Source organism: Gopherus evgoodei, chromosome 3 (genome assembly GCF_007399415.2).
Source record: "Gopherus evgoodei ecotype Sinaloan lineage chromosome 3, rGopEvg1_v1.p, whole genome shotgun sequence".
In the NCBI taxonomy this organism is placed as follows: domain Eukaryota; kingdom Metazoa; phylum Chordata; order Testudines; family Testudinidae; genus Gopherus; species Gopherus evgoodei.
The window spans coordinates 97,750,925-98,327,640 of record NC_044324.1 but is presented as its reverse complement, the minus strand read 5'-3'; the positions used below and the strand labels follow the sequence as shown (position 1 = coordinate 98,327,640).

General features: G+C 41.5%; 1 protein-coding gene across 4 annotated transcripts; it reads left to right on the top strand.

Moving 5' to 3' along the window:
* The first annotated feature begins 246,275 nt into the window (after window positions 1-246,275).
* HS3ST5 (heparan sulfate-glucosamine 3-sulfotransferase 5) lies at window positions 246,276-519,353 on the top strand. 4 transcript variants are annotated; one of them, XM_030556156.1, is made up of 5 exons: window positions 459,389-459,503; window positions 469,949-470,031; window positions 470,540-470,612; window positions 513,094-513,232; window positions 517,630-519,353. In XM_030556156.1, exons 4-5 carry the CDS (start codon window positions 513,126-513,128, stop codon window positions 518,558-518,560), a joined length of 1,038 nt encoding a protein of 345 aa, XP_030412016.1. In that variant the 5' UTR covers window positions 459,389-459,503; window positions 469,949-470,031; window positions 470,540-470,612; window positions 513,094-513,125; the 3' UTR covers window positions 518,561-519,353. The 4 variants fall into 4 exon arrangements, with proteins under 4 accessions (XP_030412015.1, XP_030412016.1, XP_030412018.1 ...); XM_030556155.1 differs by lacking the exons at window positions 459,389-459,503; window positions 469,949-470,031; window positions 470,540-470,612 and adding exons at window positions 246,276-246,584; window positions 363,148-363,349; XM_030556158.1 differs by lacking the exons at window positions 469,949-470,031; window positions 470,540-470,612 and having other exon boundaries at window positions 459,439-459,503.
* The last annotated feature ends 57,363 nt before the right edge of the window (window positions 519,354-576,716 follow it).

Below are 576,716 nucleotides of genomic sequence, written 5' to 3'. Positions count from 1 at the left end.
ACCATGTGCATATGGATGTTAATGAACTATAATTACATAATTATTAGTATTATAAAAAACAGAAGGCAGATGTCTCCATCCCTCCTCTGCCCCTCCCATAAGCAAGTGGTTGGAAAGGCAATGTAATCTAATCTGATATGACACACAGCCCAACAGATTTCACACAGCTGAAAACAAGCCACAGCAACAGTTGCAGTATTTTTCCTCTTAAGGTAATGAAAAAAGATGTGGATGGTTAAAGGAGATTCGTCTAAACTTTTACCTCCAGAGGGCCAGACTCCAGAGGACAAAATGATTGGAAGACCATGATTCAGGCAGTACATTTGTCACAGACATAATTTTCATGATAAAAGAATATGATGTTTAAGGGACATTCATAAAATCCAGGGGAGCATTTTTACCAATATGATGCAGGTATTCCGCCACTAACCAGAAGCCAATGAAACATGGCTTTTCATTCCTGGAGCAGCCATGGTGAAGGGAGAATCTGGCTCACTGTCATCTGTTCACGACTGAGCAAAATTAATCCATAATTTAGAATAGGTTTGGCTCAGCGTGTGTCCAATCTATGCATTTTTATTTCATATTTTTAACTTCTAGGACCACATTCACTGGGACTACTTGAGGGGTAAGATACTATTCAATTGAAGTAAGCATGGCAGAATCTGGCTCTAAATATTATTAAATATTTTTAAACAATTTATTGTAAAAAAAAAAGATATTTGAATTTGCTCAAAAGCTCCCCATGATAAACTTATTTAATATTGTGTATCACTTCTTTTCCTTTTTCAAACATCTGCAATGAATAATACAAGTTTTTGCATTGATATAATCATGATTTTCCCTGTTTTGCTATAACAGTCTGCTTTATCTGTGGGTATGTCTACACTGCAGGATTATTCTGATTTTATATAAACCAGTTTTGTAAAACAGATTGTATAAAGTCAAGTGCACATGGCCACACTAAGCACATTAATTCGGTGGTGTGCGTCCATGTGCTGAGGCTAGCGTCAATTTCCAGAGCGTTGCACTGTGGATAGCTATCCTGTAGCTATCCCATAGTTCCCGCAGTCTCCCCTGCCCCTTGGAATTCTGGGTTGAGATCTCAGTGCCTGATGGGGCAAAAAACATTGTCTGCATACAGCCTCATCCCTCCCTTCGTGAAAGCAGCAGACAACCGTTTTGCGCCTTTTTTTCTGGGTGAACTGTGCAAACGCCATAGCACAGCAAGCATGGATCCTGCTCAGATCAAGACCGCAATCGTGGACATTGTAAACTCCTCGCGCATTCTCGTGCAGTCTATGCTGAACCAGGACCTGCAAAGCCAGGCGAGGAGGAGGCAGCTACGGCAGAGCGGCGACAAGAGTGATGAGGACATGGACACAGAATTCTCTCAAACAGCGGGCCCCTGCACTTTGGAGATCCTGCTGGTAATGGGGCAGGTTCTAGCCATTGAACGCCGATTTTGGGCCCAGGAAACAAGCACAGACTGGTGGGACCGCATAGTTTTGCAGGTTTGGGATGATTCGCAGTGGCTGCGAAACTTTCGCATGAGTTATCATAACCTTAGTCCCAGATTTGGACCTTAGCGTCCAAAATATGGGGGTTAGCATGAAAACCTCCAAGCTTAGTCACCAGCTTGGACCTGGTACCTGCTGCCACCACCCAAAAAATTAGAGTGTTTTGGGGCACTCTGGTCCCACTGAAAAACCTTCCCTGGGGACCCCAAGACCCAAATCCCTTGAGTCTCACAACAGAGGGAAATAATCCTTTTTCCCTCTCCCCCCCCCAGGTGCTCCTGGAGAGATACACAGACACAAGCTCTGTGAATCCAAACAGAGTGACTCCCCCTCTCCGTTCCCGGTCCTGGAACAAAAAGGACTTTCCTATTCCCCCAGAGGGAATGCAAAATCAGGCTAGCCAATTCAACACACACCGATCTCCCCTGATTTCTTCCTCCCACCAATTCCCTGGTGAGTACAGACTCAATTTCCCTGAAGTAAAGAAAAACTCCAACAGGTCTTAAAAGAAAGCTTTATATAAAAAAGAAAGAAAAAATACAAATGGTCTCTCCGTATTAAGATGATACAATACAGGGTCGATTGCTTAAAAGAAATATGAATAAATAGCGTTATTCAAAAAGAATACAAATCAAAGCACTCCAGCACTTATATTCATGCAAATACCAAAGAAAAGAAACCATATAACTTACTATCTGATCTCTTGGTCCTTACACTTAGAAACAGAAGATTAGAAAACAGAACTACTTCTCCAAAGCTCAGAGAAAGCAGGCAGCCAGAAAAACAAAGACCTCAGACACACAATTCCCTCCACCCAAAGTTGAAAAAATCCGGTTTCCTGATTGGTCCTCTGGTCAGGTGCTCCAGGTGAAAGAGACATTAACCCTTAGCTATCTGTTTATGACATGAGTAAGGGCACTTTCATGGAACTTTGTGACTTGCTTTCCCCGCCCTGAAATGCCATAATACCAAGATGAGAGCAGCCCTCACAGTTGAGAAGAGAGTGGCAATAGCCCTCTGGAAGCTTGCAACGCCTGACAGCTACCGGTCAGTCGGGAATCAATTTGGAGTGGGAAAATCTACTGTAAGGGCTGCTGTGATGCAAGTAGCCAAAGCAATCATTAAGCTGCTGCTACGAAAGGCTGTGACTCTGGGAAACGTGCAGGTCAAAGTGGATGGCTTTGCTACAATGGGATTCCCTAACTGTGGGGGGGTGATAGATGGAACCCGTATCCCTATCTTGGCACCGGAGCACCAGGGCACCCAGTACGTAAACCGCAAAGGGTACTTTTCCATGGTGCTGCAAGCAATGGTGGATCACAAGGGATGTTTCACCAACATCTACGTGGGATGACCAGGAAGGGTTCATGACGCTCGCATCTTCAGGAACACTACTCTGTTTAAATGGCTGCAGCAAGGGAATTACTTCCCAGACCAGAAAATAAGAGTTGAGGATGTTGAAATGCCTGTAGTTATCCTGGGTGACCCAGCCTACCCCTTGATGCTATGGCTCATGAAGCCATACACAGGCAGCCTGGACAGTAGTCAGGAGCTGTTCAACTACAAGCTGAGCAAGTGCAGAATGGTGGTAGAATGTGCATTTGGCCATTTAAAGGCAAGCTGGCGCACATTACTGACTTGCTCAGACCTCAGCCAAACCAATGTTTACGCACAGCCAGACACCAGGGCTATTAGAAGAGCACACCACGAAGCGGTGCGCATCAGAGAAACTTTGAAAACGAGTTTCATCACAGGCCAGGGTAAGGTGTGACTGTTGTGTTTGTTTCCCCTTGATGAACCCTCCCCCTTGATTGACTCATTCCCTGTAAACAACCCACCCTCCCCCTTCGATTACAGCTTGCTTAAGGAAATAAAGTCACTATTGTTTAAAAATCATGTATTCTTTATTAAAAAGTCATTATAAAAAGAGGGAGAGAACTGACAAGCTATCCCGGGTGTGGTTTGGGAGGAGGATAGGAGGGAAGGAAAAGGCCATTAAAAATATTTCAAAGTAATGACAGCCTTTTGGTTGGGCTGTCCATGGGGGTGGAGTGGGCGGGTGCACAAAGCCTTCCCCCACGCTTTCTTACACGTCTGGGTGAGGAAGATATGGAACATGGTGAGTGGTGCGGGTGGTTACACAGGGGCTGCAGCAGCACTCTGTGGCCCTGCTGCTGTTCCTGAAGCTCCACCAAACGTCGGAGGATATCAGTTTGATCACGCAGCAGCCCCAGTGTTGCATCCCGCCACCGCTGATCTTCCTGCCTACACCTCTGATCTTCCTGGTGCCACCTCTCATCTCGAGCGTACCTCCTGTCCTCACGTTCATTGGCATTTTCCTGTAATTTGATACCACGTCCTTCCACTCATTCAGATGAGCTCTTTCATTGCAGGTTGCTTCCATGATTTCCGAGAACATTTTATCTCGCGTCTTTTTTTTCCTCCGCCTTATCTGAGATAGCCTTCTAGATGGAGTAGGGAGGCTTGAAAAATTTGCAGCTGCATGAGGGAGGTAAGAAAGGGAGAGAAGTATTTAAAAAGATACATTTTACAGAACAATGGTTATACTCTTTCACAGTGAACAACACTATTCACCTTACATAGCACATGTGATTTCACTACAAGGTCGCATTTTGCATCTTAATATTGAGTGCCTGCGGCTCTGGTGTTAGAGATCTCACAGACGCAGGTCCGGGCAGCAGAATTCAGCTTGCATGAGGCCACGGTAAGCCATTGTCTTTCGGCTTCTGCAGCCTTCATATACACAGTGCCCTCCTTTCCCAAATACCATGCAAATCCCATTCAATACTACTTCTTTCCTGTTAACATCCAGCAGCAGAAACCACTCCCCCATCCAATTCTCTGGGATGATCGCTTTACCCCTCCCCCCACCGCGTGGCTGGTATCATGGAAGATCACTGCTACTCAGCCCCCTTCCCCTCCCACTGCATGGCTGGTAGCAGGGAAGATCCCTGCTAGCCAAACACAAAAAAGCTCAGTGCCATTCCCCCCCTTCCTCTCCCTCCGCTTGGCTACCTGCAAGGAAGGATTTCTTTTAAGCAACAGGCAAACAGGCCAGTAGGAATGGCCATCTCTGTCCCCTTAATTAAATTCCTGAATTTCAACCAGGTTATCATGAACAATAGCACTCTCCTGAGAATAACGCAGCGAGATAAAGAACGGATGTTGCTTGAATGCCAGCAATCACTGGGACCATACGCAGCTAGGCTTTGTCATGCAATGATACCTGATTACTTGCTACATGCATGGCGTGGTCAAGTGTCCAACCATGGTGGACGGAATAAGGCTGCCTTGCCCAGAAACCTTCTGCAAAGGCTTTTGGAGTACCTCCAGGAGAGCTTCCTGGAGATGTCCCTGGAGGATTTCCACTCCATCCCCAGACATGTTAACAAACTTTTCCAATAACTGTACTGGCCGCGAATGCATCCCAAGTCTTCAGGGCAAATCAATAATTAAAAAACGCTTGCTTTTAAACCATGTTTTATATTTACAAAGGTACACTCACCAGAGGTTGCTTCCATGGCTTCATTGTCTGGGCTACTGACTTGGAAGGGCTGGGAGGGTAATTTCTTCTGGGTGAGAAAAAGCTCCTGGCTGTTGGGGAGAATGGAGTGCTGTGTGCTCTCTGCAACCTCTTCTTCCTCTTCCTCCTCCTCATCTTCCCTGTCCGCAGAATCCTCAGCCATGGCTGAGATTACCACCCCCATCTTGGAATCCACGGACAGGGGTGGGGTAGTGATGGTGGACCCCCCTAGAACTGCATGCAGCTCAGCGTAGAAGCGGCATGTTTTTGGCCCTGCCCCAGACCTTCCATTTGCTTCTTTCATTTTCTGGTAGGCTTGTCTGAGCTCCTTAACTTTCACTCTGCACTGCACTAAGTCCCTGCTGTGGCCTTTCTCCATCATAGCCTTAGAAATTTTTTCAAATGTTTTTCATTTCGTCTTTTCGAATGGAGTTCTGTTAGCATGGAATCCTCTCCCCATATAGCGATCAGATCCAGTACCTCCCGTGCGGTCCACGCTGGAATTCTTTTTCGATTCTCAGGAGACTGCATTGTTACCTGTGCTGATGAGCTCTGCGTGGTCACCTGTGCTGGTGAGCTCTCCACACTGGCCAAACAGGAAATGAAATTCAAAAGTTCGCGGGGCTTTTCCTGTCTACCTGGCCAGTGCATCCGAGTTCAGATTGCGGTCCAGAGCAGTCACAGTGGTGCCCTGTGGGATACCGCCCGGAGGCCAATACCATTGATTTGCAGCCACACTAACCCTAATCCGATATGGTAATACCAATTTCAGCGCTACTCCTCTCGTCGGGGAGGAGTACAGAAACCAGTTTAAAGAGCCCTTTATATCGATATAAAGGTCCTCATTGTGTGGACGGTTGCAGCGTTAAATCGGTTTAACTCTGCTAAAATTGGTATAAACACGTAGCGTAGACCAGGCCTGTAATTTCCTAATTTAATTTATATTCTGACAAAAAGGTATACAATAACTCCATGCTCCCCTACCAAGAAGTTGAAAATGTACACACAACACTTAAGCAATTTGAAAGTCCCCCTGACCCACCAGTGGGAGTGGAAGTTAGGTTGGGGAAGCCTAGGACTGGCAGGACAAGGAGACTGGGACTGAAAAACAGTACAGAGTAAAGGGAGAGAAGACAGATCTGATGAGGAGCCTTAATGCAAGGAAGAACTGGACCTAGCTGGCCAAAAAGACTGTGACAAGGAATGGGGGGTAGGGGACACTGAGATTGGATGCAGATCCCTGTGAGGGAAATTAGGACTGGAAACCAGTGAGGAGGGGGAACTTGGGTGGGGGAAGCAACTGGAGGCCAGAAAGAGGGGGTGGGGAAGAGAGAGAGATCACTTGAGTAGCGGACAGGGGATTGGGATTGGCTGGGGAAGGGGACTGAATGTGGGTGGGAGACTGTGATAGGGAGTCTGGAGGATCATCACTAGGAATTCTTGGTAAGGAGACTGAGACTGGTGTAAGAAGCCTGAGGAGTGGAGTCTGGGACTGGCTAGATGAAGAGAATAAGACTGAGGCAAGGAACCAAGTGCAAGGAAGAGACAGGATGGTGACAATGGCATATTGGAGGGGATGAAACAGGAGGCATCACACTGAGAGGGAATGGACAGAAGAATCTGTGCCCACTGAAGCACACTCCCCTCCTGATTCCAAAATGGAAACCCAAGATCCCTGAGTCTCACCATTCCTCTGCTGTCAGCAAATCTCTGTGAAAACCCACTGACAAACTATGTTGAATCCTCTTACATTGCTAATCCACATGAAGGATGACAACCTACTACTGCTATCAATTATTTTGTTAGCTCAAGCAGCAGAGATCTGTGCAGTGGATCTAAAGGTTTGATGCTAATGAACCATATGGGTGACAATGTGATGCTGCATGATGGATTTTTTTTTTCAGATTGCTATTTAAAAAAAAACAGGAACATTACACAGACACACACAGAGAGCTATGTTAAAAAAAATTCACAGTGCAAAGTCAAGCAGGCAAAAGCTAGAAAGAGATAGTATGAAGGCTGCCTTTGACTATATGAGTTGAGGATTATGCTTCTAATTTCCTAAGTGTTCTATAGACCTACGCACTTAAATCTTAAACCTATACATTCTTAAACTGCTATTTCAGAACTCTATTCACTTCTGACACTGAAATTTCCTAGTGGGTTTATTTGCAGAGTATTTTAACTGTAAATAAGTAGAGGCTTCCCAGAGGGTTTACTTCCACAGTATTTCAAATGTGAAATGTGTTAATTGACCTATCAGTAATGTATTCTCACTCATCTAATGAAGAAGAAATCCCAGCGTTAAACAATTGGCTCCTTTTGTAATAACTCAGTCCCTTTAAAATGCTTAACAGATTATTCTTATTCATTTTGCTTAAAAACTGCATTTTCAATGTAATTGAGAGACCAACATATCTTTTATACATCTTTTCACAAAAGGCAGAGGAAATACCGGCAAAAGGAGGAATCTCTCTAAACTGAAATAATTCTGCTAAATATTACCAAAATACAAATTTCAAATATTTCAAATATTTAATAAATGTTCTATTTAAATCCAGCTCATCTTTTTAGAAGATAAACATCAAGGGCAGGTTCATTGATTTCAACTGGAGTTTTGTCATTGACTTCAGTGAGTTCAGGATTTCACCCCAAATAGATAATGATCTAAAAGCATTTGCCCAGTAGCAAAATTGCAGATTAGGACAAAAAAGGCTACTTTTTGCTTTTGGATTTGAAACAGTAAACCTGGGGTTCTCTTTCCCTGCCAGATAAAATCTTTGGCCATTTCACTGATTTTATTTTTTAAAAAGATTATGAGTTCAAATCATTCAGAGCAGTGAAAAAGTAACAGCACACTCAGGGGACTACTGTCATATTTCACATTTATTCTCCCTAATCAATTTATTAAAAGGTGCTTCCAATTAAGGCCATCTGAGAGTCGATTCAGTAACACCATCTAATTAGCTTCATATAAAAATTCAACAGTGGGAATCAATGTGATCCCTAAATACTTTATTCTGTTATTTGAAACTAGAAAAAGACATTCTTTAATCAAGCATTCCTTCATTACATTATATTTTGTCACTATGGTGCAGAGGATTATTTCCATTAATCTTAAACTAGAGATCAGTCCATACTCTTCAAGAACACTTAAAATTAGAGGGATTGGATTTATTTAAACCAGAAAAAAAAAGGAACATCCTCTTTCATCTAGTGATAAAGAGTGATCGTTCTTTTCAGTTCTAATCAGTTACATTTTTGCAGTTATTGCTAATATTTATGTGTATGGCTCAAGTGAGAAGTCAAATAGAAATGGAGAATGTGGGCAATCCTGCTTTGTTTCTAGAGTGAAAAAGAAAGTCTTAGACTTCTCTCTATTCATAAGCATAATATTTTAATGTACATTTACCAGTTGGGAAAGTTGAGATCTTAATTTATTTCTATGACTGTGATATGAAGCTTAGACTAGATTAACATAATGGCCTATTCTGGCTTTAAAATATAAACATATTTTTTCCCCTTCAAAGAGGAAGATGGATTTGTTTCTTATTAATACTTTAGATGGATTTCAAAGATGAAATAGATCAGTTGGTAAATCATTTGTTGCTAAGAAAAAAAATCAGGAGAAACTCCTAATTTATATATTATTACAACCTGTTTATTTCAACATAGTAATTTGTTGGCTTTTCTTTTAAATTGCTTCTTACAAATGAGGCCCAGCTTTATTTTCAACTTGGAGCATGATCTGACAATTTGAACTGTTCCATATTGCAGTTTGAGATTTGTTCTGCATCCCTTCAATTTAATATATATATACACTCTTAGAATGCATTATGAGGCATAGAGAAAAATGCATAAATACCTTGGATGAGAATTTTTATGCTCCCAGGAATCTATTAATCTCAAATCCTGAAAGTGTTTCAATAATGCCCTTGAACTCAGGAGTAAATATGCTAGAGGCCCAGATTTGCCTTCTGAACACAGCAACTGTTTGCTTTCTGAACACAACACACACAGTTTTCATACTATTTGAATAGGAAGGTAATTCCAAGAAAGTATTTCTGAAAAAAAGGGAGGGACGGAAGGTGTGTGTGTATGTGTGGGTGTGAGAGAGCCCCCCCCCCCGCCCCACCTCCATTCACCCATCAGGAGAGAGATGGTTATCAGGGATCAATCACTGTCTCACATTATTTAAAAATATTTTGCTTAAATATGATATAACATGCAATGACTCCATATAACTTTAACAGATACAAAAGCAAATATATTGAGATGTTATGTTTAGGGGAAAATGAGGAATTTCATTTCTATTTCTGCTTCCTGGTTATTTAGTAATATTGTATGTTATGAAGTTGATTTTTCTTTTGGATTTACTGTATTTTTAAAGTATTTGTTAGAGGCACTTCAAGTGTTCGGACTGAAAAAAAATAAATATATGGTGGGTTTGAGTTGTAAGAATATTTGTGCCCAATATTCTTACAAATAAAAACCCACCATATGTTTAATTTTGCTGCCTTTCAATTTCATTGACTGTCTCCTTGTTCTTGTATTATGGCAAAGGCTGTATAGACATTCCTTCTCTATTTTGTACACCTCCAACATGTTGCCTTTCATTCATCCCTCTTTAAGGGTACATCTACACTACAGCTATATCTCTGTAGAGTAGATGCTTCCCACATTGAGGAAAGGTTTTTTTTCCGTCACTGTCAATCCAACTTTCCAGAAGTGGTAAGGTCGATGGAAGAATTTTTCTGTCAAGCTAACTGCATCTTCAGTGAGGCTAGGTTGACCTAACTACATTGCACAGGGCACAATTTTTTTCACAGCCCCAGCTATATAATTTAGTTCATCTAATTTTAAAGGTGTAGACCAGCCCTAAGCTGAACAAGCTAAGTCCTTTCAGTCTGTCTTCATATAGAAATCTTTCCATATCTCTAAATCCTTTTTTTCTCTGAACACCTATTTCTGCAACCTTTTTTGTTTTTCATTTTGAGACATGCAGACCAAAACGTAACACATTATTCCAGAGGAGAGGCATACTATTGATTTTTACAACATACAATTTCCATATTTTATTTAAAAGCACATTTTCTTTGCTTCTTTTTTAACTACTGCTGCACAATGAGAAGTTTTTACTTGGCTGTCTGCAGTGAAACCCAGGTTTTCCTGGTTGATTAGTTAGTTTAGAGCATTGTAAGGTTCAAAGTGATTTCTTCCAATGCCCCCTGCAGCCTCAGAGGCAAGTGGGCTTTCGACTGGACTGGCAGGGGGGAAAAGAGTGGTGGCTCCTTTAAGGGATGTCTTCCCTCATCCCCCAATGACCATTTCTTCCTGTTCTCTGTTTTCTATTTTAGCCAGTTACTCTGCATCTCACTCCATAAATAGCTTCTTTAGTAACTTCTGTAATGGCAAAATTCTGATCTCCTTATTCAGCTGAATAGTATCTTAGTCCCACTGGTTTAAATGGGATTAGTTGCAGAAGAAAATATTACAAAGAATGAGTAAGGATAGCAGAATCAGGCTTTAAACATTCACCAGTTTTCACATGAGAATTGCTCTAATGTATTTTAATATTGGCACAACAGATTAATTGAACAATTGTCAATTTGTGGCTCCACTTTCTCTTTCCCCTCTCTGCCCTCTTGTACATGAGGAGGCAAGGGTTTTATTGGGCATCCATCCTCTGCTCCCCTGTGTTATGACAGTGCTCTAGAAAACAGATGTCTGTATATATGCAAATAGTTACTAGAAAGAATGCCATCTGCTGGCATAAATTAGAAGGCTGAATAAAGTAATTGTTGTTGAACACTTTAAATGGCTTCCTATGTGCAGCTTTTAACAGTCAGCTAACAAAGCTAAAATGGCTGCAGAGTAACAAAGGAGGGGACTTATTTCCGCACGTGACCATGTAGCTGGAATACACAACTGAGCCTAGAATTCTTTCCTTCATGAATTTGGTAAGTGAAGAAATTGCCTTCCAAACAAAGTGCCACAGCAATCTCTGACCACTGCTAACATTCAAATACTTGATTAGAACAAAGCAGCCTAAGCTTAGTTCAAAACTCTTTTATTTCCTGCAGCTCGCATATCTTCCAAATACTGATAAGAGGTGACTTTTTTTTTTTTTTTTGGCCTGGCATGCAGAAATTTGAAAGGGAAAGTAGATAGAAGTGCAAAGTCTGATCTCTATGCCAGTGCTAGAAATCAAACACAAAACCATGCCCAGAGCTAAGCCACCATGCTGGCAGCTAATTGAAGAGGTGGGTAGCTGCTATAACACACAGAGTACATGAACAAAGTTGACTAAATGCTACACATTTTAAATGTCATCTTATTGATAATATTAATGTAATTCCTCTCGTCTTTCCTCTGATATGGGACACATTTTCATGTGGCTTAAGCAACGTGAGGATTTCACAAATAATACGCTGCTAACTGATTTTTTGTGATTTTTTTTCTACAATTACTACAGCAATTGTGATTTCCTTCTATCTTCAGTGTAAGTGGCCTGTGAATAAAAGTGAGCAATTCTGGCTGTATGCTACTTTAAACAAATGCTGCTTTATATCTGACTGCAAAGAGTTAACTGACTGAAGACATTAAGTCATTACATAAACAGATCTCTGCTTATGGTACCATGGTAAAGGTGCATGCAAGATATATAATGTGACGTAGACACAAAAGTGACTGTATAGTGATCCCTCTTGCAACTTCCCTATGATGAAATAGCAAAAACTGTAAATTTAATGGTAACAAAATATGATTAGCCATTTCATTGTGTGTGGGGGCCCCCAGACACAACTTCCCCTCCCTTACAGCAAACTGCTTTGTGATTCAGTGACTCACTGGTACCGACTGGCAAATGACACGGGGGCTGCATATAGTTTTTGCAGGATCCCAAGGTTAGATCTATGCATAATAGTTCACCAAGGGGTGGCATATTGAGAGCCAGTAGCTCACTGGTTGTCATAATCATTGTGAAAGATATGTATGGATATTATTTGAGGAATTTGATACTGTTACCGAAATGTCAGGTCCACCTAGCTGAGAGCCAATGACAGCCAGACAGGGATAAGGAAAGGTTGCTTTATTCTGCAGAAGAAAGGAGAGTTCTGTACCTCGGTACAAAAAACTTTATTTTATACAAATATGTGAAAATGCACTGCACTCTTCAATCCTTAACCTCACCTTCCAAGCTTGCTCACTTACCTTTCTCCTTTGCTTGGGTGTTAGACCATTAGGTGTGTCCTACCTAAATACTGCTGCCTGAAAATATAATTAAATGTATAATGGCTATCTGTCAGCACAATTATCCATCTTACATGAACAACTACCTAGTAGGCTCATTGTGTTGCAAAGTATGAACTTAATAGAAAAACCACAAAGACTTAAACTAGTCAATTGCCATACTGCTAGGTAAGGAATAAAATTGTGGCATTTTTAATGAATATCTGTCTAGAAATTCAGCAGTTGGCATATAAATAACAAAGAACGTGAATCTTTGATTTACCTTAGGGTAGTATGTGATTTTATACAGCAGTAAGGGTATTCAATACAGATTCACAGGTTTTAAGGCCAGAAGGAATCATCTAAGCTGGCCTCCAACATAACAAGAGACCAAAAAACCTCATCCAGTCATATCTGAATTAAGTCTGTAACGTTTGTTTGAGCTATTCAAGTATTGATTCAAATACATTAAGTGATGCAGAAACTACCACAATCCACCACATCCCTAGGTAACATAATGGAGCATAGCCCTGCAATGAACAACAAAACAAAACAAAAACATGCATTCCAGTTTTTGTTTTTTATAGGCTTCCCTCCTGTTTGCTCCTGGTCTGATTTTCCCTGACACAAACAAATCAAAGTGCTTAATTCTGCCACTATAAATCATGTATGTAGCTTTCTACTCTTCAAATAGTGCCACTGAAATTAATGGAATTGCTCATATAATAAGTGGCATAACTGGTCCGTTAATGTATAGCTAAACCCAGGGCAGTAAATCTGAAAGATACCAGTCTGCATCTAGGAGAAATCACTGCCCTTTTATTGATTTATCTTTAACAAAAACTCATATGTGACCTTAAGTTTTTTCTAACATGGTCCCTCCAAGAAGACTATTCATGCTTCCTCATACATGCAGTAGAGGAGCTCACGTGAAAGCACTATCTTGATTTGTCGGAGTAGGAGTTTAACACTAGAAAAGTGAAAGGATCACTCTTCTGCCTCTTGCCTTTAGCCTTCAAAGTTGAAAGCATTTCCTCTGCGACATTCCCAGGCTTTGTCAGATCACACAGGAAGAGAATTTTCAGGTATCACTGTAGACTGTTAAACCGATGCATGTTCTTCTTCCTTTTGAAGAAGTGTTGTATTGCAATGACTGCAGTACTTTTCCTTGTCAACTACCACAATGATATTCCATGACTCTAGGTTTATTGAGGTCTGTGCCAGACAGCATATTTTGATACTACAATACAACTAGTCATTATGCAAAAAGTCTTGATTTTGTCATTGTGGCGGGGAGGGGGAGGTCATATTTTTAGTTTTCAGTCATGGTACAACACTGTATTTAAATAAGTTGTTTGTAATGAAAATTATAAGAGAGTGAAATAGCTTTCTTTTTTCAATTAAATTGTTCTAAACCATTTGAGTTTATTTACCTAATAATTTAAAACCACCAAAACCCTCATACATCACTACATTAAATGTATATATAGAGACAAATTGTGGGAATTCTTGGAGGCTATTTGCTCAGGAGAAAGTGGCTATTTTTACAGAGTTATGAAAAATAATAAACCATGAATATCACTGGTTTGATGGTGGAAGTCAGATATAGGACAAACTTATGGTCTTATTGATAAAGCAACCTTCTATAAAGCTAAAAGGGGACCTGTGATATACTGCTTATACAGATATTCTCAAAAATAAATAAATAAATAAAAATTACAGATGGTTCCTTTTCCACTAGGATACTTCAAAAGTTGAAGAGATCAAATTACTTACTCAATATTTCTGTGTCAACATCCTGCATCCCAAGGAATCATTGCAAGGATTTTACTGACACATTTGACATTTTCAGGTCTTCTGCATGAAAACGTTTGAGAAATTGCACCAAGTTTCAAGTTTGATTCAAGAATATGACAGGTTTTGACAAATTCTTATCTAATCTGTTGGTTCATCATTTTTTGGTGAAATGGAAAACATTTTTAAAGATAGTTGTACAAGGCAGTTCTTCCTATAGGTAGAGAAGAAAATGGCTTTGCCTATAAAAATTAGCCACTATTGAATCTCACACTATTTCTTGTTTATTTTTATAAATAAAAAAATATATTTCAAGTAACTAATACACAGTAGCTATTTTTATCCATCATTACATCTGCTTCACTTAACTGATCAGTAAACAGACTGTATATACTGGGCTTTTCATTTTAATTTCAATATTATGTAATAATTTCTTAAAAGAACTTTGTTCCATTTTTAACTTGGCATCAGGACAGATTAATATTCGCATGGCTGAATTTGATTGACAAGTTTGATTAGATTTAGGGTTTTGTTTTTATTAATTTTATTAATTCAGAGCTATGCTAACTGTTAAATACTGAATCCAGAATTAATGACAACATTAAATGCATCTGGCTGTATTTTCACATCTAACATCTTTGTAATAAAACTGCTCTTTCAATAAATAAAAATGGGGAGATTCATTGCTGTGTTGTGTTTTCAGAACTGCAGCCTCTCCCTGAATTCTGAAGCACAAACCCTCTACAGGGGGAGGAATGCTGTCATTTTAGCTATAGCATTATTTTCATATTGTACCTCCAAAATGTGTAAAAATAAAATTGACTGTCACTCTCATTTATATTTAACATCTTTTTTTAAACTTGTCACAATATGTCCTTATCCTCTGGCTGGTACATTATGCTCTAATTAAAATGAATATATCATCCTGAAATACAAGCGATTCTATACCTCACAAGAATAAAACTTGAATTTTAAATATAGTTACTATGAAAGTCAATGTAATATGGCAAAAACTGGGATCAACTGCAGTACTTTAATTTGGTGTGTTTGGTAGCAAGGGGTGAACCTGAGCAGTAAATTTGCCTGTGATAGAAAATGAGGGATAAAAATTTCCTAAAAAGGATGCATGGGGAAACAATGAAATCTCACCACTGAATCAGAATGCCCTTAACAGGGAAATCCGTTTAAGTGAAATTGGTTCCCTGGGACACATCTAAGCCTAATGGTACATCATGGCCATACTGCTGTTTAATGGGGATGATAATTCTGTTTAATAGGGATACCATCAAGTGATTAAGTGGTGCTTAAGTCTTTCTGTGTATCTCATTTTCATCCCGGTACTATCTGTTTCCTCCTCTCCCAACACATTACACTACCTCCCTTAGCTGGATACACACAGTAAGTGTGCAAAGTTGGTATGAGATCAACCAACAAAGTTTAGATCCAGACCCAAAGTATTCCAAAATCTGAGGGCATACAAATATAGTGTTCCAATTTAGGGCCAATTTGTAATATGAAGTGATTTATTTAGACTCCAGTTTGCTTGCTCAGTCTGTGTGTATATATACATACTGGGGTGCTAAACCAGTTGTGGACAACCTGTGGCCCACATGCAGCCCGTCAGAGTACTCTGCTGGTGAGCTGCCAGGCAGTTTGTTTACATTTGCATGGACGCTTGCAGCTCCCAGTGTCCACGGTTCATTGGTCCTGACCAATAGAAGCTGTGGGAAGCAGTGCAGGCCACAGAGACATGCTGGCCGCCACTTCCTGAAGCTCCCATTGGCTCGGAATGGCAAACCACAGCCACTAGAAGCTGTGGGCAGCTGTGCAAATGTAAATAAACTGTCTGGCAGCCTGCCAGTGGATTACCCTGACGGGCTGCATGCGGCCCACGGGCTGCAGGTTACTTGCTACTGCTGAAGATCATCTGAAACTCCTGGAGATATTTCTCATAACTACAATATCCACAGCAATGGGCATAATCTATGTCTGCGAGGGAGAGAAAAAGTGAAAGGTGCAACTCTGAGTCCAAAGGAATTTAGAATGTCCATAAGCTATAATTCTGCAGGGAAGAGTGTGATGACATAATTCATTGATTCAGGCTACAAGAAATTATAAGAAACAAAGGGGATCTGCTACACAACATGCAACTTAAGAAGATCACGAATGAAACATTTCTAGGCTATCTTTTATAGCAGTCAGCACAGAAAATAAATTCACAAATATTTTAAAACACTCAGATATCTATTGAGTAACCAATACAGCCAAACACAAAAACAAGAAGGCTTCTAAATAGAGCTAGGTAAACAATTAAATGAAAACAATTTATTCAACAAATTTAACTCTTTTTTTTTTAAACGCATGAGCTATCCACAAAGAGACTTTCTTATTTATGCAAGTCATTTCAGGAACAGTTCCGAGGAACATATTCTATGCTATGGAATGCTTGCAAACTGTTCGTTGCAAATATTTCACCTCTGATATTGGTCACCTCAGTTATATCGTACAGTATTGTATCTGGTCCTTGACTGAATGATTCCCAGTAATTTGGGTCTCCTTCAGCAGGGCTTAAATATGAGCTCTGCTGGGCTACTTGGGCTTGTTTTCTTCCTGACTGGTGGGGAGAAAAAAGTGGCAGTATCTCTCAAATACCATCTACTTGTTTCACCAAAAATAGAAGTTACTCACGGTAAATTGGTAGATCTGTGACCATCCCTCTCCTTCCTTACGTCAGGAATGACAGATAATAATGCTAACATTGACATTATAATCATTGGGCATCTGAGCTAACACAACATAGTGATGAATGGGAGAGTTCACACCCCTCAGAGCTATTGTTGCTAAGTTTTTTGCAGACTCACATAGGTATTTTTACATCAGTTACACTCGGTTCCCACTGTATAGGTTTTCTTTGCACCATAACAGTTGGAAACTTACTTTTATAATGAAAACTGGGATTCTGGAGATTAAGATGGCAGCTTGAGATAGGCACAAGTATGGCATACCACTGCATAGTGGCTGTGATGTGCCATCACAGTACATTTATTGCTTTCCTCAGAGGAGGGAGAACATAATCCCTGTGGAAGCTGTTCTCCCTCCTGTGCCCCAAATACTGGGATCTGCAAGATGCATAACCCCCTCCCTCCTGCCTCCTGGTACCATCAGTGGACTTTATGCCCCCTTATCCTTCTGAATGGGGTAAAAGGGCAAGGGAAAATCCTGTTCTAGGTTATGACTAGCAAGAGAAATAAGCAGTTTTCAGAAGTATCAGGGTAAACAAGAAATTAGGTTCAATGATAAATGATGAAGCGGATGTAATGTGACAATACATCAAATAGAGAATAATCAGAGGAAGGAAACAAAAATGAACAGTAGGCTGGAAGACGTGCTATACATATTTAGCTCTTTTAATCTTTATTTATAAGAGACAACTAAGAACAGGGCTACAGGTAGCTTAGCAAATAGGAGGCTTTGGTGAACTATGGAAAGGCAACAGAAAAAGTTAAGTGAAGGGATTCAGAAATGTTATCCCTAAAAGTCTGAATATCCATATGCAACTTTTTAATATATTTTTGTTTTGATATGTCTTAAAATGCAGCATGTACAAGTAGCAATTCTACCAAGTATTTATCTAGATAAATGTGTAAGAATAGTTTGCCAACAGCAATTTATGTTTTGTTAAATACTGGCAAATGCTTCATCCCAAAACCAAACAGCCCCAAGTACTCTTGTGTATTTCCCAACAGATGTACAGATTACCAGATATAAGCATATTTCAAAAATATAAGCAGAGAATCATAGAAATGTAGGGCTGGAAGGCACCACAAGAGGTCATCAAGTCCAGCCCCCTTCGCTCAGGGTGAACCAAGTAAACCTAGATCATCCCTGACTGGTGTTTGTCCAACCTGTTTTTAAAAACCTCCAATGTTGGGGATTCCACAGCCTCCCATGGAAACCTATTCCAGAGCTTAACTGCCCTTTTAGTTAGAAAGTTTTTCCCAATATCTAACCTAAGTCCATTACTGGTTGTTCTACCTTCAGTGGACATGGAGAACAATTGATCACCATCCTCTTTATAACAGCCCTTAACGTGTTTGTGAACTGATACAAGGTCCCTCCTCAGTCTTCATTTCTCAAGAATAAGCATGTCCAGTTTTGGTGGGTTTTTTTTTTTTAACTTTTCCTTATAGGTCAGGTTTTCTAAATGTTATTTTATTGCTCTCCTCTGAAATTTCTTCAATTTGTCCATATCTTTCCTAACTGTGTCACCCAGAATTGAAGATAGTATTCCTGGTGATGCCTCACCAGTGCCAAGCAGAGGGACAGGGTTACCTCCCGTGTCTTATGTACAACACATCTGTTAACATATCCCAGAATAATATTAGCCTTTTTTTAACAACTGTATCACTCGGTTGACTCACATTCAATTTGTGATTCACTATAACTCCTAGACCCCTTCAGCAGTACTACCACCTAGCCACTTATTCCCTATTTTGTAGTTCTGCATTTGATTTTTCCTTTCTAAGTGAAGTACTTCGCACGTGTCTTTATTGAATTTCATCTTGCTGAATACAGACCAGTTCTCCAGTTTGTCGAGACTGTGTTGAATTTTAACCTTGTCCTGTTTGGTGTCATCTGCAAATTTTATAATAATAATCTCCATTCCATTCTTAAATCACTAGTGAAAATATAGAATAGTAGTGAACCCAGAACTGACTTCTGTGGGAACCCCCTATACTCTTCCTCCCACTTTGATAGCAAATTATTGATAACTATTCTGAGTATGGTCTTTCAACGGGTTATAAGCCTACCTTATAGCAATTTCATCTAGGCTGCATTTGCTTATGAGAATGTCATGGGGGACTGTGTCAAAAGCTTTACTAAAAATCAGGATATATCCTATCTACTCCTTCTCTCCTATACATTAGGCAAGTAACCCTGTTAAAGGAGCAAATTAGGTTGGCTTGCAATGGTTTCTTCTTGACAAATCCATCATGGATATTCATTATAATCCTGTTATCCTCCAGGTACTTATAAATGAATTGTTAAATGATTTGTTCCAGTATCTTTTCAGGTATCCAAGTTAGGCTGACTGGTCTATCATTTTCCGGGTCTTTTCTGTTCTCCTTTATAAATATAGGTACAATGTTGCCCTTCTCCAGTGCTCTGGAACCTCACCTGTTCTCCAGGAACTTTCAAAGATTGCTTCTGCTAGTTCCGTAAGTACTCAAGGGTGAATTTTGTCAGAACCTAATTACTTGAATACATCTAACTTACTTCATATTTTTAAACCATTTCTTTCTCTATTTCAGCTTACATGTCTTCCACCTCCTTATTAATATTAATGGTGTTGAGTATCTGGTCACCATTAACTTTTTAGTGAAGACTGAAGCAAAATAGGCATGAACACCTCAGCCCTCTTGATGTCATCCATTATTAACTCTACTTCCCTGCTAAGTAGAGGGCCTACACTTTCCTTTGTCTTTCTCTTGCTCCTAATGTATATAAAGAATATCAGGTCTTGTATACCTTGCATTATGTAACTCATTTTGTGCCTTAATATTTCTGATTTTGTGCCTACACGCTTGTGCTATATTTTTGTACTCCTCCTTAGAAGTTTGTCCATGTTTCCAGTTTTTGTAGGATTCCTTTTTGATTTTCAGGTCATTAAAGAGCTGATGGAGCCATATTGACCTTTTCCTATATTTCCTTCACATCAGGATAGTTAGCAGTTGTGCTTTTAATATTGCCTCTTTGAGAAACTGCCAGCTCTCCTGAGCTCCCATGTCCCTTAGATTTTCTTCCCATGGAACCTTAGCTACTTTTCCTCTGAGTCTGTTAAAGTCTGTTTTCTTTTAGTATCTGTTTTTAAACAGGTCTTTTGTCCTTATTCTGCTGTTCTCACACCTTCCTTTCCTTAGAATCAGGAAAGTGAACATGAAAGGATCACTTTCACCCACATTGCCTTGTACCTGACCTTCCGTTTTACAACCAAGTCCTCCCTGTTGATCATTATCAAGTCTAAAATGGCTGCCCCCCTGGTTACTTCCTCTAGTTTCTGGAACAAAACACTGTCCCCAATACATTCCAAGAACTTATTGGAAATTTTCTGGTTTTGCTGTATTACTTTTTCAAAATATGTCTGGTTAGTTAATTGCTAATTCTTATATTGAACGTATTACATTTCTAAGGGCCTCATTGGCCATATAAGTACAGTTAATGGTAACAAAAGTAACCATATCCTGCCCCAGCCTACCCTACAGTGAAGGATCACTGCATGAAATTTTGCCTCAGGAAGATAGAATGCTTCTTGTCTTTCTCAGTGTGCATGTGCAATGTGCACACTGCGGCAACTCATATTTAGCTGCAGCTTAGTCTCCCATCACATGGCGGACAAATTCTGGTGGATGTACAGGGAGGCAGAGCCAGGATCTGCCTCCTTCCTGTCCCTTTAGGATATTATACACCTCAAGGAGAGTAATCATGTCAGAATTTGTGCATTCTCCTGAGCTTAGAGCAGTGTTGGGCAACCTGCGGCCCATCAGGATAATCCGCTGGCGGGTCACCGGACAGTCTGTTTACATTTGCATGGATGCCCACAGCTCCCAGTGGCTGTGGTTTGCCATTCCCAGCCAATGGAAGCTGTGGGCCCACGCACAAATGAAAACAAACTCTCTGGCAGTCAGCCAGGTTGCCCATCACTGACTTAGTGATTGCAGTTCTGCCTGACCCTTATGTGGGCCATACAAGTGAATTGGGGAAAGGGTCCTTCCTCCATCTCCCTCTCACTGTATAGCCAAAGAAGGGCCAAGCAGAATGCTGAACATGAAAGGACTTGAAGTAGAAATGTGATAGATATACTCCCAAATACAGTAATTCACTGACCCTCATAGAACTAATAAACTAATAAAAAGCTTTTGTGGCAATGAACAGAATTTAAATGCTTGGATAGTTAGAAAGAAGCTAAGGAAGTGAGAGAGATAACAGGAAGCAAGTGAATGTGGGACATGAAGGAATAGGGAGGCTGGGGTGTCATTGGGTGAACAGGTATAAGGGTTCTGGGAACCAATGACTAGGAGAAAAGGGAAAAGAGCAGCAGTAGGTGAAGGGCTGTGGAGAAATACTTCTGTTCCCTTTCCTAGCCTGTGGAGGAACAAAAGAATCAGTAGGTATGGCCAAGGGAAGCTGTGGAGAGAAAAATTGCTCTGGTATGCAGAAGAGGAAGATCTAGGGTAGTTGTGGGGAGTGACCAGTAACAGGGAAGAGCAGAGGGGTATATTTTACACTGATTTGAGAGGAACTGTTGCTCACAAACAGGGAAGAATTGGTAGGGGAAGTAGAAGCGGGTGGCAACCTGGGCAGCAGTGACCATGAGATGATCGAGTTCAGGATCCTGACAAAAGGAAGAAAGGAGAGCAGCAGAATATGGACCCTGTACTTCACAAAGGCAGACTTTGATTCCCTCAGGGAACTGATGGGCAGGATCCCCTCGGAGGCTAATATGAGGGGAAAAGGATTCCAGGAGAGCTGGCTGTATTTCAAAGAAGCGTTATTGAGGGTGCAGAAAGAATAGCAAATATGGCAAGGCAACCACCTTGGCTTAACAGAGAAATCTTCGGTGAGCTTAAACACAAAAAGGAAGCTTACAAGAAGTGAAAACTTAGATGACTAGGGAGGAGTATTAAAATGTTGCTTGAGCATGCAGGTGTAAAATCAGGAAGGCCAAAGCACAACTGGAGTTGCAGCTAGCAAGGGATGTGAAGGGTAACAAGAAGGGTTTCTGCAGGTATGTTAGCAACAAGAAGAAAGTCAGGAAAAGTGTGGGATCCTTACTAAATGGGGGAGGCAATCTAGTGACAGATTGTGTGAAAAAAGCTGAAGTATTCAATGCATTTTTTTGCCTCGGTCTTCACAGACAAGGTCAGCTTCCAGATTGCTGCACTGGGCAGCACATTATAGGGAGGAGGTGAGCAGCTCTCAGTGGTGAAAGAACAGGTTAATGACTATTTAGAAAAACTGGACGTTCACAAGTCCATGGGGCCAGATCTAATCATCTGAGAGTGCTGAGAGAGTTGGCTAATGTGATTTGAGAGCCACTGGCCATTATCTTTGAAAACACGTGCAATCAAGGAAGCTCCCAGATGACTGGAAAAAAGGCTAATGTAGTGCCCATCTTTAAAAAAGGGAAGAAGGAGAATCCAGAGAACTAAAGACCGATCAGCCTCACCTGAGTCTCTGGAAAAATCATGGCGCAGGTCCTCAAGGAATCCATTTTGAAGCACTTGAGGAGAGGAAGGTGATCAGGAACAGTCAACATGAATTCACCAAAGGCAAGTCATGCCTGACCAACCTGATTGCCTTCTATGATGAGATAACTGGTTCTGTGAATATGGGGAAAGTGCTGGACATAAAAATCTTGACTTTAGCAAAAAATTTTTGATATGGTCTCCCACAGTATTCTTGCCAGCAAGCTAAAAAAGTATGTATTGGATGAATGGACTATAAGGTGGATAGAAAGCTGGATAGATCGTCAAGCTCAATGGGTAATGATCAGCAGCTGGATGTGTAATTGGCAGCCGGTATCAAGCAGAGTGCCCAGGGGTCAGTCCTGGGGCCGGTTTTGTTCAACATCTTCATTAATGAAATGGATGATGGGATGGATCGTACCCTCAGCAAGTTCGTGAATGACACTAAACTTGGGGGGAGGTAGATAAGCTGAAGGGTAGGAATAGGGTCCAGAGTGACCTAGACAAATTGGAGGATTGGGCCAAAAAGAAATCTGATGAGGTTCAACAAGGACAAGTGCAGAGTCCTGCATTTAGGACAAAAGAATTCCATGCACTACTACAGGCTGGGAACCGACTGGCTAAGCAGCAGTTCTTAAGAAAAGGACCTGGGGATTACAGTGAATGAGAAGCTGGATATGAGTCAACAGTGTGCCCTTGTTGCCAAGAAGGCTAACGGCATATTGGGCTGCATTAGTAGGAGCATTGCCAGCAGATTGAAGGAAGTGATTATTACCCTCTATTCAGTACTGGTGAGGCCGCATCTGGAGTCCTGTGTCCCGTTATGAGCCCCCCACTACAGAAAGGATGTGGTCACATTGGAGACAGTCCAGCGGAGGGCAATGAAAATGATTGATTAGGGGGCTGGGGCACATGACTTATAAAGCGAGGCTGAGGGAACTAGTCTTTTTTAGTCTGTAGAAGAGACGAGTGAGGGGAGATTTGATAGCAGCCTTCAACTACCTGAAGGGTGGTTCCAAAGAGGATGGAGCTAGGCTTTTCTCAGTGGTGGCAGACGACAGAACAAGAAGCAATGGTCTCAAGTTGCAGTGCAGGAGGTCTAGGTTGGATATTAGGAAAAAAACTATTTCACTAGAAAGGTGGTGAAGCACTCAAATGGGTTACCTAGGGATGTAGTGGAATCTCCATCCTTAATGGTTTTTAAGGTCCAGCTTGACAAAGCCCTGGCTAACATGATTAAATTGGTGTTGGTCCTGCTTTGAGCAGGGGGTTGGACTAGATGACCTTCTGAGGTCTCTTCCAACCCTAATCTTCTTTGATTCTGTGAAGGTACCTGGAAGCTCGGGCAGGCAATTGCAGAGGGAGGGCTTTCTGAGTGTGAGAAAAGCACTTCAGCAAATCACACAGTAGCTTTAGTGCTCAGTAGGCATTGGCATTGACTCAAGCAACTGACTGAAGGGACATGGAGCCAGTCTCTCCCATCTTCTCCTTGTGCTGATGAACCTGACTAACAGAGCCATAACAACAGTCTAAAAATACTTGAGACATGTAAACAACAAGGAGGGAGAGGTTTTTTAGCCTGATACAAGGAGCTAGAACCTGGAGTAATGAAACAAAATTAAGAAAGGCAAAATATAGGATGGATACGAGAAAGTTTTGACTTCCTGAGAGTGTGGGTGATTAAGCTGTTGAATAGCCTCCAAGGGGAAGTGGTGGAAACATGTTTAGTCCAGGTGTTTAAAATTACATTGGACAAAACACTATTGGTCAGATTCTGTCGTAGTGGGAAAGTGGACTTAATACAGAGACATAGCCAATGGTAAATTCCCCGTACACAGGGAAACTGTTGGTGGAGACAGCTCTGCCACCTCTTGCACCAACCAGCCCACTCACACTCAGCATGTGGGATTGGGTGGGCATTCCACCAATGAGGTGGAGTGGGACAAAGCAGAACTTTGCTACACCTGATCCTTCCACTGATGTAAAAAGTCACTGATAGACCTTACATCTGTAATATAAATTAGAGCTGCTCCTTGCAGCTCTAACTTGTATGGGAGCCAGACAGCTTGGGAAGAGAGAGGCATAAGGGACTTCTTGATGGCTGTCCCTATAAAGTATAATAAAATGTGTATTCCTACTTTGGAAAAGGTTGGATTGGATGAACTCAGATGTCTTTTCCATCTCTCAGGGATCTCTGTAATTGAATCTGAGACATTGCAAACCAATCAGACTATCTTGTACCTACAAAACTAGCAGAACTCTAAAACTGTCATTACATTATTTGCCCTAACTTTAAATTGCAACACACATCTATGATGCTGACAAATTATTCCGATATAATTTAAGAATAAAAAAAACTGGTGTGACACTTGACATGGTTTTTAAATCCAGGAAAACGGAATAAAAGATTCTTAACTATTTTATAGTAGTGGATTTAGCAACTGAACCATCAAAAAAGAAAATGATTCCTTGGACACTAAAAAGAACCAATCAACATAAGTTTGTCTTATCAGAATTAAGTTTCAGAAAATCTAAGGACAGGACTTTATACATCATATCACTTACAGGAAGATTACAGCAGTAGGTATAATGTTGCTTCAGTGCATACCAATATATTATTAAATGTAATTTGCAAAATGCAGAAAATCCCAGCAGTCATCAATTCTCATCTGTGTGTAATTACCTGTAAAAGATCCGGATAAGTTTGAATCATTCAAGCCACTGGTGTTCTCCATGACCAGCTGCTTCTAATAAACATACATGTTCAGTATGAGTTCAGTTTTAAGAAAGCAGAGCTTTTAGAAATATCTGCAGAGACAAAAGCTGTAACAGAGAGAAATTAAAGTATACCCTGTAGAGTATTACAAGGCAGTACATTCATTAAGCTGTTCTTATGACACCATAAAGGCTTTAGTCATAAGAACTCAACATACAATTACAGCCTAAGACTACAATAGGGACTACTTTGCTTTTTATAATATATGGACTTTCCTCGCACAAAAAAATAAAAAGTACCAGTAGTTTATTTCTTTACAATTTGAGAGTGACTTCCCCTTTTGAAAGCTACTCAATGTTTTGAAGTGGGACTATGTAATATTTAAAGTGTCTTTCATCACTGATGTCCTATTTAAAGATCTATTCTATGAGGACATTAGTGAATGATATATAGAAACACTTATATGATGTTTGTATGAAAACACAGTGTAGCAACAGTCTGCAGTTAGCAATGGTGCAGTTTGACAGGAACACCCAGCTGGTTAGCAAGTGTTGGTGCTAGCATGAAAGTGTTATGTGGGTTCTGAGGCAGGTGACTCGTTACTCCAGCTTGAGATGGTGAATGGTTCCGGAGATAGTGGCTATAAAGTGTGAGCTCAGTAATATGTAAGGAGGATCCAAACCTGGAAAGAAGGGTTGAGCTGATATTTTGTTTTGTTTTCTTTGTTAATTAAGCTGTACCACAGGAAAGAGAATGCATTTGGACTTTACCTAGTGGGTATACGTGCACTAGACTTTTACATATCTAATTAATTCATTTTCAGTTAACTCAGGGTACGTAATGCTTTTATAGAGACCAATGTGGACACTCACCACTTTGTTCTGGGGGGGGAGTAGGGGTCAGTAACTACTGCCAAGGAAAGTTCCTACACTCAGGATCCACTTACTGCTGTGTGTCCCGGGAGGCTCTGGCTGAGCTCTGTGCTTTCAAAGTGGTAGGATTTGGGCCACTGATTTCACTGACCATTTTGCCTCAGTAAGGTCTGAGGAATCAGACCCAAAAGTTATTTCTTTACCTGCATTCAAACTTCTGTGTTGCAGCTGTGGACATGTATGTCTTCTGTTCAGGTACAGTTTGGGAGAGATGAATGTTTGTTGTTGTGATTTATATTGTAAATACTTGGGAGGTGCTCAGTTCCTACAGATGAAAGCCCTATAAATATCTGGATAGATTAAACAGAAAAGCTTCTGGACCTAGTAACTGTCTACCAAAATGCGGGAAGACTATAATGCCTTCGTTTAACCTTGATGTTTAATCCAATCAGGAATCCAAACTCAGATTGAAGTCAGAGAATAGCTAATTCTATGAGAATGCTTTGGGGTATTTTGTGAAGGGTATTCAAACAAAAAAATACCTCAGCAATGTGAGAAAGTGGAGATGCTGCTAGAAAACAGAGCAAGTATTTGTTTTGTGCTTGATTATACCAGAATATGAAATAAGCAGCAAGATAGGAGTAAATAAACACAGAGGCAATATGTTAGTGAAGCTTAAATAGCCAGTCAAGACTATTAAAAAGTTGTCAGTCCACAGATTTGGACTTTTTTTTTTTAAAAAAAGTGACTGTGGTGATGGATTTTGTTGTAGCACTTGGCAATTCACAAGTGCACCTAAATGGCTCAGCATGAAGCAAGACTGACTGAGGAAACACTATAGCAGTCACAGTAGATTGCTGGTTTTTTGATGGATAAGACACTGCAAGGACAAGATGATAGTGCTGAATGAATTAAATTGATCATTAACAAGGACATGGGAAGGAATGAAAGAATTTACCATCCTATCAGGAAAATAATCATAAAGAAAAAAAATGCAGAGGTGACAAGATCAAAATAAACAAACAACTTAGAATGAAAGCAGAACACCAAGGAAAAGGGGGGGGAAGTAACATTTCCTGAGTTTGGTTAAGATTTGGGAAGGCATTTGTCCAACACTAACAGATGAGAAAAGTGAGATGAAAGAAAACTAAAAACACAGTGTTATCCTCAATGCAAAATCAAACAATGGAGTTTATTATGGGCAGAGCCATATATACTTAAAGTTGCCTGATACATTCCATTGTAAGACCCTGTTTTCAGTGCTTTTAACTTTTCTAAATGTTAACTGCTCAGGCTGAAATTTCCTATGTCAGCTGTCTGTGTTAGGTTGAATTTTTTTAGAAAGTTTCAGGGGGGGAAATGGTTAGATGTTTGAGGTTTAACAAAACAGTTTTCTGTATGTTAAAAATCTCTTGCAACCATTTCACTAAGAACCTCTAATCCATCTCTGCTATGGACAGGGCTGCCTGGGGGGGGGGGGCAAGTGGCCCCGGACTCCACAGGGGCCCCACGAGCATGGCTGAGGCTCCCCACTCAGCCCCGTCTCCTCCCCTCCCCTCTCCCGAAGCCTCAGCCCATCCAGCAGCATCCCGGACAGCTGCGGCGTGGCTCCGGCGGGGTCCTTGAGCCCCGCCCTGCTCAGAGCTGCACAGTGAGGGGGCAAGGCTGCGAGCTCCAGGCTGAGCGGAGGGAGCTGAGCTAAGCGTGGAGCTCCCAGCCCCGCTCCCTGACCACGTGGCTCTGAGCAGGGCGGGGAGCCACACTGCCTCTGTCGAGCGAAGCTCCTGGATGCGCTGAGGCTCCAGGTGAGAGGGGAGTCAGGGGTAAGGGGCCACTGGGGGAAGTTGGCTAAAGGGCAGGGAGTCCCGGGGGCAGAGGTTGGGGGGGCGGTCAGGGGACAGGGAACGAGAGGGTTGGATTGTGGGCATTCCAGGGGTCTGTCAGGACTCAGTGAGGGAGTGATAGGGGTTGGGGCAGTCAGGGGACAGGGAGCAGGGGTGGGGTCCTGGGGTGGTAGTGGTGGGTCTCTGGAGGATGGTGAAGAGGCAAGGAGCAGGATGGGTTGGGGATTCTGAGGGGGGTGGGCAGTTGGGGGACAGGAAGTGCATAGTGGTCGGGTAGGGGGAAAGGCTAGGCTGTTTGGGAGGCACACCCTTCCCTACCCTAAAGCTCATTCAGCAGTTTGAGGCTTGCAGAAGAGCCAAGGTGTTAGCTTTTCCATTAGGGCTACCATCCCTTTTACAAATGCCAAATTATAGTCTATATTTAATTTCAGTGCCATAGGGAGATTCATGTCAGGGGAGGGTAGCTTCATTTAAAATTAGCCACTGGGGGAGGGATCACATGAGAAGAGCAATAGCCTACATTACCTACCTCCTTCCCAACCCTACCAAGGGAGACCTCACCTTCCCCTACATTTCCTGAGGCTCCAGAGGGGTTAATTCAGTGGTTCTCAAACTTTTGTACTGGTGACCTCTTTCACATAGCAAACCTGTGAGTGTGACCCCACCCCTTATAAACTAAAAACACTTTTTTATATATTTAACACTATTATAAATGCTGGAGGCAAAGCAAGGTTTGAGGTGGAGGGTGACAGCTCACGACCCCCAGTAATAACCTCGTGACCCCCTGAGGGGTCCCGATCCCCAGTTTGAGAACCCCTTGGGTAATTTAATTTTAACACTCTATGTCCATTCACATGCATGTGCTATTTTGAGCATTTCAGTTTTCACAACATAGGCTCATCCCAGATTTGGAACAAGCTCAAATGCTCAGTTCGTGGAGTATGTACATAAGATATACTAAAGACAAACCCGTAGTAACCGTCTCCAGTTTGTGAGGGACCCCATGGAGCCAGTCTCTAGGATACAGATAATGGCTATTAGCCAGGATGGGTAAGGAATGGTGTCCCTAGTCTCTGTTTGTCAGAGGGTGGAGATGGATGGCAGGAGAGAGATCATCTGAGCATTACCTGTTAGATTTACTCCCTCTGGGGCACTTGGCATTGGCTGGCATTGGCCATTGTCGGTAGACAGGATACTGGGCTGGGTGGACCTTTAGTTTGATCCAGTATGGCTGTTCTTATATTCTAACCTAAATGAACCCAAAGTTATGGAGACAGATATGAGTCAAGGAAGCCAGTAGCATATCAAAAACCTGGAAAAATCTCTGACTGGATGGGCTCAGGTGTTTGGTCACAAGCTGAGGCGGTTCAAAAAGTTTTGGATATTTTTTTAAGCAAAATTTTTTTTATTGTTTCTTTAAACAATCAAACACAGCAAGCAGCAGATATTTGGCCACACACTTCTGAATCCCCAAACCATATTCAGGTTATGGCAGACTAATTTCACCTTTTCAATTAAAAAAACCACAACAAATTTTGAAGGAAAGCAGACGTCCGTGATTTTTTTCTGCTTTTTAAAAACGCCTAGTTTTCAATCCAGAAACAGGTTTGACTGCACATATTTGTCCAACCCTTTTAATGACCTTTAGTGCCTTTTAGCACTAGCTGATGCTGAGAACCAGTGATACCTTGTAAAGAAGTTTTCTCAAAACTGGATTTGTGCTGAGATGCAGAAGGTTTATTTTTCCCAGGGCCACCCATGGGGGGGGAAGAAGTGGGGGAATTTTCGCCGGGTTCTGCAAGGGCCTCCACGAGAATATAGTATTGTAATTTTTTTTATGGAACGGGCCCCTGAAATTGCTTTGCCCCAGGCCCCCGAATCCTCTGGGCGGCCCTGGCTTTGGGACAGGAACTTGAAATTTGATATAGGAAATTTTGCCTTTGTGTTAGGGATATGCCTTTTGCTATTCTCATGAAAAAATGCCTAAATTTGGCCAAATTATAGAAAAATTTCAGTTTTCATGTGCCAAATAGAGATTTCTCAGTTTGTCAGCCAACTACACATATGTAATTATGGGTTCTCAATTAAATGTTAGCACCCAAGAAAGAAATCTTGACATCATTGTGGCTAGTTCTCTGAAAACTTCATCTCAATGCACAGCAGTGATTTTTTTTTTTTAAAGGCTAAGAGAATGTTAGGAATTATTAAAAAAGGGCTAATAATGCCAGTATATAAACCTAGTCACTGTGGCAGGATGCTGCTAGAGAGGCCTCCACTTGCGCCTGTAGCCAGACAGAGCACTGGCTGGATGCTTCTACCCAGATCCTGGTGTGGTTTTGCAGAGACTGTGACTTGCAGTTCCCACTTACTGATATCCAGGCTGGGGGCACCATCCAATCTGAAAGGTGCCTGCTGGTAGAATCCCTCAGGCAGCAGGTGGGAGAGCTACAGGAGGAGGTGGCTAGGTTGAGGAGCATCCGAATCCACAAGGAATTCCTGGACAGTGTCCATGTGGAGACAGCCAAGGTAGCTGTCCCAGTACACAGGACTGCTGACACAGCACTGGTGGAGGAGGAGATGGCTCAGGATGGACACTGGTAGCTGGTTACTTCTGGCAGCAGGCAGTGCTCCACCCCTGCTCCAAACCCTTCTGCCATGGTAATAGGAAACCATTACGCTCCTCTTGATACAGGAGAGAAGGTATCACCCCCTACAGCAGAGGAGGAGAAGCGTCATATCCCTAAGGCTGGGAGGTCTGCTACCACCACTATGAATAGGAAACGTAGGATAGTGGTGGTCGAGGACTCTCTTCTGAGGGAGACGGAGGCGCCCATCTGTCTCCCTGACATTTCATTGAGGGAGTTATGCTGTCTGCTGGGGACTGTATCCGAGACGTCATGGAGGCATTGTCGAGGATTATCCAGCCCTCTGACTACTATCCCATGCCACTCATCCATGTGCACACAAATAATACTGTGAGGTGTGACACTGAGTGGATCAAGAGTGACTACAGTGCTCTGGGAGTACAGGTGAAGGAGTTTGGAGCACAGGTGGTATTCTCTTCTATCCTTCCTGTCAAAGGTAGGGGCCCATTGTGCATTGTGAAGGTGAATGTCTGGCTCCGAAGATGGTGTTGCCAGGAGGGCTTTGACTTCCTTGACCATGGGATGCTATTCCAGGAAGGACTGCTAGGCACAGATGGCTTTCACCTTTCGAGGATGGGAAAGACCTTATTTGGACACAAAGTGGCTAACCTAGTGAGGAGGGCTTTAAACTAGGTTCAACAGGGACAGGTGAGCAAAGCCCACAGGTAAGTGGAGAATACGGGGACCTGGGATATATGTTGGGAAAATAACGCAGTGGGATAGACTATCCAATAAGTTTTTGGACTGCATTGCGGACAACTTTTTATTTCAGAAAGTTGAAAAAGCTACTGGGGGAAAGCTGTTCAGATTTGATTTTAACAAATAAGGAGGAACTCATTGAGAATTTGAAAGTAGAAGGCAGCTTGGGTGAAAGTGATCATGAAATCATAGGGTTTGCAATTCTAAAGAAGGGTAGAAGGGATGCAGGGGCAAGTTTAGAAAGGCAAAGGCACAAAATGAGCTCCAACTAGCTACAGGAATAAAGGGAAACAAGAAGACTTCTTATCAATACATTAGAAGCGAGAGGAAGACTAAGGACAGGGTATGCCCACTACTCAGTGAGGAGGGAGAAACAGTAACAGGAAACTTGGAAACGGCAGAGATGCTTAATGACTTCTTTGTTTCTGTCTTCATCGAGAAGTCTGAAGAATGCCTAATATAGTGAATGCTACTGGGAAGGGGGTAGGTTTAGATTAGAATAAAAAAAGAACAAGTTAAAAATCACTTAGAAAAGTTAGATGCCTGCAAGTCACCAGGGTCTGATGAAATGCATCCTAGAATACTCAAGGAGCTAATAGAGAAGGTATCTGAGCCTCTAGCTATTATCTTTGGAAAATTATGGGATGCAGGAGAGATTCCAGAAGACTGGAAAAGGGCAAATATAGTGCCCATCTATAAAAAGGGAAATAAAAACAACCCAGGAAACTACAGACCAGTTAGTTTAACTTCTGTGCCAGGAAAGATAATGGAGCAAGTAATTAAGGACATCATCTGCAAACACGTGGAAGGTGGTAAGGTGATAAGGAATAGCCAGCATCGATTTGTAAAGAACAAATCATGTCAAACCAGTCTGATAGCTTTCTTTGATAGGATAGTGAGTCTTGTGGTTAATGGAGAAGCAGTGGATGTGCTATACCGAAACTTTACTAAGGCATTTGATATGGTCACGCGTGATATTCTTATGAATAAACTAGGCAAATACAACTTAGATGTGGCTACTATAAGGTGGGTGCATAACTGGCTGGATAACCATACTCAGAGAAAAGCAATGAGTCCTGACGAAGTAGGTATTCACCCATGAAAGCTTGTGCTCCTATATGTCTGTTAGTCCTTAAGGTGCCACAGGACTCATTGTTGCTTTTTACAGATTGAGACTAACACAGCTATCCCTCTGATACATACTCTGAGAGTAGTTATTCATGGTTCCCAATCCTGTTAGAAAGGTATAACAAGTGGGGTTCCGCAGGGGTCTGTTTTGGGACCGGTTCTGTTCAATATTTTCATCAATGATTTAGATATTGGCATAGAAAGTACGTTTATTAAGTTTGCAGACGATACCAAACTGAGAGGGATTGCAACTGCTTTGAAGGATAGGTCATAAATCAAAATGATCTGGACAAATTGGAGAAATGGTCTGAGGTAAACAGGATGAAGTTTAATAAAGACAAATGCAAAGTGCTCCACTTAGGAAGGAACAATCAGTTTCACACATACAGAAGGAGTACGGTGGAAAGGAATCTAGGGGTTATAAGGACCACAAGCCAAATATGAGTCAACAGTGTGATGCAGTTGCAAAAAAAGCAAACATGATTCTGGGATGCATTAACAGGTGTGTTGTGACCAAGATATGAGAAGTCATTCTTCTGCTCTACTCTGCATTGGTTAGGCCTCAGCTGGAATATTGAGTCCAGTTCTGGGCATTTCAAGAAAGATGTGGAGAAATTGGAAAGGGTCTGGAGAAGAGCAACAAGAATGTAGATTTTTTTTTATGTTACATAACAGCACTCAAAAACAAAACAATGTAAAACTTGAGAAACTACAAGTCTACTCAGTTTAACTTCTTGTTCAGCCAGTCACTAAGACAAACAAGTTTGTTTACATTTAGGGGAGATAATGCTTCCTGCTTCCTATTTACAATGTCACCAGAAAGTGAGAACAGGTGTTTGCATGGCACTTTTATAGCCAGCGTTGCAAGGTATGATAATGCCAAATATGCTAAACATTTATATGTCCTTTCATGTTTCGGCCACCATTCCATAGGACATGCTTCCATGCTGATGACACTTGTTCAAAAAAAAAAGTGTTAATTAAATTTGTGACTGATCTCCTAGGGGGGGAATTTTTTGTTTCCTGCTATATCAGTCTTTGATGATGACCTAGTATATGTTCATTTTAAGAACACTTTTGCTGCAGATTTGACAAAATGCAAAGAAAGTACCTATGTGAGATTTCTAAAGATAGCCACAGCACTCAGCCCAAGGTTTAAGAATCTGAAGTGCCTTCCAAAATCTGAGAGGGACAAGGTATGGAGCATGGTTTTGAGTCTTAGAAGAGCAACACTTTGATGCAGAAAGTACAGATCTCAGTCTACCAAAAAAGGAAATCAACCTTCTGCTGGTGGCGTCTGTCTCAGATGAAGAAAATGAACATACATCAGTTTGTGCTGCTTTAGATCGTTATCGAGCAGAACCCATCTTCTTGTTTGTCTGAGCGATTGGTTGAACAAGAAGTTGAACTGATTGGACTTGTAGGCTGTAAAGTTTTACATTGTTTTGTTTTGTAATGCGGTTTAAATGTTTGTAATAAAAATAAATATAAAGTGAGCACTGTGTACATCATATTCTGTGTTGTAATTTAAATCAGTTTGAAAATGTAGAAAACATCAAAAAATATTTAAATGAATGGTATTCTATTGTTTAACAGTGCAATTATTTGCCATACACTTTTTAATCACACCATTAATCAAGATTGTTTTCATCTCTTGACAGCCTTAATTTTTTTCTTTTCCACAATACAAAAACCAGGAGTCACACAATGAAATTAATAGGCAGCAGGTTTAATACAAACAAGATGAAGTCTTTTTTTCCCACACAACACACAATGAGCCTATGGAACTCATTGCCATAGGATGTTGTGATGGCTAAAAAAGAATTAGATAAGTTCATGGAGAATAGGTCTATCAATGGCTATTAGTCAAGATGGTCAGGGATGTAACACACATACACACAGAGCTCTGGTACTGGTCACTGTTGAAGATGGACCCTGGGTTAGATGGACCACTGGTCTGACCCAGTATAGAAGTTCTTATGTTCTTAACTCTCTGAAGAGTCCATTTGCCCTTACTATGTTCCATGCCAGAGCTACAGTAGCCAAGCAGGAGTTTTCTTTTAATTGCCGCTTCCAGCTGATGCAGGTCACTGTACAGACAAGCACAGAAAGAGAGCAGGGAGTCTGTCTGTCCTGAGACCTTAAGGCTTGCTCTGCTGGTGGTCAGGTGGCAGGGAGAAGGAACAGGCTGATTTGAATGCGGAGGGGACAAAACACAAACAGGGGGCGGCATATCTAACAGAGTATATTTGGATCAGGAGTTGAGACTGGGACTGAGACTCAGAGCTGATGGGTGTTGGGCAAAGAAATTGAGAGCCAAGAGAAGAATTGAGAGGAGAGAGAAAATGAGAGTCGATGGATGGATGGGAAAGACTAAAAGAGGATAAAGGGGCAGGGAGATTGGCAGTGAATGGCTGGGCAGAGAGACTGAAAATGGGAGTCAGTGAGTGGGAGGAAGAAAACGGGGGAGGGAGGGAGAGAAATGAGTGCAGAGACCTGGGACTGGATGGGCAGGCAGGTGGAACAAGGAGCTAAATGAGGAGAGACTAAGAGGACTTGGACAGGGATAGACTGAAGGTAATGGGACAGAAAGGGTCAGAGTGGAAGGGAAGGGCAGAAAGGACTATAACCACTGAATTATACTCCTCACCAGAGCCTGGAATGCAAACCAAGATTCCTGTGTCTTACCATTCCTCCGCTGTCAGCAAATATCTGTGAAATCCACTGGCAAAAAGTCTCATCCCTCTTTAGTGTCAGTCCACATAGAGCAGTGGTGGGCGGGGCCAGCTCCAGGCACCAGCTTATCAAGCAGGTGCTTGGGGTGGCGATTCAGGAGTGGGGCAGCACTTTCAGGGATTCGGCGGCAATTCGGCAGAGGGTCCCTCATTCCCGCTCGGAGTGAAAGACCTTCCGCTGAATTGCCACAGATCGCAATCGCAGCTTTTTTTTTTTTGTTGCTGCTTGGGGTGGCAAAACCCTGTGGCTGCTTGGGGCGGCAAAACCCCTGGAGCTGGCCCCGGTGGTGGGCAACCTGCAGGCCTCATGCGGCCTGTCAGAGTAATCCATTGGCAGACACTAGATAGTTTGTTTACATTTCCACTGCCACTCGCAGTTCTCAATGGCCATAGTTCACCGTTCCTGGCCAATGGGAGCTTCGGGAAGTGGCACAGGCCACAGGTTGTCCACAACTGTCATAGAGGGTGACAACCTACTACTGCTATAAGTTACTCCATTAACTCAAGTTGTAGAAGTCTGTGTGGTTAATCTAAATGTTCCTGCTGATGACCCATGTGGGTGTCAATATGATTCTACACAATGGAATTTCTGGGGTTTCTTGCTTTTTAAAAAAATAGGAAGTTACATTAACAAAAAACATAAAAGAATGCTAAGGTTGCAAAGTGAAGTAGACAAAAGTAAGGAAATGATGGAATTAAGGATTGTCTGTGTATTTAGTGTACTGTCTGAAACATGCTATGGGGAGGAATCAGGGTGATTAGTGAAAGAATCTGCTATCTCTAGGATGCCTGTATCATTTGTTGCAGAAGTTGAAAGGTGTATAGGGAATGAGGCAAGAGGCTGCAGAAAGAAAAAGGATGGTCTCTGTGCTTCAATTCACCATCTGTAAAATAGGAATAAAAATACCACCTATTCTCACAGGAGTGTTGGGAAAATTAATTAATGTTTGTGAAGCACTCAGATACTATACTGATGAGCATCACAGAAAAATCCCATGATGAGGAAATTAGTAATTCTGTCTTAATAGCAGGGTTTGAAAAGTGTGCAGTAAATAAAGCCTGGGGCCACATGCTGAACAACATGGAGAAAACGAAGTATGGAACAGCTGCTCATTAAGTGAGCACTGTTCATTCTGTGCACTGAATGAGGCATGGGTCCTGGAAAAAATATTATGTGATCATGTAATTAAAGAATGTATCATAACACATATGCACAATGGGAGCAAATTAAAATTGCATGGGCATATTAAGTCTGACATTTCCTAACTTTTAAGTGCTTGACTTTGCCAACAATGTTCTTTTAATGTAGCTTTTATGCAGTTATTTACATATTATACTTAAGGTTATGCTTTTGTCACAGTTATGTTTAGACCATTAATGTAAACAGTGATTCACAGAAGTCAATGAAACCAACCCAAAAATCAAGTCAGATAGATCATGGCCCCAGAAAAAATAATTTCTAAATTCCAGTCCTGCTGCCAGCATCCTTATTAATACTTCAGTCATCTCTCACCTCCAGTATAGCAGCCTCTGGTCTCTTTGCTGCCAACCTTTTGACAGAGTCTGCGTTAATTCCACACATTTATTATGGGGATGATATGACAACTAGTAGTTCTGTCTCAGACATGCCTCCACCCATCCCAGACCACCATTCTCCAGCTCACAACCTCTGGAACCTTGGCTGGTGCTGTGATTGGCACCAGGCACAAGCAATTCCAAGCAGAAGTGAGAATGTAGTGCCTAAAACTTTAGGGGGGCGGTGAGTTTGGCATCTTCAGTTTCACTTTCTGTAGTGAATACACTGTGTTAGTACCGGCTAGTGATAATTTGTGATTAAATAATTCCAACTGAGATTGTTACTCAACTATCTTGAGTCATCCTTAACTCAGACATGGAACAAGTGACAATAGACCTCTGTGTGTTTTAATCTTCAGCTGCTGGCATTGCAGCGTTCAGGGTCTTTCCCTCCACAATCATGAAACACCTGAACCAGATAGGGAGGAGAAAAAAGAGGACTCAGGATGACATAGAATCATAGAATATCAGGGTTGGAAGAGACCTCAAGAGGTCATCTAGTCCAACCCCCTGCTCAAAGCAGGACCAATACCAACTAAATCATCCCAGCCAGGGCTTTCTCAAGCAGGGCCTTAAATACCTCTAAGAATGCAGATTCCACCACATCCCTAGGTAACCCATTCCAGTGCTTCACCACCCTCCAAGTGAAATAGTTTTTCCTAATATCCAACCTAGACCTCCCACACTGCAACTTGAGACCATTGCTCCTTATTCTGTCATCTGTCACCACTGAGAATAGCTGAACTCTGTCCTTTTTGGAATCCCCTTTCAGGTAGTTGAAGGCTGCTATCAAATCCCCCCTCACTCTTCTCTTCTGCAGACTAAATAAGTCAGGTTCCCTCAGCCTCTCCTCATAAGTCATGTGCCCCAGCCCCCTAATCATTTTTGTTGCCCTCCCTGCTGGACTCTCTCCAATATGTTCACATCCTTTCTGTAGGGGTGGCCCAAACCTGATGCAGTACTCCAGAGGTGGCCTCACCAGTGCCGAATAGAGTGGAATAATCACTTCCCTTGATCTGCTGGCAATGCTTCTACTAATACAGCCCAATATGCTGTTAGTCTTCTTGGTAACTAGGGCACACTGTTGGCTTAAATCCAGCTTCTTGTTCACCGTAATCCCCAGGTCCTTTTCTTCACATTGTTTTTACTGTGTAAATATTTGTAATAAAAAATAAAGTGAGCACTGTGTACATCATATTCTGCTTAGCCAGTTGGTCCCCCGCCTGTAGCAGTGCATGCAGGGGCGGCTCTATGTTTTCGGCAGCCCCAAGCACAGCAGTCAGGCGCCTTTCGGCAGCACACCTGCGGACAGTCTGTTGGTCATGTGGATTCTGCGGCATTTCTGCGGGTGATCTGCTGGTCCCGTGCCTTCAGCACCCACTGCCAAATTGCTGCTGAAACCGCGAGACTGGTGGACCTCCCGCAGGCATGCCGCTGAAGGTTGCCTGACTGCCGCCCTCACAGCAACCGGCATGCTGCCCCCACGGCTTGCTGCCCCAGGCATGCATTTGCTGCGCTGGTTCCTGGAGCTGCCCATGCATGCATGGGATTCTTCCGTCCAAAGTTCAGGACTCTGCACTTGTCCTTGTTAAATCTCATCAGATTTCTTTTGGCCCAATCCTCCAATTTGTGTAGGTCACTCTGGACCCTATCCCTACCCTCTAGTGTATCTACCTCTCCCCCCAGTTTAGTGTCATCTGCAAACTTGCTGAGGGTGCAATCCTGCAAACCAGTGCTGCATTGGACTGTGAGCACAGGGCCTGGAGGATGAACACTGCCAATAGCTAGGAGAAGGAAAGAGTGGCGAGGAGAAAGGCCAGGAGACCCAGAAGGAAAAGGAGAGGGAGATGCACCAGGACATAATGGGGCTTCTCAAATTGCAAGCAGATGCTTCAGACTTTGGTGGTCCGCAGGTTCAACAATTTCAGGATTGCCTACCTCTGCAGACCATTGAGAACTCAGTATCAGGACCTCTCTATACCCGCCTCAATTACCCTCATGGCATTAGGGGTTGCTGCCCTACTCCTACCACTCCACCAAAGGGGACATGAAAAACCACCAAAGCTTCACAGGCACTTACCAGCGAAAATCACTATTGGTGTATGTGTAGCTAGAATGGACGTGAATGGTCTTTCCCCTCCATAAATTCTATTTGATTTATTAATTTTTTCACATATTTGTTTTAAAATTGCCTCCTTTTTTGCACTGTTTTGTTACAGAACAAAATTCTATTATAAATTCATCTTTATTAGTTCAGAACATATGGTGCTGAGTGCTCAGCAGTTCTGAAAACAACCAATTACCTGTTACTGCACAATGTCACAGATATCATAGGATCATTCACAAACAAAATAAATAGGTCCATTGACAATGTTGTATTCCTACACGTACAGCAATCACCACACTTTTCCTACCTGGCCACAAAAGAGTGAGGCCAGGAAGAGCACACCATACCACCACACACTAGGGTGACCAGACAGCAAGTGTGAAAAATCGGGATGGGGGTGGGGGTAATAGGAGCCTATATAAGAAAAAGACCCAAAAATCGGGACTGTACCTATAAAATCGGGACATCTGGTCACCCTACCACACACATGTCTGGCTCACTGTTAAAATGAGCCAGGGGTAGACTGAGTCACCCAGGATCACTTTTGGCATTTCAACATTCACAATGGTAATCCACCAGTCGGAAAACAAAGTCCCTGCTTGGACAGTCCTGTTGTCATAAACAGATAGCTAAGGGTTAATGTTTCTTTCACCTGGAAAGGAGTAACCTGAAACACCTGACCAGAGGACCAATCAGGAAACAAGACTTTTTCAAATCTGAGTGGAGGGAAGTTTTGGGGTGTGAGTTCTTTGTCCTTTGTCTTGTGTCTGTGCCCTCTCGGCTATGAGAGTGATCTCTCTCTATCTCCAAGCTTTCTAATCTTCTGTTTCCAAGTTGTAAGTACAAAGATAGTAAGACCATAGGTTTATATTGTTTTCTTTTGTATTTACATGTGTGTAGTTGCTGGAATGTGTTAAATTGTATTTTTTTGGATAAGGCTGTTTATTCATTTTTTTCTTTTAAGCAAATGATCCTGTATTTGTCACCTTAATACAGAGACCATTTTTATGTATTTTTTCTTTCTTTTTATATAAAGCTTTCTTTTTAAGACCTGTTGGAGTTTTTCTTTAGTGGGGACTCCAGGGAATTGAGTCTGCAGCTCACCAGGGAATTGGTGGGAGGAAGAAGTCAGGGGGAAAATCTCTTTGTGTTAGATTTACTAGCCTGACTTTGCATACCCTCTGGGTGAGGGGGGAAGAGAGATTAGCCCTCTCGGTACTTGTGTCTTCCAGGACTGGAAACAGGGAGGTTGGAGTCCTTCTGTTTAGATTCATGGAGCTTGCTTCTGTATATCTCTCCAGGAACCCAGGGAGGGAACACCTGGAGGGAAGGAGGGGGAAGGGAAATGGTTTATTCCCCTTTGTTGTGAGACTCAAGGAATCTGAGTCTTGGGGTCCCCCAGGGAAGGTTTTGAGGAGACCACAGTGAGCTAGGCACTGTATAAATCCCTGGCTGGTGGCAGCGTTATCAGGTCCAAGCTGGTAACTAAGCTTGGAGGTTTTCATGCTAACACCCATATTTTGAATGCTAAGGTCCAGATCTGGGAAAAAATGTTATGACACCTGTGTTCTTAAAGATGTGAGTATCATGCACCTTCCCTGACCAGCTCACATGGATGTCAGTGAAGAACCCCCATTGATCCACCAAAACTTGCATAACCATAGATAAGTAGCCCTTTCAGCTGATGTACTCTGTGACAAGGTGGTCTGGTGCCAAAATAGAGAGATGCATGCTGTCTGTCACTCCACCATAGTTCAGGAACCCCTTAGGTGCTCTGCACATTGCTGAGAGTCACAGTCCTGCTTAGCACTTGCGTGGCAATGGCTCCCATGGTCAGTTTCCTGACTCCAAATTGATTCCTGACTGACTGGTAGCAATCTAGCATGTCAAGGTTCAACAGTGTGAACGCCACTCACTTCTCCACTGTCAGTGCAGCTCTCATTCTGGTGTTCCTGCACTGGAGGCCTGGGGTGAGCTCAGCACACAGATTCAAGAATGTGGCTTTGTGCATCTGAAAGTTCTGCAGCCACTGCTCTTCATCTCAAACCTGCATTTTGATGTGATCCCACCAGTCAGTGCTTGTTTATTGGGCCCAGAAGCAGCATTTCACCTTCTGCAGCTGCTCTGTGAATGCCACCAACAACCTTGAATTGGTTCTTGCTATGTCCCACAGCAATCTGCTCCTCCAAGGAATCACCTGTTCCAATTCATTCCATTCTTTTTGCAGCTCTGCAAAAACTGCAGGATTATGAGCCCTGTACTTGTAATTCCCATAACAAAAGTGCAGAGCTATGCGGGCTCCATGCTTCTCAGTGATGGTGGACAGAAAGGACAGCCATGTGTGTTTGTGGGATTTTGAACAAAGGCACAAAAATTATTTGATATAGATACCATTATGGGATGGAGACTGTTACAAACTGGGAAGCTGATCCCATGCTGCCAGTCACTCCTGCACAAATTGTTTCTGCCCATCATGCTTTACCAAAACTTCCTAAAAGTGCACTGGACCATTGGCAAGTTGCACGTTGGAAAGTCTACACATGGTGCATCGCATTTTGCAACAGCATAAGCACTCCTGGTAAATATGCACACCACCATCACAAGGAGCCAAGTATGCATGCACACAAGTGATGTACTAACTGCAGTGGCTAAATGTCGACATAAATTGAGTTGACATAAGGCCAAGTCTACACTACAAACTTCAGTGAAAAACTTAGATGCTGTCTGTGCCCCTCTCTGGTCCCCTCCCCCCCAAGCTAGTCCTTTGGGGCATATTGCCCTATGGGAATGCAAGACTCACTCTGTGGTCCCAGCTGCATGTAATTGCTACTCAGACAGAGGCAGAGTAATCAGATAGAAAGTGTGAAAATTTGGGAGGTTGGGGGCTAATAGGGGCCTATATAAGAAAAAGCCCTGAATATCAGGACTGTTCATATAAAATCAGGACATCTGGTCACCCTAGACAGAGGCAAAGGCAGTGATTAAATGAAAAAAAAGAAGCATCTGCACTCTGAAGGCAACTCCTTTCCACATGTCTTGTGTCTAACTGATGTCCAGGACACTGGGAAGGAGTGTGGGCCTGGCAGCAGAAGAGATTAATAAAAGTGGGTGGGAAGAGAAGTGAGATAGAAATTGCCATGTTCCCAACCTACTGCCAAAGTGCTACCTACGTAGGGTTGAAGCAAGAGAGCAGAAAGAGATCGGGGGCTTCTTCGAAGCAGCCTTCCCATTTTCTCTGTATATTGTATTTACAGATATGTGTACAAACAGAATCCATTTTCTCTACTGCCACAGGGACATAAAGTTGTACTACGGAAGCACTAGGAGATTCTTCCCTACCCACATAGAACAGATCCTATCATAGGTGCTGGAACTAGGGGTGCTGCCTCACCTCCTGACTTAAAGTGGTTTCCATCATATGCAGCTTTTACATTTTGGTTCAATGTACAGTTTGTTCCAGCACCCTGGATCCTATAGGTAAATGGGACAAGGGAAAAAGAAAGGAAGTTAACATATGAGAAAATGAAGAAGAAAAGAGAGAGAATACTAGGGAGAGAGAGAATGAAGAAAACAGTGGGAGTATGGAACTGAAAGAGCAAGGAGTGAGAGAAAGGAAGAGAACAGTGAAAGAAGAAATGGAAGAGAGAGAATGAGGCAGGTATGTGAGAAATACACCTCATGGGAAGAGATAAATGTTTATTCATAATTGACTTTTTTAGCATTATTTTCATATTAACGTGTCAGGGAAAAGAAACAATATGAGAGCAACACCTCATCAAGAATAGCAAATAGTAAAACTGAAGAGTTTGCCAACAACTCAGAGGCTGAAAATTTGCCCCAACTTCAGCAAATATGAATAACAGCTACATCCACAGAAATCAAGAAATGTCTGTGAATGATTGCTAAGACAAACAGAAGACTCAGGCTTAAGTTCACCTAATTTTTTTGTTTGATGAATCCTATTTAACCGGCTCTAAGGAGGAAAGAACCCAATTTGACTTTTTGAGTTCAGTCTGTTTGGAGAGTACAGGATTGGCAAATACTGGAGGGAATTTTTTTTATTACTACTTGCAGAGTGAGCAAATTTGAACTGGAAATCACTGAGACAAATAAATGTGAAACCCCACAATGCCATTTCTTATAAAATCACTTTTAAGATTAGAACCACACTTCAAGGAAGCCTGCAATCCTCTCTGAAAGCTCACGGTAATCATTTTTCAATAGTAACATAAAAACAAATGGTGTTATAATGAAAGTTCACATGTACAGCATAGTGTCAGAAGGAGGAGACAAGAAGGACATTTAGGTATGTCTGCTCAAAGGTAATAAGCAACCACAAATGTAGAGCAACCACTTTTTTTTTTTAAACCACACACAAAAAGAAGGCCTGGATTTCCCAGAAGGGAAACATGATTCACCTACTGTGGCTAGCTTCTCCAATTTATGTTGCAATAGGCCAGATGCACTCTGACATTTTTTCCCCCATACTCCTCTGTTGTTTATTGACAGTGATGCTCATGTTGAAAGGGCCCAATTTCCATTCATAGACAAGGCCATGCAAAATTAAATAGCTCACCACTGGCCAAGACCTGCCATTAGAGTTTTGATTTCCAAAGTGCACACCCCAATACACCTGACTTATTTATTTATTTTAATATTATTAGAAGCTAATATTTCTTGAGGGACAAGTGACAGCAGGCACTGAAGCTGAAAGTAATGTGACAAACATTGCAGCACACAATGGTGAAAACAATTCAACCTTGTAATTAATTTCTATCTTTAAATTCCCATCAATAAAGTTTAGCTGGATGAATCTAGCAGGGTAAGCCTTTCTAGCAGAACATTTCCTGTTGTAAAGGTTACAATACTGTTTGCATATTTACTGTGGCGGACATGAGAAAATGATGCAGAACAATGAGCAAGGAAAACTTTAATAGATCCGAGTTTTAAAGAATCTTGACAACATTAGTATGCATTATCAAAGCTATAGTATATTACTAAGGTAGACATAACCTTTGCATTTCAGTTCAAAGGAAAGCAGAAATTTCATCCTGTAGTAGCCTATTCATGGGAATAGCCAGAATCCATTAACAGGGAGGCATTAAAGTCCTTTTGGTGACTTCTGTTGAGATTCTTGTTTGTGAATAAATTAGATTAATGAAGTCTAACAGTGCCCAACCTTCATGTAATTCATTAAGAATGTTCTTTTGGATAACATTTCTCACCTGTTTTAAATCAGTAAAAGATACCAAACTGATGTTAGTTTTGGCTCCATGCAATTCCTCCTTTCTCAAAAAAAGTATTAGGTTATTTCCAAGTATCTAGTCACCTCTTGTTTTAAGAGACATTTAATTTGGCTGACCCATTGTAGTTCTTTCACAGGTGAACTGCATGTCAACTAATGGTGTTTCTAATTAGAGCTGGACAAATGTGTCTATTTAAATATCTATTTAAAAAAATGGAGGGTCAATCCTCAGCTATGGCTGAGGAGTTCTTGGCAGAAATGGGAAAGAGGGATAGAAAGGCAATACTAAACAATCTTTGAGCTTCTGTGGTCCTGGAACCACTCTGCTCGGTCTGGTTTCCCCAAAACAAATTAGAGAACTCCCTGGTCTACACTGGGATGGAGGGAGGGAAATCAATCTAAGTTACACAACTTCAGCTATGTGAATAATGTGAATAACATAGCTGAAGTTGACGTACTTAGATCAACTTACTGTGGTGTCTTCACCGTGGTGAGTTGACTGCTGCTGCTCCCCCGTTGACTCTGCCTGCGCCTCTCCTGGCGCTGGAGTACAGGAGTTGACGGGAGAGGGCTCGGGGGGTCGATTTATCGCGTCTAGACTAGACGCGATAAATCGATCCCCGCTGGATTGATCGCTGCCTGCTGATCCGGCGGGTAGTATAGACATACTCCAAGATGGTTGCTCTAAATAGCACTTCCTGTCTATGGACCAAAAGAGCTGTTACAGAAGCCAGAAATTGGCAAGGTGCAGGGATGGCACAGCCAAACCCCTGTGCTGGTCACAAGGAGGAGGACTGCCTTGGATGCTCTGTACTGAGGGCTTCCTAGTAAGAACTGATGAAAACAGTGGCACAAAGAAAGCCACCTGTAGTGCACAACAAATTTTATTGATCCAAAAAAACTCAGAAGTTATACTTCATATTCCTGAGCACCATCTATTGGCATCATATTTGTAAAATGAGGATAATGGTACTGACCACCTCTGAGATCTACTGATGGAAAGAACTAAATAATATAGCAGTACCTATCTCTTTACATATACACAGCTGTAAAACATCTTTGTGACCTCTCAGACTGTGTCTGAGTAATCTGACTCTAGGGTACCTTTATGCTAAGGGACTAGTGGAAAGCTGTTCTAATAAGGTTGAGAATCTGGCCCAAAATATTAAGGGAATGGCTATGCTAGCAAGGATGTGTACCATCATCTTTAATCAATAACTATAAAGAGAGAAGCAGAAAATTAGTTTCTCTATATCCTGTTCTGCTAGCATGTAGTAGAATTAATCATTTATTTTATACTACCTGTGAAGCTGGCAGTGTAATCAAGTAGTTAATTTTATCATTTAATTGTGTTCTCCATTGTTGTGGCTAACTCATATGTAATTTCATATGTAATCAATGTCTGATGAATAGACTTAAGTTGGAAGTATAGATATAAGTAGCATAGGATTACAGGAGTATAAGATTGACAAGCATTTATGAATGATGAGTGTAGTAAAGTAAAGCTTTAATGCAAGGCCTACAGGTTAAGCGCTGCACGATTTCAGCTTAGCCACAGCAGGCCTCAGGCTTAAGAAGGATTGACATAAGCAGGTGACCTAGGAATAACCCTGCACCAGTAAAGCTGGGTTAATGTAAAGAATGTGCATGTAGGTGATGTTCAGTAAAATATGCTACAAGGTACCCATCTAGACTACAAGACCCCTAATTGTAACGTGGAAAGTTTCGCTCTCACTACAGGTTACCGTGGGAACATGTTTACATAGATGTTAACAAGATGCTAATGAGAATAAGTGGAACTAAGGGCTTGTCTCCACTTCTGGGGGATCAATGCATGGCAATCGATCCACAGGGGGTCAATTTAGCGGGTCTAGTGAAGACACCGTAAGTTGACCTAAGATACATTGACTCCAGCTGCTTTATTCATGGAACTGGAGCACCGTAACTTAGGTCAATTTAGCCCCATAGTGTAGACTTGCCCTAAGAGAACAACCTATGAGAAGTGTTGCACCCCCAAGTCTATGGGGTGTGGAAGTACAGATAAGAAAAAGGGGGTTAGAACCATATGCATAAGATGGTAGACATGGTCATAATAGGAAAAGAAGTATTCCTGATATGGATAGGGAGAGAAGACCCCGCCAGGGATGACTCCTAGGGAAGACCCATCAGAAAAGACCCATTAGGGGAGGAACCAAGTCAGGAAGACCCCATGGGAAGAACCCCTCTATTGGTGACAATTGTTGAGAGATCCACCTAACTCTGTGATATATGGGTATGTGATATGAATATATCTCAGGTTGCATATACCTGTTTGTGATTGTAACCTTAATTATCTGCTTACTTCAACTTATAATATAAACAAGATTCTTTATTTGTAACAGGGTTTGTGGGCACTGTATTTGTTCTTTGTATACTCCTAGAGTCTCCCAACCAAAGAGAATCACTGTGGGTGACCTTCACTCTGTTAATCTTAAAACTGTAGCAACAGGAGCCAGACTCATTCACTAGGGACACTGTGGTTTAACATAGAACTATCAATTCAATTTTAGACAAGGCTATAGCAGCTTCAATTTAAAGGGTACATTAGTAAGAACATCTTGCCCCTTTGAAAAGGTTTCTGTTCAAAGAGGTATAGTTTATTTCAGAGAAACGAATATTAAACACTTTACCAACTGTGAATGAAATTATTATTCCAGCTTTATAGCAAGAAGAGCTACATGCATGCCAAAATTGCTAATCTCAAAGTGTTGACAAGGCTATTTAAAACTTAATCTTAAATAGCACCGTAATAATAATAATAGTTGGCACTGCCCTAAAAGAACAGACAAGAATCCTATATTTTTAAAAATTCCTAACACCACCTTGATTTATTAAAATTGAAGTAAACATAAGTACTTAATTTGCTCCTCATTATTTTTTGCTGTTTCTTTCTTTCATTTCACGCTGCTGTGACAATGAATCTAGACTAGCCAATTTTTAGTCAATTTTACATCTCGGTTCTTATGCACTAGACCATGAAACTGCACAGTGTGAGCTGCAAAACCATTTTGATGATTTTTTTAACATAATCATTACCTCTCTGTTAATATTTGGTTTTGTAAAACCATTTCATTATTAGAGAGAGGCTCACAGTAAGCCTTCAGGGTAGGGATTGTCTCTTTTCTGTGTTTGTGTAGCACTCAGCACAATGGGGCCCCAATTCTGACTGGAAACTGAATGTTATCATAGTATATCTATGCACTCCTACTACGTATGTCAAATCCAGGACACTTCCTGCAGCTCAGATATATATGCTTGGGGCTTTGTATCCGAGTTCCAAGGGTGAAGAAATATTTGTTCATCATTGATCCATTTTTGTTCACCCACATTCACCATGAACTTTTATCTGTATTTTAGCTACACTGGAACTGATTTCCTGTGAACTCCTGTCTGTATTTTAGCAATGTTGTCATCTTCCTATGGGTATTTATCTGAGTAATACTGCAAATAGGGGTGTAGATACATACATTTTTATTTCTCTCAGAGTTCTATTATATATAGCTATTATTTTCGCTCTTGTCTCTCAAATGAAAGTAAAGAAAACTAGAACTGTGTATTCTATTCTTTCTTTCCATAGGGTGCAAATCCAAAGCCAAAAAATCAAGCTTAGTTTTGATTTGACATTTGTTTGTTAATTTGAGGTTGCAGAAATTGAGTTACAGCTGAGGATGAATTCGACCCAAGACTTTGCCTTTATGTAAGTTAACTTAAAACACGTAGGTCAGAGGAATGAACTCAGTTATACATAGGAAAACTGTTTTAAATTGAGAAATCAAGATGTATATGTCCCTTCTTCGCTCCCTTCACTTCAAGTAATGCATTCTATAAATGTACACATAGCTACTCAGTAGTCCCAGCCATTGATTGCCACTTGATTTAAGACTAATTTATCCTTAAGCAGGCATCTTGCTGCTTCTGAGGCCATTGATGACTGTGAGTCACACATAGCACAGAGAGATCTGTAGATGGTTTGATTAATTTAGTGCTGCTGAGTACTTTTTTGAACTTGTAATTGTATTTTTTGTATGTTTATCTAATTTGTAATTCTGATTTATAGCCATGCTGGCAGGATCACCTAAACATGAAATGATGTATCGTAGTGGAATTTTAACCTATACATAAAACCAAAGGCAATTAATGAACTAGATTTGTGTTCTGTCCTGAGAGAATGACTAAGGTATATTACATTCCATGCAAATACCCTATTTGAATGCAAATGCAGCATAGATTAATTTATTTAACCCCAACATGATTTCTTTTTGTCTATATTTTATTAATTTTTGAATAGACATCATAAATAAAAAGGGAAGAGAAGAGGTAAAAAGATGTACAATGGCTTAAGTGCACTGTTGTAGGATTTGTCTGTCCTGTAGCATCTCCTGCTGTGTTAGCCCGGTGCTGCATGTACTCCCTGCCTCAGTTTCCCTTCTTAGGAAGCCAACAATTCCACTCTGGCACACTTGACTCAATAATACCCTCCTGGGAGCTTGTTTATTACAAAATGTCATACAAAAGGGTCCATAACAAAAAACCCCAAACAAACAAAAGATGCTTCTGAATTTCAGGGCTCCTCTACCCTCTAGGTTCTTTTCCCGCTACCCTCGGGGTTACGTCTCAGTCTGTTGTCTCCTTGTGATAGGAGTCCCTCCTCCAGCTCTCGTCCTGGAGCTGAGTAATTCAAGCAGTGATTACCCCTCTCCTTAACAGGAGTCTCCAGCTCTCCTCTTAAAGCAGGGTTACTGTTCAGCTCTCTTAACTGGTCTCACTTAGTCATCATTTGTTGGACTCAGAAAATTTGGTAGCCTTCTCCTCCTGATATCTGCTCCCTACTAACTCAGGACCCTGAGGGAATCTTCTTACTGCCTTCACTGTCTGCAGGCATCTGCCTTCCTATGAGGGAGGAGACAGCATTAATGCTGGTCCCTTTCCCTCATCTCATTCCCAATTGGTTGGGAGAGAGCAGAGACTTGCCCTGTCCTCTCTGCAAGGCTCTTGGCCCCAGACCCTTCAAGAAACATGACTGAGTTTTCTCTTCCAATCTCTGCCAGGTTCTTGTTTCTGTAATCGGACCTTACAACCATTAAAGAGCCATGCCAGATGGCAGAGTGGACTGAGCAGTAGGCAGACCACCCTATCACATGCATCTATAAAAGATCTATCAATTACAGCCGTGTAGAATATTTGTTGCAAATAGTTTTTCCTATGGTTTTCCAAGATTTGTGTTTTCAAACCTTTCCTAGAATTATAGAAATATTACAAAATGTCTCCAAAAGAAGACACGTAAGAAATGTCAAATAGAAGGATTAAGTGTGGATTTTTGTCTTTGTTATAACAAGTCCCTCAATGTCACAGAGCTAGAGAAATTAACCCCACACTTTGTTTCCACCTCTGCCACTAAGTGTTCTCATACTACCTTCCAGATGTGTACCCTTTGCAAACATCAATTTGATAAGCCTCACAAGGTCCTTATGAAACTGACAGGTATAATTACTCTTGTTTTACAGATGGTGTAGAGAGGTTAAGAAACTTGTCCAGAAACTCAGATAGAGCCTATCAGAATGAAGTTCAGAATGTAAGTCTGATTCCCAGCCTGTGTCTCATCCATTATTCTACAGTGACTCCCGGGAAGTCACGTAACCTCTATGAGTGTGTCCATGCTGCATTTTAACACCCAGCGCAACGAGTCCTAGAGATGAGCTATACAGAGTCAGGCTCATGGAGCTTGCACTAGGATGCTAAAAACAGCTGTGTAGATGTTTAAAATAATCATTACCTCTCTTTTAATATTTGGCTTTGTAAAACCATCTCATTACTAGAGAGAGGCTCACAGTAAGCCTTCAGGGCAAGGACTGTCTCTTTTCTGTGTTTGTATAGTACCCAGGACAACGAGGCCCAATCCTGATTGGAAACTGAGTGTGATAGTATACATATTTACTACTACTCTGCATGTCAAATCCAGGACACTTCCTGCAGCTCAGATGTAGATGTTTGGGTTCAGGCTGGAGCTTGGGATCTGAAGCTCGTCTGCCTACCAAGGCTTTAGGGCCCGAGCTTCAGCTTGCATTGCCATGTCTGCATTGTCCTTTTAAGTGTCGTAACAGAAGCTGGTGTCTAGAGACCACAAGTTTTAAAATGCGGTGTAGATATACTTAAGTTTCTCCATTTCCCTACTGGTAATATGTAGAAAAATTACCGACCTACATTCAACTGAGGGCACCTTAAATCCTGTGTATGTTTTTTTTATTTCATTTAAGGTAAATTTTACACAATGCAAGATTATTCAAGCAGTAATATACTGCTATACTTTTAACAAGAGGTTGCCTCAGAATGTTCAGCTGTTGATATATATAACTGTTCTTAGATAAAATTCTTCTTTCATCTTTTTCTTCCCCCCACATCCCAAAGAATCCATCCATTCTGAATGGTCTATAGCAAAATAAATACATAAATGAATGAATGTCTCATCCCCAAACTCTACCAAAGGGGTTGGCAACCTTTCAGAAGTGGTGTGCCAAGTCTTCATTTATTCACTCTAATTTAAGTTTCACATGCCAGTAATACATTTTAAAATCTTTCCATAAGTCTATAGTCTATAACTAAACTATTGTTGTATGTAAAGTTGTCATAAACAGATAGCTAAGGGTTAATGTCTCTTTCACCTGAAGCACCTGACCAGAGGACCAATCAGGAAACCGGATTTTTTCAACTTTGGGTGGAGGGAATTTTGTGTCTGAGGTCTTTGTTTTCTGTCTGCCTGCTTTCTCTGAGCTTTGGAGAAGTAGTTTCTGCTTTCTAATCTTCTGTTTCTAAGTGTAAGGACAAAGAGATCAGATAGTAAGTTATATGGTTTCTTTTCTTTGGTATTTGCATGAATATAAGTGCTGGAGTGCTTCGATTTGTATTCTTTTTGAATAAGGCTGTTTATTCATATTTCTTTTAAGCAATTAACCCTGTATTTTGTCACCTTAATACAGAGAGACCATTTGTATGTATTTTTCTTTCTTTTTTATATAAAGCTTTCTTTTAAGACCTGGTGGAGTTTTTCTTTACTTCAGGGAAATTGAGTCTGCACTCACCAGGGAATTGGTGGGAGGAAGAAATCAGGGGGAGATCTGTGTGTCTTGGATTTGCTAGCCTGATTTTACATTCCCTCTGGGTGAAGAGGAAAGTGCTTTTGTTTCCAGGACTGGGAACGGAGAGGGGGAGTCATTCTGTTTGGATTCCCAGAGCTTGTATCTGTGTATCTCTCCAGGAGCACCTGGAGAGGGGAAGGGAAAAAGGATTATTTCCCTTTGTTGTGAGACTCAAGGGATTTAGGTCTTGGGGTCCCCAGGGAAGGTTTTCCAGGGGGACCAGAGTGCCCCAAAACACTCTAATTTTTTGGGTGGTGGCAGCAAGTACCAGGTCCAAGCTGGTAGCTAAGCTTGGAGGTTTTCATGCTAACCCCCATATTTTGGACGCTAAGGTCCAAATCTGGGACTAAAGGTATGATAAAAGTAAATAAGGTTTTTTAAATGTTTAAGAAGCTTAATTTAAAATTAAATTAAAATGCAAAGCCCCTCGGACCAGTGGCCAGGACCCAGGCAGTGCGAGTGCCACTGAAAATCAGCTCACGTGCTGCCTGTGGCATGCGTGCCATAGGTTGCCTATCCTGTCTACCACAAAAATCCATCAGTCCTCTCCTGCTTCTTCTCCTCAGCACCTTACAATATCTTATAGGTGGCTTCCCTACCTGGCAGCTAATCCTCACAGTAGTAGTGAGGATGGCAGGCAGGTGGGCCGTGGTCTTGTGTTCTTGCATGGTAGGTCATTTGCAAAGGCTCCCCTTTTGCTCCTGAGATGGCAAGGTCTCCATTGATAGCTGATTTTTGCCACTAGCTGGTGTGAAGGGTATGGTAGTAGAGCAGCACTTCCTGGGTTGAAGTATGGGGGGGCAGGGATGAGGGGTAGTTGTGAAAGTTTATGGAAGGTTATGAGGAGATGCTCTATCCTAGTACTGCTTTTCAAATTCTGTGTGGGGGAAGCAGACATGGTCAGAGAGAAAAGTGGTACAGAGGCTGCAGGACTCTTATTCAGGAAGAACAGCTTGACTACGCCTACTCTTCCTTATACAATGCTTAAGCAGCCAGTGGGGATGCTGGAATGATCTAGTGCCTCCCACATACTCTTCTTGCAGCACTGGTGGGAGACCCAGGAGAGGATTCCCCTTGTGACAATTGCTAAGCCAAAGCAAGTGCACCCATGGGGAAGCACCTTCCTGAGTAAGTAGCAGCTGACTCAGTCCCAGCCTCAGAGAAGGCTGGAAATTTTATCAAGTAGAGATGTAGTCAGCATTTTGGGGCAAGCCTTAAAATAACTTTTGCCACAACTTCACCATGATGTAACCAATTCCCATTCATCATTATAACCACATTGCACACAAGATCAACCTGAGGCCTAGTAAAATGACTCTTTAGGGCAGTGGTTCTCAAACTAGGGCCATTGCTTTCTCAGGGAAAGCCCCTGGTGGGCTGGGATGGTTTGTTTACCTGCCACGTCCGCAGGTTTGGCTGATCGCGGCTCCCACTGGCCATGGTTCACTGCCCAGGCCAATGGGGGCTGCGGGAAGCGGCACAAGATGAGGAATGTGCTGGCCACCCTTCCTGCATTCCCCATTGGCCTAGAGTGGTGAACTGCGGCCAGAGGGAGCCACGATCAGCTGAACCTGTGGACGCGGCAGGTAAACAAACTGGCCCAGCTCACCTGGGTCTTTCCTGTTTCGTCAGTCTCACCAGCCCCTCAAGCCTCAACTCCTTAGATCCGGATTAAAGCACTTACTTCTGTCTGTGCGGAATTGAGTTTTATGGATGATGCAGAGACAAATCACTTATGCTGCTCCCTGGGCTGACCTCTCAGTCTTGCACTCAGACCTCACTTTACTATGTGCCTGCAATGGCAGCACATGCCCCCTTGTAGAAGAGCAGACTCACCCCTGCGGCACCTCCTGCTGGTGTGACTCCTGGGAATTAGCTCATTCCAGCTCTGGAGCACCCTCTGGAGACTGGTGATCCGCCTGTCCTCTGGCCCCGTGTCCCTTCCTGGACCCAGTACCCTTTTACATGGGGTGCTGCCCCCTGGCAGTAACCCCTTTCTCTCAGGGTCTCCCCTTCCCACGAAACCCCCACCCACTATTCCCACCTCACTTCACTATAAGGCTACTGCCAGTCATCGTCTAGCTTCACACCCTGGGGCAGACTGCAGTATCAGCCTACTAATCACTGGCAAGGAGGGTTTGGACCTCCTGCATTGGCCTACCCCTGGGCTGCCCTCTTCAACTCACAGTACCTATTAGCACACTGCTAGGCTGCAGCCTGGGGCTTTCCAGGCTGGAGCTCCCGAGCTCCTCTGCCTTTCCCCAGCCCTGCTCCATTCTGGTACTCTGCTCAGGTCCCTGCAGCCAGGCCCTTCTCCCTCTACAGGCAGAGGGAGACTCCTTGCTCCTGGCTTCCCTGGCCTTCTTATAAGGCCCTGTGGCTCAGTTTGGGGCGTGGCTCCAGCTGCAGCCACTTCCCCAATCAGCTTAGCTTTTACCTTGCCCAGCGCCAGCCCTCTGCAGGGCTTTTCCAACCCCTTCCAGGCTGGAACGGGTGGTCACCTCCCTACACCCCTCCTGTCTGGGGTTCTCTGCTCGGTGTCCCCATCAGGCTCCTTTCTTTTGACCCTTTGACCGCACTCCTGTCCCTGTTCTTTCATTAGTTGTGCCCCGACCTCATTTGGGTTTTTGAGGTCTTGTAGATCCTCTCCTTAGGCTGAGGGGGAGATCCTTTAGCAGTGGGCTGGCTTCCGCCTGCCCACTTCCTGGAACCCAATAGGTACATCCCTCCTGCCACCTGTGCCGTTCCTTCAATAATAGAATCCCCCTCCTCCAATCAGAGGAGAGCTAGTAGTGGGAAGTAGGGGAAATATTTCCCACTAGAACTCCAGCCAACCAGGCCTTGGTGGTAATGGGGAGGAGTAGAGATGCCAGCTTTTTCTGTCTTTTCATTCCCAGCCAATCAGGACATGCAGGTAGGGCCAGTCTTCAAAGGGCTGCTGCTGAGCTGTGGAGTAGGGGGTCTACAGATGACATTGCCCATTGAAGAAGAATGTTTGAAGGAACCAATTCTTAAAATTGGAGTTGCCACTGTACTTCCCTGTATATAGCCTGACTGCTTTTCTCTTTTGTTCAAGCATAATTAAATAACTTATCAAAAGAAAGCTATGAAGAGGTTTTTTGGTAGGGGAGAGGAGGTTAGAAGGATGAATTACAAGTTCCCTGGCAGATGGGAGCTGAGCTTCCTTCTCCAGTAAGTGCTGAGGATATAGTAGTACAACATTTAGCAATTAAGGAAGAAGTCCTATTGTTTGTTTCTTCTTTCCTTGTTTAAAGAGGTAATAATTTATATCACCTGCAATCCAGAGAGAACTTGTAAGGGCAGACCCTGAGGAGAGATGATGAGGAGAGAGGGCACAAGGGTGGCTTTATACTAGTTTGATCTTCTAGAGGCTGTTTCAGCAGGTAGAAATAATCAGAAACAGAGAAGCCCCAATCATGCTCCTTTATCCCAGGCATGCCTCAAGTACCTGTCATAGAGAGGTGTAGAGCTGTCATGTCAGCCATTCTAGTCCCTTTCCCCACAATAATCCCAATACACAGGGTGATCCTCCTGTGGCCATTTAAGCTATAGTTAGGGCAGTTGTGTGCCAGTGATCCAGGACAACATGCAAGGTAATACGGTCCATGCTGTCAAATTGGCCCTGTAGAAAAGGGAACCAGACTGCCTAATTCTTCCTGGCACAAAAGGAGAAAACATTTGGCTCCCAAACTGTGTAATGCACATTTTTGTAAGGGTCTCCAAAACAGCAGCAAAAGACTGAATTGAAAGGCCTGTAAGGCACTATCCAGTACTGAAGGGCACTTTGTAAAGTGACCTTAATGAGCTCATGTAACAATAAGGTAACAAGGCCTAAAATACTGACCTAGAGTTGACCACGGCAATTGATCAACTATTAATATTGGTTTTCAGAACTATCATCCCTCTGTAATAGTCACTCTTAAATACTGGATAAAATGCAACATCATATCATTTATTCTTCTCTCCACTACTTGGCTTCCAATGTGGTCAAATACCATCTCCACATATTTAAAGTATACATATAAATACCATAATTAGGTGTCCAGTATGTTCCTACTTTTAATTTATTATTTATTGCTATTTTATTTTGATTGTGTATGCAACATGCCAGGAGTCTTGGCAGAGGGGTGCTTGGTATATAAAGCCATTGGTAAAGTTAACATGGTTTGAAACTAACAGGACTTTTTTCATTTCTTCCTTCATTCGTCAGTCAGTATCACTGGTGTCAGCACATGTCTGAGAATGGTGTTTCCTGCTGCTCAGCAAATAGAGAAAGCACAAACCACTGCTTTTTAATCATCCCTCATGTTTTAATTACTGTTAACTGTGGATTTTTTAAAATAATCTCTAAAGAATTCCTCAAGAGATTTTAATAATTTTAATAATTTGTTTGGTCCAAAATAAAATATTGTTTCTATGATAGGTGCTATGAATTTATCAAGTCTCTGTGCAATTACAGAACTTTGAGAACTGCTAGCTTTTTTACTTTGGAATACCTCTGTGGTAGATAATGCAGAGTAGTTATCTGAAAAAATTATGCCCATTAGACTAAACTCTGTCTCAGAGACCAGGTGAATAAAGTAGGGCTGATCAAAATGATTTCATTTAAATGTTTTTTGTCAAAAGATGGCTTTTCAGTAAAACATATACTACAATGGAGATTTTCCTTTGAAAGTGTACTTTTTGTTTGTTTGTTTTGGTGGGAAAAAATCCCACTAGCTTTTTTATTTCCTCCTCTCCCATTTTTCTAGTGGGGAAAAAAGTGAGATTATGATGGTGAGGGGATGGTGAGGGAAAATGAGGAGGGACTCCCTCTGAAACCAAATGAAAAAAATTTCAAAACTATTATGAAAACAGTTTGAAAAATGAAAAATGTAATACAATATTTTAAACAAATAATATTGCCATTTCTTTCCATTGTTTCAGGATGTCTGCAGACTAAAGTATTATCTATACAGAAAGATACACCAGTTTAACTAAACGTGTATTTTAAATGGTTCCGTTAAGTCAGTGAAACCTGTGTGGAGATTTAAATTGGTCAGTGTCTGCATTCCGGTGAGGGAGAGGGAGGATTGCATTGATTTAACTAGCATGGTTTCTAAACCAATTTACTTAAATCAGTGCACAAATTGTGTAGACAAGCCCTCAGACAGGCATCAGAGACATTGGGTCACATGTTCGAGCTTTACTTTGCAACCATGAAGCCTAGGAACACTAAAATAACCTGAGATTCTGATCTCAACCTGTAACCCCAGGAGCTGGAGCTCTAAGCATGGGTCTATAGTCCAGCCCTCAGTAAGTGCTCAACAACCTGACCCGGAGAACTGAGGTTGAAAAATACTCTTTCCAGTGTACTTCTCTATTCATAGATTCAAGGACTGGAAGGGACCTCGAGAGGTCATCAAGTCCACACCCCTGCCCTCATGGCAGGACCAAATACTGTCTAGACCATCCCTGATAGACATTTATCTAACCTACTCTTAAATATCTCCAGAGAGGGAGACTCCACAACCTCCCTAAGCAATTTATTCCAGTGTTTAACCATCCTGACAGTTAAGAACTTTTTCCTAATATCCAACCTAAACCTCCTTTGCTGCAGTTTAAGCCCATTGCGTCTTGTTCTATCCTTAGAGGCTAAGATGAACAAGTTTTCTCCCTCCTCCTTATGGCACCCTTTTAGATACCTGAAAACTGCTATCGTGTCCCCTTTCAGTCTTCTCTTTTCCAAACTAAACAAACCCAGTTCTTTCAGCCTTCCTTCATAGGTCATGTTCTCTAGACCATTAATCATTCTTCTTGCTCTTCTCTGTACCCTCTCCAATTTCTCCACTTTTCTTGAAATGCGGTACCCAGAATTGGACACTATATTCCAGTTGAGGCCTAACCAGTTCAGAGTAGAGCGGAAGAATGACTTCTCATGTCTTGCTCACAACACATCCGTTAATGCATCACAGAATCATGTTTGCTTTTTTTGCAACAACATCACACTGTTGACTCATATTTAGCTTGTGGTCCACTATAACACCTAGATCCCTTTCTGCCGTACTCCTTCCTACACGGTCTCTTCCCATACTGTATGTGTGAAACTGATTGTTCCTTCCTAAGTAGAGCACTTTGCATTTGTCTTTGAGGTAAACAGGATGAAGTTTAACGATTTGTCCAGATCATTTTGAATTATGACCCTATCCTCCAAAGCAGTTGCAATCCCTCCCAGTTTGGTATCATCTGCAAACTTAATAAGCGTACTTTCTATGCCAATATCTAATTCGTTGATGAAGATATTGAACAGAGCCGGTCCCAAAACAGACCCCTGCGGAACCCCACTTGTTATATTTTTCCAGCAGGATTGGGAATCATTAAAACTACTCTCTGAGTACGGTTAACCAGCCTGTTATGCACCTTATAGTAGCCACATCTAAGTTGTATTTGCCTAGTTTATTCATAAGAATATCACGTGTGACCATATCAAGTGCCTTAGTAAAGTTTCGGTATACCACATCCACCGCTTCTCCCTTATCCACAAGACTTGTTATCCTATCAAAGAAAGCTATCAGATTGGTTTGACATGATTTGTTCTTTACAAATCCATGCTGGCTATTCCCTATCAGCTTACCACCTTCCAAGTGTTTGCAGATGATTTCCTTAATTACTTGCTCCATTATCTTCCCTGGCACAGAAGTTAAACTAACTGGTCTGTAGTTTCCTGGGTTGTTTTTATTTCCCTTTTTATAGATGGGCACTATATTTGCCCTTTTCCAGTCTTCTGGAATCTCTCCTGCATCCTATGATTTTCCAAAGTTAATAGCTAGAGGCTCCGATACCTCCTCTATTAGCTCCTTGAGTATTCTAGGATGCATTTCATCAGGCCCTGATGACTTGCAGGCATCTAACTTTTCTACGTGATTTTTAACTTGTTCTTTTTTTATTTTCTCTTCTAAACCTATCCCCTTCCCATTAGAATTCACTATGTTAGGCATTCCTTCAGACTTCTCAATGAAGACTGAAACAAAGAAGTCATTAAGCATCTCTGCCATTTCCAAGTTTCCTGTTACTCTTTCTCCCTCTTCACTGAGCAGTGGGCCTACCCTGTCCTTGGTCTTCCGCTTGCTTCTAATGTATTGATAAAAAGTCTTCTTGTTTCCCTTTATTCCTGTAGCTAGTTTGAGCTCATTTTGTGCCTTTGCCTTTCTAAGCTTGCCCCTGCATTCCTGTGTTGTTTGCCTATATTCATCCTTTGTAATCTGACCTAGTTTCCATTTTTTATATGACTCCTTCTTATTTTTTAGATCATGCAAGATTTCATGGTTAAACCAAGGTGGTCTTTTGCCACATTTTCTATCTTTCCTACCCAGCAGAATAGCTTGCTTTTGGGCCCTTAATAGTGTCCCTTTAAAAAACTGCCAATTGTCCTCAGTTGTTTTTCCCCTCAGTCTTGATTCCATGGGACCTTACCTATCAGTTCTCTGAGCTTATCAAAATCCGCCTTCCTGAAATCCATTGTCTCTATTTTGCTGTATTCCCTTCTACCCTTCCTTAGAATTGTGATGTCATAAACAGATGCTTAAGGGTTAATGTCTCTTTTACCTGTAAAGGGTTAAGAAGCTAAGTAAACCTGGCTGACACCTGACCAGAGGACCAATACGGGGACAAGATACTTTCAAATCTTGGTGGAGGGAAGTCTTTGTTTGTGCTTTTTGTTTTGTTCGTTGTTCGCTCTTGGGACTAAGAGGGACCAGACATACACCCAAGCTCTCCAAATCTTTCTGAATCAGTCTTCCATGTTTCAAAAGTAATAGCCAGGCAAGGTGGATTAGTCTTATTTTTGTTTTCTCAACTTGTAAATGTTTCTTTTTGCTGGAAGGATTTTTACCTCTGTTTGCTGTAACTCTGAACCTAAGGCTAGAGGGGGTTTCCTCTGGCCTATATAAATCTAAGTACCCTGTAAAGCATTTTCCATCCTGATTTTACAGAGATAGCTTTTAATTAAAGCAAGAAAAAAAAGTAAAAATTTTCTTTAAGAATCTGATTGATTTTCCTTGTTTTAAGATCCACAGGGATTGGGTCTGAACTCACCAGGGATTGGTGGGGGGATAGGAGAGGGGATGGTTAATTCCTCCTTGTTTTAAGATTGAAGGAGTTTGGATTGGTGTGAAGCCTCTCAAGGCAACCCAGGGAGGGGAAAGTCTGGGGGGAAAGGAGGGGGGATGGTTAATTTCTCCTTGTTTTAAGATCCAAGGGGTTTGGATCTGTGGTTCCCAAGGAAGGTTTTGGGGGAACAGAAAGTGTGCCAGACACTAAATTCTGGCTGGTGGCAGTGTACCAGATCTAAGCAAGTAATTAAGCTTAGAAGTGTTCATGCAGGTTCCCACTTTTTGTACTCTAAAGTTCAAAGTGGGGAAAAAACCTTGACATGTGACCTCTATGATTTCATGATCACTTTCACCCAAGCTGCCTTCCACTTTCAAATTCTCAGTGTTTCTCCCTATTTGTTAAAACCAAGTCTAGAACAGCTTCCCCCCAGTAGCTTTTTCAACCTTCTGAAATAAAACATTGTCTGCAATGCAGTCTAAGAACTTATTAGATGGTCTGTGCCCCGCTGTGTTATTTTTCCAACATATATCTGGATAGTTGAAGTTCCCCATCACCACCAAATCTTGGGCTTTGGATGATTTTGTTAGTTGTTTAAAAAAAGCCTCATCCACCTGGTTAAGTTGCCTGTAGTAGATGCCTCGCATGACATCACCCTTGTTTTTTACCCCTTTTAGCCTAACCCAGAGACTCTCAACACTTCCATCTCCACCTCAGTCCAAGTGTATACATTTTTAATATATAAGGCAACACCTCCTCTATTTTTCCCCTGTCTATTCTTCCTGGGCAAACTGTACCACCCACACCAATATTCCAATCATGTGTATTATCCCTCCAAGTTTCAGTGATGCCAACAATGTCATAGTTGTATTTACTCATTAGCACTTCCAGTTCTTCCTGCTTATTACCCATACTTCTCGCATTTGTATATAGGCATCTAAGATACTGATTTGATCTTGCCTCCCAGTTTTGCCCTGACCCTCCTTTCTCTCTGCCATTATGGCCCACACTCCCTCTTATTTCTGACTCATCTCCCAGGTCTCCATGTTCCCTACTTCCCCACTTATCTGTGGGGTTTGCTCACCTATCGCCGTCGAACCTAGTTTAAAGGCCTCCTCCCTAGGTTAGCCAGTCTGTGTCCAAATACGGTCTTTCCCCTGTAAAGGTGCCTGGCCGGGGCTCGACTCTTCGAGGAGGAGGGGAGCCACACCGGCCTCACTACACACTGTCCGAGTCTGCCCTTTTTGTCAGGGCTAGGTGCCACTGCACAGTCGCTTGGAACTCCGGCCTTCTGCTACGGGGCGGAGTAAACAGAAAGTCAGCTCGGGGTCTCAGGCCCTCAGTCCTGGGGCTGAGGGCCTCCTCGCCCAAGGCTCGGGGCACTCGAGCCCCTGGATGCAGGACCGAGCAGTGGCACAGTTTAAAGGGGCCCAGCACTTGGGTCGGGCGGGGCGCCAAACACACAGTTATCGAGGCTCAGGCCCTCTTGGCTCAGGGCTGAGCACACAACAGTTCAGGCTGCTCAGGTCCTTTGGTGCAGGACTGAGCAGTGGTACAGTTTAAGGGGGCCCAGCCCTTGGGTCAGGCGGGGCATCAAACACACAGTTATAGAGGCTCAGGCCCTCTTGGCTCAGGGCTGAGCAAACAACAGTTCAGGCTGCTCAGGGCTCAGCTCCTTCAACAGGTGCTGAGCAGCAGTTCAACAAGGGAGTCTATAAAGCCCAAGCCCTGGCTCAGGGCAGGGCAGCAGACAGGCACAGGGCTCAGACCCTTAGGCAGAGGCTGAGCAGCAGTTCAAACAGTAAGTCTATAATGAAGACCTCCTCAGGCCGGGGAGAGGGGGAGTCCGCCACCCTTGGACGGGTGGCGGAGGGAACGCAGGCCCTCCCACTCCACTGCGTTTCAGCCTGGGGCCCTAGCAGCAGCCAAGACTCGCCGCTGTCAGTGGGGATCCTGGCCGCAACACACTGACATGGGTTCCAGTACACTTGCAGCCTGACTGGGGTCAGCTGCCCCCGGGCCACTTCCAAGCTCCCCCTCTGGGCCTACCTGATCGGTGGCGTCAGCCCCTGGGACGTCCAGTAGCATGGGCCCCTCCCGGCTGGGGCTGGGTGGTAGATCCGGCAGTACCTCTGGGAAGTCCGGCCAGGCCTGCTCCGGAGGTTCCTTGGGGTAACAGCAGGGATGGGGCGACTCCGGCAGTCCCTCCTTATAGTGGGCTCGAGGAAGCTCCGGCCAGTCCAGGCAACTACCCTGGGCCTCAGCAGCCTCCCAGTCATGAGCACCCTCTGGCAGGTCTGCGTCTGCTCCTAACCCTAACCCTAACCCTAACCGTCAACTGAGTGCCACCAGTTGGCTTTTATACTTCCGGGTCGCCTCCTGACCCTCTGAGGGGCGGGTCCAGTGCCCTGTGACCCTGCCCCTTCCGGCATCTGACAGGGCTCGACCCTCCCTGAGGAGGAGGGGAGCCACACCGCCTCGTAACACCCCTCTTAGAAAGGTGAACCATCTCTGCCTAGCACTCCTTCCTGGAATAGCATCCCATGGTCAAGGAAGCCAAAGCCCTCCTGGAAACTCCATCTTTGCAGCCAGACATTCACCTCCACAATGCACCTGTCTCTGCCCGGGCCCCTGCCTTTGACAGGAAGAATGGAAGAGAATACCACCTGCTCTCCAAACTCCTTCACCTGTACTCCCAGAGCCCTGTAGTCAGTCTTGATCCGCTCAGTGTCACACCTCGCAATATCATTTATGCCCACATAGATGAGTAGCATGGGGTAGTAGTCAGAGGGCTAGATAATCCTTGACAATGCCTCCGTAACATCTCTGATACCTCCCTCGATGAAATGTCAGGGAGACAGATGGGCGCATCGGTCCCCCTCAGAAGAGAGTCCCCGACCACCACGACCCTACATTTCCTATTCGCAGTGGTGGCAGAAGACCTCCCAGCCTAAGGAGTATGAAGCTTCTCCTCTTCTACTGGAGGGGGTGATTCCTTCTCTTCTGTATCAAGAAGAGCATAATGGTTACCTATTACCACAGCAGGAGGTTTCGGGGCAGGGGTGGAGCACTGCCTGCTGCCAGAAGTAACCTGCTACCAGTGTCCACCCTGAGCCATCTCCTCTTCCACCAGTAGTGTGTCTGTGTACTGGGACAGCTACCTCAGCTGTCTCCACATGGACACTGTCCAGGATATGCTCATGGATTTGGATGCTCCTCAACCTAGCCACCTCCTCCGTTAGCTCCCCCACCTGCTGCCTGAGAGATTTCACCAGCAGCCTCCTTTCACATTGGATAGTCCCCCCAGCCTGGATGTCAGTAAGTGGGAATTGCAAATCACAGTCTCTGCAAAACCACACTAGGATCTGGGTAGACGCATCCATGCTCAGGTGCTCTGTCTGGCTACAGACAGAAACAGTGCTGGCACAGGGTTGCGGGTCTTCTTAACCATCGTAGGCCTCCCTCTGGCAAACTCCCTCCCAAACTCCCCTGTCTGCAGCCCCCTGGTCGCTCTGCCTCTGGCTTTTAAAGCCTGCTTGCCTAGGTCAGTCCCACCCCCTCGTGAGTCACACTGGGGAAGGCCAATCAAAGGCAATCAAGGGAACACATCAGGCACTCAGTCCCAACTGCCACAGCAGCTGTAGCTGAAACTGAAGTCACCTGATAGCAGAATCAAAATTAAAATTGAAAGAGTCAAGCAAACTCACTCACACCAACAGCTAATACTCTCACTCTCACCTGGTAGCCTGTTCGGCAGCGGGATCTCTTGCTCTCCTTCTCAAACTCCCCTGTCTGCATAAGTACATAAGAGTTTGTTCTAATATCACCTGCTTAAAACATATTGAATGTGGCATCTTATTCAGTACCCACTAGACTTTAAAAATCAGAAATGCACTTCAACTTTAAGATTAATTTGTATTTGAAAACCTCAAAATGGCAGAAAATTATTTTAAGTCATGTGTATAGTATATAAACAGAATTCTTGAGATACTGCCACTGTGCAAGGTATCTTTTCTCCCTGTTAGATATACTATCCAACGCTCTTCCTCACTTTATGCCATGTTGTGTTTGACAAAATATCTGAGCAGCCTATCCTGTCTTCTGTATCTGAAATGTGCGCTGATATTAGGGGGGAAAAAATCAAATTGATTAAAATTATAATAAATGCAGAGGTGATTGTTTTCATATCTGCTTTCCGCCAAATGTATTATTCGTTCCCCTAAGAAAGAGCCTTGCAAGAACACGCTTGGGGAGTCGTATTTGTATGCCAGCTCTTTAAGCCACTTGGCAATTTCTACACTCTGGTGTTTGAATGATTCAATATTATCTCTTAGGCTATGTGATCTTGTTCTGCAATCAGAGCCCTTATGTAAGAAGCTAGTGAAATTAGAAATAGGATTAGAAAATGTGACTATATTATCTAAACTTACATACACTTCTGTATTGCTTCAGCTTTTCAAGTCTCAAGGGAGCTGACAATGATTAGGATCTATTTCTAGTGAAGTTACAATTGGGAATAAGGGTCTTTTGAATAAGTGAATCAACGTTATTATGACAGAGGCTCCAATAAAGATGTGCATTAGAGTATATCGGGTCCTGCTTTTGAAACCATATGAAATCTTTGCACAAGAATTCGCACTGCAGCATATATTAACCAAAAGTAATATTAAAAGACAAATTGCACGCCCCTTCCTCCCCCCAAAAAACCCTACTACATAAAAGTAATTCCAAGCCCACAAGAATAGGGGAATTAAAAGCTGAGTTTGATACACAGCAGTACATTTGCCGAAGGGGGGGTTTCTGTTTGCACGTATAAATCAGACTGACTCAGTGTGATCTCCCACTGATGTAAACATCCAAATATCCAAAAGTTAACAAGCAAACTAACTCTAAGACCTGCCTTATGTGGGGCATAATAAGCTGTTCAACAACTGTAATAATTTCCCAGGCTGCAAGAAGAAGTCAAATAAAGGTTGTCTTTTTTTCAGGGTTTATCTAAAGTCTTTTAAAATAAAATGAACTGCATGAGTGAGTAAATCAAGAGATGAACATGCACACACGCTTTCTCTACCAATTAAAACGTGCCTGCCTTTGGACCTTGCTCAAGCAAGTCTTGATTCTGATTCCATCTGTATCTGACTGGAATGGAAAAGTGTTCTGCCCAAAAGTGACAAAATTTCATGTTTTGTTTCTTTTGTTTTGCCCCGCCCTCCTTTTTTGTTACACATGGCTCAGCCAAGGTGACATGCACACGGAACTGTTTTCACATGTTTACATAACAAGATGGAGGAGAGGGAGGCATTCCAGTTCTGCAGTTTCACGCTGGAGTATGTTTTTGTAGTTTTTTTGTTGAAGAATTGCCACTTTTAGGTCTGGTATTCAGTGACCAAGGAGATTGAAGTGTTCTCCTACTGTTTTTTGAATGTTATGATTCCTGATGTCAGATTTGTGTTCCTTTATTCTTTGCTTAGAGACTGTCCAATTTGGCCAATGTACATGGCAGAGAGGCATAGCTGGCACATGATGGCATATATCACATTGGTAGATGTGCAGATGAACCAGCCCTGAATGGTGTGGCTGATGTGGTTAGGTCCTATGATGGTGTCCCTTTAATAGATATATGGACAGAGTTGGCACCGGGGTTTGTAGCAGGGTTTGATGTGTAGTTGCTGGTGAGTATTTGTTTCAGGTTGTGGGGCTGTCTGTAGGTGAGGACTGGCCTGTCTCTCAAGTTTGTGAGAGTGAGGGATCATCCTTCAGGATAGGTTGTAGATCCTTGATGATGTGCTGGAGAGGTTTTGTTGGGGGCTGTAGGACTGCAGAACTGGAATTAATTTGCAAACTGAATACCAGCAGATTAGTCCTGAATAAAGACTGGGAGTGGTCGAGTCATTACAAAACCTAAACGTAATGTCTCCATTACTGATTTCTCCCTACTGTTACTCACACTTTCTTGTCAAATGACTGTAATGGGCCACTCTCTTACCACTTCAAAAGTTAATTGATTTATCTCATTAGACTGACCTCACACTTGGTAAAGCAACCCCCATCCTTTCATGTATTTATACCTGCTCCTGTATTTTTCACTTCACGCATCTGATGAGGTGGGCTTTAGCCCACAAAAGCTTATGCCCAAGGTGGCACAAGGACTCCTAGTTCTTAAATCATAGTGTTCTTTCTGTCTCTAGGTAGCCCTGCTCTGGTGATGCTTTACTGCTTAACTGACAGTGCTGGAGGATTCCTATGCACTGTGTTAGAAGGGTATGCTAATCCCACAGAGTACCTATCACAGCTGCTTCATATAGTAATTCTACTAGAAGGGGTAGTCTCGCGCTGAAACACCTTGTGTGCAATGTATCCCATGGACAATTGCATCCTCGGGTTGTAGGTCATCATGACGGGAAGATTTCTGTCCTAGCTATGTTAATTGGCACCTACAAAGCTGACAGTGTATGGCTCAGATGTTCTACCAGCCCATCTGACTATATGTGATAAGGTGTAGGGTGGGTCTTGTTAATCTTGAGCAGGTCACACACTTTTCGGGGCAACACTGACTCAAAGTTTCACCCTCGGTGCAAGGAGTGAGGTATTCTGTGCCAGTATAAAAAGTGCTCAACAAATACCTTAGCAACTGTCTGTGCCTTTTGACCAGGCAGCAGATGAGCCTCCACCCACTTGGAAAAGTAGTCTGCTATAACAAGGATATACTGACTGCCTTTCTCAGTGACTGATAGGGGGTCCCGAAATATACATAGCTACCCTCTCTAAATGTCAGCTGATCCAGGTGGTAGTCATAGGTGCTCTGGGTGTAGCATGCACTGCCTTCTGGGCTTTACCCAGTCTTTAACAGACCTGTGCCAGGCCAGAAGTAACAGCTTTGAACCCTTTGGGTAAGCTTCTCTATCCCCAAATATTCCCCAGCCTTGCTGCTATGTAACACCTTCAAAATCTCAGGGACTGATCCCTTTGGGAGCACTAGCTGAGTATAATGGTCCACGTTCTTGACTGCCTTTGAGGGCCTAACTTGCTCTAAGTGTAAATCAGGCCAGGTTCTCTGTATTGGCATATACCTGGGTCTACCTGTGCCTCTTTCTTTCTTCCTGCACATTAGCTGGGAAACTATTGGGTCAGTGGCTTGTGCTTCCTTCAGCATTGTGACTCCTTCATCTGGCATTGCAGGCCCTGCCCCATTGTGATCGATCCTTTCTTTTGGGATCAGAGCTCCTGCTAGGATGGCATGTTTTTGTTCCCCAGTCCTGGCTTCCTTGCTAGCACTGCCCAGACTCAGTCTTCTAGACAGGGCATCAGCACTAGTGGGCTATTTCCCTGGACGGTGTCTTATCTGTTACTGGAACTGAGCCAGCAGTGCAAGCCACTGGGCCAACTTCCCTTGGGACTCAGGGAAATTATGAAGCCATATGAGTGAATGGTGATCTGTCCTTAACAGGAATTCTTTCCCCAGGAGAAAGTGCTGAACATATTTGGTCTGCCAGCAGCTCTGTCCTAGCAGTGGAGTAGTTCAGATCTATTTGGTTCAGGGCCCTACTGGCATATGTTACTACTTGTTTCTTGTCTCCTTACAGCTGAGACTGGACATCACCAATGCCAATTTCACCGGCATCTGTAGCTAGGATGAACAGTAGCTGGGGATATGGGTAGGTCAATATTGATGAAAACATGAGCTTCCACTTTAGTTCTAGAAAGTCTTCGTGGAATAGGGTTCACTCAGATGCCCAACTCTTCTCTGCCAGTTTGTGCTATGGCTGTGCAGTTGCGGCAAAATCAGGAATGAATTTCCAGTAGAATGAAGCCAAGCCAATGAAACTCTCTATCTCAGTGACAGAATGTAACACCAGCCAGAATCAGGTGGCTTCCACCTTTTCAGGGTCTGACTCTATATCATCATTTGAGATCACATGCCCCAAGTAATTTACTTTGTCAAAGAAAAAATTGTATTTTGATAGTTTCACCTTTAAGATGGCTTCACATAGCCTCTTAGCATAACTCCAAGCTTCTGCAGGTGCTCTTCAAGTGTCCTCCCAGTGACAATGATGTCATCAAGATATACCAGGCAGGATGTACTATGAAGATCTGCCCTAATGACATCCATCAATTTTTGCAACATTCCAGAGTCCAAAAGGCATGACCTTAACTTTGTAGAGGCCCTGTTTACTGGTGAATACAATCTTCTGTCAATCATTGGGGTGCATCTCCACTTGCCAGTAGCCAGGCAAGGGTAGAGAACCAACAGGCCTTTGCCAGTAAAGCTAGAGTGCCATCAACCCTAGGGAGGGGATAGACATCTCTCATAGTAATGCAACTCAGTTGTCAATAGTCCACACATCTCTGTCTTCCCTCTCCGCCCCCCGAACCCCATCTTACTTTATTACCAAGATGATAATGCAGCCCGTGGGTTCACATAGGGCTGGATGATCCCTCTCTATACCATCTGTGGAAGCTGTTCATTGAACTCTGCCTGTTGGTGGATTAGGTCCTTTGTGGTCCCAGTCTCACAGGTCTTGCATCTCCAGGCTCAATCTAGAGTTGTATCAACCCTGTGCACCACAGATCATCATTCCCAGTGGAGAGCACATCAAAGAAATTTCACCATCAGGTTCTGGGCTGCTCATTCAAAGTGGCTGATTTAGCTGTCCTCGTCCTGACTATTTCCCGTATAAGCTGCAGGTATGAAGATGGGCCTTTGTCTCTCTCTGCTTGCACTGCCCTGCCTATTTGCACTCTCAGAGCTCAGGGGAACACTTTGATCCTCAAGGCTGTTCATTTCCACCTACCATGTAGATATGGGGTACCTACACCTTAAACCTTGCCAGCCAAATTTGCCATTTGGAATCCCAGTGTAAGGACTGGAGTTACTCTGTACCCCAAACCTCTAGGGTGCCAGTAGCATGCCCAGTGCATCATGTCTTGGAGGCAAGCACTAGAGATGCTTCAGCAGCTAGGCCTTGTAGGCACTCGCCCTAGTGGGTCCCAATAACCATACAGATATATGGCTAAGGGAAATGTTTTTACAAAGGCTGGTAGAACATGATGGGATTCTGTTTCCCTCTGACTATAGAGCAACATTACATAGCCTAAGAGATAATACTGAGACATTGACACTGATTAGCATGGCATGGTTCAGGCTGAAAGACCCTGTGGCACTTCCAGAAGAGGGATCGAAGTAGCTGGTGGGATTAGGCAGCAAAGATTTTGCTATCACTGCACTGTCCTATGGAGAAACGATTCCATTCTTTAGTGCTGTCAGTTGGCACCTTTCATATGTACTAAATTCAATTTATACACTAGTCCAATATAGCTACTATTTCAAATTTTTCTTTTAAATACAACTATTTTTTTTTGCAGAAGAAGCAGCCTCAGATGATATTGGTAATAGTTTTGCACACACTGAACCTGATTGATTATTTTTATGAAGTAATAAACTGAAAAATAGACCCTTAAGTACTGTATTACTTTACTTTATTTCATACTTCTCACCCCTCTGAGACTATCTGATGTACAGAATCCCTGAGAATCTGAGTAAGATATGACCCAAGCATATTGTTGTTATGAGAAATAGATGTCATTTTGCACATAGGCTACATGTTCAAACTTAGGCAACAAAATCTGAATTTATGCTCCTTAATAAAATGGCCCAACACTCAGCAGTCCTGTGAATTCACGGCTTCCACTGATTTCATTAGGATCTCTGGATACTCAGCAGCTGTGACTATTGGGTCATTTTAATTTAGGTGCTAATATATTTTTAAAATTGGGTCCTTAATAGTACTTTGGCTGGCTTATCTGTAGTATATGGTATGACAAACAATATTATATCTTATTTATTTTGATGCATTTTTCCTACACATTAAAGGGAGGAAAGGCTTGTATATTTCAGTATTAATGTGCAGTTTATTTTACATATTCTTTTAACACCTTTCCTTTTTTAATTCTAAACCAGTCATAAATATGGACTATTCCCTTGAATATTCCAGGCAGTACTCATTCACAATGTAGTTTCCTTATCTTTCCCAGCAACATTGTTGTCCCCGTTCTTCACATAAGATGTTTCTTGTCAGTTCCCCCAAATGTTGTAAGGCTGTTCTAAAAGTTGCAGAACTGCAGGAAGTGGAAGTGATATATTTCTACCTGATATATTTTATATGATATATTTTATATATCATATAAAAAATGCATCAAAATAAATGCAGGAACCGCTCAAAACCCATAATACATCAGATATTTTTCTGTTCAGTCTGTCTATAAATCCCACTTTCCTGTGGCTTCCATTGTGACATGGAACCTCTGCCCAGATAAGGGAAAGAGTGTATGAAACTAGATGACAAATCTCCAAATGCACAAGTTTCTCAGGCTGTCTAGGGTAATTGGATTACTTGAGAACTTATCTTCATTCATTATCTTCATTCCTTATAATCAGTCTACACTTTCCATCTCCTAGATTATTACCTTGTTTTTATTATTACCTTGTTTTTATTTCTGCCTTCAATTTTTATTTTATTTTCAGTCTTCCCCCTTCAATCCCCCCGCCTTTTAGAATAACTGCTGCTTCCCAGGAGGAATGGTTTTCTTCTTACCATTCCTAACACCAACCTCAAAAGGTATATTCCATTAAAAATGAAAAGAAATACTGTAATACCTCAAGAAAATTTGACCATCATATAAAAATCAGGGGTTTTACAGTGTCTTATAAATGCAACCCTATTAGCAAAGAGAAAAAAAGTCCAGCAAAAGTATTTCAATCATGAGGAGAAAGTGGACTAAATTTAAAAGGCAATTAGAAATGTTGAACTTCCATCTTGTCAAGGAGCTTCCTGGTAGATAATATGATAATAAGAACAGGTTCATTTGCCCTGTGTTAGAACAGTGTTATATGCCCTTCTTCTAATGCTGTTTGTCTTTAATGCATCTTGTACTATTCCTATTAATCTGCATAATCTCAGCAAATGCAGGTACCAGAGCAAGGCAGTTTTGGCAGAAGGACAAAGGACACTTTGCCTCAACTAGTAACAAATTCCTTTCATTAAAATGCATTTTTTCTGCTTTATAGTCTTCACAAGATGTCAAGCCCACATGTAAAAGCAGCAAAGAATCCTGTGGCACCTTATAGACTAACAGACGTTTTGGAGCATGATAACCCAATTAGTTCTCCACAAACAATAAGGTAAAGTCTAGATCTAGGCAGGTATAGTTACTTGGAATGGATGTGCTGGAGGCTCACTGATAAAGTTAGCCTTTTTATGGAGAATCACACATTCTCCAATATATAAATAACCAAGTGGATAACTCTACAACCTTTACAGTCCCTGCACTGGAGTTATAAAAGATAACAGAAGGAAAACTGATTTGCTAAAGTATAGTGATATTTGGCATAATTTTCTTGAGGTGCTTTAAATAATGCCCTTTGAGATGTTTAAAGATTCTGTTCAATATCTTCATCAACGATTTAGATGTTGGCATAGAAAGTACGCTTATTAAGTTTGCAGACGATACCAAACTGGGAGGGATTGCAACTGCTCTGGAGGACAGGGTCAAAATTCAAAATGATCTGGACAAATTGGAGAAATGGTCTGAGGTAAACAGGATGAAGTTCAATAAAGATAAATGCAAAGTGCTCCACTTAGGAAGGAACAATCAGTTTCACACATACAGAGACTGTCTAGGAAGGAGTATGGCAGAAAGAGATCTAGGGGTCATAGTGGACCACAAGCTTAATATGAGTGAACAGTGTGATACTGTTGCAAAAAAAGCAAACGTGATTCTGGGATGCATTAACAGGTGTGTTGTAAACAAGACACGAGAAGTCATTCTTCCGCTTTACTCTGCGCTGGTTAGGCCTCAACTGGAGTATTGTGTCCAGTTCTGGGCACCGCATTTCAAGAAAGATGTGGAGAAATTGGAGAGGGTCCAGAGAAGAGCAACAAGAATGATTAAAGGTCTTGAGAACATGACCTATGAAGGAAGGCTGAAGGAATTGGGTTTGTTTAGTTTGGAAAAGAGAAGACTGAGAGGGGACCTGATAGCAGTTTTCAGGTATCTAAAAAGGTGTCATCAGGAGGAGGGAGAAAACTTGTTCACCTTAGCCTCCAATGATAGAACAAGAAGCAATGGGCTTAAACTGCAGCAAGGGAGATTTAGGTTGGACATTAGGAAAAAGTTCCTAACTGTCAGGGTAGTTAAACACTGGAATAGATTGCCTAGGGAAGTTGTGGAATCTCCATCACTGGAGATATTTAAGAGTAGGTTAGATAAATGTCTATCAGGGATGGTCTAGACAGTATTTGGTCCTGCCATGAGGGCAGGGGACTGGACTCGATGACCTCTCGAGGTCCCTTCCAGTCGTAGAGTCTATGAGTCTATGAGTCTATAAGATACTGTTCAGCAGCCATCGACTATGCTATGGTAAAAGGTTTGTCAGCATTCCCAGTAAAATCTAAAGTTTTCAGGAATTTAAAATATAGCTCAAAATTTTAAGACCCTCCCAAAGAGTCTATAAATGGTGCTCAGCTGATATGCAGACTCTACTTCTGGTATAGAAAATGGGGTAAATGTCATTGTACAATTATGAAACAATTTTTTTAGTTGTTTCTAGCTCCCTTATCTCTGTTTGTAAGCTTTAGATAAAGCTGAGTACGTTTAAATATGAGAAGATACTGTCATATTTTAATATATGTGGCTGTGATATTTGATTTAGAAATACTCAAATACAGTGTGCAATGTTTGAAAAATAGCTCCTGATCATGTCCACTGGCTACTGTTTATAACATTATTTTATTACTTTTATTACCATCTTACATCTTCACTATGCATTTATAAATATCAATTTTGAGAGTTCAATATCTCAGCTGCATAAAATCGTTTCAGGTTTCTATCCTGGATGCAAATGGTGTCTGACAAATAAGATGAAAATTGGTTAAGCTAGGCAATTTTAAACTCTTATTACCTCTACCCTATACATCTGTATACAAGTACTGTAGAAAGAGGGGGTCATCAACAACACTGAGGAGGCTTTGGGGAGGGAGAACCCAGACTGGCAGATTCAGCAACATCAAAGGCTATAAATTCGCCTTCTGCCAACACTTGGTCTCTAGAAAAAAAACCAGAAAAGAGATAGTATGGTATACAGCCATGTACGCTGTGCAGGCTTCCAATCCTGGTTTAGCTGATTTACATCACATAACCTAGGGTTAAATCTGTGTATTTTAAATGAGTTTCACTCTTATACTTATTGTTTCCCATATTCATGCATAATACTATATTTCATATACATTATTAATGAACTAGGCAAAAACAATCAGTCATGTTGTCAGGACAGAGCGAAACAAAGTACTTACTTCATGAGAGGAAAAGCTAAAAATAAAGCAGTCACCAAGTTCTCAGTGTTAAATCTTGAGTCTGCAGATTAGAGGTAGGGTGGAGTGGGGGTTCCCCTACAAGTGACATTTAATCCTCTATTGAAAAGGCAAAGGTTAAAAATGGCATAGAAGTTTACCAGAAAATACAGTGGTATAAACCCTATGATCAGAAACTCTAGAGAGGAAAGAGCTTTCTACTCTTCTACTGAGAAAAAGACAAAAAAGTGTTGCCATAGAGTTTTATTTGCATAGGCTACCTACCCACAATTCCTGTAGTGACACTTGGTGAATCATCATAACTATATATGAACTTGGAGTTTCAGGAGTAGCGGACTCCTAGGCAGGCTTAAAGAGGGCAAAATGCTTGTGGCAAAATGCTAGTTTCCAAACAGACAGGACTCTGCTTAATTTACTAAGAGCTCTTGGGTCCCCTCTCCTGGGGCCTTCACACCAAGAGACAACACAGACTAAAAAGACTTCACAGAAAGAGATGGTGCAGAGATTTCCAATGAGACACACTACATACAGCAGCGGCATTGCTGAATGGAATCTGGTGAGGCCCTGCCTACGCATCACCTTAAAGAGAAGCTGAATCACTAAGCTGAGGTGAGGTGGCAACACCTCCAGGAAGGACAAGGCAAGCAGCTTCCTTGACAGCAGAGATAGACATTCAGAGAGACTCCTGGACTACTGCTACTTGCTGATCCAAACTATCAGTGGGGATGGGTGAGCTAGTGAGGACAAGGGACGGTTACCTTTGTGGGATTGTCACCAGTAGAAAGACTCAGTGGACTACTCCCAGCATTACTGGAAGAAGGGTATTTTATTCTTATTTGTGCATATATTCTATTGCTATGTTTTCTCAAGTTTATGACTGTGTTCCCTTTCCCCTAATAAAGATTTCCTTGTTTGCACACAGACTAGGGGCTTGAGAGAAGGGGAAGTTCTGCCTGTTATGAGTACCCAGGGATGTAAGTGGAACTTAAAGACTGTATAGGTTTTCTGCTAGTTTTCTGAACCCAATAAAGGTAGGAAGAATTAAATCTAAATATATACTTGTAATTTTGTGGGTATTTTTGTTATGTTTATTGCCACCTGGTGGCCAATGTGGGAATAGCTATTTATTGTTAGAAGCCCTAAGGCTGTACTGGGCATGCTCCATGGGGTTGTGGAAGTGAGGAAGTTTTTCGAGATAGACTTGTAGGCCTGGCTTGTCATGAGTGAGTAAATAAATGTAAATAAAAAACAGGCTATTAAAATTCTATAAAGGTGCCAGAAAGCTGCGTGCTTTAAAAGCAAAGACAAATCCAGTACCAAAAAGAATTTAAAAATATTAAAAATAAAGCTTAACCATTAACAATTTTATCCAAAAGCTAGGTTTAACTGTTGTATAAAGTAAATATTATTAAAAATAAAAACCTATAAAATAATGTTTTATAAAAAGGTTATATTAAAACTAAGCAATTATATAAAAATTAAAATGCCTTAAATTAAAAAGAAATCCAACCAATAACTTAAAATTCAGTCTCTTAAAATATTGTTTATATATACGCTAAATGTTATTAAATTTGCAGTAGCCTAAAAATTGTGCCCACTAAAATTTAATAAAATATAATTTAAAATGTTTAATTTTGAATGCATAAGCCTGCCAAAGTAACCCAGTGACAAAACAAAAAAATAAAGCTTAATAAAACTGGCATAAAAGCTAGGCTATTTAAAACTAGTATGTCGCTATAAAACTAAGCTAACAAAAATGCTATAAGAACATAACCAAACATTTCAATAAAAAAATAGCAGCAAACGTATTGCATCCTTTAAATTAGCAAAACCAAAAAATAATCTCTCTCTCTCTCTATATATATATATATATAAAGCGAGAGAGAGAGAGAGAGAGAGAGAGAGAGAGAGAGAGAGAGAGAGTAATAATTTTAAAGTATAAAATTAAGTCAATATGTTCTAATATCAGAGGGGTAGCCATGTTAGTCTGGATCTGTAAAAGCAGCAAAGAATCCTGTGGCACCTTATAGACTAACAGACGTTTTGGAGCATGAGCTTTCGTGGTTGAATACCCACTTCGTCAGATGCATGTAGTGGAAATTTCCAGGGGCAGGTATATATATGCAAGCAAGCTAGAGATAACGAGATTAGTTCAATCAGGGAGGATGAGGCCCTGTTCTAGCAGTTGAGGTGTGAAAACCAAGGGAGGAGAAACTGGTTTTGTAGTTGGCAAGCCTGTGGTGGTGTGGCTGATCTGGTTAGGTCCTGTAATGGTGTCGCTAGTGTAGATATGGGGGCAGAGTTGGCATCGAGGTTTGTTGCATGGATTAGTTCCTGAGCTAGAGTTACTATGGTGCAGTGTGGAGTCACTGGTGAGAATATGTTTCAGGTTGTCTGTGGGCGAGCACTGGCCTGACACCCAAGGCCTGTGAAAGTGAGAGATCGTTGTCCAGGATGGATTGTAGATCCATGATGATGCGTTGGAGGGGTTTTAGCTGGGGACTGTATGTGATGGCCAGTGGAGTCCTATTGGTTTCTTTCTTGGGTTTGTCTTGCAGTAGGAAGCTTCTGGGTACATGTCTGGCTCTGTTGATCTGTTTCCTTATTTCCTTGTGCTGATATTGTAGTTGTGAGAATGCTTGGTGGAGATTTTGTAGGTGTTGGTCTCTGTCTGAGGGGTTAGAGCAGATGCGGTTGTACCTCAGTGCTTGGCTGTAGACAATGGATTGTGTGACGTGCCCGGGATGGAAGCTGGAGGCAAGAAGGTAGGCATAGCGGTCGGTGGGTTTTTGGTATAGGGTGGTGTTAATGTGACCATCACTTATTTGCACTGTGGTGTCTAGGAAGTGGACCTCCCGTGTAGATTGGTCCAGGCTGAGGTTGATGATGCGGTGGAAGCTGATGAAGATGACATCTTCATCATCTGAACCCATGGGAAGGAGACTCTAGAAAAATTCCTCCACGATTTCAACCAGATCAGCTACACCATCACCGGTTCATTCACCTGCACATCCACCAATGTAATATACGCCATTATATGCCAGCAATGGCCCTCTGCTAGGTACATCGGCCAAACTGGACAGTCTCTATGGAAAAGGATAAATGGACACAAATCAGATATTAGGAATGGCAATATACAAAAATCTGTAGGAGAACACTTCAACCTCCCTGGCCACACTAGAGCAGACCTTAAAGTGGCCATCCTGCAGCAAAAAAACTTCAGGACCAGATTTCAAAGAGAAACTGCTGAGCTTCAGTTCATCTGCAAATTTGACACCATCAGCTCAGGATGAAACAAAGACTGTGAATGGCTTGCCAACTACAAAACCAGTTTCTCCTCCCTTGGTTTTCACACCTCAACTGCTAGAACAGGGCCTCATCCTCCCTGATTGAACTAACCTCGTTATCTCTAGCTTGCTTGCATATATATACCTGCCCCTGGAAATTTCCACTACATGCATCTGACGAAGTGGGTATTCACCCACGAAAGCTCATGCTCCAGAATGTCTGTTAGTCCATAAGGTGCCAGAGGATTCTTTGCTGCTTTTATGTTCTAATATGTTTAGTATATAAAAATACTTGTTATACAAACTAAAAGTAGCCTTAATATAAAGCAAAAAGCTTGCCCTCTTTTATCACCACAAAAAAGTAAATGTTTAGTACAAAAAGTAATAAAAAAAACAAGAGTTCAATACCATAACATTTATTAAAAAGCGTGAAACCTTTGCAAGATGTTACCAGTAAAAGTACTAAAAAGCATTACAGCTCATACAATGTTAAAAAGGGGATTTTCCTTCTTAAATACCATTGTAAAACAATGTAAAACAATGCTGTTTGCACCTGAGAAAGACTTACATGGGCAGGCGTAAAAGTGTTCCTAACAAAGTTGCCAGCATGTGAGTTCACTTCAAATAAATAAATAAATAAATAAATAAATAAATAAAGTCTCCAAGTTGCACAATACAGTTAAAGCACTAAAATGTTAATAAAGTAAAAACTGCCTATACAACAAGTATTGTGTGGTAGCTAAAAAAAAAAACTTGTAGCATAAACCCCAAAAATGTTATATTGGTTAGCCTACATTTCCTACTATAGGAAGTTAAAATGTATTGTACTATTTTTTATAATGCAATTAAAATAAAAACAAAGTAAAAATTACAAAAAAAGATCTAAAAACAAAGCAAGCTTAGGATATAAAATTACACTCTAGTAAACCACCACCCTGAAGTTCATACTTTAAGCCTTGTATTAATAATAACTCAAATAATTACAATTGCTGTAGTTTTAAAATATGTTGCCAAGTAATAAATATATATATATAAAAGCAAATGTTAATGTTAAGAAATAATATAACAGTGTAATGTAGGTATGGCTTGACATGATTTATGAGGTGTCATTTCTTGGGAGATAAATGGGAAGGTAAATGGATCAGCAGGCTAGAAATAGAATATATATGCTAACTAGGGTAAGCAAATGGTCAGTAAGCTAAGAGACAAAATGTCTGTCCTAGCTAAATGCGGAACACCCAGGGGATGATTTACAATGGGCAAAAGAAGCCTAGAATATATGACAAGGTACAGAATAAGTTGTAAATGGATGGAGCATGCTGTAGATTATTTGGTTCCTACAAAGTAACCAAGCCAATCCCAAAACTTTTTATGCAATATATAGTAAAGACAATGTAATATGATATATATAAAGGAATGCTGGACATGCACATGATGCCTACAACTCTTTAGCTTATTTTCTGGGTCACTTTACAGACACCCACTGACACCCACCCCTGCACTTGAATCTAATCAACTCAGCATAGCTTTGCTGTGTGCCTGATAAAGATACCTGAGGCCTGGTCTACACTGCGGTGGGGGGCAGGAGGTGAGCTAAGTCAGTTTAAGTTACACAACTTCTGCTATGAAAATAGCGTAGCTGAAAGTCGACATACTTAGAACTACTTCCTGTGGTGTCTTCACTGTGGTAGGTCGACTGCTGATGCTTCCCCGTCGACTCCGCCTATGCTTCTCACTCTGGTAGAGTACCAGAGTCGACAGAAGAGCAGTTGGTGGTCTATTTATCGCATCTTCACTAAATGCGATAAATCAACCCCCGCTGGATTGATTGCTCTGGAGGTAAGTGCAGACATGCCTTCTATGACATGGAGTCGAACTGAGTTCTTGGAAGCTGAATGGAAAGAGATCTTGGAGGGAATCCCAACAGGAAGTTGCTCAGTTGTCTATGTGAACCTGTGCCAGAATAAAAGATCTCCTTTTTTCAATTTTAATCTCTGTTAGGTCTCCATATACTACACTGGTGAGGAGGGTAAGCTAAAAACAATCACTTGTAAGTTCTACACAGTGTGTGAGTAAGTGAACACCTTTTTCTCAATTGCAAAGAAAAATGACTGCAAATGGAAAAATGAAAGAGTATGATGCAGAGCAGGAGGACTGTATTTAGTACTCAGACTTCTCAGTACTTTCATTGCAAATGACATTGCAGATCATAACAAGAAACGTTATTTTACTGAGCATGTATGGAGCAATTTAGAAGTTTGGTTGCACCAGAAAAACCAATGCCAAGTTCTTTGATGAGCTTGTTAAAATTTTCACACACCTTTATACCTCCATCCCATCAGAGATTGTGCTGTGTTTTTAATTTAACAGTTTCTTCCCCCAACTTGGAATGTCCATGGCAGTTTTTATCCAGAACTGCATTGTTTATCAAAGCACTGTGGTTTTAAATGTCATGCTGCAGGACAGGCTTGCCATGGTATCAATGATGAAAGAATTCAGAGACATCTGTTGGCAAATCTAAAACCTTTGGATTTTAAAAGAAGCTCTGGAAATAGCACAAGACATGGAAGTAGCCACAGAGCATGTTTTGGATTTATGGGGACGCTTTAAGCAGTACGTAGATAGCCATCATTGCGGGCACCAGGTACATGACCAGCATCCCACACCAAAAAAAACCACTTTAATTAAATAGAGATATCTCCTTAGGAACACACAAAATTGCTTTTGATGTGGGGAAATCATGACCATATCTCCTGCCCTGTAGTAGGGCGGACTGCCCCACTCCCTGGGAGGATGGGTTGTGGCAGGCCAGGGAGCCTGCGCAGCCCAGGAGCCAATCAGAAAAGGGCTTATGGGGAGCCAATCAGGGCCCAGATTGGAGGGAACCAATCAGGGCCAGGCTCATCCATATATAAAGGCTGCCCAGAGCAGGAGCGGTCAGTCTGTCCCAGGTCTTTGACAGGGGAAGGTCAGTCTCTAAGCGGGAGACTAGCACCACGGACAGTGCAGTGCTGCGCAGGCTCAGGGAGGCTAGAAGGCTCTAGCACATAGCCGCCAGGCTGCAGGCCCTGAAGGGAAGGGCCTAGAGGGTGCAAGGGGCCGTAGGGGAAGCAGCCCAGGGGAACAGAAGAGGAGGGGAAAGAAAGAGGACAGCGAGGCTGACACCAGAGGGTCCCTGGGCCGGGACCCAGAGTAGAGGGCGGGCCTGGGTCCCCCCCTTCCTCCTTGCAGTAAACCCAGCCATTAGCCGTAGGGAGTGGCCATTATAGACTATGCCCAATCCCTGACAAGAAGGATTAGACTTTGGGGTGTGTGGTTGCATATGGTGGCTGGAATGTCGGACTGCTGATCATCGATCCCCGGAAGGGGGTCCAGATGGACTAAAGGACACTGCCGGAGGGCAGTGGCCTTGAAGAGGACGCCACCGAGCAGGGAGCAACGTGGGTCCAGCGACAGTAGCAGAGACCAGAGGGCATAACAACGGACGGGACACCACCAGGAGGGGGTGCTCCACTGGAATCGAGCTAATTCCCGAAATCACCAGCAGGAGGCGCTGTGGGTGGCGAGTCCCAACCCGTTTACATGCCCATACAAGGACAGGAAATGCCTGGTTTTCTGGAAGTGAAGTCATCTTGAAAAAATATGCTATAAAAAACCAGACACCTGAAAGGGAAAATGTGGGTCACAAGAAAGAGATTCATCATATTGCAGAAGAGGGAGAGGATCCAGAAGCCAAGGACTTGATATATACGATAATTAATATTACCAGTGTAGCCCTTCTGCCCATCTAATTTGGCAGCAACATGGGCCAGGTTCAGTATCTGGGGGTTCCGTTTCAATAACAGAATGCAAAATGGCTTGAGCCCCCACCCAGTGACCTGGGACAATTACATACCACCCCCTGGGTGCCTTTAAGAGGCAATACTTCCCCTCTCACAAGCACGGAGTCTGAGTGTAGCAAAATCCTTTTAATAAAGAAGGTAAACTTTGCGGCATTATGCTGGGGAAACACCACAAACAGCATTCATAACACAAACCATGAGCAAAAGACCCTCCACCCCCAAGTAAGTTTGGCAGTATCCTTTTCCCCTCAGGGTCTTAAGTCCAGCAACCCAATAAATTCACCCAAAGTCCCAAGAGTCCAACAACCCAAAAGTCTCTGTCTCTGGTCAGTGCAGCCCCAGAGTTCAAAATTTTTCTGCAGAATTTTACCTCCCAGCCCAGGGGATGCAGCCATGTTAAGGGTCACCTTACATGGTCCGAGGTTGACTGCCCCACCTCTCCATAGGTTTCTGCTGCAGCCTTCACCATGAGCCACTCCACGAGCCATTTCTCTCCTCCAGTCGTCCCGTGACCCACTCCAGCCATTCCACAAACTGCTCTACTCGGCCAGCTGTCCCGTGAGCTGCTCCAGTTGTCCCGCAAACTGCTCTGCCAGCTGCTCAGCAACATATCTTCTGCCCTGCCCCCAGCACTCAGTGATTTCAGCTTGGAATAGAGAAGCCTCATTGCTGGTGCACCACTGGCCTAAAGTGAATTCAGCTCAGCAGCGTGTAACTAGACTCCTAATGGAATTAAAATTAGCTCTGCTATTCCACAGTAGAGAAAGGAATAGGTGCAATTGGTATTTCAGGCCCTCAAAGGGGGCCCATACCATCAGGTACTTGTCCCCAGTCTCTCTTAATTCACTGGGTTTTGGAACCCATGTCCATTGTCTAGCAAGTGCTACTTAGTTGATGGTGAGTACCTCTATCATAAAACACTTTCATTGTCCTTGATTCACATAATCAGGGTAACAATACTTAATTCTTCCTGCCCCAATAACAGAGAAACTGGGGATCCCACAGCAGCCAAAGTGACATTTGCACTCATGCTAGGCCGAGTGGGTGTGCCTTTGCAAACAAGATCAGCCCCTGAAGTTCTTTTCCACAGCTTGCCACAATTCACCATCAGATGTCAGGGTAGAGCTCATCCTGACTCTGCTTACACCAGCAAAACCAAAGGGAGAGACCTATGCCATGGATGTTACAATTAATGGACAGACTAACCATGGAGCTTGATACAGGAGCTTCTCAGTCTACAATTGGTGAGGTTATTTATCATGAGTTGTGGCCAAGGAACAATACACCAGAGCTGGGAGTGGTAAAGGTGGTGTTATGTACAGATGCAGGATAACAAGTTCCAGTGAGAAGTAGTCAGTGTGGAGTTATGATACCAGGACCGGAAGCTATGCTTACCTTTAATAATAGTGAAGGGGGAAGGCCCCAGCCTTATGGGACAAGATGAGTGTGATGAGGTGGACAAAGCCCAGAGGCCTCTTTCTGGAGGCCCCAAAATCCTGCCACACACATCCCAGGAAAGGCACAGTAGAGGAGTCTTCCAAGCAACCTAGAGTGGCTGCAGGGGAAGAAGTTAATCAGAGAGGCTTCAGGGAGCAGCCAGTCAGGATGCAGGAGGGCCATATAAAAGGAGCTGCAGAGAATGGCACAGGCGGTCAGTTCCTTGCTGGAGCTAGAGGAGGTCAGGTGGTGCTCCTGGCTGGTCAAAGGGAACTGCAGCATCATGGACAGTTCAGTGCTGGCAAGGGCTGGGAAAACATGGAAGAGCTCCTTGCTGGCTGTTTGGCCTGGCCATAAAAGAGCCCTGAGCATCAGTGAAGGCTGGGGCTGTGGGAAGTGGCACAGGGAACTAAAAGCAGTTTTGTTAAAAGGACTCAGTGGTGTGTGGCTGCTATTCTTAGCGTCACTGGGCTGGAATCCAGAGTAGTAGGCAGGCCTGGGTCCTCCCCATAGGCCACTGTGGGGAAGTGGCCTACAATCAGACAGCGGTAAACTCCAAGAAGGGGATCTGAACTGTTAAGAGGCCCAGTTGGAGAGCAGGGACCAGAACAGACCAAGAGGGAGAAACTATTGCCTCCACGGAAGAAGCCTTGGGGATACAGCCTGATACCAGGGCTGGGACTGTTTAAAGACTGCAGACACACCCAGCCAGAAAGGGGCGCTCATGGGAGGTGGGTGCCTGTCATAAACAGATGGTTAAGGGTTAATGTCTCTTAACTGTAAAGGGTTAAGAAGCTCAGTGAACCTGGCTGACACCTGAGCAGAGGACCAATGGGGGGACAAGGTACTTTCAAATCTTGGTGGAGGGAAGTCTTTGTTTGTGCTGTTTGTGTTGTTTGTTGTTCGCGCCTGGGGCTAAGAGGGACCAGATGTGCACCCAGGTTTTCTCCAGTCTTTCTGAATCAGTCTCTCATGTTTCAAAATAGTAAGTACTAGTCAGGAAAGGCAGATTAGTTTTATGTTTGTTTTCTTAACTTGTAAATGTGTATTTTGCTGGAAGGATTTTTACCTCCGTTTGCTGTAACTTGAATCTCAGGCTAAGTGGTGGTGGAGGGGAAGTCCCTCTAGTCTATATGAAGCTGAATACCCTGTAAGCATTTACCATCTTGATTTTACAGAGATAATTTTTACTTTTTCTTTCTTTAATTAAAAGCTCTCTTTTTTAAGAACCTGATTGATTTTTTCCTTGTTTTAAGACCCAAGGGGTTTGGGTCTTGGGTTCCCCAGGGAAGGTTTCTGGGGAACAGAAAGTGTGCCAAACAGTATATTTTGGCTGGTGGCAGCATTATCAGATCTAAGCTAGGAATTAAGCTTAGAAAGGTCTATGCAGGTCCCCACTTTTTGGACACTAAAGTTCAAAGTGGGGTTAAAAAACCTTGACAGTGCCACACCATTACAAATGGTTAAACTATTAAAACTTAACGGGACAGACATCAACCATATTCATACTCTAAGCATAGAAGCATGTCTTGAAAAATAATCAGACCTGTTCAGTGAGGCTCTTGGCTCTCTGAATGGGGTCAATAGTAGACTCTAGGTAGATCCAGATACTAAACCACATTTCTTTAAGCCAACACCAATAACCCCCGCATCCCCCCCCATGCAATGAACCATAAGGTAGAACAAGAACTAAACCGAAAGCAAGCAGCTGGTATTATTGAGCAGTTCTCAGAGTGGGGTGCTCCTATTGTTTCAGTGTTGAAATCAGATGGTGGATATGGAGAGCAGAGGCTACAAGATGATGTTCTACTGTGTGGCCAAGTTAGATATGTATCTGCTGCCCAGGATCAGTGACCAGCTTGCTTCTTTATCTGGGAGGATATGTTTCACAAACATTGATTTAAGTAATGCATATCTCCAAATACTTCTGCACAATAGATCTAAACCCTAGGTAACAATCAATAATCCCAAATGGTTGTTTCATTACAACAGCCACCCACTCGGAGTGTCAGCAGCTCCGAGTATTTTTCAAAGGGCAATGGACAATTTATTGCAAGGCATGCCACGTGTCTGTGTATACCTTGATATCCTGATTACTGGGGAATCTGTCAGAACACTTACCAGATACTGTGGGGTGGCGGCGAAATGGCTGACACAGACCTTAAGAGGGAAAAGTGTATTTTTCAGGCTTCTGAAGTAATTTACCTAGGACACAAAATTAATGTAACTGGCTTACATTCCGTAGAAGAGAAGATACAGGCCATTACTGAGGCTCCACCAAAGTCAGATTGTGAATAGAAATCTTTTCTAGACCTGCTAGATTATTATGGTACATTTTCATCCAAGCTGGCATCAGTATTGGCTCCATTACACAACACTGTTTCAAAAAGGGATAAAATTCCAATAGGGTCAAAACCAGAAAGACTGTTGTGCAACAGTATGTCCTTTGCTAATCTAGTCCACCTAAAGTTCCCTTACAACCATTGGTGTGGCCTCAGCAACTCTGGGCGAGGCTTCACATAGACTATGCTTGCCCTTTTATAGGGAAAATGTTTTTAGCAATAATGAATGATCATTCCAAATGAATTGAAGCATACATAATGCCCCACTCTACAGCTATGGCTACAATTGCTAAACTTTGACTTACCTTTTCCATTTTTGGATTGCTAAGACAGAAGTGAGTGACAATGGTATCCCGTTCACTGGTGCTGTATTTCAGGAACTTATTTTTAAAAACAGCCTCAAGCACATTAATACTCTGTCCTACTATCCTGCATGAAGTGGCCTAGCAGAGTGGGCTGTACAAACCATAAGAGAGGGAATGAAGAAGATGCTATGTGATAGCATAGAAGCCAAGCTGCCAGGGTTCTTCTCCACCATTGCATGACACCACAAGCCACAATAGGAAAGTCAGCTGCAGAAATCTGAAATGGAAGGAAACTAAAAACTCAGTTGGGCTCTTTACACACTGATGAAGCTGCTAAAGTTGGGGAAAAGCAGTCAGCACAAAAATTATATTATAATGTGTGAGCATCACAAGAACATTAGGTATATGTACTTCAATATATACTCAGGTTTGTCTGCAGTAGTACAAGGAGTTATAGGTAAATAATTCTCTTTCAGATGTTGTGGTAGCATGGGTTAAGGAGTCATTAATCCAGTTGCTACATGCAGAAATAGTGAGAATGCTGGGGACCTCATAACAACCACAGCAGTGGATTTGGAAGTTACACCTAAAGAAATGATTGTATTATCAGAAAGCTCTTCTGCACCTGCTACTGGTCAGGGACCATAGGCTTTCCCACTGCACTGCTCCAGGAAATCTCCCAAAGCTACTGATAGACTGAACTTGTAATAGTATGGCAATTATGTTAGAGAGGGCAGAATAATCTCTTGTAATTGCCTGAGGATTTAAGGTAGTCTACCCCAACCTTTTAGTTAGGATGTTTTGTTTTGTGGTTATGTTAAATATTTTAAGTTTATCATTACTAATAATTTAATGGGAGAGGAGTGTAGTGTTGTAGGCATTTTTATTACAATTATTACCACCTGGTGGCCAATGTGAGAATAGCTATTTACTATTAGAAGTAAGATTGTAGTGAGGACGCTCCAATGATTAGGAGGGATGGGGGGAGGATGAGTTTTTCAAGATAGAGACTACTTAGTTGTCTGCACGAATCTTTACCAGAATAAAAGATCTCTGTTTTCAGTTCTACTCTGTTTTTGGTCTCCATGCACTATACTACTTTATTTCCATGAAAAAGGGAAAATGCAGGGCATATTCTCCCTCTCTTCAGTGAGAGGTCTGCCTGCCTGGAAATGAGGAATTACCAACCAGAAGACCCATTTACAGAGAGAATACAAAGTAGATATCAACACGCACTGGACAGAAAACACAGACCAGACACGTGTCTTTCTGCATGACATGTGGCAGGGCTCACACACTAAGGTATTGCCAGGAGGAGCAAATTCCATGGGTGAAATCCTGTTACCATTGAAATCAGTGTTAAACTCCTGTTGATGTCATTGGTGCCTATATTCCTCCCCATAGCTAAATCTTGCCACTGAAAACACCACCCACCAGGCCCTGCAAGCGAAAGCCTGAGGAAAGGAAAGTGTATCGGGTCCATATGTCCCAACCGTTGTGATGAGACATAGCATGAGAGGTGATCTCTAAGATAAGTGGGTCCTAGTCCACTTAGTAATTTACAGGTAATCAGCATCTTGAATTGTGAATTAACAATTAAAGTCTGGAGCACAAGTATAATATTCTCTCATCTGTCTGGCCTCTGGAGAATGTGCCTAGCCACGTTCAACATTAGTTGAAGATGGTGGCCTTCAAGGACAGTATTAGAGCAGACCTCCTTTAAATAACAAGTATGACTAATTATAATATAAATATAATTATACTGCATGCTAACTTTGAGAGGAAAGGACACATTTTCTTGTTCAAGAACAACAAAAAATCTACTACTTTTATGCGGTCTCCAAGGGGAGACATGATCCAGTAAGAGCCCAAGATTACATAACAATTGACATCAGTTGACAAGTTTTTTCACGGAGGGTGCAGTCACTTTCCTTGCCAATTCCTCAAACTATTTTCTCCTGCCAAAAAGTGTAATCTCCATTTTTATGAATTGAGTTAAATCCAGCTACCTTTTACCCAAGCCCTTAATTCTGCTATACACTGGAAAAGCAGGGACATGATGCAACTTTGCTAGGGTCCACCAGTGAGAGCTCTCAGGGTGAATGCTCAATTATTAATCACAACTCTGCCAAAAAGGAAAAAGAATAGAACTCTCCCAGCCAGGTTTCTGCCGGTGAGATGATTATTTCATGATCTGCCATACTGAAAACTACTGATAGATGTGCTGTCAGTTCATTGCCTTCAGGTGACCATATACCAGTGAGTACAACTCTTTCTTCATGTCACGCCCAAGTCTGAAACCTGACTGACAGGAATTCAGGAAATAAAGAGATCAGATGCTTCTGGAGCTAACCTGTCGACACTTCCTTGATAAACTCAAAACAGGAAGCATAGAGACAGAAGTAATTGAATAGATGTGTTCTATCAAATTTTTTTCCATTTGCTTTCAGCAACAAATGGACCACTGTGTTTAAAGGTCACCAGAATATTGTCTATCTGAGGGACACATTTATACTAGGGATGTTTTTATCTCGTACTTATTTGCCTATCTGGAAAAGGTAATTAATACCAGTGGGGTATTATGAAGATAACTCTTCTATTTACCATTATTCCCTTGGATCAACAATTCTAACCTCTTGACAGGGGTCAGCTTTGGAATCAAAGTTATTGGTACTCTTCCAGGCTCTGCCCATATGAGACATCGCTCACAGCATCTTCTGCAAATGTTGAAAAATAGGATCACACATGCTGCCTGGGCTTCTTGGGTTTAGCCCCCCATAAAGTCCAAATAGGCCCATCAACTTTGGTGTGTCTTTTCACACTTTGGCAACACATAGATTGGCATGCCAATGGTGTCTCATTGAATTTGAACCACTTAGTACTTATATATCACTTTGCAGATAAATGTTTTAGATTTCTTCTACTGTAATTGACTTAAGTAGGGCTACACTAGGGATGAATATGGTCTACTGAGCACTAAGTAAGTGGTCTGTATTATTATTATTTATTGAATGGTATTCTGTCAGACTTGGTCAGTGGTGAGCCCAGTGTGAGCTTCTAATAAGCCCATTTTTAACATAAATCTTGCCATCCTGAATTGCAGATTTTAACAAATGGCACTGTGACAGGATATACCTCATACTGGGTCCATGCTATGGACTGAGGAAGCCAATCTCCTCTCACCTCTGCTGGGCATGCTTTAACTGGAACCACAGTGTAAGAAGGAGCAACTCAGTTCAGGCTGGGCTGATGGAGGAGGATAGCAGACTTGTGCTACAGGTTCTTGCCATGAAGCTGCTGGAGCCCCGGGTTGCAGAGGCTGATTGTATTGAGGCCCTTGTGGACACCCTATTGACCACTGAGGGTGACAGAATTTGCTGATACTGGGAGACTACTAATGCTGGACGTGAGGGTAGGAAGCAACTCAGGGAACTCAATTGTTGCAGAGAGAGACAGCAAAAACGCAGGAGAATTGCTTCCTCAGGGTCCTGGGTCAGGACCTAGTAGAGTAGGGTAGGCCAGGGCCCTCCTACCCAACACTGCACCCACCTGGGTGCGGTCACCACCCAAAGGAGCAGGCCATGCTGCCTTGGACCCAAGGGCAGCTGCATAGGCTCTGGCCATTCCACCCTGAGAAGAAGGGTGGCCACCTAGACTTTGGCCACTGTGTTTTATTGTCCTGTACCCCAGGACAACCTGACTGACCCTGGCCATTGGGCCACACTGTCTCAAAAAGGAGAGCTGCTACCTAGCCCTTAGGTGTTATGGTCCAGAAGCCCAGGCCTGCCCTGGTGACTCAAGCCGTGGGACCTCACTGCCCTAAGGGGCTGCCTGTGTATATCTTCGCCACAACAGGCACAAATTCTCTTTCAAGCAACCATTTTGTTCCTGTATAGATAGGAACTACTGAATAATCATAATCTTAAATAAATCAATATGTTTCACCACCTTTCCCCAGCACTTGGCCCCATAATTGTAATGTGGTTGTAAGTGAAGTAAATGAATATTTAGTAGATATTTATGGGTACAGTGGGCTCAATTTGAAAAAAAATCTACTATATTGTATTCTTATCTATATCTAGATAGATATAGATATATTAAAAAAAAACCGAAAGTCTGCAAATACCACTCCAAATAATGTAACTTTCCTCTTAGTAGATATTTTACTGATGTTTACTGTACAGTACAAAAAGCAACTGTTTCCAAGATGTTTTACATGATAAAACTACAGGTCTAGGCAGCCACAGGAAAAGAGTTTGCCCTCATTACATGATATGTATTCTAACACAGCTGCATCAATGTGATCTAGGAACTCCTCTTGATATCTCCATCTGTTTTAATCCCACAAAGGGCATCTTTCGATGTCCAGATCCATCTGTCTGGGTCTGGCCTCCTCACAGCACGCCCATTTGTGTGTACGAATCTGTGTTCTGCCATGCAAGTTCCACCAAGCCTGCCTTTGTGACTTCCTTGCCAGGCAGAGTAATTCTAATCTGAAAACTGCTGGACTCAGATAGCAGAGTGCTCATGCCTGTGTGGAAAGATTATGCAACATTAACTGGGGCTATATAAATGATTCTGTGTACATCCAATGCTGCCTTATCACAGGCAACCCTAAGAAGTAACTTGGCACGAGTGAGAAGTGCTGCCGGAGACAGATCCATAAGGAGAATGGTCATTCAGAAGATGTGGTTAGTCCGGTTATGATTAAGACTGATGAGAACGCCACCTATGTGCTGCATAAATATGACACTGTTTTTCTGTCCTCCCTGCTTGTAATAGAGACAGATTCCTTTTATAAAAAGAACAGGAGTACTTGGGGCACCTTAATACATTTGTTAGTCTCTAAGGTTCCCCAAGTACTTCTGTTCTTTTTTGCGGATACAGACTAACACAGCTGCTACTCTGATTCCTTTTATAGTCAGTCTCCCCTGAAGAAAGGGATAATATGGATTTGTACATTGCAAGAGGTAGATGGGATGTTACGAAAGGCAATTCCTGTTAGAAAAAATTAAACTTGTCTTTTACTGTTCCTGTAAGATGTAGGCAGACTCCAACATGGAGCCGCAACTGAGTGATATCTACATCCAATTTATTTGATGGACATGGTTGGCATTGTACAAACTTGCTTTCTAGTACACTAATGATTTCTTATGCTAGTACATGAGTTTCCTGTTTTTTAAATGATACTGTCCTTTTGTATATATCAACAGCATGGCACAAAAATAAAATAATCAAAGAAAACAAATAGTGAGTCTCATTGAACCAGAAAATTTAGCTTAGATCTGGCTGGTTACCTGGGCTTGGCACCCAGGGAATATGAGTCAGGGGATGTTGTGCTGCCAGTGGGGGACTTGGTGTTTGTCTGAACTCTCTCCACTTCTCCCTGGCAAGGTGTCCTGTGCAATGTCTCTGAACGCTGAGCATGGGTATGCTCACCATATTCAAAGGAAGTACACAAAGCACCCTGGGGGAGTCCTGTGATAACAGTGAATCTGGTGACATTATTTATTCTGAGAAAGACAGCAGCAGCTCTGAGCCAATAAATTGTCAGGGAAAATGTTGACATCTAAAGTACAGTATTATCAAAAATGTAGAACAAGGAAAACGTGAATATTGATCAGACATAATCTTTGATCAAAAATGGATATGCTAGTGCAATGCAACTTGGCTTGCAAAGAAATAAGAAACTAGATTATGAGTTTTACCAGCTGGGTGGTTATCATTGCACTTGTCAGCAATCACAGGCTGTTAATGTGATCTTGTGTTAGAGTAACATTATCAAAATAAAACAAATATATCATGGGAATAGAGCTTCAGGGGCTGCAGGTATCAGACAGAAACTGTGCAGAGCAGAAGCGATTTCTCAATATGATCCATCCATTCTTTTTGGTCTCTGTGCTTCTGCAGAATATGTGGTAAATTGGGGGTGGACAAATTAATTAGTTGCAGAGCCAAGATGTGAAATTTTCACAGATTTATATGGCTGGGCAGGCAAGATGTCACTCTGAATGAATAGAGAATCATTATATTAATATTAGGGATGGACAAACTACCATACGTATTCGATCATAAGCCGGTTCTTTTATAAGTTGACCCCCCCCCACCCCGCAAGATGGATAAGAAAAAATGGAAAATGTTTATAACTCGTTCATAAACTGACCCTATAATTCAGGGGTCAGCAAACTTTGGCTCCTGGGCCATCAGGATAAGCCACTGGTGGGCCGAGATGGTTTGTTTACCTCGAGCGTCTGCTGGCACAGAGCTAAGCCTAAGTAAACAGTGTCCCAGCGTGCCTGCTGCTTACCCTGATGGGCCAGGACAGCAACTGGTGGGGAAATTTTTGGGGAGGGGGGTGAGAAGCTGGGAGTCATGGGAGTAACCCCTATGACCACTCCCCACATGACCCCAGCCCTAGCCCAGGACCCCCACACTTTCCCCATCCCATCCCTTCTCACCTTATCTGGGGAGGGCCAGGGGAGGATGTCTCTGGCCTGGCTGGAGCTGCTCCGGTAGGTTGGGCAGCGCATCCGCAGCCTGCTCCGGTGGGCCAGACCAGGCAGCGCGGCCACAGCATGTTCCAGCCGGCCGGGTGGCGCAGCCTCTGCCTGCTCTGGGGGGCGGAGCCGAGTGGCATGGCTGCAGCCTGCCAGCCCCGGAGCTGCAGCTGCTTTGGAGACTGGGGAGAGAGCAGTGTGGCCAGAAGAGGAGAGACGCTGGCCCCGCCTCTTCCCTTTTGACTCTGCTGGCTGTGCTGCCTCTCCTTGCTCCTTCTGTTGGGGGGTAGGGGCTGTGTCCCACCTCTCTGTCTCTATACCCGTTCATAAGCTGACCCCCTTCTCTGGTGCGCCTTTTTTTACTAAAAGGATTTGGCTTATGAATGAATATATATGGTAGTTTGGAAAAAAACTGAGTGACCTGAAACTTAGTTCAGAACAAGCAGAAACTTTCTAAAGATTTGAAAGAAAAAAAATTGTTTATTTTCTCATCTTTAGCTTTAATTTTCATTCAGTACTATTTCTTGGTTCCAGCTGGGACTGAGGAAAAAAAGGGTGCTAAAACAGTGTCGGGGGGTGCGCTCAAGAGATTTTCAGCAAAGTTCTGAACACCCAAGAGTACAGATGAGGTTTGTGTAAGCACCCAAAATTTAGGTTGCCTGATTCGAACCAAGCTGCTGAACCATGTGAGGTTCCCTGGTAATATATCTTTTCATTACACTATTACAGTAATTGGTAATGGAATATGAAATTAGTACAATACTGTTATCATTGATATTTTGTTCTCATATTCCCAGCAAGGCTCATTCTTTCAAGACATTTATAAACAGAAATCATTATGATGTAAAAGTTGTTCATGCTGTATTAGCATAAACAAATTTGAACACAATACAATGCTAGTAAGATATGAGTAAATATTCTTAATATGCAAAGACTTCCATATAAATTCTGTTCCACCAGGCTCATGAAGAATATTAATTTGACTTAAAACAGAATTGTTCCTTTTCCTTTGTTCTAAGCTGCAGTTATTAGGACTATCAAGCTTTGTTAGATGGCAGGCTCTCATACCTTTTATTCTTGGCATAAGTACCTTTCTTACTGGTCACTTTGCTAACAATTTGACTCCCTATGTACAGGATTCTTGCATATCCTCAGTAAGGTTCTACAACTGGCAATGCTCTCCATGCCCCAGAAATAAAAGTTTCATTTGTTGTTTTAAAAAAAAACGTGCATATAATATCTGGGATCAATTTGACTTAAAAGCTAAGTTAATCTTTCATGGCTGAGCATGCTGGAATTTTTATTTAAAGGGTAAATATGTTGCTTCTGAAAGTTTGCATAAATATGCCAGTAAGGCTTCCTCCATCTCTGTTCTAGTAGATAGTAGGCATGGGTTGGATAATGCACTTTTCTAATTCAGTTAGTAGAAGAGTTCAAACTGAATTGGACTTGCTCCCAACATCCATTTACTATTAGCACCTTTTCTTCCCTAGCACCCTATTCCTTCCTCTTTTCCCTTCCCATACCAGCACACACAAAGGCAAACAGTCAAGACCTTTGAAACACTGCAGGAGATTGCCCACCATAGAAGCAGACCTAAACAACATCTACCTGTGACATTTCTGCTTCTCAGGAGCTTGACTTGCCTACAATATAAGTTTAAATAAAGAGTTGAGATTAAAACCAGATACATGGACTGTTTAAAGGTCATTTTGGAAATCCTCACATATTTTAATACTGAGGACAGGATGAATATTAGCCACACTTTAAGGAAAAGGCTAGTATTAAAAAAATCTGGCAAAAAAAATCAAGATAGAAAGAATTCATGTGAAGCTGAAAAGGTCCATGTAAAACTAAAATGAACTGATGACACCCGCATTTCACCCAATGCTATGTTGCTATAAACAAGAAAAATGTCATTAGATATCACCCTCCTTTGGGCTCATAGGATTACATAGATATTGCATCACCTAGCAACAGTATCATCTATTTAAGATACAATGAAGATCATTTTTTTTAAACGTCGCAAATCCCCTAAAATAGACACATATGAACTTCAATAGAAAAACATCTTGTTTGCAGGGCAGTTTGTCCTTGATATAGCAGTGATTTTCCTATTGAAAGGAGTTGGCCTTTTGCTGGCAGAACTGAAAAATAATCTTAGTTTTTGTTTTGTTTTTTTCAAAATGAGACTGTGTAGAAGAAGCTTCTCTTACCGTTCATGGCAGCACTGAAAGAGCCTGGCAATCACATTATAGGTCACACAAACAAAGTAAGAGTCTTTTTTCCAAAAAACAGAGATTGCCTTTTTCTGTATTTCACAACTCAATATATTTATGCGGGATCTCCCTGCCGGTTCCATTTTTAATTATAAAGTTTCCCATTCTCAGTTTGGGCAAGGAAATAATTCATCTGTGACTTGCAGGATTTGAGCAATGAGTATTTGGAGCACTGCACTTTTGGGGGCCCTGAAGTTCTGGAGTGACTGTGCAAACTCCAGGCCTGTCCATTGTCTGCTTTTGTCAGACGGACCAGATGAGGAAAAAACACATTTGATCCTGCTTCTGCTGTGCTGGCCTCAGCAGCTGATGGCCTGCTCTTGCTTAGTGAGCCCCAAATATCATATAAGGCCAGATTTTGGTACCCTTACTCACTCTGAATAGTCTCATTGATTGATAGAGGAAAAAAGATGATCCTGTGCGTAAATTACAGGGCTGGGATTCAAGAGGTCTTGGTTCAATTCTTGGTGCTGTCTTGGGAAAGTCACATAGGTGCCTAAACCTCAGACTTTGAAACCACTTGGAAGAGATAGGTGCCTAAGTCTGCACCTTAAGAGAGAGGCAAAGTTCAGCACACAACACGCCCCTGTTGGTGGCATCTCTGATTTGCTAGTTTAAGTGGCTTCCCACTCAGCATGCTGGCTTTAGTGAATAGCATTCTTAGGTACCTGCTTGTGAGTAGTTGTTGTGCTTCTTTAAGGCCAAACGTGTTCTGTTTGAGTGATAGTCTTGGTATTCTGATCACAGGTTGCAATATCCTTCTTCATGCAATAAACAAAGGCTTGGTTTGATTGGGAGTTATATCTTAACCCTGTGTCCAGAAAATTGAGGCCTGGGACATTTTTTCTTTTTATGTCCCTTTCTTTTAGTAGCTTGGTATCCACCAAGCGGTGTCCTTCAATATTGCATGATACCCTCATGCTTAGACAGAAGTTTCCTTCTAGGATGTCTCGTGCAAATGCAGGACAAGTCAGGTACGTTATTTATTTATTTGTTCCCTTCATTTGTATAATTTCTGTTTCTTAAAGTGAAAGTTTTTGAAAATAATTTAACATTCTGGAGTCTTCAGAGATTATTTTTTGTCTTTATCTGCATATGTTAAAAATACTTCCTGATGAATATAAATGTTCATTATTTTTTCTAATCTGTCTGGTTTTAATGGTCTTTTGCTGAAAAAGTCTAATATTCAGTCCAATGCAGTTCTTTTCTTCTTGGAATTTTCATAAACTCTGTCCGCTAAGTAGATCATGGAAAGCCTGGTTAGCATAAAACCCACAAGTTTTATGATTATAGATAACTTCCAGAGAGACTTGGTAAGGGATGAATACATGCTACTGTAACATTTGTTTTGGGGAAAACAGGGAAGCAGCTTGTAATTTTGAGTGTGATTCCTAGTCTTGATCTAAGTTAGTGCAGTTACACACTGCCTGTCCCATACACAGGATTTGTAGCACAGACACCCTCAACCGACACCTCAGAAAGCAAAATTGCGATTACTTCATTAATCATAAAATGATGGCACATCTTTAATATTAATCTTCACACTCACAGCATTCTTCATTATTGAAACAGGCAGGATTAAATATTTAAATAATCTATAAATAAATCACAGGATTAGCAAATTTCTCAAAGAAATGTTGGTAGAAAGAAAAACAAAACAGCAAGATGTTTAACAAATGCCTTGATGAGGTACCCAGAAAGCAAAATGTTCCTTAGCACACCACAAAGCAGCATTAATGTGTCTATGTTGAGTGAACCCTTTAAGCTGTATATGTTTTAATTGGGAGGCCACAAACCACAGAAAAGATCTTCCAACCTGAAATTTGGAGGACCAAGGGACTTCAGATAGGCACCAGTGCTTGTATCTTACACAAGCAACACTGATCTAGAGAAATGTTTCCAAAGGAAAGATAATTGACATTCACCAGGGTTGATTTTGCAACATTCTGGGTATTGTTTGAGGCTGCCCATGCACTGTTATCCGCTGCCTCAACGGGCACCACTATTTATCCTTATCTTGGGCTATCTCTCATTTTACTAAAGAATCATGTCCCCATTTAACTTGTTGTTTAACTCATCCTGAAGACAGCTGCAATGTGGATCCATTTTTCATTCTATACTAGATAATGAAATGATAACTAAGCAGCCATAATTGTTTTTACAACATTACTCATCTCTAAGGCCATGTGTTGCTGTGGCTGCATAAAGTCCTGGAGTAATTCACATTGATTGATTGGAACCATTATTATATTCATTGTCCCTAAATATTCACTCCCCAGTCTGAGTGAACGACAATAGCTAATAGACATACTGTCTGACGAGTATATGATCGAAGACTAGCTTTTAGCAACAGAAATAAATGGAAGTATAAGCTTTCTAGTGCCTTTTAGAGGCTCTTAACATAGGTCTACAAAGAGGGTATAGAATCAAAGGAATTAATGGTGGAAAAGAAGTATTTCTGACAATGCAGGATTATTGCCTAAGATACAGTGTGTTCTAAAGTGTCATGTCCAGTTCTAAATAATTCAGTTGATGGGGTTTCTGTCACATCACTCAGCTCTATGAGAATGTCCTGATATTTAGTCTAAATATTTCTTTGCTCTGTTTTGTCCCATTATTATAGCTATATTCTTTACAACACCATAAACATTTTTTCTCTCCTTAGTGCTTGTACTCTTCAGATACTTGCAGAGAATTAGCTGTTTTTTTAGTTAAGCTAAAGTTGTATGATCATTGCCCTTGAACCATTGCTCTGTGATATAACTCTGTATTTGCATACAACAATCATATTTTTGTACCATAGTGCATTGCAATCTCATAACTAATTTACTGCTCACTACCTTTTCTAGCTCTTTATTGGCATTACTTCTTTTATATTTGCCAGACACTCCTTTATGGATTTTGTGTTTTTTCATTCCAGTGGGTAACTTCATCTGGCACTTCTTCCTTGCAGCTAGGTCTTAGCTGAACAAAGTTCTAGGGGAGAAAACCCTGAATCAAATCCACTGTGGAGAAGATATCAAGCAGTTGGCATTTCAACTCAGTGTTGCCCTCTGGCATCTCCTGCAGCTGTGATAGCTTTCAGATGTCTTGATCTCCAAACCTTTGGGTCTAGTAGTCAGTACCACTGAGAAGGGGTCTTTGGTCCTAAGAGAAGCCTCTGCCTCCCTTTTTTTTTGTCTGCCTAGATGGACACACAAAAAGGTGGGATATGGTAGTCACCCTCTTCAAACTTGCTTATTGGAATATGAGGACTGTGTACAGTGGTATGCCAAATGATCTAGAGGAAGTCAATGACCCTAGAAAATCCACCATCATTGACAGAGAGCTGGACAAGTTTGACTTTGACATAGCCATTCTCTCTAAAACCAGACTAGCTGAGACAGGCTCTCTATATGAGATGAATTACACCTTTTATTCTGGCATGGAAAAAGCAAAGAAGACTACTGCAAATGTGGGGCGGGTTTTGCAGTCCAAAACTGATTAGGACCCATGGTTGAATGTCCTATTATGTCAGAATATATTCTATCACTAAGAATGTCTGCCACAGCTGGCTTTGACAATGTCAGTACATATGCCCCAACACTTTCCTGAATCTCTGAAGAGTTCTTCTGTCAACAACCCATCAGTAAGCTACCACCAGGTAAGCGACTATCTACTTGGAAACCTCAACACAAGAGTTTACTCATATTGGGAGATTTGGCACTATGGAATGGGAAAAATGCATGACAATGGGCAAAGGATACTGGAGCTCTGTATACTATAAACTTTATATTAGCAACACCTACTTCCAAGGCAGTCACCGCTGGAAAGACTCTTCAAAACATCCCAGATCTGGGACACTAGCAGCAACAAAATTGAATAGTCACTCACAGAAAGCATCTGCAGGTTGTTTTCTATACAGTCAGTCGAGACTGACACAAATTGTGAATATGTATGCTACAAAATAAAAAGCTTTCACTATGTAAATTCTTTTGTATCAGGCAAAGCTGTTACCCACATATTAGCATCAACAACACAAAAGACCAAGGAAGTTGTCCCCAATTCACTGCAAATCTTAGAGAAGTTATGTCATTGCTTTCATCTCCCCTGAATGCTGATGTGGCATGCAACTCACTCTGAATGAATATCCAGATAACTGCAACCTTGCCTTAGGTTAAAAAAAACCCTGTACAAGGTAAAGATTAGTTTCCAGCATATTCTGAAAAAATGCTTCCACGTATTGCAGCAAAACACACAGCATATCTTTGTTACAACATGAACCCCTCTCCTGAGGGATGTCTTAACCTTACATTAACCAAAAGTGCATTGCAATGAACAGCAAGGCAACGTGCTCGATCATACTGGCTCAATCTGTGCAAGAAGATACAAACATCCTTTGAGATGGTGTGTCGGATGGAATCAAGAAAGCAACATATCCTTCAGACAAGAAGATTACCCTATTCAAATCTCTTAATGGAGACCTCATCCCTGACCGAAGTAAACCCATTCAATGCTGGGTGGAACACTATCACAAACGTTATTCACATGAAACCAGTTTCCGAGGCAGCACTAAGTGTGGTCCCCAGGCTCCAAACTATCAAAGAGATTCATGTATATATACTTGTAAGTGAACTTGAAAAGGCAATAGCCTCTCTTGCACCATGAATGGCTACAGGAAAATATGGAATTCCAGCTCAAGTGCTGAAAAAAGGAGGCTAGGTTGTGCTGACACATCTGCACCATGTCTTGCTTGCCTGTTGGAGGGATGCCACAAATCATGAAGGATGCCAGCACCATAACATACAAAACCAAAGGAGATCAGAGTGACTGCAACAACCACAAAAGAATCTCTCTCCTTAGTGTTGCTGGCAAGGCATTTGCTTCAATCATTCTCAACAGACTATAAGTTCTTGCGGTACGTGTATATCCAGAGAGTTTCATAGACTCATTGACTTTTAGGTCAGAAGGGACCATTATGATCATCTAGTCTGACCTCCTGCACAATGCAGGCCATAGAATCCCACCCATCCACTCCTGTAACAAACCCCTAACCTATGTCTGAGTTATTGAAGTCCTCAGATTGTGATTTGAAGACCTCAAGCTGCAGAGAATCCTCCAGCAAGTGACCCGTGACCCATGCCACAGAGGAAGGTGAAAAACCTCCCGGGCCTCTGCCAATCTGCCCTGGAGGAAAATTCCTTCCCGACCTCAAATATGGCGATCAATTAAACCCTGAGCATGTGGGCAAGACTCGCCAGCCAGACACCCAGGAAAGAATTCTCTATAGCAACTCAGATCCCAACCCATCTAATATCCCATCACAGACCACTGGGCATACTTACCTGCTGATAATCAAAGATCAATTGCTAAATTAATTGCCAAAATTAGGCTATCCCATCATACCATCCCCTCCATTAACTTATCGAGCTTAGTCTTAAAGCCAGATATGTCTTTTGCCCCCACTAGTCCCCTTGGAAGTCTGTTCCAGAACTTCACTCCTCTAATGGTTAGAAACCATCTAATTTCAAGTCTAAACTTCCTAGCGTCCAGTTTATATCCATTTGTTCTTGTGTCCACATTGGTACTAAGCTTAAATAATTCCTCTCCCTCCCTGATATTAATCCCTTTGATATATTTATAAAGAGCAATCATATCTCCCCTCAACCTTCTTTTGGTTAGGCTAAGCAAGCCAGTTTCATGCCAATAGATCAGCTACCGACATGGTTTTCACACAAAGGCAGTTTCAAGAAAAAGTGTCAAGAACAAAGTAAACCTCTCTACATTGCCTTTGTAGATTTTACAAAGGCTTTTTGATCTGGCCAGCAGAAGGGGCCTTTTCCATTTGCTAGAGAGACTTGGTTGCCCCCCGCCCCCTAATAATCCTCAGTCTGATTCAAGCCTTCTGTAATGGTATAAGTGGCAGACTCACCCCTGTGGCGCCTCCTGCTGGTTGTCTCAGGAATTAGCTCTCCAGCCATCAGAGCGCCCTCTGCAGGCCAGTGATCTGTCTTACCACTGGTCCCATTTCCCTCCCAGGACCCCGATGCCCCTTTCTCTGGGATGCTGCCCCTTTGGCAGTAACCCCCAATCTCAGGGTCTCTCCTCCCAGGGGAACCCCCAAACTCTATCCCCACCTCACTTCAGTCTTGGCTACTACCAGTCACCACTTAGCCCCCATTCACTGGGGCAGACTGCAGTGTATCAGCCACTCATCACAGGCAAGGCGGGTCTGGACCTGCTGTCTCTGCCTACCCCTGGGCTGCCTCCTGCAACCCAAGTGCTCCATTGGCCTTATCCTAGGCCTTCAGCCTGGGGCTTTCCTAGGCCAGAGTTCCTCAGCTTCTTTGGCCTTTTCCCAGCCCTGCTCCACTCTAGGCACTTGGTTAAGCTCCCTACAGCCAGGCCCTGTCTCTTTCTGAACACAGAGAGAGACTACTTGTGCACCTGGCTCCCCTGGCCTTTATAAGGCCAGCCGGGTCTGTTTGGGGCATGGCCACAGCTGACACTGTTTCCCCAATCAGCCCAGCTTTCCCTACCACAGCCCTTTCCCAGGGCTGTTTCAAGCCCTTCAGGGCAGGAGCGAGTATCCACCCCGCTACAGATGGCATGAATGCTACAGTCCAATATGATTGTGATCAATCTGACAATTTTGAAATCTGCAGTAATATCCAACAGGGATGTCTTTTGGCACCAAAAGTCTTTGCTGTCTTCTCTCTGCTTCTTTGTCATGCATTCTCATCTAACATTGATGAGTTACATCTCCATACAAGATCAGATGGAAAACTTCAACACTGCATGTCTAAGAGCAAAAAGCAATCTCAAACACCTGCTGATAAATGAACTTATTTTCACCAGTGATGCAGTGGTCATTGCACGCAGTGAAGAGGAGCTCCAGGAACTTTGTAATAGCTTTGCTCTAGCTTGTGATGAGTTTTGACTAACCAACAGTCTAAAGAAGACAATGATTATGGCACAACGTGTGTTGATTGCACCAGAAGTTTTAATAGTTAGCACCTTGCTGAAAGTTTTGCCTAAGTTCTGCTATCTAGGATAAATTGTAGCAGATAACTTAAATCTACATGATGAGCTTAATTCTCTCACTGGAATGGCAGCCACCACATCCAGCCAACTGACCAAGCATATGTTGATTAACAAGAAACTGATATTGAACACCAGGATAGTGGTTTACCAAATGTGCATTTGAGCATGCCACTGTATGGTGGTGAGACCTGCACCACCTATAACAGGCATGAAAGAAAGACCTGCTGTCTTCACTATATTCTAATATTAAATGAGAAACCAAAGTTCATGACACTGAAGTATGAGAGACAGCAAAATTGCCAAGACTAATCACTTTTCTCTATAGCAGATGTCTCCGCTGGCTTGGTCATCTGCATCAGATAGAATAGACGCATTCCAAAGGTTCTCCCCTGTGAAAAAGTTGCAGATGACCCAAAGCCACTGAGCCAGCCTACACTGAGGTTCAAGGATATTTGCAAGAAGGATGTGAAAACTTTCAACAGTGACACTGCCTGCTAGGAAGATGCAAATAGAAACAGGCCACACTAGAGGGCTGTGCTGCACCAGCGAGTCAAAGTGGCTGAAGATAAGTGGTTGAGAGAAACAAGAGTGAAGGGGAAAGCATAGCAGGCCTCAAACACTGGTAGTACTCTGGGTTCATCTTCTGGCCCAGTGCTCTGTCTGCATTATTTGTGGTAAGGACCGTTGATTGAAAATTGGACTTTTTAGCCACTTGCAGTGCTGCAGCCTGACACACAGTAACTGCACAGCTTTGGCTGATACACAGTCGTCTTTTGAGATGAACAGCTGCCATTATTATTTAGTCCTGTTCACCGTCAAAGGCCTGCACATTAACTACAATGAAACCTGTTCAAGAGATCACTTCAAAGTTAACCTAATGTGATGAGTACAGTTGTGCTTCATTTTTATTGGGAGACTTCCACCATTAAGATGTTGTTGGCTCTTTGGTGGTCTCTTAAAAGATTTAAATGTAATTCTAATTTCCAAGTGGCTCACTCCCTATGAATATCTATATTTTATTTACTCTCCCCACCACCTATATGTTAGCTTGTATGAAGCCAGGCTGAAAATTTTATTCTTTTCTGCCCACATTTCTAATTTCCATAGATTTTATTGTATTTCTTGAATCTTGCTGATGTTCACACTAACCCTCAGTTATGTGTAAAGTGTGGTCAGATTTTTTTTAAGTAGTGTGTATCAGGGTACTTAAGTATGCACTAATGTACAAACTCAAGAGGAATCTATATTCACAAATCCTGTGTGTATATAACTAGCTTTTACTATGCTTTTGTGAACTGATTTTTCAAGAGAATGCACACAGTAAAGGGCTGGAGCCTGGTCCCTTTGACTTCAATGGTTAAGGATCAAGGCCTAAATATTGCACAACAACTCAAGTGAATATTAGGTACTGAAAGCTGCTAGGTATCAGCACTGTGTTGGCTACCTGTAGGGTTTATGCTATAAAGTGCAGGGTTTATACATTTAATTACCATAAGTAAGCAGCATGCTGGTGTAACGCTGACAGACCTTGGTCATTGGCAAGTGGGATCAAACCTGCGGCCTCTGGAGCCTAGTGCATGAGCGGCTGTTAGCTAAGTCTCTAGAGCAAACTCATCAATCTCTCCTTCTCTTAAGTGGTCTCTGTGCCACTAGATGAGACAACATCACACCCAGAAGGTGTGTGGGTTACACAGGCACCCAACAAGGCTCTGGAGCTGTCCTACCTGTGTGCCCAACTTCACAGCATGTGCTAGCAGACACCTAACACAGTATCTAATCTCCTTGGCCTACATTCTTTAGTACATGTAAGACTTTGTTCCAGATGAGCATCTTGTTCATCCCTTTGCATGTGCACAGGATGATTTCCAACATCTGTGTATCTGCCTCAGGCATTCCTTTACTGGGCGTCTTATGGGCACTCATATGTCTATGCAAAGGACAGCATATGTAAAAGGTCAAGATGCAACAGTCTGGCCACTACATCTAGTGGATCTCTTCACTGTAAATAATGTGTTCATTTTATTTCTGCTCTTGAGTGGCTGTAGAATCAGAGTCTGGGGCTACATTAGCAGCCGCTGGGTGACTCTGCTGTTGTTCTTGAGTCTGTGTTTGAGGTTCCTTCCTCCACCTCTGGACCTCCTCAGCATGCAAGCCACTTATTCAGCTTATGTTCGGGGAATAAGATTTAGGAAAAAATTCTCTATAGAGATCCATCCCCTTTATCCCACAAAGGAGGTGCAAAAGGGAAAGAGACTGACCACAAATCCCCAGCTGAATATTTCGCAGGTGAAGGAGAACCTTCTACTGGCATAGATGTGCCGAATACAAGACCTGCACATGAGAACCAACTCCTCTCTGAGAGCAGGAGGCATATTGAGGGCATGACAGAGGTCTGCTGTGGTTCCACTGTAGTTTGCTAATCCTCCACTGGCATAGGGCCCATTACAAACTCTTCCTCTGTGCCACAACTTAAACTTGGCCAGCAGCTGCTCCAAATAGCATGGGAGATGGCAGACCATCAGAATCAGGGAATTGAACCTGTTTTTCTGATGCCTTCCAACCCTCTCTTTGCTGTGCCAAGTAGAGCACTGACAGAAGGAAGATTTTTGCCCTTGCTCCTAGTTGTGCATTATGCATATTGGTGGGAAGGGGCAGGAAGAATGGATTTTTTTCCTGATTCCATCTGATTAGTTCATGCCTTGAAACAGCCGGAACCTTATTAGAAGGCTCCTCACAGGCCACCACCACCAGAAGAATGAAAATGTTTTTAAAATGAGCTGTAAAAACTGTTGTTCAGCAAATATATTATACTGGAAACCAAAAACTGCATATTTTTATATACTCAGATAATGCTGCTGCATTTATTAGAACTCAAACACTTTTCTCAGGATAGAGTCTATTAACATCATTCAAGATATACAGCATATGTGGAACATTGGGGAAGATCAAACGCACACAGGAAGCATGAAAATCTCTTTAAAAGCCCACTTTTCTTCATGTAGAGAAATCTTTATAAATAGACTATGCAGCTTTTATAATCCAAACACGTGAAAAGTGCTAGGTAAAGTGTACACATAGCAATTTGAAGTCTCTTTAATAAAGTCAATTTGCCTTGTTGGTTCAAAGATTTCAGCTATCTTCCAAGCTCTCCATTTACAAGATTTTTCACATCAGCACTTAATATACTTAACATCCACTTGTTGAGCTACAGACTGAAGATAATCTTCTGCAGCTGCAATGAACAGTCCTGGGCTGCATCTTTTCTTTAACCCACTATGTGCAGGCTAATGCCATTTTACAGAAAAAAAAGGTGATAAAGAGAGTATCAGAGGGGTAGCCGTGTTAGTCTGGATCTGTAAAAGCAGCAAAGAGTCCTGTGGCACCTTACAGACTAACAGACGTACTGGAGCATGAGCTTTCGTGGGTGAATACTCACTTCGTCTGACGAAATGGGCATTCACCCACAAAAGCTCATGCTCCAATACGTCTGTTAGTCTATAAGGTGCCATAGGACTCTTTGCTGCTTTTGCATAAAGAGAGTTTGTGCTTTGTTTGAAGCCATTAGAGCTACACCAGTTTACAGTATATGAAGTTCTGACCTGATGTCTTGCTTAATAATCATTAGAAAACAGAAATTATCCATTTTACTTTGTAGCAAAAGCACCCAGGAAGTACCTACATAGAGCTAAATTACATCCCCCTCCCTTTTGTGAGTCCGTTAGTAGGGAGAAAGGATAAAGGGAAAGGCATCTGCCAACTGTAATCTGGCTCCCAGACCTGGGAAATGAGGTTGGCTAGAGAACTAGTAGAACCTAGAGGTGGTGTTCTGGAGAGTGGAGGGATTATGAATGCACTCCTGTGTTGCATCAATGAGCACTGCTCCAGGCACCATGGAGCTGCAGATTCATCTCTCTACCCTCCCCAGCACACCACAAGCTCATACAAGCCATAACTGAGCCCACAGTAAAGTTGGTCATTGTTGAATATCTATTATGGTTGTAGCTGGAATGATGTTGCATAGGATTTTCCCATCATACCATACCATCCCATCATCTATGAATGTCATTATTTCCCTGGTGCCAAATTATCCCATAATGGCCTATTACAGGGATTTTAAAAGCATTCTGGTACTGGCCACTTCTGGATATAGAATACTGGACTGGATGGATTCAGATCTGATTCAATATAATAATTCCTGTGTTCCTGGGATGTTCATCTAGTGAGAAATTTAGGCAGCGATTCCTTTCAAAATGTTGCAGTACAGTGAATTATTCAAAGACTGAGGAAAGCAAAATAGAATCCATGAAAACAAAAACATTCCACTGATAGAGCCAGAGGAAATGCTGACACTTTGTATTAGTAGTACAAAGGCATAGGAAGCTGAACCTACTCCATTCTCTGGTGTAGGATCTCCGATCCCTGTGCATGAAAGTGTATTAAAAAGAGGATGAGACGTGAACTGTAGATTGGATTTTTTTTAGACTATTTTCATTCAGTATTCAAAACCAACATTTTCACATTTCATATACATTTGAATAATCAGACAGGTAATGAATTCCTCTCCCCTAATTTTACTTTTTTGCATTTTTGCAATCTTGCTATTCTTTTTGTCTCACACTTCTATTCAAAACCTATGCCACTTTGACAGAGATTCTTCAGTACACACTTGCTATCAGAAAAATATGCCCAGCTGTTTTTGCTTGAGCCTGGAGATGGAGAACAAGTTACTTACTGCTTTAAGTATCCATCTTCCAAGAACTGACAAGCCCACCATGTATCTGAATCATGGATATTTTTTCTAGATAGTGCAGCATATTTTTAGTAAGAATAATGCAATGCAGTGCAAGGTATCACAAAGAAAGCGTGATAGTGAGTAGGAGTATTAGGACTGCATGCCCTTGCACATCCTTATTCCATCCCTCACCTCCAAGGATGTAGAGGCTTATACACCAAACCAAAATGAACTCAGATGGCACCAGAAATACAACAAAGATGGAGAAATGGTTTATGTAATAGTTAGGAAGTAGACAACACTGGATAGTCAAGGGATGCAGCAGGGTTACTGTGGTATTGCCTTGGGAAGATTGTGGAATGTTACCAGGGAGCAAAGGAGAATGAAATGCTGCATTTAAAAAGGTAAAATAGTGAAGAGTATCAAGGAAAGACATAAAACTGGGGAAACAGCATGAAGAGATGGAATGGCATATGCAATATGGAGGAAGGCAATGCAATATGTACAGAATGTAATAGGACATTAGAATAGAGAGAGAAGGATCAAGAGTTCTGTTACAGCTGTATGTTGCCTTTACTCATTTTTGGCACCAGACTAGAAGATGCTGCTGTTGTGTTCCCGAGACTTCAATATGGTGGAGAATTTTCAGGGAAGCATAGATTAGAGGCAGTCAAAAAGCCTGCACACAATCCATAGCCTGGATATATTAGAATTAATATCTCAAAATCCCCCGAGCTAGTGCTTAAAGTATTGCTTAAAGAAATCACATTCCAAACTCCAAATGAGCCAGCTTTGCTCCCAGCATAAGTGAGAGGAGTTTGTTCACCTCCTGCTCAACAACTCATGTCTTCCATGGAGGCGCATGCAGGGTTTATTAAGCATTCCTTAGGAGGCAAGCTGATTGCAGAGAAGACAAGGCACCTTTTTATTAACTGCATAAACACTCTACTGAGTTTGTCCAGGATCCTGGAAACATGTAGTTCATTCTGAGTATGTCCAACAGCTTAATACAGTTATCAGCAAAGTCATTCATATACTCATTATATTGTCTCATTTGTACAGCTACTCCTATACAAGTAATAACTGGCTATCTCCAGGGTAAACCAGGAATATGGCTGCTAGGTGACTAATGGTGTATCTTCTAAAAAGAATAAAATGCACCAATTAAGGGAAGAGGAACTTGTTAGAAAGGAGAGTAGGAATCAGATGGACTTTCAAAAAAAGATTCTTAACAAGCATTCTAGCCATTTAGATGGGCTTGCTTCTAGCTACTGCTTTCACTGAATTACATACACCCTCGCACAATAGAGCCAGGATCCCTGATTATGGCCTCTACATATTACCATAATAATAAATAATAATTGTGAAGTCTTTGAAATCTATGTTGCTGTGATTGAATGAAAGGACCCAGTAAATCAAAGATCTCTCTTGACTCAATATTCTCCTAATTTAACACATGGCTATGGTGAAATTATAGATTTGTTTGAAATCAAAGAAGTGCCAATATTTTTTTTTCTCATAGTAAAGAGAATTATATCAGAGGACCATTTAAATAGTGTAGACCAGAGGTCCCCAAACTTTGGGGCGTGCAAAAATGTTGGAGGTGGGGGGGGAGGATGCAGCAGGACCCAGGCCAGCCCCCACAGGAGGTGGAGAGAGAGTGCCACCCCGTCCTGTGTTGAAACGGATCTTTAATGGCCCACAGCAGGGGGGATTGTTAACAGGACTAGTGAAAGACTCAGGTACAGTATGCTTAATGCACAGACATTTATTTGAGAAAGAATCCCACAAGCAGTTAAGGTTACACAGTACACATCTTTTCCAATAAGCCTCCACTCCCCAAGCATAAACCCTCAGTAACTATGTTAGCTTTACACAGTAGTCCAACTGGCAAACAAAGCAGGTATAGCAATCAGTCCTAGATAGAGACTTCTTCCCTTCTCTTTCCCTCTCAGGTACTTTGTCTATCAAGGGTCCCCCAAATCAGGGTCTAGGTCAGAGGTCGGCAACCTTTCAGAAGTAATGTGCTGAGTCTTCATTTATTCACTCTAATTTAAGGTTTCACGTGCCAGTAATACATTTTAAAAGATCTTTTTCTATAAGTCTATAATATATAGCTAAACTGTTGTTGTATGTTGTGATACAGGAGGGCCAGGGAGCAGTGGGAGAGTAGTAGAGGGGAAGTATATAAACCCTAGACTAATTAAGGCGTGGTTCCCGGTAGACTAGGGAGGGTTGCTACAGGTTAACTGGAGCACCTGTAGTCAATTAAGGCCCTGTTAGGGACCTAATAAACCTCCCCTGCCATGAGAGAAGGAGGAAGGAGAGAGGACTGGAGATTGGAGATGTGCTGTGAGACTTGAAAGATCAGAAAACCAGAGTAAGGGAGACCCTGTCCCAGTAGGGGAGGGAGACTTCCTCTCCCAGCATTTAAAGACTGAAGGTTCCCCACCCAAGGGGGAAGAAGGTAAGAATCCACAGGGGCTGAGAGGGGCTGGGGCTCAGAGTAAGGAGCAAACCCAGACCTCTCCCCTGCTTCCCTCCTTTACCACCTTCCTGAGCCACTAGTGGTGCCCTTGGTGCCCCAAGAGCAGGGGCAAGGGGTGGCATCTTAGTCCTCTGCCAAGAAAAGTGCAGGACCCACCATACTACATTGACCATCTTGTCACAATGTAAAGTAAATAAGGTTTTAAAAATGTTTAAGATGCTTCATTTAAAATGAAATTAAAATGCAGAGCCCCCTGGACCGGTGGCCAGGACTCAGGCAGTGTCAGTCAGTGTGAGTGCCACTGAATCAGCTTGAGTGCTGCCTTTGGCACACATACCATAGGTTGCCTACCCTGGTCTAGGTCACCTTGAACTCTTCTGGTTCTAGAATCCCACAAAGGTCCCTCAAAGTGGGGTCTAGATTAACCCAAGGACTTTTGTCTCATGGTCTTGAATTCTTCAGAAGTTAATTGGGGAACTAACTTAAATAATTTACTTTGCTTAGCATTTATATCCTATGTTCTCAAAGGAGTAATGTGTCTAGAAATATGCCCTGTAGGCATTCATCACTGATTATTTATCTCATATTTTAGAAGGGACTGCAAAGCAGACAGACCAAAGTTCAATCAGTGTTTAACCTCTCATGAATCATTCACTTAAGCTCTTAGTGTGATGCCATCCAGAGTGGTCAATTTAACCTAGATCAGGTTCTACCAAGCCCACTGATAAAGGAGATGTAAAATCACTGGTTCCCCGCCTGATATTCCAATGTTCGATGTTGAAACGTACAGGCAGATTGAGCCATTATTAACCATTCCAGTGCAATTTCAGCACTTCCAGTAATTTCCCACATCATTTATCTAATACTAAGCCCTCGTCCAGACTAACCCGCGGCATCGGCGGGTTAAAATCGATTGCTCGGGGATCGATATATCGCGTCTAGTCTGGACGCGGTGTATCGATCCCCGAGCGCGCTTACATCGATTCCGGAACTCCATCAATCCGAACGGAGTTCCGGAATCGACACGGAGAGCCGCGGACATCGATGGAGCGCCGTCCAGACTGGTGAATACCTCGATTTTAGAAATTCGACTTCAGCTACGTTATTCTCGTAGCTGAAGTTGCGTATCTAAAATCGATTTTAATTCCTAGTCTGGACGTGGCCTAAGAGAATTCTGCTCTCAGAATCCTCTAGCAGATTTAGACATAACAAGTCATACCAAACTCATACTTGCCATATTTATTCAAATCAGTCACAGCAATTCATAATAATTTGGCACCATCTCAACACCCCACTTTGCCCCTAGCTCTCCTGCGACCCACACCCAGCGACGACCCCAGCCTCAGCCCCTGGCTCTTGGCTTGGCCATGGTTGCGCACCTGGCCCGACCCTGGCTGCAGGCCCTGACCATGTCTCTCCTTCCATCCCCAGCTGCCGGCACCAACAGGGGCTGCACTTCCAGTCCCAGCCCGATCCCAGACCCCGGGTTTGGCTCTGCTCTTGGTCCTGGATGAAGACCCACACCCAGCTGCAGCTGTGGCTTTAGCCCCTGTCTCCCTGCCCAGCCGTGGCTCCAGCCCCAGCCTTGGCCCCCTTATCTCATTCATGCCCCCCCTCCACCCCCAGGAACTGCAGTTCTGCTCCTGGCCCTGGATTCCAGCCACGTCTTTTGGAGTGGGGGGGCATAGACTGGGGTAAAGGGCAGGGGCGACTCTATGTTTTTTGCCACCCCAAGCATGGCAGGCAGGTGGCCTTGAGCAGCATGCCTGTGGGCAGTCCACTAGTCACATGCTGCCAAAGCCATGGGACCGGCAGATCTCCCGCAGGTATGCTGTTGCAAGCCGCCTGCCTGCCACCCTCACAGTGACCGGCAGGCTGCCCACCGTGGCTTGGCACTGCTTGCTGTGCTGGTGCCTGGAGCCACCCCTGGTAAAGGGGGTCCAATGTGAAAAATGTGGGGACCACTGGGGCACAGTAAACAACTCTTATATACCATAGTGCTATACTTCTTGTGGTGTCAGATGTTATCTCTCCGAGTCATACAATATAGCATGACATCTTGCACACCATAGCACTGAGAACCTCACCAGCAGTGACTAGCTTGTTTCCACAGGATGCAAAGAAATCTGAAAGTGGTTCATTACCTTACAGTAATGTGAAGTTTATGTATCATAACTGTACTGATACGATGTTCAGATTTACAGGAGATCAGTCTGAGTGCAAATCAGATGACTGTCAATGAGAAGTGACCTTCTTACCTCATCATAGCTGGTTACATTGTTCAAGATTGCCTCATCACATCCACGTATATTCTCTTTCTTGTACCAATCATTAATGTCATAACTTTCCTTTCTATCAGTAATGCACTCTACTACATATGTTCTTGGTCTGTCTCCTTTTCTTTCCTGTCTGTCTCAGAATGTCAAGAGTGAATAGGCAGCATCTGGTGGAGTCTCGATGGAATTCAGCTACAATAAGCAGATTAATTCTAATGCTAGGACAAGCACAAACTTCAGTGAGTTTTGAGTGAATAGAGAAGCAGCTTTTAAATTGTAGGACCAGATTGTGGAGCTCTCTGGGGAACACTTATGCAAGTAATCTCAGGGACTTCACTGAGAGTGCTCGTGAAGTAAGGTACTACTCACCATAATCAAGGGTATCAGAATCCAACCCGCAGGTATAATGTGGGACACATTGTATAACTAGAAGCTCTTGTATGGCTACAAGGCACCAAAGCCTGCTCACTTGAGGCCAGACTGTATGTTGCCCTTGGTTGGCCATGCAGAGCAAGAAGACTCTCCATTTGCCTAGCTGCTCAAGAGCTACTGCTACTTGAGCTACTGTTCATCTCTGCTCCCCTCAGAAAACCAGGTAGAAAAACAGGGGCAGGCCATATCTCCCCTCTACACCAGTTTGCAGAATGGTGCTAGTTCACTGTGGGTAACATTCTGCACAGCCCCAACGCAGGGAGCAGTATTAGCACAATCCTCCTGGAGTTCTTCCTAGAATGGGGTGGCTGTGCCCTCCTCCTTAATCAAGGCTGGTGGCTGAATGCCAGTCTAGTCCTTGGTATGTTTTTTCATTCTCTCAGCTCTAGCCAGAATAAGTATTTGTTTTCCTAAAAAGTTACAAGTAAAAAGCACATGGCTTAACACAGTTTTTCAACAAAGTAAGCTAGTGCAATTCTCTAGAAAGAAGTTATATGCCTCATGCATTTCCCCTGACAGGGCTCCTTCATCCTTGCCGATTCTCCTCAGTCTTGCCGTATAGTGTCCACACTATTCCAACTAAGTGCAGTTTTTTGCTTATTAACATTATAATCCCTGCTGTACAAATAAATAAAATAAACAAATCAAAATTACTGTTGACTTAACTCTATTTTACAAGGATAAGATTAGTGAAGCCACATGAACTGAATACACCAAAAGCAGAACCCTGGAAAACAAGACGACACAGGCAGTCCATAGGTACTTTCACTGTGACAAGGTCAGAGATCATTCAGTTATCTTAATCTGTGAAGATCCTGATTCTCTTGCCCTGCATTTTGCATAGTCTTTTGCACTGGTGCAAAGGGAATGTAAAAGAGGTATAAAACATCCTCAAATCAGTTTGGTGTATTCTACATCCATTTTGCATTTACTTTTTACTGGCATAAGAAATCCAAGGGTTCAGGGCACTGATGATTCGGGCCCAAAACTGTAGTGGCTAAACACCTTAAATTATGTTAGGGAGAAGAAAAAGGAAGAAAGCAAAGAACAGATTCTAGTAAAACCATATATTTCCTAGATCTTGTTCTGTGTGCAAATATTTAAGTATTAACTATTCAATTATTAAAGATTTGAAAACTAAAGTCTAGTAAATCAATCCATCTTTAATCAAATGTTAATATTGGATTAGAGTGTTGAAAATTAATGAACAATGTTCAGATGCTTTAAGTATGATATTAGGCCCAGTTGAAATCAGTGAGAGAGAGGTACCTAAACACCTTTGAGAATTTGAGCTGAGTGTCTAACTTGACAGTTACAAAATAAAATAAGTTGATTATCTATGTCTGTATCTATGTTTAGCTAGATATTAGGAACATAGACAGATATTAGATGGTTAAAATGTGAATTTCTCTCTTTTTTTAGATTTCAAAAATTTCAGAATTAAAAAGTCACTGAGATCTAGAGCTGCTTGAAATTTGCCAGCTTTAGAGTTTTCAGTGAAAGCTTGAGTTTGCAGGGCCGGCACTGGCAATCTAAAAATAGCTGTGTAGACAGCGCTTTGAAGTTGTGGCTTGGGCTCTGAAGCCCACCCCCTTCCCTAGACTTCAGAGCCTGAGCTCCAGCACAAGCTGCAACTTCAAAGTGCTGTGCACACAAATATTTTTGGAACGTGAGCCTCACTAGCCCAAGTCCCCTGTCCCAGGCTAGGAGGCTTGTTCCCGCTTGCTCCAAAATGCTAAGCAGACATACAGAGCCTGGAGATTGTGTGTACTGTTATACTCCTTCACAGGATGCAGCATATGCCCTTCTCCCCTCTCCTTCATGCCAGGCCTCTGCCCTCTTTGGATCACTGTGCACGTTCAGGGAGAGAGCAGTCCTTGTGTTCCATTGTAGACAGGGACTAGAATTCTGCCTGGCTCTTTTGTGTACTGTGTAAAAGGAAGATCCGTATTCCCTCCCAAGCACACCCAGGTAAGGTCCAGGCAGCATCTGGTCATGCGTATGTGTGGTGCCCTACACGATATGAGCACCAGTAGGCCCTGTAAACGGGTTGGGACTCACAACCCGTAACGCCTCCTGCTGGTGACTCTGGGAATTAGCTCGATTCCAGTGAAGCACCCCCTCCTGGTAGTGTCCCATTCATTGTTCTGCCCTCTGCTCTCTGCTGTTGTCACTGGACATGCGTTGCTCCCTGCTCAGCAGCATCCTCTTCGAGGCCACTGCCCTCCGGCAGTGTTCCTTAGTCCATCTGGACCCCCTTCCGGGGATTGGTGATCAGCAGTCCTCCACTCCAGCCACCACGTGCAACCACACACCCCAATGTCTAATCTCTCTTGTCAGGGATCGGGCGTAGTCTATAATGGCCGCTCCCTACAGCTAATAGCTGGGTGTACTGCAAGGAGGAAGGGGGGGGAACCCAGGCCCACCCTCTACTCTGGGTCCCAGCCCAGGGACCCTCTGGCAGCAGCCTCGCTGTCCTCCTTCTCTCCCCTCATCTGTCTACTTTCTTGGGCTGCTTCCCCTACAGCCTCTTGCACCTACTAGGCCCTTCCTTTCAGGGCCTGCAGCCTGGCGGCTATAGGCTAGAGCCTTCTAGCTTCCCTGAGCCTGCCCAGCACTGCGCTCCACAGTGCTAGTCTCCCGCTTGGAGACTGACCTTCCCCTGTCAAAGGCCTGGAACAGACTGACCACTCCTGCTCTGGGCAGCCTTTATATATGGGTGAGCCTGGCCCTGATTGAGTCCCTCCAATCTGGGCCCTGATTGGCTCCCCATAAGCCCTTTTCTGATTGGCACCTGGGCTGCGCAGGCTCCCTGGGCTGCTACAGCCCATCCTCCCAGGGAGTGGGGCAGTCCGTCCCACTACAGCCCTAATACAAAATCATTGTAGGAGTAATACTGAATGTAATTTTGTTTGAGTCATGACCTTGTGCTAGGGAAATATGTGCATGGGCTAGCATTTTTCAACCCTGCTTCTTTTTTAAGTTTTATGGCTCACTGATGGGTCAGGGTAGCAAGTAAGGCACTATTGGAGATATGTGGTACAAGTACACTTGACTGTAATTTTTGACTCAGTGATAATGGTGAAGAATCCACAAACAGCAGAAATTATGAATTAATGTCTTCTGCAATTGTCTTTTGCCATTGTTGCTGTTGCATAAACTGCTTTTTGTTGCAATATGCCTGGGCCTACCCAAAGAAAACACATAGATATCAGCATTGTGAAGGTCATAATTCATCTTCAGCAAATGGATAGCATTTAATTGTTTCTATACATGTCTGAAAAGTGCATTGTATTTGAGAGGTCTTTAGACTATGCAGCCCTGACCTTCAGAATACTATTCATCATTATGGTTATATATTTAGAGGTTTGTACTGAGAAACCAAAAGCAGTTGATTTATCATCTCTATAAATCACTCTCCATCTCTTTTTGCTCATTTTCCTGAATTTTACTTGACACAAAGTGACACTCAGGTGTTTTGGTTACTTGCCTTGTTTTGAGTGTCACTACAAACCAAAATCTCTGCTTAAGGTCATGAAATGTTCTTAAATCTCTCTGAACATTTTGATGAACCTGGAATGAGTTCTGAACTTGATTGAACCTTCACATCATTTTGAGTTAGTTTATGGTTCTGGATGCAAACCCTATGAATAAATGTATTTGACTGATTTACATTTTGAGTTCAAATTAAAATTGATATTCAAAGGGATACAAACAAGTCAGGAACAAAACCTGAAAAACAGGGTTTGCATGAACCCATGGGAATCAGAATCACACCTATTCTCACAGGTTCTAACAGAAACCAAGGTGAAATCCTGCCCCCAGTGAAGTCAATGGAAGCTTTGCCACTGACTTTGATGGGGACTGGACTTCATCCCAAATTTCCATCAATGATGTCCCTTGAACAGTCATGCATAATAGTGAGACATGAAGCCTGATATGAGAGGAAAAATCAGTGGAAGAGGCAGAGATAGAATCATAGGACTGGAAGAGACCTTAAGAGGTCATCTAGTCCAGTCCCCTGCACTCATGGCAGGACTAAGTATCATCTAGACTAGTGCTTCTCAAAGCCAGTCTGCCTGTTGTTCAGGGAAAGTCCCTGTCGGTCCGGGCCAGTTTGTTTACCTGCCACATTTGCAGGTTTGGTCAATCACGGCTCCCACTGGCTGTGGTTTGCCACTCCAGGGCAATGGGGCCTGCGGGAAGCAGTGTGGGTTCAGTGTTCCCTGAACAAGCGGTGGACCAGCTTTGAGAAGCACTGATCTAGACCATTCCTGATAGGTATTTATCTAACCTGCTCTTAAAAATCTCCAGTGATGGAGATTCCACAACCTCCCTAGGCAATTCATTCCAGTGTTTAAACATCCTGACAGTTAGGAATTTTTTCCTAATGTCTAACCTAAACGTCCCTTGCTGCAGTTTAAACCCATTGCTTTTTGTCCTATCCTCAGAGGTTAAAGAGAACAATTATTCTCCCACCTCCTTGTAACAACCTTTTATGTACTTGAAAACTGTTATCATGTCCCCTCTGTCTTCTCTTTTCAATCTTCCCTCATAGGTCATGTTTTCTAGACTCAATCATTTTTGTTCCTCTCTTCTGGACTTTCTCCAATTTGTCCACATCTTTCCTCAAATGTGGTGCCCAGAACTGGACACAATACTCCAGTTGAGGCCTAACCAGCATGGAGTAGAGCGGAAGAATTACTTTTGTCTTGCTTACAACACTCCTGCTAATACTTCCCAGAATGATGTTCGCTTTTTTCCAATAGTGTTACACTATTGACTTGTATTTATATTGTGGTCCACTATGACCCCCAGATACCTTTCCGCAGTACTCCTAGGAAATATATTTTGGATTTGAATTTGTGAGAAATGGCTTCCTTTTATTTAAATATTTTTCTTCCTTTCCCCTTCCCTCCCTTCCTCCCACCCCTTTTTGGTCATCATTAAAGGAGTGAAAGAATTCATAAGTTTGGATTCAGGTTCTGTTGTTGGCCACATGATCTGCACTACCAAACCATCTTCCATGTCTCTGCAGTTTGAGATGGGAAGCAGCTAACATCACCCTCCCATGTCTAGCCCATCCTTGGAGTGCAGTAATTTCACAGCTCTTTTTGTTTGGCTATGAAAAAGCTCTTCTTCCATGTGCTCTGTGTGCTTACCACTGCTACGATAGTTGTAGCAAAGCACTTGGACCTATTCTCATCTGTGCTGTAAGCATGGTCTCCTGGAGCACAGGCTCTGCTGAGCCAAACTCCAACAATGTTAGTTTCAGAGCCACTTTGTGTCCCCAAATCTGGACATGGAGGGGACCCATAGTCCTCGCGTATTCAGCTTCCACCCTCCCCAAGGCCCTGCACTTGCTCTAAAAAGGAAGGAGAGGGAGGGAACAATGTGCTAGTCCTGATTTGCCAAACATCAATGGATTGCTGTAGTTATGACAGATAAGGTAAACTAATTTGACAAAGGTGTGGTATCTATGCACAGGAGGACATTTAGACACCCATAGGTAAAGCAGATTTGGGTCGAGTCAGCATCATCCACATTTGAAGGTGCTATTTTGCTTCTTCCCTTTAACAAAGCTTCTGAAAAAGACACAAAAGTGTTAGATACTGAATAGCTGACAACACCCTAAAAGTGTTTAGACTGTAGGAGGGGTTTCATGAATAATAAATCCCAGGGATTCAGAGCAGCTTTGAAAAGAGCATTTGACACACCCCCAGTTAATGCCTGCAGAGGCAATGTTTGCAGAGTCCTACTCTGTAGTCCAGAGAAGATATGCTAAGACTGTCTGGTAGCTACATTTTATCTTTTATCGCTGCAGCTCCCAGATAAAAGATAGCACCAGTCTTGTATATATTAAAGAAATAACAGATTTACTGTTTTGTTTTACTCTTAATTGTTAATTAAATCACAGTGTGGTTGTGTTATTAGTCATAATTACACCTTTTGGGCAAGAGCAAGTTCTGAAGTGGAACATGTTTGCTTAATTTTTTTCTTTCCCGTCTGCCTGGGGGGATGATATAATTAAATATAACAAAGGAAAAAGCAAGTGTAGGTGAATGAAGAAAGCAACTTTTAAAAAGAGGTTTTTCTGTAGACAGACACACTCTTCTGATTGTAAAGCTAACAACTCCTAACACAGGGGTTGAAAGAGTCAAAGCTAATTCCAGAAGCTCAGGATTATAGACAATACGTGAAACCCATTGCCTTCAGAGGAGCCAGGTTTTCACCTTGTACCTTTCCACTGCACACAATAGATGAAAACTTTGATATTAATTCTTTGAAACAATCAAAATATATATTTATTTCACTATGAAACTGTCAAAAAACAGCCAAGGTCCCCCTGCTGTGCACTTTGGTGAAAATCCAATCTCTGATCTGTGGGGGTTTAAAACTTCCCTGGGTTTCAGCAGGCTGCAGCAATATTTCCCCTCCTTGGCCTCTCTGACATATTTCTGGATCACTGACACTCAGTCTGCTACCTCTTCACAGAAATGGAGCCTTTCATCTTATCTGCCTTAGGCCCCCAAGTTCAATGATGAACTTCAAGATACGCCAGCAGTTTAACACAGACCCTCTCCCAGAATCCCACTGAAGGTGTGAGCTTTCTGGGTGCCAGTTTAATTCTCTCAGACAGCAACCTGTAAGTGAACCATATACCTAGGCTTGGCAGAATTCAATCGATATATATCATTTTGATGAACAATATCAATCTTTATTTTTAAGCATTTTTCAATTTTTATTGATTTAAATGTTCATAGTTGCAGGAAATTGTGTGGGCTAAACAGGATCAGACAATAATTATTTAATGACAGCAGCTGTTGAGATTCAAATTAAACCTTATAACCATATAAATACAAGTTGCCATCATCACATCAAAATATACAAAGTAAATATCCTTATATCAAACTCTAGTAAGTTCTCAAGCAGCATTTTTCTTGTATATTTCAATCATCATTGATGGAAATATTTTTGTGGGTTTGCAATAGGTGTTCACTGGCATAAATCTAATCCTTCAAAAACCTACATAACTTACACAGAGGCTGCCTACAGGATTCCAACATCACTACTCTTATACTTAATATATAAAGCAGAGAGCACAGACTATTTAGAAAACATCCTCATTAGCTCACTCTTCCTTTGGGCATCCATCTGTATTCAGGAAGATTATGTCCTCATCAGGCGTCATCTTCTCACCATGAGAGGGTGGGAAGAGGCTGAAGTAGGAAGAGAAAAGACCATTTTCTGTCCTTTTTAATATTCCCACCCCTCTGTCAAGGACCTCCTGAACAGCCTCCCTTGGTGTCTCAAGACACCTACCAGCTGACTTCATTGCTAGGTGACCTCTCCTCTGATAATCCAGTTCTTTTGTTTAGAGGTACTCTGTTTGAATAGAAGAGCATTTTAAGTCAACGATCCTTATTTGCTCTCTCCTAGTCCAGTCATTACTGGAGCTCCTTTTGGCACCTCAGCCCCCTGCCTCTCCCTGCCGGTGCTACGCTGTGGACCCTCCAAATCTCTAGGTAAATTCAAACAGCCATTGTGCTAGTTTTCTTATCCTGATCTCCTGTACTCCCCAGACTACTCCCCCATAGATGCATGCCCTGTGGTGGCCCAGAAATGCCCTGCCCCAAACCAGGTACTCCAGAATCCCTGCTGTATTGTCCTGCTCCAAATCATAGCAGAGCCCCCCAAGAGGTACCATGTGGTACCTGGGCATTGTGCCCACCTATAAAGTGGGATGTTTAGCAAAAGCAAATGAACATTTGTTGCAGGGTCCCCAGACTCTTCTATCATCAACTTCCTCCCAGCAAAAGGATACGCAATAACTGAGAGGCCAGTACCAGGAGAGTGGGACAGCTCAGGTAATTAAAGAGGGAGCCTAACTGCAGAAGAGCTGGGTGGTACTATAAGCAGAGGATGTCGGGAGAAGAATGGAGTTTGAAACTATTCAGTCTAACTTTCTGGGCCAAAGTTAATACGAATTGTAATGATGAAAGTACTATACAGGCATATGAGGCTTGTTCAGAATTTGATAAGTGAACTATCACACATGATGTTAGAAATCCATATGCCATTCAAGGTGGTGTGAGTGCAGAAGTTGAAAGACAAGGAAAAGCTAAATAATGTCAAAACTTTTAGTCATGGGATAATTAGTTATGGATGGAAAGTTGCGTGTCCAAACACAGAGTTAGATTTATTTTATAAACTTAAGGGTAAAAAAGAGACAGTAGATACTAAAAATGAAGTGTACTAGTATATAGATGAAAAGTAGAGTCAGTTTCATCAAATACATACAGATGAGTCCAAAAAAAGAAAAATCAGAAAGAATAGGGACAGCATATTGTATGCCAAAATCTGGAATCAGTACATCAAAAAGACTTTCTGATTTTGTAGCTGTCATGACAGCTGACCTAGTACTAATTATGCTAGCACTAAATTGGATCTGGGATGTATGCCTAGCAGCGGTGGTCATTTTTTTATTCAATCTGAGGCCTTATGGCAATAAAAAAGGGTGTCTAAGTATGTCAAAGTGATTTAATCAATTAAATTATATTTCTAATAACAGTTAGTACAGATGAAGATACATATAGCATAGTCTGAATCTCAGTGCACATCAGAATAACAGGGAATGAAATGGTGGACAAAGCAGCTAAAACACTGTAAGAACTGAAAAGACTGACATAGAAATACCCTTGAGTAAATAGCATTTAAAAAACCTAGTACAGAAAAATTTAAAAGAGAGATGTCAAAAAAAATTGGATTAATGAAAAAAGAGAGAGAAATTTTTTTGAATTGTGCCCTAGAGTTGAGGATACTGTACTTCAGGACCAGGATAGAAAAAATAAAGTGACTTTGTTTAGATTACTAATTGGCCATTATGGTTTAAACAAAAATATTTTTTCAAATTAATAGACACAAAGATGGATTATGTGCACTCTCAGGGCCAGATTTAGGAGCAGATGGCCCAGGTGACCATCTGGGGTGCCAGATTTGGGAAGCATCAGACTTGGGGTGTGTTTTTGTTGTTAGTGACAAAAGGGAAAATAGAACGTTTGAAGTAAAATGATTCAGGTATACTATATGTGGGTTCATTTTTCACTAACATCCTAGAATGTTCTGGACTTTTGTAGAGTCTTGTGGAACCTTCCAGACTTTCTGAGAACTATATTTTTCTTGACCCTCCTAGAATGTTGTCAGCCATGCCCTCACATAAGCGGCAGGGCACTGCCAGTCAGTGAGATATAAGAACAAAGTGAGAGCCCAGCTGCAATATTGTGAAACTTGTTTTATTGTGTAATTGTGAAAGTATACTTGTGTTTTAAGACTTGAAGAGTGTAAGCAGGACATATTTAATGAGACACCAGAAATAGGTATCAACCCCCATCTATGCAACAATATCAAAGAAATACTGTTACCTCTTTTGCCATACTTAACACATAATGTTTGATGAAGACTGCGTAACAGACTTTTGCTCTCCCTAATACTGTCTATTTTTCTCTGTAGAAAATAAAAAATGCCCCTGAAGAAGGTAGTAGCAATCATCCCAATTCAAAAGAAATTGAGGCACGAAGAGTAAATGATGGAAGTCCTATTACGAAGGAATTAGCAAATATACCAGACAATAAGGAATGGAAATGTGAGGAAAGTGATGGAATATTGTCCAGTTTTCCTGGTGGCATAAAGGAGAGTGATAATAAAGAAGAATGTAGCTCACATGAAAAGGAGAGTAATGACAAAGAAAAATTAGTTTACATGAAAAAGAGAGAAATGATAAATAGGAATCAGCCTTGCATGATAGAAACAGCAGTGAAAAAAATTGCAAACCACAAATCAATACATCAGATCCTGCTTTATGTCCAGCGATTCTCAACTCTGCGATATTGACCATACAATTCTGAATGGGCTGGGCAAAATCAATGATATGATGTTTCCAGTAAAGGATCAGAAGTGACACTTCTGAAAGTCACACTGTGAAAGAGTGCTCAAGAATGGTGAGAAACTGAATCGGAGTTGGCTAGTTTACCCAAAATTGGCTGACAAAGTTTTCTGTTTTTGTTGCAAAATATTTGACAAGAATGCCAAACCGTTGCTTGAATTTTCTAGATACAATTACTGGCATAATTTAGCTGATGCTCTAAAGCAACATGAAAAGTCACCTGGACATTTTACGGTCTACTCCAAATGGAGGAGGTTGAGTCCAAGCTCAAACTAAATAAATGCATAGACACAGAAAATCGGTGCATTATTAATGTAAAAAACCAGCATTGGAGTAATATGCTCAAACATCTGATCTCAATTACTCTCTTCCTTGCAAAGGATAATCTGGCATTCCAGGACTTGTCAGATAAGTTGTTCACTGAACATAATGGTAATTTCCTCAGTTTAGTAGAGCTCCTTGGGAAATACGACAATGTCATGCATGAGCACCTAAATCAAGTAGATTGTCAGGAAGCCATGGAGCAGCAAAACTATTCAAAACAAATTATTTGACCTTTTGGCAAAGAAGATTCTTGATAACATATTGATGTGGCTCTGGAAAGCAAAGTACTATGCCGTAATTGCCCACACTCCTGTCATTAGTCACAGAGAAAACGTGTCATTTACAGTATGATTTTTTGATGACAAGGATTGCTCTATCCAAGCAAAGGAATCTTTTTCTGGTCTGTGGATGACTCTACTGGAAAAGGCCTAACAGAAGAGAATAAGATAGAGAATAAAATAAAACTTCAGGACTGCTGCGGCCAAGGCTATGAGAATGGTGTGAACGTGAAGGGAAGAAACAGTGGTGTCCAGCCAAGGATCCTTGCACTGAATCCAAGAGCCTTATGGCTGCCATTCCCTCAACCTGGTTATGTTAGATGCATCATCATCTTCTTTAGATTCAGTATCTCTCTTTGGAGCACTGAAAAGGATATACTGTTTTCAGCATCAACTATCAGGTGGAAGATCCTCATGGACAATATTACAAATCTGCCCAGGAAGCCACTAAGTGACACTCGGTGGGAGAGCCACATTGACAGCACAAGGCAAGTGAGGTACCAAGTCACTGAGGTTTACAAGGCCCTGATGGTACTAGTGCAGTCAAGTAAAACTGAGTCCAGAATTCAACACAAGACACAACAGCCAGGCAAACCAGATCACTGACTTCAAATTTATGGTCTCAGTTGTGGTTTGGAACAACTGTTCCAAATCAATGTTGTAAGCAAGGCATTACAAACTCAGTCGATTAACATCATGACTGCTATTACTTTGATGATAAGCTGCCTTGATTTCGTTGTGGCCTACGGAGACAGCGTATTTTAAGATGCCATCACAGTTGCCAAAGAAATGGCATTGAATGAGTGTGTCTTCAAGGAAACTTGTATTCATTGGAAGAAGATACAGTTTGGTTACGAGGACAGAATTGTGGTGATGGGAAGCTCAGAAGAAAAATTCAAGAGGAAGTTTTTTTGCTTGCTCGTTGATGTTGCTCGGATGTCCATCAAAGAAAGGTTTGGACAAATGAAGCACCATGAAAGGACCTGAGTGAAGGGTGACCTTAGTAAGCTGCCAGTTAGCAGGAAAACACGCCTGGACCATTGTATGGGCCTTCACTGGATGCTGACACATCGAGAATGTTCAGACATCAATGATAAAGACCTCTATATCGAATTGGACAACATTTATCACATCTTGCAACATGAGAAACACTCTCCACTCCTAGTTCTCCAATTCATTCATGATGCAGAGCTAAAGGGCACTTTTCCTAATGTGCAGATAACTTTGAGGATTTTGCTCATGCTGTTGGTCACAGTCACAAGTAGTGAGCACATCTTTTCCAAGCTCAGGCTCATTAAAACATATCTTCGATTGACAATGGCCAATGAGAGACTGACATCACTTGCTATTTTATCACTTCAAAATGCAACTTGCCAGTCTTAGGATCTCTCTGATGCTGTGCTTCAGTTCATGAGGGCAAAGGGGAGAAAAGTGACTTTTGAATTAAAGGACTACTGTTGTGGTACGTGGTGGGCACCACCTTGCATGCTGAGGCTCCCTTGCCATAGAATGACAGGAAAAGAAAAAAAAAGAAGGGAGTTTTAGGCAGAAAGGGAAAGAACTTTGCAGTTCTTCTTGACACTAGAGTGCACTAAGATTGGTGAGTTTGAAGAAGAAACCAGGGGGACATGTTGGAATCTTCTTCTGAGTAGAGAAGTAAAAGACCAGCAGAGACATGGAGTAGCTACCAGTCAGAGCAAGCAAGTCCTTATAAAAATGTGAGCACCAGACTTCCAGGGAGAGAACTCTGAGAGGTATTTAATTGAGGAATAGAGTAGGAGAAACTTAAGAGGAATGAAAGGAGAGACCCTGAGGAGGGCAGAAGTTGGTTTACATTTTGTAATATTGGGATTTTACTGGGGGGATTCCTGGCCCTGAAAGAGGGGTGAACCTAGGAAGGCTGTGGGGATAAATCCTAGGGGAGAAGGGAATCTATGGTAGGAATAAGTCCAAGGAAATAGAAGCAAAGAGTCTGAGAGGACAGACCTAAGCTGCTGGTACAGGGTTCCTGGACTTGAATCCAGGATAGTGGAGAACCAGGGTGTCCCTACCAGCTATTGGGAAAGTGGTGTCAAGCTCCCTTGCATAAAGATGACCTGTTTCAGACAAGGGTGTAATGACCATGGCCTGAGAGTTGTAGCTGAACATCAGATATAAGGGTTGAGATTATTTGTTTGACTTTGTGTACACCTTGAAGGAGCAGGTTGGGAGGGACTAAAAAATAACCTGGCTGGAGGGCTGAGTTGTGAGAAGAGAGACCATCACAGGACCAGAGCAACTGTCAGACAGAGGTGGTATGCCATGCCCAGCTATGAGGGGGTTCTCCAGCAGTGAATTCAGTCTTCTACTATCTTGAAATGTTGTTAAAAAGAATAAGCCATTTTATGTGGTTTTGTTCAACTCCTCCATGAATGTTACTAAATCAAACCAAGTCAAATAGAATGGGCCAAGTCTGCCTTCCCCTACATACATGCACTTCTGCTCTAGTGTTTCTTTTCAAGTTCCTCTCAGATCTCCCCATCGATACATGGAGTCAGGGAATGTTCTATAAAGCAGCTGTTTCAATTCCATTGAGAGTCAGCTGAATCCAATGACTTTGTAGAAATAATGAAAACGACTGATTCAAATGATCTCAGTAGTGTAAATATCCAAGTTAGAAACAGCAATTTAAGTTAATAGTTTAGAACTGCTTACAGGAACAAAATCAAGTGGGAGAGGCTCCGTGTGATTTTTACCAAATTATTTTAATAGGAAACAGAAGTGCATGTTGTGCAGTGTGCCAATGACTTGTCTGTGTTTGGGATTCAGCCATTGGTGGATATCAGTCAGTGCAGGGGTAAGCTTAACCAGTGCAAATCATGGCTTTCCTTTTCTATAACAGAGGATTGCACCAGTGTGTCTCAATTAATCCCTAAAGGCTAAATCAGGGTTAATCCCAGATATAGACAAAATCTGACTTTCCACTGCCAGGCACCATGAGTAGCGATTAACACGTGTTCATGGTAACCACAGAGTGAGAGTAAATTGCTACAAAACCAAAATTCTCCACTCTGGTGATAGGTGTTTTTGGAGTGTTTTTTTTTTTTACATTTTGCTTTTCACAAGTAAAAGACCTACAAACCAGCAAAGCACCTTGTCATAGTATCTTTCCCCAATCTGAACCTTAGAGTCCAAAAGTTGGGATACTAGCCTGAATTCCTCTAAGCTTAATTACCTGCTTAGATCTGATAAGCTGCCACCAATCAGGAATTCCAGTGCCTGATACACTCTGGTCCCCCCAAAACCTTCCCTGGGGACCCCAAGACCCAAATTCCTTGAGTCTTACAACACGGGAATAAACCATTTCCCTCCCCTTCTCCTCCCCTCCAGGTGTTCCCTCCCTGGGCTCCTGGAGAGATATACAGATTCAAGCTCCATGAACCTAAAACAAAGGGATTCCACCCTTCTCCCTCCCTGTTAAGTACAGACTCAATTCTCTTGAGCCTCAACAAGGGGAAAAAATCAGACAGGTCTTAAAAGCAAAACTTTTAATAAAAGAATAATGAAAATCACTGTAAATTCAAGATGGAATATTACAGGGTCTGTCAGCTTCTAGAAACTGGAGAAAAAGCCTCCTCCAGCAGAAATACAATTTAAAATACTTCCAGCCAAATACACATTAGACCTCTACCAGCCAGATACACATTTGCAAATAAAGAAAACCAATTAAAAAGACGAAACCGCCTTTCTACTTGCACTTACTACTTGAATAGAAAATTAGAGCCTGTAGTACGTACAGTCACTCTCAGATCCCAGAGAGAACAAAGCCAAACCCAAAAAACACAAACAAAGGCTTCCCTCCACCGAGATTTGAAAGTATCTTGTCTCCTGATTGGTCCCCTGGTCAGGTGTTTGGTTCCCTGTTTGTTAACCCTTTACAGGTAAAAGAGACATTAACCCTTAACTATCTGTTTATGACACACCTCTACTCAGAAAAACACTTGAGCACATGCTTAAACTTAAATTGAATAGGGGCTTTAATGATCACATGAGGAGGAATAACACAACTACAGGGGAGAGGAACAGAAACGGAGCCAAAACAAGGGGAAGGACATAAAATCAAAGAAAGACAAGACTATAATTGGTGGAGTGGTCAAAATGGGGAGAGAGGTCAGGGAGAAATAAGGTGGGACATAAAACAGGGAAAACAAGGGGACACTATTACCTTCAATTGGGAATGGGAAAGTTTGAGATTTTCCTGGCTGATCCCTACATCCCTCCACCCATGGGTGGTACTTTCTTTCTTCCTTATTTCTTTATTACATGAAGTTATTTTAAATGAAAAACAACATATTTTTCCTTATTTTTAAACAAATCCTCATAATTCTGGGTTTTGAGCTGGCTTTGTAGCCTGCATGGATGGAACCCATCTCCCTATTCCTCCTCTCATCTATTTATTGATGCTCTCATGGTTGCACTGCCAAAAGCCCTTGGACTTTATAAATTACACTTTCAGATTCCTGAGACAGGAATACTGATGACCAAGCTGAGGGGGCAGCAGGCACCTCCCTATTGCCTTCCTAGATTGACATGGGCAGTCCTGAATGCCTGAGGTATCACCCCAAAAGCCTTTGTCTCTGGCCAAAAATGAGGCTAGGCAGCGATGAGGAGAAGGAAGGGTAAAAAGGCAGGGGAAATCAAAAATAGAGTTAAAGGAGCAAAGCTGAGAGAGATAAGTGGCTGGAAAAAGAGTAAGAAAGGGAAGGCAAGTGTTGAGGCGAGGACAAATGTAAAAAATAAAGCCAAGTAGGTCAGAGGCAAGGAAGAGGAGAAGCACAAGGGAGACTGTCTGAGACAAGAAACTGGAGTGTCCTCTCCACATAGGGATCATCTCATGATGGTGCGAGAGAAACATGGATGCTAGCTAGCAGGCTATGCACTGTATTATGCTAGTTTCACTAATTTCTTCTAGAGTTTTGATACTGCCCAATTTGTGAACACATATGAATCCTAAGGAGTGACATTCACATATTGTATCCTAGTGGAGAGTGGTTTGGGGGCAGCTTCCAACAACTACCTCAACTGTCTTTAAGCCTGACAGTCTTGAGTTTGATGAGCATCACCACATCTCCTCCAGTCAGCTAGTATCTCCTTTTAACCTTTAAAATAGATTTTGGTGTTTGTTTTTAGGCAGACTGGAGTTTGCAACATGTAATCAGGCCAAGGTCATAGCTGAGTGCGACTTCATTCTCTGACCCTGTTTTATAAATTACACTAACTCTTCTCTTTTGTTTCCTTCCAGATTCCTGAGACAGGAATACTGACGACCAAGGTGAGGGTGCAGCAGGCATCTCCCTGTTTCCTTTCTAAACTGACATGGGCATTCCTCAGTGCCCACTCTTCCTTCCTAGAATACCCCTTGTGTGACACAGAAATAGCTCCAGGTGAATTGGAGAGGATCTGGCTAGACTGATGATATATCGAAAGTTTTGCAAGAGACCACTTTATTAGGCAACCCCTCACCTTAAGAGAGCTCTGGAGTATGCCTTAATCTATTGCACTCAGTTCTGCTCCCCGTTTACTCAGCTGCTTAACAAGGGTAGGCTTTTAATAGAATGCTTGGCTATGTCACATTTTACTGTCCTGTGTTTGATGTACATCCTAGTGACAGCATTACTTGTTCAGGGAGCTGTGATCTACCTAAAAATGTTGGTTTCAAACGTATAGTCCTGTGGGGCAGAGTTAATTTCCATAATGGCAACTTATAGTTAAACTCTCTTTGTCCTATTAGTGTCATTTACACAGGTTTCTGAAATATTTCATAATTACTTCATAATTCTCAGTCACTAGTGCTACGAGTTATTATTTCCTTCAACTCAGCTCTGCCATACAGGATCACAGTTTAAGCTTTTACTGTTACTTCCCCTCCCTGGCTTTGAGTCAATTCTCTCCCTTTCTGTCGAGCAGAGTAGTGGGGATTAGACTGTCATAAGTAACAAAACCCGGTGATTCCCACTGTTAAACCTGATGGAGCTCAGCCCCCAGTTGCTATAATGAGGACGGTTACCAGCCATTCTGTCCCATCTACTGGGAATGACCAGGAATCATTCCTATTTTTACCCAGGTGCCCCTGGCCAGCCTCACCTGAGGCCAGCCAGGAGCACTCATGGGCTGATGGTGACGACGGATAGCAATCATATTGTACCGTCTGCCACCAGGGAGGGGAGAGGAGCAGATACTGCTCTTCACTGCTGCAGCATAGCGTCTACTACCAGCATTCAGTAGACATAGGGTGACATTGAAAAAAGTCAAGAAACGATTTCTTTCCCTTTTCTTTCACATGGTGGGGGGAGGGAGTTAATTGACAAGCTATACCCTGAACCATGCTGGACAATGTGTTTGAACCTACAGGCACTGGGAGCTCAGCCAAGAATGCAAATAGTTTTCAGAGACTGCTGTGGACTATGGGAGAGCTGGAGTCCTCAGTACCCCCTCGCTCCCTCCATGAGTGTCCATTTGATTCTTTGGATTTCCGTTACGCTTGTCACGCAGCACTATGTAGCCTGGATATTTTTTTCAAATGCTTTGGCATTTCATCTTCTGTAACAGAGCTCTGATAGAACAGATTTGTCTCCCTATACAGCGATCAGATCCAGTATCTCCTGTACGGTCCATGCTGGAGCTCTTTTTGGATTTGGGACTGCATCGCCACCCGTGCTGACCAGAGCTCCACGCTGGGCAAACAGGAAATGTAATTCAAAAGTTCATGGGGCTTTTCCTGTTTACCTGGCCACTGCATCAGATTTCAGATTGCTGTCCAGAGCGGTCACAGTGGTGCACTGTGGCATACCGCCCGGAGGCCAATACCATCGATTTGCGGCCACACTAACCCTAATCCGATATGGTAATACCGATTTTAGCACTACTCCTCTCGTTGGTGAGGAGTACAGAAACTGATTTAAAGAGCCCTTTATATCAATATAAAGGGCCTCGTAGTGTGGACGGGTGCGGCGTTAAATCGGTTTAACGCTGCTAAAATCAGTTTAAACACGTAGTGTAGACCAGGCCTAAGAATAATCAGGCTTGTACTTCTATGCATTTGTAATGAACTAGACTGCTACCTACATGTTCACTAGCTCTCAACTCCTTTTGGCATAGCTACACTTGAAAATCAAATATTTTTGTATTAAAGTCAATGATTACCTGTAACCTTAAAGTCAGTCAAAGTCAATAACTGTTGCAAATATTTGTCAAGAGATCTTTGGGGATATGGGGTAAGGAGTAGATTGGAAGAAAGGATGTTTCATATCCTGTAAGTGCACTTGGTTTTTTTTTTAATTTTAAAATATATTGTCACTTATGACTTTAATAAATCAATTTTAATTTAAAATTTTTAATTTATAAGGAAAAATGTAAGGACAAAATTCAGTTAATTTTAAAATAACAGCAATCTCAGTGGTTACATGACAATATGTTTGGCCATAGACAAAAATCTTTCTATCTTTCTACTGAATTCAAATCAGATCTGTCCTAGCTGCTTTATAGGAAATATGCATTGTTTGCAAGTCTGGAAGAAAATTCTTCCGAACTCTGGAGTTCATATTCTTCTCTCTAAAGTGTTTGGACACCATCTGGAATAATCCGGATGTTGAATGCAAGTCTCTTTGTCTATTCTGCTCTAACCCCTGTTGGTCTTTAATAAATTATGAGCAGATTAAGCATATATTAGGCCTTTCCAACCTCGGTGCAAACACATGTGCACAGCACTGATACTTCCAGAAATACCCCTATGATGAGACTTTCAATCCTATTTCAGTCCCGAATTCAGCAAGATACTTAAAGGATATTATTAACTTTAAGCAGTTGGTTAAGTGCTTGGTGCATTGGGGCCTGAATTAGGGATAAAAATTAGAATACTTGTGTCTGTCAATACTGGGACAAGATCTTAAACCCTTTCTTTTAAAAGGGCTAGTTCTGTTCTAAAGAACACTTACATCATCACACTAATTGTTCCATGTATTCCAAAGTCAGGTGCATGACCCAAAATGTGCACTGTTCTCACAAACCTCTACTTTCTCATGTGTAAATTTGTGGCAAAAGGGAAGAGCAGCTAGTCCATACTCCATCAGTCTAGATTATCATACTAATTTCTCTTAACACATATGTAAAATCCTGAACCTAGGTCTCTAGATGTGAAAAAGTAGCTTTCAAATACAGCAAGAGTCTCTTTTAAAAGCCAGTAGTTTGAATCCTTTGGCTTTGAGTCTAGTAAGTATTTCAATACTTGGCGTTTCAATTACATTTCTTATGCTGCAATCAGGAAGCTTGTTTCTTTCCTGACCTCACAAACAGCCCTTGTAGCCCACAACTGTAGACAGGTAAATGAATTAGCTATGAAAAGCTGTTCTCCTGAAAAATTAGTGACTTGAATGAACTGGCACTGAAACAAGGTCTTTTCTTGCAGATTTTTGGGATTGTAAGGACCACTGGCACTCTTTATCAGACACCAAAATATAATTTATATCTTAGCACCATGACAAGGTGGGGAAATTGTCCTTTGCACCTGCAGAACATTGTTTTGTTTTAAATTACTCATTCTAGGAAGTATTTATTAATGGACAATATTCACAATTAAATCTATTCTAACAATTTTGCAATATAGCAAAATAAAATTGACTTGTGATCTCTGGTATAATCAATATTCTACATTTGTTGAATGTTGTTTTCAAATAAACGTAAAAATCTGCACCATTTTTTCCAAGTTTTTCTACTCTGTTAAACATCTATTGTAACATCTATTAATGTGAAATGTTAAAAGAAACCCTGAAATAGATAAATGTATCAAGTAAACAGGCATTCTAAACTAGCTACCACAATAATACAGCATAGGGGCTAGAAATGTACCAGAGGAAATTCAAATTCTACTGTGAGCCAGCAGAGAGGGAGTTGCAGTTGCACATAAAATAAAAACTAGAACATTTGCTCTAACATTTGCACATCTAATATTCAGTGAAGGTCCAGATTGGAAATGTCTAAATTTCTTTCCCCAACCTTGTGTTTCAGTGATCTTCTGGTTCTGGCCCAAATTAAAACTATATGTGTTTAAAATACCATGGATGTGGGGGGGGTCTTTATTTCTAGTTTAACTGATAGAGAGTTGACTGTAAAATCTCACTTAAAAGCCCATTCCCATGAGCTTTTGAACCCAATTCTGCAGTTCCAAGAAGTATGGGTTATTCAGTTATGGTTTGGATAAACATCTGGAGTTAAATTCTGCTGTTGGTTATAGTAGTAAAGTAACTTTATTTAAGCAAGTGGAATTCTTCCTGATATGTCATGGTGAGAACATAATTTAGCCCCTCAACCTCCACTTGTTCAGGTGTGCCATCCACTAGTGCATAATACAAAACAGAAAACTGTCTTTATTTTGCAAAACTCAAGCAGATGCAAGAAAAAATCACTCTTACATTTCAAATTATATTACAACACTATAACAGGCTTTGAAGTGAGAGCTGATTTAACTTCCATCAGTTTTATTCCATATATTACTAGAACAAGAGCCAAAGACTGTAAATGTTTCATGGTAATACAAAATATCTGTATTTCCCAGGTTTACGCTTCTTTTATCTAATTTTCATAATGCAAAAATGATAGTTAGACCTGTAAAAAACAACCTCCCTGTCTCAGGACATCTGTGTACTTTTCCTTTATGAGACTATCCTATATTTTCCTGATCCACAAATAGTATCAGGGGACTCCTTCATCCTCCAAAATCTCCCACAGAACACCCTGATACTAAGAGGCTTGAGAGTAATTTTGTATTATGAAATGGATAGATCTTTTACTCCAACACAGCCAAAAGCCCTACCAATAGACCACTTGCTAATTTCACCTTAGTTAAATTGACTATGAGGTTTAAAATCCTGTGCCAATATTCCTGTGTGTTGAGAAACTATCCCACTACATCTAGAAAAGATATTTTTTTCTAAATTCTCTGCAGCAATTGTATAGATTTATTTTTAATCAGGTGTCAGGTACCAGTGAAATAGTAATTTGAATTATCATGGACTCAGTAAAGACACTGGATTAATGGCTCATTACAACAATCTCTAATCCATTAACACTCCTTTGTCCTATGACTGCCAAGGTGTTAACTGCCCACTTCACCTTGAATGGTCTCTTGCAACATGTTTTAACTCTTTATGCTTGACAATCAGTTTCACCTTGTATTTAGCTGTGACCTTTCCCAGAGCTGTAAGAAGAGCTGCGTAATCTTGAAACCTTGCTCACATCTACATTAAAAATTTATATTGGTGTAACTACGTCACTCAGGGGTGTGAAAACTCCATACCCCTGAGTGACAGTTATACCAGTCTAACCCCCAAAGTAGACAGTGCTATATTAATGGGAGAACTTTTCCCATCATCATAGTTACTGCCTCTCAGGGAGGTGGATTAACTATGCTCGCCTTTTGGCATACTAGCATCTTCACTAAAGCTCTACTGCAGCACTGTACGTGCTTGTCTCTTTCACCAACAAAAGTTGATCCAATAGAGATGTTAGCTCATCCATGACTGTATCTCTAATTTAGAATGGCTTTCTTTTGTTGCTGCACAGACGGAAGAAGAAGCTGCCCAATGCCAAATAATGGACTGAAGTTCTAGGGCAGGGATTGGCAACCTTTGGCAGGTGGCGTGCCAGGGCAATCCTCTAGCAGGCCGGGATGGTTTGTTTTCCTGCAGTGTCTGCTGGTTCGACCAATCGCAGCGCCTACTGGACATGGTTTGCTGTTCCAGGCCAATGGGGGCTGCGGCCCGGCTTGCCAACAGATTTCCCTGACAGGCCACATACCAAAGATTGCCAAGGGTAATCTCCTTATCTTGAGTCTTTCCTCCCAATTAAAGTATTTAATTCCATTTGTCTGCCACATAAAGTTTAATAAGTTCTCTATCTTTAAGAAGGTCTTTTGAAGCCTGCCATTACTCTATCTATAATTTTATTTTTATCCCTAAATAGCTCCACTAATTGTTGGCCTTGAATAAACCCTGCCTAGTATCAGTTAATTTCAGAAACACCAGTGATAACTATCTGGACATCCTTATTTATTAGGGAAATGCCTCTATACGAAAGAGGCACGATCGATTTTGTCTTTGGCTCATTGATTCTGGAATTTGAGAGCATTCTGGGAAACTATTAAACTGGCATGTTTGGGGCTCAGTTCCTCTGCTAAAGTTCTATAACATTCACATGATAACCCATCAGGGCCTAATGATTTGACTGTAGGTGTCCATTTAATTATAGGCCTCTCTTGCATCAGTGATTCTGTAAAATCCCTCACCTTGTTCCTTGGTAATACTAGGTAAATTTTCATTTTCAATATTCTCTTATCTGTCCTTTCACTCATATATAAATAGATGTAAACAAAGCTTCAAACATCTTACCTATGGTGTCTTGGTCAACAGTCATTATTGCATCTTTTTTACAATTGTTTTTATTTTGCCTAGCTTACTTCAGTTTATAATAATATCTGAGATTTATTATTCTTTTACAATAAACTACTTTAGCCAACAAAGTGCTGTCACTTATCTCTGAATAAAACTTAAAATTGCCCAAGGAGTAAGATCAATTAAAAAAATTCTATTTTTGTAATATTTTGAAATAAATGGTTTCAGAGTAGCAGCCGTATTAGTCTGTATCCGCAAAAAGAAGAAGAGTACTTGTAGCACCTTAGAGACTAACAAATTTATTTCAGCATAAGCTTTCGTGGGCTACTGCTCACTTCTTTGGATGCATAGAATGGAACACACAAACAGAAGATATTTATACATACAGAGAACATGAAAAGGTGGAAGTACCCATACCAACTGTAAGAGGCCAATCAACTGAGATGAGCTATCATCAGCAGGAGGGAAAAAAAACAAAAAACCTTTAAAGTGATAATCGAGATGACCCACAGAAGGTGTGAGGAGAACTTAACATGGGGAAATAGATTCAATTAGTGTAATGACCCATCCATTCCCAGTCTCTGTTTAAACCTAAGTTAATTGTATCTAATTTGCATATTCAAGTTCAGCAGTCTCTCTTTGGAGTCTGTTTTTGAAGTTTTTTTGTTGCAAAATTGCCATCTTCAAGTCTGTCACTGAGTGGTTAGAGAGGTTGAAGTGTTCTCCCAGTGGTTTTTGAATGTTATGATTCCTGATATCAGATTTGTGTCCATTTATTCTTTTGCGTGGAGACTGTCCGGTTTGGCCAATGTACATGGCAGAGGGGCATTGCTGGCACATGATGGCATATATCACGTTGGTAGATGTGCAGGTGAACCAGCCCCTGATGGTGTGGCTGATGTTTATTAGGTCCTATGATGGTGTCACTTGAATAGATATGTGGACAGAGCTGGCATCGGGCTTTGTTGTAAGGATATGTTCCTGAGTTAGTGTTTATGTTGTATGGTGTGTGGTTGCTGGTGAGTATTTGCTTCAGGTTGGGACACTCTTTCAAAATAGATTGTCGATCTTTGATGATGCACTGAAGAAGTTTTAGTTGGGGGCTGAAGGTGACAGCTAGTGGTGTCCTGTTATTTTCTTTGTTGGCCTGTCCTGTAGTAGGTGGCTTCTGAGTACTCTTCTGGCTCTGTCAATCTGTTTTTTAACTTCAGCAGGTGGGTATTGTAGTTTTAAGAATGCTTGATAGAGATCTTGTAGGTGTTTATCTCTGTCTGAGGGCTTGGAGGAAATGCAGTTGTATCTTAGAGCTTGGCTGTAGATAATGGATCATGTGATGTGTCCTGGATGGAAGCTGGAGGCATGTAGGTAAGTATAGCGGTCAGTGGGTTTCTGGTATAGGGTGGTGTTTGTGACCATCGCTTATTAGCACAGTAGTGTCTAGGAAATGGACCACTAATGTGGATTGGTCTAGGCTGAGGTTGATGGTGGGATGGAAATTTTTAAAATCATGGTGGAATTCCTCAAGGGCTTCTTTTACTTGGGTCCAGATGGTGAAGATGTCATCAATGTAGCGCAAGTAGAGTAGGGGTGTTAGGGGACAAGAACTAAGAAAGTGTTGAATAAATGTGTTCTTTCAACCTCTCCTGTTTTGCCCAAAGGCTCTGCAGCTGATTACTCCAATGCACTGTGAGAGACACTCTGCATATGATATGGTTTTAAGATATTGAGGGAACAATTTCAAGATTTTTTTAAGGTATTTAGTTGGGTTAAAGATGCTTATGAAAATCTCACCAGATACCTAGGTGCTGAACATCCACTGATTTCAAAGGTAGTTAGGTGCCTCTGCATCTTTAGGTGCCTCTGCATCTTTCAAAAATCTGGCTCTTAAGTACTTTTGAAAATTTTACTCTTCCCAATGTTCATACATTGAAAAACAATCTGTAATCACATTTTTAAAGTTTTTTGTTTCTGTTTTTTTTAATTTTCATGTTTCTTGGGTTCACTACTGGTCCAATTTCAGAATAATGCCGTCGTTGTGATTGGACCATTTTACAGTAACTTCAACAAGAAAGAGCCTCTGAGAAGATGTGGCCATTACTGTACATGGTCATTTTCAGCCTATAATTGATAGGGGAAAAGAGGAGGTAATCTCTTAAAGTTGAAATAGTTTTCCCACCCAGAATGCAGTGTTCACTTCCAAACATAATTTAGTTGGGGCCAGTACAGCGCATCTACCTATGTGAACTATTTGCTGTATCTGGTCTCCTATCATAAGTATATTTTAGATGGAAAGCCAGATCCCCACCTCTACCAGGTGATCTCTTTACCTACATGATCACCTCTTATTATGCACCTACATGTTTTGTCTCGTCAGCTTTGACTTCAGATTGTAATGATTTAGAAATCAATACAGAAATACTCTGTTTTTAAAGTTCTGGATACATAAAATTCTTGCCTGCACCCAGTCACAGGCTAACATTCTTTCCTTCCCTTTTATAATGAGTTTGTTGAATTTCTGGCTGCATTTTCTTAAATCCAGACAGTCAGGTCTCTGACATTTAAGATAACATGCTAACATTTATCTAAGTCTGGTTTTGTTCAGATGCCATAACCTCTTTTTCTTTGCAGTGTTGTTGTAACCATGTTTGTCCCAGGATATTAGAAAGACACAGACTAGGCTAGCCTTTACTAGACTAGAAAAAGTTAATGAAGCTGAGAAGGCACCAGTTAACCAGAAAGGTCAATGCTGAATGGAATTATGTGGCTTATGTTACCCCGAATGATGATGGAGTCTAGCTGAGACGGAATAGGTGGGGCTAGAATGAAGCCAAGAAGCTGGCATCAGAAGGGGCTGAAGTGAGGGAGCCTGCAGCCACTTTCTGTACATTAGAGAGGGAAGGAGGGAAACTTAGGGTGAGAAGGTGTAGGAAAAGGCTCAAGGAAATGGCAGCAAGGTCTAAGGTGGTGCAGACCTTAGCTGCTGATTAAAGCACCCCTAAGCTGGAACCTGGAGTAGCGCGAGGACGTTCCCCCACCAGCCACTGGGGAAGTGGCACAGTCTAGGCAGTGAATGGGAAGACACTTTGGGACAATTTGATACACCTGGAAGGGGAAAACACATAGGGATCTGGCCGGAGGGCCAAGCCATTAAGAGAGAGCATCCTGACTTGCAGAGAGAGCAAGTGAGAGAGAGGCCATGGGGCAATTGAATGACCAATAGAAGGGGCATCAGATGTAGAAAAAGCTAATTCCCAGAGCAGCCAGGAGGAGGTTCCCTAGGTGAACCCTGTTACAATGAATGAGGTAATATCGGTTATTGGACAAGCTTCTGTTGGTGAAAAAGATAAGCTTTGAGCTACACAGAGTTCTTCAGGTCTGGAAACGGTAATCAGAGTGTCGCAGTTAAATACAAGGTGACAGGGGCGGCTCTAGACATTTCACCGCCCCAAGCATGGCTTCGTGCCACGGGGGGCGCTCTGTCATTTGCCGGTCCCGCGGCTCTGGTGGACCTCCCACAGGCGTGCCTGCGGAGAGTCCTCTGCTCCTGCAGCTCCAGTGGACCTCCCACAGGTGTGCCTGAGGAGGGTCTGCTAGTCCCGAGGCTTCAGTGGAGCCGTGGGACCAGCGGACTCTCCGCAGGCATGCTGCCGAAGGCACCCTGCCTGCCGCCATCCCGGCGACTGGCAGAGCACCCCCCTCGGCATGCCGCCCCAAGCACACACTTGGAGTGCTGGGGCCTGGAGCCCCCCCTGCAAGGTGGAACAGATTGTTTTGCATGAGTTGTTAACACCTATTGTAAGAGACCATTCAAATTTGAAGGCATAGGACAAAAAGGGCTGGCGAGGGGCTTTAGTGGTTTAAAGATTGGTGTATTAACTGTCTGTTACAGCTGTCCCCCTGCTGCATTCCTTTTTCCCCTCTCCTTTCTGTTTGTCCTGCATGGCTGCCCCTCCCGGCCATTGTGCTAACTAAAGTCACAGCCCTATTCATAGGAATGGCTTGTACAGACTAACTGAAGCCATTGCTCTGCCTATGGAGGGAGCTTCTTGCTTCTTTGTTTGGCTCCTTTGTTCAGACCTGGGCTCAATGTAGGGGGTGCTGCCCAGAAATGCAAGACCTGAAGTGACCAACTAATTAAGCATATGAGTCATACCTGTGGCTCAGAACATGCCCAGGCATGCCTATGCTTACCTGCAGCCTTTTCCTGCCTTCTCTCCTCCCCATATCAAGAGGAGCCAATCAAAAGTACTGGTGGGAAACTGCCTGAGTTTGCCTTTAAAGCCGGATATTTTCTGATCAGACCTTGAAGAGGGTCCTTGCTTTGCCACCTGGTCTGATCAGCTAGGGGTCTTTGGGGGCCCTCTCCCTGCTCTCGTTTGTTTTTTGAGCGTACCCCCGTTTTTAAACTCCCCTCCCACGAACAATGAATTTGTGCCTGGAGATCTCCTGATTATTGTAAGCGAATCGAGTCCTCTCTCCATCCTCCGATGCTACTGCTGTTCCTGCCTCTGAGCTTGCTGCTGTCCTGGGGATTGGTAAGAACTCCCTCTTGCAGACTCCCCCTGTCCTAGCTGCTGGCCTTGTTTCCCCAGCAGACAAACCCAAGCTAACTCCTTGGTCTGTATCTGTAATCTGTTTCTTGCTCCGCAACGCCTTTGCTGCTAAAAATAAGCCTGTGCTGCTGCTAAGCTGTGCCTTCCTGGACTGTATCCTGGGCCGTCAGCTTGCAGCCGCCCCACTGCTGCAGCCACCCCCCACCCCCCTGGGGCTGTACCCTGGGCACACACCACTCTGCCCTCTGGAACGGCTCCCTCTCCCGATCAAAGAATCTGCATAGTGTAAGGTGCACTTATTAGAATCAGGTTCTTAGTCTAGATAAGTTGTAATTTCATTTTGCATTGCTGTGGTTAAGTTAGGTTTAAAGAATTGTTTGTATTGTGCTCTGTAAGTTAGGTTTAAAAAAGAATTGTTGCATTGTGTTCTGTTACTTGCTAATTTGTGTAGTCTTGGTTAAGTTAGATCATAAATAAGATTTTGCTGTGTTCTGTATAATTGTGGTTGTTTGTCTTCCCGCTGCCCTAACCACCCCCAAGCTTGCCTGTATCTCCCCCCGAGCTCCCCAGTCACTCGTTGCAGTCTCTCTGCTGTTTAAACTTGCAGCCAGTCTGCTCTCTCTGTCTCCCTGAGTTTAAATCTCGCTCCGCAGCGCCTCTGCCTTTGGTCTCTGCTCCACCACGTGCTCCTCTTCCCCCATCCCCCAACCTCATTCCTCTACCACTGCCTTTCTCTCTCTCTCTCTCTTTTAATCCCTTCCCACACGTGTTCACCCCGCTCCTACTGCTGCCAAACCTCAATTATATTACTGAAGTCTAGCATAAAACCCCATTGGTTACCCTTTTTCTCTCTGACACACCTCACATTTTACATTTACACCACTGTGACACATTTTTACCTAGAGTTGTTGGTTATTTAACATATTTTACCCATAACTGTTAGTTGGTTATATGCTGCTGTGACACACCCTTTACACAGAAATTGTTAGCTACCTGTCACATGTATACTTCAGTGTTAATTGGTTACCAACTGTATTGTACCCCACTGTATTGTACCCCACTATTGAAACGCCCTATACTATTTACTGAAAGAAACCCCTCCCCAATTGTCTACCTTAACAAACCCCATACCCTTCACTATTGAATTTTCCCTGTTTTTGCATTTTCTTAATAAAGTTTATTTTGCACCCCACCCAGTGCAGTAGTTGTCCCCCAAGATCCCCTATCTGCTGGCAGGGTCATTAACGATAAATCCAGTGTCTTAATTAAGACTGTGAATTTAAGTGTCCAGTGAAGTTATGAATTTAAGCTCCCAGGCTCATCAAGGTCTGCAGAAGAATTTCAGAAAAACTGAGAAATATCCTGGGACAAACACAGCTACAACAGCACTGCAAGCAATGAAAGATATTAATTTTTGCCATCTGAAATGGAAACTCCTCCACAACATGAAGAAAAAGGAAGCAAAGCTTAACAGTGAAGTGTACTTGCTGAGCAAATGCAAGAAACAAAGCATCATCCCCAGACGACTCATTATCTGTAACCATCTGACCACTATATACAACTCCAAGTATGGGAGCACGAAGAAATCAACACATATTCCCATTCACTGGAAGGAAAAAATCAGGAAGCCTACCTGCAAATCATTCAAGAAACCCAAAACAACTATTTTTTTAAAATTGATGACAGCGATGCAATAGAAAAACAAAAAATTGAACCAACTGTACAACTCACAGAATGCCACCTTTGGGAAAAAGCATGACACCACTACACACTAAGTACACACTACACTACACCCCGACATCACCAATTTATCAAGACTGCCCTAACTGGAGCTGAATTATCTTTACTTTCCAAGAGATTGAACATATTTGATCATAACATTGATTGCTTCACGTAATACATTGACAGCGAAATCCTTAACAAACATCACATCCATCACAATCTCTTCACCACTGAGAGGACAGCTATACAGTCCATGAAATCCAACCACCAGATAGTGATCAAACTAGCAGACAAAGGGGGTGCCATTGTAGGTCTCACACAGTTATCACAGTTTAACAAGACCAACCGACAACTCTCTGACACAAGAACAACTTTGTGGGTGAAACCAGACAATCAGTATGCTCTTTTCTGTGAGAGTTCATTCAAATGCTAAAAGACGAAAACACCGTATCACCCATGGACAAATACTTCATACAAAATTATCACTCCATATCTGGTCCCTCAGCCCTCAGCCCCAAAGGAAACCCACACAACACTTGCAAAAGATGAGCATGGAAGCTTAAATTCATAACTTTGCTAGATACTAAAAATCATGGTCTTAACAAAGACACTGGATTTATGGCTTACTACAACAATCTGTAAACCACTAATTTCCTCCCCCACCACCCGCACAAACTTTTTGTCCTATGCCTTCAAAGGAGTTAACAGGCACTTCACTTGCAATGGTCTCTTACAATCTGTGTTAACTATTTATGCTAAACAATCTGTTCTACCTTCTATATAGCTGTGATACTCTGAATACTTTTCCCAGACCTGAAGAAGAGCTCTATGTAACTAGAAAGCTTGTCTCTCTCCCCAACAGGAAGTTGGTCCAATAAAATATATTAACTTGCCCACCTTGTCTCTTAATAACCCTTTTTTCTCAAACTTATAGTTACTGTCATTGCTGTCCTTCTCTGGCTGGTGCTAAGCCAATTATAGAATTCCTACATTCAGACCCAAGTATATTTTTAATGGTTTTGTTCCATAAAGGCTGACATTCCCTTTCCTTCTCCTTTTGCCTCCCCTCTTCCTCCCACATTCTGCCAGTCCTTCACAGAAGATCCATCTGTCCTCTATGTAGTCGGGAAGGAGTATCCAGTCATGCCAGCAGTGGTCCGCCAATATTGTAAACTGGTTAGAAGTCCACTGTTCTCCTTGATTCTCAAAATGTGCTATTATTTCTAGTCAAAACAGATATAAATAGGACCCTCCTCTGACTCATGCAACACTTTTTTTTTGTATTGTAAAAAAATCAAAGTCCAAACAGAAAATTTAATGATCATGGTAAGTATTTAATAATATAACTCCATTCTGTCCTGAGGTAAAATTAATGAATTGAAAAATACCTCTAAGAACTTTCATCAGTAAGCTATTTAACCAGCACTCTAAGAAGTTGTCAAATATTGAAATAGCTAGAACTCTCCCCATAGAGATACCTTTCTAATCACCACCCCAAGCTTGGTGAAAAACATACTGCTGGGTATAATCAATTTAAATTAAAGCAATAAAAGCTATCATATTCCAACCCTCCAGAGTAGATTGCCTTATGTGTGTCCCCGGCCCTTATATTCTTTCCAGATGATGAGAAAACACCTAACATTCTTGCTATCCTCATCTTTTACATATTTCTGCTCTATAATATGTTAAACCACTCATGCACTAACACAACTTCTAATAACCAAATATAAACTGGAAAGTTTCAGAGCTAACCATGTCCTAGAAACCCTTGATCTCTTTGATTACTCCCTCAGCCATCTCTTTTCTACTTATACGCCTATTCCTCATTCTGTTCATCACCATATGTTCTCTCTGGAAGACGTCTGTTCTGGTTATGGGGCCTCTGGGACTTGACCTGCTGCCCCATGAATGGAGATCTGCTGCTATCTCATTTTCTCCTCCTGGTGCTCTGTCTTAACGTGTAATTTCAACTCTTTTTAGGGAATGTTCGCCCTCACTCACAGCTCTGATATTACAATAATGCCCAAATGGGGAGTTCCGGTTGTGTTTTATATTGGCCAACTTCAATACTTCATTGATTGTTCTTCTTAATGTGAGTGAGGCCAAATCTTGAAAAACAACCACTTTTTGTATGTGCACTTACAATACAGCATTTCATTCTGTGACTTGCAGTAAGTTATACTTGTATTCACAGTATTGCAGCCAGATTTCATACTCCTAAAACAAATGTTGTGTGCTTATATAACATATGAGTTACTTCTTCCTTCCCTCTGAGTTCTCTTAGCAGGGTCTCCAGATCGTTATTTTTGTGTTCCTCCTTTTTTTATCACACATAGAAATCCTTTCAGATTTGTATTGTTCCTTCTTATTCTATTCTCCATATAATGTATTGCTAGCTGCCAACCAATCTGAAGTCTCTTCTCTGCATCACTTTGTATATCCTTTAAGCCTGTCTCAACTACACTCACTATCAACAAGTTCTACTACCTTTTTTATTATTCCCTGAAGGTTTCATTAATTTCATTTCAGATATAATTCTCTAATGTCTGCCTTTATGGCAGACACATTCCTATCTTTCTCTAAGGTTCTTTTTTTTTTCTTTTTTGTGACTGGAATGTTCACCCATAGGGAATGTGACCAAGTGTCCTGCTGCTTCTCTCTGGAGATTTGAAAAGAAACAATATCTCATTTTTATGACTATTATTTCACTAGAACACACTTGGTTTGTGGGTTCTCAGGAACTTGTTAGTTGAGATGTCAAGTTCTGTAACAGAGAAATTGTAGCCCACCCTGCATAGCTGGACAGAGAGTGAAGGAGAGTAAGACTCCCGCTACTGGCAAGGGCTGCTACCTTGTTACTCCCTTCCTCTTCCAGCTGGGAAAGTAAGTTAAGAAATTGAGTCTTTTAGAGGAATAATTCCCTTCCTGGGCTGCTCCTTATGTGGTGTAGCTATGTGCTGCTCTTTACTGTGGGCTAGAGGTAGAAGGACAACTTAGACCTAAGTAATTTTAAATTAACATATGGGAGATCTCCTTTATTAAGGAGAAATCATCATGCAGGTGTCACTTGCACCTCAATTTTTTGGGACTTAGTGGGTTACAAAATCTAAGAGAGCAAAGAGGAAAGTGGAGGTAAGGAGAGAAAAATACTTATGGAAGTCAGCTTCTTCTGGTGTCTAAATACCTTGCTGCTGGGTTCTCCAGGCCAGGGGCGGCTCTCGACATTTGCCGCCCCAAGCATGGCAGCATGTGGTGGGGGGCGCTCTGCCACTCGCCGTTCCCCCTGCTCTGGTGGATCTCCCACAGGCATGCCTGCGGAGGGTCCGCTGGTCCCGCGACTTCGGTGGAGGCACGCCTGCGGGAGGTCCACCAAAGCCGTGGGACCAGCGGACCCTCTGCAGGCAAACCACCGCAGGCAGCCTGCCTGCTGCCCTCGTGCTGACTAGCAGAGCGGCCCCCGCGGTATGCTGCCCCAAGCACACGCTTGGCTTGCTGAGGCCTGGAGCCGCCCCTGCTCCAGGCTCAAGGAAGAGGAAACGGGCTATGCTGTCTGTTTCTTCTGGACCTTTTAGCAGTTCTCCTAATGGGCTCTTTGGGGAGGAGACCCTAAAACTCTGTAATAGTATCTAGAACATTTCAAAATATAGCCAAGGAAAACATGTGGCTGTTTGCTTTTACTTGGGGTATATTTGCTTGAGACATATTGGTGAGTGATCTAGTGCTAATGAAATCAAGGGGCCATTAGCATTGACTTGATCCAGACAGAGTGTGAACTGGCCACGTTCTGTACAAGATTCCCCACACTTCTGTGCTAAGCCCTGTCAACACACTCCAGGATTAAGTCTCTTTAGCACGGACTCCAAACCATGCCAATGCCAGTTTTGTGCACAAAAGAATAACTAGGATGACCCCGCACTTATTTTCAGAAAAAAGTAAGATTCTAATCCAGATCAGTAGACGTGAAGACCCTAGTACTAACCCATGGTGTCACTTGCCCATGTTATTTAAATAATTTTGATCACTCCTGGAGATGGAGGGAAGTTGTTTTGCTTGAAAAAACAAAAGCAGCACCTGTGTGAAATAAAACATACCAACTAGCCAATAACTCACAAGTTGCAGTTAACGCAGAAATTTAGCAATGTACTATAACAGTTGTAATGCAGAGCAAGAGGGAATTTATGTAACCTTTTAAGCAAAGGAACAACTCAGTGGGTTTTGTATTTTCATAGTATTTATATGTAAAGTAAAAATCTCAAACAAATGGATCCTAGCTCTCAAAACTGTATGTAACTGGTCCTCTTCAAGAAAATATATGATATATCAGATCCTAAACCGGTGCAAGTCTACATAGCTAAATTGACTGTAATGGCAATATGCTGATTTACACTTACTGAGGATCTGGTCCATCATTTTATTGACATCATAGCAAAAAAACAGTGTTATTAAAGTCAGGTGCTGAAGTACTACATTCAGCCATCAGTCATTCAAGCCTCAGAACTAAAAAATGTGATATAACATGGTAGTAATTCCAAACAAACAAACAAAAAACAAAAAACAAAAAATTAGTGTAATTGTCACTGAAGTAAATCATATGTTTTTCAAAACAAAATATGTAATAAGGAAGAATACAAAATATGGCTACTAATATTTCAATATTATAGAAGAAGGGATAGTAACTAAAGCTAAGTAAGGTCTACACTACAGACTTATATCACCTGCCTACGTCACTCAGGGGCATGAAAAATCCACACACCTGAGCCCAGTGTAGACAGTGCTATGTCGGTGGGTAGCTTCTCCTGTCAACATAGCTACCTCCTCTTGCAGAGGTGGATTAACTATGCCAAAAGAAGAAGCTCTTCTGTTGTCAAAGGTGTGTCTTCACTTAAGCAATACAGTAGCACATCTGCATCAGTGTAGCTGTGCTGATGCAGCATTTTAAGTATAGACCTGCCCTTAGATTTTGCTGGTTGAAACGAGAAGAAAAACCTTTTAATCTTTGAACACAGTGCCTCTTAGTGTCTGCATATGAGTTCTTACAAAGTGACTAGTTCTTAAAGCAATTACCAAAGGACTGACTTGTGTCTTAAGGTGTGATCTTTAGCTTCTGGTTTTGCAAATTCCCCAAAAATCAAAAACCATGAGTCAGACCATCATGATTGGTCCAAAAAGCATTGTTAAAGACAAGGTCATGTCATCGTGTTGGTCTTTTTAATTTTTAAATGCCCCTCACCCATCGTGTGTGTGAGTACACAGTTACTGTTGTGGACTCTGCCATGTTTGTAGAGTAAGGTGAATTTGTCCTCTACTGCAAGAGTTTTTGCTGGAAGACCCAGTGAGATCAATTACAGAGATATGTACAAAATGCTGCCAGGGGGTGCAGAGCTCCCAGCTTCTCCACCAGCTTCAAAGCTTTAATTAATTAATTCTGTCTCCTCCCAGGCCAGCAATTCATTATGCACATCTGTCCTGCCCCCTGTCAGTCATCTGCCCCTTGTTCCGCCATACACCTCTGCCCTTCCTGCAGCTGTGGGGACTCTTCACCTGCTTATAGGCCTGGGCTCCAGGGCTGAAAAAGGGAGGGAGATGAACCCATGAGCAGTTAACCTGTTGATTACATGGAGTGGGGAGAAGAGGGAAGACAACCATCCTCAGTAGAATTATAGAATCATAGAAAATTAGGGCTTCAAAGAATCTCAGGAGGTCATCTGGTCCACCCCCCTGCTCAAAGCAGGACCAACCCCAACTAAATCATTCCAGCCGGGGCTTTGTCAACCTCTAAGAATGGAGATTCCACCATCTCCCTAGGTAACCCATTCCAGTGCTTCACCACCTTCCTAGTGAAATAGAAGGTAATCAGGCTGGTCAGGCATGACCTGCCCTTGGTGAATCCATGTTGACTGTTCATGATCGACTTTCTTTCCTCCAACTGCTTCAAAATGGTTTCCACAAGGATCTGCTCCACGATTTTCCAGGGACTGAGGGGTGGCTTACCGGGCTGTAGTTCCCTGGATTCTCCTTCTTCCCTTTTAAAAAGATGGGCACTATATTTGCCTTTTTTCCAACCATCTGGAACCTTCCCCAATCACCATAAGTTTTCAAAGATAATGGCCAATGGCTCTGCAATCACATCAGTCAATTCCCCTAGCACTCTCAAATGCATTAAATCTGGACCCATGGACTTGTGCATGTCCAGCTTTTCTAAATAGTCCTTAACCTGTTCTTTCATCACTGAAGGCTGCTCACTTCCTCCCTATACTGTGTTGCCCAGTGCAGCAGTCTGGGAGCTTACCATGTCTGTGAAGACCGAGGCGAAAAAAGCATTGAGTACTTCAGCTTTTTCCACATCATCTGTCACTATGTTGCCTCTCCCATTCAGTAAGGGTCCCACACTTTTCCTGACTTTTTCTTGTTGCTAACATACCTGTAGCAACTCTGCTCGTTACTCTTCACATCCCTTGTTAGCTGCAACTCTAGTTGTGTTTTGGCCTTCCTGATTACACCCCTGCATGCTTGAGCAATATTTTTATACTCCTCCGTAGTGATCTGTTCAAGTTTCCACTTCTTGTAAGCTTCCTTTTTGTGTTTAAGCTCACTGAAGATTTCACTGTTAAGCCAAGCTGGTTACCTGCCATAGTTGCTATTTTTTCTGCACAGTGGGATGGTTTGTTCCCCCATTAGAACCAGGGCCTGTGTTCTGGAAACTTCTGTTAGTAGTCTGAAGAAAGCCTTGTCTACCTCATCTTCCTGGTCTGGTGGTCTATAGCACACATACAACACGACATCATCCTTGTTGCTCTCGCTTCTAAACTTAATCCAAAGACTGTCAACAGGCTTTTCTCCAGTTCCATACTGGAGCTTTGAGCAGTCATACTGCTCTCTTACATACAGTGCAACTCCTCCACCTTTTCTTCCTACCTGTCCTTCATGAACAGTTTATACCCATCCACGACAGTGCTCCAGTCATGTGAGTTACCCCCCAAGTCTCTGTTATTCCAAACACATCATAGTTCATTGACTGTGTCAGGATTTCCATTTCTTCCTTCTTGTTTTCCCAGGTTTCTTGCGTTCGTGTACATGCACCTAAGATAACAAGCCAATTGCCCTACTTTCTCAGTATGAATCAGGAGCCCTCCACCCTCCCTCACCCTGTTGCAGTAGCTGGACTCTTTCTGCTTCCTTCTGTGAAAATAGTATACACTTCTTTCCTCTCTCTCTCTCCCTCCCTCTCCGGGAGCCAAAAAGGAGATTGTGCAGAGGGGAGGGGAAAATCTCTGCTTCCCTCCTGGAGAAGCTCTGATTGGCTGCTCTTACCCAGAACCTGACTTCTAATCCCTTTGCCAATACTTTGTATGTTGAACCATGGTGGAGATTTGCATACATTTCCTTGGAAGATGATATTTTAAATCTGGCTGTTCAGTCTTCCAGGTACTTACATTCGGTTGTCTGCTTTCAACATTAAACCAGGGAGTGCCGTTTAATAGGCACTTATTATAAAATAAACTCTAATATTAGGAAATGTTCTGGCTACATTTGAAACATATTTCAGTGCTCACATTTCTGTATTCCTGCATCTACACTAACCAAAGTGAGTACTTTCAATATGATATGTTTATAGTGATTCTTGGAAGTGATGCAGCTATAAAAGGGTAATATTATTTGGACCATTCAAAATTTACTTTGTGATATCTCCTCAGTATATTACAGAATTAGTTATAGCTGTAATACAACGAAGATATGATTTGAGTTTAAATGAGAAGAGTTGAACTGAGTAGCTTACTCCATTCCATCCCACATAGTGTCTTGGTAGGATCTCCTCTGAGGAAATCTCACACAAGAGTGTTACCATATAACATAAATTTAATTAATTCATACTTATCAAGAATCACTTCCATCACCTTTTGGGTGGAACACAGAAGCAATTTAACAGTGCCTAATGCAGTTTAAGAGAGAAAATGAAGAATATCTTCTGATTTGAAATTAAAGGGGTGGTATGGAAGGTAGAACATAAACACCAGATATTGCTCTGGCCAATATCCTTACACTTTCATGGGATATTTATGTGCCACAAGGACATAGTTTTTACATGAATGATTCACTTTCATAAGCTAAATGTTTTCCCTGTTCAGATAAACCACAGGGCCTGATTTTCCACTGTGCTGCTCTTGTTGTACACCAGCATAGCTCCACTAAAGTCAGTGGAGTTCCGCTAGCATAAAACTGGTGCAGAAGTGGAGAATTAGGCCAACAGTGTTTGAACATTGGTTCAATATGATCTCTGAGGGAATATCACCTAATGAACTACCAGCCCCACTTTTTGTAACTCTTTGGGTCATATCCTCAGCTGGGGTACTCAAGCAAATTTACATAATCAGATCTGGCCCTCCATGTTTCCCATGGTGGTCTCCTATGCAGGTACTGATTAGATCCAAACTTTCTTAGCTTGTGAAAGCTGATGAGTTCATAGCCTAAGAGGGTCTGGCTGCAGGTCATCAATACTATTTACATTGATTACATGGTCATCAAGTTTAGTATCATTTCCATAATCATGACTATACTGCAACTCAATAACTTAACCATATGTTTTCAGAAAAATGGGTGTCCAGTTGTGTGGTCATCTGCATGCACAATTACTGCAACTGGGCAATGAGACAGGGTACATGTGGTACACATCTTTTTTTTCTGTAAATGTAGGCCTTGGCATCCTTCACAAAGCACTTAATATAATCCTTGATGAAGGCACTATAAATTGAAAATGAGATTGAACAGACAAATTGTCATAAACAGATAGCTAAGGGTTAATGTCTCTTTCACCTGGAGCACCTGACCAGAGGACCAATCAGGAAACCGGATTTTTTCAACTCTGGGTAGAGGGAAGTTTGTGTCTGAGTCTTTGTTTTCTGTCTGCCTGCTTTCTCTGAGCTTTGGAGAAGTAGTTCTGTTTTCTAATCTTCTGTTTCTAAGTGTAAGGACAAAGAGATCAGATAGTAAGTTATATGGTTTCTTTTCCTTGGTATTTGCATGAATATAAGTGCTGGAGTGCTTTAATTTGTATTCTTTCTGAATAAGGCTGTTTATTCAATATTCTTTTAAGCAATTAACCCTGTATTGTGTCACCTTAATACAGAGAGACCATTTGTATGTATTTTTCTTTCTTTTTATATAAAGCTTTCTTTTAAGACCTGTGAAGTTTTCTTTACTGGGAAATTTCAGGAAAATTGAGTCTGTACTCACCAGGGAATTGGTGGGAGGAAGAAATCAGGGGGGAGATCTGTGTGTGTTGAATTTGCTAGCCTGATTTTGCATTTCCTCTGGGTGAAGAGGAAAGTGCTTTTGTTTCCAGGACTGGAAACGGAGAGGGGGAGTCACTCTGTTTGGATTCACAGAGCTTGTGTCTGTGTATCTCTCCAGGAGCACCTGGAGGGGGGAAGGGAAAAAGGATTATTTCCCTTTGTTGTGAGACTCAAGGGATTTGGGTCTTGGGGTCCCCAGGGAAGGTTTTTCAGGGGGACCAGAGTGCCCCAAAACACTCTAATTTTTTGGGTGGTGGCAGCAAGTACCAGGTCCAAGCTGGTAACTAAGCTTGGAGGTTTTCATGCTAACCCCCATATTTTGGACGCTAAGGTCCAAATCTGGGACTAAGGTTATGACACAAATTCTGTTCATTATTAGGTTAGATTTGCTTTTAACAAGTTTCACTGTTACGGTAGGTTTGTACCCTCATGTAAACCTGATGAACCATTACAATATCTACATACTCATCTGATTTTATCCAGTAGGAATATTAATGGGAGGACCTGAAAGTAATGCACTTCTTTGACAGAGACTGAGTGGCTTCATAGAGAGTTTGGTTTCTCTGATGCTGCAAGACAAATTACAGGATTTTGTTTTCGTTTAGATGTTCTTTTTTTAATTTTGTGATGGAAATTAATAGTGGACAAGCAAAACAAAAAACAAAAAAATCCACCAAATACATACATCTTGAGCTGAATTCTCTGTTTGTGTGAACTGATGCAGCTCCAGTCTTTTGGCCCTTTGTTTTTATATAGCAATTATATAATATGAAGCTCTGTGTAAATATGTCATACTTTTTTTTTTCTTTTTGGCACAAAGACAATATTAAGCTTACTTAGGGCAAGCTACTACTACTTAGGGCAATCTAAATGGGATATGTAAATAAAACATGATTCTGAATCTTATACAGTCTTTACTTTTTATATTTGAGTGTCATTATGATGTTATGGAAAATTGGTGTATTAAAACACATTAATGTTGTCTTGCTGTGAAGATAAAAAAATCTGCTGCTGTTGAACCATTTTACATATATTTGTTATGATACTGCTCTTGGTTTCCTCTAAACTTGGTACATATGTATAAGCTAACTGAAACTATTGCATTCTTACTGTATTTTGACCATACTATTTCAGTACAAATAAATGTAGGAAGGAAAGATAGGGTTTTATTGACATGAGATTGGGTGCAAAAATTACTTCAGAAGTGTGAGAAAGTGATCTAGATTAAACTAAAGAATGTAAGTGAGAGAGTCCTTCCATCCCCATTTTAACTGGGGAAGGGTACTGAGAAGGGCAATATTGGAGGAGTGGATTTAGCAGGCTTTGTTAGAGAGGCAGTCTTAGTAGTTGTACTTCCCTTGCTTCCAGGTTTTCTTGGTGAAGGTAACAGCACAGCATGTACAGCCCTGTAATAGCTTTCAAAGGCTCCATTGTTTATGACTCATCTGAGAAAGGATGAGCAGCTTCTGAAGGGAACCACAAAATGAATATCTTAAAATTGTAATAGGATGGCCTGTACCATTTCTCCTCTTTGTTACTGTCTGCCAGGAGAGTGGATTAATGTTAGCTTATTTTCTACTCTTGTTGCAATCTTTGCTATAATAATAAAATATCAGAATTTGAATGTCTAGTATTTCCTTGGAGTATGGTAGCATTTGACATTTTCAGGTTTAGAACTTAGCCATTCCTTGCCTTCCTCAGAAATGGGTAAAGCTGTAAATAGGAGGGAATAGGATGACTAGCCAACCAAAATAAAGAATATTATAAAGGTCAAAATAATTTACCACTACCATTCTTAACATATTGTATTCTAGGGATTAAATTCTGATACTTCATTGCCTTCACAAAGTCTATTACAAGAAAATAGCATCATTTTTCTTGACAAAGATGATGCTGATGATAGCAAATAGAGGAAAATTAACCCACTTTCCTTAAAGTCAATGAATTGTAATCATATAGTCTTTTTTGGATACAGTGCTGGAGAACAGCTTCCATTTCCTTTGTATGCTAGCAGTTTCAGATGTGGAGCACAGCTGAATGATACTTAAGTCATACAAAAGCATCCAAAGCTAAAGACCTGGGACTGGAAATCCTGATAAAACAAAGCTATTCTGTCTGCAGCACTTCATTTTAATATTGCAGGAGGTGTTTAGTTTTTTATTTGTTTGTTTGTCTCACACACCATCAGAATGGAAAGTTTAATGTAACTACAGCATCCCAAGGAGGAATGTAGAAATGATATTTGTCAAGCTCGCAAAAAAATGTTGCAGAGAACTTGTGTAGGTTCCCATAAACTCAGTGGTGATATTTGCTATAAACTGGATTGAATCCAAACTGTTATCATATAGTTTTAATGACAAAATGCTAACCACTCGTTAAAGCTTATGCAAAAGCATAATTGCCTAAAACATTTTGTTCTCATCAAACCAGACGAAACAGCTAGATGTTTCTGGACAAAGCTTTTTATTAGTTGATCTAATCTGTTTCCCCATTCAACATTCATTGCTGTGCTGCCTGAGCAGTCCAAAATGGTTTGGGACAGATTTTTCTTATAATAGAAGTGTTTATTGACACACAGGACTGGGAAACGCCTTTAAAAACCGTGTGTGATTGCAAAAGAGAGGCATACTGCAGATAGAGTGTGGATCATTGAAGTTCCCACTTTAACATTCTCCTGCAAAGAGAAAATCTCAGTCTTGGCATGCTATGATTTTAGACTATGCAGCAAATAAAAATTGAAAGTCAGCTCATCCCTCCACCCCAGTTCCCCATTACAATTAACTTACCAAACCATTTCCAAACCAACAATGTATTTCTTAAAGAATATTAAATATTTGATATGAGCCCTTTCGATAAATGGTTCCTGTGATAGGGTGAACAAAACCCTCATGCCCCCTGCTAGAAGCCTTGTGGCCTACCACACTCTGCCCCAGAAAAGGGCAGTAGAGAGGTCCTCCAAGCTGCCTAGAGTGGCTGTGTGGGAAGCAGCCAATCAGGGCCCAGCAGGTCAATATAAGAAGAGCTGCAAGACCAGAGCGAGTTCAGTTCCTTGGTAGAGCTGGAGGAGAGTGGATGGTTGGCTGAGGGAGCTGCAGGTCCTTGGTTGAGGTAGTGCTTCCAGAAGCCAGGGAGAGTGAGAAGGAGCCCTGAACTGGTTGTGGGGACTCCATCAGGACAAGGCCCTGCCTGAGATAAGGGTGAAGACAGTACAGGGCTGTGGGGAAGTGGCCCAGGGAATTAGAGCAGAAGTGTGATTTAGATAATGGGACAGAGCAGACAGCTGGGACCTGGAGTAGTGGATGGGCCTGGGTCCCTCCATGTCCCTTCATTAGCCACAGTGGAGAAGTGGCTGGAACAGTGAGGCACCCCAGAGTGGGGGAACTGAACTGTAGTGGCCTAGCTGGAGAATTGTGGCCAGAAAGGCCCAAAGATGGTGAAGATATTGCCTCCAGGGAGGAAGCCCTGGGGCACTACTCTAGTCTGAACCAGGGACAAACTGAGAGAGGCATTACAGAGGGCACTTAGAGAGGCCCTTGGACTTGTACCCCAGAAGGGTTTGCTTTGCTTTTATCACAGACACACTGTATGACTTGGCCAGAGGGCTGAGTCAGCAAAGAACCACCACAAACCAGTAGAGAGTGCAGGCGCACACACAGGGCCAGAGGATGCTCACAAGAGGTGAATGCAACCCTGTTACAATAACATTCTGAGCTATGCTCATCTGTACATACTAGCAACCTTTTAAAATTAAGAGCTAAAGCCCATTTATCTTTTTACAACAAAAAAATGGTCTTACTATACAGTATTTAGCAATTTATCTCATTAATGTTCCACTGAGAATAGACTGAATAGGTTTTTATTAAGTTTATACAAAGTTGAATTGTGTTAGATGTGAATAACAACCTCAGATGATATTACACAGGTTCAGGCCCAACTTTCTGCTAGATCATGTCTTTGTTTTAATGGAGAAGTGTTCCATTCAAAATTGGTATAGAAGACAATGCTAGGAAATTTAATTTGTGTTTATACAATTAAGGCTTTGTGGAGGTCAGATAATTATTGCAAACAAATGTTACCTAAATAAATCATTGCTGCGTTATGGAGAGAGAATGTGAAAGAGAGTCCAATTTAGCACCAGTTTTGTGCTGGCCAGGCATGTGAGAGAACGGGTAACTGTCCAGAGAGGTCATTTTGAAACATCTAACATATTCCCTATTAAAAACCATGAAAGGATTTTTTATAGAGAAAAAATATAGACATTTTCCAAGAGAAAACATACAATTGCCAGCAATTGCCCTGTACTGTAATTCATAGACCTCCATTAAGACAGTAAAATGTTCATACATCTGTGACCAAATGTATGAGCATATGTAAATTGGGAAACTGTATTCCTTAGCTGCCTGTCTGAATCTACAGTTCCTATATTTGTGCCATCAATGAGGATTTCCAGGAACAACAAACTTATCTAAAATTGGATAGCCTTGCTCTTCTGAGACTCGCAAGATGTTTTTATGGAAATGAAGTACATGGGTTCCAGTCCTTAGAGGCATTTTGTTTGTGGTGCACATAAGCAAACATAATGCTTCTGCAGCACTGGAATAATTATGTTCAGAGATGGCTTCACCGTTTCCTTTCTTTGAAAGTGTAGCAGGTATCCCCATTGATATGACTATACTCCACCATGATTTTTCAAGTCTGTTACCTATGGGGTATTAGTGACAGGCACTAGTATTGACACTCATCTAGCCTTTGAGTTGAAGAAGGATGAGGACCAGGGGAATTGCTTTCTTGTTCCAGTTCTCCCTAACTGAATAAACACCCATGCAGAATCTGTCCTTAAAAGAAATAGAAGCTTGTGAAGGAAAGGGTGGTTTTGTGTACAACTTGTTAACATCTGAGTTCATGTCACCATATTTCGTGTAATGCTTGCTGATATTAAAATGGCCTGATCCAACTCCCACTGAAGTCATTGGAAAGACAACCATTGACTTCAGTGGGAACTGGATCAGGACCAAACGTCTCATTCAGTGCAAAGAACTATTTCCTGTGTTCTTTCCACAGGCTCTTATTGTCTTCAGGTGTAGCAAAGAAAATATAGAAGCCTGAGGGCTGAACTCAAGACTTTGAAGATAAGCGAACAAATGGAAGTCAACCTTAAACAATTTGATTTGCAAATTCATATTCAATTACAGTGTAGTTGTAGCCATGTGGGTTCTAGGGCATTAGAGAGACAAGATAATTGAGGGTAACTTCTGTTGGTGAGAAAGACCAGCTTTCAAGTTACACAGAGCTCTTCCTCAGGTCTGGGAAAGGTCGTCCCAGCAGCACAGCAACATGGCAGATACAACAGATTGTTTAGCATAAGTAGTTAGTACATATTGTAAGGGACTATTCAAAGTAGAATGGTCTGTTAAGAGACACTAGATTTATATCTTATTACAACAATCTGTAATCCCCTCTTTTTCTCCTATGACTTTTTGCTGTGATGTTGGGAATACCTATCCCAGACCTGAAAAAGAGCTCTGTGCAGCTTGAAAGCTTCTCTTGTACCAACAGAAGTTGATACAATTATAAATGCTACCTCACCCACCCTGTCTATATTCAATTTTAAAAAAAAATATTAACATGATGAAATGCAAATATAAATAATACAGTATTAAAACACATAGGTGGATTTCTGGGGGAAAAAATCATGTAGGTATACTTAACATGCTTACAATCTATTTTGGACAGAGATGGACCCAGTCTGAACTCCCCAAAGTACAAGGCCTGCTGCTCAGCTCCAAGGTTTAGGTTAGTCCCATTATGGAGGTAGGATGCACACCTCAAAGTTTTGATCACCTCATATTTCAGAGCCTTCTGTAATTAGGTGAAAACATTGTGCTTGAACCATATAATCATAAAACATGAAAGTATACTATGACCAAAAGTAAATGAAAGAAAACTGTAATATGTAAAACATTTGGTAGCATAGGGAAAGACTTTATATAAAGTATATTCTTCAAGTCTCGTAGCCTGAGTCAGGATGGCAAAACCTCAACCGATGTCTACACTACTACTTATGTTGCTGAGCAACATAAGTTACACTAGCAAAAGCACTAGTGTGCACAGCACTGTGTTGGCAGGAGTGTCTCCTGCTGACATAGTTTCCGTTGCTTGTGGTGGCGGGGATTTTATGCCAATGGGAGAGCTTTCTCCTGTCGGTATAGTGTCTCCTCCACATGTGCTGCAGTAGCGCAGCTGTACCAGTACAACTGCACCAGTGAGCACTCAGAGTGTAGACATGCCCTTAGACTGAGTAGTACCTTACCATGTGGTTGAACACACATTTAATGACAAAACTCCCATTAGTGCAGAATCAGAGCCTGTGTGAGGATACCCAGAATAAGACACTACTCAACCTGAGTAAGAGTGGCAAAACTGGATCTTCAAGGATTTGGGGTCTATAATTGTCTTTATTTACACATTTAGTTTTGTAAAGTATTTTAGTTCTTTATGTAGGATGGTGGTCAGCAAAAAGTAGCAGGTATGGGTAGGAAGAAGTGTGAATATGGGAAAGCATTCCAGCTCTGTCATATTTTCTCCTTGATCACAAGCCTTGTGGAAGAAGGGCCAGGGAATATATTTGCTTTCTGAAACATCCACTCATCCTCAAACCTGCAGGAATACTGAAGTTAATGTTGATCCTGCCACTGCTTACCTACATGGGTTCCCCCGCAACAAGGTTCAATGTCCATACCTGAAGAGATTTTCAGAGGTAGTGGCCTCCAGAAACATTCATTTGAACATGTCTTCTGCAGAAACCATGCTGCCATGAGTATAAAAAGCAGTGTGAAAGCACAGGGGCCATGTGACATTCTCCTCAGGGCAGCCCAGAACTGTAAACCACTGTGTTAACCAACTGCCTTAGCAAAAGTGAACTTTGCTAGAGATTACACTATGTGTCAGCTCCCTGCCACACCAGTCTATCTCCTTCACCAGCGAATTCCTCAAAACTGTCAGTCTTAACCTGGCCTTGCAGGTAACAATCTGTGAACCCCTGTTCCTCAGAGAGGTCTCTCTGCAGTGTCCAGTCCTTCTCACTGGACACTCACAGAAATAGTAAAGTTTGCTGCTTCCAAATAGACAATGCACACTGCTGCCTGTCAGGTTAAACTGAGGACTTGCACTTAATTCAATATAATAGCACTGAGATGGTTTATAGTAAACAAAAAAAAAGGTTTATTAACAAAGAACATAAATGTAAGTGACGCTAAGCAGAGATAGTGGAAACAGAAAGTGGTTACAAATAAAATAAAACACACTCTCCAGTGCCTAAGACTTAACTTTAGCAAGATTTACCTAAACAGCTTTCTCACTTATATCAAGACACCAGCACCTACAGCCCTTCCAGCAAGAGGATCCAATATTCACAGAAAGAGTGTGCTATCCCTTGAATGATAGATAACTGTGAGTGTCTCTCGCCTTATTTTTATAGTCCAGTAAACCTTTTAAATGTTTTAAATCTCTGCAAAGTAGACCTCGATAAAGTTCTCCTTCCCTGCTGGCAAGTAGAGGCCATGTTGTCTTCCTCATCTTTTGGTCAATTTGCCTTTTTGATTACCTTAGTCACTTTGTTTACCTTGGATGTAAATATACTTCCATTGTCTCTGGCCATACCTTGCTTAAGTTACATTGGAGACACAGGTAGATAGATGAAACAACATTCCTGTGTTGAAAAATTTGTTTATCTGCTCTACTCAGATTGCTTGGTTGGAACATATTTTAAGAACATATTTTGAGCACACAATTCTTTATACAATGACCATACATTCATTGTGCAAAAATCTTAATGATCCGTTTGTCTGTATTTTTATATGATACCTTACAAGACACTGTTTGGCTAAATATACTTAGTCCTGTCATGAATGCAGGGGCCTGGACTAGATGACCTCTCAAGGTCTCTTCCAGTCCTGTGATTCTATGACTCTATATTCTGACAACAGAGTATGCACTGTGCTGGGTGTGCCTTTTTCCATTGGCATAAAAGGGACTCTTAGGATCAGAGTCTAGTACAGATGATCCTGGCATTTAACCAGGAGAGGAGGGTAAATTTAGTTTGTCCAAGGAAATGATCAACTTGAAATCCTGTGAATCCAGATTCATCATTTTAATGGACCACAGGAAGAAATAGCCCATGCTGGTAGGGGACAGTTTGTCCCCTAGTTTGTTAGGGTGATTTAGTGTGAAAGTAAAACTGTAAAAAAATATTATTCATTACTATTACATTCTATGCTATCACATTTTCCTTTCCCAAAGAGCATAGTAATGACTATGCTGGTATTTCTTTCACTAATTTGCCCCCTTTTGGGGGCTACAAATGGAGAACTACAGAATTTGGGAGACTCAGGAATTAATGTATAAACACTTTTTTTCCCTCTCTAAAATCTAGAGAGGTCTACACAGACATCTTTCTTAATATGCTTTGATTAATTCTGTGCCATACTCCTTTATTTTTCCTATTTGTGCATAACAGTAGGATGCAATTTGTAATGTTCTTTGTATATGACGAGAGTAGAGTTTTGGAGTGGTAAACCACTCACAGTTCCTTTTTTGAAAAGGGGAAGGGGCATCTGGTAAGCTTTTTTGTTTTTTTCTTCTTCCTCCCTTCCTCCCCCTATCCCCTGTCCTCTTTTTTCCTTTCTCTTCTACTATTGCCTACTGTTGTACATAGTCCTTGGTATTTTCCTACAGCAGAGATGTTGAAATTGGTAATTGTGTTTCTGAAGTCAGTATATATCATTTTCTGCTTAAGATGCAGAGAGGATCTGGGAGATAAGTAGTCATAAATGGATATTTCATTTCCTTTATTTGAAATCCTGATAGGCTCTTCTTTTTGACAACCTTGCTAATGGCTTTTTGGGTGCTAGGGGAGGAACTTTACTTTTAATATCATCCATACCTACTGAAGGTTGACATAATCTGCAGTTTTTTAGCCTGTAATGTACTGTGCTGTTTACAATAGCATTGTGATATTTAAAAATGTGACCCATGCCCAATTTTGGATAAGCATTTAAAAAATGGTTTTTCCTTTTGCTGACATGAATGGAAAAGAAATTACAGGACTGTGAGGATGGAGGGATTGAGGACTGAGGATATGTTTATATAACTTCTCATTGAGGTCAGATTTTCCTTCAGCTCTTCATAGATGCTGGAAGGCAGTACAGGAGAAGGGCTTCTTCATTTGGATAATCTAGCTAAACATGTGGTTAAAGTAGATTGAAGAGAGGAGTCTGAAGCATCAACCAAGCAGGAAGGGAAGCTGCAAAGAAATGCTGTTGATTTTAGCCGAGGAAAGGAAGAGGAGCTCTTCTCCTTTAAGCAGAAATCAACTCTCCTGTTTCCCTTTACTTTAATCCTCTTGCTATCAATGAAGGCACCAGACTATAATATATCTTTTTTTGTCTTGTCTAACCAAAAATTGTACATTGAGTTGGCTGACACGCCTGAGAAAAGACAGAACAATGAAATGAATCCAACCTACTAGACTAATTTACAGTTACAATAGGAATTCTCAATCACATATAGGCTATCAAGTAAGATAATTTATACTACAGTATTTTGCTTGTCTATCAACAATGGCCTGGATACACAATACTGAGGATTCGTACGAGGAGATCAACATGACAGTTGAAGTGACAATAGTAGTCAGAGTTCTCCACTATATGGAGCATTTTGTTGGGGATTTAGATTCTATTTCTGACTCTGCCATTACACTGTCTGACGCTAGTCATGTCACTTTAATTCTCTGTGCCTCAGTTGTCCTTTCCTCAACAGGAGGTAATAGCTATCTGCCTTCATAAACCACATGGAGATCCTCAGATCAAAAGAGCTGTACAATTATAGAGTATTATATCTTTAGACCATTGATTCTGTTTACCAATATTAGTACAAAAACACATTTTTAAAGATAGCAGTGAAACAAAACTTGTGAAACAATTGAATTTGGCCCCTAATGAATCAGTAGCCAATTTGTTTCTTGTGTTTGATTTATTGTTACAGTGATACAAGGCTCCTTGGGAAGAGTCTAACATCTTTTTCTATAATGATTTTAGCAGGGCCGGCGGCAATTCGGTGGCAGGTCCTTCCCTCCGAGAGGGGCTGAGGGACCCGGGGCTGAGGGACCCAGCGCCAAAGAGCCAGACATGCCGCCCCTTTCCATTGGTCGCCCCAAGCATCTGCTTGCTGCGCAGGTACCTGGAGCCAGTCCTAGATTTTAGACAACTTGGGGAAATGACATTGGATTGCAACCTTACACAGTACCATTTGCGAATTTTCCAGTTGCATCAGTGGTCAGTTTTTCCTCTCTGCTCCCTGCCATCTTCGTAGTAAATAACACCAGTTCAGATCCCTAACTACCATCTCTTACCCCTCTAGAGTTTTGTTTTTGAAAGATATAAAAGTTTGTGTAACAAATTGTGGGCCAGTTTCTGACTCTCTACTCATGCTCATGAAACAAAAGGGGATGCTCATGGAATAAGGCCCTACACAATGGAAGAATGAATGGAAGAACTGGTTCCTAGGGATAGGATTTTCAAAAAGTACAGTGCTGGCCTAAGTCTGCTCTTTGACATCAACAGTAAAATTCCCTTTAACATAAAAAGCACAGGCCACTGCTGAACATTCTAATCCCACCCTAATGTTTACTACTAGTAAGTCAAATGTATTTAAAAAAAAAATCAGGTCCCCAATCAGTTGTTTTTCCAGAGTTTTTTATAGTGAATGGTGCCATTATGGTTTAGGTATCATCCTGTGCTTACTACAACACAAAATAGCAATTCTTCATATGACAATATAGTACCACAAACCTGGAATTTTTTTTTAGTGAAATGGTTTTTTCATTGAAAAATTCTGATTAATCAAATCCAAAACTGTACAGTAAAGAGTTGGTTTTGATCAGTTTTTCAATTTGGAAAAAAAAGGTTTCAAACTGAAATATTTCATTTCAACATTTTCTGAATGAAAAAAAGTTTAGAGGGTTTTTAAATTTCAGTTAATTATGATCAAACATTAAAAAATATAGATCATCAAAACAAAACGTTTCAACTCATCTCAAGTTTTTTTTTTCAATTTTCAGTTCATAGAAATGTAGAAGATTTTGACTTTTCAGTCCAATTTGGGATGACAAAATGCTTTAAATTGAAAACTTTCATGGGAGCAGAAAAGTGTAACCTATAAACTATAATGTTAGGCATGAGAATATACTGCAGTAGCACAGATATCCTTGTTACTTACGCTGACTTTTAAATGATAACCCACTGCACTTAAATAGGCAGGCATTCTGACCACAGCTACTTAGTATGTCTAAAGTTCTGGAAGATATGGATCCAGTGGTCTCAGTGGGTAATGGATACTAAATATTTTGATTATGTCTAGTACTCTAGGCCTGTGGGTTCTCCCAGGTTCTCACCTATCATTACTAATGACACCATAATTATGAAATGCTCTCCTTGATTCTAACTTGGAGTGAGTATCACCTCTATTACTGATTGGGGAAAGATGGCTTTAGCGATTGAAAAGTTGACCTGCTTCTGAAAATACTGTATAAAAAATTATAGAATCTCCTGGCTCCCTCCCCCCACAGCCCCAAAACATGGAGCAAAATCAGCAAGTCTCAGGCCTTGTGTTTCTCTTGCACTTTGGATGACACCCAGTACCACATCACATGCTTTTCTATCATGCATGCTAAGCCCCGGTGTATTCTAGTGAATCTTTTGTCTTCTTTTTTTTTTTAACATACTGATAATCAGAACAAATTGATTTTTGTTTCTTGGATTGCTAAAATCCTCCCAACACTTTCTTCAGCACCAGTGCTGAATAAATCATTGTAATGTTCCCCTGAAGTGAATTGAAAATTAATTTACACAGCCAAGATGATCCTCCTAATAACAGGGTACATGGAATGGGGAAATTGGAAATCATTACCCAGCAAACATTATCTGCATTATTTTTGTAGCTGCTTTAGATTGCATTGTAATAGAAAATTAGGAGACTGGCTGTGAAGAAGTTTAAGAGGGTCCCCTGAAGAGCTTCTGCTTCAAAATTGATTCTTTAAGAAAGCATTAAAAAGCTATTGGAATTGATTGTCTGCTAATATAAAGGAAAAACTCTTTGCCACCATTTGAGTTAAAAAAGAGCATCTTCATTCATGCATGTTATTAAAACTGCTGGCCTGAAAGCCCCTGTAGAAAGATAAAGGATATGGATGAGATATTAAAACAGCAATCTTTACCTTATCTGGGATTTAAAGTTAATATGTCGCTTTTATTAATTTAGCAGGAACCATTAGTTAGGATGTCAAAGAGTGGATTTACAATTAAAATGCCATAGGACAGACGTGTCTTTAATAAACAATGGACCAAGAATTCTTCATTAGTCTTCCAAGCATGAGGTACACCCCTGCAAAGAATAAATCCTGAATTTACAGTTTTCTTTATTGCTAAGTTTGTTATGCAGCAGCAATAAAAGTCGTAGCTGATAACACCCCTGATCAGTTCTAGCAGCTTCCAGTGAAATGGGGTGATGGCCAATCAGATTGTCATCAAGCAGCAAGATGAGAAACAACGTTCCCTGGTTTAAGGAGAAGCCAGATGAATGACCTTTAGAAGATGTCACTGTATTTAATGTGTGCTATTGTTTTTAAAAATAAATATAGAAATGTAATTTTGTTTCCTGACATTAGGCTATTTAAAGCTTGTTATGTCTTTCTGCTTTCAAACACATTTGGAACAAAATTGCCTTGTCTCTTTTAACTTGGGATAAAGGGGAATATTTAAGAGCAATGAATAATAAGCAGGAAGAACAATAGTGACCCTATTTTTAATAATATTTTAGCAGCTTTCATACTTTAAAAAATTACTGAACACAGCAATTTAGCTGCATGTGTTCTTTTCAAAACTTCTTTAAATTGAGAGAGAGGGTGGGTGTGGGATTGTGGGTTGAGAAATTTCCCTAAGATAATTAATGAGGTGAAATCTACTTAGGTAGTACTGCAACATGCTACAACTTGATGAAACGTCATGTTAATTTCAGATGTGGGCAAAGAGGGGATGGAAAAACAAGAGCAATAGACTAGATGAGCAGACTATATGGAGATAAAAGCAGTAACTCCGGCAGTGAAGTGGCAAGCCAGCTGTAGTGCTAGGGCACCCAGTTGATAAGAGCAGCCAGTGTTTGTTTATTTTGGATTTTAAATGCCAATGAATGAGAAAATAATCTAATGAAATAAAGGAAAAGAGACAGGATGCACTAGCTAAAATAGGGGAAAGAGGAAAAATCAGGACAGATATTGTTTATCAGTATATGGTAGCAATGGCAGTATGTATGCTTCTCATACGTGGTATTAACCCATACCATATATGTAGGAGCAGGCACTGCTCTACAGTTCTTTCCTCCTGTCATAGGTCTCACCCCTACTCTGAACTTTAGGGTACAGATGTGGGGACCTGCATGAACACCTCTAAGCTTAACTATCAGCTTAGATCTGGTCTCGCTGCCACCATCCAGATGTCTGAGTCATCTGGAAAACTCAGTCTTCCCCCCAAAAACCTTCCCTTCCCTGGGTAGCCTTGAGTGACTCCTCCACCAATTCCCTGGTGAGTCCAGATCCAATTCCCTTGGATCTAAAAAACAGGGGAAAAATCAATCAGATTCTTAAAAAAGAAGGCTTTTAATTAAAGAAAAGAAAGGTAAAAGAAAAAATCATCTCGGAGATAGCATACAAGCTGATCTCACTGAAAACAGATTTAAAACACAGGATGTTCCCCTGGGCAAAAACCTTAGTACACACAAGAATACCCAAATTTGATTGCTCCCCTAATTGCACAAAGATAAGTTACAAAAGAAAATAAACATAAACCTATTTATTCTTTTCTAAATTCACTAGACTCATAGACTTTAGGGTCAGAAGGGACCAATATGATCATCTAGTCTGACCTCCTGCACAAAGCAGGCCACAGAACCCTACCCATCCACTTCTATAACAAACCCCTAACCTATGTCTGAGTTATTGAAGTCTTCAAATTGTGGTTTGAAGACCTCAAGCTGCAGAGAATCCACCAGCAAGTGACCCATGCCCCATGCTGCAGAGGAAGGCAATCTGCCCCAAAGGAAAATTCCTCCCCGACCCCAAATATTGCGATCAGCTAAACCCTGAGCATGTGGGCAAGACTCTGATAAGAGGCTGGTTCCTTGATCTATTTCACTCCGGCTGAAACTGAAACTGACTCTAAACAAAGAAAACGTCCCTCCTTCCTTTTGAAACATCTTGTTCCCCCATTGGTTCCTCTGGTCAGGTGTCAGCTAGTCTAGTTGAACTTCTTAACCCTTTGCAGGTAAAAGAGGTATTAACCCTTAACTATCTGTTTATGACACCTCCTCTGGGCAGTAGTAACTCTTCTGGTGAGTAGTACCAAAGAGGGAAACAAGGAGGCTAAGAGGGTCCATTGAGGGTGAAAGCATATATAATTTCAGCTGAAGTCAGTGAGAGACGTTGGTGCTCAGCACTTCTGAACATCTGGGCCCATATAAATGGAGAGTGAAAAAAGGGATATAAAGAAATTCTGTGAGATTGAATGGATATGTTTAGAACATGGCATAGTAGTTACTGGGACTGGTTAAAATTCAGAATTTCCATCCTGAAATTCTGAGATCTCAAAACTTGGTTTCATCCTGAATTGGGACAAAAGTCAGTCTTGGAATTTTTCACAAAATGAAATATTTATTTAATTTTCATCTTAATGAAATGCTTTATTTCAATAGCCAAAATGAAATTTTTCAATCTTATATAAACATTTTGATAATTTTGACAAAATCTGTTTCCATAAAATGTTTCAAATTTGTCAAATTAGCACTCTTTGATGGAAAAACTGTTCAGTCAGAAAATTTTCATCTGGCTCTAGTAGTTACATTATTTTTATTCACCATTTTTTTTTATTTTTTTTTCTTATATTTCTCAGAAGGGAGAACTGCAGCTTATAGGAGCTGAGGAAGGGATATGTTATAAGGAGGGAATTGAAGGAAGAGGTCTATTGATGCCTAATAGAGACAGGGAAAGCCTTCTATACCCAAAGTGACCAAAAAAGAAAATGCCAGTCCTGAATCTTAAATGGTCAATAACTATAGACTCATAGACTCTAGGACTGGAAGGGACCTCGAGAGGTCATCGAGTCCAGTCCCCTGCCCTCATGGCAGGACCAAATACTGTCTAGACCATCCCTGATAGACATTTATCTAACCTACTCTTAAATATCTCCAGCGATGGAGATTCCACAACTTCCCTAGGCAATCTATTCCAGTGTTTGACTACCCTGACAGTTAGGAACTTTTTCCTAATGTCCAGCCTAAATCTCCCTTGCTGCAGTTTAAGCCCATTGCTTCTTGTTCTATCATTGGAGGCTAAGGTGAACAAGTTTTCTCCCTCCTCCTGATGACACCCTTTTAGATACCTGAAAACTGCTATCATGTCCCCTCTCAGTCTTCTCTTTTCCAAACTAAACAAACCCAATTCCTTCAGCCTTCCTTCATAGGTCATGTTCTCAAGACCTTTAATCATTCTTGTTGCTCTTCTCTGGACCCTCTCCAATTTCTCCACATCTTTCTTGAAATGCGGTGCCCAGAACTGGACACAATACTCCAGTTGAGGCCTAACCAGCGCAGAGTAAAGCAGAAGAATGACTTCTCGTGTCTTGTTTACAACACACCTGTTAATGCATCCCAGAATCATGTTTGCTTTTTTTGCAACAGTATCACACTGTTCACTCATATTAAGCTTGTGGTCCACTATGACCCCTAGATCTCTTTCTGCCATACTCCTTCCTAGACAGTCTTTTCCCATTCTGTATATGTGAAACTGATTGTTCCTTCCTAAGTGGAGCACTTTGCATTTATCTTTATTGAACTTCATCCTATGTGCAGCAGCTGTTATCCCCTACAGCATTATAAATACCAGAGGCAGATACAGCCAGTTCTGAACATTCTTCAGGTGTAACAACATAGCTGCTCACCCTCAAGCACTTAATCTAAGCTTTTTCTTTTCCAGTGCTGAGGTGGCTGTCACTGACTGAAGGATTCACCTGTTAGAACTAATGTTAAAAAACTGACATTCACTAATGAGCAAACACGTTATCTGCAGGATGTACCTGGAGGTGAGCTTGCCATTCACAAATGTGGAGTAGGACAACAATGAGGAAAAGGCAGGAGGGCTCTTCTGTCTCCCATGTTAGTTACAAATTAAACATAGTAGCTAATCACCTGGCCGCAGGTTTGTTATAGTATTTGCTGTGTAAATATGGATAGGGAGACAAAATTGCTGGGTTTTTGTTTTTAAACTCTTAACCTGTTGTATTTCCTGTTTAAAACAAAACACACATTGGGCAGTAAATCAAATAGCTTTTGAGTAAAAAGAAACTGGGTAATGTGTTATATTGTTAACAGGTGCTACAATGTAATAAATACCTAGAGTCCCCAACCATGAATGGGGCTCTGGTATGCTAGGCATAGTTAGGGCCAGTGCAACCATTTAGGCAAACTAGGTGGCCACCTAGGGCACCTAGTCATTGGGGGCGCCTAAAAGTCCCCTCAGGCAAGGAGGTGGAGTGGAGGTGAGCTGAGTGGGGGAGCACGAGGGGAGGGCTTCCCGCAGTAATGGGGGGGGAGGCACACAGGGGAACAGCTCCCTGCCCCAGCTCACCTCCACTCTGCCTCCTCCACTAAGCACACAGCCCCGCTCTAAATCTCCTCCAATCAGCGCCGCAAGCCTGGGCGGGGAGGAGAATTAGAGTGGTTCCAGCATGCTCAGTGGAGGAGGCGGAGCCAAGGTGAGCTGGATGGGGGAAAGCCCAGGCAGGTTTAGCTTCTGTGGGGGGAGTCTCCCCGGGTGGGGTTAGCTGCCATGGGGGACAGGGGGAGTCTCCCCGGGCGGGGTTAGTTGCCCTGGGGGGATGGGGTGGAGAGGGGTTAGCTGTCATGAGGGGGGGTAGCTGCTGTGAGGGGGGGCTCGCCAGGTGGGAGGCTGAGTTAGCTGCCGTGGGGGGGCGGGGTTAGCTGGGTCGGGGGTGCAAGGTGGAAGTTTCGCCTAGGGCGCGAAACTTCCTTACACAGGCCCTGGGCATAGTATGCACAGTGAGAAATAGTTCCTGCCCCAAACACTTACACTTCCATCCTTGGTTTTATCATTCCCATTTTACAGATGAGGAACTGATTCAAAGAGATTAAGTTACTTGACCGGGGACACATATGAAGTCTGTGACAGAGCTGGGTCTTAAATCTGTTGACTTCCAGATCTCCAGTGTTTTAACCACAAGACCATTCTTTCTCTCCTCACATGTACAGCTCCCTTTAACATACATCTTCAGCAGGTGTGCTAAAGATTTACCCTAGCAGGTTCACTTTGGACAATGCTATAATTCTGTGATGGTCCTGTATTTAATGTTGAAAAATTAATTAAATTGATGGTCACAGGTATGTCCAAGTTTAGGAACATCATAAGAAGATCATTGTGAGAGGGTTTAGGGACACTACCTGGTCCCTTATGAGCAAGTGGTTAGTTCTGGATCAGCTTTCCCCTGCAAACAAAGGGATGCTGCATCAGTATGTGAACTGCAAGTGGAATATGACTATTTGAAATATACACTGGAAATATTAATACTGTGCAATGTGAATAAGGCCTCAAACTTACAATTGGATCTGTGCAGACTCTTCAGTGGGAGTTGGTGTGGGCACAGGTCTCATCCCACATAGATCATATTGCATGGTTAGGGCTGTTTTTGTAACATCCCTGTGTCTAGTCATATTTGTATAAAAGAATTAAGTTTCTGATTGTTCTGGGTTGCTAGTAGAATTAGTGCATATTGAAACTAAGGGGACTAAAGTTATGAGTGTGTTTTTGTTCTGGTCATGTAAAGAGCCACTGCACTGGGGCAAAGATTGTTGCCTGATACCTTGCCTATGACCAACGTGCATATTTTCCTGATACATATTTGGCTGGTATTCTGTAAATCAACGGTAAAATGCCCAAACAACTGCAAGAACTTGCAGAACAACCCAATATAATGCTATTCTTTTTCTTTAAACCAGGCCCCAGGCATGTACTACATTTGCTATTGTTTTATGGCACTGGGGGGAGGGGAACTTTAAACACTTTAGTATCTGTATATTTTCTTTTAAACCCCCTCCTGTGTTTAAAAAAATCTTTTTTTTATGACAAAGTGATCTGTGTTAAGTTATTATGGCACATACCCTAGGAAAGTGATTTTACAGCTTTCTACTTCCCTTCCTGTCTCTTTTATTCTTGTGGCTTAGTTAACTTGGTGGAGGTGGATCTAGGTCTTCCAAAATTATAGGAAGAAGTCATCACTGTTCCCTTCTCCTCCTCTGTTTGGGATGTCTAAACAGCCTTCTTGTTGACAGCCTCCACTTCTATTGAAAACTTACATCCAGAGTGTTTTTCCATGCATATCTTGGACTTTCAACAACAATGTTGCTTTGCAATTACAAAGCAAATCAGCACCCCCATGTAATTAAAATAATAACATAGCATTGCCTCTTGCTGGTTCCTAATGCCTATCTCTCTCACGCTTCCTCCTTTTTCTTCAGTTATCACTGTGAACAGCTGTGGTCATACATAGGATACACCTGGCAACTATAAGTATCCAGATGCCAAGCTCATCTTCCCAGTACTGGCATTCATTTCTGAGTGTAACTGTTATTCAGAGTGAAGGGTTTGCCTAGGAAAAATGCTTCAAGAGTTGATGATGGGAGAGGGGGCTTAGCTGGAATAACTAATGTCCCTTGTGGAATCTATTTGTGAGAGGTGACGGGTGTCCTGATTAAAAGTGAATGTAAATTATTGGACTAAGGGATTCCTTGCCTCTCTGGAATCCACTGATGAAGTCTTTATTCGTTAGCATAGTTCAGTTGAGAGAATCTTCAAGCTGAGTTTTATTCTTCTTCCCAACAAGCAGACATGGCACCCTGATCAAATCTTTTGGTGGTCAATAGGTAGGAGTGGAACAACTGAAGAGGTAATAATAATGTTTTCTTTTCCATTGCATTTTCCTTCTTAAGGTACTTTTAAGCCTCATAACACTTCTGTGGGTAGACAGATAATATTACCCCATTTCTATTTAAAGAGAAAAGTAGGCAAAGAGAAGTTAAGTTCCTTGCCCATGGACACAGAGGAAGCCTTTGGCAGAGGTACGAATCAAACATACATCTCCTAACGCCCAACCTGTGTGTTGCCACAGGACCATTCAACAAACCTCAAACTTCATATAATTTAGCAATGAGGAGAACATTACAGTAAGGGTTCTGTGCACTACTAAAACCAGGAAGTTTTGCACCTCTTGAGCCAAAAATGACTGTGTCTGATAAGTAGCTCAGTAATTCTGAAATTTTTTTGAATAGTTCTGAAAATCTTCAGTTTTATAGCTATCAAGCACTGCTCATCTATACATTATATAAAATTATATATGTAATGTATGAGTTAAGAATTGAACAATGTATAAACTGCAAAGATATAGTAAAGTTGTTTATAATGGCTGTTGAACTTCATGATTGAATTATAGCAAAAGTACGGTATATATAATCTAATGACTTTGGTGTGCATTTTTCTTCTGGCCCGCTTATATCTGATTTTTTTTCTACTGTGAGATTTCCTAATTTTAGCAAAAAAGGAAAATGTAGTCCCTTCATTCCAATTATGTCATCTTCGAGAATTTGATGGTCATTCACAAGAACTCTGCACAGAAAATCGTGGGGGTCTACCCATTGATTTATTGAAGTGGATTATAAAACTATTAAATAAAAGTAACTTGTCCAAAAGAAAGGCAGCAAGTCTGGCTTTACACAGTCACTTTTATCCTCCAGGTTTTTCAGAGGACTTTACAAAGTAAAGCTCTGCAAAATTCCCCTCTATTGCTTTAAAAATATCAGAAACTTTCATGAAAAATTGTGATTGATGACATTGTGATAGGGCAACTTCCTGCACTATCTGTATATTAAGCGTGTGAATGGTTTATGTATTCTTATGGTCCAAGTATCAGAGGAGTAGCCGTGTTAGTCTGGATCTGTAAAAGCAGCAAAGAGTCCTGTGGCACCTTATAGACTAACAGACGTTTTGGAGCATGAGCTTTCGTGAGTGAATACCCACTTCGTCACATGCATCTGACGAAGTGGGTATTCACTCATGAAAGCTTATGCTCCAAAATGTCTGTTAGTCTATAAGGTGCCACAGGACTTTTTGCTGCTCTTATGGTCCAGGAATTTTATGCAGTCCATTTAGGGGGAAGGTTGCCACAGCTTCTCCAGGAAGTGAAAACAGTAGGGGATCATTTAGGCGAATCACTCAGGTTATAACAACTCCGATAGGGCTGGCTCATACATGATTCTCTGTAGGCTAACAGACAAAGAGAGGACTTCTGGATAAATAACCTAAGCTTTAACTGACTTGGCTTAGTTGTCCTGGTTCCTGCTCTAAACACTGATATGAACTTGTAACCACAAGGAAAACCTAGGTATGGGGTAAGAAGGAGTGACACCTTTCAGAGCTCGAAGTTGGAGTGATCTCTGGTAACACTGCTCTACAGCCAAAATGCTTCTGAAATAAATGTAGTCCAACTTTACTAATTCTAGGTCACTGAGAATGAAAATGATGCTTAAAATTGTTGATTGGCTCTAGTTTTCAAGATATGCGATTGGGTCAGTATATACAACCCTTGACTTGGGAATGGCAGAGGATAAGTGAGTTATAATGGGAAGGGATCTCAATTTAAACCAGAAATGACTAAAATACATCTTTGGCTGGATCTATGAATAAATCTATGACTGGGTGTGGATAGTACTTGATTTTTAGGCAAAACAATGAATGATGCAATCTGAAGCTGGTATTGCACCATACATGATATGAATTGCATCATGTTATTCCTAGAAGTCATGGATGATGCAATCATAACGAAGCTTATATCACTCTGCAGAACAAATTGCCCTATATCAGGTCTAGAAATCATACAGTGTCGTGCTCTCTTATTTGTCAGTGTTTGATTTTGTAAAGGGACACATTTCTGTTAGCCAAAGTGAGCAGAGATGCCTCGTACTTGTGTGAACAGTGCCGATAACTTCTGCTATGTTTGTAGTGAAGTGACTTTTGCATCACAAAAGCACAGTCTAACCACTATGGTTAAGAAAGCCTATCACCTTTATTTTGGCTGCAAAATTGGAGATCAGGACAAGAGGTGGGCCCCACACATATGCTGCAACACTTGTGCAACAAATCTTCGCCAGTGGTTGAACAGGAAAAGGAAATCTATGCCTTTTGCAGTTCCAATGATTTGGAGAGAGCCAACAGATCATCCCAGCAATTGTTACTTCTGCATGGTGCCTCCAGTTGGGAAAGGTGTGTCAAAGAAGAAAAAGTGGACTGTGCATTATCCAAACATTCCATCAGCTATACCTCCAGTACCCCACGGAGAAGGACTGCCGGTTCCTGATGCACCAGAATCATTCTCACTTGAGTCAGATGAGGAAGAGGAAGAGGATGAAACTTCTGGTCCTGAACCATCAATGTCACAGGACCCACATTTTCTCCCATCCTCCTCCTCTGAACCACACCTCCTAACACAAGGTGAACTGAATGACCTTGTCAGGAATTTGGAACTACTCAAGAGTAAGGCAGAGCTGTTGGGCTCCAGACTACAGCAATGGAATCTCCTGGCAGGCTATCAGGGCAAATGGAGCCCATCAATGCTTGCAGACTATTGCTGGACAGTGACAAGAGATGCTTCATTTAATGAATACAAGAGACAAGCCAAGAAGCGCTGAGTAGACACTGAATAGGACTAAACTATGTACATAATAGTTTTTTACCTTTTGTTTCATAATAAATTTTATTTATATAACCCTTTTGCTGATTTTTAAAGTGTTACATAAACAGGACAAGTGAAATATTATCATGTAAAGCAACCATAAACACATGAAAAGACCTAGGTTTACAATTTATGATTAAAACTCTACTATCTACACAATATACATAGACATAAAATGTAAAAACTTAAATATCTTAGAAACCGTAGCCAATCAGTTGTTTTAATTGTCATATTTGAATTCAGCACATCAAAATACATAATAAATATCACATTTTATCTCTGAAGCAGACGACTTCTCAAAAATTATAGACCAGTGTAATCTTTTCAGCATGTGTATAGGTTCTTTTATTGTTTCTATATGCTTTCTCTGTAATGCTTTAACCTTAAGCATAAATGTGCTTGCTTAAAAAGAACTGTATGGTAACTTGTAAGTACAGGCAATACACTGATCATACACCATGGAGAGAAAGCAAACTACAGGTACTGGCCTTTTAGACTGACTGGCTTGCTGAGGTTATTGCAGTATAAGGCAGAGAACCTTTAAATTCCTGGTCAGAAGGAGTGAGACTTGGGTTTACGCTGGGAAGAGGTGATGGCTGGGAGCCAGAAAACTTTGAGTGTCCTTGAGGGACTATGAAGGAGGAAATACAGGTGCAGTTACTCTGAAAAGGTGACAGACATTGCCTTTAACTATCTTTCCCATCATCTCTTACACATTTTACCTAACTGTTAGAAGACAAATATGGGGCTATGACTTCTTTGCACCTCATCTGCCGTCATAAGGGAGCCATAAAGCCAGCAGTCCAGCAGCTGGGGAAATCCCTGAAAGTAAGAGGAGTCTCTGGATGATGTAGAACTGTCTTAACAGCTCTATGCTATGTTTTATAGTAGCCATTGAATTACAGATGTGTCAGAACATGGCTGCAGCAATGGGCTATAGACAGATGGGTGCAAGTTAGGGCAGTCCTGTAGTTACTCTAAACTACACCCAGGAACATATTGGGCCCCAGCCACTCCTAAATTAGGAGAGGGGCAAACGTGGCATGAAGCAACCTTTGTATCTCTGCTACATCTCTGTAGAGCCCTGGCACTTGCATCATGCTCAGCTTGGGAGCAAAATGAACGTGGCCCAGAATGGGTGGATTTGTAAGCCTGTCTCTAAATAAATAAAACTCCTTCTCTGAAGGCCTCTTTCTAGGATTGTACCTTGCCCTTTTTGAAGCCTACAACTCCCTGACAAGGGCATGCTGAGATATTGTCATAAACAGATAGCTAAGGGTTAATGTCTCTTTCACCTGAAACACCTGACCAGAGAACCAATCAGGAAACTGGATTTTTTCAACTTTGGGTGGAGGGAATTGTGTCTCTGAGTCTTTTGTCTGCCTGCCTGCTTCCTCTGAGCTTTGGAGAAGTAGTTCTATTTTCTAGTCTTCTGTTTCTAAGTGTAAGGACAAAAGAGATCAGATAGTAAGTTCTATGGTTTCTTTCCTTTGGTATTTGCATGAATATAAGTGCTGGAGTGCTTTGATTTGTATTCTTTTTGAATAAGGCTGTTTATTCAATATTCTTTTAAGCAATTGACCCTGTGTTGTATCATCTTAATACAGAGAGAACATTTGTATTTTTTCTTTCTTTTTTATATAAAGCTTTCTTTTAAGACCTGTTGGAGTTTTTCTTTACTTCAGGGAAATTAAGTCAGTACTCACCAGGGAATTGGTGGGAGGAAGAAATCAAGGGGAGAGCTGTGTGTTGGATTGCTAGCCTGATTTTGCATTCCCTCTGGGGGGAATAGGAAAGTACTTTTTGTTTCCAGAATTGGGAACAGAGAGGGGGGAGTCTCTGTGTAGTTTCACAGAGCTTGTGTCTGTGTATCTCTCCAGGAGCACCTGGAGGGGGGAAGGGAAAAAGGATTATTTCCCTTTGTTGTGAGACTCAAGGGATTTGGGTCTTGGGGTCCCCAGGGAAGGTTTTTCAGTGGGACCAGAGTGCCCCAAAACACTCTAATTTTTTGGGTGGTGGCAGCAGGTACCAGGTCCAAGCTGGTGACTAAGCTTGGAGGTTTTCATGCTAACCCCCATATTTTGGACGCTAAGGTCCAAGTCTGGGACTAAGGTTATAACAGATATCCTTTCAGCTGGTATTGTTCCAGGGATATTCCAGCAACTATTCCAACCTCCATTCAAAAAGACAGCTCACCAGAGGAGAGGGTTTAGCTGCATTGTGTTCCATCTATTCCAATGGAATGTATAAGTTGTAGGCTTCATATTTTGCTGAATGGGAATATGTCATCATTGCTTGAAGACTATGTTGAACTCCTGTGGTAGACAGCTGCGAAAGGTTGTTCATTGTGTTGCCAGCTCTTATGATTTTGTGAGCCTTGTAATATTTGATGTGCTCCTTCCCCCACAATTAATGTGTTTGCAATAGTTTTCAGGCCTGGTTAATGAAGTACAGAATGTCTCCTGGGCCTGGCTGTTGTGGAATTTTATGCTCACAAAAAATGAAGGGACATTGAAGACAAATATCACTATTTTTGCCAATTAAATGGTGACAGTGCACCATGATCCAATTCAGGCAAAAAATGTGTATTTCACCAGAAGAATTTTGTTCAAACAAAAATGGGGGATTCTGCATAACTATGTGAGTAACTCATTGCTTTTTTTAAACCCTTCAGTAAGGAAGGTGCTACAGAAGACCAAATTCTGTTCTAATTCTTCAGGCCAGCTCCTCTCCTTCAAAACTTTTTCCCCCAAACTTGTGGTGATGTTTATTCTCCACATGTCCCATGCGAGGTTCTGGACTGTTTCTTCATATGGGAAAGGATGTATGTGTAATTAGAATGATGGCTAAATTGTTAGGTATATGTGTGTGTGAATTCATTTTCAGCTGTATGTCAGATTCTAAGCTAAGCCACATTAGAAACACTTATTTTTTTTTTGCTGTAATGAAGCTTGGCTTTTGATTGCCATTATAAAAAACGTGAACTGTTATGCTTCTATGCAGTGTTGTTTTAGCCGTGTTGGTCCCTCTAAGAGTGCCTCTAGATGTTTTTCCCTTGTGAATCTGGCACTGATCTAGCAGATTGCTAGAGCTCTTGCTGACCTTGGTAGCTCTGAAGGGTACATAGTGTATTTTCATTTAGCTGAGTTGATTTTAAAAAATATCCCACCTATGCATGTCCATATTAGAGTGAAGTTCAGCATGGCTCCTGCCATTATGATAAGGGATTTAATTGGAATTTCATTAGGTTTTCACAAAAGCAGATTTGCAAGGGTGTGACATTAGCCAGCAAATCTGTTTAAATACCCTGTGTTACAAACCTGCGAACACTTACAACATGTCAGTACTTCAGGCACATTGTTGGGTTCATTGAGACTATTCATGTGAGTAACTTGCTGCATGTACTTAAGGGATGACAAAAAAAATCAACTAGCTCTAAAAAATAAAAAAAATGTTAACCAGGTTTTGCTCATTGAGCATGTATAATTCTGTCTGCCAAGCACAGAATGTGCTTTCTAGTCAGTTCATTACCTGAAATTATGGCCATCTTCTTGATATGGAATACAGTGTTCACAGCTGAGGATTCCTCTAATGCAAGAGAATCTTCAAATAATGCAAAGTTGGCATTCCTGCTGTACCACCCATCCTCTCCTCTCTTCTGAAGGGTTATGTGAGGGGTGAGGAGACAGGGAGGAGATGTGCTAGAGGTGGGAGGAGGCAGGTCAGAATGCACAGCTCTTACCAGATCCTAGGCCTCTGGGAATGCAACTTAAGAGCAGTCCTAAGGCTATTTAATTACACTGGAGACATTTTTGGCCTTTGGCCAGCCCAGAATTGGAGGAGTAGAAAGGTAGCTTAGAGCCATTTACTCCCCATCTGTCTTCTCAGCTACACTAAAAGCCTAAGCCTTCACTGTTTGCTAACACCACCCACTGGTGTCCAAGATACCACAGTTTTCCTCTCTCTCCTAAGAATAAGAAAGAAATGTAACTGCATGAGATCTGTGTTAACAAATGTTTTGTTATTCAATGGCAACCAGTGTAGCACTATCTGAAGCAAATGTGTTTTTCTGCTCAAGGACTAATCTCCCAATGGCTAATCCAAAAAATCCTAGGCCATATTTTGCAGAAATTTCATATATGACAAATAGGTCAAATATTCCTAATTCTTTTGCTAGATCCTGAAATGTCATGTTTACTGACCTCAAAGAAATAGGCTCAAAAAGAAATCGATAGGAATTGCAAAATTTTATAATATGCATGTCAAAATATAAAGACTGCCACGTGCCTGCATAGTAGCTGTGGCATGTAACCATGATGTGCTGTGTCATTGATTCGAAAGCTGAAAGGCAGCTATATGACATGCCTTTCAATTCAACAGCTGGCATGTTACATGGTGCAAAATGCTACAGTCCCCTCTTTACTCCCCTCACAGTATAGATATGTCATTCCATCCTATTTTGATTTGCACATAAAGTTACCTCTTGGAAGTAAACTTGCACCTATTTCTCTAATCTCTCTAATGTATAACATTTCAAAGGATGCCAGTTTCTTTTCATACATATTTTCAAGTTTATGCATGCTAAGTGATTGTTCTGATTTTTTGTGACTTCAGAACACTTTTCTCAGGCAACTTTAGACATAATTAATCTCACAGGAGTATGATAATATGTTTAATAATTTTATTTGATTTTGATTAACTCAAATCCTCCAGAGACTGCCCTATTTTCAGTTTATAAATTTACATAGGAAAACTTATAATAGCCATTACGTTAGTGCAAACACATATAGTCATCCAACTCCTCCCCATAACACAGAAGAATAGAATGTAGCTCCATTGAAGCACACTTCAGTTGAGCAAGTTTTAGGTGATAGAAAAGGAATGAGTGATTCTGTTTGCTAACACCTCATTATGGCTCAACTACACTTTACTTGGAGCATCACCATCTAAAACCATGATAGACATGACGATCAGAAGTGTGTAATAAAACTAAAATTATCAGTTAAGCATTTTAGCATGTAAAAACCTCCCTGAGGACCAAATCCTCTCCCCTGTTGTGGCAACTTGCAGCAAAATCCAAGTCAACAGCTAGTTTCAGAACTTCCTCTGCACAATAATCAGGGGTGAGAATTCCCTTCTGTATTCCTGACTACCATGGAATATCAAGTCACCCTGTACCTACTACTGCAGCAGCAGGGATGCAGTAGCCACTACAGTGGGAGAGTTCCCATCTACATGAGGAGAGGATACTTGGCCAGTGAAGACCTGTTGCTCTTCACCTTAGGATTTATGCATTGGCAGAGAAGGCTGAGCAGCATTTAAGCAACTAGGTGGTATTTAGGGTGGCCACAGATGCATCCCCAGAATACAGGACATTGCCTCAGTTGCATTAAACCTAGTCCTTGCCCGTGCAGAAATATTAGCTAATAAAACCTGTACCAAACATTGCCACATTCAAAACATCCAGCTCATTGCTGAGTATTATAGTAAAAGACTAATTCTGATTTTTGGCAAATTTAATAACAGCTTGTATTCAATTCTGTGCGTGATTACAAAATGGAATAAAAATTACAACACAATTCAGAAGTTTCTCAATAAAATATTGCGTTCATTTGTGTATAGGGAACAATGTGACAAAGAAAATACAATTAGACTTGCGAGAGAAGCAGACTGTGCAGTGTGGCTAATTCACAGTGTACCAAATGGTATTTACAGTGACCATAAAAAGATAAAATTTAGCCTTTATCTATGTCTGTCCTTTTGCCCATCCCCGGCCTCCTTCAGAAGTTCTTTGTTCTTGAGGAGCTCAGGGTACATATTCTTGCAATTCCTCTTAAACTAATATATCTGGAGCTCTTACACCCTTTTCAATAGTGGGGTTGCTCTGGCCTGTGGTGATCCCAAGTCTGCTGGAGTGACCTCAGAGGACGTCATTTTGCAAAGGTTTAGCATTCTGTCCAATAATGGTGAGGAGGAGGAAGAAACATGAGTAATCACTAGCAGTGCCAATAGCTAAGTGCTAATTCTCTTATGGAGGAAAAAGCACATCCTTCTAAGACTACACATTTGGAAGGAGAGGAATTCTTTAATGAAATAAATGGCTCTAACTAGAAGCAAAGGGGTTAAGCTAAGGAAGAGAGAAGCTAGACTGAATATCTAGAATAGGTGACCTTAATAAGTCTCTTCCATCTCTAGATTCTATGGTCTATACCTGGGTAGGCAACCTATGGCACGGGTGCCAAAGGCGGCACGTGAGCAGATTTTCAGCGGCACTCACACTTCCCAGATCCTGGCCACCGGTCCAGGGGGTGCTGCATTTTAATTTAATTTTAAATGAAGTTTCTTAAACATTTTAAAAACCTTATTTAGTTAAGCACAACAGTAGTTTAGTTATATATCATAGACTTATAGAAAGAGACCTTCTAAAAATGTCAAAATGTATTATCGGCACGTGAAACCTTAAATCAGAGTGAATAAATGAAGACTCGGCACACAACTTCTGAAAGGTTGCCAAACCCTGATCTATACCCAAAACAAATAAAAGTGCTTTTTCAAACTGCTGCAATCTCACATGCAGCCCCATGCTCCTTTATTTGCAAATGTTCCACTTATGATTATGAAACCACAAACTTGTTAATATCACTCAAACTGAGGTGCAAATTTCTTCTGATAAAAGATTACTACCCACAGCCACAATTACTCATTTAGTGACCCAGTTCTATAATCCTTATTCATAGAGTTAGTCTTGCATTGAAGTTAGAGGGAGTTTGACTTTGTTAGGGATTGCAGGATGTCATCTGTGGAGGAAGTAATTTTGCTTTTCCAGGGAGTTATATGTAGCAGTTTAGCTTTCCACTAACTTCTACAGACCACATGCCATCTATGTATTTTGCAGATCTTTGGAAAACCTTCTGCATGTTTCCAGATGGTGTGTGGCATTCTGTACCTCAGAGTAGCACCTCCATATTCACCATAGTGATATGATCATGATATGTTTTGTACAAAGTATGCCTTGGGAGATATCATTTTAAAAGTCTTGATCTATTGAGCATTAATATCTTGTTGGTTTGTATGGGCTGGCATTGTATGTGGAGTTATGAAGTTTTGCTATGTGTGTTTTACTGAAATATGTGGTGAGGTTGGGACACGCACAACTAATCTTTCAGGTACAAGAATGGAGTAACCAGACATGCTGATGGCCCAATAAAGAGATTCCAATATCCAAGAAACTGTATACAATGGACACTTTTCTCATAAAGGGCATGTGGACAGTGGAGACTGCTTGACTCACATCACAGCAAAAGATCTTTCCAGCAAGCTGGAAGAAATCTCACTCCCTCCACAACTCAACACCTGGAAAGACATCTGAAGGACAAAGATTTTGAAATGGGGTGAGTGGTCCCAGGCTGGAGGAGAATTCCAGTCTGTCTATTGAAGATTTGTGACCTGTTTGTGCCATCTGTCAGGGTGAGGCACTGCTTGATTCAAATCCTGTTTAGTTTATAGAACTCAGATTGCACATTTAATTTAATTTCTTAGGTAACCAACTTTGATCTCTGTGCCTGCTACTTATGATCACTTAAAATCTATCTTTCTGTAGTTTATGCATCTGTTTTATATTTTACCTAAAACAGTGTGTTTTGGTTGAAGTGCTTGAGAAATCTCACCTCAGTGTACAAAAGCTAATGTGTGTCCTCTCCACATCGATGGAGTGGTGGACTGGGTAATGAACTTACACTGGTCTGGCTTCTGATCAGGGTAAGATGGTATATTCTGGGGATGCAAGTCTGGAGAGCAGGGGGAATTGGCTGGAGCCTCTCTGTTGTTGGTTCATAAGTGCTGATGGAAGCAGTTGGGGGTGTCCCTGCCTGTGGATGTCTGTGTAAGTGCAGTACCTGCCAGAGGTTTGTAGCTTGTCACAGCATCACACCATCAGAGGGAACCCCAGGTTGGTGGGACAGAGGGTTCAGTGGTCTCACAGTTCAGGTTGCACCCTGTAAGCCCCTCCACAGTGTGGATGTTATGGATGGCAGCACACCAAGAAGAATTTTAGGCTTGTTGTTTTGAGGCTGTTTTTATCATTTAGTATGATTCCCCCCCCCCAAAACACACACTTTCTGGCCTCTTAATCACGTGGGAGCCTAGGACCTACAAATCACTCTTCTGAAATAGACATGGGACAATCTAACACAATGTTGACTTAGTTAATTTGGACCTCAAAGGGGAGCACAGTAAACTGAGTACCATGGGGGAGATATAAAAAAACCTGTATCATTTAAAAAATAATAATTTCAGCAAGAGCACCTAAATACTCTTTAGAAACAGTGAAAACATAATGGATTAGTTTCCCATGTGACTTGGTTACTGTGACCAACTCCTGCCTTTCTAAAAAAAAAAAATTTCCCATCATAAAGTTCAAGTCTCACACATATGAACTTAAAAGACTCTGTGTGTATGTGAGAGAGAGAGAGACAGAGAGGAGGAGGACTTTGTCTTTACATCTTAATTACAGCTGACTTTTTCGTCTCAGCTTTGAGCCAAGCTATACCGAGAGAGTGGGGAGATAAATGTGTGAACTGTAAGTTTGACATCTAATATCTACTACTGAAGTTTTGGGATTTGATTTAGTGCTTCTATTGGAGGGTTTGAAAAACCTAAGTCTTTCATCTTCTTTTAATAAATTCATTTTCAGCTGCACAATTTACCTTTTTGGCAGTTTTATGATTTAGAACAATGGGCTTTTTTTAGTTGTATAAGTATTTTGGAGTTGTTTCCCTTTTCTTTCACATTTATAAACACCATGCTGCTGTTCAGTAATTTGCAGAGTGGTGAAACAGGAGTCATTCATAGCTCCTAAGTCGAGTAAGTGCCACTATGATTCCTGATTACAGTGAAGGTGACTATTTGACTTTTTTGAATGTGATAAACTGCAACTTAAGCATTACCCAGTCACATTATATTGTATGTAATATACTTCTACTACATACTGAAGTTTCTTTAGAATTACTAGTTGTAGAATTATGTATTGTTGTACTGTAAAAGATCTAGCACTAAAGAGGTAGAGACTCTCTAAAGAGGAAGAATGAAGTATGACTTTACCTTTATTCAAAAATAATTTAAAAATAAGAAGAAGCCTTAAGCAGGAAACATAAACCTCATGAACAGAGAATTTACTTCTATTATTTAATGGACTGAGCTTTTAATGAGACTGGTGTCAATCTACCTACAGCAAAATATACCAAGACTCTATACTATAATTTTTTGTCAACATCTGTGTATATCAAAGGAAATATATCTTTCTGACAGCTAAGCATAATTCAGAAAACGTATCAGCCTATCTTGATTTCAAATATTTCAGATTTTTTAATTAGTCAGTTACCTTCATATTTAACAAGCTGTTGCAAGTTGAAGAAAGCTGGTTTTATCTAAAATGCACTTACTCCTTTGTTCTTCCAAGGCTAGATCTATTCAGGTACTTCCGTTGTCTCTCTCTACTCTACAGTAGACTGGAATCTGGATTCTGAAAGCCTTGTTTCCTTTAGATACCACAAAACAATTGTGGTCAAGAGTGGTGCATATCAAGTAGTGTACACCCATAGTCACGGTTCTGATCAAGCGTCCCATTATGGACAATCACCTGACGGCTGTGCTTGGGTCCTACACACTTGACCTGTGTGCTTCTAAGCTTTCTTGAGTCAAAGTAGAGTCCAGGTATTACCTTTAGCTCTGGGTTTCTAGGCACATTCTCTTTCTAGTACCCCCTGAGAACTGAGACCCCCATGGTCCAACTGCTTAAACTGTTATGGGTTCCCATGACTCCCCCAGTCGCTTAAGCAAACCCTTTCAAATTGCCCACATAACTGAAATACAAGGTTTACAGTTTACCCTATCAAAGATACATGATAGTTGAAGCAAATAGACATAGGCTTTGAAAAATGGATTTCTAAAACAATTACTCTTTCCATATCTCTGCTGTCTACAGTAAATCTAGGTAGAATAAAACCAACACATATATGCCAATCCCTTGCCTCAGTTTGCCCTCAATTCTTAAGTGTTCTTTGGGATTTGGTCAAAGTCTAGGAGGTCCAGGATGCCCCTCCTGAAGCTCATGGCTTCTTTTCTGACCGCACAGAGTCTGTCTCTCTCATGCAGCCAGCTTCCTTCAGAATGTCTCCTTTCCCTCCAAAAGCCTGTCCCTTTGTTCTTCTCTCCTTCTCCAAGCTTCCTTTGTCTCCTTGACCCACCCAGTCTCTGTGTGTTTAAAGGGCTGTACTAATACCTCCTTGTCATAAACAGATAGCTAAGGGTTAATGTCTCTTTCACCTGAAACACCTGACCAGAGAACCAATCAGGAAACCGGATTTTTTCAACCTTGGGTGGAGGGAAGTGTGTCTCTGAGTCTTTTGTCTGTCTGCCTGTTTCCTCTGAGCTTTGGAGAAGTAGTTCTATTTTCTAGTCTTCTGTTTCTAAGTGTAAGGACAAAGAGATCAGATAGTAAGTTCTATGGTTTCTTTTCTTTGGTATTTGCATGAATATAAGTGCTGGAAATGTTTTGATTTGTATTCTTTTTGAATAAGGCTGTTTATTCAATATTCTTTTAAGCAATTGACCCTGTGTTGTATCATCTTAATACAGAGAGAACATTTGTATTTTTTTCTTTCTTTTTTATATAAAGTTTTCTTTTAAGACCTGTTGGAGTTTTTCTTTACTTCAGGGAAATTAAGTCTGTACTCACCAGGGAGTTGGTGGGAGGAAGAAATCAAGGGGAGAGCTGTGTGTTGGATTGCTAGCCTGATTTTGCATTTCCTCTGGGTGAAGAGGAAAGTGCTTTTGTTCCAGGATTGGGAACGGAGAGGGGGACTCACTCTGCGTAGTTTCACAGAGCTTGTGTCTGTGTATCTCTCCAGGAGCACCTGGAGGGGGGAAGGGAATCAGGATTATTTCCCTTTGTTGTGAGACTCAAGGGATTTGGGTCTTGTGGTCCCCAGGGAAGGTTTTTCAGGGGGACCAGAGTGCCCCAAAACACTCTAATTTTTTGGGTGGTGGCAGCAGTACCAGGTCCAAGCTGGTAACTAAGCTTGGAGGTTTTCATGCTAACCCCCAAATTTTGGACGCTAAGGTCCAGAATCTGGGAATAAGGTTATGTCATGGTGGCAGTGGCGGGAGATAGACAGAATCCAGAAGCCAGTAGGAATATTATATTTTTCTTTTCTCTGCTAAGGGTTTTTTAGCAGAGAGAAACAGTTTGGTTTTAAAAGGGAACCAGAGAGAATTTTTTTTTTTCTGCTCTCTCTAGCAGTTTGTGGTTTGCATGTTAAGCGAGAAGCCATTAGCAGACTATTGACAGTCTATTGTCGCACAATAGCACTCCCATTGAGAGTCATACCAGCACTCTATATGCATGCAAATAAAGTGGTTTTTCTGGTTTCCCTTCATTGAACATTAGCTAGAGAGAGAAAAGGAAAAAAGCACTGTTGCTAGGCAGACTTCAGGAGGCAACAGAGAGCCTGCAGTTCAGAAGATAAACATCGGAGGGCACTCCAACACAAGAAAACAGGAACCATGACTTCTAAGGCAAGGATTGACGCCGAAGAACAAATCAAAGACGCTGAACACAGGCGACAGATGGAGATGAAAGAAAAGGAAGAAAGCCTCAAACTGGCAGCCTTCCAAAGAGAACAGGCAGCCCAAGAGGCAGCACACAAAAGAAAACTAGAAGAAGAAGAGGTGGCCTACCGAAGGAAACAAGCAGAAGATGAGGCAGCCCACCGCCGAGAAATGGAAAAGCACCAAAAAGAAATGGAAAAGCACCAAAAAGAAATGGAAAAGCACCAAAAAGAAATGGAAAAACAACAAAAAGAAATGGAAAAACAACAAAAAGAGAATGAAGAGAAGGAAAAACAGAGAAAACATGAACTGGAGATGGCAAAAGCTGGGCTGCATGTGCCAGCCAACCCTAACAACCCGGCGCCAATTATTGCTCCCCAGCACAGGAAATTTCCCACCTACAAGGCAGGTGATGACACCGAGGCCTTCTTGGAAAATTTTGAAAGAGCCTGTCTTGGGTACAGCATCCCCGAAGACCAGTACATGGTAGAATTAAGGCCATACCTCAGTGGACCTTTAGCAGAGGTGGCAGCTGAAATGCCCAAGCCGCAAATGAATGACTATAAACTTTTTCAAACCAAGGCCAGATACAGGATGGGGATAACCCCAGATCATGCCCGTCGGCGCTTCAGAACCCAAAAATGGAAACCAGAGGTGTCATTTCCCAAACACGCCTACTACATTGCAAAAAACTATGAGGCCTGGTTAACAGGAAACAACATTCAAACCTTGGAAGAAGTGAACCTCCTCATACAAATGGAGCAGTTCTTGGATGGTGTTCCTGAAGACATCACACGGTACATACAAGATAGAAATCCCAAAACTATCGCTGAGGCGGGGGAGATTGGAGCCAAATGGATGGAACTGGCAGAAAGCAAAAAAGCTACTGTCAAGGGGAACGATTACCCCAGGGGGCACACAGACCATAAACCCTACAACCGAGGACAGCCAAAGACCCTCCATACCACCCAAGTAAAGCCACAGATACCCTACTCTTCAACCTCACCAGTCTCCAGTAACTCACCTCGGCCCAGTGAACCATCAGATGGAAGATGCTTTAAGTGTAATGAACCGGGACATATCAAGGCCAACTGTCCCAAGAACACCATGCGAGTGCAATTCATTACACCACCATCACACCAAAGATCCCCAGGCCCGGATGCCTCTCAAATACCCTTGGAGCGAAGGGAAAATTTGAGAGTGGGCGGAAAGAAGGTTACTGCGTGGAGAGACACGGGGGCACAAGTGTCAGCTATCCACCAATCCTTCGTTGACCCCAAATTCATCAACCCAAAGGCCAAAGTTACAATTTACCCCTTCATGTCACAAGCTGTAGACTTGCCTACAGCTCAACTGCCTGTCCAGTACAAAGGCTGGTCAGGAATGTGGACTTTTGCAGTCTATGACAATTATCCTATCCCCATGCTACTGGGGGAAGACTTGGCCAACCAGGTGAGGCGGGCCAAGAGAGTGGGAATGGTTACCCGTAGCCAAACCAGGCAAGCTTCCAGACCCATTCCTGTTCCTGAGCCGTCCACAGAAGCCCCGTCTGTGTTACCAGAGACCCAGACAGAGGCAGTGGACCCGGATTCCATGCCTACCACTGAAACAGCCACAGCATCTCCAGTCCCAGGCCCAGAACTGGAACAGCAACCAGCACCAGCAAGTGCAACCACATCTTCAAACTCAACGCCAGAGGGCGCCAGCGAGCCAGAACTGGCAGAAGCAAAAAACAGCCATACCCAAAAGGCTCAGCCAGAGCCTGAAATACCCTCAGGTGCACCAGCGGAGAGCGGTTCACCAGCAACGGAAACAACCCCATCACCTACATCGCTTCCAGAGGGACCAAGCCCAAGTCCACAGTCTGAGGAAGAACTGGTGACCCCAGCCTCAAGGGAACAGTTCCAGGCTGAGCAGGAAGCAGATGACAGCCTTCAGAAAGCGTGGGCGGCGGCACGGAGCACCCCACCGCCTCTCAGCTCTTCTAATCGATCCCGGTTTGTTATAGACCAAGGACTTTTATACAAGGAAATTCTTTCTGGTGGACACCGGGAAGAATGGCAGCCGCAAAAACAGTTGGTGGTTCCAACTAAGTACCGGGGGAAGCTCTTAAGCTTAGCCCATGATCATCCCAGTGGCCATGCTGGGGTGAACCGAACCAAGGACCGGTTGGGGAAGTCCTTCCACTGGGAGGGGATGGGCAAGGACGTTGCCAAGTATGTCCGGTCTTGTGAGGTATGCCAAAGAGTGGGAAAGCCTCAAGACCAGGTCAAGGCCCCTCTCCAGCCACTCCCCATAATTGAGGTCCCATTTCAGCGAGTAGCTGTGGATATTCTGGGCCCTTTCCCAAAAAAGACGCCCAGAGGAAAGCAGTACGTACTGACTTTAGTGGACTTTGCTACCCGATGGCCAGAAGCAGTAGCTCTAGGCAACACCAGGGCTAACACTGTGTGCCTGGCCCTAACAGACATCTTTGCCAGGGTAGGTTGGCCCTCTGACATCCTTACAGATTCAGGGTCTAATTTCCTGGCAGGGACCATGGAAAAACTGTGGGAAACTCATGGGGTGAATCACTTGGTTGCCACCCCGTACCACCATCAAACCAATGGCCTGGTGGAAAGGTTCAATGGAACTTTGGGGGCCATGATAAGAAAATTCATCAACGAATTCTCCAATAATTGGGACCTAGTGTTGCAGCAGTTGCTGTTTGCCTACAGGGCTGTACCACATCCCAGTTTAGGGTTTTCACCATTTGAACTTGTGTATGGTCACGAGGTTAAGGGGCCATTACAGTTGGTGAAGCAGCAATGGGAGGGGTTTACGCCTTCTCCAGGAACTAACATTCTGGACTTTGTAAGCAACCTACAAAGCACCCTCCGACACTCTTTAGCCCTTGCTAGAGAGAACCTAAAGGATGCTCAAGAAGAGCAAAAGGCCTGGTATGACAGGCATGCCAGAGAACGTTCCTTCAAGGTAGGAGACCAGGTTATGGTCTTGAAGGCGCAACAGGCCCATAAGATGGAAGCATCATGGGAAGGGCCATTCACGGTCCAAGAGCGCCTGGGAGCTGTAAACTACCTCATAGCATTTCCCAATTCCTCACTAAAGCCTAAAGTGTACCATGTTAATTCTCTCAAGCCTTTCTATTCCAGAGACTTACAGGTTTGTCAGTTTACAGTCCAGGGAGATGATGCTGAGTGGCCTGACGGTGTCTACTACGACGGGAAAAAAGACGGTGGCGTGGAAGAGGTGAACCTCTCAACCACCCTGGAACGTCTGCAGCGGCAACAAATCAAGGAGCTGTGCACTAGCTTCGCCCCATTGTTCTCAGCCACCCCAGGACGGACTGAACGGGCATACCACTCCATTGATACAGGTAATGCTCACCCAATCAGAACCCCACCCTACCGGGTGTCTCCTCATGCCCAAGCTGCTATAGAACGGGAGATCCAGAACATGCTACAGATGGGTATAATCCGCTCATCTACCAGTGCATGGGCATCTCCAGTGGTTCTGGTACCCAAACCAGATGGGGAAATACGCTTTTGCGTGGACTACCGTAAGCTAAATGCGGTAACTCGTCCGGACAACTATCCAATGCCACGCACTGATGAGCTATTGGAGAAGTTGGGACGTGCCCAGTTCATCTCTACAATAGACTTAACCAAGGGGTACTGGCAAGTACCGCTAGATGAACCCGCCAAGGAGAGGTCAGCATTCGTCACCCATGCGGGGGTGTATGAATTCAATGTCCTTCCTTTCGGCCTTCGAAATGCGCCCGCCACCTTCCAGAGGCTGGTAGATGGTCTACTAGCTGGACTGGGAGAATTCGCAGTTGCCTACCTCGATGATGTGGCCATTTTTTCAGACTCCTGGCCAGAACACCTACTACACCTGGAAAAGGTCTTTGAGCGCATCAGGCAGGCAGGACTAACTGTTAAGGCCAAAAAGTGTCAAATAGGCCAAAACAGAGTGACTTACCTGGGGCACCAGGTGGGTCGAGGAACCATAAACCCCCTACAGGCCAAGGTGCATGCTATCCAAAAGTGGCCTGTCCCAAGGTCAAAAAAACAGGTCCAATCCTTCTTAGGCTTGGCCGGATACTACAGGCGATTTGTACCACACTACAGCCAAATCGCTGCCCCATTGACCGACCTAACCAAAAAGACCCAGCCAAATGCCGTTAAGTGGACTAATGAGTGTCAAAAAGCCTTTACCCAGCTTAAGGCAACGCTCATGTCTGACCCTGTACTCAGGGCCCCGGACTTTGACAAGCCATTCCTAGTAACCACGGATGCATCTAAGCGTGGTATAGGAGCAGTACTCATGCAGGAAGCAACAGATCACAACTTCCATCCTGTCGTGTTCCTCAGCAAGAAACTGTCTGAGAGGGAAAGTCACTGGTCAGTCAGTGAAAAGGAATGCTATGCCATTGTGTACGCCCTGGAAAAGCTACGCCCATATGTTTGGGGACGGCGGTTCCAACTACAAACTGACCATGCTGCACTAAAGTGGCTTCATACTGCCAAGGGGAACAACAAGAAACTTCTTCGGTGGAGTTTAGCTCTCCAAGATTTTGATTTTGAAATTCAACACATCACAGGAGCTTCTAACAAAGTTGCTGATGCACTCTCCCGTGAGAGTTTCCCAGAATCCAGTAGTTAAAAAGTGTTCTTAAAATGTAAAAGTCTGTTAGTTATATACTTAGTAGTATATGTAAAGGTGCATGTGTTGTATTAATCTGTTTATTTTCAAGTTCTAGAAGGAAATTGCCGCCAGTGAGCTTCCCCACTGTCTGCAATTTGGGGGGCGTGTCATAAACAGATAGCTAAGGGTTAATGTCTCTTTCACCTGAAACACCTGACCAGAGAACCAATCAGGAAACCGGATTTTTTCAACCTTGGGTGGAGGGAAGTGTGTCTCTGAGTCTTTTGTCTGTCTGCCTGTTTCCTCTGAGCTTTGGAGAAGTAGTTCTATTTTCTAGTCTTCTGTTTCTAAGTGTAAGGACAAAGAGATCAGATAGTAAGTTCTATGGTTTCTTTTCTTTGGTATTTGCATGAATATAAGTGCTGGAAATGTTTTGATTTGTATTCTTTTTGAATAAGGCTGTTTATTCAATATTCTTTTAAGCAATTGACCCTGTGTTGTATCATCTTAATACAGAGAGAACATTTGTATTTTTTCTTTCTTTTTTATATAAAGTTTTCTTTTAAGACCTGTTGGAGTTTTTCTTTACTTCAGGGAAATTAAGTCTGTACTCACCAGGGAGTTGGTGGGAGGAAGAAATCAAGGGGAGAGCTGTGTGTTGGATTGCTAGCCTGATTTTGCATTTCCTCTGGGTGAAGAGGAAAGTGCTTTTGTTCCAGGATTGGGAACGGAGAGGGGGACTCACTCTGCGTAGTTTCACAGAGCTTGTGTCTGTGTATCTCTCCAGGAGCACCTGGAGGGGGGAAGGGAATCAGGATTATTTCCCTTTGTTGTGAGACTCAAGGGATTTGGGTCTTGTGGTCCCCAGGGAAGGTTTTTCAGGGGGACCAGAGTGCCCCAAAACACTCTAATTTTTTGGGTGGTGGCAGCAGTACCAGGTCCAAGCTGGTAACTAAGCTTGGAGGTTTTCATGCTAACCCCCAAATTTTGGACGCTAAGGTCCAGAATCTGGGAATAAGGTTATGTCACTCCTCCCTTTGTTCCCTCTTCTGGGAGAATTCCGTTTCTTAACCCTAGAACTCTGCAGAGAAGTTGGAAGAAGTTGGTTTTATCTAGGATGAATTTACTCCTTTGATCTGCCAGGGAAAGATCTAATAAGATGCTGACAGTCCTTTAATAATTAGCTTATTCATAGATGGCCACTCCAGAACCAGTCCCCAATCCCACCCCTTCACACAAGGAATGTGAGATAAGAACAGAGTGAAAGACAAACTTAAGGATATAGACAGTTCATAAAATCAAACTGGAATTCATAAATGATACCTAGACAGATTCCCTAAATTGTCACACACATTCTGTGTTAAAAAAAGGGTTGTTTGACCCAGAAACTAAGAATTAACAATTGCTTCTGAAACACCTCAGTGTGAACTAATGTGATATCTTTTAGCCTCTTTCCTCTGAACATGTTGTGCACATGGTATATCTAATCATTATACATTGTTGTTTTTCTTTAAAAAAGATAAACTGTGTTCTGAACTGCTACTTTATGGTATATAAAGATAGTGTCATGTATTCTCTTTCCTCACAACCAAAAGAAAACAAAAAAAAGCCTACTGGGCCTGATTAGATGCATCAAATTGAAATAACAGCATAGTGAATCAGGAACCTTATGTTTGCTTGCTATACTAGAAATTTCAAACTCTGGGTACTCTGTTGCTAGAGGACGCTTCCCAGGACAGGAAAGCATAGATGATGTTACTTTAGGTTGAAACCTTCCCTTCAATTTCACAGTCTTCTTTTAAGCTTTACAAAATCCAAAACACTTTTAAAGGTCTATATTCTCTGTGGTTTCAAAACAAGAAGATTTTTAGTTAGAGAGTGGGGGGGGGGTGTGAGAGAGAGAGAGAGAGAGAGAGAGAGAGAGAGAGAGAGAGAGAGAGGAGGAATTATCTTCAGTGTAAAAGAACTGGTGGTGGGAATAAAACTCTGATTTTTTTTAATTCACGTTGCCCATGGCCCATGAATAGACTGTATCACTAACTATAAAATGGATTTATTTCCAGAGATCATTTTAGTTTTAGCTGGAGGAATTTTGGAATGATACAGTGCTTAGCAAAAGCTAAATCAAATCATGTTTCATATAATAAAACATTTCTCTGCACTTTTTCCACATTTCTACTGCAGTTCACCTCATATGCAGCAGGGCAGCATAATCACATTCATATTTACAGTTCTATTCATTAACAATTAGACTTAGGATAGTATTTTGACCTTCAGTTTTTGTACTAGGTTTCCATTATAGTAAATGACACCATCACAGGGCATCCATGGGTGAAATTAAGAACTCACTATACAAATATTTCTCATCCAATAAGAGTGGAAGATTTACTCCTGTCTAAAAATGATCTAATTCTAAGCAACATAATGAGGACTTCTAGGGGTCTACTCTCCAGTCAATGCACATGCATAACTCCAGTAAATGTTATTGGGAAATACGTACTCAAACTGGAGAATTAGGTCCTTTAATCTTAGAGAACATTGCCCTGTTAGATGAATAAAAACTTTTTTAAAAAATCACCCTTAAGTTTATCCCACAGCAGCTATTTTCCTTTTAACCACATATTTGAAGCTATTTTAGTCATAGGTACTGTGGGAGGAATAAAATCTGGTCACAAAATTCCCCACTGGATTTGAATCACAAGTTTAAAGGCTATCCTGAAAGTAATTGCTAGACACATAACTATTTCTGTGTTGTTCAACGCATACTGATGTAAAGAAGATTGCATGGATGTAACAGAGGACAGAGTTTGATCCATTATGCTCCCTAACACAACTTCACACAGGTATGCTCTGGGACAAAAAGGACTGGCAGAAATGTAGGAAGTATTTTTATCCCTTTGTTTTCTAAAGTGCCACTTTATGTTTAAGAATTAATCTACATATTGTTTCCATGTCTGTGTTTTATCTTATTGTCCTAAATAAATAAATAAAATAAAAACAACAAATCTACATCCAGGGGAGTGAGTGAGCAACAAAACTCTTCAGAGGCATGTATAGAAGCTTGGAAATGAGCCGCTTCTCTCATGAGAGAGGATTCCCAGCTTAGCAAACTGCGTACTGCAACAATCTCAAAAACTATTTCATTAGTTTACATTCCTCATATCAAGTGACAAGGAAAATAAATGAGGTTTTCCAGCCTCAGCAATTTTATGGGCAAAAAGATATGCCTCTCTCTCACAATGTACCATCCTGCAGTCCTGCTCGCAAAAAAGCTTTAAGCAGGAAAGTGCTAGAAGGGCAATTAAGTGCCATCTCTCTGGGTAGCTAGCACATTCTGAACATTTCTCTCTTCTATGCTGGTAGAATACATAGATATTTACACTTGAAGGCCATTGGGTTAAAAAAAGAGACACATTTCTGCACATATCCAGAGAGACTTTCCATTGATTAGAAACTAGACTCTGTAATTCAATTGTGTATTTACAGTTCAATAGCTCTTGTATAGGTCGGTATGGAATCTGTTATCTCTTCACTAAAAATAAATGTGCCAAATGCTGATAGAATATGATATCATATAGAAAGTTTGCTGAGAAAAGAAAGTGATTGAATAATGGGACTGAAGGCTAGAAAGGATAATATACTTGTTAGTTGTCTTTCAGAAACAAGAGTCTGAGCCAAAGCCCACTAAGGTCAATAGAAGTTATTCTCTACAGTTAGGGTTGTTGTTTTTTTCAGTTTGTTTGTTTTTTAAGGCCAGAAGGGAACAGATCATCTATATGTATATCACAGGCCATTAATTTTTCATTCACTTTCCCTTGTGTTGAGCCCAATTGTATTTGTATATTTGAAAAAAATATGTGTATTTGAAAAAAAGTATATCTTCAAGAAAGGCATCCAATCTTGATCTGAAGACATCAAGAGATGGAGAATCCACCACTTTTCATTGGCAGTTTGTTCCAATGATTCATCACCCTCACTGTTAAAAATTTGATCCTGATTTCTAATTTGAATTATCTGGATTCAGCTTCCAGCCATTGGTTCTTGTTATGCCTTTCTCTGTTACATTAAACAGCCCTTTAGTACCATATAATCTCCTCATGAAGTTACTTATACGTTGTAATTCAGTCACCATTCAATCTTCATTTTCCTCAGCTAAACAGAATGAGCTCTTTGAGTCTCTCACTATAAGGCATTTTCTCCATCCTTCAGATCACTTTTGTGTCTCTTTTCTGCCCCTGCTACAATTTTATCAATTTCCCTTTCAAAATGTGTACACCAGCGCTGTACTCAGTAATCCAGTAGTGGTCTCACAAATGCTGTGTTCAGAGGTGTAATCACCTCCCTACTCCTCACTGCTCCCCTTTTTAAACATTCAATTAATGCATTAGCCATTTTTCCCACAGCATCACACTGGGAGCTCATGTTCGGTTGTTTGTATGGCCACTGAACTCATTTTCAGAGTCACTGCTTCCCAGAATATAGGGCCCCACTCTGTAGGAGTGGCCTGAATTCCTTGTTCCTAGGTGTAGGAACTTGCAATTGGCTGTATTGAAACACATTTTGTTTGAAGAGGCTCAGCTTTCTATGTGATCCAGGTTGCTCTGTACAACTGGGCTTTGGATCAGGCCAACTACACTTCTCAGTTACAGTCCAAGTGCTGGTACTGTGGACGTTATTTACTGATGTTCTTGTCTCCCTCTCCTTAGCTTAAAGGTTAATCTCTGTGTCAGACCCTAATGTCCTATTAGCACCAGATCTGAGCTCTACTGGAAGTCAGAGAGCACACAACTGAAAGGAAATATGGACAATTGGCTGGCACAGCTGGGTTTAAGTCTAGTACAGTTGTCTAAAAATTAGAGCTCTCATGCTATTAAACAGCAATAGAATATAATTTATTTTAAATATTTTGGATGTTTATTATATTTTCAAATACATTTATTTCAATTACAATACAGAATACAAAGTGTACAGTGCTCACTTTATATTTTTATTACAAATCTTTGCACTGTAAAAAACAAAAAAATGTATTTTTCAAATCACCTAATACAAGTACTATAGTGTGATCTCTTTATTGTGAAAGTTGAACTTACAAATGTAGAATTATGTACAAAAAAACCTGCATTCAAAAATCAAATAATATAAAACTTTAGAGCCTATAAGTTCACTCAGTCCTACTTCTTGGTCAGCTAGTCACTCAGACAAAGAAGGTTGGTTACAATTTACAGGAGATAAAGTTGCCTGCTTCTTGTTTACAATGTCACCTGAAAGTGAGAACAGGCATTCACATGACACTGTTGTAGCCGGTGTTGCAAGACGTTTATGTGCCAAATGCGCTAAAGATTCATATTTTTCTTCATGCTTCAACCACCATTCCAGAGGACATGCTTCCATGCCGATGATGGGTTCTGCTTGATAACAATCCAAAGCAATGCGGACTGACACATGTTTATTTTCATTGCCTGAGTCAAATGCCATCAGAAGAAGGTTGATTTTCTTTTTTGGTGATTTGGGTTCTGTAGTTTCTGCATCAGAGTGTTGCTCTTTTAAGACTTCTAAAAGCATGCCCCACACCTCATCCCTCTCAGATTTTGGACAGCACTTCAGATTCTTAAATCTTCAGTCGAGTGCTGTAGCTATTTTTAGAAACTCACATCGATATCTTCTTTGTATTTTGTCATATCTGCTGTGAAAATGTTCTTAAAACGAACAACGTGCTGGGTCATCATCTGAGACTGTTATAACATGAAATATATGTAGAATGCAGGTAAAACAGAGCAGAAGACATATAATTCTCTCCCCAAGGAGTACAGTCACAAATTTAATTGATGCACTATTTCTTTAACGAGCATCATCATCATGGCAGCATGTCCTCCGGAATGGTGGCTGAAGCATGGAATGGGTATACGAATGTTTAGCATATCTGGCATGTAAATACCTTGCAACGCTGGCTACAAAAGTGCCATGCGAACTCCATTCTCACTTTCAGGTGGCATTGTAAATAAGAAGCGGGCAGCCATATCTTCCATCAATGTAAACAAACTTGTTTGTCTTAGCATTGGGCAGAATTAGAAGTGGGACTGAGTGGACATGTAGGCTCTAAAGTTTTAGACTGTTTTGTTTTTGAGGGCAGTTATGTAACCAAAAAATATCTGCATTTGTAAGTTACACTTTCATGATAAAGAGATTGCACTTGTGTACTTGTATGAGGTGTATTGAAAAACATTATTTCTTTTATCATTTTTACAGTGCATATATTTGTAATAAAAAATAATATAAAGTGAGCACTGTGCACTTTGTATTCTGTGTTGTAATTGAAATCAATATTGAAAATGTAGAAAAACATCCAAAAATATTTAATAAATTTCTATTGGTGTTCTATTGTTAGAAGTGTGATCAACTGCGATTAATTTTTTTGAGTTAATTGCATGAGTTAACTGCAATTAATTGACAGCCCTACTAAAAATATTAAGAAGCAGTGTCGTAGATGATATATTATTTCATTGTCAAATGTACAGTGCCAGCAGCAGCTGGGAAGAGAACAGGATTCTAGTTACAGATTTCATCAGTCTGTGCTAAGCAGAAGCAAACCTCATTCCCAGCTTTGAGAGCAGCAGCTTGTTTGGAGGAACATAATGAATTAGGGTAACAGCAAAACATTATATGATTCAAGCAGATGTTGCACATTAAGGCGTTCATCAAATGCACTTTAGCTTTTGACATGTTCATGTGGAAACATCAAAACTTTGAATCTCTAGTGTGACTCTTCACAGAACTATGCATGTGCATAATCAGACTTGTCTTTACTTGGGATGTATAACCGATAGGAAGAATCTCTCAGTTCTCATCTTTCTTCCTCTGTAGAATTATTAGGATTTTAGGCTAGATACTCCTTTTTAAAGGAGTTATAAGCATATCTTTTTGCACTCGGTTACAAACCAAAAAATGACCACTGTTTTATACCAAGTGAAAGTGTAAAATTGGAATATTAGCAATTTATTTGTTACAATCCATAACATAAATATAGACAAGCAATCAACAAGTAAAAAAACAGATTTTGTGGGGATGGGAGGGTTATGCAAATTCTGGTATCAGTATTTTAAGCCCAGCAGAGCCCCAAGAAAAGGCAACACTATTTTAGTTTCTTGTCCTGATTTGGAAATTCCTCTCTAACAAGGACCTGTTCTGTTGTTTTACCTGATGGGCCATGGAAATAATAAGCATCACCGTTAGGCGAACCTAACCTTCCACAAAGTTTAAGATGTTATAATCCAGAGCTTTTATTTAAGTCCATCTCTTATTATTGTTTTATTATTGCTACTGCTCTAGCATCATCACCTGATATCTCAGAGAAATTCAGATTTTTCATCGTTTTTTAGAAGTTTCCTCTAAGAGCCAGGAGCCCATCCACCCTTCTCTAAGTGATATATAAAATCAGTCCAGGAGGTAAGGTGGAAGTTGTCTCCTTTTCCAGTACCTTGCTTCCATTGTTTTAAAGCTTAATGCAGGTATGTGTGTCTCAGTGCTACTGATGAGCATCGCCACGTGTTCTATAGTCTATGCACAGTTTTGACTGCTGGTAGCCAGGCAGATGTTTTAGGAGTATAGAATCAGATTCTTAAGCCAGGTTACAACCCTTTCAGATGTGGGACATATACAATAAGAACTGCCTAGCAGAAAGTATAAATAGCATGAGGACTGGCCTACGGAATCAGAGAACCATACTCATTTCCTCTCTTTCCTGTGCAGAGTGGAGCTCTGGTGCAAGGGACAGTCTGTCTTGTAGACTATATGAAGCATTTCCTGCTTGTTTAGTTTGTAAATTAAATTGTGGTTTTGGAGCAATAAAGCGAAGCACACAAAACAAGAAGACCTCTTGCTTGTTGTGTTCTGGTGGGAGGAGCTAGAAGGAAGCTGAGAACATCTTAGCTGCCATATAAGAATTGGTTTGTGGTGTAAGACTATCTTCCATGGTCCATGATTAATATGCCCTCTCTTTCAGGAGAAAAGATTTTTTAAATAAGGAGTCATAACTTAAAATCAAATTTAAAATTTACAAACAAAACCTTTACAAATAAAACATTTAAAAATATTTGGAAACAAAAGTGGTTTTATGGGGCACTGTAGTATGCTATATGAAAACCTTTTTTTAATCCGAGACAATGCAGATGAACACTGAATGCTCTAACCACCTATTAGTTACCTCAGCAATTACAGGCAGCTATCTATCTATTACTTGTAGAACAGTCTGAGCCGTGGAGTGCTCCTCTAGCTACTAATAACAAATTCCCAGGGTGCCTGTGGATACTACACTTGCAGGTTACAGATGGGGGAAAAAAACTAATTAATGAAAATCAAAATGATATAGTTTTTTTAAAAAAAAGAGATGGTTTTGGTTTTTATTAAAAACAAAAAACAAAACAAAAAACAAACAACCCCCCCCCAACACGATGCATCCAGTATTTGCTTTTTCTTGGGATGCATATACCAAACAATTGCTTTAGTGTATTTTGAGATGGCAATACTTAAAAAATGTGCTGTTCATTTGCATGTAGATTTTTATTAATAAGGATTTTATTAATTTAAATAAGTGTAATGTGTTTATACTTGGAATTGGGTGAAACTAGTTCAGTGACATTAGTTTATTTATGGTCTGACTGCCCTTTCTGTAGAAATAACCAGGAAATACCAAGGAACACTCTGAGAATTACTCTGTGGAGGTCTGCTAGGATCATTATATTAGAGGAGGAGGATTTGTCCATCCCTAACCATTCCTAGTATGGGCAATGGATTTGAGCTGCAAGACGCACAGGAGGTCCTGTGTGTCCCTGATGGCTCTGAGGCCCACTGTTTACCACACACAAACACCTGCTCCCCAGCAGCATGGCTGTATCCTTACACATGGTCCCCAGGTGTGTTCTTTTCCTTATTGAGTCATGGAGAGCTTGTATTTAATGCTAAAATTATTTTTATTTAAACACTCCATAACTCAAGCAATAAAAGAATGGTGGTGATGCCAGCTTGCATACCAGAGACCTGCCATCCAAAAATGGAGGATGATCCTTTGTCCTTGAAGCCACTTCCAACCTCCTTACATAAAAATAACAGCTACTTTATAGAATCATAGAAATGTAAGACTGGAAGGGAACTCAAAAGAACATCTACTCCAGTTCCCTGCAGGATTTAGTATTTTCTAGACCAGTGGTCCCCAACCTTTTCGGCTGGCGGGCACCAGCCGAAGGACCACTACGGCGGTGGAGCACCTGCCGAAATGCCGCCGAAATTTGGCTGCAATGTCTCTCAATGACGCCGCTTGCCGTCGACAAGAGATGTCAGCGAGAGGCGTCCCCGCCGAAATTCGGGAGCGACGCCTCTCGATGACATCACTTGTTGATGGTAAGTGGTGTCAGCAAGAGGCGTCCCCGCCGAAATTCGGGGACGATGCTTCTCAATGACATCACTTGTCAGCGACAAGCATCGTCATCGAGAGGCATCCCCGCCGAAATGCTGCTGAAATTCGGAGGCATTTCGGCAGGTGCTCTCCTGGGGGCCAGGATGCGGGCGCATTAAGATGCCCCAGTGGGTGGAATGGCGCCCACGGTCATGTTGGGGACCACTGTTCTAGACCATCCCTGACAGGTGTTTGTCTAACCTACTCTTCAAAATATCCAGTGAAAGAGAGTCCACAACCTCCCTAGGTAATTTGTTCTGGTGCTTAATCACCCTTACAGTTAGGAAGATTTTCCTAATGTCTAACCTAAACCTTCCTAGCTTCAGTTTAAGCTCATTGCTTCCTTTCCAGTCCTCAGTACTTAAGGAGAACAGTTTATCATCCTCCTCTTTATAATAACTGTTTACATACTTGAAGACTGTTATGTCCGCCCTCAGTCTTCTTCAGACTAAACAAACCCAATTTTTTCAATTTTTCCTCATAGGTCATGTTTTCTAGACCTTTAATTATTTTTGTTGCTCTCCTCTGGACTTTCTCTAAATATTTCCTGAAAGTGTGATGCCCAGAACTGGACACAATACTGCTGTTGAGGCCTTATCAGTGCTGAGTAGAGAATTACTCCTCATGTCTTGCTTACAATGATGCTCACTTTTGGGGGGAACAGTATAACACTGTTGACTCAGATTTAGTTTACGATCCACTATAACCCCCTTACTAGGCCCTCATTTTGTATTTGCATAGTACTTTGCATTTTTCCTTATTGAATTTCATCCTATTTATTTCAGACCCTCCAGTTTGTCAAGATCATTTTGAATTCTAATTACTGTCCCTTGGCTACTGCACACAGCTCAGCGAGAGTCGCAAATATGGTGAGTGCGACTGCAGGGGAGGAGGATTGGGAAGGGGGAATGGGCAAGAAGGGACAAAGGATCTGGGTGGTTTGCAAAGAGGGTCATAGCAGAGCCTAGTAATAATATTCTGAATATTGGCCATCTTTTCCACAGGCTGGGGTAATCGAACCCAATATCTCGCTCCTGAGGGTAATCAGGATTCAAGGGTGCATGTCCTGCATGTATATGGCTTCAGATCAGGTCTGTATGCAGCTTGTCCGTGTATTGCTTTGGCCCTTGCAGGAATAATTGCTGGTTGGCATGGCAGAGTTTACTACAGTGGGGGAAGAAACAAGACAGCTCTACCAAGGAACCTTTGGCAGAGGATTGCAAAGTACCTACATGAAAGTTTCCTAGAGATCTCTATGGAGCATTCCCAGATCATCCTGGTGTACATTAACAAACTTTTCTGCAATATCATATGCAATATCAAAGCAAAATGCCTGCTTACCAGAGCTTACCTCTCCTGCTTCACGTGTGCCAGAGCCAGAGTGCTGGAACTGGCTAGACCCCTCTAGAGTCTAAAATAGGTTTTGGCTTGCCATACCACCAGACAACCATCGCATGTCCCACCTCCTCCTTCAAGACCACTTCCTCATCCACCAGCTGGCCCTCAGGGTTGACTCCACTGGTCACTGCTTCCAGTCCCCCCAAAGTATCCACGGAGCTCTTGGTGGTATGATCACTGCCAAGGATGGTCGCAGCTCCTCATAGAAACGTCATGTCTTTGGTGCCACACAGAGTGACGGTTGGCTTCCCTTGCCTTCTGGTACACTTGCCTCAGCTCCCTGATCTTAGTATGGCATTGCAGTGTGTCCCTTTCATGTCCCTTCTGCTGCATGTCACAAATCCAGCAGATCAAACAACTCAAGTGTGCTCCACGTGGGAGAGTGTCTGCTGCGGAAAGCCGGCATGGTTAGCTAGGAAGATGTGTAAACAGTCCACGTCGAGCAAACAGAATGAGGAATTTCAAAAATCCCCAGGCCTTTAAACCTGGAAGGGCCACATACCTGTATACCTGCATGGCACCAGAGTTCAAACTGTTGACCAAAGTGGTCATGATGGTCATTGTGGGATACCTCCTGGATGCCACTTAGGGTGACATAAGCAAGCGCAGTGTCTACACTGATGCTGCCTCGCTCTAATTACATTACAAAAATCTCTATGCTGAGATTGTCAAGGTGGTTTTATTTTGTCAGCGTAGCTGGGGAGTTACATTAATGGGAGGAGCATTTCAGTGTGTACACCTCCCCTCTTTTGTTGATGAAAGCTGACTTTTGTCAAGAAAACTGTATAGTGTAGACAAGGCTTTATTCTTGTGGGGAGGGACTACATAAAGGGAGTCTTTCCCTCCCCATTCACACAGTCTGGACAGGGGTCAGGAAAAATTGCAGCCCCTGCACTTGGACCAGCACAGACACTTCTCCAGTTGGGGCTGCAAAGGGGTGGAGAAGATATGCAGTCATGGGACCTCTCCCCTTTACTGGTACTGTGACGGGAGTAGGATGGTTTAGGGTGCCCTGTCCCTCCTTGCAGCATGGAGCTTGGATGGATCATGTCTACCTGAGGCTCATTCCTTCACAAAATATTCCCTGTGGCAATGTGACTCATCCTGCTCTCTTTGCAGCAGAGTGCCTAAAAGGCATGATCTACCTCTAGAAATTTGTCTTCTTCTTCTAGCTGCTGTAGCTTATCTTACAAAACCTATCTCTCTCTTTATTCCTCTCTGCAAATACTCCTTTTGTCTACTATTAGTTTATTTTCTGTCCTTTTTCACAGTCTTGTCACCCTTGATACAAGAGCCTTCTCCTCTGTAGCCACCCCCATCAGGAACAATATTCTTCTCTATCAGCTCCTCATCTATTTTCATACCTTATCTAAAACCATCTCTCTTTTCCATTCTCTATTCTACTTAGGGTAATCTCCCAACCCACCTGCCCTCAACCCATGTTATGCTTGGTTTTCCAATTGTTTGACTGAATTCTGTTGACCTCTGTGGAGCTTTTTAGGATTCAGCGTGCATTAAAGATGCAATGCAAAATAACATTTCATTGCACTGGATTTTCAATGTTATTTGTTGCCTCCCTTCTTATGTCAAACTTGTCCCTTTTAAAAGCAGCTAATCCAGTAACCCTCTAGTCAAGAGGATTTCTTGTTCTCCCATTGAATTGATTCTATCATACTGCCAACATTATAGCAGCAATGTCTGGTTGCACAACTCTACTTAAAGATCAGTCAAGTATTTCCATTATAAATCCCATTTTTCTTGTAACTCAACCATTTCAAATTGCATTGGGCTGAAACTTGGCACAAAAGCACTGTCCCGCTCGCATTTGTTTTATTCATTCATAAAAGGAACATATTTAAGGAGTTCTCATTATTCCAAAGCCAAATAAAAGACTGATACAGTAATGGCTAGATACCAGCTGTTACCTGCCACTGCTCTCCTTTCCTATACAAAGATATTACTATTCCATATAACAAGCACTGTTCTGAAGCCTCATCCTTAATTCAGAACTGCCTAGAATTTGTTATCTTAAGTCAGAGCTTCCACATTATTTTTATGCACTTTTTTTTTTTGGTATTTAATGACAAGACAATGCATTGTGCTGGAGAGAAGTAAACAAGCTCACTGCAAGATGCCAGTTGGGAATCACAATGGGAAATAACTGATCTCTAGTGTGACATTAACTAAAATGATGTGTCCTACAGCCAACCTTGAGGCTTGGTAAAACATTGTTTTGTGACAGATTATCACACTTGAAAGCATATTACTATAATACAAACTGCAGCAAAAACTCATACATCATCAGATGATCCAGTGTGCTATTTTAAAACAATTTTAATTTGTTTTCTCAAACAAGCAAGCATATATAACCTTTCATAAATATGTGTGTGTAATATATGAAAAGTACAACACTCAACTCAGCAATTAACTATAGAGCTGCAACAGGTGCATTGGTTAATTTAGAGAGAATATACAGGGCCAAATTCACCAGTATGTTCTGATGGCTTTTAAGTAGTCTGACAATATAAAACAACTACAAACAAGATAGTATCCATCTTTTGTTTGCAGATGAAAAGGTATAAGAAAAATACCTCATCTTAAATTTAATAGCCAACAAGCTAAGCAATTTAAGCTTTGTTGTTGTTTTTGTTTTCTCAGGTTGTAGAGGAGGGATACAAAGATAATGCAACACAGGCAAAACAAAATAAGAAAGAACCCTGACTTAGGTCTTGGCTACACTGGCGCTTTACAGCACTGCAACTTTCTCGCTCAGGAGTGTGAAAAAACACCCCCCTGAGCGCAGCAAGTTACAGCGCTGTAAAGCGCCAGTGTAAACAGTGCCTTAGTGTCTGGTGAGTATCAGTTCTCCTGTAAATAGGTTAGTTGGAATCTGTTAATTCACAATTAAATAAACTGCACTTTCTTCAGCAGATAGGAATTCCTAAATTTTTGGAATTGCTAAGTTTCAGCCCTATGCACTTTGAAATGATAGCATTGCAAGAAAAATGGGATTTATAATGGTTATTGTGGACAGATACATTGCTGAGGAGGAGTACAAAAAATAGCACAAAAGTATAGGGACAAAATTAGAAAGGGTAAGGCACAAAATGAGTTGCACCTAGCAGGGGCAGCTCTAGGTATTTTGCCGCCCCAAGTACGGCAGGCAGGCTGCCTTTGGTGGCTTGCCTGCAGGAGGTCCCTGGTCCCGCGGATTTGGTGGCAGCCTGCAGGAGGTCCGCCGAAGCCGCGGGACCAGCGGACCCTCCGCAGGCATGCTGCCGAAGGCAACCTGTCTGCCGACCTTTCTGCGACCAGCAGAGCTCCCCCCGCAGCTTGCCGCCCCAGGCAAGCGCTTGGCATGCTGGTGCCTGGAGCCGCCCCGGCACCTAGCAAGGGACATACAGGGGAATAATAAGAGGTTCTTTAAATACCTGAAGTGGTAGTGGAGCACAAGCTAGCAGCCTGACTTTACTGTCTCTGACACTGGTTACAGTAGATGACCCCCATGATGCTAGTGGATTCATATTTATACAATTTATACAAGCATAAGCATATGCTTGATTTATACAAGCATAAGTTCAGGATCAGGCTCTTGACCCTGCTTATTTGCCAGAATGAACCATTCTGATTAGCACATTTTCACATAGCTCCAAAGGAAGTGCAATATATTCTGCCATCATGCTACATGTATATAACTCCACTGAGTCCAATGATTCCTTCAATCTGTATCAGTAATAAGCGTTCCTTTTCAACCTTGCATGAGCTGCCCACTTCACAGATTACAGTGTGGGAGACAAAATGGGCTGTGTGAGGCCTCTACCTCCCCGTATGGTCAGGTGAACAAGCAGGGCAAGGGAATGTGTAGGGCAAGCACAGCTGTGTCAGTACAGAGGGGAAAGTAATCTTTGCCAGACAAATGGCTAACACAGATTACTTCCCACAGCAGCCATGGAGAAACCAGCAACCTGGTCTGCTTTTGGGGCAGCACAACTATTCACCACCTCTTACCAAGGTCTTGCGGTAATTCCACAGCTGAGGACTATGTTGCTGTTGTTTTCCTCCAGTAGTGCTCAAAATATGGCAGACTGAATGAGCATAGAGGAAGGAGCTGCCCCCTATGCCACTGTATGCTGAAGTTTTCTTTCTTCAGTGGCACACATCACATCAGTCCGGGGCAATGGTGCAAAAATGATGTTTCTAATGGAGAGGTGTGATCCCACCAGACTCTGAAGACCCCAGCCAGACAAAAAAAAACTTCTTTCACCCAACAATCTTTAAAAGAAAGCTATGTCCCCCAACCTCATTATTTTATATGAAGTAATCAAATATGCTTTATATGTAAATTCTTAGCTTGGACACATCATGGGAAGTATTGCTTACTTTCCATTACTGAGCTTCTGTTTGGAGGGAAGGAGAGGGTTATTACCCTCTTCTGTGTCTTATATGATGTATGCTGAGAAAAGAAGGGGTCTAAAGTGTATGTCTGTACATTCATGAGTTCCAGTGATATTAAGAGTGCTGCAGCAAAATGCCCTGGCTATTGAGTACTCACGCTATCTAACCGTTTCGAGTTAATCCAGTAAACTCTTAAAACCAAACTGAAGTTCAGAGGAGAGTCTTTGAAATAGGAGATTCCTGGTAAAAAATGCAAGGGTGTGCATGGTTCAAGTCAAGCACTGTAATAAAATAAGGTCAAATAATGCTGAGAACTATTATTGACCTTTCGGTGGTTTCTCTGAGTAAGCACTGGGCAGCTCACAGGAGCTGGTAATTAAAGTTTGTACATATTGTACAGCTTTCCAATATCAATATGATTTCCCTTTTTCTGCTCAGTTACAGCCACAGTCAGCATGTGAAAGGTTGTATCTACCTTACATTTGAACTTATCAGTAAATATTTGCACTTGAGCAGGTTATGGGACTGGCAGCCTTGTAATAAGTGGGCTTTTTCCTCCCCCTCATTGAATACAAGTCACATATTGTACAGAGGAGCCAGCCAGAGTTCAAACTCATATCCAACCCAACTCTGGCATATTGCTGTTATCTGATCTGAAGGACTATCTGACTCATTTGTACGTTGCTTCAGCGAGGGCTTTCCATCAGCAGATACTCAAGTACTTCCAATCGTCCTGATCATTCAGATGGTATTTGTGTATTTATGTGCCGTGATAAGGACTACTGTAAATATTGCACACTGCCAACACCTCTGGCCCATTTCTCTTGAGCTGCTAAACATAATCACACCAGGAAATGGAGGGACAAGACCACTCTTCTTGTTCCCAACGATATCATATCTCAAGTTGTTGTAGCACTAATATGTGGCAATGCCTAAGAGGTATGATTACACTGCTGCTGGTAGTGTACCATCCAGCCCACATAGACACACACACTCACTCTGCTGGAACTAGCATACTAAAAATAGCAGTGTGGATGTTGCGGCCTGGGTAGAGGCATGGGCCAAGTACGAGCTCGCCTGACCCCCTAGGTCTGTACTCAGCCAGTTAGCCCATGCCACCACCCGTGCTGCAGCATCCACACTGCTATTTTTAGTGCTCTAGCTCGAGCAGAGCTAGCTTGTGTCTGTCTGTCCACCCTCGGAGGCACGCTCCCAGCTGCAACATAGACGTTCTCTTAAGTCTGTAATCAGGTCCTCAGTGTGCTAGGCACTGTACAGACACATAATAAATAAGTCAGACACAACCCGAACTAGCTTACATTGTAAACATATGATGAGGAAAAAAAACAGGTAGAGAAATGCAATAACCAAAAAAGACAGACAGTGAAATGATCACATCTGGTACGGAAAGCAGCAGTCCTGGCACACATACTGCCCAGTCAAGTACATTTCAACAATGTCTCTAGTGGTTGGATGAATAAGGATGAAATGAGAAACAGAGCATATAGTTGGGACTCAATTGTGTTCTAAATCTGTCTTGCTTCATTGCATAGCTTTGGAATAGTCACTTCCAGTCTCTACCTCCTTCCCCCATTTGCTAAGTGTGGATAATAACAGTTATCTTACTTCAGAAGATTGATATTAAGAACAAGTTAACTGATATCTATATTGCACATTAAGAAACTTGGGAATGGGAATTCCAGGAACAGGTAGGTACAGCAATGCTGAAGTGAAAGTAGGCAATTATATTCAGCCTAGGGGAGGGAAATCAATTTCCACATGATAGGGAGGAAGCAACACTCCTCTGGGTCTGATTCTAATCTGCTTTACACGAGTATAAAAAAAAAAGCATAATTACATTTACTTCAGTGGAGTTACTCTTGAATTATGCCAGTCTATGTGAGAGCATATTCGGGCCTAATGAGTCCATGACTATGTGGATCCACTAGTTAAAATACCCTATCTGGGGTGGGAAGAGACATTGGGGGATGGCAATCAATACAGAGGTAGTAGCATCTGAACTGGTACTCTGTATCCTATGATGGGAAGAATTCTAGTCCTCTCCTTTCCCGCGTTTCTTTGGATTTCTAACAGGGATCAATAATTGTACCTTTCAGGACAGATGTGTGTAAAAATTTTACCACAAAACTGAAAATACTGACAATGTGAGAGTGTTTGCATTTCATTACAGAATCCAAATTTGCCCAGCTTTTGGACCAGCTCCTGAAGCATTCTCTCAGTCATTGACTTCTGTTGAAGTTCCACCTGAATAAAAACAGAATAGAAATGCATAAACTGGCCTTCAAAAACAATTCATGGATTTTTCACTGGAAAATAGTTGTGTTTTTTTTTCAGGGAAAGTGTACTTATTTTGTGGCAAAAGCATAGAATTCACTTTGATTCTATTTTGAAAAAATCTTAGACCCATGCAAAAGCAAAGGCAGCTTTGCAATGAAACATGCAAAAACTGCGGATTTCCACATTTTTGATGGGAGTGGGAAGATACCTCTGAAATTTTATGAAAATTTACATTTTTGCAAATATGAAATTGTCTAAAATGAAATTCAATCTGGACTTGTTTTCATTGATACGGCCCACTTTTTCAGTCCATGTCAGTCTCTTTGTATCACTCTGGATGTACAAAGGGGCTGAAAAGTTGCTTTAACCAGCCAGTTGAAGATTCTCTTCACGTGGAGGGATACATTGTGGAAAGTGTGGTGATCCATGGCTGGAGAAGCCCTAAAGCATATGGTCACCTTTGCGCCTCTCAGATCTTGTGCCAAACACATCTCATCTGGACCCATGAATTGGGCCTATACTATTCAACATACAGTATCACTATTAACAGATTTCTTCATGGATAAAGGTGCGTACAAAGCTGTGTGCACGTATGTTCTGACAAACAAAGCTATTGGGAATTACTAGATATTACTTCATGTCAAGGCCGGATTAAATTTGAGAATAGGTCTTTTTTTCTTGTGTTGATCACTAACAGGATCTATGGACCTGCACCAATAATGAAATAACAAATTGTAAATGTAGTAGAATGCCAGTAATAGTATGACAGGATAAAAAGAGGCTACTCATTTAATGTAAATGATCTTTTGATTTCATTGTCAATAATTTAACTGAGATTTCTTATTTTGTTGCTTCTGCTTTTGCTGTTGTTGGATACCAGGACTTGCAATTAAATGTTAAGTGAAAGTTTTTGTTTATTTTGCAGCAACGTTTTTAAATATTTATGACAAATCTTAAGTCTACCTTGCCTTGAGGAAATATAGATGAATTAATAATGTATGTGGTTGCTTTACAGAAAATTAAAGGGTAGAAGCACGTGTTTAAAAATTAAATCAATCACAGTCTAAGATAGCAGATGTTATTTAGTTAAAATCTTGCAGACAACAAAGGACCATGAGGTGCTTTCTTCTCCTTGGTCCAAGTGAAATCTTAATGAGTCATTATAATTGCACAGATTCTAAAGCCTGAGGCTAGCTAAGGTTGGGATAATAAAGAGGAACTTCCATTACACAGTTAGAATGTTTTGCTGTTTGTTTGCTTGTTGGTCCCTACATTGAGGGAGCCTGTGAATCTAAACATTAGAATATTGACTTGTAAAATGTTGCAGCAGGTAAAAATCCCTTTGCATGTTTCAGTCATACTGCTGGATTGGAAACGTTTCCTATGAAAGCGTGTGTGTCTCTGTGTGTGTTTTTAGAAAGAAAGATATCATATCTAGATTGCTGTTGTTGCTTTTATTAGTGTTAAATTATGTATTTGTATTGCAGTGGCAGTCAAAGGCCCCCATCGGTTTCAGGGTCCCTTTGTGCTAGATCCTATTCTAATCTATAGGAGGACATGGTTACTGTCCTAAAGAGCTTCCAGTCTAATCTGAAATAAGACTCAACAAGACAATGTACCAAGCAATAGGAGGGAAGATTATAAAGTCATGCCAGTATGTAGCCTAACAGTCTATATAGTTTGATGGTTCTGAATTATTTTTAAGGTATTTTTTTACTTTTATAAACAAATGTCAATTGCATCTGACTCCCATTTAGCCCAGAGTCATTAGTGGTCAATTATTTGTGGATGCCACAGGTCAAGAGACTATGCAGGTTGGCCTTCATGCTATGCCGCTAAGGCATAATGGCTTTCTTTTTTTGGTGAAAAACTCTGGGTCTGGACCTGTACAGCAGATATGTTAACAAAATTTTCTTTCACATGTATCTGTGCATCCCCACTGAAGTCAAAGCCAAACAGGTGTAAATAAGAACAAAATGTGTCTCATTTCCATTAAGTTCTGCTATGCAGTCCTATGTCTTTTGGGATTCTTGTTTAGGGTAAAATTTTCTTCACAACCACTGAGGATTTCTGAATCACAGTCTAGAACTCTATTCCATACTAGATTTGTTCCCTATATAAAACATCTATTAAGATCAGTGGAAAACACATACACACTGAGTTCAGAGTATTCAGTAGTGATCCATTCTGCAGATAAGAGTTCCATTAGAGGATATGAGCAGAGATTTTTGCTCTAAACAAGGATCCAAAGAGACCAAGGGCAGAATTCTCCTCTCATTTTGACCCATGGTATCTTGACTTCAAAATAATGCTCTCTCTTAATTGCGTGTGTAAAACGTTGGCACTCTAGCAATGTAGGAAGAGCAGAGTATCCATTTATTACCACAGTGCAGGTCTAAGAGGAGAATGTGGCTCTGCACATAAAAGTCTGCACCATGGATCAGCTGAGAGAATTTTGTGCTTGTATACCATCTAATAAGAATCCAAAAGAGTCAGGTTTTTACTGTCATTAGTAAGGTAAATTAAACTGATATCTTCAGGTTAAATGAAAAGTGCATCCTACGAAGAGTAAAATCACTAAGGGGTGCTCTTTCCAAGTACTGTGCAGAAATTTAGCTATGTGAGTCCCGTCATGTGAACAGAGGCAGAAAGTGGGTCTACACTGCAATCAAAATCCTGCGACTGGCCCCTGCCAGCTGCCTCGGGCTCGCAGTACTTGGGCTAAGGGACTCTTTGATTGCAGTGTAGATGTTTAGGCTTGGGCTGCAGCCCACGTTGCAGGGTCCTAGAGCCTGGGCTCCAGCCTGAGCTTGAATGTCTACACCGCAGTTAAACAGCCCCTTAGCCTGAGCCCTGCGAGCCCGAAGCAGCTGGCACATGCCAGCCACGGGTATCTAATTGCAGTGTAGAAATATTCAGAGTGTCTAAATCTCTGTGTGTTGCTTTGATAACATAATTCAGTTCAGCAGTTTCTTTCTGTTGCAGAGAAGCCAAGTATTGGCAATTCATCTATGCTGACACTAAATTACAGTTGGTTATAGAAACTGAAGATTGTAGTTGCAGAGTAGTAATATATGGAAAATTTTACACAAAGGCTACATATATAGCAGTATATACACTCAGTTCTATTTTCTTTCTAAATATTCAGCTTCAATTAAAGGTCACGGTTGATTTCCCCAATCTTTTTTGTTTGTCCTGTTCAGTTTATAAGTTGCTGTTAATGGAATTGGATGATCTTGGTGATTTCAGAGAGGTTTAACACACACATTTTAATAATACGGCAGCACCACTCTGAACAACCTGAGTGCTTGAAAGTAGAATCAGTCTTCTAAATATTAAGTGCAAGGGACATAATGTGCACATTGATTTGATAGTTTTAGGAGCTCATGTCTGGTGGAATTCTCTAAATGTGCATTTCCATATATGTGATCTTTCCTTTTTTTAATCTTCTTTTGCTGGGCAAATCAATCCAACATTCCTACTTCTAGAATTCTTTTCATCATTTATGGTGGCACTGTTCTCAACACAACCAAAACATAAATCTAATATCGTGTTTGTAAAGGTCCTTTATGTGATGTAAACATTTTGTCATCTCTTTTCAGACTCAAACTGCAATTTATGCATATAATCAAGATCTAGATGCTCTCTGTGCAATGCAACACAACACTGTGACAAGTACTGGTTTTATATAGTAAATTAAATAACCAGATATGGCATCAAAACAGATGGCCTGATTCATCATTACTTATTCCATTTTTATGCCAGAGTAACTGTATTGATTACAGAAGTGTTAGACCATTATAAAACCAGAATAAACCTGGCCAAAGACCAAATCTTCTATTGGTGTAGAGTGGTGTGGTTCCATAACTTCAATGCTGCTATACCCATTCAGACCAGCTGAAGGTCTTGTGCTCAGAGCCTCCATAAAAAGAAGAGTTTCATATTTAATTATCATGAACTGAAAATGTTTTAAGACTAAGTCCTCGAAAAGTAAGGATGTCTCAGTTCTAGCAATGGTTTGAAAAGTTTAGAACATTCCTGTCAATACTTTACTTTCCAGATGATTCAGAATTCACAATCAGCTGGCTTGCATACTATCTACCAGCATTTCAGATTAGATACAAGTTATCTCATTAGACAAGGGTAGCCAATCTGAAAATCTGTTCTCCTTTACATTTTAGCAGTCATGTCTCATTATACAGTTAATGTTCTATTACTCTGTAACATGACATGAATGGTAAATTTTGAGAAAGAAAACAATCTTTCATATTAGATACCCACTCTCAGTTTGGTAGCAGATTCAATTCCACATTGAATGCACCAAACAGTAGCTTTGCCTAAATCATCTGCATGTGTGAGCTAGTAACATAGTAGCTAGCTTATTAAAGGGACAAAAACTGAACAGCCTGGCACATCACTTTTTTAAAAAGTGCATGACATATGATGTTTTATTGCTTTCAAACTACTTTGAAAGACTCTTATTCTAGAATACCAGGTTTTTCCCCAGTGTTTATATATTCCACCACTTACATGCAGAAAATATAATCAGGTTGTTCTTGTTTAATTAAGAAACGTATTCATCACATAGATATTAAGGAAAACATGTTGCAAAGATTGAGTCTCTTTATAAACTAATCAAATGCTGAAAGGTGAGTTCAAATAGAAGTACCTCAACCTGGTATATGTTAAATTCATGGGGCCAGATTCTGTGGTCCTTAGTCAAATAAAACTCTCATTCTCTTCAACAAGAGATGCACTTGAGTAAAGACTGCAAAATTTGCTCCATAATGAACATGTAGGGTTTTTTTTTAACCACAATTTGGGAAGTGCTATGAACTAAGTAAATCACAAGGTTACAAGTAAACATAATCGGCCAGATACTCAGCTGGTATAATTTGAGGTAGCTTATTCATTTCAACAGATCTGTTGTGCTTTCCATCAGTTGTGGATCTGGACCAATTTCTTATTTATGACTTCTAATGAATGAGGGGACATGGTTTTTGAGAGGTTTTTACTCTTGCTTGCACTGCACAGCCAGTCGCTCCAGCCCTAAGCATGAGAAATGCTCATGGGGTTGGGTCTACAAGTTTTCCAGTTGCTGTGATCAATTTCCTGTTCCACACAGGTCTTGTAAATAGAAAAGTTATCTATTTATAAACTCAGCCACTTTGATATGGGAGTTGTTCTCAATGACAGACAAACACAGAACCCCATAGTGCTGTGTTTTAGAGTAACTTTTCAGTGTAACTAAACATTAATGACCCAGAAGTAGGCCTTTCCCAGCAACTACTATGGCATAATGCTTTGTGTAGCATGGGAGAGTATGCTCATAATCTCAAGGTAGCCCCTTCTGACTCTGGTCAGTTACTATAGTAGGTAAAGAGGAGATCACATGATTAGTCATGGCTAATCACAAGGACCTATCATTTACCATTGTCACCTGCCAATGAAGCAAAAGTAGGAGCAGTAGCCCCCTTTCAAAAGTAGATTCCAATAAGTAAGATAAACATAGACAGTGCTAGATACTAAAATGTCATGCCCTGGTAAGAAAAGTACCAGCAGTACCCATCTACAGTTTTCAGCGAATAGCAGCTGTTAATAACTTTGTTCCATGCCCACAATAGAGTTCTATTTCAGGGCTTTATAGTCCATATCAAAATGGATTTGTGCACTAACTGTGATGCCTAATACCTCCTCCTCACATTATTTATTTGTCTACTAACACAGCATCAATCACAAGCATTTGGAGGCTTGGTTGGATGACACTTGGGCATCATCATCTAATGTGTGAGAAGCCAGTTTGGATTTTGTGTATTAAAATTGCTCAGTGGTTAGCATGGGGCACAACCTCTCTCTTTTGCATATACATGTTAGATCCAGAAGAATTTGGAAATTATTGGTAGTAAAATAAAAGAACACATTTCTCTTCTTATTGAATGACTTTTTTGTTGGTTGGGGGAGGTGGTTCTTCACCCCACACTTCTTCCCCTGTCTATCAGTCAATGATTGTCTCACTTTTCTGTTTAAGAAATACAGTTCAAAGAGTGGAGACAGTTTTCCACCTTAAGTGTACCCCATGGCTCACTATGCTAATTGCTATGTTTTTGTTTTTAGAGGAACTATAATTACCTCCTTGCCCCGCTACATAATTAGATACCCAGAGGAAAGCCTCTCATGTCCCAGTCCTACAATGAGTGCCACATAAGTTGACTTCTACATGTTCCTACTGACTTCACAGTGGCTCCACATGGTTGCAAAGTCTGCCCGCTCAGAGCCTTAGTCTTTTGCTAACTCCCTCTACTTGCAAAAAAATATATATTCTTTCTGTTACTAAAACATCCCTTCCCTCCTCTTACAGGATGCTGAATTGAAAGAAAATGCATGGGAAAACAGAAAAAGTTAGGAAATTTCACACTGTGCCTTCATTTTCATATTCAGCTTTTACTGAATGTTTTCTCATCCACTTTAGAATATATATTTTAAATAACTATTAATAGAACATACATTGTTCTTGCACCACATTCTAGGAAAGCTTTATTTATTGATCTTCCTATTCATTGCTTTGTTAGAAAAACAAAATGTAGGGTGTCTTCCAATATCTTCTATGTAAAGGCTATTTTTCTGTGAATCAAAATGACCTTTTCAGTAAGGCAACAGATATGACTGCATACTGTAAATACACCGTATTTTAATAGCTAGCATGCTGTCAACCTTTCTAAGATGCAAGGTTGAATATACTGTACTTCACAAAATTATTACTCAGTTGTACATTTTGATGAAAAATAGGGGAAGAGTCATACCAATCAGATGAGTCTTAACCAGGAGCGTAGTTAATATTTTATATGCAAAATGATATTCGCTTCTATTGAGTGCCCATATATAAATTGCTAATAACAAGAAGTCATGTTTCTAGAATATGCCGTTCTGTAAATGTGTCATCTTTCACTTTTAACAAATTTTTCACACAGGAAAGTTGCCTATCTACACGTAATGTGTCTTTTCACACTTAAATTAGAGAAGAAAATAATAGCATCATTGGCAGAAACTTTTATAAGTCACCTTGCAACCTTGTTAGTTTGGGGAAATTATGGGAAGGGTGAGGAGACAATAAAGAAAGATGAGAGAGAAAGTTTGGTGCTGGTTATGCCTAAAGAATTCTCTTTAGCTGTGTGTGACAGAGTGACTTGCCCCATGGCCTCGAGATCCTGAGTCTAAACAATAGAGTCATTGAATATCAGGATTAGAAGGGACCTCAGAAGGTCATCTAGTCCAACCCCCTGCTCAAAGCAGGACCAATCCCCAACTAAATCATCCCAGCCAAGGCTTTGTCAAGCCTGATCTTAAAAACCTTAAGAGAGGAAAGTCCACCACCACCCTACGTAGCCCATTCCAGTACTTCACCACCCTCCTGGTGAAAAAGGTTTTCCTAATACCCAGCCTAAACCTCCCCCACTGCAACTTGATACCATCACTTCTTGTTCTGTCATCTGCTACCACCGAGAACAGTTTAGATCCATCCTCTTTGGAACCCCCTTTCAAGTAGTTGAAAGCAGCTATCAAATCCCCCCTCATTCTTCTCTTCTGCAGACTAAATAATCACAGTTCCCTCAGACTCTCCTCATAAGTCAGGTGCTCCAGGCCCCTAATCATTGTTGTTGCAGGCCTCTGCTGGACTCTTTCCTATTTTCCACATCCTTCTTGTAGTGTGGGGCCCAAAACTGGACACAGTACTCCAGATGAGGCCTCACCAATGCCGAGTAGAGGGGAATGATCATGTCCCTTCATCTGCTGGCAATGCTAATTATGCAGCCCAAAATGCTATTAGCCTTCTTGGCAACAAGGGCACACTGTTGACTCATTTCCAGCTTCTCGTCCACTGTAACCCCTAGGTCCTTTTCTGCAGAACTGCTGCCTAGCCACTCGGTCCCTAGTCTGTAGCAGTGCATGGGATTCTTCTGTCCTCTACACTTGTCCTTGTTGAACCTCATCAGATTTCTTTTGGCCCAATCCTCTGATTTGTCTAGATTACTCTGTATCCTATCCCTACCCTCCAGCGTATCTACCACTCTTCCCAGTTTAGTGTCATCTGCAAACTTGCTGAGGTTGCAATCCACGTCAGCCTCCAGATCATTAATGAAGATATTGAACAAAATCAGCCACAGGACCAACACTTGAGGCACTCCGCTTGATATTAGCTGCCAACTAGGCATGGAGCCATTGATCATTACCCATTGAGCCCAACGATCTATCCAGCTTTTTATCCATAGTCCATTCATCCAATCCATACTTCTTTAACTTGCTGGCAAGAATACTGTGGGAGACCGTATCAAAAGCTTTGCTAAAGTCAAGGAATAACACGTCCACTGTTTTCCCCTCATCCACAGAGCCAGTTATCTCCTCATAGAAGTCAATTAGGTTAATCAGGCATGACTTGCCCTTGGTGAATCCATGCTGACTGTTCCTGATTATTTTCCTCTCCTCAAAGTGCTTCAGAATTGATTCCTTGAGGACCTGCTCCATGATTTTTCCAGGGACTGAGGTGAGGCTGACTGGTCTGTAGTTCCCCAGATCCTTCTCCTTCCCTTTTTTAAAGATTGGCACTACATTAGCCTTTTTCCAGTCATCCGGGACCTCCCTCGATCGCCATGGGTTTTTGAAGATAATGGCCAATGGCTCTGCAATCACATCCGCCAACTCCTTTAGCACCCTCAGATGCAGCGCATCTGGCCCCGTGGACTTGTGCTCGTCCAGCTTTTGTAAATAGTTCTGAACCACTTCTTTCTCCACAGAGGGCTGCCCAATGCAGTAGTCTGGGAGCTGACTTGTTCGTGGAGACAGAGGTCAAAAAAGCATTGAGTACATTAGCTTTTTCCACATCCTCTGTCACTAGGTTTCCTCCCCCTTTCAGTAAGGGACCCACACTTTCCTTGACCTTCTTGTTGCTAACATCCCTATAAAACCCTTCTTTTTACTCTTATCATCCCTTGCTAGCTGTCACTCCAAGTGTGATTTGGCCTTCCTGATTTCACTTCTGCATGCCTGAGCAATATTTTTATATTCCTCCCTGGTCATTTGTCCAAGCTTCCACTTCTTGTAAGCTTCTTTTTTGTGTTTAAGATCAGTAAGGATTTCACTGTTTAGCCAAGCTGGTCGCCTGCCATATTTACTATTCTTTCTATGCATCAGGATGGTTTGCTCCTGCAACCTCAGTAAGGATTCTTTAAAATACAGCCAGCTCCCCTGGACTCCTTTCCCCCTCATGTTATTTTCCCAGGGGATTCTGCCCATCAGTACCCTAAGGAAGTCAAAGTCTGCTTTTCTGAAGTGCAGGGTCCATATTCTGCTCCTCTCCTGTCTTCCTTTTGTCAGGATTCTGAACTCAACCATCTCATGGTCACTGCCTCCCAGGTTCCCATCCTCTTTTTCTCCCTTATTAATTCTTGCCTATTTGTGAACAGCAGGTCAAGAAGAGTTCTGCCCCTAGTTGGTTCCTCCATCACTTGCACCAGGAAATTGTCCCTAACGCTTTCCAAAAACTTCCTGGATTGTCTGTGCATTGCTGTATTGCTCTCCCAGGAGCTATCGGGGTGACTGAAGTTCCCCATGAGAACCAGGGCCTATGATCTAGTAACTTCTGTTAGTTGCCTGAAGAAAGCCTCATCCACCTCATCCCCCTGGTCTGGTGGTTTTTACCAACTTTGAGCCGCACCTAAGAGGAAGCACTATAAAAAGAGCAGGAAGTTGCCGTAAAGGGGGAAAGCTCAGGAAGTTGTGGCAGAGTCTGCAGAGATTGAGGAAAGCTTTCTGGGCAGGGAGGCCTGGGAGAGACCCTGTCTGCACAGGAGAGAGACAGAAAAGGGTCCAGGCATGAAGGCCAAGGAGGAGGAGAAATCTTGGGTTGTGTGGATTTATGAATGGATTTTGTTTTGGTGTTTTAAGTTTCATTTACAATTTATTTATATTAATAAACCCAGTCTCCAAGGAGAGACCAGAAAAAAAAACTTGAATTAAAGTTTATTTGAACAGTCCAAAGGGGGAAATTGAGGCAGGCTGTAGTGTGAGCCTGGACTATGAGGGCGACCATAGGACGCAGCCAGCCCAGTTACACAATGGAAGAAACGTTTCTTACTTCACCATTGATATACACTATAAAGTTTCACATAACCAAATAATAGTGATGAGAGCTGGTCTAATAAATAAGTAAATTAAATTAAATTACTTTTGCTCTGCTGCCTTTTTGAAACTGACCAATTTTTATTTTTCTAAACTTTCTATAGATTTTTAAATTTGTTTTCCTACTTTTGATCATCATCTTTGAAAATAGAATTTTTCCATTTTAAAATCTAGCCTCTGACATTTTTTCATTTGGAAAAATCCTACCCACTGGCTAAACCTGAGAAATCAAGATTAGTAATAGGAACAACCAACCCAAAAGAACCCTCAAAGCTGGAAAATGAAAACAAAAAATAAAATACTTTGGAAGATAAAGGACTTTGAAAAATTCAAAATGACTTAAACATAAGTTTTGTTTTGAACTGCTTCTTAAGGGTTATAGAATCAGATCAGGATTGTTGTTGGAAATGAAACTCTCTGTTAGCTGAAGAACTTGTCCACACTGGGAATTTGCCCCAGTTCCAGCAATTGTAGTTACTCACGCAGTTGCACAAATCCCAGGCCTAGTCAAGGAAAGATGAATGCTCACCCTCTGAAAATCAAACCCATATTTCAAGTTGGGCACTCAAAAATTGAGGCATCCAAAATCACTACTCACTTTTGTAAATCTTGGCCTTTACCTGTTTTTTTTTTTCACCTCAAAGTGCAGAATTCAATATCCCAATAAGACTGCTGTTAGTCTCCTAAAAATGTACACACACGGTTAATGGGTTCTTTACAAATGACAAGATGTCTGTTCCTCATATCAGTGGAGAGCAGACACATGGTGGAGTTATTAAAGCACAACCTGTTTAGTACAAGACGTTCTGACCACGCCAATCTTTCAGCTTTGCCTGTTGGTCCATACATGTCATGGCATGAAGCTGTGCTTTTTGCCCTCACAGATTTTGGGCAGGATAATATTATAGGGGGAACCTGCAAGAGGAAGAGAAGCAAATGAGTGTAAAAAGGTATTTTCAGGTGGAGTGATAAGTAATCACTGCAGTTCACGGGGGAGTGTTATAATCAGAAACTTTTTTTTTTCTTTACAAAGAAACTTATTTCCAATCTTTTTGGATCCATTTATCTATTTTACTTTCCTCTTCCAGAAAAAGTCACAGAGTTAAAGGCCAGAAGGTACCGCTAAATCATCTAAATTGACCACCTGTATCGCTCATACCAACAAAACACCCAGTACCCGCACACTAACCCAACAACCAAAATGAATTATTACAGTTCCAGTAGCCTTGTGCATTTATTAATTTCATATTTCTTATTCTTAATAGCTTTCTAACCTCATAGATTTAGTTATTTCTAACATTCTAACTCTGAAGAAAATATCCTTGACATGGTGTCAGTTTGCCAGCTGAACAGTATTCATTCTTTGGAGCCAAGACTGTTACAGTGAAATTGTCTCCACTTGTGATCTCACATTATAAAGTGTTCTGCAGCTCTAACAATTCATGACATTATGATATACTCCTCTTACACTGTTAAAGCAGACAGGGAGAGCAGAGTTCTCTATAGAGCATAAGTAAAGATTTATAGACATGGCAAAAGAACACTTCCCCAGCTCCCTTCTTTAAATAATTATGGCTTTACATGAATCTCTTTCTAAATTAAGTGCAGAATGACAAAGATATGGGCCAAAAACATAAGCCACCAATATCATTCACAGTAAGAGGCAGCAGATTTTTTCCCAGCAGCACAATACCAAATCCTATGTTGAAAAATCTGTGTATAATTCACTATGGAAGACATCCTGTATGTTTATATGTAAAGTATATAATTACTGGGCCTCCGATTATGCTTCAAATACCTTCTTCTTGTATCTAATGCCTTCAATTCCTATAACACAAGTGTCTGATCTCTATGAACCACCCAAAGAGTGCATAGGGGTAAAATGATGGAGAGCCAGGCAAAAAAAGGGAATTGTATTATGCAATGTAAACCTAATATACTGAGAGCTTTCAAATGTTATTAAGAAGCACTCTTTTTTCAAAAAAAAATGCCACTTAACTTAATATAGTCCTTAATTTCAAAGAGACATTTGATTATTAGCTCACTCTAGAAGAGAAAGGTATTGTGTCTGACCTGTCAGCAGCAGTGGTGCTATGCAGCAAGATACACCTGGATAGGTAGCAATCTCCATATTTTGGATTACCCAAAATTTTAGAATCCATTTTATAATAATATATATTTATTATAAATGTACATGCCATTTCATGGGTCCCATATTGTATTATCAACTTAACATATTGGAAACATGGCAGAGATTCTATAGTGCCTTTTCATGCTAAGTCCTATTTTGATTTCCTCTCCTCCAACTTCCTCAAAATATTTCTTTCTGCCTGAAATCTGGCAAGTTGGGACTCTGGTCTCTAATTAGGATACAATCACAGATAATAAATATCCTAGAGAATAGACTTTGAAATATGAGGTACCATTAATTTATTTTGGAAAAGCCTTCTAACATCATTTTCACAAATTGGCATTTCAAAAAGAGTTCATCTTGAACTCTTAGACTTGTTTGGTACATGAGTCCTTTATAAGGATATCATTTTGAAAGATAGGCATCATATATTAGGAATTATCTGATACTTTAATCCCAAAACACTGTATCAAGACTAGGCACAATTTACACAGCTTGCCAAACATTTAGAGACATTTAGAAGCTCTGCTTGCATATGATTATTCTAACTGCACTTGTAAACCTGGTCACGCTTTCTGGTGTGGCTCACAACTGAGAGTGACAATTTCTGGTCAAAAAGAACGAGAAGTACTTGTGAAACCTTAGAGACTAACAAATTTATTTGAGCATAAACTTTCTTGGGCTTAAACATACTTCATTGCATTCATGCAGTAGAAAATACAGTAGGAAAATTATATATACACAGAGAACATGAAAAAATGGATGTTGCCATACCAGCTGTAACAAGAGTAACCAATTAAGGTGGGCTATTATCAGCAGGAGGAAAAAAAAACTTTTGTAGTGATAATCAGGATGGCCCATTTCCAACAGTTGACCTCCAGCTTTCATCCAGATGACACAACATGATCCATTGTCTACAGCCAAGCTCTATGATACAACCACATTTGCTCTAGTCCCTCAGACGGAGACAAACACCTACAAGATCTCTATCAAACGTTCTTACAACTACAATACTCACCTGCTGAAATGAAGAAACAGATTGACAGAGCCAGAAGAGTACCCAGAAGTCATCTACTACAGAACAGGCCCAACAAAGAAAGTAACAGAATGCCACTAGCCATCACCTTCAGCCCCCAACTAAACCCTTTCCAGTGCATCATCAAGGATCTACAACCTGTCCTGAAGGATGATCCCTCACTCTCACAGATGTTGGGAGACAGGCCAATCCTTGCTTACAGACAGCCCCCCAACCTGAAGCAAATACTCACCAGCAACCACACACCACACAACAAAAACACTAACCCAGGAACCTACCTTTGCAGCAAAGCCTATTGCCAACTCTGTCCACATAGCTATTCAGGGGACACCATTATGGGACCTAATCACATCAGCCACACTATCAGAGGCTTGTTCACCTGCACATCTACCAATGTGATATATAACATCATGTGTCAGCAATGCCCCACTGCCACGTACATTGGCCAAACGGGACAGTCTCTACGCAAAAGAATAAATGGACACAAATCAGACGTCAAGAATTATAACATTCAAAAACCAGTTGGAAAACATGTCAACTTCCCTGCTCACTCAATTACAGACCTCAAAGTCGCAATACTCCAACAAAAAAACTTCAAAACAGACTCCAAGGATAAACTGCAGAATTAGAATTAATTTGCAAACTGGACACCATTAAATTAGGCTTGAATAAAGACTGGGAGTGAATGGCTCATTACACAAAGTAAAAACAATTTCCCCATGCTAATTGTTTTCCCCTACTGTTACTCACACCTTCTTGTCAACTGATGGAAATGGGCCATCCTGATTATCACTACAAAAGTTTTTTCCTCCTGCTGATAATAGTCCACCTTAATTGATTATTCTCATTACAGTTGGTATGGCAACACCCATTTTTCGTGTTCTCTGTATATATATCTTCCTACTGTAATCTCCACTGCAAGCATCCGATGAAGTGGGTTTAAGCCCACAAAAGCTTATGCTCAAATAAATTTGTTAGTCTCTAAGGTGCCCCAAGTACTCCTCGTTCCTTTTGCTGATACAGACTAACACGACTACCACTCTGAAACCAATCTCAGGTCAGATTGTCAGAAAACAGTGCAGAAACCCCAAACTGGTGGCATATTCATTAATTAGATTTCACCAAGCCAGTAATAAATATGAACTCCTGGATCACTATATCAATCTTAGCATGGAGTCAGAGAGGCCCCTTAGGCTCCAGCCTATCTTGCTACCCAGACAAACTGGACTTAGTGATTACAGTCACATAAACCAAAAATCACACCACATTGGGTTGCTCCCAATGCTAAAGGACTAGCCATTTATGCCAGATCAATTGGTACAATGCTGGGAGCCAATTCTATAGTAAACAAGCTACAGGTTTATTAGCTAAGAAAAGGAAATGAGCTATTGAGAGGTTAGAGCAGGTAAATTGTATGTGCACAAGTGAGTCACAATTTGTAATTCCAAACGGTAACATTGCTGCCAATTTACCAAAAATCTTTCAGGGTACCCAGATTGTCTCTGGAGATCTCGGCTTTGCATCTGGTATCTTCCCTGTAAGAGTCCAAGCAGTCAGAGAGGATAGATCACTTCTTGAATCCATATTTATAGCTCCTTTACAAGAAAGCAAGCTGAGAGTGTCTGTACCCATGTGGGCTCTTTCTCTCATGATGGATAGTGAGGAATGCGCTTAGAATCTTTGACCTTGATCATCACACAATGACCATTTGCTATGAAATTAGTATTTTCTGTTAAAATCCTTCATTAGCACGTCACAGGAGTTCTTTGATGGGTACTTTAGTTACAGGCTATGCACAATATGCATGTTTGCTGTTACATTATAATATGAATAGATATGTAATAACAATGCAAGTAATAACCCATTAGTTTTAATGAACTTTAAACATCTGAATACACACTTATACATCAACAATCACTTTGATCTACATTAACACAAGTGAACTGGCCTGTGGCCCTGAATGGACCTGGTGTGCCAGCATCACAAACCTTATCTGCTGAATCACTCAGTTGCTAGGAGGTTGTGGGCTCTGCTGGCACAGCTGGCCTGGCAGAGGTTTGTAAAAATCTGGAAACACTGGATGATAAAAAGCCTCACTTGCCTTACATTCACCACTAACATACAGCTTCCGGGATGGAACATACCCACTGGCTGGAATTGCACAGAAATACTACACAGCAACTTAGAGTAAAGAAGAATACTGCAACCAACTGAAATAGCAGGGAGATTAAGGTAGACAGAATAGTTGCCCAAAATGCATTTTGGCCAGTATCTTGAAGATCACTTCTCCATCCTTGAAAAAACTGTCATGAGATCTTTAATGGCCATGAAGTGGTCAGGACAATGCCCATTTTACATAACACTCAGCCACCTCTACCACACAAGCGATGTAATGATGTAATTGTCCATCAATTCCTTTATAACTTTAGTTGTACTTTCTAAGTGGCCTTTGTGAATTGTGGGTATTTAAAATACTGTTGTTTATTTAGGGCCCATGCTCTCTTCAAAGTGTGACACTTTTTGTGACATCTGCAGGCCTCCTGCCTTTTGCAGGACTGGAGAAGATTAGGAATCTTAAGTGATCCGCTGCCCGTTCAGCAATTGTTATGTGACTACTTAAAACCCAGCCACTCTTTCTCTGTGTACAGCAGTCATGGTGTCAGTGAATGCTGATGAGTAAGAGAGTGTTTCTTCTGAAGTCCCAGCTGAGGAGATGAGAACTCTCCAGCTGAGTAAGAGACAGGAAGATACTACACAGACTGGCGTTTGAAATGGAATAGTGAGTCAGGAAAGAGGGGGTGTAGGACCACTTTCCTCCTTATACCACGAGGCAATGAAGGGGGAAGGCTGATTCATACTTGAAGCACCATGTGGACAAAATCATAGAGGGAAAAAGGGTTGAGCCCCTGTGTGAGACTGCACCCCATATTCATCATAGTAATATTATTATGATTTGATTATAGCATTTCCAGTATTTATGTACCTGAGAAACAGACACAACAGTAATTCATTTCTTGTGTATATGCAATCAGTTAAAAGTGCAGTACTCAGAGGATGCTGAACTGCAACTTTAAAGTGATTTGAATAAAACACTAGTCCAAAGCATCACAACACCAATTGTCCCATACTGCTAGTTTAGATGTAAGGCCACACATTTTCCTAAAGAAGAACTGTGAAATTTCATGAATTTCAACCCACAAGACTTCAACTGTCTCTACTGTAACAAGTTTGCAGTTTCAATTCCATTCGTTCCTGGCAAGTGTTTGGGCCAACTTCTCTTTTGTTACGCTCACTTTGGCGGGGTGTAGAAGGAGCGGAGGAAGGAGAACACAGATTGGAAGTCTGAATAAACCAATGCTGACAGTCTGATGTGGGGAAACCTTGCAGAGGAATAATGCTTAAGAAAGCGATTCCCAGATTTGCAAAGCATGAGATGTGCAAAGATTCTGCACAGGGGTTTTGGTGAAAACAGAAGAAGGCAAAGTATGCCCTGTTGACTTAATATCCTTTTACTCACTCGCTTTGAACAATATTGCATCAAAAAAGCTCGTTTCTTGGTCCTTTCATACACTCTGTGGCAAATAAATGGAAGGAAGATTCTAGACCATTGTCTTGATTGTAAATACCACAAAATCCATCTAGTCGATGCATGGATAATTGCACCACATGAACGTGTGTTGGTTCTCACAAGGAATTTCAAGTGTTTTGGGGAACATGACTTTTTAATATTAAAATGTTGATTAACTATCCTCTTAGCATTTAATTGTCCCTTTGTAGTTTTATCGCTTTTCACTAGAACTTGTTGGAAAATGGAATTTCTGTCCCACAGGAAATTCAGACATTTCATAATTCCTTTTCATCCTAAATCAGGACAAATGTCACAATATTTAACAGAATAGAAATTCTGAAATATTTCAATTCAGAAACATCAAAGCAATCCCATGAAAATATTTTGGTTCAATAATGTTGAAACGTAATATTAAATTGATAAATATAAAACATTAACTAGCATATACAGATGCTTTAATATTAAAAATAATAATATACTGTAGTATGAAATATAAGGAGAAAACTGAATTAAATCATTTCAAAACTTTTATTTCAAAATCAACATGTTCCCATGAAACATTTCAGTTTCATGGAAACAGTTACACATATAGTTACAATATGAAGAAATGTTGCCAAATACACAATCTGTAATTATATTTCACATAAACTTAATTGAGTTTTATTTATTTATTGTTCCATAGTACAACTCAGTGTAATTTTATTTTCTCAGATGGCTTCATTGCATTACTAATGTTAATTTTTACTTCTTTCTGGGATGCACTACTGTAAGAGTTATATCACACTCAATCAAATCAGGTAAATGTATAGTTAAGCATGCTTTACCAAAGGAAATCTTTTATGCACCTTTGATCCAGTTCAATTTAGACTTATTGATGTATGACAGATATCAAGTACCCGTAAGTGCATGTCCAGTGCTAATAATTATACATATTATTTACCATAATTTAAAATCTAAAGCTATATATAAAGATTTTACTACTGAATGGACAGTGTTAATAATTGTCACTTTTCTTTCAACAAAGTGACATTGTACTAAATATGTGATCAGAAGCTTCATTGTAGGCAGCCATAAATGAAAACATAAAGCACCCTGGGCCAAATTCATCCCTGGATTAACTCCTTTGATTTCAGTGGAGTTGCATCAACTATGACTTTTGCCCATTGTACAAAATGAATTATCTACACATTTATAATGGCAGCAATAAGGCTGATCCCAGGGAAGAGGAAAGACAGTGTCTCCATTTTTGTCCATTCCCTTTTTCAGCAAAAGTTAATTTTAGTTTCCTTTCAGAGAACGCATCAACTCTTGCATAGATTTACTCTTAAAATGCAGCCTTGCACTTCCCCTTTGATATTTTACTCATTCACATGCAGGCTTAGGGTCATCTTCTTGCACATTTTCTACTATGTTCCATATTAAATTCACAAAACACAACTCTGATGGCTTTTGTGTAATTAAACTTGCTACTCTTGACACTCATGCAGAACCCATTCAAATTTTAATGGTAAGTGTTGTGTAGATGAAAAAGACCTATTTGTCATCATTCATTGTGTCAGTTCAGACAGAATAAATTAACAGGGATGGAGCATTCTCCATATTTCCACTATACTGTCCAGAACTCCCACACTTTAGCTCTACAACTAGCATGTTGAGAGATGGTGCTCTTTAGGGAAATGGTATGTCTAATGTGGGAATACTTAAAAGCACTTTGCAATCTGGTGGCCAGAGTGGCAGCGAGCTGACTCATCTTCATGTCAGCTTTGTTTGGGATGGGACTAATATGCAATTTTGTTTTGAAATGAATCAGCAAAACTTACACCTGTAAAAAGGCATATTTAGGTTAGGCATGAAAATATTTATCTCATTGTGAAACACAAGTATGTTAAGCTACAAAAGAAATTTTGAACGAAACAAAAAATAAACTTGGTGATTTAATTAATTTGCATTATTGTATACAAAAGCAAGAGTGCAACATACACAATTGTTTTAATAAACCATAAACTTTGGCACTGGTTGCTTTTGTTTACAAACAAGTCCATTCCCACAATAAACATTGATTTTAATTAGGTTGATATTTTTCTTGTATTCAATATAGGATAGGAAAAAATTATTCCATCAAAGAAAATAAATAGTATTTTAAGACAGTACTAAGGTTATGTGATTGATCATTTGCAGGTGTAATCTTAATCCTGCCAGCATGTGAATAGCCATTATGATAGTCTTCAAAAGCATGTCCACTACTATTTTTCAAATACAATTTTGTAGTACTGTATCTACCACACGTTTCATAAAAGCAAGCTAATAACAAAATGCATAATTAATTAGTGAAAGGACACCATGTAAGTCTTGCCTGATTCACTTGCCAATGCATTGCGCAGGACTTTGGAGAAAAGTTTTATGAGATGGATACATATCGTATGAGAGTTTTAGAGAGGCAACAATCTATTTCCATGCAAGATTACAGCTACCTACAGATGCTTCAGTGATAAAACTCTTTAAAAAAGGCAAGATTTTTGTTTGTTTGTTTATTAAATAATATGGGGTAAATGGCTTTTTCTTTCCTCATTCCTCTCTCTTCATATCCAGGAAGGGCTGGATTGTTTTTGTTCACATTTTCAAAAACAAAATTTCCTCTTTGGGTAGAAACCATGAGTGAAATCATGGTTGCCATTGACTTAAACAGATGTTGAGATTTCATCCTAGATCTGGAAAATTTCAGCCCTGAAAGGTAACATTTTCAATAAATTATGAACAGCTGAGGACGGGGCTTTAGAATGGACAAGTTTAGGCAATCAGATTCACAGATTTTAAGGCAAGAAGGGATCATTAGGATCATCTAATTTGAACTGCTGAATAACACAGACAATATACTTGTGCTAGAGCATATAAACAACTAACAATTTTTAGTTCAGTTCTTAACTATAGTTGTGATGGCATTCTCATTATAATAAAGCCCATGTGAAAACATTGGCTACCATTGTGTCCCCATGGGATATTATTCTAAGGCTTTTTCTCATCCAGAAATTGAATATAATCTTCAAAATGTTCTACAGGGTTCTAAATTGGAGAGTTCATGAAGTTATCAGTGATTCTTAATTACAAGTTTAGGGTACTGCTTTGTCCTGAATATTAAAGAACTGAACCCAGATCCTTGGTGATGTATTTACATATGTGAAGGGGAAGATTGAATGCCTAGCCTATAGGGATCAATTCGAGGAGTATGTGGGGTGAATCTGTTAAGATTCAACATTGCAGAAGATCACTTTACACTGCATGTTGGATCACACTTTATAATAAGGGTACTGTGATTACAGCGTAGTTACATTGTAATTAAACTGTGATTTGGCTTTGTTTTTTATACCTGTGACAACTGCTAATTCATGTAACCAGAAAGTTCACTACATGACTGAGAATAATTCTAGTGTACATAGAATGCAGTTAATATATATGGGTTCCAAAAGCATATATGAGAAGAAGAATATTAAAGCACCAATAACTAAATCAGTCATGGAGTTAATCTTCCTAGTGTATAAGTTAGTGGTAATTATATAGTGAAAAGCAAAAACACGTAACTACTCTGAAATTACAGTATAATACAATGTGACAACTTTGTGTTCAGAATAACAGTTAATGAGTTCAGAGGGTAAAAGTCACAGATGTTATTAAAATCTTAATTCAAACTACAAAATCAGGAAAGAGAGAGCATCTTCTCTATACTGAAAAGAGCCAAATAAATTTTTTCAGGCAGTGTATCAGGTTGCTAACAGAAAGCTCTTTATGCTCATAGACCCTGTATATTTTAATCATTAGGAAAACCATGCCTATATTTGTTACATAAATATTTTTAGACATTTGCTTAAATAAAATTTCCTTGTTTCTATAGGGTCTCTACTATTTTTATCCAGACAATTTCCTGAAATGTTGGCATAGTACTAAACTATTTATTATTTCTAGAGAATGCATATTTTAAGTGTTTGAATTGTATTAGATGTTCATGTCTCATCTGTGGCGTCATTGTAAAAGCAATTCAATTTCCCACATGTTCAAGATAATAGGATCCTACCATAGTTGCTTTAAAGAATAGGGCATTAAATGCTGTATTTGAGTGATTCATTACAGAAAAGGTCTACTGAAAATATACCGTAAGTGCTTTTTAATAGATGGGAACAAATAGCAGCCCACTTATGTAACTCTATTTGTGATTTTCAACTCAGGGCCCGCAGGCCACTTGTGGCCAATCAGCACACAGTTGCAGCCTATGTGACATCATGAGGGCCACACAGTTAGTATATATATTGTGTGGATGAGGCCCACATAATACATAGAGACTGAATATGCGTCCCACAATGGTAAATAGATTACGAGATGTACCACTGCGAGATGTATAACTCAGCATGCATGTATAGAAATTCAGTGTTTCCTTCACAAAGCTTTGGTCTGTAGATCCCATTGTGGAGTCTCTGCTTTTTCAGGTTCAGTGGAAAATGAGTCTGCAAATAACTGGACCATTTTTGTTGTTGTTAATGTTGTTCCTTTGAAAGCCTCTGAACACTTAATCTAGCAAAAGAAATTTCTTGATCCATTCAGCAAGAATAGTCACACTTTTCTATTTCTTCAGTATTTGTTCTGAATCAGAATATAGGAAAGGTCACTGGTGAAACTGTCTATTAAAAAGGTTGCAGACACAAGCAAAAACTTCTACCTCTAGCAGTTATAAGCAAAGATTTAAACTCTCCCCACCTCCACTGGTATCTGAAAATAGAGATATCTATCCTCCCCCTGAATATTTTTAAACACATAAAAATAATAATTTGGCAACTATCAAGAGTGAAGAAGGGATTTCAGATTTGTCAAGAGTGGAGATTTTACAGATCCTTGCAGCGAATAGTGAGCCTGGCAGAGCTCATTATAAAATGAGCTCTCAACAAACTTCTGAGGAGCAGACCACTCCAGAATTTAGATCTTTCACCATCCATTGAAGATCTAGCAACCAATTAGGGGTCTAGGTCTAAAGTGCAGATAGGCCTAGATTTAAAGCCTGATTTTCCAGAAAGTCAGCTCTCAAAGCCAAGAGCTCATTGGTAATATAATTACAAAATATATATGTCCACTAAGATCATTATAGTATGTGTATAACTCCCACTTAATACTCATGGAAGCTTGATCAATAAATCTCCTAATCTTGAAAATGAGAGGAAATCTGCAAGACAGTTTCTATTTCCTTAAATACTCTTTTGACTTTAGTAGAAGTAACATGGAGGTTTGATAGACTTGAAGAGAGGAAACAGGTATAAAAAACCCCAACACTTCACCAATATTTTCATATTCCTCTTTTGCTATTCTTCTAGGCCTTTATGTTTTGTATGGGCTTTCTCAGCTTTGTCTGCAGTTAACTCCTAATCTTAAATTTATGAGATAAAACTGTTCTATGTAAGATTTGATGATGTCGTAGTTCCACCAACATGCTTCTACTGACATATCAAATAGAAAATGGGGCTGTGAAGTAGGTGCCTCCTTTAAAGCACAAATACTAATTCGTATTTACATAGCTTCAAAAGTGTGCCGGGTGCTTCGCAAACAAATAGGAATGCCCTGAAAAGTTTATAGTCCTGCAAGATGAAGATTGTTTTCTGCAGGCTGCTCAGCATCTTCAAATCCCATGGAAGTCAATGGGAGCTGAGAGCACAGAGTAACTCACAGAAGTAAGCTTCAAGTAACAGACACTTTATAAATTACCATATACACTCGTTCATAAGCCGAATTTTTTTTAGTAAAAAAGGGAAGCACCAGAGAAGGGGGTCGGCTTATGAACGGGTATAGAGAGGGAGAGATGGGACAAGGCCCCTCCCCCCAACAGAAGGAACAAAGAGAGGCAGCACAGCCAGCAGAGCCAGAAGTCTCTCTGCTTCTGGCCACGCTGCTCTCCTCCCAGCCTCCGAAGCAGCTGCAGCCTTGCCGCTCGGCCCCACCCCCCAGAGCAGGCTGTGGCTGTGCCACGTTGCCAGGCTCACTGGCCCAGCCTGCTGGAATATGCTGTGGCCACACCGCCTGGTCTTGCCCACCAGAGCAGGCTGCGGCCGTGCTGCCCAGCTGCCCAGCCAAGCCAGAGGCATCCTCCCCTGGCCCTCCCCAGATAAGGTGGGAAGGGATGGGATGGGGAGAGTGGGGAGGTCCTGCACTAGGGGTGGGTCATGCTGGGGGACAGTCACAGGGGCTACTCTCCTGACCCCCAGGTTCTCCCCCCCAAAAAAGTCCCCACCAGTTGCTGTCCCAGCCTATCAGTATAAGCAGCTGGCGCGCTGGGAAACTGTTTACTTAGGTTTACCTCTGTGCCAGCAGACGCTCGAGGTAAACAAACCATCTCAGCCCACCAGTGGCTTATCCTGATGGCCCAGGAGCCAAAGTTTGCTGACCCCTGAATTATAGGGTCATTTTATAAATGGGTTATAAAATTTTTCCATTTTTACTTATCCATCTTGGGGGCGGAGGAGGGGGGGGAATTCGGCTTATAAATGAACCAGCTTATGATCGAGTATATATGATATACACTGAAAACTAAGGTATAAGAACATTAAGGTTGCAAAGTCAAGCACAATGCAGTTAGGAAATGCCAGAATTAAGATGAACCTTAATCCAACCCCCTTTGTGCATGTGGATTTGTGACACTAGCAGACCAGGTACGAGTTCATGCCAAGGCTCCTAGGTCTCAACTGAACACTAACAAATACATAGCTGGAGACCAGTCTGACTCACCTGTGAGTTAGCATTGTTAAGAGGTATTAAAGTTATAAAAATACGTTTAGTGTTTAGACTTCATGAAAAATTTGTAGGATGCTGCATCTATTGATCTTACTTTTAACATCTGTACCCTGTGTTATAAGGTGATATTGTCAGCATTGTAATCCTCTATAATTGTGTAAGTCATCGAACAGGAAAGAACCATTAATTAATGCAAAATGCTGACTTCCTACAGAAAGTATTAGGTCTTGCCCAACAAGAAGTCCCATGGATATAAAATGAGATGTGAAACATCAAAGAACAAAAACTTTGTTAATTGCACTTCTTCCCAGCCCACAAAGAGGGAGAAGTGTGTGTGTGTGTGAGTGAGATAGAGAGAATTCATCTCATCAGCTTGAATTCTAGGGGGAAAGGGATAAAAATCCCTTACAGGACAAAACTGTATCTCTATGCTGCTTGGACTTTGGGAGGGCACGTTTTTTAAGCATAAGCAAGGGGCCCCCAGTTGCCTTGGCTGGCTTAGCCCTAAAGGACAGATAGAACTTGCATATTACAGCAGCTTCTATCACCTGTTGAAGGGTAAGAAAATAACTCATTTGCGTGTGTATGTTCACCTGCTTTAACCTTATAAATAACTCATTTCCTTTTCCTAGTTAATACATCTTTAGATAGTTTATTATAGGATTGGCTATATATTATAGAATATGTCTTTGGCATGAGATCTAAGGTGCAATTGACCTGGGGTAAGTGACTGGTCCTTTGGGATTGGGAGTAACCTGAATATTGTTGTGATTTTTGGTGTAAGGGATCATCTATTGCAAAAGCAAAGTTACTTGGGTGGCAAGATAGACCCGAGTAAACAAGGGGACTGTTGGTCACACTCCATGTTAAGGCTGTTATAGTTCTCAAGGAGTTCACACATGATACTTGGTTGGTGAAATATTAGCATATAATTCACAAGCAGTTTGGGATTTATGCCCTGCTTCGTGATAGTCTGCCCTGAGGATGGCACTCATGCTCTTTAGCCAGTGCAGGTCAGCTTGACTGTATTATGATACAGTCTTTAATTAAATGATCTCATGCCCACCTTGAACATCCCCTTTCGTGTTCTCCAGGAGTTGAGGGCAACCTTGCCTCCTGCTTCTCTTGCTTTCCTTGAGCAGGTCCTGCAGGATGATACTTCCCACCTACTCCTCACCCCGGCCCTCCACAACTCTTCATCAGGCCGTGCCCCATGAGCCTCCCTGGCCACTCACGACGTGACACCTGAGCCAGCTGCATAACATCCAGCCAGTCAGTCTCTGAACTGCATGCCAAGAACATCTGTATGCATTGGTGCTTCATGCCATCTACCTTCTCATCCTTGTGACCTGCCCCAACACCAAGTGGTGGGATCTGTCACCATTTGTGGAGGGTGAGGAAACCTGGTGGGCCAGTCTGTACTCTACGCTGGTTCCACGGCCCACCAGGGATATTAGTTGGTGGCTCCTCCATGGAGCTGTTAGCACAGGCACATACCTGGTGCAGTTCATGAACTCCTCCAACTCCTCTCCCTTTTGCAGTGAGGAAACATGGATGTGCCTTTCCTAGTTCCTCCAGGGCCTTTTCCTGAGATTTTGGCTGCACTTCTTCCCCACCCCCTAATTCTTGCACACACATCCCATCCATAGTCACACAAAGTCACAGAACCCCCTTGTCAACCTCCTCCTGATACTGGCCAAGATGGACATCGATCATATCAGGAGGAAGCTGGATGGGGATAGCTCTGCAACTGTAGGCCTTATTTCCAGTCCCTCATCTGATCACGCCTTCTGGGCAGCATCCAGTGACTCTTTAGACACCTTTCAGGAGTCATGGGTGCTGCTGGGGGTTCTCTGCTCAGTGTCCCCTTCTGCCTTCCTTATTTTTATCCTTTGATCTCATTCCCATTCCTGTTTTCTCTTTCAGTGTCCCACATACTCAATTGAGGAGCCGTGGGCTCAGTGGTTCCTCCCATGAAGTTGAGGGGGTGTAAGTTAAGTTCTGAGTTTAGCCTAGACCCTCCTGCCTCAGTCCTGCCAATGGTACACACCTTCCAAATTCTGTAACAAATGATACAGAGGTCCTACAGAAAAATATCCTTTATTACACAATCCTGATTCATCCACAGATCACTATCTATCCTGAGCATTGAATGACATAGGAAAAATAGTAGTGATCATGTAATTAAAGACTTTATCATAATGCAGATGCACATACAACCTGAATTCTGGCATTTCCTAACTTTTGCTTGCTTGACTTTGTAACCTTAATAATGTTCTTTTAATGTTGTGTGTCTTATGTGTAATTTTCTGGGTTTTTAATAAAGAAGACTGGAAAAAACAGAAGTTCCATCATATGTCATCTTATTGACACTCACATGGGTCATCTGCAGAGTTGACATCATTAGATCCTCAGCACATACCCCTGCCACTTGAGCTAACAGAGTAATTTAGAGAAGCTGCAGGTGTCATACGCTGTGTGGACCAGTAGTTGAGGGGAATGAGACACATACTTTGACAACTGGTTTCACAGATATTTGCTTGCAGCAGAGGAATGGTTGCATAGGTTAAATTCCAGGTTCTGGAAGTGAACGTGCTCTGTGAGTACAGACTCTTCTGTTCCCATGCCTCACAATCATGACCTTTTCTGTCCCATCTTTTCCAGCCTGTTTCTGTCCCAGTCGTCTTTTCCCGACCAGGGCTCAGCCCAGTAATGGCCTCTCTATCAGCTTCTCATCTCAGTCCCACCCTCCGCACCAAGCCAGTCCCAGTCTCCACCCATCAGATGCCTCATTCTAGTCCACGTCTCTTTGCCCAGCCATTCCTAGTCTCCCTCTTGGGGCTTCTCATCTGAGTTCTAGTCTTCTCTCAACCTTGGCTTCCAGGCCAGGTCAACCTCTTCATCCCAGTGTCTGCCTTCATATCCTTGACCACTGTGCCCTCCCACTCCCACTTTCCCTCCCAGTCTCCTTGCCCAGTCACTCTCAGTCCATTCCCTCAATTCCTCATCCAATCTCAGCATCCTCTCCATCCACCCAATTCCCAGTCCCAGTCTCTTTGCCTGATCCATCCTAGTCTCTCTCTACCACCACAGCTCCTGGTCCCTGTCTCTCTCTTCCTGATCCATCACCACTTCCTTGTCCCAGTCTTTCTCCCCACACACACCCAGGTCTTGTTCTTGTCCCCACTGCATTCGAGTCAGGCAGCTGTCTGGATGGCAGCTGGTGAAGCAATGAAAGCATAGGAAAGACAGGCTCCATATTCTCAGTTCCCATGCTCCACAGAGGCTAGCAGCAACCTGGAGTAACAATTGCAGGGAAAAACTTGCTTAAAGCCCCTGCAGCCCCAGACTGGAGCATACTGGAATCTTTGGATAATTCTATAAAACTCCAACCAGTTTCAGAGCATGTGAGAACTGAGATTTTTCAAAGGCTTATGTTTGGGTGAATTTTCATGAGGATGGCAAAAGGCCCTTCCTTGATGCAAAGGCCACCATCCTGTCAGATTCAAGTATGTGCCTCAATGCATGGTGTTCCTAGAGCTTAAAAAAAACCACAACCAATTTAACATGAGCAAAGCAATGTATTTCCCCCTAATCTTCTTCTGAGAAGCAGTTGGATCTTTTGTGCTGAGCTTTCCAAACATATTTAGCCTGAGGCAAACACGTGGCATGGAAAATTTAAGTCCAAACATCTTATGTGTAGCAAAAATATAAGCAACTGGGGTCTTATCATGGGAAGTGTCAGGCAGTCTTCAATATAGGTGCTATCTGTATCATTCATAAGGAAGTGAAATACACTGAAATTTTACGTACATCTTGTTAGATATACACACACATAAGCTATTTTTCTATATTTATTTGAGGAAAGGACTAGAGTTTGTAGGCTTCATACAATAGTTTGACATTTAGTAAAGAATTTATAAAATCATAAATACATGTAAAGGGTAAGTGGATCTGTGTTTAATGGCCAAATTTTGCCATTGGGTACACACAGCTGGGGGATCCCATTAAAGTCAGCATTAAGTCTCTGCACATCTGCTTTTTCCCCAAGTTGGAGCCATTTATGGACACCTGAGGGCAGAATTTGGTCCAAAGTCTAATACCTTTAAAAGTCCCCCCCCCGAACCCAATACGAAACTCACTTTAACATGCTAATCACTTTTCACTATGGTTTTATATTAACTAGTCCTCCACCTATTATAGTGTAGCATAGTTGTTTTCCTATATTTTTTAAAAGAGTTTTCAGAACTCCCAGGTGTTGTAGATGAACCTGGAAAGCACGGTCTCAAAAGGATAAAGAAATACATGCTGTAAAATGTATGAATGTAAGATTACCCTTTTTGCTTTATTGTATGTCTAGGATTTGAATTGATTTTTTTCTTGTACCCAAACAAAAAATAAGGGAGAAGCCAGAAAAGTCGATAATATACAGACAGCTCAAAAATATAATATTTACCAGTTTCACTGAAACATGTTGTTAGCCGGTTATTACGGCAAGCTCTAACCAAACAGAAGTATATTACCTAGGTTAATTATGAATTATAGCTAATTTTATACAATAGCTTAAAGAATCCTTTAGGATCATAAAGCACCTTGCTAAACAAATAGAAATAAATACTGATTTTTGTTCTTTAGGGACACCCAAAACTTTTAAAATAGAGATAGCATACAATAGACTGATATCAGGGCTGGGTGCATGGAGGCGTTTTGGATTAAACAGAATTTCACAAAATTGGAGTTTGTAATATTGATGTATAAAAACCCACCTCTGTGATGGAGCAGGTGTTTAACAGAATACAGCAATACTGCACAGCAGTCACCAAAACTGTTAAGAAAAATACAATGTCAAACTGAAAATTCAGGAAATCTTTAAGTAGGCAATGTAATTACCCACACAGACCTTTTTGCCAATACAGAGGAGCTATCACTTCTACTTGTGCAAAAAGTGGCTTGAATCTTTAAAGATCATAGTTCAGATACACCCAGATTTATAAAGGTACACAGGCACCTAAGTCTGGGGTTTAGGTGCCTAAGTCCCAGCTTTAGGATCCACAGAACTCCTGCCAAACCCTGTAGCTGCCTAACTCAGAGTAAAAGCTCCTTGTGTTTTTGCCTGTGGACTTGTGCACTGGTGTCTTGCTCTAGGCATCCAGACACAGTCCACAAACATATCCAGCATAATCCACAAACAGGGATAGGCATTTGCCCACCTATCTTGCCTACAGGGCCCAGTCCAGCTGGCATGCTCAAAGGTTGTCAACAAGCTCACATCCAGCATGCGTAGGAGATGAGGCCCACCTTATAGCTTTTAAAACCACTGATTAGACTACTCACTGGGTTGCAAACCCAGGTCCAATTCTCCCCCTGTCTGATGGGAATTTGAACAGGGGTCTCCCATCTCTCAGGAGCATGCACCAACAACTGAGCCATGTTGTAGGCAGGGGAGTCCCTCAATCTCTCCTATGGAAGTGATTCCACTTTGGATAAAATATTTAAAGTCATTGGGCCAGAAAGAAAGAGTGTGTGAGTGAGAATGATTCTGTACCTTTGTGGTTAGGGCACCCATTGGGAGACCCAGGGTCCAATCTTCCTCCTACAATTGCTATTTAATTATTTATCCACAGTGGAACAGCTTCAACAGGAGAGACTGAAGGAATGCTATATCAGAAAATCCCAAAGTTAACGGTTAACACTCTCTCCCAAGAGAGAGATGTCTATTTAAATCCTTGCTCCTCCACAAGCAAAGGACATACAGGGTAGCTGCTCCCTGTGGATACACAAACCCATTACCCCTGGACCACAGCAGATGAGTCCAATCCAGCCAATTAAATAGGACTGGGCTGCACCTGGGCCTAGAATGGGCTGTGAGTGGGCAGCTAGAGGAGGAATTGATTGAGATAGGCTGTGTGCTGGGGAGGGAAAGCCCAATGGGAGTAGAGCTAACTTCTGCAGTGGGTCACAAGGGGCAAGGTGCTCAAAGAGATGGCCCTGAGGCTGTTGCCCCATAGAAGGAGCAGAACTGGAAGCCTGCTAGAGGCTCCTTAGAGGGATAAAGCTGGAGCCTGAAAGTAAGGACTGAGTTAAGACTTTTTTTGTTGTGTTTACTTGTCTTTTATAAAAAAAATATTTCTCCTTGAAAGAAACTGGGTGTGTTAGTGCATACTTTAGAGCTGGTGAGAAGTGCAGGTGGGAATTTAACCTGGGTCTCCTGCACTGTAAGTGAGTTATCTAACTCCTGTGCTAAAAGTTACATATATGGCAACACTTTTCCTGGGGCTATTTTGTGTGGTGTGAGCCAAAAACTGATTTAGGCATCTTAGCACTAGTTCCAGGAGAGGCTTTCTGGTTGTGGATTGCTAAGCAGAACTAGGCTCCTCCCTGTAGCTGACACTTAAGTGCTAACTCTATGAGAAAGATGGAGCTTAGGCCACATCCCTTTTGGCAGCAGCTCCTATTGACTAGCTCAGATGGGGAGCCATCTTGCATGCTGGCTTGTGTGGATTACGTTCTCAGGCATCTATCTCTTTCCATCCTTTGTATAGGAAGCTTAGGTGCCTAACTCAGGTTTTGTAGCTCATGTTGTGTCTGTGATTTTTCTAGGTGCCTAAAAAGTTAGGTGTTACAATATTCAGTGTGTCAATGCCTAAGTCCCTTTATGGTTCTGGGCCATAATGACCAATTTCACCCCAGATGCCATTATTCAGGTAACAGTGTGCCTGTCTTCTCACCATGGGGGGGAAGGGGGACAGTTCCTAACTGTTTCAAAGGCAACAGTAGCAACTGCTTAGTCACCAGCACCATTTCCTGACTCTCCTATCAAATTCAGCTCAACCCTTCTTAGCTTGAAAGAGCCAATGTGTTCATAAGCTAAGATAGCTTTGTTGCAGACATTATCAAAATACATGGTTTTAAATATAGTTACTTTAAACAAAAAAAATTCTATAGGCATGTAGTATTTGTGTGGGGGGTGCAAGATTTTTAGGTGAAATGGTTAGAAATGAGTAACCAATACAAATATTTATAAAATGGAATGCTTCAATATGAAGATATTCAGAGAAAAACTTAAAATTCAAATTTTATTTTCTTAAAACAATCAAAGGCTATCAAATATCAACTATTTTTTGCTTTACCGGATGGCAGATAAAGAATCTGAATAGCCAGTGACATCACAATCTTGCATTACCAAGTAACAATGTGATGCCATACAGAACATGTGCTTCTGTAATGCTGACAGACCCGGTCATCAGCAGGCAGGATTGATCCGGGGACCTCTGGAGTTTAGTGTATGAGCCGCTATAGCGGGAGTAGGCAACCTATGGCACGTGTGCCAAAGGTGGCACATGAGCTGATTTTTCAGTGGCACTCATACTGCCTAGGTCCTGGCCACCAGTCTGGGGGGCTCCGCATTTTAATTTAATTTTAAATAAAGCTTCTTAAACACTTTAAAAACCTTATTTACTTTACATACAACAATAATTTAGTTATATATTATAGACTTATAGAAAGAGACCTTCTAAAAACATTAAAATGTATTACTGGCATGCGAAAACAAATTAAAGTGAATAAATGAAGACTTGGCACACCACTTCTGAAAGGTTGCCGACCCCGGCTCTATAGCATGAGCTAAAAGCTATCTGTTAGCTAAGGCTGTAGAGCAGACTCATTTAATTCTCTCTAAGTGGTCTCGGTGCCACTAGATGGGACAGAACACCCAACCTAGGAGGTGAGTGGGTTACACTTCCACCAACAAACAAGGATACCAGAGTACAGGAGGAAAGTCAGCTGACTTGAAGCCTCTTCAAGTGAAGAAATACTTATGACTTGTTTAATGTCTTATGATAAAGAAATTAGCCAAGTAAAATTTGCTAGTGTTCATTTGAAAATGGTGATGTATTTCTATAAACTACAAGCTCTTCCTTCCTTTATTACTAATGGCTGTTTTTCTCTGGAAAAATCAATAGATAACACGGTAACTTTCTCCCAATGAAGATTTGCACCTGTTATCACATCCCAGCTGTCTGCCATTCAACTAAATGTCCTACCTTTAACCAACTAATGCTCTCCGTGGACCTTGATCCTACTTCTATCTGTACACTACAGTAATGTAGAATATTTATTTATTGTGTTATGTTTGCAACTGGAGGCCACAACTGAGACTGAGGCCCCATTGTGCTGGCTGTTTTACTAACACATGGTAAAAGATAGTCCCCATATGACTAGACCTTAAATTCAAAAAGAGAAAACAGATGCGGGGTGGGGAGGTGGGGAAGGAGACTGGCTTTTTAGCCCCCTTTTACAGAAGGGGAACTGAGGCATAGTGAGAATAAGTGACTTACTCAAGATCACATGAGAAATCTGTGGTAGTGTCAGGAATGTGTCTCTGGGCAGCCTATGAGCACAGCGGAGCCACCTAACTCACCAGTTGGTCTGATTGGCTGAGGAAATCAGCAAGCCTCCTTTTAGACCCGACAATAAAAACTGATCTCTGGCTGCTCAACTCACACACCTACAGCTGTGATCTCTCCTGTGCCTTCCTTGTTCCTAGCTTTTCTCCAACCTGATGCCAGCTCTGACCTTCAAGGCTGTTCTTCTACTATGACTCCAGCTCCTGTCACTAGGCATGACTGCACATTTGCAGTCAGTGAGAGCAGCCTAAGGATGACTCTCTACTCTATGCACTTTGGCCCACTGGAACACACTTACAAACTGGGGCATTAACCAGCTAACAAGGGGATTCAGCTTGTCAGCTGGGAGCTGTTAAATGGAAGACAGGAAGGGAGAAGTGGAAGGCTGGAGGGAAAGGCAAAGAAGCTCAGGCTATAAGACAAGTAAGACCCCTGTCTTCCATCACTCTGTGTTGAGGAGGTACATTACACCTTGGGAAAAGCCTTAAGGTGATGGGACATGAAGCCTGCATAAGATACTGTAAATATAATATATTGAGGTGAATTTACATGTGTGGGAGGACTGCTTGCAAAGGGTGAGAGCCTACCCTGTGACATGTGGGGTCTCAGCTGGGATTTCCCATTCCAGTGTAGGCAAATGACCAGAGAGGGGACCTGCTGACATGATCTGGTGGACTGAACAATATGGAAGAACTCCTGTGCTGGGTGGCTGAATTATAGAAAAGCCCTCCAGGAGATATGACAGACACTGCACACGCACAGTCAATCCTTGTTATCCTGGCAAAAAGAACAACAATGCCTACAGCAATTTATTGCAGGCCAGGCGCAGCAACTGCCCATGGGACTCATCCGCTTCTCCTTGATAAGAAGTCATAATTGGGTGTGCTGGGCAAAATGGGCCTGACAGATGACCCTGATGCTCTTTTGTTGATATTTGAGAGGATGGCTTTCAAGAGCCCAGTGGGGAAAAGAGGGTATGGGCCCTCTGATTTCCGCCCCCTTTGTCTCAGGAGAAGTTTAAGCTGCTTGTATGGCACTGAGCGATGAACAAGCTGTGGATTGATCCCACAGTGACAGCCATTTTAGATCAGATGTGTCTGTCACAGAGCAATAGGAAAAAAAATTCAAGCAATAAGGTGGTTGGAGGGGCATAAGTTAGGGCCTTTGCACAAAAGTTATCACACTGAGCCACTACGTGGCTGAGCTCAGATGCAAAGAGGTGTGGGAGATCATGGACTCCATTATTTTGGAAAAGCTGTTGCGGAGTGTCCCAAGGTTATTAGAGTTTTGGTGCTGTTTTAGTTTGTCAATAAGACACAGAAATCCCTGAGGCTTTTCAATAACAGATCTTCCATATGCGACATTACAAACAGGGCTGCAGTACTGATTGCTTCCTTGTCACTGTGACCTGCCTGTGACCTGGGGCTAACTGTTCTACATCCTATTGTTCAAGATATTGCACAGCTCAGGCCCTTGGAGGTTCTAGATGCAGCTCCCTCTTCTGGGTGAGAAGCTGTTGCTCATAACATCCCCTTTATTATGTTTGTTTAAGACCATATACCTGAGTAACAAAATGTGGTTCTGTAATGTCACAGCACAGTACTAGAAAAGTACTTAACTGTTGTTACATAAATTGTTGTAGTTTGGGAGGGTCAATGATTTATTGTTGACTAAGTTTGCATCTGGATGATGGTTTGATGTCCATTCATGTGCAAGTGTTCTTTCATGGTGCCATGGTTCTTTCATGTTTGGCTTGTTGTTGGTCTTAGTTTTGCTTTCCTTTCCCATTGTTGGGTGGCAAGTTCCATTGGTTCCATGTCAGTCATATGTGTTAAGGAGTGAATTCATTGCATTCCATTGATCCTTATTTGGAGGGATCTTGCAGTTCCTCACCTTGCATTGGGTTTCCATTGGGTGTAAGATATTATATTTGAATGGATTAATTTATGGTGCTGGAGTTGTGTAGGTCCATCAACCACAACAGTATGGGAGAGGAGGTTTATCTGCTCCATCATGTTGCCCCTTTCCATGTATAGGATTTGTCTGGAAGAAATAATCACACAACCTGGATAACCAGTAAAGTCTATCTGGGTAGTCTTTGGACTGTCTGCCATAGTTGGTTGTAGCTTTGTTGCACTTTTCTAATTGATCTGTGCTTCCTTTCACTAATTCAGGTTTTAATAGCACATTGGTTGAACCCATGTGTGAGTGTCTGAACATTAGAGACTGCACAGGGCTGCTGGTCAGGCCTTTAGTGGTGGTGGTGGGTGTTTTTCTCCACAGTAGGATGGCTTGCCATGTGTTTGGGTTTTTTTTTTTTAAAATAATGGCTGATTTAGCTTTGTCATTGGATTGACTCTTGTAGGTGGGGGCTGTGATATGGTTTAATTCCCAATCTTTGGCAAAGTGTGCTAATTCCATTATCTGAGATGACACAATCTGGTATGCCATGCCTACTTAAGTGTCCCATTGCTTTGTCTACTATTACTGCTGCGTGAACTGTCAAATAGCTCATCAGTGTGGGTGCTTAGAACATCTGAAAAGGGATTGTCCTTATGGGCTGTAATCTTGCTGAGGTCGGTGGGTGGACAGAAACCTTTGGGAAGCAGTTAAAGCAAACAAGCTGAAAGTTGGGTGGAAACAAGGGATGTGCCTTTGTTGACTCTACCGTGGGCTGTCATTGGTTGAGACTGGGTGAAGCCCTACTACAGCGGGGCAAGACAGAGTTGTGTGTCAAGACTGAGGCTAAGGCATATCCATGGGGAAAGAAAAATCTTCCCAGTGGCCCAGGTGCTTCTAGAAATTTGGAGAACACTTAGTAGAAGTGGGCTGAGGTAGGTCATTGCCCCAACCTGTATTAACTGATGGATTGGAGCCTTTTTCCTTTGAAGATACTGAGAAATGGCGACCGAACCAAACCTCTAGAAAGGGAAGGACCAGAACAGATGAGGCCACAAGGAAAAAGGCCAAGAGTCAAATGGGGGGTTAGAAAAGGGAGAAATGGGACAGACTAGACAAGAGACAAAGAACCCAAAGGTATAGGGAAATGGAAAAGGGGGCAGAAGTAGAATAAGCTTTGACAGAGGAGGAAGGTGAAGAAGGTATGTAAAAAGGTTGAGAGAGCCAGAGCAAGGATAACAGTGTACTGAAATCCAAGGTCACCTGAGTGAGATAGTAGAAAGATAGACTAAAGGCATGGAAGAAGTCCAATCATGTAAAAGGTTGCCCTGGTGTGAAGATAGGTGGGCAGAAACAAATGTGGGAGTTATCCCCACCTCCATTTTCCACCAAATGGTGCATTCCAATGAAGGCTCCAACAGGGATTTTAGAGAGCCAGTTTAAAGACACCTTGCTAGTGGAAGGGGATGGCAGTCCCTAGAAGAAAGACACCATGCAAGGCAGGAGAGAAAAGGTCCTGGAAGGAAGCAAAACAGGAGAAAAAGGGAGGAGGTGTATGGTAATGGGAGTAGCCTAAGGCTTTGTAAGCAACCTGCCCTCATTGGTCAAACTGGGAAATAAGACTGGGTAGTTAACCAATTAACAAGTGGATTCAGCTTGTCAGCTGGGGACTGTTAAATGGGAGAGAGGAAGGGCAAAGAGGCTTAGGATCTCAGAGGTGAGACCTTTTTCTCCTTCCCTTCTGCTCCCCACCCTGTGGCAAGGAGTTACGCTGAAGCTTGGGGAAATCCTTATGGTGAGGGGACATGAAGCTTGCATAAAACTTTGTAAATAAAGTACACTGTAAACATATATAAGAGTGCGAGAGTACTGCTTGCAAAGAGAAATCTAGGGTGAGGGAGTCTCCCCTGTGACATGTCCTGGTTTGACCAGGAGAGAGCCATAACTGAATTCAGTTCTCCTGAATCCCAGTCCAGCATGTAAATGGACTATAAACTCTCCCAGGCAAGGACCACCATCTCTTTTATGCAATGTCTAGCACAAATAGACTCTGGACTCAAGGTGCTACTCTAGTGCAAATAATAAACAATAACAGTGCCTGAGCCATGTGACCATCTTAATCTTTGTAGAAGCTTTGTGGTTTTCCTAGGCTTCCTGTCAGTAGAGTCAAAACAATTTATAGCCATTCTTGCAGATGTGTGCGCTATTTCTACTCTGTTGCATTCCTGGGTTCTTTCCTTTCCTGTCTCTAATTGCAATATAATGTCAGTAAAACTCCCATTTGTATTTAGAGTTGTCTTTCAAATTGAAGGCCAAATCCTGGACCAATGTTGCATAGGGATAAGATGCATCCTTATTCCTGTTTTTGTTCCAGCTTTTTCACTAGTTTGAGTGATCCTGAGGACATTCAGTATAGTACCTGGACGCCCTAGAAGTGTGCTCTGACACAAGAAACTTATGCAAGTCAGATCACTGGCCATCCATGGACTTTGATCCATCTCTCCCTCTGGGCAAAGGCCAAGTTAATTGCAGTTTTAAAGCTGCATTAATCCTCTTGGAAAGGTGTTAGGGAATGGCAGGTCAAGGGGTGAAGACATGTCCCTAAGAATTTTCCAAAACTAGAAAATACTTTTGCAGGCAGACATCCCAAAGATTTTGATGGATGTTGTCATTGTCTTGCCTCCTGTTACCTGTCAGCTTTGTGTTCTTGGGGAACCAGGGTGAAGTATTCAGCCTGTCTGACTCACAAAGGACACCCTCTCCCCACTGCCCTCCCAGCCTCTGCTTGAACCAAAACCAATCAGAAGAAAGACTTACAAAAAGCAATGAAAAGGCAGGGAGAGACACACTTAAACCTGTCCGGACAAGGGTGACAGGATTAAGGCAACTCCCCTAGCCTCATTTGCATCAAAAATGGGACAGGGAGGCGTCTCTATTAACATACAGAATGGAGAACAGGGATTCCAAGGCAAGAACTACACTGAACCCTGGGACCAGAAAAGCAGGGAAGCACTGCATGATGGGGGATCTCTGCTCAAGATGTTAATGAACCAATGCCTGCACACACCCAGCTCAGTTGTTATCAGATCAATTCTAGTAAAAATCCTTTACTGGTATCCAAAATACTGAAGCTGCCTAATTGCATTGTGAGCTCCCTTGAAGGAACACCGCCCATAGCAAGGAATGATCAGTTCCTATTGTCTAGCCTGAACAAAACAACTTTGGTATACTCCCTTGAGCCATCAGTTTATCCATAAACAAATCTAGTGTCCTCCCTTTAGCCATTGTTGTTTCTCTACAAAAAGCACCTACTCACGCTCAAGTAAGTGTTCTGATGCCTGGATCCAAAATCTGCATCAGTTCCATTGGGACTTCATCACCTTCTGACAATGCTCAGGGCTCTACCTGTCTCCAGCACTCTGGACCCCCAGCTACCACCACCACCTGGGAACCATGACTGGCTCAAGCTTCACAGGATTGTGAGAACCCAACTCTCTCTCTTTTTTTTTTCTACTCTAGGTTCAGGTTTGTTACATCTTACGCGCATTTAATATGTGCGATTTCAGCTTTGTGCAGCTGGGAGAAAGGAAAAAAAATGATTCCACCAGCATGAGACATGAATCTGCTGTTCCCACTAAAATATTTGGGGGGGGGGGACTTGACAGCAACAGCATGTCTTTAGGCCTGTGATAAGGTTCTCCCCTATAATAACCCTGGAGGGTTGGCAAAAAAAAGTTTTAAGTGTGTCTGCCCCAGAGTGAGTGTGAGATGGGAGAAGCGAATCTGCTGTTCCCTCTACAGTACTCAGTCCCTCTGTGCCTCTCATACCGTGTGCATCTCGCTGCGCTGAGTGAGACTCTACTGTGCCTGTACTGTTTAAAGAGACGGTACGTATCTTTCATACTATATAACATGGCCCCTAAACGCAAGGCACCTACTTCATCTGGTGCTCAACTGAAGAAACAGCAATGTGTTCCAACGCTGGAGGAAAAACTGGCTGTGTTGGACTTATTGAGAGACGATATGTCCATTGCCAATGTGGCACGTAAATATGGCCACAATGAATCTAGCATCCGTGCCATCAGGATTCAAGAGACAGAAATTTGTCAAGCTGTGACATCCAGTGCTCCAGTAACTGCTAAGGTGATGAGCCAAGTGCGTGATAAGACTTTAGTGAAGACTGAAAAGGCATTAAACTTATGGCTGGAAGACATGAACCGTAAACATGTGCCTATCAATGGCAACACATTGCGAGAAAAGGCTCTTAGCATCTATGCGCTGTTCAAACCTCCCACCGAAGAGGGATAGCCTTCTGATAAGAAGGAATTCAAAGCCAGTCAAGGTTGGCTTAACAGTTTTAGGAACCACTTCAACCTCAAAAATGTGCAGACTACTGGTGAAGCTGCATCTGCCAATGAGGGTGCAGCCAAAGCCTACCCTGAACAATTAAAGAAAATCATAGAGAAAGGGCTATCTTCCAGAACAAGTTTTTAATGCTGACGAGACTGGGCTCTTCTGAAAAAAAAATGCCCACCAGCACTTACATTTTGAAATCAAAGACAAGCCCCTGGCTTCAAAGCAGCTAAAGACCATGTGACTCTGTTGCTTTGTGGCAATGCGGTTGGGCATTTAATAAAGTCGGGCTTGCTCTACAGGGCTGCAAATCCCCGTGCCCTATAAGGCAAGAACAAAAATGTCCTGACTGTGTTCTGGTAATCAAATAAAAAGGCTTGGGTGATGGCAGCATTATTTCTGGATTGGTTCCACAAGTGTTTCATTCTGGAGGTCAAGCAGTACCTTGAAGAAAAAGGACTTGACTTTAAAGTGTTGCTGATCATAGACAATGCTCCTGGCCACCCTGCTGCACTCCGGTTTGTGCATAACGACGTTGAAGTCGGTTTTCTCCCCCACCGCCCAAATACCACCTCCATCCTCCAACCTCTCGACCAATGCATCATTAGCTGTTTCAAAGCCACGTACACGAGGCTTACAGTCTCACGGATCCTTCTTGCTATGGATGCTGATCTCAATGTTAATGTGATGGAGTGTTGGAAGTCCTTCAACATTGCTGATTGCATCACTTATATTAAACAGGCAATGGATGCAATCAAGCCTGAAACAGTTAATGCATGTTGGCGAAACCTATGGGAAGACTGTGTGAGTGATTTTAAGGGTTTCCTGACCATTGATAAAGAAGTGCAACTCATTGTTCAGGTGGCCAGGCAAGTGGATGGTGATGGCTTCGTCGACATCCTTGAGGAAGAAATTCAGGAATTAATTGAGGGCCATAGAGAAACATTGACTAACGAAGAGTTAGAGGAACTGATAAAATCATCTACAGAAGACGAAGATGATGACGAACAGGAAGAGCCAGCAACTTGGAATCTTCATAAATTTTCTGAAGTGTTCCAAGCGAAACACTTGAATGATTTAATTTCTGAATATGATCCCTCTATGGAATGAAGCCTCAAAATCACACATGGTATTATGGATGATTTGAGACCATATCAAGAAATGTTTGAGGAGCTCAAGAGACAACAGTGACAGTTGCCAATCACTGTTTTTAAGGAAAAAAACAACCACCAGTAGCAGAGCCTACACAATCAACTTCTCGAGCTGAACCAGGGCCAACCACTTCATCTATGACTCGCTCTCCATCACCCAAGCCTGGCTCTTCGTCTCCTGGATCGACATCAAGCCCTAATGACTCAATAATAGTGTTGTCAGGGGAAGAGGAAGACTAATCATTGGAATGTGTAGAGTACAAGACTAGCACGAATATCCAGGATGACTGGTGACTGTTCAGGTTTACAGTACTGTACTGTTTTCATTTTTTATTCTTTCATTCTTGTCTGGTATGTTAAAAATACTGTAAAATTATATTTTGCATATGTAGTCTTTATTTACGGTACACTGCTGTATACAATACATAGTACTGTATAAGGTCGTATACGCAATTGTACTTTATGAATGATTTAAGGGATTTTCAAGGGTCACTTTGACTATACGCGGTTTTCGCTTTACACGCTGACGCCGGAACGTAACCCCAGCGTAAGATACGACAGATCTGTATAGCTTTCTAACCCTGACTTGGATGATCAGATAAGTTTTTTTCTAAATCTGACTTTTGTAATCAAATTTAAGCTAGATTTAATATTGTAACTTTTTTGTTTCTCCTTTTGTGATTACCTGGCAATAAATAACTTTTTAATGGTTAAGCTGGTTGCTTCCCTCCCTCCTTTTCTCTCGTGTTCTTTGTCTTCCCCATTTGCTCTGCAGCAATGCTCCTCTTACCTAAGCTAAAGATCCCTGTAGTGCCCAAAAATCCTGTGGAGTTTGCTCATCAAGCGGGTTACTACCAGAACAATTGTAACGAGAAAGTGGGGATAGGGACATGTTGTACCTGTGGCATAGGAGTTTTCTGCTTGACCCAGCCTGCTGAGTCCAGGGTGGCAGCTTAGAAGTGCTGCTTGACACATCCTGCTCAGGTGTTCTCTATTCCAGTGTGGTGCCCATGGCATATGAGGGTGGCAGGGTGGGAAGTGCTATTCGACCCAGCCTGCTGAGTACAAGGGCATATAAGGGTGACGACAGCTTGGGAGTGCTGATTGACCCTGTCCACTCAGGGGCTGGAGAAACCCAGCCCTGAGGAATCTAGGTCCTGGAGAATAGTTCCATTGGGAGGGAACTTGCAGAAGGGAGAAGTAGAGCTTTGTATGAAAACACAAGTGACACAAGCAGTACATTGATAGAATTACAGACCCCTCCCCCCAGAAGAGTAACCCTAATAAATGAGTGTACCCCAAAATAATGGGCAAATCTGGTAACACTCCCCAGTGTTCAATGTTCTTCCTCATATTTTTTCTCATGTTTTACTTAAATGCAATCCTGAGGGGCCTGTAAGGGAGGAAGATTATTCACACATCTGTAGCACCTGCTGAGCAGTGGGAGGGGTTTGGCAGTACATGGCTAAGCCTGGGAAAAGCACCTCTCTTAGGATTTGATCAAATGTTCAGAAAAGACTCCAGCTGTCTCCACTGAGAGCGGTGGAATTTGCCTGTTAGAATACAGACCTTCTAAGATGGACACTTCAGTCCATGACAGACATGTTTGGATGGAGACATAGTATCTCAAGTGACTGCTCCTATAACACAAAGCAAATTAAACTAAACAAAACAAAGGAAGCTTATAGTGTTTCTATATTTGCTTTTAAAAGACTTACTTTTATAAGACACAATTTCTACCTGTATCCCTATCAATGATTTTTCCTTAAGTCCAGGCACCAATTTGTTACTGTTGTGTTGAGTGCTGTACTTCTAGTACGGATTATTCTTACTTATTCAGGGGGAAAAATCTTTGAAGTCTATACATAACATTCTCTGTGTGCAATATAATAAATATGGAATAAAAAAGGTAGCGAGGGAAAAATAGATACATGTTCTATTTGCATATTTTAATTAGCAAAATGTTTTCTACCACATTGGGCTTCATTTCATTTCTGTGTATAAAGAAAACTACAAATAAAACTGATAACATAAGTATATGTTAGTGCTGAATATTAAATTAGTTAAAAGGTTTGATGTAAAGTATGAATTTTTCATACACTGTCATTCACTTTTGCTGAATATATTATCATGTTGGACAAGCAATATTTTTTTATCCCTGGGAAACAGTGCAAACTACTAGCATCATTTCTTCAGAAATATAGTGTATTCCTTCCTTATTGCTTGTATTGTTCAAGGCTTCTCTTAATCTGTTATGAGTGGATTTTAGTTTAAGGAAAAAAAAACACAAAATTTTATTGTGTGCTATTGTTGCCTGCCAACAATGAGCTAAAGAGGTTAATGGATCATAGATTTGGCAAACAGCCACACTTCCTCCTGCTCAATACATTTAACAACATAATTTTTGTTTAACTTTTAGCATTGAAGGAGTTGTTGGTAAATAGAAATTGGATTTTTATACAATTTATCCCAGAAATCCTGCAGCTTTTTCAGTCATTCATGGTGAACATTTAAGTCCTATAGTTGAATGGGTAAGGAATGAAAAATAGCAGGCTCCTGATTCTCTTGTGCCCAGTGCCTTGTGTAATCTTTCGCTTGTGTAAAGTGGATATAAATTGTTATAAATCTGAATGGCAGCAGGCTCTTGCTATTTTGCATTTATCGTTCTTCATACTCTGGGACTCATGTCACTATGAATGGCAAATATATATGCATTGTAGCAGACTGGTAGCATTTTACACTCACTTTGTACTGGTGCAAATAACTATACAAGTAAAGGACCAGGGAGAATCAGGCCTCAGTTGGTATTTTCTGCTACTTGAGATACTTTGGGCCCAATCCTTTCCTCAGTGAGGTGACTGGCCACCAGCCTGCTCACATGTATGAACCAGTTTATACCTGGAACTAGTCTTCGTAAGACCACTTTCCAACTTCTCATTTGCAATTATCCAGTTTACTCTAGTTCCCTTCACCTTCCCTCAGTGACTAAAACGAAAAGGTGTACATTCAGAGACAATAGTTAAAGCTCCTAAATGTTGTAGTATTTTAAACCAACAACAAAAACTTCACCAATTCATTCAGAAACTTGCATTCAAAAGCCCACCCCCTTCCCAATCTCAAGGGTGGGAGTGGGACACCTTTCGAGCAGGTCTTCTAGCGAAAACTCGTTAGCCCAGGTCTAGCTGTCTCTCTCCATCCTGCTATGTCCGCTGGGGAACACTAGTGAGACTCCATAATAGGACAGGCAGCAGCAGTCGAGCTTAAAATGCAAATCAACAAGGAAACAACTTGACGGTGGCTATGTTTTCCTCTCCTGAGAACGGGGGGGGGGGTCTGGGGTTTTTAAACAATTCCCCCTACCATGGGGAAAATATTTCCATGTGCCAGTAAGTAAAGCATGGCACCTAACTGCTGAGCCGATCACTCCGTTTGGGAAGAAGGTGAGCTGCGGGGAGGGGGGGGGGGAGACGGTGCGGGCATCAAATCAGGTATTGCAAAGCTGCCTCGGCGATGCCGCTGCTGCTTCCTTACTCCGCGGCGGAAGTATCCGGCAACAGTTCGGAGAAGCGAGCAGCAGCGCCCCGGCCGCTGCTTCCCGCCTGCTGAGCCGCGCTCCCCGCCCCGCTCGGGTCCCCGGGGCACGCTTGCACCTGTCACATGGTGCCTGGTGCGTGGCTGAGCCAGGCCGGGGCCCCGCGGTGTCGGCCCGCTGCTCAGAGGGACCCTGCTGCTCTTAGGCTGCGTGTCTGCGCGGGGGGCACCTGCGCTGCGCTTCCCAGCCCGCGCGGCTGTGACCTAGGGGGCGCGGGGGGCTTCTCCGTGCTCCAGCCAGAGCGACTCTCGCGCGCAGCTGGGCACATCCACCGGCGGCAGCAGCTGCGGGGCGCTCCGGGAGCGGGAGCGGCGCCGTGTCTCCCTCGCAGCCACCGAGGCTGGACCTGCTCTGCTCCTCCGGCCTCCCGCAGCAGCCGGGGAAGGCAGGGGAGAGGGGCTCTTCTGTGGGAAACGATTCCTAGCTCGCAGCTGGGGAGCGCGAGAGAGTTTGTGTGCGAGAGACTAGGGGGGTAGGGGGCGCATCTGCTGCTGCCGCTCCCGGGCACAGGGGACTGGCAGTGCAGGGACTGGGGCTGCTGCTGCTGTGCCCGCGCGGCGGGAGCGCGCCCTGCTGCACTTGGCCCCAGGCTGTCTGGGATATGCAGAAAACGCGTCTTGAACTCTGCCACTTCTCCCCGTCTCCAGCAGTGCGTGTGTGTCTCGCTCTCCCGCACGCAGCAGAGCCACTCACGCTAGGGTCTCCTGCGCGGGGCTGAGCCGCCCTGTGTGCCCTGGCTGCTGAACGGCGGAACCCGACCCGCTGCCCCCGCCTCACCCCTCCTGCTTCTCAGGATGCCCGGTAAGTGGTGGTGACAGTCGGGAAGTCTGCCCGTGCCATCAGCTGCTGGGCTAGCGATAGCAGTGCCCGGTCTTCCCGCACGCGCGGCAAGGCGGAGGGGCGAGGAAGCGGCTGATGTGATGCTAAGGTGAAGCCGTAGAGAAGGACTTTTCAGCTGCGGGGCTGGATCGCTGTGATATCGCTCCGGGTACAGTAGGAGGGTTTTCCTGTGCATTGCTGGGGCTCCTGCGCTGGGGGTTGTGCATTTCTTTGGGGACACTTTGGGGTTTCTGTGAGCGTGCTACTTGCCACGCCACAGTGAGTGCAGTGTGGGGGCTACTCCGTGCATTGCCGAGGGGCTTCCCTGGCTTGTTCTGGGTACCTTGGGAGCATTGTGGGAGTTGGCCGGGGTGCAGTTTTTTGGAGGGGTTGGTTCTGTGCAGTGCTTTGGTACAGTTGTGGGCATGGTCCTGTGCATCAGGGAGATGGGGTTGGTTCCGTGCATTGCTGAAGGGTTGGTTCTGTGCCTTGCTGGGGATAAGGCTGGAGCTGCTGGACACGGGGTTCTGTATTGCTGAGGGTACGTCGGAGTTGCTGTCAGGAATTAGCCCATATTTGGCTGCCAGAGGCTTGTCGTTTATACGTTACTGTTAGAGTGACCCCTATTTAGTGATGATGCGATTCAGGGCTGTAGAAGGGGAGTGAGAGGGTCTGTTCTCCCGCCAGTCGCTGTAACCTGCGGTGGGAGAGGCTCCGCTAATAGGGTCGGCGGCATCGCGCCTCCTGTCGCCTAGGTCCGAGCTTGGGTCTTCCCCACTCCCACCACGAGCAATTCAGCTCTTGCCCAAAGAAGCCGTCTACGGAGTTCATCAACTACTATCCCTTCTTCCTGCCAGCCCATCTCTCTTCATCATGTGCTTCATAGCGGGTTCTGGCTGCAAAATATTGTTTCCCTAGGGGAGGCTTAATATTTGCAAAATGGTTGATATAAAATTAGTGCATGGCTGCATTGAACTAGAGATTTGTGCCTGGTGACTCCTCTCAGATGGCTGGTACCTCCAGCTGTCAGATGTCAGACTCTCTAGAGCAAAGGGGTTGTTTGTTCTTTCCCACAAATCAGGCAAAGCAGTGGGAAACAGATAAAGCTGGTGATTGCTGGAGACTTTTAAATGGATTTTTGCTACACGATTTCAATATTTCTCCTGGTTTTAGAAGCAGCACTATGACGAACATATCTTGTCTCTGTTTATTTGAAATGCTGGGTCTGATCCTGCTCCTACTGAAGTCAATGGCAAAACTCCCATTGACTTCAGTGAAAGAAGGGTAGTGCTCATACTGAATACTGTTCAAAGGAAAAGGATAAGAGAGAGCAGGCGGAAAGAGGTACAGCAGCAGAGATTAGTGAAAGAAGTTCATTCTAAGATAAGAATAGCTGTTACCAAAGAGATTTTTAGCTGCATTGTGTCAGAATTATCTTGTAGATTTCCATTCGGACTGAGCGAAGAAAAATCTAAATGATTGTCTTCTCTTCCAATGTTTGCTAACAAAAGGAAGACTGAGTCACTTTATACACAGACTTCCACAAAATATCCCAGGGGTCAGAATAGCGGTTTTTTTTTCCTGGTGCTCTGCTTTCCCCTGTCCCTCCGCTATTATAAAGTTGTTAACCAGAGAGGGGCCTGATCCAAAGCCCACTGAGCTCAATGCAAAAGCTCCCATTGACTTCAGTAGCCTATGGATCAGAGCCTAGGAGTAAGCAGTGGGAACTGGAGATTAACAAGAGAAATGTAATATCCCTAAGGAAAGGTGTTGCATAATATTCATGAACAGTTTCCTCCTTCCCCTTGGGAAAACACAGTACATGTTGTATAATTTTTATTTCTTCCATTTTAAGAACTCCTGCACAACATACACACAAAGAAAAATGCATCTTAGTAATTAAAATGAATATCATATAGATTACAAAGCATATTTTATACAAAAAAAAATAGTAGATGGAAGTTTTAGCTCATAGAATGTTGTCTGCATGGTGGAGTATCAGGGTTAGAAGCAGTTCAATATATTAATGGGACCCCAAATCTTTAATAAACCTTTAAGAAAAAACTCTCTCATTTGCATATTCTGACCACTTTTTAATCCTCTCCACCTACTCTAAAAGGATAGAATGTTATTTGTACTTTATAGGTATATTTGTCAATTCTCATCCAAAAGAATAATTTGTGTAAGCTCTATAAATAGTGACCTTACTAACTTTTCTACAAAGTGTTTAAAAGAACTCCAAAATACTTAATATCCTTATACAAATATCTAACTACCATCAGGGTCATGGTAGTAATCCAATATGCCTACAGATATTTAATTGTTAGAAATAGGATGCTTCATAGCAAAGAAGAAGAATAATAAAAAAGTCAAGTTAATATACACTGTACATGCAATTCAAGATACTGGACCTAGCTGACAGTTTTTTTTCCCTGTGCTTCCAGAAGAATTGCTGTTAAATTGAATGTATTCATAATATTTATTTATGGACAGATGTTCCTATTAGAGCTGGGGGGGGGACAAAGCTTTAAAGCAGATAAATGCTTTTTCTTTTTATCACTTTCTCTTTTCTCTTGCAACCTTCATATTACGAGGAGAAGGGTCAGACTTAAATGTCACACTGCAGTTTCTATCCCTAACTTTACTGTAACATCCTGAATTTAAATTGTTTTAAATCAGGTACTATAAATTTGGGGGTCAGACAGAATTTTGTTGAGGTTTTTCTTGTCTTAATCTAGTAGTTACTGACAGGCATCATAATAAGCTATTTTTACTATTATACTTTTCATTTAGATAATGAGTATTTTTCCATATTAAAAACTTTGGCCTGATTTTTTTTCTCCAAAGCTGGTAAGCAACTGCAGGTCCTGTTGACTTCATCTGGAGTTGTGGATATTCCGCAACTCTGAAAACAAGGACATTTTATTTGCACAAATTTTAGCATAAGCCCTGTAAGCTGTCAGCTATGCTGTGTTGTACACCTTTTTAGATTTTGTCCCAATGACTGCTCACATATACATTAAGAAATCCAAGTGATACTTGAAACATTTGTGTATTCTGAAATTAGAAAGTGTATACTCATTTTTGGCATTTATCTATAAATGACATGTGCATGATTTGGGGAGCAGGGGTTCCTAGATCAGAGGTTGTAGGGAGTGGGAAGGGAAATTAGCAAATGAAGAATCTACATTTGAACCTCCTTTAATCACTTTTAACCTTCTTGTCAGTATAATCTGCTGAGGAAAAAGTGTTGCTTGATCCAGATATCATTCTTGTCTAAATTTTTCACTTAGGCTTCTGAAAATGTACTCTAAAGTATGTTAATTTATAAAGTCTTGTAATCTTCCAGTGTGTTTATCATACAAATGATACTGACAGATTACTGGGCTCATATAATTAGACTGTAAACATTCTCACCAGGATTCCAGCAAAAAGACCCTTGACTGTTTTCTGACTTCTTGTCATGTTTCCATTTTAAAATCAATTGTATGGTGTCATATCTTAGTCTGTAGAGCAAATTCTTAGAAATAGAAGAATATAGTTCTTAACTCATAACCCATCAATTTAAGAACAAAAACATCCATAGTAGCTCAAATCCATCAAAATATTGTATTCAGGTTACGCATTCTACATATGGAATATGACATGCAAAACAGATGGTATATAAAATTATGCATAGCATGGCTGGAGAACCACAATATCTAAATTCAGTGCAACAGAACAAGGAAGGACTGTCATATGTAACTTAATGTTTTAGTGGCTTATGTGTACTGGCTTAGTGTTTATTACTGGTTTCATTCATGAATTTTGTTTTCCTTTGTTTTAATCATGACTTTCTAGAGAAAACAATTGGGGTAGCCGTGTTAGTCTGTATCCACAAAAACAACAGGAAGTCCAGTGGCACCTAAACACTAACATATTTATTTGGGCATAAGCTTTCATGGGTCCACTTGAAGTGGTTTTTTACTCATGAAAACTTATGCCCAAATAAATCTGTTAGTCTTCAAGGTGCCACTGGACTCCCTGTTGTTTTTTTAGAGAGAACATTCTCTCTTAGAAATGCATGAGTTTACCACACAATAGAGTCTAGTGTCTAAATAACATGAAAACATACATCAAGGGAAATACTGTTATATCAACTTTGGTAAACTATGTAAAGACAAGCTTTCACAAAATTCAAGATTAATAGAAACATTCTTGCGTATTTTAAAAAAAAAACCAATAGTTTTTTAACCAAATAAACTGCCCCTGAAAAATTGCAACCCAAATAATGTTTTCCTGGAATTTCGTTACTCATCCATACTGTTTACCTAGCAAAGTAGCTGGCAACGGATGACTAATGAAGTCATTTTGGTCTGTGTAAATACTGTGCTAGTACCAAATCCTAGCTTTCCTTCTCAGGCATTGGGAGTTTTGCCTCAGTGAAGACTGCAGGATTTGGCCCTGAATCAAGAGTTTTTGTAACTATGCAAAATAGTGCTTATTTTAAAATCAAATAAAAAGGTTATAGCAGAAGGACTCACATTCACGTAAACACTAAGCCCATACATATCTTTAAGCCTGTACTTAAGTTCCATTGAAGTCACTGGGATTTAGGCATTTTCTTAAGAGCTTTGCTTCTGGATAGGGATGTTTTCTTGAAGCAGGGCCACAAATATTGACAGTGGTTGGACTATACTATGTAATGACTGCTTGATATATTTTATTAACTTTTTTGGGGGCGGGGTGAGGGGGAAGCGCCTTAAACAAAAATCTTTTTTTTTAGTTGTGAATCTTTTTTTTTAAATGTTCAAATGCATTTCTAATTGCATAAAACCATATAATGATTCTGTAGAGCTGAGACATCTTATGCTCAGACCCAAGCAAATTTTCAAAGATGAAGTATGAAAGAACAAACTTTTATAATTAAAGTAACACAAGACAAACTTTAGTAATACTAACAGACACCAATTTAACATAATACAAAACAATCTCTTGTTTAAAGCTTATAAAATTCAGCTATTATTGAATAGGTAAATTAAGGAAAGTTTCCACAGTTAAACTATTTAATAACCCAGAGAACCTTTAAGATATTTGAGGTGACACACTGTGCTTCACATTGCAAAAACTGATAATGTTAGCTCACTGGTACCTGTGGTCATGATGCATCTTGTTGCTAGCAATGGGATGCTTCTTGAGAAGATCTGACTTTCTATGCAGAGGGATTAAGATAACATGTCTGTCGTGGTGTGGTATGTAATAGTAGTGTCCAATCCATTTTCTTTTCTGCGTGATATCAAGTTAATCTATTCACCTTGCTGTACTAGTATCTTGTATTATTATGTCTTGAATAATCTTGACTATGTGCATTTGTTGGAGTCTCCAAAGGACTATCATAAATAAAACTGTTAGTCTGCATTATAGTAGAGACATTTGGAGACTACCAAGGGATAATTGAATATTACATTTAGGCAAACTTATTTAAAAAAGAAATCTAAATACCAAAAATGATTGAGTTAAAGATGATAAAGATCTCTAAATCAATGTATAAACAAAGGATATATACTCTTGTTTTTAAAAGTCATAAAGGCAATGCCAATATTGGTTTAATCCTGCATAGAATTAACTGTGACATGAGTTGAAGAATCGGGGTTTATCCTCCAAAACAGGTGCTTAAACTTGCTCAGCAGATAAATAAGCTTTCTGCACAAGCTGCATTTAGTGTACATCCACAATGCCTCCCACTCCACTAATTAGCTTTGCTACTATGACGATACCTTAAAAAGTGACATCTCTCACAAGTACACTGGGCTTGTCTTAATGGCAATAGCCTTGTATAGCATCCTGGGTCTTGTGCAAATAGGCAACTTTTGTTTTTTGGTCTTATGGCTATTATGTTATAAATAATACATAAAAACAAATACCACAGAATTTGTTTAAATAAACAAACCCAAACCGTTCGCTAGTATTTTTCTACTTGATACAGATGCTGTTTTAATAGAAGTTTACTTAGTGGAATAACATGAGACAACAGAACAGGCCACTTTAGTCTGCTACTCTCTTACTCCTACTTCTGAGAATTAAATTTACAACAGATTTGGGATTGATTGACACAGGAAAAACAAGCAGAAATGTATGAGGATGCACTTTCTCTTCAGACAGAGAAAAAGTTTGTACTCTTAAGTCTCGATAGGACTTTTCACATGTATAGAATTATGCATTTGCTTAAGTCTTTTCAGGATCAGGGCCTTCTTAGATACAATTTTGGAGAACTCTCACTGCTCATTGGATAGATAACACTTTCTGAGTATGCATCAGTGACTATACTTTTTGTTTTGTGAATTCACAAAACATCAGACCAAAATACATTGATTTTTTGTTTTGTTGGTACACTTTCAAACAAGCATCTTCATCCTTTGTCCCATGCTGCCCATTATGGAGTAACTCATAAACATGTGCAAAGCCACCTTCTTCATTCTACTTAAAATTCTCCTCTGCCATGAAGCCCACAACATCCTGACAATGGTTCGGCAGTTTTCTGAGACACTCGACCCCCTCCCATCCCCCGGCTTATTCCCTGGCAATATGACCTTACTGTTTCCTTGTGCTCCCTGGGTCTGTTTGTTCTGTCCACCAGGTGCCTCTGATTTTATACACAGATTATAAGATTGTTCTGGAAGGAATCATTTATGTGTTTATACAGCACAATGGGGCTCCGGTCCATGATTAAACCCCTAGACGCTAATTTAATAATATGTAATAAATGTGCTGGGCATTTCACAGTACAGTCTAGAATAGAGAGAAAGGCAAGATGCACTGGGAGAGACAGAAAATGGTTACCTTAAATATCTATATATAAATTTCTGAACTAATTATTTTTCAGTTGTGCTGAGTATAGACCACACAGAAGTGATGGTGAAATCCTGGCATCCTTGAAGTCAATGGGAATTTAGCCACTAGCATTGATGGGGCCACGATTTCACACTCCTTTAGGAATTATGTAGAGGAGGAGAAGATTGGTGACCTAGCAAACTCAGCTTTGGAGGTAGATCTTTGCTTAGGGATCAGCACTGCAGAAGGTTTGGAGAAAGAAGTAAGGGAGAAGGAAACAAAGAAGGTGTTGATGCTAGCAACGCTGGCAGACCAAGAGGGTGAGTGGAACATGATGTATGTAGGCCATAAGTAAATTGTACTGGGCCTCAAAGGTGAGACCAAGAATTTAAAAGCCATTAGAAGCCAATTGAGCTATTCAAAGAGCATTTGATATTGTTTGACTAATACGGAAGATAACTTTGGCTGTGACACTCTGGATTAGCAGGAAAAGGTTTTGGGGGAGGATTTTGATTACAGGTTTTGGGAAGACCTGAAGTTAAATAGTTGAGATGGCAAATAATAAGGGCATGGACAGGAGTTTTGCTTCCAGAACAAAAGAAGGCTTCATGGGGGGTGAGGAGGGGCTTGTTTTTTTGTTTTCTTTTTTAATCTTATAGAAAAGAAGTGAAAAGGTTTAGCAATGGCCTGGGTATGAGGCAAGCATGAGAGGAACGAGTCAAACATGATTATGAGATTGTAAACCTGAGAGATGCAGAAGATTAAATGAATCTGATATTTTCTTACTAACAATTGAACTCCCTAATACTGATGTTAATCCTTGAGACCTGGTCTACACTACGCGTTTAAACCGATTTTAGCAGCGTTCAACCGATTTAACGCTGTACCCGTCCACACAACGAAGCCCTTTATATTGATACAAAAGGCTCTTTAAACTGGTTTCTGTACTCCTTCCCAATGAGAGGAGTAGCGCTAAAATCAGTATTACCATATTGGATTAGGGTTAGTGTGGCCGCAAATCGACGGTTTGGCCTCTGGGTGGTATCCCATAGTGCACCATTGACCGCTCTGGAAAGCAATTCTAACTCGGATGCAGTAGCCAGGTAAACAAGAAAAGCCCCGTGAACTTTTGAATTGCATTTCCTGTTTGCCCAGCGTGGAGCTCTGATCAGCCATGTAGTCCCAAATCCAAAAAGATCTCCAGCATAGACCATACGGGAGATACTGGATCTGATCGCTGTACGGGGAGAAAAATCTGTTCTATCAGATCTCCATTACAGAAGACAAAATGCCAAAGCATTTGAAAAAAATCTCCAGGCCATGATACAGAGTCCACAGCACAGTGCTGCGTGACAAGCGTAACGGAAAGCCAAAGAATCAAATGGATGCTCATGGAGGGAGGCAGGGAGGGGGTACTGAGGACTCCAGCTATCCCACAGTCCCCAGCAGTCTCTGAAAAATATTTGCATTCTTGGCTGAGCTCCCAGTGCCTGTAGGGTCAAACACATTGTCCGGGGTGGTTCAGGGTATAGCTCGTCAATGTAACCCCCCCCCCATGAAAGAAAAGGGAAAAAAATCGTTTTTTGACTTTTTTCAGTGTCACCCTATGTCTACTGAATGCTGCTGATAGACGTGATGCTGCGGCAGTGAAGAGCAGTATCCGCTCCCCTCCCCTCCCCTCCCCTCCCCAGTGGCAGACGGTACAATATGACTGCTATCTGTCGTCATCATCAGCCCGTGAGTACAGAATGGCTGGTAACTGTCCTCATCATAGCAACTGAGGGCTGAGCTCCATCAGCCCCCTCCCTTTCATGTGTAAAGAAAAGACTCTGTACTGCCTGGACTATCATAGCAGCGGCATGCTGGGCTCCTCTCCTCCGCACCACTTAATGTCCTGCCTGGACTGTCATAGCAGCTGGAGGCTGCCTCCCCCTCATTTTATCTCACTAACAAGTCAGTGTTTCTTATTGCTGCATTCTTTATTACTTCATCACACAAATGGGGGGGGACACTGCCACGGTAGCCCAGGAAGGTTTGGGGAGGAGGGAAGCAACGGGTGGGGTGGTTGCAGGGACACCCCCTAGAATGGCATGCAGCTCATCCTTTCTGTGGGATCTGACACGGAGCAGCTGTGCTCTCTGGTTCTCTGATACACTGGTTCTCTAGTACACTTGCCCCATATTCTAGGCAGGACTGACTCTGTTTTTAGATACCATAAAGGAGGGATTGACTCAGGGAGTCATTCCGATTTTTGTCTTTGCGCCCCCGGCTGACCTCAGCCAGGGGCATCCATGATAGCAGCAGACAGTACAGCACGACAGATAACCATCATCTCATTCCCAATTTACAGTGACGCAGCAGACGGTACAGAACGACTGATAACTGTCTCTGCTGTCATGCAAAGGCAAATGAATGCTGCTGTGTAGCGCTGCAGTATCGCCTCTGTCAGCGGCATCCAGTATACATACGGTGACAGTAAAAAAAAGCTGAACGGGCTCCATGGTTGCCATGCTATGGTGTCTGCCAGGGCAATCCAGGGAAAAAGGGCGCGAAATGATTGTCTGCCGTTGCTTTCCCAGAGGAAGGAAGGAATGACGATATTTACCCAGAACCACCCGTGACAATGATTTTTGCCCCATCAGGCACTGGGATCTCAACCCAGAATTCCAAGAGGCGGGGGAGATTGTGGGAACTATGGGATAGCTACGGAATAGCTACCCACAGTGCAACGCTCCAGAAATCAACACTAGCCTCGGCCCATGGACGCACACCACCGAATTAATGTGCTTAGTGTGGCCGCGTGCACTCGACTTTATACAATCTGTTTTACAAAACCGGTTTATGTAAAATCGGAATAATCCCGTAGTGTAGACGTACCCTGAGACACAATGAAACCTGTATCAAAAGACAAATTAGTATCAATTGTCTTGTCTTGCTTTTAAAAAAAAAGCTTTAAGAATAGCTAAGATTATAGTTAGGAGCTTTGCTACAACAGCGTAAACTAGAAAAAGTATCTGTCTATATAAAAATGAGAATAATCAGGATGAAATAAGTTTAACTGAGATCAACAAAACAATACAAAAGTTATCTAAAATGTTTCTACTGTTAAGTAAACAACAAATCTGATGCATTGCTGGAATGAATGTTTAAAAGGGAAAAAGCTAGAAGGGACAATTTAGTGGATTAAAAACCCAGATGGATAGTAATTAATATAGATTATATTTTTAAAGTATTTTTTATATCAAAATCTAAAATGGTTTCTCCTTTGACCCCTTCTGGCTTCCCTGTCACTAGTAGGGATCTGCTTATTGTCAGACAGGAAACACAATGAAGATAAAGGAAGATATGCCAGCACAATAAATAATTTACTATAACTGTTTCCTGAAGGTAAAACAAAGCAGCAGAGCCCGGTGGTTTTCCTGAAGAATGTTTTAAACCTATAGCCAGAAATTAGCTCCTGTACTGACAAACTGTAGATTGACAAAGGCGGAAAAAAAATCCTTCACCTCAGAGTTTGAGGTAAACATTGTATTATATCCTGAAGAAGAGAAGCCTGAAGATTGGTTTGTCAGCAACCAACCAATGTCACTATCATATACTGACTTTAAAATCCTGCCAGTAAGACTTGGATCAGCAACCCCATGTCTTATACCTAAGCACAAGGGGCCTGATCCAAAGATTAGTGAACTCAGTGAAAAGACTCTCACAGAATTCAACGGGGTTGAGTCACGTTCCGTGCCCAGGGATAATGTCCATAGAGCATTAGAGTGAGCCTTTGATGCAATCATCAGATAAACTGCATCTAATATAGCCTCTTGATGCTGAAAAAGTAGTTGACTGGAGTGAGTGGATCCTTTCTTTGGCAAGATGTCCAAAATTGAATTTACTTGGAATTTATTTTAGCTGAATCATTGCCATGCATTCTCATCTATGTGCTGCTATAAAATTATTAAGCATGGTAGAAGATGGGATGGTAAGCATTTTCTACCACTTAATTTCATATTAGTGCCTGTAGCAAAAGGATTGATATCAAGTGCAAAATCAGATTTGTAAATGGCACTCTACATTTCCATCTCTCCAGACAACAAACATGCTTTTATTTATACTCTAGGCAGAAGTGTCTGTTCCAGAATTATGATTCAAAATCTAATTTCAAAGCAAATATTAAAATACCTGCTGCTGTGAACTTTGCAAATTATTCTGAACGAAAAGTCTGAGTGTGGCTTTCAAATATCGCAAAGAGGTTACACCTAAGCAGAAGAGACTTTGAGTGAAATCCTGCCTCATTGAAGTCAGTGGCAAAACTCCCATTGACTTCAGTGGGGCCAGATAACTTTTGTAATAAATTGTACATAGCAGGTGACATCACTAGCCCACATTTAAAAACAATTAATTGGTTTGCTTCTTCTCCAAGGGAGGAATTCACTCCACTGGCATGAAGTACAACTGTCCAGGCTCCATGTGAGTGGAATGCAGAGTGATTGGGCAGATGAAATCTACTCTACCTCCAACCCTGGATCAGAATGTGGGGCTGCTGTTTAAACCCAAGCTTCTTTTCTAAACTGGAAGAAAAAATCCAATGGGGAAAAAAGGAATATATTTGTTTTTTCATTACAAACATTTAGTTTATTTGAAAAACTGCAGTTTTGAATGAAATGTTCCATATATTTTAGGTTGCTTTTTGAAATAAAAGTAATATTTTAAAAAAATTTTGACCAGATATAATTGCATGTATTAAAGTTGAACAGGAATTTTTGACTAAACATTTCTTTGTTGGAAAGCGCTGGTTGTCAAAACCAAAACTGTTCCTGTGTTGAAAATTTTTGTCATATCCTATTTGAGTTTTTTTAAAAGAAAATGTTGTTTTTGTTTAAAAAAACAAAACAAAAAAACCCTTTAAATTTAATATTAATGTATAATGAAATATATGAATGTTTCATTTTAAAGTTATGAAAACAAAATGTTACTTGACCTGATCTAAATTATTTTTTTCAGATTATCAATCCATGAACATCTGAGAGAAACTTTTTGTTTCAATTCATGATGGGAAAATTGTCATGGGATGGGGAAAATGTTTCCCGCCAAGCTCTACTAAGCACCTCGTGACAGAGCATATGAGCTCTTCCCAATTCCTTACTGAGGTGTAATTTTATCCTAAGTCTTCCTCCATAACAGAAAGGAAGAAGTGGATGCTTGGGCCCCACACAACATCTGGGGAAAGAGGAATAACTAAATGATCCCTTTAGGTTGCTTTTTGGCTGGATATGAGTTGATTAATCTTTCACTTGGCTCTGTTTCTGACCAAGGCAGAGGGTGAGTGGACTTCTTATTGCTGAACTGGATTTAATCTATGGGAAGGCATGACCTGATGCTAAATGGTAATTGGAAGGTAGCTTGAATGGAGCACGTCTGGCTCTTCAGCAGCAGTTCGGCAGCGGATCTCTCCATCCCTCTCGGAGGGAAGAACCTGCGGCCGAAGTGCCTCTGATCGCGGCTTTTTTTTTCCCCTACCACATGGGGTGGCAAAAACACTGGAACTGGCCCTGATTCCAGTGGTATAAGATGTAATATTTGTTCTTTGTTTGTCGCTGTCCTTGGGTGCACTAATAAGAGCTGTCTATGAACCAGACATCTTGTCTTCTGGATTCTGTTACCCAAAATACATAAGGCATGGTATATGCCTCAAAGTCAGTGCATTGGGTCAATATGGAAAGTTAAGAATCGAGTTATAATAATATCCAAATATGCTGGAAAACTGTAGCTAGCCAGTCATTGCTGGTGACTGTAGCCATTAGGGTTAAAATCTGCAAGAAAGACGACCTGCAGGAATAGTTTTCTTATTTCAACAGATAATCGTAGCTTAATGTGTGCCCTAATTCTAAGGCCTGATCTGCACTGAACTTCTGTACTAGTATAAATATATTGATTAGGGATGTGATTTTTTTTAACCAATATACCAATAAAACCCATTACAGTAGATGCAGTTCTTCTAGTGTAAAGGTGCCATATACTGGGATCACTCATTCCGCTTCTAGTACAGGATTAGGCATTATCTGTATAAGCACCTTCATAATATTATAACTGGATCCACACTAGTTATGGGGTAGTACTGCTATAACTATGCTGCTACCATTAAAGCAGTACAACTCTTGTGGGTAGACCAGCCCGAATTATCTGAAACCAAACAACATTCTGAAAATGTGAGCCATTACTAGAGGATTGCTGATGAAGATATACAAAAATAGTAGTCATTTCTTGTCCATTTTTCAATACCTACAGTTACGTTGCTCAGTGACTGCAACAAAGGCCAGTTTGCACTAAATGTTAAAATCCTAGGACTGTTTATTTACAAATTCGTTTTCAAGGGTTTATAAATAATTGAAATCTGTATTAAAATAAAGGGCATGAGTTCCAACATTTGTGCTCAGATAGAATGCAAACATGTACATAGGTAATTTTATATGGTGAAATGTATTTTGACACGCATGGCACTGAACATGTCAGGGTTTTGTCTTAGTTCATACTCCTGCAAACTTTCCAGGTACATAAATCTCCACTGATATTGTTAGAAATTCAGCTTTTATAAGGTTGGCAGAATGGACTCATAATGGGAATATACATAGCACTGGGCTTATTGTTTGTTTATACAAACAAAGATCTTTCAGCTCATCATCATGGGGAAGAAGAAAATGTGATCAATTAAGATGTTACTATACATGAGGTCTCAATTTTGGGTATTGTTCAAAGTTAGCATCAATGAACTTGTAGCTTCTATTTCTCTTTGGAGCTTATCTACAAATTCTAATGGTGAACTATTAACATGGACTTTAATCATCCCATTCAGATTGCCAGAAACACTCTGCAAGTGAAAATGAATGGGTACCAAGGATTTGGTTAATAAGAACATTTACAAACTCATGTTATCGATGAAATGTATATTTACTATAGGGATGGTTCTGCTTCCCACTCTGATCCTTGTACACTGCTCTAGTGACTTATAAGGTTTGTAAAAAAAGATGGCAAAATGATTGGGGAGAATTCCCCTGGCACAAGCCTTATGCTGGATTATTTTAAGAAGCCCTGCACTGTCCATCTTCACAAACCAGCATACAGATTGGGTTCTGGGAGGGGCAGGAGTGGGGCCATAGAGAATGCTGGGGTGGCTGCCCTTCTTAGAGCAGTCCCTTTAAGTTAGACTGGGTTCAGCCCCTTTAGCAGGAACCTTTGCCCTACCTTCCTTTGCACTCTGCTTTCTGACCATGCCACTGTTTATACACACATGAAAAGAACTAGGATGGGTCCAAGGTGTAAAATTTAGATCTGACTCTGAACTTCCCCAAATTTGGACAGACTGTGAAGCCTGGCTGTGGTAGAGGGAATCATTTGTTGGAAAATTCCAGGCTTTATTCAGTACAGGGGTGTCTGGATTTCCTCTAGAAGATAGTGCAGGCTGAGATGAAGGCTGACATAAAAGCAGTTTAATCAAACTCATTCTTGTAAAACTGAGCATTGCCTGTTATAACTCATCATGTTTGCAAAATAATGTGCAGTGTGCTAGACCATAGTAATGTATAATAGATGTTGCAAGACACTTGAGAATAATCTGAGAATGGTATTGAGTGATCAATATATTATATATCTCCATGTATAGATTTCTGATTTGTTCTATTAATTTTATATTGCATGCACTTTCTGCACAGAGTATATTTGAGTTTATTTTGAAAAGTATAAACATAAGGAAAAATTATGCTACAAAGCTGAACTACTGTATTAATATAAATATATATAAAAATAAATAACTCTGAACCTGTCCTTATCATTCTTTTCATGTGAGGGAAGCATATTAACTAACAAGTTACACGATTGTGGTGTGGGGTGGGGGAGAATCTTATTCCTACTCTGGAATCGTGCATGCCTCTGCCCCATCATCCTTTCCCCCTGTTCCTGACTATTTTGTGGATTTTATTAAATTTACTAGTATCTTTTGATGCCACGAGTCCACTACAGGGCATGCTATCCAGAAGTTGCTCAGCCACTGTAAACTTGTGGCCAGCCTCAAATCTGGTGACTGCTGCACAATTCATACATACTGGGATAGTGAGTGTTCTTCCCATGGTTTACAAGCCTTTCATCACAGACTCCAGCCTCAGATGGTCTCAACTTCCTATCCGGTCAAGATTTAGCCATATGCAGACTAAATCTTTACTAGGTCTCCAAAGTTATGTCATAGTGCTGCAAAACTCTCTGCACTTGTCTTGATTTTAAAACATTGTCCATTGTGGTGTAACTATGCACATCAATTAAATCATAGAAATGTAGGGCTAGAAGGGACTTCAAAGTCATCAAGTCCAGCCTCTGCCCTGAGGCAGGACCAAGTAAACCAAGACCATCCCAACAGACATTTATCCAACTTATTCTTAAAAACCTTCAATGATGTTGATGCCACAGCCATCTTTGGAAGACTATTCCAGACCTTAGCTATCCTTATAATTAGAATGCTTTCCCCAATAACTAACCTAAATCTCCCTTGCCACAGATTAAACCCTTTACTACTTGTCCTACCTTCAGTAGATGTGGAGAACAATTGATCACAGTTCTCTTTACAGCAGCCCTTAACATATTAGAGGACTATTATCAGGTCCCTCCTCACTCTTCTTTTCTCAAGACTAAACATGCCACTTTTTAAACCTTTCCTCATTAAATCAGGTTTTCTAAACCTTCTCACTTTTGTTGCTCTTCTCTGGACTCTCCCCAATTTGTCCACATCTTTCCTAAAGTGTGGCACCCAGACTTGGACATACTACTCCAGCTGAAGCCTCACCAGTGCCAGGTAGATCAGGACAATTACATCCTGTGTCTTACATACAATACTTCAGTAAAAATTTCAGACTAACTCTATCTTGTCCAGGTCATTTTGAATTACAGTCTTGTCCTTCCAAAGTGCTTGCAAACCCTTCCAGCTTGATGTCATCTACAGAGTGTTATAAGCATACCGTTCCCTCTGTTATCCAAGTTACTAATGAAAATGTTGAATAATACTGGATGCAGGACTGACCCCTGCAGGATCCCATTACATATGCCCTCCAGTCTGACAGCAAACCATTGACAACTCTGCTCTGAGCATGGGTTTTTCAACCAGTTGAGCATTCATTTTATGTTAATGTCCTGGCCACTGTTTCATCTTCCTCTCTCTACTGCTTTCCATGTGCAGTAGGCCTGACAGTGACCTCAGTTAACTAACCTTGTGGCTTCTGCTGTAGCAGCTATTAGCCAAATTCTAAAATAATCTGGGGAAAAAATTGCAAAGTTGCTTCAGCCTGCATGTTTCAAATGTGTAGCAGAAGTCTTGGGCATCAGTGGCACCTTGGTGTCCCTGTAGCACAGTTTATCCTGAAGACTGACATGCTTTAGTCTAGCTCAAGTCAGAGGTATCTGGATTAAATTTAATGGATCTGTGGTATACAGGAGGACAGACTTGATGATCTGATGGTTCCTTCTGGCTTTCAACTTTATGAAATTATGGAGTGTTGAAAAGTGGTAGCATTAACCCTTTCCATCTACTTATCTCTCTGCTCCACCATATCAATGTCCACTTCAATATGTTTCATGAGATGCCTTCTTACTCTACTAGTATTTTAGTCTGTTGGTCCCTGGGGTCAGGTAAAATGTTACAGTAAAGCTCAATTTACTCCCTGATATTCTGGACAATCACCTGCATTTTAAATGGTGCATCCTCATAAAGCCAAATTTTGGAAATATGATACCTAATTTTGCACCCACAATTTTGGAGTCAGTCACAATTGTGTTTATAATTGAGTCTGCACTAAACTGTGAAATCTAGGGGCCAGATCCTTTCAAATGATGGAAAAATGGCATACTTGCATTTAAGTCAATGGAACTACGCTGATTTCTACCAACTACAGATCTGGCCAGTGGATAACAAACTATCTGACGTTTGGGCTCAGTCTGCTAGTTAGAAGTGCTAACTGTGGCTTCTTGGACACCTTAAGTATTCCTTTAACTGGACTTACATTTGACTGCTGACCCAATATCCCAGGGTGTTTGGAAGCCATTATAGAAAATGTCCTACTTCAGACTGTAAGGAGAAAAAGTGAAAAGTGCAGACCCATATTCCCACACAATGGTACTTCCTCATTTGTTCATAGGTATTCAGGAAGGAAGCAAGGTTACCTCCCTCTAGCACAAGGAAAATAATTTAGAATAATCTCACTACCCTTTGCATTACAGCTTTTATTGCTTCTCCTGCTGCTTTAGTTTGATCAAGATGATGCTTCTCATTGTGCTGCCCCTGCTCTTCATGCTACACTCCCTGCTTTGGCTGCTTCTCATACTTCAGCTTCTTCCATTCCAGGATTCAGTGTGATACTGGGTTGCCTGGCCTGACCTATCTGTCTCCTCCTCAGGCCCTCTGCCTTGTCATCTAATTTGATGTTGTCTTTACCCTCTGATTCTCTCCAACCTACAGATTGCAGTGGGCACCCAGCCATGGAATGGAACCAGCTTTTGGGCACAGAATATACCCCACTGCTTCTGGGCATGGATTGCAACCCATTAGCCATCTGTTTGCCTAATCATTATGAATAAAAGCTGTCCTGAGCTAGTCCTTAGCGAGGCCTTTAACATCCTTACCTCTGTCTTCACACAGCCTTACTAACAGAGCTTTCCTGTACTCCCTGCAATTAATGGGCACCATGCCACTCTGAATTTAACCTTCCTTATCTTGAAACTAGACTTTGAAAGGAACTAAACAGTTCTTTGTTCATTGAACACCTTCTGGTTCAATCTGACTGCTCTTTTTGTATGTGTGTCAGGGAGCAGGATGTATGTGGATAATACATTCTCTAGTCCACCAGCTGCCACTAAGTGTATCACTTCTCTCTTGGGCACCACAAATCCATGCCATTTCAGCGTTCACCCTATTGAGGCAGCCTGACATGTTTCATCAAGTGGCACAAAATGCTTTTGCTTCACTTGAACTTAAAATGAAGAGATTGGCATAGGTTGATGATGCTCTGATAAAAACACTGTTCTTTTTATCCCACCTATGAAGGCTGATATAACTGACATGTTTTGGGAACGTATTTTTAAGAGATGTACACTATAGGCAAAGAGCACTACAATACAGTCATAGGGTGAAATCCTACGCTATGCTATGTGTGAGTACTGCAGGATGAAGAAGCAGCCTCTTCTGTCTCCCTCATGTAAGCAGAAGGGAAGGATCTCTGCATAGCATGCTAGTAAGCAGTAGGAAGAGGGTCTATCACCAGTGCTCCCATCACACTGTAGAAGAGGCATAGTCTGCTATCTAGGGTGTGTATCCAACCCTTTAGCCAGCTAGCACATGCTACTGCTGCTCCTGTTAACATCACTGCTCATTTTAAAATAAGCAGCCAAGTGTGCCTGGCAGTATTGTCTCCTAGCCAGCCATGAGCTAGTCGATCCTGCAGCTGTAGGATAGCTTCTATGCTAGATGCATGTTGAATAATCCTCTAACTCCACTCTTCGACTGAAATAATGGCAGGATGTTGTCATTAGAATTTATTTTATTGTACAATCTTAGATTGTCATCTTTTTGAACCAGGGCCTTTTTTGTTCTTGTACAGTGCATTGCACAGTCGGGTCTATGATGGGGGCAGGGGAAGGCTTCCAAGTGCTACTGCAGTACAAAAAATAAATGATTATTTTACATTAGTTGCAGGCCAGCATATTAGTGGAAACCTGAAGATAATTCATTTACATGTGTAAATTTTTTTGATTTGAATGAATGTATTAAAAGGGTTTGTTAATTCGCACAAATGTTTTCCTAAAAGCTAAGTAAAGATGTATTAAACTTACATTGTGTCAAGTATCAAGAGGTAGCCGTATTAGTCTGTATCCACCAAAACAACAAGGAGTCCAGTGGAGGTGCCACCAGACTCTTTGTTGTTTTTAGTAAACTTAGTTTCTTTTGAGATCACATTCAGACTACTGTTTCCAGAGATCAGGTCCTTCATGTGGGAATCTACATAAATACATGCTTTAAGTTTATTCTGCTTAATTTGTTGTCCATTACCTTGCCTTGAGACTCACTCTTGATGCAATAAGGATCAAAGTGACACTTAATTGGAAAGAAGGGCTCTTCATTCCTTCTGGGAGTTGCATGTGGACTGTATCACTCTTGCAGTGACTGCAAATGTTGTTGTTTAATAGATTAAGGCCTTGACTTAAGGAAGGACTATATTACTAGCTCTCCTCACTTTGAGTGATCCCTCTCAATTCTTTGCTTAGTCCAGCCTCTCAAGGATAAAGATAAAGCATAAGCCATGCTGCAAACTCTGTCTCCCCAGTTTCACTTGGAATTTTATAAGAAGAAAATAACAAAATGTAACTCCATGCCAAAAAATCCACCCTATCACAAAAGGTCTGTTACAGCATACAATCACCTATCTCAAAATTAGATACACCAGTAATTTGATATTTCTTCCATTTGTAGTGGAGAAACCCTGACTAATTAACAAAGTGAAATATTGCCCTTTTTGTGACTGAAATTTGCAAATACTAATGAGATTATATAATTGTACTGTCAATTAATTAACAACTGTTTATGGTTTTTAGCATGTATTTAGAGAGATGTTGCAGTGTCACTGAGTCTGTTAGAATTCTGACTGAGTTTGGCTAATTAACTCAAATCCACTCAAACCTCACATAAAATGCACTTGAGTACAAAATTTAAAACTGTTGCTTGACAGACAGAGAAGCCATTCTGACACCTCTGTTGCCCCTCTGCTAAGCAGTAGCAAATGACTAGGACATTGCAGGTTAGCATCCTAATTGTAAAGAAATGAATGGCGCTGAGCCACGGTGTATTCTAAGTAAATTGTTTTTATTTATGTGTGTATATCAATCCTAGAACAGAGATGGTCAAACAGCATTCATGGCAATATATCCTTTTGGGAATCTCAGCACAACAATGCCTGGGTCACAATGAGCAACTCTGCCTTGAGAATTGACTCTAATCAGACAGCAAACTCTCCTGCTACTCATGCAGCTACTCCTTTCAAGGACCACTGCCTCTACATAGTTTTTGCTGTATAAGGCCATGTCTTCTCAAGACAGAACATACATGCTAAGAGACCATGGAATGCTGTGTCACAATGCCATCTGATAACACCTGCCATAATATTATAGTGGCAGTGATTGGTTCAGCTACATTCAAATACATGTGTTCTAACTCTATCTTCCATGGTTTGCAACTTTCTGAAATATTGACCTGCTGGACTGAAATTTTCCAAGCTTGGTCTTTGCCTGAAGGAGAGCTTGGTTAGAAAGTTTGAAAAAAAAATGATCAAGTCCATTATTTTTAATATAAGCAGAATTTAAAATGTTTTTGCTCACTATAAAAATAAAATACTTCCAACCTTTTTAAATAGGATTGCCATCTCTGAGGCACAAAAAATTAGGACATTTGGAATGATCCTGAGCCCATAAAACTAGCCAGCTGGCAATGTTTAATGAGCATCTGTCAAGGTTCCTTCCCTATTCTGAACTTTAGGGTACAGATGTGGGGGACCTGCATGAGAAGCTCTAAGCTCAATTAACAGCTTAGATCTGGTCTGGCTGCCACCACCCCCAACCACTCCCTTCCCTAGGTAGCCTTGAGAGACTCCTCCACCAATTCCCTGGTGGACACTGATCCAAATCCCTTGGATCTTAACACAAGGAGAATTTAACCATCCCTCCTTCTTTTCCCCCACCAATTCCTGGTGAGTCCAGATCCAATCCCCTTGGGTCTTAAAACAAGGAAAAATCGATCAGGTTTTTAAAAAGAAGGCTTTTAATTAAATAAAAGAAAGGTAAAAGAAAACCCTTTGGGATAGATTAGCATACCAGCTACTCTCACAGTCAACAGATTCCAAACACAGAGGGTGTTCCCCTGGGCAGAACCTTAGTTACACCAGAAAAATACCCAAATACTCAGTTTGATTCTTCCTCTAATTGCACAAGACAGGTTACAAAAAAATAAACATAAATCTATTTATTCCTTTCTAAAACTTACTACTCTGATAAGAGGCTGGTTCCTTGATCTTTTTAACTCCGGCTGAAACTGAAACTGACTAAATAAAGGAAACTTCCCTCCTTCCTTTTGAAACATCTTGTTCCCCCATTGGTTCGTCTGGTCAGGTGTCAGCTAGGCTAGGTGAACGTCTTAGCCCTTTACAGGTACAGGAGACATTAACCCTTAACTATCTGTTTATGACAGCACCCTTACAAATTTCCCAGGAGAGCTACCTCAAAAAAGGGACAATCCTGGGAAAATCTGGATAAGTAGCAACCCATTTTTTCTGAATAGGCATGTAACCAGAATGTCTGGATATAGAAAGCTGAAATTTGGTATCCAAATAATCCTCACTTGAAGTGCTTTTGAGTAGTTTAGTGAAATCTTGGTTTTGGTTTGACTGAGTTATGACCTGTAAAAAATTGTATGCTGGGCATCTGTCTGTGTTTTATGTATCTTTTTGTGTATCTAAATGAAGGCTGTGTTGCACATGCTGTGTGACTAATTTGTAAGTTTACTGAAATGCAAAGGGGTTAGATAAGGCTGCTCACAATTTGTACAATATGCATGATGCTCTGATGTACCTTATCAGCTCTTCATGGGAGAAGGGTATTCTGTGGGTCTCCTAAGGAAAATGGGATAGTACATTTCAGTGGTTTGTAATTCAATAGTTCCAAATCATGGAGTTCACATACTCTATCACAACTTTGTTTCAACTTGACAAATCTCCAGATTCTAAAGAGGTGAAGCTCCTTGTCATTTGATTCCTTTTCCCCATATTTTTTTTCTTTTTCAAACAAACAAAAAAAAAACACCTAGGAAATCCCATATAAAATCTGTTAGAAGGTTAAGGTCTTGATCTTGCAAAGACTTATGCATAGGAAGAATAATTCCCTCTATTGAAGGAATTACTATCTGAAATTCTGCGGTATTTGTTATGCAGAGGTCAGACTAGATTATGGTCCTTTCTTCTATCCTTAGATCTGTTAATCTATGTATTTAGCTTTCAGCACATGAGGAATCCCCACTGAAATCCAGCACCTGGCTTCTCTCCACCACCTCTCTGAAACTACTATCTTGTTCTCCAGAATTTCATCTTTTATTTAAACAGAAAAAGTAAATCTCTAGCCATTATGGTTTTGACAAAAACCTCAAATATGAATGAAAGGTATGTTTCTACTGCAGTGTGATAGGCACTTGGGCTAGCCCAGCTTAGATGTAAGCAGCTGCAGTGTAGAGCCACCCCTGACTGCTTTCACATTGTGTCTGTACTCATCTGTGTGAGGTGGTAGGACTTTTGCAAGCATGTCCCATGGTTCTTAGCACTCCATGTTTTTCCCAGTGGATTGTGGGAGAACTTGTCTGTCCTGGGCATGCAGGGGAACTGTGGGAAGGCACTGGAAGGATATCCTCATTGGAGTGATTTACATGTGTCCTCACAAAGGGGGTGGGTTACAGCACTTGGGCTTTAACATGTAGGCCAGGACAGGCGAGTTAGTCTGGGTTGAAAGCACTGATGTATCTGGGAGAGGCTTTGTTTGTGGATGGGAGGCGGTTTAGCAGCATAGTCTGGTTAACTGAAGTGAAGATAAGCCCTGAGGATAGCCAATATGGGGGTATCTATGTGACTCTGCCAGGAGCCTACAGCAATAGCTCGGAGAGGTGAGAATTGCACCATTCATCACAGTGAGGTGTTGTTTCAGATGCCCAGTGATGACTTACATATTGACACTATTAACGGTTTCATTCTTTGTGTAATAAAGGAAAGGGTAAGTCACACTTCTACACAGTTTACTGTGAGGTCTTTTTTTTTTTTTAAGTGTCAAAAGTAGGTGGTGGTTGGGTGAGCTTAATCACTTGTCTCTTCCCCAACCGAGGAGTTGAGTCCAAAGAACATAGAAGAGCCCATGGATATATTCAGGTCCCACCAAGGGGAATCTCAGAACATGGATGATGATCTTTGTGCAAATAATCAAATCTACAGCAAGTGGTGTATGGTGTTAGAAATGTGCGTGGTGCTTATTTTGCAGATGGAACTTGGAAGAGGACCACCACCTTTCCTCTGCCCCCAGTCCTGAGCCTCTCTAGAAGGAATGTTAAAATAAAGTTTTTGGGAAGCCCTGATCTGGACCACAATAAAACTATAATGTTAAAGAAAAAAGGACAATGGCAGGAAACACCTGAGTGGTTTTTTTTCAATTTTTTTTTAACTGATTAGTTTCATATTTGTGCATCTGAAAGGACTGATACTTGGAAGAGGAACTCTTTAGGGACAGTTCCTTAGGTCAAGTATAATGTAGAAATATTTCCCAGGTCTGGAAACTTCTGCAGATGAACTGGGGCAAAATCTTGGGTATAATAATTCAGATTTTGTGCTAAAAGCCATGATACAACTTTATAAAGTGCTCTCTAAATTTAATCCGGAAAATAATTTAGTATGTGGAATGACAGGGATCTTCCCACCTTTTCCCTTATTTAAATGCCATTCATCAAGCCTACCTCACTTTCTGGCAATGATACATGAATGCAGCTAGCTGGAGCCTGTCAATATATCTTCAGAGTCGCTGAGTCTGTTAATTAGTTTGACTTAAAAATAGGAACTTTAAGTATTCCCAGTGTATGACCTTTTCTTTGGAACCCTTTTGCTAACTAATGGCTGGTTTGTTATCTTTCAAAGTTTCCATCTGGTTAAAACTTATTGAATTTTATGTTACTTTTGAGTGTTTATATGAAGAATCTAGGTTGTAATCTAAGAATGTTATTTGTTTTTTTTCCTGTCCTTTATGTCTATAACTTTCCTTTATTTGGAATGTCTACCATTTCCCATGATTTGCAATGGGACATAAGTAGCCTAGTGGGATTGAAGGTGTTCATGGCTTGGGTAAAAAAAATCACCATTACATCGATAGCAGAAAGGAGAAATCCCTACTAGAGATGTCTGCTGTCTTCTGTTTTTTGTGGGACTGAAGCCACAGGCTTCCCTCTGAGAAGATGGATACCAATTCACACAGCCATCCTTAAACCTAACAACATGTGACACAAGTGACTGAAATGTGGAACATCTCTTTTTTTGTTGTGCATGGCATAGTCATTGACAAAGTATAAAGTGTTAAGGATTTTGTTCACAATGTGAATTAATTTTTTTTTTATTAAAGAAAACTGGAAAATCAGGGACTTTATCATCCAACATTAAGGACCCCACATTCCCCAGATCATCCACGGGGCTCCTCAGCCCAGGCATAACATCGAGAAATAACCATTAGCCCTCCTGTAGACTTGCCTTTAGAGTGGGATGCACACTTAGTTATTTACTAGACAACATTAGAACACCAGGTCTCACGTTTGTTTTTCCAGCTCTGGGGGAGGAGTGTGGTATAGTGGTTATAGCAAGGTGGTGGGTCCTATTCCTACCTTTTGGAGGAAGTACAGTCTAGAAGTGTCCCATAGCTTGGCATTTCTTTGCCATTTTAGACTTTGCATTTGACGTTGTCACACTTAGCCAATCTTATTTCTTTTAAAATGAAGCTTTTGTTTATAGGAAATAGATTCTTGTGTGTGTGTAATATTTCCCTGACAGATCCACCAACTGACTCTTTAAGGGTCTATAAGCATACTTGAAGTAACTCTTCTCACATGTGGGTAGTCCCTCTTAGTCACTTGGGTGAGCGTTTGCAGTGTCAGGGACTAATTTTGTAATACATGTATGACTTCAGATTATCATTTAAATGTATATTTGTAATTAAACATGACTATTAATAAATAGTAATTTGTTATGATAGTGCATAAGCAGCACTCAAGGATGGGGTCCCATTGTGCTAGGCACTGTACAAACAGTAGTAGATGGTCCCAAAAGCGTACAGTCTAAATAGGCAAGACAGACACAGGGTAGGCGAAGGGATAGAACATACCAGCAGAATGAAGAATGTGATGGTGGTAAACTTCATGTTAGTTTCATGATTTAATTGATTTCCTGGTTTAGTTCGGAGGGGATCAGCTAAATGGAGAGGGAAGGGGGACAGGTCAGGGGAGATGAGGATAACAGGGGCAGATGTGGACTAAAGAGATTGAGGAAGGGGGAAGGGAAAGGTTGGAACAAACAGCCAATCAGCATGGGGCAGAGAAAATCCTGTTCTAATAATCTGACGTACCATTAAATTTGATATTTTAACTATGACCAACCCATGAAATATAATTATATCAAAATATTGTCCCTGTCATTCTGTATAAAGTAGTATACATGCCTACTTACATATTAACCACGATAAATTTATTAGGAGAGATCATAAACCATCACATTACATTTTGGTTTAGTGGTCTTCTTCACAGCATAACAGGAGTAATTTAAAGGGAGTTCTGAATCTGTCAGTTGAATCATTTACTATACTAATTTTGGTTCTCTTAATCTTTTTGTATTGTATATAAATAAATGTTTTTATTTTTTTACAGTGATGTGAAGTGCAAAACATTTTATGAAATACTTTGCCAGTTGTGCTACCTGCTTGTCTCTGTAATGTAAGCATTTCAGCCAAATTTTCAGAAGCACTTTATAAGTGCTCAAACCTCAGTTAGGCACCCAAAAATGGAGGCAACCAAGATCAGTGTTCATTATTTGAAATTCTTGACTTGTCTTTTTAACTAAACTGGAAGAAAGTGTTTATGTAATCCTTATTGTATAGGGGGAAATATAGCTACATTAAAAGAAAACAGTCAGGGTTGCTAAGTAAAAACCTCAAAAGTTAGGAAATGCCAACATATAGGTTACCTGCGCAACATTAATTTGCCGCCCCCCCCCCCCCCGTGCACGTGCATCATTATACAGTTTTTAATCACATACTGTTTTTTCCTCGTAGGCCCCCTGCCTTGTTCAGTGCATAGAATGGACAGTGCTCTATTAATGAGCATCTCTTCAGTATTTTGTTTTCTTCCTTTGAGTTGGTGGCCCCATGCCTTATTTACTTCACACTATTCAAGCTGTGAAGACAGAATTATTAATTTCCTCATGAGCTTCTCTATGGCACTTCTCATGATAGTATTTCAGTGCTTCATGAAAATTAATGAATTTATTTTCACAGAACCTGTGAGATGGGGGGGGATGCTTATTATTCCTGTTCTTACAGTTTGGAACTGAGGCAGAGGGATAGTAAGTTCAAAAGTACTCACTAATTTTGGGTGCCTAATTTGAATACCTATTAGAGGGTCACAGAAGAGGAAGTTGGAGAAGGGTGATTTGAGCCTGTTGGTTTATGTAAGAAGGAGGAAGTCCATTATCAGAACCATTCCATAGTTTTGTAAGTTCAAGTCCAGTGCAATGATGGGGCTCACTTTCAAGCTGATGATTCTTTATTAAGAACAAAAACAAATAACTGGTTTGCCTATCTTTGCCACAAACCAAGAATGAACTATGACTCTCTTTGGCAGGGTGTGAATGGCAGAAAAGTTGAAGGGCCCTTCTTTCATAATGTCACAACTAGTCCATTAAATCTCTCTCTCTCTCTCTCTCTCTCTCTCTCTCTCTCTCTCTCTCTAAAATAACTTTTCTGCCTTTCACACCCTGCCAGAGAGAATCATAGCTCCTTCTAGTTCTATAATATATATCCTGTTAGTTATACTTAAACTTCTGTAAAGCATGTGAGTAGGTAAGGCACTGCATCAGGGGTTGGCAACCTTTCAGAAGTGGTATGCTGAGTCTTCATTTATTCACTCTAATTTAAGGTTTCACGTGCTAGTAATACATTTTAACGTTTTTAGAGGGTCTCTTTCTATAAGTCTATAATATATAACTAAATTATTGTTGTATGTAAAGTAAATAAGGTTTTTAAAATGTTTTAGAAGCTTCAATTTAAATGAAGTTGAAATGCAGAGCCCCCCAGACCAGTGGCCAGGACCCGGGCAGTGTGAGTGCCACTGAAAATCAGCTCGCGTGCTGCCTTCGGCACAGATGCCATAGGTTGCCTACTCCTGCACTACATTTTGATGAAGAAATTAGAATATGAAATTAACATTGTACACATTACATGATTTAAAAACTGGCTATATGATATACCTATCTCGTAGACCTGGAAGGTCATTGAGTCCAGCCCCCTGCCTTCACTAGCAGGACCAAGTACTGATTTTGCCCCAGATCCCTAAGTGGCCCCCTCAAGGATTGGGCTCACAATGCTGGGTTTAGCATGCCAATGCTCAAACCACTGAGCTGTCCTTCCCTGATCTCAAAATATAACTGTAAATGGGGTATTGTCATCAAGCATGTGTTTCCAGCGGGGATTGATTCTTGGTCCTATGCTATTAACATTCTGTCAATGACCTAGAGAAAGACATAAAATAATCACTTAGAGCTTGCAAATGACATGGAAATTGGGTGAATGGTAGATAATGAAGAGGAAAGTTCACTGAGAGCAATCTGAATCACTTGGTAAACTGGGCACAAGCAACCAACTGTGGTTTTAATATGGCTAAATGTATACAGCCCATACTTATAGAGCCCCCCATCCTATCCTGAGAAGCAGTGAGTCTGAAAAAGGTTTGGGAATCATGGTGAATAATCAGCAGAATATGAGCTCCTGGTGCAACTCTTTGGCCAAAAGAGCTACCGGGATGTATACATGGGAATCTCAAGTAGTAGTAGAGAGGTTATTTTACTGCTTTATTTGGTACTGGTGCAACTGCTGCTGGAGTACTGTGTCCAGTTCTGGTGCCCACAAATCAAGAAGGATATTGATATATTGTAGAGGGGGGCAGAGAAGAGCTGTGAGAAGGATTTAAAGGATTTAAAAACATGCCTTATAGAGTAGATTGAAGAGCTCAAGCTATTTTAGCTTAACAAAAAGAAGGCTAAGGGGTAACTTGATTAGTCTAGAAGTATCCATATGAGAAACAAATATTTAATAATGAGATGTTTAATTTAGTAGAGAAAGATATAACATGATCCAATAGTTGGAAGTTGAAGTGAGGCAAATTCAGGCTGGCAATAAGCTCTACATTTTTAGCAGTGAGGGTAATTAACCATTAGAACAACTTACCAAGAGTCATGGTGGATTCTTCATCTCTAGCCATTTTAAAATAGAGATCGGAACTTTTTCTAAAAGATGTGCTCTTGGAAACATTTTGGGGAAGTCCTATTGCCTGTGTTACAAAGGAGGACACTGTGACAGTTGCAATCTATATGGTTTTATAAAATATGCTAATAAGTGAATATAATGTAACTGCTTCATACAAAAGGTCTCTTGTAAGATATCATTACAAAACTTATAATCTACTGGGTGTGATCATCCTATTTATATAAATGTACCACTCTTGTATCTGAAACTAGAAATATGAAATATAACTCTGAGGCCTATTGTAATTATGCAAAGTGTGGGCCATTAATGGTGGTTTGGAATCTTGATGACTCCCATTAACAAGGACAATTTGTCCGCAGATGGGTGTGTTTTACCTGTAATTTTTCCTCTACATTTGTGTGCTGGCAAGTGGGCAATGAAGTCTTGCAGTGACATGTGATCATGCCACCTGAACTGGAATCCATCTTTAACCTGGTGTCTTTCCATTGAGAAGGAGGGGGTGGAAACCCAGAGAGGGACAAAGGATTCCCGCCTTATGCAAAAGATATATTAAGGGGTGGAACAGAACAAGGAGTAGCGAGGAGCCATCATGAAGAATCCCCTAGCTGCCACCTGAGCTGGAAGAAGAGCTGTACCAGGGGAAAGAATTGTGCCCAGGCCTGGAAGGTGTCCAGTCTGAGGAAAAAAATTACTGAAGCATCTCTAAGGGTGAGATTATCTGTATTCAGTTTGATTAGACATAGATTTGCCCATTTTATTTTATTTTGCTTGGTGATTTACTTTGTTCTGTCTGTTACTACTTGGAACCACTTAAATCCTACTTTCTGTATTTAATAAAAACACTTTTTACTTATTAATCGACCCAGAGTGTGTATTAATACCTGGGGGAGCAAACAGCCGTGCATCTCTCTGTATCAGTGTTATAGAGGGTGAACAATTTATGAGTTTACCCTGCGTAAGCTTTATACAGGGTAAAACGGATTTATTTGGGTTTAGATCCCATTGGGAGTTGGGCATCTGAGTGTTAAAGACCAGCACACTTCAGTGAGCTGCTTTCAGGTAAACCTGTAGCTTTGAGGCAAGTAATTCAGACCCCAGGTCTTTGTTTGAGCAGGCCAGAGTGTCTGGCTCAGCAAGACAGGGTGCTGGAGTCCTGAGCTGGCAAGGAAGGCAGGAGTAGAGGTAGTCTTGGCACATCAGTTGACAGCTCCCGGGGGGGGGGCGTTCTGTGATCCAACTCATCACAGTCACACTAGATGATCCCAGTGGTCCCTTCTGACCTTGGAATGTATGAATCTAAGAAATGGTAGCATAATGTTTTTAAAATATGGAGTGAGTCATTTAATTTTGTGGCTTACTGCAAGTCCATAAAAGCCATAACTAAAGAACTTGCCGTGATAAAGTATATCTCAAAGCAAATATGTCCATCACCAATCTTTGTCATGTTGTGTTTTCATATGAGTGACATGGCTTAGAGGTTACCTATGGAGTAGATGTAATCACTTATCTGCTACCAAGGAGCCCAGGTCCCACTGTTTCTTATCTCTTTTTCGCTTCTGTGTAGATTAATTGGTCTCTTATTAGTCATCCAGTTTGCAAGGAGTGTCCCTCTTGGTTTACACTAGCGACAGCCTAGATATTAAGAGAGCTATACTTCTCCATTCTCTGACATTCTTTAGACACCTTGAGTATTCAAATTTCTTTCCAACATTTGGTGTCTCGATGGAGGCTGAAGCTAGCTTCTGATCTCTCTACTGGAGCAAACTTCCTTGTCAGTGAGAGTGGTCCTTAGCCTGTTTCCCTCAGCTTTCCTTACTCCCCCAGTATCCTATGTCATGTCATAAGTAACAAGTATTTCTACTGCTGACAATAAAATAGCATTACATTTTTATTATTCAAATTAAGAGGAACATGAGTGACTGTTTCAGATACAATGCCACCAAAGAAACCTGGCTCAGAGTAAATTAACTCCTGTCATGTATGGAATATAATTAGTTTCCCAGGTTCCACTTCCTTCATCCAGCCCACCTGGTCACTCCATGGTATAAAATGTTACAATCTCAATGTTCTTTAAAATGTTTGCAACACTTTATTCATTCTTCATATGTTAAAGGAATATCTCCTTGATGCAATTCATGATTAGAATAAACATTTTATAATTTTTGTCTCAATGAAACAGCTATTGTATTAATCCTTTCTACCCTAAAAGGTACTTGGCCTACATGGAGCATTTTATCATACTATTTTAATTTCCAGTTATTACTTGCTTTTCTTCTAATACAGAATTCAAAAATAGATGCTGCAAAAAGTTCAATGGTGATGGTTCAATATGTGGCATTTTTTGGTTTTGGTTTTTGTTTTAAGCGGGCATTGAATCAATATATAGTAGTTGTACGGTACTTTATGTCACTGCTTAGCCTGAGGTGCTGGCTTTTGGTTGGGGCACTAAGCTGAAACTAAGGTTCTGACCTCTTCATTTCATTGGAAAAAGATGGTATGGCACTCTTTGCAAGGGTAGGGATGTTAATTCTGGTGTCCTGGCCAAATTTCATTTTGGAAAATATATTCTGCCTACAATTCCTGCTGAAGTTTCAAATGAAGAAATTATTGCTTTACTTCCCCTCCTAAGAAATGTTGTACAGTGTTGTAGGCACAGAATGAATGCTTCATGGCACCCCACAGAAGATACATTTGTGTGCTGGGAGCTTGATCCTGTACTTTGTATTGTCTGTAGCACTTCATGGTCTTTGGGGATGAAAGCAACTGTATAAACTTCATATTATTTGGTCACAAGACTGGGGCAATTTGTTGAGTAATATTGGCCAGTTGGAAGATGCGCAGGATGCAGTAGTGCATGATCAGTGCAGGTGTGAATTGCACCTTCACAGAGCTAAGATGTGTGGGTTGCTATGATTAGTGTCTTCAATTACTGAAGTATGCAAGCAAGAGATGACTAAAAATCATGCTAAAAATTTTTTTTGGCATTTTTTTGGTTGCCACTGTCTCGAAGAAGATAAATAAAATATTTGATGTAAAAAGCCAAAATGTCAGTATGGTGGAAATGTATAAATAATTTCCATTAGAAACACACCCCAGTCTATACTGACTCCTTGATAGAGCCAGGAACAATCACAGTACTTGAGTACTGATGAAGTTAGTGATATTAGGTGGAGAGCACAACTGAAGGAAACTGCAGAGCTGGCCAGTGCAGATGAACACATGCTACTTTCTCTGAAAGGGTGTCACAATAGCCACTTTGCATCTGTGTGAGAGGCATTATGTCTGACACACAATGCTTCCCAGAGCTGGCACTTGGTTAGTGTACCTTTGGACTGCCCCAAGGCAGGGCAGCAATTTCACAATACAAGCCAAACCCATGAGCTAGGCCGATATACTTATTGCTTTACAGTTAAAGGAGCCTGTTACCAATGTACAAGTAGAGCTCAGATTTAAAAGAAAAAAAAACAGATTTATTTTATTTTGTATTGTAGGAGACAACAAAGAATAGGTGCCCCTTCAAAAAAAAAAGTAAGTGGTCCTCTTTTTTTACACATAATCGTTCAATGTAAATATGCATTCATTTAATTGTGATAAATTTTAAGATTGTTGTCAGACCAAAAGTGTATTTTCAGTTATTGGCACTTATTCTGGGATGCACGTGGGACATAGGCATCCATGGAAGCTTTAGAGGGGCACTGGCAAAATGTGATTGAGCATACAAATGGATTAGGTTCTGGTTGTAGTGCTAAGAGAGAGGTGTTTTCAGCCTATTTTCAGAATTGTGCAAAGTGCAACCATGCCCAAATAGTCAAGGCCATCCCGAGTGAGAACGAGGTGATGTGAGGAGTAAGATAGTGGGGGCACTGGCCTCACCCATGCCTAGTGGGTTGGGATGGGGATCAGACTGGGGTACCCTCACCAGTCAGGGTGGCGTTCTCAGCTTTTTAGCAGAGGACAAGGACATCCTGTCACTTTTTATAGTCAAGTCATGCTGTTGCAGCCTGTTTTGCTTTTTAGTGGGTGTTTTTGTGCCTGTAGGACCAATTAGACTATCCTAATATGAAAGCAGATGGTGTGGCCATGAAGCCTAGGGCTTCCTTCTTCTTGGTTTTGAGAATTATCTTCTGAAGTGGCCCTATTGGTTTGTCTGATTCATCTCCAAATGCAAAAAGATTATTTTTAAATCATCATTATGCAAGCCCAGGGTCCTTCCAGCTCACCTATGTTATCACAAACAATTACCTCCATGGCCTCCAACTTATCCTCCAGCTCCCCTCAGAACCACCCCAAACCCCCGTCAGTTTTAGTCTTACTCCTTTCACTAAACATCCCCTAAAGAAATTTGCAGGACAACGGCTTGCTGGAGAAAGAAAGAAGGATAAGGAGAACAGGATATGGCATGGTACCAAAACTCACCAGGAGCTAATTGCTGTTCTTATTGGAAAATGGAACCTAGAGGCCAATAAAGTCAGTTGGGAGAGGTATAGGTTGTTTCATAGAACAGCTCTGGGCGGGTGGGGAAGCCATACTAGTTCAGCAAAACTGGCCTCACTGAGCACCGCCATATTTGTTCTGGTCATGATATACTTAACAGGGTGCAAGGGGCCTAGCATTCTACATGCCCATTGCTTGCAACAGCTGATTGAGACTAGCCTCCAAAGCAGCGCTCATGTCTCGTTGTCTAGTTCGGAACTCAGGGCCTTATCTATGGGAGTAGTAGTAAAAGAAATTCAGTATAATATAGCCAACACTTATGGTCTGACCCAGCCCACAGAGGACCCTACCACGGGGTAAATAAGCCTTCCTTATTGATTTTTCTCTGCATCATGATTTTATAGACCTCTATAATCTCTCCTCAGCTGTTTTTATTCCATCAAGACCCAGAAAAACTGACTACTATTTTGAAAGTTAATAACACACATTTATAATGTCCTTTTTCAAATTATGCCTAGTTTATAGGAATCTCATAAGTAGTTTTAATAGTAACTAGGATCACTTTATTGCATTATGTATTCAGTAACTTGTGGATTATTGTGTGCTAAATAACTTTAAACCGGATGATGCATTATGAAAGTACCTAATATGAAGTAAATAAAATTGTAGATGCACTCATCTACCCTTTCAGGTTAATCTGTGACAGAGTAATCTACAAAATAATTCTAAGGCACTTGACAAATTTGAGTACCGATATATTACTTCACTTCTTACACCTATGTAAAGTTTGGATCTTTGTTTTTATAGAATTTCCCCCCATTTCAAAACCAAAAACCCTGCTGTATAGTGGCCTCTCTATCCAAATATGAATTTTAAAAGTGGGCAGAGAAGTTCCTCCTCTTTCTGAATGGATACAATGACGGTTTGAAACTTAACTCGGTACTCCGCATTCATCAATAGAAAAGCAAGCTCTTTCATTTTGTAATGAACAGGAGCAGATTGGTTTAAAGCCATAGTAAGGTCAGAATTTGTTACAATGTAGAGTGATGTCATTAGCTCTCCATCTTCTCTTATATAATTATGGAGTGTAAAAAGGAAAGCACTCTAGTTCTTCCGCTGTTTAGACACCAAGAAGTGAGAATGAGTAGTAAAGTGTGTGGGTCTGTATTGGCAACGTACAAGAGCTAGACTTACTGACAAGTATCCTTTAATACTGTCAGAACAGATCTGCATTCTAGGATGATAGCCTGAGTTACTCAAACTTTCTTTACAGATCTGTTGTAACCTTGCTGGTATCACAGTACTTGAAGATTGAGCATAGCCTACCATCTTCAAAGTAGCTTCTACAGTGTGTTTCGAGAATGTTTGCATTATTGAGAAATGCAAAGCTGCTGTCTGGGACTTTATTCATACAATTACAAAGTTATTTCTTGACTTGGCTTCTTGACCAAATACCTGTTCGATCCTGCTGTCTAACATCCCAAATATGGATCTTCACATGCTAGATGTGAAAAACATATTTTCTTTCTGAAAAGTGGGACTCTAATGTCTTGCTACATCAGAATCACTAGAAATTGCTTTATATTTCTGCTGTCCTGAAGACTGATGTGGGTTGTTTTTTTTTTACGACAATGCATAGGATTGGAGTGAAAGAAACTTGGGTTTAGTTACCAGCTGTACCACAGACTTCCTGTTTGACCCTGGGAAAATACTTTTCTCTTTCTCTTTGTCTTGTGTATTTAGATTTTTAATACAAGGCAGTGACTGTCTCTGGCTGTGTGTTTGTACAGTGCTTGGCACAATGGGTCCCTATCTTAGCTCTAGGTGCTTTGGTAATACCATATTATAGATATAGCAAGGAATGTTAAGTTTAACTAGCAAACTTAGCTGAAACTTAATACCTATCAAAGGTTTTTTTGTGTTGGTGAAAATCCATTATTTTTTAAATAACAGGATATAGCTATATTTGTTTTCAGTGCATTATATTACAAAGTCTGCTGGAGGTACTGCAGATCTTTGAAGATTCAAATGAATGCTGCTTCCAATGAGCTTATAATAAATTATGCATGGCCAGTGGTGCTGTTTATAAAGTGTGTATTGTTCCTTTGGTAATTCCTGAAGACTTTGAAGAGTGCACACTTGAGAGGCACGATGTGAAGTGGTGAGGCTGTAGAACTAAGTTGGGGAAGACTGCTTTAGAGCTAAGTAACAAAGACACCTACAGGGCTCCCTGCTTCCCAGTGCCCTTTGGAGTTAAAGCTCTCTGCATGATCCTCTTATTTCATTCCTGCTCCCTTTAATTAGCACTCCTGTGTACATACAGAAGTCTGTAGAACAATGCCTCCAGTCTGAACTGGGTCCAGCAAAACTGTCACTTTTTATAAAGTGAGCATGATTGGTCATTACAACTGTGAACTTTAAAAAATCCACCAGGATGGCAATTTTTTTAGGAGAATCAGGAATGCAGGCCCAGTGCAACCATTTAGGTGACCTGAGCAGTCGCCTAGGGCGCTGGGATTTGGGGGGGGAGGCGCCATTTTCTTTGGCAGCGACCGCAGCGGCTGGATCTTCGGCAACCCCTGTCGGCGCCAGCATTTAGGCGGAGGGAGCTGGGGCAGGGAGCGCTGGGAGGGCCGCCTGCAGCAAGTAAGGGTGGAGGTGGCACAGGGGAACTCCCCACCCCAGCTCACCCCTGCCCCACCTCCTCCCCAAGGATGCGTGGATGCGTCACTTCTCCCGCCTCCCAGGCTTGCGGCGCTAATCAGCTTAGGCGCCGCAAGCCTGGGAAGCGAGAGAAGTGAAGCAGACTCGGGGTGCTTGTGCACGGAGCAGGGCTGAGCTGGGGCAGGGGGGTGCCTCAGGGCAGAGAATGAGGGGTGGGGAGCTGCCACAAGGGGGGCGCCTCAGGGTGGGGGTGCGGTGAGGGAGAGCGCAAAGTGGAAGTTTTACCTAGGGCACGAAACATGCTTGCACCGGCCCTGCAGGAATGACAAGCCATGAGGCTAGAAATAAAGTGGGAAGCTGGGAAATTGGAAAGACTGATTGGGAGCTAAGGGGCAAGGGACTTTGCAGGCCTATGTCTTGATTTTCAGTAGCGCTAAGCCACTGAGGTCAATGGGGACTGTGGGTGCTCAGTATCTTTGAAAATCAGGCTATATGAGCTCAGGAGGGTTCCTTTCTTCTCTTCTTCTCCTGGTCCCCAGTGCTATGCAGACCTCAAGCTCCATAGGGTTTCTGTTTGTCTCCCAGTAGTTCTTGGTGTCTTATGTACTTTTTCCTCCTGAAATGTGCATTCTCACTGGTTTGGACTTTTCCTCATTTAGTGGTGGTGTGTACGCAGCTGCTGTTGAGTTTATCCAGCAACTTGCACGTCTGTACAAACTTCAGCCTCCTTCATTCAGCGTGTTGAAGTGCTTATGAAAAACTTTAACTGATGCAGCATAACTTGCTGTGCCAGCTCCAGAAAGCCATACTTCCTCCACTCACTGTTTGCGTGGAAAAGATTCTTTGAACATTTTATCCAGTATCTGTTATTTCTTCTGTTGGTTATAATGGTGACAATTTAGATGTGAATTAAGAATGTTGTGCCAGACTAACTTCTTGTTTAAGATATTTATTTGTGGCTGCTTTGCTTCACCAGAGTGACACAAAGCAATTGAAGCATACCAGTGAATCTGGCCCATTCCTAACCATTTATTTTGCTTTTTTGTTTTTTGCTAGAAAAGATTTTTGTTCATCAAGTTGTAAGGGAGGCTAAGTAAGTGTGATCCTATTTTGAATAGTGACTCTATAAATAATGTCTCCAAACTCAACAGACTCTCTTTGTGGGCATTCAGAGTCACATCAGTTTACTTGATTAACAAAATTAAGTTTCAACTACTTTTTACTTCTGCTAGTTCTTCAGAGTCAACAGCCTAAATTGAATGAGCTGGATACTGTCTACTTTGTTCATCACCAACAGAACTGTTTGTTTAAGTTCCAGTCAGTTGCACCTTAGCAGTCCCATTGAGGGCTTAATTTTAAGACGGTAGGGTGCCACACTATTAACTGAGGGCTTCATTTGGCCTTCAGAATATCTGCTATTGGTGGTGATATGTGAAAAGGAAACACAGCTTGGCTTTCAGACCCCAGAGTGAGTTCGCCCAAATTTTCTATCTACTTTCCTATGTTCATAGATGTGCGGTATGGTAAAATTACTCTGTAAATTAATAGTTTAGTCAAGAATAATGCCGTAAACCTCAATTTTTAGAAGAAAAAGTATTGTAAACTATTTGTTTTCTTTGCACTGGTTGACTTATTATGCTTACTCATATTACTTTTCATTTTCACATAAATGGATAAGTGTCCATTCAGGTCTAATGGCCATGAGGACCATAATAGAAGGTAGTGGGCAGAGCAGAGAGCAGAAGCAGCTGCTGGCTGGGCGCCCAGATCTGAAGTCTGTGTCATGTAGGGTTGCCAATTTTCTAATCACACAAAACCAAACACCCTCGCCCTGCCCCTTCCTTGAGGCTCTGCCCCTGCCCTGCTCTTTCCTGGAGGCCTCGTCCCCCCCTGCTTAGTCCCTCCCTCTGTCGCTCATTCTCCCCCACCCTCACTCACTTGCTCAGTTTCACTGGACTGGGGCAGGGGGTTGGCGTGTGGGAGGGGTAAGGGCTCTGGCTGGGGAGCCAGCTCTGGGGTGGGGCCAAGGATGAGGGGTTTGGGGTGCAGGAGGGGCCTCCGGGCTGGGGCAGGGGGTTGGGGCATGGGAGGTGGTGAGAGGTGTGGATTCCGGGCTACGCTTACCTCAGGTGGCTCCCTGGAAGTGGCAACATGTCGCTAAGCTCCCAGGTGGAGGCATCGCCAGGCGGCTCTGTGCAGTGCGCACTGCCTCTGCCCACAGGCACAGCCCCCACAGCTCCCGTTGTCCAAGGGACATGACACTGCTTCTAGGGAGCCGCGCAGAGCCATGGCAGGCAGGGAGCCTGCCTTAGCCCCACCGTGCTGCCGACTGGACTTTTAACAGTCCGGTCAGTGGTGCTGCCGAGAACTACCAAGGTCCCTTTTCAACACCTGGCAACTCTAGCACCACCAGCAACAGCGCAGAAGTAAGAGTGACAATGTAAAAAGTGAAATTTGCAGATTTAGCATGCACCTCATTGCCACTCTTACTTCTGTGCTGCTGCTGCCATCCTGGGGCTGACAGCTGGAGCCCTGGTGCCTCCCCCAGTGAGGAATTGGTGTGGGGGGATAGCCTGAGAGTGGGGCTCTGCTGTCAGCTCCAGGGCTACAGGGATCCAGCTGTCCCCTTTATCCCATCTCTCTTTAAAAAAAAAAACCAACAAAAAGTCAACCCCTCCTCATATAGCTTGTGCCTCCCTTGACACATTCCCAAATGTCTCTTGGGAGGCCCACCCCATAGTTTGAGAACCGCTGCCTTATAGTGATAGACTGAGCTCCTTGAGTCTATTTAGCTTAAGAAAGAGAAGGTTAAGAGGGACTTGATTACAGTTTTATAATTACCTAGATGCAGAACAAATATTAGATGGGCTCTTCAATCTACCAGAGAAAGGTATAACATGATCCAATGGGTGTAAATTGAAGTTAGACAAAATGACAGGAAATAAGCCATAAAATTTTAAATAGAATTGGAACAGTTTACCAAGGGTCATGGTGGATTCTCTGGCAATTCATTACTGGCAATTTTTAAATCAAGATTAGAGCATCTCTTTGAAAAACCTCCAGGAGTTATTCTGCAGAAGTTCTATGGCCTGTTAAGCAGGAAGGCAGACTAGATGATTGCAATGGTCCCTCCTGGTCTTGGAATCTATGAATCATCTATTAAATTCATCTTATTTCTTTTGGGCATCCTATGGAATGAGAGCAAATGTTTATCTGTAAAAATGCACATGTAAGTATTACATATATCATTACCTACTGATGAATGGAGAGTTAAAGCAGAAATTTGTTGTAGTTCAACTCTTTAATCATATTGCAGAAAATATTTACAGTTGTGTGTGGAGGGTTTTTTTGTTTGTTTTTTTTGAAGAACATTACTAGATGGTTAATATGTCAGATGCTGGCTCCTGGTAGTTATGCCTAATGGTTGGAGTGGAAGTCTAAGCTGGATGCAGGGTTGGGGCTGGGCTGAGGGAAGCACTGAAACCAGGATCTGGGGACAGGCTGGGGTCAGAACCAAGATCAGTCTGTAGGCGAGCCAAATCAATACTGTAGCTGGAGTCCAGGTGCAGGTTGAAGCCGGGTGGTCAGAATCTGAGGGCCCAGGGGGTTGGGAGGCAGGGGAGGAGCATGTCTGTAATTGGGCTGGAGCAAGGTCAGAGCAGGACAAGCCTGGAGCAGGAACCAGATCAAGAGCAGGCTAGGAGTCTCTAGAGTCTGATATGCTGTGAGGCAGTAGGAGGGCAGAGACTGACTTGCAGCTCTGCTGAAGTTGAGGAGATACTGAGCTTAGGGGTCATTTGATCCAGGCTCTGCTTGGGGATAGGCTTCTGCCACATGGTTAAAGTCTGAGTCACTCCAGCTGTAATACATGCCTGCTTGGTGTGGTGCTCTGTCTCCTTCTAGTGGCACTTAGCCAAGCTAGAGAGATTGAGTCTGCAACAGCCTTTAGCTAGCAGCCCTGGGGCTTTTAACTTATGCAGTAACAGCTCATACACTATGCTGGAGGTCCCAGGTTCAAGTCCCACTCATAGGCGTCAACTTTTTTTCTGTGCCGGTGGGTGCTCGTGCCTTCCTGCCCCGCCCTGTCTGCACCTCTGCTCCAAAGTCCCCGCCCTAACTCCACCTCTCCCTGCCCCTATCGGACCCCTCCCCAAATCCCTGCCCTGGCCACGCCTCCTCCCCCAAGCATGCCACATTCCCCCTCCCTCCCAGGCTTGCTGCACGAAACAGCTGTTTCACGGCACAAGTGCTGGGAGGGAGAGGAGAGAAGCAGGACGCAGAAGCATGCTAAGGGGAGGAGGTGGAGGAGAGCTGCAGCAGGGAGCTGCCAGTGGATGCAGAGCACCCACCAATTTTTTCATGTGGGTGCTCCAGCTCTGGAGCACCCACAGAGTCGGTGCCTATGATCCACCCACAGCAGTGTTACACAGGCTCTAGTGGAAGGGTAAGTCCCTCAAGATTTTCAAAAGTGAGGCACCTTAAAAAATACACTACTCGCTTTTGCATGCCCACCTTGAAATATCATTCAGAGTGTGACATTTCAGAAAATGCCAAGTATTCACCTTCTAAAAATCAAGCTCCTTTAAGGTGTTTCAGTTTAGGCACCCAAAATCATTTCTCACTTTTGAAAATCTGGGGCTATAAATGCAAAAAGAGTTTATCCCAAATAAAGGAGAATATATTTCTGCTTTTTTGTCATGCAAAGTTTATAGTGCTCTAACTTCTGGTCATAAATTCAATCTTGGTTCAGGGCTTTTAACATCCCTGAAAAGAAGTCCCTTCTTCAATATTAAAAATACTGCAATCTTATCTACTATTGAAAACTACAGAACTACTAGCATGAGCAAACTTCATTTTCCTTTTGACATGTACAATGTATGAAGTGTGCAGCTGGTGCACCAAGGGGACATTAAGAGCATATCATATGCTTTAAAATGCCTGCTTTATTCATTTATTTATTGATGTAAATGACCTATTTTTATAACAATGTTTATTAATTTAAAGTGAAGATGTACATGTTGTGCTGTACTAGCTGTGACAGTTCTTTCAGAATCCTAACAGAAGTTATTGCATATTTCATTATTTAAGCCACTCCACTTCTCTTCTGTTCAGTGTTCCCCCATCAGTCTGAGAATTCATGTCTCTAGTGTATTAACTTGAATACAGCAATCTTTTCTCTAAAGGGGGTCTTCTCCACCTTTTCTTGCTGATCACAAATTTGGGCCCAACTCCAGAACTGTAAAGTAGCTCCATTGAAATCAATGGAGCCAGGCCAATTTACACCAGCTGAGGATCTGACTCGTGATTTTTCCTGTTCACCACAGTTTCATCTTTAATAAGGGATTTACTTAATATACATACAAACAAATCCATCAGTTAACCCCCTTTCAACCAAAATCCATTATAAATTTGGATAATTAAATAAATAATACCACCTAGATGATAAGGAGAAGGTAAAGATATCCATTTCCCCTCCTTCCCATTTGCCAGAACGCTTCCTTGTGCATGTTTCTGAACTCTTACCCCATTCCAACCCTTGTCACCCTTCCCACTGAGTTTTGTTTTTCACTTTGACATTCTGGATATGCTGTCTCTTTGTGACCTTTGCAGCTTAGACTCCTCTCTGCTCCATAGCAGCAGACAAGCTAATTTGTTTGTCTCCATTTTCAGTTGTTTATAAGTCTTATAATGTTCTAGACTTGATAGTCAAAAGCCTGAATTTTACTGAATTCAAAATGAGCAATGGATGGTATTTGTAGAGATTCTAAATAGTAGCACTGATTAAAATTTTGTTTGTTCAGTGTCTTCATTGTTTAAGTATCAATCTTTTATAAGGCATTTAAAATAAACTGCAGTTCTTGGTAAAATGCAAATTCATTTTTGTTTTTAAATATAAATGCAAATTCCTTCTTTCCACTTACCTTTCCGAAAAGAGGGCAACTTACACATGTGATTGTTACCTACAAGCCTTCCACCACCTGTTGTCTTCGTCTGTGCAGAAAAGTTGCACCAGTGTAACTTAGTGTGAATTTGAACTGATATAGTTAAACTGATAGTGTCTACATAGGCATTTATGATTTCAAGTTTGAGTGGCTTTTTTTCAGCTTAGCTGAAGTCAATTTGGACCAGTTTTTAAGTCAAACTAAAATAAGCTACTCTTACATAGATGTAAGGCCATGTTCACACTGCAAATGTACGTTGACCTAAGTTATGTTGGCAAACAGCCACCACAGTTAGTACATACTTGTGCATGTGCATACTTGGTTACTTGTGTTGGTGGTGTGCGTACTCACCAGGATCACTTGCATGATGCAGAGCGCAGTGCATCATGGATAGGTATCCCACTGTCCAATTCACCACTATCCAGCACAGTATCTTTTGGGAAGCTTCTTTGCAATGCCTGACAGGGCCAAACCAAGTGTCACAAGGGTGACTGGGAGCATGGGGTCCATTTCCCATAATACAGTGATCTCCATCCCATAATTTCATCTGCATCCCATAATTTTCACTCCTTTTTAAAATCCCACAAACCTACGCACTCCTCCTTGCTGTTTGCCATCTGTGACAGAAGCATGGAGCCTGTATAGCTCAGCACTATTGTCATGAGCATTGCAAGCACAGAGTGCATGATCCTGCATTACTGGCAGAGGCACAAGAGGAGCTGCAGGCAACATGAGGATTCCTTGGAAGCCAGGCATAGAATGGAATGCGAGGCATAGAAAGAAGCTATTCATGGCTGTTGTTCACAGAACAGCTGGAGATGGTGGAGCACTGGTTCTGGGCATGAGAAACCAGCAGTGACTGGTGGCATCATGGCATGATTCACGATTGGAAGGATGAGCAGTGTCTGCAGAAGTTTCGGATGCACGAGGCTACATTCTTGAATCTGTACCAAACTTGTCCAAGCCCTCCAGTGCAGGGACAACAAATGAGAACTGCACTGGCAGTGGAGAAGTGGCAATTGCACTGTGGAAACTTTCAATGCCAGATTGCTACCAGTCAGTCAGGAATCATTTTGGAGTTGAGAAATCCACTGTGGGGGGCCATTGTCGTGCAAGTGTGCAGGGCCATTAATCGCCTGGTGCTCTGCAGGACTGTGACCCTCAGTAATGTGCAGAATGTAGTGGATGGATATGCAACCTGTGGTGGGGTGATAAATGGCACAGGGGTAAGGGAGCTGAGGCTGGGGCCATAGCTGGGGGTGGGAATGGAGCCTGGGCTGGGGCCCCCAGGCATGGAGTGGGTAGCTGGGGGTCATGGAGCTGGGTGGCGCTCCCTCCCTACCCCCACTGGGGGCTAGCCTAGGTCCCAGTTGCACCACCCGTGGATGTTCTTCTGCATCCCTTTAAGGGACCTAGAACATTAGTGGAAGCACACTCTCTCCTGTTCTCTTCCTGTAGCGCACACAAGCTTCATCTTCAGACAACTGAAATACTTTAATCTAACACAAGTTATTGGGCTCAACATAGGGTGAAGTGTAATGACCTGCTATACAGAAAGTCAAATTGGTCTAATTGTCCCCTCTGGCTTTAAGCTATATAAAATATGAGACCAAAAAGGTAGCAACATAACAGTGAGTGGGTAACTGGAGTCTCACTTTTAATAAAAGTATTACAAAAAATGTCCCCACTCTCCAGTGATACAATTCAAGGAAAGTATAGATTTTTAAAACGTGAGAATTATGTCCTCTTTGATTCAAATTACATAAAATTTAGCTGCAAGATACTTTATGTGAGCACAAGTAAAGGTAAAACATAACCCTTAATCTCTTAAGAATGTTTTCAAAAGTTTAATGGTATATTCTGCCCTCTACTATTTCTGCTCATCCAAATACTTAACCTGCTTTTTGGCCATATTAGTCAATTTTATAATAATGGTAATGGCAGAGGAGAGGAGGGGGGTAAATGTCCTTTTTATTGTTGGGTACTGAGCTATTAGTCTTGTAAAAAGCCAAGATGCCACTATTATAGAAAGTCTTTTCTTAAATCATATTGATGTACTTTTCATATAATATGGTACTCAGAAATTATTTTTGGCAGGTTGCATCACCAGGAAAAAAATGCTCAGATATAAACATGCAGAAGTGAACTGCTGACCATCTTTTAAGATCAGTCATCTTAGACCAAAGAAGTGGAAAAGAACTCACAAGCTCAAACTCTTCAAAGCAACTACAGTTTTTGAGATGACAAGAAAAAAGGCCTTATGTAGAGGTCAATAGGATTTTTGTGATCAGATAACCATAATTTGGAAGATACAGTGCACCAGTTGAACCTTTTTCTCATGGAGTACTCAATTTATGGTAACCTCTGTTTACTGTTCAAAGGCAGTAAAGTCTGTCATTGCAAAATACTTAAATATTTCTCAACTTTTAACCGTGATATTACTGGGTAATGGGGCAGATCATTAGTTTCAGAGGAGGCAGGCTGATTTTGTAAGAAATCATCTTGTTTATGGCACCACTGCTTTTGGTTTCTTACTTTCCAACTTATGTAAGTGTAAAAATTCTTGTAGCTCACATAGTGGTGGGATCAGTTGACTTTCAAGACACCAGTGTAATATGAGACATCACAACATATCTGTTACTTCAATTTACTGAATGGGCATTGCACAAAACAGATCACGATATTGTGTATCATAGTCTGAAAAAACTTGGAAGTTATGCTCTTGGGATTGGCCAGTTTACCACATGCTAAAAAACGTCCGTATAGCTGATTAGTCACTAGATTGCATTAGTTAGTAAATAACTGGAAATGTGTCCCTGCCAGGTATGGGAAAGAGGGACATAATTAGGACAAGGTGCCCATTCCTTTTGACAGGGACAGGTTCGACGGGGACAGGTGAGCAAAGCCCACAGGTAAGTGGGGAACATGGAGACCTAGGAGATGGGTCGGAAACAAGAGGGAGCATGGGCTATAATGGCAGAGAGAAAGGAGGGTCAGGGCAAAACTGGGAGGCAAGATCAAACCAGTATCTTAGATGTCTATATACAAATGCGAGAAGTATGGGTAATAAGCAGGAAGAACTGGAAGTTCTAATAAATAAATACAACTATGACATTGTTGGTATCACTGAAACTTGGTGGGATAATACACATGATTGGAATGTTGGTGTGGATGGGTACAGCTTGCTCAGGAAGGATAGACAGGGGAAAAAGGGAAGAGGTGTTGCCTTATATATTAAAAATGTACACATTTGGACTGAGGTGGAGATGGACATAGGAGACGGAAGTGTTGTGAGTCTCTGGGTTAGGCTAAAAGGGATAAAAAACAAGGGTGATGTCGTGCTAGGAGTCTACTACAGGCCACCAGGTGGAAGAGGTGGATGAGGCTTTTTTTAAACAAATAACAAAATCAGCCAAATCCCAAGACTTGGTGTGATGGGGGACTTCAACTATGCAGACATATGTTGGGAAAATAACACCATGGGGCACAGACTATCCGATAAGTTTTTGGACTGCATTGCAGACAACTTTTTATTTCAGAAGGTTGAAAAAGCTACTGAGGGGAAGCTGTTCTAGGCTTGATTTTAACAAATAGGGAGGAACTCGTTGAGAATTTGAAAGTAGAAGGCAACTTGGGTGAAAGTGATCATGAAATCATAGAGGTCATAATTCTAAGGAAGGGTAGAAGGGAGTACAGCAAAATAGAGACAATGGATTTCAGGAAGGCAGATTTTGGTGAGCTCAGAGAGCTGATAGGTAAAGTCCCATGGGAATCAAGACTGAGGGGAAAAACAACTGAGGAAAGTTGGCAGTTTTTCAAAGGGACACTATTAGGGGCCGAAAAGCAAGCTATTCCGCTGGGTAGGAAAGATAGAAAATGTGGCAAAAGACCACCTTGGCTTAACCACAAGATCTTGCATGATCTAAAAAATAAAAAGGAGTCATATAAAAAATGGAAACTAGGTCAGATTACAAAGAATGAATATAGGCAAACAACACAGGAATGCAGGGGCAAGATTAGAAAGGTAAAGGCACAAAATGAGCTCAAACTAGCTATGGAAATAAAGGGAAACAAGACTTTTTTTATCAATACATTAAAAGCAAAAGGAAGACCAAGGACAGGGTAGGCCCACTGCTCAGTGAGGAGGGAGAAAGAGTAACAGGAAGCTTGGAAATGGCAGAGATGCTTAATGACTTCTTTGTTTTGGTCTTCGCCAAGAAATCTGAAGGAATGTCTAACATAGTGAATGCTTATGGGAAGGGGGTAAATAAAATAAAATAAAAAAAGAACAAGTTAAAAATCACTTAGAAAAGTTAGATGCCTGCAAGATACCAGGGCCTGATGAAATGCATCCTAGAATACTCAAGGAGCTAATAGAGGAGGTATCTGAGCCTCTAGCTATTATCTTTGGAAAATCATGGGAGACGGGAGAGATTCCAGAAGACTGGAAAAGGGCAAATATAGTGCCCATCTATAAAAAGGGAAATAAAAACAACCCAGGAAACTACAGACCAGTTAGTTTAACTTCTGTGCCAGGGAAGATAATGGAGCAAGTAATTAAGGAAATCATCTGCAACCACTTGGAAGCTGGTAAGGTGATAAGGAATAGCCAGCATGGATTTGTAAAGAACAAATCATGTCAAACCAATCTGATAGCTTTCTTTGATAGGATAACAAGTCTTGTGGATAAGGGAGAAGCAGTGGATATGTATCAGAGGGTAGCCGTGTTAGTCTGGATCTGTAAAAGCAGCAAAGAATCCTGTGGCACCTTATAGACTAACAGACGTTTTGGAGCATGAGCTTTCGTGGGTGAATACCCACTTCCTCAGATGCATGTCAGTGGATATGGTATACCTAGACTTTAGTAAGGAATTTGATATGGTCTCACATGATATTCTTATTGATAAACTAGGCAAATACAATTTAGATGGGGCTACCATAAGGTGAGTGCATAACTGGCTGGATAACCGTACTCAGAGAGTAGTTATTAATGGTTCCCAATCCTGCTGGAAAGGTATAACAATTGGGGTTCCACAGGGGTCTGTTTTGGGTCCAGCTCTGTTCAATATCTTCATCAACGACTTAGATGTTGGAATAGAAAGTACGCTTATTAAGTTTGCAGATGATACCAAACTGGGAGGGATTGCAACTGCTTTGGAGGACAGGGTCATAATTCAAAATGATCTGGACAAATTGGAGAAATGGTTTGAGGTAAACCGGATGAAGTCTAATAAAGACAATTGCAAAGTGCTCCACTTAGGAAGGAACAATCAGTTTCACACATACAGAATGGGAAGAGATTGTCTAGGAAGGTGTACGGCAGAAAGGGATCTAGGGGTTACAGTGGACCACAAGCTAAATATGAGTCAACAGTGTGATGCTGTTGCAAAAAAAGCAAACGTGATTCTGGGATGCATTAACAGGTGTGTTGTGAGCAAGACACGAGAAGTCATTCTTCCGCTCTACTCTGCACTGGTTTGGCCTCAACTGGAGTATTGTGTCCAGTTCTGGGCACTGCATTTCAAGAAAGATGTGGAGAAATTGGAGAGGGTCCAGAGAAGAGCAACAAGAATGATTAAAGGTCTTGAGAACATGACCTACGATGGAAGGCTGAAAGAATTGGATTTGTTTAGTTTGGAAAAGAGAAGGCTGAGAGGGGACATGATAGCATTTTCAAGTATCTAAAAGGGTGTCATCAGGGAGAGGGAGAGAACTTGTTCACCTTAGCCTCTAATGATAGAACAAGAAGCAATGGGCTTAAACTGCAGCAAGGGAGATTTAGGTCGGACATTAGGAAAAAGTTCTTAACTGTCAGGGTGGTTAAACACTGGAATAAATTGCTTAGAGAGGTTATGGAATCTCATACAGACTTATGCCACTAGAGCGAACAGAGTAATTGATAGCCATAGTAGGTTGTCATCCTCTATGGACCAGCACTAGAGGGGGGATATGACACAGTTTGTCAGTGGGTTTCACAGATATTTGCTGATAGCAAAAGAATGATGACTCAGGAATCCTGGGTTCCTTTTCACGCTCTGAAGGGGCATGTGCTCTAGGGGCACAAATACTTCTGCCCATTCCACTTCCCCTCCCTCCCACAAATTTGACCTCTTTTGTCCCATTCCCTCTGGTCCTATCACTTCCCCACCTGTGGCAGCTCCTGCAGTCTGATTCTCCTCACTTAAGGTACGTCTACACTACCTGCCGGATCGGCGGTAGTGGTCAATCTATCAGGGATCAACTTAGCATGTCTAGTGTAGACATGATAAATCAATCCCTGATCATTCTGCCGTCGATTCCTGTACTCCACCATGGCTAGAGGCGGAAGTGAAGTTGACGTGGGAGCGGCGGCAGTTGACCCCGCTCCGTGAGGACACGAGGTAAGTCGACCTAAGATACGCCGACTTCAGTTATGCTATTCTCATAGCTGAAGTTGTGTATCTTAGGTCGATGCCCCCCAGTGTAGACCAGGCGTTAGACAGTCCCAGTGCTCCCTCTCTCACAAACTCCTAGCTCCTTGTTACCAGTTTCCGGTCCCAGTCCCCCACCACTCCCAGTTCTTCATCCTATCTGCCTCTCTCTCTCTCACACTCTCTCTCACACATTCACTCTCTCTCACACTCTTTCTGTCTGTGCCCATATTTCCTGGCTACTAGCATTGTAGGAGTATAGGCTCACATTAGACCTAGATAAATTATGATTTTAAACTGAGTTTGGATGTTAATATGAGTGATAGGCCCAAAGCATGTGACCAAAAAAGAATGAGATCATTAGAAAGGGAGATTGTTTGTTTGTTTTAAACATGTGGTGAACCTGGAATTACCAGTGTTATCTTATTTTAGGTTTGGGTTTAAGAAACAGAAATAAAGAAAATATGGTTAATTGGGCACCAGGTGCAAGAAATAATTGTGGTTTTTTTTAATGTGTAGTTAGATAGTTTAAGAGAAATATGGCCAAATAAGATCAGTGACTAGGCCTCTCGTCAAGGTTTCCTTGTCTTGTCTTGACCGGGGCAGAGGACATGGTTCAACCCTGGCTGCTTCATCTGGCCTTAGCTAAGGTCTGACAACAAACAGGTAGCGTGACCAGACAGAAAATGTGAAAAATCAGGACGGGATGGGGAGTAATAGTTGCCTATTTAAGAAGAAGAGCATAAAATCGGAACTGTCCCTATAAAATCGGGATATCTGGTCACCCTACAAACAGGTGATATCATTGTTAATTACAGTGTAGAAGAAAGCAAGGTTTCCTAGGTGGTCTTTGTCAGAGCTCTTCCTTACCCCTCTGGAGAATGCCATGATAGTAAGATACCTCATGGGCATGATCCTGTTGTTAATATTCTGGTCAATACTAATAAATGTATTGCTATTGGGTATAGAATATAGGTATATATGCTCATGTTTGTACATTGTGTGTAATTATCAGCAAGAGGCCTTTGAATTAATAAGGGAATGCTTGTGTGGAAACTGAGTCATGGTAAATCATAAACTTATTAGGAAAATAATTTCTAACAGATTTCCAGTTGCCATCCTGGGCTCCTCTTCCATCTCTACCTGTCCCAGGCTCCTTGTCCCAGTCCCTTTGTCCAGCCAATCCCAGTTCTCCTACTGTTAGATCTGTCTCCCCTCCACCCTCATTGTTTTCCCCCACCCTATTGGTACTCAGACTCCTTGCCCAGACAGTCCCAGTCCTCACCCCTCCAGCTACTCATCCAAGCTCAGGCTCCACTACACATACTGACTCCCAGTTGTCTTCCCATCCATTTGCCCTGTGTCTGCCAGTCTCCTTGCCCAGTCAGCCTTTGGTCTCCCTCGTGGCTCCCAGACCCAGTTTCCTTTTTCACCCAGTCCCACTCTCGTGGTCTGATTCTTGTCCCCTTCTGCATTTGAATTAGGCAGCTTCCTGCTCCATGCTACTTGGGTGCAACAGGAGTGTTTTGAGACACAGAAGATAGTCTCCCTGCTCTCAGTTCAGGAGTGCAGCCCAGCTCCAGCATGGCTCTCAGCAGCCAGGAACTGGAGTAATCTTAGGAGAATTTAGCTGCTAAAATCTAATATCTCTACTGAGTATGTGTGAATTGAGACTTTTCCAAAAGCTTATAACTTGCCCAAATTTGAACAGATTTCCCTGGGGTCAGGAAAAGGCAAACCCTTGACACAAAAACCATGCATCTGCCAAATTTCAAGTTCCTGTTCCAAAGCATGGGGGCACTAGAGTTTTTTCAAAGAAAAGGTCACCAGAATTTTTTAACATTGGCAAAACAGTGTATTTTTCCCTAGTATTGTTTATGGAAATGACTGAACTATTGTGGCAGAAATTAACCAAAACAATTCAGCCTGAAACACATGCCATGGATGGAAAACTGAATTGTATTATAATGGGAAATGTCAGACACCCTTAATAAATAGGTGGTGCTACCAACCCTGCCTATAATATTGTTGTGTGACCTCTTACTACTGTCAAAGGATAGAGGCAGCTCCCCTCTGGCTACAGGTGCTGCTGACCCAGCCCTTCTCTCCCCTAGTCAGGAAGCATTTCCTCTGATCTTCCTGTCGGGTTACTTCCTAAGTCTGGAGTTGTCCTCATCTGGGAGGAGCCATGTTCTTTAGGGCCTTTCTGGATGTGCCCCCCCCCCCCCACACACAATTAGATAGCCCTGTGACCCTGTTACAATGTTCTTTTAGAAGAGAAATCACATATTCTTTATTTTTCTCCTACCTCCCCCCATCCACAACAAGGATATCTGTGAAAACTTTTGTTTTTAAGAATTCATCTGTTCCTGGTCTCTTTCTTCACTCTCTAACTTAAAGAATAATCCTATGTTTGGAATATCACAATGTAATTTGTTGCCATAAAAATGAGTATGATATCACAAATGAAGAGCTGTGATTTCAGGCAAAAGATAAGCAATAGCAACAGAGAACAAAAGTGTCTCTTTCCAAGACTGAAAAAAAAAATATATATATATATATAATTGATTACAAATGATTTATAAAATATAAATGGACATGATTTATTATCTCCTGGCTGATCAATAATACCTTATTGCTTGTCCTTTTGCTTGTCCTTTTGGTGACATTCTTAATAGCCAAAAGACACTAAACTGCATCCATTAATGTTTATATATGAGGACCACTGTTTCATAGCTGCATGACCAGTATGGCATTCAGAAATGACTTTTGGATATACAGTAGTGCTGAAACAATACCTTCAGTATTCAAAGTATCATTAAGTGATCAAATTTGTTTCACCTGCAAAACAAGTCAGTCGTATAAAGATTTGCTATCTAGAGAAACAGTTAAGTTAGAAATGGATTAGCTATTTAAGTAAGATGCAATTAAGGCTAAATTGGAGGTTCTTCTGCAGTTCATCAGCCCACATGCAAGAGCTATGAATTGGAGAGTGGGTGATCAAATTAGTACTGATTTCATCATCTTTAGCTTAAACAGCTAAAATCTAACGCTTTCATAATCTGACTGGTTGTATAACTTTTCCAGCCCATAATCACGTTGAGTACCTCAATGGTTGGAATTGCTAACCGCCTTACTTTCAGAAACTCAGGCCCTGTGCAGGGTGTACCATTGGTCCCAAAAATCAGTCTCTTTTAATGCTCTTAGCCTTCATCTTTATTAGAATGAATAGTTCTTCTAGACTGACTTTTTTTTAACATCTGAAGGCATATGTTGTCCACTCCCTTACACTTGTCTTATACCAGTGAAACGCCAGTGAGTAGAGTCAAACTGGAGTAAATCCATTGAAGAATCAGAATCAAATATTTTGGATTCTTTTTTCTTAAAGATGAGGTAGAAATTAATTATGACTCTGTTATCCAGTGGTTGGTAAAAGTTAGTTGAAATCTAAATAAAAACAAAGGACTAACCAGAATGGCAGAAAATTGTAGCAATAAAAATCACATCAGATATTTTTCTATTTTTTTCATACAAAATTCTAACAAATTGTTAATGTATGTGTAATCATGGAAATGATGCACTGGAAGGCACCTCAAGAGGTCATTAAAACTAGACCCCTGTCCTGAGGCAAGAATGATTAAGTCTACCTAACCATCCCTGACAAGTGTTTGTGTAATCTGTTTTTAAAAACCTCCAGTGATGGGAATTCTACAACCACTGCCAACCTATTCTAATGTTTAGTGTTATAGTTATTTTTTTCCCTAATATCTAACCTAATCTCCCTTGCTGCAGATTTAGCCTGTTACTTCTTATTGTACCTTCAGTGGACATGGAAAACAATTGATCACCACCATCTTTATAACAGCCCTGAACATGTTATCGGGTCTCCCCTCAATCATCTTTTCTCAGGGCTAAACATACCCTTTTGCATTGTTTTTGTTTATTTATTCTGGGGAACAGGGGTATAGGTGCCGACATTTATTTTTACCTGAGGGTGCTCCCTACACAAGGCCCTCACCCACATGCCCCTCACTGTTCTCCAACCTCCCTCAAGCTCCTCCCGCAGCCGCCGAACAGTTGTTCTGGCAGGGCCCCACTGAACAGCTGTAACTGATGGGTGCTGAGCGCCCACTATTAATTTTTGTTTTTGGTGGATGCTCCAGTTCTGGAGCACCAATGGAGTTGGCACCTATGGTCAGCGGGGCTAAGTTTAGAATTTGTTAGGTGTATCTGACTCTCACAGTCCCTCTCTAAACTCCCTTGTAACACTTCCCTGTTTGCTAGCTCCTCTGGTTGCTCAAGAGCTGACTCTTCAGTCACATGTTCTACCTAATTTAGTCTTGCCCTTTTGTCAAGGAATCCTAAAGGCATTAGGAATCAAAGGATAGCAGGCTAGATTCTTGTTAGGAAGCTGTCAGCCTAGCCTAGCCTAGCTTAGCAGGCCAAGTTGGTCAGCACACAGCCCCCAGAACAGACCACACTATAAATTTGACAGGCAAGCAAGTACACAACAAACTCCTCACCCCAACGATCACTTAGTCGTTCATCCTTAACCTGAAGAACTCCCTTACAAAACTCCTGTTTGCTGTGCCTGTTCACAAGCATGCTCTTCATCTCAACTCCATTGCTGCATGTCTGAATTAATTATGTCTCAAGATTGTCAAATAACAGGCTCAACTGGAGTTATTTAATCAAAGATTTTCAATCAGAGATTAGTACATCACTATACAGAAAGAATAGATATAGTACTACATTTTGATGTGGCAGGGTGGTGGTGGTGATTATGATTATAAAGAGCTAGCTCTGTGTGTGTGTGTATGTATGTGTACGCCCGTGCACATGCTTACAGGGTTTTCAAACAAAGAAAACCTCTTTCCCACAAGAAACATGTTTTGATGTCATTTCTATACATTCTCAGTTTACCTGATTTATACGTGAAGGCATGATTATCTACAACTGAGAGGAATAACAAGATATATTTTAGTGGGTCTTTCTCCCCCCATAATTATTATTTTCTACCTGCTGTAACAATTATCCCTTATCAGTTTCCCAGGTTTATATATGCATATGTAAGCAATATATATATATTTTCTGGGAATGCGGCAAAGAGTCCTGTGGCACCTTATAGACTAACAGACATTTTGGAGCATGCATCTGACGAAGTGAGTATTCACTCACGAAAGCTCATGCTCCAAAACGTCTGTTAGTCTATAAGGTGCCACAGGACTCTTTGCTGCTTTTACAGATTCAGACTAACACAGCTACCCCTCTGATACTTTCTGGGAATGGTTTCCCAGGTTCTCTGAAGTTCTATGGACATAGAGCCACCCTGGATTATTAAATACAGTTAAGCATGATACATTTTTGTAGATAAAATGAGAGACTGATGATCATGGGAAAATTGCACTTGAGGCATTTTCTCACAATATGATGAGCCAGGCTTTATTAGTGATTGTTTTGTTTGTTGCTTAAATCTTCAGGGGAAATATATAATGTGACAAAAATGTAATTACAATTTAAAGATTCAGTTCATACATGTATTCATTTACCATTATATTATTAAGCTTTTTTATACTATCTCAGATGTGTGAATTGCTCACCAAGCCCCATGTTGTCTAACAATTTCATGAACTGAAGTCCAAAAGTGAAACTCTGCCCATGGATGCTCATGTGGCTCCCACTGAATTCAAAGGGAGCTACCCATCTACATCCAAGGGCCAAGTTTTACTATGTGTCTAAAATACGCCATTCATTAATCAAAGGATTTTTCCATTTATTTAATCTACTTTAAAATGCACAAAAACATTAATCAATGGAAGATCATCTTACTGGGAATAGTGTTAATTTATAGCTTCATTTAATATGAGTACCCAACAGGATATCAATGCATGCCTCTGTTTGCTCCATAAGATTTAAACTATTACTGTCTTTCAAAGGAAATTTGACTTTGTGTTTCATGTTGTCACTCTTTTTTTCTAGAAGGCTATTGAGAAGTGGCAAATGTAATGATACTCAGTAATTCTGACTAGCTGGTTTAGAAATAAAAAAGGATTACCAATGAGCCTGTACAACAAAAGAAAGCTTTCACATTTGATAAGATACACCATATGGCATTAGTTAAGGGATGCCATCTGGCACTGTGAATACCTTTAATTATTAAAATGAAGTACTGTGTACCTTTTTCATAGGTTTATAGATGTACACCCATGTAGTGAGGTATTCAGCAGACTGACTTAAAAGAAATCTTTTCATGCTTACTGTCTCCCATCTGATACGTTGGTCCAGTTTTCCGCTGCTATTAAGGTGAAATGTATAATTTGTAGAAGTTACCTAGAATGTGACTTTATTCACATAATAATGCTTTTATAATTATGTCTGGAAAAAGCTCTGAACCCTCCTTTTTAAATGTAATCAACTGCTCATTATTCTGAGGTTGCAAAAAGAATAATAGATTGAACTATTTGTCTTTTTAAGCCTGCAGTACTGTGTGCAGCAGTGATTGTATTTGGTACATTGGACACTTTTTTAAAAGCTGATTCATGCTGTGGTTAGTGCATCTTTCAGGACATTTTTTGTATGATAATTAATGTGAATCTAAAATTTACTAGTAATAGCAAATATCAGGAGAAATTATGCATTTTTTTCATCATGCTGAGAGTGTACACATGTATGCAAGAGAGAAGGGCAGGAATGGTAAAGTGAAGGATGATTTGCATTTGCATTGTATTTCAGTAACAAAAGGTTTTTTAATAAAATCAGAAGCCACACTCTGCTACTCTGAAATTATGTAATCATAGTGACTTTATCAAGAAGTTTATCATTTATCTTTTTTAACATAAGTACAGAGAGATCTCTGCAACTTCAAAGTGATAGCCAAAAGTCTGTCTGTTCTGAGTACAAACCAATGAAAATAGCAAATTTTGAGTTTTTCAAAAGGAATTCAAAAGCTCTGGAGAAGAACAGGAAATTTCAGTTGTAGTCCATTTAGTCTAATACTCATATTTAATTCAGCTAGCTCTTGGCTAGTTACTACTTGCAAAGGAGGTCATTTTGTTCTAGTACAGGGAGCTCAGCAGCATGACTAGACTGTAGTGGATTAAGGAGGAAATGCTTTCCATGGTTAAGGGCCCCAAGCCAAGAATTTCTTGCTGCTTTTCACTCTTACTTTCAGCTAATTCCAACTGTTGCAGTATTTCACAAGAAAGTAGTGGTCTTGAAGTAGCCAGAACCCAAACTACTTATTTCCTTAAAGTCCAAACTAAGCCCCTTGAACTTCACCCAGAAGTCAACTAGTACCTTGCAAAATTATGGCGCCTGGAAATATTATGGTTCCTACAGGAAGTATCACTTAAGAGACTGTCAGCCACTTGCTGACATTTTGACTGCCTGCATTTTCTGAGTTATTTTAAGATATAGCCCAGCAGGGTCGGCTCTAGGTTTTTTGCCGCCCCAAGCAAAAAAAATTTTGGTTGCCCCCCACCCCAGCCCTGGGCTCTCTCCCCCGCCACCCGCACTCCCTGTCACCCCAGCCCTGGGCTCCCCCCTACCAGTGCTGACTCCACCCACTCCCGCCTTGCCTCCAGCCGGTCCAGCGCTGGCAGGGTCGGGGTAAGCAGCAGGGGTCCCAGGCCGCACCTCAGCCCAGGGTCCCTCCAGCCGGGGATCCTGCCTCCAGGACCGGCTGGAGGGACCCTGTGAACTGCAGCGGCCCCAGGGTGCTCCCCGCGCAGACACGCTGCTGCTGCCTGGGGTGGCTCTAGGCTTTTACCGCCGGAAGCACAAAAAAAAATGGCCAGAATGCCACCCTTGAGAAAGTGCCACCCCAAGCACGTGCTCGGTTTGCTGGTGCCTAGAGCCGGCCCTGTAGCCCAGTGTTGGGGCACATTACAATAACCCAGGCTAGAGAATTTCATTTGAATCAAATGCAATTAAAGTTTCAAAAGTCTTTGACACTTTTTTGGCTCATTCAGACAGAATGTTAGGCTTGATTATTATTACCACTCTTCAGTACAGCTGAAATAAAAAAAAAAGTCTCAGCAGTCTGAGTAAGAAGGATATCCACAGGGATATTCAGGGAATTATGAAACTGTAGAAGTAAAAGGTTTGGAAGACACTAGAATAAAGAAAAAAAGAGGAGTGTCATCTATTAATTATTAATACCCACTCAAGGGCTAACTTTCCCTTTAAATTCCAGTTCTGCTTCTGTTGAACATATTGGGAGAAGGACCTGAAGGCATGATTTCATTGTATTGAAGATCTCTGGTTTATAGTTGGGTCAAATCCTGAATTCCCCTCTCAGTCTTTAGTTACGCAAAATTCCTGTTGGCTTCAGCGTGAGTTTCGCCTGAATGAAAACTAAGACTTCCAAGTCTGGTCCATGGTTCATGAAACAAAAATTATCACTACAGGTGGTTGTCTGATGTTGCTGTTTGATAATACTATACTAGCGTTTTTAATGTGTGACAGCACATATTTTAAAGTCTTCAAAACTCTTCATACTGCTTTCCTGTGGTATCCCATCATATTTTATGACTGTATTGTGTTTGTTACTGCAAGAATGTGGGTCTATTTTAATATTTCAAGTTGTCAATACTAAGATGAATTGTATTGGTCAATATGTTTATTAATGACCTGATGAACAGGGAGCTGATACTGAATTTTTTGACAGGAGATTGTGATGAACACCAGTCAAAAAGATTGACAGTATAATTAGAGGCAGTGCAACATAGACACTTGTTTGCTCTCTTTGCATGGGTGAAGGGTATGCGAGCATCCCACCCATAAATACATTCAAATGACACTATATATAATTTGTGATATCTTATAACCTTGATTCATGTTCAGTTTTGATCATCTTATCTCAGAAATAACACACTATAAGAGAGTGGAAATGTAAAATTTTCTGAGAAGAGCAGCACAAATTAATGGTAGTAGGGGTAGGTGGAGGGTAGGTAGGGGTGAGCCTCTATATGAAATATTTAGAAGTACAGGACTATTTTATTTGGGAGGAAGTGTGGGAGGAGCTATAATAGAGGTGTGCATAATGTTAGATGGTACAGGCATGGCCATTTGGATGCTCCTAGTTACAGTTTTCCATATTGTGATAGACCCAGGCCAGTTGGGAACAGCAGAGTAGTAGAAGGGAGATATACTGGCCACTGGATAAGCAGTTTTCTGTTCCCTGAGTGACCAGAGAAGGGGCTGCTCCAGGCTAATGAGAACACCTGACTCAAATTAACCTGCTAAGAGTCAGGTGAGACTGTTAAGCAGCTGACTCTAATTAAGGCCCCTCTGATGGTATAAAAGGGCTCACTCCAGTCAGGCCAAAGGGAGCCAGAGGAGAGGAAGTGCGTGCGAGGGACTGGAAGCAAAAGGCCTGCAAGAAGCTGAGAGTGAGTAGGTGTACTGCTGGAGAACTGAGAAATACAAGCATTATCAGACATCAGGAGGAAGTTCTGGTGGTGAGGACAGAGAAGGTGTTGAGAGGAGGCCATGGGGAAATAGCCCAGGGAGTTGTAGCTGTCGCACAACTGTACCAGGAGGCACTCTAGACAGGTGAAGTCCACAGGGCCCAGGGCTGGAACCTGGAGTAGAGGGTGGGCCTGGTTTCCCCCCAAACCTCCCAACTCTTGATCAAACACAGGAGGAATTGACGTGGACTGTGGCTTCTACTAGAGGGGAAGGTCTCTGGGCTGTTTCCCGATCCACAGGCTAAATCTGTGAGGCGAGCAAATCCACCAATAAGCACAGGACCCACCAAGGTAGAGGATGAACTTTGTTGCAATATTAAAAGAAGAAGAGGGCAATTGGTAAAATCAAAAGGCAACAAATTTTGAGTGGGAAGCAGAATACTCTTTTAGAGATAGAAAATCTCTGCAGCTCACTGCTATAGGATTTTACTGAAGCAAATACCCTAATGAGAATCCCAAAATAAACAGAATAATATCTATTTACACCAGCTAAATTAAAATTACCAGGGCTATCATTCTGATGATTTTAGGTATAAAGTAATCCAAAGCTCAAGATGTGAAGAGGAAATGTACCCCTGTATTATTGCATAAGAATGCATTGTTGAAATCTAATATTTTTCTCCTAAATATCTGGGATTGGTCACTATCTAGAATACTGATCTGTTCCAGTATAGCAGCTCCTATCACTACGTTCTTAGAAATCACATTGATGGTTTGAGTTGGATGGTTTCTGTTGTTTGTGTTCACTTCCTAAATATTACTATAGAGGGTAGAGCAGTCCAAATACTGCTATCTTTTTCTACTGAAAAGACAAAACATCACTTTTCTAGTCTCTTATCAGATTCCTGGTATATAGGGACCACTTGAGACTTGACTGATGGTGTATAACTGCAGTCATTAATGACCCCTAACATCCTCTCCAGACAAACATCTTGATCTCTTTTTCTGTGTCTTAGGTTCTTATGCCAATCTCCAGAAGTAAGATGCAAGGAGTTGAGATCAGGACTTCTAAGACTTTCTTTCTACATTAGACCATATAATTTATTTGTTCTTTGTTGTTGGTTAAAGTCTAGCTATCACAAAGTCTAGTTTTGTTCCTCTTTTTTTTTGGCTGCTCTCTCCGGTCAAATTCTATGGTTTTTAGATATCTGTAACAGGTTACAAAACAAGAAAGAAAATACAAAATCATTTGTAGTATTTGACAGAATAGTAAGTTGTGCTGTAGTACTAGCCATGGTGGAAATTTTTCAATACCAAGAAAACAATTCTTGGAGGGTGGTGCTTTTGGAGGTACATTTTCTTTTTTTTCCTCTCCTCTGCACATTCAGATCACAATCCAGGAAAAAAAGCAAAACAACTAAAAAATAAATAGAATTTTCTTTTTGATTTTTCTGTCACTTGGATATTCATTAACAAACCGCACTATCTTTACCACTGCTCAATACTCATATAACCTACAGAGATGAGTCACAGTGGAATGTGGAATGCAAACAGTTCTGTGTAGTATTTATGGTGGAAGGAGTTGTAGGGAAAAGGGGCTGGAATAATAAGAAACCCCAGGAGAAGCAATTTGACTTCCTTGTTGATCCTGTTCACTTGTTACAATTTATTTAATTTGGTATATACAAATGAGATTTAAATTAAATTATCTGTAGCCTGAAGCAATAAGCATTTATTTTAATTAGTAAAAGGGTAAACCATATTTGGCTGTCTGCTTAGTGCTGTATTATCTGATTTTTGGTAAAGTATTGACTGATGAAAGCATTTCAATCCATTTTAGTCCTCCCCCCTCCATCCCTTTTCTTTACTGCAGGTCCCCAGCTTCCTCCTTCTAACCTGACTAGAGCTAAAATAATATCAATCAGTTTACCTTGTTTTTAAAATCTAATCTATGGTTCAGTGTTCGCTAGCTGCATATAGAAAATTGCCTATTGGTGACTTGCTTTGCAATTTAGTTTCTAGAAGCTAAATCCCAATTACACTAGAGAAGTCTAGTTTGCAACTATCAGGAATTTGGATTAGATGTGGACATGATTTACTTCATTTTGGAATAGAAAGCAACAATATATTACCATCCAAGGAGGCAGTAATACAGAAGTAAAGTTGCATATTTGTTCCAGTGAAAGAGAGACTAGAGCTATGTTGTGACATAGAATCATAGAATCTCAGGGTTGGAAGGGACCTCAGGAGGTCATCTAGTCCAACCCCAATCTAAATAATCCCAGCCAGGGCTTTGTCAAGCCTGACCTTAAAAACCTTGATGGAAGGAGTTTCCACCACCTCCCTAGGTAACACATTCCAGTGCTTCACCACCCTCCTAGTGAAAACGTTTTTCCTAATATCCAACTTAAACCTCCCCCACTGCAACATGAGGCCATTACTTTTCGTTCTGTCATCTGCTTCCACTGAGAACAGTCTAGATCGATCCTCTTTGGAATACCCTTTCAGGTTGCTGAAAGCCGCTATCAAATCCCCACTCATTCTTCTCTTCTGCAAACTAAACAATCCCAATTCCCTCAGCCTCTCCTCGTAAGTCATGTGCTCCAGCCCCCGAATGATTTTTGTTGCCCTCTGCTGGACTCTTTCCAGTTTTTCCACATCCTTCTTGTAGTGTGGGGCCCAAAACTGGACACAGTACTCCAGATGATGCCTCACCAATGTCAAATAGAGGGGAATGATCACGTCCCTCAATCTGCTGGGAATGCCCCTACTTATACAGCCCAAAATGCCATTAGCCTTCTTGGCAACAAGGGCACACTGTCGACTCATATCCAGCTTCTCGTCCACTGTAACCCCTGGACTGAATGCTGTAGATTCTCAGTATTCTACTAAGATAGTGAGCAACCTATTGGTGTTTGACATGCTCTATTCAAAGAAAAGGAGAGCTCCTTCATGGAGTCCTGAAAAAAATGTGTGCCTGCCTGCCTACATTTCCATAGGATACTAAATACAAATTTGTAATAGGAAAACAATTGGAAAATTCATCATAACTAAATATACAATGCACTTCTAATTATTTAGAGGAAATACACTGTAGGACACAAGGCAGAAGCTTTCAAGTATTGTAAGAAACAAGGAGCAATAATGGAGACTTCATACTCTACTACACAATGTAGTAGATAGTAGAACTCTGAAATGTTCAACGTAAATTTCAAGTACACAAAATCAGCCTAGGTTTACATATAAAATGCTGCCATAAACAAGCAATGGTTTGATCATATTTGTTTAGTGTGCCCAGTGCAGGCCCCAGTCAGCCAAAACTCTTGACCATATGTATAACTTTCAGCACATGAAAAGCCCTATTGAAGACATATGAACAGTACACAGAACTCTACTACCTTCTATACTGCCTCTAACTGCCTGCAAATACCATACTCCTCCTACTTACTCTTGCATTTTTACCAACCATCGCCCTGCTGCTCATCATCCTGAAGTGGTGGACAGAGAAAAACTGTGAACCTACTACTCAGCAAGTTCTTTACTAGAGTTGATCAACATTTTTTCATCATAAATTTTTTCCTTAAAAAATGGCTTTCTGCCCAAAATGCATATTTTCATGGGAAAATTATTGTTTTTTGGGGGAAAAATCAGTAAAAATGCTCAGTTTTTGGTTGAAAAGAATATTTTTTTAAAACTAAAATCCAAAAACTCTTACTAAAATACTTTCAGGTTCTAGTTTTTCAACAAAACTCCAAAAAAATTTCAAAATAAACTTAAAAAAAGTCTTAAAATTGTTCTACATTTCCTGTGGGGGGAAAAATGGACTTTTTGACCAGCTCTATTCATCACACTCTCACATGAGAAATAAGGAAACCAAATTAATCTGAATTCAATGTATCTTTTTTTGAGTATGCAGAGTTTATAAGGTGTGCAAGACAGAGCTGTCACATTTGAGAATTGCACAGCTTATAACTTCACAAAACCCAGAGAGCTGCCAGAGTTAGGTCTCCATAAATAAAGTCAAGTTATATGTGAGTTTCTTAACAGGGGTAAGAGTATAGTGTGTGGGTTATTATTATTTTTTTAATTTTCATTCTATTTTTAAAAGAGACTTAAAATAGATTGAGAGGACAGTTTTAATTTTAGAAGGAAAATTCCAAACTTCACGATAGAGCTCCAGCATGTTCGAGCAGATATGTTCAGAAGGGCAAGACTTTAATAAGATTCAAAAAAGAACTATATAAGTTCATGGAGGATAGGTCCATCAATGGCTATTAGCCAGGGTGGGCAGGGATGGTGTCCCTAGCATATGTTTGCAAGAAGCTGGGAATGAGCAACAGGGAATGGATTTTATATGATATGTGTTTTTTCTATACTCTTGCAGACTTTGTAAAATATGTAAATCAAACACCTAAGGAGCCAAGAAGCCTTGCCTCAGAGGTCCCAATTGTGCAATTAGTTTATGTGAAAGTCTTCATGGATTATTTTATATAACTAAAATTCCTCAGATGTTTCTGTGTCAGAGAATCATCAAGATGCAATGCCTGAAAGTAGCAGTTACAAAGATTCAAACAGAAAATAAGCCACAACTTTTGAAAAGGTAATTAAGTGTTAGACCAGATTACCAAGATAAGTGGGTAGTTGAGCATTGGACCAATATTGAATATTTCTTTAAAATATGTACTCTAATTATCTCAAGTTATTGAGCTTGATCATGTTCACTTGAATAGTAGGGAAGAATAATTCCCTCCTCTGGAAATATCTGGACTTGGGTGGTGTGAAAGGAGGAAGGAATTGAGGACCCCTGCTTGCCCTGGCCTTGTGCCACGTCCCTGTGGACCCTGGGGGAGGGGGCACAGCGCTCCATGCGCTGCCCTCCTCTGTGGGTACCTCCCCCGAAGCTCCCATTGTCTGTGGTCCTTACCCCCGCCTCCACCTCTCGTCCCCCGGAGCTGAAGGGACGTGGTGCTGGTCACGTCTGACAGTGGTGCGGGGCCCACGGCATCACAGGGATGGCAATCCTGCAGGCCAGATCCAAAACCCTGATGGGCCAGCCATGAGCCGTAGTTTGCCCACCCCGTCTTAGCTGATCACAGCTGTTATGGAGGGAGAAAGGCAGTTTCTCTAGTAATCTAACCCCAAAGCTTTTTAAAGCTTTGAGATTTAAAACCAACATCTTCAAATTCCATGCAGAAACTAACAGGCAGCCAGTGCAGACTATCACTGTTATGTAATGCCACTGCATCACCACATAAAATGAGGGGAGCACTATTTTGCACTTAGTTCAGCTTCCAATTGTTCTCAAGTTGTAGTCCCACATAGAGTACATTGTGGCAGGCTGCTCTCAAGATGACAAAGGTATGGATAACTGCAGCAGAGCTCACATTTGAAAGAAAATTTTGCCCTTTCCTCACCAGGCAAAGATGGAAAAAAATGTTCTCAGCTAGTTACCTTTGCTGCCACCTGAGCACTTAGGAGTAGTAAAAGGTCTAAAAAGATGCCCTGAGTTGCAAATCTATGTTATAAATCACAGCTGCACAACCAGAGAGTGCAGATATAATGTTAGTCAACTCTCCCTTTTGCTTCCTCCATTCTACCAACATTACTTCAGGCTAGCCTTCATTCAAGACCCAATTTCCAGAAGCACTAGGTCATCATCCATGTTATGGTCACAGCATACAAACAGAGAAATTAGATAAAAACATAAAATACCCTTTCTGGAAGACTGCAACATTAAACTACTTTATAATTTAGAATCCAGCACTTCGAGAAACCTCATGTACATAGAGGCTAGAACTAAGGGTGCAGGGGATATATATATAGTTTGAACAGGACAGAAACTCAATTTATAGTTAAGGTTCTACAACTAACTTTAAGGTTGATTTTTTTACCATATTGTTAAGACACCCTTCATCTACATCCCTAAAATATTTTTACATCCATGCTCCTGTACATCTTCTGCATTTCCAGTATAAGCTACAAACTCAGAACACAATTCCACATACTAATGTACAGAACCACAGACTTTCTTCTGATTTACTTTCCCTTTATAAGTTAGCTACACTAACATCACCTCTTATTCTCCATACACCTATGGAAGATCTATTCCTTCCTTATTGCAATATCCCTAGCAGTCAATACACCATAACATTTTCACAGCTTATCCACTACATATAATCTACAAACACTCTCCCCTACCAACTATGTTATTACAAGCCACAAAGTCCTATTTATCTCACTGTGTCAACAGACTAAAAATGTCTACAAACTATTCTCATCTTAATCACACTTCCAAAGCAATTATCAGACTACAGGCAGGTGGGTCATCAGCTAAAGGCAAGTCATCTATCCACATTGAGCCAGCCCATTTGACAATTATGAGCTTCAAATCCCAGAGTATTTCCTTCTTCAAAGCAGGATAGATTGGCTATGAACTTGTCTGTGCCACATACAGAACAGAGAGAAATTGATGTGAAAACAAAATATGACTCTTTTGTCTGCTGTTAATAAACAACTGAAAGTCATAATACTTAACATACTGTCCCATTTGTGGATTGTCCAGTATGGAAAAGTAGTAGTGGGCAGAGTTAAGGTTGTTTGTGGAGATTTGAGACCAATCCTTAGCTGGTGCAAATTGTCGTGGCTCCTTCGGAGTCAGTGGTGCTGAGGACCTGCCTCTTTAAGTCTGAGTGTCAAATATTTGGGAGGAAATTTTGAATCACAATATTTTAATAATATTCTTTGTGCCTCATCCAGAGCTCACTGAAGTCTCAGAATGTTTAGCTGTGGCCTGCAATGTGCTTTGGTCAGACCCTTCATATTTAAGTTATCTACACTGCAATTTAAAACCGTAACTCTCTCATAATGAAGGTTTTTGTTTGGAAACATACCAGGTTCTAGGATGTACAAAGAGATGCTGCTGATAGACATACGAATATATAAGCTGATGTAAAATCATTTGTTAGAGACTTCTTCAAATGTCCTCACCTAGCCTTCAAAATGTTGGTATCGCCTTATTCAAACTTTGTTACTTTTCTGGTCACCATTTTTTAATAGAAAATCCCTATTTTTCTTTTTTCTAATACTGTGCCAGTATTTTGTTGACAACTCCAATTTCTTCAATGAAGATGCTAATTGATATACTTTTTTGTTTGTTTGCTGTGTTTTCAGCAACATGGCATATTGGTAATACATAGCTGTGTCACTACTTGTGTCTCACTGGGAGGAAAATAAAGTATAAGGCTCCCTGGGGGATTTCCCATCCTGCCTGGGATATGGATTGTGGGAGAGGCCTCACATAACAAGCCCAGTTCTTTCTACATCCATCTTTCCCTTCTACTAACAACAGAGTTAAAAGCCTGCCCCATCCCCTTCCCTCCTGGAAAGGGCGGGGAGTGGGGGGAAGGGTTTATTGCACTGAGCTGTTTAAAGGCTGCCTAGACCTCTGCTTTAGTCTTTCAGGGAGACTATTTATCCTTTTGTTGACAACTTTTAAAAACACATTAAATGATAAAAGCGCAATATAAAAGCTAGCCATAGTGCCACTTATGAAATGTGGTCGTATTTTGTATATAATATAAAGGTTGGGGATTAATTTCTAGGGCTGTCGATTAATTGCAATTAACTTACATGATTAAATCAAGAAAATTAACTGTGATTAAAAAAAGTAATCGTGATTAATTGCACTGTTAAACAATAGAATACTAACTGAAATTTATTCAATTATTATTTTTGGATGTTTTTCTACATTTTAAAATATTGATTTCTATTATAACAGAATAAAATGTGTACAATGATCACTTTATATTTTTGATTACTAATATTTGCACTGTAAAAATTAAGAAATACTATTTCTCAGTTCACCTCATACAAGTACTGTAGTGCAATCTCTTTATCGTGAAAGTGTAACTTTAAAATGTACATTTTTTTTGTTATATAACTGCACTCAGGAACAAAACAATGTAAAACGTTAGCGCCTACAAGTCCAGTCAGTCCTACTTCTTGTTCAGCCAATTGTTAAGACAAACAAGTTTGTTTCCATTTACGGGAGATAATGCTGACTGCTTCTTTACAATGTCAGGCATTCACATGGCACTTTTTTAGCTGGCATTTCAAAGTATTTACATGCCAGATATGCTAAACATTCATATGCCCCTTCATGCTTCGGCCACCATTCCAGAGGACGTGCTTCCATGCTGATGATGCTCATTTAAAAAAAAGTGTTAATTAAATTTGTGACTGAACTCCTTAGGGGAGAACTGTTTGTCTCCTGTTCCTGTTTACTCACTTTCTGCCATATATTTAATGTTATAGCAGTCTCGGATGATGATCCAGCACATGTTTGTTTTAAGAACACTTTCACAGCAGGTTTGACAAAACGCAAAAGATACCAATGTCAGATTTCTAAGGATAGAGACAGCAGTCGAACCAAGGTTTAGGAATCTGAAGTGCCATCCAAAATCTGAGAGGGACGAGGTGTGGCGAATGCTTTCAGATGTTTTAAAGCAACACTCTGATGCAGAAACTACAGAATTCAAACCACCAAAAAATAAAATCAACCTTCTGCTGGTGGCATCTGACTCAGATAATGAAAATGAACATGAATCGATCTGCTCTGCTTTGGAACATTCTTGAGCATCATGGACACATATCCCGTGCAATAGTAGTTGAAGCATAAAGAGACATATGAATCTTTAGCGCATCTGGCACATAAATATCTTATGATGCCAGCTACAACAGTGCCGTGTGAAAGCCTCTTCTCACTTTCAGGTGACATTTTAAACAAGATGTGGGCAGGATTATCTCCTGCAAATTGTAACCATACTTGTTTGTCTGAGCAATTGGCTGAAGAAGGACTGAGTGGACTTGTAGATTCTGAAGTTTTACATTGTTTTGTGTTTTTTGAAAGCAGTTATTTTTTGTACATAATTCTACATTTGTAAGTTCAACTTTCATTATAAAGAAATTGCACTACAGTATTTGTATTAGTTTGTAATAAAAATAAATATAAAATGAGCAATGTACACTTTATATTCTGTTTTCAAACTGAAATCAATAGATTTGAAAATGTAGAAAACATCCAAAAATATTTAAATAAATGGTATTCTATTATTAACAGTGTGATTAGTCACGTGATTAATTTTTTTAATCGCTTGACCGACCTACTAATTTCATAAGTATCTGATCAATAAAATGAACAGAACTGGAGCTTATGCTCAATAATGTTCTACTTATGATCAGTAAATATTAATGCTGTTGCATTTTTAAACTTAGCATGAAGGTGACACTGACACTTATATTAGAAGCGGTTGCAAACTACTCTCTTAACATTATTTCGATTATTGCCAAGTTTAATATGAATTAAGGCTTTTAGAACTTCAAAAAGCAACTCTGAAAAGTCCCTCTTCTGATAGAGGAAATCTACTGCGGCAGCTGTGATTGTCCTCTGAACCAGCTTTGAAACTAGAATATCTTCAGTGTTATTTCTAAAAAAGCTCTTTGAAAATAAAGAAAAGAGAACATTTGAATCTTCTAAACTCAGTGGGACTCCTCACATCCACAGAGGTTTTCAGGAGTGGGGTGACAGTCTACCCTTGAGGTAGGATTGTGAAGGAAGTCTACTATAAGTTGCCTGATTTCAGCATACTGATAAAAATTCTGTGTTTCAGAAGTAACATTTGTAGGCAATTGTGCCTAATTGTACACTGCCTTAAATAGAGCTGGACTACTAGTTTGCAACCAATAGTTTATTTGACCCACATGGCGATATTTTTCAAATACATTTTTTGACTTTTTCCCACTATGATTCACCCAATTTATAAAGAACATTATTTATTTTGAAAATATGTTCATTGAATACATGGGGAAAGAGACAGGAGACAAATAGTCCTTGTTCCCAGTGCATTTTCTCTTATGCTATTAAGTAAGGCATAGCATAAATTCTACAGGTAGGAACGTAACCTCATCCTCGTTATGTTAAATCCAAAAGGAATCCTTATAAATTGATCTGACCCATTGGTAGTCCTTCGTATTGCCTGCAGGAGACCAGATGTGATTTTCTTTCCTGGACACTCAGTCCTTGAACCAACAGAGTTTGGTGGTATCCTCATCCCATACAGAATGAATTATGCTTTTAACAATATCCTTTTCAACTGTTTAAGATGAGTTGCTGGACTCTGAAGGAATTTCAATATAGTCCCTCTTAGCTGGAAGGATTGAAAGGAGAAGCGCAGGTATTGAGAGTGCTATAAATGAATGAGGGGGTAGCTCCCTTTTATGGACACCCAGCCAGGCAGTTAACTATAAAGTCCATTTTGGTGGCTGTTCTCTGCTTGCTTTGTTAACCCTTTGCAGGTAAATTCCCCCAGGTAAAGGAAAAGGAGTGGGCACCTGATCAAAAAAGCCAATGAGAGGGCTAGAACTTTTTAAAATTGGGAAGAAAACTTCCCGTTGTCTATGTGTTGTGGTTCTCTCTCTGGGAAAGACAGGGGACACTGAGCAGCAATGCTGTAAGCAGTTTTAAAACAGGTATGAAAAAGCATCAAATCATACCTCAACCAAACTTATCTGAAACCCCAAATATGTAAGTAATCAGGGAATGCCTAGAAAGATGCAATTAGGGTTATTTCTTTTATTTCTTATTGACTTGTGGACTCCTCTGTGCTATCCCCAGATGCTTTTGTTTGCTTGTAACCTTTGAGCTAACCCCCCAAGAAAGTTATTCTGGGTGCTTAATTTTTGGAATTGCTCTTTTAAAATCTAGCAAAAGCCTAAATTTCAGGTGTATTTTTTTCTTTTCATTTTTAATAAAATTTATTTTTTAAGAACAGGATTGGATTTTTGGTGTCCTAAGAGGTTTGCGCATATGTTGTTTAATTACCTGGTGACAACAGCTAATTTCTTGTTTTCTTTCTCAGCTCTTCCCTGAAAGGAGCATGAAAGGACTTAGGGGTACCCCACAGGAAGGAATTCCCAAATGTGTCTTCCTGGGTTCTAAAAGGGTTTTTGTATTTAGGTGCTGGCAGCTTTTACCAGCCAAAGCAGAGAGAAGATGTAACCTTGGGAGTTTAATACAAGCCTGGAGTGGGCAGCATTAATTTTTAAAATCCTTGCGGGCCCCCACCTGCTGCACTCAAAGTGCCAGAGTGGGGAATCAGCCTTGGCAGAGAGAGATAGGTATGACAGCAGGGTAACACTGAAAGATCTTTAACACTCCAACTGGGAGACACAAGACAATCTCTGTGAAAAAACTGGGCCTCAGAATCTCTCCTGTGTCTAAATCTGCCTACTCCAGGAGAAGAGAATCCATCAGAATTATGGCTGTGATTTGCAGCAGTCAGTCCAGAGAATGATTTGAACCAGCCACTCTAACCTGTGCCATCTGGCTACAGTCTCCATGGAATTGTATGCAAGCTGGAGGCTGCCAAAGTACTACAACCACATCCCCTTTCCTCCAGCATGCCCTCTTAAGCCAGTGGCTGCAGAAGGATTTGGGAGAAGGTGTAGGAGTTAGCTTTGTGTTAATGATCTGAGGACTCTGTCTTACTGAGGAAATCCTCAGCGGGGGCTTTCTGTTCATGTTGTCCAGCAGTAGTGGTGCAAACAGAATGAAGGGGAAGGGACAACAAATATGGCCCCGGATGTCTTTTACAATATTTGACAATCTCAGTATCATCAAAACCCTAGCCCAACACAGCTACAAATCTAGGATTTATCCTTTGCACTCTTGCCAGGTTAGCAGTTAACACAGGGTCAAAGCAGAGTCTCTGTGCTGTTTGTTTTGCCAAATGTTAGAAATCTGATCTCCCAGCTCAGTGTTTCCCAAACTGTGTTCCGTGGAACTCTGGTGTTCCACATGTTGTGAACAGGTGTTCCGTGAAAGACTCTTGTGCTTGATTTTTGTACTACTTTATATGCGCTTTCCAGTTAGAAATTGTTAGTTCAAGTTATTTTAAATTTGTATTTTTGCTTTGTTTTATAAAATAAAATATTTTTAGCCTAAATAACGCAATTTTTTACTTGAAAACCAAACAACTACAAAATAATATAAGTGTTCCGTAATAGACTAAAAAGTGTTCCATGGCCAAAAAAATTTGGTAAATGCTGCACTAGCTAAACCTGAGACCCCATTACTATTCATTATTATCCTCCCCATTACTAGTGCAGTGGTTGTGGTACATGTAGGTACCAGTGACATAGGGAAGGGTAGGAGAGATGTCCTGGAAGCCAAATATAGGCTGCTAGGGAAGAGACTGAAATCCAGGACCTCTATGATGGCGTTCTTAGAAATACTCCCAGTTCCACGCGCAGGGCCAGGTAGGCAGGCAGAGCTTCAGAGTCTCAATGCATGGATGAGACAATCGTGTAGAGAGGAGGGGTTTATGTTCATTAGGAACTGGGGAAACTTTTAGGATGGGGGGAGCCTATACAGGAGAGATGGGTTCCACCTAAACCAAAGTGGAACCAGACTGCTAGCACTAAACATTAAAAAGGTTGTAGAGCAGTTTTTAAAATAGGAGATGGGGGAAAGCCTAATGCTGCAGAGGAACATGTGGATCGGATACAGACTTCTCTTAGGGGAGTGTCTAATGATAGAGAATCTCCAGATTATAGTCAGGAGCAGAGGATGGAAGAGGATAATGTAAGGGTCAGATCAGATGATAAACAGTCACGTAAAAAAGAATCTGACACATCAGAAAAGGGCAGACAAATAAACAGGGACAAGTTTTTAAAGTGTTTGTACACAAATGCTAGAAGTCTAAATAATAAGATGGGTGAACTAGAATGCCTTGTGATAAAGGAGGATATTGATATAATAGGCAACACAGAAACCTGGTGGACTGAGAGCAATCAATGGGACACAATCATTCCAGGGTACAAAATATATTGGAAGGACAGAACAGGTCATGTGGGGGGGAGTGGCACTATTTATGGAAGAAAATGTAGATTCAAATGAAGTAAAAATTTTAAGCGAATCCACATGTTCCATAGAATCTCTATGGATAGAAATATCATGCTCTAATAAAAATATAACATTAGGGATCTATTATCGACCACCTGACCAGGACAGTAATAGTGATGATGAAATGCTAAGGGAAATTAGAGAGGCTATCAAAATTAAGAACCCAATAATAGTGGGGGATTTCAATTATCCCCATATTGACTGGGAACATTTCAACTCAGGATGAAATGCAGAGATAAAATTTCTTGATACTTTAAATGACTGCTTCGTGGAGCAGCTGGTACAAGAACCCACAAGGGGGGAGGCAACTCTAGATTTAATCCTGAATGGAGCGCAGGAGCTGGTCCAAGAGATAACTATAGCAGGACTGCTTGGAAATAGTGACCATAATACAATAGCATTCAACATCCCTGTGGTCGGAAGAACATCTCAACAGCCCAACACTGTGGCATTTAATTTCAAAAGGGGGAACTATGCGAAAATGAGGGGGGTAGTTAAACAGAAGTTAAAAGGTACAGTGACTAAAGTGAAATCCCTGCAAGCTGCATGGGCGCTTTTTAAAGACACCATAAAAGCGGCCCAACTTCAATGTATACCTCAAATTAAGAAACACAGTAAAAGAACTAAAAAAGAGCCACCGTGGCTTAACAACCATGTAAAAGAAGCAGTGAGAGATAAAAAGACTTCCTTTAAAAAGTGGAAGTCAAATCCTAGTGAGGCAAATAGAAAGGAGCATAAACACTGTCAAATTAAGTGCAAGAGTATAATAAGAAAAGCCAAAGTGGAGTTTGAAGAACGGCTAGCCAAAAACTCCAAAGGTGGGAATAAAATGTTTTTTAAGTACATCAGAAGCAGGAAGCCTGCTAAACAACCAGTGGGGCCCCTTGATGATTGAGATACAAAAGGTGCGCTTAAAGATGATAAAGTCATTGCAGATAAACTAAATGGATTCTTTGCTTCAGTCTTCACAGCTGAGGATGTTAGGGAGATTCCCAAACCTGAGCCGGCTTTTGTAGGTGACAAATCTGAGGAACTGTCACAGATTGAAGTGTCACTAGAGGAGGTTTTGGAATTAATTAATAAACTCAACATTAACAAATCACCAGGACCAGATGGCATTCACCCAAGAGTTCTGAAAGAACTCAGATGTGAAGATGCAGAACTATTAACTAAGATTTGTAACCTGTCCTTTAAATCGGCTTCGGTACCCAATGACTGGAAGTTAGCTAATGTAATGCCAATATTTAAAAAGGGCTCTAGAGGTGATCCTGGCAATTACAGACCGATAAGTCTAACGCCAGTACCGGGCAAATTAGTCAACACAATAGTTAAGAATAAAATTATCAGACACATAGAAAAACATAAACTGTTGAGCAGTAGTCAACATGGTTTCTGTGAAGGAAAATCGTGGCTAACTAATCTATTAGAGTTCTTTGAAAGGGTCAACAAACATGTGGACAAGGGGGATCTGGTGGAATATAGTATACTTAGATTTCCAGAAAGCCTTTGACAAGGTCCCTCACCAAAGGCTGTTACGTAAATTAAGCTGTCATGGGATAAAAGGGAAGGTCCTTTCATGGACTGAGAACTGGTTAAAAGACAGGGAACAAAGGGTAGGAATTAATGGTAAATTCTCAGAATAGAGAGGGGTAACTAGTGGTGTTCCCCAAGGGTTGGTTCTAGGACCAATCCTATTCAATTTATTCATAAATGATCTGGAGAAAGGGGTAAACAGTGAGGTGGCAAAGTTTGCAGATGATACTAAACTGCTGAAGATAGTTAAGACCAAAGCAGACTGTGAAGAACTTAAAAAAGATCTCACAAAACTAAGTGATTGGGCAACAAAATGGCAAATGAAGTTTAATGTGGATAAATGTAAAGTAATGCACATTGGAAAAAATAACCCCAACTATACATACAATATGATGGGGGCTAATTTAGCTACAACGAGTCAGGAAAAAGATCTTGGAGTCATCATGGACAGTTCTCTGAAGATGTCCATGCAGTGTGCAGAGGCAGTCAAAAAAGCAAACAGATGTGAGGAATCATTAAAAAGGGGATAGAGAATAAGACTGAGAATAACTTATTGCCCTTATATAAATCCATGGTATGACCACATCTCGAATACTGTGTACAGATGTGGTCTCCTCACCTCAAAAAAGATATTCTAGCACTAGAAAAGTTTCAGAAAAGGGCAACTAAAATGATTAGGGGTTTGGAGAGGGTCCCATACGAGGAAAGATTGAAGATGTTAGGACTTTTCAGCTTGGAAAAGAGGAGACTAAGGGGGGATATGATAGAGGTCTATAAAATCATGAGTGATGTGGAGAAAGTGGATAAAGAAAAGTTATTTACTTATTCCCATAATACAAGAACTAGGGGGCATCAAATGAAATTAAAAGGCAGCAGGTTTAAAACAAATAAAAGGAAGTTCTTCTTCACACAGCGCACAGTCAACTTGTGGAACTCTTTACCTGAGGAGGTTGTGAAGGCTAGGACTATAACAGCGTTTAAAAGAGAACTGGATAAATTCATGGTGGTTAAGTCCATAAATGGCTGTTAGCCAGTATGGGTAAGGAATGGTGTCCCTAGCCTCTGTTTGTCAGAGGATGGAGATGGATGGCAGGAGAGTGATCACTTGATCATTGCCTGTTAGGTTCACTCCCTCTGGGGCACTTTGCATTGTCCACAGTCGGTAGACAGATACTGGGCTAGATGGACCTTTGGTCTGACCCGGTATAGCCGTTCTTATCTTCTTATGTTCAAACTCTCTATGTATGATTTTTCTCATGCCTTGGTCCTCTGAGTTTCGCAATGCAAGAATAAGGGAAATAGTTGCTTTTGTGTATTTCCTGAATGAGGAGCTTCATATTCTAACATTATAGCATATGCAATCTGATTTCCATTTCACTTGATAGTAATGTGTGAAAACTAGCAAGAGGATATAACCATTCCATACTCCTCATCATCATTATACACAACACTACATACTCTGCAGTAAAGACTAGGGCTAGATTTTGACCCCAGATGGGGTGATTCATAAGGTCCTCCTCCTAAGAGGCATTTCTGCTTCCTCCTTGGAGGTGAAAGTTAGGAAGAATTTACTACTGAGAGGTTAGTTCTTCCTCCCTTGCATGGGTCCGTAGCTCAACTACAATCTAACCCCAATTATGGTAAAAAAAAAAATTCCTACACAGAGGAAAACTGCAACTTCTTCTTTCATATGACAAGAGAGGTGATGAGGAATGTTCAAATAGTCAAGTCCAGATTAGTAAAATAATGGGTAGTTTTGGAAGTGTCTTGGCATAAATCTGAGATGCCACTGGCAAATGACATCATGCCTTATCAATCTATTAGAATCCTTTGAGGGTCTGAGGGTGATAATTGTAGGGTGATAGTGTACTTGGACTTTCAGAAAGCCTTTGACAAGGTCGCACAGTAAAGACTCTGAAGCAAAGTAAGCAGTCATGGGATAAGAGGGAAGGTTCTCTCATGGATCAATACTTAGTTAAAAGATAGGAAACAAAGGATAGGAATAAAGGTCAGTTTTCACAATGGAGAGTGGTAAACAGCAGGGTGCCCCATGGATCTGTACTGGGACCAGTGCTGTTCAACATATTCATAAATCATCTGGACAAGGAGGTAAACTGTGAGGTGGCAAAGTTTGCAGACAATATTACATTACTCAAGATAAAGTCGAAAGCTGACTGTGCAGAGTTACAAAGGGATGTCACAAAACTGATTGACTGCCCAAAAAAATGGCAGATGAAATTCAGTGCTGATAAATGCAAAGTAATTAATGCATGTTGGGGAAAAAAATATCCCAATGATATATATAAAATGATGGATTTAATTTAGCTGTTACCACTCAAGAAAGATCTTGGAGTCATCACAGATAGTTCTCTGAAAACACTGCTCAATGTGCAGCGGCAGTCAAAAAAGCTAACCAAATGTTAGGAACCATTAGGAAAGGAGTAGCTAATAAGACGAAAAATATCATAATGCCACTATATAAATGCATGGTATGCCCACATCTTCAATATTGCATGCAGTTCTGTTCAGAAGAGATTTATTAGAGTTGGAAAAGGTAGCGGGAAGGGCAAGAAAAATGATTAGCCTCCAAATGCGAAGAGATTAAAAAGACTGGAACTGTTCATCTTAGAAAAGAGATGACTAAGTTGGGGGTAGAGTGATCAGATAGCAAGTGTGAAAATCAGGACGAGGTGGGGGGTAATGAGAGCCTATATAAGAAAAAGCCCCAAATATTGGGACTGTCCCTATAAAGTCGGGACATCTGGTCACCCTAGTTGGGGGTGGGAGGGGAGGAGAGAGATATGATAGAGATCTCTAAAATCATGAATAGTGTGGAGAAAGTGAATAAGGAACTGTTGTTTACCTCTTCACATAGCACAACCTGGGGTCACACAATGACATTAATAGGTAGCAGGTTTAAAAAAAAATACGAAATTTCTTCTTCACACAACGCACAGTCAACTTATAGAACTCTTTTCCAGGGGATGTCTGAAGTCCAAAAGTATAACTGTGTTCAGAAAAGAATTAGGTAAGTTAATAAAGGATAAGTACATCAATGGCTATTTTCCAAGATGGTCTGGGACAAAACCCTATGCTCTGGGTGTCTGTTAGCCTCTGAATGCCAGAAGCTAGGACTGGATAAAAGGGGATGGATTACTTGATTATTGCCCCATTAGGTTCATTCCCTCTGAAGCATCTGGCACTGGCTGTTGTTGGGACACAGGATACTGGGCTAAACGGATCATTGGTCTGAGCCAGTATGGACATTTTTATGTTCTTATGTCGTCATACATTTTTGGAGGCATTTTGAGGCCAATATTGAAAGTACAGACACTCCCCAGGTTAGGCAAACCTGATTTACACAAATCCACACTTATGGAAAAAGTTCGATAAGCTTTTATTTTTGTGTGTGTGTAATTGTTGGGTATACATTCCCGACTTATGCAAAATTCGACTTACGCAAGGTGTTCCAGAACAGAATGCTTGCATAAGTCGGGGAGCATCTGTATTCCACCATTACCTTCATGTTGGTGGAGAGGATGTTGCTGATGGTCAAAGTCTGTGCTTTGTACTGCAAAAGCAATGTTATCAATGACAAGCAAAATTGTGTCAGATGAGTCACTAATGCAGGTGTTGAATAATGAAGAAGCCAGCACAGATCCTTGAGAAAAATAATTGAACATATGTTCTTTGCTGATCTGCCCTTTCAAAGATTCTGTATCTGTTTCGTTGCTCAGCATTGTGGCCAGAAGTTGTGTAGTGCTACCACATTTGATGCCTTGAGTAATAGCACATATCTCTATACCATGTCACAGGCAGTGGATAATTCTGTCAATGATGTTCCATTTTTTAGATTTCACTGGAAGCTAGCCTCAATGTAGCTGCAACTAAAGCTGCAGTATGCAAAATGAGGAGACAAAATTGGTAGCAAGTCTCCACCATGGCAACACATGCATTTTGCCCTGAATTTGAGGGCACTAGTTTAAAAGGGGCATAACTGACTTTGAAAGTAGCAAGGTTGTATGCCACCACTCAGAGCAATACTAATTAGAGGTTTGTGAGTAATTGATTTTTCAACTCTTTGCCAGTTCTGAAAAATTGGGGAAAAATTGATTTGGGTCAATAATGAATAATTTAAATATTAAGTGGCTCAAGGACTGGAACCTAGACAGCTATATGAGGTATCCCAGATCAGTACCCTAATCACGAGTGATTCTCATGGTCTCTGGGACCCAATGAATACTGTAGTATTGTATGCAAAGTGGAACAGCTTGAACAGGCTGCACGACACCCACCTTGGAAGAAGGACAGTGTAATGAGACTAGCTGTAGCTCATCTCTCTCTGGGGTGGCAGGGATCACCACTGCTCACTAAGTTCAGGAGGAGGTTTATCAGAGAATTAGTCCAGCCACAGGAGTCTTCCTCCATGGCCTTTGTGAGAGCAGAAACAACACAGTTAGTCATCAGCCCAGGCCCGTGGTCAGCGTGGGGCAATTGTGAGTCAGGTCCTCAGGCAGGGGCGGAGCAAGAACAGTATATACACAGTGGGCCCAGGCCCTGGGTCCGAAGGCCTGGGAGATGGGGAGACTGTCACCTGTGAGTTGGGTGGCAGGGGGGACGCAGGCCCTCCCACTTCACTCCGTCCCAGCCTGGGGCCCTAGCAGCAGCAGAAGACCTGCTGCGGTATCAGTGGGGATCCTGGCCGCAACACACCGACATGGGTTCTGGCAATGCTGCAGCCAGACTAGGGCCAGAGGCATCTGGTCTCCCTGGTAGCTGCTCTCTCAGTGAGCTCTGGGGTTGAGCCTTTATACTTCCTGTGCCATGCCTGACCCACGGAGGGGCAGGTTCAAAGCTCCCTGGCTCTGCCCACTCTGGTGTCCGGAGGGACTCCTCTCTCTCTGGGGCAGCGGGGACCCATGCCGCCTGACTACAGGCAGTCACTCAGGAAAGAGTAGACTGGTTCAAGTCCCTGCTCCAGAAGAGGGATTCTAACGCAGGTCTCCTCCACCCCAGGTGAGCAACCTAACCAGTGAACTAAAGATTATAAGGGGGTCACCACTTACTGCTTTGCCATTGGTTTTGTGATGGTGTCTAAATCCCCTTGGGACCCTAGGCTGAAAAATCAAGATATTTCATTTTGGTTATGTCCAAATGGTTTGATTCAACATTTCCAACATTTCTTTCTTTTTTCATTTTGGCAGAGCATGAATTCACAAAATGTTTCAGTCAACCTGAACCTGCATTTTTCAGGGTTGGGGGTCAGGGGGAAATGGTTTGCCTGAAAAAATTTCTCCCAGCCCAAGTGCTAGTCAGGATCAGCAGCACTGATGTGTTCCAGAAGAGAGCAACAGCAACCTGTGCCCCACTGAGCCTGCCCAATGCCGTGGCACCTGCCCAGTGACACTATATTTGCTCAGTTAGTACATCTGTGCATTTGCTGCTGTTTGTTTGTGACATGTGACTGCTTTTTCTGATGACCAGAATTTTCTGAGGTGGTGTATTCTCAAAATACTTCAGGATGGTGTTTCAGGACAAAGGGCCATGTAAATAAGCTTGGTCTCTGATAGAGGTTTCATTGGAATTAACTGTTCATTATCCAAACACAGTCAGGTTGTGGTACTCTCCCATTTCATACCTCTCTTTCTCCTCTTCTTCTTATGGGTAAAAGAAGCAAATTAAATGTCAAACACAATGTATTTTTGCAATAACTTTTGGCTTTGTCACAAGCTGTGAGCTTTTTCCACAACTGCTAAGCTACTGGTGAGCTATTTGGATTGCCTTGTTCTCTGCAGGCTGTTTCCTATTTCTTCACCTTTCATTTTGAGAAATATGAAAACTTCCATCTGTTTCTTGAACAGAATCCTTCTGAGAGGTATGTATGCATGAGCTTTCATGCCGAAGAAGCATTTTCCCAAGACCATGCCTTTTCTTATGTAAATATGTTTTGACATTAACTCTCTACCTCCATATATTCATCCTACCTGAACACAGTGGGGTTTTTTTGGTGGGGGGGGAGAGGTTGGTGCCACTCGATGAAATCATGAAGTTTCTATAGTGTTTATAATTCCAGCTGACAACAATGTTACGCACTAGTGAGAGCAGAGCTGATCAACAGTAAAATCTCAGGTTGCTGTATTCAACCAAGGCAAGACTCCATAGCAGATATTTCTGCCTTTAAGGCAGTACTGGTTTATTTGAAAGGCAGATTATTCCACATGAACTACTAAATTTATCATTAATTCTACTTTCAACTTTTCAAGATTGTTTTTGCCATTGACAGTAAAACAAACAAAGACTCCTAAAAGTCAAATCTATAGATATTTATATGTTTCTTTGTTCAGCTGATGGCCTTTCAGCAGTATTAAAGCAATTCACCACAACAGAAAGTGACTGGCTGAGTGATTATTAAATGGCCCTATCAGGTAGTGTGTGAGATAGGAAACTGAAGACTGTTATTTTAAAACTCCAGGAAATTCAAGTCTAACCTCCCCATATATCACTCCAGAAATATGCTGCTTAGAAACTCCTCTTGCTGTTCTCTCTCCCTCTGTAGCTCAATTCTCTTTTTTTTTATTATTTTTCTGCACAGTGAGGTTCTGAATTGAGTCTGGGACAAGATCTTCTTAGTTCAGGGACCCTGTCCATGGAATTCTCACTCTGGGCTTGTCTGCCAATTCCCTCTGAGGCTGTCTTAGGGTATGTGTTAACTCAGATGGTCAGCACCCAGGTCTGATTATCCAGGTTCTCCTGCCTCAGGTTTGAGCAGCCTCCCTGCCAAGCCACATCCGAGTTATCGTGTCCTCCCTGGTGCTGTACTCACCCATGTGTGTTGCTAGGACTTCTGGGCCATATCCCATGTTATTTTGTGCTGCATTAAGCTGAGCTGTCCTATGACTTTTCCTAGTGAACTATGGGAAAACTTCTCTGTCCTTCTGGGCACATGAGGGAATTGTGGGAAGTCATTGGAGGGCTTATCAGCATTTATATGGTTTAGCTTACATCCTCATTGCAAAGTGGGTGCATTACCATCCTGAGTGAAAACCTCATTCGGGCTTTGGCTTATATCACCAGAAGAGCTAACTAGTCTGGGTTTAAAGCACCACCACTTTGGGTGAGATGGTTTTGTGTGGACACATGCAGGTTTAGGGACAACACTTGACTAAGGATGTGTCTACACTGCAGCTGGGAGGTGCAACTCCCAGCTCGGGTAGACATACGTATGCTAATTCTGATTGAGCTAGCATACTGAAAATAGACATGGCCACACTGCTATTTTTAGTGCCCTAGTTCTATCAGAGTTACCATGTGTACATCTATATGAGCTGGAAATTACACCTTCCAGCTGCAGTGTAGACATATCCTCAAACCCTGGATTAACTCTGCAGAAAAGACACTTAACGGCTTGATGCCAGGCACTTCTATTTAGGTCTGCATGTTTGTCAACATTTATCAGTATTATTTTAAATTTTGTACAGAAAACAAGACCGGCCTTGGATGGGCATGTTAGAAACTTATTCTCATCACTGGGTAATGTCTACAGATTAGACTGTTAGCACCTCACGGCAGGGATCATGTTATTTTTTTTCTGCAAGGTGCATAATACAGTTGCGGATATGAGCTTTTATGCTTCAGGGCATAAACTAAATGCTAACTGACAGTGGTTAGAAAGAAAACTTACCGTATGAGAAGGTTATCCCATAATTGTTCCTTATCGGGAATTTATTTTTTGCATCTCCCTCTGTATCATTCAGTACTTCCCACTGTCAGAGATAGGATATCAAAATAGATGGTATGGCACTTCATATGCTCCTTTGTACTCTGCTGATCAGTGTATCAGTAACTAGTAGTAATAATACTAAAGGAAAAAAACTCTGATTAGAGCATTTACTGGATATTAACATGGGAGTGAAAAGAGTGGCAGTCAGTCCAGAGGCCTTGTTTACATCCTGAGTTCTGAAAATATTTCAGATACAACTCTTGAAACACTATGTAATAACACAGCTTATTCTTCACTCAGCCTGGACCAGAGGAATCCAAAACTAAAATCCTTGCAGCAAATTTTGGATGTTTTGACCTGAATAGGGTGAGAAGGTGGAGAATTAGCTTTTGTCACTATCTCACCTTAGGATACTAGTGCAAAAGAAGAATATCTCATAGCACTCAATTCTGTGATCTTCATATAGGCCTACGTGCAGCTTTACAGGGATGAGCAGCAAGCTCCAACCTCCTTGCTTGGCTGTATATAACAGCACCTATGTTCCCTGGAACAAAAGGGCTGCTTGCTCCTGCCCCGCCCAGAGAATGTTGCCATACCTCATGATTTTGTCACAGCAAGTCTCGTGTATGATATTTGGTGTGGGTTATTTTTTTCACTAAAGTTCCTGAATATAGAATTAAGTGAGTCTCAGTTTTCACTTAAAAACAAAACAAAACAGTTTGTAGCCCTCACGGTTTCAAAGCAAAGCTTGGAAAAGCCTGAGTTCACCCTAAAGGCTCAAACTCCAGGAGGTAAATAATTTTTTTAAATGTCACAATTTTTAATCTTGTCCCAGGATTTCGGGGGCCTGACTCATGATTTTTTGAACACTTGAGATTGGCAATGCAGAAAGTTCTGCTAAAGGACATTGGAAGGAGGTAGGGTCACGGATCTGCCTCTCACTGAACTGGCCTATGGAGTGAGGCCAGCACATGCCAGGGGGAGCAATATGCTTTATTGAACAGATGCTGTAGATTGCATCCACCTCTACCCTTATGAAAGGAGCAGCACTGGGAAAGATTGTGCTTCGCGGTCCTGCTCTGCACCTACACATCAACTCTCTTGCTCATAGATTTTAAGGCTACAAGAGACCACCATGGTAATCTAGTCCAGGGATCAATAACCTTCTGCACGTGGCCCATCACGGTGATCCACTGGTGGACCATGAGACAGTTTGTTTACATTGACTGCAGGCACAGCCCCCTGCAGTTTCCAGTGGCCATGGTTTGCCGTTCCTGGCCAATGGGAGCTGCGGGAAGTGGCATGGGCCACAGGGATATGCTGGTCACCGCTTCCCGCAGCTCCCATTGGCTGGGAACAGCAAACCTCAGCCTCTGGGAACAGCGGCGGGCCATGTCTGCAGACGGTCAACATAAATAAAATGTCTTGCAGCCCACCAGCGGATTACCCTGATGGGCTACGTGCCGAGGGTTGCTGACCCCTGATTTAGTCTGACCTCATGCACAGTGCAGGCCAAAAAACCTCACCCACCCACTCCTGTAATAGACTCAGGACCTCTGGCTAAGTTACTGAAGTCCTCAAATCATGATTTAAATACTTCAAAATACAGAAAATCCACCATTTAAACACTAGTTTAAACCTGAAAGAGACCTGTCCCCATGCTGCAGAAGCACGTGAAAATTTCCCAAGGTCTCAACGCTGGCTCAGAACTCCCGTTCACTTTAGAAAGATTTTTGCTTGGGTAAAGAAGAGCCTAAATAAATATTCCACAAGTTTATGCTGGAGTGTACTTAAATATATTTCTTCACATTTCACTGTATTCTTTGTTATGTAGCAGCATGAGGTTTCATGCCACACAATTTATCACTGCAATAAGTTGTTTCCTCACACTTTGGCTTGAATGACAGATCATTGCTCTCAAATAATAACATAAATGCTAATTTTTACAATGATTATCTCCAAAGTATAGCACGTAACTTATACCTAATTTAGAATAGGATATTTAATCTAATGAACCATCTGAGGGGGACTGACCCAGGAACCTAGTTGATATACAGCATACTTCCAAACAGGGCAATTTAAGCTTCTGGTCTTGAAATTGATTCTTCTTTTGCTGGTTCAGCAGGGGCTAGTGGTGCTGCAGAGTCTGAAAAACCAGCCTCTAAGGAAGGTAGAAAACTTTACTTATGCTGACAACAGGAGCAATTGCTCCACATGACCTAAAATTGATTGATGTAAAAGTCTAACTGTTTTTTCGCTCCCATTTTTTACAATGTAAGCATTCCTGAAAAATCTATGCTTTGGAGCAAAGATAAATTTTTGGATTATGAAAAAAGATATTTTTGTCTTCCGCAGCCAAAGCATAAAACCTCATGTACCGTTATGGAAACATAAGTGGAATATAGCTATTTCTGAGACACATGTGTTTTAGTTTATTTTCAGAGTGATTACTGATGAAACTTTATGTCTAAAGGCTATAGGAAGGGGTAAAAAAAAACAAATACATTATCAGGAGTTAGTCCAACTTTTTTGTGTGTCAGACATGTCTGCTCACAGATGTGTTGTACATCTTTAGCTGCCTCAGCTAGTAAGGGATTTGGTCCCAATATATATAAATAAGGGAAAAAACAATTAATTTATAGGACATAGCTAATATTATGCTGGCCACAGCTTCCTTCCTCTCTGTCAATTTTATTGTAGAATAGAAGTTAGCAAGGAGACTGAAAGAGAAAAATGAAGCAAAAATATTATTTTGCAAATGGGACCTGCTTATCTGTTCATCTGTAAGCCTGGAAGTGAAAATTACACCATTTTTATTAAATTTGTGCTGTAGAGAACAAAGCAGAAAATGTCATACTTAAATCAACCAATGTATATCACTCAGAACACTTTACAACAGTCTAATAGTCTTTGCTTTCTATTTTAGAAACCGGCTGTGATAGCCCATGGGCTAATCCACTAAAGCATCCATTTGCCCAAATGAAATCTGTAATAATAAAATGAATGATTTTCAATCCTTAGGAACTGAAATGCAGAAAAAGAGTGTATGGACTTCTTTCATAGAATCATACCTAAACATTGTAAACACTATATTCTGAGAGCAGCAATTTGAACTTCAGGTTTCTTGTTTATTTCTCTTATTTTTGATTTTCCTTTCTTTATTTTGGCTTATATTAAATGCATTGCCAAAAACATCCTGTGCAAAATACATTGGGAACAGTATTGGGTAAAACTGACAGATATTCCAAAAGCACTTACTCTACTCCAAGTCCTCTTTTCCTCACTGCTGTTATGTCTATTAAAAAATTGAATACTGGAGGTTGCATTTCATAACTAATAATGAACCTCCTTCACAGGTATATAAACTATGAAAAATGGAAGAACATTATACAAAATCTCTACCTGTTTAATATTTCTAACCATGCCAGATTCCATCAACCTTTGACATTCAGTCATGTTATGTCAATTTTAATGTTGTTGAACATGGTGGAGCGTTTCCCTTGGCACTAATGCACAAAGCACATGCTTTCTCTGTTTCTGAGTCAACTTTTCTATAAAATAAAGAGTTAGCAAGATGTTTATATATTTTGTAGCTTATTCTTTTTAGCTCTCTATTATTCAGATCCAGGTTAATTTTTGACCACATTTTCCTTCTCATTTCATAGTTATTCATTCAAGGTGGGGAGGAATTAAATTTCATTTGAATAAAAATTTTTACATGGACAAGATCCAAATTAGCTTGGACAGAAACAAGATTGAGCTCCAGTTCAACAAAGTCCTTGAGAATGAGCTTAATTTTAAACATGTACTCAAGTTTCATTGACTTTGGTTTGCTTTTCAGGATTCTTTTAGACTTTGACTCCAATTCAGCAAAGCACTTAAGCATGTGCTTAACTTTAGGCATTGCCCAAGTCCGCAATATTGTCAGCCCCGCGTGTTCAAAAACTCATTAGTCAGGCTCACAAAAATCATAAGATTAAAACAAACAAATAAATTTGAGGTTCTTTATGTCTTCTTGCTTCTGAACCTTTAGGATATACTGAGCATACTGTCTCAGCTGTTTCAGTATGTTTCTAACCCTCATGGTTGTGGAAAAAGTTCAGATCCTCTTGTTATCACATGCCTCCAGGCATGGGAGCTTTAAGGAAAATACCAAATAAAATGAGACTCACAATAAAATGAAGAGTTGTCAACACAATCCCACTATGTAATTTGAGGGAAGTACTTATAGCTGCACTGGGGCCAAGTCTAATAGCACAGTGAACAAGTGAATGTTTCCCTTGTGCTACTTTAATTAAACATACTATTCTCACCAAACTGTTCTAGGCTTCCTGAATCTTCCATTAGTACAAATTAGAGAGGTTTGAATACAGTGAACCTGGAGTATATTCAAATTGTAAAAACACAGCATGTTTTTAATGGAGCTCAAAGAGCGTCTGTTTACACACTACTGCAGCATGCTCCTGCAAGCACCCTAAGTTTGCTTCACTTTTATTTTAAAATGGGTGAAAAATTACCATGCTCAACAGCCTTACAAATGGCTAATATCTTGCTGCTATCTCACAATCCTCAGACCCATCACTGCAATATCTTGCCTTAAATATACAGTGCAGTATATGTTATACCATATGTATACACAGAAGAAAAGACAATAATATGATATTGCACACACCTATACTTAAAGTTGCAGGGGAAAAAAATCTGTATAGTATATTGTATTCATTGAGAAATATATGTGATCATGTAATTAAGGACTAGTGGTCATGAATAGTCACGAGGAGGAGTTAAGCTTAAGCATTCAGCCTAACCTTTCATATTTCCTGATTTTTGAACACTTAAATTCATAACCTGAAACTTCCAACAGCATTTTTCATATTAATTTCCCTGTTTGATGTTGCTGCTAATTTGTTTTATAATGTTCAAGCTGTGCTAAGCATCTTAGATTATAGTTATGAAAATGGATAGTTTCTAGTCTGGGGCTCAGATCCTGCAATGATTTACATATGTGCTTAGCTTTACCCATTGTAATAGTCCCATTGATTTCAAAGTCTTTGCAGGTCAGGGCCTAATTTCAGACTAAATGCAACAAAAGAGTGACAAAAGCCGGAGCTGGGTGAATAACTGATTTTTTTGCTTTGTTGGTTTGCTGCTAGTTCCAAAAAAATAAAATATAAAAAAATGGTTCAAACCAAAACTGATCTTTTTTTAAAAAAAAACCAATTAATTAAATCAAAAAGGTTGGAGGGGAAAGTTTGGGATCAAACAAAACATTTTGTGGCCAAGTATATGTACCTTTTTAAAATGAAATCAAAGGGCCAGATTCTCTATACAAATGGTGTTCCCCCTAGAGCCCAGTGGCTAGGGCACTGTCCTGGGGGAGGTAGACCCAAGTACAAGTACCTCCAATTACTGTTTAATTATTTATACAACATGGAACAGCTTCAGCAGGAGAGATTGAGAGAGTCCCACCCCAGAACACCCTATACCCTGGGGGGTCAGCGCACTCACTTGGGAGGAGGAAGACCCAAGTTCAAGCCCTTTTCCACTGTGAGGATTTAACTTTGGTACCCTCACCACTCTGCTATAGAAAGTAAGGTGAGTTGCTGTCACTACTACAGTTTTGTGTATCTAGCCCCACCCAGAAAATCATCCAAAACTTTTTGTTCAGTTTGTGTTGAATTTATGAATAGTTTTGGTCACCCCAAAACTGCAATTTTTGGCAAATAAACTATCTGTCAAAAAATTTCACCCAGCTCCAGTGGGGAAGGATTAGAGAGGATGGAAGAGAAACACAGCAGTGAAACACATAGGGAAAAAGGCTAGAAATAACCAAAGATCAGGCATGTTAACAAGCTTGGGCTCATGTTAGCTCTTCTCAGCTCAACAATACCTAACAGTCCAATGATATTTAGGTTGCTACATAATGCATGATATTGACATATGTTCATACAGTTAATATGTGGTAGTAAGAAACTGAGGCCTGGTCTACACTAGGAATTTAACTGGGTACACATCTCAGGGGTGTGGATGGAAATCCTTCCATTGACCTATCTACAGCCTCTTGGGAAAGTATAGTATCTATGCCGGTGGGAGGAGCCGTCCCGTTGGCGTAGGTAGTGTCTACAATGAAGTGCTGCACTGGTGCAGCTGTGCCACTGAAGCATTTTAAGTGTAGACAAGCCTCACGTATGACTCCAGGGACTTCTGAACTAAGGCTGAGGAGCTCTTAATATCACTTTCATTCATTTGAATTTCCAGAGTTAATTTGAAATAATAGTTTCTAACAGAAAATATTTTGCTATCAAATTTAGACTTTCTTTTGCATGTTAAATTGATTTTCTCTCTGTCATCAAAGACTAAGACCCATAGTTTGTACTACTTTTACTATCCAAGTAGCTAATTTGTGAGGCGTAGAAGGCACTTTTGTACTTCTGTTACTGTGTTCATGCTATCCAACTCTTCTTCAAAATAATTATACTAGTACAAAATCTGAGTAGACCAGGCTTAATAAACTAGAATGATTACTAAATTCAGTATTTTTGTTTTTCTTTCCCCCAGCCTAAGCCAGTTTATAATTCACCTCCTTTCATCGAATAATCTTTCAAAATGAAGTTTTACTCATGCTGATTATTGTTCAACTAACAGTTGTAAGGTTATTCTGATACACCTCCCTTTCCATGACTACTACTTTGAAGATCAGACCTCTTCACCTGGGGCTAGAAGATCTAAAAACTTCCTACTGTTTCAGCTGTAATTTGGAGCTCGGGCAGCAGCAGGCATAAAGCTAGAGCCCTGCTTGCAGCACACTTTTTACACTAACCCAAATAGATCGAGTTGGCTCTGCTGATCCTATCTTTTGTACTGCTTATCTCTGATTCTGTTAAATAGCTTTTCCTCATCTTCTCCTGGGTAGCATTACATTAAACTGTAACTCACACCTCCCATCATGCACCCGCTCACACACAAACATGCTCACCAGCACACAATCCTGTTCTTGCATCTAGGGATAAAGCTGTGTCAGTTAGACTGAAATAATCAGAAACTTCCATACAAATCACTTTTAATGTAATTCATGATGGCAGTTTCTGTTTGCCAGGAATATGTGTTTTTATTATCGGTGCAGTCACTGTTTCTGTCAGCAGTGAGACATATGCCTGGTGACCAACAGTGAACTGCTTCAGTTTGGTTGAAATGTAAAGACATCATCTCCAGCTGTTGTATAATGGCACTTTTTCAGCTTTTTTTCTGTAATAGTTGTCAGTTTAGCAGGTACAAAGATTTAACAAAAGTGTTTTTTGACAGTTCAGCTGAGTTTGAAAGCATCAAGCATCAGCACTTAGATAATGACATTAGGAATGTTTGTATTGCACTAGATGCCAATTAAATTACTGATTTCATAATTATAAATCAGCATATTACAGTAAACAATTAATGTTTTCATACTCAAGCTGAATTGCTGTACATAAGCATGTCTTTCCTCTGTTGATTTGCTAATTCAGGAACTAGAAGACACTGCACACCATTTTAATTTTTTTATATCTTTAAGGACTTCAACAGTTTATACACACAGAAATAGCAACCCATGCTGTTAGATCTGACTAGCTAAGCCAGATTGGGCTGGCTCAGTATTTGGATAGGACACAATGACCTCCATTGAGAACTGTTAATGTAAGGTTAAGGTTGCAGTTTTAAATACTCCTAAGTAAGGAAATGCAAAAGTCTCATCGTAACCTCAACTTGCCATATTAGACACAAAGGGCCCATATAACAATGAAAAATGTCTGGAAAGCCAATGCAACTGGAATGTGTTGGGTTGGGAACAAAGGGGCGCTCTCCACTGTGCTGTGGCAGTTCCCAGCTGTAGTGCCATGGTCAGTCAACATAAGGCTGCTGTAAAATATTCCAGAGTTGGTGTAGGACTGGCACCAAGATAAGGTTCTTGCATAAGCCCTTTTGGTGTCCCCCGACCCACTCAGCATATAGAGCACATTTGAAGACTGACCCCATGAAATATATTTTGGTGGCCAGTTATACTGCTAAATATATGCAAAACCTTAATATACAACAGAGAGCAAATTCAGCAGTGAGATTTGCATACCCAGCTCCAGTTGACTTCAGTGGGAATTCATAGATGTAGCTGAGGGCAGAATTGGATCCAGTATATAAATCCATACTTTCTATTTCTTGGGTCTCAGAGTGGAGGGTCCAAATAATGTAATTTTACTGATATCTGTTGAGACTGAATCAAAGAATCAAAGCAAACACATTTTTTTTATTTCAAATCACAATTCTGTTCTGTTGATCCTGCCCATGTACTGGAGCAAAAGACATCCAAAAAACTTCTCACAGTAAGTTTTTCTTCATTATCTACATTTCCCAGTGTAGTGACCTTGCACCTTTCCTTGCTACTTCATTCCCTGCCTCCCCGCTCAGATCCTCTGCTCCTTTTTGTAAAGGTACAGTGCTAATATGATCACTCTAGGACACCTGCTTTGTGAACAAATGTAAGATTGTGAGAGATTTTTTTGGGGTATTTAAAATTATAATCCAAATTCTTTGCTGCTGTAAACTGGCACTACTCCATTGATGTCTTTTTATAACAGCAGAGAATATGGCTCTGAACACTTAAAAACAAACAAACAAACAAACAAAACTTTAAAAAACATGTTTGTAGGCAAACAAGGGAGCATACCACAAATGTAATAATGGAAAGTGGGATCTAATGAATCAAATTCTCCTCTTTTTACACCAGTCAGCGCAAATCTGAAGAAAAGCCATCAACATCAAAATAATTACTCCAGGTTTACACTGGTGTAAGTGAGAGGAAAATTTGGCTCAGTATGTTTAAAACTAGATTTCTTCATGGTGAAAGGCCATGAGTTTGAAGAGGCAAAGAGTGAAATTAGTTCTGGTCAGAAAATTTTCATTAACCATGTTTTTGATTTAATAAAACAGGGAAAACATCTTGGTTCTTTTTTGTGAAAAATCTTTCTATTTTTTTTTGACTAGCTATAATGGAGAGTGAGTTCTGATGCCTCAAGTTTTGAGTGAACAAAGTGGACAAAATGTCCATACTGCTAGTCTCAATTACACCATACTTTTGTTTTTCAAAATAATACAGCTGTAAGTATACTTTTTGGACACTTCCACTTTTTCTACATGCCTTTAATGGTTCTGCAGCCTAGCAGCTTTAATTTTTAAAATCAAGCCCATTGTTGGTCAGTGAAGCAAAAACAGCATTGAAAACTATTCTCTCTGTATAAATAAATAAATAAATAAATATATAACCCAATGTTAATCAGTTCAGTGTTCTGGAATTAGCTAACTTGTTTACCATGGTGTATAGCCAATTAGCAAGAATCCAGGGAATCCATCATTTGACAGCTGGAAAGAGATCCTTAACTCTGCAGCATAAGGTCTTCCATGTTATACAAAACTGTGAGCTGATGGTACTCGTGAATTAATATTTCTTATTACAAGTTTCATCAGTAATCTGTCCATTTTTCATAAGCAAAATTTATTGACGGAACCTTGAAATGAACTGTGTTCCCCAAATTAACATTTATTTAAGTCTTCAAAACCAGCTTGCTCTTTAATATTTCACTTTGGTAGGGATGAGCTGAAATAATTCCAAATAACTTGGAGGGTGTTTGGACGCCTGTGCTTAGGGGGAAAAATGGGGTGGAGGGAATCTTAAAGAATTTTAACTATCCACCAATTTCTTTTTTAAAAAATCCTTTAAAATGGATCACAGGGCTTGTTCAAATGGCAAAGTCTAAATTTTAGAGAGAAATACCAAGATTTCTAGTCAGATTTTTATTTTTTCTTAATATAGTAGAATTTGAGGCTCAAAGTAGATTTAAAAAACAATTCAGTGATAAACATGATGGTTGTCCATTTTTATTTTGTAACAGAAAAATATGTGCATTTGTGCTGTCTATTGACATACCTGGTGTTGCAAAGGAACACAATTTGCTTCTCTTTAGATTTAAAATAACCCCAGTTAGTTGTTTGTGGTTTTTTACATTTTTTATTTCTCCCAAATGTATTTGTACTTGAAAAATTGAATAAACAAAACAAAACAAAATCACTAAATGGGATCAGAAAGTTAAGCCCAGCAAGAGTAAGCAACACTGAAGTGATACTACTTATTTACAATTGTTAACATTACTCTGTCTTTAAGAATGGTAGCACTTAGCACTCTTCAAGTCACTAGCATGATTCAGTAACAGCAGCCAATCAGAACATAAGACGGATGATACAATTGAAATGGTAAGTAACAGCTCTGTTAGAATTACACACCAACATTTTAGATTAGTATTGATCTATTTTTGCATTACTTACAGTTGCCTTTGAGTCTGTGTACATAGTTATAATGGAACTAGCTACATTAGGATTCAAGCTAAATATTGTATTAGGGGCTCCCGGAGGGAGAAAAAGCTTTTTGAGGAGAGCAATAATGACAAGCCACATAGCTAAGGAGTGCTAAACACTGCCTCATCAGCTCACATGTTGTCTGCCATTTGGACTAATTCATAACTGAGTAAAGTAATAGTTAAGTGTTGATAAAATACAAGTGTAAGTCATCTATTGTAGTTGATAGAATAAAATAAACATCAGGTATGTAAAAGTTTTAATAATTGATTAATGTGTTTGAGGAATAATGGAATTTGCTGCAAAGTTTCTCTGGAAGAAGAAAAAAGTGTAGCAGGAGAGAATGTCCTTGCATGTTTCACTAGCTAAGTAAGCTAACACCAGTGGAGATCTGTTGAAGGGCAGTGTAAAAATCCTGCTGTTATCATCAAGGATCGTACTCAATATCGCAGAAGTTGTCATATGCTGCCTGAGGGAGAAGTTGAGAAAAGGGGAATCTGGAATAAATGTATCTGTCAAGAAAGAAGAGCTGTCAGTGAGCTGGAAGATTTTGAAATTGGTACATCTCTTGTTTGTGGTCTGGCAGGTTGAATACCAGTTCAGTCATGTGAACAGAACTGCTAAATGTCAGCATATGCACTGAGGGAGCTAAAAAAAAAAAAAGAGAGATACAGCATAAAATAATATACTCTGCTGTAGGTAAAAGAGAAAAATGTGCTGTGGAATGACTAGGTGCTTGGATGCAGGCAGCTGACATTCACACAGTGCAGGTCACAGGTGTGTGTACAAGGGAGGCTAACAGCATATCTTTGCAGTCCCCTGATCCTGGTGCAGACTGTACAGGGCTATTCCTCCTACAGCAAAATGCAATCAAAGGTCACAGGCATGCCACAGGCATCCCAGTTATGTCCCCTTCTAGCCACACTGTGTTTTTTCCTGCTATGCCAGTAGCAAGGAGGGGGAGTGGCATAAGAGCTCTTACACTCTGTACCACCAGAAGACCTTCCTTACCTGGAAATAATATTCTCCAGACCAGTTATGTTGGGTTTAGGGACAGGTTCTGCTGGTGATGCAGGGCAACACAGCCAGAGCGTACCAGAGAATCTGGCATACTAAGCTGATATATTGGAAAAAACTCAAATTTACTAGGTAGCTCTATGAGACTAATTAGCATGGGTTTTTTAAAATTCTTTAATGACAGATCATTAGTAAATAATTAAGTGAGATACAAATTATAGTGAAATTATTAGCAGTACATTTTATAGCAGCAGCATCATAATGCCAGTGGAAGTTATCTGAAACAAATAGAACCTTGTTTTTATTACAGAGATATTGCTATGATGTGGGGAGGGGAGGGAAGAAAGAACAAAACGTAAGTTTCAAGATGTTCTTTATCTTGATCCAAAGTAGGGCACTCTGAATGCGTATGAAACCTATGTATGTGTCAAACCTGGGGTTCTAGTCAACATGTGGGCATTCATGTTGGCACTTATATGCCTAAACACAGAGCTGGGCATACAGATGAGGGATTCTGATATTTTGTTACATTACCAATGTTTAAAATGTGTGTTCCTTGTGTCATTCTGTCTTCTCTTCATGCCCATTTTTAAGTACTCATTGGTTTTTCAGGAGTTGGGTATTTAAGATCTCTGCACTATCAAGCTCACTCACATCATGAGAGGTCAGACTATAGACTTGTGAGAAGTCAAGTGTCCCTCTGTACCGCTTTCAAGCAACATAGACAATGACTCAAGTGAGTGAAAAAAATCAATATTTTAAGCCTAGAAAATTGTGACAAACAATCTGAATTCTAACAGAAACTCGGAAGCATTTACGGCAGTTACAGAAGTCTCAGTAGGTGTTGAGTATTGGGGGGTAGCTGTGTTAGTCTGTATCCACAAAAACAACAAGCAGTCCAGTGGCACCTTAAAGACTAACGGATTTATTTGGACATAAGCTTTCGTGGGTAAAAAACTCACTTCTTCAGATGCAACATACAAGTATTGAGACAGCCTCAAAACATTTTCAGGACACAACATATAACAGGTTTGCTGAAGCTCTCAGCTTCGTAAAGAGGAAACATCAGGACTGGTTTGGTGAGAATGATCCTGAAATATGTTAGCAGTTGAACTCCATGCTATCCATCGAGCCTACGTAGTAGACAAGGATTCAACAGCCAGGAAGGCTTCATATCATCAAGCAAAGCAGATGGATCAAACCAGACTTCAGTAAATGAAAAATAGTGATGGGAAAAGAAAGTAGCAGATTACTACTGACAGCAGACTGCAAAGAGACCAAAAGCTTTTTTGCTGGTCTCCATGCTGTATATAGGATAATCCCTGTATGCATACTGGACAGCAATTGATTCTTAATTGACAAAAAAGAAATATTTGACTGATGGATAGAACATTTTAGTTTGCTTCTTAATCACTCTTACGTTTCTGAGAAATCAATTAATGTTCTTTCATAACATCCTTTAAAAAGAAAACTTGCACTAGCCCCTTTCTTATGTGAGACCATAACAGCAATCAGGTAGATGTAATAAGGGAAAGCACCTGGACCAGATGGCATTCCAGCAGAGATCTAAAAGTATGGTGGCTGCCACACCACAAGGTGCCTCACCTGGCTCATCTCCATTATCTGAGAGCAAGAATTAGTGCCACAGGATTCAGGGCCGGCTCCAAGCACCAGCTGAGCAAGCTTGTGCTTGGGGCAGCAGATTCTACCGGGCAGCATTCCGCTCAAACCTAGGGCGGCAAGGCCGCTTTTTGTTGTTGTTGTTTGTTTGCTGCTCCCACCACCCTGTAGGAAACAGAGGTGGGGAGCGCCCTGCAGCAAACTCGGCAGGGCAGCCCACATCCTTCCCTCCCCGCCGACCGGAGCGGCGCAGAGACCTCCCGGCAGGCAGCGCGGCGGTCGGGGCTGGGTGGCGATCACCCTGCTGAAGCCCTGGCTGCCCCCCTTCTCTCTCTCCCTCCCCTTCCCTCTCCCCCCATTAGACCGGGCGCACACTCCGCAGCACAGGGAGTCCTCTGGCTCAGGCTGCGCTGTAGGGTTTTTTGTTTTGTTTTTCCCCCGCTTTGTTGGTTGCACGTTGTTTTTTCCCCCCGCTCCCCCCATTTTGCTGAGCCAGCCGCACCGTTTTTGTGTTGTTCCCCCCCCTCACTTTGCTGCTCCAGCCGCGCCGTGTTCCCCACCCCCCCGCTTTGCCAGCCATTCTGTTGTTTCTCCTCCCTCCCCCCGCTTTGCTGCTCCAGCCAGGCCGTTTTTGGTTTTTTTTCCTGCTTTGCTGCTCCGGTGCCCTCCCCCATTTTATTTTATTTTTGTTTGGGGCCTTAAAAAAGCCAGAGCCGGCCCTGTCAGGATTTCAAGGATGCTAACATTGTTCACCTCTATAAATGTATGGGTGATAGAGCAAAGTGTAATAGTCACCACAGCATCTCCCTGCTCTCTGTTGCTGGGAAAGTTCTTGAACAGGTCATACTGAATAGGTATTAAGTCTGTCTTATGGAAACTGTCCTCCCTGAGTCTCAATGTGAAATTCAATCTCGACAGGACTTTATAGACCTGATTTTTGTAGCACATCAACACCAGGAAAAGTGCTGGGAGCAGAAGCAAGGTCTCTGTATGATATTTGTTGACTTGGGAAAGGCTTTTGTGAAGCATTCTGGAAACTTTGAATGCCCTGCAAAGTTTATTTCTATGATTTACTCTTTCCATGGGATGATAGCCAGTGCATTGGAAAATGGTGGGATATTGGACCCTTTCCGGTCATCTATGGAACCAAACAAGGTAACGTGTTGGCTCCCATGCTCTTTTCCATGTTTTTTTTTTTTCATCTATGCTTATGGATGCATTTCATGACATTGACAGAGTAGTATTTGTCCAATTCCTCATTGAAAGGAAGTTGATCAATCTGCAACACTTCCATGCTCGCACAAAAGTGGCAGATTTACTCATTTGCTGATGGCTGTGCACTGGTTGCTCACTTGATTGATGACATTCAATTTATAATTGATCACTTTGCTCATGCCATCAATTGTTTTGGTTTCATAGTCAGCCTAAAAAAACAGAAGTACTGAAAACTGAAATGCTGTTCCAACCTGTGCCAATACATGCTCATCTCTAACCAAATATTAAGATCAACAATGATCCTCTCAAGTCTGTGGAGAAGTTTTGCTACCTAGGGAGTATGCTTTCACAGAATACCAAAATTGATTATGAGATTACCCATCACACAGTCAAGGCTAGCTCTGTCTTTGGAATGCTGTCACAACACCTATGAAATGATAGGGGTGTCAAAATAAGCACTAAACTAAATATTTATCAGACAGTCATGCTTACAATGTTTCTCTAAGGTTGTAAGACATGGACAACATATCGCCGCCACATTAGGCAACTTGATCAGTTCCATAGGCACTGTTTTCGGTCTATTTGAAGAATCAACACTGGGACCGGATTCTCAGTATTGAAACCCTTAATAGTTGTTGGATTCTCCTGGTGGCCAGTACAAACAATATAAAGAGACACTGAAGCAACACTTGAATGCATGTTAGGTTGACCCCAGAAACTGGGGAGCAACAGCCGATGACAGAGCAAGTTGGTGGTATTTTTATCATGTTGCTGTTAGCCACTTTGAAGTAAGACTACACCTTACGTGAACAATATAAACAATGCAAAGCAAGGATACAACAGCCTGTAATGGTCATGGACAATCTTGTCTGTTTCACATGTAACTGGTTGTGTGTTGGTCTGACCTCACAAATATGTGTTCACTTATGGTTAGGGCCCTACCAAATTCATGGTCATGAAAAACATATCACAGACTGTGAAACCTGGTCTCTCCCATGAAATCTGGTCTTTTGTGTACTTTAACCCTATACTGTACAGATTTTAATAGACACCAGCATTTCTTAAACTGGGGGGACAGCTGGGGTGGGGAGGGTCTCAAGTCTATTGTAAGGAGTCATGGTATTACCACCTTTACTTCTGTGCTGTCTTCAGAACAAGGCAGCTGGAGAATGGCAGAGCTGGCCGCCCACCCAGCTCTGAAGGCAGTGCTGCGGCCAGCAGCACCATAGAAGCAAAGGTGACAATACCATGACACGCTTATTTCTGCCCTGCTGCTGGCAGTGGTGCGGTCCTCAGAGCTGGGCTCCCAGCCAGCAGCCATAGAGCTTCCTGCAACTGGGGGAGGTTCCTGGACCTGGGTCTGACCCAGCCCCAGGAGCGGCTTCTGCAGGGCAAGAGAAGTCCTTTCCCTCACCAGCCCGGCCAGGACCAACATGGAGCCTGGCATACGGTAGGAGCCCTTCCCCATCCCTGTGCTTGGGTGAGGGCCTTAGGCTGGCTGTGTGTGTGTGTGGGAGGTTGTACCACGGAACACCCCTACCCCAACCACGCACCCTGGGTGGTCACCCACCTGTAGGGCCAGCCATTCCCCCCAAAAGTGAGGACCCTTCCCATACCATGCCACCCTCACTTCTGTGCTGCCACTGGCAGTGCTGCTGCCTTCAGAGCTGGGCTCCTGGCCAGCAACTGCTGTTCTCCAACCACCCAGCTCTAAAGGCAGCACTACCACCAGCAACAGTGCACAAGTAAGGGTGACAATACTGCAACCCCCACTACAATATCCTTGAGACCGCCTATGACATCCTTTTGAGTTGGGACCCCCCACAGTTATAACACCATGAAATTTCAGATTTAACTATCTGAAACTGTGAAATTTATAATTTTAAAAATCCTGTGACTGTGAAATTGACCAAAATCAACCAGGAATTTGGTAGGGCCCTACCTTGGTGTTTGCTGAATTCTTGTTCATTGACACTAATGTGAGACTCAATCATTACTCCAGCTAAAAATACTTTTAAATGAAACACATAGACAATGAAAGTTAAAACTATGGTATCTGAGTGTCCTAAATGGCAATTTAATGTGTTTACCTTTATGCACCTTTGCCTTCATGGAAACTTCACTGGAATTTAAAAGATTGGGCCCAGTCTGGCAGGGTTAGATACTGTGGAGAAGAACAGCAGTGTAAAACCTTCAGACAGGTGTGTGGATGATGGTTGTGAAGTCCCAATACTGGTGCCTTAGAAACCAACAGTAAATTTCCTATTAAATTCAATGGAACAATATTGGGCTTTCCAAGCAGGTAAGGTTGAGCCAATGGTACCGCTGCTGAGCATGGTGCTTTGTTACAATCCAGTAAGGTAAAGCAAATTGAAGGGAGCAGGTGCTTGAGTCTGGTGCTCAGCAAGAATAATATGCCTAGTACGTGTGAACTCATGAACCATTGGACTCTCTCCCTCATAGCTAGCTTCTTTCTTATTAGAAACATAATGTTGTCAGACGCTACTGGTGTGGTGCTCTGCTCTGTTCAAAGTTGATAATAGTCGGCTGCGTGCGTGTGTTCGCTCTGCGCAGATAGCTGACACAGCAGACTCCAAGAGAACCCCAAGTCACCTCAGACTCCAATAAGGTACAAAGGTACCCGGCCAGGTTTATTGTCAAACGAAGCACAGTAATAGTTTCCAGCAGACTCTACAGGACATACTACGAATATGTGCCCCTGACAACGCACACAGCTCAGTCAGTGGCCGGACTTTCCACTGCCCCCTAGGCCGGACAAAGACACCGCCCCAGGGATGCAATCTTATACACAGGTACAAAGAAATTACACATCACTCCTGATGTATTGAGGAACAACCCCTCTACGCAGCAAGGTGCAACCCCTCTATGTAGCAAGGTGCCGCTTCTCATCTTGTACATGTTGGCTCGAACAAATTATCCATCCTATTACCCTTTTGCCCCTGTCTTTAGGATGGGTCAGGTTGTTCCTTGTTGTGTGTGTGGAATGTGCAAGCATTGGAGTGTTTTGATATCTCTTGTCCAGTACCTTCTTGGTATGTATCTTCTTGCAGCATCAACCCTTTCCTTCCCAGCTTCTGTGAGTGGGGCCTGCCTCTGGCTCACAGCTTAACTTTGCTTTATGTTAGCAAAGTCTTGACCATTACTTGAGTTCAGGTCTTAGGCCTCATACCAGGCCTCTGATACAAGAGTTTATGTTTCAGGGCCTTATCTTACTACACATAACTGTCATTGACTGACCCTCATTGTTGCTATCTGTTTATTCTAAGACCCCTGTAGTCCTTCATCTTCCATTGGCAGAGCAAACAAAATCCTGGGAGACATTGCATGGGAGGGCATGAGATGGGGAAGTACTGTCTCTGCTGCATCATTTGCTCCCTTTCCTTGACCCCACAGAAAGTCCTCCATGGGGATTCCACAGGATTCAAATTATTGAAAGGTGGGGACCAGAGCTAAGAGGGGACCAGGCCCAGGTAACATGCTGTCACGGGATCCAGTTAATATTGACACAGTCAACCTTAATTAGGCTTGGATGGATTACATGTTTATTGGTAAATGTCAATTTCACTGTACACACAAACTGATGAAAAATATTTCCATCAACAATAATAAACGTTTACGGATAGGCTAAGTAAGGAAAATGCTGCTTGACAACTTATTAGAGTTTGTGTTTTATTGGCTATAAAGCTTTCACTTTTTGAATGTCAGTGTTTACTGTCATTGAATAATTTTGTCTGACGCCCGCACCATAATTTCCCACAATTTTGAACATTTAAATAGAAAAAATGCTTGAAAATAAACATTGATATTATCTGTTGGAATTATAAAAAATGAACTTTGAATTTTGCGAAGCCTAACCTTAATTTATCCACTTCTCTGCTGTGCTGTGGAAATTTGCCTGAGGCTGGGGTATCCCTAGCAATGAGGCTCTTAAAGGAGAGCCGCATTGCTAGGAAACCAGAAAGGGTTAAGGCACATGGAAACCTGGGAGCCCCACAGGTCTAGGAGAATTACTGGTTTAGTGGGTTGAACTCCTTTCTTCCTTATATGGACAAACCAACCAACAATATAAGTATAAAGAGGAAACTCCATGAGATAAAAACTCACTTGGGAATAGCCCCAATAGTGGGCAAGCACTCTGGAGCAAACCATGACTCCTGTTTGGCAGGAATAGCTGAAAATCTTTAAAATGGCCACAATGCATAACACTTGCATTCTCTAGATTAGAATTAAAGCACTGATGCCATTACTACCCTCTGTCTTTATTGGTCACACTCACTTTTCCCTAGGGGTGAAAGTAAGTTAAAGGACTTAGTAGTCTGCCGGAGTCCTGAGCAGGGGTGTGGCCTCAGCTGGAAGAGGCGGGGCCTTTCAATCACCCCTGGAGCTAGCAGCTGCAGAGGCTCTGGGCCCTTTAAATCACTGATGGAGCCCTGTTGCTGCTACCCCAGGGCTCCAGCAGTGGGGCTTGAGAGGCAATTTAAAGGGCCATGGGCTCCAGCTGCTGTGGGGAGCCCTAGGCCCTTTAAATCGCCAGCCTGGGGAAGCCGGTCTGGCACAGCGTACTGGCTCTTGCTCGTATGTTGTATCAGACTGTGCCAGCTTACTTTCACTTCTGCTTTAGCCTCTTCTGAGTACTCAGCTCATTGAAGGTCTGGAGGTTTGCTCAAATTGCTGAGCACCACTGTGCACATTTTTTCTGCACTGTGTAGTATCCTCTCTGAACAGATACTGAACAGTCACTGCATTAGCATTGTTAGCACTCTGACTCTGCATTTCTTTCAGCAGTACTCAGACACCTGTAGGATTGAACCTGTAGTCTTGCTTTTCGTGCAGATCCCCTCCCCCACATTTAAACCCAAAGGCAGCACATATGTCAGAGGAATATTGCTCATATGTTCAGATTATAGAAATGAGTAACTTCACTGTTACTTGGAGAAAAAAGATGATCAGAAAAGATTCACAAATTAATTAATTTAATTTTATCCAACTTCTAACATGCATTTATACACACTTACAGACACACACACAGTGTTGGCACAATGGCAAGTGATCTGCTCTTTTGGAATGAAGCAGAGAAGTATATGAAATATTGTATACTTTCAATTAAGTACATCCTCTGCTAGCTTTTCATGCTATATTTGTTGTTTTCTAAACATGTATCAGCTGTTAAAGTATAATCCACAGAGGCTACCCCAGAGGCCTTATCCTGGAGTCCTCATGAAAATAAAAATTCTCATGGAAGTCTGTTTTGTTTTGTTTTGAATTTTGTCCGAGTAGCTCTCAAAGCTCTCAGGTCAAGGAGGTCATACTGCTTAGATTATTAACTGTCACCAAAGATTTTTCAGGTTTCTTTGTATAAGATACTAAGCTGTCAATTCCATAGAAATGCTTTGAGCATTGCATTTGGAAATGCTTAGAGGTCAGACTAGATGATCATAAAGGTCCCTCCTGGCATGAAAATCTATGCATTCCTTTATATGCATTATTTATAGACAAACAAAGGAAAGGAAAGATAGAAGAAGCTGTCTACTACCTAGTACTATTAAGTCTGCCTATTAAAGGGTTTCTGTCTACAATTAGACCATACTGTTCAAATCAAATGAATGAATAGATACATACATAAATAAAACTTGGGTTATGCTATTTATTTATTTATGAGAAAAGTTGTTTCTGATTTGTTTGGAGGGGGAAAAAGAAAAGATTTGATCATAGAAGATATGAATTATTTTATTACTCAGTTTTTGTCCTGCGTACAAAAGTGTAATCGAGCAAAGACCGAGCTGTAAAATCCGCACATTGCACCAGCAGCTGTGTTCTGAATTATGCAGTTCCTCCATGGAAAGTAGCCTGTATCTTTGGACACAGAATGTTATTATGAATGCACCTGCTCTACCTGTGCTTCATCCCCTCATCCCCCAGCCCTACCTTGTGTTTGAGCCCCCGTGTAGCTTTTCCTCCCGCCGTGCAGCTGGGTGTCCAACCCTGTCCAGCTTCTTTAATCCTGCTTTCTTTTGTGCTATAGAACTAGCCTTAAGACCTCAGACACAGCGGAGGTGAATTCCTGGCCCTATGGAATTCTGTGGCAATATTTCATTGACTAAGACCAGGATTTCACCCAGAATTTGCTCTTATTGGTAATACAGATGAAATGGTTTCTAATTTAGACCAGCTTAAGTGTCTGATAGAGCAGATGAATGTGTTAACAGAAGGTACCATGGGCATTTGCTGGTATCTCACTACCAGTTGCATTTCACAACTGTAAACCTGATATCATGAATTTTCAGATCATAAACTCTTCCAGATAAGAGGTCAGTATTCTTCATGATGCAAGGAGCTGTGCAAACTAGAATACTGTTTCTTCACTGCTTAGCTACCTTCTAAAAATATGGATGCTTGTCCAGAGAATACATAATAGAAGTAGATAAAAGTGTGAATGTTATTATAGAAGTATCATAAGAAAGGGAAGAGAGTAAATCAGTAAATGTTTATCTGCCCAGCTGATCAGGCCAGCAAACAGCTTTGAAGAAAGTTTTAACTTTTCTAGCCTTTAACTGTCCCTGAAAGATTCATCGCAGCCTTAAAAACTTTGTCCTCTGGAGGAGGTTAGATATAAAAGGACACTGAAAAAGTTGTAGAGATGTGGTCTTTTCTCTTTTGAGTGATATAATTTTGATATTAAAAAACAAACAAAATACAAAACTAAATCCCCCCCAAAACTGTTTAAGGAAGTGAAACAGCTTTCGCTAAAAGCTACGAATCACCACAAAAACCTATTGTATTGCTCTTTGCAAGGGGTTTCGGGATGATTCATAGCTTGGACTATTCAGTCCATTGATATCAAAACCATTCTGGTGCAAATGCTCCTGTGCTCCTTGACAATGTATGAAGACCCTGTTACCCGACTTTGAGGATGCTGCGCTTTGTGAGCTTAGAATATTCCTAGCTCCAGTCATTTGTGTCATCAATACATTTCATAAACCAATAAATGCTTCAAGATGAATTTGTGGAGTTTCAGACACTGTTAGTGTGGGAAATGACAATCGTTTAGTGGCTTTTAGCTTTAAAATAGTACTTTTGGCTAGCTATCACTGAAAACGACAATTACACTTCTGTGTTTACATTCGGGCTACTTTAGAAAATGGCTATAATTACATAGAAAAGAAAGTGAAAATTATATGGTGGCCTTTTTATATTTTAAAATTATAAAAAATATAATAGTAATGTTATATGTCTGAATTACCCCCAATTTGCTTTAAGGGTTTAAGACTACGATTCTGATCTTAATTCTGCCTACTGTGTGTCTGGCTGTTTGTGGATCACGTAAGATCAGCCACTTAAACCATGTCAGGGGCTTGCAGCTGAGTCTAGGACCAGGTAGCTCCATCTCCCTAGTGAGCAACAGAGGACTTGCAGCTGAATCACCAGATTGGAGGAGCCAATAGACATGCTCTCAAGTCCAGAAGCAGCAGTAAGCCAACAGCTGCTCAAAGCATTTGTCCTTGGGTGTGTTAGCTCCTGCACTGGTTTGTTCCTGCTTTGCGTCATTCCACTAGGCATGATCCCCACCACTTTGCCTCTGACAAACCCTTCAGTATCTATGTACATAACACATGGGGTTAATCTAAGGATAGACTCACTCACTCACTCATGCCCGTCACCCCAATCGGGGTATGGGCCGCCAACCACAGATCTCCAGAGTCCTCTATCCTGGGCCATTCGCTCTAGCTGGTTCCAGGTATAGCCCATTTTTTTGCTATCAGCCTGCAGGTCGCGTCGCCAGGTGTTTCTTGGACGGCCTCTTTTCCGCTTGCCTTGGGGGTTCCACCGCAGTGCCTGTCTGGTGATGTTAGTTGGCTGCTTACGTAGTGTATGTCCTATCCAACCCCACCTTCTCCTTCTGATTTCTTCCTCTGCTGGGAGTTGACAGGTCCTCTCCAAGACCACCTGCTAGTGGATTCAAACAAGCAGCACCTTCTCAGCATTAATCAAGAAAGGCACAAGCATAAGCAAATGCTATATTTGTGTGCATTTATTCTGTACTTTTGAAGTGTTACAGGTACTGTATATACTAACTAAATCAGCTTTTGCACTTCTGGCAAGTTGTCAATGTGCCCTTTGCTGTTATAAAGTTCAGGCACCTATGATATTGAGACAAAGAACCTTAATTAAAAGGTGCCACAGGATTCTTTGCTGCTTTTACAGATCCAGACTAACACGGCTACCCCTCTGATACTTAATTAAATGGTGACTCATTGGATTTAACTGCAGGGCTTGATGCTGGTAAAAACTGTGGGGCCCCAAATTAGCCAACGAGCAGGAGTAAGTCTAAAGGGTGAAGTGTGTAGTGAAATGTCTTGTGAATACCGAGGATCACACTTAATCCTGTGATTTATAGGAATGCTAGTTTCCCACCCTTTTTTACTCTCTGTCTTTGAGAATAAAGGAAAAAGCACAAAGAGATGGAGACTTTATTCTGCTGAGTCTGGGGGACTATACCTGGTATTTAAACTTATTGCTACAACCTGGTGAACTCTGCTGTATGCCCTGCAAGAGCTTCTGGATACAGGATAATCATCAATTATATAATTTTAAGTAACTTATTTGACATCATGTAGACAATGAGCCATTTGTATGTAAAACAGAATTTTTAAAAAATGCTAGTTAAGAAGAAAATTACACCCCCAAAAAGTTCTCTTTATGGAAATCTTATCTTAAACCTGTTTCTCAAAACCAGCTTCATTTTCCCCTTAAATACAGAGTTCAACATTTTATAGGGCAGAAAAAAAAACACAGAAAAGCCTCTTTCCTAATGTTAAACTAATCTTTTAAACATAAAGCCCAGAGGATAATGATATGAATACTACTTCAGAAACTGGGACACCAGCCACTCAGTTTAAAAAAATGTGTATGCCATGCCTCTATCAGAAGCATATTTGTAAGTTTGAAAGAAGCAAAATATCCATGCTAGAGCAGCAAGTTATGTTATAAAATTGTGTTAATTGTGCCCATCTTCTTGCTACATAAAACATTTTCTCCTAAAAGCAACCTTTATTCTCTGTCAAATCTAGGCATTAATGTGAAAGTTCTTCTAGCCAGGGGCCAGTTTATTCCCATCCACAGGGCTTTGTATGAGAGGGAGTAAAATCCATTGATAGCTCTTCTGCATGTGCCTTGGCAGAGTCAAAAGAGCACCTATCCCAGGGGTCGGCAACCTTTAAGAAGTGGTGTGCCAAGTCTTCATTTATTTACTCTAATTTAAGGTTTTGTAGGCCAGTCATACATTTTACCATTTTTAGAAGGTCTCTTTCTATAAGTCTAAAACAGGGGTTCTCAAACTGGGGGTTGGGACCCTTCAGGGGGTTGTGATGTTATTACATGGGGGGTCACGAGCTGTCAACCTCCACCCCAAACCCCACTTTACCTCCAGCATTTATAATGGTGTTAAATATATAAAAATTTATAAGAGAGGGGTCTCACTCAGAGGCTTGCTATGTGAAAGGGGTCACCAATAAAAATGTTTGAGAACCACTGATGTATAATATATAACTAAACTATTGTTGTATGAAAAGTAAATAAGGTTTTTAAAAAGTTTAAGAAGCTTCATTTAAAATTAAATTAAAATGCAGAGCCCCTTGGACTGGTGGCCAGGACCTGGGCAGTGTGAGTGCCACTGAAAATCAGTTTGCGTGCCGCCTTCGGCACGTGTGCCGTAGGTTGCCTACTCCTGACCTATCCTCTTTTCTTAGACCTTGTTGCCCAACAGGAAATCAGCCAGAGCAGCTTCTCCATAGCTCTCCCCTATCTCAGGGACTCAGACTGTTCTTTTCCCTAGTTGGGATGCACAAGGGAAGACGCCCTGTGTCAGGGGCAAGCAAACTTTTTGGCTGAGGGTCGCATCGAATTTTGGAAATTATATGGAGGGACAGTTAGGGGAGGGGGGCGTGGTTCCCCCATCCACCGCCCCAGCCCACTTCTGGCCCCCTGATAGCCCCCCAGACTCCTGGCCCATCCAATCCTCCCTGTTCTCTGACAGCCCCCTGGGATCCCTGCCTCATCCACCCTCCCTGTTCCCTGCTCCCCCCCAAACCCCTGCCCCTGACTGCCCTGCACCACCCTATCCAACTCCTTCTCTCCTTCCTGACTGCCGTCCCGGGACTCCTGCCCTCCTTCAACCCCCGTGTTCTCCCCCAGACAATCCCAACCCCTATCCACACTGCTGCCCCCTGACACCTTGAATTCCCCTGCCTTCTGTCCAACCCCACCTACTCCCTGCCCCCTTACCACACTTCTTGAAGCATCGGTGGCTGGCAGCGCTGCAGTCATGCTGCCCAGTAGGAGCCAGCCACGCCACAGCTCAGCACAGAGCACAGGGTCAAGATGGGCTCTGTATCTGCGCTGCCCCAGGAGCTCACTGCCCCGCAGCCCAGAGCATTGTAATGGCAGCACAGTGAGCTGAGGCTGCGGGGGAGAGGCCGGGGGCGAGCCTCCCATGCCAGGAGCTTAGGGGCTGGGCAGGAAGGTCCCACAGGCTGGGTGTGGCCCGCAGGCCATAGTTTGCCCCCCTCTGCCCTCCTTCCTGTCTGTGCACAGTCTGGACCAATGCTTGTATTTTGAGTTAATTTAAAGACAAATTTGATTTCTCTGGCACCACATATAAGTGAAGAGAAAAGAGAATAAATAGCCTTGGCAATCAAATATTCAATTACTTTGTGTCCTCATGCCACAATCTGGATCTCCAGCTCGTGTAAATCAACATCTTTCTATTGACTCCAGCTGAGGATCTGTCCCTAGCTGTACTGCTGATATTTGCATTCATAAGTCTTAGTCAATGAATATATTAATAGCCTACTCCTTCTTGTACAGTTATTCTACAGTATGTTTTATTATGGTTGTTCTGTTTGGATTGCTTAATTAGCATTACGAAGCAAAAACTGATTTAAACACAGAGGGGAAACTGTTTCACTCACAACCATTTTGCACATTTTTAAGTGAATATATGTAAAAAATTAATTAAATGACCACATTTGTTCCATGTGAATGTTGGGATTTGAAAGTCTATTTAGCACATTTTTGTTTTAGTATATTTACAATGAAGGTTATTCTTCTGGCTTTTAAGCAAGGCTAGTTGGACAAACTTGAACAAACTTGAAATTTTGAAAAATGGAAAAAAACTTCTGAAAAGCTTGTCCTCTCTTTCATCAGCTCTGCTTTTAAATTTATTTCAATGATGATCATTATTGAGCCTGTAAGTCATGGTGTGGTTTTGCAGCAGGAAAGCAAAGTTGTTGTGCTCTGTTGCAAGTATGAGTGGAGGCCGCGTCTACACCAAATAGAAATCATTCTCCTGCTCCTTGCATACCCTCTCCCTTAACTATTGAGAGAGCAGAGGGCAGAGTATGGGCATGTCTGGCAGGCCTTGTTTAAGTGTGATTTTCACCATGCAGCTGAGAGTACTTGGCTAATTTTTTTGCAACTAGGCAGGAATATCTTGGCAGCTGATTACTTTTTAGCCATTTTCTTAGATGTGCATGAGTCTCCACCTAGGCTTTGCAAGATGAAGCCAAATGTAGCCTTATATATCATAAGATTTTTCTTAGTTTTCCAACCACTGCCATAGACATAAGAATGGTCTTCCTGGGTCAGACCAGTATCTTGTCTTCCAACAGCAGATGATGTCAGATGTTTCAGAAGGAACTAACAGGGAATTTATTGAGTTGCCCCCACCTCCTCGTGCCCCACCCTCCTCAGGTGTTCAGTCTTCACTTCTGTCTGTCAGAGGTTTAGAGACACTCAGAGCATGAGGTTGCAATCGGATCATCTTGGTAACAGCCACTGCTGGTCCTAGCTTCCAGGAACTTATTTAATTCTTTTTTAACCCAATTATACTTCTGGCCTTCACTACATTCCCTGGCACCAGTTCCACAGATTAACCGTGCATTGTATGAAGAATTTCTTCCTTATGTCTCTTTCAAACTTACTACCTATTAATTTCATTGGGTGATCTCTGGTTCTTGTATTATGTGAAGGGGTAAATAGCACTTCTTTTTTTCCATGCCATTTGTGATTTTATGGATCTCTATTATATCTCTCCTCAGTCGTCTCTTTTCCAAACTGAACAATGCCAGTCTTTCTAATGTCTCCTCATATGGAAGCTGTTCCATACCCCTAATCATTTTTCTTGCCGTTCTCTGTACGTTTCCCCAATTGTTATGTATCTTTTTTTGAGATGAGGTGACCTGAATTGCACACAGTATTCAAGGTGTGAGCGTATCATAGATTTATATTGTGGCATTATGGGTTTTTTTTCTGTCTTATCTATCCCTTTCCTAATGGTTGCTAACATTGTTAGCTTTTTTTGACTGCTGCTGCACATTGAGCAGATGTTTTCAGAGAACAATCCATAATGACTCCCAGATCTCTGTCTTGAGTGGTAACAGCTAAATTAGACTCCATCATTTTGTATATCTAGTGGGACTTATATCTTCCAGTGTTCATTACTTTGCAATTATCAACATTGAATTTTGTCTGCCAGTTTCTTTCCCAGTCACCCAGTTTTGTGAGATCCCTTTGTAACTCTGCACAGTCAGCTTTGGACTTTATCTTGAGTAATGTAATATTGTCTGCAAACTTTGCCACCTCATAGTTTACTCCCTTGTCCAGATGATTTATGAAAATGTTGAACAGCACTGATCTCAGTACAGATCCATGGGGGACCCTGCTGTTTACCACTCTCCATTGTGAAAACTGACCTTATTCCTATCCTTTGTTTCCTATCTTTTAACTAGTTATTGATCTATGAGAGGACCTTGCCTCTTGTCCCTTGACTGCTTACTTTGCTTAAGAGTCTTTGGTATGGGACCTTGTCAAAGGCTTTCTGAAATTTCAAGTACATTATATGCACTGGATCACCCTTGTCCACGTGTTTGTTGACCTCCCTCAAAGAATTTTTAGTAGATTGGTGAGGCATCGATAACACCAGTGTAGCTCTATCAGTTGCTCGCAAAGATGGGAACAGTCCTCTTTTGGGGGAATGTTCCTCATCCAGTACTGAGACAAAAGTGGGACATGGTTTTGGCTGGTTTCAGACAGGGGATGCCATTTTGTAGAGTGTGCCACTCCACCCCTGCAACATTGCATGTGGTGTATGTGTAAGATCATGCTGGCATGGGCCCTGCAAGGTGTTCTTCAAAATGGTATCCTCCATGTGTCACAATCTCATATGCACCATGTCATGCCAGTGCGGGTGGGGTCACACCAATGGGAGCATGCCCATGCCATTCCTAGAAGTACTAGAATGCCTGCTATTCGGGGAATGTGTGAGTGGCCACCCTAAATGTCACAACTCCTGTACAGGGCTGGCTTTAGGAAGTGCAGGGCCCAATTCAAAAGAGCTGCTGCCAAAATGCCGCTGAAGATGGCGGCAATTTGGCAGCAGTTCAGTCAGTTGCCGCTGTTTCCAGTAGCACTTTGGCAGAGGGTGCGAGGCCCCTCTTCTGGATGCTGTGGATCCCTCTTAGGAGGCGTGGGGCCCGATTTCTGGGAATCACCTTAAAGCCAGCCCTGCTCCTCTATTTATTATGCCAGTGTGTACTGTGGGTTTTAGGATTTGGGGAATAGCCAGTGAGATGTTTTTCCAGGGCACCTGTTGTGACAGATTTACCCTAATCTGTCAATTCATATCTGATACAGAGGAGAAGAGGGTTAAGAGGGAATTGTAAGAGAATATGAGTGCTGTCTAGCTTACTGCCTGCTGGTGCATTGTCGCTCTCGTGATTTTACTATGAGACTCATGACATTTGTTTTTTCTTAAAGCTGTGGAATGAAATGATTACATTGAGATACTCTGCTTTCATTTAAAAAAAAGTGAATTTCTAAACCTTAGAATTGCAGAGAATAGCTTGCCCTGAATGCACCGTAAGAGTCAGAAACCAGAAGACAAATAAAAGAACTCATATAAAATCATGTTTGAACACTTAGTGCTGGAAATACTGATTTTTTTTTGTCTTGCATCCTGGTCCCTATTAAACTTTTTATGTTTTAGTCTGCAAGCTCTCTGTATGAAGAATTCCCATTTATTTCCATGCAAGTCCTGTACCTGAAGAACCTCTGTAGAATTGGGCTCCGAGAGTATCAAGCCCACAATATGCTCCACAATTTGACATAATAATTGACAGTTTTCCGACAGCTGAGATCCAGAGCTGTAGGAACAGACTTATGAACAGAGTTTTTTACTGGGGAGGTCTTGTACACCAATGCAATATTCCTATGCGCTGTTAATTCAGTGTACTTGCAGTCCAGCTAAGTTCTAGTCAGGCTTTTATATTGTGATGATCACCATGGTAGTTGAGCACATTCCAGTAGTGTATTAAATTAAATTATAAATCTGACATATATGAAAAATAATATGGTAATTCATTAGCACCAAATAGTTTACATTAACCCAGAAACTTCTCCAGGTAATGCTGGCCTTGACTATTTTCAAGGGAAGAATACAAATAACATTTGTCAAGGGGAAGGCAACTGTTTCTTCAGTTATCCATCTTCCTTCCTCAACAAGGAGTCTTCTGTCACTCATGTACCTCCACATGACACTCCGACAGTTCTCATTCCTTTTATTGTCTTCCTACAAAAAAAATAATTCTTCCCTTTCAATTCCAGAAGTCTGCAGGCTGACAGAATGCCACAGGTAGGAGATATCAAGTTGTGGACAGGTTATTTTCAAATCCCTTTGTTCTGACTAGCACAGGTCAAAAAAATAGGGGGAGGAGGAGATCATGGAAAAAATCCAAAATTTTAAAGATGTTCCCATTTTCCAGGGTTTCAAAATGACTTTTTTTTCTAAATCTTCATTTTTCTTAGATAAGAACATTACCTACTTTTTTAAGAGCTGAAAATTTTAATTCCCAGAATTTTAATGATTATTCATAAATATTTATTTTATCATTTTAAGAAGTCATAAACATAAAAAACTGGACATTAAATAGTTTTTCATTAAAACTTTCCTCTATCAAAAAAGATTTTTTTTCAATGGAAAAACCTTTTTTACTTGAGGGGAAAAAAAAAATACTGACCAGCTCTAGTTTTGTCTTTAGTTCCTGATCAGAACTGTAAAAGTAATCATTGGGACTAATTCTGATATCTCACTGGTTTTAAAGTGATCTCATTCTACTGAACACAGTGGTTGTACATTGAAATAGTTGATAGCAGAATCAGGCTTACTCTGGACATAGGATGTTATATAAAAAATTCATTAGCAATGTCTCTTTAATGGGCTTAAGTAAAATATGCTCTTGGGAGTAGCCTGTATAGTTGACTAAGCCTGATTTTGAATTCACATACACCTGGATGATTCGAGAGTAATTCTATTGACGTCAGTGCAGTTACACCTCTGTAAATCTGGTGAGAGATCAGAATAAGGTACGGTATCTCTATAAAGCAATAGTGAAACGTTTCAACAGGGATTGTCATGCCTTCGTATCTCTTCAAGAAATAAATCAAAGCTGATATTTTAGGTAGATGAATACAAGAAATGGTGTCCACCTTTAATTAGCCAGTGCTGGGTTAATGAATGTAACGTAACAGGAGAATACTGTGAAACTTCAGCCTATCTGTCTGCAACTGGAATAGATACTTTGGCTACAGAAAGGAACCAAGTTTTCTGAATCTGCGGTTAGAGTAATTATGGTTGACAGTATTTGGGCAGATATGAGATCACAACAAAACAAACTGGAGGTAGAAACGATTATCCTGACTCAAACACGGCTGTTACACAGTACAGAGCAATACTTTTGGGGAAAAAAACAGGAAACGGCCAGGGTCGGTGCAAGGATGTTTCATGCCCTAGGCGAAACTTCCACCTTGCATCCTCCCCCCAAGCCCCTACCCTGAGGGGCCCCCCCTTTACTTGCTGCAGGTGGCCCTCCTCGCGCTCCCCTGCCCCAGCTCCCTAAGCGGTGACGGGAGGCTGAAGATCCAGCCGCTGTGGTCGCTGCCGAAGAAAATGACCCCCCCCCCAAATCCTAGTGTCCTCGGCGACCACCTAGGTCGCCTAAATGGTTACACCGGCCCTGGAAACGGCTAGTTAATTTTGTTACCATGGGTGTAACTTATTTGCGATCTCAGTGGCCAGGAGCTTTTTAGAGACAGAAGACAAGTGAGGCAATGTCTTTTATTGGATCAACTTCTGTTGGTGAGAGGGAGACAAACTTTGGAATTCTTCTTCTGTGTAAGCTCCAAAGCCGGTCTCTCTCACCAACAGATCCAATAAAAGGTATTACGTCACCCACCTTGTCTCTCTAATATCCTGGGACTGACATGGCTACATCAAACTACATACAGGAGGTTTTAGTTCATATTGCAGTTCAGAAAATTTTGTTAGAATGCTAAGAACACTGAGTAGTTAGTGATAAACTAATTCCATCTGTTAATGTACTAAGCAAACAGTACATAATGCACCCACAATGCTACCTCATGTACCTGGTAGTTCTTTTTTGAAATTCCTGACATGCCAATGGAAAACACCAATGCCACCAGCAAGTATTACTATAGCAAAGGTTTTCTGTAGCAGTCAATAGGAGAGTAGTTAATACACAAGTGGTTGAGCTCAAATGATGGAGTTTTGCTTTAGAGTGAATAGAATTGTCTGACCCCATGAGGTTCTAGATAGGATTAGGTTCTACTATCTGCCTGCATGAGAAATTGTAATAAAGCCTTTCTCGGTTAGCCTTTCTCAGTGAAGCCTTTCTTCACTCTGACCAGATGTGAAGCTGCGGAAATGAAGGCTAAAAGAAATAAAATAAAATAAACAGAGAAACTAGAGTTGGAAAAGGAGTATTTCATCAGTATTAGAGTCTTCTATAAGGTAAATTTTTTAATGTTTCCTTCAGTCTACAAAACATTCAGTCTATGAAGGAGATAGGAACAGGAGGTGAAGGTTAACATTAAGCTGCCCCTGAGTTCTCAAACGGAAAAATAAAAAAAAGTTATTTCTTTTAGGTTTGCCTATACTGCTGAGGTTCAGGGTTTGAGGCTGCAGGAACCTGGATGCTGATGGCATGGGGGCAAAGAAGCCTGCTTATACAAGTTCTGTAGCTTACGTTTTTAACCTCCAGACTGTAAGATTTGGTAAGATGGGCTCGGTTGAATGAGTAGCTGATATTTATCTTTATGCGTCTCCAGAGACAAAATGTGAACAGTCCATGCATATAACAGTAAATACGGATATTATCCTCTGTGCACAGCCTAGAAAGCATTTAGGAAGTATGACTATATGGGTGAAATCACTTGTTATGGATCCTACAATAAGGACTACATTTTTAAATGTGAATTGCATTCTCAAAATACTTTGGGCCAGATTGTCAGTTTGCAATCAAGCCTCAGTAAGGGGCAGTGTGGTAGTGTGCGCGGGTGAGTCACTGTCTCTTCTGATCTCCCCATTGCTCCAGAGGGAGTAAACTGAAAAGGTTCTGTATTTGCTGCAGTGTAATGTCAACACATTGGTGTAACTAGGCTGCCAGGCATGTTGTGGAGAGTGGAGTCAAGATTCCACTCACTCCCTATCTGTCCTGCTGCTTCCTTCCTCCCCCTGCCTGCATGAGAGGAACACATAGCAGCCCTATGGCACATGCTTCCCCCCACATGTAGGAGACAGTGGGTTTTTTTAGTTTTTGCATTTTCATTTTCCTTTCTCTGTTTCTTTACAAGAATGAGAAAATTAGGCTTCTTCCACTTACACAATATTCAGGTTACGCACTTAAATCAAGGAAGTTAGGAAATGCAAATGTTAAATTTTTTGCAGGAGCTTTAACGTAGCCATGTTGTATGTACACGGGGACAGATTCTGAGACCCTCACTTGCACTAAGCAGTACCCTACAGAACGAGCCATCCTATTGAAATGTGTGGGACTAATAGTGAAATAATCGAGGTGCCATTTAGCATAACGAAGGATGGCAAAACCCAGCCCATGGTATTGTCTAGTCTAGTCTTGTTTTTTTCTTAAATGCATGCTTTAGTACAGTAGAACCTCACTAATTCACACTGACTTGGAGACTCTCGGCAATCTGTAAGTGAACAAAAATATGTAATGTTTATTTATTTGGACAACTATTGGAGTTTCAATTTCTGATATTTTATAATGTACATGCCCATATTCTATATTAAGATTTCATTCTTAGTAATATAGTAACTCACTGTGGGACTCTGCTTGTGTTTATTTTATGAGAACATGAGGAAGACTGCCCCATTTATGTGAATTATAAAGTATATAGATTAGCAAAGTGCAGTTAGCAAACTTTTACTGTACATTGCTGTAACTGGGCCTGATCTTCCATTTGACCCACTGAAATCAGTGGCAAAACTGACTTTAGTGGGACAAGATTGAGCCTTGTATTTCTAAATATGTAAATACAGTTCAGTCATCAGTCTCCTGCTTGCTTGAATTTTGGATTGTTTGACATTCACTTTGGCCCTTGAATCAAAATTTAATTTAGAAACTGAAATTAATTTATCCAAACCTCAGATTAGCAGAAGGTTTCACATGTTCCTGAGACATATGAATAATCAATTTATCTGTACATAATACATAGCATATACAGCATATGTGATGTTCTTAATGGAACACTATTTCACTTACCATACAGTAAATGTGATTCTTTGAGATGTGTTATCCACATATAGTCCACTCTTGGTGTACACATGGCCCTATGTGCACAAGATCTTTTTTGGCCAGCAGTGTGTAGGGTGAAGACGTGGCCCCATAGATGTCCTTGCACCTCCCCATCTAAGGGCATAAAAGGTGAAGTGAGTCCTACCATCCCTCAATTCTTTTGCTTGTATTGAATCCAAAAAAACTCTGTTGTAGCAGAGAACAAGGGTGAGTTGTGGAATTCATGTGAACAGATCAAAGAATCACACTTCATGTAGGGTAAGTAGCCATTCTTTCTTCTTTTAGTGATTGTCCATATGGACTCCAGTTCTGGAAATGAGCAAGTAATGGTCTGTTTCCTTGGAGATGGGTACTAAGAGTCCTACTTAAACAATGACAGCAGGACAGCCCTACCAAAATGGACATTCCATTTGGAAGCCTCTAGTGATGATTGTATAAATGTGTAGACTGAGCTCTACATGGCTGCCCTACAAATTTCAGAAATAGGAACATTCTTCAAACGGGCAGCAGAGGCTGCCTATGCGCTACTGCAATGAGCTCTAATGTGGCTAGTTGGTTCTAACCTGGCTGGCTGGTAACATGTTCTTATGTAGTGGGAGACCAATTCTGATAATCTCTGAGGCTACTGCCTGAAGCTTAACCCTCTCTGCAAATGTCATGAATAGCCCAGGTGTACTCTGGAATGGTTTTGTCCTGTCAGCTTTGTAAATCAATCTAAGAGAGATTTTTCTGTTTTGAGAGCTGTCATGAACTTCAGCAGAACAGCTTCAGCACAACCCAGGCTTCCTATACCCTGGGCTCCGGTAAATACTGCCACTACTAAGCTTTGCACTTGGAAATTTTATACCATGTCACAGTCACTCTGATCCCTTATTCCAGTGACCCTGTCCCCAGGAGTGGGTGTTACCTAGGAAAGCTAACTAGTAACAAAGAAACATTAATGCTAATACCATGTGGAGAGGCAGGTTCCATCTCACTGCTGTAAGAAAGAGTTGAGGGATGGTTGGGGCCGCTCTACCTTTCATGTTTCTTGGTTAGGTTGTGTATGAGGGCATCTAGGGCACAGGTATAATACCAAAGGACACTGCTGGCCAAAATCATGCACCTGGGGTGCAAGAGTGGAATCCATGTGGTTGGTCACTCATATCTTTTGTATTTCTTGAATTTAAAAATAAATTAAATATACAACCTTCATTCTTCATTAACAGGAGGCTTATTTTTTTCATGTAATAGGTACTCATTTTGATTGTTACAAATACGTTGTTTATTTTTACTTACATATATCAATATGCTTCTGCATACCTTTCAGATGCTGAATTGTGGCTCTTATTGATGTAATATATTGTCATGATAGTATGTCTCTAAATTTCACTATTTCAGAACTGCATGTCCAGTTTTCCTACATATCACATAAGATGTGAATACCCTTCGTCTAGTGCTTTCCATTCCCTTCTCCATCTCCGGGATGAAAGAATAACAACACAACCTTTTGTATTCTTTGCTACCAGTTTACATAGAACCTTGTCCTTTTTTGTCTCTCAACATATACCTTGTATGTGATGAGATAAGACCCTCAGGGCCACATTCTATGGTTTAGCACACCCAGTTCTCTTATCATCCCCTTGTCTCACATATGTATAGGGCCCTACCAAATTCATGGTCCATTTTGGTCAATTTCACGGTAATAGGATTTTTTAATAATAAATTTCATGGTTTTAGATACTTAAATCTGAAATTTCATGGTATTGTAATTGGGGGGGGGGGTCCTGACCCAAAATGGAATTGTGGATGGGAGGTCTCAAGGCTATTGTTGGGGCTCGCAGTACTGCCACCCTTACTTCTGTGCTGCTGCCTTCACAGCTGGGTGGCTGGAGAGTGGCGGCTGCTGGCTGGGCACCCAGCTCTGAAGGCAGCGCCACTGCCAGCAGTAGCACAGAAGTAAAGATAGCAATACCATACCACGTCACCCTCACTTCTGCACTGCTGCTGGCAATGACCCTGCCTTCAGAGGTGGGATCCGGCCAGCAGCTGCCGCTCTCTGGCAGCCCAACTCTGTGAAATCTGGTCTCCCCTAAATAGCCAGATTTCATGGGGGAGATCAGATTTCATGGTCTGTGATGCATTTTTCAGAGCCGTGAATTTGCCAGGACCATACGTGTATGCTAGTTCAAATACGGTTTTGGGTCTGATCCTGTGCTCTTTACCTGTAGTCTGTGTATAACTATTGTTGAAATCAATGTGAATCATTATTTCTGGGTAATCTTCATTAGTCTGAGATGAATTTACCTCTTTTCTTCTAGCCCATTTCTAGATGTGAACATGTGTATTAACTTCCATTAGTGTTCAATAACAAGTTTTCACAAAAGCAATAAGTCTCCACAAAGCAATAAATGAAATGGGTTTTATTAGATGTTTATTCTGAAACATTTACAGTGTGGAAAAAACAGAGCTTTTGGGACATTAACTGTCTAATGCATGAGATTCAATTATTATATCCATATAATATATGGCCTTGTGTCCTTTTTCATTGATTTGCCTACATTTTTAAAATGCTCAATCTAAAACCATTTATCTACTGAATTATTAATAAATAAATATTTCTGATGAAAAAAGACATTCAATATTGTAAGCCATATATCAAATAAACAATAGCAAACAGCCAGAAATAAACTATTATAGATCCATGTGTAAGTGATTTATGTAGCATAGATAAAAGGATTTTAATAAACACTTCTCATTGCAAAGAAAAGATGGAGAATAGCTCACTGAGTGGTGTTCTGTTGTCCATTGCTTCCTGGGTTCTAATTTGTATTTTTCCAGTATCAGATTCAGAGATTCTGTGTTGCACCAACTGAGGTCAGTTTACATAAAATCAACTAGTCTACTATTTTTTGTGTGTAGTGACAAAAGCCAAGGGTATTTCTTGCGTGCTTTGAGGTTCCTCTGCCCAGAAGGATGAAAGGAACTCTAGCAGACACACACTTCCTTATGTTGCTGTAGCAATGCCTTTCAATTTAACTTTTGTTCTGAACTCAGAACTTTTTCTTCCCTGACAAGCTCATTGTTTTGGCAGCTGACGTTGGCATTGATGGTTTTTGAGGGCTTTGCTGTATTCCAGAGCACATGGGGCTTGATTTGCTTTGAAAGAAAGTGGCTCTGTTCATGCCCAAAGCTAGGAGTGGTTATATAGGGGTTGCAATTAGATACTATATTCATATTCACATCTGTGTTACAGTTCTTGGATATGGATGCCTGGCTACGTTTATAAATATGCATGATTTATTGAGGAGAGAACAGAAAAAGACAAGGATAGTCAAATAAGCTCCTGTATGTTTTATCAGCCTTTACTCTAGAGAAGCATCTGACATGGTAATCCCATTATAAATGCTGGGTTCTTTTCTAGGAGTTATAAAATGGCTAAAAAAACCACTCTTTCTGGCTAGTGTTCAGGGCAGAAGGCAACACACACAGGCATAGCCAGAAGGAGGTGCCTCCCTCCACATTGGATTCAGTCATGAGCCCTCTCCTGGAGCTGGGTGCCTAAGCCAAACAGACAAAAAAAAAAAAAGTGGAGCTTCCCCTCCTCTCTCACTGTATCCTATAGTCCAGTGGTTAGAACACTCAATCAGGATGTGTGAGACCTGGGTTTAGATCCCCAGCTCTGCCTGGTTTGGAGCAGGGACTTGTACACAAGCCTCCTGTATCCCAGGAGAGTGTCCTAGCTGCTAGGCTATGTGGTATTGGAGAGGGGAGGGGAGCTCTCTCAATCTCTTCTGTTACAGCTGTTCTACTTTGTGTAAAGTACTGAAATATTACATGGATCAGGGACTGCAACCCAGTTCACCTCTTTCCTACCCCCAAGGTGAGTGCTCTAGCCACTGGGCAGTAGAGTCATTCTCACTCTCTCTGGCTAAGTTACTATTTAAATATTTCATACAAAATGCAACAGCTCCTACAGCAGAGACTGAGAACAGCCTGCCCCCCAAATACCTTATAGCCTAGTGGCTAGGGCATGCCCCTAACATGGGAGAGACTTGGGTTCAAGTTCTATTTCCCCATTAGGCAGAGGAGGAATTTGAACCTCAGTGCCTAAATAGTGTATTCTAAATAATGGCCTAGTGTGTAAAAGAGGGTGCTGCCATCTCAGTGCAGGGTCTGATCCAGTAGGCATGCTTTTAGGCGGCCTCTGAAAATGCCTGCCAGGCTGGGCTTCATAGGTGAGAATCTGAGGGTGCCTAGTTTGTGAAGGCTGGCAGAGTTAGGCACTAAGCAGCTTGACTTAATTGGCTTTGTGCTGCCCACACTTAGATTTTTAGGGCACTTTATTAGTTGTAAACTTAGGTGCCCAGGGAATGCAGGCACATACAGGGTTAGCTGGCAGTTGAGCAGGTTTTTTGAGGAGCTAAAGTTTGGACTTAGACACCTGAAGTGGTAGCTAGGAACTTAAATTGCTTTGGTGGATCTTAGATTTCTGTGTTTCAATAGAACATCTGAGATTTTTTTAAAGGGGGCGTTTGGTTGTTCTAAATAGTAACCCTGTGATGGAGTGGGCTTTGTTGTAAAGTATTTGTTCTCAGATTTGAATAGTAATCTTTCTTTTCAGAATTTTGCAAATGGCTTTTTTCTGTTTTCCAGAGTCAACAAGTTGCATACCATTGCAGCAGAGATGTCTGATTTTCCCATCTGAATATCTGGAATTGCTTTATCACTTCATTAGTCTCATTAGTAAGCACTGAAGACTTCTGGGTATTGAAGACAGATGAATTAAATCCTCTTTGAATGTTCTTGATCTAAAGTAGATGTATTGGATTCTCTGGATGTGCATAAGGACACGAAGGTTGGTGAACACTCTAAAAGCCTGAAGTTTCCGAATTTAATGTAACCATTACTAATATAGAGTATATTAGTTATATACAATGGTGATTAATATTCAGCATGTAAATATTTGAGAACATTGAAAAATCTAGCCAGATTTATGTTGCGACAAAACACAGTGAACCAAATTTACCACTAGGTTAAGCAGATATTCCTTCATTAGATTAAATGGGACTCCACATACTCACTGAGCAATGAATTTGGTCCATATAGATAATGTGAGATATCACACTTCAATGAAAAATTGGCCACACTTCTCCCAAATGGAAGTACGTTGTCTGTACAATAAGCTAGCCAAAGTACAGAGAAAACAATTAAATGTGGTAAAAGAACTGAATTCATTATGAATTTCATTTATTCATTTCTCTGGAAGCTCTTTGATGATAATCAGAATTTAATTAAATATTTGTACAATACATTAATTCTAGATGATCAACACCCAATTCAGGAAATCATCCCTATTCTGGACAGCACTTTAACTCATGTTCAAATGCAATCCTGATTACAGATGGAATTAAGTACGTGTTTAAGTGCCTTTCTGAATAGGACCCTCAGTTGCTTAGAACAATTCAATTTAGCTTTTTTCCAACCCATCTGCAGAGAATCATAGAAATAAAAAAGTACTATTTGATCAAGTTTTCCATCTCCCTGCCTGTGCAGGACTGGTCCATACAAGTGCCTTGTCCAGTCCAGTTTAAGTATTCCAAACAATGGAGCTTCCATTTCTTCCCTTGGAGAACAATTGAGGTAGGTCAGGATGAAAGTGTTTTGGCAGGGTTTGAGCAAACCATCACAGACGCATTCCTACCTATTCAGTCGGTTCAGCTGCTATCTAATTTGTAAATAACAGTATGAAATATATGTGGAAGAATCTACTTCTGTGAACACTAACCAGTTAGCTCTTCATGTGTGCATGAAAATGACTATTTGTGGGATCCTGCAGTAGCAATAGGTACATATGCATCCTTGCAGGGCCAAACAGTAATGAGCTACTTAAATCTTTCATGGTGCTCCCAGCACAAGTCATAATATCATAAATAAAGGACAATTAAATTCCACAGCAGTTTTCCACTGAACTGGAAACACTGCTGAACGTAACAGAGAGAAGGAGTAGATGATTCTGACCTTGACTGTGTATATGATTGCCATCACCCTTTTTCCTTCTTTTGCAGAAAGTTCTGTAGGAATTTTTGGCAAAATTGTTTTCTCCAACTTCAGATAAAAATACTCGATAGACCACAATCTATTTACCCTGGCTATTTTTCTAAATAAATAATTTTTGAGAATTATATCTGTTCTTCTTCTTCTCCATATGCTGTTACAATGGTTAGGGGGAGGCATATTGATTGATAAAGATATAGCTCAAACTTAGCATTGTGATGACATTGTAAACTATATGGATTGAGCTTTCCTTTCATTGCAGATGATATCACCAGGCTGCCTCAACTGAATTACAGCCTTGTAATCAATCTTTCTGTCTGTTACTTTGTCTATGACTACTGCATGCATACTGCATATCCATTCTCTGTATGTAAAGATGCGCAAAAAATAGGAGACGGAAAACAAGCAATCCTTTGTCAAAAGAGAATGTATCCCATTGGCACTAATTGCCTATTCCAAATATAAAAATAAATGGAGAAATATAAAAATTCAACCAAGTTCAAAGTATACTTCCAGTCCTGTTCTAATGAAGTCAGAGTTTTGTTATTGTGTTCGATGGAAGCAGGATGAAGTGTGTATATAAATATTAGTATCAGTTTCGGGAAGAGAAGGGAGAGAATTGCAACATTTTGCAAAAGTCCTTCTCTTCCCTCCCTACCCTTTTTAATTAAGATTTTGTCATTTTTTTGAAACTTGATATTGCCTAGTTCTATAACTGGTTATAAAAACAACCATTTAAAAATACCGTAGTTAAAATTGGGGGGAGGGGGTGAAATGTAACATTCAGCAAACTCTAAAATAGAACTTTAAAGCTGATTATTTGATACAAATATTCATGATGACTATTATAGCTTGTTGATTGGCAGATTGTTTTGCAATCTGTAAATGATTGTAGTCTCCCATGAGAATTCTCTCATGCTAAAGGGGACTAAAGATGAGGAAATCTGAGTTCCTTGTCACAGAGACTTGTCCCTAGGTGTCCCAAACTTTATATCAGGTTGTGAGGCCAGAATCTAAACTCTGGAGTCTGTTGGGGGTCCACTCTGGAGACAGAAGGAAAGAGCAGCAGACTGTTAAGCCTTAGATTTTTTTTCATAGAGTCTATCACACTCATATGAATGTTTGCAGAATACTAATCAAGGATTGTGGAGAACATCCAAATGAAATTGCAGTTTCTAGTCAAACAAGAGGTTTGTGAATACATTTTGTGTAGTATTTGCCCAGCTCTATTCTGCAGTATGTGGTGCCCTGGCATTTCTAGCCTCCAATCTTTCATATCTCTCAAACTATTCATTTTTTATTTAATCCTGGTGTCCTCTCTCAGGCAAAAATCTCACTGAAGTGAATGAGAATCTTCCCTAAGTAAGGAATGGGTAAGGACTTTAAGATTTGACCCAATATCAGGAACCACCAAATTAATCTGATTAGGTATTTGCATGATGAAATGGTCTCTCTTCATTCAATACCTGCACAGAAGAGGGGAGGGAAAAAAGCCAAATGGCATTAGTCCGAGCCATTCTACAGTGTGCAGGGTGCAGACACAGGCAAAATCCCTAGAGTGTTGGGGCCAGCATGATCCCCAGCACCCAACCACTACCTGTCCTGTGGAAAGGTGTAGTGCACAACCTTCTATGATGTCAGTCAACAGCAGGCTTGAGAGAGGTGCCACTCCAAGGCTGGACACATCTCTTCTATTTTTATTTTTTTTAGGGACTCGAGCACTACTGTCCACATCAATTGTCCTCTTTCCTGTTCCCCCTACAAAGCATTTGCCTTGGTCCGTACCCACATGAACAAAGGATGGGCAGGAAGATGATCTCTATGCTTGCCTCCCCTTCCCTTGCAACCAATGTGGAAATCACTGCAGTTTGCCCCACCACACGTATTACTTGAAGAAAGTAACAGAAAACAATTGTTAGACAATTTCAGTTCTCTCCAAAGCTTACTAATCCTCAGGCTTTTTTACTTATACCCTCTCTTATTATTCTCTTAGCTAAAGGATTTGACTGGATTAAACTATTTTCCACTCTTTTGTTGGTAAAGTTCATTTTCTTTCTGTTCGCCAGTTCATGGTCTTTTTCTTTATTTATATGATATTTCCAATACACTATTGCCATATATGTATTTGGGATTACATTTTCCCTTTATACAGACTAAAACATTCTTGCAAACATTCAACTTATTTCAAGGTCAAGGCAATAATTTAACAAGGAAGTTTATGATAAGCTTCACATGTACCACCTATTAAATAATGAAGATCATAGTGGGGAATCCCAAACAAATTCTATGTAGTGTTGTTTTAGCTTTGTAGATCCCAGAATATTACAGAGGTAAGGTGGTTGAGGTAATATCCTTTATTGGACCAACTTCTGTTAGTGAGAGGGAGACAAGCTTTTGAGCTTATATAGAGCTCTTCGTCAGACAATAGTGTATTAAAAAGATCATATAAATAAAGAAAAAGACCACGAACTGGTGAACAGCCAGGTCTCTGAAAAAGACCTCTGTGTAAGCTCTAAACTTGTCTCTCTCACCAGCAGAAGTTGGTCCAATAAAAGATTTTTACCTCACCCACTTTGTGCCTCAAACAAATTCTAGTCATTTGTCCCTAACTGTCAATAAAATGTGGACATCAAACAGTTTTCACTTAAAAAGGAATGATAAGCAGCTTTCACTGTCTTGGTAATTTAACCATATATGATTTTAAAGTTCTTTGATTTAAAGAAATGTGGAAATTTTCACTTGGTTTTAAAAAAATAAACAAACGGCATTTTAAACAGCAGGACACAATTTCAGACTATTTGCTGTCAAGAGGTTACTGCTGAGCAAAATGCTCATTCAATTTAGGAATGTAGATTATAATAATTTTCCCATCTCCCTCACAGCAGGATTCCTGCCATCATTTTGCAGACTCATAAGTTGCAGCGCAATATAACTAGCTAACTTCACTTCCAGGTAACACACACTTCAAGCAGGTTCTCATTAGCTCAACATAGTTATAATGCAAAGCTGCTTAGTTTCACCAAGTGAAATGGGATACACTTAAATTACCTCATCTAATGTAATACTCCTTTTCAATACATGCAAAGTGGTTTATTATGGCAAAGCTTGTAGAGCATGAAAATTGGTGGGAAGGGGGAAACTTGGTTTTTGGACAACCTCTCAAGAAGGAGTCATTTTATACCACTTCTATTTAAAGAAGCAGAACATAGAAAAAAGCAAAGAGAGAAATAATCTGTCTCTAGAAAAATGCAAATTTAATACATTAACCTTTCTAACACACCACAAGAACATTATTAAATAGAGAAGTTATACTCTGAATATTGTCCTTTCCATGTAAGTAAAATGAAAATGTTTAAAAATGTCAGTTGGCCAAAATTCACTGGAGAAAGAAATAATTTTTATTTTTCTATTATCTGTACTGAGATGTGGGTTTGTGGTAGTACTAAGACTGTTTTATTGTGCATTAAGTTTCCACTTACTAGTACCATTAATTCAGGTTGTTCCTGGATATACTAGTTCACAAGGATTTTTTGTTCTTTCAGTCACTGAGGAGAATATTTTGTTGTTTTTGTTTTTCTCACAACACTGAATGCATCTGGCCTGGTCTTGCAGTCCTTCCACACAAAAACTGAATCCAACAGAACCCAGAGAACAGTGGTGGGTAAATTGCTCCTCCTCCCCATTAGCTTGTACCTGCAGCATCCCACAGGTGATCCACGATTTTGCCCCCCTCCCCTCCATTGTTTGTTTTTTTTCAATCCTTACAGGAGATTGCTTGGAAAGATGGTGAATACATCTGTAGATTACTGTGTATGTAATTTTCCACAGATTAAATCAGAGCCGTCACAATATGTAGAGGAGAGCAGCTCCTGGAAGAACCGCTAGCTCAAACTGATCATATTAGTTATATAAATGCTTGTTTCCTAATTCAGCAAGGCTCAGGTATGTGCCTAGCTTTAAGCATATATCCTCAATTATACTATGAGCATACATAAAATTGGGTACATGCTTAAGAACCTTGCTGAATTGTGGCCTCAGAATGAGCACTAGAATTCTTGTCCCCAGGATTTAAATTCTTATAGATTATATCCCAGAGTCCCCCTCCCTGCCACCTCTCTCCATACACACATACCAATTCAAGGCTTCAGCTGCAGTGGGGGGTCTCCGGCCTTTCACTCCATGAGGAGAGGTGTGATAGGGCTTGGAGTTTCAGCCCCATGGGACCCTGCAGATCCCCTGAAACCAGCTCGTGATCCCCACTAGGGGATTAAAAATATTTACCAGAGCTCCGCTTCAGACAGCTATGGCTGAATCCCCATCCACTAAAGACATCTGAGCCTTGTTCAGCAAAGTAATGTGAAGTCTTGCAGTCTTTTCAGCTTTTTGTTAAGCCTAGATAATGAGGTAGCAACAGTGGTGAATAAAGCCGCCTTCCACTATAGCTCACTAGGCAGTTTCATCGTTTTCTCCCAGAGGAGGATCTAGCCTCAGTGAACTATGCGTTCTCCACACGGGATCATTGCAATTGACTATAACTAGAGCTGAATGTAGATATAAGCTAGAGACTCCAGCTTTTACACATCGCACCCCACCCCCTCCATAAGACAGGATATTGTCGATTAGTTCCTGACCATTGGCCTTGGAGAACAGGACCAATGTCCAGTTGCCATTTATTCACTGAGCCTGAATGGATCTCAACCTGTCTATACCCTTATTTGTCACATGCATAGGCAGCTCTGCTCCTGAGACAACATATTTTACAGAGCTAGGATGAAGCATATGACAACTAGAGATGTAAGAACATTTGCTGTGGGGGGTTGGTTATAAAAGAAGCTTCCAGGGGAAATCAGACTAATGCAGAGTCTGACCGTCTTCTGAGTACAGTACCAGAGCCCCTTTTTATAAGGTATTTTGGCATAACTGGCATGATGTTGATTTGTTCCTATATTGATATGTATGTACCCCAAGCAGAGCCTTCTTTACCTGGGAGGAGATGAGCAGGTGACTTAATGAGACCTCACCATACAGATGTAATTTACCCGGGAAGTCTTAGCTATAGTGACGAATGCTGTAGAAAACTGATACATGGTTAGGAAAGTTGGATTCAGTATGCATAAGGACTTAGATCTTGCCATATCATACTTTTGGGGGAGCCAGGGTTTGCCCCTTTTTGAGGAACAGACTGTATATCCTGCCTGCAAACTCTAATAAGAAACCATCTTCATGGAGGACCAGTGTCTATACAGCTGTTCTGCCTCTCATCCTGTGCACAGTCCCTTGCAGAGTGTCTCCACTGATCACCAGAATACCTCTAGACCCCTTGGAGTGAATGGGTGAAGGACATTTTGAAGACACAGCCATCTCCCTGATAGTGTCCAAGAGGCCTGTGCAGAATAAGGCCATGTCTACACTGCAAGCTTCAGTCGATGCAGGTTATGTCAGCATAAAGCTGCTGTAGTTAGTATATCACTTGTGCACATGCATACTTGGCTACTTGCTTTGGTGCTGCATGTACTCACCAGAAGTGCTGATGTTGATGCACAGTACAGTGCTCCATGGATTGGTATCCCAGTATGCAAACTGTCACTGTCCAGAGTGTAGTTTTGGTAATGCAGCGGGTAGTTTTGGTAATGCAGGGTGGGCAGAAATGAGTCCTGCAGGGGTGACTGGGAGCAAGGTGTCAACTTCCCACCATTCAACTGTCTTAAACCCATAATATCATTTATAGCCATAATTTTTGCATGTTTTTTAAATATCCCATGAATCCATGTGGCCCTTCTCACTGTCTGCCACCTCTGATAGTAGCATGGAGCCTGCACAGCTCTGTACTATTGTCATAAGCATTGCATGATCCTCTCGTATTTGCAGAGCCATAAGAACCAAATTAGTGCAGAACATGATGATTTCTTGGTGGATGGATTGCTGTGGGACATAGTGAGAACAAATGCAAGATTGTTGCTAACACTCGCAGAGCAGCTGCAGATGGTGAAGCACTAACTCTGGGTCAACAAACAAGCACTGATTGTAGGATTGCATCATAATGCAGGCTTGGGATGACTAGCAGTGGCTGAAGAACTTCTGGATGCACAAGGCATGAGGCTGGATCTGTGTGCTGCACTCACCCAGGCCCTTGCGCTCAGGGACCCCAAAATTAAAGCTGCACTGACAGTGGAGAAGCAGGTGGTGATTGCACTGTGGAAACTTGCAATTCTCGATTGCTACTGGTCAGTGGGGAAAAGCTTTTGGAATAAGAAAAGCCATTGTGTAGCCATTGTTATGCAAGTGTTCAGGGCCATCAATTGTCTCCTACTGTGCAGAACTGTGACTCTCAGCAACATGCAGAATTTGCATAAATGGGGTTCCTGAACTGTGGTGGAGCAATGGGTGGCCCTCTTTTGGCACCAAACTGCCCTGCTACACAGTACATCCACAGAAAGGGTTACTATTCTGTGGTTATGCACATGATGGTGGATCACTAGGGATGCTTCACCAACATCCAAGTTGTCTGGTCAGGAAAGGAGCATGAGGCTTGGATCTTTAATAACACAGGGCTATTCAGAAAGCTACATGCAGGGACTTCCTTTCCCAACTATGGATTACCATTGGCAATGTTGAAATGCCAATAAGTGATTGTGGGAAACCCCTCTTACCCCTTGGTCCACTGGCTCATGAAGCGATACACCAGCCACCTCGACAGCACCAAGGAAAAATTTGATTACTAGCTCAGCAGGTGTAGAATGACAGTTGAATTCCCTTTTGTCAGACTGAAGGGATGCTGGTGGTGTTTACTCTCAAGATTAGCAGGTTAGTAGTGATTGGACCTCTAACATAGTGAATGCCAGTGAAAATGAGGTGGGATCTCAGGCTGAAATAGGGAAGGAACACGTTGAAAAATATCTAGAAAAGTTAGATATCTTCAAGTCACCAGGGCCTGATGAAATACATCCTAGAACACTCAAAAGAACTGACTGAGGAGATATCTGAGCCATTAGTGATTATCTTTGAAAAGTCATGAAAGACGGGAGAGATTCCAGAAGACTGAAAAAGGGCAAAAACAGTGCCAGTCTATAAAAAAGGAAATAAGGACAACCTGGGAATTACAGACTGGTAGCTTAACTTCAGTACCCAGAAAGATAATGCAGCAAATAATTAAGCAATCAATTTGCAAACACCTAGAAGATAATGTCTAAAGTAACAGTCAGCATGGATTTGTCAAGAACAAATCATGTCAAAACAACCTAGTAGCTTTCTTTGACAGGGTAACAAGCCTTGTGGATGGGGGGAAGTGGTAGATATGGTATAATTTGACTTTAGTAAGGCTTTTGATACTGTCTTGCATGACTTTCTCATAAACAAACTAGAGAAATACAACCTAGTTGGAGCTATTATAAGGTGGGTGCATAACTGATTGGAAACCCATTCCCAGAGAGTTATCAGTGGTTCACAATCAATCTGGAAGAGCATATCGAATGGGGTCCCGCAAGGATCCGTTCTGGATCTGGTTCTGTTCAATATCTTCATTAATGATTTAGATAATGGCATACAGAGTACACTTATAAAGTTTATAGATGATACCTAACTGGGAGGTTTTGCAAGTGCTTTGGAGGATAGGATTAAAATTCAAGAGTATCTGGAGAAATTGTCTGAAGTAAAGAGGATTCAATTCAATAAAGATAAATGCAAAGTATTCCTCTTAGTAAGGAACAATCAATTGCTCACCTACAAAATGGGAAATGACTGCCTAGGAAGGAGTTCTGCAGAAAGGGATCTGGGAGTCATAGTGGATCACAGGCTAAATATGACTGAACAGTATAACACTGTTGCAAAAAAAGCATTTTGGGAGCTATTAGCAGGAGTGTTGTAAGCAAGACATGAGAAGCAATTCTTCAGCTGTACTCCACACTGACACGGCCTCAACTGAAATATTGTGTGCAGTTCTGGGCACCACATTTCAGGAAAGATGTGAACAAATTGGAGAATATCCAGAGAACTGCAACAAAAATGATGAAAGATCTAGAAAACATGACCTATAAGAGAAGATTGAAAAAACTGGGTTTGTTTTGTCTGGAGAAGAGAAAACTGAGAGAGGACATGGAAACAGTTTTCAAATGCGTAAAAGGCTGTTACAAGGAAAAGAGAGAAAAGTTATTCTCATTAACCTTTGAGGATAAGACAAGAAACAATGAGCTTAAAGTTCCAGCAAGAGTGATTTAGGTTAGACATTAGGAAAAATTTCCTAACTGTCAAGGTGGTTAAGCACTGAAATATATTGCCTAGGGAGGTTATGGCATCATTGGAGATCTTTAAGAACAGGTTAGACAAATATCTGTCAGAGATGATCTAGATGATACTTAGACCTGCCTTGAGTGCAAGGGACTGGACTAGATGGCCTCTTGAGGTCCTTTCCAGTCCTATGAGTCTATGATTTTAAGATTGGATCTCAGTGAAAAAAAAATCCTAATGCTCATAGCTGCCTGCTACTTATAGCTGCCTGCTGCATCCTGCATAATATCTCTGAAGAAAAGGGGGAAAAGATGCCACCGGGGTAGAGGGCAAGAAGCTGTCTGAGTTTGAACAGCTAGACACAGGGGCTATTAGAAGAGCTCAACATGGAGCTATGTGACTTAGGGACTCTTTGAAAGAGCACCTTAACAGTGAGACACAGTAGTGCATTGTGGTGTACTGTGCTGTACCTGACCTTATGGTTTTGTGGCTGTTAGGAATTGCATGGTACTTGGCGTATGTCTATAAATATAATATTGTCAATGCACATATTAATTTTGTAGAGCTTGCTCTACTTTTATGATTATTGCAGAGTGTTTGTCACTGGTCCTATGAGTTGTTACACTGTATAGTAACAAATGGGTGCTTTCTAAATGCTAGGCACTTTGTAGCATATGTTGTGAACTAATAAAGAAGAATTATTTTCCAGATAAAATAATTTTATGCAGTAACCTGTGAGGGGAAATCACCTGTGCAATTTAAAAGCAACTACATTAAACACTAACATATATTTATGGAACAGAACTTCACAAGGGGAAAGAACATTCATGTCCATTTACCGACACATACAGCAACCATGGCTCTCACAGATCAGTGTATGTACAGCTACGGTTGTCCTTAATGTTCTATAGGGTGGAGTGGTAGAGGTAGGGATGCCAGCTCCTTTTGCCAAGTGGTATGTTGAGGTAGGGTGTAGGAAGGTACCCCAATGGAGTTCTTCATGGACTGCAAATGGAGGCAAGACTGTGATTGTTGAATCTGTAGGTCCACAAGAGTCTGCAGCATCTGTTTTTGCTACTAGAGAAGCCCCATTGTATCCTGGGTGCATCTCACTCTCCTTTTCCTACTGGGACTCCTGGGCCTTTCTCCTCTCTGTTCTTTCCTTCTCTAGATAGTCTGTAATATTCACTGCAGCACTGGCTTGCAGATTTCATGGAGCATATCATCCTGAGTCAGTGTTGCCGGAACAATTTGTATAGTAGGGGTGCTGAGAGCTATTGAACCAAACTGTAAATCCTGTATATGATGGAAACCATTTCAAGCCAGGGGGTGTGGTAGCATCCCCTGCACCCATAGTTCCAACACCTATGTCCCGAGTCCTTTTCTTTTTCCTCTTTAGGCATTCCACAGGTGTGGAGAGGGAACTCCTCAAGGCTGCAGTGGCTGCCAATAAAACACAGAGATACTATTGCCAGTATATTCACAATGGAAAGCAGAACTTAAGATGCAGAACTCCCTTCCCTTGCTCCCTTAAAGTTTTAATTAAGACACGCTTATTGACATTTCTGCTTTGGAGTGCTTGTGCACAGCACCAGCCATAGTGAATATTGCCCACCTGGGATGAGAGAAATCAGAGAATTGCTCAGTTGCATGAAACTATGGATGTAGGACAATAGCACTGGATACTATCACTGGTTTCCACAGGATATCTCACTCCTGAGGGTAGCAAAGGCAGAGAAAGCACAGCTACTGTTGGCATCCCAAAGCCACCCAGACCCATATGCCAGTAGGCTGTGTACTGCAATAGTGCCTGCTGAAGTTATCACCAACTGACATGGGAAGGTGTCCTGCCATGGAGGAAGAAATAGGAATGGCAGCCTTCGAAACCTTTGGGAGAGGATTGCAGAGGACCTCCATGGAAGTTTCATCGAGATCTTTCAGGAGAATTCAAGGAATAGCCCTGTGTACATAAACAAATTGCTCCACGTGACTCCACCTGCCTAACTCTACAGGGGAATGAAAAGCAGATAATACTAATCTCCTTGATGTACCTCTACCTCTTCTAGTACAAGTAAACTAATGAAAAGCTAATAACCATGTCCTATTTGGCATACCATCAGTACATCATTATAATGAGAAATACAATGACACACTTATCCAAGGTTCCTTCCTCTCTGTTGGACTCACCTAGTCTCAACTGTCTGGACTAGGGTGGAGTCTCAGACTGGTCCTGGCTCATGCCATAGCTGGACCCCCCTTCCTGCCACATGTCTCCCATACTCCTCCCATTCATCTTCACTGTTCACACCCGGTGGCTCAGGCTACTCAGAGGTATATACGGTGGCATGGGGGTGGGGAGTCTCCACCAAGTATGAAGTGCAGCTCATTGTAAAAGCAGAAGGTCTGTGGCTTCGCACTGGATCAACTGTTGGCCTCCTGGCACTCTGGTATGCTTGACATAGTTCTTTCATTTTCATGCAGCACTGCTGCTAGTCTTTCATAATCCCTCTTCTGCATTCCCTGATGCAATCTGCATTTCTATGGCTGGTCAGTAGCTTGCTTGCACAGCCTATTCTCCCTACAGGCTCAGGGAGACCCAATATCTCTGGTTTGTTCCAAGCTGGAGCATGCCTGGAGCCTGGGTCCAGCATGAACAGCTGGGCACTTGCACACACCAATGGAGATCTGTTAGATCTGCTCACCAAGATGGACAATCAGAAAAAGGCATTTCAGAAATTCATGGGGCTTTAACGAGGTGGGGACCTTCAGGTCTCTGTGACCCCTGGACAATGCAGTTCACAACTGTGACCAGAATGGTCAGTGTCAAGCACTGTGGGACAGCTATTGGAGGACTATTATGGTCAACATAAGTAATGCAGAGTCTACACTTGCGCTGTGTCAACCTCAGTATATTGACCATGGCTCAATGCCATTCAGAGAGGTGGTGCTACTGCATTGCTGTAACAGGGTCCTTACATTGGTGGAAGACCAATTTAAGGGTAGACACATGCACAGCTAGGTTGATGCAAGGTGGCTTACATTGACCTAACTTTGTAGTGTAGACCAGGCCTAGAATTAAATGATCTTCTAAATGGACTCTCCATATAGAGCACATACACAATCCCTTGGAGCACTTATAGATGATTCCGCAGACCAGAATGTGAACTCAGTAGGACATCTACATTTCTGTGTCTGTACTATTTGCCATTTACATTTTAAGAATGTCTCAGCAAAAAATTGAATTTCTATCATTACCTGGCCTGCTTGGCTTACAAATGATTGAATACTGTAGATTTTGGTATTTATTAGAAAACCTTCTGTCCCAAAGGTAGGTATTTTCAGGATGATGTAGAGGTATTACATTTATTTCACCATGTGCAGCTCATTCACCTTGATTGGAGCCACACATCTACCAATTTATCTTTTATTCCTGGTCCATCCTAACTTCTCTGCATATTCTTACATACTGTTCATAGCAGCATTCACGCTTTTAGAATCATAGAATCAAGGTCAGAAGGGACCATTATGATCATCTAGCCTGACCTGCTAAACGCAGGCCACAGAATCTCACCCACCTACTCCTGTATCAAACCTGTGTCTGAGCTAAGTCCTCAAATCATGGTTTAAATACTTCAAGGTGCAGCGAATCTTCCGGCAAGTGACCCGTGCCCCACGCTGCAGAGGAAGGAAAAAAAAACCCAGGGCTTCTGCCAATCTTCCCTAGAGGAAAATTCCTTCCCGACCCCAAATATGGCGATCAGCTAAACCCTGAGCATATGGGCAAGACTCACCAGCCAGACAAAGAATTCTCTGTAGTAACTCAGATCCCACCCCATCTAACATCCCATCACAAGCAATTGGGCATATTTACTGTTAGTAGTCAAAGATGAATTAATTGCCAAAATCTCATTATACCATCTCCTCCATAAATGTATCAAGCTTAGTCTTGAAGCCAGATATGTCTTTTGCCCCCAGTACTCCCCTTGGAAGGCTGTTCCAGAACTTCACTCCTTTAATCCAGGGGTAAGCAACCTTTCAGTAGTGATGTGCCAAGTCTTCATTTATTCACTCTAATTTAAGGTTTCGTGTGCCGGTTATACATTTTAATGTTTTTTAGAAGGTCTCTCTCTACAAGTCTATATATTATATAACTAAACTAGTGTTGTATTGTAAAATAAACACGGTTTTCAAAATGTTTAAGAAGCTTCATTTAAAATTAAATTAAAATGTTGATCTTACGCCACCGACCCACTCAGCCCGCTGCTGGTCTGGGGTTCTGTTCACCTAGACCGGCAGTGGGATGAGTGGGGCCTGCGGCCAGGACCCCAGCTGGGAAGGGTCTGGCAGCCAGAACCCCAGACCGGCAGCGGGCTGTGTGGGGCTGGTGGCCGGGACCCTAGACCGGCAGTGGGCTAAGTGGCTCAGCTCACTGCAGCTCAGGGGTTCCATCCTCCTGCTCCTGCCAGCCAGGATCCCGGCTGCCGGACCCGCTCAGCCCCGTGCCAGTCTGGGGTCCCAGCCCTGCCCATATACAGTGGGTACCTACCTTCTCCTGGTTCTGGCCTATTCTCTTCCTCTCTCTGCACTGAACTGAGAGTTGGAGTGGACCGAGCACAGGGCTGGGGGTGAAGGATCTGGCCAGGAGCTAAAATGAAGGAGGGGGATCAGGGTTGGAGCAGGAGGTTTGGGTGTGGGGGCACTTACCTGAGCAGCTCCCATGTGGTCTGAGGGGTGCAGGTGGGAATGTGAGTGAGGGTGCAGGGGCTCCCGTTTGGTGCTCAGGGTGGGGGTGGGGATGTGCAGGGTGCATGGGATGTGGGGGAGGGCTGGGGATGTGGCGGGTGCAAGAGTCAGGGCAGAGGACTGGGGGCATGTGAGGGGGGTGCAGGTGTCAGGATGGGGGGCTGGGTATGTGTGGGGGTGTCAGTCAGGGCTGGGGTCATGGGGGTGGTCAAAGAATCAACAGAGGGCTGGGTGGTACAGGGCTCAGAGCAGGGGCCTGGGGGTGTGCAGGGCTCAGGGCAAAGGGCTGGGGGTGTGTGTGGGGGGGATCAGGGCTCAGGGCAGAGGGCTGGGTGACTGCACCCCCCAGAACCCCCAACCCCCCCCGCTCCTTGTCCCGACTACCCCCTCCTGGGACTCCACCCCCTATCTAAGCCTCCCTGCCCCTTATCTCCTGACTGCCCCCCCTAGGACCCTACCCACTACCTGTCCCCTGACTGCCTCAACCCTTATCCACACCCCCACACCCAGACAGACGCCCTGCACTCCCATGCCTATCTAATCGCTCCCCGCCCCCTGACAGGATCCCCAGAACTCTGGACCCATACAACCCTCCCACCCGCTCTCTGGCTGCCCCAACTCCTCTCCACACCCATACCTCCTGGCAGTCCCCCCAGAACTCCCAACTTATCCAATCCCCCCAGCTCCTTGTCCCCTGACCACCCCCTCGAGAGACCCCCCCCCAGCTTAACTGCTCCCCCAGGACCCTCTTTGCTCCCTGTCCCCTGACTTCCCTGACCCCTATCCATCCCCCAAACAGACCCCGGGACTCATATGCCCCATCCAACCCCCCCTGCTCCCTGACTGCCCCCTCCAGAGACCCCCACCCCTAAGTACCCCCCAGTATACCACCCCCCATCCTACTCCCTGTCTCTTGACTGCCCCACCCCTTACCCAGCCCCCCCCAGCCCCGGAGCCAGCCCGCTTACCATGAGGCTTCTCGCTCATCCGGAGCCCTGCCGCCGCCACCCCCCGATGTGCAGCCCTGCTTTGCCCCGCCCCTCAGAGTGCTGTGCGTGCGGCAGCAGGGCTCCGGGTGAGCGGGGAGCGTCCTTCCCTCCCCACAGAGCCAAACGCTGCCCCGCAGGAGCGTGCAGCCCCAGCCCCCCAGAGCTCTGCGCGGGCGGCGGCAGGGCTCTGGGGGAAGGCGGGGGAGGGGCCGGCGGCTTGCTGCGCTAGGCCAGCGCTCCGGCGCAGGACCGCGCACCTCGCAGCTTGCCACATCTGCAGGATTTTTAATGTCCCAGCAGGCAGCCGCGTGTCATTAAAAATTGGCTCACGTGCCATCTTTGGCACGCATGCCATAGGTTGCCGACCCCTGCTCTAATCGTTAGAAACCTTCATCTAATTTCAAGACTAAGCTTCCTGATAGCCAGTTTATATCCCTGATATTTATTCCTCTGATATATTCATAGAGAGCAATCATATCTCCCCTTAGCCTTCTTTTGATTAGGCCAAACAAGCCAAGCTCTTTGAGTCTCCTTTCATATGACAGGTTTTCCGTTCCTCCGATCATCCTAGTAGCCCTTCTCTGAAGCTGTTCCAGTTTGAATTCATCCTTCTTAAACATGGGAGACTACAACTGCACACAGTATTCCAGATAAGGTCTCACCAGTGCCTTGTATAACAGTACTAATACCTCCTTATCTCTACTGTAAATAGCTCGCTTGATGCATCCCAAGACCGCATTAGCTTTTTTAATGGCCATATCGGTGGCTCATAGTCATCCTGTGATCAACCAATAGTCCAAGACCCTTCTCCTCCTCTGTTACTTCCAACTGATGCCTCCCCACCTTATAACAATAGTTCTTGTCATTAATCTCTAAATGCATGACCTTGCACTTTTCACTATTAAATTTCATCCTATTACTATTACTCCAGTTTACAAGGTCATCCAGATCTTCCTGTATGATATCCAGGTCCTCCTCTGTATTGGCAATACCTCCTAGCTTTGTGTCATCTGCAAACTTTATTAGCACAGTCCCACTTTTTGTGCCAAGGTCAGTAATAAAAAGATTAAATAAGATTGGTCCCAAAACCAGTCCCTGAGGAACTACTAGTAACCTCCCTCCAGTCTGACAATTCACCTTTCAGTATGACCCATTGTAGTCTCCCCTTTAATCAGTTCCTTGTCCACCTTTCAATTTTCATATTGATCCTCATCTTTTCCAATTGAGCTAATAATTCCCCATATGGAACCGTATCAAATGTCTTACTGAAATTGAGCTAAATGAGATCCACTCAGGAGTGCTGCCAGCTTTTTTGCCACCCTTGGTGGCGGAAGGTCCCGCCCCCGAAATGCCGTCCCCGACAGAGGCAGCAGAAGGTCCCGCCCCTGAAATGCCACCCCCAAAAGAGGCGGCGGAAGGTCTTGCCCCCGAAATACTGCCGACGACTGGGGCGGCTGAGGATCTGGCTGCGCCGGTTGCCACCCCCCAAATGTTAGCGACTTAGGCGACCGTCTGGGTTGCCTAATGGGTTGTGCCAGCTCTGGATCCACTGCATTTCCTTTGTCTAAACGTGTGCTGTCGGGGTTCACTTCACTACCTGGGGCAACAAACGACAGCTCAGGGCTCAGGCGCCCAGGCAGAGGCTGAGCAAACAGTTCAGTATACTAAGCCCAGGCCCTAGGTCAGGGCGAGGCAACAAACCACAGTTCAGGGCTCACACCCTCAGGCAGGGCTGAGCAAACAGTTCAGTAAGGTAAGCTCAGGCTTCTGGGCCTGAGCGTCGGGGCAAGGGGGAGACTGCCACCCGTGGGTAGGGTGGCAGGGGGGACACAGGCCCACCCACTCCTCTGCATCCCAACCCGGGGCCCTAACAGCGGCAGGCAGCCTGCTGCTGTGTCAGTGGGGATCCTGGCCGCAACACACTGACATTGGCTCTGGGTGTGCTGCAGCCAGACTAGGGTCGGCTGCCACCGGGCTACTTCCAACCTCACTCTCTACCGGTACCTCTGTCTCGGCGGTGTCTTCCACAGCATCCCACACCATGGGCTCCTCAGGATACTGAGTGAGGGGTAAACTGGGGCAGCTCCTCAGGGTCCCTTTGTACAGGCCGGCCTAGGGGCTCTTCCAGTGCCTGGTCGGCGTCCAGGCTCCGCAGGTATGGCCAGTCCTCGGCTCGGTCGCAGGCGGCAGGAGTCTCCCCAGCGGAAGTTAAGGCACCAGCGTCTGGCCTCTCCAGCAACCAGGCTGCCTCTGAACCCTGGGGCTGGGCTTTTATACTTCCTGCCCTGCGCCTTGACCTCTAGGGGGCGGGCACAGGCTCCTGTGGCTCCGCCCACTTTGGTGTCTGTAAGGGTTCGTCCCTCTCTGGGGCAGTTGGGAGTCAGGCTGCCTCACTACACTAAAAAATCTGTTACCTTCTTAAAGAAGGAGATCAGGTTGGTTTGGCATGATCTATCTTTTGTAGAGCATGTTGTATTTTGTCCCAGTTACCATTAGCCTCAATGTCCTTGACTACTTTTTCCTTCAAATTTTTTTCCAAGATCTTGCATACTACAGATGTCAAACTGACAGGCCTGTAGTTGCCCGTATCACTTTTTTCTCCCTTTCTTAAAGATAGGAACTATGTTAGCAATTCTCCTTTTATGAAAGGTTTTAAAAAAACTACTTCCATTAAAAGCAGGGCCTAGTTCTGAACAGCATCCTTTTGTGAGGTGGAGTTAGGAAGATGAAGCTATTGGGAGGAATGGTTTGGGTCTTGTTATAAACTGTTTTAAACAGTTGGTATGTGTGCTGTGGTAATGTTGTGGGAGTCAGGAATAAAACATCTGCTTTCCCAGTCGCATGTCTATTCCTAGGTTGCATATTTAAGGGAGAAAGTTTTCCTGAAGAGGATTTGTTATGTAATGCAGGAAAACTATATAGAATTTCCACAGTTTTACCTTTTGTACTTAAATCCTATCCTAATCCCTATACATAGCTTGTAGCTGAAAAGCACTGTCACCATGTACAAGGACTTCAGTGTTTTGAGTATTTCCCCCCATCTTGCCTCCATGGGATGGAATCACTGGCTAATCCACTTAGTTCTGTATCTGCTTGCCTCAACCTTGGTTGTCTCTAGTCCCAGAGAGCCTCTGCATGAGGCCACAAGGAGTCCCAAGCAGAGCATAGTTCTGTGAAACAAGAGGGGAGTGAACATCATAGAATGTTGGCTCCCCAATCTGTAGTGCAGCCATTCTATTGTGGTCAGAGATCGGCAGGAGTTGGAAGGTGAGCATCCACCCCTGCACTTTTTGGTTGGTTTATTTGGCAATAGCTTGCTTTGGTTTGCTGGAAAGTTGCAGAAGCCATTCTCTACTCTGGGATGATTCTTAACTCTTGGACATCGCTCTAAAATGATGGGGTTCTTGGTTTTGTTTGTTTGTTGGTTGGTTGGTTGGTTTTTTTTTTTAAGTTTTAAATCTAAATCTGCCTCCTTCCCAGAGATGACGTTACAAACTTAGACCATCTCAGCTGCCATATTTAAATAGCATTTTGGGACACCGAATCTCAGTGTGCTCCCCTTAGATTCTAATGTGGGAGTGGCATTTTCCCTAGTTGACTGATATCAGTGAGCCAAGAAAAATAATGTTTAAAGGGGCCAGCAGCTTGATGAAGTAATCTCTAACTCTTATAACTATTATATAGTACTTCCAACACAAATGTTTACACTTCAGATGTTGCAAAATTATACCCCACTGTTCCTTAAAGCCATTTAATTGCAAATATCTCTTAAATTAGTAATTAAAAAGAAAAATTAAAATAGCACTTTTTGCTTACTATTTTTGATTGATTGTAGCAGTTCAAGTAAATATTCTGTGTCACATCTCATTTTGTGATTTTTTTTCTCCCTCCCCCCCCGCCCCAGGTGACTTTACATGGAACTGAGGAAACAATACCTTTTTCATACAATTATTTCAACTGTAAAAGGAATGACTGTATGTAGCTCCATCATATTGTGATATGTGCTTATTACTATTATAACAGCCATTACAGCCTATTGAAAAGGTATCTGATCTGGCCTCACATGAAATAAACAGCTTATGGTTATTATAAACAGCTTATGGTTTGAGAAGTTGAATTCTCTTCCTTTTAGCAGTCTCTAGACTTCTGCTTCTAACATTATGTAAATAAACACAATGCAAAGAAATCTGATAGCAACTCATGTGATATCCAATATCATATAATAATATACTTTTCACGGCAAGTGTCTATACCATGAAAACAGTGCCCTTGGGATCCATGTCTATTGCAAGTTATGAAGACTACATTTATATATTTTAAGATATAGGATACGTGAAGAATTTCTGTATATATGTTTGCAAGGTCAACACTAGATCTGATTTTCAGCTTCCCAATTAAATCTGTTGGAGTTATGGGTGTACAACACCTCTGAAAATAATTCCTGATGAACTTTTAAACTATAGTGAGAAGTGATAGTGCATTATATGTATTTCTATATAATTACTTGTAGACACACACATATATGAACATACATTCACCATATATGTGGATGTGATAACTATAAATAAATTGAAGAGCTATGTGATAGATAAATGTAGCATGCTCCTTTTGATCATTCCATTTGTCCTCTGTCCACTAATTCATCTCCCCAGGTGCTTATTCTAACATTACAATTCCCTGAAAAGGTTCAACCAGCTGCCATTCAAAAAAAAAATTTTTCTGTGGGAAAATTCTTTCCCAAAATCAGAGGATTTTTACATCAAAATCACTCCTATACTTCACCCACGTGGGCAGGATTCACCGTTTCGTTTGTCTTATAGCCTAAAAATGTCATGAATTCAAAGTCTGTTATCTTGCAGGCCGGCAGCGCTAGAAGTGGGAGGTTTATGTGAACAGAAAAGGACAACTCTCACCTACCCAATTGTATTTTCCCAAGATATCTGACTCTATAAAGCATATGAAAGACGTTTGAGGTCAGTTTTAGAAGATTTTATGGCTTCAGCCAAGCCCTTTATATTTGGACTCATGTTAAGTAAGGGACCTTGTAGTGAGGTGGCCTGGCTCCCAGGCATCCCAGAGAACGAAGAGCCCAGCCGGAGGCCGGACTGGGTGGAGCTACGAAGTTCTGAGCCCGCCCCGCAAAGGGTCAAGTGCCGACCCAGAAGTATAAAGGCAGGCTCTCCGAGCTCAGTGAGGACCCAGTCGTCAGAGGGGCCGGACGTCTGCGACCGAGCTCCCGGTGGGAAGGTCTGGCCAAGCCTGCCCCGCGCTCGCTACCCGGAGGAGGACTGACCGAGCCTGCCCTGCTCCAGCTGCCCGGAGGTGGAACCGCACCTGGCCCACGCTCACTACCCCGATGAGGAGGCGAGCCTACCTTTCACCACCTACCCTGAGGACCCGCTGAGCCCGCCCGTGGACACTCACCCTGAGGAGCCGATGGTGGTTGACCTCTATGTTGACACCACGACGACCCAGGTAGGTCCTGAGGGGGAGTACGGAGGCAGCCCGGAGGCAGCCGACCCCAGTCAGACTGCGGAGTTGCAGGAGCCAATGTCTGTGTGTTGCGGCCAGGATCCCCACTGACACAGCAGCAGACTGCCTGCCGCTGCTAGGGCCCCAAGATGGGACGCAGTGGAGTGGGAGGGCCTGCGTCCCCCCTGCCACCCAATGTCTGGGTGGCAGCCTCCCCCTCTCCCTGGGCCTGAGGAGGCCAAAGCCGAGAACTGTTATTGCTCAGCCTTGCTTAAAGGCCTGAGCCTATTTGACTTTGCTGTGTTTGCTGCCCTGCCCTGACCCAAGGACCGGGCCTAGAACTGCTATTGCTCAGCCCTGCTGAAAGGCTTGAGCCTATTTGACTTTGCTGTGTTGGTTGCCCTGCCCCGACCTAAGGGCCGGGCCTAGAATGGTTATTGCTCAGCCTTGCTTAAAGGCCTGAGCCTATTTGACTTTACTGTGTTTGCTGCCCCTCCCTGAATCCAGGGCCTGGGCTGGACAGACTGTAGTGAGGCGGCCTGACTCCCAGGTGCCCTGGAGAATGAAGAGCCCCTCTCTTGACAGCGGACCCCCTTACACGTGACACCTGACCAGGGACCTTCTGCCCAGAAATGTGGGCACGGGCCCTCGACCCCTCTGAGAGGGGGACTGGGGGAAAGAGAACCCCCCCCCCGAGCCATGAATCTGTCCCAGCTCTTCGCCTTCTTGACCAAGAGCCAGGAGCGACAGCAGGCGGCCCAGCTCCAGCAACAGCAAGAGCAGCAGGCCGCCCAGCTCCAGCAACAACAACCGCTGGTTGAACAGCTAGGAGCCCAGCAGCACCAGCTGGTTCAAGACTTGGCCGCACAGCACCAGGACTTCCAGAGGCAATGCCTCCAACAGTTTGTGGCGGCGCTGTCCCGAGCCGCGGAGACCCAACTGTGGGGCCCCGAGGGAACCCCACCGCTGAATCCACCAATCCGGCTGACGAAGATGAGCCCCAGTGATGACCCAGAAGCATTCCTGGTAATCTTTGAGCTGGTAGCAGCTGTCGCAGGGTGGGCGCCGCACCAGTGGGCTTCCCTCCTGGCCCTGTACCTGATGGGGACCATCCAGACGGTCTATCGAGGCCTGTCTGCAGAGGCGGCCCAGGACTACAATCAAGTAAAGGCGGCAATTTTGGACGCCCTGGACATGAGCCTGGAGACCTTCCACCAGCGGTTTAGGAGCCTGGCCTACCCTGCTGGGGCCCGGACCCAGATGGTGGCCCAGGAACTAAGAGAAGCATGTAAGTGGTGGTTGCAGCCCGAAACCCGAACGCCGGAGGAGCTCACGGAGCAGATCGTGTTGGAGCAATTTCTCCACATACTCCCGCCGCGAAGAAGAGCCTGGGTCCTCCGCCATCGGCCTACGACGGTAGCCACTGCCATCACCCTGATGGAGAACTTCTTGGCTGCGGAAACCCCGGTGGGTCCAACCACCCGAGTCACCACCTCCGGGGCAGTTCGCCCCAACCTTGAAAGGAGGGAACCTCCCCCCCGGGCTAACTCTCGAGTTTTCTACCAGGTGTCCGAGCCCCGACCCCGACCCGTGGAGGCCGCGGGGCAACAAGCTCCAGCCCCACCTCCAGTAGTACAGGAAGCCACCAGGTGCCCTCCCGGGGGAGCTGCAGGAATACGTCCCCGGCCAGGTCGAGCAGACCTTGGGCTCTGTTTCTCCTGTGGGGAGTACGGCCATCTACGACAGGATTGCCCGGCGATGGAGTGCAACTTTGGTCAGGTTTACTCCGGGGAAGCCCGCGCCCGACGTCCCCATGCCAGCAAGATCATGGTACCCGTGATCCTGGAGGGGTACCCGACGGTGGCTCTCATTGATTCTGGCTGCGGCCAGACGCTGGTCCGCCAGAGCTTAGGGCCCCAGGCCAACACCCGCCTGGAGATGATCAGGCTGCAGTGCATCCACGGGGATATTCGGCCATACCCCAGTACTCGGGCCCAACTAACCATAGAAGGGGTCACTCGACTGATGATAGCAGGCCTCACCCTGTGCCTGGCATACCCAGTGATCCTGGGGAAGGACTGGCCCGAGTTTGCAGAAGTCCTCCGCTGCAACACTGGAGGACACCCAAGGGTCACGCCAGCCTGTGGAGGAGATTCCCTGGAGGTCGGGGCCGGGTAAGGGGAAATGCCCGACCCCACCGAACGGACGAACAAGTCAGAGGACTCTCCCTCCGAGGCGGTTGAGGAACCCCTCCTTCAGACTGACATCTTCCGCGATCAACGGGCTGATCCCACCCTCAAGCGGGCATACAAGCGGGTGGCCGCGGTCGACGGCACCGTCATGGATCCCCACCAGGCGGCCAAGTGGCCACACTTCGAGTTGCGGCAAGAACGCCTTTACCGGGTAGAGAAGGACCCCCGTACGGGGGAATCCCAGACCCAACTCCTCATGCCCCGCTGTCATCGGCGAGCCGTCATGAAGCTAGCCCATGACGTCCCGGCAGTTGGACACCTCGACCAGGCGAAGACTTTGGCCCGGATTTTGACGCACTTCTTTTGGCGCGGCGTACATCTGGAGGTGCGGAACTACTGTAAGTCCTGTGCCGACTGCCAGTTGGCTGCTCCGGCCCAGAACCCCAAGGCGCCCTTGATCCCCATGCCCTTAATCGAGACCCCCTTCGAGCGAGTGGCCATGGACCTGGTGGGCCCACTCCCCAAAAGCGCTGCAGGGTTCCAGTATATACTGGTCATGGTCGATTATGCTACCAGGTTCCCCGAGGCCGTACCCCTCCGAAATATCACAGCCCGTAGCATCACAGGTGAGCTCGTGAAGATCTTCGCCTGCATTGGCTTGCCCCGAGAGATCCGTATGGACCAGGGCACCAACTTTACCTCTCGGCTATTGCAGCAGGTGTGTGAGGTCTTGGGAATCAAGCAGCTGCGCACGTTGGTCTACCGTCCTCAGACTGAGGGGCTGGTCGAATGATTTAATCGGACTCTTAAGAGCATGCTCCATAAGTCCCCTCCAGATGACCTCCACCGCTGGGACCAGTTGCTGCCACTTCTGCTCCTGGTGGTTCGGGAGGTTCCACAGTCATCCACCAAGTTCTCCCCCTTCGAGTTAGTACACGGCCAATGGCACCGGGGCCTCTTGGACCTAATGCGGGAGACCTGGGAGCAAGCCCCGTCACCCGCCCAGGGTTTCTTAAAGTACGTATTCCAGCTTCGGGAGCACCTTGCACAGGCTGGGGCCCTGGCGCGTGAGAATTTGAAGGCCGCCCAAGAGGCTCAGGCCCAGACCTACAACCACGGGGCACAGACTCGTGATTTCCAACCCAGAGACCGGGTTTTACTCCTCCTCCCTTCCAGCAAATCAAAGATTCTGGCCCGGTGGCAAGGACCTTATGAGGCGGTCCGAAAGATCGGGCCTGTCACCTACGAGATCTACCAGCCTGACCGGCGCAAGAAGAAGCAACGATACCACGTGAACCTTCTAAAACCATGGCGGGAGCGAGAAGAGCAGCTGATTAACCCCTACCCGCTGGACCCCATGCTGGGCCCCCAGGTAGCAGGTCTGGAAGACCCCGAAGGACCCCAGCTTGGACCGACGCTGATGGCAGAACAGCTTAAACAGACCCGGTCTCTCCTACTGGTGTTCCCCCACACCTTCACAACCCAACCAGGGTGCACCACCCTCATCTATCACACCATTCAGACAGAGCCAGGTATGGTGGTCTGAGGTGCAACCCGGCCCCTGTCATATCACGTACGGCAAGTCGTCGAGGAAGAGGTACGGGCCATGCTGGACTTGGGGGTCATTGAGCCGGCACAAAGCAAATGGTGCAGCCCAGTTGTCCTGGTACCGAAGCCAGATGGCACCCAACGATTTTGAATTGATTTCAGACGCGTCAACACCATCTCGAAGTTCGACGCATACCCGATGCCCCGGGTAGATGACTTGCTCGGCCAGTTGAGAGAGGCCCGTTACATCACTACCCTAGATCTGAGCAAGGGGTATTGGCAGATTCCCCTTCAACCAGCCTCCAGGGAGAAGACCGCTTTCGCCACCCCCACAAGTCTATATCAGTTTACCCAGATGCCCTTCAACCTCCATGGGGCCCCGGCCACGTTTCAGCAGCTGATGGACCGCCTCCTCCAGCGCCATCAGGACTAGGCGGCTGCATACCTTGATGATGTGGTTATTTATAGTCGCCAATGGGAGAACCACCTCGAGTGGGTAGCCGCAGTCCTAGGGTCCCTGTGGGCAGCCGGGTTGACCGCCAACCCAAGGAAGTGTCGAATTGGTTGGCAAGAAACGACATACCTGGGGTATACCATCAGAAATGGACTAGTAAAACCCCTCGTGGGAAAGGTTCAGGCTATTGCAACCTGCCCCCCGCTGACCAGGAAGCAACAGGTACCCCAGTTCCTGGGGTTGGCTAGCTACTGTCGGCGGTTCATTCCCCAATTTACGGCTATTGAGGCCCCCTTGACTGGATTGCTGGCCAAGGACAGTCCGCGACAAGTACGATGGACTCGGGAATCCGACGATGCATTCCAGACCCTCAAGACAAGCCTCTGCTGCGAACCTGTGCTCTACAGCCCTGATTTTGACTGGGCATTCATCCTCCAGATGGATGCCTCGGAGGCGGGACTCGGTGCTGTCCTCTCCCAAGAGGTCGACGGGGAAGAACACCCGGTCATCTATATCAGCAGGAAGCTGTTCCCCCAGGAGAAGAACTATGTGGTGGTGGAAAAGGAGACCCTCGTGGTAAAATGGGCATGCGACGCAATACAGTATTATCCTCGGAGTCCCCTTCATGCTTGTTACGGATCATGCCGCACTCCGATGGCTAGCCCGAATGAAGGACCATAATATGAGGCTACAGCGGTGGTACCTGGCGTTGCAGCCCTATGCCTTTACGGTTCACCACAGGGCCGGGAAGGACCCCGCTAATGCGGACTTCCTTTCCCGCGTGGAAGGCATGGAAAGGTCTGGCCCCGCTGCACAGGAGCCAGACTTGCGTGGGGGGGGTGTAGTGAGGTGGCCTGGCTCCCAGGCACCCCAGAGAACGAAGAGCCCAGCCGGAGACCGGACTGGGCAGAGCTACAGAGCTCTGAGCCCGCCCCGCAAAGAGTCAAGCACCGACCCAGAAGTATAAAGGCAGGCCCTCCGAGCTCAGTGAGGACCCAGCTGTCAGAGGGGCCGGACGTCTGCGACCGAGCTCCCGCTGGGGAGGCCTGGCCGAGCCTGCCCCGCGCTCGCTACCTGGAGAAGGACTGGCTGAGCCTGCCCTGCTCCAGCTGCCCGGAGTGGAACCGAACCTGGCCCGCGCTCACTATCCCGATGAGGAGCTGAGCCTACCTTTCGCCACCTATCCCGAGGACCCGCTGAGCCCGCCCGTGGACACTCACCCTGAGGAGCCGATGGTGGTTGACCCCTACGCTGACACCACGACGACCCAGGTAGGTCCTGAGGGGGAGTACGGAAGCAGCCCCGGGGCAGCCGACCCCAGTCAGACTGCAGAGTTGCAGGAACCAATGTCAGTGTGTTGCGGCCAGGATCCCCACTGACACAGCAGTAGACTGCCTGCCGCTGCTAGGGCCCCAAGCTGGGACGCAGTGGAGTGGGAGGGCCTGCGTCCCCCCTGCCACCCAACATCTGGGTGGCAGCCTCCCCCTCTCCCTGGGCCTGAGGAGGCCAAAGCCGAGAACTGTTATTGCTCAGCCCTGCTTAAAGGCCTGAGCCTACTTGACTTTGCTGTGTTTGCTGCCCCACCCTGAGCCCAGGGCCTGGGCTGTGCAGACTGAACTGCTTGCTCGGTGTAGTCAGGCGGCCTGGCTCCCAGGCACCCCGGAGAACAAAGAGCCCCTCTCTCGACAGCGGACCCCCTTACAGACCTGATATTACATGCAGAGTGCTCTGAAAAATAGTCTCATTAGTTTTTTATAAACTCAAAAACATTGTGGCATTGTCTTTCTGTAGTATATGTGGCATTGAATCGGGGCGTACAGCAGAGCCAGTTTTCAGGCAACCTAGTAAGTGCAACTTGCCGCTAGTGGGCTGCCTGACTGGCTACACTGCCTGATTGATGGGAGGAGCTGATCTGTTAACTCTTTCCACCAAAGCCCAGTATCACCTTGGGGTCTGCTCAAAGCATTTGCCTATGGGTGTGATAGCTCCTGTGGCTTCTTGTTCTAGTCCTGCTCCTACCTCTGACCCATGGCTCTGGTTTCTGATTCCAGCTCCGGCATCTGGCCTCTGTCTCTAACAATGGGCTCCTATTCCTGGCTGCCTGAAGCCTGCTCTAACTCCTAGCACAACTGCCGACATCCCAGTCTCTGACAGCATTACTCAGGGATGGCAAAGCCATGAACTAACAAAAAGAATTGTGGGATTGTGGCCCTGACCAGAAACTGCAGGTGGTTTTTCAATCCTGGATATAGATTGGTTTTAGCATGTTATTTGTAGAGTTAAAGATCAAGGCTCTTTCCATTTGGTCTAGAATATTAATATAACTCAAACATAAACCAAGAATAGAAGCAGGATTTTTTCCACAATGAAAAACTGCCCTTCTGCCAAATCTTGTAGGCCCAATTTGAATAATACAGAGAACAATATAATATAGGGCATCTGGACCCTGGAAGAACTGGAGGATAGGACAGCACAATGTGACTTCCCAAGGTCTATTATACTTTTGATGAAATCCTGGCCCTACTGGAGTCCATGAGATTTTTGCCATTGACTTCAGTGGAGCCAAAATTTCACCCTAAGCCTTGGTTCAGAACTAAATTTCATGGCAGGATTTTTAATGTTTGAAAATAAGGACATATGGAAATACCAAGACAGTCATAACTGCAACAGTTCAAATGTGTCCATGTAATATGTATCAGGCTTACAGCTTTGCCATAAGAACGGAATGATGCATTATTCAGTGAGTACAGGAGAGGTCTTTTTCTTTGAAACTTCAGAGGATGCTCTCTCAGCAAAGATTAACAATATTGTATACGTAGTCCTTTGTAAGTGTCACAAAGGCTTGTTTACAAACACTTCAGGCTCACGCCATGCAAATAAAAATTGACAGGCAACATTATAATTGAAGGTACATGATGTGGTGTTTTTATGTGTGCAGCGTTGTGTTGGGCTGTGCCAAATGCAGTGCAAATAAGGGACCATTGCAATCATTTTAACAAGTTGCTTGGCTGCATGCACGATGTGATTTACTCCTGGGCCTAGCCGATGCATTCAGCTTTATTTGTTAACCCAGCAGAACATTATTTATTAATGAGTTCTTCATGCTTTATTAAGCCTAATGTCAAAACATCTCTGTGAGACTCTAGGCATGTTCTCTCTTTGTGTTAAAGCCTTCTAAGGAAAATGAAAAAATATGCAGCAAAGCTGCAGATAAAACCCAGAAGATATCAGTTCAATTACTCTTGATCTTGGCAGATGATGTTTCTGAATATTTGTGAAAGAACAGCATCTGATTGTGTGCTGGCTTCAATTAAAGAATTCTGCATTCTTAAATGCACATAATTAGGGTGCCTTAGAAACCTTAGAAGGCTACTCTGGTCTCAAAAAGCTGAGTGGAATGCTCAGATGGCAAAGTCTGACAAGTTTGGCATGGAAGTATAATTCATGCTTTTTTTTTCATACTGCTCTTTTATAATGGGGAGGGAAGTTTCTGTGTGAGAACATTAAAATGATTGAATGTGGTAACACAAGGCATTAACTGCAATTTTCTGTTACTCAATAGAACTAATGTTGCTCAGGAAACCAATACTGGAGTTCAATAAACTTCACCAGTGATCTGACTGAACAGTCTATCTCTGGCATCGACATGTAATTCAAATCCATTCATTCTTGGGCAGTTTCTAGGCTGTAGAGTTTGCTCTGATATGCTTTTGAGTCTATTAGGTTTTCAACCGTGCCTCAGTGATGCTAGCTTTAACATCACAAAAACAATGACAATGAATTCAATACTTGATTTTATTCAGTGGAAAAATATCTAATATTCTAGGGAATTAATGTTTTCCCTGGCTTTGCGCACTGAACCAATTAGTCCTAGTAATATTTACAAAAATGGGAGGCATGTCAAAATGGCTAGTTTGATATCTGCTTATGTTTTGTGTTTGAAAATGTGTGCTATAATGAAAGGATTTCCAGTACTAGGCCTGAAAATGGCCAGTCAGAATGGCTTGATTCATCATAACAAATACATGTAGTTCTGTAAGGATCAGAAACAGTTTAACTTGGGTACAAGTCAGCTCACTTTGTGAGTATATGAAGGAGCATATTCATCATCTGGCAAATAGCTGCACCAGCAATTTAACATTTACAGTTTACAGGCTGAGGCATTTTGGACTTAATCGTGCTCCCACTGAAGTCAGAAGAAGTTTTGTCATTAGCTTCAGTGGAAGCAGAAGTGGACCGACAATCAGTTCCCTTAACAATGTTTCATCATATGAGACTATGTTTATTGGTTTTTCTGGGCTTTTTAGTATTGACTAGTTAGATAATAAAGGTTTCTTCATCCACAGGTTTTTCCCAGCCTAACCTTGAAAGCGGATGCTAGAATAGCCTAATGTGAACAATAGTCTCTATAGACAGCAATTAAGTTACCAGCTTTAAAAACAAAAAAACAGTTTTTGTTTACAAAGGGGCAAATTCTTCAACCTTGACTCATGTTGATTAGTGCTTAGTCACATAGTAGTCCCATTTGACTTCAGTAAGACTACTCAGGCAATTACTTACATTGAGTAGTGCTGACAAAGGTGGCATACAGAATCTGGCCAATAATTAAGGTCCATGAGATTTTTTTTCCACTCCATCCAAACATTTGCAATAAAAATGCATGCAGAGAAATACTTGATGGGTGTTACAAATGGATGGCTTTGGTGCTTCATAATTCCTTCCGCTAATATGGAATTTCTCTTTCCTATTTTCTGTTTATAATTACTATCAGTAATGAATATTTTATCTCAGCTTGTTTTTCAGCCTTTCCATTTTCTTTCATCTTACCTCTTTCATCCCACTTCTCAACATTTGACAGATCAATCAGAGGCAATGAAATGGCTGAGGACCATATTGTACAGGCATCATGTCACAATGAACATAAATAATTGGAGGGCGAGATCCTTAGCTGGTGTAGATAAGTGTAGTTCAGTTGACTGCAGTGGAACCATGCTGAGTTACTGCAGCTGAGGATATATCTCAGAGACTTGCAGCCATAAAAGATGTTACCTTATTTTACTATCTGACTATTTTTTTCTCTCTAAATGTCTTTGACTAGGGATGGTAAATCTAAGGTATAGGGTCCATAAGATTCTATGAACTCCCAATGAGAGTTTTCCACTGACTTCAATGGAAGCAGTATCTGGCCCATAAAGTGATACTGAACTGTCGCTCATCACAGGGCTTTGTTTTTAGGCTTGGAAGGATTCAATTTTTAATGGTAAATGTCAATTTCAACACACACACAAATTGTATTGATGATAATCAAGTTGCCTATCTGGAACTTGGAGTTCAAAATCCAAGATTTCTGCATTAAGGCTTGTTACAAATATATTAGTGAATGAATAGTAAAGGCAGGTCTGATGGATTGATTTAAGGCCATTTACTTTATGTGTTTTGACATATGATGTTTGTTTTCTAACAGTTAATAAACTTTAGCTTTTTGAATCTCAATGTCTGTCATTAAGAAATTGTCTGACACCTCCCCCCAATAGGTGGGAGTTTAGAGTGGGAAACTGAGTCACATCCACTCAATTTAGGCTTAATCAGTTTTGACTTTATTTAATACAATTTCAGACATAATTATTGTCATTTATAGTGTCTGGACATACATTTATGCCAAACAAGACAGAACAGTAAATGGGCCCACGTTACTGCATTCCAGGGTGCCAAGAAGTCAGTCCTTCCTCCGTGGTGACCGTCCCCTCCCCAATCTCTTGGTCCAGTCTCATTTGTCAGTTTCTGATCTGGCATTTCTCCAGCTTTGAAGCCATTTATTACATGTATTCTTCTACATTTTCACATTCTCCAATACTTAATTTTCCTCAAATCAGAATTTAACACATTATCCACTGAATTTTACATAACCCAAATATTATGCATGCACAAGCTTTAATCACCCAATCTGTACAATTTTCTTCCTGAATTTACAGTTTCTGGGTCATGTTAACCTGGGGTCACACTGTTTTTAAGTTTCCCAGAAAAACAGAATTTTTGTTTATCGTTACGTTTTTACTTCTTACTTACATTTTCAAACACAAAATATTACTTATCTTGCCAACAATATCATTTTAAACAAAGCAGAAAACTATATCAAAGAAATTAACAAAAATACTCTCATGCCAGGCAAAGTCTTGGCCTGTGTATTACCTTATCTAATACTTCCTCAATATCCATAATTGCAATTTACTAAAAATATAGCTAATAAAGCCGTTAATGTTATCACTAGCAATCCTTCATTTCAATGTTATAGATCAGAATGTGTATATCATAAGTATATTTTCCTCATCCTTAATCTATTAGAAGGGGAATTTTAGAGTGCATTCTATGATTCCTTAATGTCAACATTTCTTATCTTCTGCAAGTGGATTTTTATTTTACTCAAAGTCCAAACACTGTACTTTTGTATTGTCAAATCTTGTTGTTTTTCCTATTACAAAACTTGAGGTGCTCTGGTTTTTAGGCCTTGGGTTTTGGCCAATTTTAATGGTACCCCAACACACATGAAAGTTTAAATTGATAAAACTGAAAAATATGCTTAAAAATAAACCTCTATATTAACCATCAAAATTATAATAATTCTGCCAAACCTAACTCTTTTGCATATCAATGATTCATGCAATGATTCTGCTGTTTTGCAGCTATTATTTGCAATTTTTCTCGCCAAGTCTGTCTTAGGCTCACACCAATAATTAAGTGGGATGCAAAGAAGCAATCACAATTTTGTTTTTTTCTTGATTTTTTTTTTCATTATTTAAAAGGACACAAAAAAATTAATTAGGAAGCACGTACTTGCCCCATCACTATTTGAGCATAATTTAACATTTACAGTTCTGGTCCCTCCATCTCCAAAAAAGATATATTAGAATGGGGAAAAGTACAGAGAAGGCAACAAAAATGATTAGGGTATGGAACAGCTTCCTTAAGAAGAGATTAAAAAGACTGGGAGAATTCAGCTTGGAAAAAAAAATCAAGGGGGAATATAATAGATGTCAGTAAAATAATGAATGGCGGGGGTGAATAAAAAAGTGTTATTTACCCTTTCATGTAACTGGAACTGGGGTCACCCAATCAAATTAATAAGCAGAAAGTTGAAAACAAGCATACGGAAGTACTTCTTCCCACAATGCACAGTCAACCTGTGGAACTCATTGCCAGAGGATGTTGTATATCAATGATAAGGTTAACTGTAAAGAAATAAGAAGTGATGGAATGGATAAGACAGAGTCTGTCTGGGCAAAAATCACATTGGGAAAGAAAGCTACTAGAGCCTCCCTTGAGATAGTGCTTGGGGTGCTCTACAAACTGCCGGGATCTGATTTGGATATGGATAGAGACCTCTTTAATGTTTTTAATGAAGTAAACACTAATGGGAATTGTGTGATCATGGGAGACTTTAACTTCCCAGATATAGATTGGAGGACAAGTGCTACTAATAATAATAGGGCTCAGATTTTTCTGGATGTGATAGCTGATGGATTTCTTCACCAAGTAGTTGAAGAACCAACAAGGGAGGATGCCATTTTAGATTTGGTTTTGGTGAGGACCTCATAGAAGTAATGGTTGTAGGGGACAACCTTGGTTTGAGTGATCATGAGCTAATTCAGTTCAAACTAGATGGAAGGATAAACAAAAATAGATCTCGGACTAGGGTTTTTTATTTCAAAAGGGCTAACTTTAAAGAATTAAGGAAATTAGTTAGGGAAGTGGATTGGGCTGAAGAACTTATGGATCTAAAGGCAGAGGAGGCCTGGAATTACTTCAAGTCAAAGTTGCAGAAACTATCAGAAGCCTCCATCCCAAGAAAGGGGAAAAAAATCATAGGCAGGAGTTGTAGACCAAGCTGGATGAGCAAGCATCTCAGAGAGATTATTAAGAAAAAGCAGAAAGCCTACAAGGAGTGGAAGATGGGTGGGATTAGCAAGGAAAGCTACCTTATTGAGGTCAGAACATGTAGGGATGAAGTGAGAAAGGCTAAAAGCCATGTAGAGTTGGACCTTGCAAAGGAAATTAAAACCAATAGTAAAAGGTTCTATAGCCATGTAAATAAGAAGAGAACAAAGAAAGAAGAAGTGGGACCGCTAAACACTGAGGATGGAAAGGAGGTTAATGATAATCTAGGCATGGCCCAATATCTAAACAAATACTTTGCCTCGCTCTTTAATAAGGCTAATGAGAAGCTTAGGGATAATGGAAGGATGACAAATGGGAATGAGGCTATGGAGGTAGATATAACCACATCCGAGGCAGAAGCCAAACTTGAACAGCTTAATGGGACAAAATCGGAGGGCCCAGATAATCTTCATCCAAGAATATTAAATGAACTGGCACATGAAATTGCAAGCCCATTAGCAAGAATTTTTAATGAATCGGTAAACTCAAGGGTTGTACCATACGACTGGAGAATTGCTAACATAGTTCCTATTTTTAAGAAAGGGAAAAAAAGTGATCCAAGTAACGATAGGCCTGTTAGTTTGACATCTGTAGTATGTAAGGTCTTGGAAAAAAATTTGAAGGAGAAAGTAGTTAAGGACATTGAGGTCAATGGTAATTGGGACAAAATGCAACATTGTTTCACAAAAGGTAGATCGTGCCAAACCAACCTGATCTCCTTCTTTGAGAAAGTAACAGATTTTTTTAGACAAAGGAAATGCAGTGGATCTAATTTACCTCCATTTCAGTAAGGCATTTGACACGGTTCAACATGGGGAATTATTAGTTAAATTGGAAAAGATGGGGATCAATATGAAAATTGAAAGGGGGATGAGGAACTGGTTAAAGGGGAGACTACAATGGGTCGTACTGAAAGGTGAACTGTCAGGCTGGAAGGAGGTTACTAGTGGAGTTCCTCAGGGATCAGTTTTGGGACCAATCTTTTTTAACCTTTTTATTACTGACCTTGGCACAAAAAGTGGGAATGTGCTAATAAAGTTTGCGGATGACACAAAGCTGGGAGGTATTGCTAACACAGAGAAGGACCTGGATATCATACAGGAAGATCTGGATGACCTTGTAAACTGGATGTCATAAACAGATAGCTAAGGGTTAATGTTCTTTTACCTGTAAAGGGTTAACAAAGGGAACCAAACACCTGACTAGAGGACCAATCAGGAAACAAGACTTTTTCAAATCTGGGTGGAGGGAAGTTTTGGGTGTGAGTTCTTTGTTCTTTGTCTTGGTTCGGTGACCCTCTCGGCTCTGAGAGTGATCTTTCTATCTCCAGGCTTTCTAATCTTCTGTTTCCAAGTTGTAAGTACAAGGATAGTAAGACAATAGGTTTATATTGTTTTTCTTGTATTTACATATGTGTAGTTGCTGGAATGTTTTAAATTGTATTCTTTTTGGATAAGGCTGTTTATTCATTTTTTTCTTTTAAGCAATTGACTCTGTATATTGTCACCTTGATACAGAGACCAATGTTAAGTCTTTTTCTTTCTTTTTATATAAAGCTTTCTTTTTAAGACATGTTTAAGTGTTTTTCACTGGTTAAGGCTAAGAAACGAAGAGAGGGGGAAAATCTCTTTGTGTTAGATTTACTAAGCCTGACTTTGCATACCCTCTGGGTGAGGGGGGAGAGAGATTTGATCTCTCGGTACTTGTGTTTCAAGGACTTGAAGCAGGAAATCTCCTAGAATACCCAGGGTGGGGAAATCTGGGAGAAGGTAAAGAGGGTGGAATCCTTTTGTTTAGATTCACGGAGCTTGAATCTGTATATCTCTCCAGGAACCCAGGGAGGGAACACCTGGAGGGGAGGAGGGGGAAGGGAAATGGTTTATTCCCCTTTGTTGTGAGACTCAAGGAATCTGAGTCTTGGGGACCCCAGGGAAGGTTTTGGGAGACCACAGTGAGCCAGACACTGGAATCTTCTGGCTGGTGGCAGTGATATCAGATCCAAGCTGGTAATTAAGTTTGGAGGTTTCATGCTAGCTTCTCATGTTCTGAACTCTAAGGTTCAGATCTGAGTAGGACAGTTATGACACTGGAGTAATAGTAATAGGATGAAATTTAATAGTGAAAAGTGCAAGGTTATGCATTTAGGGATTAATAACAAGAATTTTAGTTATAAATTGGGGATGCATCAGTTGGCAGTAATAGAGGAGGAGAAGGACCTCGGAGTATTGGTTGATCACAGGATGACTATGAGCCACCAATGTGATATGGCCGTTAAAAAAGCTAATGCGGTTTTAGGATGCATCAGGAGAGGTATTTCCAGCAAAGGTAAGGAGGTGTTAGTACCGTTATATAAGGCACTGGTGAGACCTCATCTGGAATACTGTGTGCAGTTCTGGTCTCCCATGTTTAAGAAGGATGAATTCAAACTGGAACAGGTTCAGAGAAAGGCTACTAAGATGATCCGAGGAATGGAAAACCTGTCACATGAAAGGAGACTCAAAGAGCTTGGCTTGTTTAGCCTAACCAAAAGAAGGTTGAGGGGGGATATGATTGCTCTTTATAAACATATCAGAGGGATTAATATTAGGGAGGAAGAGGAATTATTTAAGCTTGTACCTGTGTGGACACAAGAACAAATGGATATAAACTGGACACTAGGAAGTTTAGACTTGAAATTAGACAAAGGTTTCTAACCATTAGAGGAGTGAAGTTCTGGAACAGCCTTCCAAGGGGAGTAGTGGGGGCAAAAGACATATCTGGCTTCAAGACTAAGCTTGATAACTTTATGGAGGGGATGGTATGATGGGATAGCCTAATTTTGGCAATTAATTTGGCAATTGATCTTTGATTATCAGCAGGTAAGTATGCCCAGTGATCTGTGATAGGATGTCATATGGGTTGGGATCTGAGTTACTACAGAGAATTCTTTCCTGGGTGTCTGGCTGGTGAGTCTTGCTCACATGCTCAGGGTTTAACTGATCGCCATATTTGGGGTCGGGAAAGAATTTTCCTCCAGGGCAGATTGGCAGAGGCCCTGGAGGTTTTTCACCTTCCTCTGCAGCATGGGGCATGGGTCACTTGCTGGAGGATTCTCTGCAGCTTGAGGTCTTCAAATCTCAATTTGGGGACTTCAATAACTCAGACATAGGTTAGGAGTTTCTCATAGAAGTGGATGGGTGAGATTCTGTGGCCTGCATTGTGCAGGAGGTCAGACTAGATGATCATAATGGTCCCTTATGACCTTAAAGTCTATGAGTCTGTTGTGAAGGCCAGAGGTATAGCTGGGTTCAAGAAAGAATTAAATAAGCACATGGAGGTGTCATAAACAGATAAGTAGATCAGTGAGCCTGGCTGTCACCTGACCAGAGGACCAATCAGGAGACAGGATACTTTCAAATCTTGAGGGAGGGAAGTTTGTGTGTGTGCTGTTAGAATTTGGTTGTTGTTCACTCTGGGTTCTGAGAGTGACCAGATGTGCAACTAGGTTTCTCTCCAATCTCTCTGATACAGTCTCTTATATGTCCAGAATAGTAAGTACTAGGTTGATAAAACGAGTTAGGCTTATGTTTGTTTTCTTTATTTGCAAATGTGTATTTGGCTGGAAGGAGTTCAAATTTGTATTTTGCTGAAAAGATTTTACTTTGTACTTGTATACTTCGGCTGGGCGGGTATTCCCAGTGTCTATAGCTGAAGGACCCTGTAACATATTCCATCTTAAATTTACAAAGATAATTTTTACTGTTTTTTCTTTCTTTAATTAAAAGCTTTTCTTGTTTAAGAACCTGATTGTTTTTTTATTCTGGTGAGACCCCAGGGGACTGGGTCTGGATTCACCAGGGAATTGGTAGGGAGAGTCTGGGAGGGGAGAGAGAAGGAGGGGGGAAGGTGAATTTTCCTCTCTGTTTTAAGATTCAAGGAGTCTGAATCACAGTAATCTTCCAGGGTAACCCAGGGAGGGGAAGCCTGGGAGAGGCAACGGTGAGGGAAAGGGTTTACTTTCCTTGTGTTAAGATTCAGAGGGACTGGGTCTTGGGGGTCCCCGGACAAGGTGTTGAGGGGACCAGAGTGTACCAGGCACTGGAATTCCTGGTTGGTGGCAGCGCTACAAGTACTAAGCTGGTAATTGAGCTTAGAGGAATTCATGCTGGTACCCCATCTTTTGGACGCTAAGGTTCAGAGTGGGGAATTATACCATGACAGGAGGATAGGTCCATCAATAGTTATTAACCAAGATGGTCAGAGATGCAACCCCATGCTCTGGGTGTTCCTAAATCTCTGGCTGCCAGAAACAGGGACTGGACAATAGGTAATGGATTATTCGATAATTGCCCTGTTCTTTTCATTCCCTCTGAAGTTTCTGGCACTGGCCACTGTCAGAAGACAGGTTATTGGGCTATGTAGATCATTAGTCTGACCCAGCATGGCCATTCTTATGTTCTTAACACTGTAGCAGAGACTAACAACTCTGCAGCAGCTTGCCCAAGTCTAAGGGAAAAATGGTTGAGAGCCTGCTAGGTCTCTAGAGATTACAGAGAAACCAAGGGAGCTTGCCTTGTGTCCTCTTGGGAAGACTGCATGATCAAACATCATTAACTCAGCAATCACTTTATATGCTTTTGTTTTTAATTAAGCCCTTTGAGACAAAGAACAACTTACTGTATTAATCTGTTGTTGGCCAGCGTACAGTACCTACACAGCTTCATCAACAGAGTTTGTGTCACCTTCTGTCTCGCTTGTCATACTTTCTCCTTTAGGATTTACTGTCAGGTTGGCAATCATAAGTGGAGGGTCACCTAAGTCTGGTACTTCAGTACAAATGTAGTTTATTGTAAATGCTGTTTTTATTTTAATTTTTAATGTATTCTGGTACTGTGACCAGCTGTTTAGGCAAGTGCAAAATATGTATTTTGCACTAAATACTTCATTTCTGCAAAATGCATGTGGTACCTTTGCAAACTAATTGTGGTTTTGAATTTATAGCTAACAACAACAACAACAAAAAGCCAAAATTGTGCTCAGTACAACATAACAAATACGGAATAACAGTGATTTCAATGGGTTTTCTCTGAGGACGATGGACTTACTCCTAGCTTAAATAGATATATCTGAGCTAAATTTTTGCCCAGAATGAACTCTATTTGTTTGCATCATTTCTCTGCCTTTCTGTATTCTTATAGAGTTCTAGAGAATTATCTGATTTCTACATAATGCTTTGTTCTTCTGCAACACTCACTGTACATGAAACTGTGATCCTAATTCTAGGGCCCAATGTTGGTGCAGGTTTCTACCCATATGTGAGCTTTCAGGATCCAGGCCGAGGGGCCTAACCCCTCGTCAGGAAAGTTAGTGGGAGATTTGTCTTTCACTTCAGAGCAAGAGCAAGCCCTAAGACCCTGGAGTGCTATGCAATCTGTTCTGAAGATAAGGTAATTGTACTTAAAGATACAGGGTGTAACTTTTACTCATCATTATATACAAGAAAACCCTCTAAGAAAGCAGACAAGGAATCTAAAATCTTCTGCAAATTACGATCTGCAGATGGGGTTGCCAGGTGTTTGGTTTTCGATCAGAACACCTGCTTGAAAAGGGATCCTAGTGGCTTCGGTCAGCACTGCTGACCGGGCTGTTAAAAGTCTGGTTGTCTGCCTGCAGCAGGAAGCTGCCAGCATCACCCTCTGGCTCCTAGGTGTTAGGGTGGCCGTGGGGGCTCCATGCGCTGTCACCACCCTGAGCACCAGCTCCACAGCTCCCATTGGCCTGGAGCCCCCTCCCATGCCCCAAACCCTGCCCCAGTCTGAAGCCCCCAGCCCAGAGCCTTCTCCTGCATTCTGAACCTCTCATTTGTGGCCCCACCCCAGAGCCTGTACTCTCAACTCAGAGCCTATACCCCCTCCCATACCCCAACCTGCTGCCCTAGCCTGAAGCTCCCTCCTGCAGCCCAAACCATTCATCTCCAGCCCCACCTCGGAGCTCTCACCCCCTCTCACACCACAACTCCCTGCCCTAGCCCGATTAGTGCAGTTATAATGAGCAAGTGAGATAGGGTGGGGGAGAGCAAGCGATGGAAGGAAGGAGGATGGAGTGAGCGGGGGCAGGGCCTCAGAGAAGGGTGGGGCAGGGGCATGGCCTCAGGGCTAGAGGCAGAGCAGGGGTGGGGCAAGAATGTTCCATTGTGGTTTTCTGAAAATAAAAAATTGGCAACCCTATCTGTAGATGTATACAAAATAGGGGGAAAAAATGATTGCCACATGACCAACTCTGGATTTTTGCTCAGGTTTGCTTATTTAGATAAGGAAAAACATCATGTAAAGAAAGCTCCTCTCATTCCTCCATGACTACTGCTCTAGGATATTTGCTCTGCTGTAATAATTCTCACAAATCCATAGAAGTCCCTTTCTTGGGACTGCAGCTTTGTTGACTATTTCTGCAACAGCGAAGTGGTGATTTTATTGTGTGGTGCTGTATTGTAATAGTCAATTATAATGCTAACTGAATTTTTATAAAATGGGCTCAGGAACTTCTGAAGACTAGCTAGTTAAAAGTACTCAGAACCTGTCTGATAATCACTACCACTGCACTATTCAAAACTAAATTTAAAAAAAATCAAACCTCATTACAATGAAAATAGTGAGCCAGTAAAATATGTAATAAAAGAAGCCTATTGTTGGATTGTCTCATTCTGCTCTGTCTGTGTCTCCTTCCCCTTTTCTTTGTCCTCTATCCCCCCTGCCCCACCCTATCTCTAGTTTCTTTTGTCTGCTTTTGCCTAACTTCATTCTGTTTTCTCTTTCTTTCATCTGTCATCTACTAATAATAAATGCCACATTGCCTTGTGTGAGGAGGGGTTGAGGGTGATATCAAGTCCTGTAGCCAGGTTTCAGAGGCATCACACTTTTAAAAAAAAAATAAATGTGGTTACGGCCTGCAGGTAAGAATGAATTAAATTAACAAGATAGACTGTGTGTGTGTATGTAAGTAATATGTTTACAGAGAAGCATGCCTTTTGAAAGAACCTTGAGTCACTCCAATTCCTTGATAGCTTGGTGTTGCTGAGTCCCATGATTTTATCTCAAGTCTCACGATATTTGGGATAGCTGGATGCAAATCTCAGCTTTTATTTAGTGCACTTCTATCCCTTGCAGAGAAATGCTTGAAAACACCAAGCAATGAAACTAAAGACTCAGAAACTAAAATGCAAACAAAAAGATTGAACATTTATTATTTGTGTATAGATATGATTTTTGAGAGTAGACTCATAGTTTGGGGGGGCATGGAAATACTCGTGGTTAAACCAGACTGACTGCACTCGGTGGTGTATGCACTTCCCTAGCACTGCTCTTTCCTAATTAGAAGCAGCTCCTACCCCAGTATATAAATGGATTGTTCTTCATTTTGGATTATTTTCACAAACCAAATTCATCTGCTGATGCACATAGCAGCCAGCGTTAATTACAGTGTAAGACACCAGGGAACAAAATATCAAAGGGAGAAGTGAGATTGCCAATGTTGAGTCTGAAGGAGTGTACTTGCATCTGGGCATGGCATAGCAGGCTCATTCCCCATCTGGCTCCCTATTTGAATAGCCACTCTGGCCCTGGCATGGTGTCTCATCCCAGAGCTCAGTCTTCCGCCAAGGTCATGTTCTGTTTCCACTCCTTCTGGGAGTAACAAAGTCAAATAAAACGAAGTACCATTTTCCTGACAAAAGGTCTTTGGCCTCATCTCTGGGCCCCAAGGTCCTCACCCTTCTCTCAGAGCTTCAGCTGTCATTATTCTTTTGGTGGGAAATGGGCTTCACACCACTTTTTGGGAGGTCTAATAGTAGAACCCAAGCTTTCCTGCTACACTGAGTTCCAGCCCAGGAACCCTATAACCAGCGGACATGTTCTGCTCTGCACAACCCTTGCTGCTGCCTCCCTGGTCGTCTTCTTACCCTGCCTTCTCAGGCCTTCTCCCTACCATTCTTTCAGAGCCAGGGCACTCCCCTGGAATCCCCAACAAATATGAACCTAAACACATTTCCACCCTCCTTGGGCTTGACTTTATATCCTTCTCACCTTTCCCCAGATTTGTCCCCAGTTAAATGCCTCCCAGCGCTCTCTTTCCCTGGAAGTACAGTTCTTGCCCTTCTTTCAGGGCGCATCAACAGAGATTGCTCCACCCTAGTGGCTAATCTGTCCCTCTTCTGGTTGCTTGCTAGTCTTCTTTGCACATGAGAGGATCCCATGGCTTGTCTTCCTCTTTAGCTTCCTCCTTGATCTTCTCAATTTCTCTACTCTATGCTCCCAGAGAGGAACTGCAGAGTTCCTTCCTCTTCTCCCTATGACCTCCTTTTTGTTTCTTTTCCTCTTATTTTATGATGCAGCAGCCTCAGCATGTGGTCTATAACAAGCACCTATTGCAGTTTTCATATAAGCAAAAATATTCATCCTCTCACCCAGTCCTGTAGCCTCAAAAAAAATGCTTTTTAATGCTACCACACTTTCCTGGTACTCTCACCAATCCTTTCAACCTATATTCTTTCACCTTGAGGCATCTCAGTTCTTCATAAAGAATCTTTCTTTCTCTGTAATTCTCTCTGCATTGCCATTGCAGATGCTCAACAGTTTCATGGATTTTGTGTGTGGTGCACAATCTGTCTTTGTGCTTTTCTAGTAAACACACACTACCATTCAGGTCACAGTGACCTGCTATCCTTCTAAATATAATTACTCTGCTTCTTCTATCATAGCTATTAAGTATACCATTATCCTCCAAGTTTAGGACACATTTCAGAGTACTTTTGTCCTTTTCTCTTTGGTCCATAGTTCTTGCCATTCTTCTTAAGATCTGTCAACCAAACTTTTGAAATCCTTCCTATTCAGAGGGATCTTTATATCAACCTTCTCATTTTCTATTGCATTTTTCACTGCTTTATCTGCCATTTCATTGCCTGGTATCCTGACATGCACCAGAATCCACACTATTGTTATATGTATACCTAATTCTACTATTTGTGTAATTAAGAACAACATTTAATTTATTAAGTCATTCCTGCTTTCCTAGGTTCTCTTTCTAATTCCTGTTATACCTAGTAAAGAATCAGATGAGCTAGCTGTCAGAATTGGGCATACATTCCTTATCCATGTCAACGCCAACAGTATGCCCATCAATTCTGCTGTCATAATGGCTGCAAAACTGGATACTCATAGATGTCTTAATTCCAAATTCAGGGATACAAAAGGTCATTCCCACTGTGCCTGTGTTGTTATCTCTAGAGCTCTCAGTATAGATTTGGTAATGCTGACAAAATTTGCCCTGTATAAACTCATAAATCTTAGTTGTCATATTTGATGATCCCGCTCTTCCCTCTGTTTTATTATATAATTCCAGATCCACAACTGGAGAGACATCCATACAGTTATAGTCTGATTTTCCATGACTAAAGATTTTAATTTCTTCCAACTTTCCTTTTCACTCAATACTCTTACCCACTTTTTGATCCTGTTAACATGTGGGAGTTTGTGGCATCCAGTTACTTTTTGTCTACTTAATTTCCAGCAGTCCTCATATATTTGTTTAGAACTCTTCTCTTCACAATTTCCATTACTTAGCCCACGAAGTTAGATCTAACAATTTCCTCAAATTGATTAGCATTTTTCTGGTTGCTACCTGCAACGTACATAAGAGTTGTAATACACCTCTACCTCGATATAATGCTGTCCTTGGGAGCCAAAAAATCTTACCGCGTTATAGGTGAAACTGTGTTATATCGAACTTGCTTTGATCCACCGGAGTGCGCAGGCCTGCCCCTCCCCCCCCCGGAGCACTGCTTTACCCCATTATATCTGAATTTGTGTTTTATCAGATGGTGTTATATCAAGGTAGTGGTGTACTTGCACCACATGCGAGTCACAGAACTTGGCTTCCATCAGCTCTAATTTTTTAAATGTTGATTTAGAAGCTGAATTAACGAAGTGGCATCAATAATGTACAGCTGGTCTTATTAGTATCCTATAAAGCAGGGACTGGCAACTTTTGGCATGTTTGTTTACCTGCCACGTCTACAGGTTTTGCCAATCGTGGCTCCCACTGGCCACGGTTCACCGCTCCAGGCCAATGGGGACTGCAGGAAGCAGTGGCCAGCACATCTCTCAGCCTGTGCTGCTTCCCACTGCCCCCAGTGGCCTGAAGTAGCAAACTGCAGCCCGTGGGAGCCGTGATCAGCCAAACCTGCAGAAGCAGCAGGGAAACAAACTGGCCTGGCCTGCCAGAGTGCTTACCCTAGTGGGTGGCATGCTAAAGGTTGCCGATTCCTGCTATCAAGTATCAGCAATGTGTTCTTATCTGCACTCCAATTGTTGCTAGCAATCCTTTTAAGCAGCTTCAACCTATCTTTACATTTAGTCTTGATATCTATATGACCCTTCAAAGTTAGTTTATCAAACATAACTCCTAAAAATGTAAAATCTTTGAACTATCTGCATTTTTTCTGTGTATAGAGAGCTATAGGTTCTGTTCTTCCTTATTGTGAAGATCATTCTCTCTTTTTCTGGCTAGTAAGAACTTAAATCCCCCACTATCTGTGACAGGATAGACCCTTGTGCTCACACCCTACACACTATTATAATAATCTTGATTTAAGTTATGCCTTGTAAGATATGAAAACTCAGAATTTGCTGGTCAGTGTTGTGCTGATAAAATGTGTGGCAATACTGTATGTGAAGTTAATATTTCCCTGTATGATGCTATTAACACATGTTCCAAACCCCACAGCCCTGACAAAACTGAGGTTGGCAAAGAGGTTTCTCCTAAACAAGGAATGTATGTGCTGCTTAATCTGCATTTAAGCAGGAAACAGAGTCATCAAGCAGGGAGGGAAACAAAAAAAGTTCAAATGGGTGAGAAAAAAGCAGCAGGAAACATCTTTCCACATGGACTCTTTGTCTTCTGGTGCCCAGCTGGAAATGTTTTCTGAGAGAGGGACCGAAAGTATGAAAACTCACAGCCCCTGAAGTGACAAAGGAAACAGTTGTTGGACTCTGGGAGAAGGGGTCCTGACCTACAGGGTTTGGTCAGTAAGACTGCTGAAAGCATGTGATGAAAAATTTTGCTTGAATCTGATATAGTTTAAGTTGGGTGTTAGTAGATATCTTTTTTTCTTGTAACCATTTCTGACCTTTATCTCTCATTATTTGTATTCACTTAGAATCTCTTTGTAACTGTTTTATCTAACCCAGTGTATTTAAATTGAAGTGTCTGAGAAACTCCATTTGGTGTGACAAAGTGTGTGCATAAGTCATGGTGTGCAGCCCTCTTCACCAGACTGGCGCTTCCTCCTGGTCATTCTGTGGATTAGCTCAAGGCAGATGCCTATGTCCAGGGTCTGCAAACTGGCACGGGCCATTGCTCTTCTCTTAGCTCCCAGAACCGCAATGTCCTCTTCTCAATTCAGCCCTCTGGCTAGGTCATCATCTGTATTTCCCCCTTCTGAGGGAGGGTATCTCTGTCCAACAATCCAACCACTTCTGCAGTGGCAAGAGTGAGTGTGGGGAAGTCACCCAAGCCCACCCACTACCCTCGGCCCCAGCCAAGGGCCCTGTAAATAGCAGCATCCTGGTGCCCCTCTGTCGCCTCTGTCAATGCTGCTCTATTTCCCTGGACCACTCCCCCTTGGCCCCAGCACCTTCTTCACCTTATCTCAGGGCCTCAGATGCTCAGTGCCAGGAGCCAGCCACTGCTCTGTTCAAGGTGTTTACAGTTCTCGCAGCCTTGCAGGGATACAGTTCTTAATCCCTGGGCTTTTATCAGTGAGTGATCCTACTCTGCCGTGCAGTTCACTTTTATCTGGGCCTGCTGGGCCCGGATTGGTTGCTCTCTGCAACTCCTTCCTGATTGGCTGTTCTTCACTCAGCCTCTCTGGGATGCTTGGAGGACTCCCCTCAATTTCTCCTTCCAGGACAGGGCATAATTAAGCACTCCTAATCCTGTGTGGGGTAGGCACCCTATCAGAACATATTATTACTTTTAAAGAAATAGCTGATGTAATGTAACTTGTATTGACCAGGAGAGGGCTGGGCAGCAAAGGACATACATTTCTGGGGGTAAATCTAAGACTGGGGGTGTATTGGGGTCACCTCGCTATATAACTAAGGCTGGTGGGAGCCAGAGTGTAACCCAAATGTGGCTGGCAAGCTGGCAGGCTACAGACACTCAGGGTATAGCTTGCATGCTGGAAGACTGTGAGCGGCCCAGGTGGGAGCTAATTCAGCAAGGCATTGTAAGGCACCCAAGGTTGCAGGGCAGGGGTGGTATGTCACAATCTCCCCTTTCTGAAATCCTCCAAAGTACCTCATTGGTTCTCTCCACAGCTATCTTAAGTCTTCGGTGTTTGGCCCATATTGCACCGTCATCCGCAAATAGGGTAATACCTATTCCTGCCCATATATTCTCTGGGAGATTATTAATCATAATATTAAACACGGCTCGGCTGAGAACACTCCCATTTGCAGTGCCATAAGTATATTTTAAAATATTCAACAAAGCCGCCCCGAACACTATGCCTTGTATGCCTTAAGAGTTTCTTAGTCCAATTGTAGCTATTTTATACAGTAAGACCTACAGTGCATGTCATTTGCTTTTTCAATTTCCAAAAAGACAGCTATCATAAACTCACTCTTCCCCAGGGATTTTGTATTACAATATGATCAGCTGTGCATCTTCCTTTTCTGAAACCACTTTGTACACAGTTTATATTTTCACTTTTCCAAGTGTGCTATTCCTTTTCCCCATTTATTATTATATAATTTCAACAAATGTCTTAAACTCCCCTCTGGTAGATGCTTGACCATTTGCATTACATATGCTATTTTTACCTGGGGGTGTGTTTTTACTTTTGTCTATAGCTCTTTTTGAGTTCTTGTATGCTAAAATTTTCATTTAATAAATCATTGTTACATTCTACCTAGCCATATAAGAGCTCACAATTTTCTTCAGCAAACATTCATTTTTTGTTCACAAAACCTTTACTTTGATTTGTATTGCTACTACTAATTTTTTGGAGCTCTTTTGCTAAAATGTATGCTTTTCCTAAATTAGAACTTTCTATTTTATCATTCCACTATAAGACCAGGTATAAATTTTATTTTTACTCTGTATCCCATTGATTTTTAATTGTTTATATGTCTCTAAATCTTTAGAATCTTTGTTCATTTTCCCATAATACTTTCTCTAACTCTTTCTTTGCCTTTTTAATAATTCTTTGTGCCTCTGCTTTACATTTCTTATAGTTCATTGAGTTGATGCTATGCATTGTATGTTTTGCTTATTTGTATGCTTAACAATTTTCATTCCACCAGGAAACTGGATTTCTGATTTGTGGCCATTTGACATCCTAAGTGCAGCAGCAGCTAATCTAGCTATCACTCCCTTTATTATATTATCATGAAATTCCTCTGGATTACCGCTTATGCAATTGGTACTTAGATACTTAGCACATTTACCCTTAAGGATTCCTCATGGTGCTTTTCTAAGGCTCGTGGTAGGAATTCCTTCAGTGTTTTCAAGTGATCACCTCCAATTCCATCTTCTTTATAGATTTCCCAACTTCATTTACAGTAAAAGCTGTGTTATCCGGCATTTTACCAACCGGAAAGCTCTATAAACCGGCATTTCTGATCTTCATTGAAAGTCTGGTTTATAGTCTGCTTGGCGCAGGGCTGGCAGGCTCCCTTTCTGGCTCCTCGTGGCTCCCTGGATGTGGCAACAGGTCCCTGCTGCTCCTAGGTGGTGGAACAAGGGGTTCGATGTGCAGGAGGAGGTGTAGGGTGTGGGGTCTGGGAGGGAGTTTGGGTGCAGGAAGAGACTCAGGACAGGGGGTTAGGGCCCAGGAGGGGATGTGGGGTGCCGGATCCTGGTGGCGGTCACCTCAGGTGGCTCCCCGCAAGTGGTGAAGGTGCAGCAGGTTTCTCTGCACACATCCTCCACCTGCAGGTGCTGCCCCCGCAACTCCCATTGGCCACAGTTCCTGGCCAATGGGAGCTGTGGAGCCAGCGCTCAGGGCAGGGCAGGGGCAGCACATAGAGTTGCCTAGCTGTGCCTCTGCCTAGGAATAGCAGGGACATGTTACCGCTTATGGGGAGCTGCCCGAGGTGAGTGCCATCTGGATCCAGCACCCTGCACCCACGCCCCAACCCTCAGCCCCGAGTCCCCTCCCACACCCAAATTCCCTCCCTCTTAGTTAACCAGAATTTTTTTACTTACCGGCACCCTCCATTCCTCCAGCATGCCAGATAACAAAGCTTTTACTGCACTTGCTATATTACTTGTTGCAACTTCCAGATCTAAACATGAAAAGGTTTCACCCACCGAATTCAACCTAGTAGGTGCTCCAGTATTGAGCAATACTAGGTTGCACGTGTCAATGAACTGTTCCAAATATTTGCCATTATAATCCCTTTTCCTGCTTCCTCATAAGTCATTGTAGCTATAAAGGTCTCCACAAATATACAGGCCTATGACACCCTTAGCTAACTCTTCCAACTCTAGATTGTCTAGATTTTTACATGCATTGTAAAATTATAAATCCATCTAAAGTTGCTATTATTCTGCAAAGGAATCTTAACAGTGTTGTACTTAAAACGTAAATTCTGTATGTCTATTTCAACACAACTAAGACAGTCTTTTATAAATATACAGACCCCTCCTCTTCTTGTTGTTTCTATCATGCCTGATTACATCATATCCCGAAAGTCTAAACATAAATTTCTTGCTAACCATGTTTCTTGTACCCATCATATCAGGTTTGTTTTCCACTTCAAAAACAATTTTCTCTAATTCCTGACCATGTGTTATTAAACAAGTGCATTCCAGCAAAAAATATTAGAACTATATTGTTTAAGCTGCATTATTACGTACATTTAAAATTGCATGAATGAGAAATTGCCTATATGCAAATATTTTTCTGATGCTTTTGTTATAATTTTTATTCTTTTGCTTCCCTGTCTGTAAAGTGCAATGAATTTCTTGTGTGATAAATACTGTACATTTCTCTTTGCCTTCAAGCAGTACATCTTCATCTATTTCCCTTAGATTATCTTTCTTGCCCTTACCTGCGTGGTGTTGTACCAGTGGTTCTTTTCCCTTAGTGGTATTTTTCATCTTCTCCACATTCTGCTGTGAATATCTTTTTATAGATTCTGCATAGGAAATTTTATGGATAGCTTTAATTGCCTGCATCTCTCCAGCTCATTCTGCTGTCACACACTCTGTATGCTGCACTATGCTTGTCCCCACAATTGCCACGTTTTAGTTCTCTTCCTTCAGAACAGTCCTCATATGAGTGTTCTCCTCCACATTCACCACTTACATTCATTTTCTGCTTACAGACAGCCATCACATGCTCAAATCTTTAACATCTATAGCATCTCAAAGGTACTAGTATATATAGTATAACCCTGAAGAGCTGATATTCTTTATTAACCCAACTGGGTAGCATTGTATCATTAAATGTTACTCAGATGGCTGTGGGTGGTGTTTCTCCCCCACTCCTGCTAATCAGTTGCTTAACAAACAGCACTTGGTTCTCACCTATACCCCTTTTAAATTTCATTCTCAATCATGCCTAGTGGAACCCCATATGTTACCCATCTTGCTTCTGTCATACGTTTAGGAAATGGCAAATTACTTTTATTTTTCTTACAATTGTTTAAGACGTTTCCCATCCTGTCCTTTATGTGTATATTCTACTAATAAACCTCCACCCTGAATTCTTTTAGCTCCTAATACATCTATGATAATTCACCTATGCCATTCCACTGTTTTCAAGGGATTAACATCTCCTAGCTTTACATCTTCAGCTAGTCATTTGATCATTATAAGATGTTGGTCCTTTTCCTTGCTATTTTTTTCCATCCTTGTCTGCTCCCTCTTCTTTGGATACAGATATTTCTAGGTTTTTCTTCTTCTTCTTCTTCTTCCTTCTCTGAAGCCATTCCTTATCACTTGCTCCTTCCCTCTCATTTGCCAACATAACTTCCAGTCTCTCTCTCTCTCAGCCTGTATTTCCAGCTCTGTTCAGCAAACCAGCTGCCAGCCAAAGCTGCCTCTGAGTTCCAAGCCCCAGCTCTATGCCTCTCCCAGCCTGCATACCGCAGCCTGACCAGCTCAGTTAGTTAGCCAGTTCCAGCCCAGCCTCCTTCTTTTTTTTTTTAATGGCAAATCAGACGTGGCTGGGTACTCTATAGCTGCCACCAAGTGTAATTCTTCATATTTAGCTGTTTTTATCCTTTCACTCTGCTATGTGTCTTTCAAGTAATGTAACGGCACCTTTTTAATAATACCTCATTTCCCTGATGTTTTTGCTAAATAAGGTAAAACAAATTACATTGTGTTAAAGACATTTGAATTAATCAAAAAGCTTTTCTTTTTTTATCAAAGCCCTTAAGTACCCATAAAAGATAATCAATTGTTTCTTCCATCTTACAGTGTACATAGGCCATCTGTGTGTCTATTGATTTGAAAAAGATTTTTGCTTAAGCCACAATGACCATTAAGTACTCTAAACAAAGGCACTTCATTTGTCCTATCCAGGCCCTGAAGTGGGTCATAATCCTCAACGGTAGGACACAATTCAAAAAATCTTCTTCCTCATTTTTTTAGTCATCCACGTTTTCTGCCATTCCTCTTTTAAATTTTTTCTGTACTAGGCTTTTGAATTCCTGTTTACTTAAGGGTATTTCTATGTCAATCCTTCTAATTTTTACAGTGTTTTTAGCTTCTTTGTCCACCATTTCGTTCCTTATTATCCCAATATGCTCTGGGATCCAGGCTGACGCTACACGTATCCTCATCTGTACTAACTTATTAGAAATATAATTTCATTGATTAAATCACTTCTACTTACTGAGACACCCTTTTTTATCACCATAAGGCCTGAGACTGAATCTGAAAAAATGACTGCTTCTGCTGGGTGTATATCCCAGATTCAGTTTAATGCTAGCATAATTTCTATTAGTTCGGCTGTCATGACAGCTGTATAGTCAGATATTCTTTGATGTACTGATTCCCAATTTTGGTGTACTATATGCCATCCTTATACTTCTTGTTTTTGTTTTTTTTCCTTTTTGAATCCATCTGTATATACTTGACAAAACTGACTCCACTTTTCACCTGTATACTGGTACACTTCATTTTTAATATGTACATTTTTTTAATCCTTAAATTTGTAAAATTAATCTAAATCCGTGTTTGGACATGTGACTTTGACTGAAATCAAAACTTTTAGTCATGGGAAAATTAGTTTTGGGTGCAGTTTTACCTTGTCCTTCAATTCTTGCATCCACACTTTAACTCGAATGGTATGTGCAGTTCTAACATTGTGTGCTATAGTTTGCCTATCAAATTCCCAACAGAAATCCCCAGAAATTTGTCTGGTACTTTTATCATTGCAGTTCCCATTAACTTTGGCCCAGAATGTTAGGTCCAATAGTTTCATGTGTAGTATAACTGGCATTTCACTAGAAGCTACCTGTAGTGTGCACAGAGGTGTTGCAATAAATGCACCACATGCACTTCGTAGTGCCTGGGCTTGTATTTAAAGTAATTTTGTAAATTCTGATTTTGACCCAAAAGCGGGCCAGCCAAAGTCCATAACTGGTCTGATTATGGCTCTGTATACCATCAGCAATGTTTTCTTATCTGTCCCACCACCACCCCAATTAGTCCCAGGAAAACTTAGGCAGGTTAATCCTTCCTGTACATTTCTCTTTAACCTACTTTATATGATCTTTCCAAAGTAATTTACCCCTAAGAATTTCAACCTTTTAACTATATCTATTTGTTCTCCTTACAGATTCAGTTTACATTCCTTTGTAATTTTCCTTTTTGTAAAGATCAGTCCTTTGGCTTTAGCAATGGAGAACTTGAAACCCCATGCATTTCCCCAGTCAGAGGTCTCTCATAATACTTTGTCAATTCTTTTTTCTGCCATCTCAATATTCCTGCTCATAACCCACAGAGCACAATCATCTGCAATTAGTAACACCTACCCGGGCACTTACTTGTTTTAAGAGATCATTTATCATAATATTAAATAAGGTTGGGCTGGTTACACTTCCCTGTGGTGTGCCATTTTTAATATTATACATATTTCACATAACTTTTCCAGTTCTGACCTGTACAGTCCTTTTTACTCGAAAATTCTCTAATCCACCCATAGATTCTTCCCTTTATCCCTAGTGTGTCTACTTTCTACAATAAGCCTTGCATCCATATATCATACATCTTTTCAGTATCTAGCAAGACAGCTATTAACATGAAATCCTTGCACCTCACATTTTTTGTTTCTAATTTAGTAACGTGATCAATGGTGCATCTTCCCCCCCTAAAGCTTCTCTGTACTTTATCTGTAATTCCACTATTTTTAAATAGGCAACCAATTTTTCATTCACCATTCTCTCCATAATTTTACCCAGACAGGGCATAAGGATGTCTTTACACGAATCCGCTTTTGTGGATAGTTTGCCTGGTTTTCGTATTTGAATTACTACTGCATGTTTCCACCCTGCCGGTATCATTCCTTTTTTCCATACAGGGATAATTCAAAGATATCTCCCTGAAAGAAGTTTGAGGCTTATTTAAACATTATTACACGTGTTAACTTTACCTGGAGATGTATTCTTGCTGATGTCAATAGCTTTCTCAAGTTTTCACGTACAAAACCATTCAATATAGTATCTTCATGTTTACCCCAACTGCATAATAGATCATGATTCTCTTCAACTAATTGTCTTTTAATCTGGTGGAAAACTTCACTTAGGTTTTCATCATTACTCACCCATCAGAAAGATGCTGCTAAAATTTCTTTCTCTTCATCTGAATTTCTAACTATGTAAGACCTGGAATGTGGCTACTCTTAGTCTGAATTCCATTCACTTTTCTAATTGGCCTGTGTATTTCTGATGTCTTGGTATCTTTGTTTGTTGGTACCTCCTCCAACTTTTTTTTATAGACATAATTCTTTATGTTATTGCCTTACTTCTATAGATCTTCACTATTCATGGTATTTTTTGCTTTTTGTTCATTTCTGTAACTGCTATTTTGCACTCCTAGTTCCATTATGGAGGTGTTTTTAGTTTTGGAGTACTTCAGTATGCTATGAATCTCTTTATTATATTCTCATTGAAATTCTCTCTGTCATCACTCACACAATGATTATTCACAAATTTAGCACATTTACTTGTAAATAGCCAGCTAGCTTTCTTCAAATTCCAGGTGGGTAATTTTCCATTACCTTCAACCTTACTTTGCCCTTGAAAAATAATAAGGATAGGGAAATGATCACTCCCCATTCCTTCTTCTTTATATATTTCCTAGTTGCATTTACTTGCAATACCTGCTGTTATAATTCCCAGGTCTAAGCACGAAAAACTATCTTCTGCTGTATTAAATCTACCTGGAGTGCCATCATTTAAAACCACTAGATTGTCTTCATCAATGAACTTTTCTAAATATGTACTATTTTTATCAGTCATCTTAATTGCCACAATTTCTTATGACTGTTTAGGTCAGCACATACAATATATTGTCTGTTAGCATTCTTTACTATTTCTTGTATCTCCAAACTTTGTAATTTCCTACATGGGCTATAGATATAAATCCTTAAAGAAATATTACTCCTTTGCATTGAGATCTCAACAGCATTTTGAAAGCAAGCTTTTCAACCAACCATGTTTCCTGGATACATATGACATCTGGTTTAGTTTTCACTTCCAGGATATTTTCCTTTCATTCTTAACTATGTGCTGTCAGACTGTGTGCATTTCAAAAAATATTGAGATCTCCATACCAATCATATCTCACCAATAACTTTATTCAAAATTGCATGAATACAGTGCATTGAGAAGTTGCTTATATACAAGTATTTGTCTAATGCCCTTGCTATAATTTTCATTTTTTCTGATTTTTTCTCAGTTTGTGATATACAATTTCACTTTTTTCATAAATGCAATAAACCTTTTTTACCGTTACTAGTATATCATCATCTATTCCTTCCTCAGTATTTATCATACTCTTTATAGAATGAGGCTGTGTCTGCAGTTCCCCTTTTCCTGGGCTGATTGTCCCTTCCTTCCCCACCTGATGCTTTGAGAGTCTCCTTACAGCTTCTGCATAAAATATGTTCTTAACCGTTTATATGCCAGATTATGATTACCACCGCAGTTACTACATTTGACCTCTGTCCCTTTTGTACAATTTTCATAGGAATGTTCTCCCCCACATTTACTGCATCTTGTTTTCCTTTTAGAAATAGGTGCTATATGCCCATACCTTTGGCACTTACAATACCTTAAGGGAGGGGGGATGTATGTCTTGGTTCTGAATATATGAAATCCTAATGTTACTTTCTCAGTTAGTGTCCTCCAATACAGTTCTTGATAACTTGCTTTCTCCTCTTCATTTATTAATTAGTTGCTTACTTACTAACATTTTATCTTTGCCTATGCTTTTGGTTATCTTGTCATGAGTCAGTTCTAATGGAATACCATATATTGCCTCCTTATTTCAGTCAAATACTTTAATAGCTGCAACTTATTTTAACCTTCCTTAGCATTTTAATTTTTAGCAGTATATCAGCTTGCTCTTTGCTTTTACATTCAACTGAAAGATCACCATCTTGCAGCCTCCTAGCTCTTACATTGTCCCCTATGATTTCTTTTAATCCAGTCAGCTACTTTCATTGGGTTAACATCACCTAATCTTATCTCTTTGGCTAGGGATCTTACAACATTTTGGTTTATTTCCTTCCTCAGCTTTGCTTTTTGTTTATATATCATATCATCATCATCATCATCATCTGATTCTGCTTTCCCTGCCCCCCTTGGTATCCATTCTACCTCTCTCATAGACTCGTCTTCAGTTTCTAGAGTGACTTCATTTCAGGGTCAGAAAAGCCTCCATCTCTCACCAGCCCAGCTCTCTGGCCTTGCCCTGCTCCCTTCTGCTATCAACTTCCTGCCTTCATAGAAGCCACTCAGCTCCTCCCTCAGCTGGGACTCCTCTTTAATTGGGGCTGGCCCACCCTACAAGCGCAGCCAGGTATGTTAGTTGGCCTCTCAGGCTCACATTAACCCACTCCTTGTCTCTCAGGCAATGCTTCCCAGTAATCAGGCCTACTAGTTGGAATGGAGGTCAAAGCTGGATGTAGAGTCAAGATTAGTACTGGAGTCAAGATCTGGGGACAGGTCAGGGTCAGAACCAAGATCAGAATACATAGAAACACCAGGGGTTGAAGCTGGGTGGTCAGAATCAGAGGGTCAGGAAGCAGAGGCAGGCCTGGAGCAGGTCAGTAACAGGGCTGGAGCAAGATTAGGGTAGGGCAGGGATCGGGAACCTTTGGCACATGGCCTATCAGGGAAATCCACTAGCAGGCTGGGACAGTTTGTTTACCTGCAGCATCTGCAGGTTTGGCCAATCACAGCTCCCACTGGCCGCGGTTCACTGTTCCAGGCCAATGGGGGCTGCGGGAAGCTGTGTAGGCCAAGGGATGTGCTGGCCGCTGCTTCCTGCACCCCCCATTGGCCTGGAATGGCGAACCACGGCCAGTGGGAGCTGCAGTCGGCCGAACCTGTGGACACTGCAGGTAAACAAACCATCCCAGCCCACCAGCGGATTTCCCTGACGTGCAGCGTGCCAGAGATTGACGATCCCTGGGGTTGGGCAAGGACAAGACTTGGCTCGGGCATGGCTGGGGCAGGAACTGGATCAAGAGCAATTTGGGAGTCTGAGAACCTGATCACACTGTGAGGCAGCAGAAGAGTTCCTGGCTGGGTAGTTTTGTTGCACAGACTGATCTCCAGCGCTGGTGGGGTTGGTGAAATACCTGAACCTGGGGGTCATCTGACCCAGGCTTAGTTCAGGGATAGGCTGCTGCCACATGCCTGAGGGCTGAGTCACTGTCGGCTCTGTTGGAAGGATAAGTCAGTGCAGCTGAGTTGTTGCTGCATGCTTGAGTGGGGACACACCTCAGCTTTGTTAAAGTAGCATGTATTGAGGCTCTGGGGATGGGTGGGTGAAAGCCTACCCACAGCTAAAGCCCTTCAGCCTAAGAAGAGGAGCTACCAGACCCTGTCTCAAATCATTTTGGGGGACAACAAATGAAAAAAAAACAGGGATGAGAGTGAAGGTCACAGGGATAAAATCAGAGATAGAGAAGGGGTTCTGTTGAAGGAGCAGCTGAGCCAGCAGCCCTGGTTTGGCTGTGGGTTTGCCTCACATTGTCTGTATGAGGTACACATCTCATCACACTGAGACAGGCCCTGTTATCTGGTTGTGCTCAACATCAGTGTGGAGACTGGGAGTGGCATATCAAATTAATACTTAATAATAATTAATAAGTAACATTTTCATTTGTAAAGATCCTTTCATGTCCATCCTTCCGACTCCCTCACTTGTCTTTTTCTCCTCTCCTTTTGTTCCTATACCTGCTCCCTAGGCTTCTGTATCCCCATCTGCACATACCTCTGTTCTGCCCCTATGGCTCCCATTCCTATCCTGCCTCTTCCCCTCACTGCTCTCCTCTTCCTCTGGGCTCCTGCCCTTGTCCTCCCCATCTTTTCTCTCTGCCCACACACACAAACAGTTCCTCACCCCTCTGCATTCTAGTCAGGGAGCTTCTTCCTCCTCCTCTAAGCTGCCTGGGCACCAGCATGGGGAACATTGAGAGCCCAGGGGAGACTGTTTCCCCACTCTCCGTTCCTGTGCCTGGTAACACAGCTGCCCCTGACACTTAGGAAGCACAATTTCAGGAAAGTCCTGTACAGTCCGTGCAGCTCAGAGTTGGAGGATGTTCATTTGCTGTGCAGGGACAGCATGTGCACAGTCTGGTCACATGTAGGAGCTGTGAGGGGCTGGAGCATGCTAAGTGTAGATGGACTCTTTGGAGAATTTAGCTGCCAATTGCTAGCAAGTCATTACTGAGCATGTGGGAACTTAAATGTGCTAGAAACTTATAATGTGGCCAGATTTGGGTCAGTTTTTTATATGCACAGCAAAAGGCACATCTCTGATGCCAAATTTCAGATCCTACTCCAGAAACACTAAGATGCACAAAGAAATAGTTGTGAGTTTGTTTGTTTTTTAAATCTGGGTATAACATTTTGTCTGTAACCACATTCTCAGAAATGGCTGAACTGTGTTAGGTGAAAATTTCCAAACAATAATGCAGTCTAAGTCAGACATCTGGCATGGAAAACTTGGACTGGAAGAGTTAAAGTTTGGGAAAGTTATAAGCAACTGAAATAAGGTCCTTAAAATGGAAAATGTCAGTCTACCCTAACCATAGCCATCACTACCTGTGCTGCTTATAACTGGATGGTAACAAGGAAGCTGGAGTATATAGAAAACTTTGCTACATATTACTTCACTTAATATTTTTCACTAACAGCCATTAAATAAATGGTAACTAGGAACTTACAGTAAATATTTAAAAAGTATCAAATTCATAACACTATGGAATAGCATGGAAATAATATGATATGCATAATATTAATAAGATGTAAGGATCTCTCCCGGGCTTCATTCCAAATGAATTGTATTCAGATCCACAGGCTTTTTTCTTTTCTTTTCTTTTCTTTTTTTAGCTCATCACTGAAACGATAATCGCTACAAGGACTCAGATATTCACAAGATTTGTTACATCCCTGATGCAATCATGAACATTTTATGTCAGTGACTCGTCACGGTACTTATGGTCTTTTCCAAAGAAAGCTGTGTTTTGTGGATATTGTTTCATTACCTAATCCCCTAAATTTCAAGTCAATTCTCCTGGTTCATCTTAAGACTCAATTCTGCAAAAACTTGCATGCTTCATTTTGTACAGTGTGAATAGCTCCATTAACTTCAGTGTGGCTATTCACAGTAAGTAAAATGCAGCATATGAGTTGGTCTTTGTAAGATCAGAAACTATATCTGGATAATTTGGATGCTTTTTGTCTGATTAAATAAGACGTGCAATCTAGTATGCAGATCTAGAACACACTTTTAATCCAGAGCTATGTACTTTTGCAGGTGTTATCAGCACTTCCCTTGTCCAAGTTGTGATAATGTCCTTTGTGTCTACAAGGCCCTCCCCTACAAAGTGGTAACAATGTAATATAGCAGTGTGCCACCAGATACTTTGTGGGATCGTGTTCATAATATTAAATATGTACTTCAATTGCTCCATACAGGAAATATGCCGTATGCTTTACAATCAGACTTTGTAACCATGATAACTATGGAGAATAAGAAAGTTGTGGAAAAGCTATAATTAGGAAAGTCAATATTCAAAACACAAACAAATCCTTAGAGGACAGTAAGACTGCTGTATGAGGGAGTAATAATAATTTTAGCCCTTTGAGAAGACAAGGGCAGACTGAACTGCAGACACTATTCCCCTTTCTAATTCTATTGCCTCTGGCCTTCTGACTCTGCACAGTGTGTCAATGAAAGTGAATAACACTTTTAGACACCTACATTTTTAATATTTTTGTAGTGGCATAGTTATGATATTAATGTGCATTTTTAAGTTTCAAGACACACACAAAACTGAGTGGCTTATAGGAGAGACTATAGAAAATTGGTATGTGCTTACAGGTTTCTTCCCACCTTAATATTTGTTCCATTATATTACTATGGATTGAAGTTCAACATACTGGACAGAAATAATTGACGGAACAGACAAGGGCAAGGCTGGAAGCCAAGGGGGGATAGAAGTAGGATTTGGGGTGGGGGAGAGTTGATGGGATAGCTGCAGGAGAGGGGGCAGAGTCAGAAGCTAGGACAGAGGGATAGGGGAAGAGGGGGGACAGGGAAGCAATGGGGGACAGAGGCATAAGGGTCCACAGCACACTCCCCTAGAGAACCAGGAACTGCACCCATTATTCCTCAGTCTCAACATATTTTGCTCTTCAGCAGCTAGTTGTGAAACCCCCTTGCAAAATGTGTGTCTCACCCCCACCTCCCTATTGACAAGTCCACAAAGAAGATTAGAGCCTTCTATTGCTATTGGTTACTCTGTTCACCCAAGTGCTTAGAGGCCTGTCCTGTGGATCTACAGGTCTGAATCCTGCTGATGAACCATGTGGGTGGTCTGTATGGTTCCATGTGATGCAATTTTGTTTTTTGGTGGGTTTTTTTCAATGTTTACAATTAACAAATTATATATATAAAAAAACCTATGTTAAAAGAAAATTAAGGTTGCAAAGCCAAGCACTCAAAAGCTAGGAAATGCTAGAAATAAGGTTGCTCATGCAAGCTTAATTCAAGTCTCTTGTGAATAAGCATTATAATACAGTTTTCAATTACATGAACACATACTATTTTTACCACAAGGCCCCTGCCTCATTCACTGCACAGGATGGGCAGTGCTCTCAGAATTAATGAGGTTAGTGTAGTGAAGGATGTTGTCTGTAGAACCCAGGCTTCTTCTGTTGTAGAAGCTGGAAGGTGTATGGTAAGGAAGGGAACTGCAGGAAGACAAAGGTTGGTCTCATGGTTAAGTTACTTTATTGTATCCCTGCCTGTGCCAAAGAGTTCCTGTTTGATGCTGTGCGGGTCATATGTACCAACAGGTTCATAGGTAGCCACTAACTGTGTCCCCGGTTTCCTAGATTATCGATTTGAGATATTTGATTGGGGTCAGACTTGCAGAAGTTCCAACTGCAACCGACATTAGTGGAAGCTCATCTCTGAACATATAAATTGTAATAAAATGCTAAATACCATACAAAAAATTAGGTCCTAGTCTCAAATTGAGCACCCAAAATTAGTTGGCCCTGATGACAATTTTGAGTTTAATCTCTGTGATTCAGTTTCCCATGCTTAAAATGGGGTTAATACCACCACCTCACCTCCCAGGGTTGTTGTGGAGATAAATTCATTAATGTTTGTAAAGAACAAAGATACTATGATGCAAATACAATAGAAATGCCCATGAATAAATTAATTATTCTGTATTCAGTGCAGGGCTTGGATGTTGGATGTAAATAAGGGCTGGGGCCACACATTGAGTGACGAGGATAAAATACAGAATATCTATCCATTCAGTGAGCACTGTCCATCCTGTGCACTGAGTGAGGCATGACCCCCTGAAAAAAATAGTATATCATCAAGTAATTAAAGATTATCATAATTCATATGCACAAGGGCACAGGCAATCTTAACCCTGCCATTTTCTAACTTTTGAGTGCTTGATTTTGAAAAGTTAATGTTCTCTTTCATCATTTTTTGCAGTGTAATAGATAATATATGTTTAAGATAACTCTCCTCTTCTTTTAGAGATACAGAATGGAATACATTTGAACTATCATGCCACATTGCTTGATTTTATCTTTCTCTCTTGTACTTGTGAAATCCTTCCACATGACTAAAAATAAGGTTTAAAACAAGCCACCCATTATAACTTGACTCTTGAATAAGAATTATCCTTGTCACATTTTCACTCTCTCTCAGTATGTGAATGAAAGGACAGAAAGGTCTGTCTTTCATTCGCTCAGAGATTGTTTTTCCTCAATATTCCAGAGTGCTTTTCACTGTCTGTTGTGTTCCCTGCACTGCTTATCATTATTTTGTCAGCAATCTGTAGTGTTGATTAGGAAATTGATATAGTTACTAACCAGTCATATTTCACATGCAAGAATCCAGTCATTGAGACACATTTTTCTGGGTGCACATTGAGCTGATGATGTAATAACGCACAGTTAATTTATATTTTGGACATTTGCTTTTTAGTGCCTAAAAGGGTCATCGTAGTTATTTATGTTCATGTGATCCAAAATCAATACAGTGAAAAAAACAAGTACCATCCATTTGGCCATTCTTGTGTGCTCTTCTAAGAAGTGGCTCTATGTTTGTGATGAAGAAGCCGTGCTACTAAATATCTCCTATTGATATGCTGTTGGCATCCTTTTGTCTGCGAGAGACAGTGGGAATTGCAACCTATGATATAGATGGTTTTCAATGTTTCATGTGACTGAATAGTTCAATCCGAGAGTTGTATCATCTTTGGCAGTTATTGCAAATGCATGTATCTTGGTTGGGAGCTGCTTGCTTCCCATGGGCTCTTTTCTCTTCAACCTGTAAGAGCCAGCTTCTGTCATGGACTTTGATACCCTAATGAAGACAATGGTGCCACTTGTTATGATCATTTGCCAAGATTTCCCATTGGTCAGGATCAATTCCAAATTCCTTCATATCTCGCTTGCATGTGTCTTTATAGAGAAGGTTGGGACATCCTGTTGTTCTTGTTCCCTCTGATAGCTCCCCATACAGCATGTGCTTGGGTATGCATCCGTCTTCCAACCTACTCAGATGGCTCAACCAGCACAGTCATCTTTCCTTGAGCAGGGCCTATTGATAGTGCCAACAGCAAATTGGGAAAAGTCCAAATCTTCCTCATTTTAAAAACATTGCTGAGTTCCTTTGTGTCTGAATATATTAATACATATATTATGCTTATTTGAGCAGGGAATGTTTCTTTTCTGGTTGACTGTGCCTTCTTTTTGTTCAGAGGTAGATCAGAGTTTACTACATGCACTGAGGCGGATGTGAGGGGAAAGGATAAGGTCTTTTGTGTTTAACAAAAGCATGAATTGTAGAGACCTAATATTTTGTTTTTGTTTTGTTTTGGGCGTTTTTCCAGAATGTATTTTGTAATTTGAAAAAAATAGGTAACAACTACAATGCTATGTTGTTATTTGAAGTGGATTCTTGTTTAAACTGGAATGCTGATTATTGAACTATGTAATGTATCTGTAAAAAGCCTTGGAACGCATTTCTGAACTAAAGATCCTGCTTGTATAAGTAGGGACAGATGAATAAAATAAGGATAAAGACTCTTGGCTAGGACTGTACGTAGAGGAGAGCCTTTGGTCTCTAGGTTTATCTGCCTCTTAGGTAACATTCTCTCTGCTGTGTGACTGGGACATGGGCATTCAGGCCTACTGATCAGAACAGGAGTCAGTAGCCAGGAACCAGTGGTCAGAGACAAGGGTCACAGCCTAAGTGAGAGGTCAGGAATCAGCATAGAGGGTCAGAATCTGGTTACCTGGGGTGAGGCAAGGCAGGGGTGAGGCTGGAACAAAGCTGGATCAGGGCCAGGACCAAGCAGGCAGGTGCAGGAGCTATCCCAGCAACAGACAAATGCTTTGAGGAGCTGCTGAACTGCTGTAACTGAGCCCATCTGCTGATCATATCTATCAGGTATCTTAGCCAATCTGTCAGCCTACTACAGGCCAGCTGAGCTTGTTAGGTTGCCCAGAGACTGGCTCTGTGGCAGGTCCTGATTTCTGACATTCTCCTTTCCCTCTGATTCTGCAGAAGCCCCTTTCAAGGTTTGAGGTCTGCTGATCTCAACCAGGCGGAAGAGAGAAAGCAACTAGGCTCTTCTAGATTTTGCTCCCCACCAAACATGCAGAGGAAGCCAGCGTATGTCAGTTCTTCAATTAAAAGGTACATGGGTTGGCTTTTCACTAACCCACTGAGGAATAAAGGATTCTGTGACCCAGGGAGTCCTTGGTGCCAATTGGCAGAGGGATCATCTGGGTCAAATATATACATAACAGTTCACTGAAGGGTAGCATGCGAGGTCTCTACTGAAAGCCAACAGCTTACTGGTTGTCATAATCATTTTGAAATGTGTATATGTATAATATATAAGAAGTTACATAGCTATACTTAATATTATTCTCTTAAGGTCTTGGAGTTAAGGCTGGTCACCAGGAGGTGCTTATCTCATGAAATGAGGTTCACAGCTAGACTGGCTGTAAAGATGCTGCAAAGATTTGGGTTGAGCAATACTTTACAAGACATGGGAGTATCTAGTTAATTAAGTCTAGGCTCTAGAATGTGTGTGTTATGATTATATTTGTATATGTATCCCTTTGTTTCCAATACTTACGCTAGCTGCTACTTGAATCTCTATGTTCTGTTAAATAAACTTGTATTTGATTTCACTATAAACATATTTAAGTGCTGTGTGTTAAATGTAGTGGTGATCTGAGGAAGAACTGGCAAGCTGGGATATACTGTTTTTTTTGGAAGCAGCAAATCTGTGAATACTGTGACTCTCCAGAAGACTAGGGGCTGGCCACTGTGAGGACAAGAGGATTGTGTTTATGTTGCCTGTGACCAGTGGAGTTGAGGAGCTGAACCAAGGCAGGCACAGACAAGGCTTCCTCACACTAAGGGCAGATGGTAGATAGGTCCCTCATAGCCCTGGGTACCCCCAGGAAGCATCACAGGCTCATCAAGTTTCAGCCTCTATTATATTTCAGAAATTTCCACTCTTAAGCAGAAAAACTCTGCAAGATTTCAGAGGATGGAGTGCTAAGAATGGTATTTGTATTGTAAAACATGCCAGTACACTTGGATTTAGCAGGATCTAGACTGTAGTGGGGGGGGGGGAATGTAAGCTGACGACATGCATGGAGTTGAAAATGGAGAAACTGAATTTGCCACAAATTTTCTGGTGGATGGGAAAGAAGCTGTTTTTTAACTCCCAACCAATGAGCTATCATTCACATAAGGAGATCAGAAAGTGACATTTATGAGCAATAGAAACCAAAGAGGAGGAAGTAAATAGGTTGAAATCTGCCCCCAGATTTGAAGCATATGCACATTGGATGTGTGTTTTAACAATTTTATTGCTTAGCGAGGAGGATTTCACTGAGATAAAAGGCAATAAGCACGGAAAGATCTCTGGGCAAATGTGAGACTCTGATGTGACCCGAGAAAGCTCACTTTTATTGTGATCCATGTTAACAAAACGTTGAGCCTATAAGCCTAGTAATATAAGCAATTAATGCAAAGTGGGAGCAGTCGTCATCTCATGGAATCCAAAGAAAACGCAGTCTTGTAGGCGATTAATTTCAAAAAACATATTGAACAGCATTTGTGTAAAATGCATAAAGACCTTTTTAATAGGTGGTTAATGAGTAAGTCATGAAATAAATATAATGGTTGTGATCCATGTAGAACAAGCAAAAGCTTATGGGGTTATAATTCTGAGTATGACAGAACACTTGATGTAATGACTACAGAGCTGCTGTAGTGACACTGTAGTTAAAATTTAAGCTGTCTCTGAAGTATTAAACTGATTTACAACTTCTCCCCTATCACACCTCCAACTTTTCCAAGAACAAAACTGTCTTTCTGAAAATTTGCTTGTTACATCTTATCCAAGAGTAATTTTTCCAGAGTTGTTTGGTAAAAATAAGCCCCAAACCTTTAAAGCTGTGATGTTCTGAAACTATGGATGTATTGTGTCTATGGATGTATTTTTTTTCCACTGCTTTTTTTGGCTCATGATGTTTCCAAAATGATCTGGTCTAGGAACGTCAGATGTGTTTTGGTCTTTTGACCATGCTGAAAAGAAATGCTTTTTAGTATTTTTCAGGTAAGTCAGTGTATTGAAAGAAAGAGGCTTAAATTTTCAAAAGTGACTAATGATTTTTGGGGTCTCTATTTTTGGTTACTCAATCTGAGATACCTTCAAGGGGTATCATTTTCAAAATGTGCAGAGTTAATGATCCTTTCAAGATCAGGCTCTTTTAAGGAGCATGAAGTTAGGCACCCAAAATCATTAGTCACTTTTGATAATTTAGGCATAAGCATTATTAGTTTTTACATGAATAAAATGAATCATTTCACCTATTGACATGCAAAATGTTCATTATGGTTGAGATTTCCGAAGGAGCCTTAAGAAGTTAAGTACTGATCTAACATTGAATTTCAATAGGAGTTGACCACCTCGCTCCCTTAGGTTCCTTTGAAAATCTCATTTTATATCATTGTCTTATAAAAGACAATAATATAACTGATCATAGTGCTGGTCAGAAAATGATGATGACTCAAATGACTTGTTGATCAAAAAATTGACAGAAAATTCTGGGTTTTTTTCCATAATATGTGCTGTTCTCTCAGTCATTATCTATACGCATAATACAAACTGTTAGGATGTGGTATTGGGTTTGCTGTTATTGTATGGGTCACTAATAGAGGAATAAAGGATAGCTGGGTTTTAAAGTACAGGATAATTTAGAGAATGAGGAGAGGAGATGGGTTTTAAGGAAAAGAACACATACTTTTTTGATAATTATTTAATATTGAATTGCTCCTTATGAAGCAGCTGCTTTCACTCGATAGTTGAGACTGAAGCCAAATCATCATCTTCTCCAAGAAGAAACTGATCTTCCTGAAAATTTTCATACCGCTTTCATCCCAGTCTAGTTATTCTTGGAAGTTTGGTAAAAAAAAAAGAAAAAAGAAAAAAAAGAGTTTTTAAATTAAGGCACTTAGAAATTGCAGTTGTAGTTTATTTTTTGAAAATGATTTGAATGCATTTTTGAGCTGACCATACTTCTGAAACTCTGAATTTGCTTTGTTTTGGAGGCCTTGCCGAAATGATGGGCCTTCTAGAGTTCTGAAGAAGGTTGGCTACAGTGCTGGTTTGAAATGTATCGACAATAACATTTATATCATAAACATTTTGAACATAAACGGTCCTTCCAGTTCCAGCTGTTGGGGTGGGTTAAGGGTGAGGAATAATAGCCCTCAGATAAATGTTGCCTGGTAAGAATTTGCAAAGGACTATGGAATAGGGCATGAAGAGGGGGACATGGGCCAAGTGGGACATAGATTGGAGGGAAAGAGATTGGAGTGCATGTGGAAGGACAGCGTGAAGACATGCTTCCCAGTCTTGGAAAGATGGTGGCTTCTGAGGGAGGCAGGTGGATCACAGGGAAGCAGTAGAACACTGGTGAAACATGCATGGAGGGATGAAGGGGGGTAGAGGGACCCAAGGAACATACAAGAGAGGGAACTAAAGGGCAAGGAATAGGTTAGGGGAGAGGGAGCTGAAGAAGGTGTATAGCTGTATGAACAACAGACTTGAAGGAAATATATAAAGTCTGTAGACCCCTGCTTTGGCAAACCTTATGAGGGCCATGAAACCAGAGCTTCCTTCCTCCAAATGTTAGCAAGTCCATAGAAAGAAAATGTGTGTAGCAGGAGTTATACATGATAAGGTATGAAGGTAGAGGAGGAGATGAGGAGGATTTTGTTTACATAGCCTGGAACAGTCTGCTTTTTTTAACCAGAAGAGGATCCCACCATTTAAGAACAAAATTGTGCAGTATAATAGCTATTCATTTGATGTATTCAACTGCCTCTTCTTTCAGAGGACAAAATAACTACCCATCCCGACCTTTCCCAGTACATTCTGCTTAGCTATATAACCACATAATGTGGAAAATCCAGTTTCTGTTATCCACTGAGCTTGATACAAAGAGGAAGATTATTTAACTAACTTAGTCTGTTTTATGTACTTCCCGGTTCATGTCCTCCAACTGTTTTGTTACATAGACAAATAGCTTTATTCTAAACAAAATATGAAGGGATTTTTCTATATTTCAACATTCAAAACAAAAGTCATGTTTAGTTAATCCCTGGTAGTTCCACCTGATTAAGAAGAGAGTATTGCTAACATGATTTAAGCTTGGGTAAAATGTTGGTTACCATAATAGATGTTCTCAAATTATGCATACTTTACAGGCAGCTTGCTAAATGGACAATGCTAGAAAACTTTCCCACAAACAGAGATCTCCCTGAATTAAACCATAACAGCACTTTAAAAGGTCACATGTTTTCTAGAGGCATATTTGCCCTCCAAAACTTTTATTATTGACTAAAATACTATAGAACAAGAGAAAACCATTTCTGAACTAAAGTATAACTTTCCTGTTTGCAGTGTTATCTCTATAAACACTCCTTAATTTGTTCCATCTCAATTATTATATTGCTATTAAAACTGTTTTCTGTCTTTGTCTTACATGATAGCTCCTGCATACCAGTGAAGGTGAGAAAATGTATGTCCATGAGCTTTCCTAGTGAAATATTTCAAAAAGTTTTAAAAGCAATAGATTTCCAAGAAAATGAAGGAACAATGAAGACAGAGGATTAAAAAAAAGCAAAAGAATTTATTTTAAATATTATCACTCTAAAGTGCCAGTGCTAATCCTTAAACAGAGTGATAGTTGTATTGAATGATTTATTTAAGTAACAGAAAAATTGTTTCACATTCCTTTGTGAAGGAAAATGTCTTCTGTGGCAGCCTCTTTTCTCTTAATCATAATTCCAGGAAATGTGCTGCTGTGACATTTTTCTAAATAGGACCTTTAAGTAGAGGTTTATGGTTAATAGTTTAGTACCTTGAAAAGTTTCATGATTTTAGCAAGTTGTTTCTTAAAAACATATAATGTATTCATTTTCATAATCAGTCATACAGCTGTGGGTGAAATACTATTCCATTTCAGAGATAAGCTAAGTGGATCGAGCAGATCCTAAAAGTGAGGATTTTATTGACAGAGTAATTGATTATATCTTAAATTATTGTAAATTGTGTGTGTGTGTGAGAGAGAGAGAGTGTGTGTGAGAGAGAGAGAGAGAGAGAGACACACACACACACACACTAACTAGAGGATATTTTCCTTTTACCTCTTCCCCCCGCCCCCCACATATTGTAGGACTTAAAAGATTGATTTCTCGCACGCTAACAGTTGAAGGCATTTTGTTTATAGAAATTTTTGCACAGCCCTTCCAGTATTAGATTTCCCTGAACTCTGCATAGCCACTATGTCAGCTTTATACCTCATACAGGCTGACATCCCTCAGGGTTGGGATAATTGCTTTGAGTAAGGAATCTGAGCCCTGGTTATCTGAGAAGATGGGTCAGACTTGTACCATTGTGAATGTTGTTCTTTGCATAACCTTATTTTTGCTGCATGTTTTTATTTAACTTTTGTTCAGTACTGACAAACTGCTCGGCACTTTAGTAGACAGAAAAATAATCACAGCTCCTGCTCTAAAAGGCAGATACAGAGAAGACAAGATGCACTGGGAAATCTAGAGGCAGAAATATGAGAAGCATGTCACCGTGACTCTCCTCCAGTTCTTGGCTCAGTTGAGCTGTCTCTAGGGCTCTGTTATTTAATACCACTCCTGATCAGCCAACAAACGTGAACTTTCCCACCCCTTGCCAACTTCAGAAGCAAAACAGTGGGTTCAGTTCAGCCCTGATGTAAGTCAGTGCAGCATCACTGCCCTTATCATGGGTAAATTTGTCTCTCTGATCCCAAAATATGGATCAGGGTCTTTCACTAGATAGTACTTCTCTCCAGATTACTACCCTGGTCTTTTTACAGCTCTCTTGATCCTGAGATTATTGTAACTGTTTAGCAAATACATCAGTCAGGTTTCCAGCTCTTTCTGAAGACTACTGGCTGGCTGCATTTTATTTGGGAGACTTGAGTAGCAAATAATTTGAAATGGTTGTTAGGCATAACTCAGCCACCTTCAACCTAAAGAGATTCCTACTGCAATTTCACTATTAAATAAATATAAAAAAATGTTATTGCTGCTCTACTGTGCTCTTACATAGCATGTTGACCTGTGTCTGTTCCATATATAAAACTTTCCAGCTGGAAGTTAGTAAAATTCAAACTTTAATGATCTATCAGCCTAGTGGAGTGATTAGGAGTGCACAAATAAAGTGTAAACTGAAATATGGCATCCAAAGAGACTTCTGTCTGAAAATATAGTTATCCATTCGATCATCATTTTTTATTATATTTACTGTGATCAAATTTTGAAATAACAACCTGACATACTCTGGATACTGTAAATATCTAGGCGGTCAAACAGATATATGCTAATATATTAAAAATGACAATAAATCAAAAGGTCTTTCATGGAATATGTTAATACTAACTAGCATTTTTCAAACATTATTCCCCACAACACTTGCATGAGATCAGTAGGTGATCATTATTATAGGACATACTTTATATGTGTGGAAATTGAGGCACACACATTTTTTAAACCTGTCCATTAATTTTTAACATCTCAGTATTTGGGTGCCCAACTTTAGATCCCATAAGACTGCTTTTCAGAAGACCTGAGCAACTGCAGCTACCATTGAGTCTAACTGGAGTTGTGAGCGCTCAGCATTATAAGAGTGTTCTATATAGAGAGATGTCTGCCTATAAATTAATAGATTATGTACTAGTAGACGGCACATGAGAATATGCAGTTGCTTCTGGATTTTGTAGCACCAAGAAAACTTCATTATGTATTGCAAATGACACATTGGGTGAAACTTTTTTTATGTAACTCAACACCCAGCACCTCTGAAAGTCAGTTCTTAGGAGTCTGACGTTGGGCACACTAACATAGAAGTTCCCCCAAACTAGCGGACACATTTGAAAATGATTTGCCCATGGAGTGAATTCCAAACCAGCATTAGAACTCAGAAGTTCCTGGATCCCACTCCGATGTTCAGACCCCACAGTCTGCCTGTCTCTGAACAAAAGCTTAAACAAAAATAATAGAAACTGAATATTTAATATTTTAAAAGAAGAGGGGGGACATCACACACACGTAGACTGAGATCACTCATTGTGCCAGTCTCTATTACAGATATAGATTAAAAACATTTGTTTGTTTGCACTTTTCCTTGATCTCCGACACATCTCCTCCTTGTTATTTTACCCAGAAAGCACAGTCTTTCTAAAAGCATGTTTAAAAAAAAATTATGAAGCTGATTTGAAATGAAGTTACTTTGAAAAAAATAAAGAAATTTGTTTCACTGTGCTCCGAGCTTAGACAGAAGAAGTAACAAGTGCCTCTGACCATTGGAAAAATGTTTTTTTGTCAAGTGTGCTAACTATTCTAATAATGTGATGATATGGCTGACTCTCTGCTAGACTCAAATATAGAAACAGCATAATTATGAGAGTAGCCACAATTTCCTTATCTATTATGAACACTTGCTACTTAACTGCATTTCACTGTGTTGAAGACTGAAGCAGAGAATTAAAATATAAACTTAGTTTTTCCAGAAGTAGTTTTCACACATTCTAAAATCTGCTAAAATAGACCAGAAGCAGGTGATGTTTTGGGGGTCTTTGAGTTGTTATTGCCAAAGGCATGTCATATGCTCATTTTAAATTTACTTCTCCAGAAGGGTTCTGCTCTAGTCCTGCTTACTTTCTATTATATTCAGGTTCTGATATGACACTCATCATCATATTTTCAGACATTAAAAAAACTGATGAACCATTTTAAAATGATGGACTCGGTCACATTTTTCAGTTCCATCAACTTTCATCACACAGGCATACACATTAGCTTTCAAGTATTATTGGTAAATCAACATAGACATAGCCATACTCCCATTAAAATCAATGACATTATTGCCGTTGGCATCAATATCAGTTTGATTAGAGCCCAAGGTCCTGGTCCTGACACCACAAAAGTGAATGGGACTGTTTCCCCTGGCTTCAGGGGACTTTGCATTAGGCCCAATATGAGGCTATTACAGTAATAATGGAGCAGCTGCTAACTCACCAGAACCACAAAATACCAACATTCGGATTACTTTGTAAAATCATGATCTACAACAATGAGGCAATGAATCCAGCTTTATTATAAATTAGCCAGTTTTGACAAAGAGAAAATCTACTACCTTAAACACAGGGAGCAGTTACTTTTAAAACATTCTTATAAAACTACTAGAGGAAGGAAGAATTTTGAGAGAGGAAAAAAAAATACTTGTGGCTAGTGTCTGGAGGACTGGTGACAATCCTACCAAGAATGTTGAGCCTAGATGCAGTGTAGATTGAGCAGCCAAATTATAATCATTATAGTTTTTTTCTCAATGCATAGTTGATTAACATTTCCAAAGCAAATGGAAATTTCCATATCACAATCATTGTAGTTGTCTAATTCTGCTGCATATTAGCTTCTTGGAGCATTATGGTAGTGTCTAATATAAACAGATTATTGTAGAAAATCACTAGATGAAAACAGCAGAGGCCAGATTTCTATCTAATCCTTTTGATGATCAAAGCTTTAATATACCGTATATGCTGTCTTAATAAATAATGAATGTGAAATGGCTATGGTAGTAATATCAAGCCTTACATAATGATTATTTTAAAATTAAATATGAACAAGCAGATTTAAAATAACTATTTTCATTAAGTACAAAGCCCAGGCAGCCAACCACAAAGGGTAGAAATAGCTAGGATGAGATTTATCATCCTTAAGTCATTTGTACTAGATTTGTACTAAGTCCTTTCCTGCACTAAAATAAAGGGCTAAAAGTATCTCATAAAAGTGGCACTTAGTAAAAGATAACTATTTCTCAAGTCATGATTTCCAATTTGCTGCTGAGCTTCAGAAGGAATCTGCTAGCACCAGAATTTTTTGCTTGGATTTAGTTTTTTGCTGGTGTTACTTAAACTGTACTCCAGCAGCCCTGTGAAAACCAAAGAGATTCTGTTGACTACAATGTTATCAGCAGTTCAAAGCATCTTTTTTAAAATGTTGCTGTCTTATTAGAGTATACGTTTGGGTTTTTTTTTACATCACATAACTTGTGTTTACATTAATATAAACAAGTTAGATAAACTGAAATTTTAAATGTACATACGACATCTGAGATTACATACTCAAGTCATCCACTTTGTCTTTACCTGAAAAGGAAAGAAAATTAAGATTTTCAATGTGTTGCAAAAAAACCTGCATGTGAAGGTTCAGCTGTGTTAATCATCCCTGCCTCAGTAATGAGAAATTAATACTCAAATCATCAGTATTTTATATACTATGCATTCAGTAGTGTCAGTTGAAACTTAAACTTGCAAGAATTATTGGACCTCTCAAGAGCATATTGATCTGATTCTTGCAGTACGATGACACTGTCAATGTCTTTATCCTTTAGAAGTTAACATGATGAGTAGGTACGTTATAAAAACAATAAATTATAGTGGAATCTTCTTAAATTGACAAAATGTATTTTCTGTTTGCAACTGGTTCAGATTTGAAACTAAAAATTATAGCTTTTCCTACAGGCAAATGAATAAACAACTTTTATATGTCAACTTTAACTTATTGAGGAACTTTAAATTAAGCTATAATTAAAATACAAGCCTATATTTCAATATTAAAAGGTGGGATTAAAACCAGGAACCATATCCTATTGTTGACCTTTGTGCAAATCTATTGACATAAATGAACAAGGGTGGAATATGACTACATGTTATCTGCTGGCCGTTCGATTCTCTTGGCATAATCAAAGAGATTCAAAGAGAGAGGGAGAGAGATTTGTTAAATGCAGTTTAGCTTGAAACTGACAAGAAATGCTTTTTAGCACATTTTTCTGCAGTGGTAAGACCTGAGCAAATTGAAAGCTATACTTTCTGGGAATAAGTGTTACCATATAATGAATGTTGAAGCACCCTCATGAGCCTAGCATTTTAACTATTCATAAAAAGGTCATATTCTTTTGATTCCTATGGCTAAAACTCTTGTTCGGGCTGTCATAACCTAGTCCCAGATTTGGACCTTACCGTCCAAAATATGGGGGTTAGCATGAAAACCTCCAAGCTTAGTTACCAGCTTGGACCTGGTAAAGCTGCCACCACCCAAAAAATTAGAGTGTTTTGGGGCACTTTGGTCCCCCCAAACCTTCCCTGGGGACCCCAAGACCCAAATCCCTTGAGTCTCACAACAAAGGGAAATAAACCTTTTCCCTTCCCCCCCCCCAGGTGTTCCTGGAGAGATGCACAGAAGCAAGCTCCGTGAATCTAAACAGAGGGACTCCACCCTCCCCATTCCCAGTCCTGGAAAACAGAATTACTTCCCTCTTCACCCAGAGGGTATGCAAAGTCAGGCTAGTAAATTTAACACACACAGATTTCCCCCTGACTTCTTCCTCCCACCAATTCCCTGGTGAGCACAGACTTAATTCCCTGGAGTTCCCCACTAAAGAAAAACTCCAACAGGTCTTAAAGAGAAAGCTTTATGTAAAAAAAAAAAAAACATAAAAATGGTCTCTCTGTATTAAGGTGACAAATACAGGGTCAATTGCTTAAAAGAAATATGAATAAACAGCCTTATTTAAAAAGAATACAATTTAAAACACTCCAGCAACTATACACATGTAAAATACAAAAAAACATATAAATCACTATCTGATCTTTTGTACTTGCAACTGGGAAACAGAAGATTAGAAAGCAAGAGACAGAAATCCTCCCAAAGCCGAGAGAGAGACAGGCATAAGACCAAGAACAAAAGACTCACACACAAACTTCCCTCCACCTAGATTTGAAAAAGTCTATTGTTTCCTGATTGGTCCTCTGGTCAGGTGTTTCAGATTACTTCTTTCCAGGTGAAAGAGACGTTAACCCTTAGCTATCTGTTTATGACACGGGCTCTATTCATTTTTCCCCATACTGTGACCTACTCATTGATGGCCTCCCTAACACCCACATCTTTCCCCTCAAGTTCATACAAAATGCTGTCACTAAGATCCTCTTTCCATGTCAGCCCCTTTGAATCACTCAACTGTCTTCCTTCTTCCCCTGCATGAAGTTCAGTCTTCTTGTCACTACTTTTATGTTCCTTTCCATGTTCCTAAAGACCCACTTCTGCCATAATGGCTAAAAGACACTAGCTGACATAATTACTATACCTAATAACATAATTGTGTCAACATAATTTAGATGTAGCCAATCTCTATCTTGACCATTCTTCTTATATATTAGATCCCTTTTTCCTACCTGCTGACTGTGTGTCTTTACTGTGAGCTGTTTAGGTAAGGACCATACCTTCTTATCTGTTTGGAAAGTGCCTCATATATTGTGTGTGCTGCCAAATAATCCTAATAATAGGAATGACTCAAATACATTTGGGACTCCAGTGAAGTTCCTTTTTTATGTGAAGTATCTGCCAACAAGTAAACTTTAGTGTTGCCAGTAATTTGAGGAGATATGCCATGAAAATTTGTTTTGACTAGATTTTTCCTCATACACAAGTCTGGCTGCCCTGAGAACCTGTGGACCACAACAGGAGGAGTACATGACTGAAGCTGACTACCACAATTATGTAATAAACAGATGGCTCTCCATTTCCTTTGTGAATGGGACCACAGAAGGGCGTAATGGGGGCATAATACAGAAATTGAGTGTGGTCTGCCTATACGTGGAAATGCACAAGCTGTTGACCTGACCAAGCACTATTCTACTCAGTGCACCAGCAGAAATTATGTTTACTATTGTTGGAAGTAAAATGGTTGAAGCAGCTGTGCATGAGGCTGATCTCGGGCAATGTGTGATCTTATAAAGCTATTTTTACCTCAAATGCATGTGCCCTTTCTGGGAGGTGAGGAAGGAAGGTGTTGCCACTTTCCCTACTTTTTAGCTAAAATTTGTCCATATGAGATCTAAGTTATTCAAAAATATTTTACACAGAAGAACATCAAAGGATGTTGGCCTTTATTGTCAGTTGTGCCAGGGAATAAATAGGGTTACTATTCTATATATTATTTGAGTTGTTTTATATACTTCTATATATCTTGTCATAGTCATACCACACAGCTGGTAACTTTCTGTGACACAGTATATCTCAATCAGCATTTAAAAGTACCATTCTAGCCAAAAATTAAGATGGCAAAGCACTGATAGTTATTATGAGGGGGAGATTGCTCAATGGGTCTCCTTTTCCTCTAGAAAAGGTACATGTAAGATTCTGTTCCAAAAACAGTTGGAACACAAAAAGATCAAGCCTTCTACAAGATATATGATTGGAGCATACATATGGTGATAGTGATGACAGGCTAGCTATTTATCTGTTTAAGTCCCTAAAAGCACAGATGCTAAATATTAATGTAGACATACATCTCACTCTCTCACTCCCTTTACTAATTTAAAACAAAATAAGTACCACTACAGCTGGTGGATGTCTCAGGTCTTCTAGTGACCTCTCTGCTATTTAGAAAGACACAACGGCTGCTTTCTACACTCAAGTAGGATTGGTAAGAATGATTGATGTTGATAATCTTCTTAGAGTCCTGTAGGGCGCAACCTGGAAAACACACACACACACATCTTAGAAAGTGAGTGAATTTAGCTAGTTGCATATAAATATTTTAAATAAGTGACCAAAAGACTAATCTGTTTGGGTGAGGGGGGGAAGGATGTGGTATAACTGGCAGTACTGGAAGGAAGATATACCAGAGTTACCATGGTCAGGTTATTGGAGACCACAAAGTGAAAATTGATTCAGGAAGCTGTAATTCATAGGCAGCAACTCTGCACCTAAAGAAACGATTCCAGTCAAAGAGTCTCAGACAGTAAGCAAAGGTGTAGTGCTCCAGCTATAAGATAAAGACTTGTAAACCTGTTTAGATTTAAGCTTTTCCTGAGTTTTAGCTTGTCTGATGATTTTTGGCTTTTATGGATGATTGGTAGAAGCCAACACAGAAAGTAGATAATGAAACTTTAGAAGCTGAGTAGCTGATCCCAAGTCATTCATCCTATATTCTTGTATTCCATTATAGTAAAATATGGGTCTCCTTTATGCTTGTTCACTTATTTACTAGTTTACATTTCACACTCTCTACTGTTTTGGTTTTTTGTATTTATTTGCCCACTTAATAGTGGATATCATATGCTAGATGGGAATTATACTGGGAATCATAGTCTGATACCATCTTTTCAAGTATTCTTTAAGGCAAAGATGCCTTTATGCTTACCAATTATTGTGGAGGGGTTTGTGTTTCTCAATCTCTCCTTTTCTAAAGAATGATTGCAATGGTCCATTACAAGCATGTTTTTTGTTATTCAGTGTGAAAAGTCTGATGTTACCTTTGTCAAGGGCAAGCTGCATGTCATATGGTATCATGGGCTCCTTAGAGTTTGACATGTGATGCTATGAGCAAATCAGACAGTTTAGAACGTCTTCTTCAATTTGCACATTTGTTCCAGGCCAAAATAACAAGTGTCTATCCCGATGTTTGCACTTCTCTCTTCCCAGGCATCCCAAATGAATTAACTTTGTCATTTCTGATCTTAGTGATTATGGCACCACATCTTTCAACTTCAAAATTAGGTCATCTATAACTGTTGGTTCCTCATGAATGACTGTGACTCTGCCATTGGGGAAGACACAAACATTTTTCTTTTGGCCGATCAGCAGTGATTATTCCCAGCAAGATGGATAACTTAGCATCCTATTTATTTCCAGAACTTAGTTCTGTCAGTTTCTTGTCTGACACATGTAAACTGGTCATGACTAAATGAACTTGTGCCTCAAATGACTCTGGGATACTGTCATCTCTGCCAGGTATAATCTGCTTAAGGTATCAGTGACTGGTACATCCTTTTCTGGCTGCATTTGACCACAATATTGCATTTCTGCCAGTACAATATTAATTCTTTGTAGCCTTGGTGATGCTGCCACAAGATTTTTTTTTTCTGATTGCCTCCAAAGGCTTATGTGTCAGTGACTTTCCTCCCATATGCATATTAATAGAAGTGCTTATAGTCAAATACAATTGCATATATCACTTTTTCAGTGCACATATTGTTAATTTCCATGGATGTGAAAAACTTCAATGTATAAACAACTGAATTCCTTTCTTGCACTGACACAGTCCTAAGTCCTTACTTGGATGAATCTGTATGAACTTTTACCTCTTTATTTATATCATTGTATGCCAATAAGTCTGCACTGATTAATAGTTGCTTTGTTTTGGTGAATGTAGACTATTGCCAGACAGCCCATTAAAATACAGAGTCTTTCTTTATAAAGCAAAGTGATTCCAAAACTTCTGAAAGGTGTGATATAAGCATAATCTGTGATATCTTTTCTAGCTCAGCATCATGATCTGGAAATCCCATCTTAGTGATTGCTTCCACTTTAGCAGAATTGGGCTTGATAAACCTGATAGAATATAGCCAAAATACTTTACTTTGGCTGCCATGAAGATTCAAGTGACCAGGTTTAACTTCTCCTTGTGGAGAATAGCATATAGATTGGCATCATTATCTTACATGAAGTTCTAAATATACATATATATAACCATCCACAAAATCCGCAATTTCACATAGCCTGCAATATGTTTCATCCACTTTAATTTGAAACACTTGTTGGGCTGAATGTATCCTAAAGGGCTACGTGGTTGAATCTGTACCTCCTTTGTGAAGTATTGAATGTGGTTATCAGTAACATTTGTGTCCATTTTTATCTGACAGGCCACTAGGGTCTGGCATCAAAGACACTGAACAACTGGGAATCTGTCATGCTAAACCCAGACCTTGTGCATCCCTCTATGCAGACATCCCCAGTGAAGTTACTGCAGCTTTTATAGGGATCTAGGCACAGCTGTAGCTCTCTAGTTTGTGGTTTCTTTGCTACCACTGTGAGGTTTATTTACTTCGTAGGATCATCTCTTTGACAATTGTGTCTAGATTTTCTAATCACAAAATCTCTTTAGCCAATCAGCGTTGCACTGCAAATGGGATTTTCTGTGGAGTATGTATTTTTGGGTATTGAGTGCTACCATCTTTAATATTTTATTGTCCAGAAAACTGCCTTAGTCCATTAACTTAGCTTTGTGTTCCTTTATTAAGTCATCTGTCTTGTTTTGTCTTTGTGGAAATGGAACTGGGATGTCTCCTTCAGACATTACTGATTTGATTAAAATGAGATCCAGATATGTTCAGAGACTGAATTTAAAGTCTGGACCTTTTAATGTTTATAATGTTCATTCTCTGTTGCGCTTACACATTGCAGAGTATGTACTTTGTACACCCAGTGGCTTGTCTCTTTCCTTTCTGGCTGGTGTGTGCAAGAGATGGTTTTGAGAGTATTACACTGTCTTGTGCACTAATCTCCAGTGTGCTGATATTTTCTCTCAAAGATAACTTTTGTGAACACTTGGTATAGTTGGGCCGCTGAATCATAATTCATTACTGCTCCTTATTTTGCATATATGAAGGCTCCCACTAACCTGTCATCTGTGCTGTATTGTGGCTGCTTAACCACTCCCTCCATTCTTTTGAAGTTGCATAATTTTGCATAATAATTTTTTTACATTTGTGACAGAGCTTCCCTTTGTTGGCGTTATATGACTTTTCTCTGCTCCCACTTTTGCCACAGACTCTCCTTCTGTTTACAGGTTTGTATCCTGCCTGCTTGTGTGCACTGCAATTTTTTTTGTCTTTGTGGCTTTCTGAAATAATTTACTACTGCACTGACTGCCTCCTTTTTCTACCCGCATTTTGGCTGAGCTTGCCATTTCATATGTTCTAACAATGGGGATTGTTTTATTTCAATACAGCCTCCCACATTTATCAAACTTTCATGGATTTTTGGTGAGTTTGCTGCAAACACTATGCTGGCCATAATCAGTTTGCTCATATCATTAAGTGCACAGTCTTTAGCCAGCAACTCTGTCACAAACTGTTCACATGCATCTCTTTGTAAAATTGATAGTATGCAACCCACAAGGCTAGCTTTTGGGGGTATACGCTTCAAACCTATTAAAATATGCCCTCAGCTCTTTCTCATCTTCATCTGACACATCTATTAAGTACTGTAAGTGCCTGTAACTTCTTTTCCATGCAGATTAGCAGACAACTGCATTTTTCTTCCTCATCTTTGTATTTTAGGGGACCCTTGAAAATGAGCTCTGTGTACTGCTTGAAGCTCTTCCACTCTTCAGGAAAGTTCATGCTTTCCCAGTTCAGCCTGGGCAACTGGACTTCAGCAGATCCCATAATCCTGGCCAGCTCTAAAAATCCACCTCTCCTGCAAAAATGGATTTTTCTATTTTCTTAACAGTGACTCCGTGTTATTCAATGGAATGCACTCAGCCAGGCATGAAATGCTCTATGGAACAATGGGATTTTAAGGATCTGGGACATTGTATAACATCCCAGGCCTTTTTCATTAGCAGATAGCATCATTTTGAGTCTGTTTCAAAACAGTCCACATACATGTAGCTAAAGTGAAGTTTGGGTTTTCTTTTGAAAGGGTAATGTGTATATCTTCGTACAATACAGTATGTCAGATTCGATAGTTGCCATAGCTGATATCCAGTTTTAACTTTGCAGGTTTTTATGGAAAAAGAGTCTGAGTTCGATCAGTCATTAAACATATGCTTCAGTGATTACCAGAATGACAACTTTTTCCTACAAGAATGTGAGTGACAATAGTTGCTATGGATTTCCTAACTCACCTAAGCTGATTTCTTCAGAGCTGTATAATTATTAAGTCATTAAACTGAACTTCAAATGGTATGACAGATTTATTTTGAAATTAAAAGAATGTCCAACAGGATTTTATCTCTCTATTATTTCTTTTGCACATCTGTGCTGAGATGCACTCGAAGCATAACGGTGCAAAATTGTTGAGAGGTCAGTGTGATATTTGGAAATGGGCTGGTTTGCCCTAGTTCTTGGCAGTGGCTCAGAAAAGAAAGCCCACTAAGGGAGGATGTGAGAAGCATCTCCTTTTGTTATGTTTTTCAGGGTTGAGGTGAATGTGGTGGGGAAGAGCAGGCATAGCTTGGCAATTATATAAAATAGCTGCTGATCTATTTAGGTTGTTAAGTACACAAAAGGATTATCATTGCATAGAAAGGGTTGGCTCACAAAAGGAAGAGAATAAGGAGATAGGCAGCACCTGCAGAACAAACAAAGGCATGCAAACAGCATGAAACTTTAAAAGGCATGTTATTCATGTGTGTGTAACCATAGGAATTCAGAATACTACTCTTTGTGCAGGTAACATCTCTGTCCTTTCTTAGACACTCTGCTGTGCTTTGGAATTACTGAGTTATTATGAAACTGGCAAGAATTTGCCTAGAAAAGGAATCCTAATGTCATTTGCTACATGGGTGTAATCTGTGGTTATGATATTGGTGCTCTCCATAATGTTTAAGAGGTTCAGGTGACACAGTTAGGCATTTTGCACTGCAAACCCATTTTGATTTTTTTTAAATATAAAATCTGTTAGGCTGGTGTAAGGATAAACATTTAAAACAAATACAGGAGGTGTTTCTCACTCTAAGCTACTTTTAAAAAGTGTGTCCTCCCTTTGCATCTGTTGATGGGGAAATGGCTGATACATATGCACACAGTAACTGCTTAACGATTTTCAACATGCTGCTGATAAAAGTGTCCAAATACACATTAACATAATAGATTTTAAGACCCAGCAGGTCCTCAATAAATGTTAAGAAGAGGCTAAGGAGGAGGAGAAGCTGCAAAGGAGGTATTTGCAGCTCCCTAATTCTGGGATACATTCTGGGCCAATCCCCAGCATAGTACAGAGCAACCTCAGTACTCCTCTAAACTCTGCCACTAGGATATGATCCTGGGGGCCAGAATGGCAGCTGGGACTTTTTGGAGCACCATAGTGCTCTAGCCACAACTCCTTTATGACCAGTCCCTGTGCAGTGGGCCAGGAGGAGACTCCTTGTGCCTTCCTTGCTTATGGTCCCTTCTCTCTCCTTTGTGCACACATGCAATAGCACCCAAAGTTTTATCCCAAGTAACTAATTATGCTGGCACAAGTGAGCAAGTTAAAGGCAGAGTGCTTTATCATATCATCTGTTTCTAAGCAGATACTTCTAAACTTCCCACTGAGTTCAATGAGGAGTTCCACTTCAACAGAGATGGAACAATATGGCCCAGAGTTTCAGTCTTCACCTTGAATTTTCTTGTTCTTGTTTTGTTGCTGTTGATTTTGGAGGTTTTTTTTTTTTTTTATTCTCCAGTTTTTGCCACAGTCTTAAAGAGGGACTTTCATATTGGGGGAAAGTTGAAGTCTGAACATTCAGCAGCAACTTTCTGAATTCCTATTCCCATTTTAAGATATTGGTGTTTAAATGAGCGCATTCTGCCACACAGCCCTAATCTCTCTTTCTCCTGGAATGACAGCTGAAGTCTGAGCCTGTGTTTATAACACCATGGGCTGTTCTCATGGACCACAGTTACTCAATCTATCATAAACCGTGACTTCAAAGCAGGAACAATGGGAGTAAAGACAACAGTTGTTTAAATACAAATGTCCTTGATATATATCTAGAGGAAATGTCAATGAATGTTATGAAACAAATAAGGGAAATAGAAACTGATATCCTATAGTATTAGTATCCTATATCAGTTTTCTTTAATCTGAATGTCCCACCCTAATGTTACTAAAACCATTCTTTCATTATGTTACTTGAAGCACACTGTAGTCTCCAATTTTAGTCCATTATCAATTTAGAATTAGTAAAACTATTTATAATATAGAACACACAGCAAGTTGTGCTATACAATTCCTGCTGCTTTGAAACAGAATTCCTTATTACGTTCTTCAGCTATTTGGCACACAGGAATATCTTCAAAGTTTGATAGTAATTTATGTTGTCAGTCCATTAAGTTGATTTTACGACAGCCAACACAACCATTACCCATTTATGTGAAACCTGAAGACTACTTCAGGTCTCTGTGAAGGCCGTTTGATACCAGCACCATCATTTATGGCTGACCTTGAGGGGAGTTCAGTTTGGTAATTTATGGCAAACCCCATCTAGGAAGACCCATTTGCAAGATTCACTGTCATTTAGCGCTAAACAATTGTTCCAGACTCCAAAGACAATCTGAGTCCTGACAGGACAATCCCATAAAAAATATTGCCTGGCCACCCAGGTGTCTTTTCCAATTATCTGGAGTAGAAATTAATACTTTTAAAAGCTGCTAGTTTTTGAAAGGTTATTACAATTTATTCCAGGGGGTTCTTTTGCACATTATGATGAATTGGTTTATTATGCAGTTATTTTCTATGTCAGCTTTTTAGAAGATTGAACCATAATGTTGAAACATTAGTGAATGCCAAACATATTATTTTACAACTGAGTAATATATATCCTCTAGAAAAGTGTGCTCTGTTTTTAATAACAGGTAATTTTATGTTTATGTTCCCTAATGCTGTTGTCACACATTATTTATTTCTGTGTACTAAGGGCCAGAGAACTTTCTTTTAAAATGTTACTAGATGGCGTGGACAGATTTTAGTGCAATATGCTAAGAATATATTCGTTAAAAGTACAATACTATAAATTGTGAATGATGCTTTCTAAAAGCAAAGAATTTCTGTGGCTTTCTCAATATCAGTTTAATATCTGCAGCAATTCCAGGGAGAATAAAAGTCAGCCTTACCCCCCTCCCCCCCACACACACACACCTAAATTTAGAAGCAAGAAAAAAAAACGGTTCTCTAATAATCAGCATGTTTTCTTCTATGAAATTTTTCTGGAATAATCTCTGGATGTTAATTTTGTTCCCAAAGTCTTCCCCAGCTGATCTATAAAAGACAGTAATTAGCATTTTAATGGAAATAGTTGAATGTTTGCCTACAGTGAGCAGATTCCTCCTATTTGTGTGTAGTTCAACTAAAAGACACAAGGCACTGAATGTTTCATTTCACTTTTGGGGGCAATCAGGTTAAGACTCCGGTCCTGCAGTAGTGCATGGCAGGGATCGCTGTGCCCAGGCAAAGCCGCATTGAAGTCAGTGATGCTCCCTTTGGGCACAGCAGTTGTCTACCATCATGCTGCCTATTGCAGGATATTGGAGTATCTCCTGCTAACAGGAAGTGGCTTGCCAAGAAACAAAGGGAAAATATGAGTTTTGCCTATTTGGTGAGCTCTGCATAGTAGCATCGCGGTCTACGCTAACTAGTTTTAACATAGCTTCTGCACTTCTGGCACTCTGACATCAATCCTGCAGGCACAGGCGGCTCCAGGCCCCAGCATGCCAAGCATGTGCTTGGGGCAGCATGCCGTGGGGGGCGCTCTGCTAGTCACCGCGAGGGCGGCAGGCAGGCTGCCTCTGGTGGTTTGCCTGCGGAGGGACCGCTGGTCCCACGGCTTCGGTGGACCTCCCGCAGGCGTGCCTCTACCAAAGCCGCGAGACCAGCGGACCCTTCGCAGGCACGCCTGCAGGAGATCCACCAGAGCCGGGGGACCGGCGAGCGGAAGAGCACCCCCTGCCGCATGCTGCCGTGCTTGGGGCAGCGAAATGTCTAGAGCCGCCCCTGCCTGCGGGTGGTTAACTACCCTCAATTCACAGTGACTTCTTTTGCAGCATTAGAGAATAATACGGCTTCCAGCCTCAGGTGCACAGCGGTGCCCTGTATAGTTTTTAACTGGAGCAGTTATCTTAAAATGGTTTAGTATCTGGTATTATTTCAAAAGACAATTTCCTGTGGGTAAATGGCGTTTAGTTCAAAAATAGCAGGTTAGTGCTAATGAGTGCTTGACACTATTTTTCAAACAAGCAGAGGCAGGAATAAAGATTTGGCATTAAGCCCAAATGTTTTAAACATGTTTTTAAGTGACTAAAGCTGGAAAGTAGAGATAAAGGCACTTTAAAATGTTCTCTCCTCAGAGCAAAAAATCCTTAAAATTTTCTGTCAGCACCCTATCATCAAAGTATCTGAGTACCTCACAAACATTACTGCATTTAACCCTTCATTCCATTATGCTGGAGAAACAGGCCCTCATGAGCTTACCCTCAGAATACCACTTGAGAGACAGGGTGATAACATACTGATTTTCAAGGCATATACTACTTTGACTCCCAGTTCCATGTCTTAATCACAAGTCCTGTATAATGCAATAGGTTGGTTTTGTGGATAAGGCAGAGAACTAGGATTTAGGAGATCTGAGTAGGGTTGCTGACTCTGGAACAGGCTTACTTTGTGACCTTGGACTAATCACTAAAGTTTTGTGAACAATCCTGACTCATGGTTTAAGTCAGTAAAATTCTATTATTTACCAAATGAGAGGTCAGTAATTCTGAGGCTTGCAATAATGTTAACCAATCTGATCACACATACGGATAAGTCTGATTGGCTGTACTGCATTCTGTGGAAGCAATTTTGTATTTTCTGGACTTTGGATATTTTCTCCACCATACACCTTTACAATTAAAGGAAAACCTGTCACACTTCTGTAATTCATTCTCATAATGGAAAGATTTTCAGATATTTTTGATAAAAACATTCACAGTGTATGTAACAATGCTTTTGTTTTGGTGAATATCAAGGTTTATTGTCCCTCAAGATAAATATTGACCTGAGCTTTAACTGGGTCAATATTAATCTCTCTGTTCAATAAATCCTGGTGTTCTCTTCTACATAAATCAATCCCTACTTAATATATAATATTACTGAGTAAAATTAATACATTAATTTCCTTTTGGAGATCTTCATAAGTGGCAAACAAGTCCAGGTTATTGGGGTTCTACAAAAAGGTTTCACATCATAATTAGTACATATTAACGTTAGGACATTGCTGTGTAGTGCATTAAATAAATGACTGTATTGCTAAGAGAGTTACAATAAGGTCTATTAAGTACTTATTTCAAGGCTTGGCAAAAGTGAACAACAATAAATACTTCAAGTAGCACCTCTAATCTTGTTTGCTTTCTTCTTAATTGGTTTTACAGCATTGTTTTGACATTTACCCTTGAATTAAAAAAAATTACTTGCAAAGAAGAAAATGGATGCTGTGCACTAATCCAGCCACCAATAAGATACTTGCATATTGATGCATCAGAGCACAAGATTTACAGTCTGTCTTCATGGCTGGTGAGGTCTGTTACTGGTATGAAGTAGCATGGATTTATAGCCTTGCACATATACTGAATTAAAGAACTCTGTACACATGCATGAGTTCTATTTAAGAATTCTGTTTGATATAAAAAGACTACATCCCCTCCTTAGGGTGAGATGAAGGATTCCTTCTCTGGAGTTAAGAAGGTATGTTATAATTCACCATTAGTGGCAAAAGCAGGGGTTTTATACAATTATATAGCTTTATTTTTATTTTATTGGTTTTTTTTTCGACTACAAGTGTTAGGATTGTTTGTATTTCACAATATCTCGTCGTATTAATTTTCTGTATAAAACATTTGTGTGTGTGTGTCACTGTAACTCAACTGCTGAGAAATAGGGCAGATTTACACAAGGCAGTAACTAAAGTAAATATCTGTCTCACCACACTAGTTAGCAAGAGGTCAAAAACGCAGTCTCCTTAGGCATTCCAGCACCTGTTTCACCACCCAGACACTAGACTTTATGATGAGTGGTTATTGAAAACCAATTTTATCAAAAAAAGGGTTCTTCCGGTCTCAAGAGATCAGCCACATATCCAGGTCAAAATATAATTCTGGTTTTACCTAATAATCATACTGCTGTCAATCCGTTAGCAACTAAAATCTAAAGATTTATTAATAAAGAAAAGAGGAGAGTTAAAATGGTTAATAGATCATATACATACAATAATGGCAGTGTTCTTATATGAGGTTTGAAGCACTGATGTTATAGACTGCTGGCTTGTAAAGTCTCTGGTAACTTCCCAATGATTGGAAGGTCCTCAGTCCTTAATTCAATCTGGTCCTTTTAGTTGTAAATCCACAGTACAGAGAATTAGAGCAGGAAAGAGGCAACAAGGGTCTTTTATATTGTCTGCCATGTACTTGGAATTCTACTGTCCCAAACAAAGCTCACAGCACAGTTTGTAGAAAATTACTGGTACAAGATGGACTCCAAAGTCATATGAGCATATCACATGCCCATTCATGGCTTGCTGAGTCACTGGGACAGCCATTGGTCCCTTGGAGGCTAAGGCGTCTGCAAGAATTGCTATCTGGGCAGAATGAGTTTCTTCTATGGATCATTGTGAGAGCTGTGTCTTTGATCGGCCATCAACTTGAATAGTCTATTCACAATGAGTAGGCTAGACTGGATATAAACTACCTTGTGGGTGTTACCCCAGGAACAAACACAATGGTGATACAGGTATACAGTCAAAATTCATAACTTTAGATATAAAAATGATACATGTATATAAATAGGATAATCATACTTAGCAAATCATAACTTTTCCGTTGACACTGTACATGATATATTTTGAACAAGATTTGTTGCAATTGTCTAACAGTGGCAATATCATTGATATAAATGGTCATATTTCAATCATATAGCATCACAGTATGACTGTGAGAGAGAGGCATATTCCATTAGTGAAATATGGGCAGTTTTCATATGTATTTCTCACAGTTATCATTACATTAGTCTATGAGGAAGAGGGGGTTAAGCTAAGATTATGAATATGCTTCATATAACTATGGTGAAGAGAGTCATATCAACACTTTGACAGATAGTTAGAAAGTACACAGATTTGTTTAAAATGTATTTGCATTCATTAAATTATAACTATTTTCTGTGGATGAAATTCCATAGCAGGTTCAAGTTATACGATTTAGGCACAACCCTGACCCACAGCGGGCAGCTACACTGGAGGGAGAATTCACTATTTATAATAAGAGCTCCACAAATAGAAGCTGTCCAAGGAGGGGAGAGGCTGTAAATTAGTATTTCTCCTGGCCAGCCTGCCCTCAAGCTTTCAGATGCATAGGTAGGTAGGATCCCATGAGAAACAAGTCTAGTGGGGGAAACAATTCAAGAGAGTTGGCAGTTTTTCAAAGAGACATTATTAAAGACACAAGAACAAACTATCCCACTGTGTAGGAAAGATAGGAAGTATGACAAGCAACCACCAAGGAGGTCTTCAATTATCTGAAACTGAAAAAAAGAGTCCTACAAAAAGTAGAAACTCAGTCAAATTACAAAGTATGACTACAAACAAATAAAGTAAGTATGTAAGGATAAAATTAGAAAGGCCAAGTCACAAGAATTGAATTACAAGAGACAAGAGACATAAAGGACAACAAGAAAACATTCTATTAGAAGAATTAGAAGAAATTAGAAGAAAAAGGAAGACCATGGACAGGGTAGGGGAACAATAACAGAAAATGTGGAAGTTGCAGAAGTGCTAAGTGACTTTTTTGTTTCAGTTTTCATCAGAAAAGCTGGCTGTGATTGGATATCTAACATAGTGAATGCCAGTGAAAATGTTGTAGGATCAGATGAAATACGTCCTAGAATACTCAAGGAGCTGACTGAGGAGGTATCAGGGCCAGTAGCGATTATCTTCTAATAGTCATGGAAGCCGAGAGAACTGGAAAATGGCAAATATAGTGCCCGTCTATAAAAAGGGAAATAAGGATAACCCAAGGAATTACAAACCAGTCATCTTAACTTCAATACCCTGAAATATAATGGAACAAATAATTATGCAATCAGTTTGCTGACACCCAGAAAATGACAGTCAGAATGGATTTGTCAAGAATAAATTGTGTCAAACCAACTTAATAGCTTTCTTTAACAGGGTAACAAGTCTTGTGGATGGGGGTAAGTGGTAGATGTGGTATATCATGGCTTTAGTAAGGCTGTTGATACTGTCTCGCGTGATCTTCTCATAAACAAACTATGAAAATACAACCTAGATGAAGCTACTATCAGGTGGATGCATAATTGCTTAGAAACCCATTCCCACAGAGTAGTTATCAGTGGTTCTCAGTCAGGCTGGAAGGGCATAACGAGTCGGGTCCCGCAGGGATCAGTTCTCAATCCAGTTCAATATCTTCATGAATGATTTAGATAATGGCATAGAGAGTACATTTACAAAGTTTGTGGATGATGACAAGTTGGGAGAGGTTGCAAGTGCTTTGGAGGATAGGATTAAAATTCAAAATGATCTGGACAAACTGGAGAAATGGTCTGAAGTAAATAGGATAAAATTTAATAAGGACAAATGCAAAGTACTCCACTTAGGAAGGAACAATCAACTGCACACATACAAAATGTAAAATGATTGCCTAGAAAGGAGTAGTGTGAAAAGGGATTTGAGAGTCATAGGGTCACAAGCTAAATATGAGTCAACAATATAATACTGTTAGGGTTACCAGGTGTCTGGTTTTTGACCAAAAGGCCTGGTTGAAAAGGGACCCTGGAGGCTTCAGTCAGCACCTCTGACCGGGCCACTAAAAGTCCAGTTGGTGGCACAGCAGGGCTAAGGCAGGCAGGCTACTTGCCTCCCCTGGCTCTGCAAGACTCCCAGAAGCGACTTGCATGCCTGGTTCCTAGGCATAGGGGTGCTCACAGGGGCTCTGCGCACTGCCCACACCCCAAGCACCAGCTCCACAGCTCCCATTGGCCGGGAACCGTGGCCACTGGGAGCTGTGGGGGCAGCACCTGTGGGTGCAGGCAGTGCGCAGAGCCCCTTGTCCTGTCCGCCTAGTAGCTGGACATGCTGACTGCTTCTGGGAGACGCCCTTTTTTAAGTTTTGTTCTATAGATTATATATCAATACATACATTTCTCCTAGAAAAATAACTGGTATTTTCCAACCAGTTTTAGTTTCATGATTTATTTGTATAATTCCAAAGGAAACAGTTTAAAATAACTCACAGAACTTTCTTGCATTAAGCTAGTGCATGAAAACCAGACAGTGAAACTGACTCAAACCTGACCATTAATAAACATAAAACTAAACAACATATTTTTCTTGTCCAAGCAGAGAGAAATGGGAAAAGGCCCTTTCCTTCCCCACCAATTCCAATCTCTTCTACACTTTCCCCCTGACAGTATGGCTCCATTGCAAGTGTGCTAGCAGGGGCATCCTTTTAGCCGGAGCCCCTGAAACACGTCTTTAAATAGGAGTTCTCCTGAGTGAAGGAAGGGTGTGTGTGTTCTATAGAGTGTGGAGATTGGATGAGTGATGCTTCATATCCCCACCCCCAACATAGCCACTACTCCCTCCTGTTGCCTCCTCCTGGGCAGATCTTGGACCCCAAAATACGTTCATCCAACTCCCTGTCCACATGTGCCTTTGTGAAGTTTAATATAATTCACCGCATGTTTAATTCCTTCATATACGTGCTCTATATTTTTTGTACTTCATCCAGCATGAAACATGAAAATAGATTAGTCAGCTTCAGTTTTGTTTCTAGTCAATTATTATTATTTATTTTTGTTGCAGTAGTTTTTAGATGCCAGGGCTCCAATTGTGCTTGGCACTGTGCGAACACAAAGATCTTGCCTAATGGCTCTTACGCACAAGCACAATTCTGCACTGCTTGTTGGACTGGAGAAACAGCTGGGAAATGTGTATGTGCACATACAATTATTTTCCGTGAAATTAAAATGAAGACTATAAGAAAGCATTTTTGTTACTATTAGGCTGTGTAAACATTTTGTTTTTGTGTGTGTAATGTACTTGTTACTAATCCTTTAATACATAGCGAACTTTGTCTGGATAGTAAAATCTCTCATCAGTAATGTTACAAAAAACAAGTACTACCCCATGGCTTAATCTCTTTATTATCTTGATGATATTTTTAGTCTGGTTTATTTGTTAACATGAGTGTAATTCAAGTGTTTGCAAAACATCTCTAAAAGGAAATAAAATCAAATAGTATTGATCTAATTTTGCACTCCAGCCTCTATCCCAGGAAACCAAATAATTTTTTGGGGGAGAGGAGAGGTGTGGGTGGAGGTGGGGGTGTCATATCACATAGTTTAGCCATAGCTGTTGACATCTTAATTCCATAAAAATATAGATTGACCTCAAATTGACTTTGAAACTTGCAAGCTTGCAGGAACAGTTATGTAACCAAAGCAACTACTACCTGTGAGAGCAAAACCCGTCAGCCTGGCAAATACCGTATAGTCAGAACCAACTGAATCATAAAGCGAAATCACTCCAGTTTTACACTGCAGTCACATTCCATGTACAAGTGGGCAGGGGCAATTTTGTCTTTTGGGTTTTAGATTCATGATAAGCAATCTAGCACTTCTGTTTTTTAGTTGGAGCCGGTGAGTTGATATCTTGGCAAAACAAGACATTGAAAAAATGATTCTCTCCAAGGGCCTAATTCAGCAACTATTAAAATCCATTGACTTAGAAGGAAGCTGGATAAGGGCTGTCATGGTATAAATCCCCACTCTGAACCTTAGCGTCCAAAAGATGGAGTACCAGCAAGAATCCCCCTAAGCTTAATTACCAGCTTAGATCTTGTAGAGCTGCCACGAACCAGGACTTGCAGTGCCTGGTACACTCTGATCCCCCAAAACCTTCTCAGAGGACCCCAAGACCCAGACCCCCTGGATCTTACACAAGGAAAGTAAACCCTTTCCCCTCACCGTTGCCTCTCCCAGGCTTTCCCTCCCTGGGTTACCCTGGAAGATCATTGTGATTCAAACTCCTTGAATCTAAAAACAGAGAGGAGTGCACCTCGCCCCCTCCTCTCTCCCCCTCCCCAAGAAGTAATCCAGATTCAAGCTCCGTGAATCTAAAACAAAGGGATTCCACCTTTCCCCCCTCCCTTCTCTCTTCCTGTCTCCCACCAATTCCCTGGTGAGTACAGACTCAATTCCCTTGAGCCTTAACAAGAGGAAAAAATCAATCAGGTCTTAAAAAGAAAAACTTTTAATAAAAAGAAAGAAAAAAAAGTAAAAGTTGTCCCTGTAATTTAGATGGTAAATGTTATAAGGTCTTTTAGCTTATAGACACAAGAGAGGAGCCTTCCCCCCAGCACAAATACACATTAAAATCCTTCCAGCAAAATACACACTTGCAAATAAAGAAAACAATCAAAAAGACTAAACCGCCTTTGGTACTTATACTCATTATTTGAACAGAAAATTAGAGAGCTTGTAGGTACGTCTGGTAACTCTCAGAACCCAGAGAGAACACGGACAAAGAAAGAACATACAAACAAAGACTTCCCTCCACCGAGATTTGAAAGTATCTTGTCTCCTGATTGGTCCTCTGGTCAGGTGTTCCAGGTTCACTGTTTGTAACCTTTTACAGGTAAAAGAGACATTAACCCTTAACTATCTGTTTATGACAAGGGCATATATTCTCAGTTAGCAAATCAATATAACATTTCCTGAAAGAAAAAATGCCAAAATGTAATTCACAATAAATCTATCAGAATTTACAGTTATAAGAATTACATAGCCTAAATGCCTTGGTTCTTCTATCAGTGTAAAAGATGGTACACTAGTTTTTGTATGTGAACATTATATACATAAACACTAATATATTTCAGCCAGAGTACATGTGATTTGGCAGCACTTTTATGGATCATATTGAAAGTAACTCAAATATTTCCTGTACACATACAAGATCACAATATTAAAGACTGTGTGACTTAACTGTACATTGCACTTCATTCTGTGATCCATCTCTTGTTTTTATTTATGGTTGATTTGTTGTAGATCAATCCTGATGTTTATATATAGGTAATGGGCACCATATAACAACCTAGGCAGATAGGTTAAAGTCTGCATGTGTACATTTTGGGCCAGAATCTCCAGTACAATCTGGCCCCTTTGTACCACTCAGGCAGCAAAAAGTCTCTGGAATCTGACCATAAGGGGCCATCAGAGAATTCCCATTGCAGAGAACAACTCCCCATTGGCATAAACCTGGAGCAGATGGTACTCTGCACTACCTGCCCTTCCCCACCTCCACCACAGAGACAGAAGAGCTTCACTACACAGGGTCCTGTGTCTCTTGGCTGCTCAAATAGATGCCAGGGTCATTGCAGAATCAGAGCCATAACTGTCTCATTGATGACTTTTCCCCTGCCCCTTTGTTGTGCTGGTGGGTGCTTGGTTCCAGGGGAGAACTTGCATATATTACTTGACCGAATTATCTTAATAAAGAAAAGATTGAGCGGTGCCTTGATTACAGTCTATAAGTGGGAACAAATATTTAATAATGGGCTCTTCAATCTAACACGATCCAATGGCTGGATGGAAATATGGCAAACATTTCTAACAGTGAGGGTAATTAACCATTGGAACAATTTACTAAGGGTCATGGTGGATTTTTAAATCAAGTTTGGATGATTTCCTAAAAGAACTGCTCAGGTAATTATTTTGGTGAAGTTCTATGGCCTGTATTATACAGGAGCAATATGTAGAATGTATGTTTGTAATGTGCACTAAAAATCAACAAAAAGATGTATTGCTCACTAGGGAGGGGAGGACGTGGTCCTTAAAAGGGAACCAGGTCTGAACTTTGACTTCACCCTTTCACTGATTAACAAAATGTTTGGAAGGTCGGAAGAAGTTAAATTATGAACCCCAGCTAGCTATCTCTTTTTACCTCCAGAAGCAAATCCTCTGTGGAGGGGGAGATGTGTGCATGCATTGTACCCATCTGCCTCCAGCAGGAAGTTTCCCCTCAATCTTTTATTTACAGGTTGGGCCAGTGCCTATTTCTTCACACCCAAATCTTGGGTCTTCAGGAGCATTGTGCTCTGTACACTGCAATCTTGCTTCTTCCAGGGGCAGCCAGATGGCTAACTCACCCCTTTCCAGTGAAACAGGACACAAACGTCTCTCAGTTGGACATTCAGATCACATGGGCTTAAACATCCGAAAAGTACTTGATGGCTTTCCTATACTGTAACTAACCCCCCGTCAGGGTGTGGCTGTGAGTGCTAGTGTATGCCAGTCCCCTCTAGATATCGGGTAGGATGTTCTGAGATGGTGAGCTCAGAGCCAGGTGCTGTAGGCACTCCAGGCACTGGGTTTTAGGGGATCTAGCCTGCACTGGGTTCCCATAAACACTCATTTTAAACAGGCAAGAAAGATTCCTTTACTAAGGCTGCCAGAGCTTGTCTCCCTGGGGAATTTTATACAGGTATAGCCTCCCCAGGTGGATACTCTTATTCCATTATAAAAGAGGCTTTTTTCTGTTTAGCTTAAGCCCCTTACCAAGTGGCATAAGCTAAATTGAAAAAGTTCCTCTTATACAGAAATAGGATTGTCCACCCAGGATGTTACATCTGTGTAACTATATCAATTTGAATTCACACCTTAAATTATACCAAAATATGTGGCCTCCATGGCTATGTCTACATTCACGGCATCATGTAGGTTACAGGCTCAACACTTGTAGCTAGACGCCACAGTGAAAAGCAGGCTGCATCCCACTTGTCACTGTGGTGTGTAGCTACTCATGGCAGTGAAAGGCTCTGGCAGCAGGAAGACAGCAGGACACTGCACTACTAAAAATAGCAGTGCAGGTGTGGCAGGGCTTGGCCTTGTAGACAGACATGTAGAGTATGTAACCTAGGCATTTGGGGCACTCTACCCGCCTAAACTGTACTTCACTGTCTATGCATGTATAGCCATGCTAGCTGGGCATGCAGTGTCTGTACTCCACACACTGCTGTAAGTGTAGACATATCCATAGTTGTGAGTTCTCCTACCTCAGAGTATTGTGAAATTTGAAAGTAGTGGGAGAGGTGGACACAATATTGGGGGGATTGGGTCCTACTGTTTTTGGGTGGGGAGCAAACTACCTTTTCTTCTCTCTCTAACAAGATAATAAAGGTGTGACTGGGGTCCCAGCTGTGATCACTCAATTAGGGTTAACTGCAAAGAATGGGGCAGACAATCCCCCAAAAGCTGGTGGATATTCCAATACTTCAGCCTGGTCTACACTGGGGTAGTGGGGTCGATCTAAATTACACAACTTCAGCTATGTGAATAAAGTAGCTGAAGTTGACATACTTATACCTACTCACCCCACTGTCTTCACTGCAGTGAGTCAACTGCTGCCGCTCCCCCCGTTGATTCCGCCTGCGCCTGTCATGGTGGTGGAGTACAGGAGTCGATGCGGGAGTGCTCGGGAGTCAATTTATCGCGGCTAGAATAGATGCAATAAATCGAACCCTGCCGGATCGATCGCTGCCCACCGATCCGGTGGGTAGTGTAGACATACACTTAGATTTAGCAAGTCAGCAAAAAATACCTTCTTTATTACCTTACTGGTTACTCAGAAGACCAAACAACTCAGTTCCCTTAAAAACAACAAAGCATCCTTGTGGCATCTTAGAGACTAACAAATTTATTTGGGCATAAGCTTTCATGGGCTACAGCCCACTTCATCAGATGCACGGACTGGAAAATACAGTAAGCAGGTATAAATATACAGCACATGAAAAGATGGGAGTTGCCTTACCAAGTGAGGGGTCAGTGCTAACGAGGCCAATTCAATTAGGGTGGATGTAGCCCATTCCCAACAGTTGACAAGAAGGGGTGAATATCAACAGAGGGAAAATTATTTTTTGTAGTGACCCAGTCACTCCCAGTCTTTATTCAGGCCTAATTTGATTATGTCAAGTTTGCAAATTAATTCAAGTTCTGCAGTTTCTGGCTGAAGTCTGTTTTTGAAGCTTTTTTGTTGAAGAATGGAGACTTTTAAGTCTGTTATTGAGTGTCCAGGGAAAGTGAAGTGCTCTCCTACTGGTTTTTGAATGTTACGATTCTTGATGTCTGATTTGTGTCCACTTATTCTTTTGCATAGAGGCTGTCCGGTTTGGCCAATGTACATGGCAGAGGGAATTGCAAAGAGTTCTTTCAGAAATAGTCCATAGGTTATAGGCCAAAGTTTATATTTCAGGGTGATCCAGTTAGAATTGGGATCTTAGTTATCCCCTGAATGAAACCTTAAGCACATCTGAGATGACAGAATCAGAATGCAAATGTCTTTTATACCATGTTCTAGCATTCACTTGACCATACAGTCCTGGGTAAATAATAGGTTTTTGATGTAACCTTTTGCTTTCTAAACACAACCAGTAATTAGTTACACAAATTAACATAGGACACTTTATCCATTAGGCAGTTTATTACAAACTTCAAAGAGACATATAGACAATGACATTGTTTTATCCAAGATTCATCTAAATGTTAATATTCCCTTTTGATTTGTGAATTAATAGTTATAGGGACAGACAGGAACTGTCTGTTTACATGCTAGCATCAAAGATAACACACAATTAGTATCACTTCTAACAATATAGGTTTGCATTTCAAAGTTCTAGCCTACTTAGCATGAATGGCCCTAATTACCATTCACATACCTTTCTAATATGTCTTTAAAGGTCACTTTGGATTAGTTAGCCTGCAAGCTGTTTAACCCTTTCTGGCCATGAGTTATATTTTGTATAAAATTTGCTGCAATTATATAGAAGTGGTAGCAATAATGCTTTGCATGATTATATTTTAATCAGACAATGTCACAAGAGGAATTAAAGAGCTGGCTTTGTTGAGGATAGTGGGGTGAAAGGGTAAAGCCTGTGTCAGGGCTCCCAACGTGTTTTAAAACTTTTGGATAAAAAATCCAAATGATCAAGTTGTTGCTTTAAAAAAAAATATGAAAGATAACAGCAAGGGAGCTAACATAGGGAATAATACATTAGTTACTGAAAAAGCACACAGACCATTCAGGTGGGTCCCTGCAGGAAGCCATTACAACAACAAAACTCTTCAAGTTACAATTCAATCTAGCAGACTTTAATCAAAAGCACTGTGAACCTTAGGATGCTTCTTCCATCATTGCTGTGATTAATGTATTTTCTTCTTTCAAGCAGTCAAGAAAATAAATAAAATATGCTTAAATGCTCTTGTCTGTAATGTGAGAAATATGCCCTGCCAGCTTCCTGCGGAACAAGAGAACCTTCCCTGTAGGGACCGAGCAATCATGGTGAACTAACCTCAAAAGGTGTCAAGATTTGTTTCAGTTTAGATCTGCATCTAAAAGTTTGGAATCCTACACATTTGCTTATTAGAGTCTGTCAAGGGTTTTCCCCCACTTTGAACTTTAACGTCCAAAAAGTGGGGACCTGCATGATCACTTTTAAGCTTAATTACCAGTTTAAATTTGGTACGCTGCCACCAGCCAAAAATATAGTGTTTGGCACACTTCCTGTTCCCCCAAAACCTTCCCTGGGGAACCCAAGACCCAAACTCCTTGGATCTGAACACAAGGAGAAATTAGCCTTCCCCTCCTCTTTTTCCCCCCAGACTTTCCCCTCCCTGGGTTACCCTGAGAGGCTACACTGATCCAAACTCTTTGGATCTTAAAACAAAGAGGAATTAACCTTCTCCCCCTCCTTTTCCCCCCACCAATACCTGGTGAGTTCAGACCCAATCCCCTTGGGTCTTAAAACAAGGAAAAAAAATCAATCAGGTTCTTAAAAAAGAAAGCTTTTAATTAAAGAAAGAAAAAGTAAAAATTATCTCTGTAAAATCAGGATGGAAAATGTTTACAGGGTACTCAGATTCATATAGCCTAGAGGGACTCCCTCCCCATCCTAGCCTGAGATTCAAAGTTACAGCAAACAGAGGTAAAAATCCTTCCAGCAAAAGGAAAAGCATTCACAAGTTGAAAGAAAACAAACATAAGACTAATCCGCCTTGCCTGGCTACTTACAAGTTTGAAACATGAAAGACTGATTCAGAAAGATTTGGAGGGTCTGGTTGTAGGTCTGGTCCCTTTTTTTCTCAAGAGCGTACAACGAACAAAACAAACAACACAAACAAAGACTTCCCTCCACCAAGATTTGAAAGTATCTTGTCCCCCCATTGGTCCTCTGGTCAGGTGTCAGCCAGGTTCCCTGACCTTCTTAACCCTTTACAGGTAAAAGAGACATTAACCCTTAACCATCTGTTTATGACAGAGTCAAACAATTCTGTAATACTAGCTTATCTGTCTCTACACAGTCAATAAGCATTAGCCATCCATGTCCATAGAATAGTGAAATACTTTGCTTTGTACATCACTGAAACATATGAACATAGATCACATAAAATTATTTATTCTGATTTTACTTAAAGTTCACGAGCCAAAATCATGTTCCTTGCCCTCCTCTACTGCCCTGCTATTTCATGTAGGAGGTTTGTTTCACACATTGCTGTAGTAACTGGCTACTTTGTCATATTCTGCTCACGTCACCCTCTCCTTGAGTCCTTGCATTGGTTTCCAATATCACTGTGCTTCAGATTCAAATGTCTCATTTTCAGGGCTCTAGGCAAAATCCTATCTCCACTGAAATCCACAGCAAACCTACCATTGTCTTCAATTGGACCCTGATTTCACCTTATCTTTACAGTGCTCTCTATGCCTGCATCTCATCTCCTAATACTTCCCCACATTCCCTACCAATACTGCCAACTTGACACATCTTGACAATCCTTTAGTCTCCTCCCATAAGCAATTTTAAGCCTTCTCTTCTGCTGTCCATATACCTGGAATGCTTTCATGGGTCTGTAAACTCTACGTTCAGTTAACCCACCAAAACTACAGCTTTTGCACCTGCAACCTCATCTTTCCTCTCAGACATTTCTCCTTTAATATAACATATTCATGATCATTAAAAAATGACCAGTGCAAATTGTGACAGATACGGCAATTTCCTGCAATATCTGTAGGAGATCTTACTGAATTAAGTTTCATTGTGGCCAGGGATTGTATACAATTCCATGGGGGAGGGTGACCACAGCCTTCCAAGAACTAAGAACAATGTGTGTGTGTGTGGGGGGGGGGGTGATTAGGTAAATTTATTCAGGTTGTAACACTTGCAGAGAAGTACCACCATATGGAGAGGCTCTTATATATTCAAACTGGATTCTCTGGGGACCAACAGACAAAGAAAGGTTGTTTGGATAAACAGCCTTGGTTTTAACTGACTCGGGGTCTTCTTTCTGATCCAGCAAATGGACAGAACCTTAGGGAAGGACTGGAAGGACTGACTCCTGCCAGAGCCCCTGCTGAAAGTGAGTTGTGGGAAGGGGCTAATTGCTGGTTTTTAATATGCTTGTAGGTTCTCGTATTGTTTTTAATATGTTTTCTGTCAAATGTTTTCACTTTAAGAATAAATGTGCTTGCTTTGAAAGATCTAGGTGGTAACTTGTAATGGTGGGCTTACATTGTTCATAGACTTTCAAGAGTAAGCAAAGTGCAGGCGCTGGCTGTTAGGCAGTCTAGCTTGCTGGGGAACTTATACTATATGCAGGGAACTATGCAGCCTCAAAAAACCATGGTCAGGAAGAAGAGAGAGATATAGCTGAGGAGCCAGGAGTCTAGAGTGGGTACCTTTGCTGGACTACACAGGAGGAATACCGATGCAGTTGCCCTGAACTGTGACACAAATCACTAAGAAAAAACAAAAATGTGTAACAAAAGCATATCTCATGAACTATTACTATATTCCATATCCAGTCCTTTCCCTGCAACATGACTCTGTCATCTGTTATTAACCTAATATAGGGTGTGATACTTCAAAATGATGAGTACTTTGAGTTCCCATTGATGTTTCTGACCTCATGGGGGCAGCACATGGTAGGATTGACCTCTTAGAGCAGTGGTCCCTAACCTTTTCATGTGGCGGGTGCCAGATGAAAGACCGTGGCAGTGGTGGAGCATCCGCCGAAATGCCGCTGAGTTTCTGCAGCATTTTGGCGGCAATGCCTCTCGATGACGTCGCTTGTCAGCGGCAAGCGGCGTCATCGAGAGGCATCGCCGCCGAAATTCAATGGCATTTTGGCGGATGCTCCACCGCTGGTCAGGATGCAGGTGCGTTTAGATGTCCCTGCAGGCGCAATGGCGCCCGTGGGCACCGTGTTGGGGACCCCTGACTTAGAGAGTGAACTCTAGTATAAAATTCCATGCACAATGACGTCATTGTAGAAATAATCCATAATAAATAATATAATACATTTCATGTATCTGCTGGTGTGTTGAGGAATGCTTTGAAGTAATTGTCTAATGGAAAATAAAACCAGAAAATATTTGAATTGTTTGAATTTATTTATGCTATTTTATATATACAATTAATATTTTCATATTTTTAAAATAATGTCTCATGCCGTTATATGCCTGGGTTAAAATAAAAATCATTAGATGCAGCAGTGATAATGAGAAGGTCAAGGTTTAGTTGTGATTTTAATCTTTCATTAACCTCTTTAGAGGATAGTTCTTGGGCTGCAGCAGTACATCTCAAACCTTTTTTAAACCAAATCTCTCTGTGCCACAAAGATGAATAGATGGCAAGCACAGTGCAGGTGGAGCGTGCAGTAGTCTCTCGTTTGAAAAATGTGCACATTTTAAAATGCTCAGGAAGTCCCAAGTCTGCAGTGACATTTCTATTCGTCCCCTCTTTTGACAAGTCCTAGGTTTGCATTGTGTGTCATGCCTAATGGCGATCTCAGCTCCTTGCAGGTGGTGTTTCAAAGTATCGCTAGTGTAGCTCCCGTGATATCAGTGCTTTAGAGCATTAATCAAGAAGAAACTTTAATACTAAGAAAACATTTTCATATTATTAACTTTACAATAATATTAAATGGAATGTTCCACTTCTTTGTATATAATGTATGTATTCAACTCACTTCATAGTGACTTCTTTTGAAGATGCTTATTCCTTGTCTCACATACAAACTATGAAACACAAGCAAAGCTAATAGACACAACTGCAAATGGCTTTGGTTTTCTTGGTAAATATTGCAAGGTTGTGTGTGTGTGCATGTTTTGAAATAAAATGAAATAATTCTCCTTATAGCAATATGACTCATATAGTTGCACAAATTCAAAAATTTATAAAACTTAATATCTGTCAATGAAAAAGCAAAGAATATTTTATCGAGTTGCCACATATTAGGCATAATTCCAAAATAATTGACTCATGCTTAAGGGTGTAAACCAAAATCTAATTCTTGTTCGTTAGGAAGAAATTTTCCTGGGGAATGGCAGGGCCATCCCTACCCATATGCAAAGTATGCAGCTGCGTAGGGCATCAGAAAACCTGGGGCACCAAATTTCCTGGTGCTCTATGCAGCTGTTTGCTGCTTCAGCCCCTGCTCCGCCTCTTCCACATGGCCCCCGCCCCGCTCCGCTCCAGTCCCGCCTCTTCCCACTCCTACTCCTCTCCAGCCCTGCCCTCACTCCACCCCTTCCCAAAAGCCCCACCCCTGCTCTGCCTCCTGACCTGCCTCTTCCTGCCCCTGCTCCACCCCAACCTCATCCTCACTCCATCCAGCTCTTCCCCTGAGGACTGCAGGAGGGGTCGGGCTCCCTGCACTCACTGGTGGTGGTAGGTAGAGCGACTCATCCCCAGCCTGCTCCACAGGGAGCCAGGGGAGCAGAGCAGGCTGGGTCTGGGTCACTCCACTTCCCGGAGGGACATGGTATCTAATAATTGATGAATTCAGCACTTCTGCACCTTCACTGCAACCCAGACAAAATACTGGATTGGATAGACCACTGGTCTGAGCCATTATTGCAGTTCCTGGTTTACCAATTTTGGTTGGATGTATTCCTGGAGGTTTCATCAATCTTTATTTAATGACGATTAATTTTTAATTTTTGAAGACTCCAGAGAAATCCTGGAGGGTTGGCAACCCTATATGTCCCTGTGTTCCTAAGAAATACCTAGGTTCACTTTGTCCTATAACCTGAAAAATACGTCGTCATATTCTCCACACATAAAAAAGTAACCATATACCTTTAGGCTGAATGACTCACGTTAAAAGACCAACAAAAACAATAAAGAGCAAAAGTAAGCTCTTTGGGGCAGGAATTGTGTTTTAATGATGTGTGTGTCCATTGCCTTGCATAATGGAGGCTGCATTCCAGAACGGGGTGTCTAGGCACTCTCACAATATAGTTAATAATAAAGCAGAAGGTCTCCATGAGATTTACCCCAGCAATGAATTTCACCCAGTGTGTTTTTTCCATGACAGAAGAAACAATTTGATTGCACTGTCTCAAATTGAATTAAAAATAATAAGATAATTACACCCTGTTGGGTTTTTCCCGCCTTTTGTAGCTGTATGTCACCTGTGGTACTGATCTGATAAAAGAGTATGCCTGCATGGATTCATTTACCAGTCTCATATTGCACCATAGTGATGGCAGCCATAACACCACCATTAATTTTCATTTTTTTTAGTTCACAGAACTGTCGTTCTAGATTCAGTGTAGATTTTTTTTCCTATTTATAACTGAGGACAGATTTCAAATTCATTGTTACCTAAATTGTCTTTCCAAAGCACACAGCTTTCAATTATTAAAAGATTCACAGGCAGCTCTGTTTAAGCAGCTGTTGTGGCTAACAGTTTCTCTTTTGACAAGCCCTAATATTTGTCTGAAAAGGGAAGAGCAGTTTATTCATGAACATTAGTTCTAAACGTGAAAATTTAGCAAATTCAATAGTTTTTTAAGTCAATGTGAATGCTCTCTGGGAAGCTTCTTTTTCAACTCAAAGGCTCAATTATTACCAGTTAGGAAGAAGGCTTCGTTTCTTTTGAGATACAATTTTGTAAATTTAAAAAAATTTCAGTTTGCTTCTTGTTATCTTTTCTGAATTAGAGCTTCCTGCATTTCACCAATATCTGTGGTGTATGTGTTTAAGGGACCACTTGATACAAGTTATACAAACCCTGTAGATTAACACAAAATATTTTTGAATTCACAAATGCTCCTACCAGTCCATAAATTCCAAATTGCACCTGAATCTAAATCTCTACTCTATAATTGTCTGCCCTCTTAAGATAGACAACATTTTTAAAATTTATCTGGTACAATAAGATGCAATCAGATTAACAAAAGACTAGTGTTTAGCACAAACAATGAACATGTGCGGGAAAGCAAGACTAGATTTAAGTATGCCCCATCCATGCCTTAGTTAGATATGTGATGAAGTAATTTCAATATACTGTACATGGAAGATTAGATGTTCACTAGAGATGGTCAGAAATTAAATTAAAAATTAATATTAAAAGAAGGACATTTTTGCTGAAAATGTCTACATTTTTCCATATTTTTTTGATCAGTTGTAATGCTATACTAGAAAAATGTAATGAACATAAAACAAGAAATCTTAGGTTAGTATACATCACCTTTCTTGTACTGCTATAACTCTATCAGTTAGAATCCAATATAGTTAAAATAGTACAAAAACTGGATAGGCAAGCCCTGGAGAAGGGCAAAAGAAAGATCTCTGTTAATGTCTGAACTTGATGTCTTCAGATAATCCTACAAACATTAACTAGCTGGTCAAAGATTTTTGAAACTCACAACTTCAACAACTTTTTTGGAGAAATTTCAAATTTTGATGAGGAAAGTGTTAAAATGTTCAACATTTTCAATGAAATGTTTACAAAAAATTTGAAATTTTTTTTACTTTTTTCATGAAAATTTTAAATAAAATTAGGGAACAGTCTTTTGTGAGAATTTAAAATCTGTTTCAGACCAGCTCTATTATTAATTTTAGGCAAAATCTACACTTGTCCAGGATTCATATTAGGTGCAGGACCAGAGGAGTAGTACCGTACATGGGAGAAAATGTAGAGAGATTTTTTTTCTGCTCTTCTCTCATATTGAACTGACACTTCCATGCAAGTTTAGAGCCTGAAAAACAGGGCCACCAAGAGGATTCAGGAGGCCTGGGGTCTTCGGCGGGGAGCCCCCACTCCGGCAGTAATTTGGCGGTGGGGGTCCTTCCACTCTGGAATCCGCTGCCAAAGTGCCCTCAAGACCTGCAACGGAGGCCCCCCGCCACCGAATTGCCGCCGAAGATCAAGCACTTTGGCAGCATGTCCCACTTCGGCAGTAATTCGGCAGCGGGGGGTCCTTCCACCCTGAAGCGGAAGGACTCCCCGCCGCCAAATTGCCACTGAAGACCCAGAGTGGAAGAAGCTCCGGGGCCCCAGCCCTGCGAGAGTTTTCTGGGGCCCCCAGAGTGACTGAAGGACCCTGCTCCAGGGGCCCTGAAAAACTCTCATGGGGGCCCCTGTGGGGCCCAGGGCCTGGGGCAAATTGTCCCACGTCCCCACCCCCCGGCGGCCCTGCTGAGAAACTAACAACTAAGACAGTCTCTGCTTACAAAGCACTTTTCAATGGCAGATATCAATAATATTGCATCCATTAAAACTATGTTAAAAGAATGTTAAGGTTGCAAACTCAAGTTAGGAAGTGCCAGAACTGAGGTTGCCTGTGAATTAATCCAATTCTCCAGAGTAGAATTCAGCTTCTTAACTAGACTACTGTTTCTCTTCCTATAGTGCTCTGCCACATTCACTGAACACTTTCCAACTTTTGCAACAAATGAGGCAGAAGGCCTACAGACAATAGCCGCATTCACTACACAAATAGAGCTGGTCAAGAATTTTCTAGTAAAGAGTTTTTACATCAAAAAATGCAAATTCATCTAAACTGAAACTATTAATGGGAAAGGGTTGGTTTTGATGAACTCCTTATTCAAAATAAATAAATAAATCAGTTTTGAAATTGTCAAAACATTCCATTTTGTCATTTTCAAAACAAAATGTTTTGTGTTTTGCTTCAACATGACTTTTTGTTTCAAAATTGTTAATTATACTAACTTTTGCTTTTTTAAATGTTGAACTCAAAATGCAAGGCTTTTAAGGTATTAAAATAAAACATTTTGATAGAACTGATCCCCCAAAATTTTCAGATTATCTGTTCATGAACATTTTCAAGATTTCAACTTTTCATCCCAGTTTGGGATGGTGTGTTTGTTTGTTTGTTTGTTTTGTTTTTTAATATTGAACCTTCTGTCAGGATAAGAAAAATGTTTCCCATCCAGCTCTGCGCACAACACTGATTCATTCTATGAGCACCATCTATCCTGTGAACTGCATGAGGAAGGGATCCTGTGGAAAAAATAGTAAGTGATCATGTAATTAAAGACTGTATCATAATGCATATGCACAAGGAGGTCAAATTAAGGTTGTATGGTCAACCTTAATTCTGGCATATCCTAACTTTGAAGTGCTTGAATCCCAGCTCTAGAGTCATTTGCAACCTTAATGTTCTTTCAACAAGTATATTAATGTAGTTTCCTAATTTAAAAAAAATAAATAAAAATTGAATTTTGTTCACCTGGAACTATATCAACCCCCAGCTTGGGTCATCAGCCTAGTTCAGACCCTTATGTCTACCACTTGTACTAACGTAGTAATTGGTGGCTGCAGAAGGCTGTTATCCCGTATGTAGACCATTCACTAGAGAAGAGATGACATACATATTTTGCCAGATGATTTCACAGCTATTTGCTGACAGCAAAGGAATGTAGAGACTGAGGACTAATACATTCTGTAAAGGAGTGCTCTCTGGAGATTATAGACCCTCCTGCGCATGCCCCTAGCCTGTCTCTCTCCCCCTCTGCTCCGATCTATAAAACTCCCATCCCAGTTCTTGCCTTCCTCCTCCTGTGCATCTATTCACCACCTCCCTCACAGTTCCTCCTCCTCCACTTATCCTACCCACTGGCTTCTGCATCCCCTTCTCACCCTGCTCCCCCCCCCCCACCCACACACATACATTTTTCAGGAAGAAAACCAAGGATGAAATCCTGACTGCATTGAAGTCAAAGACAGAACTCCTGTTGATTTCCATGGTGTCAGGATTTCTCTCAGAGAGATCACAGGCTCCTGAAAGATGTTGAGTGATCTCTAGTCTCACTGACTTCAGTAGGAGCTGAACAGATAAAACGCCTCTTCTCCAACCAGAGGAAGGAGCCCCTGGGTGTGGGCATGACAGCTGTAAGTCTGCCTCTCACAGACACCTTTGCAAGACCTGATGTAGGGGGTATGCCAAGAGTGGGGCTGGGGGCAAGAGTGGGCCATAACATCTAACACTGAGGAGACTCCAGTCAGTGTGGCAGCCCATAGGAAGAGACCCCCAGGGATGTCTAACTTATCCCGAGGCATCTCCACCCCAGGGGAAACAGCCCAGAATCAGGAGGGCACAAAGATGGCGTATAGGAGGGGTTCTTAAACTGGGGGTCGGGACCCATCAGGGGGTTGCGAGGTTATTACATGGGGGGTCGCAAGCTGTCAGTCTCCACCTCAAACCCCGCTTTGCATCTAGCATATATAGTGATGTTAAATATATAAAAATGTGTTTTTATTTATAAGGTGGGGGAAGTCACACTCAAGGGTTTGCTATGTGAAAGAGGTCACCAGTACAAAAGTTTGAGAACTACTGGCATATAGCTACCTTACCTGTGGGCACAGCAAAGCATTTCACTCTTTGCCAGCCTGAATCATGTTCCCATATGTATGTGAAACTGCAATTTTGTGTGTACACAAGTGGATCCAGTTCTTTCTTTCCTACAATACAAATACATCATATGACTGTACTATATCCCTTATTCCGATAGGTTTAGGATATCATTTATTTTCTAGTCCCTGTCTTTGCATTTTGCTAACAAACATCAGTTATAATGCAGAGTTTATTCCTCTGACAAATACTAGATTACTTTCTTTTTGGTAGAAAAAAAATTAAAATATTCTAAATTTGAATAAGCTCAGGCAGCTGAAATTTGAAAAATGTGAAGGAGTTTTACAGACCAAATAGTCTGACTTATCACTCAGCTGTAAAAGGTCATTTGAAACAGAAAGTTGTGTATATTATTTAAAGTTTTATAGATTTGTTGTTTCCTAAGGCCATTCTAATTTCACATATTTCAGGATTCCGTGCTGTTTGCCGGAATTTTCTCAATGCCACAGTCTTATGGATTTGTTAAAAATATTACACAAATAGTAAAAACTGAAGAAATTGATATGGGAAAGTCAGAGGATTCTGGGCTGGTGGGGAAAAATGGTGAGGATCAGTTGCAATAAACAAAGGCAAACTTTAATTTCTGTAGACTTCAAAAATATGTCAGAGGTTTGAACTATTGTATTGTCTTTGAAGTCTAAGAAAGGTCTGTCAATCACAATTTTAATTCAAAAGTGGTCCTTATAAAATATCAGTGTAAGGCAAGGTGACTTTAAAGGTTCAGATACCACTTTTTTTTTAACATAAAATGTAACGCATTTAATTTTGATTTTAGATTCTCTATTCTTGTGAGCTCCAGTACATTTTCCCTTAATCAAGCATCTTCTAAATGATGATAAGGAGGTTTTTCAGTTCAGGGGATTGTTTTTTTGTTCTGAATATAATAAGTAAAGCCCTGGATTCACCACTGATAGTGGGGCATAGGAATACCATTATTACTGTTTATTTGTAGTAAGTAGCACATAGAGGCCCCAAACACCATCAAGACCCCAACATGCAAGATGCTGTACAAAATCATAGTAAAAGGGAGTTCTTGCCCTCAGTAATTTACAGTCTAAGATCCTGCTGTATCCTGCAAAAACTTACACATGTAATTAACTATTGACTTCAGTGAAACTGCTCACATGCAAAAGACTTTGCACGATCAGTCTATCCCCATTTTACAGATAAGGAATAACTTCCCCAAGCTAATACAGAAAGACTGTGACAGAGCCAGGAATTCAACAGAGTATCTGTGAGTCACACGTCAATGCTTTTACCTCTCAATGCCATCCTTTCTCTCAGTGCAAAAAGAGAACATACCATCAAATATTCATAGTGATTTTTTTTTAATTCCTCAGCTAATAGGAAGTACGATTGCCATAAAAGTGACCTTCATCTTCAAAGGCACAGTGCTGTTCCAATACCAGAGTGGCCTCCACAGGAAAGTATTAGGTCATGCCCTGGACACAATAGAGTCAAGAACTATAAGGCTTTTGCAAAGGACCTGTGTTATAATATAGAAGTCAAAATGAAGCAGTGTATTTTTAGTATCAGTGGTTAGTATGAAGATTGTTGGAGATGATGAACTCATTTGTGAGCTGGCCTATACACTCATTCAGAGATGTAAGGGGGCAAAACGTGTCCTTCTCACTGATTTCTGGAAACCCTCAGTGTGAGTCACATTACCAGGATGGGTGGGGAGAATGGCTCCCAAAGGACCATTACTCCCTCTCCTGCACTGGTGAGCAAGGAGTTGGTGGGTGGGTAAGGGCAGGAAGTGGGTGGAGCCTTGGCTTCATTCCCCCTTGTCATAACCTATTCCCAGATTTGGACCTTAGCGTCCAAAATATGGGGGTTAGCATGAAAACCTCCAAGCTTAGTTACCAGCTTGGACCTGGTAAAGATGCCACCACCCAAAAAATTAGAGTGTTTTGGGGCACTCTGGTCCCCCCAAAAACCTTCCCTGGGGACCCCAAGACCCAAATTCCTTGAATCTCACAACAAAGGGGAATAAACCATTTCCCTTCCCTTCTCCCTTCCAGGTGTTCCCTCCCTGGGTTCCTGGAGAGATACACAGAAGCAAGCTCCGTGAATCTAAACAGAGGGATTCCACCCTCTCTCTTTCCAGTCCTGGAAAACACAAGCACCGAGAGAGAGCCAAGCTCCCCCCCACCCCCCTCCTTCACCCAGAGGGAATGCAAAGTCAGGCTACTAAATCTAACACACACAGATTTCCCCCTGACTTCTTCCTCCCACCAATTCCCTGGTGAGCTACAGACTCAATTCCCTGGAGTTCCCCACCAAAGAAAATCTCCCACAGGTCTTAAAAAGAAAGCTTTATATAAAAAGAAAGAAAAAATACATAAAAATGGTCTCTCTGTATTAAGGTGACAAATACAGGGTCAATTGCTTAAAAGAAATATGAATAAACAGCCTTATTCAAAAGAACACAATTCAAAACACTCCAGCAACTATACCATGTAAATACAAAATAAAACACCATATAAATCACTATCTTATATTTTGTACTTACAACTGGAAAACAGAAAATTAGAAAGCAGGAGACAGAAATCCTCTCATAGCTGAGAAAGAGTACAGGCAGAAGACCAGAACAAAGGACTCACACACAAACTTCCCTCCATCCAGATTTGAAAAAGTCTTGTTTCCTGATTGGTCCTCTGGTCAGGTGTTTCAGGTTACTCCTTTCCAGGTAAAAGAACATTAACCCTTAGCTATCTGTTTATGACACCCCTAACACACTAGCAGCACAGCTTAGCTGAAGGGAGATTAGGGAGAAGTAAGGTGGGCCAAGGAAAGGGCTGCTGGAACTTACTTCCCCTGTGGCGTGAAGGGATAGCACAGTAGATTGCACGGTGCAAATTTAGCCCTGTGTGATTTGGTAGTAAGTTCTATTTCTTTAGGCCTGGGGATTCCTCACTGTCCTTAGTAGCATGTGTGTCAATTTTCATAGCTGCTTCCTTTTTTTTTTTTTCAATAAGTTTTCTGCTTTGAGCTTTTTTGATTGGAAAATTTCAATCTTTCCCCAGCAATGTCACTGGGGATCTAAAATGACCTTGATAAAACATGTTAGCATCAGGTGAATAATTCTTTTCCAGTGGCTTTCAAACTTATATATACTTTTTCTGCTTGCCTGTAGATACTAGAATCTCCTCTAAAAAGCTTTTCCCCTGGAAAAACCCATGCAGTCCCGCAAAAGATGGCTCCAGAATACACACAAAGGTACTGATTCTACTCTCACATTGGTTCTCAACAAAGGTAACTTCATTGATTTCAACTGAGTTGCTCCTAACTTACACTAGTGTTAGAGCTGAATCAGGTACCTAACATTATGTTTACGCCTTTTTGTAAAAATTTTATCTAAACATATTTTCAATAAAAAGGGGAACGTTACTGGTAAAAATGTTCATGATTGTTTTTCACGTAAACTTGGTCTTGTCATGTTTATTTACGCTTTCTCTCTGCTCTTATTTAGACAAGAGCTGGTAAAAAAAAATCCATTTTGAAAAATGTGGGTTTTTTTCAAAATTTCCATAGATTTTTTTTCCAGTTTTCTGAAGAAAATCTCAATAAATAAGTAAATAAATAAATGAATAAATAAAAGGGTATTGGTTTTCATCAAAAAAGCAGTAAATTTCAAATGAAACAAAAATTTTCTGTAAAACTTTTTATTTAGAAAAAAGGCCATTTTTCATCAAAAAAATTGAATGATTTTTTTCTCATGTTCTAGTCCAAATATCTATCTGTGTACAAGGATGTAGGAGATATTGCTCAAATATACACTTACCTGTCCCACAAAGCAGGTAAGTGCACCCAAGTACTTATACAAATAAGTTATTTCATCTAATATTTGAAATAGTTTGCTTTTGTTCTGTGAGCAATGCATTTAGCATAGAGTGATAATGAGGATCTGCTCAAGCTTTGCATGTGGATCTTAGCCCCTTTTCACCAAATTATGTCCACCCCATACATTTTCCCCCCTTTATGCCTCAATCTCACTTGCAGATGGTTGGTTTCTGTTGTCTTTTTCCCAGTCACATCACAGTAATTGTTTGGCATGTAGTAGTTTTCTAGTGTATTGTCAGATATCTATCTGAAGTTCCTTCAAAAATTTGGCCCCATTTCTGTGTGTGTGTGTGTGTGTGAGAGAGAGAGAGAGATAAACAGATAGCTAAGGGTTAATGTCTCTTTTACCTGTAAAGGGTTAACAAACAGGGAACCAAACACCTGACCAGGGGACCAATCAGGAAACAAGATACTTTCAAATCTCGGTGGAGGGAAGCCTTTGTTTGTGTTTTTGGGGTTTGGCTTTGTTTTCTCTGGGCTCTGAGAGTGACCACACATATCTACAGGCTCTCTAATCTTCTATTCCAATTTTGTGAGTACAAATGTAGAAAGGCGGTATAGTCTTTTTATTTGTTTTCCTTTATTTGCAGTTGTGTAGTTTGCTGGAAGTATTTTAAATTGTATTTGCTGGGGGGAGGCTTCTTTTTAGTTTCTATAAGCTGACAGACCCTGTAACTTTTTATCATCTAAATTGCAGAGATAGACCTTTTACTTTTTTCTTTCTTTTTATTAAAAGTTTTGCTTTTAAGACCTGTCTGATTTTTTCCCCTTGTTGAGGTTCAAGGGAATTGAGTCTGTACTTAACAGCGAGGGAGGGGAGAAGTGGGAATCCCTTTGTTTTAGATTCACGGAGCTTGAATCTGGATTGCCTCTGGGAAGGTATCATTCCTCTCTGTGTGGTGATTTAAGGAGTTGAATCACGGTGATCTCCTAGTGTACCCAGGGCGGGAAAGAGCTGGGAGGAAGAAAGGAGGGGGAAGGGAAATGGTTTATTCCTCTTTGTTGTGACACTCAAGGAATTTGGGTCTTGGGGTCCCCAGGGAAGGTTTTGGGGGAGACCAGAGTCTATCAGGCGCTCTACTCTAAGTCCTGATTGGTGGCAGCATTACAGGATCTAAGCTGGTAATTAAGCTTAGGGGAATTCATGCTAGTACCCATATTTTGGACGCTAAGGTCCAGATTTGGGAATTATACTATGACAGTGAGTGTGTGTAAATATAACAAATAAAAATTGCATCAAGACTTACACTGACTGAACAATAAAGGTTTGATTTATTGTTCTATCTTATTAAAAGCTTTCACTTTTTCTTCAGTAACAGGTAGGAAAATGCCATGCATTTTAGCTTACTAACAAAAGATAGCTGCTTACAGTTAATGAAAAGCATAGGATTGGCTCAATAGTGCTCAGAGCATGAAAGATCATAAATCATCCAAACCTATCTAACCTTCCCTGTACTAAATGACAAACTGCTGGAAATAGCCTTTGGGTCAGGTCACATATGCACTAAAATACTTGTCCTTCAGATGAGGACTCTGTTGAACCCATATATCATTTAGCATCCTAAATCACAGAGACTTGCACAAATGCTAAATACTAATTAGGATTGTAAAATTTGGTGAAAGATAATGTCCACGAAACAGGTCAAATCAAAGGTTAATTGGTTAGAATTTTTTTTAGGTGACCTTAGGAAGAGTTTAGTATGCAACTTTCTTAGAACATTTTATATTGCTGAAGTATTTTATATTGCAACTAGAAGTTTCACCTTTAGGTTACATTCAAACTGCAGTTTCTTGGTTTCTGGATTTCAAGCTGATCATTTCAAGACACAACATAAGGTAACGTGGCTGTGGTGCTGGCCTGATGGATGAGAACGTTTGGTTTGGTTTTCCTTCCCTAGCTTTGTTAATGGTTTTCAGCAAATAGTTCTAAAAGTTTTGTACCCGAATCCCCATGTCCCTTTGCAGCATTCCCCTGTGATATCCTGCCCCTGACACTGGCTCCTCACAGAAATCTCCAACACTCTGCACCCAAAGGGGCAGTGTATGCCAGTTTACTAGTTTTATGTTAAACCGCCGCTCCTGTGAACCATATAGCACTTGTGAGTACAACAATAAAACAAAAATAGGTTTATTTAAGAAAGAATATTCCACAAGAAACAAGAGAAAGTGATGGAAACACTCCACAGGATGTTTTCTCAGCAAATGCATCCAGAGTGCTTCTCCTTTCTCTGTGTTATACTGAAACAGCCCTTTGTCTTCTCTGATAGATGGGTGATCCCCTGTCTGTTATAATGTTCCACATGGTTACAAATGTTTGTAGTTGTCTCTGATGATGTTTCATTGATAGTCTTGGGATGGAGCAAGGCTAGACAATTGAGACTTGCATAATGTCACTGGCTCACCAGGGAGGGGTGACAACTTCCTCCTGCTTGAATGGGCTATCACAGAGACATATTTGCCCTGGTGACTAATTATTACTCCAAGTTCATAAAGCATACTTCCAATATACTGACATTATTTCTTAAATATTACCTGTACATGCATCTCCCAATCATTGAGTCTTGATAAGATATAAGCTTTCTGTAGATACTTTACATATTACCCTTTATGGATAAATACCCTGCAAAACAGGTTTTTAGTCTAGTGAGTTTGTTGGGTCTGAAACAAGAGTTGTTTGCAAAGAAGAGTGGATCCTTTGCCTAGGGGCCTCTGTGACACAGAAAGACAGACAAGAAAACAGAGGCCAAGGGAAGAATAACAACAACGGGCGATTTATATATAAAGCTAACTCAATTCCTGGTAAATAGCACAGCAGAAGTGGATTTTTAAGAGGGACAGGATAGAATGGAGGCTTATAGATACTGTTAGGGAGGTCATGTCATGAATAGGAGACTGCACAGAAAAAGGGAGCCAGATGATTATAAGAAGCTGCTTTCATACAAATTGTACTGCCAAACTGAATAATACAAGACAGTGGAGAGTCTGTGGTATAAATTATGGAAAACAGAAGAGAAAAAATATTGTTTGATGTAAAAAGCAAATAAAGCATTGAGTCATGATGCCAGTAATGGGAGAGAGATGAGTTCATTAAGAGGACTAGACAAGGGAGAAAAGACATGTTTTGAGATGGGATCTGAGTAGTTGCAAAAGAGATACGGAAAATTGTTCCAGATGAAGCTGCAGAGAAGACTGGTACCTCAGAAGAATGACTGGAGAGGAGAGTACAGAGAGAGAAGATGTGAGAGACACAGCAGGCTGGAAGAAGTGAGGGGAGAGTTATATAAACACAGAAAGCAATTTTGAACTGGATCCCAAAATAAATGGAGCAGCTAGTGAGTATATGTGAAAATAAAAGTGAGAAATGGTTTTCTCTGCCCTGTTGCTGTGGAATAGACCCACACAAAGAAAGGATTAAATAGCTAATTAATTGACCATAAAATGGAAACAGTGAAATTCAGGCAGTGCAAAAGGAACAAAAACCATCAGCAACCAGCTGGTTGGGAATTCTTCTGACAAAGGAGAGTTCCCCATGGCCATTCACACAGCATAGCTAGCTCTATCTTCACCTTCGCCATCCTCTGCTAGAAGCACAGCTGGAACTAAGGTGACCAGATGTCCTGATTTTATAGGGACAGTCCATATTTTTGGATCTTTTTCTTATATAGGCTCCTATTACCCACCACCCGCATTCCAATTTTTCACACTTGCTGTCTGGTCACCCAGGGCTGGAGCATGTGTCATGAAAGTGGTCACATGCCTCTCTATGCCTGCTCTGATGTGATTTTGTTACTGCTCGTAGGGTACTACACATAGGGCAGCGTGCAGAGTGCATATACTGCTCGCCCCGCTAGCGCAGGTATCAACAGAAGTATAGGCAAAGAGTAACAGCTTACGCAAGTAGAATGCTTTACATGCCTGAACCCTACATGGCTCTCTGCAAACCCAAGCAATGGCTTCCCTGTATACGCTGCCATTTGTAGCTGTGTAGTGTCCTGCTGCTTCCTCCCACGAGAGTCTTCCCTGCCCCCAGTGAAAGGCTCCAGCAGTGGGGAAAGGCTCCAGCAGCAGAGAGGCAATGGGGAAAGGGTCTGGCAATGGAGACTGTCCTGGCTGGCTGCCTGCTGCAGGAGTTTTTCACTGACACATGTAACTACACATCACAGTGACAGCTGTGGATGCAAACTGCATTTCACTACCCCGCGTGTAGCTACACACCACAGTGACAAGTGTAGAGGCAGCCTGCCCTTCACTGCCACATGTAGCTTCATATGTAGTTCCTCTACTCTACATGCTGCCATATGTGTAGGAATAGTATGAGCTTGTGAGTCTTGCTGTTTAGCTCACACTAGAAGGGCATACATTTTTAGTTCTGGTTCAAGCCCTTGTGTCAGCCCAGATGGCAACTGTTAAACATTCAATACTCCTGTAGTTCCTAGGAGACTGCTACAAGATAGTGGAGATTAGAGCTGCTCCCAAGTCATTCTAAGTTCTGTTCTTGATGTGGTTGGTACAGGAACACACCACAGATCAAGAAGCTATGACCAGCACTATGATACTCCCCATTTTGTTGTACAGAGTGCAGCAGAGAATCTGGGCCAGTCTTTGTTCCATTAATCTCCTTATATTACAACGATTAAGTGTGATTTTTAATGATAGTAGGTAAAAGAAATTCAGAGAAGTGTGATTTTTAGGTTGTCAATGTCTCCTTATACTGGGCTTTTCCTGTAATTATTTGTACAGCAGAATGATTGCAGTACACAATTTCCTTGTATCAGCATAACAATCTAAGCATGTCTGTATAATTTATGACCTGCTTTATTTAATTGGTTTTGAAACAGCCCCTGAACATAAAAAATAGCCTGGACTGATTATACATTCATTATCCTCTCTCTGAATCAGAAGACAAGGAACAGGTTAATCAAATCCATCCCAATCTCTAGCCTTTCCCATAAGTAGCTATTGTTGTTTTTACTGAGAAGAAAATCACTCCTACTCTTTCCCCAAAGGATTGCACAATATTGATCTCAAAATGTTGACATGGAGGTCCTACAGTATGCTACCTCAGACTTTGTGGATCGGAATTAATGCATAGCAGATTCTCTAAATTTCATGACATATGTGTCCTTACATAATGAAAATAATTATTTAAATAACAAGCATGCTATGCTCTCCCTCTCTTCACCCACTCCCCCGCAGTACTATCCTTTTGACTCAGAGCACTATGGGTTTTGCCTTGTGGTAAGAAATGGTGATCATTAACATTTAAAACATTATGTTAATCAAATAATATAGATGAGGGTCAAGGAAGCCTATGTCTTTAAATACTAAGAACTACTCAGAACATCCAGTAAATACCATGGACCAGACCCTCAATTGGGGTAAATCAGCATCACTCCATTGCAGACATTGGTACTGGGTAAGTTTACACCAGCTGAGGATCCAGCCCATGTCTTTAATAGGAAAGAGAAGACTATATATGTAGTATTTGGTTGGTTTCAAACACTTTAGTATATATGTACGCTGTCAACATTACTGTATATTAAGCATTATACTTATTACTAATAGCAATATTTAGTGCCTCCTACTTAGATCAGGGCCTGGTCATGCTCAACCCTGTACATGATACCAAAGCCCCTGTCCTGAAAATCTTACAATTTAAATAGGTGAGGGAAGAAAGAAAGTACTTTTATTTTCCTCACTTTCTTGATGGGTAAAACAGGCACAGAGAGATTAACCGACTTGCCCAAAATCACAGAGGAATTCTGCTGAAAAATGGGAAATTGAACTCAGCTCTCCCGAGTCCTACTGCAGTGCCTTCACCACATGGCCATCCTATCCCAAAAAACATCCTTTTGGTTCTGATATTTCCTATTGCGGCTCGGTTTTATGCAGTGCTGTACATCATTTATTCAGGCCAGGTATACAATGGCCAGACATTGGTACCAGAGGATAAAGTCTTCATTAAGAAATCAGAGAAGGACAGACACTAATATTAAACTATTCACCTTAAAATGTCTGTCAACAGAAAACTAGACAATACCTCATACAGGCCCAAACCAGGCTTAAATTTGCAGTGTTCTATGAGCATCAGGTAGGATTAAATGCTGCCCCGAGGCTACAGACCCATTCCTCAGTGGTTGTCTATAGCCCCCCACCCTGTTATGCTGGGTGTTGCCAGTGGATCAGTGTAGTTGTACATACACTGACCGTTCTGCGTTACTCCGCTCCCATTCTTATTCTGCAGATTGGAGCTGTCCTTTGTGTCATACAGAGATTAGGGGCCCCTCTGTATAACTGGTCCCCACTCTGCTGCTTTCCCCATGGCAGAAATATGCCAACTCTGTCATTGTTTTGGCCATCTGCATGGCTTTCTCATGCCAGAGGATTTGCTTGAAACCAGTGCAGCCAACCACAAGGTTTCAGAAATCATGAGTCAGGCCCCCCAAATCATGAGTGGCTTAAAAATCATAAGCTATTTTTAAAATAAATTTGGGAAGGGCTTTTTAGTTGCAAGCTGTTTTTGAGCCTTTAGAGTGCACTTGAGTCAGGTCTGCAAGTTTTTCTCCACAACCATGAAGGCTAGGATCCTCCTTCCTTTCTTTATTTAACGGAGGTTGAGATTCTCCAAGATCCCATGAATCTAAGAGCTGTGGCTTTAAGAAAAGTGCCAAATATCATGAGACTCATGATAAAATCATGAGAGTTGGCTACACTGTAATAGGCAGTCCTTATTGGAGTTAATGGGAGTTTTGCCCCTGTAAGAGCGGTGGGATCAGGCCTATGTAGGCATATCCCTAATTTTGGAATGTGATCTTACTTTTTAAAACTGCTGTAGCCTTTATTTTGGACACACAAATTCTCTGTACAACTGATAATTGACGAAGAGCAGTTTTCTGCTGCATTGTATCCAAAGATAGGCCATCAGTTCTGTTCTATCAAAATAAGCACAAAACGAATGGCACAGAACATGGTTTCCATGTCATGTTAGTAGAACCCCATTATGTCTCGCTTGTTATATGAACATCTTTTGTCAGTGCAGTTAATAATGCATGAAAGCTAGAGTCCAGAAAATGCATATTCTTCACTGTAATTTGGACGTTCCATTAGGGTGAGTGTGTGTCATGTCAGAAAGTACAAGGAAAGATAATTGCTGGAGAGGCAGAAGGAAAAAGTGGACAAGAGGTACAATGCTGAAAAATTTAAGGAAAATAGAATGCGTTTCTTGTCATGATGTTAGCAAAAGCCAAGAATTTGGCCTACTATATTCCTTCTAATGAGATGTTTTTTAAAATGTGTGGCTTTCTAAATCATTTAAAATATGAAGATGCAAATGTCACAGGCTGAAATCTTCTAGCAGGACTTGAATAGAGTTCCTCCCCTAAAATCAAATAAAGGAGCTCTGTTCTTGGGTTATATAATAGATATAATAATTATCATAGCAGTTTTATTAATTAAATATATTGATTAAGCCCACTACATCAGAGTTTATTATTATGTGTATTTGAGGATAATGTGCTTTCAGAAGCACCCTTTACAGATACATCCATATGCTTTTGAGAGCAAAAAAATGAAACCACAATCCATATGTGACAGAGTGCAGGGAGCAAACAGGTGAGCTACACTCTGATCACTTAGAAGCCAATTATTTCCCCAGAGAAAACTGATTGAGGTAATCAGATAATCAGGCTAGCAGGCTGAGTGGGATAAAAAGTTAATTAGTTCATCAGCTGAGCCCAGTCACACAGGGTAGATCTACACTGCAATTAAAAACCCTGGGCTTGCAGGGCTCTGGCTAAGGGGATGTCTAACTGCAGTGTAGATGTTTGGGCTCTAGGATCTGCGAGTTTGGACTCCCAGAGCTCGGGCTTCAGCCCATGCCTGAATGTTTACACTGCAATTAAACAGCCCTGCAGCCCAAGTCCCATGAGCCTGCATCAATTGGCATGGGCCAGCTGCAGGGTCTAATTGCAGTATAGACATACCCACAGAGGCCTCAGGGAAGGAAGACATCTGTTTGCCTCAGGTCCTGATAAGAGGGCCAAAAGCAGCAAGAATATTATAAACAGACTGTTGCATGGGGACTGTAGTGGTAGAGGGAACTCAAAATAAATGGCATTGTGAAAGCACAACTGGTAGAGTCTGTGCAGTTTCTGTGGGACAAAAAGACAGGCATGAAGGCAGATCCCTGTTACCCCACAGTATGCCTGATGTGGGGCTTTGTGAACTCTGAGTGAGTTGGCAACATCCTGCAGAGCGGCTGCCTTACACCTGGCACACTTGTGCGCCTCTCCATCAGTGTAAGTGGAGGGGGGGCAGAAGACATGTCATCTGTTTTCTACAGCAGAGGGCATATTAGTAAATAAATTATAGTAACCTTAAAAAAGTCAGAATGATCAGTGGCCTTTTGAGCTGCAACAAGTTGCAGGTCCAGTGTCAGTTCCACAGTCAGCCGACCAATTCATCATCAAATGCAGGCTCCCAGAAACCTCTTTTTTTTAAAAAAAATGTTCAGTCCCTGGGTTTTGACAGCAGAGAGTTGTGCAGAGGTGGAGAGCGTACCCCAACGTCTGACCACCACATACACATAAACCAATTTCTTTATGGCAAAACAAATTGTGTTTTCCCTAATCCACTCCCACTTGTGGAAAAAGTAAGGAATTTAAAGGCAGTACTTGGACTCTGAAAAGAGGATGTCAGATGCACTCTCTCCTGTACTCTGCAGGGACCTATTACTCAAGGTTGATTTCTTAATTGTTGATGTCCAACCTAGAGTTCATCACACTGTGTGGCTTTTAAAGGCTTTTCCTGTCTCTTAAATTAGCCTGAGACCCCTATAAATCCTGCAATATGTCCCCTGAGATCCCAATAGATACATAGATAGATTAGATAGACACTATTATATAAATAGTATGTAAATGTACTTGTTACCTTTCTTTAAGCTTTAAAACTTACCAATTTTACCTTCAATAAGCAGATGTAGTTACCTCATCAGACAGAGCACCTGCAATATTCATTCGAATCTATCTATCTTGCCCTCCCATCATAGTGTCTCAGGGACAGACTTTTAAAGCTATTTAGGTGAAACCAGTGGTATTTAGGCACTTAGGTGCTTTTGAAAATCACAGTAGGCACTTATCTGTATCTTTAGATGCCCAAATACCTTTAAAATCTGGTTCTGTCAATCCCTTTTCCTTACTATAAGAAATACTTTGAGCTGCAAATACCAAGGGAAAGTTATGCAGCCAATTGGCAAGTTTTTAAAGGTGACCATACTATATACAATATTTAAAAAAAAATTTGCCACAGAAAAATAGCCTTCCTTGCTATTACAGCTATGATCTCTCCCTCCTTAGGCCTCAGATGGCCTAAACTTCTGAGTTGTTCAGATCCAGTGCTTCAGTTGACCTACTAGAGAGATGGAGCCAAATGAAAAATTTCATTTCAAGGTCAACTTGACCAAAATTCAGGGGTGTTCAAAAAGGTGTTTTCGGTTTGGCCCATTTCTGCTTTTGTGCCAGGGTCAGATTGGCTGCCGTGTATATCTTCTGAGATGAGATGATTCTCTTCTATTTCAGTTGCGTGCTAATGAAAGCAAAAGCTGACTTAATCCTACTGTTATTGTAGGATGTTGAATCAACTGAATCAGAAGTAAATAATTAGCCTATGGAACTCTCTGTCACAATATACATTAAGGTCAAGAGCTGAGTAGGATTTAAAAAAACAGTCATTTCTAATAAAAACAAGAACTGTTAATATTACATTAAGTAGGATTTTAAAGCACAATAGGGATTAAACCTTCATACTCCAGGTCATAATCCAGCAACTAACTGAAGGGGTTAGGGTAGGTTATTCCATAACTGTCCACTTCAGATATACCTTATTACAAGCAGCTGCTATTTGCTATTTTTAGAACCAGGATACTGGATTAGGTAGATCACTAGTCTGAACCAGTATGGCACTTTCTCTGTTCCTGTCAAATAAGATTTTTAAAAAGAATATAAAGAATTTTAATAATAATCCTGATTCTTCTCTCACTTATGCCAGTACAAATTTGGAGTAACATTTTTGAAGTTAATGGAGTTATATCCATGTAAAACTGGTGTAAGCAAAAGAACAAGCTGGTCCATTTTTATTATTATTTTAAACAGTTCACATTAAACAGAACCTAATTCCAAAGTCAGTGATCAGCAAATGCTGCACAAGTTAATTCATATATATATCTAATAATGATTGTAAAGCATATTCATAGGAAATGTTAGTGAAAGAGACAAGCATTTGAGCTACACAGAACTCTTCTTGAGACTTTTCAAGATCATGAATACGACACATGCTTATCGCATGTTGTGTACCTCACCCAGTGCATCAAATGCCCCAACAGCAGCTGTATGGGTGAAATTAGACAATCACTATACTCTTGCATGAACTCACACAGAAAAATGATAGAAGACAAAAACACCTTTTCACCTGCGGGTGAACACTTTTCACAGAATGGTCACTCTATATCTGATCTCTCAGTTCTCATCCTTCAAGGAAACCTTCCCAACATCTTCAAAAGGCGGGCCTGGGAGCTTAAATTCATGACTCTGTCAGACACCAAAAATCAGAGACTAGAGACACTGTTTTTTGTGTCTCATTACAAACCCTCTAGCCTATTAACTCTTCTTTGTCCAGTGACTGCAAATATTAATTGCCCACTTCAATTTAAGTGATTTTTTGCAACATGTGTTATCCCTTATGTTTAATAATATGTTCCACCTTGTATTTAGCTGGTTATCTTTTGCAGATCTGAAGAGGAGCTTAGTGTAGCTCGAAAGCTTGTCTTTCACCAACAGAAGATGGTCCAATAAAATATGTCACCTACCTTGTCTCTCTCACATCCTGGGACCAACAACAACACTGCAAACATTCACAGACAATGATGAGAGGATCAACCAGCCTGTGGACAAGGGGATCCAGTGGATATAGTATACTTAGATTTTCTGAAATCTTTGACAAGATCCCTCACCAAAGGCTCTTAAGCAAAGTAAGCTGTCATGGGATAAGAGGGAAGGTCCTCTCCTGGATTGGTAACTGGTTAAAAGATTGCAAACAAAGAGTGGAATAAATGGTCAGTTTTCAGAATTGAGAGAGGTACATAGTGATGTCCCCCAAGGGCATGTACTGGGCCCAGTCCTATTCAACATATTCATAAATGATCCGGAAAAAGGGGTAAACTGTGAGGTAACAAAATTTGCAGCTGATACAAAACTTCTCAAGACAGTTAAGTCCCAGGCAGACTGTGAAGAGCTACAAAAAGATCTCACAAAATTGGGTGACCGAGCAACAAAATGGCAGATGAAATTCAGTGCTGATAAATGCAAAGTAATGCTCATTGGAAAACATAATCCCAAATATACATATAAAATGATGGGGTCTAAATTAGCTGTTACTACTCAAGAAAGAGATCTTGTCATCATTGTGGATAGTTCTCTGAAAACATCCACTCAATGTGCAAAGGCAGTCAAAAAAGCAAGCAGGAGTAATTAAGAAATGAATAGATAATAATTCAGAAAATAGCATATTGCTTCTATATAAATCCATGTTATGCCCACATCTTGAATACTGCATGCAGATGTGGTCGCCCCATCTCTAAAAAGATATATTGGATTTGGAAAAGGTTGAGAAAAGGGCAACAGAAATGATTAGTGGTATGGAATGGCTTCCATATGAGGAGAGATTAATAAGACTGGGAGTTTTTGTCTTGGAAGAGAAATGACTGGGGGGAGGGGGAAGGAATAAGATTGATATCTATAATATCATGAGTGGTATGGAGAAAGTAAATAAGGAAGTGTTATTTACTCCTCACAGCACAAGAATTAGGGCTCACCAAATGAAATTAGTAGTCAGCAGGTTTAAAACAAGCAAAAGGAAGTATTTCTTCACCCAATGCACAGTCAACCTGTGGAACTCTTTGCCAGAAGATATTGTGAAGACCAAGACTATAACAGGGATCAAAAAAGAACTAGGTAAATTCACGGAGGATAGGTCAATGGCTATTAGCCAGGATGGGCAGGGATGGTGTCCTAGCCTCTGTTTGCCAGAAGCAAGAGTAGGACAGGGAGTGGATCACTTGATGATTACCTATTCTCTTCATTCCCTCTGGAGCTCCTGGCATTGGCCACTGTCCGAAGACAGGATACTGAGCTAGATGGACTTTTGGTCTGACCCAGTATGGGCAATTCTTATGTTCTTATTTTATATTATAATATATTTCCAATAGTTATATAAAATCTCAAGGAAGACTGGGCTGGCCAACAGTAGAACCAAATTTTGAATCTTAATTTTGTTTTGTTCTATAATAGAAATCTGCTGGTGGATATGTACTGTTCAAATTGTTTAGTGTTTATTAAAAATAGACTAAAGATTTTTAAAGGGTATAGTTTGGGGTACAGTACATCAGAATATTTTTTTCTTATAGTGTTGGTGGTGCTGAAAAGTATTTTTATTAATGGAAAATGAATGTTTTATTTATTTGATAGAAGCAAATATATTGATAACATGGTGTTGTACAATTACGTTTGGCTATATATAGCTTTAACTTTGTGTTTTTAACTATATTGGATAGCAGCTAACTTCTTGTGTGCCAGATTCACAATATGACATATAGCATCAGTAAACCCATTTTACCTGGTGTTGTCTGAGCAGCATGAAACAGCTGGAATGTCCTTGTAAATCTAACTGATGGTGGTTTTGTAGTGAGGTATGCTGTATTGTGTGTGTAAATGTTATACTCTTTTGGGAATGAGTACCTTGCACAGGGAATCTGATTTTACAATCTCCAAATTTACTTATAATTTGAGATTTTCATACATTTTTGCAAGTTTTAGACAACAAAGTTTAGTGGGGTGGGTATTGTAAAACAGGCCAGGTGACTGAGTGGTGAAGGATTGTATGGCACAGAGGAAATGACTGAATGTCTTTCCAGACTCTCAAATGTTTAGGGTTTGGTTTATTTTTTGAAGATGAGTAAATTTTTTGAAGGTGAGTTTATTTTTTGGACAGAGAGTAAATGTTTGAAGGTGTTAGCTGAAAGATACTGTCTAGTTGAAATCTTTTTTGATAAACTTTTGTTTTTGAGTGTAGGTAATATTTCCTCTTCATTCTGACTCAAACATACTAATATTATTATCTATAAAAAGATATTAGCGGTAGGCACTTTTGAATGGACACTTATATTCACTTTCTTCCACTTCAGTATGTTTAGTCTGGTTTAAAAAAACAACAGAATGTGAATTTCTGGAAAGCTTTGGCAAATTTTCATTATGAATTTCCTTGAAAGCACATCTTTATCATTATCATTACTGCTTTTATGTCTTCCAATGGGAAAAAAAAAACATGTTGTCCTGTAACTCTAAACTCCTGAAAGACAAAGGTCAAGAAAACTTGAACTATTAAATAAAATTGATCTACACAGTGTGAGACTGAGAGCTGCTTCATATAATATGGGTCAATCAATTGAAATTTTGCTAGAGCCACAGACAACTACATCTGTCTATAGAGGAAAATGCTCACAGACTATTTTATAAATGTCTTCCTTCTATGGGATGCTAATTTTATCCTTTGAAAGTAATAAACTCCTTAAGTCGTGACATGAACCTTGGCTTAGACTGTGAAAAGTGTAATTCTTTTGTTTAATAATATGACAGGGGAAACTATGGCTCCATGCTCACCAGTGGGCACTTTGTGTTATTATGCATAGTTCTATGATTATATGTAAGGATAAGATTTTGTCACAGAGAGACCTCTGTGACATTTTCAGCTTCAACTTCAGCCCTGGGACAGCGGGGGCCTTGCAGCTACCAGTCTCCACACCAGGAGGTCAGACCTGCTCCCTTCCCCACTGTTATTTTTAGTAAAAGTCACAGACAAGTCACAGGCTTCTGTAAATTTTTGTTTATTGCCCACGACCTGTCCCTGAGTTTTACTAAAAATAACTTAACCTTTATTAAATGTATCCATTTAGATAGTTAAGATCAAGCCACTTATGGGCCTGATCTTGTGAGTGCTGAGTTGTGCTTGACACGGGACCAAAAAAGGACAATGTGGGCCAAAATGACTCTATGCCATCCTTTTGGCTCCCATGTCCTGGGGTAAGTCTGGTCCACAGTGAAATTCAGAAAAAGTCCCAAAGCTGTTCTGTCTTACACCCAGCTGCCCACAGACCCCAGGGCTGCTCCATCAGCCAGAGATAGGCAGAGCAGTGAGTTACTCTGCCACATCCCAGATCTCTTTTCCACTGAGAATTCTCCCTTCATCTGGGGCTGGGGCAGAGGAGGCATTAAACTGCTACACTTGGCTCTGTGCCATGCAGGGATTCCCTTTGTGCAAGGAGAATCCCCAGCGAGGCCATAAAGCTAGGCTTTACGCTGCTTTCTACCACCTGAGTAGTGCAGAGCAGTCAAAAGATGGGGCTAGAATCTGGTCAGGCATCTCTAAAATGTACTTTAAATAAATAGTCATGATGAACCATTTCATGTATCAGGCTTCACTAGAAGTTTACTCTTAGTGAAAAGCAATTGTAAGATATCACATTCAACTAATCGATAGTCTGGACTCTTGTATCCAATGGTTCATACACTCCTTTAGTTGAAAAATCTCTGTGGTGGCTTCATGAACTACAAAGGCATTGACAGCATATTTAAGTACTTATTAAAAAATTGATGATTTATTGAGCAAATGCATACTTGTTTAGCATTTGGATAACAGTATAGGGCTTGGTACTTGTTTTGTATCTGAGTAAGGTTCGTCAGTGTATCTGGAACACAAGGTGTCAGCTGAACATGTCTGTCCCCAACTGAACTAAGACAAGTTAAATGAAACTAAACAGTTGATAAAGCAGCACAAGTTGGAGAAACTACCTGCCCCTTGACCCCGTCTGTAGATTTTAGATTGAAGGGGAAAAGCATAATTTGAGTACATTTGCACCTTCAGTGGAAGTAACAGATGTGCGATGATGTGGATGCCATACCTCTTTGGTGGAACTTCAGTAAAGACACCACCATGTTCTGTCCAGCATGCAAGCAACAAAAATTCACTAACAGCACATCAGCAGCATGATAAAGCACCCAATGAATATCTGGCATGGTTTCAGCTTTAAAGGCCATGCACTGTATGTTTTGAAACTAAATCTTTCTTCTTCCTATTGACTTCTTGCCCTCTAGAACATTGAGTTGACTGCTTCAAACACTTTCACTAAGTACAAAGTCAATTGACTGTAAGTAGTGATGAAGAAAATATCATGTGATTAATGCTACAGTTCAAGATCCTCTGATCAGTCACAGAAAGAACAGTTAAGTAAATTCAAACTTCCTTCCCAAGAATCACAGTGTGCTAATGGTGGATAGTCGGCCGGCAGCCCAGTAGAAAAAACAAGCCACTTAAGGCAAATCTCTCATCTTTTACATAGAACAAACTAGTTGAGCAGTGTTAAAAGCTGGCTATTGATTTGTGCCCAGACTGAAAGCCAGGCACTGATGTAAATGAAAATGTGTCAAGAGTCAATATTGATTTAAAAAAACAACAAAAACCAAGGCCGTCCCATGGGAAATACTGCTAGCCATATGGCTTTGCTTGTCAGTGAGTGAAATAAGACCTTTTTCCACAAGGCTACACATGTCCAGACATAAAATTTCCTTCTTTAACTGAGGTAATATGGACACCATGCTGCGTGCAGCTGATGTTGACAATTTCTTCTTTGAGAAAACTGGTCAATGGGAAAAGGCCATAGTAGAGAAAAGGAATCAAACGTTAAAGAAGACAAATCTGCAGAGCTGAGCTTGTATTCTTAAATGCATTTAAAAAAAACTTCAAGCACAACAAAGCTCTGTTACAATACAAGCTCAATTCTACAAGAACCTGGGCATGTGGGGGAGGAGGAAGGGAAGAGTGTGGAGGAGATCAAGCCCTGCTGCCCATAAAGAAGTACCATTGATGGGGTCAAAGGAATCCCTCCACCAAAAGGAAGATGGGCATGAAACAAGCTTTGAGAGCAAGGAAAGGGCTAGCAGAATAGAAATCAGAGCGTCTTGGGGGCTACTCTGCATATGCTATTTATTGTGTTTGAATAGTTAGTAACTAGTAACGTGAAAGTTCAGAACAATACAAGAACGGGCCTAAATTTTCTTCCATCATGGAATTAAATCCAAACCTGAACTATTTTTCAAGCTCAGACTCAATTTAACTCTTCATCTCTCTCTGTCTGATTCCAAACATCAAGAGGGCTCTTTGACTCATTCTCTTCCTCTCTCTGCTACTGTGGATAATGCAATCATCCCAGACCCTGACAAAGACCATACTATTACTTATAATCTCTAAAAGACTAATAGAGGCCCCGATCTGCACTATGTCATCTCGTGTCCCTTCGATAGGACTTAATAGAATAGTGGAAGAGACTATTGTAGCTCAGACCCTCAAGATAAGAAGAGAATGGGATGAACTTTCCTGGACAACAAATAAGATTTATATTTAGCCTGAAAGCTGGGTGAAGGGTTCAGGAAGGTTCTTATCTTAGATCTGGTTTAATTAAAACATCTCTGTGAAAGACTTTTTGTGAGCACTTTCTTAAAGGCTTCCTTTATTTTCACATCTTTTTTGCTCCCTGTTAGAGTCACTAGAGCTGTGCATCCACAGACTGCTAGCTGTGAGAGTGACATCACTCCTATGAGAATGGCTTCTCTGTTTCAGATCCCTACACACAATCACTGTGCCCTTCTACCACTATCTGCTACTTGTTCTCCGTGAACAGCAGAAAACCCCTTTAGCCCCTGATGTCCTCCTGTCTCCATGTGGGCTGGGAAATACTCCTCAATCCCAGCTGGAGTTTCCTGGGGGAGAAGAATGAGTTATTTCATTTCACATACAAAACTTAGAAATGAAAATATTAAAAATATCTCTGTAGCACGCCTGGCACCCAGAACATTACATCAGCCTGGCAGCACTCCTACTTCTAGTGCCACGATGCCTACTGCAAAGCTTGCCCCTCTACAAAACTTGCTGGGACAATCCAGGAGCCTGACCCTAAACCTATTAAAGTCAATGAAAAGACTCCTGTTAACTTCATTGGGATTTGGATCAATCCCCATGTTTGTAAAGAGCAGCTGCTGCCATAGTGGGAACTGTAAACATTTATTTCCTTTTTAAAGAGGGAAAAAAGCAAAACAAGCACATCTCAAACATGAATGAGACTTAAATACCATTGCGGTTCTAATGCAATTTGGCCAAAGGAAAGGAAAGCACAATTAAGGTGAAAATGTACCTTGCTATCTTAATATCCTGCCTGATATTGCAAGCAGCATTTTTTTTAACTTTGTATCACAACTTTGCAGCATTAATATTATTAAAATTCAGAGTTTCATATAAAGGGAAAAGCTAAAACTACTCCACCGCTAGCTTCTGTACATAATCCTCAGAGATACTCATTCAGTGAAGTGCTACAATAAAAGAAATTATCAAAAAATATGAAATACAAAACGCTTACAACTGATGCATTTTATAAGTCTGCTGAAAAATACATAAATGGCAAAAAAAATGTACAAAAGACATTAACTACTTATCATGCACTTTACTTGCCTCACAATAACGTTTTTGCATACGCAATTTTAGTTTGTCTACACCAGTTTCCAGCACTGTCTCATACTTTTCCTCTCTGGGAACAATAATAGGGAGCCATAGAAATGACTTGAGCCAAGATAGGAACAAAAAACATTCTGCTTATATACCTGATGATCAGGTACAGTGTTGAGAGGAGGCTTACAGGATATACAGCCACCCCAAAATTTGCCCAAGGGTAATACCATGTGTAGTCCCAGTGATTTCAGTGAAATTGCTCATGACAATAAGCACCATTTGTAACTTATTAATTATTATTATTTGTCTTGCAGCAGCATCTAAGGGCCCCAGTAACACATCAGGGTCCCATTGTGCTAGGTGCTGTACAAACATAGAACACAAAAATGGTGCCTGATATCAAGAGTTCACAGACTAAGATGGAAGACAACCAGTGGATACAATAAACAGATGGGGGAGCACAAGGAAACAGTGAGGTGATACTGGTCACAGCATCCCACCTGCTGAGCCACTGAGAAGAGTTTTAAGGGGTGTCTTGAAGCAAGACAGTGAGGCAGACCTGTGGCCGGTAGTGTGTTGTTGGACCCCAAATAAGTAATGGGGGAAACAAGTTACCTCTGAGGTGTCTTGTTTAAATTAATCATTCAAATGATCCAGCATGGCCACTTTTCTAGGCAACACATCTTTATGTACCAGTAACTTGTCCCTTTTGAAAAGGAAAGGCTTTGAATCCCGGACAATGGTTGGTGCCTTCTATAGGCACAAGGCAAAGAGAGCAAACATAATAGTCTATCTGCTTTTATTTCAAACACAAACTATTTAAAAAGTCTTCAAGATACTATATATATGAGTGAGGTATCAGTTGTCTTGAGGACACTGCCCAGCAGCTTCATTTTCTTAAGCAAAATCTTTGGTAAAAACAGGAACAATTGTGCCTCTTAATGTTTAACATCTTTCAGGTTATGTTCAGGAGAGAATGCAGTGGGGCAAAAAAGGAGCAGCCATCTGACTTGGAGGAACTAAAAAGAAAAGGTGGCTGACACTGGGGAGAGGTGATGAAGAGAAATATACTTTTCAGGTCCCGAGTCAGCAAAACTTTTCAGCACATGTCCAAGAGCTATTGAAGTCAATGTGCCACTTGTAACAATATGAAAATGCTAGCAGATATATTCAGTTTCCTAAGGTAACTATTTGGAACATTTGGGGAGCAGCCTGAGAAACCATGTTGTAAAAGCACCCACAATAATGCTGGAGGTTGTTAGTTAACCCTGTGTCACTAGAATGAGACCTTACATGGCAGGTGATCCAGACACAACAAAGTATAAAACACCACTGAGTCTTCACCTGTTCCATCCATGCTGGGGAGGAGGGAAAAATGAGTGTCAGACCTATCATCTTGGGGGCATTGGCAGGAGTGACTGGAAAGGAGGGAGAGATTTATCTAATTGGTAAAGGAGAAAGAGAAAGAAACTATAGAGGTGGTGATAGGAAAGGAGATATTGTGGGAGGAAGGAAAGATTATTCAGTTGAGTAACCCATCACAAACTGTTCTCCCCCATAAAATTGTTCTGTCTTTGATCCCATCCTTCTCTCTGTGTGTGCTCAGCAATAGAAATACGTAGCCCATGACAGAATTGGTATAGGACCAGTCCCCATTTCCTTCCCTATCCAGCTCATATCATAACGAGAAGCTGCTTGGGAAAAGAGTGTTCATGAAATGTATCTGGGCTACAAATACAGGAATAGTTTTCTGTTAACATTCATACAAACAAAATTTCACCTGTGTGACTATTTGGAAAAAGACAAACAGAAACATAGAATGACCATGGTTAAAATTTGGTTTCCAAATCACTAAAATGTTGAGGAACATGTATTAACCCCATTCATCTTGCTCTACATTATTCTTGTAATCTTGTGAATTGGTAAGAATCTAAGCAATGTAAATATCTATGCCTTATTGTCCTTTACCCATGGAACACTGAATGCCTTCTACTCAAAGAGTACTAAGGTAGCTGTCATAAACAGATGGTTAAGGGTTAATGTCTCTTTTACCTGTAAAAGGTTAAGAAGCTCAGTAACCTGGCTGACACCTGACCAGAGGACCAATAGGGGGACAAGATACTTTCAAATCTTGGTGGCAGGAAGTCTTTGTTTGCACTTTTTGTGTTTGTTGTTCGCTCTTGAGGCTAAGAGGGACCAGACGTATACCCAGGCTTTCCCAATCTTTCTGAATCAGTCTTTCATGTTTCAAAATTGTAAGTAATAGCCAGGCAAGGCGGATTAGTCTTATGTTTGTTTTCTTAACTTGTAAATGTGTCTTTTTGCTGGAAGGATTTTTTACCTCTGTTTGCTGTAACTTTGAATCTAAGGCTGGGGGGGGTCCCTCTAGTCTATATGAATCTGAGTACCCTGTAAAGCATTTTTCATCCTGATTTTACAGAGATAATTTTTACCTTTTCTTTCTTTAATTAAAAGCTTTCTTTTTAAGAATCTGATTGATTTTTCCTTGTTTTTAAATCCAAGGGATTGAGTCTGAACTCACCAGGGTTTGGTGGGGGGAAAGGAGGGGGGATAGTTAATTCCTCCTTGTTTTAAGATCCAAGGAGTTTGGATCGGTGTGAAGCCTCTCAAGGCAACCTAAGGAGAGGAAAGTCGGGAGGGGGGGAAAGTGGGGGATGGTTAATTTCTCCTTGTTTTAAGACCCAAGGGGTTTGGGTCTGGGTTCCCCAGGGAAGGTTTTGGGGGAACAGAAAGTGTGCCAGACATTAAATTCTGGCTGGTGGCAACGTACCAGATTTAAGCTAGTAATTAAGCTTAAAAGTGTTCATGCAGGTCCCCACTTTGTGTACCCTAAAGTTCAAAGTGGGGGAAAAACCTTGACAGTAGCTAACTGGTTTATTTACTTTATAGATTATATTACTGTTGTGGTTGCTTTTTTATGTGCTAAAATTTCTCTTGACCATGTATAAAAAGCACAATGCCTCTTTCCATATGTACATGTGCAGCATAACTAATTACACCAAAATGACTTACAGCTAAGCACAGAGCAGAATCCAAACTACTGGCAACCTACTGCAAATGTCTGCAGCAGTGGCTTTTCACTGCTTCTTGTGATCTATGGCATGGTGTGTAATGAAACTCAAGGAATAGTCTATTATTGGACATGGGTCTGAGCACGGCATCAGTCTAATGGAACAATTAACTCAACCGTTCTGTAACTCTTGATCCGCAGAATTTTGTTTTAAGATTAAAACGACAAGGTGAAGATTAACACCTCTGGGTCAGTGGGGCTGATGAGACATGACTTATTAATCCGCAAAGAAAACTTTAATTGGCCACTGGAGCACACTCCTTGCTTCATTGTTAAACACTGACAACTCTCTGGGTAATTAGAGTAGATGGTGCATATGATAGAGATTGTTATTGTAATTAAACACACCAAAACTAAGGCAATGACTTTTTTTTCCACTAGGAAAAGCATATGTCATTTTCTCTAAATAACCTAAGGTTGATATTTGTGAACAACTAAAACAATCCAGTATAAATAGCCAATGAATAGCCAAATTACTAACATGAAGGAACTGGGAATAGAATTCATCAGAAAGAATCCCTTGATTTAGAGGAATTGTCTTAAATTCTGAGCTTCAGTGCACAGAGAATTTAGTCTGCCACCAGGTTTCTGTACATGTTGACTTATTCTTAGTATTTACTTGTTTTAGCCCACTCTTTCATCACGCTCTCTCCATCAAGAGGCACCAATTTCCAACAAGAAGGGTTTATTTAATGAGTTTGATAGGTTTTGAATTCAAATATTGGAAATATATTCTTTTGAAGGGGATTTCTTTTCAGAGACAGTTTAATAAATCAATCCATTATATTGCAGCACTCTGCTAAAGAATGGAGAAGCAGCTTACCGCTCCAGATACTGTAGTCAGTACTCCAAAATTGACTAAATAGGATTTGAGGATTCATTAGTATCTTGGTAAAGAGCAGAGCTCATGAAATACATTAACATTCTCATTAAGGAGTTGGAGCAATAATTTGAAGGGAAAAAAAGCATCTTTATTACTTTCTATGACACAGTAAACAAATGCATACCCTCAATCAATTGGGATAATCATTGTCAGCATCTTACATAGCTATAAAGCAAACAAATAAGCAAGATTGTTGCGTTACGTCAGTCAATGTCAGTCATGTCTAAACATCAACACACAAATTGCTTTAGGCAGATGGGAAACTTGTAAAAAGCCCAGATAGTCAATATAGTGTAAACAGCACACAGTATGACTCATTGATTTAGCACTGTTATTAAGGAGAATCTGTTGTGGTCTCCCACAGATTGCTGTGAAGTTAGATCTCCTACAATATTAAAATAGTTTTAAAGAAACTTCAACATGTGGGGAGTTGAGGGAGGAGAAGCCCTAACTTTTAAACATTAGCTCCTGGCTCTCTCTCACCACCTTCATCCACAATCAAACCACCATACATGCATCTCAGTTCTCTCCCTATTCCCTTTGCTAGTGCCCACAGGAGTTATTGCAGCCTAAAGGTAGGAGTGACTTCCATAAGTCTCCAACAAAGGGGAGAGGCAGGAAAAGAGACCAACTCCATTCAGGTTTTTTCTATTAATGATAAAGGTAAATCTTACACCAGATATCACTGAGGAATCCTCTCCCTCAGCTTTGATATTTGGGGTAGAATGTTTTGCCCAGTGGTCCCAAATTTGCTTCCTGAGTGACAACTGCAGTTCACAGTTGTCATAAGGCAGATATCTTCAGGCTATACCCTCCATTCAGTGACTGGCAGCTTACCAGCTGGGGAGGGACCTGCCTGTGATTGGACATTGCTGAGAACCTCTTGTGATGTCATTGCCAATGTCTCAGCTGGTATATAAGGTACAAAAAGAGCAAGAAATTGCAGAATGAGTCTAAGAATATCTAAAATGGAAGAAAGTGAAGATAACACAAGAAGATAAGACATATTTCAGCTACAGAAAGAATAAAAGGTCCATTAAATTAATCAATAGAGCTTTTAAGGCAGTAGGGATAATTCAGTCAAAGACGATGTAGGCTAAGAAGAAAGATTTTAATGAGTTCTTTACCTCATTCACAAGAAAGGATGGGGGAATGCACTAGTGACAGATATGCATGGTCTTGGGTCCAAAAAAACCCTTATGGCCAGCTCTTCGCTGAATGTAAATTACCGCAGCTCCACTGATGGCAATGGTGCTACAACAATTTACAGTGGCTGAGAATCACCTTCTTCAACTCAGAGTCACACCAGTGAGCTTGAATAAGAGCGGAGAAACATTAGTAAGCACTGAAGCTGATTTATCTCTGCTTCAGAATTCTGAAGGCGGTGGCAAGAGGGAGCTATATGTGGTATCATTCACCAGAGGTTTTTCACAGTTTGCTGGGAACCTAGGGAGTTCCTGTAGAGTAGAAAGAAATTAATGCTCCAACTATATTTTTTAAAAATTGCTTACTCAGGATAGCAGACCTCAGCTGCAGTATCTGTTTTATAATGGAATTCTGCCTTTTCTTTTTAACTCACAAGGGCAAGTGACTTGTCCAAAGTCACCTACAGCCTGATCCTGAGAAATGCTGAGCATGCATTTACCTAATTAATTTCAGAGCAACTTCCTGCTGATTATGACTAATTACTGTTTGGTTTGGTGGTTTACTTTATTTTCCACTTTAGGAAATGAGGCAGGGTTTCAGAGAAGCTGCCCTAAAGAGGAAAAAATACCTAATAGTTTAGGGGTGATCTTTTCTGTACCACTCTTGCCTTTCTCATAATCATTACTGTAAGGGACAGCTCCCCAGGGACCCACTGTCATTATATTTGGGATTTATTTATTTATTGTGGTATAATCTGTGAGGATCTGGTCTTTCTCTGCTCACTACTGTCTGGAAACACATAATTTTGAGGTCACATAGTCATAACTTTCTTCTCCCTAATCCACCTCTGAAACAGATTTGAGCTAGTAAAGGCCTGGTAATTTGGAGCCTTAGACTTTTTTAAAAGTCTTCCATGCAGCTGTAAAGGAATCAGCCTCAATGTTACCAATGTCATCTTCCCAAGAGCCTAATTGCCATTTCCTCCACACAGACACCTGTTGCTTACCAATGCTGCTAACAATTTAGGGGCTGAGAGAGTCAGCTGCAACAAGCTAACCTATTAGATTAACACAAGCAAACAAAGTGGCTGGGGATGGATAAATAAATGAACCTTATTCTTTTCCTGTCTGCGTGGAACACCTTTGTATAAATTAAAAGCTGAATTAGCAATTTGGGCTCTTTGACATCTACTTACAAGATTGCAGAGCTAAAAAAGGGGAGCCAGGAGAACTTAATCTGTCATTCTGCAGAGAGGAGATGGTTCTTCCTCTTTACAATATAGAATAGCCTTTGCAGAGCTGGAATTTAGGAGGCCCACAAGGTTCTTGGAGAGCCAATAAACTCATTGAGAATCTTTCTTTCAGCACAGAGTTGCGATAAACTTCTAAACTCTACCACTGAAATTCTAATTGAAAATAGTTTCCTTTTTTAAAAATTTTTGTTGATGAAAATACTTGTTTATTTTCAAAGTCTCCCCCTGCCCCTGAAGGGCAGGTATTGGTAAACATATAGATTTTATGACAAAATATACACATCACTTGATTTTTTAAAAAGTAAATTATACATCATGTTTGGGTTTGGTTTTGTTGTTTGCTTTGTGTACTGTTCCCCAAAACAGTAAAAGAAACAGAATTACACTTTCCCTATGAATTTCAATCAGATCTGCTACCAGAGAATATCACTGCTGGTTGGCATAGCTCAGTGGACTACGGGTCCTCGCTAAGGATTCAACTTGTGTTGTCTGAGTAGGAGGGAGGTGGTGGTCTATTTTTCTTGGTGATGAGATGGCAGTTACCTCTGACAAGAGGAAAGAAATGTTATTGGCATGATTTTATTATCCAAGCTGATATGTGTGTAGTCTGAGAAACAGCCATTGGCACAAGGCACTGAAAGTGGCAAACTTTGGGGGAAAAATACAGGAAATACATATTATAACAGATAATGAATGCATTGGAATTCACAGTAGTGAACTGGTATCAAATATACTCATCCACATTTTAATTTAAAGCATTAGACTTCTCTCTGAACTGACCATCCTTTGCCAAAAGCAAGGTCAATTGCATTATCTTCTGTTTGTTCAAAGGATCAGCGTAACAGCTGTTACTGTTATGTAACATTTATAGTCAATCCTTTACAAAAGAAAATAATAACAATGGTTGTCTTACTCTGGTGGGAATAGCCTTTTCTGTAGCTTCTACAATAACAATGCACAGAAATGTGCAACAAAATCACTACTTTTTTTACCTTTATGCTATAAACAAAATATTACTCTTCAGAAATGCTGCCTGTAAATATTCAGCTCAGACAGTCTATTTCAAAGGCAAGCAGTCTGTGATTGTTGGAGATGGAAAAAAGATGTTAAAGTTCTAAGAGATGAAAGAGTCAGATAATTTTCTTGCCTGGTGCATCAAGAAGTACAAACTGACTGCTAGTTGTATGGCTGCTTTTGCATGTGTGTGTTGATCAGGGCTGTAAGAATGCAGGAAAAATGGTTTGTTTTGTTTTTAAATAAGTCTAGTTCCCCAGGCTTGCAGATCTGGGTGTGCATAAAGTGAGAGGCAGGGCACAATCAGAATTGGTGCCGTTTGTTAGCAGTCTCAGCTATTGAACTATAATTTATAATTACATTACTGTCTATGAACTGTACACGCTGATCAGAGCCCAGTTACCCTAGCCACTGTAGAAACGAATAACACAGACAGCTCCTGACCCAGAGATCTCACATTCTAAGATCTAGACAAAATGGAGCAAATGAGTCAAGAGAAAGATGGTGGAAAGTGCAGTGGCAGGACAAAGTAACAGTAGAGGCAGGTGAGTTTGCCTAATATTGTAGTCACAGGTCTCTCACTTTTACAGGCGGTCCTTTTAGGGCAGGTTTGAGGTACATTGGTGAGGTAGTTTGGGGGACTTAGTACAGGAGCTGTCTGGGTTGTACCTTGTATGTGGCCAGGGATACGATATCTACATCTTTCACAAGCATTATATCCCGCCCCCCCCCACCCAAAAAACCCAGTGAGAGTGGCGGGAAGCAAAGTGAAAGGAAAGGCATATTTAAAGGTGTAGAGTGAGCCTTAAAAAATGTAATTTGTGTTTTCTGTGTTTAAAATCCCAACTCAGTCCTACCTTTGTACCAACTTATATATTACATGTGCATTCATTTTTAAACACAAGATGACAACTCCATTAGCACACCTGAAACATTGCCATGGTGTCACTATAATGTATTCCGAGAGCTGAATATTAATGGCCAGCCTGAAGACCGGTAACCTGGAGGTGAAAGACTCCCTATGCCATTAGCAATTCTCTAGAGGCCAGATTCCATTGATGACAGTGGGAGCTTTGCCATTGACTTTAGTGGTGCCAGGATTTCACCTTAGGTTCTTAATGCCTTACTCATGACGACTAGTACTCAGTCAAAAATAGCTCTATTGATTTTAGTGGTGTTACTCACAAAAGTAAGTACAACGTTCCATGAGTAAAGGATGCGCAAGTGGGCTTTGACTTACCTGTATACCCAGAAAACATCATTATTTCTAATGGAAAAATAAGATAGATAGGAAATAGCCACAATTTGCATGCAGAGGTAAGGAGAGAAACAACTTCAGAGACTGAAAGATTAAGATGATCTAAAGATCTGTATGGAAGATAAAGGAAATAATTTACCAGAGGCCAAGAGTATTAACAAAGTTTCAGGCAGTGTAGTAATTATTGCTGCTATATCTAGGTCATGACACTGCACTTGCAGAAAATGAGGTCTGCTGTGGAGATGTAAGGTAAATGGCCCATCTGAGTAGAAGGCATTGCTGCCTATAATGTGTATTGACAGCTGCCTCCGGTGAGAAACACAGTGCGCTGCTGCTATGGGGCAGGAGTAACTCTCTCCAGCACATTCCATTCCAGCAAAGCTCTTAAGCATGTTTGTAACTTCAGACATAAGAAGAGTCCCTTTCAAGTCAATGAGATTTCACACACATTTAAAGTTATGCACATTCTTTAGTGCTTCGTTGGATCTGGGCCTCATTGCCTCATCATGAGTGCTCTGTATAGGTGAACCTGAATCAGACACAGATCACCTGCTCTCCAGCTACCAACTGTTCTCCTCTTTCAAGGGAAGACTCCAGATTGGGGTGTGCTGGGGGCAGGAGTGGAATGCCTGTGCCCCCAAGTGGGCACTTCCACAAGTGTGAGGAGGCTGGTCTGCATCAGCGGAACTCTGAGCCCTTTTCTGCAACATACAAGACAAAGCTGAATCAGGCTGCTGCTGCAATACATCAGCCTGTTATTTTCGATGCAAAACTACAAATGCATGTTTTTTAAATGGAAATCTCCAGCAGCCACCGGTAACTAGAAATTATATCTGTGTCAGTGATAGAGCAGGGTAAGAGGAAGAGGGAAAAGCCATAGCTACAGCACGAGCATAATAGGAGAGGAAATCAAGCAGAATAAACAAGATTTTCTCAAGAATATTTTTTATTTACTGGAGTGAGAAACAACGAGGTGCCTCTTTCACATACTTTAAGAGAAAGTAATTGAGAAACAGTTCTGTTCAGATACTCTTGAGATTGGGGTACCCTGAGTGGAACTGCTTCAAAAATTACCTTCAAGGAATCTGGCTTAAAGTGTGTAAGAGAGAAGCCTGTTCTAAATTTACCAGCACATCATTCAGTGAAGCACTAATGACAATTTTATGATGTGGAAAAAACCTATTTCCCACCCGAAACCTCTTAAAAAAAAAGGAAAAGAGAAATATTTCTTATATAATCTTTAGTTACATATTCCAATGAAATGGCAAGATTAAAAGAGTAATTAAGATTCAGGGTCAGAATGAAATTCAGTTCACATCTCAGTCCTTAACACATCATTCTGCTAAATGAGAGCGCTGAACAGAGGAAGAATTAACTAATTTCTTTTAAGTTTTGTAATTGCAAATGCAGAGTGAATATCATCCTGCAGACATGGTGCCAGAGGACAACTCAAGCTAACGAAATAATGGTAGCTATGATAAATAATTTATGCACAATATCAAAAGCAGAATGAGATAAAGAAATGGAGAGCCCATTTGAAAATTTGGAACTTGCTCAGAGCTGTTCCTGCAATGATTCCCAAGAGGATGAGTAGAGATCAGTAATAAACTCTGCGACTGTGTATAAGTCATAAACTTTCCTTCTGTTTTATTTTCAGCACTTACACTTTGTGGTTAACAAAGGAACAAAGAGCAAAACAAGTCTGATAGATAGAAGTAGATAAGCTAGTAGTTTTCTTTCCACTTAATCTTTTTATAAAGGGTGTCTATGTCCCCCAAAATTACAAACATATCTTCCATTAAACCTAGCATACCGAAGGGAGAACAGACTCCAGTGCTCACATCCACTGGCCTCCTTATATTTTTATGACAGCTGTTATACTCTGAAATAATAATACAACATAAGCAATTCCTTTGATTTTTATTAATGGCAGTCTGCTGTTGCTGATGGTTATTGTTCAGGTTGGATTTGCTATGGCTTTGTTGAGTGGCGGCAGGGCAAACTGAAAGCAAACCAGTGGAATATTTTCTACAGCTGTGGCATATTTTTACACATCTCAGAATGCAAGTGAATTTTTCCCTTCCATAGCCACATTTAAAGAAGATGCTGTTAAATTAAACAAACCTAAACATTATTTTTTAAAAAGATTTTCATTGGAATTGGTGCACACTAACAAACCTGAGAACACATGCAAAGAGAGGAGAGAGTGGCAAGGATTTATTTACCTTTGAATATGGGTGCTTTCTAACCACTACAAGAATCAATTTCATAACCAAACTTGAAAGATATGTTGTAGATCTTATTAGCTTGTTGATGCATCCGTTGAAGACTTTAATTTCTATGAAATGAAATGGTTTCTCTTTTTAAATGTGTTTTTATTTTCATGTGCAGCAACTTCTTATCAAAGGTATTTTTCAGAGAGGATTTTGTTTTACTTGCCTAGAAATATGGGACCAGATCCTGTAGCTTACTGAGCCAAAACCTTTGCCTCATAGCGCCCCACCCTTCATGGGTATCTAAGACCCAAAATGCAGTGACCAACCTCAGCTCAGCTGTACTGGAGGACAGGAGTAGAATTCAAGGTGATCCTGACAAACTGGAGAAGGTCTGAAATCCGTAAGGTTAAATTCAACAAAGACAAGTGCAAAACACTGCACTTAGGGAAGAAAAATCAAATGCACAAGTATAAAATGGGTAGTTACTGGCTAGACAGTAGTACTGCAGAAAAGTATCTGGGGATTATAGTGGATCACAAAATGAATGTAAATCAACAGTGTGATGCAGTTGCAAAAAAAAATTGTCGTTCTGGGTTTTATTAACAGGAGTGGGGAACTGATAACAGTCTTCAAATATGTTAAGAAACTGTTATAAAGAGGATGGTGATTAATTGTTCTCCATGTCCACTGAAGGAAGGACAAGAAGTAATGGGCTTAATTGCAGAAAGGGAGATTTAGCTTAGCTTTCAGGAAAAACTTTCTAATGGTAAGGGTAGTTAAACACTGGAATAGAATACCAAGGGAAGTTGTGGAATCTCTGTCATTGAAGGCTTTTAAGAACAGGTTAGACAAACACCTGTCAGGGATAATCTAGGTGTATTTGATTCTGACTAGGCACAGGGGGTGAACTAGATGAACTCTTGAGGTCACTTCCAGCCCTAAGTTCCTAGGATTCTCTAACTGAAGTGTTGGCAACCAAATCATGGGAGGGCTGACATACTGGTTGGAGCAAGATTCCAGCTATCAATTAAAGCTGAATCCAGATGGGTCCAGGAGCAAAACCAAGGAACATAGCTTGGTGTCAGAAACCAAAGCCTAAACTGAAGTGTAAACTGGACTCACAGTTAGAAGGTATAGCGGAAGTTTGAAGGTGGGAGTAAGAAATTAGGAAGAAGCTGGAGGCTGGAGCAGGAGCAGTTACAGGGTGGGACAAGGCTGGCAACGGTGTAGGCAGAGACAGGACCAAGCACAGCTGTAAAGTAGGAGAGCATTGAGAAGTCTCTAAGCTGCTGTTTCTACTATCAGCCTGCTGACTCCTGCAATCAAGCAGCTGGTGCAGGCCCACAAAACTGTTTCTATCAGGGCCAATTGCACTGAGGGCATGTCTACACTACAGACTTAAGTCTACCTATGTTAGGCTGACTTACAGCCCCAGCTGTAATTACCACTGTGGCTGATGTCCACACTACTCTCCTTCTCTTGGTGGTGCGTGTCCTCACCAGGAGCACTTCCACGACTAAAGCGGGGCAGTGTGTGGGGCTGAGAGCCAGGACTTTCAGCTCGGCTCAGCTTGATGCACCCAGGAGTGGGGTGAGGGCAGCCACCTGGGCTTCTTGCCTCCCATTCCTCTCTGGGAGTGAGGGGCAGCCATCTAGACTTCTCACCTCCCTGCTGGGAGAAGGAAGCAGCCGCCTGGGCTTCTTGCCTCCCTGAGTAAGGAGCCAGGCAGGTGCAACCTGGCAGGGAGCAGGAAGCTAAGGACAGGCAGGCTCTAGAGGCCCAGCTTTCTTGTCAATTTCAGGATTCCGGCATGGAGCCCTGAAATTGACAAGACAGCCAACAGCCATAGTAAGTAATGCAGTGTCTGCACAGTCACTGCCTCACCCTAACTACACCAACACAGGCCCTATGCCTCTCGTGGAGATGGGGTTATTATGTCAGTGTAGTAGGGCACTTACATCGGCTGGACAAGGCTGTAGTGTGTTCACTGACATAATTAGGTTGATGTAAGCTGTCTTATGTCGATTTAAATGTGTAGTGTAGACCAGGTCTGACTCTGCTGCAGGGTAGGCCTCCAACAAAAAATGTTAAGACACTGAGTGTACATCTACGTAGCAAATTGGAGCGAGGCTCCCTGTCCAGGTCGACAGACTCAGGCTAGCGGGGCTTGTGCTAGTGCTCCAAAAATATCTGCATAGACAGCACTTTGAAGCTGTGGCTCAGGCTGGAGCTTGGGCTCTTGCCTAGGGAGGGGGGTTGGCCTCTGAAGCCTGAGCTCTAGCCTGAGCCACAACTTCAAAGCCGTGTCCATACAGCTATTTTTACAGTGCTAGCGTGAGCCCACTAACCTGAGTCTGTCAGCTTGGGCTAGGAAGCTTGCTCAAAATGCTGTCTAGTTGTGCCCTGGGAAGCTGCACAGGGACCTCTATAACTATAGTGTTCTGCGGAATAGGGCTACGTGCTAGCATGCTCTAGGGGCCTGATGTAATGACACTGAAATCAGTGAGTCCTGCTATTCACTTAAATGAGTGTTGGCTCAGGTGCCAACCTTGCATAGGTAATGGGGGAACTGGAAGAGGTGGTGTGGCCACATAAGTTCCCAACAGCTACGTAGATCCATTGACCCAAACCCTCACATGCTGGAATAAAAGGAATGGATAATATTGTACTAATCATAAGCTATAGTGGAAACTGAAAAACAGCTGCTCAGTCTGTTGCTCCACAGCCTGCCACCAAGTTGGGGAGAGGATTCCATGTCCTCAGCTCCTGTGTCGGTGCCCCGTTTCGCTGTCTCTGACTGAATATAGTTAATTTCATTAATTTCCAGCCCTCTGCCTGCTGTCGTCAAATGATGAATAAATTATTCACAAGAAAACTGATAAATTATTCTCCCAGCTCTATTGATGGTTGAATAATATTGACCTGATAAATAATTCACAATTCTTTCCCCTCCTCAACTGGCAAATAAATTATTTGTGAACGTTCTTTTATCATTTCTAGACCAGCTCTTCCATCTGTTGAGACATGTACAGGGTATTGATCATCATGGTATCTAAACATCACATATCTAGAACCCTTGCACAAACCTACTTTTTCAGGGGAAACGGGATTTGGTCCTAATTAAGGATTTAGGATTGTGCTTTTATTCCATATTTACTGAAAGTATAAGTGTCTGTTTGGATATGAGTCTTATATAAAGATGTCTGCATATAGCTCAAAGCCAATGAAAATTAAACTTTTAATTAATTTTGTGTGGATTCCGATTTTCATCTACACTCCTCTCTCTTACAACATAATCATTACTAAGGCCATCCCGTAATCCCCAAAGGAACTAGGATGTGGGTTCTGTAATGCACATGAGCCAGGAGCAGACAAAGCCAGACCAGATGGATAACTTGACTGATGTCCACTGCAAACACAGACTGCATAACTCCAAGGTTATTCCAAGTTCCTGCATAAATTATATGAGTTTTACAGCTAGAGCCACTATCTTTTTCTTTTAACTGGCTCACTGCTAACTCATTCATCTTGTGTTTGATGACCATTGAGCATGGTATTGTATGCCACAGTGGCAACTGTCAGCAGGAAAGAGGATGAAGGAACTAAATCAAGCTGAAGAAATTAAATATAACAAATCACTGTGTAAATCAAGTTGTGTCACAAGCTAGCAATTCTCCTAATTCCACCAGCATCAATTGGGAGTATTGAAATCAGTATAAAACTGGTGTGAGAGACTAATCAGGTCCAGTTAATTTAAAGGTGTCACATGCGGATGACAGGAGGAGGATGCTTTCTTCCAATGGGGGTATATCCCCTAATGGTTTTTTTATGTGTGGGTCCCACTACTACAGTTGATCAGGAGCAGAAGAAATTACCCCTTCTGGCCTCTCTTGCCAACAGGTTTGTTCACTTTTTAATTTAACATGGATGCAGGAACACATCTGTCTCTCCTCCAAGCTGGGGCCATGTAAGAGAGACGATAAAGCCCCAAGGCTGTAATAACTTTGGCAGTTTGCTCGACCGCAATGGGAGAAGGACAAATGGCTCAAGAATGGGACGGAGTACTGCTCAAGGAACAGAGAGATCTTTTGTAAGAGCTCTCGGGCACCATGCAGTTCCGTAACACCAAGCTGCAGAGATGAACTCCTCCTCTCCCCCCGCCCATTGTTTTCCTTTTGCATGGGGCCTGAGAGCTGTCACTTGAACAGTCTGGCCCAGTGTATAAGTGTGTTCTTGGCTTTCAGAGTTTATACACCACAGAATGTCACAGATCTTTAAGTTTCAAATAGCGCTCTTAAGAGGTCTTCTCCATAGGTGCCAACTTCATGGGTACTCTGGGGCTGGAGCACCCACGGGAAAAAAATAGTAGGTGCTCTCCCTTCCCCCCAAGTGCCTCCCACCCACTGGTGTCAAGTATCAGAGGGGTAGTCGTGTTAGTCTGGATCTGGAAAAGCAGCAAAGAGTCCTGTGGCACCTTATAGACTGACAGACGTTTTGGAGCATGAGATTTCGTGGGTGAATACCCACTTCGTCGGATGCATGTAGTGGAAATTTTCAGGGGCAGGTATATATATGCAAGCAAGAAGCAGGCTAGAGATAATGAGGTTAGTTCAATCAAGGAGGATGAGGCCCTCTTCTAGCAGCTGAGGTGTGAAAACCAAGGGAGGAAAAACTGGTTTTGTAGTTGGCAAGCCATTCATAGTCTTTGTTTAATCCTGAGCTGATGGTATCAAATTTGCAGATGAAGTCTTTGAAGTCTAGTCCTGAAGTTTTTTTGCTGCAGGATGGCCACCTTAAGATCTGCTCTAGTGTGGCCAGGGAGGTTGACGTGTGCTCCTATAGGTTTTTGTATATTGCCATTCCTAATATCTGATTTGTGTCCATTTATCCTTTTCCGTAGAGGCTGTCCAGTTTGGCTGATGTACATAGCAGAGGGGCATTGCTGGCATACGATGGTGTATATTACATTGGTGGATGTGCAGGTGAATGAACCGGTGATGGTGTGGCTGATCTGGTTAGGTCCTGTGATGGTGTTGCTGGTGTAGATATGTGGGCAGAGTTGGCATCGAGGTTTGTTGCATGGATTGGTTCCTGAGTTCGAGTTACTATGGTGCAGTGTGCAGTTACTGATGAGAATATGCTTCAGGTTGGCAGGTTGTCTGTGGGCGAGGACTGGCCTGCCACTCAAGGCCTGTGAAATTGTGGGATCATTGTCCAGGATGGGTTGTAGATCCCTGATGACGCGTTGGAGAGGTTTTAGCTGGGGACTGTATGTGATGGCCAGTGGAGTCCTGTTGGGTCATACTGAAAGATTATGTGCAGTTTAAAGCTGATTCCACACTTCAAATCCACCTTGACTGAGCAGAAGTATTTACTGGTTTGTGTTGACAAAAAAAGAGGCCACTTCCTCGTCATTGTAGTGCCTTGGAGCCCCAGTCATAGATCAGGATAGGGTGACCAGATGTTCCGATTTTATAGGGACAGTCCCGATTTTTGGGTCTTTTTCTTATATAGGCTCCTATTACTCCCCACCCCTGTCCCTATTTTTCACATTTGCTGTCTGGTCACCCTAGATCAGGACCCCATTATACTAGGTGCAGAATAGACACAGAACAAACAAATGGTCCCTGCCCCCAAAGAACTTACAATCTAAATATAAGACATGAGACAACAGATGGATACAGACAGATGGGGGAACACAAGGAAGCAGTGAGACAACATTGGTCAGCAGGATAGGTGGTGGTGTCAGCACAGCAGCAGCCTAGCCACTGTCAACTTTTTTGTAGGCATCACAGCAAAAGACAGTTTGAAGGAGAGATTTGAAGGTGGATAACGATGTAGATTTGCAGGTGCTTACAGATAGCTCCTTTCAAGTGTGAGGGGCAGCATGGAAGAAATCACAAAGATTCTTGTTTGAAAATTTAACAAGTGGACAACGGAGTCTGGCATCATTGGTAAACGGGAAGCAAGTGTTGACATCTTGAATGAGTGAATGAGAGATGATAGGCTGGATGGAGATAGGCCAGGAAGAGCCTTGAAAAAGAAGACAAGAAGTTTATGTTTGATAACATAGAGAAGGGGGCAATCCAAGGAAGGGTGACATGGTCAAAACGATGGGCTAGTAGAATCTTTGCAGCAGCATTCTAAGTGGGTATGAGATGCAAGATTGCATTTGTCAAGGCCAGAGAACAGGATGCTGTAGTAATTGAGATGCAAGATGATGAGAGCATGGATGAGAGTTTTAGCTCTCTGGATCTGGGTAGGAAAGGCTATGTCTTAGTGATGTTATGTAGAAAGGAACAGCAAGATTTAAACATAGCCTGGATAAGAGAGAGCCTAGATGGAGGTCCAAGTTGAAGATGAAGCTTACGGGTTATGGATCTGAGTGACAGACAGCATGGTGGTGTTGTCCATAGTAGTCAAGGAAGCAGGCGAGGTGGGGTGAGATTAAGAGCTCTGTTTTAACCATGTTGAGTTTGAGCTGATAGCTAGACATCCATGAGGAGATGTCAGAGAGACAGGCTGAGATCTTAGTTTGGACAGGACACAGGTCTGGAGTACAGAGGTAGATCTGTGAGTCATCCGCATATAGCTAATAGTTAAATTTGTGATTGTGGTTGAGATTACCCAAAGATAAGGTGTAAAGAATAAAGATAAGAGGAAGAACAGAAGGGAATCAAGGAAGAGAAGGGGAACTCCTACAGAAAGCTGAAGGAGTATGAGAAGATCCTCCAAAGGACATACTGAAGGTGCAATTAGAGAGGTAGGAGGAGAGCCAGGAGAGGGCAGAGTCAAGCCAAGGAAGAATAAGATTTCAAGAAGAGCATGGTAAAGACTTGTCTGTGCTGGGTTTTTGCACAGAGCAGCTACACTGGTATAACTGCACCAATGCAAACCCCCATTGGTACATGTGCTGCACTGCTCCAAAAAAGTGGTTTGCACCAGTGTGGCTTACCTTGGTTTAAAAACTGGGGTAAAGCCCCACTGGTGCAAGTCACTTTTTATACTGTTGCAGTACATCTACAACAGGCTTTCTCAGCAGCGCAGCTACATTACTGTAGCTATGTCAGTGCAAAAAGCCCAGTGTAAAAAAGGTTTGAGATTAGGTTGCAAAGACAGCATGAGATTTATCAACCTTCTTTTGTGCAGCATGCTTCTACATGCATGAGTCTGTGTAAATAAATAAATAAATAATCCCATAGCCTGGAATTTTTACACATTGATAAAGCAGCACAGGGAAAATCTACTTGTAAATTTCAACTGGGAGAGTAGTCTACTGGCAAAACATATTTCCAGCATATTTCCAGCATTTCTTTGCTGATGGTTTCTACATCAATGCTTCTAACTGCTTTTAATATTTTGTATTCCAGTGAAGGCCAAGCTCTCTCCTTATTTAGATAAAATGGACTTCACTGTCTTCAAAATAGCTAAGAGGGTGGTTAGTTTAAATATTTTCCAAAGATTTAATTATGAGAAGAGTATCCAAGTTTCAGCTAAGAAGTCTTCTTTAAGGTATGAAAATATTATTCAAGGATAGGCAGTTTTGACAGAAAAATAATAATTTTAGAGCAATTATCTATGCATATTGTTCAAAACAGTGGGAGAAAACTATTTTTTTAATTTCAAAAATTGCTAATGAGGTGCTATGTTCTGACACCTTTAATCACATTAAGTAGTACCTTATTCAGCGAGTAGTCCCTATCGAGACCATTCATGAAGTAACTATCAACATAGAATCATACAAAAGTGGGACTGGAAAGGACCATGACAGGTTATCTACTCCATTCCCCTGCACTCAGGGAGGACTAAGAATTTCCTAGTCCATCACTTACAGGTGTTTGCCTAATCTGTTCTTAAAAATCTACAGTGATGGAGATTCCACAATTTCTGTAGGTAATTTCTTCCAGTGTTTAATTATCCTTACAATCAGGAAGCTTTTCCTAATGTCTAACCTAAATCTTCATTTCTGCAATTTAAGTCCATTACTTCTTGTCCTGTCCTCAGTGAATAAAGAGATTTATCACCCCCCTCTTTATAACAACTTTTTACATACAGTCTTCTGTTGTCCAGACTAAACAATTTTTGTCAGTCTTTCCTCATAGGCTGTATTCTCTGGACTTTAATCATTTTGTCGTTCTCCTCTGGACTTTTTCCAGTTTGTCTACATCTTTCCTGAAGTGTGGTGCTCCGAACTGGACACAGTACTCCAGCTGAGGCCTTATAGGTGCTGAGTAGAGTGGAAAAAATATTTTTCATGTCTTGCTTACATCGCTCCTTCTAATATATTGATGAATGATGTTCATGGAGGCTAGGTCCATCAATGACTATTAGCCAAGATAGTCAGGGATGCAACCCCATGCTCTGGGTGTCCCTAAACCTCTGACTGCCAGAAGCTGGGAGTGGACAACAGGGGATGGATCACTCACTAATTGTCCTATTCTGTTCATTCCCTCTGATGCATCTGACCACTGTCAGAAGACAAGATACTGGGCTAGATGGACTATTGTTCTGACCCAGTATGGCCGTTCTGATGTTCTTATCAACTGCCCTTTGATGAAAAATACTCTTACTACTCATATGTGTAGTAGTTCTCTGTTAATGCAATTCACCAGCTTCAGTAATGTTGCTGTAGTTTAATTGCTCAGACATGGGCACCTGTGGAATGGGTGCAAGGAGAATGCTACACTTGCTGTTCAGCTTGATTCCATACTAGGTCTGCTTACCAGTCACTCAGCACAAAGTGGGTGTTTAGAGTAGGCCAAGGAAGGGGCAGGCCATAGCTAGTGTGTCTGCCATTATGTGCATCCAGGGACCACACACGCTCATATAGGAGGGGTTGCAGCCATTATTCCAACCCAGGCAATGAAGGGAATCAAAAACTATTCTACAGCAAGTGCACTTATGGGGGGAGTGGATTCCTTCCCTTTCCGGCCACCATATAGTTCCTCCCACAAAACTAATCTACCTGAGGTGTATGAATTTTACTCATAGTGAACAACTCGCGGACCTGTGTGTCTTTATAATTAAAAGAACACAGAAAGTGAAAGGAGAGAGAAAAAGGTATTAAGGACTTTGTTCCATTTCTTATTAACCACATTTTAAACTATCAATAGATTCAAAGATCTGTCTGTAATATAGCCATGTTGGTCCCAGGATATTACCTCACCCATCTTGTCTCTGTAATATATGTAGGCAGATATTTATTGGTCAACAGATGACCCCTGCTGGTGTGCAAAAAATCTGTTTTATCTAATTTATAAATTTGATACAAAGAAATCCTTTTTAACAATAATAGTTAAATTTCTTTCCTTCTTTCATCATGAAAAATGCTGATGTTTTTTCATTACATATTTTGAAATTTTATACCACTTTTTATGTGTGTCATGACTGTTTCATGAAAATCCAGTGAGTGCCTTTGCTTATTTCATTGTGATTAAATCCATCTCTCTGCATATCTATCTAAATATATGGGTATGTCTATACTATAATAGCCTATATGAATATATGCAGTAATATCATATAGAAGGGTAAGGGCTTGGTCTGTAAGTATAATTTTGTGGTGTTCAAATTTGCCTTTGGCACAAATTCTTGAACTCAGTTTTATCTAAGGCCTTACACTGTGCCATCAACATAATATCTAAGACCTCACAAGATTTTAAATACTAAACACAAAATCTCTCTCTTCCATTCCCAATAGGTAGGAGCAGTTTGCTTGGATTTTAATTTCCTCAAAATTATTGAGAAGGGCTAATCTGCAGCAATGGGATTTGCATTTAGGGCTAAGGTTCTCTCTCGTGATAGGAAGTTCCCCACTCATGGTCCAGTTGCTGGGACAATTCTGTCTGCTACATTCATTCTCCTAGTTGTAAATAGTTCCATTCTCTCATTGTAATGTAGCTGTCATGGGATTTTGTGGTCACAACGGGAGAGTGCTCCTTCAGGTGGACATGGACAGGGAGGGCTTTGATTATAAAGGTATTTCCCCAACATCTTCTGTGATGTAGACTGATGTAGAAAAATCATTTAAGTTCTCTACAAAGTTCTTATTTGTTCCCTTTACTTCCTGGGGGAACAGCCACTTTTCTTGCAGGTTTCCTGCTTCTGATATATTTAACCCACTTACTGTTAGTTGTTTTTATGACATCGGTTGATTACTCTTCAAGATCCTGCTGAGCTGTGCTAATTTATATTTTAATTGTCACAATTGATGCTTCTTTCTGTAGCTTCCAATAACAAATTCTGAAAGACACTTGTTTGGTTCAAATAGCCTCTTGTGTCTTTCCACTTTGCCATATCTCCTTTTATATCTTCCTGTTTTCTTTTTAGTTGAGGGCATGCATACTTTTAGAGACTACACAGCTTCCATGGAATCTGAGGGTTTTAATGTCTTCACTTTCAAAAGTTAAGTGCTGCTATATTAAGTTTTTGTAACATTCCTGTCTGAAGGATTTTTTACCTCTGTTGTATTTTGGTTGGTATTACTTAGTGGTTTAATTATAACTAATTCTTGAACCCATTCCTCTGTGGCATAGGACTACAAATAACTTTTATATGCTTTACAACTAGTTATTCCAAGATGCAGTCATTTCAGATGTCAAGAAATTACTTTTCTAAACCTTGTTCCATTGTAAAAATCATGGTGGTGATATTTATTTAACTACTTCCAAGTACTTTTTTCAAGTGTAACTGTAATTTTATGGAGAGGGTTTTAGAAGCCTAATCCAAAACTCACTGCATTCAAGTCAGCATCAGTAGGCTTTGAATCAGGCTCAGAAAGTGCTAACATACTGCTGAACTAGTCACCAGCAGAGGGAGAACAGAATCTTGGGTTTCTAGGTCTATGCCTCTGAGCTACAAGGGGCTACAAGTGCTTTCATCACCATCACTATCCAGGGCTTCCTGATATACTTACAAGACGAGGTTTATAAATTAATTATTCATTCTGTTTTCCATACCAACAATGGTCTTCACGCTATTAAAAAAATAAATAAATAAAGATGTGCTTCCTGTTCAAATGAATTTGTGAGCCAAAAGGCAGACAAAGATTAGACAGCAGTGTACCATTCAGAGGAAGGAAATCACTTTGAAATGATTTTTAAAACTAAATTGGAGTTCTGATGGTGTCATGTGAATTAGCATTTTCAGGCATTGCTAGAAGCGGGATTTTAGGGCTTCAAGGGGCAAATGTTCTCTGCTCTAACTCTACTGATGTCAAGGGAATTACAGCAGGAATTAATTTGGCCTTCAATGTTTTTGAAAATTTATATTATGCCTGATTTCTTCACAGTGCTCCTAACATTCAAAGCTACAGTACACTGAGCAGAAAAACCTAATAACAAAGACTGTTATGCTTGTGTTCTCTCCTCCCCCTGCAAGTTTCTAAGCTGCCGATTGAGCAAAGAAACATAAAAGACGAAACTGTTACTTGTGCGCAAAAAAGGTCAGCTCTTGTAACTTCAAAACTCCTGAACCAATTTCCTTCAAATTTGGCTGGTTCCTTTGGTCTCAAAAGGCAAAAAGCAAATCAAGTATGAGCAAAACTCGTTCTACTCTTTAGATAGGCATGTACCACAGTTCTGATAGAAATATATAGAGAAAGTGGGATTTTTGTTTTAATACATACAAAACTCAAAACTGGCTGGACAAATTTTCATGAAAACTTTAAAAATAAATCACCTCTGAGCTGAAAGAAATTCACTCCAAATGAATATGTTTGCAAACGTTATGAGTAATTCATAAGTGGTGGAATGGGAATGGCATGTATGTGTGAAATGTAAATACGTAAGCTGCCATTATATTTCATCCTGGTTGGTAATGGATGCAACTGTTTCCTCTATAACTCTCTCTTGCACAAACACACAAAACTGGTACGAACATTTTAAAGAAATTGATAGATAGATGTGTGTGTTAAGGACAACATGATTACTGAGAGAATGAGACCCTATGGAATCTATGTTCAGGAGCCAAGTTATCTGTGATTTAATTTCCCTATGTCCTGCATAACTCCATAATCATGGAAAGGCCTGCAGATATGACTTAACATGACTAATCCATTGGGATCCAAGTGGCTAGACAAGGGAGGACATTTGGACTATGTTTTATTCTCACATGGAGAGGATTGTGTATGTTTCTTGAGAGCTGAAATTCAGAACCAATTACTGTAATACTGAAACATTTCTTTTATCTACAGAAAGCAGCAGGGTAGGATTTAAGACTGTAAACCTATGGAAATTTGCTCTCATTATCATCATTATTTCTTGCCCCTCACCTATTCCTTATTAAAGGAATTTAATTAAAGTAGTAATTAGTAATAATGAATCTACACAGAGATGTAGTATCTGTATATTTTTTCCTCATTTTTAAATTGTTCACATATTAAGCTCCAGCTTTGGATTGTCTGCACTGTTTAAAATCTAAAATTCATTATTTTGGGAGCATTTTTGTGTTTAACTTTGAAAGGCTAGGAAAAAATATAATAATTAAAAAAAAGGAAAGAGGAAAGATGGTTTTGTGGTTACAACACTAGGCAGCAATTCAAACTTAAGTTCAATTCCCATCTGTGCTATAGATTTCTTCTGTGACCTTGGGCAAATCAGTGACTCTCTCTGTACTGTCATTCCCCATCTCTTTTTTCCCTAAGAGAACAATAATACTTCCTTTGTAAACTCTTCAGGGCAGGGACTCGTTCTTACTCTGTGTTTGTGCCGGGCCTAGCACTATACAGCCATGATCTTAGGACTATTATTGTGGGGCTCCTGTCATATAAATAAGAAAGAATTCAGTACTACAGGCTAAATGAAGGCTTGGAGCCATGATCTGCTCCTATATCTTTACCAGACATTATTATTATTATTATTATTATTATTATTATTATTATTTATTAGCATTACAGAAGCACCTTAAGGTATGTCTACAAAGCCCACGTCAGCGAACCGCCCAGCCTGGGCTGACAGACTCGGGGCAGCGGGACTTGCTCCAGCACACTAAGTATAGCTCTATAGGCAGTACTTTGAACATACTGCTTGGGCTGGAGGTTGGGGCTTGAAGCCCACCCCCTTCCCTAGCATTCAAAGCCTGAGCTCCAGCCTGACCCAAAACTTTAGAGCGCTGTCTATTTTAAGAGTGGTAGTGCAAACCTTGCTGCCCCAAGTCTGTCAGCCCAGGTTGGGAGGCTGGCTGCCACAAGCTGTGCAGATATACCAGTAGACACTTCAATCAGGATCAGGTTCCTATTATAATAGGCTATGTACAGACACTTAATGAAAGACAGTCTGTGCCCCCAAAGGGTTTACCAGCTAAACAGACGAGACAGGCAAAGAGCGGGAAGGGAAACAAGATACAGAGGGAGAAGAAGTGACTTGCTTTCCTGACTCCCAATCAAGGGCGGCTCTATGTTTTTTGCCGCTCCAAGCACGGCAGTCAGGTGGCCTTTGGTGGCATGCCTGTGGGCGGCCCGTTGGTCAAGCTGATTTGGCAGTGTTTCTGCGGGTGATCTGCCAGTCCCGCACCTTCAGCGTACCCGCTGCCGATTCGTCACTGAAACTGCGGGACTGGCGGGCTTCCCACAGAAACGCCGCCAAAGGCTGCATGACTGCCACCCTCATGGCGACTGACATGCCACCCCCCACGGCTTGCCGCTCCAGGCACGTGCTTGCTGCGCCGGTGCCTGGAGCCGCCCCTACTCCCAATCCCCAGGTTCTAGCCACTGGACACTGCCTCTCCGAGTAATGGTGGACATAGTTAAACTGGCTCTTAAATAGCAAGTTCCACTTCCTAGATATGTTGCTTGGCTTTAATATGAGTGGCAGAAAAAGAGCAAAATAAACAAGTTTTATCTAATACCAATGCCGCTTGAAAAGATTTTTGCAAGTGAGGCTTAATCACTTGTAAGAATTGATTGCCTGCCTGTTAATAAACATTAGCCAGTGTATTGCCACTTGCTGATGAGTGGTTTATGTGTTCTGGTCCCTGCAGACTGAAGAAGTCCTGAAGATTGATGGAGGGCCATGCTATTCAAACAGCAGGCGTTGCTGAGACAGAAGCTCTTTGTGCTAGGCAGCCTTGCTATTGGAAGTCTCCTATATCTAGTTGCCAGAGTTGGGAGCTTGGATAGGTAAGTAATTAAACAATCAGGCATAAGTTACAGTCTTAATTATAAATGGATCTGGATTTATTAATTATAACTGGGGACTTTTTCTCCTCTTTTGCTTAAAATGTATAGATCTCCAGGTTGTTTTTTTTTCTTACTGATGTATAGAAAGACTATCCACCTTAATATTGATTTTCATTATTTCTTCCTCCTTTTTGTGGGGAGAGAATGGGAAAAGGGAGAGAGGTGCTGCTTGTCCAAGTAAAGTATTTCTGTCTGTCTATTTGTATTCTGTGTGCATTGGTGCTTGTTTTCAGAGGAGGAATAAAGCAGCATACAGTACAAATGTCATTACAGCAGCTCATTTTTGTATGTGTGCATCTGTGCGTTGACCTCTACTCTCAGCAAAACAGTTATGATGCATTTATGTATCTTCTTTTCTAAATTTACAGAAAAGCAATTAATGTGCGACAGTGGTAGTTAAAATTATGTATGAGCCTGCAGAGTTGCTTATCGAGTTTTGAATCTTATTGCACGTGAAAGATTGCTGCAGGGTTTGAGAATTTTAACTATGTTAATTAGCCATGATGTTCTGGAGCTGAATGCACCAGACAAGGACGTTGTGTCTGCAAGTGATTTCTTTGAGAGCAGTGGAAAATTTACAGAGAGGAATTTAGAGAGTATTTAGCACTCTTGACCAGGCATACTCTTGAGAAACTATTTGGGATATAACAGACCTATCCTTAACAGCTGATAATGTCTTTGAGACCTAAGAACAACGTGGGATTGCTTTGATATATGCCAGCTTTGGAAGCATGACTGAAAACAGACTTCGGGTTTCCTGTGGGTAAGGCCCAGGTCTGAACAGACTGGGGTTGTGTATACGTCTATGCCAATGACCCTGCTCACCCCTTACCCTGGGGAAATATGGCCGAAGTGTAAAACTGTGACATGCTTCTATTCAAAATAGCTAGAGCATGTAAAACTGCATAGGAGCAACATGGGAACTGCAATATCAAAACAGACTACTGGCCAATCTGGGCCCCATCCCTATGTGGTGTTGATGCCTTCCAAGGTGATTAGGTCGCTTCCTCTTCCATTCACTTCAGTCCCACTATTGAGGAAGGCATTCAGTGCTGTCAGGTGGACTCAGTGCCTCACAGGATCAGACCCCTAAGCTGGTATCTTGTCTTCAGCTGTGATCAATGCTTGATGCTTCAGAAGAGGTTAAAACTATAGATAGCCAATTATGTGAGTCTGTAGGTGGGGTAAAAATTCCTTCTTGACTACTTCAGGAGTTTATTTTATGCCCTGGGGCATGAAATGTAATTAACAAACCGGAGCCATTCTTTCTGGGTGACAGATCTGAGGAACTGTCACAAATTGAGGTATCATTAGAGGAGGTTTTGAAACAAATTGATAATCTAAACAGTAATAAGTCTCCAGGACCTGATGGTATTCACCCAAGAGTTCTGAAGGAACTCAAATGGGAAATTTCAGGACTACTAACTGTCATCTGTAACCTACCATTTATATCAGCTTCTGTACCAAATGACTGGAGGATAGCTAATGTGATGCCAATTTTTAAAAAGGGCTCCCGATGTGACCTGGCAGCTAAAGGCAGTAAGCCACACTTCAGTACTGGTCAAATTGGTTGAAACTATCGTAAAGAACAAAATTGTCAGACACATAGGTGAACATAATTTGTTGGGAAATAGTCAACATGGTTTTTCTAAAGGGAAATCATGCCTCACCAATCTACTAGAATTCTTTGAGGGGGTCAACAAGTATGTGGACAAAGGAGATCCAGTGGATATAGCATAATTAGATTTTCAGAAAGCCTTTGACAAGGTCCCTCTCCAAAGACTCTTAAGCAAAATAAGCAGTCATGGGATAAGAGGGATGGTTCTCTAGTGGATTGGTAACTGGTTAAAAAATAGGAAACAAAGGGTAGGAATAAATGGTCAGTTTTCAAAATGAAGAGAGGTAAATAGTGGTGTCCCCTAGGGACCTGTACTGGGCCCAGTCCTATTTAACATATTCATAAATGATCTGGAAAAGGGTAAACAATGAGGTGGCAAAATTTGCAGATGATGCAAAACTACTCGACATAGTTAAGTCCCAGGCAGACTGTGAAGAGCTACAAAAGAAGGATCTCACAAAACTGGGTGACTGGGCAACAAAATGGCAGATGAAATTTAATGTTGATAAATGCAAAGTAATGCACATTGGAAAACATAATCTAACTATACATATACAATGATGGTGTCTAAATTAGCTGTTACCACACAAGGAAGAGATCTTGGAATCATTGTGGATAGTTCTCTGAAATCATCCACTCAGAGTGCAGCAGAAGTCAAAAAAGTGAACAGAATGTTGGGCATCATCAAGAAGGGGATAGATGAGACAGAAAATATCATATTGCCTCTATATAAATCCATGGTACGCCCACACCTTGAATACTGCGTGCAGCTGTGGTTGCCCCATCTAAAAAATGATATTTTGGAATTACCCCAGTAGTAAATATAAGCCAAGAGAGACAAGCTTGTGCAGACCAGACCGTTCATGAATCATCTCCACAGAAGATTTGAGCATGCTCCAGCCTAGGCTACAGGGAGAACTGGATTTTCCCTGTAATGGCTGCTCCCAGGTGCTCCAGGCAATGGTGGAGCCAGGCATCAGACCTGAAATCAGGAAGCCTGTCCTTTCTGTGCACTCAATGACACCCCCCTCCCACCTACTGGCATCCAGGCAGCACGGAGGAGGATGGACTAGATGATCTCCTGAGGTCTTTTGCAACCCTAATCTTCTATGATTCTATGATCTTATTCAAATGCAGAGGTAACAAGAGCTGGACCAGGGGTGGGAAAGGAGTAGATTGGGTGAAGGAGTCTGGTGAGACTCAGACAGGAGGAGAAAGAGAAACCTGGACTGGGGCTGACTGGACAAGGATGCTGGGGTTGGGAGTTGTGGGGGAGTAGAGGAGAGCCTAGGACTGGTTGGACAGGGAGGCTGGGACTGGAAGCCAATGAGAGAAGTGGTGGGAGAACACAGATCTGAGAAGGAGCTAGGGTGTGGGGGACAGCTGGGACTGGCTGGCCAAAGAGTCTGGAACAAGACCCAGGGAGCAGGAAGACTGGGACAAAGATCTTGGGAGGGAATGTGAGGGAGACTGAGAATGAGAGAGAGGAGGAACTGAGACTGGCTGGGCAAGGAGGCTGGGGACTGAGCATGTGGAGGGGGTCAAACTTAATTGGGAGAGATACGGAGACTTGAACAGAGAGCCCAAAAGGGAAAACTAGGACTGGGACTGAGGCAAGGACCCTGGTGAATAGAGGCTGGGATTAGATAGATAAGGATCCCAGGATGAGAAAGAGACAAGACTGGTACACAAACAGGCTGGAGGGAACAGGACAGAAGAAGTCAAGCTTGGGGCAAAAACACAAGAGTCTGATCATTAAAGCACATATCCCTCTGGAGGCTGGACTAGACCCCAGGATTACTGAGTTTTATTATTCCTCTGATGTCAGCAAATATCTGTGAAATCTGCTGGCAAACTGTGCTGTCTTGTCCTCAAGTGCTGATCCACATGGAGGATGACAACATACTACTGCTATTAGACCCTCTATTACTTCAAGTGACAGAAGTCTCTGCAATGATTCTAAAGGTTCCTATTCTGCAGATGAACCACGTGGATGTCAATTTGATGCCACATGATGGAAATTCTGCTTTTTCAGTTTGCTTTTTAATAAAAACCTAGTAAATCACACACACACACACCATTATTAGCAGTGTGTAAAATATTATATAAACATAAATAATGACTATCATAATGTGCACACACTTAATTCTGGCATTTTCTAACTTTTCAGTGCTTGACTTTGCAACCTTAATAATGCTCTATTAATATGGGGGACGGGGGTGTTGTGTAATACTCATCTATAGACATAGTTATAGATAGATATTATTTGCAAACTTGAATGTTAGTGTTTTCAGGGATTATGATGGATTCTGTAGCATGGAAGCCAGACAATTGTCTCATTATTCCGTATCTTAGGTTATTAATAGCATTTTGAAAGCATAAATACCTTAAATGATAAGATATTATTTCCAAAAATAGTACTACACATCAGGAATCAGTTTGTTTGTTTCAGGATTTTCTACTAAAAGCACATTGCCCAGATCTGTCAAATATCTAGTTGTAAAGCAGGTGCTAGTATGACCCAGACCACTTGTTTTTCTTGTGCTGTGAACATGCTGCTATCAATTAAGAGCTTGATGAATAGGAATTTGGAAGAATATTAAAAATGCCACAGATTGTCTGCCCCATTTAATAAAGGGTGGATTAAAATAAAATTTGCAAACATATGTTCATTATGGTTTACAACAAAATAAAATCTCATCTGTTTTGTTGATTTCAGGCTGCAGCCCATTTGTCCCATTGATGGTCGATTTCGACCCCATGGCCAAGACGAGATCCCACTCCGAACTCTGCAGTTCAAGCGTGGGCTGCTACATGAGTTCCGTAAGGGCAACGCCACTAAAGAGCAAATCCGACTTCACAATTTGGTTCAGCAGCTCCCTAAGGCCATTATAATTGGGGTGAGGAAAGGAGGCACCCGTGCACTGCTTGAGATGCTGAACCTCCATCCTGCAGTGGTCAAAGCTTCTCAAGAAATTCACTTCTTTGATAACGACGAGAACTATGCCAAGGGTATTGAATGGTACAGGAAAAAAATGCCTTTTTCTTACCCTCATCAAATAACAATTGAGAAAAGCCCTGCATATTTTATCACAGAGGAGGTACCTGAAAGGATTTATAAAATGAACTCATCCATCAAATTACTGATCATTGTCAGGGAACCCACAACAAGAGCTATTTCTGATTACACTCAGGTGCTGGAGGGAAAGGAAAGAAAGAATAAAACCTACTACAAATTTGAGAAGCTGGCTATTGATCCTAATACCTGCGAAGTGAACACTAAGTATAAGGCAGTGAGAACCAGCATCTACACAAAACATCTGGAGAGATGGTTAAAATACTTTCCAATCGAGCAGTTTCATATTGTAGATGGAGATCGGCTCATTACAGAACCACTGCCAGAACTGCAGCTGGTGGAGAAGTTCCTAAATCTTCCTCCAAGGATAAGTCAGTACAATTTATACTTCAATGCCACCAGAGGGTTTTACTGCTTGCGATTTAACATTGTCTTTAACAAGTGCCTGGCGGGTAGCAAGGGACGCATTCATCCAGAGGTGGATTCCTCTGTTATTACCAAATTGCGCAAATTCTTTCACCCTTTTAATCAAAAATTTTACCAGATCACTGGGAGGACATTTAACTGGCCCTAAACTAAATTTCATACAACACTATGTGTTTTACCTGGAGACAAGCAGCAATGTCTCTTCTAGAGTAAAAATATGCACTTTTCAGAGACACAACTATCAAACTAACTTTTTTTCATGCATACATGTACATATGCAGTGTGTGACCAAATATAAGGTGGGATCAATTTTTCTACGGAGTAGTAACTAACATAACTTTACTCTCTACATAGTTGCATCATTTTAAGCTATACAAATAAAGGACAAGGTAGTATTTAGGGGATTAAATTCAGATACTGTGCAAAAGGGTCAGTGTTCCTCTTGTTCAATAAAATTTCGTATGTGACACATTTATAGACCCAGACAGAATGTTAGTTTAGAACATGCAAATTCACCTTGCAATTGTGTGTAGCTGGGAGGGTATATTGGAAAGTATAGCATTCAGGCTATATTAAGTATGCACCTTGCTAAAGGAATACTGACACTTTAAATACAATGATGAATTGTTACAGTGAAACTGGATAATACTATTTTCTTATTATTTGAAAAGAATATCCTATCTCGTACAAGCAACATTGGTTCAAAGTTCCTGTAGTGAGTTTGCACTATTGTTTTATTGTATGGACCATGGTGTCACTTGTAGCATGTCAATCATGTGTCAAAAAAAATCAAATAATTTTTTCTTCTATGCTTGTGTGTCGATAAAAAGAAACATCATGTATATAGTGTATATTGTTTGTAAATACTGGTTTCACACTAAGTAATTCTATTTTGTAAACTGAATATGGCTATTTAATTTATTGTGAAAATTAAATTTATTGTGGTATTTAAAAATGGAATGGATTAAAATTATTATATGTGCAACTATTTTCCACCTTCTGCTGTCTGATGTATATTGGTGTGATCCCAGAGGCAAAAGAGAGTGTGTGTGTGTGTGTGTGTGTGTGTGTGTGTGTGTGTGTGTGTGTGTGTGTGTGTGTTGTGAGAGAGAGAGAGAGAAACCTGCACTTGTAAACCTGATTTCTGGACAGCTGAGAAAACTGATATATGAGTTGAAGTTGAGTTTATTAAAAAACTCAACCATCTGGAAATCTGGTGTAATACACACCTCAAAGAACATTATTGCTGTTCAGTTACAATGCTTTGCAATAATTAATTCAGTTGCAGTTGCCCATAAGGGTGAAAGATGTTTATAACCAGGTATATCAGAAGAGCAAAGCAGTCATTAAAAAATGAAATGACAGAGAGACAAACAGGCTTAGAAGAAATCAAAGAAAACATTTGTGGTATTTCAAGTGCAAATATATAGGTTTGCCTAGAAACAAACAAGCCACAGAGCTGCTACCACTGACATACACATATAGCTCAAGTGTTCATTCAGGAAATGAAGGAAAATTAGCTCTGAATTAGGTATCTTCATATTATATATACTGTACTGCTCTTAAGCACTTACTAAAAAAAAGGAAGGCAATTAAAAATTGTATTTTTTTTAAAAGAGAGTTTTTTAGAACCATTGTGTGAATGATATATAGGGACAGCTATTTTGGAAGGTATCCAGAGTATTCAAATCTTGTGAGTTCCGGTAGTGGTGTATTTGGTAGCTCAGTTCATAATAAACTAAAGTTTTCCCCATGGGCTGTTTATCCTGCTCAGTGATTTGAATGAATCAGTTTTCTAAACAAGTGATTTTTAAATCTTCTGTGAGCGATTGCTAACTGTCTCACCATACCTTTAATCATATGTGCTAGTGTTGTAAACAACACACACTTTCTTCCCAAGCTGATTGGACAGTCTTCTGAGAAGGCTGGATGGGTGCAAGGTTTAAACAGCAAAAGCACTCAATGCTTTATCTAATGAACTATCTCACTTGCCCAGGTATTGAAGCAGAATTAGGGGCATTTAAACAATCCAGCAGATTAGATACATAATGCTCTATCCATTTTAAAATTGACAAGGCCTTTTTGGAGGTGCAAGCTGGTCCCAGAAGGCCTTGTATTGGGGCTGCTCATTGGCCTGGCCTAGTCAGGAGTCAGGTTGCTGTTGCCCTGATGCACAAAGGCAAAGAGAAGAGATCCATTTGTGCCTGGGAGTTACTGCTCTGCTGGAGGGCTGGGATGATCATGTAATGAAGCAGCTTGTCACCCCCAAAGTAGTCCTACATGGCCTCCTCTGAACAGGAAATACACTCTTGAAATACAGAGCAATCTTGTGGGTGAATTCTCCAGGAAGCTCACAGACAGAGTTGGCTACTTACCATGGGCTACTACGACACTTAACTTCAATGAGCTTTGGATCAGGCCCCTCATTTACAAATCTAGAACAAGTTCTTGGGCAAAACTGGTTCAAAAGCGCATGCATGGATGAGGGCTGTGCTGTCCAAAAGAACCTGAAATAGTACGGCACCCAAAGCCCAGCTGAGAACATTAACACAATTGAATTGTTGACATTGGCTGGTTAAAAGTAAAACAGCAGAACTCATTCTTTAAAAAAATAATAATAATAAAAAAAATCCATAACTCAAACCCCTATTTTAATTGAAGATTGTGCTGAAATATTCATAACTGGTTTGAGCAGCTCTGACCTTATGGTATTTACCTCTTCAGGACCAAGGTGTGAATAATTCATTTTGCCCACTTCGATCTGTTCCCAAAGTTCTGGGTGAATCATTTCTATTCAAATTGATCATGAGTGCTCATCCTGGAAAGAGCGCTTTTTGTTTTCGCTTATGATTGCAACGTGATGTACAATTAAATGAAGCTGCAGCTGCTAACTCACTGCACTGGAGTCCCGTAGAGACACTATATAGTTCATATTTTCTAAAAGGCTGTAAAATTGAAGGCTAAACAATCCATAAAACAAAAATTCAGATTAAAACCTCTAACATAGTTGTGCACTTTTAACAAGATTGTCCCAGCTCCTATTGACTCTACCCAGCACAACAATCTGCAACATAAAAAAAAAAGACTTTAACTATGTATATATCCCTGTCTGAAAGTGTAAATTAAACATTTTAACACTTTGAATGCATTGAGTCATTTAACATTACACATTTGCATCTTTTGGGTGGTGGGGGGACGCAAAAACAATCTCTCAACTCACCAGACTGAAGACACACCATTCCTGTTTAGCTTGGGCTGCTGCACCCTTTTCAGCTGAATAACAGGTATGTCTAAGTTGTCAATCATGGTCTGATAATCATTACTAAAATAAATCTTCAGGAGGCCCTTGTGCCTCTCTCCTTTTCTCTATCCTCAGTACAAGTCTAGGAGCCCCAAATTTACCTGGTTGATATTGACAATTGATAATGAGTCAGCTATCACCCTGGACACCCAGAAGTACTGAGGCTCCTCTAAAAACATTGGTTGGAGATTTGGGGGGCTTTTTATGGATTTTTCTCCCCAAATTTTTGTGGTCTACATAATTTTTTTGCTTAAATTTTCATGCGTTTAGGAGTTCAGTTTTAGGGTCCAGAAAGTTTGTGAATTGTAAGATTGTGGCATCCACTCACCTGTACCCAAACATTTTAAATTGATGCTATAAACCCAATTTTCAAACTTAGGTGGCTAAATCCCACACCCAGATCAATATATCAGATTATTTCACAGGCAAGAGTGCTCAGATTTGAGTGGTTTATCTCAGTGGTAGTAGAGCTGAGAGTTAGAGAGAACAAAAACAGAGTCCCACGCTGTGTGAGTTTTTGCTGGGGTCAGGCACTGATGTTTTGGAAGGGCTGGGAGTTGTGCGAGCTGTAACATATCAATTAAATGAATGCTCTGCTTGGCTTATTAATGCCAGTGGGTCTTGGATCTATTATTGGAGTGTATTGTCAATACCAGGGCCGGCTCTAAATTTTTGCCACCCCAAGCAAAAAAAAAAAAGAGTGCCACCCTGCTGTAACACCCTCCCCCCCGGAGTGCTGCGCCACCAAACCCTCCTGAGCGCCGCTCAAGCTCCTGACCCCCCAAGCGCCACACCACCCAAGCCCCCTGCCCTCCTGAGCGCTGTGCCCCCAAGTCCCCCCCCTGAGTGCCGCCCCATGCTGCCCAAGCCCCCACCCCGCCGAGCGCTGTACCACCTAATCCTCGCCCTCCCAAGTGCCAAGCCCTCGGCCCTGAGCGCTGTGCCGCCCAAGCCCCTGCCCCCTCCAATTGCCGTGCTGCCCAAGCCCCCATTCACCCCAAGCACCATGCCGCCCAAGCTCCCCCGAGCACCGTCAAAACACCTCCCCCAGTACAGCCCGCCCGAAACAAACAAAAAAAATCCTCCAGCACCGCCTGGCTGAACCAAAAAAACCCCAAACCCGAGTGCCGCCCCGCCCCAAGGTGCCGCCTCAAGTATGTGCTTGGTCGGCTGGAGCCTGGAGCTGGCCCTGGTCAATACTGCCTTGAAACAGGGCAAGACCCCAGCTTCTCCTCACACAGTGACTGTTGGAGAAGTGAGTACCAAGAACCTATCTTTCGACAATGACAGTCTCACAAATTATTGCCCTGTCTTGAACTTTCCCATAGCTCTGATGTGCTGAAGGACGTCTCTTGTTAACAGAGTCAGATTCTGAGTTCTGTACAGATGAATCACAGCTTTCATTTTTTAAATATAATACATTTCTGTCCCTTTTCCTTGTGAAAATAGTCATGCAAATGTTAACTAGTAAAAACTGATTTAAACTGATTGCCAAGCCAGTGAGGGGTAGGCAGCTGGGCTTCTACAGCTAGAGTCTGGAGGCACTAACGAGCCACTACATCAGCTCACAAACAATTTGCATGTAAAATGAGCCAATTGAGTTTGGGTTGTGTCCCTGAGGAATCATCTCAGTCACTCTCCCCAAAACCAGTGTTGAATATTGTGGTGTGATAATCATGAACAGGACCTGGTTTTTAGCAAGGTGAAGCTTTTTTCACAACCCACTCAAAAATGCTAAGGATAGCTTTGCTTGGTCAGTTCCTTCCCAAGATGGTGGTTTCTTCCTCTCAAAAACTTTAGCAGCATCTTTAGCCCTTCAAACTGCAACACTCTGAATGGAACTGACGGACCCAACTATTGCTGCTGGCTAAGAATGTTGATAAATGGAAGCATGAGTGTAAAAGAATTGGTATGTGTCTGTTTTTATCTTCTTTAATAAAGTGTTTGTTTAGGGTCAATGTATAAAGGCGAAAGGGCTTCAACTGAGCACTCAATGAGGCTAGTTATAACAAGAGATGTAACTTTTTAATTACATAAATTCACCGAAGCTTGGGCCTTGTAGAGTTGTTTTTATTACTACAGGCCCTGCCTCTGACTAAGAGCTTCTATTATAACTGCACTGTAGTAGCACAAGTATTTTTTAGCCTTTTGATTGTTTATTTAAATTAGAATGACTGGCTCATGGACTGGGTAGTGGGCTACGGTATCTTTTTCTTCTGTGTCACTCATTCAAAGCCAGCCCAGGTCAGCAATGTCTGAAAGTTATATTCTGATGGCTGTGTGTTCAGTGGTCAATGTAAAATGAGTTCATGGTCCCAGTCCAATTATGCTGTCATACTTCATACATGCAAAATAGACTTCAGCTGGCTGAATACAACATTTTTTCTTCTGTTTCTTGCAAATTGGCTTGGAAGCTAGTTCTGCAGTAAGAACTATGCACCAGGAAAGTTCTGACTTGTACAGTCAAGCTGCTGTTGTGACTGCAACAATGGTCTACTTTTTATAGCAGAAAAATTACACATTTTCACTGTTATGCCCTAAAATATTAGAGGTCAGTGTAGGGAGACCTGCTTCATAATGGAGAAAATAGAATTAAATCATTATATAAAATAGCTGCTACAGGAGTAATGTATCTCAGGGGAGCATATGATGATCTTCAGGATGCTACTGAAGATCCACGCATGTTATTAAATGTTAAGAGGTGGGCATTGCAAAGGGAGTCCCTAACTATTATTGCTAACTATTGTTAGATTTTTCCTTTGCATGGAAGTTCTGTCCATATTATAAATCATTCTGCATTTGTATGACCTGATAAACGTTGCTGTTTTGTATGTTGCCTGAATTCTGATCAATATCATGACCCCTTTCAGACAAAGATTTGCAATCAGCTTTAGGAAGTACCAACCATTGCTGAGTGTATTTATTTTTTATAGGGGGAAACCGTCTATGACCTTCTGCAGTATTACGCTCATAAAAGTAAACCTGTTAGAGAACATGCACGTGTTATCAGTCTGGGTACCTGCCTTTTTCCTAAGGGTTAAATTGACAAGAGTAAGAAAAAATGCAGGAATGGCAGAACTTTCAACATCCATCTGCTGCACTCGGCTTAACATATGGTAAGTAAGATCACCTGGTGTTCAGAGGCCCCTGCTAAAGTTGGCCCAGTGGCATGACTTTGGGACAGAGAGTTGTCATGATGTCAAGCTCAATTTCATTTTATCAATTAATTCTATTTAATTTTGTTTTAATGAAAATTTTCTCCAGCTGACCAGAGCTTTCTTTGAAATGTACACCCTCTGAGACAACAAAAGAGGCAGTAGTTTAAATAGCCAGACTCTCTGCTTGAGTCTTGGGTTCAGATCCTGATGCCATGGAATAGAGCAATACTTCTTGCCTGTTGAATGGCTTTATATTTTATTGATTCCATGTTTTAAAAATACGTGCACCCAACACTGGTCAGTGTGTCCGATGGCCTGTTTCTAACATCTGTCTGAATGGTGTATAGATATCAATCTGGATTCAGGCAATGTCTAAAATATCTAGATTTGGATCAGGTCTGAGAAATGCTGTATGGAATATCAGATTACATAACAGTAAAACAATAAAACTTCAAATATTTTCATTTTATTCCTAAAGCTGATTAAATAAGCAAAATTAAAAGTGATAGAGACTTACACATTTCTTAGTTCTGGCCTGAATTCCAAACAACTGTCTTTTAATGTATGAAACTCTTGACATTCAATTCCTTGACTGATTTTCTAATGATGAGAGACTTTCCCCTTCATTGAACTGTGAAGGTACCATTTCTCTCCCTAGCCCTTAGAGAAATATAAGAATTAACGTGCAATAACTTCAGAATATGAAAAAGGAAATAGAAGTGTCACAATGGGTGGGACTAGCCATGACAGTGTCTGTAACTTCATCTTCAAAAAACAATCCAGCTGACACAAGACCTTCTGTGCAGGCCACTAATAATGCAGCAGGAGGAAGAAAAACATTATTCACATGGAATGTCTCTGATAGACTGCAGTTGCTCATAAAGAACCATTCTACTCTACTGGGAAGATGATACACAGATTTTTATTTTCAAGGAGGAATGGTAGTTTCAGATTTACCACAGTGATTGAAATGGCTGGGATCTAGCTGGGAAATAATCTTTTATTTTAGACTTTTTTATGTTCTTTTTTAAAAAAATACATGTTAAAATTCTGCCCAAAGATATGTAATTCTCATTGACATCAGTATGAGTTGCATACGCATATCTAAAGACACAGCCCTCTTTTTGAGGTCATGACCAAAAATAAAACTATTTGTTAAGGTAGCTTAGGCCCAAAATGCAAGTTTTGTTACCAAAACAAAAAATAAAAAAAGAAAAGGACTGTTCCCTTTTTAATGTAGATTATTTTGTTTTCAATCCCCCTGCAATGTTGGAAACACAAACACAGCAGCACTGTGCTAATGCATAACTATGGGAAAGTGAAAAAGATTATAAACAGAAATAAAACAGACCTGATCAGTTTCATTGTCCAAGCGGGTGAAGTGCAAAACTTAATAATCAGCTTAAACAGTGAAAGGTAAATTAGATTTATTTTAATTCTTTCCATTTTAATAATAAAAAAGTTTGTCACTACCAAGATAGGGAAACAAAATATGATTTTAATCTTGAATGTTAATGGTACATTGTTTTGGTTACATATTCTTCTATGTAATCAACCTCCTAAGAATGGAGTTATCCAATGATAATAGGGAATTGGGGCTAAGGAATTCTGAGAGAAGGATTCCTACTTAGGTGAATCAGGTTGGCCCGCTTGATGCTATTAATTGTATAGCCGCTTTCAGAATGAAACATTTAATATCCACTTGTCTAAAAGTCCACTGAGCTGGCACACAATATACACAATATACCACACTCATACATTGGCTACACTTGGTTACACAGAAATAGTAACATTTATGAATTCCATGTCATAGGACATTAATTTTACTTTCTCAAAGCCATTTAATCTAAAGGTTCACCAGATTAATGAAAGAAACAACTACCATTGTCTTCAGATTCTGGCAAAAATGTTGAAAAATTTCCATCCTGGAGGATAGTAGAATTGCCAAGAACAGCATTTCTGAGGCAACCTCCCCTGGCTTGTAGATTGGCCCCATCAGACTGTCTATTTGTGAAACAGAAGATAAACCATTCAAATTATTTCCTAGATTCTCACTATGTCTGAGGTACTGGTAATACTTCCTTTGTAAATCTTTATACCAATGCTTTTGTCTAAGCATATATCTATGCTGCCAAAAAAGATGTGTTCTTAACCCGTGTTAGCTAACCCCGGTTAAAAGAGCAGCGAAGATCCAGCAAGTCAGCTTTTAACTCAGGTTAGCAGCTCAAATTCAGTCCCAAACTCCCCTATAGGCTTTAACTCGAGCTGCTAACCCAAGTTTAAAAGCCAAATTGCTGTGTCTTCACTGCTGTTTTAACTCAGGCTAGTTAACCCAAATTAAGAACACACCAGGTTTTTTGCAGTGTGGACATACCTTAAGCTGATCCAGGCTATAGCAAGCTATTGTTGAGTACATAGTAGCTGCCATGTTTGCTTCCAGTACTAATAATTAACTATAAACACCCTGGAGTATACGAATGTAATAGGAAATCAAAGTCTGTGCCTTTAAGCAGAGTAAGCATGGTCAGTAGAAGTTGGCAGCCAGTATGAATTGAAGAACATCCTGAATACAACTGTGTGCAGCAGCTGTGCCAGGAAATCTAGCTGCTTTTATTTCTGGGAGGGGGTGTGGACCAGGTACGCTTCTGCAGTACAGTATCTCTCTGTGTTGAACTGCAGTGTCAGCACTGTGTAAGTTCCTGGATCCTACTGTGAAACCTGACTGCTTTGGCCCTGCTGGTCAAGAGGAAGAACTGCCATGTTACCGGGTCTGAAGTTTGCTCACTGATAATGCATTATAAAATAAGCATTAGTGCTTATTCAAGTCACCCTGGTGCTCTCATTTCATTTTCTTAACTGCTCTTTATTAGTTACAACTCAGCAGACGTGATGCCCTTTTTAACTCACACAGCTTTTCATGTAATCAAGTTGGAGATGCAGTAGCACTTTGTGTTCAATTAATTCCATAGATTTTGCAGTCATTACTGGGAAACCCATTTCAAAATATTGAAATACATTTCTCTCCCCTCCCCCAGTAAATAAAAAATTTCCCTGTGGGATGGAAGTAGAGCCCATGGGACTAAAATATAGTGTTCTTAACTTAACAGAGGCTATGGTGGAAGGAGATGCCACTGAAAAGTGTTCTCTAATAATAATCTTCTCCATGGAATCTGCATAGGGCCACAGTGGGTACTAACATGCTGCATCCCTGCCAGCCTCACATCCAGCCTGCTCATTCCTCTCTCCAGTTCACTCACCAATTCTGCCCCTAGTTTGGTCCCCAGACTTAGGAAGAAGCCTCCACAGGATGTGTACAAAGGGGGGGGATGATGCCACAGAGGGGGCTGAGCCCCATTCTATTCATGTGGGTGGAGGTCTGCACAGATCTTGGGGTGATAAAACATGCCAAAATGATTAGAGAAGCTGGGGGCATGGCAAAAGGTTCCTAGAACTGAACAAGGCTTAGCTAAGAAGGATCAGGTTGTATGATATGCACATTGGATTGGATCCACAAAGGTTCTCAGGTGTTGTGATGCTATTATTAGGAGAGCTATTAAGGCAATCCCCTACCAGACTATCTCATAGCCTAGTGGTTAAGGGCACTCACCTAAAAGGTGGTAGATCCCTGTTCAAATCCCTCCTTTTCAGGAGGCAGAAGAGGCTCCTAAATCTGGGGATTAGGGAACTAAGTGGATCTGAGCCATTGCTAGGAACTGTTTACTAAAAGGAGGTTGTCACAGGGTAGAATGGGCCCTTTAAGGGGGAACCGGTCCAGCCCACCTATGCCTCATTAACAGCCTTGTGATAGAGCCTGATAGAGGGCAGCTGGTCTCCATAAAGAGCCAGAGAAAAAGCTTTGGTGGAGGGAGTTAGAAGGTTGCTCAGAGAACAGAAGGCAACAGTGGAAGCGGATTCCAGCCAGCTACGGCTAGGAGTGGTCTGCCAAAATCAGAGGATTTAATTGGCTTCTGTGGGCTTTAGCTTGAGACTTTGAGTGTTGTTTCCAACTGTGTTATTAATAAGCCCAGGATAATCGGAGGCACACATCAACTTTTCAATACTGAAGGAGAGATGATAGGCAGGGTGGGAATAGGCTGATTGTGCCACTCATAGGCTCCAAACCACTTTACATGTCAAGCCAGTTGCAGAAGGAAACTGAATTGGATGGATCAGTTTCATCCTGCAGCTATAACCCTCAGGTGTCAAACACTTCTGCACCTGAGCATAGTAGCGCAACAAAAATAAGATCCTGAAGAGAAATGGAAATAAAATAAAAAAGAATAAAAAATATGTAATGGAAACAGCAAAAGTGAAGTGGGGACCAAACAAGAATATACAGTTAGTTAGTACTTGTAGGGAAAAGCTAAGGACAGTAGAACAAGTTAATACTAGCCAAAGGGACTAAGAAGAACAACTCAGGCTTTTACAGATATGTCAGGGGGAAAGGAAATACTAAAAAAAAAAAAAAAAGATTCATAATGTCTTTTATATTGATGGTGTTGAACTTTTTTTAATCTGTCTTTAATGAGCACCATAAAAATATGATAAAGCACACATGTTCACATACACACACATTTTAGTCTGCATGTTTCTGTTAGCTTCTTTTCGTTCTGTACTCGCCTTCCTCCCTGTTGCCATGTAACTTATACAGGTCTGACTCTCTACTTCTGTGTACACCAGTGGTGGGCAACCTGCAGCCCATGGGTAATCCCCAGGCCCATCATGGTAATCCGCTGGCGGGCCGTGATACGATGTTTACATTGACCATCCACAGGCACGGCTGCCCGCAGCTCCCAGTAGCCGCAGTTTGCTATTCCTGGGCAATGGGAGCTGGGGGAGGTGGCGCAGGCCACAGGGACATTCTGGCTGCTGCTTCCCGCAGATCCCATTGACTGGAATGGCGAACCACAGCCACCAGGAGCTGTGGGCAGCCGGGCCTGCAGACAGTCAGTCTAAACACTGTCTCGCGGCCTGCCAGCCGAGTACCCTGATAGGCCGCGTGCAGCCCGTGGGCTGCAGGTTGCCCACCACTGGTTTACATAGTGCAGTGAATGCAAAATGCTGTCAAATTTGATTGGTAACATTTTATACTAATGTTGCACTGGTGTAAATGACTACATAAGGCCCAGCCTGAATACCAAAAGGATGTAGGCTAATTTCTCTGGGCTTGTGTACATGGTACTGCCAGGGCCGGTGCAAGGATGTTTCGCGCCCTAGGTGAAACTTCCACCTTGCGCCATCCCCCCCCCCGCGCCCTCACCCTGAGGCACCCCCCCGCCCCAGCTCACCCCTGCTCCGCGCACGAGCACCCCGAGCATGTCGTCGCTGCTTCACTTCTCCTGCCTCCCAGGCTTGTGGCACCAATCAGCTTAGGCGCCGCAAGCCTGGGAGGTGGGAGAAGTGAAGCAGCCACAGCATGCTCAGGGAGGAGGTGGGACAGGGGTGAGCTGGGGCGGGGAGTTCCCCTGCGTGTTGCCCCTCCCCTTACTTGCTGCAGGCGGCCCTCCCCGCACTTCCCTGCCCCAGCTCCCTCCGCCTAAATGCCAGCGGCGGCTGGGGCAGCCGAAGATCTTGCCGCCACGGTCACTGGTGAAGAAAATGGCACCCCCCCCCCCAAATGCCAGCGCCCTAGACAACTGCCTAAGTCACCTAAATGGTTGCACCGGCCCTGCAAACCTCAATTTGGGACAGTTCCTCAGATTTGCCATTACAAAGAATTGTTCAAGTGTGGGAATCTCTCTCACATCCTCTGCAGTGATGACAAATTCAAAGAATTCATTTAGCTTCATCTCAACATCCCTGTCTTCCCTTGGTGCTCCTTTAGCACTTCGATCATCCAGTGGTCCTACTGATTTGGCAGGCTTCCTGCTTCTGATGTTTTTAAAAAAATGTTTGCTGTTAGTTTGACTCTTCTGCTAGTTGCTGTTCAAATTATTTTTTGGCCTGCTTAATTATACTTTTACATTTGACTTACCAGAGTTTATGCTCCTCTCCATTTTCCTCTGTAAGATTTGACTTCCAATTTTTAAAGGATACCTTTAACTACTTCTTTTACATTGGTTTTTTTAATCATTGCAGCACTTCTTTGGTCCTCTTACTGTGTTTTCTAATTTGACATATACATTTTATTTGAAACTCTTATGGTGTTTTTAAAAAGTTTCCATGCAGCTTGCAGGCATTTCACTTTGTTTTTAATTTCCATTTAAGTAGTTTCCTTGGTTTTGTATCATTTCCCTTTTTGAAGTTTAATGCTACTGTGGTGTGCTTCTTCAGTGTTTTTCCCCTTACAAGGGTGTTACATTTAATTACATTATGGTCACTAAAATCGAGCGGTTCAGCTAGATTCACCTCTTGGACCAAATCCTGTCTTTCACCTTGGACTAAGTCACAAATTGCCTTGTGGATTCCAGGACTAGCTGCTCCAAGAAGCAGTCATTAATGATGTCTAGAAACTTGATCTTAGCATCCCGTCCTGAGGTGACATGTACCCAGTCAATATGGGGATAGTTGAAATCCCCCATTATTATGGAGTTTCCTATTTTTATAGCTGCTCTCATCTCCTGGAGCATTTCACAGTCACCATCATCTTCCTAGCCAGGTGGTCAGTAGTGTATTCTATATTCTTATTATTCAGGCATGAAATTTCTATCCATGGAGATTCTATGGTGCACTTTGATTCATTTAAGCTTTTTACTATATTTGACTCTATGCTTTCTTTCACATACAGTGCCACTCCTCCACCAGCACAACCTATTCTGTCATTGCTATATATTTTGTACCCTGTTATCACCATGTCCCATTGATTAGCATCATTCCACCAAGTTTCTGTGATGCCTATTATATCAGTATCCTCATTTAATACCAGGTTCATCCATCTTAGTATTTAGATTTCTTGCATTTGTATACAAGCACTTATAAAATTTGTCACCTTTTTAGCTGTCTGCCTTTACGTGATGTAATTGAATTGTCTTCTTTTTCATTTGACTGTTCTCTTCAGTTCCTACCTGTTCTTTAACGACTTCTATCCTCTCTATAAAGAACCTCAGTTAATAGATCCTACACTAAGGGATGTCTTTGTCCGAACCGTGTGCCCCTCTGCACCTGTCAGCTTTCCCCCAGCCCTTAGTTTGCACTAAAGAGCCCGAGTGTTCTCTCACTTGCAGCTGCGTAAATCAGAACTAACTCCATTGACGCTGATGGAGCTATGTTGGTGTGAACGGAGAATTGGGCCCAGTTATAACTAATAGAACTGTTTACATCCCCATTGATTCAGATGTTGTAGGATTAACCTCCTCAGTATAACCATCCTTGCAGGCTTACAGAGAGGAAGGATGGTCCAGTGGTTAAGACACTAGCTTGGATTTGGGAGACAGTAGTTCCTGTTGCTGTGTGACCTCAGGCAAGTCTGTTAGCCTCAGTTTCCTATCTGTAAAATGGGATAACTATACTTCCCTACCTCACAGAGTGTTGTGAGGATAAATACACTAAAGATTGGCAGGTGTTTGGGTACTACAATAATATATATAAGTAACTTAGATAGGAGTGACAATGGCGTCATTACATGGCCCAAAGTAAATGGTGGTGAGTATATGCCACCAATCTATTTGAAAGCCAAAGTATGTACTAAGTGATGGAGGCATGGGACATGATGTTCTACAAATATTTAAAGACTGTAAAACAAAAGGAGGAGAGAAAAAAGCATTTAGCATGTTACTTTAAAAAAAGAGAAGGGAAATTTAGGCAAACTGTCAGGACACAAAAAGTCTTGTTAATAACCCTGATAATGTTTGAAACCACAGGAAAGAGCACAGGGAAATCTTACGTGAAAAATCACTTAAAACAATGTAATTTGCCTTTTCCACCTTCTCTCAGGCAGTGGGGTTTTATGAAATCAGCTTGAGAATACAGACATGAATACAAATTCTAAAGTCATTCCCAGCAGATAACATGTTCTGCAAAGAAGTCATAGTTTGCTCTGATTAGATTTTTGGGGAAGCTTCAAAAGTAGCCAGCTAAATAATTTCTTTTGTTTGCACTATTCCGACATCTTCAATCATAATTTCCATCTGCAACCAATTCTGCTTCTGTTTTCCATGCTTGCTCTGCGCCTCGGGTGAATTTTTCGACAACATTTCAGCAAAAATGGTTCAGCCACTTCTAAGAGTGAAATGTAGCGGCAAATAGGTAGTTTTGCCAATGTTAGTTTTTCCCTTAGCTGTTTCATTGAAGAGTACTAGTGCCTCCAGAATTTATAGCAGGAACTCCAAATTTTCCAGCAGATAGTTTTTGGATGAAAGAGGCCTGTTACTACCCCTATAAAAATGAACCAATATTTGGATAATTTATAAACCTCTGAAAAATTGTCACCTGAACATGTCCAGTAAATCTTTTTAGAGGGTAAAATCACTCTACACATTCTATTTGCATAGAGCATCCTTTAATTGACAAGTACGAATTACTGGACAAAACACTTGTTTATTTTAGTGAGGTTTTACAGCTTTGGTGCTGTTTTCACTCTTGGATATGGGCCCAAAATATGAAGAATGAATCTTCTGAGCCATCTGTGCCTACTACCCAGCCATGATCATAATATAAGGTGATGGAGGGCATTAAGCATGGTTCCAAAGGCAGCGGAAAAAGTAATGAATTTTAAAAAGCACACACTGAAAGAATGTGAAGTCAGATGAAGAAAATGGATTGAAATCAATTATTTTCTTTTCCTCTAATCCATCTTTGAGTGACGTGTTTCCAGTTCTGTTGTTATGAGAGTGGCTGCACCAACCTTTGTAAAGTGCTTTCTCTCACTATTCTACCTTGCAGTGTGCAGCATTTTCTGATACGTCGTATGAAGGATGCTATGTAAAAATAAATTCATATTATGAGTGGGTGTGTAAATATTTATATATGTATATCCATATCCACACAACAGAATATAGGGAAAGAGAAATTGTATATGGTTAGGGAAAACATGGAAAATGGGAGTATTGTGTAAATGATTCATTCTATTTCTCTAGCTTAGGGTTATCTATAGTGCACATCGCCATGGTATCTAAGTGCTTCCCAGGCAAATAGAATTGTCATGATGAAGGCCCTAGCTGATCGAAAAAAATGAAGTAATCACAATCTGAAGGGTGAAAGTTAGAAGTAAAATGTTAATTATTGTGACATTGAAAGGGTTGTTACATCCATTTGTGCAAGCAGAGATGGTAGGAAGTGTTTTTCCCTTGATCAGAAAATACTTTTACAGACAGGGAATCACCAAGTGTGCCCAAACTGTGATTTTTTTTTCATATGAGTATAAAGCCAATCCTTGGCCCTGGCATGTCAGGACCTCCATAGTTCACTTGTGCTTCACAGCCATGGAGGCCTTCTCTGAGCCTGAGAGAAAAGAAACTCTGCCTCTCCCTGCACTCGCAACTCCCTGCCTCTGTCTCTTTTCTTTTTCTTACCCCACCTGCCCACCCACTCCATAGCTTCTCAAGGGATAATGTCTGTCTTCACTCTGCACTACCACCACCACCACCACCACCACCAGGTCTCTGGAGATGACATTAGGAGAAATAGTCCCTGCTTCTTGACATCCCAGCAGTCAGGCAAAATTCCAAGGATAGCTTGAAAGATTGGTCACCAAGTGAAATTAATAGGCAGAAGGTTTAAACAAACAAAAGGAAGTATTTCTTCACACATGCACAGTCAACCTGTGGAACTCTTTGCCAGAAGATGTTATGAAGCCCAAGACTATAACAGGATTCAAAAAAAGAACTAGATAAGCTCATGGAGGATAGGTCCATCAATAGCTATTATCCAGGATGGGCAGGAATGCAAAACCATGCATTAGTTAGTGCCCCTAGCCTCTGTTTGCTAGAAGCTGAGACTGGGTGACAGCGGATGGATCACTTGATGATTACCTGTTCTGTTCACTCGCTTTGAAGCACCTGACATTGGTCACTGTTGGAACACAGGATACTGGGCTAGATGGACCATTGGTCTGACTGAGTATGGCTGTTGTTATGGTCTGATGTTTGTATTGAATGAACCAGCACGGCCCACAGAGATTTCTCAACTGATATGTCTGAAACAGAGAAGTCAGGTAGAGATGCGAGACTAGGAATGTAACTAGGATGAAGACACTTTAGCAAAAGGGGTCTATGAGGAAATAGAACAGAGCCCCACCTAAATAATTAAATATTCAAGACCCTACACTCTGACCTCATCCCCAAAACTCTATTATGGAAATGTCCTATAAAACTTTAGAGAAAATAATCATATTTATATTAGTGTTCATCAAAAATCTGACATTTTTAATTGAAAAATTGATTTTTATAAAAATTACTCCTTTTCCAGATTTTTTTTCAATTAATATCTTAATTTTTAATTTAATATTTTAATTTTTCAAATGTTGACTGAGAAAATGAAATATTTTTTGTTTTCAAATTTTTGAAATTCTGGGAAAATGCGCACCTTCATTTTCTCTTTTACCCCCTGTAGAAAAGAAGAGGGTACATTGGTTTATTTGAACCTGGAGACATAACAGAGACAAGACCATGAGGTGCATAGGTCTGATCAGTGAACCAGGAACCCATTTGCATTATTTCTTGAGTCCCCTCACCCCACTCCACCAATGAGCACTGCTGTACCATCCCCCCATGACTGCATTTGAGTACCTTATACACCAAACCAATCATCTGCACAATCAGTGAGCTTGATGCAAAGCTAGTTTTTATGACTGGCTGGGGCTAGTACTTCCACAGTGCTTCACAAATAGACCTTAGGATTTGTCTCTTAGTGTTCATGAAAGACACTGGCTTGGCAACCCCAGAGACTGAAAGCCTCTGTTAAGCTAAAAAATAGATATAGAATGCACAGCAGCAATACAGGTGTCCCCATAGCTAACCAGCAGGAATCAAACCTAGCCCAGATCCAATTAGGGCAAGAGGCTATTTTGACCTCCGCACCCATTTATTCTTTTGCTTCCCTGCTGATTTGTGTGATGTCAACATCTGTGAACAGTTTTATTTTATCAAATAAATCTGGCATAAGGACCTAACCTACCTCCATATCCAAGGATTCTGATTGTGAAGGATGTTATTAACTGGGGGAAAAAATAGCTACAATTTTAAAAGGATCGTTTAATGTAAGTTCAACAGAGACCCCGAAGATAGGAAATTGGCTAGCTAAATGTCATAATTAAAAGATGTCCTGTGGATACTCCAGAAGATTATAGCCCAATTAGTTCAACTTTAATTTTAGAAAAAATATTAAGTACTGGGTTTTTTAGAGATCATTTGGGAACACTTGCAAAAAAAGAGATGGAGGGGAGTCTTGATTAAGGATTGGTAGCCATGTTGCAGAGAAGCATGGTCATGTTTCACTAATGCAGATAATAAGAGAGGTCATTTGAAGATATTAAAGCTGGGGTGGACAAAAGGGATGCAGCCATCATTACAATTAAATTCTCATGAAGTATAGAAGGAAGTTTCACATTAGTGGTGAAGGCCTAAGGGCAGGCAGAGAAATATGTCTTGCAATGAATGATGTATTAACATGTGACAAATGCATGGCTGTCAGTGGTTTGTTGTTTTTTTCAGTCTGGAAAACTAGCAGGGGAGTACAAAATCAGTATTGTGACCACAGCTAATTTTTAAATGATAAATAAAGTTGTGACACTATTTTGACAAGTGGCTTTCCTAGTTATTACGCTAAGAAGGTAATATTACATTATTACACGATATTACATTCAAAAAATCAATGAAGTCTCACTGGCAGGGTCTCTTCTCAACATCAAACTGCTTAGATAAGTACCCAAATATGGACGTTTCTAATTTTAGATATCCAAGTTCGGCCTGTCTTGCAGTTAAGGCTCTGCATGGAGACTCAGGAGATGTGGATTAAATTCCTGGCTCTGCCATATTATGCCTAGGTGACCTTGGGCAAGTCACTTAATCTCTCTGTGCCTTAGCTCCCCATCTGAAAAATGGGGATAACACTTTCATACATTTTGGGGTTTTGCCAAGGTAAATTCATTAATATTTACATTTCAGTGCTGAAGTAATGAGAAGCATATAACAAACTAGACAGATATCAGAGAAATTTGCTAGTCATTATAACGTCTGTGTTAGTTTAAGAGAAAAGCACTTTCATAAGCACTTTCTTTCCCTGAAATTTAGAATTACTGCACTAATACCAAATGGCAAAATGTCTGTAAGCTTCAAAGTGTTATAGTTATCCTGATAAGGTAGCAGATGCCATGTTAGAGATGGCACCTGTTCTGCATCAGGTAATTATTTGTAATAAAACTCATACAATCCAAAAGTCAAACCATCACCTCCATCAACATCTTGACTTAACTGTGGCAGTGAATCAGTTGAATTTCATTCACTTCTAAGTGCATCTTCTCTAACAAATTAAACTTATATTAATTCTATCTTCCTTACTAATATATCAGCTGATAATTTGGATGGAGATATTGCATTTCCGCACAATGGATTGGGATCATATGGTTACATCTCATAAATTCAAGAGGTCACAAGGTCGAACAGGCAAACATATAGCTGAAAGGCTAAAAAGTCATGTAAGCCAGAAACTGGTATCACAAAAAGCAGATATGAGTGTTTCTGCTAGTTCAGAAAAGGTCAAGGAAGGTGATAATGACCAATTAGCAAGCTAGAAACCAAGATAGAAGCTTATTTCCCTTCTTGCAGATCCAGAATTGTATGTGCATTAAGTATAGAGCAGGGGTGGCCAAACTGTGGCCCGTGAGCCACATGCGGCTCTTTCAGCATTAAAGTGCGGCTTGTGGAGTCCCCCCACCCCGTTGTCCACCTTTCAGAGTGTGGGGGGGCGGAGTTCAGGATCTCTGCCTTGCAGCAGGTTGGTGAGGTAGAGGCTTCTGCCCAGTGGAGAGGGGAGTCTCGGGGCTTCAGCTCCACAGGGTGCACCTGCCAGGGCTCTGGGCTTCAGCAGAATCAGGGCTGAAACCCAAGCCCCATCAGGTGCCTCCCACAGGGTTGAAGCCATGAGCCCTGACAGATGCGCTCCGACTCTAGAACTTTTGAAGATTTTTGTATGCAGCTCAGAGTGGCAGTAAGTTTGGCCACTCCTGTTATAGAGTTTATTTTGCAAATCAGAATGACTCTACACAGAATATTTTGTAGTGGCATTCTACCTCTCCTCCCGCTTCTCTGAGCCAGCAGATACCTTTCTGCTGCCTTTTCAGTGCGATCAACTTTCCATCTTTTGAACTCTTTTGTAATGAAACCTTTTCAGCCTTTTGACCATATGTCTGTCCATCATGTGTCTAGATCCCCCATAACTGCAACACACCAGCTTAGTGTGTCATATTTCCCTATAATGGTGGCTCCTCATAAAGAATAAGAGCTTATTACTGCTATGACTTAATGACGCTACTCCTTTAGTTCAAGTGGGAATGGTCTGTGTTTTTAAGGGCCTAATCCAGAACTCACTGAAGTCAATAGAAAGACTACCTTAGTGCAGGAGGTTTTGGGTTGTATTCCCATTGGAAATCCATTATGGGGGTTCCGAAAATGCAATAGTTTTTCTTCTGTGTTAACTCCAAAAAGATGTCAGTGCCTGCCAAAGAAAGAGAATAGGTAAATGTAAATATTTTGTATCAGACCATGAGAAGGACATTTTGTGAAAGCAAGGGTTCTGGGGATCATTCCAACTGAAGAGGATTTGGACATGAGTGGTACATTCCAGACAGCTAATTTGCAACAAACTAATATGGTGTTGAGCACTGTGATATATAAAAGCCATGAGTTGGGATGAAGAGGAAAATCTAAAAAACTATCAATGTGAGCTGAACAGAGACATTCAAACAGAAGAATTTGCAGAACATGAAGTCTTGCCAGATTTAGCAATTATGTTTTATACATTTCCACTGCAGGTCTAGTGCTTAGAATTTCCTCCTTTATCAATGAAAGGGATGGAAGGAATCAGAGTCAAAATGACCAGCCTGCAATAAACATAAGATTATAGAAGATCAGTGCTGTCAAAAGCATAGAAAAATCCCAAAGTCAGTCCAGCTCGAGGAAATCTATGCAATATTAGCGCTAGTTAAGAGGTTTTATTGTAAAGTAATTTTGATGACCAATGGCTTTTAATAAAAAATAAACCAAAAAAATTTGCAAATTTTCATTTCTGATGATATTTCCTGGTTTTAAGATGAAATATTGGGAACTGAAAGTTTTGGTAAAAATCCATTTTTGATTAAACATTTCAAATGTTAGTAATATTCAGTTTTGGTTTTTGAACATCAGAATTTTTTACTGAATAAAGAAATTTAGGTGCTATCCCAATAAGGTCCACCCACTCAGCTCCTTCATTCCAAGCAACAACTAAGCTAAGAGTGATATCATGTTAATTTAGTTTTGGAGCTGTAGGTCACAGACATTAATTTCTAGTCTAGTATATGTAACCTATACAACAGTGAAGAATTTACTTGTTGTATCTGTTTAGAATGTCTTGGCCAGAGAATCTAAAATTGCAATCTGAAACTGTAGACATAATTTGCTTTCCTCTCATGGACCCAAAATGCTGCCATCCTTTAGATCTGACTATAAATAAACTCTTCAAAGGTGAGGTACAGTAGCTGTTCACTGAAAAACACAACGGCATTCAACAGGGACTGCATGGCACAGCAGCTGACGGAAGTTTGACACAGTTAAACTGGAACATCCATATGTCACTTCTGAAACCCTGGTAGTTTTTTGAGTAGTTGAATATCAGGCCGCACAGTTTAAGAAGCAGAAGACTGAGTGACTTAAGAGGTTACTTGCTGACTTGTAACTGAGTTTTCTTCATAGACCTTCATCATCTTTCTGCTAAATCTTAGTGTTCTGGTCCCGAACCTCCCCTTGCTTTACATTCTTTCCTGACCTCGTTCATGGATTTTTGATTGGTAAAACTTGTTCCACCTCCATGCCAATGGGGGGTATTGTGAAAACTTAACTGCAAGATTAATTTTTTATTACAAGATACCCGGTTGTCACATTTCTCTAACCTGTGCTCTAAACGCAGGTGCATGATGTGCGTAAATGCTAATAAGAATAAAAGGAACTACAAAAACCTGTGAAAAACAGAGTACCCCAATATTCTTGGGGGACACAACACAGATAAGGAAAAAGAGGGGTGCCCCTTTCCTGCACATATGCTGGGTATTAGGTATAGTCAGAATCACATTATAAAAGAGAATGCCCAGATTGGGTAAAATGAGTTACCATCAGGAAAACTCCAGCAGGAACCATCTCTCTATAGATGATCAATTTGTGAGGAACCCATCAGACCAGAAGACTATCTAGGGGGATGTGAGTATAGCTATAGCTATAACTTGTGCATGGGTATTTTTATATTTATATGCTTGGATAATCATGACCTTGTTGGTGACTTTAATAAAATTGATAAGGCAGATTAGATGTTGTGAATGTCTGTGTTACTATCCTTGGTCGTCTTGTGTTCCTACAGACACTAGATCTGAGACAAATGACAGAGGTAACTTCCACTCTGAGCTTGAAACTGTAGCCACCAGAGCCAGATCCATGGTGGTTTAATACATAATTACTTAAAATAGTAAATTAACTAAATTCACTTTAACTCACACACTTAATTGTCTGCAGGATTGGGGCCTGGTAGAGAACACTTTTAATGGTATGTCCTGAATTGTTTGTTTGTTTAAAAAAAATATATAAAAAAGATTTTTCTCTCCCATTGATGTTTATATGGGTCTTGCTGGCAAGTGAGAAATTGACATATGGTGACACTGAAACTGACTATAAAATTGGCCTTGCACTTACACTGTTATGGTGAAAGGTGCAAATGGCTTGCACAATAGGGTTCATTGAGATATAAGAACCACAAACTTGTTAAGGAGATTGAGTGGGTTAAAGTAATCTTCTCTGTCCAGCAGTTAAACTCCTTTGTATTGCGAACAACAACAGTATGCTTAGCAAAGGTCTGCAACACCAAGTGTCTAATGACATGATGTGTTGTTTAAGCTACTTCCACATCCACAGAAGAGCATCAGAAGTATGCAGGTTTGATCAATTTGCACTTTTGTAGATACTCTTACCTTCTGTCTCCATGGTCCTTCATTGCTGAGGCTGCTAAACAATTCTCCTTAAGATGTCTGGCTGGCAGCACCCATTTGACAGCTTACTGCATAGGTAGATTTAGTCATCCACTACATCCATAGTTTGTTGCAAAGCACAGATGTCTTGTATCACAACTTTTGCACCAACACTCTAGCTATTTGTTTTTGCCCAAGAAACTCTTAGTCTAAAGACAGCTGTCTCATATTGGAAACTCTCCAGGGCATCTTTAAGGTTGTTTGCATCCTAACCAAAGAGGACATAATCCACAAAATCCAGGTTGGTAAAAGAGGTTGAATTGACAGTTATACTGATAGTTATACTGATATTTGCAGAGTTGTTTTACTGGTTGGGGCCAGGATACATCCCTACTTTACCTTATATCTAGTATGAAGCCTGTCAGACCCCTAGGTCCCACAGTGCGTCCCTGCCCATGAGTCTTCATGTACATCTGGAATTAGCCACAGAAGGGTTTTGGAAACACCAGTGTCCTGTAAAAAGAACAGGAGTACTTGTGACAACTTAGAGACTAACAAATTTATTTGAGCATAAGCTTTCGTGGGCTACAGCCCACTTCATCAGATGCATAGAATGGAACATATAGTAAGAAGATATTTATACATATAGAGAACATGAAAAGGTGAAAGTTGCCATATCAACTCTAAGAGGCTAATTATTTAAGATGAGTTATAATCAGCAGGAGAAAAAAAACTTTTGTAGTGATAATGTAGGGCCTTCTACAGGACAGCTCTATTGACAGAATTGAAGGTTGCCTTTAGGTCTATATATGCCTCTGTCAAAGGCTGATTAAAGTCACCATGGATCTCAGATAAAAGACAGAGCAAGTATAGTGTCCATTATAGATCACCTGCCAGTGGAAACCAACTGCTCTGGGTGATGGCATTTCACAAAGAGAGGCTGGAAACAAGTGAGTAGGACGTGTGAAGACTTTTCCAGGGACAGATAGCAGAGTTATTGGCCTATAGCCTAAAGCTACCACACTCAGTGGGCCTTTCCCCTTAGAGAGCAGGATAACTATCCCTTCTTTCCACTCGGCTGGTACCTTCCCAGTTTTGCAAAGCAGCTGCCCAAAAGGTGAGCTGATGCTCAGACTCATCTATGAAGTCCACATGGTCCTAGCAGAAAAGTTTTGGGCTATAGGATTTCACATGAATAAAGATGATAGGCTGGGGCTGGAGCAGTGTGATGCATGTTAAACTGTGAGATTAGAGTGAGATCACAGGAGAGACAGAGGCTGAAGACAGCTCCTTCTGATTGGGAAAGAGCAGAGTTGCCTGACTTGAGGTTCCTCCAAAAGAGAGTTGTCTGAGTGCAGCATGCTCTCATCTGTGGTCAAGGAAACAGGACTTGTGCACATTTTGTAAGAGAACAAACTACGCTAAAATTCCCTGATTCCATGTCACCAATTTCTTCTCCAAATGGGAAAATGGCCAGCAAGGTGTTGAAATCTACTTCCTCTTGGGAAAGGGGTGGCAATACTTTAAGAAAGGTTGATCTCAGATGTAAAAATTCTCCAGTAGCTGGGCTCTTAGGTGACAATTATTATTCAGAGTAGATAAATGTAAAAATGTTTCTTGAAGTGAAGCAATAAAAAGAGAGAGAGAAACTCTCTCTAATACTAAAAGAAACAGATGTTCCAACATACTAACAAGAACAGTGAGATTTGGGAGATACTAACCTAGTATCAGAATCTTTAAAACCTGCAGCTCAAAATACAGTGACGCATTCAGAAATATGGGCTTATTCTTATATATAACACGTGTAAAGCTTTGATGAGCTGTGTCCAGTGCTAAAAAAAGCCCAGCAGCAATTTAAAAAAAAATACTAAAATGATTTCTGTGTCACATAACCATAAAGATCTTTAGCAATTTAAATCAATTAAACCTTTATTCTCATTGGACAGTAGCAGGAACTCACACTGGGTTAATTGAAGCTATTGTTTATGTACTTACTTTAAATTGGAAAGAGTGGACAATGTGGATTCAAATAAATTGTACACTTGCAAAGAACACAGAATGACAGAGCCCCTAGACACCAGTAAAGGCAGTACCGAGATTTGGATTGCATATTATTTTTGTGCGTATTTATTTAAAAGGCATATTTGGAAAGGCAGTACATAAGCTAAGGAAAGTTGACCTGTTACATGCAAGCTAGAGGTTTTTCCAAGCAACTCTCTTACTCATTGACATTTTTAGAAAATATTCTTTTTCTGCATGCTTCTTTTTCAGTTGCCTTCCCCCTGGCACTTTTCTTTTACTGGAGCTCCCCCACAAGAAATACAATGGAAAGTTAGGTTTATGATAAACAAAACAGATTTCCCATTTTGAGTTGGACAATACCCGTTTCTTTATATAGAAATTTCAGATTTTCTGCAAGGCATTCACTCATTTTTGGCTGATTTTCAAACATGATGAGTGCTTATGTATCCCATACACTTCCTGGGTCTGGTGTTCTGTCCCCTATAATTGTACCGTGATCACTTAGAGATTAATGAGTTTGCTCTACAGCCTTAGCTAAGAGCCACATGGCTCATGCATTTACCTTCAGAGATCCCAAGTTTGATCCTGTGCACTGGGGTCTGTCGGTGTTATACTTACACTCAGAAGTGGGAAGCTGTACCTGAGTAAAGAAAGCTAGGCTGGAGAGGATTACTGCATTGATATGAGTAGATTTCTATACATGAAAGTAAAGTTGCTTCAGGAATTTTAGGGCAAGAAGAAAAATAATTAATGTATCATATGTGCACTGATCTGCTCAGCACATGGACTCCTTCTTTTGGGTCCAATGCTGCCCTTCTTGCTTGAGCAAATCTCCCATTGACTTCAACTGGAATTTTGCCTGAATGGGAATCACAAGATTGGGAGCTACTATCATAAACTTTTAATTCTGATACCCCCCCTCATTGACCTTAGTTTTAGACTAGCACTAATGTATTTAGGTTAATGTATCCCAAGCAAAGGAGATACGGGGCTGCAGCAGAACCCAAGCTCTGGGCCATCAGTAGCAAAGTTTTTCAGGAGAGGGGAGTACAGTGGCACAAGCCACCTGCACCCACCATTCTGTCAGGGGGTCTAGAGCAAGTGAGGTTGTCTGGAAGAGGTGCTGGTTTCAGAGAACTTAAATCTTCCCTTCTTTAGTGAACTTACATTCTTCCTTGTCTGAGCAAGAGGCTTTCATAGAAGTTGTTCCAAGACTGTGGAATGAACTCCCACAGGATCTAAGGCTATCACAAACCTCACCACTTTTCACTTCAAGTGCAAGGCACATTTCTTTGACCTGCCTTCTGTCATATAAACACATAGCTGTGAGTACATTTTAAAAAATCAAAAGAAAACAATGCCCCCATCAAAATAAAACACTACATGGCATACACAGTTCTCCCCCTGGGTAGGAGATGAGAGAAAGAACAATGCTACAAAGTTCTTCAAGAAGCATAAAGATGCCACATTTGCAGTGCCCTCTAGATCAGAGATCGGCAACTTTGGCACACGGCCTGTCAGGGAAATCCGCTGGCAGGTCAGGACAGTGTGTTTACCTGCATTGTCCACAGGTTCAGCCGATTGCCGCTCCCACTGGCCGCAGTTTGCCACTCCAGGCCAATGGGGGCTGCGGGAAGCGGCAGCCAGCACATCTCTTGGCCCACGCTGCTTCCCGCAGCCCCCATTGGACTGGAATGGCGAACCGTGGCCAGTGGAAGCCACGATCGGCCAAACCTGCGGACACTGCAGATAAACAAACTGTCCTGGCCCGCCAGAGGATTTCCCTGGTGGGCCACATGCCAAAGACTGCCAATCCCTGCTCTAGATACAGTCTTTGGTTTCCTTGGACACACCTCCTGCTGGAGAGAAACAAAGCAGCCCAAGACAGGGCAAGCACAGACTGCAGCTGCACAGAAGAGTGGAAAGTTTTGGTACCTTTGTCTGTGCATTGTTTCTGTTCATAATAATGGACCCAGCCTCCTCGTTAGAAGATACTAGAAGAACAAGCCACATGTGACAGATGCTAGTCACATTGCCTAATGCACTACCGGAAGGCATTCAGATATTGTGGTAATGAGGGGAGAATTCAGAGCTGGCACTAGACATAAGCAGAGTAAATAATTGCTTATGGCCCCAAGCAGCTCAAGGGGACCCCCTATGCACTTTTTATTATGTGTTGGGGGGGTGCAATATTCATGCTTAGAGCTCCCAAAGGGCGAGCACTGCCATTAGGAGTCTATAAGAGTCGATACAGAGTAGAATAGACAGTGTGAATCCCCACTCAGGAGCAGCCACTAATGTGGGCATCACAAGGCAGTACACCAGGACCGCTGGGTATGAGAGGAAGAAAGTCAGGCTCAACAGAGACATGGTGAAGGAAGATGCAAACTCTCTTTCATAGGTTTCCTCATCCTTTTTTGGACCTCCAGGTCCAAACCTCACTCTTTTACATCTACTTGACTGTCCTCAGGATTGGTCAGGCTGCCATGCAGCTACCTTTTAAAGGAGTAGAAGGTCTCCATGCCCCTTAGGATTTGGTCCCACACTCTCCAGTGCTTGAGTCCTGTATCTACAGTGACTTGTGATTTGCACAAGAAAGCCACACAGATGTAACCTAAGGTGTGAATATAAACCTAGAGAGTTAAATTACTGCAAACTTATGTGTAAACACTCTTATTTACATATAGGAGTGTCTTTTCCTTGGTTTAGTTTAAGTCAATTGGGAACTGGTTTAAGCTAAACCAAAATAAGCCACTCCTAAACTGATATGAGTGTCCACACAAATTTGAGTTAAACCAGTGCAACTTTCTTGTGTAGACAAGGCTTAAATGTGCTTTGTTACTACAATACAGTACTTATAACGATAAAGAAAAAATCTGCTTTTCTGTTTCTCCTAAGGATTAGCTTACTACACACACTTAACAAAGCAAGGGCTTGTCTTTGCTGCGGAATTAACTTGAGCTCTTACTCGGGTGTTGTCTCTAACCTGGCTCCCATCCAAACACAAAACCCTCTGGCCTGAATGTGCTGGAGCTTTACAACCAGTCTAGCTGGCCCACCATGGCCAATAGGCGAAAGTCATTATGCTACAGACACTCAGGCTGTTAACCTGCTCACATTGCAGTGTGTGTGTAGGCTAAACCACTTGAGTCCTGATAATCTCAAAATGCCTTCCCACAATTCCCCCCAGGTGCCCTGAAGGACAGACAGGTTCTCCCACAATTCAGTGGAAAAGTTGCTGTGTTAAGATCCCTGGGATATGATTACAGAAGTTCTAGCACCTCACATGGGTAAGTATAGCACTAGTGTTGGTGCAGTAACTTAAGCATGGCATTGGAGTGTGGCTGCTCATGCCTGAGGTAGGCCAACCCAGGGTCTCAGACCTGAGTTAAATCTGAAGTGAAGACATACCCTAAGAGTCAAATTCACTCTTACTTATATTGAGAAGTACTTTACTCTGCAGTAGGACTTTTTATGATGTAATGTACTTCCCAGCAAAAGGGTATCAGAATCTGGCCTTAATACAGTAGCATAACCAGCACATACCAACATTTTAAAGTATCAGGGGGGTAGCCATGTTAGTTTGGATCTGTAAAAGCAGCAAAGAATCCTGTGGCACCTTATAGACTAACAGATGTTTTGGAGCATGAGCTTTCGTGGGTGAATACCCACTTTGTCGGATGCATGTAGTGGAAATTTCCAAGGGCAGGTATATATATGCAAGCAAGAAGCAAGCTAGAGATAACAAGGTTAGTGCAATCAGGGAGGATGAGGCCCTTTTCTAGCAATTGAGGTGTAAAAACCAAGGGAGGAGAAACTGGTTTTGTAGTTGGCAAGCCATTCACAGTCTTTGTTTAATCCTGAGCTGATGGTGTCAAATTTGCAGATGAACTGAAGCTCAGCAGTTTCTCTTTGATGTCTGGTCCTGAAATTTTTTTGCTGCAGGATGGCCACCTTAAGATCTGCCATAGTGTGGCCAGGGAGGTTGAAGTGTTCTCCTACAGGTTTTTGTATATTGCCATTCCTAATATCTGATTTGTGTCCATTTATCCTTTTCCGTAGAGATTGTCCAGTTTGGCCGATGTACATAGCAGAGGGGCATTGCTGGCATATGATGGCGTATATTACATTGGTGGACGTGCAGGTGAATGAACCGGTGATGGTGTGGCTGATCTGGTTAGGTCCTCTGATGGTGTCGTTGGTGTAGATATGTGGGCAGAGTTGGCATTGAGGTTTGTTGCATGGATTGGTTCCTGAGCTAGAGTTACTATGGTGCAGTGTGCAGTTACTGGTGAGAATATGCTTCAGGTTGGCAGGTTGCCTGTGGGCGAGGACTGGCCTGCCACCCAAGGCCTGTGAAAGTATGGGATCGTTGTCCAGGATGGGTTGTAGATCCCTGATGATGCATTGGAGGGGTTTTAGCTGGGGACTGTATGTGATGGCCAGTGGAGTCCTGTTGGTTTCTTTCTTGGGTTTGTCTTGCAGTAAGAGGCTTCTGAGTACATGTCTGGCTCTGTTGTTCTGTTTCCTTATTTCCTCGTGCGGGTATTGTAGTTTTGAGAATGCTTGATGGAGATTTTGTAGGTGTTGGTCTCTGTCTGAGGGGTTAGAGCAGATGCGGTTGTACCTCAGTGCTTGGCTGTAGACAATGGATTGTGTGGTGTGCCCGGGATGGAAGCTGGAGGTACGAAAGTAGGCATATTCTCACCAGTAACTGCACACCGCACCATAGTAACTCTAGCTCAGGAACCAATCCATGCAACAAACCTCAATGCCAACTCTGCCCACATATCTACACCAGCAACACCATCACAGGACCTAACCAGATCAGCCACACCATCACCGGTTCATTCACCTGCATGTCCACCAATGTAATATACGCCATCATATGCCAGCAATGCCCCTTTGCTACGTACATCGGCCAAACTGTACAATCTCTACGGAAAAGGATAAATGGACACAAATCAGATATTAGGAATGGCAAGATACAAAAACCTGTAGGAGAACACGTCAACCTCCCTGGCCACACTATAGCAAATCTTAAGGTGGCCATCCTGCAGCAAAAAAACTTCAGGACCAGACTTCAAAGAGAAACTGCTGAGCTTCAGTTCATCTGCAAATTTGACACCATCAGCTCAGGATGAAACAAAGAATGTGATGGCTTGCCAATTACAGAACCAGTTTCTCCTCCCTTGGTTTTCACACCTCAACTGCTAGAACAGGGCCTCATCCTCCCTGATTGAACTAACCTCATTATCTCTAGCTTGCTTGCATATATATTCCTGCCCCTGGAAACTTCCACTACATGAATCCGACGAAGTGGGTATTCACCCACGAAAGCTCATGCTCCAAAACGTCTGTTAGTCTATAAGGTGCCACAGGACTCTTTGCTGCTTTTACAACATTTTAAAAACTCTTTTTTCTTAACATTTGCAACAAAAAAATTGATATTTATTTTTTCTCCTTTCTCCTTGTTGGCAAAGTTTAAGTGAAAACTTTCTCCTGTCTCAATAATAGATTTAGTCCCTGGGGTTACGTAATCTAGAATTCTCAAACACTTTTGTTTCATTATCTTGATACTGCTGCCACCATTTTCTCATTGCTGATTGCCTCCATTTGATTGGTCACTAATAATACAATGACTAAGCCAATGTAAACATGTAATACTGATCTCCATCTGGCGTTCCTATTCATGCCTAGACATATCATGGTATGTACTGTACACACTACAATTCAATTAGCTTTGTGGTTTAGGAAGGTGATTTTGTTATCATGGACTGTTTAGAAAAGAAAGAAGGAACAGAACAGGTACTTCTGCCACAACTGCACCCAGCTGAAATGAGCAGTTTTCATTTGTCTTTGTAATTACAGTGAGGATTCGGAGGAATACGTGCAAGGGAAAGTCCCTGAATGGTGATTAAAGCTTTCACCTCTCTCCAGATCTCTCCTGATGAGGCATGGATGATTTCTGCTGATTCCATAAATGGGGCAAGGGAGATATTCCATATGATGTTGGTTACCTTTATGTTGGAGATCATAAAGAAAACTGTCTGAAACTTGACGTCAGTGGGAATTATTCAGTAGTAAAAGGGAATTTTGGGTCCAGAATCTAACTCACTGCAAAAAAAAAAAAAAGGGACACAGAACACAGTGTTCATTTTATTTTTAAGTCTTATGTTTGTCTTATGTTTGTGAGTCTGTTCTAGAAACAGGATCATCTATTCTGTTAAGAACAATTCATAATCTTTTCTCTAATATCCCAGAAGCTGCTGTTGGTGTATTGTAAACTAACAAACAACAGAAAAGCTTATTTTAACTGCAGACCATATGCTCAGCTATCACCTATCTTTCCTTATTGGTAACTAAACTGACATCATTTTGATTTGTTGAATAAATAGATTAATTAATCTAAGTAGGACACGTTATGTATCCCTATTAAACTCCATTCTATGCACACAAAAAGAGCAATCACTACATGCATTTAAATTAAATTTTGTCAGTAAAATATGCTTGTTGGATATTGCAGGCATTTGCATTTTATATACTTCAATTACTATCTGCTAATGGTAAGGTAATCATTCAATAAACAACACTAAAAAGAGCAAACAATGAAGATTGGAGAAATTTTTAATACTGTGAATAATTTTTGTTCTATTTTCTGAAGCTTTCAAGTGCAGCCAGTAATAAAAAGGATAATCAATTAAAGCTAGCAAACAATAAAGAAAGTTGTAGTTATGACTCTGTCATGGTGGTTGACCAAGAGGATTGTAAATACCCAAAGAACGACTTTTCCTATATTTTACTACATGATAAAGTACAAAGCATTATTTATGGATGGAGGGGGCCACATGGGGGACTGTGCAGGGTGGATGAGCTGAGTTGAAGCTCCTGCAAGGCTTGTACTACAAGCAGGTACAATGCCTCCTTTAGTACAACATCCTTTAAAAGGCTGCAGCATTTAGAGTCAATTCAGGAAAGCATCCATATTGGTATTAAGGACAGCATGTAAGCACATACATAACTAAGTTAACTGGGGGGGGACATATCTAGTGGGTCCTGCTGGGGTGTGTCTTCAGTCTGGTACTAGTCAATATTTTTAATTAATGGATAATGGAGTGAAGAGTATGCTTATACAATTTGCAGATGACCCCAATCTGGGAGGACTGCAAGCACTTTCAAGGACAGGATTAGAATTCAAAATGACCTTGACAAATTAAAGAATTGGTCTGAAATCAACAAGATTAAATTCAGTAAAGACAAGTACAAATAAAGACATTTAGAAAGGAAAAGTCATATATGAAATTGCAAAATAGGAAATAAATAACTACATGGTAGTACTGCTGAAAAGGGTCTGGGGGTTATAGTGAATCACAAATTGAATATGAGCCTACAATGTGATGCAGTTGTGAACAAGGCTAATATTCTGGGATGCATTTATAGCAGTGTTGTATGTAAGACATGGGAGGTAATTGTCCTGGTCCAGTTGGTACTGGGGCCTCAATTGGAGTAGTGTGTCCAGTTCTGGCCCTATATGTTAAAGAAAGATGTGGACAAATTGGAGAGAGTCCAGAGGAAAGTGATTAAAAATGACAAAAAGTTCAGAAAACCTGACCTCTGGGGAAAGGTTAAAAAACTGAATGTGTTTAGTCTTGAGACAAGAAGACTGAGAGGGCACCTGATAACAATCTTCCAATATGGTAAGGGCTGCAGGGCCGGCCCTAGACCAAATGGCCCCAGGCGAAGTGTCTTCAGCACCTTCCCCCCCTCCATTTGTTAAACTTTGATGTATGATTTTTGATATAAACTTCAGTCACTTGGTACCTCATTGGCTTTACGCTGTCAATCCAGCTCTCCCAGTGAATGTCACTTAGTGGTTTCATGGTCAGATTTGTAATGTTGTCCATGAGGATCTTCCACCTGATAGCTGATGCTGAAAACCAGGCATATGTCCTCTGCAGTACTCCGAAGACAGATACTGAATCTAAAGAAAATGACATTGCATCTGACACAACCAGGTTGAGGGAATGGCAGCCACAAGGCACGAAGAAAGCTCTTGGATTTAGTAAAGGATCCTTGCCTGAACATCATTGTTTCTTCCCTTTCTGTTCGCACCATTGTCGTAGCCTTGGCCACAACAGTCCTGAAGCTTTATTTTACTCTCATTCAAAACATTCATAAACAGTTATTTTAGATCTTTTCCAGTAAAGTCATTCACAGACTGGAACCAGGTAAAGTGTTCCTTTGCTTGGATACAGCCATCCTTGTCGTCAGCAAAACTTAATATAAATGACACCTTTTCCCTGTGCCTAATGTTGGAAGTGCAGTCCATTATGGCATAGTACTTCGCTTTGCTGATCTACATCAACATGTTATCAAGCGCCTTCCTTGCCATAAAGTTGTTTTGAATTGTTTTGCTACAGTACAACATAACATAACATAGACACGCTCTCTATATTGCAGTGACAAAATCTCTTGGACCTGACCTAGATGGACCATCTCTCATCAGGAAAGAGAGGGTCATTTTCCTTGCTGATTCAATGCCTGGGCTGTGAGCTGAACTGCCAATATGGTGGCCAATGGTCATGGTGTTTTATTCTGTATTTGGAATGTTCTTCACCTCCTTTTAGTTTTGTCTGTGAGGTGGTGGCAAAAAGCAACCATTTTCATTTGTGTCAGGTATTTTTCCCATTATTTATTTATTTGAAAACTGAAAATTCAGTATTTCACTTGGCTCTACAAATGACTCTCTAAGCTGGACTGAAAAGCAATCTGGAGCAAGGGAGGCAGCTGAAATCCTGTGGTTATGGTGACGTGATTGTGGCTTACTTGTGAGCTGTTTGGCAGTTTACAAAAGCAGAAGCCTCGAGTGACTTGAAGAAGGCAGTGGTCAGTCCAAAACAAGGGTGTAATCTCCACTTCACCCCGGTATGTCCAATTTTGGCCAAAAAGCAAGGGACTAGAGTAAATTTGCATACCTCTGTTGAAGTCGATGGAGCCATGCCAGTTTATATCTGCTGAGGATTTGCCCCAAAATTTGGAATGTAGCCATCTTTACGGTCCAATCCATAAACCAGCTAGGAAGTCATGGTTGCTATGGCAGCTTTAGGATGACAAAATGCCCCTATTTTATAGGGACAGTCCAGATATTTGGGGCTTTTTCTTACATAAGTGCCTATTACCCCCCACCCTCTGTTCCGATTTTTCACACTTGATATCTGGTCACCCTAGGCGGTTTGGAAATCCTGAACTAACCAAAATGAGTCATCGACTATATGGACACAGAAGTCATCCAAAACAATGCATTTGGGCAACTCCAGCAGCACTGTGGAGGGATACTCAGTTCACCTCAAAGCAGCTGTGCTGTGGTACAGCAGGGAGACCTGTGTACACCATCACCACCGGACCCATCCACTTATCAGCCCAGCACTCATACACATCAGACAGAAGTGCATACTCTGTTAAATCAAATTTGGGGATCCAGTATGCGGCAGTGAACAATGCTTGAAGGAGTTGCAAGAAAAAAACATTGGTGGAGTAAATAAATGAATTAAGAAACTGTACATTTTAAGATCTGAAGCATGTATGCACTAGTTTACTGTGAGAGAATTTCACCCACTGAATGATACTTTGAGACATTTTAATAGGTGTGTTTATTCCTAGCTATCCCATGTGCCATCTGGAAGGGTGAGAGAGCCCACTGCTATTCTCTGCACCACCTCATTACAGACTCTCCAAAGAGTTCTAACAGGCCCATGCTTTAAAGCCAGCTGAGCCAAAAGATCACAAACTACAGTTTCTCTAGAAAGCCATACACAAGCCAAGGAGTTCTGTTGGTAAAAATAGTAGCATGTGGCATTTTGATCCTGCCAAGCTCACATCCCATGAAAGATGACAGGCAAAAAGCTCTTAAATAGATGAACAATGAGGACAAAGGACAAAGCCAAGAAAATAGTATATGCTGCCCTTCTTCCAGGTGAGGGGGAAATGCTGTCTTTATGTTATCTTGCTGTCTGTGCGTTGTTGTTTTTATTTATTTTGGGTTTTTTTTTTTACTTAGAAATGTGAGTGCAAGTACAGGGTTACTCAGAAGAAAAAAATGAGGCTATGATTGCTGCTTCAGCTACTGTAAATCAAACATCTTGTTTTATCATGTGAGAATAAAGGAAAATGTAAAGTAAGAGGGAATCATTTGGGCTCAAATAGAGAAAGAAAAAGAGCTGATGACTAAACAATGATAAAAATAAATATAAAAGTAATACGGCAGCACTGGAATGCTCAAGCATATTGCATCTATACATTTTGCATGAAAAAGGGACTTAAACAAAGGTCAAAGAAAATTAGGTTCATTGACAACTGATCACATTCTCACTTCTGATATTGAGTAGGCTAAGCCTCTACTAATAGACATTCAGTAACTTATTCTGTTGGTTAAGGTTTGCTGATTCATAGGGCCAAATTCATCTCTGGCATAAAGAATTAAGGGTGTTACACTAGGGGTAAACTTAGCCCATGATGTTTACAATGCTCCAATTTACCAAATTTTCAAATACATATTCTATCATGCTTTCATTAAGTAGAAAATATAAACAAATAGTATTTTGTGTTTGTGTTCATGTTCTTGGAAACTGTAGCAGGGTGCTACTGCAAAGGCACCTAATTAACCCCTGCTGTGCCAGCCCCAATCAGGGGAATAGATTTGGGCTGGGGAGAAGTCTGGTGCCTGGCCTCTAGAACTGGCTGCACCTGTGGGCCTGAAGGTTCAAGGGCTATAAAGGCTGGCTGGCAGCCAGGAGAAGGTCAGTCTCCAGGCTGAGGGCAGATTCCCTGTAGGAGAGGAGACCGCAAGGTCTGTAAGCTCTGTAAACAGTATCACTGGTGGTGGGAACTTGTGTAAATAAAGCCAGGGGTGCTGCATCAAGAGAAGCCTCTCCGTGCTTTATTGGGGCAGCAGAAAGCCTCAGGAAGAGCGGCGAGCGAGGGACCCGGTTACAGAAACGTATAGTGAAATATTGTGCATGAGCAAACAGGATGTACTGCACCACTGAAAAAATCATTGATAGGAAGTGGAAATGGTTCCTATGGTTACCCTTACAAAAATATATATTACAGTAATCTTCTGCAATTATTCTAAATGCTACAACTTACTATAGTCTTAGGTCCATCATGCATTCCTTACTCTTTCCTCATTTGGGCAAAACTCACAGCGGAGCTGAACAGAATGGCAAGATTTGTCCCAGAATGCTTTGGGTAATTACTGTAAAATTCTGTAGGGTTCATAGTGGTTGCTTCAGTATACAGTGTGATAATGGAAGAGAATCTGGACCTGATTCACTACCATTATACCAATTTACTGCTGCTGTAATTACATTCATGACAGTAGAGTTACACTGGCATAGAACTGGAGTGATGTAGTGGCGAATCAAATCCTCTGCATTTATCTTGCTAAAGGCTTGGACCTGATTCTTCTCTCATTAATATCAGGTGCAACTTCATAGGGATTAATCTGGTGTAAAACTGGTATACATAAAAAAAAAGAATCAGGCTCTTGGTCTGCATTATTGGGCCTTTTCATTTAGTGCCAAATTCGGCTTCCAGTTATACCAGACAAAATACAGAGTAACTCCACTGATGTCAATTAAATTACTACAGATTTGGACTGGTGTAAATGGGAGCAGAATTTGGTGCTTTAGTAATTTGACCACTCTTTTGAAGACACCATTGTCCCTGTGACACCATCTATCAAAGTCATAGGATATTTATTTATTTATAATACATTGTAAGGTAGTTTCCTTTTTTGGACCAATAATACATCCTCTGAAGTCCTTTTATTATCATGCTCAAAAATGCCTAAAACAAATGCCGAAGCTTTAAAACAATCTACTTTGCCAGCTGTTTCAGTCACATCACTGCCCTTGGCATCATTCCAAAGTCTACCACAGACTCAATTCAGTTCAGATTGCCTTCATTACCCTGAATTCCAAAAGAAAAGGGGAAAAAAGGGAACATTTTGGAACAGGACTTAGTGAGTTATGAGAAAAGGTTTGTGATATACAGAAAGAGCTGACTGCACAGGGAAAGACTGTTACAGAAGTCTCATAGAAAACTAAATTTTTAGAGTCAGATTTGACATTCAGGACAACAAAGAGAATAAAAAATAATGGAGTAGTTTTTCTTCCTCCAGATGAAAAGGAAGGCAAGAGAACTTTAGAATTTTCTTCTTAAAATGGCTTTCAGAAACTCTAAGAATATGTGGTCTTGCATCTATGACATTTCCACTTTCAGAAGCACCAGAACTATCACATTGTACCTCAGTCTAATTACATTGTCAAGGCAGTGTCAGAGAATTTTCTCTAGCGATTGCATGGAGGGAGACAGTAGAACAGGTCTCTCTCCAGGTAAACAATTACAGCAAGCATTTATACCTTTTGTTACATACAATAACGGGCGACACCTGCATTTTGTTTATACATATGTCCTCCTGATATCTTATTTTCCTCAACAATTTTTAGACTATAGTATACATTCCATACTTATCTAACAAGGTCACAACAACTTCTCATACAGTTCTTTCCCACTCGCCTCACACAATCCTCACTTCTACAAATCTCGTGTTTTTAGGGTTACAACTAGCCTGACTCTTGCTCACATAAGGGGACTGTTTGAATTGAAATTCTCTTCAAATCCCTGACAGTTCTTTCTCTATTTCCACAGCAGCAAAAAAACTTATGATATTATCTGAGTGTAAGGCTGAAAATGAATAAAATTATGGCTCAGCTGTTCCCTAGACAAAAGGAGTTAGAAGAAGATAAACTAATCTGAGGACCTTTGTTTGGATTTTTTTCTGTTAGAGTCAAATCCTAAACTATCCTGTGTTATCACAGAATGCCCAAAGTGGAGTAGATTCTACTGTAAAAATTGGTCCTGTAGTGACCACATAAGGCAGTTTTTGTGTGTGCCTACATAGGAAGCAGAAAGCTTGAATAGAGGAGTTCCACACATCCTTATTTAATGAGAGGGCAGAGCTGTCTGGTGACTCCCCACACTGCAAAGAGAGAAGGGCATATTGGAGCATGGCCAATGGCTCAAAGCATACAATCTCACCAACCTTCTGGATATTAGATGTTTTATCTGAAGCCCTGGTTCCTGGAGACAAGTGATTATGTGAGAACCTCAGCTTTCATTTTTTAATAAAAAGTAAGTTTCTTGTCCTCATAGTAGCAGAGAAAAGTTTGAAAATTTGACCCGACTACATCCTAAAGACATAAAAACCATCAGATAAATAAAAAGAACCCAGTATTTATTTATTATATTTTTTAAATCTCATAATTTTAAAGCCAATCTCATGAGTTTTTTGGGACCTTATTCCTGATCTTTTTTTAAATTAATATTTGGGGTTGGCAATTTCATATATATGTGTATTCAGTCTCCCTTGTGGGAGAGTTGACCCACAGGAGCATACATGATCATATGTACAATCTACTGGGAGTAGCATCTCACATGGATGGAATTTAAAGGACTATCACTACCTTTTTTTGTCCAATGTCACCTCTCAGTAAGAGAAAGATCTAACCAAACAGATATTTTAAAAGCTAACAAATGTTCATGAATGCTATTTTTTTCTAGTTGCCCCCTTTCACCAACTATTACAACAGCTTTTACTCACTTCAAGGACAAATCCTCCAGGTTTAATGCAAACAAAAAACGGCAAAATTCTGCTTTCATTTGCACCCATCCAACCTCACTGAAGTCACTAGGGTTGTATAGATATAACTGAGCCTCATTGCTGTTGAAGAGAGAAGCAGCACAGAATTTCTTTAGAATTCTTCCTTGGGAGTTGTAGTTTGACCCTCATCTCCCTCAGAAGAAGCTAGGAGTTCCATCCAATTAACGTGCAGATTCCCTCAGGATCTGCATAGAATATCAGGGTTGGAAGGGACCTCAGAAGATCATCTAGTTCAACCCTCTGCTCAAAGCAGGACCAATCCCCAGACAGATTTTTGCCCCAAATCCCTAAATGGCCCACCTCAAGGATTAAGCTCACAACCCTGGGTTTAGCAGGATAATGCTCAAACCACTGAGCTATCCCTCCCCCCAGAAGCCATCCACACAAATACATGTTGCCTCTGTTCTGCCTGCCTATCCTTGAACAGCATGGCAGCTGCAGGAACTGTGTAGCGATTCCCTGACACATAGCATACCCCAGAATCCTGCCCTCTCACCGCCAATGCTTTGTCTACACTAACAAGTCACGCTGCATTGGAACACGATCCTGAGGAGTCCTTGTGACTAATGCGATGATAAATATGACTTAACACTTGGTTTATTTAACATTGTGTCTGATCATAGTTTAACCATGGCCAGATGACATGATATAAAGCAAGTGAAGTGTAATTTTCACCCACTATTTTACATCCACATTAAGAGCCCTTTACATGCCAGACCAGTAAGCCAGGGCCTTAGTGTAAATTGGAATTGGGCCCTAGGTGTCTTATTGTTGGTTACATTCTAACACGATGATATTTTCCAGTATCAACAACCCCCAAAAGGGATATACAGTACAGAGGGGAAAGTTGATTTTCCTGAAGGGTTTGTGGCAGCCTGTCATTTCTTACCATTGTGTGACACTGCAATGTCTGGAGTCTCCAGGAGTCGTTTCTAAAGGGTTCGGCAGGAGGCAGCAGGGATGAGATAGCATCATGTTCAGATAGAACGCTCTTCTTTTTCAGGTGCAGCATACTCTTTGTGTGCAGACCTGAAAGGGTGCATGGGACCCTGAATAAGGATTGCACTATTGAGCTCAGTGAGTAGCTTCAGCCAGTTAACATGCTGAATGTTGTCTTTATGTTCTGTACTTAAGAAGGTGAATCGGCTAATTGTCTCTGTTCCTCTGACACTTCTGAAGTGTTTCTACTTTGTGTTTTGTCAGGGACGGATGTACACAGAGTTCTTCCTATAGTCTAGAATACAGTCTGCATACTAAAATGGGGCTTAAAACAAAACAAAAACAACAAAAACCCAAAAAACAAAAACCCCATCCTGTTCATTATTTAAATTTCCATTGTCTCTATCCACTTGATGTAGAAAATATTCCACATGGAGAGTCACTTCAAAGCTTAGAATAGCTGCTTGAAACAAGACTGACCCTGTCTTTATGTACCAAATGAATGTGAAAAAAATGGAATTTTCTCTAAAAACCTTTCAAGAAAAGGTGTTTTGCTGTTTTTTTTCTCTTCTTTCACAAAAGATAAAACAACATTCTGGTACAAGAATCTGCCCATCTCTGTCAACCATCAAAAGTTGGACAATGTAGAGAATCTGCACGCTGTTTAGAGTTGCATAGATGTGCCATTTCCTATACATATATACTCTCTGTTCTCTATAATATTACAAGATAAGTTAGCAGTTTGAAAATATTTCTTTCCCTACAGATTTTGTCATTAGCCACTTATTAAACATATCCGTTGGTATTTCTCCCTCAGCTGTGTAATGAGGAGTGGCTAGAATTGCTCCATCAAATGTTTGTCCTCTCTGGTTCAAAAATGTGTCCTTTTGTGATGTGAAATCATAGTATTACCACACTGTGATGTAGCATTGTCACGTTACATACTAAGCAGTCTATGTCAAATTCTGCTCTGACTAGGACTACATAGCGTATAAATCAGTGCAGATTTTGGCCCTCTGGCTATGTATGGTGGAATAAAAAGAGACTTAGTTATGCTGTCATCAAGAAAATGTTTAGTGGCAATGTTGAAAATAGGTATGAGATAATTTTTGGTGTTTACACTTTAGATCAAAGGCAAAGTCTTTGTGATGGGTTATTATGATGGGGTGTTCACCCCACACTTGCCATGGAAGGGTTAATGAAGATTAAGAAGGGGGCTAATTAACTCAACAGGCCACTGCTGAGGGGAATCAAGTGGCTAATCAATCCCCTGACTTAATGGGGAAACTTAGCTGAGGAGGAACAAGCAGGGCTGAGACTACAAACAGGAAACTGGCAGCAGAAATGGGGCTGCTGGGAAAATCTGCATCACTCCCTGGGAGAGTAGCAAACCCAGAAGGAAACCAGGAAGGTAGGATGGAGCTCACAGAAAAGTGGTGAGATCCAGAAAGGAACAGACCTTGACTGCTGGCTAGAGGGTCCCTGAGCTGGAACCTGGAGAAGAGGGTAGGCCTGAGTTCCCCTGCCAGCCACAAAGGGAGTGTCACCATCAAACAATAAATAGGAAGACTACTCAAAATTGCTGGAGAAACCCTTTGGTACCCTAGAAAAGGAAAATGCATGTGGTGATGTGGCTGGAGGGCTGAGTCATGGAGAGGTAGCAGCAGCTCATGGAGTGAGAGGGGTGGCAGACCCAGACAGAAAGGTAGAGAGGTGGTATGCGACAGTGGGAAGTGGTGTCAATCTTGCGAGCTAATCCTCAGAGAGGCCAGGAGGAGGCACCATTTATACTCACCATCAACTTCTATTGTGTTTCTAAGGCACAGGCCTAAGTTGGGAGTGATGTGGTATTTAGAATTATTAAAACTTGGGATTTGTATGCAATAGTGGAAGCAGGCACTCAAAGAGGATACTGACTGAATAGCCATACCCGTTTGGACTTGGGAGCAAACCAAACTGGAGTTAGCTAAAACTGGTCTGAGAATCTGATTAATGTTACTGGGACAGATCTTTGGCTGGTATAAATTGGTTTGGCTGATAACTTGGCTGAGGATCTGATCCTAAATGTCTGTGTAGTATTTGGGAACAAAGAGAGACTCTTTGGGTTGGTAACCCCAAGTTGAGGTGTAGAATTTCTCAGAACTAGGCCTTTAAAAGGCCTGTGCACCAGTACTTCTTCCCTCTGTTGCAGGATAGTCAGAACAGGTACAATTCTGTGGGCTGAAAGAGGGTAACAGTCTTTCCCTTACAGATTTATGGGTTATTTTAACTTCCACTCAAAAAAAAAATTGAAAAGACTGGCAATCTCTTGAACAGAGGTCACCAACCCGTCAATCAGAATTGACTGGTCATAGAATCATAGAAGAGCGGGGGTGGAAGAGACCTCAGGAGGTCATCTAGTCCAACCCCCTGCTCAAAGCAGGACCAACTCCAGCTAAATCATCCCAGCCAGGGCTTTGTCAAGCCGAGCCTTAAAAACCCCTAAGGATGGAGATTCCACTATCTCCCGAGATAACCCATTCCAGTTCTTCACCACCCTCCTAGTGAAATAGTGTTTCCTAATATCCAACTTAGACCTCCCCCACTGCTACTTGAAACCATTGCTCCTTGTTCTGTTATCTGCCACCACTGAAAACAGCCTAGCTCCATCCTCTTTGGAACCCCCCTTCAGGTAGTTGAAAGCTACTATCAAATCCCCGCCTCACTCTTCTTTTCCGCAAACTAAATAAGCGCAGTTCCCTCATCCTCTCTTCATAAGTCATGTGCTCCAGCCCCCTAATCCTTTTCGTTGCCCTCCACTGGACTCCTTCCAATTTGTCCACAACCTTTCTGTAGTGGGGGGCCCAAAAGTGAACGCAATACTCCAGGTGTGGCCTCACCAGCGCCGAATAGAGGGGAATAATCACTTCCCTCGATCTGCTGGCAGTGCTCCTACTAATGCAGCCCATATATTGTTAGCCTTCTTGGCAACAAGAGCACACTATTGACTGATATCCAGCTTCTTGTCCACTGTAATCCCCAGGTCCTTTTCTGCAGAACTGCCGCTTAGCCAGTTGGTCCCCAGCCTGTAGCAGTGCATGGGATTCTTCCATCTTAAGTGCAGGACTCTGCACTTGTCCTTGTTGAACCTCATCAGATTTCTTTTAGCCCAGTCTTCCAATTTGTCTAGGTCACTCTGGACCCTATCCCTACCCTCCAGCATATCTACCTCTCCCCGCAGCTTAATGTCATCCGCAAACTTGCTGAGGGTGCAATCCAGTCCATCATACAGTTGTTGAACAAATAATAAAGATGTTGAACAAAACCAGCCCCAGTACAGACCCTTGGAGCACTCCAGTTGATATGGCTACCAACTAGACATCGAGCTGTTGATCACTACCCATTGAGCCCGATGATCTAGCCAGCTTTCTATCCACCTTATAGTCCATTCATCCAATCCATACTTCTTTAACTTGCTGACAAAAATACTGTGGGAGACGGTATCAAAAGCTTTGCTAAAGTCAAGGTATATCACATCCACTGCTTTCCCCATATCCACAAAGTCTGTTATCTCATCATAGAAGGCAATCAGGTTGGTCAGGCAATGTGGGATCCATCCTGGGGACTTACCCAATTGATCGCAATCTCTGGTGTATAGCAGGGCTGCCGCTAAGGGAGCCCCACACCGCACCCAGAAGTGGCCAGCACACACCTGCGGCCCTGGGGGGTGGGAGGGCAGGTGTCTCCAGGTGCTGCTCCTGCCTGCAAGCACCACCCCCACAGCTCCTATTGACAGGGAACTGTGGCCAATGGGAGTTTTGGGGGCAGTGCCTGCAGAGAGGGGCAGCGTGCATAGCCATGTGCCCCCTGCCTCCTCTCCCAGGGGCACATTGGCCCCTTTCAGAAGGAGCGTGGGACCAGGGCAGGCAGGGAGCCTGCATTAACCTTGCTGCACCGCTGACTGGGAGCCCCCATGGTAAGTCCCGTGTAGTGGGAGGATGCACGCCAACCCCCAGCACTGAGCCCCCTACAGGAGCCAGCACCCCAAACCCCCTCCTGCACCCCAAGCCCCAGCCCTAAGCCCCCTGCCAGAGCAAGCACCCCATACCCCCTCTTGTAACCCAACACTCTTCCCCAGTCCAGAGTCTCCTCCTCCACTCAAACACCCTCCCAGAGCTTGCACCCCTCACCCCCTCCTATACCTGTGCTCCAGGCTCAGCCCAAAGCCTTCTCCCACACTGTGAACCCCTTGGCTCCAGCCCAGAGTCCACACCCCCTCCTGTACCCCAACCCCCTATCCCAGATCGGTGAAAGTGAGGGAGGGAGAATGAGCAATGGAGAAGGGGGGGATGGAGTGAGCGGGGCAGGGCTTTGGGGAAGAGGTAGGGTAAATCCTGGGTTACCCTTAAATTCAAAAAGTGATCTTGGGCCTAAAAAGATTGGAGACCACTGCTCTAGAAGATGGGAATGAAGTGAGAAGCCTCTAGGTTCACTCTCAGAAGACATCAGAAACTATGTAGTGTGTGATGGGGAGGGAGGGCCTGGAGGGAAAAGGGATTCTTCTGCAGTTGCAGCTGAGACCTGGGAGAAATGTACTGGAAGTTTGGAATGGGATCTCTGTTGTGAGGGGGAGGATATATTACCTCAGACTGGTGCTTGAACGCCTGGGGCCCTATAATAATTTGGGAAATCTCTGTATACAATTTATTAATTCTGTGTGAGATTAAGAACTCTCTGTAGGTATCGTTATCAAGCTATAAACTCCATTTTGCATGTGCAACTCCTCTGCCTTCTCTATTGTCTGTTTGCCTCCATGTTGGACTGAAGTTCCAAAGGCTGGTGTCAAAGAGATAACAAACAAGGGTCCTCTTCCGTTATTGCTTTGCCATCAACCTAAACAACTGACTGTCTTCCAACCAGGAGAAATAGTTTATCGAGGAAGGGCTGCCTGGCAGTTAAGACATCTGATAGGAGGTCTTTCTTTGGTCAACTAAGGAGACTGATTAGAAGGTCACTGGCCAGAGGGGCTGGATGGCTATAATAGGGCAGAAGCTGATCCATTTGCTCTCCTTTCTTTGGCCTTCTTTCACCAGCTCAAGCTGAAAAGAGCTGGATGTAGAGGCCTTGCTTCCCTGAACACAGATGGACCCTCAAGTGAAGGAGCAAGTGAGAGGCATTGCATTTAGGCTGCTTGCTGTTTTCTAAATGGTCTACTCTTTTTGTTCTTTATGTCTTAAGTAAGAGAGCAATGATGTTAGTCTTCTGAGCAAAGTGTCTCTCTGTGTGTTGTATGCCACGCTTACTACATGCTCCTGAGAGAGTTAAAATGTAACTCATAAGGCTCATGCCTGGTGAGAGAAGTATGGGACAGAGTGTGTTGAAGCTACAGGTCAGTCTGAGAAAAGGATAAGAAATTGGACTGTGGGTTCCAGCTCTCGAATTGGGGATGCTAGATTCTGGATGTGTCGTGGGAAAGTGCCTAGGGACTCCAAGATGAGGCAGTGGCTGGACTGTATAGATTCTACAAGCTTAAAACACCTGGGAATCCAGAAGCTGGGACCTCCCACAGTAATCTGGTGAGTGGTCGAGAGGAGGGCCAGATTTGCGACTGACCCTGTCACACTTCAGAGATGGCTGTACCTCTGTCCCCTCTTCTGAGTGGACCTCCTTCAGGTCTTAGGCTTTAAGCTGTCACCCCTCTGAGTCAGAATACCATGTGTACCAGCTGTGATTTCTCAGCCATTAGGTTCACGGCAGATATACAGAGTTAGAAATTATATACTCTGAAGGACCCAGATCACTTCCCTACACAGCCCCTCAGCCTGCAACCAAGACCAGGAAAACTGTTGCCACTTAAAGTGATAGCTTGTAATTTTCATAGTTTTCAGTACACCACATCATCAGGTCTGACACGGCTTGGCTACATGCAGTTCTTCAGTTCAGATGCTGTGACGATTCAACAGCCTTTATAAAACAAAGTATTGTTTAATCATGCCATAGAAACACACCATAGAATTAGATAAAAGGGTTCTAAAAGTACTAAACAGTCCATACATGTATCCATCTGACCTAAAGACTTTGGTATGCCTATCTTACCCCAGGGTCCCAACCGCCAGTCTGGGAGTCAGATTATCCCCAACATTCTTTGCCTCTGTCTCCTCCTGGCCTCCTTGAAAGAGTGTCTTTGGGTACATCTACATTACAGGATAATTCCAATTTTACATAAACCGGTTTTATAAAACAGATTGTATAAAGTTGAGTGCACGCGACCACATTAATTCGGTGGTTTGCATCCATGGTCTGAGGCTAGCATCGATTTCCGGAGCGTTGCACTGTGGATAGTTATTCCGTAGCTATCCCATAGTTCCCGCAGTCTCCCCCGCCCCTTAGAATTCTGGGTTGAAAGCCCAGTGGCTGATGGGGCAAAAATCATTGTCGCGGGTGATTCTGGGTAAATGTCGTTAGTCATTCCTTCCTCCAGGAAAGCAACGGCAGACAATCATTTTGCTCCCTTTTTCCCTGGATTGCCCTGGTAGATGCCATAGCACGGCAACCATGGAGCCTGTTCAGCTTTTTTTTTTTACAGTCACCGTATGTGTACTGGATGCCGCGGACAGAGGCGATACTCCAGCGCTACACAGCAGCATTCATTTGCTTTTGCATGATAGCAGAGATGGTTACCAGTCGTTTTATACCATCTGCTGCCAGTGTAATTTGGCAATGAGATGACGGTTATCTGTCCTTCTGTGCTGTCTGCTGCTATCATGGGTGCCCCTGGCTGAGATCGGCCGGGGGCGCAAAAGCAAAACTGAGAATGACTCCCCGAGTCAATCCCTCCTTTATGGTTTCTAAAAATAGAGTCAGTCCTGCCTAGAATATGGGGCAAGTGTACTAGAGAAGCAGTGTATCAGAGAGCACAGCTGCTCCGTGTCAGATCCCGCAGAAATGATGAGCTACATGCCATTCACGAGGGGTGCCCCTGCAACAACCCCACCCGTTGCTTCTCTCCTCCCCCAACCTTCCTGGGCTACCGTGGCAGTGTCCCCCCCACCATTTGTATCAGAAGTTATAAAGAATGCAGGAATAACAAACAGTGACTTGTTAGTGAGATAAAATGAGGGGGAGGCAGCCTCCTGGTGCTATGACAGTCCAGGCAGGACATTAAGCGGTGCAGAGGAGAGGAGCCCAGCATGCCGCTGCTATGATAGTCCAGGCAGTACAGATCCTTTTCTTTACACAGGAAAGGGAGGGGGCTGATGGAGCTCAGCCCCCAGTTGCTATAATGAGGACAGTTACCAGCCGTTCTGTCCCATCTACTGGGAACGACCAGGAATCATTCCTATTTTTACCCAGGCGCCCCTGAGGCCAGCCAGGGGTATTCAGCAGCTATCAAGCACGGGCTGATGGTGATGACGGATAGCAATCATATTGTACCATCTGCCACTGGGGAGGGGAGAAGAGCAGATGCTGCTCTTCACTGCTGCAGCATTGCGTCTACCACCAGCATTCAGTAGACATAGGGTGACATTGAAAAAAGTCAAGAAACGATTTCTTTCCCTTTTCTTTCACGTGGTGGTGGGAGGGAGTAAATTGATGAGCTATACCCTGAAACACGCTGGACAATATGTTTGAACCTACAGGCATTGGGAGCTCAGCCAAGAATGCAAATACTTTTCAGAGACTGCTGGGGACTGTGGGAAAGCTGGAGTCATCAGTACCCCCTCCCTCCCTCCCTCCATGAGCATCCATTTGAGTCTCTGGCTTCCCGTTACGCTTGTCACACAGCACTGTGTAGCCTGTAGATTTTTTTTTCAAAACGCTTTGGCATTTCATCTTTTCTAATGGAGCTCTGATAGAACAGATTTGTTTCCCCATACAGCGATCAGATCCAGTATTTCCCGTATGGTCCATGCTGGAGCTCTTTTTGGATTTGGGACTGCATTGCCACCCGTGCTGATCAGAGCTCCACGCTGGGAAAACAGGAAATGAAAATCAAAATTTCGCGGGGCTTTTCCTGTTTACCTGGCCACTGCATCCGAGTTGAGATTTCTGTCCAGAGCGGTCACAGTGGTGCACTGTGGGATACCGCCTGGAGGCCAATACCGTCGATTTGCGGCCACACTAACCCTAATCCGATAATGTAATACCGATTTTAGCGCTATTCCTCTCGTCGGGGAGGAGTACAGAAACCGATTTAAAGAGCCCTTTAGATCGATATAAAGGGCCTCGTAGTGTGGGACGGGTACAGCGTTAAATCAGTTTAATGCTGCTAAAATCGGTTTAAACGCGTAGTGTAGACCAGGCTTTTGTCTTCAAACCCTTCTGGAGCTTTGTTCTTCCTCTCCCTTCACCCGGCTGAGCTGTTCCTGCAGAAACCTATTTAGCAAGTCCAATAGGAGATTGAGCCAGCACTTCACAATCCATGGCTCCAACATTACGCTTCAAGTGTTGGAGGAGAGGAGCAAATCAGGATTCACCTCCTCCTCATGGAGTATATATCCTGACAATATTGCTAATAAATTATCACAATATCTGCATATGGTACACAGTACAATAACCCAATCAAGATACAGTATTCATAAATTATTACCTGCAGCTGCACAGCTCATAAGGCCAAAGAGGTTATCTAGGCATCTCATTTGCATGCTGAACATCTCCTGGGACACATCTGTTCTCTGCCCACTCTCCTCTCTTACCTTGCTCTAATACAATTAAATTAGAGGGCAGAAGTCTCGCCCTCCCCACTGTGAACTATCTATAGCCTCAAGGGATTCATGTATTTTAGTTCACCTTGTAATGGCAATTTACTGAATCACATAGGAAATTTGAACTGATATACTTCAATTGGCTACATGGGTGAGCTGCATCAGTTTAATTTAAATCAGTTTTACAATTGATGCAAATGACTCTGTGGACAGTCTCTTATTTCAGTTTAGCTTAAGTCACTTGAGAATCAGTTCATATTAAAGCTAAATACGCCACTCTCTGGCATTAAGCCAGGAAGGGTTAAGCAACTAGCAGGCTAAATGACCCAAATTCAACCTTTAGAGACCTGTTAGAAAAGTATGTAAATGGTAGTTAGGGCAATTTCATGTTAGATAGGCTAGAGCTTGGAAATGTAAACTTGTATTGTTAGAGAATTGGAAGAAGGTAGGGGTTGTATTGGTCTGTGTTTACCTATAGTTTGTTAGAGATTAACAATGTAACCAGATGATTCCTGTCTGTTACTCTATCTATTGATTCAGAGATCAAAAGGGAATATTAACATTTAGATGAAACTTGGGTGTAATAGTGTCATTGTTTATATTTCTCTTGGAAGATTAAACGGTCTATGAGCTTCTTATGGTAATGAATGCAACTAGTTATTTGTGTATACATAGGAAATAGGCAATTCTACTTCAAAGGCACTATTCTTCACCCAAGGAATACCTGCTGTCCAGAGGCTATCATAGCCTGCCAGTGATCTATAAAAGAAACTCGTGGGCTCTAATCTTGTTACCTCAGATATGCTTACGCTTCATCAGGGGAAGTTTGAGTCACAAGTCCAGTTCCATTCTGGATCGCCCTGATATTGGCTATTGGACTAATTCTGAAAGAACTTATTGCAACTCTGAAGCTCACCATCGCTACTATGAAACTGACCTAAAAACTTTATTCATATCTGTTTGTATAATGATCTTTTAACTAATACTCTCTCTTTTTTAATACATTTTAGTTTGGTTAATAAGAATTGGCTGTAAAAGGTGTATTTGGGTAAGATCTAAAATATTCATTAACCTGGTGGGTAATATGTCTGATCCTTTGGGATTGGTATAACTTTTTATATGATGAACAAGATTTTCTGTAATCCTCATCATATATGACTTGGCTGTCTGGGTGGGAGCTCAAGGCTCGGTTGCTTTAAGGGAGCTGTGTTTTGTTTTTTCTGGGTAACCAGTAAGGTATTGTAGAAACTGTTTTGTTGCTGGATTGGTGAATCTAAATATTAGAATAGCCACCAGTTTGGGGGATTGTCTGCGCTATTCTTTGCAGTTTCCCCTGACTGAGCAATCTCAGTGTGGACCCCTGGGATTCTGGTCACACACTCTTAAATGGAAGTAAGCGTCCACACTGGGGTTTGCACCAATTTAATTACATTGATTTAAAAACTGATAAGTTAAGCTGGCCAATGAGTTTCTGATTTATTTCATTACACATTTAACCCACTGTTGATTGGTCAAGGAACCAAGAGTTGATCAGGAATCAGGAGGAAAAGTGGCTTTTTTAAGATCATGCAGTCAGTCAAACACAGTCAGGCCTATAGTGTTTCCTGTGCTGAGATTTCCTCAGTGCAAGAGCGGAGGGCAGGCCATGCGGATGCTAGTTACTGCTACCTTATCCTCTGGGCTCATCTGTTAGTCCCAGGCCTTGCAAAGATTAGAGCAGCTGTTACTACTGGCAGTGTTCCCGAAAGGACTATCCTCCAGCTGAGAATTGCTGGAGAGTGGTTCTCTGGCTATTCTCCCCTCATATCCCTGGCATGCCCCTTACAGTCCAGGATCCTGTGTAAGGAGCATGGGAACAACCACACTAGCTTTATGCCCACTGGTTGCTTTCTGCCATTGGAAAAGTTACATGCCACAACAGTGGTTCTCAAACTTATATGATCACTCCCACCCCCTTCTTTGTGTCTGTAGTCATCTATCCCCCACTACCAACACACACACACAAGTACATATACCACCACCCAGCTCCGAAGGCAGAGCATAGAGCAGTGGATGCTGGGCAGATGCCCAGCTCTGAAGGCAGTGCCACGCCAGCAGCAGCGCAGAAGTAAGGATGGCAATGTGAAAAGTTGTATTTGTCAATATCACTGTTCATAGCAGACTTAGCATCCCATTGCCACCCTTACTTCTGTGCTGGTGCTACCACCCCAGTGCTGACAGCCAAAACCCTGTCACCTTCAGGTGAAGGAGTGGAGGGGGAAAAGACAGCTTAGGCTGCCTCCTGGAGAGGGATTGGGACAGGGGAAGAAAGCATGAGTGGAGGGGCTCTGGTTGTCAGCCCTGGGGAAGCAGGGCTCCAGCTGTCCCCTTTATGCCCACCTTGCAGGTGTGCATGAGACCCAGCCACCCGGGGCTGATGGCAGACAGTTCATGCCTCCCCTGGACACATTCCTGCACCTCCCTTAGGAGGACCACTGCATCATTTGAGAACCACTGTGCTAGACAGATATAGCCAGTGTCTAGCAGCTTTGTGTAAAGGGGTCTGATCTGGGGAGACAATCTGATCCTCTGTTTCATAGTGGTTTAAAATCAAGTTATTTCTAATTGCTGGGCTTTTACATCTATGGGTATGTCTACACTACAAACTTAAATCGACTTCAGTTAAGTCAATATTCAGCCACTGCAGTAATTAAGTGAGTAGCACATGTCCACAGCACACTCCTTGTATCGATGGAGCGCATCCTCACTAGCAGCACTTGCATCGATGAAGACAGTAGTGCACCAGGTGTAGCTATCCCACAGTACAACTCACTGCAGGAGGTTTGGGGAAAGGCTTGCAATGCTTCATGGGACCAAAACATTCTTACAGGGGGGGACTGGGAATATGACTTCAATGTCCTATGATGCAGTTTTCTCTCTCCCTCTCCTGCTTTCAACTGCTGCAACTCGTAACATTTTGAGCCTTTTTTCAAAAGGCTGGCACAGCTGCACGTATGCCATACCCCAAGAAGCATGGACCCTGCTAAGCTGTGCACTATTGATGTGAGCATTACAAACACCACACACCTTATCCTGCAGTATTTCCAGAGCCATGAGAGGAGCTGCCACACGTAACAAGTCAGTGCCCTTCAAACAACCCTGTTGGAAGCCATAGAATGAAACAATTCCTGGTTGCTGCTAGCAGTCGCACAGCAGCTGAACACGGTGGAGCACCATTTCTGGTCCCAAGAAACAAGCACTGACTGGTGGGATCACGTCATTATGCAGTTATGGGATGACGATCAGTGGTTGTGGAACTTTCAAATGTGCAAGGCCACTTTCCAGGAACTGTGAGCAGTGCTCTCCCCAGCCCTGCAGCACAGTGATACTAAAATGAGACCTGCTCTGACAGTGGAGAAGTGAGTGACGATCGCTCCATGGAAGCTTGCAATACCAGATGGATCACAGCAGCCCCCAGGGTGGATTTACCAGCTACAGATTGCTACTAGTGTGGGATCAAAGTATGCAGGGCCATTAATTGCCTTTTGCTAAGAAGGACTGTCACTCTGGGCAAGCTGCAGGACATAGCGGATGTTTTTTCCGCAATGGGATTCCTTAATTGTGGTGGGGAGATAGAATGCATGTATATTCCTATCTTGGCACCACACCACCTTGCCAAAGAGTACAGAAATAAATACTTTTCAATGGTGTTGCAAGCGCTGGTGGATTACCAGGGCTGTTTTACTGACATCAGCGTAGGATGATCCAGGAAGGTACATGATGCCTGCATCTTTAAGAACACAGGTCTGTTCAGAAAGCTTTAAGGGGGGACTTCTTTCCAGAATGCAAAATAGCTACTGGTGATGTTGAAATGCCAGTAGTAATCCTGGGAGACACAGCCTACCCCTTACTCCCATGGCTCATGAAGTCATACAGCAACTGCCTGGACAGCAGCAAGGAGCAGTTCAATAATAGGCTCAGCAAGTGCAGAATGGTGGTTAATTTGCTTTTGGCAATTTGGATGGTCAGTAGCGCAGTTTGCTCACTATGTTAGACCATAGTGAAAGCAATATCCCCATTGTTATCACTGCCTCTGTGTGCTCCATAATATCTGTGAGGGAAAGGGAGAGAAGTTTCCACAGGGGTGGCATAGAGGTGGATAGACTGTCTGCTAATTTTGAGCAACAAGATACAGGGCTATAATAAGAGTTCAGCGTGGAGCAGTGTATCTCAGGAATGCTTTGAAAACCTTTAGTAATGACCTATAGTAAAGTGCACTGCTTCTCTGTATTGTACCTTCCCATCGTGTGCACCTTGCTGTGCCTGCTGGGTTTTTGTCTCCAGCACATCCCCTTCACTGTCTGTGTCTCTGTCCATCCTCTCTCCCCTCCCATTTTAAATTAATAAAGATTTAATTCTCAAGACATGGACTTTTATCACACAAACATACTGAAATTTAAAAAGCACAAATAGAATTTAATCTTGGACATATGTTGGAATAAAATTGAGAGAGGAAAAACACATTCATCTTGTCTTTAAAAGCACAGTGGCCTTGCCTGTCACATTTCATTATAGGTGTGGCTTTTATTCTTAGGACCCTCCCCTGGAGTTGAGTGGAAGAGACATTGCATTCCCCCCCTCCCCTACCTCACCTCCTGGAATGTTTGGGAGAGAGGGAATATGGTGATGTTGGAATGTCATTCTGCAGGGGCTGCAGAGGGAGTCAAGCCTCAAGATGTTTCTCCTGAAGGTCAGCCAGCAGCCTCAATATGTCTATTTGTTCCTTCAGAATCCCCAGCATCTCTTGCTGCCTGCCACACTCATGATCCTGGGCTGCTCTTCTCCTCACAATGTCCATGTCCTATTTTTCAGAGAGAGAAGTCCTCCATGCTCTCTGCTCAGTGTCCGCTGCCCTAGAGATGTTCATAATCTCATTAAATTTGTCATCACATGTTCTCTCATGCCTTCTTTTAATCTAGGATAGCCTCTTCGCTGGTGTGGAGGAAGAGCTGAAGGCCACGCTTTCAGCTGTAAGCCATGGAAAGCACAAAGCAACCATTGTCAGTCCAGACCCAAGGACTAGTGCAGAGTTGCTATATAAAAATCACTCCCCTTGTTTCACAGAAGTACAAGGTGGAACATTTTCATTTACACAAGGTATTCATTGAACCAGTTTGCTGTACCAGGCATTGTAAGTATGGCCCTGGGGGATGGGTAACAGACCATCAGCAACATTGGGTGGGCAGTTCACGGCTGTAACATGGACATTGTCTGGAGATCAGGGATCAGCGTTGACCATCTCAAACTGCAAGCCTTGGCAGAGGTTGCGCTGGAGAGGCAGGGTTGCTTGCAGCAGCAAGCGGGCACCACAAAATTTCCCTTTCCCGCACCCCCCTATACCAGTGTCACTGCTGCTAGCTGTCGCTTTAAGCCTGCAGTTACAAAGGTCAATGGTGACCCCTCCCACCCAAACTACAGCCATGTTTTAGAAACCATGGGTGAAGGGGCAGAAAATCACAATGGCACTATTGTTTGAGATCTGAGCAGTTGAAATGAAAACTACTGTCATCTCCCCTAGGGGACCCTAACTGATATCGCTCTCCTAAGGGTAACAGAGAGGGCAAGGGAATAGATCAGGGGTAGGCAACCTATGGCATGTGAGCTGATTTTCAGTGGCACTCACACTGCCTGGGTCATGGCCACCAGTCCGAGGGGCTCTTCAGTTTAATTTAATTTTAAATGACGCTTCTTAAACATTTTAAAAACCTTATTAACTTTACATACAACAATAGTTTGTTTATATATTACAGACTTATAGAAAGAGACCTTGTTAAAATGTATTACTGGCACGCGAAACCTTAAATTAGAGTGAATGAATGAAGATTTGGCACACCACGTCTGAAAGGTTGCTGACCCCTGGAATAGATGCTGCAAGAATCCAGGTACAGGCCAAGTTGTTATGCTGTGTACTGCAAGCATGCCAGCTGAATTAATACAGGAGTGGCATGGGAAAGTGTTCTACCATGGTGGAAGAAAGAAGGCAGCCCTCCCTAGAAACCACCTGCAATGGATTCCAGAGTATCTCCAGAAACGTTTCCTGAAGATCTCTCTGGATGATTCCCAGGCCATCCCTGTGTACAAATACAGTCTTTTTTGTGGGGCACCCTCTGCCTAGCTGGTGTGGCCACTGGGGAGCAAATAACGACTGCATCTGACCTTGTTAATTTTAATTTAAAAATAGAATATAAAGACACGACCCCAAAATATTACTTGAAATTGCATACTCACAAGCTGTCCCTTCCCTGGAATCACACTCGGCCATGTAGCTGTTCTGCAACCGGGTGGACTGCTCCAGGATTACAAACAGCTCCTGGCTCTCTGGGACAATGGATCCCCGCTCACCTGTCTCCCATTCTCCTCCTTCTCTTTCTTGTCCAAGACCACCTCCTCAGTGTTGCTTGTGCTAGTCCAGGACTCTGAATACTCAGAGGTATCCACACTGCTCTTGGGGACCCTGGTGGGGTTGCCAGTGAAAAATTCCATGCAACTTCTTATAGGGCTGTTCACCTTCCTTGCCTTCTAGTACACCTGCTGAAGTTCCTTGATTTTTCATGCGGCACTGCTGCATGTCCCTGGCATAGATGTCTATGTTTCTACAGCTGGATTGGAGCTGTGCCTACCCAGCCTCTTCTCTCCAGAGACCAGTGAGATCCACCACCTCCTGGTTGGAGCACATTTGGAGCGTGGAGCCACCATGATCAACTGGGCAAGCAAGCTCTCCATGATGAAAAATCAGGAAATGGACATTCAAATTTATTGTGTTTCTGGCTGCTGTGCAGCAGAGTTGAAAACATTTACCAGAACAGTCACAGTGAAGCATTGTGTGATGAAACCTGGAGGCCAGTAAAGTTGAAGTAATCAATGCAGTGTCTCTGCTGCCTCTATTTTGACCTAATAACATCAAATTAAGCACTAAGCCTCTCAAGGAGGTGAAGTAACTCAATCAACATAGCAGGTGAGTTATGTTGGCAGAGGGACCTGGTAGTGTAAACACATTCATTATTAGTTCAACATAAGGCAGTTTATGTCAACCTAACTGTGTAGACCAGGCATAAGTAATAACACCTAAAATGAAGGGGAAATAACAGAACAGAATTTTAGTCCATGGGCCAGAGCTTTGGGTTCAGCAAAGCTGTGCATGGCATAACACCCAAGGTCTTAGGGCCACCTTTATATTCCCTCAATCCTGAGGGCTGATTCATCTGCTAGTACAAATTTCAGCACCCTAAGGGCTGCTCTAACTTTTACCAGCTGTAATGATCCCTTGGGGCCGTTAATCAATTGGAGATTGCTGGAGCACAAGGTGCTCCAACCAGTGACAAATCTCTTTCACTGTGGGGCTGAAAACAGAGGCTGTAGAGCTGACATATCCTCAACTGCCTTGTTAAGACAGTATTGTGGCCCCTTTGTAGTGTGGTCAGAGCAGAGGCCAAGGTTCTGCCTTTGTGTTCATAAATCTGGTGGGATTTAGAAGATAGGGTTGAAAACAATAAAAGTATTGTCTGCTCACAATGGACTTCTGTCCTTCATAATGGTTATTAGTAAGGAATTGAACTTGTATGTCTTTCCTAAGGGGCAAATTGGACTCCATTTAGTTAGAAACAGGAATGCCAAATACAAATCCAGACAAACTGGATGGAGATAGTTAATGGTTCAAAACATTGCCTCCCATCCGAAATTGAAACTTCCCATGTCTAGTCTTACTTGCCAGCTTTTCAACCTCTTTCAGAAAGTTAGCTGGCTGCTCAGAAAACTATCGTCTAACACTAGTAATTGTCAGGTAGTGGATTTTTGGAAATTTGGTTTTTACATTGAGATGATCAGTCTGGCCATTTTCCCACAAGTTCATGTCCCTTAGTCTATTTTTCCTCAAATCTGGTGTATAGCTTGAAAATGGATAAAACAAAGCATAAACAGAAATAATAGAAAATATAACAAGCTTTACATGATGATCTCAGGCTCTGGGAAAGAGATGTTATCTGACGGATAGTTACTTTTTGTACATCTCTGAAATCACTCCCATCTGCAAGGCTTTATAATTTAAAAACATGCCTACCTTTTCCCTGAGGCATTGTCAGACACAATATCATCCATTCATCTTGCTGAAAGCCAGCATAATTTATAGCCATCTTCTTTTACAATCAAGTAAACCATCTTGGAAGATTAAAAATATGGGACACTCAGATAGTTATTGAGAGCCATTATTTTCAATTCCAAAAGTCAGCAAGACCCACATAAGTCCTTATGAAGGTGACTGTGCCCCATTTCCTAATGGACTGCTGAAGTTTTCTAAAGTCATTTGAGGAGACAAATTACAATACCCTGATTATTACTATAGTGTAACTTTATAATCTTGGTTTTTCAAATCCCACTTGCCTGTTGGATCTCGTCTATTCACTTTAATATTAATTTTAAAATGGTATTTATTAGTGATCACTATGCTTTTTAAAACACTTATGCTGAAAGAGCAAAAAAAGATGCATCAGAGCTTTTGCAAACTATTTCACTGCTCTGTATAAACACAATCTCTGAACTGTGCTGTACACTGCATGCAGCCTTTTCTAGGCCATCAGGCTGTCAGACACACAAATGTACAGGGAACTGGCTTCAGGCAATTACAGGAACAATTCAATTGTGGCCCCTAGCAAAATATACTGTTGATGTATTATGTTGCCATACATAAGCATGAACCACCAGGAAATATTAGATATGTAATGGAATATACTAGCCTATTCTCAAAGAGAAATCATTGAAATCCTCACCATTGACAAAAGAATTGTGTTCTGTTTGTGCCTGCATTTGCACTAAGCTATTGTTACAGTATTAAAATAACATAAGATACACTTTCAGATTGTGACTAAGGGATAAGGCGCAACAAACTAGTCCCTTATTAATCCAGTAAAAATGATAGAAAGTACTGTATTTACAGAAAAGACAAAACTAATCTGCAGGACTTTATCCTTTATAATTTTTCCAATGACTTTTCCTCTGACTTTTGATATTCAATATGTAATGACTTCATTGGGGAAATGGCTGTACAATGAAGGCCTCACTTCCACTTCATGCGACCAGTTTCTGTTATCACTGGCCGCATAGTCCTATTAAGAGAGGACCATTTGTTTTCTAGTGCTCTCCTACAGTCCGATCTATGCATTGTTACTTCCCATTTGCTTCGCTGCCAGTCTGTCCCCTGCCCTGGGAGAAGGTTGACAACACTGTGGTCTCAGGTCCTGGTTACACTACAAACTTTGGTCCATGCAAGCTGCATCTGCATAAAGCTGCTGCAGTTAGTACATCGCTTGTGCATGTGCATACTTGTCTTCTAGTGTTGGTGGTGCACATACTCACTAGGAGTGCTTGTATCACAGTGCAGTTCATGAAGGATAGGTATTCCCATCCAGTGCACTATCTTTTTGGGTAGTGCATGGCAGGGGTGAAAAGAATCAAACAGGGATGACAGGGAGCAAGGGGTGATCTTCCCAGTGTGCAACAATCTCTATCCCATAATGTCATCTCTAGCACATCATTTTTTGCACCTTTTTTTCAAAATCCCACAAACTTATGCAGCCCTCCTCGCTGCCCTCCTCTGATAGAAGTGTGGCACCTGCAGAGCTCTGCACTATTTGTCATAAGGGTTGCAAGCATAGGACTCATGATCCTCAGGTATTTGCAGAACTGCAAGAAGACTCGAATCAGCAAGGGAACGGAAGGACGGAGGACAGAATGCTGTGGGACATAGCAAGTACCAATTCAAGGTGGCTTTCATGGAGGAGCTGCAGATGGTGGAGCACTAATTCTGGTCCCAAGGAAGGAGTAATGACTGGTGGGATTGCATCATAATGCAGGCTTAGGATGATGAGCAGTGGCTGCAGAACTTCCAGGTGCACAAGGCCACATTCCTGGATCTATGCATTGAGCTCACCCCAGCTCTCAAGTCCAGGGACACAAAATAAGAGCTACACTTACAGTGGAGAAGCAAACGGTGATTGCACTGTGGAAACGTGCAACATCAGATTGCTACTGGTCAGTGGAAAATCATTTTGGAGTTTGAAAATCCACTGTTGGGACTGTTGTCATGCAAGTATGCAGGGCTCTTAATTGTCTTCTGCTACACAGGATTGTGACTCTCAGCAATGTGCAGGACATAATGGATGGACTTTCAGCAGTGGGGTTCCTGAACAGTAGGGGAGCAATAGATGGTGCACACACATCCCTATTTTGGCACCAGACCACCTTGCCACAGAGTATGTCAACAAAAAAGGGTGATTTTTCTGTGGTTACACAAGTATTGATGGATCACTGGGGATGCTTCATCAATATCAATGTGGGCTGGTCAGGGAAGATGCATGATGCT

Excerpts from the sequence above, each read along its gene's own strand:
- HS3ST5 (XM_030556155.1), top strand. The coding sequence starts at position 513,126 with ATGCTATTCAAACAGCAGGCGTTGCTGAGACAGAAGCTCTTTGTGCTA. Across the intron at positions 513,233-517,629 it reads AGAGTTGGGAGCTTGGATAG|GCTGCAGCCCATTTGTCCCA; the intron begins GTAAGTAATTAA and ends TGTTGATTTCAG.